Raw genomic sequence first — 560,073 nt, 5'->3', positions numbered from 1 at the left:
TGAAAAATGAACTATATTATGGATAATTGTTAAGAAATTTCATTTTTTCTTCCATTCAATTCTTTACCTCATGTGCTAGATATCACACCTTCAATATGAGATGGAATGCTCCATTCTCTCCTATTCTCAATTTCTTCACAAATCTTATTATAGCAATTTTGCACTCCCTCAAATTTTCTTCAAAACTTTCTTCCTACCTCTATTAATTTCAAATATTTTTACTTATTTTATTTCATTCCATTCCATTCTCCCCAACCAAACACAACATAAGTATTTAAGAAGTTCCTGAATATGTTAATGTTAGCCTGCCCTATACTGGTGCTGGGAAGTGGAGTGTCAATAACGTCTAGAAATATCGAACAAATAAATGAGATGAGGCAATTCACACATCATGTGGTCGTGCCGGAGTGGTTATCGGGCATGACTAGAAATCATGTGGGTTCGCCCGCGCAGGTTCGAATCCTGCCGACCACGTAATTTTTTAGCTTTTCGATACTTCTTTGTCTCTCTTTTATTTACACTTTTTTGCATTGTTCGACACGCATCTTAACGCGCATATAAAATATATTTTCATAAAAAAAAATTTCAAAGTCTTTTTAAAAAAAAAAAAAATTAGATAGTAAATAATATTTAGAAGAAAATAATTGATGAAAACTATATTTATGAGAGAATTAGAATGCGTGCCGATCTCCCTTCTCCTAATGTAAACAATCAATTGAGGAGAACATAGATAGTATTAGAATTAGGATCTTTGCCATACGAGCCGGTATTCATATCTTGGTTTGTTTGCCATGCGAGTCATGTCCCGTCAACTAAATAATATTTAGAAGAAAATAATTGATGAAAACTATATTTATGAGAGAATTAGAATGCGTGCCGATCTCCCTACTCCTAATGAAACAATCAATTAAGGAGAACATAGGGAGTATTAGAATTAGGATCTTTGCCATACGAGCCGGTATTCATATCTTGGTCTGTTTGTCTGTCATGCGAGTCATGTCCTGTCGACTAAATAATATTTAGAAGAAAATAATTTATGAAAACTATATTTATGAGAGAATTAGAATGTGTGCCGATCTCCCTTCTCCTAATGAAACAATCAATTGAGGAAAACATAGGGAGTATTAGAATTAGGATCTTTGTCATACGAGCCGGTATTCATATCTTGGTCTGTTTGTCATGCGAGTCATATCCCGTTGAGTAATAATATTTGTTTGAGTTTTAATTTTATCGATTATTTTTTAGACACACTCCGTCGAGTAATATAATTTGACTTAGTTTTAATTTTGTCGATCTGAATTGTTTATTTTGATTATTTTTTAGTTCAATTTAAGATTTAAGATTAGAACTCAACCATGCCTGTCGAGTAATATTATTTGACTGAGTTTTAATTTTATCAATTTGAATTGTTTATCTTGTTTATTTTTTTGAGTTGAATGACCAACCGACATATGAGTTAAGTAGCCTTTTAGCCCGTTAAGTCGTATTTGATGTAGGAAAATAATTAGAAATTTCATATTTAATAATACTGAATATTTCCATCTTTTCACCGACTATATAAGTACTTACTTACGGGGTGTATTCGATTGGGATTTTAATAGATTGTTTTTAGTCTATGGATTTTAATGAATTGTATGTGATTTTGATTTCGTGCGGATTCTTAATAAAATGTCGCAGAGTTGATAGGATTTAAGCACAATGATTCAAAATCCCATTGATTTTGATGAGATTTCAAAAAATTTAAAATACACCGAAGAATGCCACAAAATCCATCATTTTAAAAAATCCAAAAAAATCCATCAACATTTGAATACCATCAGATTTTAATGGATTTTAAACAATCCCAATTGAATACCATCGGATTTTAAAACATAATTTAAAATCTCAATTGAATACCACCAGATTTTGTAGCATAATTTAAAATTCCAATTGAATACCTTAATATTTTAATGGATTTGAAACAATCATAATCGAATACCCTCGGATTTCATGAATGCCAAAAAAAGTTTTAAAATCCCAATCCAACACACCTTTCTCAGATGATAATTCAAGCGGGGAACATATTTAACGAAAACAGTTATTATTCTATTTAAAATAATGTAAACTAATTAATTACAGATATTTTATTTTAAAATTTTATATTATTCTGCAGTCAGAACATTTTTTTTTTTGGAAGGGCGTCCTTCCTTTTATCTATTTCTGCAGTAAGTATTATCGGGTAATATAGATCCTTAATTTTATGTGTGATTAATGGGCCAAATATACAAACCAGCCATTCTTGAAAAATACAGGTATGGTCCGTAGGCCTATATACTCACTCCCCTGTGGCCCTGCACATATAAAACCCCCTAAAAAAGTTACTCCGATTTTCAAACTTTCCCCACCTCGAAAAATTCAAATTATTTTCCGCCATGGCCGAACTCAAAAGCCCCCCATCACACCCGCCCACCACCGTCACCGTCCGGCGCAATCCGCCACGCCGAGCTCGCCCAACTCCATCCCAAGCTCCCATCCCAATCTCCCTCTTATCAACCCCTTCCACATCTTCCAAAACCGTCCCCTCATTTCCAATCGACGATATTCTCGCAATCGATGTTCCTAAAACGGAACTCGAAAGCGAGAATCTCAAAGTATTTCTCAGGATTCGACCGCAATCGATACCACAAGCTCCGAATAAAAAAGGCGGGGTGAGTAAGAACGTGTGGCCTCAGAGCAAACAGACTGTCAAAAGTAAAATTAAGAAGACAATTGAAGTGTGCTTGAAGGAGAATGATGAGCATTCGGTTACGCTTTGTCCTCCGCAAAGTATGCAGGATCAGAAGAGGACTAAGACGGAGGTTTACGAAGGCTTTTCACACGTCTTTTCGGCTGATTCCTCCCAGGTATATACTGTTTTGATCTAATTGAATTTCTAGGGTTTTGGTTTCAGATATTTTGGTAGTTGATAATTTTTGCCCGTGTTATCGAATGCTTTGTAAGGTTTTAGTCTTGTACTACTTTGTGAGGTTTTATACTTGATTTTTTTGTAGGATGATGTCTTTGATAAAATGGTGAATCCGATAGTTGAGGATTTTATCAAGGGAAAGAGTGGGATGTTAGCTGCTTTAGGTCCTAGTGGTTCTGGAAAGACACATACCATATTTGGAACTGCTAGGCAGCCTGGTATGATTCCGTTAGCTCTTCGGAGGATATTTTCTGCTACTGAAGAACATGGAGCTCAGTCATCTAGGTAATTGTACTAATCTGATATATCTGCATTTCTAATCTATTTTATGTTTTGAAAGTTTAGTCATTTTTTATGTTAGTTGCTGACTGATGGTTGTATGATGTGAGCAGGACATTTTATCTGTCTATGTTTGAGATATGTTCGGAGCGAGGAAGAACTGAGAGGATGATAGATTTGTTTAATGATGGTGTTGACATATGCTTGCAACAGTCAACTATTAAAGGTCTCCATGAGGTTGTTTTAGATCATATTGTTCGTATTTCATGTTTCACTTAATCTTGTAGTAGAATACATGCGTCTATGATCCTAACTACTCTGATTGCTTTCTGCAAGCAGTCCACTATTTGTGATGTTCAACAGGCTGAAGCTTTAATTGCGCAGGGCATGCTAAAACGTGCTACAGCTATGACAAATTCAAACAGTCAGTCTAGGTGTGTACATCATGTTATATGGTATCATTATTTTATCACTGTTTAAAAATAATTAAAAATTAACAGTATGTGATAATGACAATTTGTTGAACCATTAATGTTTTTTTTAGTAGGAAAGGTCATTTGACTCCAACAAGACATAGTCTATGAGTAAAAAAAATGTTCTTATCCTTACTTCCTTACCATGCTTGAGGCAAGGCAAAGGTCAAATTTCTGCCATTGGGAAAGTTTTGTGTTTTGAAGATGAATTTCAAATATACTTATCACTAGTTGCTACTTTTCTTCAATTTCAGTATGTCATTACACATAAATATTGCCCAAAAGCATATATGGGATAAACTTTTGAAAATTCAAGTATATGCATTTAGAGATTGTACGCAAGATGATTTCTTAAAAGATTTTCTTAAATAATTATTTCGCTTCATTTGCATGTTAATTGTTCTGCAGTTTAAGATCTCTAATAAGTTGTTTCTTAATTGACTTGCATAATAAAGATTAAATTTATAATATGCCACTGTTATTATGTTTAAAAGCTGAAAGTAGATATTAGTATCTCACTATCTTGGTATGCACATTCAGTTTAGTACATGACACATTCCTTTATACTTCTGCTTGGTAAAGAACGAGTGCAAAATATAGAAATGCATTATAAGTTTATCACACTGTAAATTAGCAAAAATCGAACTGCTTAAATTGAACTGTTAGGATAGTTGATAGTTTATTTCATTATAATAAAGCTTTGCCTTTACTATATTGGCAAAATGAGTCTGGTAAGTTCTTATTAAGTTATTTTAATAATGCCTCGTGCAGCCTGGTCTTTTACAGTTATATATTGGTATAAGTTTTCAGTGTTCCTCAAGTAATTCCTCGTCAAATCTTGAATATTTTCCATGGCTAGTTATTGAGATAATAGAGCCCGCCTTGGAATTTGGATACGATTTATTTTGTTCTTTTTTCAGGATGAGATAATTTCCAGTTTCTGACAAAATTTGTTTGCTTTTTCACTTCTACAATAAGTATGCAATCTGTTAGCTGATGCATTTATTGATTGCAGCCGGTCACAATGCATCATTAATATCCGATGTGAGACTTGTGGTGATGTTAATGCTTCGTCAAACAGTGCTCTCTTGACTATCGTTGACCTTGCCGGAGCTGAAAGGGAAAAGAAGACAGGGAATCAGGTCCTAATTTTTTTAACACATAAGTTTGTCTACGCATCATTTCAGTTCTCAATAGAACTGGAGTCTGATAAGATGCTGCATCTTTGGGGGCTTGGAATTTACACATGATTCTGCACTTAGTTTTCCTGAGTAAATTTGAATTCAAAGTTGCACTTACAGTTCTTCTGGTGCCATGTCTGTATATTCCAGAAATGCAGCTATTGCATGAATCACTTGTTTTCCAGAAGTCACATTAATTATCTCCAGTAAATTCGGTTAGCCCAATCATTTGGTGGTTTTATTGCTGCGAAAGTAGGACATTACGAGTTAGTGAGTTGTACAATTTCTTGCCACCGGCATAGAATAATCTGTCTTTAGTCTTTCACACTTGAAGTAATATTAGTGATATGTTAAGAAACACTTTGTTGCTATTCAGCTACTGTTTCTTGATGCAGTTACTTATTAATCAGCTCAGCTGCATCAACCGCCTACCAGTAATGTATGCAGTTGGGTGTCCGTTTCTTATATCGTAACATTTATTTTAATTTATACAGGGTCATCGACTTCTGGAAAGCAATTTTATCAACAACACATCAATGGTATTTGGTCTGTGCTTAAGGGTATGCAACATGACTTTTTTTTGCTTATCTTTTGATACAGGGATAGTGTTCTCTATTTTTCTTTGTAATATACTCTGCTTTTGTTCCAGATGCATTTCCCTTTGTTTTGACAATGATTTTGATAAATATATATATATATATATATATATATATATATATATATATATATATATATATTCTTCTTTCAGTCACTTCTGGAGCACCAGAAGAATCGGAAGAAACCAATGCAGAAGCATTTTAAGAACTCATTGGTGATGGCCTTCACATCGATACTTTGTAACATTTTTCTGGAGTGTGGATTGGAATATGGTTTTCTAAGCTATTCATTGTTGCTTTTATCATAGCTTAGCTATATATTGTTGCTTTTATCAATAAAGCTTCGCTATTTATTGTTGCTTTTATCAATTATATTAATATGCTTAAAACAATTTTGTTCTTCTAACGTCATCTGTAGTATTAGTTTTGACAATATTCTGTAATTTTATGTCAGTTAACTAGATACTTGCGAGATTATCTGGAAGGCAAGAAGCGGATGGCTTTGGTATGTGGTTTATTACTAATGATAAACAACTAGGATTTGTTTAATTTAAAACCTTATTTTTCGAATTCAGATATGTTAATTACTCAATATAGCAAAATGCATGAGGTTCATTCAATATTAGATAGTTTGTGCTACTTCATTAGCAGTGCATCAGGTATAGCAAATTAAGCAATCCTAATAGTATTATTAATGCTGTAATTGTAGATTTTAACTGTCAAATCAGGAGAAGAAGACTATCTTGATGCTTCCTTTCTGTTAAGGCAAGCGTCGCCTTTTATGAAAATCAAGTATGTCACCTATCATCTCTACAATGCTTATTTATTATCGGGATACACCCGTTGTCCATTACGTTGCTGGTCTGAAGTTATTCTACATGGTTGCAGATTTACAAACTCTGAAGAATCTACAGAATTGATTGGTAATAAGAGGCAATATCAACCGTTCCTGAAAGCTGATCAACAGAAAAAAATGAAGATGAGCACCATCGACTCATCTGCGGTACTCTATCCCCTAATATTTATATTATCTTTGTTGACTACTATGTTGAACTGTTTAAGTTTATATGTCAAATCAGTTCTCGCGTCTTTTTTTGTCAAGTGAATATGTGAATGATGACACATGTCGGTGCGTGTTGACCTTTTGTACAAAATGTAAGGGTAGTGCATTTTTTAAAATCATTTGTGAATGTTCTATTAACAACATATGTGCATTCTTTAAACTTTATTTGTATGGATTACTAGATAATTATTATCTCCAATTCAGTAGATATTGATATAAGCTCATAGCTGCCCACAAATTATGCTGAAAGTGTTAAAATACTCTTCACTACTTGTGGGTGATTTTCATTGTCAGATGAAAACAGCACATGAAACTAATACTACTTTTGTTTTTACTGTTATGGAATCAAATTCTTTATAGCAGATGCATTCTTATTGTTCTTGGTGAATTGAGTTAAGGATAAACTTGTCTTGACTTTAAATGTCAAAATTATTCAGAAGGGTCGAGCCCATCAATAATGCCATAATGGTTCTTAAAATCTATTTATGAAAAGTGGATAGGTAGATAAATTCAAAAGTATCATGGATAGAAATTTTTTTGGTGATTCTAAAACTTGTTATATTTTAAATTAAGGTTCATAGCTCTAAATATTTTCGATGTTGAATCTATATGTTATCTTCTTTTTTATAGCCTTGGCTTTCTTTGGGATAAATATAAGCATCTAATGTTGGACCCTGATGCATACAGAAAATGTGCTACTAAGATATTTTGGACTTCTCAGCTGACACACTACATTCATTTTGAATTGCATTGACGCGTATTCTTCACCCTGTAGGCTATAAACACGTGATTTCTTTGCTAAACAGCTATCTTCATAACACAAATTTGCTTTAAAACTTGATTTGCTTTATCTATCTACCTTGAAATTGGAAATCCTGATGATACTTTACCACTAACATAGAAATTAGTTATTAAATGAAGTCTTTGCTTTTATTGTCCTACCTTGATATAATAACTAAGTCCTAACACACAAGCCAACATATTTTCAGGCCAATGAGAAAAGCTCTGATGTAGTTAACTCCACTCCCCATGAAAAAGAGCCTCAAAAAGGTAATAGTTTTCCTAATTGTAATGTTATTATTTGCTCTAATTTACGTAGTTTAAACCACTTTAGGATTTGACCTATGATTTCGAAGGAAGGAGTGATTGACCTTTCTTGTGTAAAACAGTGATAACCATGAAAAAGGTTAATGAGGTTGATGATACCACATTCTTGGCCAAATCCCCAGAAACTTTTAAGTCAAAAGTTGGTGAAAGTACATTTGTCAATGACAATATCAATGCAGCAACGAAAAACAGACTGACTCAGACAATGCAAGGTTTTGCTATAGCTGCATGGCAAGTCCTGAAGCAATACAAGGGAAAACTAAAGGTGAGTCATCTTATGAGAACATCAATATGTGTCTGATGAGTATTTTGGTGAATAGTGAGTAAATTGATAGATGTACTTGTGATGTTATGTCATTAAATCTATGCTTAGGATTAGTTCATTCTTTGTATCTGTCTATGACATGCTTAATCTGCATATACAATAATTCAGTCGACAAATTCAATGCATCACTCTCAAACAGGTGGCAGAAAAAGAAATATGTTGCCTCAAACAAAGTCTCACTGAAGAGAAGGCTAGATCTGAAAAATTGGCAATGGAACTGGCTCATATAAAGTCTTCCTTTCTGTGTGAGAAGATAGTATCAACAGACAAGATAGAAACCAAAAAAGAAGTTTGTAGAGAGAATGGTCTGGATGAATCTGCCGAATCGGATTATCAATCTGTGGATACACATGAGGTATGAAAGGAGCAATTCTCTTGGAACTTTATTCTGCTTTGATACAGATTCGGATATGAATTGTTATGTTTCACTGACTGCCTTCTCTTGCATGATTCTATTAAGACATCTATAGAAATATCTTCACTTCGAGCTTCTGAAATGTCATTTGTTAGACTATTTCGAGACATATATTTTTTAACTAGAGAAGAGTCCTGTACATATCCCTTTTGCTATTATATTTTTGATAATGGCACATGTCTTTCCAAATTCTGTAATATTTACTTAGACATTCTCTTCAGGATAGAGGGAGGTCTTAATTCTTTTTAGATATTTTAGCTACTTACAGTAATTACCATGGTTAATCATTTAATGTTGAGTATAAAAATATGCACCCATGCTTACAAACTACTACCAGCTTTTCCTGTGGTGCTGTAATCAATAATTATAAGGTCGTGATTTTAAATTGAATGCTCCTGCTGAGCTTAATAGACACAATACTTTCCTTAATAGAGCAATTCATTGATATTCTATATTGTACAAGTTTTCATTTAGTTGGTGCCTCTTATGTAACTCTGAGTGGACCTGAGTTCAGAGTGAACAATCAAAGCACCAATTCCTCTGGAAGGCTGGCACTGTGTTTTTACTTTAATAATTCAAAAATATATATTTAGATCTCATTACCATTTAAAATATTTACATCTCAATTGTCAGCTTAGAAGCTTTGGTGTGGTTTCTACTTCGTGTGTTGATCGAAAAGGCTTAGAGGAGCAGAACTGTCAGGTACATTTTCAGCTGTATAGTATATGACTGATCGAGTTGCTGCTATTCATGGCTTCTTTTGTTTATGTAACAATAATTGACGGATACAAGTTTTATAATATAATTGCCATGTAGCAGCAAGGTTCCTGTATCCATAATTTGCATGGAGGACATGCTTTCTATTTTGCTCTGCAATTTGAAAAAGTCTTCGCAAGCCTTATGCAAAAATATGAAACTAGAGAAAACCATATATCTCACCACAGCTATGTTAATCTGTATTACGTCAATCTGCATGAAAAAGCCTGGTTGATAATTTCTTATAGGTCAAATTTTGCTGCCAATATTTTTATTATTTTTATTCCCTGCAGCTGTCTTTTATATAATGCTATAACTGAAGTGCAGAAATTCATTACTCATTTTCATTTATTTTTTGCTGTTCAGGTAGCAGGGGTCTCCTCTGTAAATCTGAGTGAATCCGAGGTCATAGTGAACAATCAAAACACAGATTCGACTGTAAGGCTCATACTTAGTTGTATGATTGTAGAATTACTTTCTCGGTCGCAGTAGCATGCTGAAGTTATTTTTGGATTTTATTTTTAGGTGATAAATTCTTGTGTGGTCAGTACGTCTTGCATAGGTGAAGAAATTCAGGTATATGTGCTTTGTATCAGGTATTGTTTGTCATGAAAGGCATTACGGGAGAACTAATATTCAAATTCCTGTCAGAAGCATGTTAAATTCGATGTTGCTTCTGAAGATGTAGAAATTTCGAAAGAAAAAGAAGATTCTAATTGTAAAGGTGATGCTTTACTCATAAACATCAAGAATCGCTATTTCTGTGGTAGTTAAATAAATGTTTACACCCCATTTTTGATTTATCATGAATATCTGACTTGGCATCTTTTTATCTGTATGCCATGAAGATCTCATATTTTGGTATTTAATATGTATGCAATGATTGTGAAAAAATGTAATTTTATAAACTGGTTGTAAGTTGATCAGTATCATGGCATTTAATCTGAAGGCTGAAATCCCATCATATTTTGGTGTCAATGCTTAGTCCAGCAAGAAACTTGAAGTTTTCAAGTGTTTTCTATCTTTTCTGGTGTGTGATTGGTCTTCTGTAGATTTCCTTTCATAAATAGTATCATAGTAAATAGGTCTAAATATTGACTCAACCTTTTTACTATTACTGTCTTGGTGACCATGTCTTCTCCTTGACTCACCATACCTGGTGATGCTGTCTTCTTCATGAATCTCACCACGTTTCCATGCCAATTCATAGATGCAGGGACTAATCACCCAAATCTGAGTAAACTTCTTGACATTGTCCTGAAGGTGCTCTACTGTCCATAGCCCATATAACTACAAATTTACAATTGATATTCCACTGTCATGGAATTCACAAGCCATGTCAGAAAAATAGGGTTATCTGCATCCCAGCTGGTTTTTTAGGAGTATCCCCCACCAAGTACCCAATTCTCACTCGTCAGCTAAGGTATATCCAAATCGAAGACCAGCACAAATATATACTGTAACAATTTAGGTATGTAGTGGTGATCTGGACAGGGTGTGCATCATTAGGAGCGGGTGCAGATGACACATCAAATGTGGTGGACATTTAGTTTGGCTACAGAGATAATAGGCTATGATAATACTGAAGCCCTTATATCTCACAAACTGGGAGGGTTTGTATACTTGTATTTGAATAAAGCTAATTACTCCTAGCTTGCAGATGACAAATAAATCCTGCAGCCAAATTGGCCATGTTTCTACATACACATTACTTAATATAACAGCGAATGCAGTACAGCATGTTAAGCTAGCATATGCATATTACTGTTGGAATCTCATTTTAATTTTTCTTTTTAATTACAGGTATTATGCTTTTGGATGACTCTGCAAGCTGTCTTCCGCTTTCAATAAGCGACAACTTCTCTTCCTCGATCGAAAGGCCTCAGTCGAAAAATGACACAGAAAAGGTTATTTGATGGGTTTTTTTCCCCATGTATTTCGCCTACTAATATTCAAAATGTTTACATGAGAATCTGTGGATAACAGAGGAAGTATCACTGTATATCTTACCTAGCATGTTGGCTACTTTCGAATAGCATAGTTAATAATTTGATGTAGCAATGTAAAAGTTATGCCTATGTTTTCTTAACTGCAGCCTGTTTTACTATAAAGATATAAAAGCGCAAAAATTCATAATTTATTTTCATTTTTTTGTTTGCATTTAGGAAGCGGGTGCCTCTTCAGTAAGGATTAGCGAATCCGAGTTTACAGAGAACCATCAAATCACTGATTCCAGTGTAGGGCTTGCACCTGGTTACTTGTATGCTTAAAGGTTTACTTCCCAAATCTCAATAGCAACCATCTTTGTTTTTAATCAATTTCATGTACAGGGAAAAGGTTTTTCTGTGCATACTAGTACTGTGAGTAAAGAAATCTTTGGAGGGCAGTGTCGTGAGGTATGCATGCTTGAGTTGTGTCAGATGATGTTTTTGATTAGTGGCTTTAAAGGGTAACTAACATTCTTGACCTTGTCTTAAGCGTGCTGAATCCTCTGGAGTTGCTGAAAATCTAGAAATTTTGGAAAGCAAAAATGATTCTGATCAAAATGGTGATGCCTTTACCCAATAACTTTAAGATTTTATAATTGTGGCAACAATTATATAAAAGATTGCTCAATGTTAGGATATATCATAGATATCTGTCTTGCATTAATTAATTTATCTGTCTCATGATAGTGTCATCGGTATTGAAATGACACCTTTGTTCAACTAAGACACTAAGTTTATCTATTCCAGGGATTTCCATGTTGTATATATGTTTTACTTTATCTTTGCTGTTAACATTAGAATTTTTTTTTTTCAAGTCACAGATAACCTGCTTTTAGAAGACTCTGCAAACTCTGTTCAACCAATTGTTTCGATAAGTGATGACAGCTCTCCCTTGGTTAATGAGCACCATTTGCAAACAGGCAGACAGAAGGTTACATAATGCTTTATTTGCTGACCATTTTATTACTAATTTTCACATTTTACTTGCAACTCTTTGAAGTGTCTCATTGTTTCCACCAAATATTAGATATACAGGGCCACTTTAATATGCAGTATCCAAGATAAACCGCATGCCTAAAATCTCTGTATATAAACAACTTCCAAGAATCTCTAAAAAAAATAAAAAAATTCTAAGAATATCTTACTCTGTGTGTTATTGGCTTGTTATATATACTAGTCTTAAGCCCGTGCGAACAAGCATATCATTTGAAATTTATTACTTATAATCTAAATTTTTAACATCATTTTATTAGTGATTTAGTATAATTCATGAGAAATTAATGATAATAGATTAAAGTTTGATTAATTATTGTTAGCCGATTATATTTCCTATTAGAAATTTAGCTTTTACAATATATTTCATATATTGTAAATGGGTAGTAGAAACAGTAAACATTTTTATCATCTATCTATCTGTAATTGTTTTACTAATATTAATATGTGTTAATGTGTTTTTTGATTAATTTTAAATCATATTTGTCATATTTCTTATTTCTTCATTTGTAAGGAAAAAAATATTGTTTATCTGGGCTTGTTTGTATTGGAGTAAAATGTTAGAGTTAAAAAGAGTTATATGGTTCGTGTTTATCTTGGAATAGAACACGTTAAATTAAAAAGATTCTCATTGTTTATATAATTTTATTTGTTTGGTTTCTAAAAAGGCAAGAGAAGAGTAATTTAGGGATGAACAAAAATATCTAACCAAACTACTACTAATTATCCTTACATATATATCAAGATAAGGCATCAACACAAGTTGTATAAAAATCTTCAATGCGACAGCCAGCGAGTTCATTGGCTTTCAGCTGTGTGCATGAGTGACATGTTTGAGATTTTTGTCACACTCTAGTATCGATGGCAAGAGGCAAAGTTCTACCGAAATGATTGATACATTAGTTGATCTCTATATTTGTATTAAATTATCGGTTCCTCTTTTCCTATCCAGTTGATTATTTAATATAAATTGGTTCTTCCTAGAAACTTTCTGTGAGCTATATTGAGATTAAACTTTCTGGTTATAGTATAATGAAGACTAAGCATATTGTTGATAAGCTTTCAGTAACCTCTTAATTCTCTTTTATGCTTCAGTACAGTGTAGGTAGTGGACAATGGGTATTTTAATAATATCACAATAATGATTATAATGTATATTGTTTGGTTGAAAGATATGTGTAATCTGAATGTTTGTTATATATTAGTGGATATGTTCAGGGTTACTTTGAGTAGTTATGCATTTAAAGCTGATCCTGGTTTCAAGTTTCTAAAGAATATTTTTACTTTGGTTTTTTGCATTCAGAAAATGTTGGATGAAACAACAATTTCCACTAATGTTCCAGAAATTGCTGTGAAAGTTCTTCCTTCTCCCAAGCCTCCAACTGCAGATAAGCCTAAAAGGTCAGTTGAAATGTCTTATTTCTTCATTTGGTTGGGAATTTTTTACTAAAACGCTCTGTTCCGGGCTATCAGGAGACTTCAACCAGCTTCGTCTATGTTGCTAAAGAACCTCACAGGTTTAGACATCGGGGACGAGGATGAAAAGCCAAAGGTGCATATTATTTATCTATCAAGTTTATTTTATTCAGTCAGCAATGTGCACTTGAAGCGTTTATAGCATATTCCCACCAATGTTTGTTGTCGACTGATTGCAAAAAGTTTATGTTCCTCTTATTGTATACGTAGAACCCATATCTGTTAACAGATGAAATCTAAACTGACCTTCTCAGGGAGCTAGAGGATCTAAAAGGAATACAGGATTAGACCTCACCAGAAAAACACAAGGCAGCTTGTCTTTACTTCGCTTGCTCAAGAACAATGTTTGATGCATACAAGTCTCTTTAGTCGTACATCCGTGTTTGTGTGCATTTGCTTTTTGTAATGCCCTCGCTTACACAATTTATTTTTAGTAGGAATGCTCCTATAATATCCATTCCGCACTTAGATAAAATTTTACTGTAGGGCTTATATTGACAGAGATATGCATATGTAGATTGTAGAAATGCATTCCCCAAGGACCTTGGTGACTGCCATGGACTTTTTGTTTGTAAAAACTCGGTTTTGAGATCAATATGTTAAGAACGCATTTCTTTATTATAAGACAAGACATTTCTTTGAGAAATATAAACAAATTGTTTGATATGATTATCAAACACTTGTTTTGGAGAACGAAAACACAATGCTCTATGCAAATATTAAAAATCATTGGCATGATTCTTCAAATACCGAATTTGAACTGTATTTCCTCTTTTTATTCATAATAACATATATCTCATCTTCGCAAAAATAATAAATTTTAACTGTAAGGTAAACAAGAAAATAAAATTAAACAAACCATATTTAACAGAAATTCGGTAAAGATTTACAAAATGTCCTGACAATAAAATTCTGAGACTAAATTAATCTTTTTTATATTATATCGTTTTTATTCTATGTCAAAACCGGGGGAATGGACTGTTATTCCACATGATTTTATTATGCATGTACTAGATAACGATTTAATCTGAGTTATGCAAGTTCGTTTCATTCAAAAAAGAAAAAAAAAGAAGGAACTGGGTATGAATTTTATTTATTTATATTTTAATTCAGCAAACTTGACAATACAATGACCGACAATTCCAATCAACACAATAAAAAACATAAAACCCCAAATATGTCAGCAAAATTTAAATGAAGCGGTAAAGGGCAAATAAGACATTCAAAGCCTGGGCACAGGGGCAAATGAGTCAATTACAGTGAAGAAGAAGATAACAAGCCCAGAAGGCCTTGTAGAGTTATTTATCTATCCAATGCTCACAAACTCCTTCTCTCACTGACAAAAATGGCTTCCTCGGTCACTTGCTCTTTTCAAACCAGGTACTATTCCCTCACTTTCTCCTCATCTCTATATACAATCTTCACACACACTGTATCTATACACCATCTAACTCTGTTACAAGTATGTTTCGCCTATGTAATTTGTCTATTACAGTATGGTTTGTACTATGTATACAACTAAATGTGGGTGGGTATTTTGTTACTACGGGTGTGGATTTTTCTGCTGGGGGTGGTTGGTTGATTATTATGCTTGAATTGGGGACCACATGTTCTAAACTTTAAATTGGGTTCCTGATTTTGTTTTAGGGTAAGCTTCTTGAAATTGAGATGGTACTAGGATATAATGTACAATTTGGAAATGGATATTGGTAGGATTCTTGATAATCTGGTATCCATAAGTTGGTATTCTGCTATTCGCCTCTGTTACCCCGGATTCTTCAATTTTGCTTTTTTACCTGTGTGGCTGGGCATGACATAGCTTTCATATGAAACCGGCCCCTTCCAACTTAGGCAATCTGGTCGGAATTAATTTACAAGGCCTTACAACTTATTTCGAAAGAGTGATGTTCATAAATGACTATTTCCATGTTATCCTTTTAAGTTATACTATAAATATGACAGATATAATTATGTGTATGTTTTATCGGTGCAAAACACTAATTTCAAATATGTGATAATATAAGTAAATTTTGGGCATAATTGTATATATGCTAAGATTATATGCCAGATTTTTGAATTTGTGTCCAAATTAGAATCCATATCCACAATCACTATTCACGAACCCTAATTAATATTTTAACTAAGATTCCTGCACTTTGATCAGCATCCGTGTCCAACATATGTAACTGAGTCTGAGTAACATAGGTATTCAGTGTGTATTTATAGGGTATTATTGTGTATTTAGAGGTACACAGACATCTTCAGTGTAGTTCGTTGGTGCAAGAAGAATTGTAAGACATTGTGTTAGCATGTTCCAACAACATGAGAGTTTTCTTTCATTGTTTATCTTTAACTTTGGTTGATTGTTGACGATGGGGTTATCATATTCGGAAACTGAGAGTAAAATTTACTTTAATTTTTGTATTGCAAAGATAAGAGTGTTTGTATTTCTATTAAGAAAATAAAAAAATTATGTATTTCTGTTGAAAATGAAAAATTGAATCTTTCTACCCGGTTCTTAATATGTACATTTGTGATTTGTTACCCTCCTCTCTCATCAGAATCTTAAATGATATGTGAAAATTATTTTTTGAACTAGTGAAGAATATTTTGTATTGTTGTGCAAAAGGGTTATCTTATTACTGCTGATAGATTTTAGCAGCTGTTGAAAATCAATACTATATATTTCTTTAACCTCAGCAACTTGAGATCTGCATTATGGGGGAAAAGAAATGGAATTCGTATTTCTAGTTTTCCTGTCACTCGTGTTGGCGTCGTGAGGAAGACAGTGGAATGTAAAGAATCAAGAATTGGAAAGCAACCAATTGAAGTGCCAGCAAATGTTACACTTACATTAACTGGCCAAGAACTTAATGTCAAGGGTCCACTGGGGGAGCTTGCTATGACTTATCCAAGGGAAGTAAAACTTGATAAACAAGAATCAGGGTTGTACAAAGTCAACAAAGCAATGGAGACAAGAAGAGCTAACCAAATGCACGGCCTCTTTCGGTACTGTTTTTTTCTCTTTTCTGCTCTCTTTATCATTTTTACATCAAGATAGGACTTGCATGACTTGATGCTATTAACTATGGCCAAGAGCTATATCTTGCAGAGTTGACACTTTCTAAACTAGGCTTAAGTACTGGTTGGGTTCTTCTTAAATAAGGGATTACAATATTATAATATACATCAGATCTATGAATTGATTTAGTGGAGTTGCTAGATGTATATGTGACTGAAATATTGAAGAATACAGTTCAAGGTTTTTCGAAAGTGTAAAATTATGTATAGATACTTTGCAAAGGACAAAAGTTCCTGTTTCGCTCGTACTTTATATCATGGTATATCTGCTTCCTCCTGGAGACTAATACCTCTGTTTTATTTCAGGACTCTTACCAGCAACATGGTGGTAGGCGTATCTCAGGGATTCGATAAAAAACTTCAACTGATTGGTGTGGGGTATCGTGCAGTATTAGAAGGGAACATATTAGTGTTAAGTCTGGGGTTTTCTCATCCAGTCAGAATGACAGTCCCTCAAGGCCTGAAGGTGAAAGTGGAAGAGAACACTAGAATTACGGTAAGTGGTTATGATAAATCAGAAGTTGGTCAGTTTGCTGCTTCAATTAGGAAGTGGAGACCACCAGAGCCATACAAAGGTAAAGGAGTTAAATATGCTGATGAAATTATCAGAAGAAAAGAAGGTAAAGCAGGAAAGAAGAAGTAATAAAGTTTATATATTGTACTTTTTAAAATGTTTTTCATTGGTGTCATGCTTGTCTAATCATCTGTATAATTGTACTGAGACTTCTATGCATTTCAATGCAAGTTCATTTCGTAACGAGTTAAACAGCGGAGAGTAGTTGGTGTTTTGCCTCTTCGGATTTTAGACAAAAATCTGTATCCTTTCGTCTCATTTATTCGACGTTACTTTCTATTTATTTTCACACATAAAAAAGTTTGTGCTGATAGTAAAGAAACATGACTATCAAAAATTCATACCGAATTGTTGACCCAAATAGGTAACCTGTAAAACGATACCAAGATTTTGGAATTCTTATCGGGCTGGCCTCTATTCAAAGTTTTCAACCCATCTGACGACCCTTGTAAAGTTAACAAAGATGTATCCGATACTCAATTTCGAATGGTATTTTCATTCTTGAAATTCATGTATGTTTAATTCAAATTTTAAAAATTTATATCAGATATTTTAAAAATTTTAAACATCTTGAATTGACTTGGACAAAAAAAATGAAGTGGTTCTAACCATGAAATAAATTATACTTAAAAATTCAGAAGTGATAAAAAAATTTGGACTTAGTATAAAGTAATTTATGAAATTATTCATCATATCTTATGTTACTAGAAATCTATCTATAATACACCACACGTTGTATAACAACTCCTACAAATTCAAGTGAGATAGAAAAGCGATATATAATCGGGTGGAGAAATTCAAACCTGAATCTCATGCTGAACCGACATTAATAACATATTAAGTATATAGAGACTATCGTCAGAAGAAGGTGAAGGCCGCAAAAATCTTATACTCTTTAATCTTTAAGACTACTCTAATGAACCAAATAATGTTTTCTCACGGGAATAAGTAATCTCAAATTCATGACAAAATAAATAAATAAATTTTAAGTTTCAAATAAAATAAATTATCTGAGAACATAAGTTATAAATACCACTTAAAATCACAAACTGTTTTCTTATAATTTTAAAAACTGATTTATATTCAAGGAAATATTATATATATCTTTTGTTGATGCTTTCTTTCATATATATTTTATCTATATAGCATGCATAAATTTATATTTAAATTTCATCCATTTGAGCTATATTATAGATAATCATTAGTTATACCGTAAATTTTTTGATTAGATGAGCATACGTACTCCAATAGGATTATCTATAATTATAATAAAGTAAAATTATAAACAAAAAGATACCCAGATGTAACTTATAAAATATGATCATCTATAATATAGCTGACAATTACTAATTTTGGAATGGAAGCCGAAAGTAATTTCTAGTTACTGACTACTTGGCATGCAAGCCGGATATGTTTCACCTTTTAAAGCCCACTTCCTTAATGTAGACTGTAGAGCAGTGTGAATACAATCAACATCCCCTATAGAGATAAGATGGTCTGAAACTTATACTACCAACTCTGATCATTAAGTTCTAGATTCAACTCTATTAAAAATGACAGTTCAAAAATAAAATACACGAGTTTTTGCAACTATACAATTATAGATTTAATTAGCTGAGCATAAAATAATGCGAAAACAGCAGAAATATCAAGTTCATTGTAAAAGTGCAATGACTATGCTGCTTCGAAAATGTATCTCCATCGCATCAATAATGGGTACACAATATAGATGAAGAAGACAGCCCTACGAAATCCCCCAACCCAAAGCCTGGCAGGCATGTAGAATTATTTCAAAAATAATGTGCTTTTGATTCATATCCAATCAAGCTTTGTTTTGATTTAAAACGTCACCGTGAAACTTCCCTTTAATCCAGGGACATCTATAGTTGAGAATTTATTGTTTTCTCGCAGTTTACAACTGTAAGGCTCAAACAACAAAATAAAGCCGCAAGCTAACTGGATCTACTGTGTAATTAGTTGCCTAATGACATACGGAAGAATGCCTCCATGGTTGAAATATTCCAGTTCCACCTGCAAAAGCATACAAATCATCAGTACCTCACAATTCATATCACAAGCTCAACAAAAATGTAAACAGCTGAAACTTAGATTGAACAAAGAAAAATGATGAGATAAGTAGAAAGAAAAAGCTGAGCAAAATTTATTAGGTCAAAGATAGATTCACAATCCTCTTGCTATGATCTTTCGAATTTACTTGGAAGACTATGCCCTGAGCAACCATTATTAGCCTCACGGTAAATTTTTTATTTTGTACAAGGTAATTTACATAACTCAACACGTAATAGCACCCTTTCAACCGAGTCTTTTCTAAATAAAGAAAGATACACCATCAAAGGTTGTAAAGCACTGTACATGACAACATGATGGGTATAAATATTTGACTATAAATAACTTGTTTACTGATTTTACTCTCCTTACTCTTCACTTAAAGAAACCTCTGAAAATTTTAAGAACATACAAGGCATCAAGTTATATTGCTCAACTATTTTTGCAGATCTCAAGTCTCACTTGAAACTTAAAACAACTATTTTTTAAACTACATTAACTATTTAACAGAGTATAAGGTTCACATACCTCCGTGTCAAAACGGACAGTGCAAGTAAAAGATTTCCCTGTATCCGTACGAACAGTAACATCTTGTCCGGGGCGAATATCACTTAGTTTACTTGGCAAATCAATGGTATAACGCTCATGGCCAGTGAGTCCTAGTGAATCTGCATCTTCTCCAGCTTTGAAACAAAGTGGCACAATTCCCATACCTACTAAATTACTGCGGTGTATTCTCTCAAAACTTTTTGCAATCACTGCTTTGACTCCCTGTTAGATTAAATGTAAAGTTCAGGCAACTAGAAACATATGGTGTACAGTTATACATAGAAAGGCACAGCAGCTTAGTCAAGCACTGAGTTACAAATCTCACCAGCAACATTGGGCCCTTAGCAGCCCAGTCCCGGGAGCTTCCGCTTCCATATTCTGCACCAGCCAAGACAACAGTAGCTTGACCAGCAGCCTTGTACTTCTGCAAATTTTGATTGAAAATGGTTTAGAAGCTTATCACCTTAAAAATTCAATTATATAATAAGCAAATCGAGGAACCTGGAATGGTATAATAATTAGTAATTACCACATTGCATACTAGGAGGGTTATACAGAAATTATAAAGATAAAAGGATTTGAGGACTCCAAAAAAGCAATGAACTTACAGCAGCAGCATCAAACACAGAAAGTTTCTCTCCAGTAGGGATATGTAGCGTCTTCGGCCCAACTTCCCCCTTTAGTAGCTTGTTAACGATCCGTATATTGGCAAAAGTTCCCCTCTCCATTATTTCATCATTACCACGGCGACTACCATAAGAATTAAAGTCTTTTCTCTCAACTCCACGCTCAAGTAGGAACTTTGCTGCAGGACTGTCCTTGTGAATGCTTCCTGCTGGCGAGATGTGATCTGTTGTTATGCTGTCACCAAAGTTCAATAGGCAATAGGCATCCTTCACTCCATGGGGTCCAGGAGGGTCCATTGTCATATTCTTGAAATAAGGTGGCTCGTGAATATATGTAGAATTGGGATCCCAAGAGTACAACTTGGTCTCAGGAACCGAGAGATCATTCCATATAGGATTACCCTTTGTGATAGCTTCATAAGTACTTTTAAACATTTCAGGTAGTACACTGGATTGAACAGCCTAAAATATATACAACTTCAATTTTTAATTTACTTTACAAAGCAACATAAACATCACATAATCTGCAAGAATAAGATTCAGTACCTCTGACACTTCCTCGTTAGATGGCCAGATATCCCTGAAGTAGACGTTCTTACCATCCTTGCCTACTCCAATTGGATCTTTTTCAAAATCAATGTCAACCTGCAAATAGAATATAAATATATCTTACCCCTGTTCGATATGTCTCTAAAAAAAATTCACTTTTTACTTGTAAGTGAATATATAATCTTTGATAATTTGTAAATCTATAAACTGATAAACATTATAAATCATCAAACAAACAAATATTGGCAACAAAAACCAATCAAAATAATACTGTTTAAAGAACTCAGAAATGAGTCAAGAATAAGTAGAGTACCTGCTTCCAACTTTTCCAAATTAAGTTAAAGTTTTGGTTACAAATCTATAGTTATTTTTGATATAAATTGTTTAAAAGAGATATCATGTCATTACCGTGCCAGCAAGAGCATACGCAACAACCAAAGGTGGTGAAGCAAGGTAATTTGCTCTAGTCAAAGCGTGGACTCGGCCCTCAAAGTTACGGTTACCAGAGAGAACGGCTGCTGCAACAATGTCTGCAGGAAAAAACCAAGATCATGTATATAAGTAAGCAGCAAAGGAAAAAAACAAAACAACATGTCACTAATGCTGAATATGGCTCAAAATTGCAACAATACCATTCTCAGATATAGCAGAAGCAACAGATTCGTCCAAATCCCCAGAATTCCCAATACAAGTGGTGCATCCATATCCAACAATGTGGAAACCTTGTTGATTCATATATTTTTGCAGCCCACTGCAAAAGGGGAAAGTACAAATCAGGTGTGGAAATTAAGAAAAATTGTCTGATTACCGGTCTTATAGTTATGCAAGTTTGTGTCTAGTTAATAGCACTACCTTTGGAGCAAATACTTAGTAACAACTCCAGAACCAGGAGCAAGGCTAGTTTTTACCCATGGTTTGACCTGTCAAATTATAGTCCAGATTCAGCAACTATATGAAGATATAAAGCTCCTACACATTAGACTGGCACTCCGCACTAAGTACATGTCCAAGTGTGTAAATAAGTCCACCTACAACAACTGACCTGTAGACCCAATTCACAAGCCTTTTTTGCCACAAGGGCTGCTCCAAGCATTACACTGGGATTTGATGTATTTGTGCAACTTGTGATTGCGGCGATCACAATGCTACCATGCGTAAGTTCAGCTGGCTGTCCGTGGAACGTGAACTTGACAACTTTTTCTTGTGCCTCTTTTGGTACAGCAAAACCCTGAATTGTAAAGAAAAGAAAAAATGGTCACTAAAGATATCTCTTATAAATGCTAGCCAAAAGACAACCAGAGAAACTGATGCAACAAGGTGATATGAGAGGTATCGTCATAGCCGTACGCCTTAAGAGTAAAAATATTACAGCTAATACCGATTGCTTAAAAACTCACCTTGAATCCAACTTTGTTATCGAGGCAAGAATGCCAATCAGCCTTCATATCCTTTAAAGGAACCCGATCGTGAGGCCTGTCAAGGTTTACAATCAGCGCCTTGCATACTCAGAAAATATAGATGCTAATAAATGAAAACAGCAACTAGTGAAGGACGTACCTCTTTGGACCAGAAATACAGGGTACAACTTCTTCGAGATCCAGACTCAAGTAAGATGAGTATACTCTATCAATTTGAGGCTACATAGGGGACAGGGACTATATTATATAACATTGCACTAACTGAAAGTAAATTTGTTTAGTACAATATATATGTGTGTGTGTGTGTCTATATATAAACTTACCTCATTATAGTCAACAAACATTTTATTAGCTCGCAGGTATGCTTCTATCATCGCCACCTGATTTAGTTAAAAACTCACTATTAGAATATCTCTAACATGTAAATGACAAAACAATATCATTTTAAGTTCTAATATCACATTTGCATTGTTTTCAAAGAAACAATGACAGAATACTCACAGTTTCATCACTTCTTCCAGTTAATTTTAGATACTGCAAGGTGACATGATCTACAGGGAAGAACCCCATTGTTGCCCCATATTCAGGAGACATGTTTGCAATGGTTGCCCTGTCAGCTAATGATAGCTTGCTCATTCCCTCCCCTGAAAGAAAGTGCAAGTTAGATTTTTGGTTCAATCAAGGTCACAAGAATACAGAAGTTGACTACTGCTTTTGCGTCTAGTTACCATAGAACTCAACAAACTTCCCAACAACACCATGCTTCCTCAGCATTTGTGTCACTGTTAGAACCAAGTCAGTAGCTGTGACACCATTACGAAGACTTCCAGAAAGCTTGAACCCAACAACGGCAGGAAGAACCATGCTCATTGGCTGCATAAAAAGATAAGCCTCAAGACATATTCGCCGGAAGTCATCATTACAACAGGTTCAAAAAGCAGGGGCAACAAAATTAAACGGAAATTTGTTTGACAACATCACCCCCACCCCCTCCTTAATAAACATTGCATGTTCAGGAATCACTACAGATTATTTAAATGCATTATTCTTCATATAGCCTCCTCAAACTAATCAGTGGTCCTAATTGCTAAATACAGTTACCTAAATCCAAGTAAATCTCAATCAAGCTTGGCCTTAACTAAAGTTTTCGAAATTGACGAAATGCAGGAAAATGGTATATAATCATGCAGCATTGCGTACCTGTCCAAGCATTGCTGCCTCTGCTTCAATACCTCCAACTCCCCACCCTGCAACTCCTAAACCATCAATCATAGTGGTATGAGAATCAGTTCCAACAACACTATCAGGGTATAGTACACCGTCAGTGTTGAAAACAACCCTTCCCAGATATTCGAGATTGACCTGAAAAAATTTCATACAATATATATTTGAGACTGTTTATAATACAAGTATAAACTAGAATTATAAGCATTATTATTTTTAACAAGTATATCTATGTAATTAGCAAAAAAAGAACAAGTATATTTACGTAAATCACTCTATAACAAAAAATAAGCATCCTCATACAAAAATAAATAGGAAGCCACATGTTTTATGCAACTGTGGGTGTGAGTGTACAAGGAATTTAGCAAAACCGTCTCATTATACCTGATGCACAATACCGGAACCAGGAGGAACAACAAGCATGTTGCGGAATGCAGTTGACCCCCACTTTAGAAATGCAAACCTTTCTCTGTTCCTCTGAAATTCAAGCTCCATGTTTGCTTGAACAGCATTTTCTGACCTTGTAACATCAACTTGAACCGAATGATCAATGACGAGATCTACAGGGACCTGTCCATATAAATGAAAACATAATAGTGAAACACAAAACACATACTCTAAAGCTTAAATCATTTGTTTAGAAACACAAAAACTAACTGGTCATGTGAAAGAAATAAAAAGAACATGTCAGAGGCTCACTCACGGAGCACAGATCAAATATTAACTTTATGTAAAGCCAATTAGTTATGATATAACTCCTAAAACAGTAACTCAATTGACGCTCTACCAAAACTTGGCATGTATAAATAAAGCAGAAAAGAGATGCAGACACCTACCAAAGGGTTGATCTTGTTAGAGTCACTGCCAAGTCTATTCATGGCATCACGCATGCATGCCAGGTCAACCACAGCTGGTACGCCAGTGAAATCCTGCATGCATAGTAAGTTTCAAGATGAGACATGCTTGATGATTGTTAGTTGTTACTGCTCAAGTAAAGTATTTACTGCAATTACTTGCCTGCAACAGAACACGGGCAGGCTTAAATGGAATCTCAACTAGCTTGGGAGATGTCTTTTCCCAATCAATGATTTTCTCAACATCTGCCTTGGTCACTTGGAAATTGTCACAGTTCCGAATTGCAGATTCAAGAAGGATTCTAATCGAATATGGCAGCTTTTCTGTTAATACAAACATGACAACCCATATAAGCATATACTGCTCAGTCTACACAAACTAAAGTACAATTGTACAAGTGTCAATAACTGTAGCATAAGTTCCAGAATATTACCTATCCTTGGATCATTCAAAGCAGGGAGGCTATAAAATTTTCCAAACTCACCACCTCCAGGCTTAGGAAGACTAGTCGCAATTCCATTGAAAGGATGATCAGCAGCTGAATGCATACAAGACAGAACAAAAATCATAACAGTATTACTGCTATGAACATTAAAATTCAACAAGTAAAAAAAATAAACTAAAGTAGTTACTGTAATAAAATATGTAGCATATGTCATCAAACAAATAGCAACAGTTGTAATTATACAACAGTCCAATTGAAAAGCATTAAAAATCTCAAATATAAGAAAATTTTAAACTGAAATATATATTATTTAAATGCTATTTGTATTTTAGTGCATCTTGTATTCGTTAACTGTAAACTATATTTTCATGTTTGAATATATTGAGCGTTTCCTATATATACACATAAATTTTGGTAAGCTAAAATGACTTGTACAAATCACTAAACATACGATTAAGCATTCGGAATTCCAAATCTCACAGGCATGCTTACATATAATATAATACAAATCGCAACCATCATTCTACACAATTTAAGAAAAGCAAAGAATCACGCATAACAAAACAAAATCAAGAATTATTCATTTAATCTACAGAATTTACGCGAGCCGAGAGTGAAAAACAAAAACTCAACGAGAATCAGAAAGTACCCATGGTAGCGAAAGTGCGCTGAAGGCGTTCGAGAAGAGGCGAAGCAGTCCTAATCTGAGACGTCAAACTCGCCGGCGACTTCCAATCCACGCCGTGACTCCACCTCGGCACCGATCTGAAAAAGCTGTAAGATCTGTACTGATTAACCCCACACGCAGGCGACGACGACGCAACGGGAGACGAACCAGCCTTACGAGCAGCACCAGACGCAGACGAAGAAGAAGCAGCTCTTCGAATTAGCGAACAAGTAGCCGAGGAATACGTCCTTTTATACATGATGATGATGAGCAATAACAATCAAAGCTCACGCATCAACGAGATAAGATAAGATGAATGATTGTTGAATTGTGTGTGTAGATCAAGTGTTTGATTAAATGACGAGGGGCGTGTGGAGAGCAAATGGAGAGTGCCTAGGGTTGTGTGCCGAGAAATGTGTGTGTATATTTTTTATAGTGTGTAAGTATAGGTCAGGCTCTGGGTTATTTGGGAGCCGGAAGAAGTAAGGAAAGGCGGCCACTTGGAGTTTGGCCTTTTCTTTTTTTCTCCTTTTTTCTCGGCGAATTTACCGTTGCTTTTCTTATTTTTTTTCCTTTTTGTATACTTTTCTTTTATTGTTTTATACTTTTCTATATTCATTCATTTTGCCTTTTTTTTATTTTTTGGATGCAATACTGCAATGTAGAACTTCTTTATTTCTTTTCTTTGAAAGTACAAATTTGGAGCTTTTAAAAGTTAAAATAGAATATTTTTCTATTAATATAACATATAATCGTATTTAATGATTTTTTTTATGATCCTACCACATAAATATGATAATTATATCAAAATATTAATTATATGAATATAAGTTTTTGAGTATTGACTATATAATGATATTATTTTTCTTATATAATGTTAAAGATAAAGATTAATCGATTAATTTTACTAAAAAATAAATGATCCAAAAATCGTTAAATTATTTGAAAATTCGTATGTTATTTATTTTTCACAGAAAATTATATCTATACAAATAATTTTTTATTTATTAATATTATGAATTTGAGTTGCTTTAGTAAAAAACTCCATTCACGATTATTTTTTCTATCTCATAGGCTTTTTTTATTTCTTATTGCCACCTTTAAATTTCCCTGTTATTTATTATAATTTAAATTAATATATAAATATCAAACTAAAAATTATATAAATATTCGAGTAATATATAACTTTCGATTATTTTCTTCCTTTTCCTCTCCCTCGTACAAATTTCACCTCATTTGATTTTGTTTTGCTTTTCTCTTCCATTCTTCTAGATCAAAAGGATTTTTTAATAGAAATACAAGGTCTTGTGGTCCACCATCTAATGGAAAAATGGAAAACAAAAACTACCTACTAAATGAATTTTTTTTAATTCCCAGAGTGATCAGTTGCCACACTACGTGCTTTGTGGTATCTTTCAAACCACTATCAATTATTCTATATGTCCATCCCATCATTCCAAGTTCCAACACAGCAAATTCGCCGGGGAAAGTCAATTTCGCTTTGTCTGAATAGTTTTGTTTGCCATGTGGTCATAACCAAGCTTTTGATTCTAATTTCGATTTCTTTTATTTTTTTCACATGGAGATTAAATTTCCAGTTTAATTACTTTTTGTTTTTGTTTATCAATGGTATAGGAATATTCCTCATGACAACTGCTAATATCATGCCAAAAATAACTAAAAATTGAACATAAATAATTACACGTATAATGACTCTGATTGAAGAAATACTGTATTCCACAACTTGACTTTTAGCTTTACTGATTAATTTGTGATATATTCAATCATCTTGCTCTTTCGCGGAGACAAGAGGACGCAAGTCTGAGCTTTCAAATTCTCATAAGGTTACCTTATTACTTTACTAGCCATGAACACAACATATAAGTAGTTGCACTAATAAATAATCACTAATAATATGATGTAATTCTCCCTCATATTCTTCCCAGAGATGGACCAAAATTGTTTTTCGATTAAAGAAACATTTTTTAAACTTGTATATTAAAAAATACATGCAATTATACGTCAATATACATGCATGCTTGGACCAGCATAGCAATTAGCAAGTCAGCACTCAGCAACTCCAACCACGCCGGCCGGCCGTTCCTCCCCATTTTGATTTTTGAAAACCCCTTGCAGTTACGTGACTTCTGTTTTTTTATTTCCAATCTCAACTTATCATCCTACCCCGACCCACACCATGATCCGCCCGACAGGAAGCCTAGCCAACGAGGCCTCCCATCTCATATATCTCAAACCAGGCACAATCGCCAAACTCAGAGAGACTGAAGATCTAAATCTCACACACACCCTCCCTGTCTTAACACATTCTCCTTCATCTCCAGTTCGTCCTATTATCACACCTGACTACATTCCTTGCTATTCGGCAAGAATTTTTGGCATTACATGTCCTCAGGGCCCGGGGGAATGAGCTTATGGCTGCAAACCTTTATTATGTCACATCAAGCACTGTATGTTCTTGAATCTCTAGTGTGTCAATATCTGTAGGTCCAGTTCAAAGGGGGGGAAAAGCTGCAAATTCTGAGACTTGTGAATTCATCATATTCTTTAAAAAATTACAGAATCTTTTAAGAATAGTGAGCCTAGAAATTTTAACTAAGCTTCCAAGACTAATCAAAATTTCAGGATAGATCCCTATATATTCTGTCAACTGTTTTTACAAAATAACTCAATTAGTTGATTTTTTCATAAACAAAACTAACACAATTGGCAAGGGAAATGAAGTCAAAACTGCAAGAAATGGAATACAAGACAGTAATAGCATTCAAAAAACCTTATATTATGGTAGAACCTTGACAGTCGATATATTAAATATTCCACGGTAACAATCTCGATATATTAATATCATTTCTGGGTCCCCAACAAAATAGAGAAAATGTATATATGACCTCGATACCCAAGGCTATTCATTTCCAGAGGTTTATATTTTAATGGTATGTAGCTTACATCTTTGAAAAATAAAATTATGTAGCTCAAAACAAGGTATAACTAGCAGACATACAATGATACACAAAAATGTTCCCAGTTTTAAGAAACAAGTCGGGAGCAAAATTTGCAAATAAAAAGCATCAGTGTACATAAAAGCTACTTACAGCATCAGTGTTTCTTTAAATGTGTTCATGAGATGTTACTGGTGCAGAACCTTTCTTTGCAGGATTATACACGCTGAATTCGCCAAAGTCTCTCCTACCACTGGGAAAGACACACACGGTTATCAACTACTTTGCAAAGGAGCCAAGATATAGTTATTAAGAGTAATGTTGGAATTTGAATTCTAAAAATTAAATCTATGTGAACTATTCTATGTACAACTTATAAAAAACTAAAACAAAATGTTTAATCAAGAATCATTATACCTGTGTGTCACATCCCAACCCGCAGGCAAGAAACGAGGCTTAATGGCATCAACAAAGACTTGTCTCCATCTCTGGCAAAATTCCTGAACCCCATCATCCCCGTATTCCTTCAAAAGATGGTTGACAACCTGGTTCCCGTGAGGCCCGTGTCCCAACAGTGACATCTTCGAAGCACTTTTAGAAGAGAGAGTTCCCGTCAATGTACCATTAAATTCTGAGGCAGTTCCATTTAATGTACCATAACATTCTGAATCAACACCAGCATCTACTTTAGTAGCTTCACTTTCTAAACATGTTCTGGATGTACCATTAGATTCTGAGGTAGTTCCATTTAATGTACCATTACATTCCGAACGACCATCAGCATCTACTATAGTAGCTTCACTTTCTAAACAAGTCCTGGAAATCACTTTATCTGAGTTTGTAGACATGCCATCAGTGATGGAGCCTTCCGCATAAACCATAGGTGTAAAATAAGTAGGAGAATTTCCACCACTGTTGCTATCTGCCCCTCTATTAACTGCATGTGTACTATCCACAAGATTGGGGTCTAAGAAATCCCCAGGGGTAGAGGATCCCTTATCACCATCATCCTCTTCTTTATTGGCGTCAAAGTTATTCTCAGGGGCAGAGGATGTCCCATTACCAGTAATATCTGGTTCACTGCCCGTTACAGCATGCTTAAATGACAATCCTCTCTTTTTTGCAGCTCGCCTTCTCTCATGAGGGCTCATTCCAACTTCCAAAGCTCTTTCCAGGTCTTCTTGTGATATTGTTCTTCCTCCATAATATTTCATGACAATCTGTCAAGAAATACATGCAATAAAACAAAAGCTTAATAGTTGGTGATATTTATGCATCAGAACCACGATATGACACACGTTACTTCTGACAAGAGGTTATGGTTCCATTAAAAATCAATACAAGAATATTAACTGCTTGTAAAAGTAAGAGAGTCAATCTAAACGGATATCTGATATTTCAGCTGACAGAAGTACTGAGTACAGCATAATGTAATGCGGATGTAAGATAATTACATTAAGTGAAGGGGTGGCTTTACAAAGTACAGCCACAAAAGTACAGAACTGAGCAACTGCTTCATGACATTTACATAATTCTGATGCGATAGAAGTTTTAGAATTTTATATGAGGTAGTAAAAGGAATGTCATGGGAGCAGAAATTGCCCTACGTAATGTTTTTATAGATGACAATGTCTGATAGACACCAGCACACACAGACATGAACCTTACTTGAAAATTGTAAAGTTAGCACAATAATCATCCTAGTTAGAGAGGGGAAGGGGAGGTGTACTTTAGAAGGTTTAATTATAGGTCAGTACATTGAGTCTAATAATTAAAATTTCTTGCTAGTCATAATCTTCAGCATCAATACCTGTGTAAGTTCTTCATGGCGTTTCGATGGCATTCTGTGTCCATGCCGCAAGAGTGCCATAGCTGCTGTTCGCAACTCTAAAGGAGATACACCTGCATCTTCAAGATGGGCACTAGAGGCAGACAACCCAAGTTTCTCTTGTGCTTGACTAGGATCAACTACTTTTTGAAGAAAAAGCGGTATCCCAAATTCTGCAGCTACAATTCTTTTATACTTCTCAGCTGCACTATGTGCAATTTCATGACAGTCCACACAGACTAGGACAATATCATGAGAGCGGTGGCTTTTTAAATGTTCCGGAAAGTGCACTCTGTAGCACGAGGGTATAACCCTGTAGCGTAAATAGTGGTTCTCTTCTCCACAGCCAACACAAATGTTTTTCTTACTCTGAACATAGAAATCATTATCGTCATCTTCAGGTCCACCTTTAGGCTCAAAAAGAAGCATTATTGCCAGTGGATCATCATCAACAAGTTTTGCTAGATCTCGACGTAGATACCTGCAGTAGGTAGCACCCAGTAAGACTGTAGATAGGACATTCAGAACCCACTAGAATCATACACTTAACAATACTCAAGAGGAAGAAAAATAAAAACAGAGAGAAAAATAGAGATAATGAGGTAACCACTGACCACTCAAGTTTTCTCCGGTCACAATAACATAGTAACCTCCCATCATTTGCATATATCCTACAGTTGTGATAGGCTGGAGATTTGCAGGAAAATTTTTGAACAAAAAGCTCCCTAGAAGCCATACGAGAAACTTTCTTTGAATGGTTATATGTATTTCCTTTAGAAACTAATTGATTTGTTAACTTTAAGCTTCTCTTGGACAATAAAGTATAATTATATACAGAGAGGGGACAGCTTCCATTAGGACCAAGGTGCTTTTGAAGAATCAAATTAAAGATATCCTCATTCTTCCCTGCATCATTGTTGAAGATATAAGCAAGGTCTTCAATATGACTGCAAACAACAGCAGAAGGAGAATCGACGGTTGAAAGAACATTCAGAGAATCGAAACTCATATCTGCTTGCAGGATGCAGTCATAAATATCTCTCTCGCTTGTTGGAGCATCAGCTGCAAGAGCAACAATTGCTTGATCTGATAATACATATTTCAAGCTTTCATCATGCATACGAGCCTAGAAGCACATGCAAATGAATTAAGCTGGATAAAAACAACTGAAAAGATGCAATTAACATTAATTAAGGGGAAAAAATGAAACAAGGCATCAGAAAGTAAGAAGTAAGGCATTTGTTTTTAGAAAAATATTTGAAGTAAAATGGAAAGAAAAGTTTTTAGAAAAATATTACCCTTTTTTAGCAACAGATTGTGCTTTATTTAAATGCTTGAAGACTTGAAGTTGAAGTAGAAAGAAAAGTTCAGTACTGTATGATTCAGCAGCAATAATATAAAATATTAATTGATGCTCATATACTTTGTCCAAGAAATGTGAACTATTTTCTTATTGTTGTGATACGCTACCCATCACTTTATAAATGAAGAATTCAGAAGTTCATTTAATTATACAATATTAATTAATACAAATTAAATTTTGAATGTTAAGAATTACTGAAATTAAATTTTGAATGTTAACAATTACTGAGGAAAAATTACAGAGCAGGTCTAGGATACAAGATTGGCAAAATGTACAATTGTTTGTTAGGCACAACCTAGCTAGCAACAGCTTATTTTTTATCTAGTAGGAAATTCAGTATACACAAACAAAAGAAAACTGCAAAATGATTGGATAAAAAAAACAATTAATGAACTATATAATAGCTTAAGACTAACCATCAGATCCCTCCAAGTGCATAATTGTCTCACAAAATCCTGAAACTACATTGGTTAAAAAATACAGGTTATTCCTGCAACTTAAAAGGTTTTATTTGATACCAAAGAAATAATAACGCGGGGGGGGGGGGGGGGGGGGGGGGGGGGGGGGGGGGGCGCACCTTGGCATGACAGGTAATGGAAGAAGCACTTCCTCTATCATTGAAATGACGATTGATTATTGAAGATGCCGCAGACTCTCCAGGACATGATTCAATGTCTTTCACAAAAAGTTGAAGACATGTAGCATTAGAACGTCGATTCGCCTCGACCACAAAATGGAATTTGTCATTGAGACAAGCTGAATTTTCAAATTATCCATTAGAAATAAAATACTAGAAGAATACCATGACAAACTAAGAAGAAAGTAACTTGCATCTTGTCTACTCTAACTCTACGCCCAAGTTGACTCTATATAATGCATTTGGTCCATTTAAAAGTTGGCTCAGCTTAAATGTTGATACCACCATAATTGTATCTGAGTTTGTTTGACTTGACTTGATCATTCATATAATCCTGCTAACTGTACATATCATTTTTCTATTCTGGTTGTACTTCATATGTGCTGAAGTAATCTATGTGGTACTGAATTATAATATATAGAGCCAAAGAGAAAGAGAGGTCACAATTGGTATCCCCGACACAATAAAACCAACGACAACCTTGTACAAGGAAAAAAGACTTTATCCTCTGGCATGTGCAGGTGTGACCAGAATGTTGCTTCAACAGTAAACCAATTTACCTCAGTGAATGCAATATATGTTGGATGACTGACTAAGGTTACTAATATGACCCCAACTTACATCTCTCTTGCCGGCCCTCATGTGTGTGTGGAGAAGTTCAGCAACTAATTATGAGTAATTCAAATTACAAGTTTACAAACGAGAGAAAGGAAGAGACTAGAGAGTGGTAGAGTGGGAGAGAATACATTTGTCCTGCTCTATAAGCTCAGAAGCAAGACACTTTGCAATATATAGCAAATAATGTGAATCTGTTCGAGCATAATGCACCATCTCCGTAGGTAGTGGACGCTGTCTCCAGTCCTCCCTCTGCAACTCAGACAAAGAATATTATGTAGAAACTTTATGGACATTCAGTTTTTTGAGATCCTATACAAATATAACCATGATATTAAAAGGATTTACACGCCTTTAAATATTTTATATGATTTCCATCTTTGACGTGTTGCCAGTTAAACAAGAAGATGCAGTCGTTTGCTGAGAGGGGAAGGGGGGGCAAGGGAGATGGCATCATTTTTTAAAGGAGTAGATCATCAGCAAAAGAAATGATGCTGCACGATTCTATTGTGCTGATTTGCATCCTAACATGTGTAAGTACCAAATGAAACACAATAAGAGTTGCACATCACGCACTACCTATATTCTGAAGTAGGCAGCAAACAGGGCTACAGTAAGCCCGTAAGTAGATTATAATATCAGTGTATAATGGTGTTCGTATATCATCATCTAAACCATAAAATGCATGAATAAATCAGATATAGAGTGATCCGATATACGATAGAGATGATTCTCTTTAAAGAGAATATAATGCAATTTAAAATGATTTGTACAGTATTTCATACAAGTGAAGGAACAATCTTTCACACCTGTAACGATTTGTCCGTAGCAACACCACAATATGTTTCCAGTAAGTACGCTAATGACTTTTGTGGTTTCGACAACACTTCACATCCCTGAAAGGTTAAACCTTGATATAATTAGAAATCACACTATCATAATGCATAGACACGGTTAAAAGTAAGATATTACCATCATGCACCATCTTCTGTTCAGTGCAAGGATATTAATGACAATAAAACCTATTTCTTACTAAAAATATATATTTAAATTTCACATCCTCACCTCTAATCCTAAAAGGGCAAAAAAAAAAAAAAGGAAATTTAAGTGATGGTCAATCCCACCTTTGCAGTGTCAAAAAGATTGACTACATATATGTGAAAATCTTTTTGCAGCCAGAGGACATCATTATCAGCTCCATGGAAGACCTACAGAAAGAAAGAGGTGTTAACTGCTGGCAAATAAAATCCAAGGCGTATCATACTCACATCAATCATATCCTTGCAACTCTTTCGATGTACCACTTGAAAGTGGAGACAAAAGTACATAACAAAAGTAGTGATGGTACAGACTTTATATCAGGACCCCACTAGCCGAGACAAACAGTAAAGGGGTGCCAATTAAAATATGGAACATATGCATTTGGGATCCAAATTCCTCTAGCATTATTCAAATGAAATATACTGATTTTTTACCTTGCAGATGGAAGAATTGGCAAAAACCGGGCGAAGAATTGGCAGTACATCGTGCAAAGCTATGGTATCCACCAAATAATCTTCGCTTTGAGTAGATATCTATCACATATCAGATTAAGATTTTCACTAAACGGAAAGTACATAACTTCGAATCACGAATAATGCAAGTAATAACAAAATTCCCAACCTGTATGAGAGCCGTGAAACCTAAAAACGAATGTAAACTATGCTGTTCCGTGTCGACAGCAAACACACACTCTTTACTCAACACATCAGCAAGCTCTTTCAACTTAAACTCAGTATCAACCCAAACATAAGAATCTTTCATTTCCGGTATCATTTTTCCCTCAACATTAGACATGAGCTGAATCTTTGAATTCTTCATCAGTTGCGTAATTTCAGATTTATACGGATGCAAATTGAAATTATTATCTGTCGAGATTTAGCTAGGGTTTAAAAACAAGGAAAAATTAAACAAAGCAAAACATAACATAACGTAAACAAAAGACTTGTATACATATAAATTGTACCCGTAGTTTGAGAACTGGAGTTGAGATTGAGATGTCTGAATGGAGAGTAGGAGTTGTCAGCCAAGACACGTTTGAATGAGTGCTGAGGTTTGTGTTTGGTTTTGAGGTAACAAGAAAATGAGTCAGAGTCAGTCAAATGTTGTTTGTTTTTACGAGGTTTTCGATACAGTGTAGCTACAATGACGGTGATTGTCGCCGCCAAACATGCCGCGGCGACGGCGATTTTCATCTTCTCTTTGTTTTCCATTTTGAGCGTAAATTTTGTGCCTTTTCTTTCCGTCAAAAATGTTTAATAACAATAGATTTCGCCGGATAGTAGGACCCGTCTTTAAAAAAATAAAAAAATTATAATCATCAATATACTTATATAAAGGAGAAGCGAGGGGCGTGTAGGTGGCGCCTCTCACATCGCTCCGTTCTATTTTTCTAATTTTCTGGAATTTTTGGATGAAAAATATCAAAAATTAGATTTGCCTTTTTTTAGTTTCATGTATATTAGAAGCAGTTTCAGAATCTGATTTTGTTTCAGATTATTTATGGAATATAGTAACTTGAAAGTTTTAATCTGATTTTGTTTCAGATTATTTAATTATGGGAAAGACAGATTATTTATGGAATATAGTAGCTTGAAAATTTTAATCTGATTTTGTTAGCGAGGGGCGTGTAGGTGGCGCCTCTCACATCGCTCCGTTCTATTTTTCTAATTTTCTGGAATTTTTGGATGAAAAATATCAAAAATTAGAACTGCCTTTTTTTAGTTTCGGGTATATTAGAAGCAGTTTCAGAATCTGATTTTGTTTCAGATTATTTATGGAATATAGTAACTTGAAAGTTTTAATATGATTTTGTTTCAGATTATTCAAATTATGGGAAAGACATATTATTTATGGAATATAGAAGCTTGAAAGTTTTAATCTGATTTTGTTTGATATTAATTATGGGAAAGAGTAGCACACAAGTCTCTCTACACCTATAAATACCCCTATAGGTTGCAAGGTTTTGGATTATCTAAACACAACCTTCTATCTCAATACCACAACCCTACATCTCTCTGGTGATAGTTCTCTTGCTCGATTTCTAACTGGGTGGTGCCGTTCTTCTGCAACGATAAGTGAAGGCTGTTTATACGGTATTAAAAGAAAATAAAGGTTGTTGCAAGTAAAGATAGTTATAGACCGCTGTGTGAGAGTCGACAAATCCAAACACGGGAGAAGAATATACTCTTGACATGATATTGATGAATGATATCAATAAATTAACTATTAGTTATGTTTGTTTGTTGATTATTCTTTTATAATATTTGTTTTGTTCATCGGACATGTTTGTTGTTAAATTTTATATGATTTACTTTGTACACAGGAAAAAATTATTCATGCATTATTTGTTTGCTCCGTTCAAGCAACTTTTAAGTGAAGACTATTCATACAGTATTAAAAAATGAAGTTTGTTACAAGTAAGGGTAGTTATACACCGTTATCTCACGGATTTAAGTTAAATGTTTTTGTGCACAATCAATCCAAAAAAATTGGAGGAAGATGACAATGTAAGAACATGATTACTTTTCAATAAAAAAACACAAATAAAATTAAGATTCGTCGTGTTTTAAATAGTTGATTGCAGGTAGAAATTTATTTTCATTTTTTCAACATGAATTATAGTCCAATTTTGCAATTTTATATATTAGTATTGGCATTACATCAAGCTTTTTATAATATATAATTTATTTTATCCTACAAATATTAATTTTTAATCGCTAATATACTTTTTATAGACAGCCACTAAATTATTACATTCTACAAATATTAATATTGAATCATTAATATAATTTTTATAGGCCGTCGCAACGCGCGGCTTCTCAACTAGTTTAAAATATATAAAAATCACTTAACAGTTATCTTATTTTTATAAAAGTATTTTTTCTAACACAACAATTTTCATCAGCTTTCTCAAACAGACTCAAAGAAACTTGGTAGTTAAAGATGGAGAATAAAAAAGCATGAGAATAAAATGATTAATAAATTTTTAGATTCTTTTTAAAAATTTTAATAATATTATAAATAATATCTGTTTTAAAAATTTATTTTGTGATAATGTATATAAAAATATATTATTTATATATACACACACAATCGGGTTCAGGAATCAGAACACGGAGACATTAATCATCCATCCCCGAATTTTTTTTATAAAACTTTCCCCCGCCCTGTAAAGTTTACGAATCCTCGATCCAAACCATGATAGGATCGAATGAGAGAATCGAATTGATATCGAGCGGAACGGGATGAAACATGAATGTTTATCCCAGTGGTTATAACAGGCTAACAGCGATGTTGTGGTGTCATAAAATGGTTCTAATATGATTTGTAAAAGATTTTTTTATTAATTTCATGTATGATCAAAGTTTTTTTTTGGTAATTGATTACTTTTAATTACTGTGTTTTAATGTGACAATTGATTTTCTAAAGTTTAATTATTTTATGTATAATAATTGATTTTTTAAACAAATCATCATGTAGTTGTCTGCTGCTGACACCAAGTAGACACTTTAAGCTATCAGCATGCAAGTCATCTCTTGTAAAGAGCCCCTGACAATTTGTGGAATGACACTCAGTACCAACTCCAATCTAAATTTCAAACTAGCCTTGCAAATTCGAACCAGCCTTGCAAATTAAGTATTTTAGTGTTAACAGATTTGTATATGAACGGAAATTCTCGATTGAAACTTTAAAAAAAATTGACATCATACAAATTATTCCATTACTTTTGATTGCCAAAAATGTCCTTAACTCTTCTCCCTCTTGTTACCTTTTTTGGATTTTTTTTTGATTGGATCATAAAGAATCAGAATCTCTTTGGTTACTATTGTACCACGAAACAATTGAATTCATTTAGCAACTGCTAAAGAAATTTTTCCATCAGATATCCATGTTGTAAAAACTTTTAATTAATCTAAGGATGTCCAAGTTAATAGCTTTAATGACTATTTTAATAAACCCATTTTTTTCAATGACATCCTCGACATTTTTAATTTTTAACAAGTAGAGAATCAAGCAAATATATGATTGACTACTTAAAATATGACTTCTGACTGCAAGAAAGCAGTACCCCAACATCATTCAAATAAAAACCATTGTTGATTATCACATATGACATATTGGTTGATCTCATTCAAATAAGAACCATACTTCATTATCACGTATGATTTTATTGGTTGATTCTCATTAAAAACTTCTCCAAAATCTTTTTCATCGTACTCTCAAGAATAATCTTTTTCATTCCATTTTCTAGGCAAATTGTTTTTAATAAAACATTTATCGGCCGAGAATACAAAAGATCATTCTTCTTCAGTGAATGAGCGAAATTATTATATATGATATTCTAAGAAATACAAGAAACAAAAATTTTAATGCTCGGAATATGTAATTTTTTACCGTTGCACAACATAAATAAGTCATGTCCACCTTAATTAGAACTAGCTTCTTAACCCGTGCAAAGCACGGGTTGCTTTAAATCACTTTCTTCAATATATGTTATATCTCGTTATTTATCTTTTTTATATTTATTTGTATTTTAAATCATAGTATGTTGATGTCTGTATATACACATATCCTCACTTTTATTATATTTATTAAAAATATAAATACAAAAAATATATTAAAATTCGGTTAATTCGATGACTAATTGGTCGAAAATTGGATTAATAGGGTCGAAAATCAGGTAGAATATTAAAATTTACAAAAATTTTGAGGAAAATTTAAAATTTTAAAAATGATTATATATATATATATATATATATATATATATATATTATTTTTACATATATAATATTAAATTAATTCTGAATAATGATCCTTTTTCTGATTAATCGCTGATTTTCTGATTCCAGCTTTTTACAACACTGAATATTTATTTATTATTAAATCATAATTATATATAATATATCCAAAAAATTATAAAATATACATTTTTATAAAAACAAATAAACATTAAAGCTTAACTTTCGTAGCCAAACATAGACCCATAAGATGCTTAATTCCTACATTATACATCAAGCTAGTCCATTGACTGCAATATCAAAATACATATTTTTATATATAGAGAGGTCATTATTGACTTTTAACACTAACGTATTTATTAGACATTAATGTCCAATCATTAATATACATTAATTATAACATGTTTGGAATTAATTTAATATTATACATATAAATAATATATATCTAATCATTTTTAAATTTTTTTATTTTCCCCATCTTTTCTTTTTTTATAGACATACGTTCAAATTTTGTGAATGAAAAATATCTTCTTTTTTTTTTGAAACAAAAGTGTTAATCTAATAATAGAAAGCCATACGGCATCTACACCAATGATCGAGTCGAATGTATTTTGAGTAAAGGATAGTTTAGTCATTTTGAATTAAATTGATCAAGATTCGATTTTACTCAGATACTTAGATATATAGAATAAAAAAAAAATAGTTACTGGCTAATCATTGTTTCAGGCTTCTGGTCATTAGCCCTTGTATCGGGATGCTTGGCCAAACTGCTTCTTTTATCATCAACTACAATATATACTACATGATGTTTAAACACAATTGGAAATATAACATCTCATCATGTCAGCAGCCAAACTGCTTCTTTTATCATCAACTACGGTATATATTACATGATGTTTAAACACAATTGGAAATATAATATCTCGTTATGTGAGCAGCCGCGCAGCAGTCGTCAACTTAGAGTTTTGACTATGACAAAAGAGTATACCTTCATCTATGATCGAACATTAAACTGCTCAGAAAGAATACCATCATTTTGACTCTGTTTTACATGATTTAAGGGTCTATTTTATGTAATTTTTCGCAAGGATTTCAAATATACAATTTGTTTTAAGTTTGTAATCAATAGAGAGTAAATAAAAAATACACGAGTGTACCATAGAGAGTAAATTAAAAGTACGAGCGTACCACCGGTAGAAGTCAAAAATGCGATGGTACCATTGAAAAAAACCACTTCTACGAGGGTACCATCAAGAATTTCCCTAGATATAATTTAAATTTATATTTACTTGTATTTTAAGTCTTATTATCTTGATGTCTAATGTACATATATCCTTACTATGATGATATTTATTAAAATATAAATATAAAAAATATACACTATTTAAAATTTTATTATATAATTAAATTATCATTCACCTAAAATTATTGAAAATTTGATAAAAACAAATAAGATTCTTGTCGAATCAGAGTCTTTGTCGTATAGTTAAAAAATCATATATATGATTTTATTAAATCATATATATGATTTTATTAAATCATATATATAATTTTATTAAATCACAATAACTAAATATTCTAAAAATCGGTCGATTAACCGAATAATCGATAACAGACGAATTTTTAATACGATTTGGTAAAATTCGATTAAATCGATGATTAATTGGTCAAAATTGGATTAATCAGTCAAAAATCACGTAGAATATTAAAATTTACAAAATTTATGGGGAAAATTTAAAATTTTAAAAATAATTAGATATATATTATTTATATGTATAATATTAAAATAATATCAAATAATGATCATGTTATAATTAATGTATATAAATGCTTAGACATTAATGTATAATAATTACATTGCTTAGACATTAATGTATAATAAATGCGTTAGTATTAAAAGTCAATAATAACCTTTATATATATTAAATATGTGTATTAAGCGAAGGGTATATTAGTCATATCGAATTAATTTACAATGATTAGACAATAATGTCTAATAAATACGTTAGTGTTAAAAGTCAATAATAACTTTTATATATATAAATATTGTATAATGAGCAAAGGGTAAATTGGTCGTTTTGAATTAAATTACTCATGGTTGCTGTATTATATATATAATAGATTTTCAATACTAAAATGATAAACGGAGAACAAGACGATAATGTAATTTGCACAACATTATTGCAATACTAGCAATACTAGTAGTTTGATTTTTTTTCCGAAAATCTAATACTCTTTTTTACGTACAAAACTAATACAAAACTTGTTATTATATACTCTTTTTTCACTTAAATCAGCATAACAATAATTATTGTTGTTATGTCTCGTTGAGACAACCGTGAAACCTATACAACATAAATAATATATCTACTTTACAAATAAATAAAGTATAAAATATGAATCAAAAAACATATTACTACATATTAATATTACAAAAATCTTTATAGATTGATGAAAAAATATTATTTATACTACTTATATATATAATATATATATATATATATATTTATATTGTAAAAATTAAATTTTTAATAAAAAATATAATCAAAGATCATCTGATTAGATCAAATTTTAATATTTCATCAAAGAATTGCGCATGCAAAAAATAAAATGACATATGAAAATACTAAACAAATAATAAAACAATGTTAAAATTTAAATTAATAAATAATAAATTTCGATCCATGTTGTTGTTTAGCACATGTTCAAGATTAGTATTACTAATTATTCAATTAGTTATTATGTGCATATATAGCAATTAATTACAATTTATAACTTAAAATGTACTCCCTCCGTCCCACCAGGTTCTTTACGTTACTTTTTGACACGCATTTTAAGGCTCCGATAAAGTATACTTACATTATATATTTATTTTTTAAAAAAATCCTGAAAAAAAGTTTGACGTTTAAACTTTTATTCAACAAAAGAAAAATTAAAAAAATTATTTTTGAACTATACTTTATAAGAGCCTCAAAATGCGTGCAAACAGTGAACGTAAACATCCTGGTGGGACGGAGGGAGTATAAGTCTTCACTTGTTAGATGCTGTATCTTGTATTTATGTTTATATTTAATGCGTTATGACTTTAAAATTAAATCTTATTTAAAATATTGACAAATATATTTTAAAACAAGTAAGATATATTTTTAATTAAATAATTTCAATGTATTACATTTCTTTGATTAATAAGAGAAAACATTTTACATATTTTATATTTATATATTATTAAAAATGATTGGATATGTTATACACGTGACAGTCAAATTTGTAAATTCAAAATGGTTAGAATCATTGCCCATGCAAATTATGATATGTTAAATTTTTTAAATAGTTTCCCAAACAATAATTTTATATTCAAAATCAAATGTATATTTGACGAAATTATGATATTTTAAAGTGTTCCTGGAAATATTTAAAAGAAAACTTTAATTTTTTACAATATAAAATATTTTATTGGTTAGTTAATAACATTGCGAGTTTGCCATTACTGTTTTATCAGAGTGTCTCGTATTCGTATAACTATTATATTTTTTATTCTTCACGGTTTGGAAATGACCGCACTATATAAATTCAGAATTGTTCATTTTATAAACCGAACCACGTTAATGCTATATAGCTCTATTTTGATTTACAGTTCCATAGACAACACCTTTTGTGTTTGATGTTAGAATTTTAGATACAAATCCATACTTCCTCCGTCCCAATCAATTCTATACAGTTTTTTTTGATGTCCCATCATTCCTATACATTCCCAAAATAACAATTTTTTATAATATAAAACAATACTACACCCACTACATTCTCCCACTATCTCCATTATATAATAATAAAAATATTATTACACCCAGTACTTTACTACATTATCTCAAATCTATAATTAAAAAATATGTGTGTCTGATCACTTTACCCACTTTCCATCTAACTTTACTCATTTCTTATCTTTTTTCTTGGTCTCCGTGTCCAATCCCAATATATATAATTCATCGGACGGAGTACCGTATATACAGAGTGTTCTCGTAGCGTTCAGTGCTCTACGATCAGAGTTATATTCTACAACCCATCTTGCCTATTAATCAAATCAAATCAAACAACTCCAGGCATCCAGTGAGGGGCAAGAAAGGCTGAAACTAGAGTCCCCCCTACATTCATGCAGAAATATACTCATAACTCAAATTTTAATAATAAAATATTTATATTTTTTTATTATCCATTTAAAACTTAATCTCATACAATATTAACAATCTGGGGAAAATAAAACCATCAAAATACGAAAACATGACAAATATATAATACATTCACTTTAGAATGAAAAATCTTCATTTTATCAAGATATTAGTTATTTTATATAATACGACAGAAAAATGTGATGAATAATATGAATTTCATTCGAGTAATTGTGATTTTGTTATAATATAACTGTCTTATTACTCTTTATGGCTCATATATTTATTTTTTAAAACATATCAAATTCTACAGTTTAATATTTAATCAACGCTAGCATATAATAATTATACGATATCTGAAAATAATATGTATAAATAAAAAATATGAAACAATTTGAAGAGGTAAATTTTTTTAAGTAAAAATGCTGATTTTACTAAAAGAATACAGTATGTTATTTTTGTCAGATTTTGTAGGTTAGAAGGCGGTACCGTTTGTTTACCCCGTGCCCATAGCCACCGATATACAAACAGGCAAACAGCATTTCAACTGCCGCGATCTGCAATCTTGGCGAGACAAACACAATTAAAAACCGATTAATTAAATTATTATTCTGCGCAATCGTAATCGTTGTCTAGAAGAACCGATCATCAGGCTCTGTTTTCAACCAGGTAAGCTTTTGGCCACAGCTTATGTACTCTCCTTGCCTTGTTGCATATCATGTAGCAATTTAACTTGATATTGGAAATGTTGTTTCTCTATTAATTGGATTAATTTAAATTATTTTAGTGTTTATTTAGGAAGTTGTAATTAATAAAAAATATAAGCAAATTAGGCAAAATTTGAAATGCTTCTTTATTTGGGAATTGGGGTAGTTGTGTATTGCTCTGTTGTTTGAATGTAGTATGGCATTAATGGTTTTATTGAGCCGCAGCACGAAACGTGGTTAAATTCCGCCTTGTTTATGTTGTTAATGAACTGTGTTTACGAGCAACTTTTTAGTTTATTTCGGCAACTTGTATACATGGCTAGAAGCTCACTAGATGATGATAGATAATAGAGGACAAGTTACTTAAATGAAAATGATGAAATTGTATGTTATTATATAATTGAGCTTGCTTGCGAGGTTTCAAACTGAGTTTTGGTCTCAAAATTGTGCTCCAACTCACCTTGTTTCTATATTAGGAGTAAGGTATTAGTACTCAGGTTTTCTTTAGGGGAGAATGGATTTACAATTTGTGCTTGACATGGCTGATATATAACCAATAATGTAATTTAAGTGGTGATATAGAAATAATGTATGGTCTTATTACACGGTTACGTAGAAATTGGAATAAAGAATTCAAGTTGATTTAATTCAGTTTTGTTTATAGAATGGTTCCAAAAAGAAAAGCTACTGACATTGGGTGGGAGCACGGTACAGCTCTTGAAGGAGATAAAAGAAAAGTGAAATGCAATTATTGTGCTAAGATTGTAAGTGGCGGAATTACAAGGTTAAAACAGCATGTTGCGGGTATATCTGGAAATGTTGAACCATGTCCATCTGCACCCAAAGAAGTGTCAGATATGATTCGGCAGACTTTTAAGGAATTTCCTCTACATAGGTCTGTCACAGTGAAGAAGAAAAATATGCGTTTACAAAGTTCATGTGACGACGGTGAATCTAGCCATGGACATAAAGTTGGTGTAAATGTCGAAAGTGAGGATGGCGTTGGAGTCCAGAGTGAGGATGACATGACTTCCAATGAGAAGATTCCGCAACTGCTAGTAGTCAAATGCAGCACTGAAACAGTAAGTGATGAAGAACAGCAGCATCAACAACATTCCATTTCAGATACAGTAACAGACTCCTCTGGAAGATCAAATCTTGGCGGAACGAAAATACAAATAACCAGCTGTAGTGGACAGGAAGGTGGTCAAAGTCCATCAAAAATAGATTCTTCTGTAGTCCAAAGCAACAGTTCAGGACATATGGAGGTGAAAGGTACGTTTGATTATGCAGTGAAGACAGTTGGTAAAGTTTTTTTTTATACTATGTAATCTCTTCAGTGTAGATTGCAAGTTATCTTTCTTAGCAAAAAATTAACGTTAAACTGACAAGACTCACCGAGTGGGTGAAGGAATTGTTGGCCCTCAGACTATCAACATTGTAATATTTTTTCAAGAACAGTAATCTTCTTTTAGTTTTTATTGTTGTATGAAGAGAGTTGTGTTATGCATCGTTCTTTTGTTGACAGCGGTTCTTGTACAATAGATACTTTGTTATAGTTCTCTTCTGTAAGTCACTGTGTAACATATATTTTTATTAAATGTATTTCATATCCTGGACTTCATATTATCTGACATTTCACATGTTTATTTTTGTAAATCACCGCTGATTACAGGTCCATTATCTGTATGTCATGTACCTGCTACTCTGAATAACAGTACGAAGGTTAAGATATCATATAAGGTATTATGAACTTGTGCAGTGTAATCATATTGCTAGACTTTGTTATGAAGCATGAAACATGCAAATTTTTTTTAAGCCGCACAAGAATGGTTTGTTTGTTCCAGGGGATACCAGGTTCATACAGTGAGGATGCGGTTCTCCTAGCATATCCGCGGTGCGAAACCGTTCCCAGTGACAAATTTGAAGACGCATTTAAGGTTAAGTTCTATTTGGTCTAATGAACAACTGGAACATATTTTCAGTTGTTTTACGGATCTTTAAGTCGAATTCCATTCTTTAGAAGCAGTCTTCTTCTTCTTCTTCTTCTTCTTATTATTATTATTATTATTATTATTATATTATAGGCTTCTTCTTCTTATTATTATATTATAGGCTAAATTATTTTATAATTTGGTGCTGTGCCAGTGTTGTCCTTTGCCCTCATCCTTATTGAATTTTGTAGGCCGTTGAATTGTGGATGGCGGATAAAGCATTTATCCCAATAGAGAATTCTACAAGTGGAAGCATCCATGGAAACTATGATTTACTATTTCGTCACAAGCTACACATTGTCGGCGAGGTTCAGGTGCCAATAAATCTCTGCCTTCTAGCACTACCGGGTGTCAGAACAGAGCAATTAAAACGTGTTCTTAGCCAACATCAGGTCAGTTTGTTTTTAGTTTTCTGTAGGAATGAATGTTTATATGGAGGAGTTACTAAAACAGTGCTGGTAGATACATAGCTAAGCCACAACAGTATCCTAATTATTCTCCAATTCTGGGGCTGGGTCTTTGAACATTGATCGAGTTTCAGTCTAGATTAACTTTAAAAAAAACATATTTTATCGGTAATTTGAGTTTATATGATGTATACCTTGTCAAACTTTGCACGGAATATCTTTGTGGGGTGAAGGTATTAATCAGAGTAAAACCGTTTAATATACTTTTTAAGAGAAATCTAAAGTTACCTGATTACTTAAACATGAATGTTTTTTTCTTTCTAAATTGTATGGACCAGGCATGCAGCTGTATGTCAGCTTGTTTGCAAGTATCTATATCTTATGGTATCTTTCAGTCTAATGTAATTGTGTCCGAGAAAGGAGGTCCAACTTCAGAAAACTTGGCTCAGTTCCATACACTTATCCTTTGCAGGCGCTCACCCAAAGCGATACTTTCCTTAGTAAATTAGGTGTTGTGAAAGAAATTGTGGATGATGAAGCTGTTTCTGCTCAGGTATATTGGCGGTCTCTTTATCATCTTATGGCATTCTTTATATATGACTATTTGTGACTAGTGTCTGTGCTCTTATCAACACTACTCTTCCAGCTTGTTGGCTCAAATAAATTGGAAGATGTGGGCATTATTGCGAGTTCTCGAGTGGCAAAAATGTATGGCCTTGATTTACTCACTGAAAATATACAGGTACGATCTTCGATTCTATGCAATTCATCAAGTCCTGTTTGGTTCAGTTAGCTTGAAATTAAAAGGAACCATATGTTGGCAATCTAGATATGCTTTTGCAAGAAGAAACTGTGTTAATAGTGTTGCAGAACATAATTTTACATTTGGGGCAGAGGAAGGTTGTTAGACATGTTGCATAAGTGGCATTAGACTTCTCGCCTTTTTATTTTTCTGCAGGTAAATAAGAATTACGCTAGATAGAAGAGAGTTGTCTGTGAAAAAATATGGACCATCTATTCATGTAAAAAGGATAATCCTTTTTGTCTCCAACCTTTTTTTACCATACATTGTTTTCTTACATGTAGACTTTTATTGTAGATTAGCTCTTGATTACACAAAATCTGTAACTTCAAGCTGCATTCTTATCTTTCATATAGACATCCGTTTCTGGAACTCTTCAGTGTGATGCTTAATATAAGATTATGATCTTTAAAACTCTACAATGTTTCTGCATTTATGTCTATTAATATTATTTAAATATTAGACTTCGTATAATAACTGTATTACATTAAAAAGTTTAGCCGCATCCAAACCACTGTCTACCAGATCCGGTTGTTGCCACCTTATGCCTTTACCAGCAAAACTCCATTGACGTTCTTTAGTACCGTCTTAAAAGAATTATCACTATTATAGAATGTACGCATGAGGTGTCAGTTCAGTTGTAAGACAAACTCTCTCGATGCCTACTTGGGTAATTTTACTTAACACAGAGTTTTTGGTTTTTCACAAAAGCAAGGAGAGTTTATTGGAACTGCTGGGATACTAAGATGCTGTATAGTAAATTGCCTGTATACAATGATCATCAGTCTGATATGCGTGTCACAAAAAAATGTTTGTTCTGCAGGATGCAGTTGACAATATTACTCGTTTCTGGGTACTTTCAAGGGATCCATTAGTTCCGAGAACTGAAAAACACTTTAAGGTAGAAATTTTATCTTCTCATTTAAATGCCTAAAACCTTCTTACGAAAATATTTCTTCAATTTCAGACAAGCATTGTATTCACTTTAGAAGAAGGCCCTGGAGAATTATATAAAGCCCTGACGGTTTTTGCAATGAGACAAATTGAATTGACTAAGGTATCCTTGCCTAGCATATGGTTTATAAATGTCTCACTTTTTAAAGCTAATTAATGGTTACAAATATTTTTTTTTAATCGTGATTGTAGATTGATTGTCGGCCCCAAAGGAAGAAACCAATGAAGGTGGTCAATAACATCGATTCAGGGACTGCCAAGTGAGTATACTCTTTCAGGAAAAAGAAGAAGAAAAAATGTCTGCTTATCCAAAAAGAAAATCATGTTTCTTAAAGATTATATGTGCATGGATATGGAACCTTTCAAATTTTAGTTAGTTGACGTCACAAAGACTTTTTTGATACTCATTTTACTAAAATCTTCTTTACAAGTTGCAAGTTTTTTTTTTGATTCACTATAATTAATGTAATAATAGTTGTAAGAATGGTGGAAAATATGGAAAAAATAACTTATGGTTGCAGCTTATCCAACAACATATCTTGTGGATAATCTAGTTCTGGAAGATAAAGATAAAACACCACTAGGAAACCGTTTGTGTTGAGTAAATGCGATAAAAGATGGATATATAGAGAGGTGTTAAAGGGTAGATCAGTACAGCAATTTTATTTCGAAATCTCGCTTTGATAATCAATATACTGCATGTGATATTAAATAATATAGGAGAAATTCGGAATTTGTTTTGTTATTACAAGGTTCTATTTAAGAGAAACTAAATGTAAAATAGAGAATTACTAACTTTAAATATTTTCTGTTATTTATGGACAATCATGACATGTGTCGTCTATCAGGCTATCAGCGGATATCCACATTTTTTTACTAACTGCTGCAACCATGAAGTACCCTGCACTCCAACCTAGCACTATGAAATTTTAAGAGCTTTTAAATAGTTTGAATACACAAGACTAGCCAGCACGAAACTGAGGGTATTCAGCTTTAGCTTTTCCAGTTTATGAGAGTTACTTTACTGTTTGTTGGACCTATGGCGCGCTCATATATAAATCATTTATGTGAAGCCGGTGGTTTTACTCACAACTTGAAGTTTTGGAGTCCTGTTTAGGACACTTGTTCTGCAATATTTGGTACCTGTATATTGTGATATCTGATGCATGTGAATTACTGCGTGTAAGGGAGGAATGTGTAGTTCGTACTTGTACAGATGTAGGTTCAAGTGTTCCTTCATATGTCTAGATTAATCTGCAAAGTAATAGTTGTATTTACTTATGCAGGTACTTCAATTATCTTTATTACATTGATTTTGAGGCTTCTATGGCAGAATCACGTGCACAATGTGCTTTGGGTCATTTGAAGGTTTGTTTGGGTGATTTTGTTACATTAATAAGATATAGTGCTCTACATTAACTCACATACAGGAAGTTTACTCTTAAAAATAGAAAGCATGTAAGTTGAAAGTATTCTTTAGATTCAACACAATGACTTCAAATAAAGCTGAATCATATTGTGGTCAAGTTCCTTACAGTGCTGTTTTGGAGTTTTCAGTAATTTAGTGTGATGACTTCTTTTCTTTCAGGAATTTGCTTCATCTCTCCGGGTGCTTGGTTCCTATCCATGGGCAGATGTAAGCAAGGGCCAACAGTTGCCTAGCTGGTGTTTCGAAAATTCCAAACAGTAATGGTGATCCTCTCTCAAAGTATATGATCACTTAGGGTAATTCACATCTAAATTAGACTCCAGTTTGGACTTCGGAAACAGTAGATTACTATATAGTATGTAGTGTATTGTGTATATCTTACATTGCCATCATAAATGTAGTTTGTACATTATAAAACTATACTCTAATGTTAAACTGGGTGAGATCCAAACGAAGAAGCTGCGCATATCTCGGAACAATAATATCGACACAGTCTTCCTGATTTTTTCAGTTATTATATAATCAGATATACTGATATACTCTATAGCAGTATAACATTCCAAGTATAGCCTTGGTTGAAGCCTGCGCACTGTGGCACTGGCACACATGTTTCATGTTTTTCAACACACAGGTATAAACATTAATCTAAATTAGCGGGAAGGGAACCTCAATCTTATATATTTTTTGTAATATTCCTTTTTTTTTTTTCCTCGAGTTGAATTTATTATATTTGTTTCGGAGTGCACGAGTTTCTCATTATTATCGTGAAATGTAAGATTGTTAGTAGCGGCATTTATGCCATGGGGGTCAATACATACAACGGATCTAATCTAAATAGAACATGGTGAAAGCAATTGACACGCAAGTTCTTAATACAACACCATGGATGTCACTGTTCATTGATTTTATCGAAAACTTTAAAAGCCGTTGGAACTTGCCGACAAATCTGACCTGTGCTTTCGTTTAAAGTAAATGCACCAAATTTCGAGTTTATCTAAACCATTTCTAATTTTATTAAAATTCGAATTTGAAGCAATTAGAAAATTCATAAATAGTTCATACTGTATAATACAACATACAAATTAACTTTTACAGTAAATAAATTAATTTATTTAATAGGAAATTTATTCAATCGAATTTTAGAAACAGTACCAGACAGCGAGTTTCTCTCTCAGAAGAAGCTGAACTGCATATATTTCAAATTTTATATGACTTAAATTACTTCTGAATATTGGAAATATTTTATTTACTACTTAAACTTATAAATATATAATTGGGCACAACAGTTTATTAATCTTAGGAAAAGGTTAGAAACTCCAAATTAGTTTCCAAATCTTTTTCAAAATATTGTTTGTCTTGATCTAATTGACCATACAAATAACAAAATGAATATTTGTATTTACATCAACCAAATCAATGAAATTCAATGTTTTTCTAAACGTATTAAATTCAATGTTATTACAGTTATTCAAAATCTTTTTTCAAAAATGGATTTGGATTAGGTACTCAAATCAAAACTAAAGAAAAGTGTTAGGGGCCGTTTGGGCAAGCTTAAAAAAAGTGATTCTGTGCTTAAAGTAAAGAAGTGGATGAGAAGTGAGAAGTAAATAAGTTAATAAAGTGTTTGGAAAAGAAGCAGAAGCTGTGAGATAGAAGCTAGCATTCTCAGTTTCTTAAAAGTGCTTCTACTTATTTAGACAAACGGGTCAAAAGAAGCAGAAGCCAGAAGCAGCTTCTGATTCTTTAAAACAAACAGGCCCTTAATGATGTTCATTTACTCAGATATGAAAATTGAAAACCAAACAAAACAAAAGTGAGGATAATAAAGCAGAGCAAAGTGGGCCAAAACTAATGACAAATGCAAACAGGAATTAATGAGAGCTATCAGCGGCTATAATAATCACCGAACTCAAACCAGCACTTTACGCGTAACCAGTATCATTAATACGCGCCACCCTTCACTCTGAAGAAAAACTAAAGGCCAGACAGTTCAACAACAGCTCATGATCAAACTCAAACACATCTCTTTTCAAACACACTTTTCTATACTTAACCACTTAGCTAGCTAGCTGCATACTTGTGTGCATATAAGTTTCTTTTTGCTCACACTTACTCAACAAGTAAAGAGAAAAAGCAAAAGAAGACATATATAATCTTTATTTTTTTTATTTATATTAAGTTATTAACAAAGTTCTTGCTTTGTGTACTTCGTTTCTTGGGTTTTAGAAGAGGAGGTTGAAAATGAAGAGTAGAGCTTGGAGCTTGATGTTGGTGGCCTTGCTTCTTGTGGAGTGTGCAAGTGGAGAAGACCCTTATAGATTTTACACATGGAATGTTACTTATGGTGACATTTATCCTCTTGGTGTTAAGCAACAGGTTTTTTTTTTTTTTAATATTTATAAAATGCAACCCTAATCTTTAACTAATTTGACTGCTTATTAAACCTTAAATATGTGTATTCTGTTTGGAATTTCTACAGGGGATATTGATAAATGGGCAGTTTCCCGGGCCACAGATTGATTCGGTGACTAATGACAACTTGATCATCAATGTTTACAACAGTTTGGATGAGCCCTTTCTCTTTTCTTGGTTAGTTCTTCTTCCCTCTTCAATTTTCTTCGTGTTTTGTTAATTTTCCTGTAATGTTGACAAAATTCAAGGATGTTGCAAATCTGTGATGTGTGTATTAGTCTTGTAAACTAGTCATTTTGGGTTATATTCGGCTTTTCGAGTTCTGTATACATAAAATGAGTCGGAATTGGTTCTTGACTTCTTGGTCGTAAATTGTCACCCTTATACCCCCTAGTGTTAAGTAATTTGGGTGTAGGTAGTGCTTTATATTCCTAAATCTGTGGAAATTAGGAATGCTGATGCTACTATACATTGACTGGAAGCTGTACTAATTACATAATGTTCTTTAAGCTTTAACTTTGATTTTCTTTAAGTGATCACCTTGGATGATTGCAAGTAAATGTGTATAAATGGAAATGGTTTAGTTTGTAAGTGGAGAGATACAGAATTGTATGCATTGATTATAAACATTGTGATTAATGAGCAGGAATGGAGTGCAGCAGAGAAGGAATTCATGGCAAGATGGGGTGTATGGGACCAATTGCCCCATTCCACCAGGGCAAAACTTCACATATGTCCTTCAAGTCAAGGATCAGATTGGAAGCTACTTCTATTTTCCCTCCCTTGCATTCCACAAAGCTGCAGGAGGTTATGGTGGCATTAAAATTGCTAGCCGATCTGTCATCCCAGTTCCTTTTTCTCCACCTGCCGGGGATTTCACAGTGCTAGTCGGTGACTGGTTCAAGCAAAATCACACAGTGAGTTGCCTTTCTTGTTAAGCTCTGTATATGTGGTTTGGACTTTGTGATATATGCTTAACTTTATTTTTCTTTTAGGAATGCTTATATTCTTGACTTTGTAGGATTTGAAATCAATTTTGGACAGTGGGAATAATCTTCCCTTTCCAGATGGACTTGTTATTAATGGACTGTCAGCAAACTCGTTCACTTTTACCGTTGATCAAGGTGATTTCAACTTGGTATATCCAAGACAAAAGTGGTCAAAATTTTTTAATGTTAAACTTTAGATAAGTAAGCATATTTCTAATGTGATTCACTGATTGTGATTCTCGAAACTCATTGGCAGGTAAGACTTATAGGTTCCGGATATCAAATGTGGGCCTTACTACCTCAGTCAATTTCAGAATCCAGGGGCACAAGATGATTCTGGTTGAGGTCGAAGGAACTCATACGCTACAAAATACATATGATTCTCTCGACATACACTTGGGGCAATCCTACTCTGTGTTAGTCACAGCAGATCAACCTCCACAGGATTACTTCATTACGGCTTCCACACGATTCACTTCCCCAGTGCTGACATCTACATCTGTACTTCATTACAGTAATTCAGCAGGCAGTGTTTCTGGTCCTCCCCCTGGTGGGCCAACAACTGAGGTCGACTGGTCTCTCAGCCAAGCACGTTCAATCAGGTGAGCTGCATATTGCATTGCAAAAAGCTTGCTATACTTTTATTCATCTAGTGATCAAAGTGCAAAACGACTAATAGTGTGTGTTTGTGCGTATGTGCACGCCCACGCGGCTGCGCGCTGGATACGCCTTGTTTAATTTTAATATAAAAATTGCGGACTTGGCTCTTTGTTTAGTCTCAAACAAGCAAACAGTTTTCTGATACCTCTTTTTCTAACCTTTTAAGTTGTCTCAGCCTTCTTACCATGAATAGTGTAACAGGCATATAATCTAGATACTACATTACTATGTTCATAGAATCTCATTTGATATAAATAAGTAGCAAATTCAGAACTAAAGAAGCAAGGGAAGTTTATTTCAAGTCAAAATGATGTGCAAGAGAGATTACCAAATCCTATATGTGTGTTTCTTAAGTAGCAGAATTGTAATCGTCAACTCTGCACTCATGTTTTCCTTAAAATATATTGGCTTTTGTATTTTTTTTTTTAATAAATGTACTTAAGTGTCCACTCTTGTAATGCATTATTATATAACAGGAAGAACCTGACAGCAAGTGGACCAAGACCCAATCCTCAGGGATCTTATCATTACGGATTAATAAACACAACCCGGACCATAAGACTTGCAAACTCTGCCCCGGTCATCAATGGAAAGCAAAGATATGCTGTCAATGGTGTATCCTTCATTCCTGCAGACACACCACTTAAACTTGCAGACTACTTCAACATACCAGGTGTCTTCACCCTTGGGAGTATCCCAGATAACCCTTCCGGTAGCGGTGGCTACCTCCAGACTTCTGTGATGGCTGCTGATTTTAGAGGATTTGTCGAGGTTGTATTCGAGAACTCAGAAGACAGTGTGCAGTCATGGCATGTTGATGGACACCACTTCTTTGTTGTGGGGTAAGTTTGTTAAGATAATTCAACCTATACTTCTCAGTTTTTTGCTCCCCAAGTTGACTGGTCTAGATAAACATTATGCAAATGTTTGCTATTCTTCCTTGCTTTTGGACTTGAACTTGATTACTCGACACTGAACATATATTTCCTTGAACATCATCGTGTGATCAGGTTGAATGGGGGCGAGTGGTCACCTGCAAGCAGAGAAACTTACAATCTGCGAGATACTGTTGCTCGTTCCACTGTTCAGGTAAACTGAACATCCTACCAATCCCAATTCCTGAATCATATTTCCATTAGTTCAAACCGAGTACCAGAGCCATCTTCATGCATTGCTCTAAAAACTGTAGTATGTAATTCAATCACCAAATATGGTAATCTTTTTCTGCTGTTTTCAGGTGTATCCAAGTTCATGGACTGCAGTATACATGCCACTAGACAATGTTGGAATGTGGAACATCAGGTCTGAGAACTGGGCACGGCAATACTTGGGACAGCAGTTCTATTTACGAGTGTATTCTCCTGCGAATTCATGGAGGGATGAATATCCCATTCCTTCAAATGCACTTAGATGTGGCCAGGCAGTTGGCCACTAGATGAGTCTGCATCCCTCTTTGGATTGTCCAAAGGGTGACAAGTTTTCAAAAGATGAGATTATGGTAGAGATTTACTAAAAATGATAATTATACTAAACTAGTTTATGCTAAGTGTTTCTTCAAGAATTTTGGGTTTCATGTTTGTTCATTTTTTGTTGGATCATAGTTTTAATGTTGATGTATACCTGTTTAATTTATCTGATTAGTTTCTAGTATATGTAATTTTTTTTAATATTTACAAGTATATTGTTGTACGCCTAAAATATTATTAACTGTGTTTTTCTCAACTTAATACATTATATTATATGAAAGGGTCAAACATGTACACCGTGCGGCAATAATTTTGGAGATCACAAGTTAAATCTGAAATTGAGATATTCTGTAATATGCTAAAATTTTCAGATACACAGGTGCTGCTCATCCAAAAATCTAAATAATTAACACGGTAAGAATTAAGAGAGGTATTGATATTGCATGTAGTAACAATAACTCTTTTAATAACTCTTTTTGCTGAAAAATAGATTACATATTCTGCCTTTTTAATTAATATAAGAAGATATCATATTTTAATTAAAAATACATAAATATTAAAAAAAGTTATTTTTTGCAATAACATTTTTTCAAAAATTACAGATTTCAACCGCACTCCGGAACCAGAGGAGAGGTTATCTAATAGTCTTCATTTTAATTTTTAAAAAAATACTTGGTGCACAATTAATTATGCAATTAAAACCCACCACATCACCTGTCACATCATTATATACAAATTTTCTGTATTATGTAGCGCTACTCTAATTTTTAAGTAACAACACCACCAGTCCAGTAAAACCAAGTAAGGCCGGCTAATAATCAATACCCTTTATTAATAAGCGAAACCACGTTTCGGTGGAACATCGGTACTAAAGTACCAAAATTTGGTCCTCCTATATATTTAATTATATATTTATTATTTCTTTTAAAAGTATTATACTCCTATTGGAACACATATATATTAATCTTTAATATATAATATAGTTTCCACAACCAAATATTCGTAAACGCTATCATAATTTGCAAAAATAAATATTCTGCATCTATCAAGACATTGTCATATATTATATACATTATCTTTGTTTAGATATGATACTTATTATGTATTGATTTTTACCCCTATTTTAATTTTAAATTTTTCTAAAAACGTTATTTTCAAATAGTTTATTTATAAAGCATGTTTAAGTTATTTAACTTTAATTTTTAAAACTAATTTTACAACTATACTTTATTTTTAAAACATATTTAAGTTATTTAGCTTAAAATTTTAGTTTGTCATACAAGCAAACACAAACAAGTAAACAACTACCACTCCTAAATCTACGAGAACTCCGACCTATATTACACAAATCTATTATAACTCTAAAACAATTACAAAAGAACTCCACCCAACATTACACATCATTATTATAGCTCTAAAATAATTATAAATTTAGTCATCACTTTTCTCATCGGTGATAGCTTTCTGATTCAGTCATTGTCAAGTGTTTCAGCAGGACGGTTTTCGAAAGTTGTTGCAGTGAAGTATTGGACCACAACTGATTAATCATTCCCCGAACCAGACCTTACCACATCTTTACAGGTCTTTCTCTCTTGATCACCATATTTAGATTTATGTGAACATAACCTGCAAAAAAAAAATATCATGTACAAATTTTACACAGTGCAAATTAACAAAACCTCTTAATAGTCTTAATACACAATATTGTAAAGAGCTGAGCAATGCTGGATAGGTCCAAGCCAGTCTGTTGTTTCGGGTTATTTTACTTATCCATAAAGCAGTTTGTTATTTTGGGTTATTTTACTTATTCATAATTCGGCCTGTTGTGTATTCGAGGTAAATCTTAAATATTTTATTTAATGATTATTTATATTTTCCAGCTATGCTTACATCAGAAATTCAGAATACAATGACAAAAGAAAGGCAACGCAAAACAAGAGATTCTGAAAATAATGATAAGCAAGATGAACGTAACAAGAAGCGCAGGAAAAAATATATGGAACAGGTACGAGAAACAATCCCAAAAGGCCCAAAAGACTACTTTTGAGTTTATAAACATATTTGACTTATTCATATAAAAAACACACAAGTTTATCAAGTTCAATATTCATATACTGACCAATCAAGAGTATTATTTCCACAGAAGGCTGAAAAAATGCAAGCTACACAGACGGAAGATCATTTGGCTCTTAATACAAGTTAGAAATTAATTTTGTATTTCAATGTTTATATGTTTTTTAGACAATTTGATTATATCAAGCATGCAAAATTTTACGTCAATTGTTTATTTAGCAGAAAATCTTCAAGAAATGACTCAAGTGGATATAGTCAGAGACAAACGTAACAAAAAAAGACGTGAAAAGTACAAAGAAAGAAAGTCGAATTATGGTTTGTATTTATTCCTTATTTTCAAAGATACCCGTGCACAAATTTAAACATGTATTTATGATATATATATATATATATATATATATATATATATATATATATATGCTAATCATATTGTTGAATTTTATATGATCAACAACAGCTATTGACTTTAATCCACCACAAATTGCTGCACCATTGGTTAACGATGAACATACAGGTTTGTATATTCATATTGGTGTCACAGGCTATTATGAATATGAAAAACATAATATATTGATTCTAATTATATAGTAATGACAATTCTTGAAATATAGTCAAGGAAAACATAATATAATATATACTATCATGTACTGGCTTCATTCATTTAATTTGTAATGCAGAAAATCTCCTACAACGGACTCCAGTTGAGAAAACCAATGATAGACGTAATAAACAAAGGCGTGAAAAGTACAAAGAGAAAAAGTTACAGGCATTACAAGCTGGTTTGTATCTTATAATTACATTAACAATCACTCTTTTGTGTGTTTTACATCTTATTAACATTACGCAACTCGCTTTGAAAAATGTGAAGATACTTCTGCAACTGCTAAAAGATGTACAACCAGGAAATTTAAATCTGACATGGAAAGAGATGAATATAATAAACAACGTCGTGAAAGACGCAAGGAAAAAGCATCAGAATCTGGTGAGATACTGTATACTTATGCTTATTTATTTGTGTACTATTACATATAGTTAAGCATATTATTATTAACATTTCAAAATTTTAAAACTTTGCAGGAAACACACAGTTCCTTGCTAATTTATGTTGTTTCTCTTCCTATTAATTTTATGATATTCCATTAATATAGATGTACTTTATTATTACTACATTATATATGCAATAATATGTACATCTTATAACAGTTTCAGACAACAATCACCTGGAATCGAGAGCTATTAATCCTTACTTCATAGTCCAGAATTCTGTTCCACGGACAGGTTTGTTTTTAATCCCAGAATCCTCATTTATGACTTATTTCTGGAATCCTATTCCAGTATTAATATATGCATGTAATTACCTATTCGTTTTTTCAGATTTTACACATTTATTACTTATTTATGAGTTTAATATCTGATGTTAGTATTAATTTAATTACCTACCTCTTTGTGAAGATTATACACCGCTTAGCAACAGGATGAAGAATAAAGTAAACAAAAGAAAAAGAAAATTCGGTATGCTATCTTAAATTCATATAATTTTGTATATTATAATTACAAATACAATTAGTTACCTCTTTTTCTAATGAGTGAATATTTTTATTCTTGCAAATATCGTTGCAGCAATGAATGAAACCATTCTTGATATAGGAAGTGCAGATAAAATATGTTACTATTGCAAAGCACATATGTGGGAATTGGAACAATCTCAAGGAGGAAAGAAAGCCAGTAATCAAGGCTTCTCACTTTGTTGTGGTAAAGGAAAAGTTGATCTGCCTCTATTGAAAGAAACACCAGCTGAATTGCTTTTGCTATTTGATTGTGATGATCAAATGTTTGTGAAAAATATCCGAGTATACAATAATGCCTTTGCATTTACATCCATGGGGGGGAAAATCGATAACAGATATAATAATGGCGGAGGACCATACGTATTTATTTTACATGGTCAGACATATCATCAAATTGGATCATTGCACCCAGTGGTCGGTAAGAAACCAGTTTTTGCACAATTATATATGTTTGATAATGAAAGGGAACTTGAAGAACGTTTGAATTTTCCTTCAAACGGTGACAAGCTGGACAAAGATATTACTGTTGCCTTAACAACTATGTTACACCGAGATAATGAATTAGCAAAGACTTTCCAAAGTGTTCGGGACAGATTTAAGGATACTGATTTAGTTCAGGGAAAACTACGTTTGGTGGCAAATCGCGAAACTGATGGTCGTAACAGTAACAATCCAACAGCTCCATATGAGTTTGCAGCATTAATTGCAGATGATGATTTGTCCAACTCTAGAGATATTGTGATTAAATATCAGAGTGGTACTCTACGTAGAATATCAACACTAAATCCAGCTTTCATGCCTTTACAATATCCATTATTATTCCCACATGCAGAACAGGGATACAGGACTGGAATTTTACATCGTGGGGTAACACATGCTTCAGAAAATAAAAGAGATGTGGTGACTATGCGGCAATTTTATAGTTTCAGATTACAACATCGCGATGATGAAGGGCATACATTACTTAGAGGGGGACGATTATTCATGCAATTTGTGGTGGATGCATGGGCATGTATTGAGAATGCTAGACTAACATGGGTATTAAAAAACCAAAGTGTTTTAAGATCAGATGTGTACAATAATATTGTTGATTCTGTGAACCGTGGTGATGTCGATGCATCAGCTGTAGGAAAGAAACTTATATTACCATCATCATTTACTGGGAGTGCGCGCTACATGCAACAAAATTATCAAGATTGCATGGCTGTTTGTAGAAGATTTGGAAGCCCTGATCTGTTTATTACTTTTACATGCAATCCAAAGTGGCCTGAGATTACAAGATACTGTAATAAGATTAAAAATGCCTCTCCTTATCATAGACCAGATATAATGGCAAGGGTGTTTAAGATCAAACTTGATTTGCTTCTGGAAGATTTGTGCCACAATAATGTTCTTGGAAAAGTTATCGGAGGTACTGGTCATATGTTTTGTATTTTCCTAATGTACTTATTATTGATTTTTAATTTGTTCGTTATCTTACTCTTATTTATTATTTGCAGTTGCTTATACTATTGAGTTTCAAAAAAGAGGTTTGCCACACGCTCACATAGTTGTGTGGCTTGATGAGTCTAATAAATGTAAAAATACCGAGGATATTGATTTTTTAATCTCAGCTGAAATCCCAGACAAAGATATTGATCCAGCTGGATATAATGCAGTTTCAAAGTTTATGGTCCACGGTCCATGCGGTGAACTCAATAAAAAATGCCCTTGCATGAAAGATAATAAGTGTACTGTCCATTTCCCAAAAGACTACAGGAATGAAACTACAATTGATTCCAATGGTTATCCTGTTTACAAAAGACGTAACAATGGACGTGTAATAATGCGCAAGGATGTTGCTATCGACAACAGGTATTACTTTCATTCATTTGTATTACAACACACTCTAGATTTAATATAATTGCAATTATTTGTTATGTTGTGAGTGGAAATAATGTTATTTGTTTATTTTGTGATACAGGAAAATAGTTTTATACATAACAATACTGTTTATTATCAAGTTTATTTATAACGTTAAGAGTTTATACTATAAATAAAACTGCTGATTGTAAATTTTTAGTAGCGTCGATAAATTGTTATAACTATCTATTATTATCTTAGTTATCTATGCACTAAATTTCCTTTATTGCTAAATACATTAAAAAGTAGCCATATTATTACTATTGTAATTATTGTTTTCTTATATTATTAATATGTTTAGTTTGCTTTTGTTTTTAATTTCTCCTATATAATTTTAAATAATTATGCTGAGTTGTATCCATGTATTCAAATTTCGGGATCCAATTTTAACATCATATTATTTTACTTGCAGATTTATTGTTCCATACAATAGAGGTCTTATCGTTAAATATCAAGCTCACATAAATGTTGAATGGTGTAATCAAGGTCGTTTGATTAAGTATATGTTCAAATATGTGACTAAAGGCCCGGACAGAGCAACAATGGTTATTGAGAAAACAGAAAAACCACAAACTGATGAAGAGAATGGAAAAATAGATAAGAATGAAGTTGATGACTATATAGCATGCCGGTACATCTCTTCAATTGAATCATGTTGGCGAATATTCGAATTCCCAATTCATTATAGAAAACCTGTGGTTGTGAAATTAACATTTCATTTGGAGAATGAGCAACAAATTTGTTTCAGAGAGAACGAGTCACTGCCTACAGTTTTGCAAAGACTACATCCGGATGCAACAATGTTCATACAGTGGTTTGAAACAAATAAGCGATACCAATGTGGAAGAGAACTTACTTATGTGCAGTTTCCAGAAAAATTTTTGTGGGACAATAAGGGAAAACTTTGGACTAAACGAAAGAATAAAATTCAAGTCGTAGGCAGGTTGGTGTACGTTCATCCAATGGCTGGAGAGCTTTTTTATTTAAGAATGTTGTTGAATGTTGTACGTGGAGCAACATGTTTTGAGGATATACGCACAGTTAACGGTGTCGTTTACAGCACGTATAAAGAAGCTTGCCTGAAGTATGGGCTCCTTGAAAGTGATGATGATTGGCACTTGGCACTCTCAGATGCTTCTATCCACCAGACAGGGTCACAGCTTCGACTATTATTTGTTACTTTGTTGTTGTTTTCAGATGTTTCAGATGTTAGAACACTATGGGATAAGAATTGGAAGCTATTTTCAGATGATATTGAATATAAAGAGAGGAAAAATTCTGGATTACGAAATTTTGTCATCAGTGAACAACGTCTCCAGTCCCTTACTTTGTTAGATGTTGATTATCAGCTACGTAAAAGAGGGAAATCACTATCAGATTTTCCTGCTCTTCCACCACTGGATACTGATCTTATACAACAAAGTCAGAACACACTACTATATGAAGAATATATGTACGACAAGCATGCACTAGCAGTTGAGGCCAAAAAGTGTTTAGATATGTTAAACGAAAAACAATTGAATGTATACATGACTATTACCACGAATGTTAAACAAAAGACAGGAGGTTTATATTTCGTATACGGTCATGGAGGCACCGGGAAAACATTTTTATGGAAGACTATCATCAGCTCTCTTAGATCAGAAGGAAAAGTAGTCCTAGCAGTTGCTTCATCTGGTATTGCATCGTTACTAATTGAAGGTGGACGTACAGCACATTCAAGATTTAAGGTCCCGATCAACATTGATGAAAATAGTACATGTGATATAAAACAAAAAACATTTTTGGCAGAACTGATAGCTCAAACTGATTTGGTTGTTTGGGATGAAGCACCTATGAATCATAAGCACGTTTTTGAGGCAGTTGATCGCTCTTTTCGTGATATTATGCGGCTGAAAGATCAGAGTAATTTGGATAAACCATTCGGAGGCAAAACAGTCCTATTAGGAGGCGATTTTAGACAAATTTTACCAGTTTTGCCTAACAAAGGACGAGCAGATGTTGTTATGGCATCAATAAATAATTCGTATTTATGGGATGATTGTGTTGTTTTTAAATTAGATCAAAATATGAGGATTGAGACAGATGCTCCGCTCATTACAGTTTCAGGCCAACAAATCTCATACGCAGATTGGGTTATTAGTGTGGGCGAAGGAAAGGTGCATACAGTTTCATCAACTAATGAAGGGGAGCAATGTTGGACAGAAATACCATCTGAAATATTACTTGATCCTAAAGATAATGGTAAGAAAGTAATAAGTGAAACAATCTATTACGACTTATGTGACAATGGTAAAGAACCCAGCTACTTTAGGGATCGTGCCATCTTGACCCCTTTGAATGAAGATGTTGATGCGATAAATAAAGACGTACTAAGTCACTGGCCAGGTTTGTATCAAAATGCAATTATAATAGTTCATCACTACTCCGTTTCTAACTAATTTCTAATAAATATTATATAATCTTATTTTACAGGTGAATCCAAGGTATATTTAAGCTCGGACTCAATATGCAAGGGATCGGTAAACTGCGAATCACAAGAATGTATGTACCCATCAGAACTCTTAAATTCAATGAAATTTGCAGGAATACCTAACCATGAACTAGAGCTTAAAATTGGAGCTCCGATTGTTTTAATGAGGAATATAGCACCAGCTAAAGGACTGTGCAATGGTACAAGACTGATTATAACTCAACTATGTGCCAGAGTTATAGAAGGGATTATAATAACAGGTAATCACATAGGCGAGAAAGCTTTTATACCCAGAATTTGCATGAGACCTACAGATTCTACATTGCCGTACACGTTTAAAAGAATACAATTCCCGGTTGCTTTATGCTATGCAATGACTATCAACAAAAGTCAAGGCCAGACCTTAAAATTTGTCGGGTTATATTTGCCTAAGCCAGTATTTAGTCATGGACAACTCTACGTAGCTATATCAAGGGTGACCTCGCCATTGGGATTACATATCGTTTGTGAGAGTGATAGCCATCCAATATATGGGATGACTAAAAATGTTGTATATCACGAAATATTCTATGGTTTGTAGTTTTCCCTACTTCATCATATGTTTAAAGAAGTGATTTATTAGAAATTTTATCATCTATTATATTTAATGTCTGTTTTACGATACAAGTATTTTAACAGGATTTACACAACTTAACATGCACATTCACAGTTATCGTATATCATTGACACATGCTATAATCTTATAAACAAAAAAGAAGTTGCGTACCTGATTCAGTTTAAATCTGATAATCATTACATATTCCCCCACAAGATTGACTCCTAATTCTGCAATCTGTATACACTCTGCATTTTACACAAATACATCTCCCCTGATCTGCACACAATTATATTAAAATTTCAGTAAGTATGTTCCTCCACACTATCATTGACACATGCTATAATCTTATAAACAAAAAATAAGTTGCGTACCTGATTCAGTTTAAATCTGATAATCATTACATATTCCCCCACAAGATTGACTCCTAATTCTGCAATCTGTATACACTCTGCATTTTACACAAATAAATGATTGGGCAATGGAATATTCATGTCATACCAATAAATTAGAATTTAGAAACACATGCTACAATCTTATAATCCTACCTGTTAAAATATAAAACTAAGAATAACGATCCTTCCTCCTCATCATTTTGCTGACTCACTCCTATCTGAGTACAACTGAAACAACTTCACGATTATGGTGACACTGGATCCATTAAAAGAACTGTATAAATGATCCTCATCTCCCCTGATATGCACACAATTATATTAAAATTTCAGTAAGTATGTTCCTCCACACTAAAGAAAATTATAACTTTCAACTGTCCTGTATATGTTTTATAAATCGTTAAATATATATACATGAACAGAAAACAATTTCATGATATTTAATAACAAAATAATCACAAGATTAATTCCAACTATCATCATTAAGCACCTTCACTACAGATGGACAAAATTAGCCTTCTAGAATATTCAACATGTAAAATAATGGAAATTTTAACATTTTTTTAGAAAATAATTTTTTTAAAAAAAAACAATGATTCACAACCTAATTATATAAATATTTATTTATTTATATTATAAACATATAAGACATTCAATATTTTCCCACAATTAATTATTTTGTGATATAAAAGTTATAGAAGTTTTGATATTTATATATATGTAAAAAATAAATCATTTACTAAAATCCACAAATATTAATATATTAAATTATAAGGGTTTCGACAACATTATTTTTCCACTCAACACTGTGCCTAAATTTTTTAGCAAAATCCGACATTTTAAAAAATTCCCCATTAAAATATCTTTATAACTAAATATATTATTAATTTAAATACAAAAATAGAATTTTACTAATATGTAATCAGATGTCTACTAGAATTCGTTTCAATATAAAAACCTACTTATAACGAGGATACAAATCCTTATATATTATAAGTCCATACATAGCAAAGCTTATTACTTTTATTATCGTTATGGCATCTTCCTTACACGAGCTGCCACTTCACCTAATTATCATCATCATGCAAAAGATATCTTCTCAAAATTTCTTAAATTTCTTCAATTTCTTTCTCGCATGGTCAGCTACAAAAAGACAACCAACTATCCAGATGTTATTGGACAACTACCCAATAGATGAATTGTACTTCTGGGGACATGACATTCACAGGCCTCATGAAACTATGTTTTTACGTTTTATGAAAATCTCAAGATATTTGAAGAACAAAGATGCAACGTTTTACCTGGTGTTCAAGAGTATTATGATCAGGAGATACGAAGAATTTAAGGATTTTGGTGGAGCATATGAAGAACTAGAATCATTGTCAATGAATAACCACACAAAATCTATGTTGTTAAAGAGTTTGCTGGATGTATATTATTTCCCAGACAAAAGACATGTTGCAGTTGCTACTATAATCAACCTAGCAACAAATTGCATGACAAGAATACAAATTCCAAGAATGATCACAACATTCAAAACCATAACACGGGCTATCTATCCAGATACAATGTTCGACCAAATATTGTCCCCTCCTATTTGCAACAAATATAATACTTTAGAAGAAAAACACTACAAGCCAGATGGGATGCCAATTTATTCTCAGGAAATAAACAATTTTTCTTGCAACTATTGTAAAGTGGCTATCATATTTGCATGTTTGACATAATATGTTTTAATGGAATAAATTTCTTTTCCCCAATGTAGTAAAGTTTTCATTTTTTCTTACAAATATTGTGAAGCAGCTATCATATTTGACATAATATGTTTTAATGAAATATACCTCTTTTCGGCACTGTATTTAAGTTTTCATGTGTATAGTTACTGCTCATCTTTAATATTTGCATCCTATTATCCTAAATATTAAATTTAACAGATATACCATACATTCATATGTACTATCTATAAACAAATTATAAGAAAAAATTTAAACAATTAATAAAATAATTACAAATTTAATTCGAACTACAATAGAAAATATATAATATTCATTACAAACTATTTCAAAATATTTTTAATATAATTGTACTCTAAATTATAACTATATATTATGTCAATTAAATATTATGTTATATTAGAAAATTTAATATATTATAAATTCTATCGAGAAAAGAATTCTACTTCGACAAATAATCTCAGAAACATCATAATCATATACAATAACTGTATTAAGGACTTCTAATTCTATAAGGTTTACAAATGTTAAACAACTAATGTAATATTAGAAAATTTAATATATTATAAATTCTATTGAGAAAAGAATTCTACTTCAAGAAATAATCACAGTTACATCAGAATCATATACAATAACTATATTAGAATCATATACAAAAACTACATTAAGGAATTCTAAACTTATAAGGTTTACAACTGTTAAACATCTATATATATACCCTTAATATTGCCTCTTGGACTAACGAATTCCAGGCCATTGCCGTCAAATACAAAAAGGTGTGTGTTTTACCTCTCTGTCGATGTTTTGTTCATGATTTAGATCTGATTGACTTAAATAAGGTTGATCTGTAGATGCATTATATATCATCTTATGTAATCCCATATATATTCTTTATGACATGCAACTATTCTGAACATGGAATATGTATATTGTGTTTCATCATTAAACAATAAAAACCTTCAGTAACTGCCTAACACATAATGATTTTCTTATTATTGGCCTTTCAGATATTCACTATGGAAAGAACATATCAATATTTAGAGGAACTAACACCTAACAAGGAGGATAGCAAAATCAAAGTTCGGGTAACAAGAGAATGGGAATCAAGAAATCCAAACACTAACCATCTTATCAACAAGAACTACATTCTGATGGATGAACAAGTAAGATCCTCCCTGCACAACCAAATTTATTTCCCTACTTTATAATGTCGATACAATTACATATATGTAATATTCTATATATACACAGGACACCCTCTATCATGTTTGGTTAATGTGGATAAAATTACATCTATCTAACATTATATGTGTGTGTGTGTGTGTGTGTGCAGGGCATGCTTTTCCATGTTTTGTTGATGCTCAATCAAATAGATGAATACACAAGAAGAATACAAGTTGGGAACCTTTATTTGATTTCTACTTTTGCAATTGCATGTGCAAATGATACTTACAGACCAGTCAAAGGAGATAAAGTAATTAACTTTACCAGGAAAACAAACATCAAAAAACTAGGTGATGACTCATCTATCCCAAGGCATGGATTTGAACTGGCGACATTTGACGAAGCAAGATCCAGGGTTGGAGCAACTACAACACTTATTGGTACCTAACAAAATATCATGACTAACTGTTTACATTATACGTACCAGATTATTACATAATTTGTTATTACTTCATTATTCCAGATGTTGTGGGAAAGCTAAAGTCCTTCACTAGAATACAAACTTTGCCCCGTAACAAAGAAAAACTAGACATCACCCTCCAAGATGATACGTAAGTTATTCACAATCTCAATTTTTAAGGTCAACATCACCAAAATATGTAATTACACATTATATTTTATGGCCTGACTTATGAATCTAAACGATGACTTGTGATTTACAATGCAGAGGCGATGAAATGACTGTCACACTATGGGGACAACAGGCACATCAGTTTGAAGATTTAAAGAATGAATACCAAAGACCAAATATTGTGTTAATTGTCACAGGCACCAAAGCGGTTATGTACAATGGTAATATACACTTTAACAATTTTTGCATCAACTATGAGTAAATACTAAATATAACCTTGAAATGCAATATTTGTGTGGTAATTTTGATGTATATTAAGTGTATGTTTATGTTATGATAATATTGCACTGAATCTAGGATATGTTTCACTTTAATATTGCCTACAGCAAAGCCTACATTATCAGCAACAAGCGCAACACAGTACTTTATAAACATAGATTACCCCGCGGTGAACATATTACGCAAAAAAGGAGGACAAGAGAAACTGGTGCCCGTTATTATTCAACCTATTACAAATCCTAGACAACTTCTGCTTGACAACATCGACCACATATCTATTGAAACACTACTCGATATTATGTTACCAGATGGTAAAAAGGTAGATATTTCAGAGCCTTTAATTTCTATTGACATATATTACAAACAAAATGGAATTGTAACTTTGCAAAAATATTTCAACAAAAACAAGTCTAATTTATACTTTCTTCTTATTCAAATGCAAGGAATTCTATTGCTCAATTGAGGCAAAAGTGATTGGGATAGTACCAAACTATGGATGGTATTACATTGGATGCAATAAATGTTTCACAAAAATGAAAGTCCCTCCCCATTGCAACAGTTGTACAAACAAAGATACAAGTCCAGTGAAGAAATACAGCGTGCTTTTAAAAGTACAAGACCAGACTTCAACTACAACAGTGTTACTTTTTGATAGATATGTTTTGGATTTGGTAAAGGTTCCAGTTCAGCACGTGCTAGACAATGACGAGGTATGTTTAATTTTGCATAAATCAATTAATTTAGCAATATTTATTTACTTACACTAACTTTGTTCAATCTTATGTTCTTCACCAGAGTGCAGACCCATCAAATATACCATCAATTCTTAATAACATTATTGGGGGTACATTCAAGTTCTATTTGAAAATTACAGCATACAACACAACCGGAGTAAGAAAGGAAGGCTATACAGTTGTGAAAGTCGAGGAAATGGAATGCGAGGAAAATCAAGGAGACAAGCCAGTTAAAGAGAAAAGACCACCTTCAACAAGTACGAAGCAAATGTATGATGATTCAAATATAGATTCTGAAGTTGGAATTTATAATTGCAAGTATGTACCAGAAACAGAGCTAAATAAAGGGAAAAGAACTCACGAAAAGAAGGGGCTCCATACACTCAACCACCAGGAAAACCAAAAGAAGCATAAAGTGAACTCTCCCGTGGACAATAAACTTTCAGAAAACAAAGGCGATGAGGGAATAACCAGACCAGACAAAAAATCTGATCAACGACAGAAGACGGTGCCCACAGCTTATAAGAATAAGAAACCTCCACCTGCAACTACTAAACAGAATACCAATAAACCACAGATACCGGTGAATGAACCAACAAACAAAGAGCAGGTACCATCAAAAAATGATGAAGCAATTAAGAGAAACAGTACTTCCAACAAAACAATCCAAAAAGATTTGAATGGTGGAAAGGAGAAGAAAACCAACCCAAAGTAAGTATTTTGTATTTTATAATTTGCTGATGAGATAATTTCATATTTAATGTTATCCTATTTACAACCAATTTCCCCCCAAAATATTATCATTTAGTATCTGCAAGCATACTGGGATATCGACATTCAATGTTATCTAAATTTCCTTTCAGGGTTCCTTTACTCAGCTCAGAACCACACACCCCTGATAACAAGAGAAAACATCGGACATCAACTGCTACAAAGAATGCCAAAAAACCAAAATTCACTGACAGTTGCATAAACAAGGCTACAGAAGACAAGATTGGCAACAAACCTCACAAATTATATGCACGTGATGACACGCTGAAGACAAAGAAGATAACTTCTGACAAGAAGACCACTGCAAAGCTATTACAAGGAACCAACAAAAAAAATGATAATCAGTGAGAATTTGTCTTTCCACCTACTAAAAACGGTATACTTCATATTTACTATTATCACAGACACAACATAGGCATATGTCCTGCAATTTTCTCTTATTCAATATTAAGATTTTGATATTTGGTTTAAACATAAATATTAGATACATGCTCATTCCTCCTTATTCAAATTCCAATGTTTAATATATTTCATATTCTGTTCCATTTACTCACCGTATTATGTTCCTTATGCTCGATATAAAATTCAATCCACAGTCTTAATTCATATCTAAAACAATCAAAATACACAGATGCATGTAAGGTTTACGACAACCCTAACTTTGAGGTCACATATATAATAAATCTTAATACTTTCCAAGACCCATTCCGAATGATCTGACAGAGAAACTCAAACAAAAGCCACACACGAAAATACAAACCAAAACCACATAAAGATAAAACTCCTAATACATGCAACACTACTTGAAATCCATCACAACAATATTATCAACTCTAACCTCTGAAACAATTAATCAAACATACCAACACCACAATTTAAGTTTAACCAGCCAAAACCCCAAACTAATCAATTCAATTCAATGATAATAATTAATAACAGGAACAAAATAATAGCAGATAATAATTCAAATAATAAAATCAACAGAACAAGTGCTAACCTCCTCATTTCTCATCCACCAAAAGACAATCGCACCGCCACGCAGATCCAACAAACACAATACACCTCATCAACCGTGATCAAAAACCAACAACTAAACCTCCGGCCTCACTTTAATTCGAATATAAAATTAGTATCTTCACAGTATGCCTCTTCCAATTGATGCTTCATCAACTAAAGCAAAAATATACAGACATTATTGACAAATGTGACTAGCGGTGTCGGAATAAGAGAACCCAACCAATTTTCTACCTAAAAATCACGGTCAATTTCATCCTTTAATGTATTTTTTTAAAATATGATTCTCCCTTAATGTTACAAACGACAAAAATTTTATATTACTGCATAAATTGGTTCTTTCTTTTCAAAGAAATAATCCAAAAATATACCCAAAAATTTAATATTTTTGATCTCAATTCTATTTAATTGAAATTTTTATTTAAAATTCATATGCAATTTGATTTAAGAACCGATGACTTTTAAAAAAAATAAATAATTACTCCCTCTGTCCCATTTAATTCTATACGTTTCTTTTTAACTGTTCGACACGCATTTCAATGCTCTTATAAAATATAGTTCCATACTGGCAAAAACAAAAAAAATAAAATAAAATAAAATATAGTTCCATAACTTATTTTTGAGATTTTCTTTTTTTGTATAAAAATATAACATCTAAACTTTAATTCAGAAAAGAAAAATTTTAAAAATAGATTGCACAACTACACTTTGCAAGATCATTAAAGTCCGTGCCGCGTCCCCGTCCCCCGACGTATACTACTCAGGGGGACGGAGGGAGTATATTTTTACAATATTTTATAATATATTATATATGATTTGTTCTTTGATTCAAATTAGTTTTTGTAAGTATAAAATATATTACAAAGAAATTATATGTTGCATTTGTATTGCAAACATTTTTTATAATTTGTTCATATCCTCTAAAAATAGAGAATAAATTGTTAAGATTTCTAAATAATTAAAAATTAATATAATCGCTATAAATCAGATCTCGGAATAGATACTTATTTTATAGATATTCGAACAAAAGATAATATCTACACCTAAAACAAATGTATTTTAAATATTATTTCTTATTTAATGATGAAAAGTAGTTAAGATCATCTTATATTAGACAAACTATCTTACTAAATTGTATATAACTTAACACATATTATGAAGTAATTATCTCATCACACGGAATTTCACCTTTCATATTTACAATTTTTATCTTGACAAAAAAAACAACATTAGAAAGATAATTGAAAATTTAAATTTTATCAACAATACAGTGCACAATGATTTTATTATAATATTACAATAAAATCGCTCATAACATGTCTGAACAAGCATTATTATAGTTATAATCAACAAATATTGATAAATGAAAATTTTGTATACAAAAATATCTTACACAAATATGTTTAAAAAAATTTTCTAATACAATCAGATTAATTATATAAACTTACAAAAATTACATCTATTTGAGATATTATAAAACTATTCATGAATACCCGTGCTTGGCACGGGCTATCAACTAGTAACGTATAGATTGGACTTACGATATTTGGGGCCTATAACGCTATCCATACAAATTCACATTCTATGGTAGCAATTAGCAAAATCAAATACATGTAAACTGGGCTTATAATATCTGATGCCTTGTAAGAAAAGGCCGTTGGGCTTGTTAAGATATCAACATAAAATCTTATCTCAATAATCAATATTAACTTACTGAAATTTAAGGTCTTTTAGTTTAAAAAAAAATAAAATAAAGAAATTTAAGGTCTTTTCAAAATATTTAAATCATAATTTTTCTAAAAATACGCTTCAACCGTATATGGAAATTTAATTACAACTCGTGCAATATGCAAATCGAATATAATATTTTGATATTATAGTTTTGACTGGATATTTTGAAAATACGAATATATTTGCAAATTTTCTTAAAATCTATGGATACCGCTCAGTTTTCATCCTATCTAGTGCATATATATATACTTGATTTTCTAAATATCTGAAATAGAATCCTCAAAAATCTATAAAATACACACCTAAACGGATAAGCACAAGAATAAATTCCAAACTAAATTAATATACCCAAAATGAAAAGAAAATACTATCTGCACTTTGCCTATTCAAGAGCGCGTGTTTGACACCGCCCAAACACGGGCTTGAGTTAAGTACAAAGCACCTCAATTTCTTCCCGCTTTCTCACGCGCTTCTCAGCTATAAAGCCACGGCCCCCTGCAACACATTTCATTGTCTTATTCTCTCCCACCGAAAACCCCTAGAAATCTCTCTCATCTCTCTCTCGCCTAGAAATCTCTCTCATCTCTCTCTCTCGCTCTCACTCTCTCAGCTCCGATGGATCCCAACAACAATCCCCTACCTCAGACCGAAGGTAAATCAACTCATCAACTCTTTATCTTTTTGCTTCGATTTAATTCTATCGAATCAACTCAAATTATTTGTTTATGATCATTTCCAGCTCTTTCTTATCGTGTAAATCTCGATTTAAGCGGTGTATCACATGATTGCTATGTATATGTCTCTGGTTGCATGCTTAGTAAGTTGATGTGATTATTCAACAAGTTTACTCACTAGTTGCATGCTTATCTGTTGAAATAAATTGAGTTTATGTTTATAATTGCTAAGTTTTTGATTTCGATTTGTTGATTGCCGTGTTTTTAGTCGTCATTTGTATTGATTTTACTTTCGTCGAAAATTTGCGGAAGAGTTGTGTGTAGTTCTTGCTGTTTGCATGTGTATATGATTTAGAAGATTTTTCGAATTCATAGATGTGATGAGTCTTTTTTGCCACCGTGCTTGTTATTGATTTGATTAATTTACGCATAAAATGTCGACCAGGAAATGAAGGTCAGATCATTGGAAGCTCTGAGGGAGATGATCACCACCCTATGGACATAGACAATCCTGATCATGATAGTATTAGAGAAGGTATATATGGTATTATGAATGTCCTAATTGTTTTTTCAATTCATCATTTTTCTTCTATTCTCGGATTGACTGTTTTTAGAGTTTTATTTTATTTATTGTTATCTTTAAAATGTTAGCTATGTGTTTCATCGCTGCATCGTGTTAGTAATGAAGTGACTTCTGATGTATAAAAAAGGAATTATTAATTAGCTTGCCCTGATATGTTTCTTTACGTAGCATTTAATCTATACTGGATTTCTCCAAATGCAGTTGAAGATTATGCTTCCATTCATAGAGCCATTATAAGCAAGAGAAAGCGCAACAAGAGCAAGCCCATTCTGATTTGGGAAGTATTGGAAGAAGAAAATAAAAGATGGTTGGCATCTCATGAGGATGCTGACATAGATTTGGAGAATCTGAATGATGTTATAGCTGAAACAGCTGAACCGCCACCTGATCTAATTATGCCTCTGCTAAGATATCAGAAGGAATGGTTGGCTTGGGCGCTGCAGCAAGAGGAGTCTGCAGCAAGAGGAGGCATCCTAGCGGATGAAATGGGATTGGGGAAGACGGTACAAGCTATTGCACTTGTACTGGCAAAGCGGGCATATCATCCAGCAGTGGATGGAGTTCTATTCCCTCCTAGTTCATCTTCTGGGTTGCCAGAACTTAAAGCTACACTTGTAGTATGTCCTTCTGTTGCTGTAATTCAATGGGTGAATGAGATTGACCGCTCTACCCTTAAAGGCAGCAACAAGGTTCTGGTGTATCATGGAGCCAAAAGGGGCAGGACCCTTCATGAATTCTCTAATTATGATTTTGTTATAACAACATATTCTATTGTCCAAGCTGAATTCAGGAAACATGTCATGCCTTCGAAGAAAGAATGCTTTTGGTGTGGGCAGTTGTTTAATGCACGCAAGTTATTTTTGCACCAAGAATGTTGTCGTCTTCTAAATGGTGGAAGAACTTATAAGCCGATGAAGGGTGGAAATAAGGAAACTCCAAACAAAGGGAAGTGCCACAACAAAAATAAGGCCTTTGGAGCTGGCACTTCTACCAATGATTTAGATGGAGGAGCTGAAGAAGGCCTGGGTGAAAGAAATTCTAATTTGCACTCCATAAAGTGGAATCGTATCATATTGGATGAGGTGCATTTTTTTATGACTAGTACTGTTTGTTAGAATATGTTTCAGACCTGGCTTATTTAGCTTATACCTATACGCTTACTGCTGTTTTATAGTAGATAATAAATTAAGTTAAGAGTCAAAACAAATTCTACAGCTCTTTTAGGCGCCTTTTAGTGTTTGACTTAAACATTAATACCTAAATTTACTGGATGGATTCTATTTTTTGTTACAGGCTCATTATATCAAAGATCGACATGGTTACACCACAAAAGCCGTTCTTTCCCTGGAATCTCCCTATAAATGGGCTTTAAGTGGCACTCCTATTCAAAATCGCGTTGGAGAACTTTACACTCTGGTAAGATATATGTAAATGAGTTATCTTATATGGTATAAAATTTATACTGTCGTTGTTGATATGTAATTTATTTTCTGGTTTCTTTGGCACAGATCCGTTTCCTCCAGATTGGTCCTTATTCTAACTACTTTTGTAGGGACTGTGATTGCACAGAACTTGATCCTAGGTATTGTTCATGATTAAATTATCTTTCCCGAAATATAAGTTAATGTACTTGAACACCAGTACACCACCGTCCATATTTTTTTTGTTAATTAATGAACTTGCCTCTGAATTCACAGCTCAACAAAGTCAATATGATTGACAGTCTCTTGACAGATCTGTTAATTTCGGAAATTGCAAGATATGTTCTTTAGTATGCTAGAATCTTTAGTCCGTCATGTCTTAATGTCCAGTTCAGCTGCCAATGTTGCATCTGGTTTGTCCAAAATATGTTGCTTTCTCTAATCATGATTGCACTCATAGTTATTAAATGTGAAACACGCACCAAGTGCAAAGGTATCCATGAGCATAAGCGCAATGCGTTTTCCCAATGCATTTGCGCAATGCGCTTCAAATTATACATAAAAAGTTGATATATACCTACTTATATGCCACAACATGGCAAGATTGATGAACATAGTATTACTAAATTAATAAAAAACAGTCATAAGAGTCAAGATAGAATGTGTATTTTTGATAATAGAAGAGATAAACTAGCGACTAAAGTGTGTTCCTTTTTTGTGTTAAATTAATCATCTTCTTCACCAAAGTTTCCAAATTTTTTATCAAGATTATTGTCATGCTCCTCAACACCTTCAAATTCTGTCTCATGGATCTCCACCCCAAGTAAGCGCCTTCTAGATGATAATCTAGAAAGGGCATGGTTTTCTTTGTTGGTGTTACATATGAGGATGTATCCAACTCTTTCCCAGTCACAATGACTTCTCACATACTTTAAGGCTGAAAAAAAAAAGTAGCACAGAAATATCTTTCAAAATTTTATTGTTTGGAATAAACTAATAAACATTTTTACAGAAACAGATTTTTGATATTAATACTATGTGCAACTATCTTCTTTGCTTTTCTTTAAATGTTTGCAGAAGTCAAAGTGACAAAAAATGGGGAGGAAGTATGTTTTTTCTTTAGATGTGGTTAAAGTTTTATTGAGGCCGCCTAAATATATTTGGGGGTCTTAAGATTGCTAAATATGGTTTTGATGACTACCCCTATAACTCTTTTAGATTTCTTTTTCAAAATCTACTAAGGTTTAAAAAAATGTGGGCTGTTGTGTTGCTTCACCTGAATGTGCGATGAAGGCTTGCTTTGCAATGTTCCACACTTATTTGCTTTCTTTGCAAGCTTTTAATAACTAGGCTAATGGACTTGAAAATAATGACATGTTTGTTCACCGTTTCACGGGGTGTGGAAAATATTTGTGCGCATTGTCTAGGCGAAGCAAGCAGCAAAAAAAATCGGTAGGTGTTTAGCCCGCCTTGATTTTTATAGGGTAGGCAAAATCTCAGTGGAACTAAATTGTTGTGTATATTGCATGTGTTTTTCTATTTATATTTTGACTGCTCTAATGTTCTAATGATGGCACGAAAAATAAGTAAGAAATCCTCTGTCAATCATCAGGTGTATGACCATGATGTTCTTGATCAAAAAACAAATAAATCATCTTGCTCTAGTGTGCTTTACACACAATAAACTGTTTGTTATCTAATATCTTGTATGTCATTAATTATCTTGCAGTTTTGAAAGTGAATATTGTTTGCACTGCACTCATGCAAATACAAGACACTTTTGCTGGTGGAATAAAGTAAGTCACAAAAGCTTAGGTTTCTCATATGCTTTTTAATTTGAGTACGTACTGAAAAGTTTTCATGCAAATTTCATGTGATATTGGCTGTGAAGTATATTGCCACACCAATAAAATCACAAGGACATACTGGGTCTCGCAGAGGTGCCATGATATTGCTCAAACACAAAATTTTGAAAGGAATACTCCTTAGGCGTACTAAGAAGGGTAGATGTGATGATCTAGCACTTCCTCCTAAAACGGTAGCTTCAATACTTTCTTATGCTGCAGTGCACTAAGATTTGCATATCTGCTTCAGTATGTTATACAATATATTCTTTTGTCAGATCTTTTTAAGACGGGAATCATTGGATATCAAGGAAGAAGATTATTACACCTCATTGTACAATGAAAGTCAGGCACAATTTAACACGTGAGTCAACTAATTCATTCTCATTTGGTTTAAGGTGTTTGCTTAGAGATCATTAATTGCTGGACCTTTTTTAAAAAAATAAATTTATATATTCATTATATATACGTCTATTGGGCTCTTTACGTCTTTCAATTCTACCTGGGTGTTAGTTCTAGTTTGATTGGTTATTGTCATACTACCATAGTCCATAGATGTCATTTGGACAATGCATTGTGTCACTTTTATAGATGTAATTACACATGGACTGGTACTTTGGAATTGATAAATTTGCTCAAACTGTGATATATTATATTACTGAAGATGGTAACTGAGCTAAGTATGCTTTGGGAAAATACTTTAAAGCAGAATAAACTGAAGCCAAATAGGGACCCTTAATTACATTTGAACTTCCAAATTCTAGGGCTCATTTTCAAGAAAAAACAGGCACTTTGGTCTAGATGATTTGTTAAAATTGGGTTTGCCAGATTAAAGCATTTAATCATCTTGTTCAGTTAAAGTGGATATTATTATGGTGGCATTTTGAGTAAGTTTGCCTAGCTATAGTATATATCAGATACGATTTATTCTATACCTTTTTAAATGTTCTGCTACTTATTTTCTATGACATAACTCAAAAGGAGTAGGAAATTATTGCCTCAATAACAATATATAAACATAGAAATAGGACGACCTTTATGTTCTGTGTGGTATAATTCACCTAACATATTGATAAGCTGTGTCTTGAAGTTCTTCGTTTTAAATAATTTTGCATGGTATCTAGTGCTTAAATCCATGCTTAAAATGATTGCTGAGAATGACCAGAGTCACATAGATCTTTGCATCATGCTAACTTCTTTGTCCATATTGTTACGTAATTAGCTTTTCTCATGTGCAGATATGTCACAGAAGGAACTGTTATGAATAACTATGGCAATATCTTTGGTCTCCTCACACGTTTGCGACAGGTGACCAGGATTTACTTACAATCTACAAGCATCTTTAAATTATACAAGTTTCTCTGTAGATTGCAATAACCAATTACTTTGAGTTTTAGGTACTTATTATAGCATTTTTGTTATATATATAAAAGGAAACTACTTAATTAAAGACAACTATATGGAAAAAACTGAACGTATATAAAATAAATATTTGCTTAAATGATGCAATTGTTTAAAATCGTAGCAGTATTTTAATAGACAGTGGCTATTCACCGATGTCTAAGCCAATTTTTCTAGTAGTGGGATCATGATCGTGGAATATATAGTAAAGTATGACCACATAGTTCACCGTTAGGTTCTTGTGCTTTTCGGTCACTTGAGATACTCACCTGATGATCCACACCGAATTATGAGTATGTATAAGCACCTGTTTTTGGTTTCTATTTAATTATTCATTTGAGGGTGGGTGATAATATGGACTAAAATTATTTCGAACCCCCCTCCATGTCATCTAGTGTATTGATGATAAATTCATAATGTTTAATTGTTTGTTACTTTATGTATAGTCACTCATAGCTGTGCTCTTATGTGAAGTACCTTGGAGATGCGCATCTGCTCAATTGATTATGAGATATTTTTAGCCTTCTTTCAAATCTAACCATACTATTATTGTATATTAGTCACTTTTAACTGTGACCTTTTGTGAATTTCCTTGGTGATACACATCTGCTCAATTGATTAAGAGATCTTTTTAGCCTTCTTTTAACTCTAACTATTCTTTCTGATTATATAAAAAAGGCTTTGGATCATCCCTACCTCGTGATATACTCTAAAAGCCGAAACAACAATGAAGTCTTATGTGGACTGTGTCACGAATTAGCAGAAGATCCTCTGGTGAGTGCATATTACATTGTTTTCTGAATTTCATTTTCTTGTATAATGTGTTTATTCTCCTTGGCCATAATATAAAGAGAATCTTGAAAGTCTTCTAGCTCTTCAATTTAAAGATACTTCAGATGTGAAACTTACCAGAGAATCAAGATATGATGAAGAAATAATACTTAGTTGTATTTCTGTCAAATTATATATGATTCTACTCATCCACATTATTAAAGCTTATGTAATAATTATTCCAGGTTAGCGCATGCAAACACAGCTTCTGCTCATATTGTTGGGATCTTTTCTCTACTAGTGCGGGACAAGTCTTGTGCCCTACATGCAAGAAACCGCTTACTATAGACTTAGGTACAGAAGAAGAGCAAGAAGACAAGGATACTAAAACGACTATTAAAGGTTTTAAGCCCTCAAGTATTATCAACAGAATTCGGCTTGATGACTTCCAGACTAGTACAAAAATCGATGCTTTGGTAAATTGTTAATTATCCTTTTAGAACTTTTGCGCTTTATTAATGTCTACAATGTGTTTCTACTGTTAGGTGGCCATCTTTTGTGGGCTATTTGATGAAATGATTAGGGAACTGCTAAACTATTCAAATTTACTTAGGGTGCAGTATAATCTTGCTTATCTGAACTTAATTTATATAATTAATTGCTACTTCCTAAAGCAATGTAAAACACACCCTTGAAGTCTATTTGAGCTTCAGATTACCCTAGCGCCTGTTTCTTAAATTATTAGTAGTGCTTTGACTAACATTGATCTTCATTTTATTACATAGAGGGAAGAAATTAGATTTATGTTTGAGAGGGATGGATCAGCAAAAGGAATTGTTTTCAGCCAATTTACATCATTCCTGGACTTGATTCGCTATACCCTGCAGAAGGTCCGTGATGATTTTACAAGAAGTAGTTTTTGATATCTGCTTCTACACTAAAACGAATATTGTTTGGCGTTGAAATGTTTTGCAGTCCGGAATTCAGTGTGTTCAGTTGGATGGATCTATGTCTATGAAGGCAAAAGATACCGCTATCAAAAAATTTAACGAGGATCCAAATTGCAGACTATTTCTCATGAGCTTAAAAGCAGGAGGGGTTGCGCTTAATCTCACAGTGGCATCACATGTAAGAGAATATTATATTGCTAAAAACCTGAAATGCAGCCATACAGAAGCTTCTTTCTTTTTTTTTTTTTTGATTTCGGCTTTGATCCTACTGAAAGACTTGGTGTGTGTTCTTCTTCGACTCATGCAGGTATTCATGATGGACCCATGGTCGAATCCAGCTATTGAACAACAGGCGCAAGACAGAGTTCATAGAATAGGGCAGTATAAACCTATAAGGCGAGTGCCGCTTTACAGTTGCATACATCACACTTCTAGTAATCTAATTTGTAACTCGTCTCCTAAATCTCTTGTGAAAATTTGCAGGGTTGTGAAGTTTGTAATAGAAGATACAATCGAAGAAAGAATTTTGAAGTTGCAAGAGAGAAACGAATCAGTATATAAAGGGTATCTACTAGCCACACACCTAATGTTAATAACCCTCAATCTAAATTATCTGATCATTGTCCTGCCTTTTTACAGGACTAGTGTTGGTGGCGCAGGCGAGGACGTGGGAAGGTTAACAGAGGCTGACATTAGATTCCTGTTAGTAATATAAAATGTTGAAGTTACATATGAATTCTAGTGTTGTGATAATACAAGTGTTACCTACTCCCTCCGTCCCAAAGGTATACAATTGAACGAGAAGTCGGGAGTATCTCTTTCTGGTAGATACCAGGAGAAATGTAGCTACTTAAAATATGAGCTTGTATATCCTCAAAATTTTCTCTTATCCTGTATGTAACACCTAAGATTTTAAAGATTAGCCTCAATGGGGTGTTGTGCTTTTACTGTATAAATATGATCTTCGAGCATAATCCTGGTATATCTTGCCTTGTTGCCTCGTATGTTTCGTCTTGGAGGAGAAAAGAGTGAATATCACTTCTTCTTTTTTTTTTTTTTTGATAAAGTGAATATCACTTTTATTTCCAAATTTGATATCTTTTCTCTGAGCTCTACTGTATCTTTTTATGCACGGTGTCCTGTACCAATTTCACGGAGCATGGAGATACCATATATTCAAATTAAAGATATAATATAAGTTTTTTTTCTGGTGATTTTCTGAAAAGGTATTTTTTAAATTATTTTCGGAGTATAAATTTCTAAATTTTCTAATTAAATTAATTTCAGACAATAAAAATCCACGAATTTTGGCAACCAAAATATAGGTCTGATTATTTATTAAATTTATTGCATATTAATTCATAATATCATCAAATATGTTAATGCCTTTCGTTGGATATATCAACGAATATCTATACTTTTTTATGAAATATGTAATTCGTCACTGTATTATATCGTAATACATCAATTACAAAAAATGTTCAGATTTTTAAAAGAAATTGGTAATAATACCTGCTTATCATCATTTATATAATTTACTCTAATAAATTTGGTGGAGAAGGGAGATTAGAGAATGATCTTCGACGAGTTTTAATTAACCCAAGAAGAGGAAGATTCATAGTTACAATTTAGATTGCAATAGATTTTATAAAGTGTAATAATATTTCACAAGATCCTTCTTCAAAACAAAGTAGAAAAAAACTCTTGAAATCCTAAAAGATCTGCAAAGAAAAAAAAGAGAGAAGGAAAGATGATTCAGTTGCTGTTCATTTTAATGTTGTCTGAAATGGCTGCGATTTTGTTACTTCTATTCAAAACACCACTCAGAAAGCTTCTTATCATGGCTTTCGATCGGGCTAAGCGTGGTCGGGCCCCACTTGTTGTCAAATCTGTTGCTGCCACCGTGTTCGTGATCATGATGTACAATGTTTATGCTGTCCGGGACATTCAGAGCCGTCCGATTGAATCACATAATACTACTGATCAGATACTCTTGGCTGACTACATGCTCCAGGCTTCTCTCATGGGTAACACAATCTTGTATATTTAAATTTTTTGAATGATTAGACTTATAGGCCTTACAAAATGAGCATATGTTCTGACAAATTTTGGGGCGATCGAGAATTGAACTCAGAATGTGGGACGACAAGAGATAAGCCCTTACGGGTTGGAATATCTCATTGCGCTCTCTTTTATGTGTAATTAGTTTGGTATGTGTTTATGTTTTCGTTGCTGATTATCGAATTTGACATGGAGAGTAATTACTTGATATGTTCATAATTGTGTGATTTGTTAGGATTAAGTATTCTGTAGGGCCAACTTTGTGCTCATTAGATAATGGTTGGAATAAATTACTTAAAGTATTACCGGGATAGCAGTAATCGTTTGATGCTAGCCTATGATTTTGTTGAAACTACTATTTGAATAGGGATGGTATGTATTACGTAGTATCGGATGCTTATAAGTATAAAGGTTTCTTTAGAATCTTTGTTTCAAATTTTAAGGATATATGAACGTAAAAGAGAAAGTAGACTCATGTTCAGGCTTTATTGTTGAATACTTGAGAAAAGTGCCGAACATGTTATCATGCTAAAATTAGTCTCCTCGAGTGTGACTTGTAGAAAGTAGTAATGAGAGATAAACACAAAACTATAAAGGGGAAAAAGTGATTGAGCGTTACCTTTATGGATTTTTTGTGAATGTGTTGGTACCTGTTGCACTAGTAGTTTGATGATCGAAGGTGACTACAATGTGATGAACTAAAATTCTCACTTTGATATGGGAAGAAACTGTGTGTGTCTAAGAGGCAAGGAGAATTGCAAGGATACATTGATCCGACAAACAAAATTATGTGGGGATTCAGGTTGTCGGTTGATACAGAAATATATATTTGATCTTATGAAGATAAAATTGACTAACGAAGCTAATAACTATATGCCAATTGAATCAAATGCATGATGTAAGCATTTAAAACACAAGAACTGAAGTCAGTTTAATTATTCTTATACCTTCCTCCTTTCTTAAATATCTGAGTATGTGAGTATCTGAAGGCAAATATTCAAAAATGGAGGGAGTAGTACAGATTGTGCGGAAAAATTAGTTGAGATTTGTGAGTATCTGAGTATCCTAGAGAATACTAGTATCCGAGATGGGGGTGCATGGGGATACGGGAATTAGTTGGGTGACCCAAGAGTTCTTGCTTCCCAGGTGTGTGTAGTAGAATAGTAGTACAACAACAGACACCTGGATTGGCGTCTCAGGCGCTATGCCTTTCTTCGCTGTCAAGGCCCTTTATCCTTTGTTCATAAAGCCGAGGACTCCTAATCTGCAAGAGCATTGATTAAAAGTTTACTTTAGTAGTATACTTGCAATATTTAAATACTAAACATTGTTCAATCTGTTTGTAACCTCTGTGATGGAGAGTTGTTGTCCATGTCTAAATTTTAAATTTAAAATGCTTTCATGTATTGTTCTCTGAAAAGAAAAGCTTTTGATGGGCATAAAAAAAACCTGAGCATAGTACTACAGCTAATTTCTCTTATTACTAAAGGAGCTGGATCCTTTGCAATGTTAAGCACCTATGCTAGGTGAGCATATTACTACAGCTAATTTTTCTGGGTGACTTGAAAAAATATATTCTCACACCACGTTATCTGCAAATGACCTAGTACTGACTTTAAACTTCTTATCAGGATAACATGTAGATATATTTTGCTTACAGCCATTATGTCAACTGTGACTGGATACTGTCTGAACCGCTAAATATGGATTTTCGAGATGGGAATTCTGGACTGATGATGATGTAGCATTAATTAGGATATTCTTGTAGCTTAAACATGAAAACTCAGGGGTTTTAAACTGCTAATAAAATATTCCTTAACTTGTGTGTTATTTTTCCTGTTCAAATATTGCCGGGTAACCTCTGTGCACTGATAATCAGTCAATGTCCTGTTAACAATAATTTTACAATTAGCATGATGTTGGAATGAATTTCTAATTTACAATATAGTATTAATTGTTCATTTGTCAAATTCCAAAACTTGAGGACAAGTGTACAACATACCATTTCAAGAGAAATATCTGCAATTTTTACCAGGAAAAGACGTAGGAGGCTTTCCCTTATTAATCTAGAATTTTCCATTTATGCAGGATTCTCGCTGTTTTTATCTTTCATGATAGATAAACTGCACCATTATATCAGGGAACTTCGCCTGCTTAGAAAGGCCATGGAAACGGCAAAGAAACAGAGTCATAGTTTCGAGGATAGCAAAAATGGTGGCGCGGAGGAACTAAAAGACTTGGGTGACGAGGTCTCTAATTTGAGGACAAAGATCAAGGAGCTAGAATCTGAATGTGAGTCAAAAGACAATGAGGTAAAATCTGCTCAAAGCAATTTCGTGGCCCTTAAAAGTCAGTCCGAAGGATACACCCAAGAACTTTCACGCTTGCAGGAAGAAAATAAAAACTTTCGAGACCAGCTGCAGTCTATAGATAAAAGTTTATCGCATTCCGAAGACAAGAAGAACATGTAAGGGTAAGTAATACCTGGTCACAAAAAGTCAAGTTCCCTTTTTAAAATTTTAAAATCTGTGGTCTGCGGTGCATGTTACTCAGATTAAAGATACATTACTAGTTTTACAGTAAGGATCTGTCTTCTAGTAAAAAGAATGTAGTACAGGAAGCATCAATTTTCTCTTAGTTTGTCAATTTTCAAGTGATATATACCAGTTTATGGACTTGAGTATTATTACATGATCAGCATTATATTGTCAATCTTTAGAAATTTTTTGGTGTGCTTATTCTGTTTTTTTCGATACGAGTCATTTGTTGTTTGCAAGGTTCATTTAACTTCTGACCTTATTCAGTTTGTCGATATGAGTCGTTTGTTGATTGCAAGGTTCACATAACTTCTGACCATCTTTTATTGAACAAAAATTCAATTATATTACACTTTGCTGTGCAGGATTTTTTTTTAGTAAAGTCAGAAACTAATAGACAAACAAGATATGGATTGGTGCTCTAGAAACACGTTTTTTCATATATAAATAGCAGCCATAGCAATAGATAACCATATACCAAGTTACCAACTCTCTTCATTCACACCTCTTGTTTATAATATACACACGATTCAAAGTTGGCAGCTCAACATAATCCGTGACAATCCAGACAATAATTCTGGATCTTGCAGGAGCATATTCTTCACCTTCCTTCTATTAGTGTTTTAGTATGGAGTTTTACTAGCTAGCTAGTGTTTGTTTTAATGACAGTCTCCTGCAAATTTCCAACTCATGCTTTAATTGCAGTATATTTTTTTGGTACATAGAGTTTAAAGTATTTGAGAAATAGTGAGAATTCGACCTGTGATCCTGTGAGTTTCTGGACGAGAGTTTTTGCAAATAGTTCATCATGATTCACCTGTTTTCTATACTCCACTTCTGTTATGCGAGTATTTCTTTATTAATTTTATCATTTTCCCTCACTGTTGTGAAATCGGTTCCAGGTCTGTGATTTAAGGCGTAAAGCAAGAATTTAGCATACAAAACTTCATTTACTCAATTTTCATTCTTATCTCTTGACTCATATGCTCTACTTCTATACCCTACCTGTATTAGTTTATTTGATAAATGGCCCATCATTTTGACAATTCGACTCTCTAGTTTTATAAATAGCTCTCATGTTATATCTCAGTATCACACAACTCAATCCTTCACATCTGTTTCTCCTCTCCTGTTCCCTTCATCTCATCTTGGTTACTAAATACTACCGAACCATCAATGACGAAAGCAGTACTGATCTGCAGCACCAGACTATCCTTATTGTTATCTCTGTTAGCCATTTTCATGACATTATCACATGCCAAACTAGGTACCCTCAGAGAAACCTCATTTACAGTTTTTTTCCAGAATCGACCGTCAGGTCCCAAGGCCACTTCAGTAGCCATCGCTGGAATCCCCGGACAAGACTGGACATACGGGAAATATGGAACTGCCTTTGCTACTGATGCAGCAATGACAGAAGGATTCGATAGGAAGACAGCTGAAATTGGCAGGGGTCAAGGTATGTTTCTGACATCGGCTCAAGATGGAACTAGTCTAACACTATTGCTATCGATTGTTTTCACCGGGAAGGAGTACAAGGGAAGTACGTTGCAGATACAAGGAGCTGATCATCAGTATGAGAACCCCAGAGAGGTGGCCGTGGTCGGTGGGACCGGACAATTTCGGTCTGCTAGGGGATACGCCACCTTCGAGTCGTTTCGTGTTAGCAAGTCCCATGTTGTCTCTCGCTGTAATGTTACTATTCAACATTACTAGGAGTAAAATGTCATGTACCCCTTGATATTCAAGACGGGCGGCCGATTATAAATATGATATACTCCCTCTATCCTATTTTAAGTGTCCACTTTGCAATTTTCACACATATTAAGAAACAATTAATATAAAGTTTTTATCATCATCTTTCCACAACCAATCAGCTTAGTTTTCATACATATTAATTACGCATCTCATTAATTATTGTGTATTGGACATTGTCTCACTTCAAATTACACTATACATTTATAATTTCTAAATATATTTATGAGGAGTTGTTGATTGTATGTAATATACTATATTGGAAATAGTATAAATTTTACTCCCTCCGTCCCCATTTACATGTCTCTTTTAAAAAAAACACATATCAAGGAAAAAGTTAGTTGGATAACAATTTCAACAAAATACCTCATTTAATGCATTGGAAAGAGAGAATAGATACTCCCTCCATTCCATTTTAAGTGTCATTTTTTGACTCGGCACAACTATTAAGATGTGCAATTATTTGGTTATATTGTCATTAATGTAAGTTTTATTTTCTAATTTTGTCCATCAAACTACCATGAATAAATTTTAATGAGAGTTTCAAAGGTAAGGGTATTGAGGTAAAAGGAATATACATTTGTATTGAGAACATAAATAATTGTCTTGAAAATATAAATGTGACACTTAATTTGGAATTTAAACCCAGTCAAAAAATGACACTTAAAAAGGAATGGAGAAAGTACTAATTTTAGAAAGTCAAATCTTGGAAATAACAATTATAAACAAAATTTTGAAAAATTGTCATTAAATTTTGCATTGAAAGAAGAAAAGGACAAGTAATTTGGGACAAATTTTTTTTCCACAAAGGACATGTATATTGGGACGGAGGGAGTATATGGGTTAAAGAGTATGACATATATTTTGAGAATCTTTTTTTGGGTAAAATGGAGATTTAAAATGGGATGGAGGGAGTACTATTTAAAATCTCAAATATGATATGTATCCCTAAAAATTTATTTTTTTCAGATACTCTCGTTCATTAGTATAACTGTATAAACGATTTGACTCTATAGACAGGTGATAGTCATTTTTTTTTTTTTTTGAACACGGTGATAGACATTTTATTTGTTTAATTCATATCAAGAGAGTTAATTGATCTGTAGATGAATACTTTTACTTTTATAAATTTAAGTGAAATCGATCGAATAAGGTGCTGATATATTTGTATTGTTATTTTTCCTGAATACATGTACGAAACTCCTATGATTTCCTTCATTACTCATACTATATATAAGTTGAAATTCATTATTTATAATTTAATTTCTAATAATATTTAATTAATAATATAGTATTATTAGATGTCTACCTTCTTTTTATCTGAGAAATAGTATAATTATATATTCGAATTTTATTAAATATTTTAAAATAAACAAATATAAGATAAACAAATACTTATAACCAAACTCTGTAAAAGAAAATTCGAAGATGATTGACAGTCTATATAAAAAATGAGGAAACTATAGACTGTCAGGAGGATTTATCGGACTTTTTGAGGTGGTAAATCTTTTCGGGAAACAGTCAAATCTCTCATCCTTTGACTATATACGTACAAGCATTTAAGTCCATATATCCCTGGGCTCCACTAGACTTTCTGTATTATATTAAAAATCTCTCATCAAGATTTTTTATTATTATATTAAGAATTTTTTATTTAATAAATTATATAAAAACTTTATTTAATCATAGAAACCAAAATTTATTTTTTACTAAATAACTTTGTATGAATAATAAATACATATTTTAAATTAAGCAAAATGATCTCATTACTTTAACTTCTGAAATGATCTATAAATAAGCATCAAAGCACATGAGCAAAAATCTGATAGCCCCGAAAGGAGTGTATTTTTTATCCACATTTTGTAAAAAAAAACTATTTCTATATCGTTATCTGCTCAGTCCTACAAATACAAATATGAAACATTCTAGTGAGTTTTTATGTATATATAATATAATTCATAAGACATTAATTAATATATGTCTCATTTTTGAGAAAGGAAAAGTTATGTTGGGTTTTCAAAGTCAATGGCAGAAGAGATTGACAAGGAAGGCAGTCGTCTGAGTTAATAATGCAAAGACCATGTAGTGTAAAATAGACCACTACAAGTAGAAATTAAAGGAAGACTCTGAGGATCATCAGACCAAAGCAAAGCAAGTTTGTTGATAAATAAAGATGCCAAATCCCAGTTATTTCTGTTGAAACAAATCTAAAACACTCACCTCGTATTTGGTCTTCTCTTCTCCTTAGTCTCCACTTCCTTTGCCGAGTCCATTGCACTACCGTTTCAAGTCTCCCTTTGTTTCTCATTCTCACTTTTTATACTTTCTATGGCCAAGCCCTGTGGACTCACCTTTCTTCATCATAACAACAACTTATCACCTCAGTCTTACATTATCAACTCCTTTCCCACGCAACAAGAGAGCCATTGGAAGGCTGAAGCAAGGCCTATGGACTTGTCACCGCCGCGAGGGAGTTTCCAGTTCCAGCTCAGCACCGCGCATGATCATGATCAAGATAGGCCTGATGAGATGGATTTTTTTGCACGTAAAAGAGATGATCATGATCGTGATCAGTCAAAGGTGACGGATAATTTGGCTAGTGAGGCTGATGATCATAGAGACTTATCAGATTTCAATGTTAATGTAATATACCTAATTTAATTACATCGTTTTTTTGCTAATCATTTTGTTATTTCAACTTGACAAGAGTGCTATTGTTCTAGCTTGATGGATCATTCTTTGTGCAGACTGGTCTGCATCTTGTCACCGCAAACACCTGTAGTGATCATTCGATAGTGGATGATGGATTATCTCCCGATTCTGATGATAAAAAAGCGAAAAATGAGGTGATTTTTAAGTACATAATATCAGAGAGTCACTTAATTTACATATACGTTTTTTTTTGTTTTTTTTTTGTTTTTTTTTATAAATGCATGATTTGTGAATATAAGGTTTTGATGTTGTAGCTAGGGGCACTTCAAGCAGATCTGGAGCGTACCAACATAGAAAATCATCGACTGAAGGACTTGCTGAGTCAAGTGACCAATAATTACAACACTCTTCAAATGCATCTAGTCACAGTTATGCAACAGCAGAGTCACAAATCAGCTGATTATGAACCGGAAGAATTCATCAATCTGGGACTTGGAGGTCAAAGGAGTGCTGAGGCAGATGCTGAACCTTCCTTATCTTTGCCTGAGGGAGGCGAACACATAAGGTCTCCTGCGAATAACATGGATCATTCATCTAAGGAAGATGATGTAGATCCAGGATCACAGAACGCGTGGATGGGTAGTCACAAGGTCTCTAGGCTAAATCCTTCGAATAGTGTTGATCAGGCCACTGAGGCCACTATAAGAAAAGCTAGAGTGTCTGTTAGAGCACGATCAGAAGCACCCATGGTACTTTTAGCTTATAACAAATTCAGTTAATATATTAGACTATTGAAGTGGAATTATAGTGACATTTATAGTATATTCAAGATCAAATTCTTTTGATTCATAATCAGATAACAGATGGATGTCAATGGAGAAAATACGGACAAAAGATAGCTAAAGGAAATCCATGTCCACGAGCATATTATAGATGCACCATGGCCACTGGCTGCCCAGTTAGAAAGCAGGTACATAGCAATAACGTATCTACGCACATATTTTTTGATAATCTCTTTAAAATTCTAGATGATTATGTCCTAATTAGGTACAAAGATGTGCCGATGACAGAAGCATTCTGATAACAACATATGAAGGCAATCACAACCACCCTTTGCCTCCTGCTGCAATGGCAATGGCATCCTCAACGTCATCAGCAGCTCGGATGCTGCTTTCCGGATCAATGCCAAGTGCAGATGGTACCATAAATTCAAATGTACTAGCCAGAAGTTTCCTCCCCTGCTCTAACAACATGGCCACCATTTCCGCCTCTGCTCCATTTCCAACAGTCACCCTAGATTTAACACAAAATCCAAACCCCTTGGACTGTCAAAGGCCACAAAACCAATTTCAGCTCCCATTCCACAATCCTCAACAGAACGTCGCCTCATCCGCTGCTCTGCTACCTCAGATTTTCTCCCATGCATTACATAATCAATCGAGATTCTCAGGCCTTCAAATGTCTCAGGATCTAGTACCACCCCACCAGGCTGGATCATTGGCTGACACTGTCAATGCACTCACTGCAGATCCAAATTTCACTGCAGCCCTGGCCGCGGCCATCTCCTCTGTTATCGGAGGAGGATCTAATCCTACTGGAAGCCCTACTAATAATGTGAATGTTACACAGACACCAACTAACAATGGGAGTTTAACAACTAGCAACAATAATAGCAATGGCAACATCAGAGTAACCAACTCTGGGAACTGAGAGAGAGTTATGCTTGATTGGTTTTGAATAAATCTACATAATCAATACTTTAATAAATGCAGTTAATATTCTTCTGATTATTTGTCAATCCATGGTTTCTTAATTACCTAATTAAGAAATTGACAAGTATGTTTAGACTTTAAGTTGCTTGTTGAAATGTCATTTTAATCGATTTGTCTATATAAGTGTGTTCCTACACGGGGATTCGGATTCAATGTCACATTCTGCGCTAAAAAAGCACTGGACGACCGGTAGATTCAGTGGAGTACCAAGCTGTAAAATTTTATTTTGTAGTGAAAATTTCATGTATTTTCTAGTAAATTTTATCTTAAAACCCTATTCTGCCACGGTTGATTCCCGGCTATGAACCGACCTGACTCGCACAGCCCGCTCGTTTGGCCAGCTCTACTTATTTACGGCAAACCTGACTTGGGTAATCACCGGTGAGTGGTAACTAGTTGAAAAACGTAAAATGTAGGAAGCGAGTGATATTCAATTTGCAGGTTTTCGAAAGCAACCGAGATCATAAAACTTGTTGACTCTTGTGGGATCTTGGATGTTTATTGTAATTGTAATAAACGATATCTTTTACTTAATTTATCTAATTAGCGACTTCCGGGAAACTGCTAGGCTGCTAACATATATTTTATTGAGCTACACAATCTTGTGTAAATCGTAGCATATGAATTTAATTCTAAGATCTTGATCGGTAATCAGAATCATATAAAAATTGTAAAGTTCAACTATCAAGAAGTTGAAAGTTAGGTCAAATAAAAAAAGCCATGATCAATTATTGAGATTATAAGTGTGACGATATTACTCATGAAAGTATTATTATCGATTTAGAATCGATGCAAATTATAGCCAGCAGAACAGTGCTACACTGTAGTTGGGCTTTTGTGTAAAAGCCTGTACAGTCACCTGTATTGTTGGACTACTTATACTCTGACCAACCAAACATTAGGTGTCAAATGCAGAACGAGTATTCATCGAAAGAAAAAAAGAGTAAACATATTGATAAGAAAGAGTCTTATTAACAATAAACACATGGCATTATGGCAATCCAAAGTAGTTAAGTAGGTTGTTTTAGCTTTAATTAGTCCCCACTACCAAACACTACTCAACTTTCTATAACGGAACGCCAAAGCAAAAGCCCTGCGAAATTGCCCCAACTCTCACTCTAAGTTACCCTTCAATACTTTACAATATCAATTTCCGTTATCTTCATGATTTGTTTCCGTAAGGACCGTAACCTAATAAATATTCATTTCCGAGATTGGATTCTTTTAACAAAACGAATTCAATTGACTCGTTTAAACGAGTCGAGCTCGAGTTTTGTTCACGAATAACTCCGTTCTCTTTTGCTAACGGTAAAGTCATGGATTACTTTTGCCGAGGCACGGCTACAATGTATCTGGAAAGAGGTAGATTACGTGTGAAGCAGAGGATGGTGTGTTGTTATAAGCAAGTGTCAGTCCTAAAAATGTCGACGATGGAATATTACAAACAGCAATGAAGAATCAAATGATTGAAGAAAGTTGATTACGTAAAATAGAGATGCCTAGGCCAAAATGGCGACACGTGAGTTAATCCCTTAGTGATGCTTAGCTACCTTACAAGCCACGCATCAGAACAAGGCAGCCTCTCTCAAACTCAAAGCATTGCTATGTCTCAACTTAATCTTTTCATTAACAACCAATAAACTCTGCCCTACTTGTAATATCATGAATAATTATTTGATTTAGTGTGGGATTAGAGTTGTTAATGTGCGTGTGCAAGTAAACAATTGAATATGTATCAAGTGACTAAAATAGCTTCGATTGAGATTAGTGGTTACAACTTCCAACTTCTTTGGTACACCTCACACTCACTTTGCTTCTCTAACAAACCTAGCTTCTATCCCTACCATTAACATGCTTTCCTAATTATTCCACTTGGCAGTTTTTTGTTCAAACCATGAAATCATATATTTTATTATATGTGAAAATCAATTATAATTTTTAGTTATTATTTTATCTCGCTTAGTTAAACAAACCCTTGTTTAAATGTAAGTTTGAGCTCCTATAATTATTACTCATTACATCCCTAAACTCTTTTTAAAATACAAGTTTTAAGAGATATTATGCATGTATATTCAGATTAGTTTCTTTCAATTTAGTATTGTTATTTTGTTATTTACCGCCCAAATAGAAACATCATACATTTGGTTGACTTATTGGCCTTCAGATGATTGTTTCGAAACCATAATGAAACGCAAAGAAAGCTACTCCAATTAGACCAACCAAAAATTATAACGCAAGGAAGAAAGAAATAGTTTAACCGCAGATTTGGACCATTTCTTCACAATCTTACACTTTCTTTCCCCTTCCTCTAATTATTATGTTGGGCCTCGTTTAATCACCATGCGTGCGTTTCAGTTTCGATAACCACCTTTATCTTATCCTTTCGGAATATACCTTCATTTGTTCCCAAGCCACTAGCCTAGTCGAATTCAACCGTTAATTTTGCGTTTATTAAAAGACGGGAGAAGTATCCGCTAGACTAAATTTCGTAACGATCCTGAAAAAATTCAGATAACACACTGCTAGCAGTAGCGAGTGAGTTCGGGAATATCAACCAAATGGAAGAACATTTCACCTACTTCAATCCTTCACAATGATACAAAACTAAGGATCCAAGTTAAAGAGTCCACGATTATGTACAATATCCATTTAATTAAAGTTGTCTAATCTAATCCAATCAACAAAATCTATCTCCTTACACCTAACTAAATCTACAAATCATTTAAGTTTATGTGACCACTTGTCCACTTCTCATTATGCCATATGGTTTCCCCCTCAATTTCCAACTCTCCACCAATCACGTAGCGCCACGTTTTCGGGCTCCCGTTAAAGGAATCATCAAGAAATTTTGTTATATATAAGATACCAACTAACCAGATACTCCAATAAAACAACACATTGAAGAAAAAAGAAGAGCAGCAGAAGTTCTTTTTACTACACTTAAACAGAAAAATGGAGTGGAGGAGAGGTCAGACTATTGGCCGTGGATCCTCTGCCACCGTCTCGATGGCTAGTTGTTGCGGTTCTGGGGAGGTTTTTGCAGTTAAATCGGTGGAGTTATCACATTCGGAGTGGTTGCAGAGGGAGGAGAAGTTTTTGTGCAGTATGTCAAGTCCTTACATTGTTAGCTACAGAGGGTCTGATATTACTAGTGAGAATAACAGGCTTATGTACAATCTGAAGCTGGAATATGTTGCGGCTGGCACGCTTAGCGATGTGATTCGGAGGAAGGGCAGAGGATTAGATGAGGCCATGATCAGATGTTACACGCAACAAATTTTAAGAGGCCTGGAGTACCTTCATTTAAGCGGCGTAGCACATTGTGACATCAAGGGGACCAACATTTTGATAGGTGAAGCTGGTGCTAAAATTGCTGATTTGGGTTGCGCGATGAGGGTTGATCAGAAAAGTGACTTGACAGCGACATTTGGTGGCACGCCAATGTTTATGGCACCGGAGGTGGCCCGAGGGGAAGAGCAGGGGTTTGCAGCTGATATCTGGGCACTTGGCTGTACGATTATTGAAATGGCTACGGGGAACTCCCCGTGGCCTAATCATAGTGACCCGATGTCCATTCTTTATCAAATCGCTTATTCTGGGAAAACACCAGATGTCCCTGAATATTTGTCATGCCAAGCAAAAGACTTTGTTAGCAAGTGTCTAAAGAGAGATCCGGCAGAGAGGTGGACGGTTAAGCAACTTCTCAGGCACCCGTTTCTTGAACATTTAAGTTACGTCAAGAACCAGAATCAATTTTCAGATACTAATTCTCCGACAAGCATCCTTGATCAAGGGGTATGGAACTCGGTTGAAGAGGAACCCGAGACTTCGGCTGATGTTTTTGATCTCCAGACAAGGTATCTGAGTTCCGGTCCAGATCAGAGAATCACACAGTTATCAACTTCAAGAGTGCCGAACTGGACATGTGAAGAAACGTGGATTACAATCAGAGGATAGTAATACGGGTAGTACTTAGTAATTGCACAGTGTACAGAACATTGATTGATCAATCTCTAATTTTTTAGAAATCTCTAATCCGCCTACAACAAAGCAAAGTATATTTAATTTATTATTAATACACTAAAACATCGTAATGAATCTTGAACTAGAAAATGTATCACGGCGATATAAGAATCGGAGGAAGGAGCAATTCTACATTTTGATTCTATTGTGTTGGCTTCTGGGATTTGATAAGTCTAAAGAGTTAATTTCATTATTAGTCAACAAAATTACAATTTCTACAACATTGGTGCTGATATAATGTCCAACTAGAGCCATGGAACGCCAATTACAAATTGTCTCGATGACAGTCTCTATAAACTCAGAAATGATAATTGCACTACTAAGCATTACGCAAGTTAGCAAGGTACATACAAGACAGCAGTAGATGCAATATTATATGCAACACTTATCTGTTAAAAAGTTGCAACGCACAAGATTGACAGAGATTACGTGGTGGTAACTGGCAAGTCACCTCAACTTCGGGCTGCGAAGTTAACTTTCAGAGTTTTATAATCACATGTTACCAATTAACAACATCCGATTCACCTCCCAAAATCCAGATGCAATATACCAGATTATTGTAACATAATACCATAACGCACACGATTACAGGAGACTTTACTGTGCATACAGATATAGGGAAATCAAGTATCCACTCATACAAGACATTATTGTTTAGGAAGATAAGTAACGAGACATCCATGATTGGAAGCGAGACCATGCCAGCTCAGCAGCCGCCTCATTATCATCATTCATTCCCATATCCTTCCTCCTCTTCACACCATCAGGAGACCTATTCATGAACGCATGTGCAACACCTGGATACAAGTGTATCTCATGTGGCACTCCTGCTGCCTTCAGCTTTTCCTCCAAAGCTTTGCCAGTCTGGAAAAAAATAATTAAGAAAACACACACATAAATCCTACATTTTCAGGCTCAAAGATGTATAAATAACCAACTAAATGCCTGTAGGATACAAATGCATCACTTATTCAACAATATCAAGTAGAGTATGGTATGACTTGATATGCCAGCTTTGTACTTCCATGGTAATAATCTACTTGTCTCCACCTTTTTCAGAGTTCTAAATGATGATGTCCTCTGCATGATATAATTTTTACAGTTTTGCTTTGAATATAATCAACTTGTATCTTTTTTCTATTCAAATTTCACATTATATGCCAATTTTTAGAAAGTACAAAATGTGCAGACGATGTCAACAGGGATAGGTAAATGATGGAGGCGTATTATTCTACAAGGAAACATCTCGGCTGCATCAGGGTATTATTCAGCAATCAGCATGTCACATATTATAATCAAATCTATGATTAATACATGGTTGCATAAAACTACTAATGGACATAGGCAAATAATACAAGGAGTTTAAGAGTTGCATTATATAAAAATCTTAAACTGTATTAATATTACCTTGACATCTGAAAAACCCACAAAACCATCAAGCTCCCCGAAATGAGCCTGCACAGGAGCCTTGGCTTGGGCAGGGTCTGCAAGTTCTGGTGGAGGAACTCCATAGAAGGCAACAGCAGCATCAACCCCAGGTGACAAAACAGAACTTGCAATAGTGAGAGCACCACCCATACAGAATCCTGTTACGCCAACCTGTGTCAAAAAAGAACTCAAATGAAAAATTGGTTTCCACAGCAGCAAAAAAAGGGTATGATTAGTAAATGGACTATAAAGCTTCTTGCAAGTGAAACATATTCTTTAATAATAATGAAGGTTGCTTCCTAGAATCATTAATAACATGTGTTCTTATTAATAACAATGTGCATGCTTGACTTGAAAAAACCATTTAGGAATCATAAACTGTGTAGACCATTTGTAAATATCTCAACTTGTTCCATACCATATATTTGAAGATCCAAAACATGAATTTAAGGAGAAACAAGATCTTCTTCTTCAACTTGTACATATTAATCATTTGCAAGAGTGTTCTCAGTAATAATATACAGAGTTGGGGTTTTGGAAATTTGTCAACTTGATACCTAACTCTTCATACAGTTTTGTCTGATGCATCAAAAAAAAAAATTCCATCATCATCTTATCACCCATCATACAATTGTTTACGTTTTATGTTCAATTCTTCATAACTGCATGGTACAAAATCACGTGGATATAATTTTTAAGGATACCGTCCAAAGCACAAAGTAATGCATCAAGGTGTGAAGCTTAACCTTTGGTGCTACAGAGTCGACACAAGAAGATATATTTTAAAATTTTGAGATTAAGCAATGATGATCTTGCTGCTACAAATGCCTTTTAATCTCGGCTTAATTTCGTAACAAACTTTTACAAAGAAACTGGGTTCCGTTGAACTTTTACAAAACAGTCAGGCTGAAAAGCCCAGTAGGAAGAAAATTGGTAGATCAAAGGTGTCACGAATTTTTGTTGACTTGATGGAGCACAAGGTCCAAAAAAAAGAGAAGGATTTCAAAGTAAGGATAAGAACCTGTCACACCATGGGATCAGTATAACACAAGGAAATCCTTAGACTTATCCAATTAGCAATTTATAATATTCAAAATCCGTTGAAAAAGGGTTTTAGCATGTCACGGTGACCTAACCTACCCAAGGAATTGTGGCCGTTCCACAATTGATTCTCTTGTCACGTAGGCATTGCCTTGTCTATGGTTATGCTAATTCTGCATCAGCTCCCCAATAACCACCTCCTCCAACACTTTCCACACCAATAGCGCAGCCACCAACACCTCATCCTCCACAAGCACCTAAATCACCAATGCTACCTAAGCCAACATCCCCATAAGCACATCAACCACCAAAACACCTCAGACATGGCACACCAGTGCCCCTTACGCAGCCAATATCACCTACTCTTATATTAGCTACAATGTCTGTGACCTATTCTTATACTATCTACACAAGGTTCAACAGATATAAAGGAAAGCACATGCATAAATAACAGATAAGACACCTTCTGCGAACCATTTGCCTTGAGCCACTGAACCGACGCCTGAATATCCTTCACAGCACCTTGCCAATCAAGACCATCCATCAAATGCTGCGCTTCAGCAACATCCAACCCAACCTTCCCTCGATACAAACTGCCAAACCCAAATCAATATCAAATCACAAATAAGCACCAAATTCAATTCACACAACACTAAAGCACAACCACATACTCGGGAACAAGCGCTCGATAACCGGAACCAAACTGAGAAATAGCAAGAGCATGATTCTTAATCTCAAAGTCAACCCCCCACCATTCTTGAAGCACAACTATACCAGGAGCATTCTCTTTGCCAACAACATATGCATCAAATGTCTGTTACACATATTGATTTATCAATTAATTAATAAACTCATAATGTTTCATTCAGTCATATAACTATAAGAAAAAACAAACGAATAATTATGTAGAATTTTAAGTAATTAAATTGCAAGAATAAATGTAAATAGATTGTGAAATGAAACTGACAGTGTCGTCGCGGTGAATCTGAACTTTCTGGAACGGAGAAGAGGCCATGGATCGAGTCGTCGCGAAAGCAAAAGGCGCTGAAATATTGGGGAATAGGGTTTTAGGTTTAGGAGTTGCAAAGAAGAGTCTGGAAACCAAAGCTACCATTTCTATATTTTTCTACTCACTTCTACTCTTCACTGATGCAAATAGAATTTTAATCAGTTACAAAATAACCTCAAAAATTATTAGTTTAATATTTTGGCAAATTTCTGAAAATTGGTGACTAGTTTCGTTTTCAATGTTAATAAGGTTAAAAATTGTTTTACCCATATCATATTTGATTATTTAAACGATAAATAATTTTGACATGTATTTTAAAAATTTTATAAAAATATTATTTTATGTTATTATATTTTAGAAGAAAATTTTGTAAAAGTAATTTATTAAATATTATGTACAACTTAAAAATTGTATTAATAAAACAACGGTTCTGATCCGCAGTGATCACCGATCTTTTACATCAGGGTTTTTTTTTTTTTTTTTGATAAAAAGGAATCAATTCATTAATTAAAAGCCATACGGCATCTACAAACACAATCGAAATTGGACAGACGCTGAAAAATATCGCTGTTGAATCCTTCCTTCTTGGAGAGGCAACTGAGCGATTTGAAGATGATTTGAATATACACACTTGTTTTCATCTGATTGGTTTTCACCTGAGTGTTCTGAACAATCGACCATAGATGTGATCCCATGATAACCTTCAAATCTGAATCAAACCCATGAAAATCATGCCGATCTATAACCTCGGTCATGAAAAACATCAAAACACACCAAACACAAAACAAACCAACTCTCACAAGAAGGAGAGACTAACAAAACCCAAATAAATTGGGAACTTATTGAATGAGAAATAAGATTTCAAAATAAGAAAACAGGGAAAAAAAGGGAATCGGGGCTTTCCACCAGTGAAAACTGATAGAAGCCCCTTCAAAAATCTTTGACGGAGGCTAGGGTTTTGAGAGAGAGAAGAGGAGGATAAAATTATTTTGATCTTATTATTACATCAGGGTTTTTTGACCGTTAGAAATGACTCTCCAACGTTAAAACATGTTCAACATATTAAAAAAAAAAATTTAAGCCTGGATATTTATGATAAATTGATTTGAATTGAAGTGTTGAGCCGGGGTTTGAGTCCGATGAACAATTTAACACATTTCCGTCCACAATCAAATAGGCCTGCAATAATAATACAAATTGGCTTCTAGAAGTTGTTGTTAGAGAGGACGACCACAATTTGTTTTGTGCAAACTAATTCTGACAAGTTGTGTGTTATTGCATGCTGCATGTTCGCTAGATTGTCCAACCCACTTGAATTTTGTTACAGTTTATCAGAAACACTCTAAACTAGAGTATCATTACAAATCTGTTTTCATCTGGTTATCAAGGACTGTACTGTCGTGTACATAACAATAGTACATGGAGTTCTGTCCTTTTCTTAGTTAGTACTTATTAATATTTGTCCTAATTAGATACTTGCACGTAAATTGCGCATGTTTTAATTAGTTCTATGCTCACCCATATTTGCGTATTCATACTTCTCAGTATCGCTTATTTTGCCTACCCTACTTTCGGATTCTATTGGCCTATTCTCTGTGCGTCGGTGTTGGTAACTGTCCCTATTGATTCATTTCCTTGATGGAAACCCGGGAATTTTGGCATTTAAAAACTTTAGCAAAACAATGTAGCTGCACTTTCTGAACTGTATTTCAGGATGATTTTGTATCGAATTAGTGCATATTTTGTGAAAATTATATGCATTTTGTATTGAATTGTTGCATTATTATGATGTCTTTGTTTATGATCACTGCATTTAACTGTAGTACTGAATGCTTCCGCCAATTGTCTGTTATAATGATGTGGGATGTCCTTATTCAGAAAACCAGACATCATTGCTTACATCATTTTAATTCAAGATGTATGCATATCCTTGATGCTGAGCCTTTTGTCTTGGCCATACATATTTTCAAATTTCTCTCCTCACCAGGTCCATTGTCATTATTGGGGCTATATTTAGCTTTCACTTATTAAGTCCCTAGATGGCGCCAAAGTTCCATTATACATAAAGACACTTCTTGTACAGATTCATTATCTATATAAGTCGATCACCTCCATGCTCCATCTCTAGAGTGCTCTAACTTCAGTTATCCTTGTAAGTTTGAGTGCGCCAGGTATAAACAACAAAAAAATAGAGTAGAACAATGGCCATCAAGAGCACTCTACCACTCTATGAAAGGGTTCATCTCAAAAACAGTATACCACGAGCAGTGGAGCTCCTGATCCTCTCTCTTCTCATCTCTCTCCTTGCGTATCATCTCATTTCTCTAAAACAACATGGAATCCCTACCCTGCTTGCTTTCCTATGCGAGTCCTGCTTTGCATTTTGTTGGATTCTTGTTATCAACTGCAAATGGAATCAAGTCAAATACATACCATACACAGATCGACTCTCAAAAGTGTTAGTGACTACCTCTCCTGTTGCATGCTACACAGTATCTTTCTACAGGACTATTTTTTTTGTATAGCTGCTGGTCATGGTCATAGGCACACACAGTACTGCACCCAATATATATGCATGTTTTTGAATTTATATTCCATTTTATGACCTTGTCAAGACTTTATTCATTATATAAATTTAATTCTGTGTAATTAATGGTTGTAGGGTATCTGAGCTTCCAGCGGTAGACATATTTGTGACCACTGCTGATGCTGAACTAGAACCGCCTATACTGACAATGAACACTGTGTTATCATTGTTGGCAGTTGATTATCCACCTCAGAAATTGTCTTGTTACTTGTCTGACGATGGTGCATCTCCTCTCACATATTACTCTCTGGTTGAAACCTCCAAATTTGCTAGAATTTGGGTTCCTTTCTGTAAGAAATATGAGATTAGTATCAGAGCTCCTTTTCGATATTTTAGTAGCTGCTCAAAACCATCTGAAGACAATCCCTTCGAATTTCGACAAGAATGGAAAACAGTGAAGGTAACTGCTCACCAGTAAACTCGCCTTATAATGTGCTTGTGCTGTATTTAGCTTTCATTTTACATAATTTTCACTATTAGGACTTGAAGAGACTTCTGAGGTGCATGTTACGTCTATTTTCTGACCTCGTGCAGATCAATCTAATTATTCGTATGTATTATTTTGTAGGATAAGTACGACATGCTATGTCAAAAGATTGAAGCTGCGTCACAAACTAATGTCCCTTCCGAAGTTTTCTCAAAGGTGGACAAAAAGAATCACCCCTCCATATTAAAGGTAATTACTGACTCTATCTGTTCGTGTTTTATAGAGCACTTTGTACTAATTAATGCCTACATAATATATTACAACCACATAAAAGAAAAAATTATATCTATAAACCACCTGAGGCTACATAATAATGTAAATTAAACAACTATTTTTGGCAGTATGTAGCACAGTGCTATCGATCTTTCTGTTATGGGCTTCAATGTATTTGTGACAACTTAATTTTCTATGCTATATATGGACTATATAGAACGCCTACTTGTGGATAAATCTTATAGATTGAGGAGACTGGAGTCATGTAATAATTACAGCCGCCTTGCTGCTCTAGATAGTAAGCAGCTTTATTCATTTTACATTTTGCAGGTAATGATTGAAGAAGAGGAAGGTCTGCCCAACCTAGTCTACATCTCAAGAGAGAAGCGTCCAAAGCATCCACATCATTTCAAAGCTGGTGCTATGAATGTTCTGGTATATAAACACAATTTTGAGTGAGAAAATACATAAAAAAAATTATATATAAACTTTATTATTACCAGAATTGGCTGCATTTGATAAATGTTAGTTACTTAGTTAAAAATATCTGGAAAATATAATATTTATGAAATATATTTAGCTTGTTTTATAAAGCAACATAATATCAATTTCGGAGTTGTTGTATTACTCATTATGATATAGTGACAAATGATTACTATTTTTATACTGAGCAGACAAGAGTATCAGGATTGATGACAAATGCACCTTTCATTCTGAACGTGGACTGTGATATGCATGTGAATGATCCACAAGTTATTCTCCGTGCAATGTGCATATTTTTTGGTGTAGAAAATGAAAAGGATTGTGCCTTTGTTCAGTTCCCACAGCAGTTTTACGACGGCTTAAATGATGATCCTTTTGGAAACCAAATGGTCGTCCTGTTTAAGGTTAGTACCATTCTATTTTATCCCAACTCGTCTAATTTAATCTGTAATTGGGTTCCATATGCAATTAATAAACTTATAATTATCCTGTATCAGTTATTGAATAGATGGACAGTAACTGATTGTTATGTAACTTATATATAGTATATGGCGCAAGGACTAGCGGGAATTCAAGGACCTTTCTATGGAGGAACAAATTGTTTTCACAGAAGAAAAGTTATTTATGGACTATTGCCCTTTCACAAAGCTACCGCCGGTATGAAAATTACTTTGTAGGATTCCTTGGTTCACTGCATATTCCCGTCCTGCACTTCCAAGCTCTATCTGATTGATAAAACTGCAATTTCTCAGTTGTATATATGTTTCCATATGTTTATCTTCGATTGCTAGGAAAACTTACTGATGAGGACTTGGAAAAAAGGTTTGGGAAATCAAATAAATTGAAGGAATCGGCTGAGCAAATTTTATCAGCATCCCCACATAGTCAGAGGCAGGGCGGACTTTCCAGCTCTGTGGAAGCTGCAAAACTAGTTGCTGGTTGTGCCTATGAACACGATACCTGCTGGGGAACAGAGGTAATTTTCCCTCTTTAAAACAAGCATCTTGTAATAATTTGACACATAAGTAAATTTAGTAGTATGCTTCCCTAAAAAAAACACATGGTATAATGTGTTATATCAGGTTGGATGGAAATATGGATCTGCAACTGAAGATATCCTCACTGGACTTGGAATCCAAGAAAAAGGATGGAGATCTATATATTGTACACCTGACTCGCCAGCTTTTTTGGGATGTGCTCCATCATGTGGACCTTCCACAATGATCCAAACTAAGAGATGGGCCACTGGGCTTCTCGAAATTCTATTTAGCTCTAGAAGTCCAATTATCTCGACCATCAACGGGAATCTCCAGTTCAGGCAATGCCTAGCCTACATGTGGGTCTTAATTTGGGGTTTACGCTCCATTCCTGAGTTGGTCTATTCTCTTCTGCCTGCCTATTGCATCATTACCCACTCGCACTTCTTGCCCAAGGTAAAAATAAATCACATCTACTTTGATTTGATATCATGTTGTATTCCTTCAGTGTAACTCAAGTAGCACATATTTGTATTTATCCAGGTGAACGAGCCAGCTATTCTTATCCCTGTCACAATTTGTGTGACTTATAATCTATACACGCTATCAGAGTACCTCAGAATTGGGTTATCTACTCGTGCATGGTGGAACAACCAACGAATGGCAAGAACAAATTGCACTTCATCATGGCTATTTGCCTGTTTCAGCATTTTTCTAAAGCTCATAGGTTTGTCTCAAACAGCTTTTGAAGTAACGCAAAAGAACCAATCCCAAGACGATGATGGGGATGACCAGAAGAATAAAAATTATGGAAAATTCACATTTAATGAGTCTCCCATATTCATACCGGGTACCACTATTTTGCTAGTTAACTTGACAGCTTTGGCGGTCGGAGTGGTAGATTTTCGACATACCAGTTATGATGAGAGTGACGTGGGGGTAGGAGAAATAATATGTTGTTTATGGGTAGTTTTATATTTTTCTATATTTTTAAAAGGGCTGTTCGGGAAAGGGAAATATGGGCTTCCATCTACAACTATCTTCAAGTCCGGAGTAATGGCATTATGTTTCATGCACTTCTGCAAATGGTCTGTAAAGACTTGAGGTCTAAAGAAAAATCTGCTGTTTATCAAATTAGTCTGATTATTTGTTTGGGAAAATAAATTGAAGGAACGAGAGTATGATCGTCCCTGCAAACCTGCAATGGCCTTGGACAGTTGATATAGTTTTGCAGTTTAACGCAACTGCAATTGAAATTATGCAGTGTGCTTTGTTTAGTAAACAGAAGCCTAGAGTTTCAACCTTATCTGTAATATGCATTTCTGTTTTTTTAAAATCAAGATTTGTGAACGAAGGCAGGTGTTTACAAAGTTCAGTACTTCAGTCACACAAAGTGCCTGGATTTATATCAGAAAAACTGTTTGAGTTCATATATTATTAAACTATATAAATAAGCATGAATATTTTGTGTCATATATTAACTGTGAAAGCTTGTGCATATATTCATGGGAAAGTTCAATTGAAATATCGGAGAACCACAAGGACTTACATATGTTCCGCAAAAAAAATCAACAGTGTGTCCTGCAAAATTTGTTACTAAAATCTCGCTGAAACAATTATTATAAATATTTTACCTAAAAAATTGGTTTCCAGTGATATAGAGAATACGAGTTCATGTAAAGCTAAATATGAAGCGTCATTATATTTTAGGTGGACGAGCCGGCTATTCTCATCCCTGTAACACTATTAGTAGTTTATATATATCATGGTCTTTGGACTTGGGTTGTCTCGGACTGTATTTGAGGTCACTAACAAAGAACAAGGTCAAGTTTATGAATATGAGGCTAGCACAAAATATGGAAGTTTTGTGTTTGACAAATTGCCCATATTTGTGCCTGGCACGACAATTTTGGTAATGATGACAGCTCTATATGTCAGAGTGGTTGGTTTTCAGCCACCAGTTGATAGTGTTGATGGAGTGGGAAGAGCGGAGAAAAGGTATGAGCTTCACTCATATTATACTTCTGGTCATTTCTACAAGGATCATCTTGGATAGGATAAACATAATAATGAAAGTTGCTGGTTAGTTACTTGCAATAAGCCATTGGCCTGGGCAAAGTATATGCACAACTATTAATAACAAGCATTCCTTCAGGTAAACTGATATCCATGAAACCTTTTCATTTCTTAAAAGCATCCACAATTTGTGAGGAAATCATCCGAAACAAAAAAGGAAGGGATCACAATCAATCAGCAGTAGCAATTCACACTCCATTCCCTTGGTGTGAGTACAAGTTACAAAATAAACTATATATCAATAGAAATTATTTCCAAGCCGAAAGAAGGAATACACTAGGTCATTTCTGTTTAATATGATAGTTGGTGCGCAAGAGATTAACATATCATAAAAAGCATCCAACTAATGTTCGGCAAAGTCCGTCAAGATCAAAAGATGAGTGCGACTTGTAATTATTTAACAGATCATTGCTGCGGAAGCTGTATGGTTAGATCATCCATACTTTCCTGACCCTGGATACTCAGTCCATGCTCATTTGCTAAGTGCAGCAAACATATGAAGCATAAGTGTGGTGAGATGTCTTTAAGGGATTCAGCCGCCCTGCAGTCATCAGGAAATGCTGCCAAAGCATCCTTGAAAGATATTGTTCCCCCCTGCTCATATACAATGACAAAACAGGATGATGGCAACATGGATATATCAGAAGCAACAGACTGACATCTAATATACCTAAATACAGCAAGTGCACAGAAGGAAATATAAAGAAGGCCATTGCAGTAGCATGTTATATAAAGTTCAGTATAGGAGACCCATGTGATTCCATGTGGACATCCTACATGCAGGCAATCAGCAAAATACCTCTACTTTGATAAACTGTGTTCACAAAGCAGCATAATAGCACAAGAAATGTCAGCAAAATTGCTGCAATACTTTTTTTCTATTCTTGTAATATCTTAATCAAGCATTTAATCTTTGACATGTTCCACTTCAATTCAAAATTACATAGCATACTGTTTGGATAGAAGTATTTAATTCAAGGGAGCATATATTAAAATGAGAAATTTTGATGTCACATATAGACAATTTTGAGAATGAGAGAAATTAACTTACTTGAACAGACTGCAATTGTGATTCTTGCAGAGACCCCCAAAGTGTTTCTTTTAGTGCCTGAACATCAACTTGTTTTGATTTTCGGTCATACTGGACTTCAATCTTATTTACCTGCGTCACTCAGGTAATAATATCTTTTTATTAGAAAGAACTCATGTCATTTCCATTATACTGTTAGACACATGGACATTCTAAACAGTGAAGAGAGATAATACAAAGGTATGATGAGTAAATTGTTGTCGATTAAAGATACAATGGGTTTCTTTCAAACAAGGAAAAGATGTAAAACTCACCAATGAATTTTCAGATTTATAGGAAAACATATACAGTAATACTCTATTGACAGATGTTTGGCGAACAACCAAACTTATGTTAATAGATTAAGATAGCTGAAGCAGCGGTAGACTGTAATATTATGTAAACAAACCTGACGCGGCTGGGAGACAAGTGTATTTGATTCGTCAACATCGCCACAATCATTTCCATCATCAAAATGATCAGCAAACCCAGTATCATCATCCCATGATGGCATATTATCGTAATTATCCGTCTCATGATTAATTTCAGCTGGAAAAAACAGAATTGAGAACTGGATATTAACGTTTCTTTGATATTATAGTACAGGCTTTTTACTTGAACAGCAGGGAAAATCTGTTAAAAAAATTATAAATTTTAAGTTCATCTGTAAATTCAAAATGAAGATATATGTTCTGCAAATGAGTTGAAAAGCCACAATGTAATAATTTGGACGTCATTCTTGCAGATTTTGTTACTCATATCAGTAGAGTGTATTCATTCTGTCATATTTAAAAGCCACCATATCTTAAAATGAAGCAAACTTCATAACTGAAGCATCTATCTTCAATACTATAAAGTTAACAGCAGACAAATATGAGCGGGACACACAAGTTGTGAATAGTTGAATACTAACAAATTTTACAAAATACATGTAAAACAAAGGGGTATAAAAAACGAACCAACCATAACAGTAATTTTACCTGCAGATTTTCTTCTACTCTTTCCAAGGCACTATAACCAGAACAAAAGCAACATTATATACAATCTGTGAAAACTACAAAAGAAAAAAATTGAAAAGGCAAGTATCTTATAGAAGGAACAAATATTACCAACACATTCGGTAGAAGAAATAGCTTGACGAGACTCTCAGGTTGATAGTGACAATCTTCTGGAAGAAGTGTATTACAAGGTTCCCTACTTGTAGGCAAAAGTAGAGTTTTTGGATTTTTAGGAGGGGCAAAAACATCTGAAACATCTTTGTCCAAGCACTTCAAAAAATCAATATCAACAGTAGTTTGTTTCTTATTCTTTGTTTTCTTAGTTTTTATTGGTGATTCCTTATCCTCCGAAACAGTCTCCTGACCTGCAAATTGTGAATCTGGTTAATATTTCAACTACTTGCTAAAGCAACAAAATTAAAGTCTATAGCAAACAGGGATGGAATTGAAAAAAATGGGAACTAACCCACAAATGATTACCTTTAACTTTCCGGAACTTCCAGTGATCGGGCCCTGCCCAGGCATTTAGCTTTGAAGTGAAGCCCAGATTTAAAAACAGATAGTCATCAATTTCAGCAAACCTATCATCTGTGTCATGGTCATTAAAATGAGTTGGTTCATTAACCTGTAAAAAATCATTTCTCAAATATTAGAAAGCTTCATTGTTCCATATGAAATAACATCAAAAAATGTGCACAAGGTCAGAACTAAATGAAAGAAAGCCTAGCACCTCATGTTGACTTGAGATAACTGGGTCGCCACCAAAAGTTCCGTCGTCAGCCACATTAGTTTGGTCCTCAAGATCATCGTCCCATGTTCCCCCATTACCAAATGTGTCAGCATTGAACTCAGCACCATTGTCGTAGGGTTCATCAATTTCTTCTGCTTGTTTTGTCTCAAAAGAAAATGTATTTGGAGGTCTTTTATTATCATCATCAAAGTGGTTGACTATTTCCCTCAAACTAGGTGAGATCTCAAATTTATTTAACATGTTTGCAACCATCTCTTCCTTGCATTCTATCAAGTAAAGACCGGAATACCAATAAGTTCTACTAAAAGCAAACATGGAAAAGGAAAAATCACAGTTGTTAGATATGACAAACCTTTGGCAAAGTAGATATCAATTGTCTCTGTTTTATCATGCTGATTAGAGCATGATGAACACTTTGCTGGAACTTCTAGTGAATCAAAAAGTACCCGGCAGCCACCGTATACTCCCAGATTATTTAGCAAGAGACCCTTGGCCCCGCCTTCATCAAACTGTGCAGATGTTTGATGATAGAGAGGATCTACCGCAAATGCAGCTAAAAGAAGGGGAATCAAAGCACCTCATTAATTGTTGCCTTGCAGTAAAAGTATCACTATTACGATAAGATATAGATAGAATGCTACCATCGAATTTCTTCACATTAAGCGCATCAAATGAAGATTCAAGTGTTGATAAAGGTGACAACTGCAGTTACGCATTGATAAAAGTTATGATAAAGTTGTTGAAAATTACAAATATAATGTATGAATCACTTAGTAACAGACCTTTCGATTCTTTTCTATTTTTGAATTATCTTCCTCTTGCCCATTGCCAAGATTTGAATCTTCCACTGTACCATCTAGCATAACAGAACACAAAAGAAATATCATTTAACAATATAGTCATATATTGAACTCGAAATCTGCTAATAAATAAAGTGAAACTGAAAGATTGGCACATATTGAACCATGATTTGACTTTGATAATTATTATTTTTATAATTTAATTATTGTATTTAAAAAGAGATAATAATAACACTTTAAAGTCTTATGGAATCAGAATTTTAAAATTAAAAATTGTTGTTTCAAAATTTTGAACATTTTCATTTATTAACACAAGAGTTACCCAGAAGTCTAATATATTCAATTCTATCTCTATAAAGGGAAGCGCAAAGATCAACGAACCATTTTCAAAGTTTTGATGTAGTTGGATCTTTAGTTTTTGTCATAAAAGAGTCATGCTAGCTGGATGTAAGATAATCCATTTTTTAAGCTATTCAAATTAAGGGTTTTCTTTTTCATAAATGCCCAAACCACGAGAGTTTTTTTGTAAATATACTGTAATTTTTTTAAAAAAATTGCAAAAGTACAATCTTCCAAATAAAAATTGCAAAAATACAGAGGTTGCATTTGCAACTATATCTGCAACTGCTAGCAACCATTTATGCAACTACAAATACAACTTCGGAAAAATCTATTAAAAATTATATTTTATTGCATAATAAGTGGCAAGTAGTTGCAAAAGTCGAAAACTGAGTGCCCCCTGTAGGGCCAATATTAATATCACAAAATCAACCAGAAAATCAACTAAAAGCAAATCAAAAAATCAACTAAAAGCAACCAGCACAACTTTTTTAGACAAACGGTATGAAGAGAGAATATATTTTGCGAATGATAAAAATTCAACAAAATCAATAGTGCACAGGGCACAAAGGTCAGAAAAGATGGAAATGAGAATGAGTTTAGTTACGGAGGCTCTGGTGAGACGGGTCTTGATTAAATTAGGGTCAGAGATTAGGGCTTTCCATGATTTCAAAACACACTTACACTTAAGGATGGCAACGGGTCAAATCGTTCGGATATCTAAGATATCCAAATCCAAATCCATATTATTTTTAAAATCCAAATCCAACCGGGTATCACATATCAAATCCAAATCCACGGATTTCAGATCGCGTTCGGGTTTATCCAAAACCCGAATTCCAAATAGTAAGTAGTGCTATAGTAATTTTACCTTTTATTTTCTCGCACTTGAATTTCATTTATTTTATATTTAAACTACATTAATAATAAAGTATTACACATTAATAAAATCTTAAACTGTATTTAATAATTTCTAAATAAAAATCTTCATTATATGGAGTCTGAAATTTTAAAGTATTCATTAATTAAACAAAAAAAAGACACCATCCCCTACGAATATACACATTCACACTTATCTATATATATTATAAGCAAAATTTAGTATATCTAAAATTGAAAAAAGTATATTAGTATGTGAAATACTTACATATATATATTGGATTTTTTTCGGGTTTCAGGTTCGAATCTGGTTTGGATTGGATATTGGATTTTGGGTCAGGTTTCGGTTCGAAATTCCTAATATCCAAATTCTTTCAGGTTTAAAAAATGGATCCAAATCCAAAATATCAGATTCGATAAAATCCATTCAGGTCGAAATGGATCGAATATCCATCCGGTTGGTTTTTTTTGTCATCCCTACTTACATTGCCTGAGTGATTTAGTAGGAAGGCCAGTGAAAACATCAAATAACAACTGTTTGGGAAGAAGGTTTATCTTCAACAGACCATATCCAAACCATATAAGTTTATCCGGATAACAGAACAATTATAACAGTTTCTTCCGATTGCGGTTTAAATTGATTTGAATTGTCTCCGTCTGGTTCAAAATCACGGTTTGACTGTTTAGATGAACATTCCCAGAAAAGTCACAAAACTGTGTGACTTTATGAAGGAAAAAGAAAAACAAACCGAAATTTAGACTATCAGCAATTTAGCATTGCTATATTAACTAACCTTCTTCATTTTCTTGACCCACTCGATTAATCCCTCCGAGCACCTTATATGCCTCTGAATGCACAGAATCAACCCTCATAGAGTATATTTTGACCCCAGCTTCAAGAGTGCAACTTGCCTGCACAAGTGCAAATTAGATAAATAATGGTTTTGACTGAGAATGAACTTGTCAAAGTACTAGACATAATAGAATGCCAAGGTCAAATCAACATTCTTATAGATTGAGAATGAACTTTGCATTTTTGTGTTCCAAGTTCAAAATGAGAATGAACTTTGCCTCAGAGGTACAAATAATTTTGTTGAAAGAACCATTGCATCATGTAAAGTATTCAGCATGATTAGTTACTGGGAGCACACATATATGAATTGCACCATTTTACTAGAAAAAATCCCAAGAATAGCTCATATCTTTCGACAAGCAGCATCAGGGTTATAAGAATTGGCCTTTTTGTTAATTAACTATATTGAGTCACATATGATTAAACAACTCATTCCTGCACTAAAATAATCTCTAGGTGAGTCAAATAATTATCTGACTCCATCCTGACAATAAATTTTTACTAGTACATAAACAAATGAGCTAAAGTTTTCCAAACTCCAAACAGATATATTAAAGATTTACCTTCTTAATAAAAAAACTCAATTTAGTACTTATTTACAGTGTCTCAAAAACTACTAAGAAAATGTAGATGAAACTCAATTCTACATCAGAAAAGTTATAGCAAGAATTCATTTATCCATCACTGTCAGTCTGTCACCCATATCAAATACATCAAAAAAAGTGATAGCAAGAAATCATTTATCCATTACAGTAACCCATGTCAAATTAGACAACCAAACAAGACATGTACAAGTAACCAAACTATAATCCACACAATTTCAATCGACTAAAAAAGTACCTTTTGAAAATTAGTCTCCACATCATCTTCCTCATCAACCTTAATTATATCGCACAAATGATCAATCAAACTCAGCTCCCACGTATTCTTCTGATTTATTTTCTGAAACCACAATTATTTTCAAATCAATATCAAAAAGTAACCAATACCAAAATATCAATATCCAAAAATAACCAATACCAAAGTATAACACAACCTCCATAAAAAAAAAAAAAAAAAAAAAAATTCTCCGTCCTAAGTCCTAACATATTAATTTAATTATCTTTACAAATGTATAAAATTCTCCGGTGCCGAGACCATTAATTAGTCTATAAAGAAAAGGAATAAGGATAACCGACATTTTCGCTGGCGAGTTTGATGCAATTGTGGAACAAATCAAGGATATGTTCCTTATCGAGACACGGGGTAGATTCAGGAGCGGCGGCAGCAGCAGCGGCGACTGCTTTGCGACGAGTAGCGGCGGCACGTGCGGCGGCGCGTGCTTGAGCGCGTTCTAGTTTGTCATCGTTAGAGCCTAAGAAGTGAGGACTTGAAGGAGAGAAAAGCTGAGCTCTCTGCTTTGGATTAGGGCTCAATTGTTCACCCATCACGCGTGTGTGTGAGAGAGAGATTGAGATTTTGATTTCGGGTAAGATTGAAGGAGATGCAATTGATGAATTTCACAGAACTATTTTTTATTTTTTGCTTTTTCCCTCCTTTATATTTTGAATTCCAGCGAAATTTCCAGATGCGGGCTGCGGCACAGGCTGACCTAAAATCCAGATTCATTTGTTTTTTATGGATCTTTTTAAAAATACCCATCTGTAAAATTAGTTTTTTAAAAATACTACCATCTTTTTCATTGTTTTTAAAAATATCTTTTCATAAAAAAAAATTTTCAAAAATGCGATTTGCAACTTTTGCAACCTCATTTGCAACCTTGGGCGGCGCAGCCGTAAAAGTTGCAAATGAGGTTGCAAAGGTTGCAAAAATTGCAAATAAAAATGGAAAGTTGCAACTGTTGCAACTGCAATTGCAACTAGTTCAACTGAAAACTGTAAGTTGCAAAAGTTGCAAATGAGGTTGCAAATGAAGTTGCAACTGCAGTTGCAACTTTTGCAACTGCAGTTGCAACTAAATGCAACTGAAAACTATATATAGTTGCAAATGAGGTTGCAAAAGTTGCAAATGAGGTTGCAAAAGTTGCAAATGAGGTTGCAACTGCAGTTGCAACTTTTGCAACCTCAGTTGCAACTAAATGCAACTGAAAACTGTAAGTAACAACAGATGTTTGGTGTGCCCCTGGCGGGACCATTAGATTACAATAGAATCAACTGAATGCAACCATATGCAACTGAATACAACCATATGCAACCATATATGCAATTACAAATCCTGATTTCGAGTTACAGTTTTCAAATGTCATTTTCGACCTCATTTTCGGAATCGATATATATATATATATATATATATATCGATTCCGAAAATGAGGTCGAAAATGACATTTGAAAACTGGAACTGGAAATCAGGTTGCAACACGGCTGGCGCCGCCTGTAGTTGCAAATGAGGTTGCAAAAGTTGCAAACAGTATTTTTGAAAAAAAAATTTTATGAAAAGGTATTTTTAAAAATAATTCTGGAAGGTAGTATTTTTTAAAACAATAAAAGAAAAGGTAGGTAGTTTTGTAGATTTCCCTGTTTTTTAACGTTCAATTAATTTTTATAATAATTATAAGAAATCCTTTCGTAAGGCGGATTTTTATTTCTTAACAATACGTCACGATAATTTTGGCTAAATCCCGTAAAAAACATATGTAATATAGTAAATTAAATTAATATATTAAATATTATTATAATATTGTAAAATATTTGAATTTTTCTTTTTATACTTATGCCGGCAATTTATTATAATTATATTTTTTCGTGAGAGTTAAATAATTAATCCTACAAAAAAATTTAATGTAATATATAAAAACGACTTATATTTAGAATCCGTAATGTACAAAATGTGTACAAGTCATGCTTAAAAATTGGGCTGAGCATGGGTCTTGAAGACGCCGTACGTACCTACCAAATAACGGAACTGAAAGTTCCGAAAAATTGAAATCCCGTTGATTTTTGACTATATCTGTATTGAACTGTACCGAATTTTAAAATATGGGATGGTTCTGGTTTATACATAAGAACTGTACCGAACTATGTTGAACTATACCGAACTGTACCAAACTGAATAATTGAAATTTTGATTGATATATAAAAAATATATGAGATATATATAATATAATATTAATAATATATATCATATATTATGACATAGTTTGATATACATATTGTTTTCTTTTTAGTTTTGTGTTTAATAACTAATATCAAATTTCACAAATATGATGTAATAGCACAATATTTGTGATTTTAGTCATTTTTGTGATATAATATATCATGCAATTGAAATTTTGCTTCTTTATTTACCAAGTATGACTTGAAATTTTATTGTTTAGATTTATTTACTTTTCTGATATTTACTTTTTTTAATGTCATTTTATCAAGAGGACCGAATACCTGAAATCCCGTCCCATCTTGTCCCGAAAATTTGGAACAATACAATACGGATATTTATAATAATGACACAATTTTGATTCTCTAACATCTTGAATATCTGAAAATTGGGATTGTCCTGGATAACTCGGGAACCACGACTTTACCCGTACCGTACTCACCCCTGCTTAAAAACTCCCCTATGCAGCTATGCTTCTCCTCAGTCTGTCACTCATGGTGACTGGTGAGAAATCAAGCAGGAACTGTATTTTATAAAAGCCAGTACTGCTGTTACAACATTCTCTTTGTCGCATTTTCCATGGCTGACACAAGATCAACCAAACTGACTACATAATTTGTCAGAACACGAAATTTCATAATGCTATTTATCTAAGCAGTCTACCTCCTGTCATCTACTATTGTACAGCTGCATTGTTATCGCTGCTAATATTCTATCATCTCGCGGTCTACTAAGTAACCTAGTACCATATTTAAGCAGATTTTATGGATTTGGAATTCCCTGAACATCAGATAATAAGGGTCCAGTAGAGCCTGAGCTCTTTATGCTAGGGACCGGAGTATTTTTCCGTGAAGTCCGTTTTGTGGGAACAAGAGTAGTCTTCAATTCCCATTCTTGAGCTTGTGCATCACTATCATTATCATCTCCAGCCTTGAAGACTGGGTGGACGTAAGCCCTTTGAAGGTATTCCTTCAAGTCCAGGTTTGGCTCTCGTGTACGTTCCAATATATCTTTCATCTTCGCTTCCTGAACAGTTGCATAGAAAATTATATTCATCTTTGCAAAATTAGGACTACGTGTTATATTTTGCGTGAGACTCTAGCATAAGACAATGAAGTGAAGCTCAAAGGCAAAAAACAGATATAAAAATGGAGTAAAAATTCAAACCTGTAGTGGATATCGGAGAAAAGCTGGTTCATAACGACCTTTGCAGAATATGTGGAAACAAATTGTCAGTACTGGGAGTGCAATGAGCAATGGGGTTGACTGAGCTGCTTCTTTTGTACTCAACAATCCCAAAAGAAGCAATTGTGAGACGATCAACGCCACTATAATACGCCTATGGACATCAGGCCAGAATGCTGCAGCACTTTCATATTCCTGATTGTAGACATTTATAATCTACATGTTTAAAGAAAAAGAACACAAGTTACACAAGAAACTCATAAATCTTCTGACTATAGGCATCCGTGTGCGACTCTATCCTTTAACATAATACAGAACCAGTCATAACAAGTCTTACTCGTTCAGCATATATAATTGTACTTCTACTGAAAGATACCAAAGAGGTACCTGATGGCGATATACAAGGAACGCCAGGGCAAAGAACACTACTATGAAGGGAAGTAAAATTGGGCTCACAACAGCATAGACAAGACCGAGTAAGAAATAAAGTTGTATTTGAGGTTCCCCTGTATAAAATTCAATGCTTCCTGGGTCCATGGCTTCTTTCCTGTCCTTATCAGTTTTCACCAAGAAGAAATTTTTCAAGTGATACATTATCAGTGGCTTCAATCTCAGAATTTCCCCAGCAACTCCAGCCCATCCATCTACCATTATGTAAGTTATAAAAAAAGTTGCTTTCATGGGGATGGAGACTCCTATAGTTTTTGGGATTCTGCACAACATTTCATCAAGTAAGATATAAAATGGATATGATAAACCTGCAGTAGACCAATAACACAGTCATTCACTCAAGACTTCGTTTTGGGCCAAAAACATGCACATCAAATTCAAAATATTGGTGAGTCCGCCATTTGGACAAGTATCCGTGTGGACAATTCCAGCTGATTCTATAACACAGGTCATAGCAAGATTAAATAAATAGGAGTCATCTGTAATCATCTTACTCATTTGCTGATTGGTGGATGAAATTATTTAGCTGTTGAAATGCAGTTCCTGCGATTATGCTCCCAAGAAAAACATTTACAAATTGAAAAACGTAGAATCTACTAGCGGATCTCCTTTCTAGTTTTGATATGGAGCTAAAGCCTTCAAATTTGGACATCAGCATCAATATTGATGGTAGAAATATAAGAAAAAATTTCAAAGCAATTCCCGGAAGGAAACCTTGAATGAATGCTTTCACAGCTTTCCTGAACGCAGAACAAAGGTTCTAATTAGCAGGAAAAAAGGTAAAAAAAATATATGGGAACTCGTTACATCCAAAGAATTAAGCAATTATTTGAAAATAATGTAGATCTCTTCTAGCCAGTACATAGATATATGTTATTCGATTTCTACTGATGCAATATATATGTTGAAAATAATATCAGTGGTCTTCATTACTGAATTTTTCGAACTTGGCCCAACCAACTGTACTTATACAGAAACCAGAAATTGGGTAGGGGTTACCAAGACAAAAAACAGAGAAAAGACACTTACACTTCAATCACAGGCTTTAAGAACGGTGCTGCTTTCTCTATTCCGTCAAGGTTTGCAAGAGACTGTACAAGTGCGATAGGTATCATGAAGAAGAAAGTAAGAAAAAAGAAAGCAACGGCAACAACAAGCCTTCTTATTGTGAGGGAGACAAATGGAATTGCCAGGTTATCCCAATACACATCACGGGGTTCAGGTGCCCACTCAGTTAACCAGACAGTTGGATTTCTAGATTGTTGAGTTTGTGCACAAACAGCAGCAGCCCATCGCGTTTTGAATGAAACAAATGCGGCTGGCATGATGAATTTCGGATCCTTGGCCATTTTCAATCTTTCTGAAAAAATCTATAAATCATATGTTTGTAAAAAAGCAGTGTAAGCCAAAGCCATCACATATCAAGATAATACGAGTATATATACTTCTACTAAATAAAAACATTCAGCGGGCTGCAACAAGAAAACAATTTTTGTTCAATATTATCTGGAGAAAAAGAAATCTAGAAGCTTAATTCTAAAGCTGGAACTCTCACTAATTAATCTGCATCACTGTTATGGATGATCAATTCTTACTAAGTCTAAATAATATTAAAAAAAGTACTACTAACAACCATATTAGCAGATATTTTGCCATCAATCATCGCAAAATGACAGGTTTGTCTTACTTCTTCAGAGAGTTTTTCAATTTTCGATGTATAATATTGAATTGCATCCACTTTCTTTCCCCAAAGGCCAAGCAGTCCAGTCTGCATTATAAGAGAGCCATTTTACAACATGCTTAGCAATGAGAGTCATGAAAGAATAAAAATAAAATAACGTTCAGCCTTACAGATGTGTCATAAATCTATCATTGTATTATATTATTAAAGCAGGTTATTTACCTTCATAGTTGGTCTTTTTGACAGTTTTCTGGTATACTTCAGTTGATAATAGTCTAGCCAATTTTGCCTCTTCTTCTTCTCGTCAACAAGTCCCGACAGTATGTTAGCATTATACACAACCTGCGCAGAAATTACCAGGTCAGGAAAAATAGAGACCAAGATATCAAAGAAAGGAAACTAGTGTATTAACTCTACTGTGTCATTATTGACATCATTCACTCCTTGCATGCATTTGCAGACATCTTATGATGGCTTTCTATAACCTATTACACATATAGTGATGAATTAGTTGACTTAAAAAAGAGAATACGTACCGATAGTTGGAAATGATCTCAATAGACAGAATTTAATATAAATCAAATTGTATATAAAATAATATCATCGGCCACATATTACCATATTTGCACAATACAGACAGGCATCATTCTTGTTAGCTCAAAATGAGTAATAATTAAGGCTGTTACCAGAAACAACGATTTTACATTCAAAATTAATTGCAATATATAAATTTATTTCTAGTGCAATCAACTAAATAAATAAATAAACACTAAAAACCTGATTGCTGAGATAGTGTTCTGGATGGTTGACCAAGAAGAAGTGCTCCACAAGTTGACCTACCGATTCATCAGGATCTGGTGGCACATTTCTTACAAGTACCTATCAGAATCATATAAATCCTCACATCAGTTATTTTTGTAGAAAATAAATTGATATGAGTAGATGTGCGCTGAAGGAATCTAGGTGCCCATAGTTACTATCATCTGTCCTTGCAGTTTCATTAAAATAGAGTAACAATTATGTAACTCTCTAGATATCTAGTGAGTAGTAAGTAATATGCCAAATAGTTCCTATGAAAACCCAGACACGCCATTTTAGGTCTCAAGTTTAACAATTTATGGCAAATGGTAGTCATCAACTAGGTCCCTTACTCTTTATGACTAAAAAGGATAGGAAATTACTGATATAAAAAATATTAGTGGATGATCCCTAAACAGTAAACACAAGAATGATATCTAATATCCTGTTGCAAAACACTGCAAATCCAGTAGAGTTCTATACTAGTGTACAATCAACACATGGCATTTGCAACTATTCATCAATGCATCAGAATTTCATCTTACAGTGAATTGATCTGGCCGACGATGTTCTGATGCAAGAAAATGCAACCTCATTGATGCAACAATTTCATACTCCTGCTTCAGCACATAGCATGTCCAGAGGGTAAAAGCATACGACATGACCAAATGTGTCCAGAATCTGCAAATAATAATTATTAAATTTAACCGATTGACACTGTTACAGCATGTATTCAAGGAGAAATATCTGTGCTTAACAATAAATGCAGTTAAGTGGACTGGCAAGAGGTTCCTATGAATAAATGTCAGCACATGGTATATGGTAAAAAAGAAGGTTTTCTTCTAGCCAATTAAAAGGTAAGGGTTTATTTAATCAATCGCTAAATAGTGATTTGTTGCTGGCATGGTACTTCATAAGATTACAATTTTCCCATCGGCCATCACGATATCACGCGCTCGGTATAAGAAAGTTTTGTCTATCGCTATAATTTAACAGGGAACTGGTACTGGGGGGAAGAAGAGAATAAACAAAACAAAAGCAACTTGAAAAGGTAAAAGCTTACCATACCTAATTGATCCAATTGGAATATTTGAAATAGATAGTTTATCTATGGTGCTGTAAGTTAGATTGGAGTGCTCAAGAGTGCGATTTGTCCAATTCACTGGAACAATGATTGAAAAGGCAGCCACTGCAATTGGAATAAATATTTTAAGCCTGCAAGGAAAATAATGTTACTTGAGAAACAAATGAAAAAAAGAAGATTGTCATTATAGCATTCAGTTACTTATTAGGGAACACTCTTGACTCATTGATAATAAAACCACGGTATGTCTGGGATGGGGGAAGCGGAAGAGGGGGAGGGGTAGAGATCAAGTTGGAGACAAATATACACAAACTTGCAATGCAATACTGTGTGTCACATTCATAAGTAGAAAATCTGTTTTTATAATGTTTACAATCCAATTTGCTCAAGAAAATCCCTTATAACCCTATATTTAATGAACACCAGCCCTTATCCTAATATAATGCTAGTAGTTTGGACAATTTTGCCAAATGCCAATACATGTACAAATAAAATAAGTCAAATCTTGTTTACAAGGAGTTCTTAAGTAGCGAAGTATGTGTAACTCAATATAGTACATGCTGAGTTGACCTATACATTCTGTGCGTTTATAGTAAGGATAGAGTAGCTATGATGATATTACTTGTGATAAATATTTTATGCAGAATACTAAAGCATCTTCATCAAATATTTTTTCCTTATATATATGAAAGAATTACCCTGTCCTGTAAATCCTCAAGTAAACCGCAGAATCCAATCCTGCATGATCAATAAGTTCAGGCTCTGGCATTTTCAGTGCGGCAGGCATCCAATTCAGGAAACTCAAATACGACTTCCAGTCCAAATTTAGAATTTTCTGTACAAGTGCACTTGTCTGCAGTGGATCGTTTCTTAAACCCTTTAAGTACCATTTTGGAAAATAGACCCTGTCATTAAATGGTTGAATCCGGAGAACTGAAAACGCTATAAAGAATGCTAATGCACTCAAGATATTAATAGATGCTGCAACCCCTATATCAGACAGTGTAGCCATATATCTGGCCCAGAAAGATATTTACACCTGTCAGAAATTTAAAAAAAAAAAAAATCACATGCAATTTTTTTGATGACTTTCATAAGTCACATAAATTATAGAACATCTAAGTGAGAACTTAAAACAAGTGTATGGATCATGTGGTGTTAATTAGAGCACATTCACATATAATCACCAAATGGAATAAAATTCTTACCTTATTCATATTTATCATAGCTGCCACTTTATGTACCGATAATGGTTACAAAGTTGGTTATGCATCTTGTTCTAAAATAGGTGCATGCCTGAAGCACTGGTACACGATTAACATTGCTTATGAATCTCAGATTAATAAAAAATTATAGTATAGATTACAAGTCATGAAATAGTAGGTAGAAATAAATTTAAAATATATGAAACCAAGAAACGCGTCATCAATAGCAAAATGCATTATTTTACTCTCTACTATAGTCCAAAACAGCATCAAGTAAGTTGAAAGTGTATACTTCTAGTCATCTGAACTGCGGATATGAAGCCAATACAGGACTTATACTTCTAACTATATACAGCAGTTCCCATGCTATAGACTATAGAGGACATCTCCACACAAAACAAGCATGAATTGGGGAAATTATCAACTCAAGTATCAAGTTTTCTCTACTGTTCCAGCCAGATTCTGCAGAAATAAGTAATTTGATTGCAATATGTGTGTCTATATATGCAAATATGCAATCAATAAATCACAAACAGAATTCCTAATACATAAGGTGCAACCAGCAAGAACCTAATCCTAGCTAATTAATCTAAACTCCGAAAACAGGCTCTGTCCATCGAATCAGAACATACCATATCAAATATCTAAAAACTTGCATTATCATGAATCTACACACATCCACAAGCACATAAAGTAACAATATCTATGAGATTTACGAGGCAAACAGTAGTGAAGTGCATGAGAGAACCTACCTTTGAGTCTTTGATCTTGAAATCACTTCAAAGTTCAAATCTTGATCAGTCTTGCAAGCCTTGTAGAAAATTCAAGAATCTTGAATATGTGTATAAAAAATGAGCAACAGTTTCAGAATATGAAAAGAGCATGTGAACTGTGAAAAGATACATGTCTACAACCACGTTTGAGTCACTCTCTTCCCATATACAACAAAAAACTAAAATGCCAACATTAATCTTATTATTCTAATGACTTCTTTTAGCCTTTTTTTCTGGAATGCTTACTCATGCAACTCCACTTTATTAGTATATACAAAGCTGAGATAGAATACAGATGGTGATTAGTCACAGGAGGGAACCGAGCTTGCAGCAAATTTAAAAATGTTAAAATGAGATTAGCAGCAAAATTTAAGGAACATTGTATTAGAATAAACCATAGTAGTTGGATACGTGGTACAATTCAAGGAAGAAGCAGTTAGAAGTCGTATCAAATTAGATGAATTTTAATGTAGGGATAAAATAATCTTCTTTTACATTTCTATATTCGATTACGGCCTGTTTTTTATGCAACATGTTAATCAATCAGTTTACAACAAATGGATCCAAATTACTGGTAAGGGCATTGTTTAATACTAATGATTTTTTAATCCAATGCAACCGACCAGATAGTAGAACTGTCTCATCGTTCATTTGGAAAATAATTAATTAATATCTAGTTTGTAAGTAGCGCGATTGGATAATGTTGGTAACAAGGGCTTATCTTCTGTTGTCCCATGTCTGATGTCCGGAACCGAATTCATTGCATAATTTGCAAAGAGAGATTCCAGAAAACCCAAAAGTTCATATTGCTGAAGTTGAGAGCTTGTAGTTCATTCCCATTAACACATTTCGACTATATTATCTTTACTGGGCGGATTAGCTCCACTGTGATGCTGTGAAAGCCCTCTTACTCTATCTCGTTCATCTGCAGCACAAGTTCCAGCTGCTTGACCCATGTCCCTGCAGAAGTTGCAAGTAACTAGGGCGCAGTAGGCAGTATGAGAGGAGTGGTGCCCTTTGAGACAATAAAAGAGGGGATACTTAAAACTAGCTAGGCGGATGAGAGATTAGAATCTCTTCACCCCCAAATCCCAATCCTTCTTCATAACCCCATCCTCAAAGACTATCAACCCTTGATTTCATTTTATCGAGTGCAATTGAGAATTTTTCACCTAATCCTTTTTTATATCTAAGGCTTATAAATCCTACCGGCATTTGGAACGATGATAGTTTCAGTGCATAAATAATTGGATACAACTTAAAAAAATAATAATAATAATTTATGTTTCACTTAAAATTTTTCAAAAGACTCGTAGTATTATTTCTACTATTAATTAGAGTTATGACGTAAAAAATATCGTATTTATATATTATATTTTAAAATTATTTTTAAACACATAAAATATTGCAAAAAACAAATAAATTTATTTGAACACAATTAGCGATGTAAAAAACATGTATTTAGATTTGGATCATGAAAATTTATTTAAAATTTAGAGAGAAGTTCTATTTTCTAATATTCCATTTTAAAGATTGATTCTCTTGTGAAATTTATAAGTGGAAAGAAATTTTTAATTTATGTGTTTCAATAATTTTTTTGTAATTTATAACTTATTACATATAAAAATTATTAATATAATAATTAAATATTATAAATTATATTTTAAGTGATTTAATACATTTTGTAAAATTATATTTTAAAAAATAATATTAAATCACTAATAAGCTACGATTTTTATTCTATCTTCACATGATCACATCCATACTCGTATATTAAAATTCGATTTCTTTTATACAAACGGGCCGAAAAGTGATTGCCAAACAGGCCTATACTCTTCGTTAATAAACAAAAATGAAACAAATACCACTACACAATACAAAGTACAAAACAAAATACAAAGGACCAACAATTTGTTTATTACAATTTATTTTAATAAACATGGTACATCTTCTGCTCCCTTAATAATTTGAAACCTATACAAGCACTACTGGAACTTCTACAATCGAATAGGTTGTGATTATAAAATCATAGTCAGAAAACTCATAATTCATGAAGCGTGTTTTCTCGATTGGCTCCATGATATACTAGGTGAATCGATTGATCTCGTTCACCCACTGGCTCATAGCAACCAGAGCGCATACCACAAGGGTTGCCTTAACCTCTCGCAACCTAGCTAGTACCAGTGCAATTGCTTGCACCATTTTACCCATCCCCATCCAGCTTTCTGCTCCTCTTCCCACATTAATATGGGAATTTTTGTCGGGATTTTCCATGCTCGAATCTGCACGGAGAAATCCAGTTTAGATTAAACAAATAGAACACATAGCTAAAATCTCAAAAACAATCATTGATTAAACAAAACTCTAAAATTAGTCAAATTCACTTTAAGATTTATAGATTTAATAACAAAACTGTGAAATTTAAGACTTGGTGTGTATACCCTTAAATGGAGACGACAGGAATTTGAGGTTCGGGGGTTTGAGGAGATTGTCACTTAACATGGTATCGAGGTTCGGGGTTTTAAGCCTTAAGGCAGGCTTATGGGAGAAAATAATCATGAACTGAACACCTATCAGGAGTAAAACGAGAGAGAATTCTAGGGGATTTTGCAAGAGAGAGTTACAAAATGAAATGTGTTGTGTGGTGGGGGAAGGGGGTTTTTATAGTTGAGGAGCGAGTGAGAACACGGGAAGAAATTAGGGTGCTTTGTACTTGGCCCAAGCCCATGTTTGGGCGGTTAAATCACGCGCTTTTGCAATGACCAAATCCCAACTGTAATTTCTTGTCTTTTTGTGCATTTGATTGATTAGTTGGGAGAGATTTTATAAAATTATTACTGTAAGATTCAGAAAGCCAGCTGTATGCAGTGAATATGATTGAATTTAGTGAGATTTACTGGGATTTTGCATTTTGATTTGGTTGGCAGTTTTTATTCTCAACCTTATCTGATAAAGATTTCGATATATTATTTTCAGTTTTAAGAAATTCAAGTGTGTATGGATGTGTTGGATTTTGGTAGAGATTCTAAAAAATTGTTAAGTTTTTCAAATAGTCAGCTCTATCTGCTGAATATGATTGAATTTAGTGCCATGTAGGAGATTTTGCATTTTGATTTGGTTGGAAATTTTTATTCTTAACCTTATCTTCTAGTATATATAACGATTTCGATATATTTTAGATTTTTAGAAATTCAAAGGTGATACGACGGAAAATGACAGGTATATCAAAATATTATCTCATTTTTTTCTGTGTCGAAGTCTGATTAATTGCATTCAGTCCAACAATAATGAGACCTTGTATATACATTAATCACCCGATCATAATTTTCCTCTTGCGTGTTACATCATTAATTTAGTAAAAAAATATGGATTTTTTTTTTGAAATACGTACATTATTCGTACATGAATGTGGTTGGATTTTAGTGATATGTGAGAGATTTCAAAAATTTTACAATCATATCTGAAAATATATTTGAAAAATTAGTATCTGGTTAGGATCTTATATATCTTTTGTAAGTCCTAAAATATTAAAAAGCAGAGACGGTAAAATCTCTAACTAATCGTTTATTATAATTGTTCATAATAATTAGGATGTGTATTCAATTCAAATTTTTCATAATATTTTTATTCATGAAATTTGATTCAATTCGCAATACAAAAATATAAGACTATGGGATATCCAATTAATTTATTAAATTAGATCTAAAATTTGAAAGGTACTTAATCATGATCCACAATTACGAGTATAATATGATTGTATTCAATAATTATTTAAAATTCATTAAAATCTGGTTGTATGATTTTACAATAAAATCTTAACAATTCTAATGAAATCTTAACATGAACTGACAACGAAAACAACATTGCATATAACATAATCATGCAAACGACATTGCATATAACATAATCATGAAGTAGATATGCATATCTTGGCTGGTGCCTTAAAATATAGGAAAGTATTGAAGTTACCATTTTAGGAGGGAGGGCAAGATCACCAGATCTACACGCTTTAGAGCAACTCCAAGAGTTGCTCGACAAACTCCTAACTATATGATTATTATACAGACTCTTTAGTCATTATCACCACCAAACTCCAACAATCCTCCTCAACTTGTCTCTACTTCTTTTCAAAATTATGATTATAGACAATATATGTTAATGAAGGTTGACTACATGAGAAGGAAGTAGTATATACTAATATAAAATTGGTTTCGGAGGCATTTCATGCTCCTCAATAAAGAGGAAGGTTTTTAGGCTCCTAAATTTGTAGGGAGACATAAGGAGAGTGTTGGAGCAATTTTTTGTGTTAGTTTTGTTGAAATATGACTTAAAAGGAAAAATAGAGTTGCTCTTAGTACGTGTAAGAAGTAAACTTCTCGAATCATGTGTTGCAGCAATATCATGGCACCTCCAGGCCGAGCATGTCCTTGCCATTTTTATTGGACATGCTCAGCCTGGCAGAGGTGCCATGATATTGCTGTAACACATGATTTGAGAAGTCACATGAAATTTGCATGAAATTTTTGAGTACATCCTCAAATCAAAATACATGATATGATTAGCAAAAGTGCCTAAAAAAATGTGCCCCACATAGAATGCACAAAAATATTTACCACGCCCCGTGAAACGGTCAATAGACATGTCATTAATTTTAAGTCCACTGACCTGGTTCTTAAAAGTGTGCAAAACAAGCAATAAGTGTGAAACCTTGCAAAGCAAGCCTTCGTCGCATTGTGCAGGTGAAGCAACATGATAGTTTATAAGTATGGTGGGAGGGGTGACACATTAGCACACTTTTTTAAAAATTAGCAATATGAAGGGAAAAAATTTTAAAAAATTATAGCTATAATCATCAAAACCAGATTTAGCAATCTTAAGACCCAAAAAATATTTAGGTAACTTAAATAGAACTCTAACCACATATAAAGAAAAAACATAGTTGCTTCATCTCACGATTTGTACTTTGACTTCTACACACATTTAAAGACATACAAAGAAGATAGCAGCACTGTATTGTTTATGTGTACATTTTTTTTCTAAAATATAAAATTTTAAAAAGACTACTATGTTCTACTATCTTTTCTTCGGCTTTTAAATATGTGAAGAAGTCATTATAACTGGGAAAGACCTGGGACCTGCTCAGATAGCCAGATGTCGCCAATAAAGAAAACTATGTGCCATCCAAATTATATCAATCTTACCATATTCTAGCATCTATATATGTATATATCAACTTTTTATGTACTAATTATATGAAGTGCATTTATTAAAGGCGCAAAAATATTGTGTTTATGCTCAGAAATAACTTTGCACTGTGGTGCATGTATCATAAACATGTTCTTGGCAAACCAGATTCAACATTGGGAGCTGAATTGAACACTAAGAAATGGCTTGCAATTTCCGAAACTAGCAGCTTTGTCATGAGATTATCAATTATATTGACGTTGTTAAGCTGTGAATTTGGAGGCAAATTGATTTAGGGGCGAGCAGAAAAAACCGAAACCGCAAAAAAACCTAAAAAAAACCGAAAAACCACACCGAAAAAAACCAAACCGCAAATAAAACCGAAAATAACCGAGATAAAAAACCGAAATTAGTGGTGCGGTTTTATTTTCGGTTTTATGTTAAAACCGCACCGAAATTAACCGAACCGAAATATATATATATAAATATATTTATATATATATTAATAATAGTAATAAAGCACCTTAGTCATTTTTAAACTTCACATCTAATTTTATATAGAGGTTCTTCTTCCACAGACCCGTACTTGCATACTTGCTAAGTCACTTAAATAACCAGGCACTCAAATATTTAAACTTCACATCTAATTTCTTATCAAAATATGTATGTTTTAGTTTTTATTGTGTATTAAGATTTTTTAGATGAAAGTATGTAATGTTTCTTATATCCTCATATAGAAACAATAGTAAATAGTAACCGAACATATTGTACATGTTCATGAAAATTTTATATTTTTTTTAAAAAAATCATTATGCACAAGAGTAATAAATAATAGTGGAAAAACCGAAAAAAAACCGCAACCGACTAATGGTTAACCGCAACCGAAAAACCGTTTTAATTGGTGCGGTTACGGTTAATGATGATTAACCGAACCGAACCGCATTCATCGGTTTGGTAACGGTTAATGTCCGGAACCGCACCAAACCGCACCATGCACACCCCTAAATTGATTGATTGACAAGAGGATTATGAAGTGGTGGAGTATTACAAGTACATTAACATATCTTTCTGGAAATCAAGCGTCTGGCAATCACAATCCTTAAACAAGTAGTAAGAATAAGGATTAATCTAGAGGATAAAGGATCCGGGCCAGAGGAACCACAAAATAAGTTAGATATAAATACCCATAAATTGAGTTGTGTACCATATAAGATAACTCATCTACCATAAATCTTACCAGAGAGTAAAGTTCTCCAACACAATTTTGTAGAGTGCCACTTAAAGCCCAATTGTACGAAGATTACTAGGAAAGAACAACCTCTATCGTGTTATTTTGCCTGTAACAAAAAATAGAAACCATCCACTAAATTGTGTCAAAGGCTTTGTGACCTCATCCATGTTGGTTGCGTAACACCTTAACTCAGAGTTAGCATGATATCATCCGTTCTAATATCAAATACATGATATCAGAATTGATACCTTAATCCCATACTTCCGTAATTCGATTCCTAATTCTAATCCCATACCGCTAGTTTTCTGAGAGTTAAAACAACTTTATTCTTGTAATACGTGACTTTTAAGGATGAATTCAGAATGAAATTTGTGCATATAATATGTGAGTCATATGTTAACAGTTGTTAACGATCTCTGACGAACGGGTCAGGAAAAAGCTCTTGGGCTATCTAGGAGAGGTTTAAGTATGAGACAAGTGGGCCTTTCGATATGGGTCTAAATAGTCAAACGGATTTCGAATATGAGAGGTTGTATTCAACATTTGTCGAACCGGTGCTATCCTGGATATGCTTAAGTATAAGACAAGTGGGCCTTTCGGTATGGACCTGGAAGATAGTCAAATGGATTTTGAGTATGAGGAACACTATTCGTCATGTGTCAAGTCCGTGTGAGAAGAAAAATTGTTAGGAGTTATCAACAACAGTCAGAACACCTCTAATAATACAACTCTGTTAGTACGAGGCTTTTGGGAGAAATTCAAAAATAAACTCAAGCGAGTTTAGTCATGATCAATAACGGACAATATCATATACTAGTGTAGAATTAATGGGTGTTGCACGAACAACGGTATAGATTTCCATTTTATCTTTATTCTGGCGCTCCCCTTTCTTTGGGATCTTTTATTTTCGTCATCTGCTTATAAATCCTATCGATAATTTAAAACACACTGATAATTTTGGTGCTTAAATAACTGATTATAAAATAAAATTAATTTATAGCAGAAAGAAATTTTAATTTATGTATTTGAATAATTTTTTTTGAACTTTACAACTTATTAGTATAAAATTTATTTATATTGTAATAAATAATTACTTATTATTTTTAAAAGTGGTCTTATATATTTCTATATAGTCAATTTTTTTTTACAAAAATTAATCCACTGAAATGAGTATGATTTTTAACTTCTCTTCAGATTTAAACTTATAAGCCATATTTGCCTTTATAATATTTTTTTACACAAAGAACAAATACACAGAATATTCTGAATAATAAAATAGAGAAAAGCTGTCCTCAATAACAAACGAAATGCATTTTCAACAAAACAAGTATATAGAATACAAAAGTACAAAATACAAAGAACCAACATTTAATTATTACAATATATTTTTATATTAATAAACATGTTACATCTTCTGCTAGTTTAATAATTTCAAACCTATACAAGCACTACTGGAACTTGTGTATCACATTTTTTCGATATTCATCTTCTACGATTGAATAGGTGGTGATTACAAAATCATATTCGGAGACTCCTCGTGCTTCTCAAGCACAATCAGATCGATCAGGTGGCTCTACAGCTTTTTCCGCTCCTCTTCTCAGATCGATCAGGTGGCTCTACAGCTTTTTCCGCTCCTCTTCCCACACATACTTCCCACATTAATATGGGAATTCTGTTCTTTCTTTCTGCTGACAAGCTCATTATCATCAGCCATGCTCGAATCTGCACGGAGAAAACCAGTTTAGAATAAATAAATAAAATACATGGCTAACATTTCATAAACAATCATACATAAAACAAAACTGTAAAATTAGTCAAATCCACTGTAAGATTTATAGATACAAAAACAAAACTCAGAAATTTAAGAGTCGATGTATATACCCTCAAATAGAGGATGCGGGGAGTTGTTATTTTTACTTAACATGGTATCGGAGTTCAAGACAATCTTAAAGAAAATAATGATGGACTAGACACATAGCAGGAGTAAAACGAGAGAGAATTCTAGGGGATTTTGTAAAAGAAAGTTACAAAGTGAGATGTGTTTTGTATGGTGGGGGGAGGGGGGTTTTATAGTTGAGGAGCGAGTGAGAACACGGGAAGAAATTAGGGTGTTTTGTACTTAACCCAGGCCCATTTTGGGCAGTGTGAGTCACGCGCTTTTTCATTTACCAAGTCCCAACTGTATTTTCTTGTCTTTTTGTGCTTTTGAGTTAAGATTTTCAAAAAGACAGCTGTATCTAATGCACGTGGCCGGAATTTAGCGACATGTACGAGATTTTGCATTTTAATTCGGTTGGACGTTTTTATTCTCAACCTGATCTACGAGTATTTAATAGAGAATTTATATATTTCCGTGCTTCTTGAATGTCTGCTTTTTATTTTTATTTTATTTGTATGTTAAAGTATTTTAATTACATAGTTAAAAATATTATTTTTAAAATTTGTAGTAAGATTACACATAATTTATTATCATATTAAATTGATATATTTTATTATAATAATCTAACAATATATCGTTTTTAAATTATAACCAATCAATATATCAATACAATCAATGTACAACAGATTTTACGTAATATTTTACAGCTCCAATTAAGGCAACGATTATAGTCAGCCCTATCGTATATTTATGGACATACGATAACAATCAATTTTTGGTTATGTGGAAGATTTTTATTAATTCTAATATTTTTTTAATAATAATGATTGTTGCATGCACAAAAATTTAGTACAATCAATTAGTAGTGGTTAATGTATGCACACGAGCACATGGTAGAAAGATTATTTATTATTTTAGATTTCATAAATTCATATGTGTGTGATGAATGTGGTTGGATTTTAGTGACATGTGCGGGATTTTAAAAAATTTGCAATCCAATTTTTTTAAAACATCGTTAAAAAATTAGTATCTAGGTAGGATCTTATAGATCTTTTCAAATCATGAAATATTAAAAAGTAGTAGCGGTAAAATCTTTAACAAATTATTTGCTCCTTTCACCCCATATTTTCTATACTAGATTTTTTTTTGATTAAATATATCAAATTTTGACCAAATATTACATATAAAATATTAGGGTTTTCCCTTTTGAGAGCCCGGGCGCTCAAGTTCAGGAATGAGGAGCATAAAGCCCAACTTCAGATATGATTCAGATTAAACTCCCCAACTCTTCAGGTTCAGGCCCATTAAAAGTAAAGTCCAGCGCGTGTAGTCCATGAACTGCGAATGCATTAAGATTGCATTTGAGAACACTAATTTCATTTCAAATGAGAATTTCAATTATTCGAGTTGTCATTTCAAATTCTCAAAATTCAGTTAGTATTTGAATGTTTTGGATTTGAAATAAAATCCAAATCCAAATTCTTTAAACTATCCAAACATGTTTTTTGATTCAAAATTTTAAGTCAAATCTTAATTCCCAAACGGAGTAATTATGAGATTTAAAACAACATTCAGGTTAGAACCATCATGCATCATTTAACCTAAAGATATTTTTCGCTGTTCAATAATTGTAATACCTAAATAATGCTTGCCGGAGCTGTCAGTAAGAACACAGACATGGTTTTTTAATAGAAAAACCATAAATTCATGTTACATAGTTGACATTGATGGAAATATTTTAAGGGGGGTGGTTGATAGGGATACAGAGGCCATTTTAATTAAACCTCTCCAATATACAAAAATCTATAAACAGTTCTGTCCTCATGCATTTTCCTATAAGTCTTAACACAGGTTCCATGGCCTCTTGCCAATCTCTGGCAAAAACTGTAACTGTTTCAACATTTGCTAATTTCAACGGCACTAGTGGAGTAAGTACAGCAGCATTTGACTTTCACAATTTCAATGCCTGGAATTAGCCACAATCTAGATTTTGTCGCTCTTCCGCTATATTACTAACTCCGTCCCAGTAGGATGTTTACGTTCACTGTTTGCACGCATTTTAAAACTCTTATAAAGTATAGTTCAATAATGTTTTTCTTTTTTGAATAAAAGTTTAAACGTCAAAATTTTTTTCCAGATTTTTTTTTTAAAAATAAATATATAATATAAGTATATTTTATAGGATTCTTAAAGTGCATGTCAAAAATAACGTAAAGAATCTGTTGGACAGAAGGACTGAGGGAGTACTTATATTATGGGTTCTAGATTTTACCAAGATTGCGTTAAAAGCGTAAAAGGGTAGGTTTTGAGTTTGCTCCCCCTTTAATCTCCACACACAAAAGGACTTGGCCTTTACGCTAAGCTCACCGCCCCAACTAAAGCTAATCTTCCTTCTCCTCTCAGTTTCGACTACTTTCATTCATCCTCGATATTTATCAGAACATACATTTATCATTCTCGATATTTAAAAATATTTTCTCAAAATAACTGATAAACATTTTTCTTCGATTTCCAAATAATAATCATCCGAAATATCAACTATCTTTCTTCGGTTCCTAAATAATAATCATCCGAAATATCAACTATCCTTCTTCGGTTCCCAAATAATAATCGTTCGAAATATCAACCGTAATCTTTCCCTTATAAATACGTGTTAATGGTCATTATCTTAGAAAGATCTGACGGCCATGCAAGCAGCAACAATCGGTTTCCACTTTATTACTTGGCCAACCATGCATATACAAAACGTATGAATATGATGCCCCACGTACACACCTCCACAGTAAAGTCCAATCTACCTATTTGCACACAACCTTGTTTTTCCTCCACAATAAATTCACACACATATATATCAGTGTCAAACAAGAAAACAAACAAGCATGGGTGGCTTTAAGTTGTTGCTTCTCTTCCTATTTTGTCTGATTTGCGTGAGGAGTGGAGGGCAGCTCTTTAGCAGCGCAGCGGAAAGCGTTGATCATCAACAAGAAGAACAAGTGTTTGGTCCTCATCGTCCTGTAAATGATACGACTAAAGATTTTGATGTTGATAAGCGGAAGGTCCCGACTGGATCGAATCCACTGCACAACAAGCGACGATAGCGTTCAAAATTCGGGGAGACTTGCACGTACACACCATTAGTTTCCTGCATTTCATTTGTATATATACCGATATATAATGATACGGTGAGATACTACGAGAAAAGAGGACAAAACCGACCGTCCAAAATGATCGGTTAAGGTAGGAATCAGTCGGTTGTGGTCTCATAACCGACCGATGACAATGGTCGGTTACGGGAGATTGGTCGGGTTTGACAGCCTTTACCAACCATGCTTGAGATTACTCCAATTTAGTGAATCATTGATTTTTATAGTTATTGTTGTCTGTTCACTTTCAGACTTTGAATTACCATTTTGCTAGAGAGACTGTGCATATGTAGATACTAGATAGTCAGATAAGTTTATATATGCACCTGAAGTTGACTATGTAATCAAAACCTTAAAAATATTCTGATTGAGTTCTAGTTTTTGGGGTACTGTATATTTTGTTTGTGTGACTTGGAATTAAGGTTCTAACAGCTAGGTAATCTAGAACACATGCAGGTACTGCAGGTGAAACTGCAAGGCCCGACTTTTTGTTGTGGTTCATGTCCGACAGATGATTGTTACAATATATTTTCTGGGCACCTAATTACGGAACTAACTCAACTAGAGAGTTAAGTGGTTCTATTGAAACTTCTCCATTGTGAGTATGCTTAGTTTGACATACTTAATAATGATCATGTGTTAGTTGACATAAAGAGAGTGTATTTCCCTCTGTAACAAGCACCGCAGAAACGATCATCCATCGAGTGTCATGTAGACTAGGGGATTTCGATGGAGTGAGCGTCAATGCTGTGCACAGTAATCCCACTTGCTTTATATGCGTGCTGCTTTCTAATTATTCTTCCCCTTTTCCTGTCCCTTCTCTTTTTGACTTCGTTTTAGCAGTAGTGCCTCGATATCAATAGTGGCGGATTTAGTAAGAGACTAACCCAGCCCCGGGCCTTTTCTATTCGTGGTGGCGGCCACTGACCACACATGAGATCTCAAAATCCGTATAGCAGTCTCTACTAAGTCATCTTTCGATATTTTAGTTTCAAGTATCAGTACTGTTTTGACATAGCAGAAACATTGTTATATCAAGAAACTTGTATATAGATGATCAATCAATGTACAAACTACAAAGACAAACCTCTATATCTCAACTCATTTACTATGATATATATATAAAAAATCATCCTTCAACCTGCAGGAATCAAGTATTTACTTTGTATGAGAGCTATACTACAGGAAATTCTATTTCTCTCCTCCTTCGATTTGCAAGACAAAGCTAGCTAGTAGCGAGATCTTTTCCATCTTTATTGTTTCATCAGTGGTTTCGTTCCTCAGAGGCACTCATTGTGTAGTCTAAACCAGCTCCATATTTCCAAGCCTCAAGTTGGCGCTTCCATTTAAACCTTGTTTTGTCTGGAAGTGTACCTATCGACGGACTGTCAAAACATGATACTCATTAGACATCTACTAAGCACTAGGATTCGCTAATTTTTTCTTTTGGTGGGGAAATTAAGGTATATGAAGTTCAATCCTCTGTTCCACACAACTTAAGAAGGAATGTCAGTGCCTGCAGTCTGCAGATAATTACCTAATAATTGGGTCAATAAAAACTGACAAAAATGTGTAGTATCCCAGCATTGTGAAATGACCAAACCAGTCGAGAAGCACTGGGATGCCAACCTGAAACATATAGCAAAATGTTTATAAGCATTATATTCTGGAGATTTAAAATATCATAGACGCAGACAGGACTTTTCTTGACAGGATCAAGATATCGTAATATAGACAACGCAATACAATGGACTTTTCTTGATAGGATTTAAAGCATCGACCTAAATAGCCTGGATGAATTATGTTCAACAGAGGATTCACATAAATCCTGTAAAATTTATTACAATAGTAAACCTATGGTTCGACTCCATACCAAAAAGACACATTATATCCATTTAAAAATCATTTATCTGGGGTAATCAAACAAGCAAAATAGAAAAGATAAGGTTTACAAAATTATTACCTGTCTAAATATTGATGGAAGAAGTTGAGGCTTGGTCAGCATGACCAGCCCTAATGTCTTCACAAGAGGGCCAAACTGTATAACATCCTGTTCAGTATCACACATTCACAAATCACAATGTAGTCGATGATTAGCAGAAGATGTCAATAGAGGAGAGAACTGGATATATTTATACATGAGACAGCTAAAAGCAGAAGTTCTTACAACAAGAAGAGCAAAGACAAAAGTTCATGAAAAGATTAGTGACCTGAAGGAATGGTTTAAGCACTGGATCCCCTAGCCTCTGGTGAAGTGCATATATTTTAAAAGCACAGGTAAAAGAGTGATATTAGTTTAAGTATAAACACTTTTCAGCTTTTAACGTAAAAATGATGTTGTGTCACATGTTACCTGCATACTCTGAAAGTTAACACAAAGAAGCTGATTGATGAAATCAGGTGAAACTGAGGACTCTTTTCTTGCTGACATTGCTCTTTGAAACAACCAAGATGCACTCAAGTTGGGCTGCAGATTAAATTTTAGTTGAAGGCATAACTAGAGGGATCTAAATTATTTGATAATATAAAAATATAGGACAGACAGACCATATATGGGTTTAAGAGGGAAAGGTTGTCTGAGTCCAGAAGGTTGCCAGAGATTGCTTCATATATCCCTACATTTTCATAGAATAAATAAACAAACTGCCATCATGCTATGCCAAGGTTCAGGCAAGATTAGTAAAATACTAAAATGAATATCCTGAAACATTTGATCCAAAACTAGCATGGTTGACACGTCTGCGAATCCTTAATCCATGCAGAGACTTCAATACCAGTAGGCTGAGTGAAGGATCTAGCCGTGAAGTATAGTTACTGATTTATACTTCAAATACATGGGAGATGTTGGGAAAACATTATGAATCTATGCAATATCGTTGCAGAATTATATACCATTTGTTAGTCTACCAAGATGCCTGGTCAAGCTTCCAAAACCACCAAAGGAAACTGGGGACTGTATGCCACTTGCATCACCAAACTGCACAAAGTAATGTATAAGGTTTGTGCAAGCCATATAGCAAGTGAGTCAATAGAAGCAGAGGCTTTGGAGTGTGTAGTATATTAAACCTGTAAAATACGATCAAAAGCTGATGGCAATGGGCTGCAAGTCAATGTCCCCAAATGTAAAAATGGGAATATGTCAGATTCAGGCGACAGCTAGAATCTAAAGTTCATCTATATTTTATAGACTACATTACTATTGTAAGAAATTTAACACTCGGAACTATTGCAAATGTACTTGAGCACATATGATTCAAATAATTTTAACTTTTTAAGGAGAGGATGATAACTGACATTATAGCATAGCTTGTCCATAGACATATTTAGAAAAGATAGGTTTTATAAAATGTAAAAAAAATGCATTCACCTGTCACGGTATGTAGGGAAAATCCCATATATGACTCTTAAAATCTCCAGATCATCAAGAGACACCCCCTGTAGATAACACCCGCATTGTTAAACCATCTCAATTAAGCATCACAAGACTCTGAAGTCCAAATTACAAGGTTTCCTGGTACTCTATTTCTTTTATTTCGTCAATCAAAAGGAAAAAGAACAATCTTAATTCAGAAGGAAATTTTCATGTGTATTAAGCGAGAATAATGTGTTTATCAAATGTAAATTATAGGATAACAGAAAACAACATTTTTGTATGTTGAAGATAGTTAACTAACATAAGCATAGAAGGCAGATACCTTCCCATCAATTTGAATCTACTTTTTTTTTTGAACGCATCAATTTGAATCTACTTATTCATACTCTAAAACTATACTGGCTACTAGGATAAAGTTTTTTAGAAGGCCAGGCTTAGGTTTTTTTCATCCAATGAGTTCTGCCTGAATATTTACATTCCACATTAGTAAATAAATATAATATAATGAAAAAATTAGATAAAACCAATTATTTAGAAGAGTGATGTAAGATATGACCTGATAATCTGGCATTAGATTCCAGTAGTCTTCTAATAATTCTTCCAGCTTTGGGGATCCAGGTTGAGGGTCAACGTAGGTAAACATGTAAGTAGTTCGGTCCATGAGACCTGAACCAGCAGGGAAGGCCTGATATTGTTTTTGTGAGTGAAAAAATAAATTAACATAAAAGATTAGAAGTTCTTTTATTGTAAATAATTACACTTTTAAGGGGAAATCAGTTGAGAACCCCTGTGAATAGATCAAAAAACCATATATTATAGTAGAATATTACCTCCCAGAAATACTGCACTTGTGACTCCCCAACCTGCATTACTTCAGCGCTGCTATATATAACATCACTTGTCTTGTTATCCTTGAAACCGCGACAACAGGAACCAACAACAAGGCAGAAACCATCCGGCTTTCTCCCCCCTCTAATCTTTAGAGATCATATGTTATCCAAAAAGTTTTAACAGATGTAAACGTGCAAAAAAAAACCTAACAGTCAACCTCAACATATAGACGTGCATGGTTGGTGCACACAACACAATGATCAAAACAACTGCAGTCTACACTCCAACTAAAATAGGTACTCCTAAATACTAACTTAAAAGAACTAAAAAGAAACATCAACTAGATACATGTGCAAGCTTCCTGTACATGGAAAAAATGACAAGCCTCTAGTCTACACTCATTATCAATGACAAAATGACAGTCTTAAGCGAAAAGAAGAAAATTCTAAGCAAGCAAGAATTAACAATACTAACCTGCTTTACAACTGGGGAAAAGTTCCCCATCGCATCAATAACGAGACGTGATGACAACCTCTTCCCACTGTCTAATTGCAAAATCTGTGATAAAAAGTTATCAATTACATTATGAAACTACAGTTATTATTAACAAATATCTCACATCATTATCCTAAAGATCTAAATCACAAGTACTTAAAATAAAGGAACAAAGAAGGGCAGTACTTTAACTTATTATTTTAATTAATGGGTAACATTAAACATTTGTATAATAGGAAATTTATTGTAGTACCAATTTTGACTTCCCAAGTTTTGATGAATTTTATGTAAATAACTGTAATTTCTCCTTAAATATTCAGACTATACTAATACAGATACATCATTATTTCATGCTGTAATCTGAAAACTTTGGATTCATGTAACTTATTAAGAACTGGAACAAGGCTTTCGGCTATATTTGCATGGCTTTATAACTCTCCATCGTTAAGGTCTATGTTCTGTAGGTGGAAGTAACTTACAGCTGCATCATCATAAACACATATGCTGGAAACGCCAAGACCTTCTAAGATTACTCCATCAAATGAGTTAAAACGTGTCTTCATTTTCTCAATAAGCTTGGAAGGCCTGTAATGACATGGAGAGAGAAGTTAAGTACTGTAGTTGAGGTAATATTTCCTGAAACATGGGAATATGTGAAGTTGCAAAACACTGATCACATAATTATTTACAAAGGGAGCAGTCAAGATTCCTCTAAGAAAAAAAATAAAAGATTCTCCTGCGCCCAACGTGAACATTGGGCTATATATCATGTTTCAAGCTTATGTAGCAAAACTCATGCTGGATCATATTCTGAACTTTATATCGTATGAGGGAACTTTAAAGATGAATTGACGAAAAAACAATGGATGAAAGAGAGCCTTGGTAGAAATAATTGGCACAAACGTTGGCACTATAGCAAATAAAGCACAAAAAGGCATGACATATGGTTGACTTACGAAACACCAAGGTTGAGAATGTTCTCGACCCAAATCTCCCCCTTCCCCTCAAATCCGCATCTGTTCTGAGAAATTAACCAGAAAAACAACTATAATATATAAACTAATACCATATATTTCAGACAAAAAAAATAGAGGAGTATAATGCTGAATATGCAATTGGCTAAGCTCAGACACCGTAAAGAACATACAGGATTAAAAGTTGCAGATGTAGCATGTTCAATATCTTCCTCTTCAAGAATGCCAACTTCTACAAGTTCCAGCATCTCTTTCCTCGATATATTCCAGTCTTGTTCTCTCTGATCAGTAAGTACGAAAAAATCAACCATCTTACATAACATCCAGTTCTTGTTAATTTGTCACATATTCTCACTACATTATACCCCTTTAAGTACATTCTTCTCCACAATGCCTACTCGAAGGCCTTTGGAGCTCAATGCCGTGGCAATGAAAATTCCCAAAGTCCCACCACAAACTACCACATCAAATGTATCAACTTCCTTGTCAGCTAGATCAGACTGGCTAAACAAACCCGGAATTCGTGAAACTACTTGCTTAGGCTCATCAACAACTGAAACACATATATAATTCACATAAACCAACCATCATCTAGCATTATATAATATCAAAGATAGATTACTAGTACTAAGTTTTTTACCTTCCTGAGCAGAGCAAATACCAGACCATAGCTTATCCAATCTCTTCAAGGCATTATACGAATAAGCCCCGCCAGCGCCTCCAACTTCTCCATTGACAGGTATACTCTCCATTATCCTCTATACACCATTAGAAATAACTAATCACTAGTCAAGCATTGTCAGAAATATAACGATCGCGATAAAAAGTCTCTCCGACCCAAAAATGGGCTTTTGAGCGACCGGGAATGTCAAAATATAATAAACATGACTTAACAAGTATAAACTAAACTAGAAACAAGTGGTTCAAGTTCCGGGCCTCGGGTGCGTGAGTATTTAAATTTCCGCTTATGCAAAACAAAAACAAAGATATCACCATGCAATCAAAGAAATTTAAATAAAGAATCAGAAGAAATGATTACTTGGGTTCTTGAAGGAATGGCTTTGGCTTGCACAGCAAAGATGGTTGGTCTCTTGTGACATTGAGGTGAAGTGGCAAGTGATTTGTACTGAAAACCACCATTTGTGATGAACGAGCATCGCTGAAGCTGATGATTTAGCAACATGATGAATGATAATTCAAATTAAATTTGTTAATTACAATGAATATTGATGGTCTTTTTCTGGGGAAACAGGGTATTATCATAAGAGGATGTCACTGTGTCGAAACATGCGTACGAATATTGGACACGTTAAGCACTACTATCCATTCCAACACTAAATTTATGAATTCAAATTTAATATCCATCTGGATAATTATGACTTATTATAACGAAAATATGTTGACAACTAAATTTTTAAAACTTACAAGTAGCATAATAATAATTTTTCGATAATAATCGAGAGTGGAACTCAAAGGATAAAAAGAGGAACATCGTGTATTTCTTGAATTATATATTAACAAAAATTCAAGACTTCTGGTTTTGTAAAATAAAATCTCTATGTTATGTCATAAAAATCGAGAATTAGTTTAATCAGAGAAGATGCTGATTAGAGATTAATCGGGAGAACGTGGTTAATAAAAATTTAAATAATATATAATATTATAATAATATTGGATATATTAATTTATAATATATTATTTAAAAAGTATTATAATAATTAATCAAATCAATTAAAACTTAATATATCTTCAAACAAAATCAATTAAAAATTAATAGTACCGTCACGGTCCGCCTGTCACCGCCCGTGACTCTATCATCCAACATATACACACAGTTGGGACTTTGGATAAACCTCTGTGTTCTAGGGTTTATATCGTGAAATTAAAATCCAGGAAAGCAATCAGCTCCATTGCATAGAGGTAAAGTTTCAAATTTTACTCGTTCTTTATGTTTTCAATTTCATACCAAATGTTCATATTTATGTTCCAAGACTTTCTTGAATCGAAATCTTTAAGAACTTTACAGAAATGTGATTCTATCTCAATTACACTATATGGGTATGCTAAAAATCAAACCAAACTTACCTTGTATGTCCCATTTGTAAGTCGTTACGGTCGTGAGATGTACGCAGACTTTACCCCTGCTCCGAAAAGAAGAGATGTTCTTTCTTTAAAGACCTTCTCTTTTAAGTAATTAATACGGTAAATGGGTTGATATGTTTAGTCTTTAGTGTTACTTTGATGCTAATGCAACAATTACGAGTACGATTTGTGCTGTCAATTAGTGAACTGAATTGTGGTGGAGATAATTGATATGATGGATTAATGTCACGATTGAGATTGGAGTTTGTTTATATATAATTTTGCTGATGCGTTAGCAGACTGTGGCAGGCTGGCAGCCCTGGCTTATTTTAAGTCGGTGCTTAAGCTGCAAGAAGGTAGTTCTCATTGTGTTTGAGGGCAACTCTTGGCTTGCTGATAGAGTAGGTAGAGGTTTAAGTGTAGTCCTTTATGGAGTGAAGGATACTCGTCTCTACGGATTTGTGGGTAGACATACGCAAACTATATGTAGTTTATTGTGTTATACTCTTTAGTGAATGGAGTGCAAAACATAAGGTTTCTGCTTGTGTGTGAGAAATATCTGATTTGCTATATTTAGATGTTAGACATCATGTGTGAATAGGAAATATACCCTGTACTTGTGGACGCGTGTAGTTGCAATTTTGTTATACTCTGTGTGGTCGTCTGCATAATCTTATCAGTCTATTATGACACATATACTTAGAATAAAGCGGAAGTTGAAATGGGGGCGCCATGTTTCACTTGTCTGATGGGCTGATGGCCATTTAGCTGAATTACTTGCTGCAGATTTTTTTCCAAATAAAATTCTAAATTACTAAGCATCCTATAGACAAGTGTTATGTCAAAACGTTTTCTCACAAGTCGCAAGGGGATGCAGTTATAAATGTTTTGCAAGTCCTTATAAGAGGTAAAATAGTGTACCACATCATATAACGACTTTTGGGAGTAAATCTTTGACCTTGTATTATATATTTGTGCAACAGAGGATAGTGTTGAGAAACTAAGCATTTGTCTTCAGCAGACGCAAAAACTTTTTCTTGAATGAATATGAGGTTTGGATATTTAATTCAGTATGTACTATTAATTTTATCTAACAGATATTAATTTATGTCATTTAATCATGTTTTATCTGTCAGCGGGTAACTTTGACATCCTGTAACATGCGAGATATCATATTTTTGAACGGCGAAATCATTAGTTTACACTATACCCACATCATGAGTTACTACAGATATTTGTTCTAAACATTTGGCACATATTACGAGTCACTAGTCTTTAGATATATATTCTAAACATTACCGAGGTTAAGTGTGTTTTGTAGATTGGCTTGGCTTGTCGGATTGAGGAAAGATTATTGCAGCTAGCTATGGCAAGTGTGTTCATGCAACCACTACTAAGCTCCTTTACCACAAAAGGAGGTAGTGGAGAGAGAAGATTATATACTGCTTCTACAACTGCACGCTGTAACCGATTAAAAGCAATGCAATTAGAGAGACCACTAGAGGAACTTTACCATGTACGAGTAGAAAAGAATGTTTCGTCAAAACGACTAGCTGAACTTGGGGTATCACGCTGGTCAACGTGGAAGACCGGAAAGTGTAAGTTACCTTGGGACTGGCATGTAGACCAGCTAGTTTACATAGAGGAAGGTGAAGTGAGGGTGGTTCCCGAAGGAAGTAAGCGTTACATGAGTTTCGTGGCTGGTGATCTGGTTCGTTACCCTAAATGGTTTGAGGCTGATCTCTTCTTTAATGATTTTTACCAAGAGAGATACAGGTTTTTGGCATATGGTGAAGGCTGAGGAATAGTAGTTGTACTTTCTAGTTTGCATGTTTGCTTTTGGAAATTTTTCTCAAAGACTTGAATGCTTCTCTGTAAATTGCAGAAGCTAATGCTTATGAAAGATTCTGGAAAGTAATTTTTAACTATTCTCAGTTCTTCAGAATATTTCTTTTACTTCTCTCGACCATATATTTTAATGGTTCTTCAAGAGACAAACTTATTGGGTGCCTGACAGTTTTGTAATCTGTTGTGATGCCAATTTGGGTCAATCTCTGTGTCTAGCATCTCAAGAGCTGTAATTTTTTAGATTCCATATGCAAATCACTCTGAATTTCCATTTTGGACAAGATAGAGCATGAAGAATTATAGGGGACAACCTGATGCTATAAACTTCCCAGTAAGGAATAGACTTGAAGCTAGAACAAGCAGCAAGTAAAATAGGATAAAACCTCTCTGCTGCCATTACACAAAACAACATTAAAGGGCAGAACATACAAAAAGATGCTTCCTCTACGAACCAGTTTTCTTATAATACACAACTCCATTGCTAACATGACAAAAAGAAATGGGCAAACAGCCCAAGTAAAAAACAAAGTACAGATGTAGCTCATATATCCACAGAATCCAACTTTCATCATTAAGCTTGCCTAGCTGAGAGATTTAGATTTTACAACTAAGGTGGGGACCTTTAGACTCGGAACTCCATGTAACACACCTTGTAATCTTGTATGGTCATCAATGCTGAAGATGTTGGTTCCTCATATTTTCACGAGACACTGTCTTCAACTACTGGCGGCCTTCGGCGAATTTGTGCTTGTGGCAATGGCCACGGAAGAAAATTTCGAAACGAGCACTGCCTCATTGGTTACAGCCTTGGATGCTGCCATATCTTCCAAGCGCTTCCAAGTTAATTCGCGCTTCTCAAGTTTTTCTTTACCTTTCATTTCCTCTTCTTGGAACTTAGCTAAGCACTCATCAAAAAGTGCTTGATCTGCGTCTATAAATATTTTTCTCACATTCAGCGTCAAACTATGAACAGCTTGGTTCCAGTGACTCCGAGTATTGTTCTCCAAGGCTGGGAAAATAATTGGCAGTATGATCTTGCGATTCTGTGTAATCAGAGTCCTTATATGATCGTTATTCCACAAAAACAACGTTCGTTCAGCTACCTACAATATGAAATCCAATGCATAAAATCAAAAAATTATTACGGACTTGCAAAGGCTTACACAAGAAATTTTGAATATAAAATACAAGAGTGCTAATAATTATCTTGATTATACTAAATAAGCTTAATGAATATGTGGTGCATATAAATCTAGGAGTTATTTAGGTGTAGATGGGTGGGTCAAACCGGGGCCGACCTAGCCAAGAATTAAAAAACAACGCTAAGTTGGGTCGGAAAAAAATCAACCCGAATGGGTTGGATTGTTTGTCAAGTAGGGGTTGATCTATACTTTCTTTTTAACTGAATGGGTTTAATACTTTTTAGCCAAATTAATTGGGTTGTGTTATTAAATTGATTCCAGCCCGGGCAACTGGCAACACGAATGAGAAGACACAATCCCATCTCAGATATGAAAAAGGCAAGTACAATATAATTATACATAAATCAAAAATATTAATAAACGAAGGTAACATCATTAAACTATCTATAGTACCACAGATATTCAATTCATAATCTATTGACAACACAATTATACCCTACTCATCAGAACTCTTACCATTTTATATCAAACTCTTTCATCTGATCATCATTTTTCACACCAAAACTACACGATAAGGAATGTTATTTTGACCATTGAAAGGTAGTTGGTCAGGTGAAGGCTGACCTCAGCTGGTTATTAGGAGTGATAACAAATCTTTGTCAACATCTTTTTATGGATTATGTATAAGTTTCTGTTCCTCATGCAAGATATCCATGGATGGGTGGTAGAACGATGAAGTTTGACATGAACAACAAAAAATGTATATGACTGAAAGTAATACGACACTCCCCCACAAATTTCTTAGTAAATCACATGAAAAGTAATCTGTATTACATAACTAAACATTAATTCTTCAAGAAAAATTAATTAAATAGGCTGCTTAAATTACACTATTAACTCACAGATGTCTAAGAGTACACACACTCAGAGAAAAAGAGAGACAGAGTCCAAACTTTATAAACACGTGATAAAGAGAACTTGAACTCGGCCGATCTCATCCACTTAAAAATTCGTAAAAAAGTGGCTAATTCTACTTTTTAATAGAGTCGTTAGTTCTGCAGCCCTCAATGACTCAAGTTACAAAGTATTATAGTATTATCGCATTATAACCCATCTGAAAATACACCCAAATATTAAAATTATGGTGTCAATTACAAATAAAATTGATTTAAAATAATTAATGAAACAAAGAACATCAGTTGAACTTTTGTACCGAGTGTTATAAGGAAAAGAGTGAAAAGGCGTAAAAAGTTAAGAGAGTAAGAGAGAAAAGTTAAATTCACTCTCATGTGTTCACAATTTATATGCGACAGAAGAGAAAGTTGGGATATGAAAGGAGTGACACGTTACTTAAAAGAACGGAAAAGGGATGTCTGGAATGGTAAGTTTGTATTCTGTGTCTCTCCAAATTTTCCAATTGGGGCATTTAATATGGGAAGCTTATTAAAAGAAATTTCTTTCTCCTTTTAAAAAAACATGGGAACTCACAACGCACTTAATGAAATTTTTTAGTACTCTAAAATATCTTTTCCCTTCTCTTTTCTTATCAAAGTTATCCGGAGGAAGTTGGTAGTCTGTTGCAATTTCAAAAAGAGACACTTAACACAGAAAAATGAAAATCATACTTAATTACGTGATATATAACTCCATATTAAACACAAGCTTACACTGTCAATGCATTTTAAAAATTGAAAAGAAAGTACAGATTGGAAAGATAGTGAGAGGGTGTCTGATACACCGTCCATCAAATTTCTTAATATTAATCAATTGCATCAGCTAAAGCAATCTTTAACCGAATCATCAAAGAAATGTAACTCACTGAGAGTGGAGTCAGCAGTTGATAACAAGAAAAGACAGTATAGCAAGGATTATATACAGGATTCAGTATAAATATACCTAATGGTATCACCTAGGAAGCACGAATGCAGGTGCGGGAGTGCAGTACGGAAAAAAGGGAATCCCACGAATAAAAAAATATAGGGGTTCCGGTGGGGTGGGGTGGGGTGGGTGGGGGGGGGGGGGGGGGGGGGGGGCGGTAATTCTTAGATGTTATATTATTTATGATAATTAAAATAAAGAGCTCCATTTAAAAAATCTTAAATGTGGTTTAGCCAAAAAAAGAGTTCCATTTAAATAAAACCAAGTACTAAAAACCCAAGTTAATCATCCTTAATATATATGCAAAAGTTCAATGAAGGACCCTTACAGAGAGTACTAATGAGCCATATGTCCTTCAACATGTCCAACATATAAAATATTATAAAAATATTTCATAAAGAGTATTATTTGATTAAATATATGTTTTGCATATACAATATTGTCAAACATAAGCAGAACATGTGGGTCTTCCATTAGAACTCTCTATAACATCCTCTATAGAGTATTATTTGATTAAATATATGTTTTGCATATACAATATTGTCAAACATAAGCAGAACATGTGGGTCTTCCATTAGAACTCTCTATAACATCCTCTCTAGAATACAACTCTAATATACTCCGTTCGTCCCGTTATTCTTGTTCCCCTATCTAAATCCACTTTTTATTCAATTATAATAAATAGACTAAAAGTTACGAAGAATGTGATTAACTTATATAACACATAATTTACCACACTAATCAGATATGGAAATTTTTGGGGATGAAAAGATAAGGAAATGATGAATATATAAACGGGATGGAAGGAGTACTAATGAGAGATCCATATGTCCAACATATAAAATATTATAAAAATATTTTATGTAGATTATTATTTGAATAAATATATGTTATACAATATGTTTTGCATATAAGATATTGTCAAACATAAGCAGAACATGTGGGTCTTCCATTAGAACTCTCTATAACATCCTCTCTATAATACAACTCTAATATACTCCGTTCGTCCCGTTATTCTTGTTCCCCTATCCAAATACACTTTTATTCAATTATAATAAATAGACTAAAAGTTACGAAGAATGTGATTAACTTATATAACACATAATTTACCATATTAATCAAATATGGAAATTTTTTGGGACAAAAAGATAGAGAAATGAAGAATATATAAACGGGACGGAAGGAGTCAACAAATATTACAGGATAGGGCAACTTAGCCTTAATCCTCTTTTCCTCGGTACATTTACTTGGTATCAGAGCCCTAACATGTATCCTTGACAGCAGGAGTTTCAGTGGTGGTTCCAGTGGCTGTTTTGGGTGGCTAGCAGTGTTATTCGTGTTTCCATAATTACATTTTATTTCAAAAAAAAACCTATTACATATACATATACTCATTACCTTTTTTTTGCCTTTACTGAATCAAAGTTGTAGTTTAACAATTCTGAGGAAAGATGTTGGATTGTGTACTTGTGTACATGAAAATTGAATGTGTTAATAGTTGTTGAGCATGGATACAATTGTGAAAGATATTTGGAAGTCGTCTTTGACCTCGGGATTTTTGTTAAGTTTAATTAAGTGGTGATTAAGACGAACACAACAATCACTACGGCCTCAGTTTCCGTTGATAAAAAAACAAGATTAGAATTCAGAAGAATCAGAAATGACATTTAAGTTTGCCGCCGAAGATGCCGGCAAATTAGTAGGTGAAGTCCCCCCAAATTGCAGATTCTTGAACAAATCCGGCTTATTTTAAAAATAGGGCTTACAAGGTAAGTTTTTATTTACATTCAGTGTCACTCCTCACCTCCTGCCCTGCACCACCCAGCACCCCCACCCACTATTATACAGGGATGCGTCATGTGGCCCCTGTAGGTACCATACAGACGAATACCTGCTTCCTTGGTCGTCATCGTCTCGAATAATTCCAAACTCACCCACCATTAAGAGAAAGGCAATTAACATAAAATATAAAATAATTAATAAGAGATCTCTAAATGACGTGATGTCTAAAAACCTAAAACGTAGAGTTAAAGATTCTAAATTTAACCCTAACAGATGAATAGAATCTAGTAGATTGCAGAATACCTGGAAATGTGAGCTATTAAGGCAGCGACCAATCTGACAGAACAGACGGACCATGCACCTCTGAAACTCTGCAGCCTGGGTAGCTTCCAAAACTTCCTCTAGCTCACCAAGGAACATGACTTCTTTTGAACTATTAGTTATAGGCCAGTACTTCAACAAACCTCGAATTACTGTGTCAGCTAGCTTAATATCCTTCTCCACGAATTGGGTAATACAATAAGAAAGTTGCTGGTGGTACATTGATACACTTTTAGGTTTGTGAAGGGGAATCAAGGCACGAACAAGGAAAAGCTTGTGTTCTTCCTTTAAAGGTAAAGCAAACCCATTAATTATACTACCCAAGATTTCAAGCAATTCGGCAATTCCATTGTGTCGCACAGTCTCAGATATAAAATTGTAAAAAATATTGTTGATGGATTTCCTAATAAATGGCCGGTGCACCATGAACTTCCCATATATGCGATGAAGAATTGTCTTCAAGTACTCCCTCTCTCGTTGATCGTCCGAGTCAAAAAGATCAAGTAATCTCAACACAAAGGAATGGTCAATATATCTTTTTGCAAGTTTTGCATCTGTTTCAGTAGAAGCCACAAATCTCAAAAGAAACTCATACACAACTTGAAGATGAGGCCATGACGGTTCCATGGCTGGTTCATCATCCTCTGGATCATACACATCTGGTAGTTTGTTATCATGACTAGACGGAAAGGCTCGAAAAAGATTCGCAGCTACCATTTTCGTGATCTCCTGCATGGTGACTTCATTAAACTTGGAAGTTGCTGACGATATGTATTCAACAAGTTCAAGCAAAGTTTGTCGCTTTATCTCTTTCTCTTTCAGATTCTTAGAAGCATCACTAAAATCAAACAACACGCAACACATATCCAACTTCCTTAAAAACAAATTCTGCTTTTCAGAGCTGGGAACATCCCGAAAGCTAGGCAAAGCTTCATATACACCATAATTCATCCCCTGGCCAGCTTGAGAACCCCCAGGACCTGACTTCTTCCCTTGATTCGATACAATAGCAGCACTCGACGATTGTGGGGCATAATTCCCATTACTTGATTTCAAAGCTGCAGAAGCAGAATTTGCACCTTTCCCTGATACAGAAGTAGTCTTAGTAGAATTACCAACACCCCCACCGGCTGAACTCGAAGTATTTATGGATGAATACCCAACATCATTACTTGAATCACTCTGCGAAGATGATTTTGAAGATGCCTTCCGTTTACCAAATATCTGCTTAATCATATCCACTAAACCCTAATTACAATTTCCCACAAAGTCAAACAATCAAAACTTTATCCCCTCCAAAGTCCAAACTAAATCAAGAAGCACACATTCTTCACCAAAAATCAAAACAGCCCAGATCAAGATTTCAAATCTTGAACCCTTAAATCACAAAATAAGAACAAAAGAACTCAAAAGATCAAAACTTTAAAGTACCCCAACTCATATACAAGTGCATAATTCATAAGTACTCTATGCCATTGAAATTCGATAACTGGAGAGACTGAAAGTAAGAGAGAAGGACTTACAATGAGGATCTGAAGAAACCCTAATTCAAATTTCCAACTTTAATCGAGGGAGAGAGAGAGAGAGAGAGAGAGAGAGAGAGATTGTATAAGAAAAAGAGAGTTGTGCTGTGCCGGGTTGCCAAAGTCTTCCCTTTCTCTGAATATATCTAATACAGTGTGTATGTAGGTGTTAAATTAATAAAAGTGTGATGTGAGCAATATAGTATTTATGTTGTGGATTTATTAAGCAGGAAACAATAATGTTTAATCGAACATAAGTACTGTTAGTTTGAAGTTTAAACCCTGCTTCTTTAACAGCAATTAAACATAGTTAGCTGTATTTCCAACTTGAAACTTTATATATTGTCAGGACCTAAAACAATACTAATATTTACTATTTTTTTTATAAATAAATAGTACGCCGGTATAAATAGAGCCGGTTCAAATATGAACATAGAAAATAGTATTTTCACCAATTAATATGAATAGGTTAATTATTTAAAAAAACTCATTTTTATGGTCGAGATTGAAATGTATTATATTTGAGCCAGCAAAAAATATTTATCGAAAACTTTTATAATAGAAGAAAAATAAATATCCTATTATCATTTATTAATCGAAATCCATGAGTAGTAAAGGTCGCATGGTATAATATAACTTATTGCAATTACTAAATAATAAGATTATTATTATTATATTTCCTGAATTCCTTTCAGTAATTACAAAGTAGTACATTAGTTTAGTGACCTAAATAATATTAATATTTTAATATATTGTGGAGCAGCTTGAAATACTTACATTATAGTGGAAAACATGTTCTCTTAGAAAAGAATTGACCAGACAAATGTCTTGAATGACAAAAATGTTGAACACATAATCGGATTTAACAAACAAAACCTACATGCTTAGAATCACGATTCCGAATATTGTATTATATCTTTCTAGTATTTTATACGTATTCGAAACGAGGAATTGGCAGACTGTTGAACTAGCTTCGTTGTCTTCCACTTTCATCCTGACGTGGATTTGCTCCGGTCAAATCGATCAAGCTATGGAGACTTCTTCGTTGTGTCATATGTTAGCCGCCTATTTTATTAATCATAGTAAAATTGGTAGTGAGAATGAGATTGTAGATTTACTTTCCATCATGTTAAGTGCTGGATTTAAACATAAATTTTAAGACGTAGAAAATTGTAAATTGAAACTAATCGTTGAGTTATTGACTCATGATTTATAAAAGATTTATCATAATTTATTTTAATTATTCAGAAATGTTTGATCAAATATGATATAAACAGTAAATCAGTAAAATATAAATTATTTGAGAATTAATCATGAATTATATAATAAATCAGAAAATTTTAAAATACTAGAGTTTAAAGCAATTTCTAAATAATAAATCATATATTATTTAAAAACTGAATTTGATCTGATTATTGGACATTACTTTTAAATTTGAGGGAATATAAGATTGTAGATGCAAAACATTTTATTTATTACATATAAACGAAAGTATAATAAATGGGCGGAGAAATCTCCTACAAAAGAACACCTAACAATCAACAAATTTCTACTTTCAATTTTATCCACTAAATAATAAATAAATAAATCAACTGCAGCATCTTTCATCCTCTCGTAGTTGGAAACTCGCAGTTGCCCACCTCTGCAGGAAAAAAAAAGGGATTCCATTAATATAAAAATAAAGAGAAAAATAATTATCAAAATAAAAAAAATTGTAATTAAAGACACGTACTAGGAAGTTGAGTCACCACATAGGCAGCTCCGCCAAAATCACACGTGCCGCTAGCACGTGACATCTTCTGATAATAACTATTGAACGCGTAAGAAGCATGGGCCTCAAGAGTATCCGGGTCAAAACATGTTGCACCGGGCTGAATCGGCCCACAATCAGCCCTGCCTTGTCCACAAGCATAATCCAGCCCACTTTGTAGTTTCTCCTGCCCTGCCTGCACATTTGCTACACACCAAGTACGTCCCCTTGTGCTTGGACTCAAATCTCCTCCGTTTACCGGAGCTGATGCTGCTGGCGCCTCTGCTTTGCTTCCGTTTGTCGGATTCGACGTCGTATCGTTCATCGCGGATAATGTCAATGGAATGTCGTAAACTTTGTGAGTGTTCGGATAAAATAGGCCATAATTTCTTTCGGAGACAGGTCCACTTTTTTGATCTTCGTTAAACAATGCAAACAAAAATACGTTGAGATTTTCATTAGGCCTCAAGGGAGTACCACCTCCTGTCAGTACCCTGCGCACTAGATTCCCGTTGTACGAAGCTGCATTGTCGGGTCCAGCACCGAATTCCTTATCACCACCAGCAGAAGGCCAGCCAGTCTCGGACACAACAACTTTAACATCATCAAACTTCAAGGCATCAAGAGCTGCAAAAACCGCGTCGAGCTGTGCTTCAAACAGGCTCTTGTAAACCTTCCCATTGCCAGAGTCTTTCACGCCTTGATTCGGACGAAGCAGAGCATAGTCTAACGAGATAGTATCCGTATTGGCCTCATAAGCAAAAAACGGGTAACAATTCACCATAAAATACGACCCTGTCTGTCGCATAAAGCTAAGCATAGGCTTGATCACAGGCTCAATCAAATCAGACTTGAACAATCCAGCTGATGGCGGATACGAACTTTGAAGTGCACTAAGAGCCACAGGGGACGACACCTTGATAACAGAGCTCAAATTAAATTTACTTAAAGAAGCATAAATATTTTTCATCGCAGGCACGAGGTGCGGAGTGTTCTGAGGATCCACAAACACTTCATTCCCAACCGCAATGGCTTCGATTATCGTCTTCGGAAGAAAGGGCACAATGTTGGCCTTAAGCCATGCATCAGTGAATGATTGATCGTTAGCAGCTGAGGAGAGGAGGCCATTAGGCATTGATAGGGTGAGGCTAATCCCCGAGTTAGCAAGAGCGGAGAGAACAGAATGATCGGAATCGAAGATTTTGACACGGGTAATGCCGTTGGATTTGAGAAGCTCCACCACTTTGGAAGGGTCTGGGAGATTATCAGCTATTCTGCCATAGTTTACTCCGATGGAACCAGAATTATTAATGCAATACACGGCTTGAAAGAAGAAGAAACAGAGGAGAGAAAGCTTAAGCATCGACATTGAATGAGTTGTGTAATGAACGAAGTTTGTGCGAATCAGTTTATGAATATATAGAGAGAGAGAAAGAGAGGGAGAGAGATATGGGGAGGGAGACGTGAGAAGTGGAGGGAGTGGGATAGGGTGGTTATCAGTATATATAGACCGTGGAGAGATCTTTAATGGAAAGTGCCACTATTTATTTTGATTTGGATTTAATACCAAAATTTAATTTTATTTGTATTTTTAAAATTCTATAAATCCAAATTTAATTCAAATCTAAAATTTAATTGACTCATATTATTAATAATATTTAAAATAAATGTGAATATATAATTTATTCTTGGATTCGAATTCAAGTCGAATTTAAATAAAAGGCAAGTAAATTTTAATTCACATCAAATTTAAAATAGCCCAACTTAAAATTTATTATCACATATAATAATATGTATCATCATAAATTTATTAAAATTTAATACTCATATTATTCAAGTTTGTCACGCACATCATGTGATCATCACTTACAATTTTCCTTTTACTGATATCAGTTATAGATTTGATTTGTCGTGTATATATATACTAGTTGATAGCCCGTGCCAAGCACGGGTATTCATGAATAGTTTTATAATATCTCAAATAGATGTAATTTTTGTAAGTTTATATAATTAATCTGATTGTATTAGAAAATTTTTTTAAACATATTTGTGTAAGATATTTTTGTATACAAAATTTTCATTTATCAATATTTGTTGATTATAACTATAATAATGCTTGTTCAGACATGTTATGAGCGATTTTATTGTAATATTATAATAAAATCATTGTGCACTGTATTGTTGATAAAATTTAAATTTTCAATTATCTTTCTAATGTTGTTTTTTTTGTCAAGATAAAAATTGTAAATATGAAAGGTGAAATTCCGTGTGATGAGATAATTACTTCATAATATGTGTTAAGTTATATACAATTTAGTAAGATAGTTTGTCTAATATAAGATGATCTTAACTACTTTTCATCATTAAATAAGAAATAATATTTAAAATACATTTGTTTTAGGTGTAGATATTATCTTTTGTTCGAATATCTATAAAATAAGTATCTATTCCGAGATCTGATTTATAGCGATTATATTAATTTTTAATTATTTAGAAATCTTAACAATTTATTCTCTATTTTTAGAGGATATGAACAAATTATAAAAAATGTTTGCAATACAAATGCAACATATAATTTCTTTGTAATATATTTTATACTTACAAAAACTAATTTGAATCAAAGAACAAATCATATATAATATATTATAAAATATTGTAAAAATATACTCCCTCCGTCCCCCTGAGTAGTATACGTCGGGGGACGGGGACGCGGCACGGACTTTAATGATCTTGCAAAGTGTAGTTGTGCAATCTATTTTTAAAATTTTTCTTTTCTGAATTAAAGTTTAGATGTTATATTTTTATACAAAAAAAGAAAATCTCAAAAATAAGTTATGGAACTATATTTTATTTTATTTTATTTTTTTTGTTTTTGCCAGTATGGAACTATATTTTATAAGAGCATTGAAATGCGTGTCGAACAGTTAAAAAGAAACGTATAGAATTAAATGGGACAGAGGGAGTAATTATTTATTTTTTTAAAAGTCATCGGTTCTTAAATCAAATTGCATATGAATTTTAAATAAAAATTTCAATTAAATAGAATTGAGATCAAAAATATTAAATTTTTGGGTATATTTTTGGATTATTTCTTTGAAAAGAAAGAACCAATTTATGCAGTAATATAAAATTTTTGTCGTTTGTAACATTAAGGGAGAATCATATTTTAAAAAAATACATTAAAGGATGAAATTGACCGTGATTTTTAGGTAGAAAATTGGTTGGGTTCTCTTATTCCGACACCGCTAGTCACATTTGTCAATAATGTCTGTATATTTTTGCTTTAGTTGATGAAGCATCAATTGGAAGAGGCATACTGTGAAGATACTAATTTTATATTCGAATTAAAGTGAGGCCGGAGGTTTAGTTGTTGGTTTTTGATCACGGTTGATGAGGTGTATTGTGTTTGTTGGATCTGCGTGGCGGTGCGATTGTCTTTTGGTGGATGAGAAATGAGGAGGTTAGCACTTGTTCTGTTGATTTTATTATTTGAATTATTATCTGCTATTATTTTGTTCCTGTTATTAATTATTATCATTGAATTGAATTGATTAGTTTGGGGTTTTGGCTGGTTAAACTTAAATTGTGGTGTTGGTATGTTTGATTAATTGTTTCAGAGGTTAGAGTTGATAATATTGTTGTGATGGATTTCAAGTAGTGTTGCATGTATTAGGAGTTTTATCTTTATGTGGTTTTGGTTTGTATTTTCGTGTGTGGCTTTTGTTTGAGTTTCTCTGTCAGATCATTCGGAATGGGTCTTGGAAAGTATTAAGATTTATTATATATGTGACCTCAAAGTTAGGGTTGTCGTAAACCTTACATGCATCTGTGTATTTTGATTGTTTTAGATATGAATTAAGACTGTGGATTGAATTTTATATCGAGCATAAGGAACATAATACGGTGAGTAAATGGAACAGAATATGAAATATATTAAACATTGGAATTTGAATAAGGAGGAATGAGCATGTATCTAATATTTATGTTTAAACCAAATATCAAAATCTTAATATTGAATAAGAGAAAATTGCAGGACATATGCCTATGTTGTGTCTGTGATAATAGTAAATATGAAGTATACCGTTTTTAGTAGGTGGAAAGACAAATTCTCACTGATTATCATTTTTTTTGTTGGTTCCTTGTAATAGCTTTGCAGTGGTCTTCTTGTCAGAAGTTATCTTCTTTGTCTTCAGCGTGTCATCACGTGCATATAATTTGTGAGGTTTGTTGCCAATCTTGTCTTCTGTAGCCTTGTTTATGCAACTGTCAGTGAATTTTGGTTTTTTGGCATTCTTTGTAGCAGTTGATGTCCGATGTTTTCTCTTGTTATCAGGGGTGTGTGGTTCTGAGCTGAGTAAAGGAACCCTGAAAGGAAATTTAGATAACATTGAATGTCGATATCCCAGTATGCTTGCAGATACTAAATGATAATATTTTGGGGGGAAATTGGTTGTAAATAGGATAACATTAAATATGAAATTATCTCATCAGCAAATTATAAAATACAAAATACTTACTTTGGGTTGGTTTTCTTCTCCTTTCCACCATTCAAATCTTTTTGGATTGTTTTGTTGGAAGTACTGTTTCTCTTAATTGCTTCATCATTTTTTGATGGTACCTGCTCTTTGTTTGTTGGTTCATTCACCGGTATCTGTGGTTTATTGGTATTCTGTTTAGTAGTTGCAGGTGGAGGTTTCTTATTCTTATAAGCTGTGGGCACCGTCTTCTGTCGTTGATCAGATTTTTTGTCTGGTCTGGTTATTCCCTCATCGCCTTTGTTTTCTGAAAGTTTATTGTCCACGGGAGAGTTCACTTTATGCTTCTTTTGGTTTTCCTGGTGGTTGAGTGTATGGAGCCCCTTCTTTTCGTGAGTTCTTTTCCCTTTATTTAGCTCTGTTTCTGGTACATACTTGCAATTATAAATTCCAACTTCAGAATCTATATTTGAATCATCATACATTTGCTTCGTACTTGTTGAAGGTGGTCTTTTCTCTTTAACTGGCTTGTCTCCTTGATTTTCCTCGCATTCCATTTCCTCGACTTTCACAACTGTATAGCCTTCCTTTCTTACTCCGGTTGTGTTGTATGCTGTAATTTTCAAATAGAACTTGAATGTACCCCCAATAATGTTATTAAGAATTGATGGTATATTTGATGGGTCTGCACTCTGGTGAAGAACATAAGATTGAACAAAGTTAGTGTAAGTAAATAAATATTGCTAAATTAATTGATTTATGCAAAATTAAACATACCTCGTCATTGTCTAGCACGTGCTGAACTGGAACCTTTACCAAATCCAAAACATATCTATCAAAAAGTAACACTGTTGTAGTTGAAGTCTGGTCTTGTACTTTTAAAAGCACGCTGTATTTCTTCACTGGACTTGTATCTTTGTTTGTACAACTGTTGCAATGGGGAGGGACTTTCATTTTTGTGAAACATTTATTGCATCCAATGTAATACCATCCATAGTTTGGTACTATCCCAATCACTTTTGCCTCAATTGAGCAATAGAATTCCTTGCATTTGAATAAGAAGAAAGTATAAATTAGACTTGTTTTTGTTGAAATATTTTTGCAAAGTTACAATTCCATTTTGTTTGTAATATATGTCAATAGAAATTAAAGGCTCTGAAATATCTACCTTTTTACCATCTGGTAACATAATATCGAGTAGTGTTTCAATAGATATGTGGTCGATGTTGTCAAGCAGAAGTTGTCTAGGATTTGTAATAGGTTGAATAATAACGGGCACCAGTTTCTCTTGTCCTCCTTTTTTGCGTAATATGTTCACCGCGGGGTAATCTATGTTTATAAAGTACTGTGTTGCGCTTGTTGCTGATAATGTAGGCTTTGCTGTAGGCAATATTAAAGTGAAACATATCCTAGATTCAGTGCAATATTATCATAACATAAACATACACTTAATATACATCAAAATTACCACACAAATATTGCATTTCAAGGTTATATTTAGTATTTACTCATAGTTGATGCAAAAATTGTTAAAGTGTATATTACCATTGTACATAACCGCTTTGGTGCCTGTGACAATTAACACAATATTTGGTCTTTGGTATTCATTCTTTAAATCTTCAAACTGATGTGCCTGTTGTCCCCATAGTGTGACAGTCATTTCATCGCCTCTGCATTGTAAATCACAAGTCATCGTTTAGATTCATAAGTCAGGCCATAAAATATAATGTGTAATTACATATTTTGGTGATGTTGACCTTAAAAATTGAGATTGTGAATAACTTACGTATCATCTTGGAGGGTGATGTCTAGTTTTTCTTTGTTACGGGGCAAAGTTTGTATTCTAGTGAAGGACTTTAGCTTTCCCACAACATCTGGAATAATGAAGTAATAACAAATTATGTAATAATCTGGTACGTATAATGTAAACAGTTAGTCATGATATTTTGTTAGGTACCAATAAGTGTTGTAGTTGCTCCAACCCTGGATCTTGCTTCGTCAAATGTCGCCAGTTCAAATCCATGCCTTGGGATAGATGAGTCATCACCTAGTTTTTTGATGTTTGTTTTCCTGGTAAAGTTAATTACTTTATCTCCTTTGACTGGTCTGTAAGTATCATTTGCACATGCAATTGCAAAAGTAGAAATCAAATAAAGGTTCCCAACTTGTATTCTTCTTGTGTATTCATCTATTTGATTGAGCATCAACAAAACATGGAAAAGCATGCCCTGCACACACACACACACACACACATATAATGTTAGATAGATGTAATTTTATCCACATTAACCAAACATGATAGAGGGTGTCCTGTGTATATATAGAATATTACATATATGTAATTGTATCGACATTATAAAGTAGGGAAATAAATTTGGTTGTGCAGGGAGGATCTTACTTGTTCATCCATCAGAATGTAGTTCTTGTTGATAAGATGGTTAGTGTTTGGATTTCTTGATTCCCATTCTCTTGTTACCCGAACTTTGATTTTGCTATCCTCCTTGTTAGGTGTTAGTTCCTCTAAATATTGATATGTTCTTTCCATAGTGAATATCTGAAAGGCCAATAATAAGAAAATCATTATGTGTTAGGCAGTTACTGAAGGTTTTTATTGTTTAATGATGAAACACAATATACATATTCCATGTTCAGAATAGTTGCATGTCATAAAGAATATATATGGGATTACATAAGATGATATATAATGCATCTACAGATCAACCTTATTTAAGTCAATCAGATCTAAATCATGAACAAAACATCGACAGAGAGGTAAAACACACACCTTTTTGTATTTGACGGCAATGGCCTGGAATTCGTTAGTCCAAGAGGCAATATTAAGGGTATATATATAGATGTTTAACAGTTGTAAACCTTATAAGTTTAGAATTCCTTAATGTAGTTTTTGTATATGATTCTAATATAGTTATTGTATATGATTCTGATGTAACTGTGATTATTTCTTGAAGTAGAATTCTTTTCTCAATAGAATTTATAATATATTAAATTTTCTAATATTACATTAGTTGTTTAACATTTGTAAACCTTATAGAATTAGAAGTCCTTAATACAGTTATTGTATATGATTATGATGTTTCTGAGATTATTTGTCGAAGTAGAATTCTTTTCTCGATAGAATTTATAATATATTAAATTTTCTAATATAACATAATATTTAATTGACATAATATATAGTTATAATTTAGAGTACAATTATATTAAAAATATTTTGAAATAGTTTGTAATGAATATTATATATTTTCTATTGTAGTTCGAATTAAATTTGTAATTATTTTATTAATTGTTTAAATTTTTTCTTATAATTTGTTTATAGATAGTACATATGAATGTATGGTATATCTGTTAAATTTAATATTTAGGATAATAGGATGCAAATATTAAAGATGAGCAGTAACTATACACATGAAAACTTAAATACAGTGCCGAAAAGAGGTATATTTCATTAAAACATATTATGTCAAATATGATAGCTGCTTCACAATATTTGTAAGAAAAAATGAAAACTTTACTACATTGGGGAAAAGAAATTTATTCCATTAAAACATATTATGTCAAACATGCAAATATGATAGCCACTTTACAATAGTTGCAAGAAAAATTGTTTATTTCCTGAGAATAAATTGGCATCCCATCTGGCTTGTAGTGTTTTTCTTCTAAAGTATTATATTTGTTGCAAATAGGAGGGGACAATATTTGGTCGAACATTGTATCTGGATAGATAGCCCGTGTTATGGTTTTGAATGTTGTGATCATTCTTGGAATTTGTATTCTTGTCATGCAATTTGTTGCTAGGTTGATTATAGTAGCAACTGCAACATGTCTTTTGTCTGGGAAATAATATACATCCAGCAAACTCTTTAACAACATAGATTTTGTGTGGTTATTCATTGACAATGATTCTAGTTCTTCATATGCTCCACCAAAATCCTTAAATTCTTCGTATCTCCTGATCATAATACTCTTGAACACCAGGTAAAACGTTGCATCTTTGTTCTTCAAATATCTTGAGATTTTCATAAAACGTAAAAACATAGTTTCATGAGGCCTGTGAATGTCATGTCCCCAGAAGTACAATTCATCTATTGGGTAGTTGTCCAATAACATCTGGATAGTTGGTTGTCTTTTTGTAGCTGACCATGCGAGAAAGAAATTGAAGAAATTTAAGAAATTTTGAGAAGATATCTTTTGCATGATGATGATAATTAGGTGAAGTGGCAGCTCGTGTAAGGAAGATGCCATAACGATAATAAAAGTAATAAGCTTTGCTATGTATGGACTTATAATATATAAGGATTTGTATCCTCGTTATAAGTAGGTTTTTATATTGAAACGAATTCTAGTAGACATCTGATTACATATTAGTAAAATTCTATTTTTGTATTTAAATTAATAATATATTTAGTTATAAAGATATTTTAATGGGGAATTTTTTAAAATGTCGGATTTTGCTAAAAAATTTAGGCACAGTGTTGAGTGGAAAAATAATGTTGTCGAAACCCTTATAATTTAATATATTAATATTTGTGGATTTTAGTAAATGATTTATTTTTACATATATATAAATATCAAAACTTCTATAACTTTTATATCACAAATAATTAATTGTGGGAAAATATTGAATGTCTTATATGTTTATAATATAAATAAATAAATATTTATATAATTAGGTTGTGAATCATTGTTTTTTTTTAAAAAAATTATTTTCTAAAAAAATGTTAAAATTTCCATTATTTTACATGTTGAATATTCTAGAAGGCTAATTTTGTCCATCTGTAGTGAAGGTGCTTAATGATGATAGTTGGAATTAATCTTGTGATTATTTTGTTATTAAATATCATGAAATTGTTTTCTGTTCATGTATATATATTTAACGATTTATAAAACATATACAGGACAGTTGAAAGTTATAATTTTCTTTAGTGTGGAGGAACATACTTACTGAAATTTTAATATAATTGTGTGCATATCAGGGGAGATGAGGATCATTTATACAGTTCTTTTAATGGATCCAGTGTCACCATAATCGTGAAGTTGTTTCAGTTGTACTCAGATAGGAGTGAGTCAGCAAAATGATGAGGAGGAAGGATCGTTATTCTTAGTTTTATATTTTAACAGGTAGGATTATAAGATTGTAGCATGTGTTTCTAAATTCTAATTTATTGGTATGACATGAATATTCCATTGCCCAATCATTTATTTGTGTAAAATGCAGAGTGTATACAGATTGCAGAATTAGGAGTCAATCTTGTGGGGGAATATGTAATGATTATCAGATTTAAACTGAATCAGGTACGCAACTTATTTTTTGTTTATAAGATTATAGCATGTGTCAATGATAGTGTGGAGGAACATACTTACTGAAATTTTAATATAATTGTGTGCAGATCAGGGGAGATGTATTTGTGTAAAATGCAGAGTGTATACAGATTGCAGAATTAGGAGTCAATCTTGTGGGGGAATATGTAATGATTATCAGATTTAAACTGAATCAGGTACGCAACTTCTTTTTTGTTTATAAGATTATAGCATGTGTCAATGATATACGATAACTGTGAATGTGCATGTTAAGTTGTGTAAATCCTGTTAAAATACTTGTATCGTAAAACAGACATTAAATATAATAGATGATAAAATTTCTAATAAATCACTTCTTTAAACATATGATGAAGTAGGGAAAACTACAAACCATAGAATATTTCGTGATATACAACATTTTTAGTCATCCCATATATTGGATGGCTATCACTCTCACAAACGATATGTAATCCCAATGGCGAGGTCACCCTTGATATAGCTACGTAGAGTTGTCCATGACTAAATACTGGCTTAGGCAAATATAACCCGACAAATTTTAAGGTCTGGCCTTGACTTTTGTTGATAGTCATTGCATAGCATAAAGCAACCGGGAATTGTATTCTTTTAAACGTGTACGGCAATGTAGAATCTGTAGGTCTCATGCAAATTCTGGGTATAAAAGCTTTCTCGCCTATGTGATTACCTGTTATTATAATCCCTTCTATAACTCTGGCACATAGTTGAGTTATAATCAGTCTTGTACCATTGCACAGTCCTTTAGCTGGTGCTATATTCCTCATTAAAACAATCGGAGCTCCAATTTTAAGCTCTAGTTCATGGTTAGGTATTCCTGCAAATTTCATTGAATTTAAGAGTTCTGATGGGTACATACATTCTTGTGATTCGCAGTTTACCGATCCCTTGCATATTGAGTCCGAGCTTAAATATACCTTGGATTCACCTGTAAAATAAGATTATATAATATTTATTAGAAATTAGTTAGAAACGGAGTAGTGATGAACTATTATAATTGCATTTTGATACAAACCTGGCCAGTGACTTAGTACGTCTTTATTTATCGCATCAACATCTTCATTCAAAGGGGTCAAGATGGCACGATCCCTAAAGTAGCTGGGTTCTTTACCATTGTCACATAAGTCGTAATAGATTGTTTCACTTATTACTTTCTTACCATTATCTTTAGGATCAAGTAATATTTCAGATGGTATTTCTGTCCAACATTGCTCCCCTTCATTAGTTGATGAAACTGTATGCACCTTTCCTTCGCCCACACTAATAACCCAATCTGCGTATGAGATTTGTTGGCCTGAAACTGTAATGAGCGGAGCATCTGTCTCAATCCTCATATTTTGATCTAATTTAAAAACAACACAATCATCCCATAAATACGAATTATTTATTGATGCCATAACAACATCTGCTCGTCCTTTGTTAGGCAAAACTGGTAAAATTTGTCTAAAATCGCCTCCTAATAGGACTGTTTTGCCTCCGAATGGTTTATCCAAATTACTCTGATCTTTCAGCCGCATAATATCACGAAAAGAGCGATCAACTGCCTCAAAAACGTGCTTATGATTCATAGGTGCTTCATCCCAAACAACCAAATCAGTTTGAGCTATCAGTTCTGCCAAAAATGTTTTTTGTTTTATATCACATGTACTATTTTCATCAATGTTGATCGGGACCTTAAATCTTGAATGTGCTGTACGTCCACCTTCAATTAGTAACGATGCAATACCAGATGAAGCAACTGCTAGGACTACTTTTCCTTCTGATCTAAGAGAGCTGATGATAGTCTTCCATAAAAATGTTTTCCCGGTGCCTCCATGACCGTATACGAAATATAAACCTCCTGTCTTTTGTTTAACATTCGTGGTAATAGTCATGTATACATTCAATTGTTTTTCGTTTAACATATCTAAACACTTTTTGGCCTCAACTGCTAGTGCATGCTTGTCGTACATATATTCTTCATATAGTAGTGTGTTCTGACTTTGTTGTATAAGATCAGTATCCAGTGGTGGAAGAGCAGGAAAATCTGATAGTGATTTCCCTCTTTTACGTAGCTGATAATCAACATCTAACAAAGTAAGGGACTGGAGACGTTGTTCACTGATGACAAAATTTCGTAATCCAGAATTTTTCCTCTCTTTATATTCAATATCATCTGAAAATAGCTTCCAATTCTTATCCCATAGTGTTCTAACATCTGAAACATCTGAAAACAACAACAAAGTAACAAATAATAGTCGAAGCTGTGACCCTGTCTGGTGGATAGAAGCATCTGAGAGTGCCAAGTGCCAATCATCATCACTTTCAAGGAGCCCATACTTCAGGCAAGCTTCTTTATACGTGCTGTAAACGACACCGTTAACTGTGCGTATATCCTCAAAACATGTTGCTCCACGTACAACATTCAACAACATTCTTAAATAAAAAAGCTCTCCAGCCATTGGATGAACGTACACCAACCTGCCTACGACTTGAATTTTATTCTTTCGTTTAGTCCAAAGTTTTCCCTTATTGTCCCACAAAAATTTTTCTGGAAACTGCACATAAGTAAGTTCTCTTCCACATTGGTATCGCTTATTTGTTTCAAACCACTGTATGAACATTGTTGCATCCGGATGTAGTCTTTGCAAAACTGTAGGCAGTGACTCGTTCTCTCTGAAACAAATTTGTTGCTCATTCTCCAAATGAAATGTTAATTTCACAACCACAGGTTTTCTATAATGAATTGGGAATTCGAATATTCGCCAACATGATTCAATTGAAGAGATGTACCGGCATGCTATATAGTCATCAACTTCATTCTTATCTATTTTTCCATTCTCTTCATCAGTTTGTGGTTTTTCTGTTTTCTCAATAACCATTGTTGCTCTGTCCGGGCCTTTAGTCACATATTTGAACATATACTTAATCAAACGACCTTGATTACACCATTCAACATTTATGTGAGCTTGATATTTAACGATAAGACCTCTATTGTATGGAACAATAAATCTGCAAGTAAAATAATATGATGTTAAAATTGGATCCCGAAATTTGAATACATGGATACAACTCAGCATAATTATTTAAAATTATATAGGAGAAATTAAAAACAAAAGCAAACTAAACATATTAATAATATAAGAAAACAATAATTACAATAGTAATAATATGGCTACTTTTTAATGTATTTAGCAATAAAGGAAATTTAGTGCATAGATAACTAAGATAATAATAGATAGTTATAACAATTTATCGACGCTACTAAAAATTTACAATCAGCAGTTTTATTTATAGTATAAACTCTTAACGTTATAAATAAACTTGATAATAAACAGTATTGTTATGTATAAAACTATTTTCCTGTATCACAAAATAAACAAATAACATTATTTCCACTCACAACATAACAAATAATTGCAATTATATTAAATCTAGAGTGTGTTGTAATACAAATGAATGAAAGTAATACCTGTTGTCGATAGCAACATCCTTGCGCATTATTACACGTCCATTGTTACGTCTTTTGTAAACAGGATAACCATTGGAATCAATTGTAGTTTCATTCCTGTAGTCTTTTGGGAAATGGACAGTACACTTATTATCTTTCATGCAAGGGCATTTTTTATTGAGTTCACCGCATGGACCGTGGACCATAAACTTTGAAACTGCATTATATCCAGCTGGATCAATATCTTTGTCTGGGATTTCAGCTGAGATTAAAAAATCAATATCCTCGGTATTTTTACATTTATTAGACTCATCAAGCCACACAACTATGTGAGCGTGTGGCAAACCTCTTTTTTGAAACTCAATAGTATAAGCAACTGCAAATAATAAATAAGAGTAAGATAACGAACAAATTAAAAATCAATAATAAGTACATTAGGAAAATACAAAACATATGACCAGTACCTCCGATAACTTTTCCAAGAACATTATTGTGGCACAAATCTTCCAGAAGCAAATCAAGTTTGATCTTAAACACCCTTGCCATTATATCTGGTCTATGATAAGGAGAGGCATTTTTAATCTTATTACAGTATCTTGTAATCTCAGGCCACTTTGGATTGCATGTAAAAGTAATAAACAGATCAGGGCTTCCAAATCTTCTACAAACAGCCATGCAATCTTGATAATTTTGTTGCATGTAGCGCGCACTCCCAGTAAATGATGATGGTAATATAAGTTTCTTTCCTACAGCTGATGCATCGACATCACCACGGTTCACAGAATCAACAATATTATTGTACACATCTGATCTTAAAACACTTTGGTTTTTTAATACCCATGTTAGTCTAGCATTCTCAATACATGCCCATGCATCCACCACAAATTGCATGAATAATCGTCCCCCTCTAAGTAATGTATGCCCTTCATCATCGCGATGTTGTAATCTGAAACTATAAAATTGCCGCATAGTCACCACATCTCTTTTATTTTCTGAAGCATGTGTTACCCCACGATGTAAAATTCCAGTCCTGTATCCCTGTTCTGCATGTGGGAATAATAATGGATATTGTAAAGGCATGAAAGCTGGATTTAGTGTTGATATTCTACGTAGAGTACCACTCTGATATTTAATCACAATATCTCTAGAGTTGGACAAATCATCATCTGCAATTAATGCTGCAAACTCATATGGAGCTGTTGGATTGTTACTGTTACGACCATCAGTTTCGCGATTTGCCACCAAACGTAGTTTTCCCTGAACTAAATCAGTATCCTTAAATCTGTCCCGAACACTTTGGAAAGTCTTTGCTAATTCATTATCTCGGTGTAACATAGTTGTTAAGGCAACAGTAATATCTTTGTCCAGCTTGTCACCGTTTGAAGGAAAATTCAAACGTTCTTCAAGTTCCCTTTCATTATCAAACATATATAATTGTGCAAAAACTGGTTTCTTACCGACCACTGGGTGCAATGATCCAATTTGATGATATGTCTGACCATGTAAAATAAATACGTATGGTCCTCCGCCATTATTATATCTGTTATCGATTTTCCCCCCCATGGATGTAAATGCAAAGGCATTATTGTATACTCGGATATTTTTCACAAACATTTGATCATCACAATCAAATAGCAAAAGCAATTCAGCTGGTGTTTCTTTCAATAGAGGCAGATCAACTTTTCCTTTACCACAACAAAGTGAGAAGCCTTGATTACTGGCTTTCTTTCCTCCTTGAGATTGTTCCAATTCCCACATATGTGCTTTGCAATAGTAACATATTTTATCTGCACTTCCTATATCAAGAATGGTTTCATTCATTGCTGCAACGATATTTGCAAGAATAAAAATATTCACTCATTAGAAAAAGAGGTAACTAATTGTATTTGTAATTATAATATACAAAATTATATGAATTTAAGATAGCATACCGAATTTTCTTTTTCTTTTGTTTACTTTATTCTTCATCCTGTTGCTAAGCGGTGTATAATCTTCACAAAGAGGTAGGTAATTAAATTAATACTAACATCAGATATTAAACTCATAAATAAGTAATAAATGTGTAAAATCTGAAAAAACGAATAGGTAATTACATGCATATATTAATACTGGAATAGGATTCCAGAAATAAGTCATAAATGAGGATTCTGGGATTAAAAACAAACCTGTCCGTGGAACAGAATTCTGGACTATGAAGTAAGGATTAATAGCTCTCGATTCCAGGTGATTGTTGTCTGAAACTGTTATAAGATGTACATATTATTGCATATATAATGTAGTAATAATAAAGTACATCTATATTAATGGAATATCATAAAATTAATAGGAAGAGAAACAACATAAATTAGCAAGGAACTGTGTGTTTCCTGCAAAGTTTTAAAATTTTGAAATGTTAATAATAATATGCTTAACTATATGTAATAGTACACAAATAAATAAGCATAAGTATACAGTATCTCACCAGATTCTGATGCTTTTTCCTTGCGTCTTTCACGACGTTGTTTATTATATTCATCTCTTTCCATGTCAGATTTAAATTTCCTGGTTGTACATCTTTTAGCAGTTGCAGAAGTATCTTCACATTTTTCAAAGCGAGTTGCGTAATGTTAATAAGATGTAAAACACACAAAAGAGTGATTGTTAATGTAATTATAAGATACAAACCAGCTTGTAATGCCTGTAACTTTTTCTCTTTGTACTTTTCACGCCTTTGTTTATTACGTCTATCATTGGTTTTCTCAACTGGAGTCCGTTGTAGGAGATTTTCTGCATTACAAATTAAATGAATGAAGCCAGTACATGATAGTATATATTATATTATGTTTTCCTTGACTATATTTCAAGAATTGTCATTACTATATAATTAGAATCAATATATTATGTTTTTCATATTCATAATAGCCTGTGACACCAATATGAATATACAAACCTGTATGTTCATCGTTAACCAATGGTGCAGCAATTTGTGGTGGATTAAAGTCAATAGCTGTTGTTGATCATATAAAATTCAACAATATGATTAGCATATATATATATATATATATATATATATATATATATATATATATCATAAATACATGTTTAAATTTGTGCACGGGTATCTTTGAAAATAAGGAATAAATACAAACCATAATTCGACTTTCTTTCTTTGTACTTTTCACGTCTTTTTTTGTTACGTTTGTCTCTGACTATATCCACTTGAGTCATTTCTTGAAGATTTTCTGCTAAATAAACAATTGACGTAAAATTTTGCATGCTTGATATAATCAAATTGTCTAAAAAACATATAAACATTGAAATACAAAATTAATTTCTAACTTGTATTAAGAGCCAAATGATCTTCCGTCTGTGTAGCTTGCATTTTTTCAGCCTTCTGTGGAAATAATACTCTTGATTGGTCAGTATATGAATATTGAACTTGATAAACTTGTGTGTTTTTTATATGAATAAGTCAAATATGTTTATAAACTCAAAAGTAGTCTTTTGGGCCTTTTGGGATTGTTTCTCGTACCTGTTCCATATATTTTTTCCTGCGCTTCTTGTTACGTTCATCTTGCTTATCATTATTTTCAGAATCTCTTGTTTTGCGTTGCCTTTCTTTTGTCATTGTATTCTGAATTTCTGATGTAAGCATAGCTGGAAAATATAAATAATCATTAAATAAAATATTTAAGATTTACCTCGAATACACAACAGGCCGAATTATGAATAAGTAAAATAACCCAAAATAACAAACTGCTTTATGGATAAGTAAAATAACCCGAAACAACAGACTGGCTTGGACCTATCCAGCATTGCTCAGCTCTTTACAATATTGTGTATTAAGACTATTAAGAGGTTTTGTTAATTTGCACTGTGTAAAATTTGTACATGATATTTTTTTTTTGCAGGTTATGTTCACATAAATCTAAATATGGTGATCAAGAGAGAAAGACCTGTAAAGATGTGGTAAGGTCTGGTTCGGGGAATGATTAATCAGTTGTGGTCCAATACTTCACTGCAACAACTTTCGAAAACCGTCCTGCTGAAACACTTGACAATGACTGAATCAGAAAGCTATCACCGATGAGAAAAGTGATGACTAAATTTATAATTATTTTAGAGCTATAATAATGATGTGTAATGTTGGGTGGAGTTCTTTTGTAATTGTTTTAGAGTTATAATAGATTTGTGTAATATAGGTCGGAGTTCTCGTAGATTTAGGAGTGGTAGTTGTTTACTTGTTTGTGTTTGCTTGTATGACAAACTAAAATTTTAAGCTAAATAACTTAAATATGTTTTAAAAATAAAGTATAGTTGTAAAATTAGTTTTAAAAATTAAAGTTAAATAACTTAAACATGCTTTATAAATAAACTATTTGAAAATAACGTTTTTAGAAAAATTTAAAATTAAAATAGGGGTAAAAATCAATACATAATAAGTATCATATCTAAACAAAGATAATGTATATAATATATGACAATGTCTTGATAGATGCAGAATATTTATTTTTGCAAATTATGATAGCGTTTACGAATATTTGGTTGTGGAAACTATATTATATATTAAAGATTAATATATATGTGTTCCAATAGGAGTATAATACTTTTAAAAGAAATAATAAATATATAATTAAATATATAGGAGGACCAAATTTTGGTACTTTAGTACCGATGTTCCACCGAAACGTGGTTTCGCTTATTAATAAAGGGTATTGATTGATGAGCTTTTTCATCTTTACTGGTGACTCTTGTTCAAGAGTTACTCCCTCCGTCCCTTTTTACATGTCCCTTTTGAAAAAAAAAAATTGTCCCAAATTACTTGTCCACTTCTCTTTTCAAAGCAACTTTTTGTATGTTTTTTCAAAATGTAACAACTTCCAATGTTTGACTAGCATATATATATACACAACTCTATCTAATTACATTTATTAACCTAACATTTTCTTAAGATGCGTTATTTTTTCAAAAGGGACAAGTAAAAGGGGACGGAGGGAGTATTATGCAACACATTTATGATTTTACAATTTTGTTTCATTGTTAAAAAAAGAGCTCCAGAATCAAACTCAAAAAGGTAATATTCTGAACAACAGGGAGTTTGAGTTTATGCTTTCACTACACTTAATTTACAGGTAATGCAGCTAAGATTTCATGCACATGAATGACTGAGCTGTTTGGATGGTAGTCGGGAATAGGAGGTTCCGATTTTCGTTAACCGACTCATTAATCATGAACCAAACCCTACTCGGAAATCACATATACTATTTGCAATAAATGGAGTTTTCAAAGACATTCATCACTAAATACAACACAAACAAATCTGTGGAAAGATGTGTACTAAGCACTAGGCTACTTCCTTTGCCTCAACCACTGCCTTCTTCTCAATATCGACGATTTCCTCGCCCTGCCAATGCGTGAGTTCCTTTTCCTGATCATCAGCAAGAACTTGAGATTTTTGGACCTTGTATTGATGGTTTCTTGCAAATGCAAGAAAGACTAAGAAATTTATGACTCCCAACACTGCAAGCAACCAGTAGAAGTTGTCCAACTTGCCTTTGTTGAGATTGTTTCTAATCCAACTTTTCCCAGTTGCAGCAACTACTAGAGTAACTAACAAGCTACTAACAAAGAACCCCATTGCCAGAGTGCTTAGAAAGAGTCCGGTGCTCATCGATTTCATCCTCTCTGGTGCTTCTCTGATGAAAAATTCGAGCTGGCCTACATAGGCAAAGGCTTCCCCTGCACCAACTATGCAGAACTGAGGGACTAACCAGAAAGCAGATATTTGAGTGTTTTCTTCAACTGCCATCTGTCTTCTTCTCTTTTCGACGATTGCAGAGGCTATCATACCAGCCACTGAGAAAACTAGCCCAATCCCTACACGCTGAAGGCTTGTGAGCCCTTGAGGTTTGTGTGTGATTCTTCGAGCCATAGGGACAAAGAGCTTTTCATTCAAGGAAGTAAAGAGAAGAATTGCTAGGAAAAGGAAGACGGAGAAAGAGCCTGCAGGGACTTCAAAGGAGCCAATGTTTCTGTTCATGAAAGTGGCTTGCTCAATTGTGAAAGTGTTCATTTGAGAGTATATAGTCCAGAACAGGATGCACGTGGACCATATCGGGATGAGTTGCAGAACCATTTTCACTTCCTCAACTTCCATCACAGTAGAAACTAGCCAAGGATTGTTTGCTTTTCCACTTGAAACTACTTGATCATCGAGGATGGCAGCCCTGTCCAGACACCGGAGCCTCTGTGTATGTGCAACTTCTGAAGTGTTGTACTCGTTCAAAAAGCTGTCGTGAGAAGGAAAAGATTGGCTCCTCTTCTTCCAAGCCAAGAACACTACTCTCCATATAGTAGTTAGTGGACTGCCTTGAGGTTTCCTAAACCGATACAATTTTGTTCCAGCTAGAAAAACCGCCACTGCAATTATCATCGTCCCTGCTGATATTCCATAGCCCCATCCTCTTCCAACATTATCTTGAATATACACCAAAATTGTCACGGAGAACAGTGACCCGAGGCTGATGCAGAAATAAAACCTATTGAAGAAATATACCATGGCCTTTTGCTCTTTGGGATTCGATGCATCAAACTGATCCGACCCAAAACCAGAGACATTTGATTTTATTCCACCACCTCCCAGTGCAATTATGTAGAGTGAGAGGTAAAGCATGGCTAGCTGGCCTCCATTTGCCTGAACACAGGTATTCTTTCTTGAATCATCGCATGGAGGGGGTCTTAACCCGGAAATACTTGTGGAAATCGTCAACAATGTTACTCCCTGATTGACAAGGCAAATGGAAACAGTCTGAATACTTTCCTTTTTATGATTTTACATATACTAACTTGCCTTGCTGGTATTCAGAGAGTGAATTAATATGTAAAGGTGATGAAAAGTTTATTAAATCGGCTAACTAGATCAAGCTTGATACACCTTAACTAGAATTACATGCACTATTAAGAGCCAACATGTTTACTTATCTGGAAAAAAAATCACATACTACATATCAATCCGATTGTAAATATACTACGAAAAAAGAAAGTATATACTGCCTTAATTAGGAAGCTTTACCAGAGCAGTGATAGATGCAAACGTTGCAACAGTTAAATAACGGCCAAGTTTAGCATCTGCCAGAAAGCCGCCAAGGAGTCCAAGGATGTTTAGAGTGCCCATGAAGTTTGTCACTATATTAGCAGACTTGGACGAAGATAGATGCATATCTCCAACTAAATAGGTAACCATGTTCATAGATATTCCCATCACGCATATCCTCTCAGAAAGCTCGGTTCCTGCATTAGCCCAAAGTTCAAAAACAATGAGTTCAATTTTGTTCCTCGCACTCTCAAAAATGCAAACTTTTCTGAAGCAGGATCCTTACCTAGGATAAGGCCTGCAGCAAGCCATCCACCAGTCCGCGAGTTGTCAGCCGGATTTCCTTGATAGTCCACCAGCACAGAGCCATCTTTGTCTCCACTACTCTCAACCAAAACCTGTTAACAGAATCATATCAAAAATTAAATCAGGTGCACGCATAATATACAGCAGTCATACTTTAGTCGAAAAGACTGACCATATTTTAGAGGCGGGGGAGACGCAAGAGAATTGCAGTAAGTTACAGGGCAGCTGCAGCCTGCAGATAAGAGGCTATGAAAATTTTATATATGGAATATTTTTGTCGATAGGATTGCGCGGGAATTATAACAGTTGCAGTATCTCCACATGAATTGGGAGGCAGAGGAGAAAGTGATCAATATGGTCACTCATTGCATCTTTTGTACTATGCAAATCAAGTTGAATGCAAGGAATTTCATTGTGTGGCTAATTTGCTTCCAGCCACAACTGGTATCAAACATATGTTGGAGAAGGACTTAATGTAATTCTGATATTCGATTTATCATATTCATGGGACCATTAGATTATCTTCGTTTATACGGAACTTTTACAATTTACGACAAGCTAATGATTTTGGACTTGTTCCTACATTCATGTATATCTTGTAAGCTGTTGTCAGCTAGTGGTTGCGCTAAGTTAATCTGCATTAGGCACTTTAATAATACCTGAATTTCCCTTAATATGTGTGTTATTAATATTTTTATGCGGAAAAAGGATGAATGAAGTTAAAATTATCGAACATTTTCATGTATTTCAGCTCGTTGTAATCGTGAGATTGTGAGAAAAGAAAGAGAATGGGCATTTTGCCTCTGGGACAGCTCTCTGATATGCTCAGCCACACAATTATTTCCAAAAAGTTAAAGACAGGGGATTCAATGGTCGAATTCCTGATCCAGACTCTGCTTGATGACAGTACCACACAATATTCTGCTTTTCTGAGGACGACTATTCAGACTCGGCTGGAATTGTCTAACTTGTCCAAGTGTCGGCTCGGCAACATATTTTGAAAATTTATATTTTGTTGGCTTAATATAAGTGTTCAATCGTCTCTGTTCATGTCCAAGGATCAAGTGTCTGACATAATACTCGAGGCAAAATGAAGAGTTTGAGTAACAGAGACATACGTATCAGGTTTTATTTGCTCCTCTAAACATTTCTTCCTCTATGAAGTGATAATCCTGGCTTGGAATCTATCGTACTTCTGCAAATTCAGATCAACCTATAAGCTCTTACACCTTAATATATCTGGTGTGATTAGATGGCTAATTATTCTATTGGGTGAATGTTACTTTCAGGTATCCACTGTTCATCGATTTATCAAATTGAATGATTTCTTGAGCAATGAAGCATCCACATGCCGTGGTCCCTGAATTTTTTGGTTTTTTCACAAACAATGACCACACATCATCACAAGCATCTTGATTCAGAGCATTTATCTTACAACTTCTTAAGGTCGGTGTCATGGTCAAATGTGTGCTTGCTAACTGTTATTTGATACGTCACTAGTCCGGACCTTCAAATTACATACTTTAATTATTATATTTTGTAATAGGGTTTCGTTTTCTTACTCTCGGGCTGTTATTTACTTAGCATCTGCATGAATAAATGGCTTCCTATTTTATATTCAAAGTCTAAAAGATTTAATTTGTAAACAAGCATTCTTGAAGGACTTGAAAGCTACATACACAAGTGCAGACCAGAATTCACTTTCCTTTCTGTATAAACAAAAGTGTGATACTATATCATATGATGTGTTAGGGCTGTTGTTCAAATTACAGCTCTAACAAATGTTCACAAGCACATACAATCAAATTCAAAACTCACTGCATAGTAATGTATCTATGTACCACTGATATGTATTATATCTACCTAGTAGGAAGCAATTAATCGTAAATCAGAGAACTGATTTAGCTTCGCAAATATACCAACAAGCGGTGCTGTATTGTATGTGCAGGCTTCAGTCTGCATATAATTTCCTCTATCATCTCTAAAATTATCTTCTCTATCAGGTCCTCCAACCAATGCTCCAGTCACAACATTCGGGTTTGGCTCAGAATGGCTGTACCAGTCATCGTACCCCTGAGTGCACCCGATGAACCCTTTGTTTACTCTATATGAAACAATAGATGCGCCTCTGTGATGTACCTTTGTCGGGTATCTAGAACCATATCCAACTAAGTAGCTCATATTCTTTGGGTTTGATCCCAAAATATAGTCAACTTGTGATTTGGCTAATGCAAAAAGTTCCTCAGGAGTCACTGTTATTCCGTGACAGCTGAGGTTTTGGTTTGTGTTTGACAGAAAATCCGAGTATACTGTCAGCAGAAAGGCTGCAGACGAAACATATTGCATATTGTTCCATTGGCGTATGAACAAGAGGCCTCCAGGAGTACGTTCAATGTTGGTTCCGTTGTTTTTGCTCATGCATGAACAAATATAGAATTCAGCCTTTGATCTGTACTGTTCAATTATTTCCTTCTGTTTTTTGTGCTTTACTTCAGGGAGCAGCTGCAGACGAAGATTATTCATATCAGTATCATACAAGATACAAATTATGGACAGTTCAAACTAAAAAGACCAAGCGAAACTCAAACTATATATAAATCCCACTACTAGAACTTGGTCTAGGGAACGGGTTGGTAAGAATGCGCAAACTTTATCTTTACACTCAAGTGCTACCCTACTAAATTTGGAAACTACATGTATACAGAGAAGATTCATAATACATTATGTCTTGAACCTTCAATAGGCATTCATCTGTGGAGGTCCAAGTGTAATAAGTTCAAGAATACCAACATATAGGTAGGAAATTAAAGGTAATCCACCCTCTTTTCATGGTGTACCTGTTGATCAGAATCTTGTCTAGCCTCTCCTTTATTAATATCCAGGTAAGTGGGCTTATGTGGGACAGACAGAGTTCAAATACCACTAACTAACTTCACCAATCTAATTTAGCCTTGTGTTATTAGTGTATGATTGACCATGAGATTCTTGCTGGGAACATCATATCTTCAATTTTAGATACAGTTGAGTTGCCTTGAGCCCACAAAATTTAAACCTTAAGAAAATTCTCTGATTACATGTTACTATTCTTTTACACACACAAAAATATTGCAGCAATTAAGGAATAATATACCTTAATTCCAACTTACATCTTCCCTCCACTAACTTGATAAAGTAAAAGGTATAACATAAAGCAAGTGCAAACATTTATCATAAATCAAGGATATGCCAAAATTTTCAAAAAGTGCTCATTTTAAATTTGAAATTGTGATGGTGAAATTTGCATAACAGGTTAAAAGTATCAGATCCCTTAGCTCAGCCTATCATCACCTAGCTATCAAAACGCAGAGATAACTAAGTTCAGCCGAGAGGCAGAGCTTGTGTGAGTATTTAAATTTGTGCAGTCGACAGCTTGTGAAAGAAAAGGTTATACGTGATAATATTCAACATCCAAACTGAATTCAGAAAGAAATATAGAATAAAAAACATATTGGATAGGGGAAATTTTATTAGAAATTACCATTGCAGCTATAATTTGGATTCCAGCATATTTAACATCCCAGCTGAATTCAGAAATAGACCAACCAATTCCACCAAAATTACCGGCATTATTGATGACATAATCCAAGTAAACCTCATTGTCGGTGGCCTTGTATAGCCACAGAGCTGCCCACAACAACTCATCCTTGTAGCCACTCACTGAGGCATAGTAACTCTTCACTACCCCCACACTGCTATCATATTGTCCTCTAAATTTATCCCCAAACTCGAACAGCTACACAAATTCAACCACATTAATCTTCCCATAATCCAAATTAACCGTGAAATTAACTAAAACTCTAAAAGTACTTAATCTACCTGTTGGGCATGGTGCAGCAGTAAATGAGAATAATGTGGATTAGTTTCCTTAAACACGATAGAGGCTGCTGCCATAGCGGCAGCAGTCTCTCCAGCAAGATCGGAACCTGGATTCTTCTCATCAATTTTATGAGCCTGTCGCGATGTGGTCATGTCCTCTGGACGTTGCCAGCAGTAGTGATCTGTGTCCCCATCACCTACCTGTTAATCATTAATTAAAACAGTTACAGTTTCTACTAATCACTAAATATTATATAATTTAAGCCCATAATATATTAGTTAAGGTACCTACCTCTGCCCATAACACATTAGGACTGGTATGTGCCTTAATGAAGTAATCAGTCCCCCATTTGATTGCCTCCAGAGCATGCTCATACTCTCTTGCCCTCGCAATTTCTTCACCGTATTCAATAACTCCCCACGACAACATTGTCACCGTAAAAGCCATTGGAAGTCCAAATTTCACGTGATCACCAGCATCATGGTATCCTCCTACCAAATCAACCTAAAAACAAGCAAAAATATTAACAACCAAACACACTCAATATATCCCGCTCTGGTATTAACAACCAAATATACTAATCATTCAAATTCAATCATATAAATGAAAATCAATCTCACCCCTTGCTCTAATCCATCAGTGAGGCCGGAATGATCACGCCAAGTGACCCGTTGATTGTAAGGTAAGCGACCAGAACGTTGAGCCTCGAAGTACAAGAGTGATTTTGTGAGAGCATCTGCATAATCTGGGGCTTGAGCTTTAGTCCAGATTATAACAAGTAACAGAGAGATTGTAAAAACTAAGCAATGTGGGAGCTGCTTTTTCATCTCCATTGCTCTTATAATCTGCTAAGGGAATAAGGAACAAGAGAGTGAGCTAAAGGGCTCTTATTGTGCTTTGCCAAATCTTCAGCTAATCAATAACTCAAAGAGTCTGCAACATATATAGGTGCATGTGTCTCACTTGATAAAATTTTGGAAATTTATTTCGCCCATGTGATGTGTAATTACAAGGGCATTACAGCTTAATATAATCCCGCGTAGTTAGATGCATATTTTTCAATATTCTCGTAATTTATTAGTTTTATGTTTTATACTTGAATTATAAAATACATTAATTTAAACAATATTCTATTATTTTAAGACATTTTTCTTTAGTCTCGACTATCTGAAAATTCAATAATATCATAACTATTTAGTTTTCATGTTCGAAGTAATGTTCGGGGCATGAAATTGTCGCAGAAATGACAAAAGAGGTGGTCAAATGTGTGTGATGTGTCACATCTGATGGTCGAAATTAATATTTGCTTAATTGGCGGAAACAAGTTCTTTTAAGTGCATGAAAATCGGTTGGATTATTTTAGTGAAAATTGACATACACGAATAATTATCTCTTTTCAGAAACTGTTATAAATACAAGGAACTTAAATGGTTGTATTAATTCGCATGGATTTATACTACTCCCTCCTTCCCATTTTAATTGTCCACTTTGCACAAATCACACAAATTAAGAAGTATTAAATGTGATATGTTGTTATCATTGCCATGCATTGGTTATACAAATATACTACTCCCTCCGTTTCAATTTACATGTCCACTTCAAAAAAAAAAATTTGTTTCAAATTACTTGTCCACTTCAACTTTCAATGCAAAATCATATTTCCAAAGTCAATTCTACTCCACATATCTCTTATTTGTATTTCCTAGATCAATCTCACTCCACATATTTTGATCATTTAATGCAATTAACTTGTGAACAACCACTTTTCTTAAACTATGTGATTTTTTTAAAGTGGACATCTAATTTGAAACGGAGGGAGTACTAAGTTTTCATTCATTTTGGTTAAAAGTCAACATAGTTTGCATCGTAAATAATGAAAATTGTGTGAACTAGTAAATGTTAACATTGAAACTTGTTATAATTTGTATTGGACAAAGAAAATGGACAAATAATATGGAAAATTTTTTCTTGACAAAATGGACTATTAATATGGGAAGGAGGGAGTATATACGACGACAAGTGTCCTCGGGAATATATAACATATTCTGGAGTGCAATACACAGTTCGATAAGCCTAAACCGCATACAAGAAACAAAGGGTACAGGGAGTAAGGAAATTAGACAGCTAAATTTTTATTTAAAAAATTAAGAAATATTATTAAATTATATTTTATAAAAGTTTCGAACTATGCACGAACAGGAGGGGCCAGGAGTAAGGCAATTCCTTCCGGCAAAAAGTGTGAAGTTCCCAGCTTGACAAAAGAGGCAGGGGTGTGATGTTTTACATTATTCTCCTGCTCCTGCATGTGCAGGTAAAGATTAATGAATCACATCAAAATGTCTCATCATTCCGTCATTACGACTAATTAATCAAGTCTATAAGGCAATTAATACTAGAACTCATGAATCTAGTCTCTAGATTTCCGTATGTACCAACCTCTGAACTATCAATTCAACTCATAAGTATAGAATTAGCCTCCTTTTAGACCTTAATTGGACATTAATGACCCTCTTAGTACCTGGTAGCGTTTTGTTGTATGTGGATAATATGGTCAACCGGAAAAGTATTTCTTAATATCATTTATTTAACAGATATTTATTTTTTTTCAAAAGTAAATAACATATTTTTGAAAATAAAAATAAGCTAAACTTATATAACACCATATCTTTTGGTTAAATGACAGAATATTGCACGCCTGTAATAAAAGTGATCGGACACGGAGCTAAATCACTCCAGTATAGGTTGAAATTTTCACCAAAGATTATTTTTTAATAAATCATGTACGACCCTTCAAAATAAAATAAAATAAATAAATCATGTACGAGTTTTACTCTCAAAGTAACATAAAACACACGAAAGTACGTTTACACGTTGCTAGAAATAATTTGTATTTCCTCCTCCATGCTCCATTGCTCTCAAGCCTCAGCGGTGATCAAAATTTTGTAAGAATACAATTTAATATTTTTGTAGAAAATAGTAATAATGACCCTAGTATTAATGATATGAAAATCGCAATATCTCCCAAATATATGAAATATTAAAGGGAATCGGGTGGTGTGGGTCTGGGGAAAGAGGTGGATCGGATGCACCGACGATACGGTGGACCGCCTTGTGTTCCTTTACCGTCTTACCGACACAACGTGTGCCTTATTTTCTTAATTGTTTTCCTTAATTAGCGCTTAACAACTAAACAAGCCTTTGTATGAAAATAGTAATTAGAAGTGTAAACCGAATTCACTTTTTTTTTTGTCAGGAATCCGAATTCACTTTTAAATATACAACTTATCAATTATTTATTATAAATAATATGTTTATCACAATAATTTTTTCAACCGTTAAAAATCGGTGTTCTATCATTTGTTTATTTTGATTTAGACTCCGTTCATGAATATAGTTAAAACGTAGTTGGGAAAGCAAGCATTGTTGTAGAGATTATATAATTCATTAATTTAGATGTTTACATATATATATATATTAAAAGGAATAAATATGTTTATAATATTTATAAAATAATATTTTCTTTTCTCCGATAACTATTTGAGACCTGCTTTATAAAGTGATCAAGAGTAATTTCCAACAAATCTGTTTTTAGCGCAATAAAATCAACCGGGCCTTGAATAAGGAAGTTTGTATATATTTTTTTGAGTTATATGGATTGGGCTAGAATAGAATATGGACCGATATAAAATTTTGCTAGCATATATGTTGATATGTTCTACAATTGCCTTTTTGATCGGGCCTTGTCCATGAATGCAACAGGACAAACACAGAGCTGTGTCGTATATGAAATGGAATATATATCTGGAGTTGAAATTTTTTATTAAATGTCAGGATGGCCGAGTGGTCTAAGGCGCCAGACTCAAGTTCTGGTCCTCTAACGAGGGCGTGGGTTCAAATCCCACTTCTGACAGTTTTTTGTGATAATTTTTCTGTTCATACTTGATAATGATATATCCCATACTACCCCCTATAAACAGAAACTAGAAGTGGGCCGAATGATTACGATGAAGACTGATTACTTGGAAACAGAAACAAGAAGTGGGCCGAATGAACTGACTGATTACAATTGTCATACCCCTTTTTAGTTTTTACAGAACTGCATTCTGTACCCCTTTTTATCGTACAATTTTTTTAAAATGTAATAAAGTATATTAAAAAGGGCAGAATTAAAAAAAACTAATTACTTGAACTTCGTCGTAAATTCCTTGCCAAAAAAATTAAAAAAACTAATCGTAAATTAGCTTCGATATGTTCTTCTAATACAGTGGTTGTTGGTTACAATTTTTTCTCATTTTCTATGAGTGAAATATAAAAATCTTAAAAACTCGGATGTAATAATATGATAGTTACTTACATCCATGCAAAAATTAAAATATATGCATTTACCATATAAATAGCATTATTTTTTTATTTTTTTGCTATTTATAAACAACAATATTACAACAATAATTCGTGAAAGAAGACTGTTAAATGGAGCACGAGCTCTCATTAGGCCTGTAAATGGATCGGATATCCGATCCGACCCGATTCGATCCGTGGTTAAATAAATGGATATGGATCTTTATTAAAAAAATCCGATCTGCTAATAATCCGATCCAATAATAATCCGGTCCGATAAAGAATGGATATAGATATAGTCAAATCCGATTTGTTAACGATCCGATCCGATTCATGCTTAACTATATAATATATATTATATTATATTATATTATATTATATTATATTATTATTAATATATTACATAAAAAATAATAATTTCTAAAAATACAAGACAAAATTGTAAATCATATTTTCTTATAACCGATCAGCCGCTCCTAATTCTTGACATGGCTCTCACTCTTGTCATCTGATTAATCTAATAATCACTCTTTTTTTTTAGAGTGAGTATAAACACAGGAGCTAACTCTTCCACTTAAAACCTCCTCAATCACCTGGTTCTGTATTTAAGACATATTTATCGACTTTAATTCTTATTAATATAGGAGAGCACATCATAATTTGCTTCCTCCAAAAGTATTAAGCAACTTGTTTATTATTTTTCTATTTATTTGATAAATTATGTGTTGAAGTTTTTATCAGAACAACCAACAAAGTTTTTATTAAATACATCTTTATTAGTTTTTTTTACCTATTACGTTAAAATTCATGAATTAATATAGCTAGAAAACATCACTTTTTTCTGTATGGAAGTTAAAACATTATTCCGGTGAAAAAATATATTTCATAATTTTTAGCGGATCGGGGCTCCGATCCGATTATCCATGATCCGAATGGACCGGATATGGATTGACTTGTAAAATATCCGATCCCTGATCCGATCCGATCCGAATCCGATAAATTTAAATGGATTAGGATATGGATTTAGCTAGATCCGATCCAAATCTGATCCGTTTACAGGCCTAGCTCTCATGTTACTAAAAAGGTCACTGGTTGGACAAAACAGAATATGAGAAATTTACAGACGACATAGGCTCGTTGTCGCATTCTTACTTTAACGGTCGACTACTCCAATGGACTGCCAACTAAACCTCAGGACCCCAGTCATTTACTTTATGATGATTTAATTCTGATTACTTCCTGAAAATCATCTCCTGTCAGATTCTGATTGCTAATATAGCAACGGATAGTCCTGCCTCATCTTTAATTTTATATTTTTATTTAATCAAACACATTTCTCCGTTTCAAGAAATCAACCACCTAAAACACAATTGGATTTAATAATTTATTTGATCACGTCATTTTCATGTATGCTCATCCATTAAAATTAATTACTACAAATTTTTAACTAATAAGTTAAAGAAAGTAACTTAAATCTAAGTACTGTCAGTCTATCAGTAGTTGAGTAAAGAGAGCTTTACATGTGGTTAGATGTGCATGACAGCCGTTCCAATTATTCACACGTTATAACCGTTGAAGATTTGTACCCGCTTAATAGTATCTCCTATAAATCTCGCCCACTCAACTCATTTTCTCCCATCTATCTCTCCCCACTCATATCTCATCTCTCTGTAAATTCATCACTCTCCACTCTTCACACACTATGAACCCACTCATCCCACTCCTCTTCTTCATTTTCACTCTTGCAGCAGGTACATTTATATTCTTCGTTATTTTCGATTCTGGTTCCGTCACTGCAGGTATCGTATTTTAAAATTGTAGTGTTTGTTGTTTTTTTACAGATGGACAAGGCTCAGTGGGAGTGAACTACGGGAGAATAGCCAACAACTTACCATCCGCATTCAAAGTAGTCAAGCTTCTCAAATCACAAGGCATCACACGTGTCAAAGTCTACGACACCGATCCCGCCGTTCTCAAATCTTTGTCGCGTTCCGACATCAAAGTCACCGTTGATCTCCCCAATGAACTCCTCTTCGCCACCGCCAGACACTCCTCATTCGCCAACTCGTGGGTCCAACGAAACATCGTCGCGTATTACCCGACAACTCAAATCGAAGCCATTGCGGTCGGAAACGAAGTCTTTGTGGACCCCAAAAACACCACCAAATATTTGTTACCCGCTATGAAAAATATTCACTCCGCTCTCGTCAAATATAATCTCGATAAATTAATAAAAATCTCGTCTCCAATCGCATTATCCGCTCTCCAAAATTCGTACCCGTCTTCAGCCGGGTCTTTCAAACCCGAACTCCTACCCGTTATCCAACCCATGCTAGACTTCCTCCGTGAAATTAAATCCCCGCTCATGCTCAACGCATACCCCTTCTTCGCTTACGAATCGAATGCTGACGTCATCTCGTTAGATTACGCATTGTTTCGGCAAAATAACGGAGTCATTGACGCGGGCAATAATCTCCGTTATTTTAGCCTATTCGACGCCCAAATTGACGCCGTGTTCGCGGCAATGTCGGCGTTGAAATACGACGATGTTAGCATCGTCGTAACGGAAACGGGCTGGCCGTCGAAAGGTGACAAGAATGAAATAGGCGCGAGCGTCGAAAATGCCGCAGCTTATAACGGTAACCTTATTAAGCGAGTCTTAGCTGGCGGTGGGACCCCTTTAAGACCGAACACAAACTTAACAGTTTACCTCTTCGCTCTTTTCAACGAGAACAAGAAGTTCGGGCCCACATCCGAGAGGAATTATGGACTGTTTTACCCCGACGAGAAAAAAGTGTACGATATTTCGTTTAACGTCGACGGGTTAAAGACTGACCGGGTCGACCGGTTACCGGTTGCTGACATGTCAGTCAGTGCAGCCGGGGAAACGTGGTGTGTGGTGAATGTAGAAGCGGGGAAAGATAAGGTGCAGCGCGGGCTAGATTATGCTTGTGGTGAGGGTGCGGCTGATTGCCATCCGATTCAGCCGGGGTCCACGTGTTACGATCCTAACACACTTGAGGCGCATGCTTCGTTTGCTTTTAACAGCTTTTATCAGAAGAAAGGAAGGGTAGCTGGCTCCTGTGATTTCGAGGGAGCTGCTTACGTTGTTACTCAGCCACCTAGTATGTTTTCGACTCGTTTAAAAATTTTACTAATTTATTTATCGACAATGCGCATGTTAGTGATTTGATATGTTAAAATGCTAAAGTAGAGGGAATCTAAAGTGGTACAATAGGAAAGGTCGATCAAGCCTGGAAAGTTGAACCCCACCTGACATGTCTCACAAGAGAACATGCCATGGGAGGACTAGTCGTGATAATAATTGAGTGTGCAATGGGCTAGTGGGTTAATCATTGAGCATCGAGTGTACCAATGTTGAGAGTGTACCGGTAATGTTGAGAGTGTACCAGTGTAGTCTATATTTTACGAACTGAGCTCGAATTTTATCCGGATTACAAATTTCTTATTATGTATCGGTGTAGGAACTGTTTGTACTATACAGATTATATTATTGTTGGAGTTCCTAAATTTCGTTTGTTTGTTAATTTTGCAGAGTTTGGAAAGTGCGAGTTTCCTACCAGATACTGAAGGAGATGAAAGAAAAGAGAAGAATGAAAGCAGTTGGTCCTTTTCTGGTTGTCAAATATTATTTATTAAATTATCTATGTATCTACAATTGTAGCGTCGTTTATTTGAATCGATGATTTTGTAAATGTTAGGCTAGCTATTATATTAAACATTTTTTTTATGTTGTTCAGATCTGTTATTTTCTGAATTTAGCATTTGGAATTTTACATTCTCATCGCATGTCAAGTTGATTAACGATTAACATATAATGTTCACTATATCAAAGGTATCTGAAAATCAATGTAATACTCCCTCCGTTCCCTAAATTGTGTATATTGGAGATGTCGCACATTAATATTCTTATAAAGTATATAGTTCTGTATTTTTTTTTAAAAAAAGACATTAATATTCTTATAAAGTATATAGTTCTGTATTTTTTTTTTTTAAAAGACATTCTGAATAAAATTTAATATTTAAATTTATTATAATTTTTATTCAGAAAATGAAAATATTAAAATTAAGTTGCGTAATGAGAAAAAAAATGTATAAAAATGAATGAGACTACTCGGCAGCATGAATCGATTCGAACTCAGTAAATTAAAATAAAATAATGTGTTAACTTGTGAATTTGAGGACAAGAGAGACTCAAGGGGAAACACCCAGTGAATTATCTTCCCCCATAATCAATTTGCACAAAATCAAGCTCTTCATCAGCTCGGCCAACAAAGTATTCGAAGACCATCGACGTATATGACAATAACAAGATTATAAACCAGCAATGCCGTCCAAGCTAAGGAAGGCAATTGAAGCAGTTAAAGATCAAACCAGCATCAGCATTGCCAAGGTCTCCAACAATCATTACACCAGCCTAGAGGTTGCAGTCCTGAAAGCCACAACCCACGACGACGTTCCTGTCAACGAACGATACGTAAAAGAGGTCCTGCACCTCATTTCTGCAGACCAGATATACGCAGCAGCATGCGCTAGAGCCATTGGCAAAAGAATCAGCCGGACGCGTAACTGGATTGTGGCATTAAAATCGTTGATGCTGGTTTTCAGAATATTTCAAGATGGTGATCCATACTTTCCTAGAGAAGTCCTCCATTCCATGAAAAAAGGCGCCAGAATCCTCAATCTCTCGGCTTTCCATGATGATTCCAATTCCAGCCCCTGGGAATACACAGCATTTGTCAGAACGTTTGCTTCGTATCTCGAAGAGCGGTTAGATTGTTTTCTCACAGGGAAGCTTCAACGCAGATATACCAGTATTGATAGAAGTAGAGAAGAAGAAGATGGCGAGAAAAGTACCAATGATTCGATAGGTAACATGAAACCATCTGTGCTGCTTGATAGAATTGAGTTTTGGCAGCGTTTGCTCCAACGAACCATCGCCACAAGGCCAACGGGGGCAGCCACAACGAATCGACTGGTTCAAATATCTTTATACGCAGTGGTGCAGGAGAGTTTTCATCTATACAAGGACATTTTAGAAGGTCTCACTTATCTTGTTCAGTGCTTTTTCCATCTGCGATATGAAGACTGTGTTCAGGCCTTCAAAACTTGTTTGAAGGTCACAGGCCAATTTGCAGAGCTTCGTCAATTTTATACTCTATGTAAACGTATCAGTGTAGGGAGAGATTCTGAATATCCCAGTGTAGAAACACTATCTGAGGAGAAAATAGAAACATTGAGGGAATTTTTGAAAGATCAGTCTTCATTTCCAACTGTTTCAAGATCTCCAAATAGCCTGCCAAATTCTAATCAAACACCGCAAGAAAGTTATGAGAGGGATCTTGAATCTACAAAACCTCCTAGACGTAAAAGTTCCCACAGAGCTTCTAAGTTGGGTCCAAAACAGACGTCATTGGAGAATCTACTTGATGCCACAAAAGACGGAACAAGTCAAGGTATATCTATAGACTTGGAAGCTTATCCTGATAATTTTAAACAGCAGAGTGATAGAAATGACACTTTCCAAATGAGTGAATCAGACTCAACTCATTCGTTACCGATTACTAATACAATGTCTGATCTAATAAGCTTAGAAGATTGGTCTGGACAAGAACAAGAAACAGTAACAAAGAAAAATATAGAAGAGCAGCGACAGCAGACTAACGCACCTACTTCCTGGGAGCTTGTGCTTGCAGAAGCCATACAACTACCAGCAACACAATCTGAGCCCGACATCAGGGCGACATTCAATGCTTTCCCGGAACAAGAACATGAAGAGCAACATACTAAGGCGGGTGAAGGCTGGGAACTTGTATTAGCAGAGACTGCAACTCAACCTATGCAACCCTCATTAGATCCAAACCTTTTGTACGACAAACATGTTCATAGTGTATCAAACACCCTTCATGCCTTTCCAGGGCAAGAACAAAATGGAAAAGAGGCAAGTTCAAGACAAAGCTGGGAAGTAGTGCTATTTGAGACTGCAAAACAGCCACCACAACCAACACCATTTTCACTAGAAAACTCCTGCTTTCAGACAACAGTGTTGCCACCATTTTCACTAGATAATTTCAACAGTCAACCAGCACAGCTGCCACAACACTACAACCCATTTTTAGAAGATCCAAATGAATCGCGCGGAGTGCCAATAGTCACGGGCAGCACCACTGCTGGCTTTGAGACGTCATTTTCAGCAAAAAACTTCTCATCAGCACCCACCTTTCAAGGAACTCCAACCTATTCTACTCACAATTTAGATATGGGGGTGGGGGCTTTATCAGCACCTGCCTTTCAAGCAACTCAAAAAATAACAGGAAATGGGATGGAGGCTGTATCAGTACCTGCATTTCAAGCAACTCCAACCTTTTCTGCTCACCATCGAGATGATGGGACGGTGGCTTCATCAGCTACATTTCAAGCAACTCCAACCTTTTCTGCTCACAATCCAGGTGATACTTTATCATTACCGACCATTCAAGCAACACCAACCTTTTCTGCTCACAATCTAGACAACGGAGCGGGGGATTTATCCGCTCGTACATTTCAAGCAACTCCAACATTTTCTGCTCACTGTCCAGATGACGTGACAACGGCTTATGGGAATGACCTGTTTGCAGAATTTACCAATCCAGGCAATAGATCAGGAGTTGTCAGTAATAACTCGACTATGTCATTGGCTAGTGCACAGATGTTTGAAGGTTCTAGGAACCAACAAAACTTGATGCATGAACAACAAATATGGTTGCATGAGCCAAAAAAATTCATAGCAAAAAACATAGCATAGTCTATAAATTCATTCTAGCCATGTAACTTTTACACTGGTGTAGATTGTTTTCAGTTAGCAATCACAAAGATCATGTATATAGATTATTTTCCAACTCTTTGTGATAATTAAGATACACTGACCCATATTAGTTAGCCAGGTTTCCTATACACAACCCTATCGAATGTCATGTGAATCATGTCCAGAAGAATGTTTGCTGTGTTTGTGGCGCTTATGTGAGCGGTATTCTCTCTCGACAGAGCTTCTTGCATCAGATGACCGATCATGACTCCTAGAACTTCTTCTCTCAGGTTGACCAGAATATTTCCTGTGTCGGTCAGATTTATGAGATCTATCTTCCCTCTCAACTGAATTTCTTTCATCAGATAACTGTTCTCGACTAGCAGACCTCGCATGTCGATGAGAATGCTTCCTTTGCCTTTCACTTTTGTGATACCTATCTTTTTCAACAGAAGACCTCTCACTTTTGTAATGCCTGTCTTCTCTATCCCCAGAAGACCTCTTCCTACGAGGCGGTGATGGAATCTGTAAAGATAGAGCAAACAGAAAAAGGCTATGTCTGAAGTTGGCCAGTAAAAATCAGAAAGCTGAAATTGACATATAACTAGTAGTTTAGTACCAGAGTCAATTCCATTAATAATGACCGGTCAATATTGATATATACTTGCGAACAAACACTAAGCTAGAAACAATTTAGTTGCACGAGAAATATAAATATAATTATTATTTTAGTACAAGAGTCCACTCTATGACCAATCAATACTGATAAATACTTGTGAACAAACAGTGGGCTAGAAACAATTTAGTTGCATGAGCCCATGGACTTGCTCAAAAAATTGTCAAATCAATTTTTTTTCAGTGGATGAATACCTGAAAGCGTGACATGTATCTTCCTTCTGGAGGAGGTGGAATACCAAGCTTTTTTAGATCATCAAAAGGAATAGGTCGTCTGTTCCAATAAAGAAAAACATATGAAGTTCACTATAAGCGGAAAGTATAAGTAATATACTACTTCCATTTCAGTTCAGATACACCCTCTACGCGGTGTTGCCTGCATTTAAGACAGGCAGAAACACATTCGCCTACTTTACGACAGGTCCATTAATTAGTTCAGATACGGAATGCACAGAAAACATGTATATATAACTACTATTACAAAATACAGAATAGATCATGAATATGAACATCTTAAATATGAGTCAGCTTCAGCACACAATCCACACAAAACGCTGACAAAGTGGAAGCAACAAAATAGGAGTTGGGAAGAAATGAGTTACACAATTGAATAATTGACAGAAAACCTATCTCCGTGGAGAACTGGTGGAGTCACAGGTCAGATTAATGTCAGGACTGCAGCACAATAGTATATAATAGTCACAAGTAGTAGTAGTAAATGGTATTAGTACTTAGTAAGGGCATTCTGATCATTTCACTTACATGCCAATAAATACAGGAATTGTGTGTGCGTTTCAATTTATATATGAAAATGATAGTATTTTTACCAATGCTCTCTTTCTTCTCTCTATAACTGATTCTTCTCCTTTCTCACCCTAGGGTTTTTTACTTCTAATCTCTCTATTTCTGCCGCTCTCTGCTCAAACTCTCTTTTCTGTCTTTTTTACTCTCATTACTACCCGAATTCAAACCTAAATAGCCCATTCCTCCTTCCCCCTTCCCCCAATATCAATAAACCCTAATTTCTCTTACTCTGTACTACTTTCATGTCAATCTAAACTTATAACAATTCATATTACACTTATTCCATTACTAAGCTCCTCATTGAAAAACAAAACATATCTACACCAACACACACATATACATAGAAAGCACTGAAAATTAATATACAATGATTAACAACATAAAATTTCTATTCTTTCCTATTTCAGACGGAAAGAATTAATAATCTTCAGCCGAAGAAACTCGAATAGATATTTGCCAAAAATCTTCAGTTTTTATAACTTTTATTTGGAAACAAGTTAATTCACGTCGTAGATAGATCTGCACATTTTTGTCTTCATATGGGCAAAATAGATCAGATAATGTGCAGATGTGGGCAGTTCATGTGAGAGATGGAATACTATACATACAAACACACATATGTAGTGAGTGATTTACTGAACAGATATTGATTTTTATATGAACAGATGTTTTTTTTTACCCCTTAGCCTAACTAACTCTAGCTAACGGAGTTCGGTGAAGTTGACGACAATACACATACTGGATCAAAAAACAAATAACAGTAGTGCGAGTGGTGGCTTTTAAATTATGGTATTTTAAAGTGCACTTTCCTCTTAAAAAATGTTATTGTAAATCAACAAAGTAAAAACTCAGAAGCTTCTCCATCCACTTTCTCTTTTTATATGTACGTATACACACACATGGAATAAGCTTATAAGGTTGCTTAAAGCCTTATTTTGGCTGTTGTAGTTTCTGCCATAAACTGAGAACATATTATCATAATTTTCCCTTAAGAACTTCCTTTCATTGCGCTATTTAATTTTTGTACGCAAACAAGTGAAAACCATGATGTAACATGGGCCACTTGCAATCTATAGCTTTAGCGATATACCATTAGAATTTACAAGACTTGTCCATCAGACTTATTTAACAAAATAACGCATATGATCATTAATTAAAATGTCAAAAATGTGAAATCATTTAGCTCGAGGACATAAATGAAGTAATGAACATAGATGAGAAGCACCTTCAGCTATTAGTTTAAACGAAAGCAATCCATACAACAAGTACTAATATAGTAAAAAGTAATTCATACAGCGGAGCTCGAAATGGTCTTTCACGCCCTCCAAAGCGGAGCTGCCCAGATTCCTTCTTACCACCAAGTCCCCCTCCTACCACAATAAAGTTCACAGATTTAATCTTCCTAAACAACAGAATCATAAAGGAAGGAAAAAATGTTAACAACCTAATCTTCTTGGTATCCACCCTGGCATCAACTGCTGCCTATTGTAGTCAATGATTATTTCAGAATCATCAATGAGTGAATGGTGAGCATCCTGCACTCAGGATAATATAAAAGCATCAGGGGTCAATTTTACCCTTTACAGGGAATAATGGCCTGACAAAATATGCTTCAGGGCCCATTTACAGATCATGTTCAACATAAGTTTAATTGTAATTTTTGCTACAAAATTATATTTGCCATACACTTGATTATTAATAAACACTATTTTAGAATTTTCAGATATATCAAGTCTGACAATCGGATATATAGACACTACATAAAATTATACGTCACCTATCTATCTTCTTTGGATTTTTTACAAATTAATTGTTTAGTCAGGTAAGTTGCATTTACAATATACAAATGAAGCGAAGATTTAGTCAATTTACCATTATTAGCTTATACCCCGTGCAAAGCATGGGTACCTTTTAACAAATTATTTTTTAATAATATTTTAAATAAAATTCAATACCATTTGTAAATTCATCACAATATATTTTATTTTACCAAATATATACTTGTAATTTTTATTTTCAATACAAACATATTACAAAAATTTAGGATATAAGTTTTGTATATTTCACTTGCTGCTATTTTTATTTAAAATACATTCATATTATAAAACATTATTTTAATAGAATGCTACGACTAAATGATTTCTATTTATCTATATTTTTATTACATATAAGCAACTTACATAATTTATTTAATTCTAATATTTATGCTTACACAATTATAATACAAAATAGCTCTCTTTTCTTCACAATAATAATGAGTTACTTTTTTGTAGTTGTGAGGGCTCGAACCTTAATAATTTCTTCTGGTAACACTCTTACCTATGACAGTTTTATCCCTGACAATGAACCACGTCACTTACTTAGTCTAATTACATATAGGATATAATTTTAGTGGCTGTAATGCTTTCACAAGTGGTACTCACATTACATGTAAAATGTTTTTAACTGTTATTAGAGTAAGAATAAAGTACATGTCTTCATATGTTTATCGGAAGGAAAACGAAGCAACCCCAAGAAAAAATAGTTTGCAGAGGGTGTCTGTTTATTGTTGTGGGTTACGAGAGAGGTATTAAAGAGGAAGAAATGTCTAATTCAAAGTTTTAACAAGTAAACACAAAACATTAGTAATAATGATAATGATCATAGTAAAAAAATTTATTTGTTTATCCTCTCTTTACTTCATTTTACAGCCTGAACTTGTGGGTAATTTTACATGGCACAAAAATAAGTAGAGCAAAACTTTTCTAAATAGAAGTAGATCCGGTTAAGTTGCTACTTTTTCAGATGAACACTGTATTCTACTATTTTCCCTGGCTGGTGAGGCAATATAACAAAACCACAATCAGATTTATTACTCAAGATGTGCGATTAAAAAACACTTGGAGGGCATGAAGTGATTTTAAAGACAGTAACCATCACAAATTAAAGGACACAATAAAATAACCTCATATGCTCGTCGCATTTCCCTCTCAGTTTCAAACTCCACAAAGGCATAACCACGCGATGCTCCGGTTACTGCAAATCAGACATCAATATAGCGAGTATGCGCCTAATTACATATGTGTTAACTGCTAACTGAAGAGAGTGGCTTGCAAAAACAAAACTATATTAGACCAAAACCAAGTTTTTCTTATAGAATGCCTACGGATGTACTTTGCAGCTTCGGCGAAGTCATTGAGGTAGGCCTATTATCTATTTCTCTCTTTTAAATACTACGAACTAGAATTTTAAAAAATTGTTTTATAGGAAAGCTAACAGAAAATATATATCTGTTCAATTCAGAAGACCATTATATTTACCAGAAAATACAAAAACAGTCACAAAACAGTTCAGGAATTCACCACTTCCTGACAAGGTTGGGCAGAGATCACTACACATTATGGGTACTTGTAAAGGCACAGCAGATCAGCTAACAAGATTTGTGTCTCTTGAGTATTAGAGTTTTAACTCCTAGGCGAAACAAGGTAAAACAGCACTTAATCTTTAAGTTTAAGCAAAAACTTCTAATGAATAAGTATGTATAAGCAAAGAAGCAGTTACCAATATGTCTAACCAATCTCAGATTCTTCACATTGCCAAATTTGCTCATAGCCTGAAAACACAAACCATCCGTATCATCCATTTTATCAAAACCCATAAAAAGCACTCATTTATTCTTTTATCGTATAGAAAATGTTCACATAAGTATGCTTAAGGAAAAAACATTCTAGCCTGCAAACTCAACAAATAACCAGATTCAATAGTAAAAATCATCAGTCTGTACTTGATAGACTAGATAATTTTGTATAGAAACTAAAAATTCATATACAAACAATTATATATAACAAAACGGAGAGAGAGAGACAATTATATCTAACAAAATTGGGAGAGGGAGAGAGAGACCTTGTGAAGAGTTTCTTCAGTAGTGAGGTGAGAGAGATGACCAACAAAAATTGTGCAATAAGGGTCTCCACTAACCTTAGGATCTCCGAACGGGTCATCTACAAAACCAGCCAAAATCACATAAACATATAAACATATACACATAACAAATACAAGAAACAAATCACACTTAGCAAAATTAAAGCATACATAAGGAAGCTAGAGAACAAAGGTGGGCTCGATAAACAGCATTATCATGAGGAAGAACATCAGTTCCATCGATGCTCCCCGATTGAATTGGATGATACGTATCTGCATAAAATACAGAACTAATCTTCTCCCTGTTGACAGCCCTACACAATACACACACTAATCAGCTTGTGGGTTATTTAATTCAGCCTTTGTTAAAACTACACCTAATCATTAACAGCTAAAACACTTCTTGTGATAATCAAAACACCGTGTATGTAGAACTCACATGTTAAGTGAGATAAATAAATTAATTCTGAGGAATATACAAATAAAAATATATTGAGATGCGAATTGTTTAAGCGTTACTAGTATAGGTGGTAAGATGACTTACATTGAATCAGGAAGGAGGTGTAGGCGGTGCCTCGGTGGTCCGGTGAAACACGGTGCTCAGAACAAGTGCCCTCGGCCAAGGTTTTTAGCGGCCCCTTAGCTTAAAATTAACTTTTTTTTTAGAAAAGTTTAAAATTAAGTCATTAGACATTTATAATTTTTTAGTTATGAAAATCACTGATGTTATGATAAAAAAAAATCATTTTATTTTTTTTTGAAAAAAATAATAATTCAATAAATAATAACCATAAAGCAGTCCAACAAACATAGAAAAAATTAACATGCATGTCTTCATACCCAAGATGACACAAATAAGCGATGTTGAAATTGACAAACATAGAAAAAATTAGCATGCATGTCTTCATACCCAAGATGAGACAAATAAGCGATGTTGAAATTGACGATGGTTACAGATGAGACAAATAAACGAGCTTGCTCTGTGTTCATCATCTTTTTCAAAAACTCCCTTTGAGCTATTAACCACAAATACAATTCCCTAATGTTTTCATCGATGAATCCAAAACAACTCTCACAACTCACCATGAAGAGAAATCAAACTATAATCAAAACAAACTATAGAAAAACCAACTACAAACTAAAACAATTACTTTCTTTTTTAAAATGATTGTATATAATTGTATTAAATTATATTTGAAAAATAAAATAAATTAGAGAAAGAGGCCTCTTCATTGCAATTTATTAATTACGAATTTAGAAGTTAATTTGTTAGTTTATTATATAAATAACATAAAATTGATTATAATTTATAAATTAAAAATATGAAAAAATAAATTGATTTTAAATAATATGAAAAATTAAATAATCATATTGGTGATATGATATTTTTGATTAAATTTTATTATTGACTTACATATTTCTGTTTTCACACTTCAAATTTAGAATTAAAATCTTTTGTTGGATTGTGTAATGGAAAATTAAATAACTATGTTGGTGATGCGGAAATCATCAATTTAATATAGTTATGACAAAAAAGAGATACTTTTTTGGAAGATATCTTTTGATTTAATTTTTTTCTTTGCTGGGATGATTACATCATATTACAATCGGGTCTATATATCGTATATTTGGATAATATTTTATTAGATGATATTACTCAATATATATATTATTTCTGCTTTTTTGTTTAAGTTATTTTGAGAAGAATTTCATTTTACTAGACGTTGAAGACATGCTATCTACACATCTCTGTATAGATAGTAAATTTTCTTAAATAAAATTTTTATTAGATCCAAATACCAAGCCAGTTTGGTGTAATTTCTTTAAATTAATTTAAGCGCTTATACTTCTAAAAAATACGTTTTTTATAATTTTTTTAGATATAAATGCTAAGGAGCTGTTTTATATTTGTTTTGTAGAATATATAAGAATGTAGTAGTTATTTAAAAAAAAGATTATATGTACGTTTTTCAGAAATAAACGTTTATTTCGGGAATATAAGTTTGGTCAAGGACACATTATATACCCGTATAATATAATTTATTTTTGTATATATATGAATTAAATACTCACAATTTGGAATTTAGTTTTTTTTTTTGAAACCCACAATTTAGAATTTAGTTAATACCCCAATTATATAAATCAATATTTAGGTCTCCTGATTTACCGTGGGTTTAACAATCCACGATGCAGATTGCATTTGCAGCAAAGTTATTCACCGAGGTTTAACAATTGAGCAAGTAGGCATCAAGGGTTCTCACTCAACTCATTTGAGCAAGCACCTGGCGTGCGTCCGGTAAGATGGTGAACAAAGCATGGCGAATAATCCCACGACCCCTCCTGGAGACCATCCTCAACAACCACGCCAACCACCACCGTGTCCCGCAGCCGCTCATTCTCCACGGCCCCCGCGGCGTCGGCAAAACCACTCTCGTCCTCGAACGTAATCTCATTCCACAATTCTCTACTTAATGTGTTTTTTGAATTCTTGTTTACCTGTGTTCTGGGGTTTTTGCAGGGCTTATGGAGAACTGGAATAAGGATGGGCATGTGGCTGGGTATGTGGACTTGGCGGAGTCGATTGAGTCGAATCACCCGAAACACGGGCATTCGTATCCCTGGGCTTCGTGGTCTGTTTGTAAGGCTCCGCGGCTTGATTATGTTTCGTCTCAGATTGATGATTGTCTTGAGATGATGGCTTATAAGGGAATTGAACTCGGGACTATTAGTTCTCACCAAATTTATAAGACTATGAGTAAATGGCACAATTTGAATGCGTCTGTTAAGCAGGTTTTGGGAGGGGAGGGTGGGAGGGTTGGTAAGATGTCGGGGTTGAAGTTGTGGGAGCGGGCAGTGTCTAGGTTGAGTGTTCGAGGGGATGTGGAGGGGAGTAAGGGGGTTTTGGGGGTGGGGGAGAAGGGGAGGAGTTTGAGTGTTGGTGAGGGTGCATATTATAGGGAAGCTGTTGCGGCGTTGAGGTTGGCAAAAGAGGTGATTAAAGTGCAGCAGAAGTGGAGAGGGAATGCTGTTAGGGAGTTGAATGAGAAAGGGGGGTTTTCGAGGTCGTTGGCCAATTCGGCTACTGACTGGCCTTGTCTTTTGTTGGAACTTTTGTCTGCTGCTTCAGAACTTGATTACTTTCAGGTATGGGTCTTGACTCTTGTAGATATCCGGTATCTTCTTTGTAGCATATTACTGCATAAGCAGAATAATTCAATTAAAACTGTACAGGTGTAGTGATAAACTTTGAAGTAATGACCAAATTATATGCATGCGCCGCCGTGAAAGTTTATTTATTAGTTTTCGATTTGTAAAGGATGATCTAATTTATAAATTTTATCTAATTTTTCTTCGTGCCGTAATTGATTAGCCAAAACTGGTTATCAACAATATCGATGTCCTAAAGAATGCCGAACTAGTAGATGATACAACAGTCCGTGCATCATTGTATCATGACAGTCTGATATGGAGGATTATAGCGTTGGGCGCCAATGAAAGAATTCTCCCTGTTATTCTTCTGACATCTGACAGGTGATTTCTGTTGCACATTATGATTTTAGCGTTTGCATTTGCATTTATTGTTGTTATCCATCAATATAGGCGCTGGCCAGTATGATGTGCTTATGGCAGTTCTTTAAGTTGCGATGTTCTTTTGGACAGGACATTTATAGTTGAAGTAATATTTGAGCCATCACTACTCATCAGTTTGTTATCACTCAATGCTAGTTCGTATGTTTGGCGATTGCCAATCCCCTTCTGAAAATATATAGTCATATACATATACATACATACATATATATATATATATATATATATATATATATATATATATATTTTACACAACACACACACACATATAAGTTGAATAGAATAATAAATGTTGTATATTGTGTGTAGTTAGAAAGGAGGCTCCTCTCATGTGTACATATACTCATATATATTTACTGAATGAAACCCTAATATAAGGGCATCATAGTAACAAAGATAATGAACACTACTAGATACGTTTCTATCACAAGTTCGTAACCCTGCTACTCATATACCCTCAATGTCACTTTTTCTAGGGACCAACCACAACTTGCTTAGCAAATATGAAGATTGCCGAGATATGTGTATCCGTCTACACATTTGAAATGGGAACAAATAATTTTTTTATTTGAAGCTCTTAGAAGAGTCAAAAGATAATTAATTTTATGTGAGAGTTTCAAGCATACCTTGATCATGGATATATAGTTTGTCCCAATGCATGAAGTACTTTAATGAATTAAGAGCATCTTTAAGGTTAAACCCTTTTTTGGTTTCCTAAAATATAATAAAATAATGATCACAAAAATAGAGCCAAAAAGTTGTTTTACTCCGATTGTCAGACATGGTCGCTAACCCTATCAACCAAATTGGTCCATGTGCAGTGTACATACTTACAGCAATTAGCTGTTACAAGTATCTTGTTTTTTTATATTCAAATTGTTGTATCATCATGTTCTTTTATTCATTTTGTGTGCAATTATAGAAGTTGATATGTAGTAGTGTTGTGCAGCTATTACTCATACCGTGCTTACATGGATTTTGGGTTTCCAGATATATTCATTTCTCGAGAGGTAACCAGTTTACAAGTTGGCTATGAATCATCGTCTTTTGTGTTTATCTACTATCCAGGGGTCGTGCAATCTTTATGTTCTCTCACAGTTGTGATTATGAAGTTCGAAAGGGCCACATTAGTCTGGTCCTTTTCAAAGCCAAAGCGCCTCCTTTTTTAAAACATTGCTTTTCCACATAGTTGGTTTATTTTTTCAGCAGTTTACATGCTTCATTAACATCAAGTATTCTCATGTTCCATGTAGATTTGTAGTAAGTATGATATGTTTAATAACATTTAAATATCCCCATGTATCTTAAATTTTCTTAACGTGCAGACCTTTGGATGGACTCCTCAAGAGGGTAAACTCCATATGGTTGATGATTATTTCAGTCCTGCTGAGGTGGGCTCAACTATGTAGAACAGGACAATTCGTAGACTTTCTAATATATTTTTTACAATTACTGGAGCTAATTTGAATTTTGACAATATATTTTTGAAATGTAGTGGAATGTGATTGTTGAGGTTCTAGGGCCAAACCCACGACATCTGTTTGAGCTATATGCACTTAAACAAAGCAACTATTACCAGAAGTAAGTTATACTGTGATTTTTATTTTATTTTTTAAAATATCATTTTGATGATTTAATCACACCCACACCACCTACTTTACTTTCGACAAGGCTTAAACCCTCGACCTCCATAAAGGAGGTAACGGCAGTACCACTAGAGCAGGAGCTCTTTGGTGAAGTTCATTTTCATTGATGATTTTGATCTGGGAAAGTATATAATTAATTTAATTCTAAACTGTATATAGCAATTGCTCAGGGATCTAAGTATCAAATTATATTTCTAAATGCCAACACCTGGAGCATTTAAGTAATTTGTCGTCGTCATCTGGCTTATGCAAGATCCAAAACTTCTTCTCCTTTTTTTTCTCGTTAAAGATCAATTACAAAAATTTAAAATCACATGCAAACTGCCCTCATTGAGGTTTGGACCTTTTATCACCAAAAGGAGTGGGGTATCCACTCGGCTAAGCCTTGTGATATTAATTTGGACTTTTGTGGCTTAGTTGGGCAGTTAAGCTGTTGTTTTGTTGACTGTTCTTTACTTTAGGAGTCATTTACATTTCAATTATGATGCAGGATCATGGATGATAGGAGCAGTTCATTTGAGGATATTGTTGATGCGTATTTGGCGTATTTGCAAGTATGGACCGTGACCTGCAGTTCTCTATTATATTTGGCAGTTAATATAATGATAAAGTTTCAATTTTTAAGTCCAATAAATTGTTTTTTCATATTTTCATTGAAGCGTATTTGACCAAAATCTTGTTTTCAGCTGTTGCCTCGTGAAACTTTTGTGTTGTATCTTCATCCTTTACGATCGGGCAAAACAATCCTGAGCTTCTATCTTTTTAACTTGGCCTATATTTATTGGTCTTTTGTATTTGTTGTGGATTTTGTTAGATAACAGTGGTAAATCCTGCCATGGATAAAGCATTGTCACTCGTGGAAAAGTTTGCTATAGATGCACGGAGTGGGAAGATTCCAAAAGATAGACTACGGTTTGGAGCTCCTTGGAGACACCCTCCACCTGCAAGCAGCACTGAGTTGCTCTCACGGTGGGCCAAACTTCAACTACTAGATTTTGTCCAGTCTCTAGTTAGTACGGAATTTGGGGTAATTTTTCTTTTCGATTTCAATGATATAAATACCTAGGATTTTCTTTTCTCCCTCAAAAATGTATCATAGTATCATACTATTAAGCTCTTCATGCACAGTTGGTTTTTAACAAATTTCTATTACATGTTTAAACTTGTTACAGATCAACTATCTGGCTGATTGTAGCCTTGAGATCTTGGACGATCCTTCAGCTCTTGCATTAGTAGAGGTATATACCTTTCATTTTCTCCCCATGCCTTTTCCATCCATACATTAAGATTAATGGGTGTCTTGCTGCTATCAATATTTCTTAGGTTGGCTTGCTTTATGCCCAGCGGGACCCATCCTTTATTCGCCCTGTATCTCGTGGTATCCAGAGATGTCTTGTGAGATGGTAAAACTGCTGTATTCATATACCTGGAAACCATCTGTGAAGTAGCAAGAAATATTAGCTTAATGTCTTTATGTAATATAATTACAGGCTTGTCCAGGAACGACTGCAGATGAGCATTCAGGGTTCACTCCGCTATCTGTGGCAGCGAACTATAAGAGGCCGGAGCTACCGTCATTTGATGTTACAAGTAGGCTATAAGTAGAGCTGTAGGTAAGTGCATTATCATTTAAAGTTAGTAATTTCAGTTTTTATGATTTCAGTCGTTCATATAATGGGTTTTCTTGTGATCCTCACTTCCACCAACTTTGTTTGTGATGATCAATTTCCTCCAGTTTACTCGAGAAATATGACCGGTGTCATTCAAGATATAGGTACTGGATAACTCCAGTCAGTGACATGTAAACTAGTATATGTTCTCTTTTAAAGTGATATGTTTAAAATTTGGTAAGAATGCAATACCTGCTGATCCGAAGTTTTGGAAAGTAAAATTTCGTAATTAATCAATTTTGAAATTCATACAAATAATATCATCTTCTAACGTGAAAATATGGACATTTTGTAATGAAAATGTCGTAAATGGGGATGCATCATCCCTTTTACTAGAAAATTGTTGATCCACTACTCGATTTTTCATCAAAATTTCTCACTCTAATTTGTTTTATGTATACTGACAATCTGACATGCACTCATTTTATTATGTTTCAGATTTTGGCAGAGCCTCTTTATACCCTGTGCATCAATTACTCGGAACAGCATTAAAATAATACTAAAGGGACGGCATTTGTAATTATGAGTGGAGTATATTGTACCTGTCATTCTTGTGAAGCAAGCTTTTGGATTCCGAAGGCCGAGAGGACACCCTATTGGATAGTGATATGACCTAATGTTGCATCACGCATTCCAAGATTTTGCATACTGAAAGGACTCCCCACAGTTATAAATTTTGGGAGATTTCTTGTTAAATTCCTAATCATTCCGCTAGCAACAGCTCTAAACAACAGTAGGACATGGGACGAAAGAGACAGGTACCAGCTCTTGATCTTCACAGGAACATACTTGTAAAAATTATCTTTTGCAACTTATATTTGCTTTATACAGAAAACGAGTTTATTATTTAACCACAAACAGGGAGTTAGAAGCTGTGCAGCCCGGAGAAGCAAACTGCCTGGTATTTATTCTACATTATTATACAATGTTCAACTTATCACTCATACATGCTTAATTTGTTTAAGCAAAGACTATAAATGAGTTAAAAAGATCTCGTAACTCATACTACTTCACTCCGCTGATATGTGATCAATTGTACGCTGTGTGTTCATTTCATTGCTCTATATAACTCGTTAATTCCTGTGTGACAAACCGGTATGTTGGTTGAGAAGAGTCTCTTTGAAGTGTCAAATTCTTTTGTTCTCGTCTTTAACAAAAAACAATTCTTGTAGAATTTTCAAAAAAATAAAAATCGAGCCCGCCGAATTTGACCACTGACCGTGGAGTGATGACTGATAAGTGTACAAATGCTTTCATGATTACTTCGATGTGCCAATTTTCTCCATATAAATTAAAATGATAGACTGACATGCAGTAGGCAGTACTTGTTAGTCAAATTAAGAGAGTGTAAGTTTGAAAGCGAGATAATCTGGAAGCCTCCAAAAACGTTCGTCATTTCATAATCAAAATTGATGCAGCAAAAGTCGATTGCTTGATTTAATTTTGTTATCATCAATACATAATGTTTATTTAGGGGTTAATAGGCAAAAAGATAACTAAACTCATGAACAACTTGCAATTGAGTCACTGAACTCAAAAAGTTTGCAAATAGATCACAGAACAAGATTTAACTTGCAGTCAACTCACTGAACTAGTAAAAGCTTGCATTTAGGTCACTACGTCGTTAAGTATAAGTTGACTTTAACGGAATCCGTTAAAAAATTAAAAAAACTTTAAAAAAATAGAAAAATTCAACTTTTTTAGAAAATTCTGAAAACTTAACAAAATCTGAAATTTTTTAAAAAAGCTTTAAAAAATATGTAATTTTTAAAAAAATATGAAAGGATTTAAGAACTTCGGAAAAATCTAAAAATTTTGAAAAATCAAAATTTCGAAAAAAATCTGAAAATTTGGAAAATATTATGATTTTTTTAATTTCAAAAATTTAGGTATATTTTTTGAATTTCTTGGATTTTTTTTCAAAATTTTTAGATTTTTTTCGAGAATTTTACCTTTTTTCATATTTTTTAAAGTTTTATAAAAAAAATCAGAGTTTTTTAAATTTTCAGAATTTTTTGAAAATCGAATTTTTATATATTTTTTTAACGGATTCCGTTAAAGTCAACTGATATTTAACGGCGCAGTGACTTAAATGCAACCTTTTATTAGTCCAGTGATTTGACTGCAAGTTAAATCTAGTTCTGTGATTCATTTGCAAACTTTTTGAGTTCAATGACCCAACTGCAACTTCATCATGAGTTCAATGATGTTTTTGCCTATTTACCCGTTTATTTAGTGGCTTATTCGTGAACCATTGACTCTTGAACTATCCACTAAACTTGACTACGACAAATCAAATTGCTTACATTGTTTGATCACTTGTTTATGCATCTCTGGCCATCTATCTGAACCCTTTAACTAATTTATCCAATACACATTAAAAAAAAAGGGTTACTCTCCCCTCGGAAATTACTCTTTCTATTCGCATAGTCTGTTTTCAGAAATATAAATGTAAACAATAAATCCTATATTCATAACACAATGCTATATTTTCTTAGAGACGGAAAGTAAAGTAGGAGATGATAAAATAATTAAAACATTATTTTATCTGCCTCTGAATTTTAATTAAAACATTATAGTCAAAGTATTAGAGTATATTTGTAACATTAGTTTTTTTTAAAAAATAAATTCCTCGCCTTGTTTTATGTTCATCCCACTTTTCGAACGAAGTTCATAAAAATGCCATTTTTTTCTTTAAATAAAAGGGCGTATATGTATGCCACTTTGTGCAACATCATCTTACCTCCACATTACAGAATTGAGTGGCAAACATGATGAATAAAAGCTGTCTCCATAGCTTAGCATATAATCATGGCTTCTCAATTGTGTTTCTCAGATCCGAATTATAAATTATTTAAGTGTAATCAGTAAAAAAAGATACTTTTTGAAACAATATTCGTCTTAATTCTTAACTTATATGAAAAAATTATTGTGTTCCTCAAATCAGAATTAAATTAAATTTTTGTCAGAAGAATTAAAATATTTTACTTTTTAGAAGTCGCAAGAAATGTCATCTGTCTACATTAGCACTGCCTATGAATAAGATTCTATGCACGCACGTGTATACAGCTCAACTGTTTTCACTTTCTATTTTAAACAAATTATGACAAAGTTTATAATTTTATCACTCAAATACATTAGAAGTTCCGGGGGTGTTTAAATCGTTAATGAAAATAGAATACAAATAGCCTATCTTGAATGAAGCGAATTAGAATTTAGAACAAACAAAAACACGAAAATAAATTGGATATTAGGGTGTTGTGCTGAAAAAAAACACTAGAAAAAAAAGCTGTCATATACCATCATATACATAAATATATTGTGACAATCATATGTGATAACGTTATATCGTATATGTAAATATGTGTAACAATGATAGCATATTATATACATCAAACTTACAAAAAGGTAAAGCAGCAAAGCCTTTCTAAACTCTTCTTAAACAAAACACCTGCAACAGTTGTGTGATCATTAAAAAATGGTCTCTAAATTCTGAGCCACGTTAGAAAGCTTTGAAAACAATCATGTAGCTAACTTTTCTTACCGCCCAACTGTTGTGTGAGCCATGGGCATGTGGGCGGGATGAGTGGATCAACATAATCGATAGAGATAATGACAGTTATCTAATACACATTCGGCCTGGCTGGTCCCCCGGCGGCCTTCTTGTCCTCAGTCTCGTGACGTTATTGTCTGCATAATTGTTACTAAATTTGGTTAGAACCTAACTAACCATTTAACTAACCATTCAACGGTGACAAAATCGGAAATATTAGTAACATATTACTTATGCGCGATCTTACTGACATCAGCTAGACTGATGAAAGATCGAGAAATTACGGATAGTTGTTCAAACACTGACGAAAGGACTGGGAGGGAAGAACAAGTTGGTTTTAATTTCTTTATAATGACAGGAACTTTGTCCAGCAGTTGGTCCAACTACCAGCGGGAAATTAGGGACATAACGAGAAATAACTGAACTGCCCGATCTTCGCGGTAATTCTCACCGACTCAATTACATACCACTTTTCTTATAACAGAAGCTTCCTACTTCGAAAACTACACATGAGCTCGTCAACTTTAAATTAAGCGTTGACGCTAAGGTGCAATAGCACTTTTTAGTTTCTACAGCTTGCTTCCTCACTGAGCAAGCTTATGAGGCTATTCAATTTGCTTGCTTAAAGAATGGAGATACATAACAAGGTACTATCCTGCTACATAGTGATAGTCACAAGTAGCAAAGAAGCTAGCTATAACTCACAAAAATCAGTTAACTGCTATTAGCTCAGGACATAAAAACACAAAGACTGTACCACCAAATTTAAGCGAAGATATTGAGAATCCGAGGGAGCAACTATCTTATTCAGCTCACTTGTATGTATATGGGTAGCATGTGATTCGAAATTCAGACAGACAACTTACCATACTGCATTATTCCTGTCTTTCCTATAAAGAACCATACAACTTTATTAACTCAATTAAATGGCTGCTTTTGCCGACCCTGTAGAATATAAAAGGCAAAAAGGTAAGTAATTAGATATCCAGAGGCAATACTTTAACATAAACATCGATAATTGGGTTTAAAAGTAAAAAAAAAACTGCCATTAGAAGATGTCAGTATTTAATGTGTATATATCAAAATCTATCTGTTACGAGTTACAATGATTAATGTGTATAACATGAATGGAAACTGTTTATGTGGGAGTCAATTTAGGGACCTCTCGAAGTCTGTAGCTTTCAGCTACTTTCGAGACCTCAAAGAGGCCACTCAGTTGAGATCTGCAGAATTCATAGTCTTACTGCAATGATAAATAATATTTATCTCATCAGGACTATGATTCAGAACTCTGTTTCACACATGAAAATTACTTCAGTTCTTGGATTTTACGTTGTAGTGATGGTAAAGAGGTTTCCCGACTTTCTAAGGATCATAAAAGCTCAACGAAAAATAAAACTGTAACATAATAATAATACAAATTAACTGAAAATAGTGATATCAATTGGAAACTGACTCGGCATCCTTTCCATTTCCACTTTCCCTTCTAGCAATTTCGTGCTACAGAATCATCATATCCCCCACCTTCTGCCTTCAAATGTCCTTTACTATATGGGAGTATGGGACCAAAATTGCCATCTTGTTGCCCAAAGAAGTGAAAGGTTCTCCGAATACAAGTTAATCACAAAAGGTACATCAAAGGAATTTTATTTAACTTTTTTATCTTTTTTTGCAAAAATTATTACAAAAAGGTATTAATTACATTAGGATTAGATGGTATAATCACTATAATCCTAAGCTTCTATAGTTGGATACAAAAATTGAAGAGTCAACTACTCACTGCTAGTAAAATGACACAAGGTTGGTCTCAGTTGCACGAAGAAAATACCAACAGCTCCAAGGGTCATAAAATCAAATCGATGTCATTTTCTATAGGAAACCTGACAAAAAAAGATTATCAAAGCATGTTAAACGATGAGCAACAAAGAAGCTTCCTAGTTTATTTTCCTAGAGTCTCCAGCCATTCAAAATAGAGGTAGGAGCAGCCACCATGTTATGGTCAAGAATGTTTTTTTGCCAAAGTGGGGTCCTATTATTGGAGGCCATAATTTTCAACAGTGAAGCATGAAACAAATATGCAACGTGTACCGGACCCCCCAAGGATTAAATTTAAATTATTTTAATATGCATCTACTGATACTTCACTTCCCTATATATAGGACCCTAAACACTGCATATCCTTCACAAAACTTCATAAGCTTCAACTTATACACACTTGGTAAATTTAGAAAGAGATTAAGAAGGGAAAGAACACACACAGAGATGGAGAACTTCCCAGTCATCAACTTTGAGAAGCTAAATGGTGAAGAGAGAACCTCTACAATGGAGATGATAAAAGATGCTTGCGAGAATTGGGGTTTCTTTGAGGTACTTACATAACTACTTCTGTCCACCCCCAATATTTATTTGACCTTGCTAGTGTACCAGTTTAGTTGCTGTTTAGATAAAATTAATAATTATAACTTATATTATTGCAGATTGTGAACCATGGAATTTCACATGATCTTCTGGACACGGTGGAAAAATTGACAAAGGAGCATTACAAGAAGTGCATGGAGCAGAGGTTTAAGGAAATGGTGGCAAGTAAAGCTCTGGAGGGAGTCCAAGCAGAAGTTACTGATATGGACTGGGAGAGCACCTTCTTTTTACGACATCTCCCTAACTCAAACATTTCAGAGATCCCTGACCTCAAGGATGAGTACAGGTAAAAATATCTAAGAGAACATTAGTTACGCGATAATATTTGTTGCGCTTGATATTATAACAGATATAATTATATGCAGGGTCATTTTTTTCCTAATTGCCCCAAATTTATCTCATCTCTACTATATATTCATGTGCTTGTGTGTATTTTGGTGTATCAGGAAGGTGATGAAGGAATTTGCAGAAAAGCTCGAGAAGCTAGCAGAGGAGCTTCTGGACTTGCTGTGTGAGAATCTTGGACTCGAGAAAGGTTACCTAAAGAAAGCATTTTATGGCACCAAGGGTCCCAACTTTGGCACAAAGGTCAGCAACTATCCCCCATGTCCCAATCCAGAGTTGATTAAAGGGCTGAGGGCTCACACAGATGCTGGTGGCATTATCTTACTATTCCAAGATGACAAGGTCAGTGGTCTACAGCTCCTCAAGGAAGGCAAGTGGGTTGATGTTCCACCAATGCGTCATTCCATTGTAATCAACCTCGGTGATCAACTAGAGGTACAAACTTTTAATATAATATCAACAGAAAAATTGATTTACGAACGAGACTCTTATTATGACTCTAAACCATAGGTTATCACCAACGGGAAATACAAGAGTGTGCTTCACAGAGTGGTAGCTCAATCAGATGGAAACCGCATGTCTCTTGCTTCATTTTACAACCCTGGCAATGACGCTGTTATTTATCCAGCACCAGCATTGGTGGCAAAAGAAACAGATGAGAAGCAAGTATACCCAAAATTCTTGTTTGACGATTACATGAAGCTATATACGACTGTCAAATTTCAGGCCAAGGAACCACGATTTGAAGCCATGAAAGCCATAGAAGTGGATGTGAATTTGGGACAAATCGCAGCATAGATATCTGGAGACTGGAGTAGTCTGAATGTTCATAAATATGATATTAAATTACTGAAGCTGCGATTTTATATTGCTATCGTATAGGGGGTGTGCTTTCTGAGTGTAACAAAGAGACCGAAAACATATTCTCTTACAATATTATTAAAATAAGTCATTTTGCTTAAATTGTCCCCCTACCTTGAACACAGTTGAAGCATGGTATTGGAAGAAAGATGAAATTATTGTCTTTACAAAAGCTAAAAGGCCAAAAGGGAAACAGTACTAAAGAGAAGTCATTATGCTAAATTGGTGGAGAACTGCATTACGCCAACTTATTATGACACTGTTAGTAACAGAAAACTATACATCACCGGCCAAGCACGTGTAAAGCATCATAACAAAGGAACCAAATTACCAAATTAGAGACAACTAATTGTGGGATATGACAATTTTCTCACCAGATGATAATTTTAAAGAGAGAAACTAAGAAAGAAAATTTTAAGAGCTTAACCCCGAGGATGAAAAAACAAGTCAGAGCCAAATAAAAATAGAAGATTGGACTGAGAAGTGAGAGCCAAATTGCAGAAGGAAAAGTAAGGTAGGTCGAATTGTACTAACTCGGCTAAACAGAAGATCTTAGGAAATGAAGGTACCCAGGTTTAATGACATGCATACTAATATAATATTAATTATATTTAGATATCTTCAGATTGCTCATCACAAGTAACCGCAGTCATAACTTCATGAAATAACATAGAACATATTGCCTAGCCATGTCTGCATAATCTGGTCCTCATTTATGTATTTCCTTGGCCTACAATGGTACAAGTACAGTATCTAGCTTTTGTTAAAGAAGGGAAGGAGGTGAGATTAAATTTCAGTTACTATATTTGTGACCATTGCAACTGCAAAAACGGTGACATTGGAGACAAAAGGCTAGTGTTTAAGTTGTTCTAAGACTGAATATTTATGGCATAATTTTAGTGGTGATCTAAAAGAGGAGGGAATAGATGTTCGAATTGGAGGACAACTATAATGTCCAACGGATAATTTCAAATGGTGATCCAAACGAGGAGGGAATAGATGTTCGAATTGGAGGACAACTATAGATAATTTCAAGTATTTGGGTTACTCAAAGGATGGGAAGACATATGATGACATCACTTCATATCAAATTAGGATAGTTAAAGTGGAGGGCTGCCATAGGAGTATTGTGTGGTAAAAAAAAATCCCTTTCAAACTAAAAGGAAAATGTTATAGAGTAGCGATCAAACCAGTTATATGGGGCTGGGCAATAATGAGGCTCCAGAACAAAGATTGGGATGGGTTGACAATGTTTTTTCCAGAGACAATTACAAGCTCTGTTTATTTTAAATAAAGATTGCGTTTGTTTGGTGATGTTTGGAGGAGACAAATGTGCTCCCCAATGTAAAGAGTGGAGGATTTATTAATATCAGGTCCAAAGAAGAGGAAGACAGGAGGATTTGGGATGAATTACTTATGTTAGATCTACGAGCCTTAAACTTTGGACTTGATTTTTGATAGGAGTTCTTGGAGGCGTCGAATCAGAATAGTTGATTGGTTATTTAGGCTGATACAAGAAAATTCGTAGTTTAGAGTTAGTATAAGAAAGTATTGTAAAACTATAATTATAGTTTCATATTTTCAGTGTATTATCTTTCTTTCTCTTTCATTGTCGGCAACATATTGTGTTACTCCTTTACTGCGCAATAGTCACTATTGATATTGCATCTTATTTTTGTTTATCATACTTTTCCCCGTATCTTACTAGTATGCACAAACAAACCGCCTTTCTAAAAAACAACCTCTTCATTCATTGAAGACAAGACTGAGTATATCATACACTCCCCAGGCCCTAGTCCATGCACAAGCGGAATATAATTACCATGTTTGTTCATTTTCTTATAACAAAGAATGAAATATCATCAATCACAAATTAAACCTAAACTACGGTGGAAAATATGCATTTAATAGTCTACATGTAGTCAGCTAGCCAGAACTAAAAGAAAGTTTGACGAGTCACTTCATGGTTTTCTTAAATATGTTCTTATAAACACATCACCAACCTATATCACTCCGACTCTTCGGTTTAAGTAGTCGTACCCGTGTCCGACACTTAAACATTCGGACACACCACTTTTTTCATGTCGGATCCTTTAACCAGAATGTGGTCACTTTGACTAGCTAAAAAGACAACATATAAATTGTATATATAATGCAAAAAAAGCAAAAACAAAAGGAAAGAAGGAAAAATAATAAACAAGTAGAGAAGATCCTAATTTGTGAAATTCCTTGCAAAAGTGTGTTTGATTAGAACTTGATAGTTATTTTTTGTTAAGGTATCTACTTAACATGCTTATTTATTAATGCATTATGTCATGTCCCTGTACCTATATCCAAAAAATTGGATAGTGTCCCGTGTCCACAGTTTTAAAATTTTTCGACTCCGACACTTGGAAGTGTTGTGTCTAACACTTCGTTCCCGAGTCAGAGTAACATAGTCACCATCAAAGTCGTACCTTACATATCTCATGATGTCTTTAATTGGATAAACACATGCGAATTTAATATGTAAAATATAGTATCCAACAAAGTCAAACCTTTTTCTGTAGTTACAAATAAGCATGGGCTCCGCACAAAAAGTTCATCACTGCAAGATATCCAAGAAATTAATTTGTATTAGCCTGACTAAAATAGGGACTCTGATATTTTTGGCAGTTTTTAGTTATATTTCCAGAGAAGTTGATGACAAAGATCTACTAAGGATATCTTTGAGACAAAAAAGAAAAGAGAAGTAACCGCGTAAAAAAAGTAGATGAAGTGCATTCTTGCGGAATCGGAACATAAAAATGAATAGCTCAAGTTCATTATCACAAGTTTTCAATGCACCGACTGTATCATTGACTAAGTTATATGATCAGTCCTTTCAACATTTAAGAAACATGGACATCGAAGTTCAAATTTCAATGGGGTTTTATATCAAACAGGCCACCCGTTACGTCAAAATGTCTCACTTGACCCACCCATCTCATCGGAGACTCATTTAACCCACTATACACCAAATATGTATCATTTTACCCACATCACTATTTATACCTCTTTACTTAATCATTTATCATAAATCAACCGTTTGTCGTTTTACTGTAAAACCACTTCGAGTACCTTCAAAATTGTCTCTAGTATTTATCAAAATAATTTGAGAATTTTTAAAGCAACATAACTAGAGTGATCAAATAAATATATATATATTTATAGCTATATATTTTTTTAAATACATAACTATGTTGTTTTAGAAATTTCTAAATTATTTTGATAAATACTAGAGACAATTATGAAAGTATTCAAAGTGGTTTTGTAGTAAAAAAAATAAACGGTTGATTTTTGATAAATGATTAAGTAAAGGGATATAAATAGTGATGTGGGTAAAATGATATATATTTGATTTATAGTGGCTTAAATGAGTCGCCGATGAGATTGGTGGGTCAAGTGAGATATTTTGACGTAACGGGTGGCCAGTTTGATATAAAACCCAATTTCAATGTGGGAAATTATAACATATACTCCCTCCGTTCCTATATATTAGTCGCTTTGACTTTTTGCACGTATTTTGAGGTGCAAAAAAAACATATCTTTACATATTATTTTTCAAATTTTCTTTTTCTAAATAAAAATATAAATGTTAAACTTTTATTTAGAAAAAGAAAATATGAAAAATAATACGTAGAAGTATGTTTTTTGGGCGCCTTAAATTACGTGCAAAAAGTCAAAGCGATTAATAAAAAGGAGCGGAGGGAGTATTGATTAATTAGTTGCAAACACTAAAAATGGAATAATATAATCATAAATAATTTAATGCAAACATCAAAATATTGGAACAAAAATAAAAGAGACTGGTGTCAAAATATGGTCCATTTAGTAAACATTATTGTCTTATGCTATTATTCCAAGCACTTCAAGCTGACGTCCCATAATCACCATGATAGGCATATTTCCTGCCAAAATAACTACACCATTTTCTTTTGAATCAAAGATAATCAATAGGTAATATACTATACTTAGATTTAATAGCCAAGATATAGAGTTAAATTACCAAACTCTAGTTTCTTATTGAGTACTAGTTTCTCGTAAAACCTTAATTGGATCATATTATATCTTCAACACTCTCCTCATTCAAAAACCCATTTCAGTGTAAAAGAAGAGTGGATCATGTTCATCCACTTCCGAGCCTGACATAAACATTTTTCATTTACGAGATCTCGTCCAATTTTTAGGCCTACCATTAGTACAATTCAATTACTGAATCGAGATCTCATCCTACTTTCTATAACACTAGATTTCAGTCACAACACTTCAAATAATGAGAATACTGGAGCCGAGCCTTAATACCATCTTAAGTAAACAATTCTCCTAAAATATTATAGTGTTAGAGAAGGGCTTATATAAATAATATTATATCTTCAACATCCTTCTCTAACATTGCTTACCACCTAAGCCACAGGAAACTATTTTAAGGAACAAAATTATTAATTTAAATTCAAATTTCCCATATTGTTGTTTGTCCTAATCGTAATAAGAAAACCTAAATTTCCACTCAATAACTAGGAAAATCAACCATCAAAACAAGCCTCGTCTCCCTAAACAACCATGAGTTATTTTAGGGATTTTAACTTCTTCTACTTATATTTTGTTGGAGTCCATACTATTAATTTAGGGACCATTTGAGAGTTCTATTTAAGACTGATGTTCTACTAGAAAAGGTGCTGTCAAAAAATGTGCCGTGCAAAAATCAGATAACTGTTTGGAAGCAGATTTGTTTTAACAATTCATATTACTAACACAACAATTAAAAATAATACATACGCTACTGAAAAAATACCATATTTGGAAAAACATACACCATAAATTTGAAAATCACGTTCAAAGATTTTTTGACAAGTGTGTACATGTCAACAGAACAACATACAAAATTGCTAAACATCTCGATATGAAGTTTGTGAGGCTTATTAATGAAGGATGAGTTTAGTGGTTCAAATAATTGTCTTTTATAGTATTTTTGTAGTTGGATTTAGACACATTTAAGATTTGATTTGATACGTTGAGTAATTGGAATCAACCAAGATCAAGAAACTAATAAAAAGTTGGTAATTAGTAAACTACAACGTTCTTCCCCACTTTGAACATAACGACATGGCTTTTTAAAGAAAGCAAAGCTCTGTGCATACAAACAAAAATGACCTATAAGTGGTTATAAGGTTAACTTTATTCACAATAATTTGGTCTCACGAGTACATAACAAAGCTACATAGTGCTCACGCTTTTAAGCGGGAACTAAGCGGTGAAAAAAAAACATAAACAAAGCAACATAGTACTTTTGTTGTAGCTCATAATTCAAACAAAACTATTATGGCATGCATATCATGTATAAAATGGACATGAACAAAGTGAGAAAAACATTATATATTACAAAACTCTACATATATTATACATTTGTAAATTGGCATAAAAAGTAGAAGGTGAAATCTTACCAAAAGACAAGACTTAAATTAGTGCTTCTCAATTTCCTTTTGAGCCTCCGAAGGAAACCCAAGCAAGTTCAAGAACCCTGATTTTGATCAATGTTGTGTATATGATGTTTGACGTTGAATGAAATTACATTTTTAGTTTTGCTAATAATACGTTAATATGTTGTTATATATACATAGCCTAGTGATTAAATACAAACCAATTCTTAAATACAAACTAAAAACCAATTCCACAATCACTGTTTACAACTACAGAAATAACCCGTTTATACTTCATTAATAATTGTTTTATACAGTAAACTCAGCAATTTCTATTTTTCACAATTGAGAAAATCTACTTATGTTAACTATTGGTGGTCAATTATTGATGATCAATTGTAGTTGTAGGAGGTCCGTGATGGTCGTAAAAGATAAAGAGGTGTATGATGGTGGTAAGTAGTTGTTAGTTGTGGTAAGTCATAAAAGGTGGTGGGTGATGGTGGCAAGTGATAAAAGGTGTAGGTACTGGTGACATGAAGTCCTTTATTGCAATACGGGTGAAGATGATGATCATATACGTTGATATATAAAACAGTGTGTTTGTGATGTACAAATGGGTGAATTCTGTAGTGAAAATAGTGATTAAAAATTGGTTGGGGACTAGTTTTTAATTTGTAAGCTAATTTGGATAGTATTGGAGTAACACTTTATACATATACACACACACACAAGCACACATATATGTTTTTGATCCAAGGTTTTGTATGACTTTGTTTTAGAATAAAAATCGTGTAATTTATAAAGTTGTTTCTTTAAGGGCTTGATCCTGCCAAAAAAAGTAGCGTTCATGAAAAACATAATTTTAACCAAAAGCGTTGTTGAGAAAAACTGCTTCCAGATTAACCAAATAGTTTAAACCAACTTTTTACGAATGCCAAACATGCCCTTAATTACATTCATGAATGTAGTCTAATTAACTTCATGAACTGCATTTATGAATGTTATGGTTATGTTTGAAAATTTATTGTAGTTGTATATTAATCGATATATTAATGTAATCTAATGATAAATTAATAAATTATGAATTGATTGATTAACCAATATCTCGATTAATTGATATATTATCTTAGGTGTTGGATTTCATTAGGTGTTGTACTATTTTCTAGAAAATAAACATGCTCTCGAAAGTAATAAGTTTAACTCCCCTCATCAAGATGCCTGTAAATATCAACATAAACTCTTACAAGCGAAGTGACATCTAAAGAGGCTTGATCTTCTATTGTTGACGTAGGAAAACAGATGTTGAAAAATATTTGCTACAGCTTTTTATTAAAACCATCAGGTGAAAGGTAGTATTCAAGACTAAACATACTAGCTACAGCCTGAAAGACCTCCTAGTGAAGCATAGTCAGCCTATAATGCTGAAACAATAGAAAACAAAATCCTATAATATTTGCTAATATTCTTGTAATTATAGCGAGATTTCGAGATGATTTTGGGTACTTCAAACAAGAGAAGCTGCTACTTATTGCCCACGAAACGAAAAGAAAGCTTCATTGTCCTTGGGAGGGTAAGATATTATTGTCCCTTCAAAGCTGAAATTCATCCTAAAATCAAGTTTACCATTTAATCCATCCTATGGAAAGGACCGCAAGGTTTCTAGAAATTAAAAGAAACGATGTAAATATGAATAGTTGTCTACCTCTTTAGACATGAAAACTCCTTAGGTATATGCTTGAAAGTCGAGATATCAAAGAGCTCCATAAACCTCTGATCAGAAACCCTAGCTTTGGCAGCTGCAAAGCGCTGATACTCATCAAAGATTGAGGTCAGGCACCATTTTTGCAATTTTCTCAGGCACCCTACCACACAGCCTGTTCGGTGCTGAACAAGAGAGTCATATCGAACACCAGTTACAATTACAAACTATTTACAAATATTGATAGTAAAGAAAGACTACCCATACCTTGCCTCGTTTGCAATGAATTAAAAGGGGGTGATTTCTAATATCTGAAATGACAACATGATGAGGTACAAGTAATTAATCATAACACAGACTATACTTGAACTCATCTCAGATTGAATAAATTCTAAAATATGGAGAGTACAATACCAATGACAACTTTTAGTGCTTCACGGATTGTATCCTCTGGGATATTGACAAAAGGTTCCTACAACGGCCAATGCAAAAAAAAAGAAGAAGATCAATTCTCAGTTCATCTAGAAGTTTTTAACCTTCCAAACTACATAACAATGTAATACATGCAGTTATTAAAATTTCCTATAGTTATGCCAGTATTATTCTATTCCCACAAACATCAGGTAAAGCTGCACACTACACAACTGGTCATATCTATATCAATTTTTCAAATTAAAATATCTTATGGTTCTATTGGTTACAATTGGGACACTAGCAAGTTCATATGAAGTCTTATGGTTTAGTTTAGACCTATTTGTGCAATTTTAAAGAGAAGATGTTGGTTAATTACCTTTTACCGTAGACTCCAACTATCATATGTTTCTCTACTACTTGGGAATTGAATGAAATATTAAAAGTAAATAAATAATAGAGAAGAATGAAAATCATATGTTATCTCTAGTCTCTACCACGAAACTAAGGTGATCAAGTGCTTGATATAACCACTAACCCATCCCTCTTACATTCTTAATCCCAATTCAAGGAACACCTATATGTTGTCAGAATCGAAATTCAAATACTTGGGTAATTCTAATAGGATAACGAAATCAACATAATTGCCTGTCAGACATGTATACTATAGTACAAAATTTGTGTGATTTGAAATATTGTCACAAAACTCTGTTAACTTCTTCCTCACATTTTGGCAATAATAAAGTATGAGTGTATTACCATATAAGCTCAATAACAGTGACTAAAAGAGCACCAAAAGCTAAACTGTGAAAGGCAAAGGCACATTGGCCATTCAGGTGCATAAACTATTGACAAACCTTCATCACGATGACATATACCTATATGGATCACAATCATGGGTTAATATATTCACACTTCATACAACACATTAAGACAGTGAATAAGAGAGATATGATCCTTATGAGCCTTCAATGTATGACAGTGAGCCACATATGCTCAATTACTTTTTTCATTGTATATATGTAACCTATTCCTCTATAATGCATCTCAGTAGAAATATTATATCTCCCCCTATTTTAGTAATCCTATCCGCCTAAATCTAATGTTATCTAATAGATCACAAATCACTTCGTCCACTCATATAACAGACTATTGCTTTTTCCCTATATATAATAGCTACTTGACGTCCCCTTTTTTTTCATCTCTCCAGCGTGTCTATCTTACTTAATAAGCACTTCATGTATACTTTAGTGTGTGATAGATTTGATTAAAGAAGTATAGATCAGCCTCCTAAGCCATTTTTCTTGTTTAGCACCCTTAATATATCACCAATATCCGAAAGTAGACTTCAGGTGATTTATCAAGGGTCCAATGAAACACAATCTTACTTTATCGAGCACCAGGAAAAACTAGTAATAGTAGTTAAGAAGCATTTCACTTACTTTTAACTCTGAATATTCTCTCCATAACTAATCAACCAAATCTACACAGATATATAGTTATTAACTCATGAATAAATCACTACAGATTAATACTAAGCAGTTGTAATCACTGCTAAGTACTAACTTGTATAAAATTGAAATGAGCAAGTCATTTCCATACTAGTAATTAATGCACAGAGATATTGCATATACACAAGTCACCAATCAATCGCAGATTAATATTAGCTCTAATAAAAAAAACTTGCTACATATAATTCGTTTTTTAAAAATGCAGAATCAAACAAACCGAGCACGGAAACATGAATTAAATGCATAAATAATATAGCACTACCTTACTACCATCAACACCAAACTGAAACAAACGAATGCCATTGGACCTCAAAAACTCAGCGTTCACCTCTGGGTATGGCTCCGGACACAAATATCTGTTCACATTATCAAAACCCTAACAATGTAAATAAATTGTACCATATCCAAAGTGACACAAAATAGGGACAACATACATAATTGTGTCAAGTCAAATTACGTGTTACGTGCTAAATGATGTTCGGCTTTAATAGTATAGTATAAGGTTCGGCTTTAACAGTATAGTATAGTATGCGAGGAATTTTTGAACTTACACGATGGAGCGAAGGGAGAGGGTTTGCAAGAAGGAGAAGTTAGTGGAGTCTGGAAAGCCAGACCTGTATATTCCATTCTCGACCATTGCGAAGTTGAAAGGCGGCGTGTACTGTTCGTCATATTCGTAGGCCTCGCCGGTCGGTGATGATCCCGATACTAACGCCACGCCGATCGTTCTACACGTGTCGCCGTTGCCGTCGCCGTCTGTCACGCTGACTGCTTTCATATTAACTCTCGTCTCGCTGCTTGTGTATTGAGAGAGAGAGAGAGAGAGAGAGAGAGAGAGAGAGAGTGGTGTGTGTTGAGTTGTGTTAAGAAGAGAGATTAGTTGAAGATTCAGAATTGGGATACTGATTTAGTTGTGTTTATATAGGGGAGGAGAAGTCACGCTGGTGGTTATAATATGCGTGTTGCATTTGTTCACTCGAATCCAAATTTTTTTGGCCAAATAAAAATTTAAAAATAATTAATTAGTTTTTATAAAAAAAAATATATTATTTATAATTTTTCAGAAACTATTTGTAGTTATAATACATTTGAAATAAATATATTTTTCTGAAAATAAAAATAACTTACTTTAAATATATTTTATATCTGTAGTATTTTTTTCTCCGAACTTTAGTTCAGCAGGTTTGTATTATAATAAAACATATCTTTCTAATTAATATTAATTCATATGAATGATCTTTTAAATAAATAAATAAAAAGTAAATTTATTTATTATATTTGAATGAATATATTTTTATTATCCTTGTTCTGATAGAATTTAATTCGAATATTATAGACTATTAAAATATGTTTTGGATTAAGACACTCTCTAACTCGATTAATCAAACATTTGAACATTTTCATTTAAACAATACAGTATAGATTTCATTGCTTTCATGGTGACATATATTCATTATTGCGCGGTTTCTTTTATTCTACAATTTACTCTCTTTTCTAATCACACACATGCATGATATCATGATATGATAAATTTTGTTGACAAATGTTATCAGACAAGTGATCGTTGATCATGATTTTTCAATTCGCTGAAAGATAAAATCATATACTCCAACGTTTTCATCTATAATAAACTGCCTTTCTGTAAATTATATCGATGCTAATATAAATAGTCAAAACTTGTCTGAAAGCAAATACTTCTGCAGCAGGATCTGTGAGACTTTGCAGCAGGAAGCAATAGGAAGCAACATTGTTGCTGTTCACAAGACGTGAGAGCAGGATTAACTTATTAAGTGTGTATGTTGCTTTTCATGTGACAGGAGTTTCCGTGTCGTTCTCTTTTACATTTTGATTTCAGTCTAGTTATTTCAATTTTTCTGTAAACTAATAAATAAATTATACTAATTATCTTTGCAAACATAATATACAAAATTACCCGAAGTCGAAGTTGATGTTGAAGTCGGATGAATGATTTTAATATTTTATTTTTATTTTATATTTAAAGATTCTAATTCAAAGTAAACTAAATATGTTTATGTCAAAATGATACATGTGTCTATTAATTTATTAAAATCTAATTTAATTCTTTCAGAGAGAAAACTTTATTTTAATAAATTAATAAACATGTTAATATATTTTTACTAGACATGTTAAATGAGTATCAAATAGTAAAATTTGTTGAAAAATTTATGAACATATATATAGTCCTAAAGATACTCGCAATCCTTACAAAAAAATTATATATACTCTTAATAGTAAAATGCCCTTACGTGTTTAAGGTTTTGTATTTGCGTTAAGGACTCAATTTTGTACATTAGCCACGGCTGATGTTGACCAAACAAAGCGTACGTGGCGCTAAACGATACATGCACATTCAAACACGAAAGAGCATATTCCTTGGAATGTACTCTAAATCCTCCTTTCAAATAATCTAGTATTCGGATTTGGAATCTGGGGACAAAATAAACAAAGCAGTACTTGCCTGCAGAACAAATAAATTGCTTTAAAAGTACTGAGAATCATGTTACCTTGTCCCGTAACGCAACTCTGCTCCGCCGGGACCTCAGGTGGTCCTAGGTTGAGACTTGAACCCTCATCAATTCCGCTATACGCCACTCCCAACTTGGAGCATATTTTTCTGTATTTAAAATTAGAAAATATTTGGTGCTTATTATACAAAATAGAAAAATGAAACAAAAGTAAGAAGTAAATTAAGACGTGATTAAACTGTTTGAAAAATAAGTAGATGTTCTGAAATAAAAGCTGACATTCTAAATTTTTTATAAATACTTTTGATTTTTTACACAAATGCGAAAAGAAGTCAGAAACTTCTTTGCCCATACACAAACAGGCACCTTAAGTTTTGTTAGAATAATAAAACAAGAGCTTAAATATGAATACTTGAACACTTTTGATTATTCAAGAAAATTGTTTTAATTAATCACGTCTTGGTAGTTTAGGTGTAACTTCTAAACTAATTTTAAATCAAAAAATAAACATACTTCTATTTATAACATATTTATAAGCTCACCCAAATCATCATTATACAAAAGGATTATATATTTTAAATTAATAAAATATCCCCTTATGAAATTTATAACAGTACAAAACGTTTATGCACTCATGTCTATCACATGTTAAAGACAATTCACTTAAAAATCACAAATATACTGATAATGGATAGCTCAGTGGTTAAGAGCTTATCCTCTGTCGTCCCAGGTCCTGGGTTCGACCCTGGCTCACCCCGAGAGTTTCGTAGAACAGATACTCATTGTAAGGCTATAAGCCATATTTGTCAAAAAAAAAAAAAAAAAAAACTACTATGAGCCTGTCGCCAAAGGGTGCAACGACTAAAATTCACAACATAATATCGCACCTATTCATTAAAATTAAAATTTAATTAATAAGAAAATGTCTCCTATATGAAAGTTACAAGTCCTGAGAAATTTCAAAATTATTTATCGAAGCTATTAAATATATCTAATCAACGGTATTAAATTGATTGATCCGCCTCCACCACCGTATACACCAAAATTCACTAAATTTTGACAAGTGATCTGTCCTTTTGCCATTGAAGATGAAATGCAGATGAATCAGACTCTCAGGGAAAGTGGAATAAAAATACCAAAACATAGTGGTTGAGTGATGCTGGAGCTGGGAATAAAATATTATTCCACTGGCATGTTAAATGGTGTACATTTCAAGGTCGGTTACGTTACAAACTACACTTTCATTACTCACCCTTCGCTGCCAGTCTGCCGTAGCATAATCATCCGAATTGCCTTTTTTTTATGCATAAAGTTTTGGTTAGTGAAAACTGAAAAGGCAAGTGAAGACTCATTGTCATTAATATTATTTTAACTCGTGTCTGTTTCAAAATCGATTCTCCCCACAAATTTATCTGAACAGAGATTCATCTACAAAATATATAAATCTAACAATTTATAGAAAATAGTTAGCACAATTGATGTAAAATATGTTATTAAGTCGTTCAAAAGCGGATTTAAATTCTTGAATTTGTGTTGTGTTTGCTTGGGTGAATGATTTCGGAAGGAATGTAAAAAAAAAAAAGAATTACCTCCTGAACAATTTTTAAAATATTTCATTCATTCCTCCATTTCATTCTTCAAATCATGTGTAGATATTACACCTTCAATTTGAGATGAAATGCTTCATTCGCTCTCATCCTCAATTTATTCTCAAATCTCATCATAACAATTTTGCATTTCTTCAAAAAATTTCCAAACCTATCTATGTTGGTTTCAAGTATTTTTATTCATTTCGTTCAATTCTCCCCGACCAACACAACATTATAGTAATAGCTGGACACTGCACTATAAAGCAGAAAAATAAATAACTTAAGTTTTATATACCATATATAATATATATATATATATATATATATATATATATATATATCATATGTAATAATTTAAATTAGATTTAGAAACATTAAATTATTAGAAAAATGTACTGGTCATTTAAAAAAAAATAAAACCTAACATACCTTCTACTTATGTATTAAGAAACTTTAATTATAATATATATGATATTAAAAAAATAGTATTATATGATACGAAAAATAAACAAAATGTGTGGGTGGGTTCTGGGTTGTGCCAAATTTGTTGCGCATACCGTAACCAAATCAACAGTCCTTTTATGGGCCAGCCTGGATACACAAGAGTTTTTTAACTTGGGCTTGTTCGCTAACCAGATAATTTGGGTCATACTATATTTTAGACTTTTTGGGCTTTAGTAATACTGAATCATGTTCTCCATTCGGAAATTGATTGCGTATCTTGAGCCATTTGTGTTTATGGGCATGTTTGTTTGCCAGAAGTAGCTTCTGCTTCTGGCTTCTATTTTTTTACTCGTTTGTGTAAAGAAGTAGAAGCACTTTTAAGAAGCTGAGAATCCTAACTTCTCTCTCACAGCTTCCACTTCCTTTTCAAACACTTTATTAACTTGTTTACTTCTCACTTCTGCTCCACTTCTCAAGTTTAAGTATTTTATAAAATAGATTTTTTGATGTGTATTTTTTTGACATATTAACAATATTTTTGAGTTAGGTGACAATTTTTAATTATTCCAAATTTTATTAACAATGATAGACCCGTGTGTACAAGAATCTTCATTAATCAAAATCTTTACTTGAATAAATGTAGTTATTGATATATGGTCATAAGATGTGTTTTCAGAGAATTCAAAAATTAACTTGAGAGCAAGATAAATTATTACTCACTCCCTCTCAATTTATCCGTATTGTTTGATTTTTTATGATCAAATTGACCAAAGTTTGATCGGTAATTAGTGATTATTGTTACATGATTTTGAAAATTAAAGAAAATACATTTTAAAGTAGAATATATACCGATTTTAGTAATATATTTTTCATAAATTTTTTCTAATTATTATATATATAATTTGCAGTCAAAATTTGATAAATTTGAATGTAAAAAATCGAACAAGGCAGACTAATTGAGACGGAGAGTAATAAATTATTACTCCGTATTAACAAGTTTGGAAGATTATGAGCATTATGAAAATTAAAACAGCATCTAGTATGTATTACATAATAATGTTAGATGATCCAAATACAGAATCTAACTCTTTTTCAAACATATGGATAACATGTGGTTTCGAATATTTTAACTAATATCGTTGTTAATACATGAGAATCATTATATTTGACCGCGTGTTCTAGCCTCCCCTTCGAGAATCTAATTCTATTTTAAATCTCGATATTCACTTTCGTCAAAAGTTCGACATATTTTCTATTTTTAGCTAATTGTGTTATAATCAGATGCTTAGTATGCAGGGATACGTGAAGGAAAAAACAGGAAAAGAACAAATTTGTGGTCTCTGGACTCAAGTCACTCAACTTTGCTTGGGGTGAGATTTCCATGTTGTACAGCCGTACTTTGAGGAAATAAATTGAGGTTATTTTTGGAATAAACACGCATACCAAGAAAAAAGTTGGTTATATATGATTTATCTCATATATTATTAACTAATGCATTGAGAAGTGAGAATAGAGTTGAGTTTAAAAAAAAATCACAATAAATAGAGAGATATAGTGCATTGAGAATAAAGAATAGAGTTGAGTTTCCAAAAACTCACAATTAATATAGAGATAAATTTGTATTAAAAAAAAAGTGGGACAAGTATTTTTAGACAAATTTTTTTTCCTGAAAACGGACCTATAAATTGAGACGGAAGGAGTATTATATAATTTATAAATTTTTTTTGAAGAAATATAATTTATGAATTTTAATAAATTATATTTATTTTTGATTTTATGTGGACTGGAACTCACCTACTTGGGAGAGAGACGTCAAAATCTCCTATGGTTAGAGATCTAAGTTTGCCGAGAAGATGTATCATTAAAAACTAAGAAGAAAAACAAAGCAGTTAAGTGATTTGGAGCTTTCCGCTGATGAAAACTGACGAAAGCTCTAAACGGCTACAAAAAGAGAGAAGCCAGAGAGAATTAAGGTTATTTAAAATCTTAATTGAACATTATTAAATTTTATATCATAATTTGAAATTTTAACTAAATAGTACCGAAAAACAGATCCCAATTAAAATAGGCACAAAATGTTGATGGTAAATTTTATAGCCGAATTTAACGCACAAATTTTAACTCCACTTTCTCTAAAAGAAAAAATCCCGTTAGATTAATTAAAACGAATCTAAATAAATACGGGCCCCATGAGCTTAACTTCTACCGAACTTTGTGTGACCCCATTTGAGCCGCCCATCCTTAATAGGACTTTCAACATCGATGGGTCACTACCTCCCACGTGTCTTCATCTCAACTCACCAAGTCATCTCCTTTCCCACGCCTGACCCTTTTTGACGGCGACGATTTTATGCACATCCTCGAATCTTAACACCGCGTTTGTTGGCTTTTGAAAACCAAACATCTCATTCCCTTATTCTTTTCGGCTAAAGCATAGTTCACTTATAATTTAGAACATTAAGACTACATTTTTCTCAGATAAATATAAAATATTCAATTAGATTTTAATATGTTTTTCTCCTTTATCTAACTATATTTTACTATAATTATTCTACAATTTCCCGAATAATCACCATAAAATCGTGTCACTATTAGCAACATTCATTTGCAATGCAAGGTGGAATATATGCTTTCTCCCACTTTAATTTGAGTAATGCCAAACAAGGCACTAATAAATTTTCAACGTCATTGAATAACACCACAATGGGCCCCCAAAATTAAAATGACGAAACCATCCTTGAACAGAAACGTCGAGATCAATAACGTCTCGAGTCAAGCGTCCGTACACCGGACCAGGTGCAAGGACAATATAGTTGGTAGTACTATAATAAAGGAAAATTAAAATCATTAACAAATTTAACCTAAACAAATTTAAGAGAAACATGAAGACATTAATAAAATTAAAGAAGGAGAGCAAGAAAGGAAAAAGGTTAATTCACTTACTTACCTAACAAAAAGGCGAGTCAAATTAATCTATGTATCACTACCAAACTAATATGTGAAGATGGATATATTAAATTTTATTTACAATATATATATATATACATATATATATTTTAGTCGAAACATATTCATAAAATTTATAAATAATTTTTAATTTTCAAATAAAAATTGATCAATTTGACACAGAAACAACCTAATAATCTAAAATACATGTAGTATAATTTCGATAAAAATTTATTTCGTATTTTAAAATACTGTGAATATTATATAACTGGGACTTGTTGCATAAATAATTAATTAATATCAGGAGAAATATTGTTCAATCAAAAATCGATTCGTTTTCGGAATCAACTAGTACAATTGCGATCTTCTCTCGGATTTTACACACACAGTATCCAAACCAAACCAAACCAAACATACTCAGTATATCCCGCTTAGAGCAGGGTCTGAGGAGGGTAAGATGTACGCAGCTTTGCCCCTGCCCTTAAAGCAGAGAGGCTGTTTCCGTGAAGACCCCGGCTTAGCGCACAATAAATAATATAGACACACACAGTATCCAGTTTACCCTTATTCGAGACTTTGTACGAGAGAGGCGAGAGAAGAGAGAGACAATATTAACAGACAATCGTCTCCCCAACCCTACAAACGAGGACTTTTGTATTGTTGGTATTAGAAAATTCAATAAACATAATAGTATATAATAAATCTCTTTCACAGTTTCACACAGAGACACACACCAGTAGCAGCAACAGCAGAAAAGAAGCCAAGAAGAATATTTGGTGGGATTGTTTTTATCGGACATCGATGCCTGAGACTCGCCACTTAAACAGGAATGCTCATGGTACTCCTTTTTTTCCTTTTTTTTTTTCCCATTCATAACTGCTTTTATTATTTTTATTATTATTAGTTTTTATTGTTTATGTTAAAATCCGTTCATGATCAGTACTATGATAAATTGTTGTGCTGTGATTATGCTTATGATCAGGATTATGATTATTATCTTGTCTATTTGTTAGTTTGTTAGTTGTGTGGTAGTTACACACAAAGACAGGAACACAAATTGTATGTACTTCATGTTTGTTGAAAATAAAAAGTACTTGTGTTGATTGTAGAGGCTGGAAGGAGATTGAAAAATCAGACAAGTGAGAACCATGATGGTGATGGTGATGGTGTTGTTGTTTCGTATCCTGATCGGCCTGGGGAGCCTGATTGTGCCTTCTTCATCAGGACCGGAACCTGCGGGTATGGAGTCAATTGTAGGTTTAATCATCCTTCTGACTTAGTCGAGGCGAAAGAGAAGGTAAGTCAATATCGAGGCGTGTTTCGATATCTTAGTGATGAGATGAAGTGATCTTTTTTGTTTTTGTTGTCGATAACAGATTGTGTCATGAAACTGACTTTTTAGTTGAATCTCGTAACTCATGATCAATGTGCGTGCTTTAGTGATTCGTGGCATGTTTGTGCTTTGTAATATCACCTTCATCCCTCATAACTTCCAGTATTTTCTTATCAGTTTTTTGCAAGTTAAACGCTGTCAATTGAATTTTCCAAACTGATAGGAACCTAAAGTAACAAGCAATATACAGATTGTTTATGTTAATGGTGGTCCAGGGTTAATATGGTATTCCTTTTTTTACTGTATTATATTTACTGTCAGTGTCAATTGATTTACAGATTGCTCGTTTCAGAGGAGACTTGCCACTGAGAATTGGAGAGCCGGACTGTGAGGTAATCCAGTCCTTTGACATTGTTCCGCTTTATATATGCAAAAATATTGTATCTGATTTTCGTGTTAAACAACAGCTTGGAATCAATTGACAGTTCAAAGATGCATTTTTTTAGCAGAATGTTGGCTTTTTTCTAGGTTCATGTGCAATCTTTACTTTATAACAAATTAACTGGAATGAACTTGGTATGTTGTAATCACATTTGGAAATCCTTCATTGACCAGTCCTTAGGTTTCATAACAAGAATCTCAAGAGAGTAGCATGGATTCTTCTCCAGATTGAGGCTTTGATTTGCTCTGTAGTTCCAAAACACATATAGAATCACACATAATATTAGATATTAAAAGATCTCTATATCTGAGTTGACTAGATCTTCATAATCTATCAATATATATCTTTATATGTACCATGCATTCTTAATATTGCAAGTTAATTACAATTTCCTTTAATATCTAAATTGTCTTCAAACAGAACACAGGAAAATATTTCCAGCAAGTGAACAATTCCCATTCTAAAAGGTTCCTTTTGCTATGTATTATGTCATTATAATATGAGATAAACGAACAAAGAAGAGATTTTATGGCTATTCAGTTACTGTTATGGCTGTTGATGTTATCTTCGATATTGGTTAAATCTTTTTTCTTGTCTCTAAGGGTTATGCTTGTTGAAATTGTTTGGATTGGAAAAATTAAAAATATAATCAACTATATGATGATTGCCATCATCTCTTTTTGTAAAACTTTGTATAGTTGGAATTTAAGAATTGTCTTGCAGAAGTAACACATAAATACACAATTAAGCCATTCACTTGCGTAATTTTTTTTATTTCTCTCATCATTTATAGGTTAATCGTGATGCAGAAATTTTATGAACATGTGGCATGTTATATATAGTAACAATGCTTAGTTGTTTACATTGGAAGAGCATTTTTGTTGAAGAAATTATGTGACAGATAATTCTGCATTGCAGTATTTTCTGAAGACAGGCGCATGCAAATATGGACCATCATGCAAATATCATCATCCACCTGACAGATATGGCGCCGGACCAGTTGTATTGAACAGTTTTGGTCTTCCCGTGCGGCAGGTATGCATTCCTACCCCAAAGATTGCATCACTTTAATGTAATTATAAATGTCAACAGAGAGCACGTTACTGTCAATGAATTTAATATAATTCATTACAAGTTCTAGTAATAAGTGCTTTAATAATAGTGTACCTTGTTAATGAAAATTGTATATTAGTGATCGCCTTATAATCAACAAAAATATAACAAGGTCCCTAAAATAGAGCTAGGGCTTCTTTATACTAAGAGAATCAAACTACGATGTTCATATGAGGTCATAGATTCCTCTGTTAAGTGATTAGTTAGTTGTGTATGTCATATTTCCAACCACATACAATACATATCGTCTTTGGTAATATAAAATAATCACAAACCTGTGCAACATATGTGCATCTCGTATTGTCACTGGTACAGTATAGTACATTTCATTTTTTCATCAATTGAACCAGGAAGAGAAGTCTTGTTCCTATTACATGCGCACTGGAACTTGTAAATTTGGGGTTGCATGCAAGTTCAATCATCCAGAACTTTCATCTGCTGGAAATGTTTTACCTGTGCTGGGCACTGCTGTGGGTGGATCAGGTGGTTTGATCATTGTACCTCCATCAGGGTTATATGCTGGCGGAATCCCTTCGTGGGCGTTACTCAATGAAGCATATATAATTAGTCCTCTATCTCAAGGCCTAGGCTGGAATACATACATGGTTAGTTAATGTTCCCCGAGCTCTTTATTATGCACAAATCTGTTTTGGATCTTCTTTATGCGCATTCGTGCTGGCATTAATTAGAGTTTTGTGTTGCCCCTAGTAAAACATTGGCTATTACTAGGGCCTGATTTTCCATCTCATTTCCTCCATCTTTCCTGCCAACATTGGCTATTAAGTTTCATTGTTTTATCTGGATTGCTGAAGTACCTGCCTTTCTAATAGTTTACTGAAGTTACTTAAATTGCCTGAAATTTATTTTCTTCTGTAGTATCACGTATTCACTTGCAGTTTCTGCATTTATGGTTGTAAACTTGTATATGGATATTTGTTTTGAATCGCCAAAGAATATTTGTTCATGTGATTTTGTTGCATACTGATGTTTGTTAGTTAGAACACAACTATTTTGACGTTTGCCAATGATACTTTACATGTGTGCATATACAAATACATGTGAACAATTTTTAATTTACATGAGAATTATGCTGATACTTTCAGAAGTTCTGAACGGGCTTGAGACAAGGCTCTTTAAGCTTATAATTCTGCTTCTCTAATTTGTATTACTTTAATGTCTATTAGGGTGGCATGAATGGTCAGATCACTCCTGCATTGACGACAGCTAATGTTTTACCTGAGAGACAAGATCAACCAGTGTGCCGCCACTTCATGAATACTGGAGTCTGCAAATATGGATCTGATTGCAAGTACAATCACCCAAGAGAAAAGATTTCACAGTTAGCAGCTAGTTCCTTGGGCCCCCTTGGCCTCCCTTTGAGACCTGTAAGTTGTTAAAGAAAATGAGTTTGTGTTTATATAAACTAGTTTAAAGCTTTTATTTACTTGAATCCCCGAATACAACTCATTAGACATTTACAATTGTAGGGCCAAGCGGTATGTTCATATTACACAACATACGGAATCTGCAAGTATGGTCCCACTTGTAAATATGATCACCCTTTGGTGGGATACTCGTATGAGGGATATTCGTATAATTATGGTACAGACTTTCCTGCAGCATCCGTATCAAATTCATCAAGCTTCCATTATCAGGAAAGTTTTCCTATAATCCATTCATACGAGACATCTCCATCCAAGTCGTCGAAGTTTCCTGAATGGGCAGGGAAAGTTGATGCTCCAAGCAAAAAGGATACAGATGTAGAGGCTGCTGAAGAATCACCTGAACCTGCTGGATCTCTATCACCTTCCTCATCACCACGAGCGGGTCTTTGACATAGTCCTTCTCGTTTAATCAATTTTCCATTTTGTGATTCACGTGCCATAGTTTGCTACCGAGGATGTTGTTTAACGCGGGGTGGGGTAATTAATCTGTTACTTAGTTGATGCAAATTAAAACTTTAGGACTTATGGTTTCCTCAGACCATTTTTTCCTGCTGCCTTGGGGCTTTTATTAATTTATATTGACATTTCTGCCAACACATACAGCCAGAGACCAAGAACATTTTTTTTTACCCTTCCAATAAAATGCACTGGGGAATTTGTCTGAGAACCCAAATTGCTTATGTTATCAAATTTTGTATTTCATAACTTGCAACTGTAATGCTGCGATGTGGTTCCAAAATATAGTTCTGGTGTGTTGCTCTGTTTCTTTTAAACAAAAGAAGTATTAGTTGTAAAAATAGTATAGATTCCATGATGCGATGAATGAAGATTAAAATCACAAGGAAAAATCAGTTACTGTCGTTGATATTAAGAACAAAATGATTGAAGATTAAAATCTTAAGGAAAAATCAATAATTGTCGTTGATATAAGAACGAAATTGTATACACCAGGGCTTAATATACAACCACGTAGAGGAAATCCTGACTCATGCATGGTTAATATTGTTTTGATTCATGTTCTGGCTGGTTCTGCGACTCGTGTAGTGTCTGGTTCTGTTTTCGAGCCTGTTTGGTTAAGGTTATAATTATGACTTATGACTTAACGTAACTTGATAAATGTTTGGCTCTTCATCTTATTACCGAAAAAGCTAGATTGTCAAACTGAAGGTCTGTTTGAGATCCAAGAATTGAGGATCATCATAAATAACCATTTTGTCGTAATGTTGTTGAACAGATACAACGCAAAAACAATTTTCTGCAGACAGGATCATCTCTGATATCTACGCCGCATGCATCCGGAATATGGAACCTTTGTCTTCCTCAATACTCTGCGAAGAAGACAGAAGCTAGCGGCTGAAATACATGTTTATAATTAAATTATGAATCTGCATTTTTCAAATGTGGAAGTGTTGAATCGATTAAAACTAACTAGCAGTATCCGTTGAAGTCACTTCACGTAGATGTGCAATCGTTTTACGTAGAAGGCTTTGGAAGTAGTTTGTGTTCATATACTCCTTTCTGTTTGTATTATATGTGTCATTAGTATAAAGAATGCGAGGGACATGGATGTTGATGAAGCAGGAGTATGTCGCTGAATATGGCCCGTGTTTTAGCCTTTGCAATTTTATTGGTTCTGTTCTGTTTATGCGGATCAGCTGTTGGAAGTAGAGTAAAGTTGTTTGAAGCCAAGAAGGGTTCATCTGCAGCTTCTGATGATGGCGTTTGTAGCTCGGTGGTTGCTCCTCAAGGATACGTCTGTGAAGAACACACTGTAATTCACTAGTACTCCTCGTCTTTATGAAATATAAGGTTTTATAACAGTTATGATCACTTTAATCCTACTAAATGAAATTGCATTTCAGGTGACTACTCAAGATGGCTATATTCTCAGTATGCAGCATATTCCAAATGGACGGTCGGGTGTGAGTACAGGAAGCAAGCCACCAGTCCTGCTGCAACACGGGCTCCTGATGGTGAGAAGGGCGTTTGTTTTTTTTCCTTGGCATCGCGTTTGATGAATTGAACGATGTTTGATAGAATATATATTATGGACTTTGTGGCAGGATGCTATAACATGGTTGTTGAGTCCTCCAGACCAGTCGTTGGCATTGCTCTTGGCTGATAACGGTTTTGATGTGTGGCTTACCAGTACCCGCGGAACTAAATATAGCCAGGGACACACTTCTCTCAGTACCAATGACGCTGTTAGCTCTCTTCCTGCAGTTCACCTTATAACTAGTTTGGTTATTTGCTGCGTGAATTGTTTTCAATTGGCTAAAATTTTTGTTTAACGTTTGCAGGCTTATTGGAATTGGTCCTGGGATGAATTGGTAGCTTATGACCTTCCAGCTACGTTTCAGTATGTCAATGATCAAACAGGGCAGAAACTGCACTACGTTGGGCATTCACTGGTACTCCCATTGCTTTGTTTTCAAGGTTCTGCTCAAAATGCAACGCGATTTATAATGGTTATGCAACTGTTTAATTTTTCAGGGAACATTGACTGCCTTGAGTGCATTCTCGAAAGGACAACTTGTTAGCATGCTTCAATCAGCTGCACTTCTTAGCCCGATTGCTTATGTTGGCCAAGTAACTTCCCCGCTAGCCACAAATGCTGCTGATGACTTTCTTGCAGAGGTATGAACTCTTTTTCTTCTTCACCTCCAATTCTATTTCAGTGAACGCGTAATCAGTCATAATCATGATTCGTATTTTAATAGGATTTGAAGTGGCTGGGCATTAATGAATTCAATCCAAGGGGGTAAGAGCCATTCACCTTTGTTTACTTTCTCATCTCATTACTTTCTTAACCTCCGTGTCCAACTTAGATTTAAACATTTGGGTGAGACAGAGGAGCATCTGACAAGATTTTCTCAAAATTTTCAGGGATGCTGTACTCAAGCTTCTCAAGGAAATCTGCGCAAAACCAGGTGTTGACTGCACAAACTTGCTCACATCTTTCACAGGTAGTGTTCACTTCAATGAGTTCCTCGAGTCATGATTCAGCTCCTTCACTATATCTTTTTTACCGAGTAATGCTACAGGTCAGAATTGCTGCCTAAATTCTTCCGTGGTCGATTTCTTTCTGACACACGAGCCTCAGCCAACATCAACAAAGAACATGGTTCACGTCGCTCAGAGTAAGTTGAATAATATATAATCATTTCAGGGCCTTTCTTCTGACACAATAAAATTTTATATGGACTGATTACTTAACAATTACATCGATTAAAATCAGTGATCAGAGACGGAACGATACACATGTACGATTATGGCAATGCCGACGACAACAATCAGCACTACGGGCAGTCCACTCCACCAATTTACGACATGTCAAGCATTCCAAATGACCTTCCTCTGTTCTTTGCCAACGGAGGGGCTGATGCGCTTTCGGATGTGAACGATGTGCAGCTCTTGCACGACGACCTTAAAGATCACGATGCTGATAAGATGGTGTTCCAGTACCAAGATGATTATGCTCATGCAGATTATGTGATGGCTGTGAATGCTAAGCAAGTTGTGTATAATCCTCTCATGGCTTTCTTTAGGCTTCATCAGTGATACTAACATTACTGAACTGCATTCTGTGTAATTAATTACCTTTGGCATACAATTTACAGATTTTTAATGTGCTTTTAGTGTTCGACTGTCGGCATTTTGATTTTATTGCAAACAGTTGTGCCTCATTCATAAATCGGATAGACTTGTCTCGTGAACTCTTTTCTCTTGAAAAAACAGCAAGTAATTTTATCCCTTATTTAATTTACATAATGTCTTGCAGAAAAAGTTATTTTATATAAATTTATAAAATAATAAGAACTTCGAGATGTGTTTAGTAAAAAACATATTTCAAAATAATTAGTCCACTAAAAATGTGTTATATAAAAAATAGATGGTTAAATGGAGCTAATTCAGTATATATTTTTAGAATATATGATAAATTATCTAATGCCGTCAAGTGCTAAAGCCCTATCAATTATAAATATTTATTAATTAAAATTTAAAATTTAACAATATGGCATAATTTTTATAAATTTCATGATTCTTTTTTTTTTATAATAAATTTCATGATTCTTTAATTGTATTTTCTAAATCGAAATCCATAGTCCTCTTGGATTTTCTTTATAAATTTGAACATATTTATAGATTAATTATATTAAAAATTAAAACGCTACTAAAGCGACAATAAAAGACAATGCCCCGTGTTTTAAAAAAAAAAGACAATGCCTCGGTCGTCAAATGTAATGTGATTTGATATCAGGAATACACGTGTAAAACCTCCATTGGCCAACACACGTGTTTAAGTAAACAACAACGTACGAGGGTTTTTCTGTTACTCCACCACACCGAATCAGAAAAACATCATTAATCAGTTCACCGAGTCGAATCGCCGGCAACAAAGAATGCATAGCTCTTCTTCAATTACATTAATAACCTTCATATTATTATTTTTGCATAGCACGAGTATCGATGCATTGTATGGATCATCTTCACCCGTTCTTCAACTCACTCCCGACAATTTTAAGTCTAAGGTACTTACTATAGTACTCAACATGCATTATGTGAACATGCTGATTTGTATTGTTGTGAATACGTTAATAGTATGATATTGTCCGTTTTGAACTGTTACGTGTAAAATAATTGCGGGAACTAAGGGAGTTAATTGACCGGCTCTTAAGTTGCGGGGTAACTTCCAATATGTAAATTAGGTTTGCCGGTTGAACTTGACATTGGGAACAGAGTGTCATTGCTTCACAGTTCAGACACTTATGTATAATGTATGTGTGCATATGTATTAGGCTATTAGCATAAATTTAACATGAATATTGATTGAACTTACGAATTCTTGTTAGAGCAAGTCCAATAGGTTACCTAAATGCTATTTGTTAAATAGAAGGATTTAGTTGGGAATGGAAATGGATGTGAATTACGTTGTTATCATTATTTTTATAAACCATTTGTTCTTCTGTTTCGTACGTGGCAATTTGAATTTGAGCTCTATTGTGGTGTTTAAATAAGGAGAATAGAAGGGGATGGGATGAAATAGATAAAGTTACCATAAAATAATGGAGATTGGTGCAAAGTTTTGGGGAATAAAAAGAGTAAGTGCAAATTTTTTTTGATAAGATCAGGTAAGAAAATGTGTGTGATGAAGAATTGAGCATTCATTCTCAAAATCGGAGGTTTGAGCTTTAATTTAGGTTGTAAGGGATGAAATGAAGGAAAAAATAAATTTGAACACTTCACCAAAATATAGTTTAAATTTCATTTAATTCTTTCCATCCAAACACAATATATGACTTGTTTTCCATCAATTCGGAAAGGAATGCTAAATTTTTCTGTACAAACCTATCATAAAAGAATCCTCTCTTCCATTTTCCCCCAATATTGTCTCTTACGTTATATAAATTAGATTATTAATTCTTTTGTACGCATCAGTTGACATGTTTCTCAGTAACATCTCTTTGTTTGCAAATGGTTGCAGGTTTTAAATTCAAATCGCGTAGTATTAGTAGAGTTTTTTGCACCTTGGTGTGGTCATTGTAAAGCTCTAACACCCATTTGGGAAAAGGCTGCTACCATCTTGAAAGGTGTTGCAACTGTTGCAGCTCTTGATGCTGATGCTCACAAGTCACTTGCTCAGGTTTGATATGGCTGGATGGATATTCTTGTAACTGAATTATCTGAATATTTTACCTTTTATGGTTTAACGGATTCATAACCCAAATTGCCTCTGAAAACTTGACGACCTTTTCATGAGTAATTTGTAGTGAAATATAAGCATGACCCCTATACCAATATCAATGTGTTTGCATACCGTGGCTTGAACAGTCAGTTTCTTAGTTCATGGTCAACGAGGGTTTTTTTTACTTTCCGTTTTTCTCCTCCTGTAAAATAATATTTACGTTGTACTATATGTACAATAGCTGCCATATAATGATAGAAGAGATAATTTTTTTTAAAATAATATATGATATTTTTCAGTAGCATTCTGCTAAATGACCAACTCTCCCAATATGATATTTTTTTTAGTAGCATTCTGCTAAATGACCAACTCTGTCAATCTGTATGGTGTTAGGAGTAGCCATATTTGGATCATAATCTTTAACACATCTCCTAATTTATTTAGTTTTTACAAGCTTCATTTTCTTCTTTCTTGAGTTAAGGGTTCTGTAATTGTTCTAGATTACTTTTTTTTGTTATTGCTGATTTAATGTTCTCTCTTTATCTGCTTTAGGAGTATGGGACCCGAGGATATCCAACAATCAAGGTGTTTCTACCTGGAAAACCTCCAGTGGATTACCAAGGTGCTAGGGATGCTAGAGCGATTGTTAACTTTGCAGCTAAACAGGTCGTCACTCGTGATCTATCATATGCTAATTTTACACTATTATTCTTAGTCGTGCATATTGATCTTCCAAAAATGAATGGAGACTGGTGGTTATAAGCCCTGTATCTTTCGTATGCTAAGAGAGAGGCTAAGAGCTCCACTGCCTCTACAGCCTTGGTTTCATTTCTACTAAAACTGGAATCAATATTGCTGTACATTGTACGAAATTTGAACAATAGAAAAAAAAGTGTTTGGTGATCGACACTGATGGATTCTGTTTATACACAGGTCAAGGTACTTCTGAAGGAGCGGTTAGATGGAAAAGAAACTGGGAAGTCAAGCAAGAAATCAAGTGAAAAATCAGCTCCTACTGCATCAGTGGAGTTGAATTCCCTCAATTTTGATGACTTGGTGCTTAAAAGTAAAGAGCTTTGGGTTGTGGAGTTCTTTGCGCCTTGGTAAGTACCAAATTTTTTAATATTATGGTACCGCCACCATAAAATTATTGCAGTCATTTTTGTAGCTGCCTAGAGGATGTAATCACTTCAACTGGTCCAGCTGAAGTGATATCTATAATATAATAAGGTCAAATATTACGGTAATTCATGAGAGACACTAGACTTCTGTATTTATGAAGCAAAAGCTAAGCGAGGTGGGATGAAATTGAAATAAAAACCAAGTAAACTAAGCACCTAAAACAAAACTGAAAAGCCAACATGGATTCATGTGGTTTGATGAATTACCTACACTGCAGTTGCAACAGGTATATTATTAAAATTTCTCAAACATTCACATTTAGATGTGATAGCTTGTATAAAAAAATTAGGTCAAACTCTCACAAAATAAATGCCATTAAACAAAATTAAGTGGTGAAGAGGACCTTTAGCACTTAAAGTTTGTATTTTGGAATTATCTATTTTGTGGCACTTATTATATAGAAGCTACTCAAATTTCTCAAGTCTCAACTATGTATCACATTACTTGAGGAAAAATGCAAGTCCATAATGCTTTAGCTTATTACATTATTGCATTGTTGCTTCGATAATTTATTAATCATTTACTGTTTAGAATATTTATTGAATTTAGTTTATTAATTGACCTGTTTTATTAAATTGTAATTTTTAGCTGTATTTTTTTGTCCAATGGCCTCTCCAGTCCTCAGTCCTCTGTCAATTTTTATAAAGAACTTTTTCCCGCTTAACATGAAATTAAGGTGTTTTAGTGTTGATACCTCTTATCCGGCCAGTGATCACAATTTGCTAGTTTGGAGCATTGTTTACATGTGAAGTTGTTCCTTGAACGATTTAACTCCAATTGGCCATGGTCATTTTAAATGAACATAATAAGCCAGCATCACTTTTTTTCTTTTTCGGGTCTCATTTCTAGCTGTGCAAACATAGCATGACTGATATCAGTCAATCCAGATTGGTCTAAATGCCTAGTCAGTATGCAAGCAAATTAAAGGTCACTATGATCCATATTTCCTCTGTGAATTTCTCCATGGTGATATATTTTTTCTGTTTGAAGGTGTGGACACTGTAAGAAGCTTGCTCCAGAGTGGAAGAAGGCATCAATTAATCTGAAGGGCAAGGTGAAGCTGGGCCATGTTGATTGTGAAGCTGATAAGGTATTAGATGGTTACCATGTTTTGTTGTTTCAGTCTGTTCTATTGTCTTAATTTCTCAACTATTTGCTCAATTGATATGGAGCATGTAGTGATTTGTATTCGGGTTTCTTTTGCCACTAATTGCTGCTGTGTGTGAATTATATGCTTTTAAACCTCTTATTACATCTTTTTCTGCTATGTTAACTTGTGCTATTATTTTATGAAGCACCAATTTGCTTTAGAGAGTCTGTTTGCTTTTATATGTAAACGGCATGCTTCTAATGGGTTGGAGTTCTAGTCTCTCATGAGCAGGTTCAACGTAGAAAGTTTCCCCACTATCTTGGTATTTGGTGCAGACAAAGAGAGACCTTCTATATATGATGGAGCAAGATCTGCCTCTGCACTTGAGTCATATGCTCTTGAGCAGCTGGAAATTAATATGCTACCTCCTGAAGTGACTGAGTTAACGAGCCAAGTAAGCTTTTCAAAAGCTTGTATTGCAACTGATAAGTACTGATATCTTTATATATACATGTACTTGTTAAAACCTTAAAGTGCCAACTATGAGCTTTCCAGTTATTACACTATTTCTTTATGATCTCCGTATAGGACGTAATGGAAGAGAAGTGTGGTTCAGCTGCCATTTGTTTTGTTGCCTTCCTCCCTGACATATTGGACTCCAAGGCTGAGGGAAGGAATAAATACCTAGAGCTGTTGTTATCAGTCGCTGAGAAATTCAAAATGAATCCTTACAGGCAAGAACACTTTTTTATCTGGAAACTAGAGTTGTATATTTTTTCTCATCTTTCATAAATGTCTCGATTCTAGTGTTGTAAATGAGCACAGAGCTGAGCCTAAAGAAAATTGATCTCGAACTTGACTTATTATGAAATTATTATAGAAATCGGGCTCTAGTATGATCCACACTTAAAGAAAGTTTTTGGTTTCAGCTTGTTTATAAAACCTTTAATCCGAGCTCTGTTTGATATAAGGCTCTACAGTTGGTGTTGAGTATATATCGAGCTGAGCTTGAGATCTATTTTGCATCAGCTGTTTATTATTTTCTGGAACTTGAATGTTAAAAAATGATGACTCAGATCCTCTATCCTACATATTTCTCATTTTCTGATTATTGGATTATCAGATCAGATTAGCATCATAAACCTCTGCTGACTGATAGAAACATGAGAGTGTTGAATAAGTCATCAGTGTTCTCAATTGCTTGGGTTAATTGTAATTAAGAATTGTATCTACTGCAGCTATGTCTGGGCAGCAGCAGGGAATCAACCAGAGCTTGAGAAGCAGGTAGGCGTGGGCGGTTATGGATATCCAGCTTTGGTGGCTCTGAATGTGAAAAAAGGAGCTTATAAATCACTACGAAGTGCTTTTGAGCGCGATCAGATTATGTAAGGATGACTCGCTGTTAATTCACTTCACTATATTGTTAACTTGAATGGATTGTAAAGATATATTTGGTTTATCTGCAATTCAGAGAATTTATCAGAAATGCCGGACTAGGAGGAAAGGGTAATCTGCAAATTTCAGCAACACCTGAAATTGTAAAGACTGAACCGTGGGATGGAAAGGATGGACAAATCCTCGAGGAAGACGAGTTCTCTCTGGAAGAACTAATGGTTGAAGAGGCCAAGGATGAGTTGTAAACTCTGAAAACCACACCAAACATTAGGGTAAGATCAATCTGAACCTTTTCATATAATGATTCTGACCTTAACATGTACTCATAACTTATAATTTACGTGATATAATTTTAAATTATATTCGAATAACTCTACATTCATCAAACTTTCGCAGCTGCATTGCTTTCCATATATGTCAATCTCTTCATATTTTCTAATTTGTCGAGCATCTAAAATATCGTTCAGACAGCTGTGCTGTTCATTCTGCAAATTCGCAGTTGGCTCAACGTTTTCCAAACCTTTGTGCTATATATGTAAGTCAGCCATTGGTTCCAACTTCTAACAACTATTTCCAAACGGTGCCCTTGAGTCGTTTCATCTGTTGAACACTTCTGGTTTGTTAAAAGTCAGACCAGTCTATAATAGTATCCTGATAAGTGATAAGATGGTCAATGTTGTTGGGCCCAAGTGACAAAATCTAGCTAGGTTCCTTTGTCGTGTTTTATTCTCTGGTTGTTGAACCAAAAGGTTCAATCTCAGCTGAAATCTTGACCATCTTGTTCTTGATTAGCACTGCCCCCTTTTACACTGGTAATCTTGGACTTTTTCCACGTTTCAGGGAGTGATAATTCTTTCATGTCGAGAATTATATTTAGAACATATACTAATTTATTGGTTTACAAACCAACTTGTTTAAAGAAGTATTACATCGTTCTCCTTAGATTAATATTTTGGATAAAGAATTAGGCACGTATTTTACTACTGTTATATAATATAGGTTTATGAATACTATTTCTTTCTTAATATAAGCATATCAAGTCAAGTGCCCCTAAAACACCGGCGTTTAACAGTAAACAGCAATGGACACACACTTCATGACAGTAACACTCATACATTAAAATGCATCACTGGTTCAAATCACACCATTAATATACTATCAGACCAGCCATGATCACAAATAATTCTATATATGGACAGTTTGATCACGTCGGAATATATTGCAGAACAGACGAGTTTCTGGCGACTGATAATTTGTACTGCGGCGGCAGATAATTCATAACCAAATTGTTGTGCAAAATATGTACACCAGAAACATGAAATAAGTTAAATAAGTTGCAGGGAACAACTCATGAAAAGTTTGATTCCACAACAAAATCAACTATAAGCCATTTTCTTATTTTTTTAACATAAAACAGGATCATTTGAATTTCATTTCATATTCCCCAAACACCCCAAATCCTACCCCCAAGAAAACTTACAATCTTCTTGACAGATGATTCCTTCTCCAAACCCCCCACTTCTTCACCTTGAAAAGACAATTCTGCCTGCTTTGCTTCCTTCAACTTGCCCTTCTCCTCGCTCTCGCCAGGGCTAGAACTGTAATTCCCCCTCCTCTTCCCTTTCTTGCTCTTCAAACCATTACTACCACCCCTGTTACCACCACCACCTTTCTTCTTCATAAGACCATCTTCATAAGCATCGATGATGTCATGAATAATCTCGCGGTTGGGAGAATTATTCCAACGTACCCAATAGCTCATATAGCACCGAAAGCAGCTGCACTCAAACTGCGGTGCATGATCAATAACCTTAGCCTTAGTTTTATTCTGTTGGCTAGAAAAACTGTTGGAATTAGCTGAGCATGAGATTAAGTAGGCCAGGACTTGTCGATCTTCTGGCGAAAGCGCCACCGTGAGAGTGAGTATGGTGGCGGGAAGCAGAGATAAGTGATCGGAGATGGGTGGCGTAGAGGGGTGGATTTTCTTCTTCATGGTGGTTTGAAATATTCTTGAAGCTCAAGTTGGTTGGCTTTGAAGAAGTCTTGGCCTAAAGGTTAGTTTATTTGGAGGATTCTTTGTTTTAATATATGCCTTTGGTATATTTTATAGGGAGTGGCTGCAGATGAGAATCTATTGTGCTGGGCAGAGATGCTGTGTGTCACGCGCATTGGGGACTCAGTTTTCCACACTCTTGTCTTTTAGACTCGGTTTTAGTTACTTAATGTTGACTTGGTTAATTACCGGAGTCACTTAACAGTTAACAGTGTTAGCATTATGGCAGACTCCCGTGAATTTCTGGCTCACTCTATAAAATATTCAAATTCATCTAAAAGAATCTCGAGTATAAATAATTAATTTACCAAATTAGAGTTGTCAATGTAGGAGTATATAAACATATCAAATATTTTTATGTATATAATGAATATTAAGAATTCTTCATTTTAAATTGAATGTATTATATTATAAGTTGATCACTTTAACTATTTTAGTCGAATTCAAGAATATGACTAAAATACTCAAAGTGATTATATTCGACCTCAGCCTGGTTATTTCAAGAATATATAATATAATCACTTTGAGTATTTTAGTCGGATTCAAGAATCTATTTGTATATACTTAAGAATATGACTTGTGACTTATATTGATTTAATGAAATAATGCTTAGATTGTATTATTTACTTGGATAATTTTATATATAAGTGACTTATGAGTTAATAAAATAATAATTAAATAAATAAAAAATTTATTATATTATTTTTTTAATGCTGAAATTGAGTTTTATTGTAACATTATATAAATGACTTGAATTCTAGGCGAACCGTTCCTGCTGAGAAGTTGAGCTCAACTAAAAACAGAAACATGATTCAACTCATCCCAATATCCGATTCGCTTCCAAAACACTATAAGTTGGTGAAAGTAATTAACTACACGTCCCACAAAAACCGCCCAAGCGCGTACCATTGTTAATCCAAGCAGAATCGGATTCACAGTTCCATGTACATAGTGGAGCAGGTGTTTCTCCGAGATAAATAGAGCTCCCTTCTGACTTTACTATTCTCATTTTTTAGTACACAACTGAATTCGATCCTACAAAAGACGTCGCTGGCGGCAGCGATGAAAACAATCTTCCAACACATAAGGACATCCTGTTTCTATCTAGCTCATCTCGTAGTTCTTGCAAGTGTTTTAGTTATGACCGACTAATTAATTACTAAACGGATAAATTAGCATTAAAGACAAACAATTAGTTCCAACTCCAAGAACAATGCTCGTACTGCTAGATTACCTACTTCTTTACAAATGTCAGTTCGCGTAATGATGGACCTGTTTCTTGCGATGTTCGATAGCGTACTTGGCTAAGGCCAAATAATGGACGAGGACAACCATTCCTATCCTCAAAATCGAGTGAGGGAACCAGGATTTCGTAATAGTGATGCTGAACTAATAGAATGTTAATTTTATAGATTAGTCGGGATCTGAACCAAGTTTATTCATAAATTAATTTATTTATTACATCAAAAGCCAGACGAGATTTTACTATAATGGATCCCCTGTTCCTTCCCGGTCTCAAAACCAAAATGCAAATAACTAGGACATCCGTTGGTAATAAGAGAATGATCTGAACGAGTAAATTTAGTCAATTCGATTCAATTTAAGCGAATCATACTGAATTTTATCATTGATTAGCAATTTCCCGTTTTGGCCAGTGTATTGAAAAGTAATTTGTAATTGCATCACATAAACACATGAAGATAACGCTTCAATATATAATCTGCAATGATCTGGTTGGTTTTCTCGGAAGGATGAAAAGAGTCCCAGAACACATACTTATTTGCATCTGCGCATGTACAGGGATTGAACTGATTGCACAGATAACCCATTTCATATAACCCCGTCGAACAGCATGCCACGTTTGAATACTCAAATCCTGTTCACAACATACCCAATGATCAGTCCTGGCCGGAAAATTATTGTTCCGCACATTAGTTCTGTATTTTATCAAGAATGCAGAATAATATTCCCTTCATATCATCATATACTAATATGTCTTATTTTGACTATTAAAGCGTCAATTGACTAAACTTTGATCGCAAATTACACATATTATCCAACTTAAAAAATTATAAAACTTATTTTATTAGAAAATATATCTAATCCCCTTCAAAATCCATTTTTCAGATTTTTAAAATAATTTATAAATTTCCTTTAACTAATGATCAAAGTTTTGTCAAATTGACTACCTAACAGTCAAAAGAGGACACCTGATATGAGATGAAGGGAGTAATTATTATCTTTAAACAACTCAGCGGAATCATTGAATGAATTTATTGTGATTCGCCGTACGTGTGCCAGGCTGTCAGCTCAAGTCCTATCACCTGTCACCTGACAATTTCGTTTTTACGGTGCTAGTAGATGCAGAGAAATTGGTGAAAAGAAAACGTACCATAGAGAGAAGGTCTTTTGATGATATGGTAAAAAATAGAATATGAATTAGCTGAAACTATTTTCGCTCCAGGAAGCTCCTGATTCAGCATTTTTACCAGATCACCCAACTTGGCATTAAAGCTTCTGGAAACATTGTTGTAGCTTTCAATACATGTATCTCCAAGCCCTTTCAGCAAATTCGTAGTTCTCTCCAATGGTAAACACCCCATTGGAGGAAGTCCTGTTACAGACATTTTTCGACCTCCAAGTCCGTACACTTGTCTCAAGAAATTCTCTGCAATTCCCACCAGAAAATCTTCGTACTTGTCCACATTATACTCTAATCTTCTCTTCGGAAGTGTGTAATAATTTTCGAGGAAATCGTTTGTTCCCAGGCTGATCAGATACAGAGCTTCGTTCACAATCTTTTTGCTTTTATTACCACCCAAATAGCCTTTAAGCCTGTCCTGGTATTGTTTGAAATATTCCAACTCTCTCCACATAGGGATCACGGACTGCAAAATATTAAAAAAGAGGATATAATTACCTAAAAGGCTAAATCAGCGGCGGAATCAGGCTTTCGACACAGATGCTTTGAAAAACAAATATATAATTTGGTTTTAATGTAAATTGGTGCCTACTAATGTATTAAAATTTGCGTTGGGTCGTGGAATGAATTTTTTTTACCGGGATCATTATATTCTAACACAACGAGTATCAGATTCTCTTTAAACATGCATGTAATGTAGGTTACCAGAACATCAGAAGTAGCCGTGTCATAGCCAGTGCCAGCAGAAGCAAAGCAAACACCAATAGCGAAATCTGAAATATTATAATTCGGGTCCAAATAAGCCGGCACGAAGGGCTTCAGTCCAAAAGCCTCCGATATAAAATCAGGCGGAATCCGACCATTCGAAAATCTTCCCGTTGCCTCCCCTCCCACAAAATCACGCCCGTAAGGCGGAAAATTACTCTTCAGAAGAGTTAAAATCTGATTATTGTTTCCTGCATCCACAGACGAATCTCCGAACACGATCACTGCCGGGACTTTACTAGCTCCGGCAGTGACAAGAAAAATGAGAGCAGATAGTGCGAGGCATTGCAGCTGCATGCTTCCCATATTTACGTACATTATGGTACTTTTTTTTCTTCTCTGCAGCTCTGTATAGAAATCATGAACAGAAGGAGAAAATAAAATAATTTGGAGAAAGACTTCCAGTGTATACTTGTAAAAATTAGGGGCCGTTTGGGTGAATTTAAAATAAGTGCTTCTTGCCTAAAATAAATAAGTGGAGTAGAAGTTAGAAGCAAGATAAGACTTATAAGTGATTAAAGTGTTTGGGAAATAAGTAGAAACCCTGAAACAAAAGCTAGCATTCCTAGCTTTTTATAAGTGCTTATTGACTTATTACACAAACGGTACGAATAAATGTTCCTAACTTATAATCGCTGGACTTATAAGTCCAACACAAACACCCACTTAATAAAAAGAACTGTATAGAGTGCACGAAGTTGTTGAATCTATTAATGGCCAATCAAATCGGACCCGAAATATATTAATGGACTATACATTATTGATAAGAACTACTCCTACTCAAGAAGCAGTACTAGCAGTAGGTTATTAATTATGAGTTCGGTGCTAAATCAATAAACTAAATTACTTTTATCAGTTTCGAATTCAGTGTTTCGATTAATTGAGAAATTCTCAATTAATTTTTAAAAAAGGTTTTACCAATTATATTCTGATTTAACTAAAAATTTCAAATTTATCAGAAAAATCTCCAATAAATCTTGAATCGACATGTCTAACTGATTAGCTCCGATTCACGATTTCTACAACCATGATAACGATCAATAACCAATAATCTCCCCAACTTCGTTCGGAATGGTCTCAGCAAATTCGTTGCATGTTCGGAGGCTACTTTCATCAATTTTGAGACTTGGCTATCGTTTATCAGAGAACCATTATAGGAAATTTTGATTTTCAAGAACAAGAAGTTCACAATGTTTATTTTGAAAGTGATAATGAGGTAGTTGTAGGATATTGCCTTGATTATCAGCAGGCATATACAGTTGGGTTTAATAAATTTGCAGTGTAGAAGTAGGAGTATTAAAAGTTTAGTGTACCTGTATTAGCGTACAACTGATTAGTAAGTGAATTTAAAAAGTGTCTTTTTTCACGTTCTGCCTACCGGAGTATCGGTCCCCATGGTTATAAGAAATGATGAGTACAGGGTATTAGAGAGGGATGTGTGGAGTGATACTATACTGGTATTGGTCACGGAGGAGTGGTGAGATCAGAACTTATAATAATTTATATTAAAATATTAAGAAGCTGTATTTAATTGAAATTTTAAATTTTATGAAATTCGAGGGTGTTCATCCAAATTTTTAGAAATATATCAAAATCTTGGGATAATTAGTTAGAATTTTAATTTAGTATATAAAATCCGATGGCATTCAATCAGAATTTTAAATTATATTTAAAAATATGATGATATTCAATTGAGATTGTTTAAAATTTTACTAAAATATGAGAAACGTTAATAGTTTTTTTTATACTTCATAATATGATGAATTTTGTAGAACTGTTTAGTGTGTTTTAATTTTATTTTTTTTTTAAATCTTAGAGTTTTCTAAAATCATGTTAAAATTCATGAGATTTTAAATCATTATGTTTAAATCCAAAAATGCAACATATCAAAATCAGATACAATCCACGAAAAATTTATATGTTATATATAATTTATTAAAACCTCATATAAATACACTACTCTCAATTGTTACATTAAGAAAGTTATTCAGAATTTTTATTATTTTTTAATAGCAATTTAGACCAGCTCCCTCCAAGAAGTAGCAATTATCTTTTTTATTACATTACATTATCTTTTTTTATAGTAAACAAGTATCCCGCAAAGAGGGCTAAAGAGATGGAGTACTTTGCAAGACAATAAATTAAAATTACTAAACTTAAATTCACATCAAATATGATTTCACTCGGAAAAAAGTAATTTGTTGTAGGGCACAAAAAAAAATTAAATAAAAGGAGTCGGGTAATGAATTTTCCTGACATGTTTGGTACACTGACATTTATACTCAGAAAGAGGAGATATTTAATTTTTGTGCCCCAGCTGCCCAGCTAGATTTCGATAGTAGTACTAGTTCATACATTTCATGGTATGTCAACTACAACACTCAACATATCCCCTAAAAAAAACAAGAAACTACAAGAAAATAATTGCTGGTGATATTATCTGGCTTGGTCACATTTCTTAAAACTTTGTCTTCGTTTTTGTGAGCTATGTTTGATATTGCTGCTAATGATATATTTCATCAGAACAGAAAGAGTCTGCAAACCAGATAACCAGACTAATAAATAGACGAGGAACTAAAACTAAACATTTCTCACCTTCTGATATTCAAGTTTTAGCTGTACAAAGTTTCTAAGTTTGTAAACAACTGCTACTGTCCAACATTTCTCAAAACGACGTAATGTGTTAAACGAAAACATTTTCAATAACAGTCAATAGACACACTACCATTTCATTTCGTGGTTGATTTAACCTCAAGGGAAGGCCCCGTTGTTCTGGATTTGGGCTGCTCCAAAGGTAAACTCTTGGGGGATTTCTGAAGTTGGACGGCTGAATATAGAGGTCGTTCCAGTATTATTAAAAGCTGGTAAGGCTGCCCCATCATTAGGTTTTCCAAAGCCAAAACTGAAAGTTGGGATAACTGAAGAAGAAGAGAAGATTGGCAACGTTGGATCTTTATTTTCAATATCCCCAAAGATCTTCCGCTCAAAATCGTGTAGTTGCTGATACACGGCTACAATTTGTAAAAGAAAAGATGGATTCAGATATAAGATGACTTGTAATTGGCAGACCTATAAGAATCAAAGAGTAAAACTGCAATTTTGCTTTTTAAATATAAGCATATATGAAAAGTAAGACCCAACTTTGACCCAAAATGTAATCCCTAAATCAACAGTAGTGATCCATAGTCCCTATGATAAGGTGATGCATCTCAATAATAAGATCTTTAGCCTATATAATGACACCCTTTTTCCCAACATGCTACTCACATATAATTATCTGTCCTAAAAAAAGAATAAATTTCAAGTGAATATTAATATCTTCAACGCTCTAATACCAATTTATCATATACAATCAATTATTTCACAGGCTTGTGCACAAATTCAGAAAATGAGGAGCTCTTGTGTAGGAAAAATCATAGCATTTTTGTAATTACCAATTTACCATTAAGTTCCTCTGGTTGAAATAAGAGCATCAATCAAATTCCATTATACTAGGCGGCAAGGTTTAATTTGTATAAACTAGAAAGCTACCAAAATATTTACCCATTTCTACAGAATCTTCCGCTGCATACAATAGTTCATTTGACTGGAAAATACTCCATCCCAAAATACATGCCTCACTTGAAAATTTTCAAATTTTATACATATTAAGAAACTTTAAATGCTATGTGTTCATATCGAATTGATTCAAGATATACTAAGAGCCAACAATTGATATGACAAATAAAAAGGGGTAGTTTTAAAAATTTGTTGATGAATATGCATCGAATGAAGAGATGGACAAACTAATTTGGGATTACAAGAATCTTCAGAAGAGACTTGTATTTTGGGATGGAGTATAAAGCCTACTCAAATCTTCCCGAATGTTATATCTAAATTCTAAGCAACCAACAAATGACCAGTTCATAGTAATACAGAGTCAAAAGATATGACAATTACGGACCTTGACTTATTTCAACTAAAGGTCTGCGCTCCTTAACCCACTGATAGCTCTGACCAAGCCTCCACCCTTTGCTCTTCATTAAGTATGCTACCACAACAGCTGGGGATCTGTTAAATAACCACATCAATAACTTTTAGTCAACATATTTTATCTGATACACATTTGCTGCAAAGTATATGCCAGATCATTTGGTTCATGCATATTATAATGAAATGTAAATTTCCTCCTGTTAAACCATTAACCCTTTATATATAGCTGGTTCAGTAGCAAACTTTTCTGCACTCACCACATACCATATAAAAACCAAACTTACATTAGCCTTTAGCATTTATGACCTATCAGTGAATTAGACCTTACAATTTGGTACACGACACGAAAAGTTAGTGTTTGGGTTTCAATTTTTGGTACAAGAAATACGAAAGTACACGAACAAAAAAGTACATGGTAAATTTATTGTCGAATATGGGTTTTCACTTTATATACACGAATGTACATGATATAGATATACTTTAAGAAAATAAGTATCTTTGATTGTTTATATTTAATATTTTATTTAATTTTGAAGACAAATATATGTTGAAATAATAAGTATCTTTTAGTTAATATAGTATTTTAATAATTAATAAACGTGTTTGGGTTAATATTTCCATTAGATATGTTAAATATATAACATGTTAAAATAAGTTTTTATTAATAGTTAAGTCCGCAAAAGGCTAATCAAAAATTTACCCAAATTTATATGTTTTAATGGGAAGCCCGAAGAGATATGTTTTTATGAGAATATTTAAATGAGTTTTAATTATAATCAAAAAGACCCAATAAAATATGTTATGAACCGACCAAACTTCTAATGTTTCGTCTTTAATAGTATATATGTATATACACCTAAATCTGTACATACTTGTATGCAAATATAAAAATTTAATATATATTTCATAAAATAATACATAAAATTGTATTTTTAAAATATAAATTTAACTAAACTTTATTATTATATTTATATTGACTGTATACAAAAACGACATGAAAAGTACACACCACGTTTCGAAACAGATATAGGTTTGAGATTAGGTACAGGAATCCTAAATGGGTCGGATAAGAGTTTCACCTTCAAGTACATGACACGATACAATTGACAGGTCTACAGGAATAGTATCAACAATGCCCACAGAAATATTTTCCGGAAAAGTAAGTACAGAGAGTAAGGTGATTCCCATAAGATGTTATCGGAAGTATACAATTCAATTTAACTTCCAAGACGAATAGTACCTATTTTTGCCTGACATGCAGTGGACAAGAACACGCGCCCTGTCCCTTTCGCATTGCTCTGCACAATGAAACAGTCAGTGCTAAGTCTTTCATGCAAACAGAATGTAAGATATCTTTTTCTACTTAGCTACAGAGAGGTCTGAACATATTGCGCTTTATGCCATGTTTTATATTTTAAATCACGTCTGGATTGATTGTTTTTAAAATATGTGATTAATAGTTCAGAAAAATATAAACAGTGTCAATTCTCATTTTTTTGATACAAATGTGACTGCAACAAAAGCAGGGTAGTTGCCATATGTGTCTATTGGGTGGTAAGTCTATTAAAGTCATGTAATTAAAATCATTTGTAGTTAATTCTGGATAGTGTATTATTTTCTTGGAAAACGCGATCATGTGCTAAAAATATAATCATTGGTGGACAGACAACAACTTTGAGACCAACCGAGTAATTGAGCCCTATAGGAAAAAAACTCCAACATAAGATAGATATTACCCACTATACAGCGAATTAAATTTTAAAAATCATAGAGCAATGTCCTCCCAAATCAAAATGGCTATTAAGTAGTTCAGAAGATAGGCACGCAACTACACACCTAGAAAATTCATTGCATCATCAAATGGTATGTTTTGTTCATCTTCCAGGCAGTGGTAAGTAAAAGTGTTCTTGTACAGATTCTGGCAAGCAGGTACCGTCTGCAAGAGAACAAAAGATGGTAGAATTAGAGCATACAGCCACTATCTTCCCTGCTTATTAAATTACAAGGTAAAATCATAGTGTCTCGAAAGATGGAAGACAAGTTTCTAATGTCAATAGCGAGAATACAAAGTTAAGAACCATGACACTACTGTAAAGTCATGACTACCTCCTGGTGACATTATAGTGTTGGTGCATTATGAATACGAAATCATTTACGCTTGGGCCTCATATTTAATGAATACTCATTTTTAATGTTGAAGGAAATTCATACTCTGCATAGATGTCCTATTGCCTAGATGTTGTGCATTGTAGCTTTATACTGGGACAGAACTAGATGCACAGTATCTATCATTTATTCGTGAAAACGACTTAGGACTGACTTCAAAAGTAGCCATCTGCGACACAGCCATCAAGCAATCCAAGCAAAATTCACTAACTAATCCGGAAAAATGCTTTGCGTTTGTTTGTTGTTTGATTCCTAGAAAGTAAGAAGTTTTCTTGAGGAATCTTCTTTGAAAAATGACATGATTTTCTGGAAAATCACTTCCCCTTCCCAAAAAAAATAAAATAAAATCCCAAATTGATAATTTTTACCGGTTTCATAATTCTTTCACGATAATCAAACTCTTTCACGATAATCAAACGTCGCCATATAATTCAACAACTCATTGCAGTATTGTAATACACTATAATGACCCTACTAACAGCCGAAGAACAGTGAATTAATATTCCATATATATTACAGGCCAGCAAGTACAGGGTCTTCCCCGAAACCGCCTCTCCATTCCTAATAATAACAACCATGGGTGTGCTTGGTTTATATCATTCAGTTTGTACGCATAATAAATTAACCCCACATCATCAAAATCTACACAGAGACCACACATACAAAGCATGCAAGTAATCAAGAACATACTGAATCTTGAGGGAGAGGGAGGGAGGGGGAGAGAGAGGGGGGGGTGGGTGGGTGGGGGGGAGATAGAGAGAGAGAGAGAGAGAGCTGACATTCAAGACGCGAGAAATCCCTTGAGTCTTGAGAAGTTCAGAGCGAGAAGCGTTATCATAACTACCCAAATAGAGAAACTCCGGCAAGATCTCGGAGGGAAAAGCACTGAGTTGCGCAGCAGTTTGCTGCGCGGCAGCGTCAGGGACACGATGGCCACAAATAGCACAAGTTTGATGAAGTTGGTGGTAGTGGCCACATACCGCACAAGGGTTTTCTCGTTCTCGCTTCCTCATTGATTACTATTCGATGTTTATAGAAGATTCGCGTGATCTATGTTCCCCTGTGTATTTGTGTGTATAGCATGGAATCCATGGATTCAATTTTTAATTGGATTTTGTAACTATTGGGTTTTATGAGGTGGGTTTGGGTTTGGGCCTGCTTCTATGTCGGCTACAATGTTTGGTCCTGAATAGTGAATACTTCCCTTCCCTTAATTTTTCTTATTAATGTAAAATTTCAAATATAACAACGTTATGGTTAGAATTATTATTTTAAAATTTATATTTTTTGAAACGATTTTTAAAATTTATATTATTAATAATTAATAATAAATATATGAGTCAAATACCAATTATTTGGAATGAGGAAAATTTTGGGAATCAATTAGACTGAGGCTGTATAGTGTATATTGCCGTTGCCGTTGCCGTTACACAGTAGACACGGCGGAAAGCATGAGAATGAAGAGGTGCTGTAACTTATTCCAACTCATCCCCTCTCGTCTTCACCCTCTTCGCTCCCTCTCCACTTTTGACCCCCCGCCCTCCTTTTCTCCCCGGAGAGTTGTTGTCACTGGTACTCTCTCTCTCTCTCTCTCCCTCCCTCTCCTCTCTCTCGCTCTCCCTCGCTCTCCCTCTCTCTCTCTCCCATCTCTCTCCCTATCCCTCTCTCCGTCTCTCCCCCTCCCTCCCTCTTTCTCTGTCGCCCTCTCCCTCTCTCTACTCTCTCTCCCTCTCTCCATAAACTGTTACTCTTATGTACATATGTGTTTGCAGGTGTAGGAATGGTGACTCCACTTGGGTGTGGCGTGGAAACTACATGGAAGAGATTAATTAAGGGGGAATGTGGGATTAGGGCTGTAGCTCCTGATGATTTGAAGATGAGTAGTTTTGATGAGAGTACCAAGCTGCATACATTTGATCAGTTGTCTTCTAAAGTCGCTGCTTTTGTTCCGTGTGGTACAAATCCCGGGGAATTCAATGACCAAGTCTGGCTCAATTCTAAGGTTGTCTTTTTTCTTTTAATTGTTTTTTTGTTAATAATTGATGTTTATGTATACATGTTTTTATGTTAATTATAGGCCAAGAACGTGTTACAAGCAGCCACTATTTATAATTTAATTGTTTAGTGGTTTGTACTATTAAGACGAGTGAATGGTGGTGCTGTAGTTGGCTGCTGATAAGTACTCATTTCATGTTTATATCCGACTTTGTCTTGCTAAGAAGCATTGCATAATGTCTGTAATTGATTTAGCAAATTAAAGGGTGTTCTTCATTGTACTTTTAACTTGTAACTGATAATGCTTTGTTACTATATAAATGTTATTATGTTGATATTGATATGCTTTTACAGGGAGTATTATACTGCTTTCATGTGTATTTATTGCTAACGAGGCATTTTTCAACAGGATCACAGGTCGATGTCTAGATTTATTGCTTATGCATTATGCGCAGCTGATGAAGCTCTTAAAGATGCAAATTGGTTGCCATCTGGGCCGGAGGACAAAGAGAAAACGGTATATCTGTAATAAGTTTTCAGTTTTTCGTATTGGAGAGTTGATATATTCTTACAGTTTATTTTGATGTGTTTTAACTTATTCAGCTAACTTGAACTCAATCAGGGAGTTTCTATTGGCGGGGGGATTGGAAGCATAAGTGATATACTGGATGCATCTCAAATGATTTGTGAAAAGGTTGGACTTTTTCCCGTCCTTTTATGTATATGTTGGGTTTTCTGCACCTTGTGTTTAGTGAAAAGTTATATGTATTTATATTTATTTGTAATGGAACAAGCGAAATCATTTTACAAAAGTAAGAAGTTATGCTCTTTAATGTAGCGCCTTCGCCGGCTAAGCCCATTTTTCATCCCACGAATACTGATCAACATGGCAGCTGGCCATGTGAGCATGCAATATGGATTCCAGGTGTGTTTAGTACATCATTTACTAAAATCCCTTGCATTTTTTTTATAACACGTCTGAGGCCTGAGGCATTATTTGATCATGTATTCACTCGGTACATTGTTTATTAAATTAGGACTGTTCAATTTACTTGTGTATTTAGGGTGTTTTTGGATCTTGATCTTGATTATAGGGACCAAACCATGCTGCAGTAACAGCCTGTGCTACCGGGGCAAATTCTATAGGCGATGCTGCGAGGATGATTCAATTTGGAGATGCTGACGTTATGGTGGCAGGAGGAACAGAAGCCAGTATGGATGCTTTATCTATTGCAGGTTTCTGCAGGTAAGCCTCAGTGTTTAATCTGTGTGTTCCTGAGCTGTATGGTGCTTTATATAGACCAAGTGCAACCTAAAATTGGAAACAATAAGACCTTCAGTTAGGAACTAGTTGCCAATAGAAGCTATAAATACTATTTTTTGTGTTTTTTGTACTGTATAGTGTTTGCGCATGATGTAGTACATTGGTGAACATGTGAAATATGTTTATTATCATGTTAGATCATTGGAGTCTTTTGCAGTCATTATTTTGTAAAATTTAGTCCCGCTTATACTAATTAAGTGCAAAATCAGTCCTAGACAAACTTGCACACCAGTGGCCTACCAGAATATATATATATATATATATATATATATATATATATATATATATATATATATATATATATATATATATATATGTGTATATATGTGAAAATGATTTTCCTGGGATTACCTCTGGATATTTATCTGAGGCATGTAGCAACAGACTTAATATATTCGTATATACTGTGATATGTTTTCATCTTTATATGTCACAAGACTCACAATATACATGCATGATAATACACAGTCGTTTTATTTGATTACCTCAGATAAGCATCCTGAGGTAATCTTGGGAACATTATTTTCTCTCTCTCTCTCTATATATATATAATATTCTGATTATTTAGTTGACCTCTATCCCGACTATGCTGATTCCCTGACGATATCCTGCAATAATGATATATGACTATGACTTAATTATACAATACCGTTCATGTGTGAGTGTGACAGAAGTAAAATGGATGCATGCAGCTGAGAATAATGTCCTCAAAGCAATACTCTTATGTTTTGATGATATTAAATCGAATGCAGGTTAAGAGCTTTGTCGACGAAGTACAATTCTTCCCCTCAAGAATCATCGCGACCTTTTGATTGTGACAGAGATGGATTTGTGTAAGTTAAGATTTGTAATATCGATAAAGATTGTATCAGATCTTGATGCTAAAACATTATAGTGATCTTCAATTAAAATATTTATTTTATTGCAGAATAGGTGAAGGTTCTGGTGTCCTAGTATTGGAGGTAACTGGAGTCATTATAGACTTTAGTCTACCAGAACACAGTTCTTGATACAGTCTCCTTAAAAAAAAAACTTTTTTTGCTGAAACAGCATCCTTAGGCAGTAGTCACTTTAATTATGTATAGTTCTGTATCATCTTATTTAATAATTGTTGTGATGCATGAATACCCCCTGAGCCTTTATACCTTTTGCTAAGAGTATTCTGTATATTAATCAAATATTCTGATTCTTTCAATTTATGAAGGAAATGGAGCATGCAAAGAATCGAGGAGCCAAAATATATGCAGAATTTCGTGGTTATGGAATGTCAGGTACGCCTTTACCACGGCTACTAACTTCTGGATATACATGCCCCATCAACTGAATGAAATCCCTGTTCTTAGGTGATGCGTATCACATTACTCAACCACAAGCTGACGGAAGAGGTGCTATATTGGCAATGATGCGTGCTTTACAACAGGTAATAGCTTTACTTAATTGTTTAGTGGCTAATAGTCATGAGTTGTTCCAGCACTTACATCATAAAATCAGCTAATATTTAACAGGAATGACCACATGACTTAATAGTCATGAGAGCAGTCCTGGATTATACTCCCTGACAGCTTAGCTCAAATCATAGTTTCTGTAGCTGTAATCCTCAACCTTAGTGATTTGTAAAAAGTAATGACTAGTCCATATCCAAAGGCTGCTAATTGGCCATTCATTGATTACATGAGGCATAAAAATAATACTGCATGGCTTAAACACCCCCCCCCCCCCCCCCCCAAAAGACGCATATGCAGTGGTGGTTAACTTCAACCGCCTGAAATTTCCTATTTTAAGTGCTAATATGTTCATTAAATATTGGTTAGGAACACACTTTTTGTTAAGTTTAGTTGTCATGTTAGAGTTCTTAAAAATTCTGATATTTATGAAGGATGTTATATTAAGGAAATGCTGCAGTCTCATTTTGAATCTGGTAGATGACCACTAGGAGTTGCCCAAACATTTCATTTTATTTTATATACTCTTGCCTCCCTTACAGTTCAGGGAACTACATGTCTGCACTTAAACATAACTTATCTGCATGTGACTGGCAGTCTGGCTTCGGTCCTGATCAGGTGGATTATATCAACGCCCATGCTACATCTACACCCCTGGGTAATACATGTAGCCCTTAATACGTTACTGCATTGTAGTAATTCCTTATTTAAATTAATTTTTATGTTTTGTACTATATTCAAGTTTAAGTTGCTCTTTTTGCCAACTCGTCTGATTAGGTGATATGGTAGAAGCCAAAGCAATTAAATCTGTGTTTTCAAATCGCGCGGCTTCTGGTGATCTAGCCTTGTCCTCAACCAAGGTATTTCCACTGTAGTAGTGTTTCAATCAACTTATAGGTGTAACTTAAATATTCTTGGTCAGCCTAAAGTTATTATCGTGTTATTGTCATGCACTATTATACATTTATACTTCATCACATCTTACTTTCCATACCTTCAAAATTTTACTGTTCAAATGATGAGTCAAATTAGTAGTGCTGCTTCACTGTGGAGAGTACATACATGATCACAGTAACATTTTGAAAAGAATTTTATGTGTAGCTCTCCACATTCTGTTTTTTTATCTTTTATTGTTTTCTGTTATTAAGTCTAATATACCACTGCTCAGGGCGCTATCGGTCATCTCCTTGGAGCAGCTGGAGCTGTGGAAGCAATTTTTGCAATTCTGGCCATCCACCACGTAAGTTCATATTTCAATTTTATATAAATCCATCCATATCAAGAGTAATTTCTCAGCTAGCTCCATAGGTAAATGTCAGTAATTCTTTGTTATTTGATGAGTCAGTTTTAGCTACTATAGGATATCAAGCACTTTGAAGTAACCTTCTACCTAGTAATATTGCACTGGGATCTTCTACTGTATGTTATGAAAATGTGACATTAGAGTTGTGAATTAGGCTTTAGAGTTCAAAGTTTAGAGCTTAGACCATGTGATAATTGGCTGACTAAGATCAACTTAATTGACGCACCCCGATATCACCTTATATGATCCACACAAGTGCCTGTAATAGAAAATATGACAGAAAAAACAAAAAACTTTTAGCTGAATATAATGAGTTTGCTCTTAAAAAACCGATATCTACTTATTTATAATGTCATTTAGTCCCTTTTTTTTTACCTATCTTGTTACAGGGAAAAGCTCCTCTAAACCTCAATCTCCGCAAACCAGATCCCATATTTAGTGATGGTTTCATGCCATTGACTGTTTCAACTGAATTGCCGATCAAAGCAGCTATATCAAACTCTTTTGGCTTTGGAGGAACAAATGCATCCCTTCTGTTTGCATCCACTTCTTAAACAGATGAACAGGTGAGCAGCACTCTACTGATAGGGGTAATAATACTCATCGGACCAACCTCGGTACTGAAATTTCTAGAGAGAGGAACAAGTATCTTCCGGCATCAGCATTCAGCAGAATCAAATTTCTCAGTTTTGACAGTATTGTAACTTAGAAATTCCCTCCTAGCCGGCATCAGCTTCAGCAGAACTAAATTCCTCAGTTTTGACAGTGTTGTAACTCAGAAATTCCCTCCTAGCGGGGGTTGATTGTAGATTTGTAGTTGTAAAACTTCAAGTTAGTTGTGGCTTGTAGTGATGTAGAGTATGCTAAGACTGGTATATACATTTATTTATTTTTCTTATAAAATGACCAAAGTGTCAATTTTTGCCCAACGATTTTCAGTTATGATTCTTTAGAACTCAATTGCTTACAAGTGTATTCAAAGAAGCCATATATGCCTGTTTGACAAGATAAAAGAGCTTCACCTGAGAGCTTGAAATTTCATTACGGCTCGAGTGGGTAATAAAAGATAAAAGTAATCTGCAAATTTCGTATTAGCAAGAGATGTGACTATCAGAGCAGATTTAGACGGCTGAACCCTAAATTCGCTTATCTGCCTGCTGAGGCAAGGCAAGCAGTTCATTTCTGTCCTGTTTCTTTTGCAAAAAGGAAGAGAACAATGCATCTTGAATATAAGTTTTGTTCATCAACACACAACACCCCTTCATGATTACATTGTTACCATTCTGCTGCTGCTACAAAAAAAATGATATCATGTTGATAATATCTTTGAAACATGTTCAATTCCTAACTATGCTAAAAAAAGGCCCTAAACAACATATCACTATATCACTATATCAGTAAACATATATAAGGTCCCAGAATAAACAACAAGAATCCCCTAGACAGAAATTGATACTCTAAGAAAAGAAGGTGATGGGACCCTGGAGTCGAAGAATTTATGCGTGCATTGATTTAAATCCTTCTGTCAGAGGGATAACTTTAGCTGAAACCTTAGGTTGCAATTTTGATACAGCTTGCCGGATGTCCTGCAGATAAAGAGAGATTCTCGAAGTGTTTAGTTTAAGTGAGTACCAAAAATCCTATCAGAAGACTTGGTTAAAATATGGCCAAAAGGAAACTGCTTTTTCCAATTTCCTCTGTGAGCATATGCCAAGCTCTTTTCAGTTAACAAAATATTTGGCACTTCTTTTCATTATATCTATTCTAAAATTAGGTTTGCAACTGTTGCTAGATTGTATGGCTAATTACCTCAATATGGTAGCGGGGAGAGAAATGAGTTAGCAACAAGGTTTTGTTTCGTATCCATTTTGCATGGGCCATTATCTGCATTTCAGAAGGTACTTCAGAAATTGACAGTGTAATTAGAAACCATGACCTTAACATCTATAACAGTACTGAAATTTGTTTGCTTTGAAAGATATCCTACAGATATCCCTGCGAAAAAGTAAAAGATGGAATGGAAGAATATATTATTTTATCTTTTATATCCTTAAAAGATTTTTGAATTTTGCGTAAAATTTATAGTCCTGCCTGAAGGCCCCACGTTTGAAAATGAGAAATACCTCAAATATATGAGTATGACCACGCTCTCTGGCATGCTCAACACTGAAATCTTCATTTAAGAAAGTTGCCTATCAAAATTCAATTGGAGCTGTAAGAATAACAGCTTCCGAACAAATATTTGATAACATATTCATTTTTAATCATATCAAATTAGCAGCAATATATAGCATATAGTATGGAAGGAAGTTGGAATACAGGAACAATATTCAAGTCATCATTTTGGTCCTCCTAAAGAATTTCATCAGTTAAGTGTTTGAGTTTTATAATGTCCAAAATCATTAACCCAAAAAGGGTAGAACGTCGAGACAATTAAGAATTTTGGCTGTGAAAAAGCATAATTTCAGTCTTCTTTGCAAGACATTACATTGTACCTCAGTTATAAGAACATTTGCCCTCAATGCATCAGCACTGCGAGGATCAAGGAAGAAGTCAGACGTTGTATCTCCCGTAAAAGCCACATCCGGAGACAATATGGTATCTGTGATCTACCCCGCAGAAGAGAATTTATCATCAAATATTTATCCATGATTTAAAATGAAAAGAGACCTTCAGTTCTTAATTAATCACAAACCTCAACACCGGATTTCTTAAGTTTCTCAATTTGTTTTCCGTTCAAATGCATGTATTGCTTTTTCAGCTTCTTCCTAACTGAGTAGATGACATAACCCTGTAAGCAACTTTTGTTCACCTATTAGTTAGGACATATAAACTTGTACATTTACTAAAAACAACATAGATCCAACATGAACTCCAAGCATTAATTATCAAATCCACCAATGCAGATATAAGTATAACACTCTCTGACTAAGCGTCCATGCAAATTGGCCACTTTAAACGAAAATTACATACCATTCTTGGCATGATGAATAGATTAGGACCTAGCTCTAAAATTCCACAATGAATATGTCAGACACACTTCATGCACCTCTTGGCCATAAAATGGATGAATCTAAATAAGTTTACATGCATGAATATAGGTGGTCCTACTACAGATGTAAACCACAAATGGTTCCATGGTGTAGTGGTTAGCACTCTGGACTTTGAATCCAGCGACCTGGGTTCGACTCCCGGTGGGACCTTTCTCAACTTTTTGTCAATCTTTCTGAAAGAGCTAGATTACAAAACCCAATCTTTCACAGGTCATATAACTTGAATCACCTAGAATACCACCTTTTTCAACATTTTGGCGATCCTTTTTCTAAAAAAGCTAGATTGCAAAACCCAATCTTTCACAAGTTAAATAACTCAAATCTACTTTCACAAGTCAAACAAGTTAACAACTTTTAAACTTACCTGACTGGGGATCACATGGTGAGTTTTAAATGGTCGTACAACAAGGTCATTCCGCATTTCATATGTTTCACCTGTATAGATAATTTAAGAACATAGATTACGCAATTGAACTCTTAGATTTATACTCCTTTAATATAAATTACTCTAAATAAGTCATTATCTCGATTCAAATTCTAATGCAGGTAGCCAGAGAGAAAACACATACCTATATCCAACGCAACCAACTCAAGGTTCAGTTCTACCTGACCCAGGACCCTATGTATATCAATCAACTTCTCTACGTCGTCTTTTATGCAGGGAGGAACAAACACCGTCGGAGGTTTTAAGTTGTACAAGCCACGAGTTGCTAAATACATTGGTAATCCACCCTAAATTAACAAATGGTACACATTTGATACTTTATTCAAAGTACTTATCTACAGATGCATGGGTAAAAATAAACACACACATACAAATAAATGACATTGTGAAATGCTACACTAAGATTCAGAAAATACTTATTAGATACAAAAGATAACTAACATTGTAGGCACAGGGATCTTATATCTATGGCCAACACCAGCTAGAACGACATTCGTTAATTGATGAACATTACAGCCTCCATACAAAGGTCATCGAAGGATGCCCAAGCCTTCTACTTCTAGTCTGATAACTACTCAAGTTTAGTCTAACTATATATTATAACAAAGAAGCTACTTGATTCTTACCGCAATTAATTAAACCTCTCCAAATTTATTAACATTTATGCATATGTAAATAAACTCCTAGGCATCTCAATATCAACCCAAGAAACAGAACTCCCAAAATAGGAACAAAATAATAAGTATTTAGAAAATTGTACATGTTCTGTGCTTGCACCAAAAATCTCATGATGGTAAAATAAATATTTAAATAATCTTTATGTTGCACAATACCGGAGTCCGGAGTGGGAGGAAAACTGTGTACATCAATCATAATCAAAATTAACCTTAGTCCTTAATTTTCAAGGGGTTTTCAACACTTTTGCCAAGTTTTTCCCCTTAAAATCCCAGTCTTCACGCAAACAACCTAGTAGGGCAACTTCTGCATACACCTAAACCATTGAGTCTTGACACTACTTTCAAACGGGACATACTTAGAATACATGTTCAGTTTCGTGAAAACTTTAATGGCAATACAATTACGTGCATCAACTAGACATAACTATCTACACAAAAAACACGCATGGGAAAAAAAAATAAAGGAAGCTTACTATATGGTCAAGATGAGCATGAGTAATAAACAAGAAATTCTGATGAACAGCTTTAGGAGGACACCTTCCGATATCGAAAGCCGACTTCAACTCAGGCACTATCACACAAGTCTCATGCCCTCCAACAGACAGTCCTTCCACTGAATACCCCCCCAAGTCAGCACCTTTCCTATTCACCTCGGCTCTAGCCTTCCTATACTCCTCTTCCTCTTCAATTGCATTCCCAATTGCTGACAAAAAGCCTGACCCTTTCAAAGCTTCAATCTTTACAACCCTCCCATTGTTTTGAACATGGGTCTTGATGTTCTTGCTTGGTTTTTCTTCAATTGCAGGTAAAAAGCCTGACCCTATTAAAGCTTGAATCTTTACAACCCCTTCATTGTTTTGAGTGATTAAAACAGGGGTCTTGATGATTTTACTTGGTTTTGAGGGGAAAAGTGAATTGGGTTGGTGGAATTGGAGGCATGAGGATGAAAAGGTGAGAGCTTTGCATAGTTGTGGTAGAGAACAAGAAGGGTTTGAAGCGTACATGTGTGTGCTTGTGTTTATATATGTGTAGTTGTGTGTGTAGAATCTTGGATTTTGGAGAGTGGGTTTTAGGGAGGTTTTGGAAGGTGTGTGTAATCCAATTTGAGGATGTTGTCTTGTTGGATATCTGGTAGTAACTCGGAGCATAAACTCGTGTGCTCAGCGAGTTGAGATTTTTGTGATTCTGTTTGTGACGTTTATTACAGTCTTCTCTCTTCTCGGCTATACGAGAGACCCTTGCTGTGATTCAATGAATCAATGGCCCTGATTTGTTTCCCGTGAATAATTATCACTTGAAACGGTCCTTTTTTATAATTACAGATGTTTATCAGGTGTTTTTTTGGCATCATTTACTTATAAAAATAAGTTTTTATTTTTCTAAAACTTATATATTTAATTCTTCTTTTAAATATATTTTCAAAAAAAAATTCTTCTTTTAAATATTAATATAAAATATTAAACGGTTGTCTCATATTCGTTAATGAAAAATAAGAATTTATTTCATAAAAGAATCGATTTTTTTATATCTTTTTAAAAATAAATCTTTTTTTGTGAAAATTGATCTAACCACATGCCCGTTGTCTCTCAGGATTTAAAAACTCGACTCCTCTCAAATAATAAAATATCATTCAAAATAAATATTGCTTGTTTACAATTTTGTCCGTCATCAAATATAAAAGTTTTCATGTTTGTTTCGTATTTGTGGTGAATTTGAAATTTGCATAATTCATACATGAGTGTCGGTAGAAGATACGTAACATAATATCGAGTATATATATAAATAATATCTAAGATATAAATATGAAACATTTGTCAATATATACTGTTCAGACACCATTTAAAATTTATTGGCTTATCAATTCGTTATATATAAAAATATTGTGGGACGATTCATAATCCGACATTAATTAATTAATGTTTAATACATAGATATTAAGAAGTTTGGTGATACATTGTGATATGTAAACGGATTTGTGAATCAATAATTATTAGTTCCTAGCATTATAATAATTATTTGTCATTAAATGTCTAATATATCAAATTTTAACACTATATCCTCGTTTACAATATTAAAAAAGATGTTTTTCCCTGTAAAATTTTACATATATTTAATATATTCAATTTGGAGAAAAGTTATATGGAGTATACATAATGATTGGAGTATTGGAGAACAAAGCATCCACCGTCCATTCATTTCTCATCGAAGGGCTAGTATTTGTTTGGCAGTTTTTTAATTTTAATATTAAATTAAAATATCAAGTTTGAGTCTATTTATATGTGTATTGTCATCTTTAAATGGCAGTCGTAACCGCTCCAAGATTATAGCATATCTATTACTGTTCAATAAATATATACAGAGAACTTTGTTTTATCAATGTTCTTATTATGTCCTGCACTCCATTATCAAAAAATATAAACGCTTCAAAACAAAAAATTCTTTATTTATTAATTAAATTTTCACTATTTATCCTGCACTCGATTCATTCTTCATTTATCCTGCACTCCATTATCATCTTCAAGGCATCTTTTCGACTGCGGTACAACTGTTCTACAACCATTTTGTTCACAATACACCAACTCCATATTCCTAAAACTCAAATTAACAAATATCATCAAAATTTTAGAGACTAATGTAAGGGGAAAAAAATGTGAAGAACATGATATATACACACACTACGAACTTTTGAATTAAAAAACCTAATTTGTCTTCCCTCTTCTTCTTTGATGATGGGACTGAGGATATATTTAATTTGTAACTGTTTACTTAGTTGAAAGAAGTGCGGGATAATGTAACTCCGTATTTGTCTTCCCCTCCATACCAATGTTTTAGAACCGTATATCAAGTATATCTCACATTTTCAGTTTTTAATTATTAAATATTCCGCATGTTTTAATCTCAGCAGTCCATTGTTTTCTATATCCAACGGTCCAGATTGTGGACTCCAAAGACTCCAATATTTTGGGATTCCAAAGAACCCAACTCAATTTATTTGATCATTCTCTATTTATCATGGTGATCGATCGAGAATCCGATGACTTATGACTTGTAATTATAATTATGTAAATCATCAATATATAACAATAATACACATATAATTTGTTTTCAAACATAATTTATTATTTCTGTTTTTAAAAGTTATGTTTTAACAGAATTATTGTGATAAAAAATATTTATAATTATTATTACGTACTTGGCTGAAATATACTCGTATCTATTTAGTTAGGTCACGTAAAACAGAAACCCAGGCAAAAACCGAACATAAGAGCAAGTCGAAACACGCTGTAATAACAAGAAATCAAGAATAATAAAGTGACGACCTGTTAAAAGTGAAGCCCCAAACAAACGATACTTGTCTCCACCATGGCGATGATGCAAAGTGGTATCGCCACCTCTAAAGTCCTCATCCTCGTCGGCGCCGGTCCGTTTTTCTCCCACTCATCTTCCCTTTTATTATCTCCCCGTGTTACTTCGCGTATTGTTCCCATCTCTATTCGATTATTATAATTCTTTTAGTTACCCGTTCTCGTAAAATCTCAAGATATTTGGAGGAAGGTCTACCGTAATCATATCGTATAATTTAACTAGCATATTCGATAGAACTTGTGTTATGCTGAATAGATCAATTGCTGATAGACAATTTATTAGTCATACTAAATTATTGATGCTGATTATTTATTTTGTTTAGTGAGATTAGTTTATGCGGTGTGGTGTAGTGGGCAGTTAGTTTGTAAGTAGAATTATGTAGCACGATAGGTAGGTTGTAGGTTAAGTAAGTGGTTAAAAAGCGTGTTGCTGATTCTATTGTTGTGCAGGTCTTACTGGCACGGTGGTTTTGAGGAGCGGAAAATTGTCTGATATCATTTGCCAGCTACAAGAGTTGACTAAGGGTGTTAGTGAGTCTGAGAGCTCGCCTGGACTCGATGGGGCTTATTATGCTGCTCAGGTATATGTTCGGAATTGATTTTATTCTTTGTTGATAACTCTTTTATCATGCAATCTCCTTTCTGTTCTGAGTTTTAACTAAAAAACTATGATAATTTTGCTGAACATAAAAAATTTCTACTTTTTTAATAAAAGTAAATTAAGAATGTGACCTAAAATTGAGTCTTCTTGTAATATAATTATGTGTTTTTAGACTCGGTACTGGGAAAAGTAATACTATATGCATTTTAAAAGTCAGCACAATATATGCCAAGGTTTTAGATTCTGGGACTAAACTTTGTTATTGGAACAAACTATTTAATCATTTTAAATCTGAAAATTTGGTCTGGTCCCTTAAGAAAAGGTTTGGAAGAGGGAGAACGATCTCTGGTCATTAGTATTGTAGTAGAAGTATTGCTTACTTGCCATGTCAAGTGCAGACGTGTACTAAGTTGTACTCCCTCCGTGCCACCCAAATGTAAAAGCCACCCAAATATTTACATTTGGGTTGGGCACGGAGTGACGGAGGTTAAGAAAATATGTAAATTAAGAGTGAAGAATTAAGAAAAGTGAGGATAGTGGTGGGACCGATCGATATTTAATTTATAAAGTAAGTATAGTGGAGAAAAACAGTGGGGTAATTGATTTTTATATAATGAAATTTTATTATATTTGGTAAGTTTTGAAATGTAAAGATTGGATGGGACATCCCAAAAGGGAAAGTGTACAGAAATGTTTGGGACAGAGGGAGTAGTAGATAACCCAGGGAACCCTACGTGTATGATCTTAGATGAAGGATAATAATATTCTACAACATTACTGAACCAGTGGATCTGTTTTATCTGTCTTGTTGACAAGCATCTATATAGTAGCACTGGACAATATATAGAAGAGTGAAAAAGAGAACCTGTCTACTAGAGATAGAAACTCACACGGCTGTAATTTGCTATTCATATCTTGCAAAAAAAGAGTCTATTACATAGATAACAATACAATCAATTTTAAAAGCTCCGTTTTCTTGCTCCCCATATTCAGGCTCTTATTTTTTATATGACAATGAATAGGCTTTTTATGAGTTATTTAACATTGAAAAATTATATCATACATTGTGGAAATTGAAAATGTTTTTTCTAAACATGTTCTTGTATCAATTATTTTATATTTCAGGAATTGAAAGATAAGCTCCACACTTTACTATTTAAGCTCTAATTGTATTTATTTAATTTTCTTTTGTCAGGCCAATTGTATTTCTTTTGACTCAACTACTCATAGCTTATTTATCAAATCCCATTATCAGCAATACTGCAAGTAATTTTCTGTAGGATTAAAGATTGTAGTCTCCCTTGAATTTCTAGCATATTGTTAAGGAACTTCCGTAATCCGTACAACTTGTTTAACACTTTCTCATAATACCTGGTGTTAATATTTTTTTTTATAATTTATTTCGTTCTCTATAATTGTGTTGCCTACAGATCCGGCAATTGGCACAAGAGATCAGGGAATTAACAACCTCAAATCCTATTACTATCTACACTGGAAGTTCGAGCTCTAGTGGTATGAATAATGAATCATCTGTAGCACTTTTAATCCATGAATATTGACAGACAACTAGTGGTGTATCATGCTTTAAAGGATGTTCTGATTGAGTTCTTTATGACTTTGTTAGTAACTAACAGGTAATGCAATTTATTTTAAGAAACTTAAGTTTAAATTTGGGAAGGTAGACAGGTAGCTGATTAGACTGGCTTAGTCAGTCTGTTTCTACTTTTGTACCTTGGATTTGTGAATTTTATCATCTCTCATGCACAAAATAGTTGTGTAGGAGGCCTCCTCTAGTTGAGGGCTATTCTTCCTGATGATTTTGAGGTTGAAAGATTTTCAGCTACAGTATGAGCTCTCGCCACATTTTATGAATTGATTTAACAAATTGACAAGGATATTAATATAAATAAATGATATATTTGCATGTTTATGTGCTTTTAGCATTTTCCACTTGCATTTGAACTTTTTATTTTTTCTTACAGGAAGCTACTCTTCATATTTAATGCCAGCAGCAGCCCTCGGAGCAATGGGATACTGTTACATGTGGTGGAAGGTAAGTCTTTTACTAATCAACCAACAGCTGGTATGCTGCTGAACATTATGATGATATATACTGATATATGATTCTATCTGATACTGCGTTCATTGGCTTGTGCTGCTCATCTCTTTAGTGTATAAACCATGATCATATTATTATCACACCTTCTCTCTGTATATGTTAGTACGTTTTTGCAAGAGAGGGTCTAAGTTTCTATTCTTTTAGCAAGCTGTCCTCTGCTTGTTGGATAAATATTTGATGCCAATTGAAAATTGTTTCTTATCTTGAACTGAGGTGATTAAATGTGCGTCGATGAAACCAATAGAACTCATACACGATAAAATGTTTAAGTTTTTCTTTTTAGATACTGAAATGAACGGTCTTTTCTTATTTTATCGTATTTGCTGGTACTTGCTGATACTGATCATTGAATATATATCATGTTTTGTTAGGGTTGGTCATTGTCTGATGTTATGTTTGTTACAAAACATAATATGGCGAATGCTGTAGCAACTGTTTCAAAACAATTGGAGCATGTATCTGAAACACTAGCCGTAAGTTGTATACATTTGAGGTAGTATGGAACATTCCTTACAAAGAAAGTTTTGGGTGGTAGCAATATCTTCAGTCTCTGTAATTTTGCAGTCAACAAAAAAGCATCTCTCAAAGAGGCTGGAAAACTTGGACTGGAAATTGGATGAGCAGAAGGAAATATCTAATATCATTTCAAGTGATGTGAGTAACTTTCTCTATTAATGTAATCTTGTTACAACTGATTCATGAACAAAAAGAGGGTTCCCCGTGCAATATCACATTTCCATCACAACAGGAACAGCCCAATCCTGTTAAGTTCACAAGGAGGTCCTCTCTTCTTTGTATAAACACATCAATTTTCAGGAGATAGAAATACAACTTGTAGATTCATAAAAGTGAATGGTGCGGAAAGTAGCAGAACAATAAAGACATCCATATTCTTCTAATTTAAATATGCGCAAGCTCCCAATATCAATTAGCATGGGATGTGGGACATATAATAGTAGCTAACAAAATAGTCTAAGATGTTAAAAAAGTGAAAAAAGTCGGCTTCTCTGATCCTCATGTTCCGAAGACATAATCTTTATCATTATCAAGTTTGTCACAATTTTTGTTCAGTCTTTCTGTTGCATAGTAACAAAAACTATGATCTTGTGTTTAAGTAATATGATCATCATTTCGAAAGTTAATTTATAAATAAGTATGGGAAGGAAGTGCATGTATTATGGTTGCTAGCATTTGATTATGGATTAGAGATAGATTGTACATGCATTTAATGAAGGTAAGGAAACAATAACGCGATGACTCATTCCTCACTAGCAGCATTAGTATTATTTGCTTCATCAGTTTGGAACATGCATTCACTATCTTCTGTGAATAGGATAATCACACAACAATATTCATTTCACATGATATTAGCTAATCATGTGCATATGCAGGTAGGTGAGGTGAAGTCCAATCTTAATCAGATAAGCTTTGACATTGAAACAATCCATCAAATGGTATCTGGGTTGGTAAGTTGCCACTACTTTTTATCTAGCATGTTAACTTGGATTGCGGGGAATCAAACTGTCTCCTTAACTAAATTTCTTTATGGATTTTGTTGTACACGCCAGGAAGGACAACTTGAGCTCCTTGAAAGCAAGCAGGTTTTCTTTAATTGTACTCGTCTTAAATGATAAATAACTCTTTCTACTATGTGTATCAATTAAAATGTTGTCTCACATTTGTCCTTGTTATGCTACTTGAAGGATGCAACCAATACAGGTCTTTGGTATCTTTGCCAAGCAGCTAGTGGCATTAATGATGGGACAAATTCTAAACCTTCTCAGGTATATGGATGTTTGTGTTTAGAAAGTAAATCCTTTTAATACATGTGATGTAGGAGAGTTTGCACAATGAAATTCACTCTAAAGACACCTCTAGCTTATATAATATGTCTAGATCTGTAGTGAGTCTCCCAAACTTGAGCAAGAATTAGTGCATCAGTCTGCTAGCCTAGTTTCCCTCTGCAAAAGTGTTTTGTAGATGATGCCCATTGTTACACAATTCTCTACTATCAGTCCGCCTACATTAGCGTGAGCGCTAGTACTCGACCCTACAATCTAGAAATGGGTTCACCTTTTGACTTGGCTGAAAGAGAATGTTTATTAATATTGCACCTGTATATATTCTCTCTTTTATCTTTTTGTTGCGTGTACCTTGGTATGAAAATTCCAAATTGTCTTGTATTGTTCTCTCTCATCTGAATCTGAATAATTGAATAATTATAAGTATCTTCTGGGTGGATAGGATGTTGGTGCTAAAATGATAGAGCATCCATCAATTGCATACAAGGACAAATCACCAAAGGTATGCTGAGACCTGAGTCACTTGAACTTGATTTTTAACTGCCATGTCCCGTTTCTTTCAGTAATATTATTAGAATTGATTTTCAGGGGCTTTCACTATTTGCTGAAAATGATGATGCAATATCTACACATAAAGCAATCGTAGCTACAAGGAAAATTATTCATCCTGACAACCCAGGCAAAGATTTTTCCGCTGCGAGAACAAGGATACACAGGTCTTATCCGGTTAGCTTATCGGCAACCCTGGACATATTGGGATAGTGCGCACCATTTATCTCCTTTCTGTTATACCTTTCCATGTAGGATGGTAGATATATAATTGAAATACTCAGATTTATATTGATTTTGCATGAGTGGGCAAATCGATTTAGGTTTCTTCATTGACAGTTTGAGTGGAAAGTTTATATAGTTTTCAATATGTATAGGAAATAACATAAATCATTGGTGTTTTGTTGTAAAATGTTATAAAAGGGTGTTTTACCTCTATTTTGTCTCTACGGTTTCTTTTGGGTTTCAGGAGATGCCTTGTATATCAAGCTATATTAGGATACTGTACAGTATTGCAAATTATGTCTTAAGCGTCTTATATGAATATCCTAAATATTGATCTATTTTCAGAGTATGAAAGGATTAGAAGGATATACTTATGTCTGTGCAGGAGTATCTACTTTGATAGATTAGAATTTAGAAACCGACCAAATCTTTTTTAGCTATTTGTTAAAAAATAGCTATTAGGGGTTTATCTTTGGATCACCATCTTCTGTAACAATTCCCTGACACTGTAAAATCTTAATAGGACAAATCCCGAAGTTTGAACCCTATTAAGATTTTACAGTGGTTTTGAAATGAGAAGCTTGTTTGAAATCCTTGTTCAACACATCTGCATTCTGTATCCAGTGCCAAAATGAAACATCCAGAGCAGAATTCTGACTTCTGCTCCCTTAAAAACTGCTGCACTTATAAGCATACAACAAGATACTACATATGCTAGAAAGAGACAACCCTATTACACCAAGTCGACCCCAATTTACATATACTAAGAAGCCACAACGCTACTGCACAAATCCAATCTTACACGCATATTTTGCTAGTGAGACTAAAATCCCTACTTGGAATAGTTCTTTGAAACTTTAAAGTTCTGGTGATGCTTTAGATGTAGCATCTTTACATTCTGCTTCTTTCTTGAGTCCCGAAGGCTGTTTTGGCTTGTTATGTTTTTTGTCTATTTCATCCTCCCCTGCAGATTGTTTCTTGATCACCTGTATCAGATGACATAATTATGTTAATGCTGCTGATATAGTACTGTCCAATTTCATTATGTCTGAGAAACTTCGAGCAGAAAATTACATGTTCATCAGCTTTCTTCTAGTTAATTTAATTAACTATATAATTAATTAATTATATACCCATGTTCGAGCATCTACCTTAACATTGTCCTTTGGGTTACTTGTCTGAGCATCTAGCTTTACAGTCTCCTTGGAATAGTGGTCTCTTGGCAAAGTCTTGCATCTTGAAACACTTGTTGGCTTTAGCCTGTCCTGCAGGGGCTTTGTGTAATCTTCCTTTTCTTTTGAAAATGCTGGGACAGAAAAATTATCAAGTTGTATAGCAACTTCGTTTGATCCGCAACTTTCCTCTTCTCCCCCTATATCAAATAACAGCCTCTTCCTCGTAGCTGTTTTTTGGTTTCTATTTAGTGGCTCATATTGCTTAGTTATTTCTGTTAAGCAATTATCTTGCTGGCGGGTTGCCATCCAACGTTCGAGCCAATTCCAGCCCATGTTAGATTCCACAACTTCTGATTCGGATCTTGTGTGTTTCTTCTTTGAACAGACTCTTAGCTAAAAGATCAAACACAGTGTTATAAACTTGATTTGATCCTTTTTGTCATGAATCATTCATATTTTGGTAATTTTTACCTGTTGCGAGAAGGCATAAGCTAACGCTCTTTCGCGCCTTGTTGTTGCTTCTAATCTGTTTTGCATTCTCAGCTTTGATATATTGCTGCTTACGGTGCTATCATCCCAGTCCTCCTGCAAGATGCATGACAATATTTAGTAATCCGAGATATTATAAAATGGTCGAACTACTCAAATTGGTAACAAGGTTTGGTTTATGAGTAATTCAGGTGACTTCTGCCATTCTAATTTCAATGACTGTCAATTGCTAATTAATATTCGATGCTATATACAGCCTTGAACTTTAGTCGAACTATTTGTTTTGCATTACCAATTCAGCATTCTATATGTATCTTTCATAATCGAGTGAACTACACTATTTGCTAGTTTACCTTTAGCTTCAGTACTTGAGGTCTCCCTTTGTGTTGCACTCGTTGAAGCTGACTCTCGCTTTCCTCTTGAAAGGATTGAACTGTTAAATTTCCAGTTTGAACTTCTATAGATGTTCCAACAGAGTTACTCCTTTTACTTTCTGCTCCTACAACGAGCTTTTCCTTACAATCCATCAAGCTGAGTCCTTCCTTGTGCCTCCGAGCCTGAAAAGATGTTAAACATGAAATTTAGAAACTGGAAACTGGAAGAAGTACATTGCATGGTTTAGAATGCATATTTAACATATAATTTAGCAATGTGCCCTTCTCAATGACATGGCAACATTGTTGTGATAACATGAGTTACAAAATAGCTAAGCATAGAATGTGTAAGTCTGACTCTGTAGATTTACCAGAAATCTTCTTAATGCCGACTGGATTACAATTGCCGCATCATCTTTGCGAAACAAATTAGAGGTTGAATTATGTTTTTCTTCTTGTATATCTACATCATTTTGCTTGCTCTCAGCATCTGTTTTCTCGACTAAGTTCTCTGGAACAGGTTGGGTGACTGTAGCCTCAGAGCTCCAAACGGAAGAAGCAGGATCATCTACATTGGTCGAACTAAATTCAGGTTCAGTTGATACAGTGACTTTGGAGCTCCTCAGAGAAGCTGAATCCTCCTCCGCGAGAACAGAGTTAAATTCATCCCCACACAGGTAGGATCTCACTGAACTTTTCCATCTTTTCCGTTCTTGATTACTTCTGACCTGCTTCATCAAAAAAAGGATTGTGTCGATTGAGCAAAGGGATCATGATTTCACCATGTATACAATAGTCTCACGAGTTATATGGTAATACATAATCTAAGAGAGTTGTTAGCAAGCAAGAAAAATTAGTGAAATTGACTCACATTGGCTTCATGACCTCTGATGGACTTGCTCTTGGAGAAGACACTCCTAACAAGCTCCCCGGTGATTCCCATGATCAGATTCGCAATCCCAATGTAGAAGCCCCAGTTGAGATGTCGCTTATTATATCAACAAGCTAGGATGATTCCCCCTAAAAAAGAATATCATGTTAGTCGAAAAGTGAAAGAACTTATACTTTACTCAGAAGAAGAACTTAAGCTTCACTTGCCAATTTTTTTACTGTGATCATCACTTATAAACTAAGACACCCACATGTTACTTATATAATTATATTAGGAGTGAAGAATTTACAGAACTTTAGAGCTGGACTATGCACACCTTCGAATAACAAAGTGGCCAAGGAACTGTAAAGTTGATGAGTAGATGGAAAGAGATGGATTTGAGAAATGAAAAGATATATACTGGCTTTTTGCACATGTATTTCAGTATATTGGCCCCAGGGAAAAGCTTGCTTGCCATTTGGTCTATGTCTATTCCTTATCTTTTTTACTCCTGTTGTTCCCATTTTTTACGTGTAATTGCTGATAGATATTTGTGAGTTCGGAACCAGGATTCCTTGATAGTCAGGGCTAAAGCAGTAGATGTCTAAATTTTGGAGGTTGACGGAGTTGAAAATCAAATATTTACTAATTTTTAACTAAAAATCATAACATGTTAAAATAATATTGATTTTTGAGGATCAGTCTGGACTTTAGCTTAGACCGACCCTATCCTTGCCTTGTAACATGTCAAAAACATTATAGGAGTGTTTGGAGGACACACTAGATAAAACATGGTGATGTCATATCGAATCCCTAAAGCTCTGAGCCAAGCTGGCATGCGTAAAACATTGGCTTAACCTTGACCCTCTAGAAGACTAGAATGGTGGGATAGAACTGTTAAGGCCGCGAAAATTGTGATATTCCTTGGATGCCGAAACAGTCTGTTGTTTACCATCTTGATATCATATAAGGGTTGGTAAATTTGATAATGTGCCTGGTGATAATATTTCTTGATTTTCATTGTGTTGTCAAACAGTTTGTCTGTGGTTGCTTAATGCAGATGGTGACTGCATATGCCGTGCCCTGTTGGTCCCAATACAGACGATGAACTGTAAACCGACAATATTTTACGCACCGTTCTATCGCTGTTAAAAATTCAATATATAATGTTCGTCTTATTTACATAAACAGGTCCCTGCACATTTACTCTGGTATTTATCGGAACTCGTACAAGGTTAAAGAACGAGATGTAGACTATTGCAATTCATTCGAAAGAATTCTGATATGCAATTGGTTAATGGCATGAAGGAAGCTAGTAGTACGATAGATCTAGGACCCTTAAAACTGTCCAGCAGCTATGGCCTTGTACATATGATCATGATGACTTGCATGTGCTAGACGCTCCGAGTGTTTAAAAATAGAACGGACTCATAACTCATAAGAAGAAACTTGTTTATTCTTTTAAGAAAACATCTTTGCTGATAAAAATGTCTATTAATTTTTTTGACTCGAAAACTTCGGTCTGAATTATTCTCCCCATTCCATTCCGGAACAGAGTTGGTGTTGTGGGAGGATTGTAGTTGACTAGTTGCTTTAAAAGGGAGATGGGGAAGAAATGATAACATGGAATGATGCATGAACAAATAGGTGGTCCATTCGATTAGTGGGCTTCGATTGGCCTAGCTCAGTGTAGAGGATAATCGAACATTATGGACTCGACCCGTACTGGGCTAGGTGGTTGTTGCTAGAGTGACCAACTGACAACTACTAGACACCTTTTCTTTCCTCTCTTTGTTCGGTTGAGTACTAGGGATTTTTAACTTCTTTAACAGGAGTGAAAATCAGCCGCAGAAACTTGTTCCGCATGCTGATTAAATTATTTAGCACTTGCAAGGTGACAAAATTAATACGAATATAAGCCGTTTTAAATATACTCCTCCCGTTTTCGTTTGCCACTTGCGCCTACTCTTGATCATAGGAAAAGTATTAGATACTGTACGTTTTTAGATATTTTTCCTAAATGTATTATTAGTTCACATCATACTAATAATAATAATATTTTCTTATACACATCAACCTATCACGTTATTTGAAAAAAAAAAACTAAAAAACTTTGAGATATGTAACACTACGCAAAATTAAAATGCAACCTTTTAATATTTGGAGAGTGATGAAAGGATTTCAATGGATATATGATACCCCAGCTAGAGTTCTGAATCTACTATCTCATAGAGTACCAAGAAATTCATTTGTCTTTGAATATTATAAGATATTAAATAAAGTTATGTGAATATAGTCAAAATTTAAAGTATAATTTAAAATGTTAAATGAATAATCACATCTTAAAAGTTAATTATAAATTTTTATCGAAGATGACACTATATCATTGTTAATTTAGGTCGAATATAAATGACTGTATATCGTTTGAGTTTAAAAAATCTTTAATTTTTTTATTGAATATATCAAGATGTGACGTATAAATTTTGATTTGTATTAAATATAACAAATTTTATTAATAAAAGATTTTCAAAGTTTAGAATGAAAATATATTTACAAAATTTAGCCCGAATCCACTTTGCGTTGTAAATTAATAAAAGATATTTTGATAATTATTATTAATGTATTATAATATTGTTAAAATCTGGATCGATACACATTCCATAATCTCTTGAGCCTATTAATATTGTTTAATTTTATTGATGAATCTAAAACTAAAAGAAAAATACTATTATTAACAAATATTTATTTTATTAAATATATTATTTCTAGGGTCATGTTCAAGAGAGCCATTAGAGATAAAAGGTTCTACAGCAGACTTCGCATGCAAAAAATGTCAACATCTATATATTAATAATATTATATTTTAACATTATTTTTGTTCACACGCAACAATAAAAAAACATTAAAAAAATATATTTAGATTTAGATGTTAAAAATTTATTTATAATCAAGAGTTGTGGATCAATTTTAAGAACCGATTCTGTATCGTTATTTACAAGTATGTATAAAATAAAAGTCAGTTGAACATATAAAAAACGGGGAAAGCTCTACATAATACACAAAATACACACACATTGCGTGTATTATTTTCTTGAACGAAGTGGACGACGAACCGGGGAGTTTTAAGTTTGAACTTTTGCAATTGCACCCTTTAATCTTGTAATAAATCTTGCTCCACCTATACACACTCTTTCGATCTACATTGTTATATCTTTGTTGGCATTCATCTTCTGGGCTACAATTACCCTTCTTGATCAAGATTTGTCAATTACTAGCTGCTGACTACAAATTACTTGCATAATTGCAGCCAAGGTAACAAAATCTCTTGATTTTGAGAAACCACTTTTGCGTTTTAGATGAATTTTGTTTTTTTAATGTCTCCAAAGTGTTTGATGGAATGCCTCAATGAGTTTTTTTTAGCATATGGTGGTGAAATTTGTTGGAATGAGTTTTGTGGTTAAGTGGGTCGGAGCTAATTGGTTTAGTTATGTGGAAGATAGATTTATTGAGGGCTGAATTGTAGTGCTTACGGTTTTGTTGCGTTTCAGGAGTGGAGGCTTTAGGTCTGGACGAATAGAATATGAGTATAGTGCCAAAGGAGACGGTCGAGGTCATAGCTCAAAGCATGGGTATTAATAATTTGACCCCGGATGCAGCTCTTGCACTTGCTCCTGATGTGGAATATCGTATGCGGGAGATTATGCAGGTATTCAAGAAATGGCATCTTTATTGGTCTTCTATGCATAGTATGAATTAATCATTAAAATACTTGTGAGTCGTATTGGTAGTTTGAATACCTGATCGATGTTCTTTAGAAGAAATTAGGGTCAGGGGTTTTAAGATGCAGCACGTAATTGGAATACTTGTCTTTTACCTGTCCATGAAAGATTTTAATTTTGGAACGCTTATGCATATAACCTCTGTAATAAAACTGTTTGGAGTTAAAATCTCACTTTAAGTTTTACTTGAATAATGTCAGAAATTCAACTTAGCAGTGTATTTTAGGTCAGTGATGCCTGGCTTGATATATTTTCTAGAAATTTGGGCATTTAAATTTTCACACTGGTGGTCAAGTTTGACACAATATTAATATAGCTTATTTATTTTTTCTCCGATAAAATATTTCTTATATGTTATCAGAACATGTTTACACGTTGTGGGAATAGTATTTGAGCAAGTAAATAGATTAAAGCTCACTTTCCTCTTATTTTTAAACTGTAGGAGGCGATCAAATGTATGAACCACTCAAGAAGAACAACATTGACGACAGATGACATTGATAGTGCGCTTAAATTGAGAAATGTTGAGGTCAAATTTCAAAAATATGTGCTCATAATAAAGACTTTCTTGGTTTTGATTGAATGGTTTGTATCTGACTTGTGGTGATATATAACTCAGCCAATATATGGATTCGCGTCCGGTGATCCTTTACGGTTCAGACGTGCTCTTGGACACAAGGATTTGTTCTACATTGACGACAAAGATGTGGATTTTAAAGATGTAAGAATTGTTTAGTTATGCCAATTGGCAATTATAACTAGTCGGATAAATTTTCTGTTCTTTTTTATGTCCCATCATGTATTCATGTTTCCCAATTAATGTGACACTTAGGTAATTGAAGCTCCTCTGCCTAAAGCACCACTGGATACTTCAATAGTCTGTCATTGGTTGGCGATTGAAGGTGTACAGCCGGCTATTCCAGAAAATGCTCCTGTAGAAGGTCTGTCTTTAATGCAGAGATAGAATTTCCTAGCTATTTTTTTTTTAATTTTCATGCAGTAGAGTGTGTAATACATGTGAAAGTAGAATATTAAATTTGGGTGATCCATAGATACTAATTAGTGATACTCATACGGGGTCCAGATTTATGTACCTTACGGCATTACTATTGTCATGGATCTTGTTCAATTTCCATTTAGTTTAATCTGTAATGTCAAATTGACTGTTAATTTTGTTGCTTATTTGCAGCTATCACTGCTCCTCCAGAGACAAATAAAGCTGAGCAAAAGGAGAGTGAACTACCTGTTGACATTAAATTACCTGTAAAACATGTTCTGTCCAGAGAGCTTCAGGTCTCACGCATTATTTCGTCTGAGTAGGTTTTGCGATATTTCTCTATACGAATGCTAATTTAGCTTTACCTTTTCTGTTGCAGTTATACTTCAACAAAATTACTGAACTCACATTAAGTAGGTCTGATTTGGTCCTCTTCAAGGAGGCCCTCGTGAGCTTGGCCACAGACTCAGGTCTCCATCCTTTAGTTCCCTACTTCACTTGTTTCATTGCAGATGAGGTATTCTTGAAGCTACAATATTAATAACACTGGATAAATCTATATTAGTATACCTTCTACTCCTATAGTCCTATTAACAAAGAAGATGAATATATAATTGTTTGGCACTAAAACCAAGTCTTGTATTTTTTTTAATTGCCATTAGGTTGCACGTGGTTTAACAGAGTTTAATGTTCTGTTTGCTTTGATGCGTGTTGTTTGGAGTCTTCTCCAGAATCCTCACATACGAGTAGAACCTTATGTAAGTCTATTGCTGATTCATGTGGTTTTGTGATATTGTGCACAAGTACTGAATCACTTTTTATATCTGTTTTAATGTAAGGGTCTATTAGGCATTGGTGAAAACATCTGCCTAAGTCTTGTTGTTTCTGGTGTTCAGATAAGCATTAGGTTGTGGTTCTTAACCCTTTTAGCTATATTCTTAAGTTAACATAAGATTCTGGGTTGCTGAAGAAGTTGAGACTGTGAGAGGACCTTGTAGTGCCCAGTGTTGTCAAAAGAAACTCTCTATAGCCTAGGTGCGAGGCATGCTTTCTTAGTGCAAGGCGGACATGTTACAGAAAATTTTAAAATTTATAACTTAGGCATATATATGGCTAGAAATGCTAATTCATCACTGTGCTATACTGAAAGTTTCAGTTGGATCACCAGCCTAAAAAAGCTTACAACCGTATCATAGAATTGCAGTGAACTTTCAATCACATTAGTGAACTCCAAATTACTTGCACAACCGTCAATGCGTTGACTATTAATGGAGATCCTTTAAATGATGCACAACATGGCCCCATGTCATCGTTTAGGTCTGAAATTATAATCTTTAGCCTAATTCATCACTAAACAATCTGCCAACTTTCAATTAGGTCACCAAGTGGGAAAAAAGTTAAAAAAAATAAAAAATGTTTTAATTTTTAAATTTAATTAAATTGTAACAATGCAAAAATAAAAAAATATTTAAAATCTCTTACATGATTTATAAGCATGTAGATTAAGACTAGATGTGTTATATTACTCCCTTTGTTTGTATTTATTGGATGTTTTAGAGAAGTGTATTTGTTTGTAATTATTAGTCGTTCTTTGTGTCCAATGCAATTTTAACCATCTCATTCCTTAGTTGCCTTTATTTATTATCTATATATTTATAATCAGATGGTATGAAAGGTATGTAAAATACGGGGGCATAAATGTAAATTGGTGCCTTATTAATGACAGTTTAACTATTCCAATAAATTTTCTTAATACTTGTGCAACAACCTTAAACGTCTAATAAATCAAAACAGTGGGAGTATTTGAATATGTTTAAGAAAACAATTATACTTTTGATACAATTAATCGATATCAATAAAAGTTGAATAAAAATGTAATTAGCTATAAGCATTCATGTGTTTGTGTGTGTGTGTGTGTATAGGGGTGGGTTCTGGTACAAACTTACAAACTTTATGCGTTCAACACATATATAATTTGAGTTCAACATTTTTTACACATCGATTAAAATTGTGTTGGAGAAGTACATAAACTATTTTTTCAATGTAAGAACTAAGTTAAACGTATTATAAAACTAATATTTATGTTTCTAGACCCTGCCCAAACCCCAGAGGTATAGTTTAAGCATCTTTATAGATATATTCAACACAATGATAATTAGTGTTCTACACCCGATGTTACAAATGTGTTGAATGCACGATTTATTTATGCGTTATTTTTAAAAAATGTGATGTTTTTTCAAGAATGTTCAACATGGATACTTACTATAACAAAGGATTAACACGACGGGAGAATAAAAAAAAACTAAAAAAAAAAAACTTTGTAAGTTTGTAACTTAAAAAAGTTTTTATTTGATCCTATCCCTATATATATATATATATATATATATATATATATATATATATATATATAGGGTAGCACTCCATAGCATACCCTCTTATATGGAGTTACGTAGCACACCATTATAAATATATTAATAATATATATTCTATTATATTTTTTATGAAATATAATTGCAAATTTTGATTATTAAACCGAAAATGAAGTTATACAATTTTTTTATTCCTAAGATCATCTAAAATTATGCAATATCTCAACATGATTCTATAACAGAATAATAATCATCCAAAATTATTCTGTTGTAGAATCAGTTTCAAAAATATACTTTTTTTAATCAAATTTTAAGTGTTAAATTACTTAAAATAGATTTATTTTATAGTATTCTATATTAGAATCACGTTTTATATATATTCTATAACAGAATTTATAATAAAATTGATGATTTATAGTGGCGCACTATGTAACTCCATATAAGGAGTCCCTCTCTGGAATGTTGGCCTATATATATATATATATATATATATATATATATATATATATAGTATAAAATAATTATATTTTAATTTAAAATTTAATTTAATTTATAGTTTTTGAAAAAAAATAAGTTGATGACCTTATTGAAAATAATACAAAGTTCAGTGGTGAATCGCTGTTAATTGAAAATAATACAATTTGCATTTACTAATCCTAGCCTATCTTTCCATTATTTTCCTTCGTTATATATTCTAGATCCATCTTGTTATTAATATCAAGTGCCCCATCAGTAATTTGATTTCGGATTGAGTATTTAAGTTAATATCCTTACATCACTTCATTGTAATATAAGCTATATTTTCATTTGTTGTTTATGCATTGAACAAAACTTATATAAATAATGATTGTCATTATACTAAATGTTAGTTGACCAGAATTTTTTCATTATTAGTGAAGCTTCTTTAAGTTTAAAAATTAGATAAATTATGAAACGTATTTGCAGGAATTTCCTACTATTTTCTTAAACTTTAATATTTTAATATATTTAATTAGTAACTTGTATTAATATGTTATTTATAATTAAAAATAAAAATTATTTTAAAAATATTTTTTTGTTAGCTTTGAATCACATTGTAATGGGAAAAATATATCCTAGTGTAAGTAGTCTAATATTGTCATATTATATTCAGTTCGAAGTGAAATCGAACCAAACAAAGTCATATATGAAGTTCTGGGTTTAAGACAGAGAACAAAATTGTTCCTTTTGTTTTCTTGCTGGAAGTAGATACAGGGAAATACATTTGAAATGAATTCTGACTTTTAGGCAAGTGGACATCACCAAACGAGGCATAAGTTCATGAATGTAACACTTTCATTTTTAACAGCTACATCAGTTGATGCCTTCAGTTGTAACCTGTCTTGTGGCAAAAAGGTTAGGCAATCGGTTGGCAGACAACCACTGGGAGTTGAGAGACTTTACAGCAAACCTTGTAGCATTTATATGCAGAAAGTGAGTTTTTTCTTTCCTGTTCCTTTTTTTTTTTTGCCTACACTTTCAGTTTGTATTGCATATTTCTGGAACATTATAAACTACATCTGTGACTCTTAATGCTCCCAGACTGAGAGCATTCTTTCAGCTAGCTGCCGTATGCATAAACTATACGTCCATCTGTGATTGTGACTCTGCCATGGTCTAACAATCCACACTTCCCAGTGTCATTCATTGCTGATAAAATCATCTTTCAAATTGTACAACTTCGGATATACCTTTTCTCACTGTCATTTATCTATCCACTTACCTTTTGTAATTTATACCGAGAAATAGTTTCTTTATGAATACAAACAGATTTCTTTCTTAAACATGCTTATTATCAAATGTTGACTGTTGCTTTTAAACGAAATGGGTCTCCTTGTATTCTTTCTTGTTTCTCCTCTATACTTATTTTTGTACATACAAACACATATACTGATAATAGCATTTACATATGTAAGATTCTTGTATATATATACTTATGTTTATATAAAATACATATCTTTCTTCTGATTTATATTAGTATGGTTTAAATTATGTGTTTACTGATTTATTTCCTGTTTTTATCTGATTGTAATAAATTTATTATTTATACTTTCAATACATATTATTGATTATACATTTACATGTATTAAATTACTTGGATGCCGATTTTTTTCCTGTTATAATCTGATCGTATATACTTATAATACATATCAAATGGTTATAGTGGCTGATACTGATTAGACACCTACTACATTTTCTATAGTATACGGATTGCTAACTTTTAAGTGCATAAACTTAAGTATACTGATTTGTGATACATTGTTGAGGATTGGAAGAATATGTTTTTGTAAATCTTGACAAACAAGAAGAAGAATAATGGACTAAATTTGCATTTTTTTGTTAACTTTAAATTATGCTGGAGTTGAATCTATATGATGAAGAGTTTGGTTGCTTTATCATATGTGACAATTTAGTTTTGCTTATAAATATTATCTTATTAATAAGTTTATAATCTTTTGCGTTTTATACCATGCATATAGTATATTTATTTGCCTTCTCGCATTTCGTTTAAGCCCCAGGAGGCATTTGCGCTTCAATGTGTATCTCACGTTCAATAACACTAGTCTCGATCTCTAGTTGTTGTAAATGAAATTAATTTGTATTATTACTATATATTTATATATTTGCACATCTATATCAATATCCTAATCTTATAGCATAAACATTAATAATTTTAAAAAAAATATTAGACTTCAAACTAATTCAAACCTATAAAATATATATTTTAATTTGGGTCCGTCACTGGGAGGTTCCCTTATAATTAGCAAGGCTAGGCCATGCAATTTCGTAAACAACATGAAAATTTAATAATTGGGTTCTTATTATCTTGCACCATGTACGAAAGTACATGATTTAGTGTCACATTTTATATTTCAGCTCTCGTACACGAAATAAACGAATGACAATTTTGAGTGGCCTTTGTTGTGTTAGTTGGCTTTGCACTAAGCTAGTCTCGGCCCCACAATCCCGTAAATAACACAAACACTTAGTGTTTTAGGATTATAAATCTTGCACCAAACAAGAAAGTCCATGATTTAGTGCGGTGTTTTGGTTTTTATTTATGGTGCATGAAAATATTTTTATTAAATATTTACTATATTTACAACATCATAATCTATAACATTAGAAGGAATAGATGTTAACATGGTTAAGAGTAAGATTAGATTTCAAAGCTAATTAAAAGCTATAAAGTTTTTATTACAATATCAAAACTAATACTTTAATATATTTATTTTTAAAATTGTAATAATATGACATGAAAAGTACCCATATAAAATTAATGTCGTCTTAGGGTTTGGGGTTGCTTGGATGCATTCATTTCGTGTCACATATAGCTAAGGCATTTTCGACATAAAAAAAGAAAGCACGCGATATGACACAGGTTACTTCTATTTATTATACAAACATGTAGATTCAATGGCTTGTAGTTTTTTTTATTTGGCATTTTAATGCGTTTATTTCAATTTCAGCACTATAATAATTTTTGAAAAATTTTGTTTGAGCCTGTTTGGTGTGGTGTTAGAGCATCTCCAGCAGTGTCTAAAGGAGGTTCATTCCCCAAATATATGATAAACAATTCAATTTCGAAACAATAGGGACTCTATATTGATTGATAACTCCAACAATGATCCCTTTTGTCTTCCTTATTATTATAATAATAATAAATTCAAATTCTTTTAACAAAAAGATAACAAAAAAATATGGGAAAGAGTGTGCAAAAGGTGAGAGTTGAATATTTAAAAAATCAAATGAGGAATGAATTAGGGATTGCCTATTTATGAGGAATGGAAGTTGGATCCTAACGTTTAGGGAATGAGTAGGGACTCTGCTGGAGTGAGTTTTTGTGCATATTCCTCAAAATTATAGTTTAGGACCTCATATAGCTAATCTGCTGGAGATGCTGCTGGAGATGCTATTAAGCCGCGAGCTTAAAGTGATTTTTGACTTGAAGTCATACAATGCAATGCATTTTTGTGTAGTAAGTTGATAAGGGACTTAAAGTTGAGAAAACAACTTAAAGCAATATGAGGTATCTTTTTGAACAACTTACTTTATTTGATAAATTTTAATATTATCATTCACAAATACAACTTATAAATTTTGATTTTAATTTTCTATTTTTTACAATTCATAAGTCACATACTTAAAGTTGAAAAAACAACTTAAACCCAATGATGTACCTTTTTGAAAACTTATTTTATTTGATAAATGTTAATATTATCATTCATGTATACAACTTATTTTTTTGTTTTTTATGTTAATATTTTTATCAACTCATTATTTACATGAAACAAGGAAATTACCCAACATACTAAGTTAAAATTTTCAGCTTTCACTTCTCACTACAGGTAAAGGGTTTCTAGGGGATGGGTGGTGAGATGCCTGGATATATATAGAGAAATAGATTGTATATATTAACTATAAACATAATAGATTTTATATGGTTTAAAGACATTTCTCCCTTAAACTAATGGTATCCGTTGATCTGATGGTATCTGACGAAAGCCCCCTATCTGCTTAGAAATTAATAGTACAGCACAGGTCATTAAAAAGCTAAAACTAGAATAAAGCCCTAAAACTGTAAAAATTTTATAATATAAGCCATAAAATTGCAATTTACTCAAAATTATATTCACTCATGTTTAATAGGTGGCACAACTTTTATTAACTTGTTCTGAAAAGTTTTACCTGAAAGAGAGTTTGTGTTATGCCTGAGTCCCGTCAATATGTGGTACAATGTTCTGCAATGACACATTTCAGTGTTGAGGTATTCTTTGCTTTGCATTATAATTACCAATAAGTTGTTTATATTTTTTTTTGTAGATTTGGACATGTCTATAACAGTCTCCAATCACGGCTTACTAAAACCTTGCTCAATGCTTTTTTGGATCCAAAACGAGCAATGACTCAGCACTATGGGGCGATCCAAGGGTTAGCAGCACTAGGGCCTAATGTGGTAATCTCTTATCTCAACTCACTTGTGAGAAAGAATCCTCAATCGCACGTCATTTGCATGAAGGTTATTTTAAATGTACCAACAAAATGGACATCGAATGTGTAGAAGTATTATAGTTTTCTTACATAAAGTAACCATTCTAAACCATGAAAAGCTGACAATGTCTTTTTTCTTCTTCACTCTGCATGGTTAGACTTTAGAGTAAAGGTAATGTGGGATAAGATAAATATATTCCTGAGCTTATTGTTCCTTAAACCATGCTCTAGTACTGATCATAAATCCCAAGTTTAGGTATATTTAACTTCAGTAGTCTATGTACTTAATGGTAATAGTTTATAACCACCAACAGATTTGTTCAAGAAAATAATCTTTGAATCTATGTACGTCTCTCTAAAACTTTGTAAGATTTTTTTAGTGTTGCATTCTTTGACATTGCAAATGGGCAGGTTCGACTTCTTATATTGCCAAATCTTGAGGCCTATCTGAAGCTACTTGAACCAGAAATGCTTTTCGAAAATCAAAAGAATGAATTGAAAAGATACGAAGCTTGGCGTGTCTATGGTGCCTTGCTGGTTAGTATGTTAGAGAATAAAAACTTGTTCTCTAGAATCTGCTGTCCAAAAGATGTGTTTGTACTGTTGTAACAAAGCCTTTCATATTTCAGCGTGCTGCAGGTCAAAGCATATATGATAAACTTAAATTGTTTCCGCCTTTAGCATCCCCTCCTGCCCATGTTGTCTTGAGGCCTAATGCAAGGGTTATTACCTCAAATTTGACAAGTATGTGGACTTTATTGTTTTGAATTTGCTGATTGTGCCATGTGTTATATATTTTTGTTCATTCTCTTTCCCTGCATGTTCAAACATATGATGTTTTCCACAATTTAGATCAATCTTTGACCATTTGGTTGTCTGACCATTGATTACATTTGAATGTTCATCATAGATAAACACACAGCAAGCACAGCAAACACCGATGATATGGATATGGAACATCAGTCTCCTCTAAAGAAGGTCGCACTTGAGGGTGCTATAGTTCCAGTGTCAAATAACTCTTCGCCACATGATATGGAAGTAGAAGCAAGACTCCCAGACTCTTCTGGTGCGTCTGAAGCAAGTCCGCCATCATCATTACAGACCCCCAACGAAAACAATAAAAGCAGCGAAGGACGAAAAGATAGGGGTGAGAATGAATCTTTAAGGATGAGAGCTTTGCTCAATCAGACATGGAAGGAGGATTTAAAATCTGGGCAGCTTTTGGCTAAACTATATGAACAGTTTGGTGAAAGGATTTTCTCTTTTATTCCAACTCCGGAGTTGGAGTTATTTCTGTAACCACCGGAAAGTATGTGATATTATATTTGCAAGATTTAATTAAATTTGTATATTTTCCTTATTACAAAAAAATATAGCTTTTCAAAAACTCCCTGGAGCTTTTGCGTTTCGTTAGTGTAATGCTTAGTTTGAGTTTTATGGCGACGGTGGATGATCCGGTGAGGTTATACAAGAATTATAGATCTCATTGACCCGGACCCATCACTTTATTGCTTATTTGCTAAAATGTTAGAAGTTTTTATTTACGTGGATTTTTTTTAATATTTATATTTTATTAGGTATAAATTTATTAATACAATAATAGATTATTGTTTAAAATGATTTTTACATATTTGTAAGATTAAATTTAAGAGAAAAATCATTGAAGAATAAAAGTTTTTTAACTTCTCATATGATAATTGAGTTTTTGTAGAGACTGAGACATTTCAAAGAGCTAATATCTTTCTTAAGAAACAGAAAGTAAATCATTTTGGAATATATAAATTATATGGACGAAAAAGCATACAGGTGCAACTTGCAAACATATTTTGACAAGATATGTATCTGTTTATCTGTCTCCCATCATTTTCAGTTTCCTGTAATTCAGTTATAGTAAAGCAGAAAGTGATTTGAAATAAAAAAATAATCTAAAGTCCGAATCATTTTCAGTTTCCTGTAATTCAGTTATAGTAAAGCAGAAAGTGATTTGAAATAAAAAAATAATCTAAAGTCCGAAATTGATAGAGTATGTTTTTGAATAATTTATTTCGTTTTTATAGTTTATATTATCAAATATAAAAAATCATATTTATAATTTATATTATCATTCAAATAAATAATCTTTTAACTATATTTTTAATAATTTATAAATTAATTATCATATAAATTAGTTAAAAAAAGAGTATAACTTGGTCATTTTAAGTCGTGAGTATTTTAATTTAAACCGAGAACACCAGCAGCCACCACTTGCAAAGTGAAATCACCCTGAGACACACACATGATTTTTATGAAGTGAGTAATATATACTCACATAAAGAGGCCTTTTCTTCTCACCCCTTGTATTGCATTTCAAAGAATACAAAGTTCAATAAAAATGGGTTCCAAAATTTCCCTTCTGCTTGGCCTGTCAATTGCTTTTGCTCTTCTCATGAATTCAGATGTTACAGCAAGAGAGCTAGTCGAAACTGCTACAAAGAGTAAGTCTTATGAGTGGTTATTTATCTCCCTTTTCTCCATATTTTTACTTTACTATATACAATACAAGTATTGCAAGTACTTATAAGGCAGTGGCTGTTAATTATTTAGACACAGGGCGTCGCCTACTAGACAACAGTATCTTTCCAAGACCGAGCGTTAGCTACCCTGGAGGGGGAGGAAACCCTTACTACAACCGAAACCCCTACTACGGTGGATGCTATTACTCCTGCTATGGAAGGTGTTGTTCTGAAGCTGAAGCAAAAGCACTCAAGGCCACTACTACTCAAGTTAAGCCTCACAATTAGGTCGAGATTAAAGAACTGCATGCATGTGTGTTACTGTATTATACATAATACTCCTCGTCTTTTACCCCAGATTTACGTCCCTAGTCATAACCAGGCTCCTATTCCTTATGAATACTGTCGTTTGTAATAATAAATACTCAGATGCGCGTATGCGTCGTCTTAGGTTGTAAATATGGTTTGTGGTTTGATAGGTCATGGTTAAATGAGAAGATTCTCAATATTTTTACTTTTTATTCACAATAATGAAATGGCTGTACAAATGTTTTGGGTGTTGCTGAATGCAGATTGCTATTTGGCCGAAGATATTGAAGAATATGTGTGTTTTTCAAGAAAAATATTTATAATAATTAAATTGATCAAATTTTAATTGAAATGTACATATATTAAATAATTAAAAAATTTGAGAAACGTATTATTAAAATTTATATTTATTCTATTTAAAAATGTAATTTTTTTGATTTTTAAAATTATAAAGAGTAATTATTACTAATCACTGATCTATGACCAATGTGATAACATAAAATCAAATAATATAAAACCAATGTGATAAAATATGCTTTCTCCGTTATTTATGTTTTTCTTTCAGAGATCTCAATTACCTCAATTTTTAAACTTTCAAAGAGTAAATTTTATAATATAAAACTAATTTTACCCACCTTTTTCAGTATATAAATTAATAAATATTAATGAGTCACGATTCGATTCATTTTTTCTCGTTCATTTATACATTTTTTAGCAATATAGCATTATATATAATAAATCTCTCCGGAGTCTGTGAACATTATTCTACAAAGAATAAAAATTAAATATAAACAAAAGTGTTCAAAATCTGAAAAGTGTACCAAAAAAGTTCTTCTAATAAAGATATCTATATACGTAAAGATCCTGTTGTGTACTGGAGCAGAGAGGGTTCGTCTTGTGTTTTCCTCCCGAAGATAAACCTGATTCTATCTTTGGTTTGTATGGTTGTAAACTTTCTGACATTTCACTAAACTATCGTTCTTAAGAAAATAAAACTAAATCGTTTTGGATTATATAAATTATATGGACGAAAAAGCATTGAGGTGTAGTTTCCATCTGTCGTTTTGCCGTGAGAAATCAACCAAGTGAAACGTGCAAAGACTAACGATTGCTCCAAGACCTGAGTAGACTCAAGAGTCAATGTAATTATGTAAACCAACAAAATTTGACAAGATATATCTGTTTATTTGTCTTCCATCATTTTCAGTTTCATTGGCAGGACGTGAATATTTATTTATATGATAAGTCAGTTATAATAAATCAGAAAGTGATTGAAATTAAAAAACAAATATGGAATCCGAAATTGATAGAATATCTTTTTGAATAATTAATTTCATTTTTATATTTATATAATCATTCAAATAAATAATCTTTTAATTATAATTTATTATTAACTTTTTAATAACTTATAAATTAATTGTCATATAAATCTATTAAATTTCAAATAACTCAAAATTTACACTTCTTGATTAACTTCTAATTTTGTCATGTTAAGTCACAATATTTTAATTTTAGGATTGGCGAGTGTGTGCTAATGATCACATGCTAAATTCTAAATTTGATGGCCTGTGGGCTAATGATCACATGCTAAATTCTAAATTTGATGAATTTAGCTTATTTTTAATTGGTAAACTCCTGCATATGTAGGGTGCACTATTATTAATAAGTTGTAATTATTAATAAATTGTCGCCAATCGAAATGAATTAAATACATAAAATTTGATGTTAAGTGTGTGACACACTATAAAAAAATAGTTTAATTTAAATAAAAACACCAGCTGCACCACTTACAAAGCGAAATCACAAAGTTACAGAAAAATGGGTTTCAGAATCTCCCTTCTACTTGGTCTGTCAATTGCTTTTGCTCTTCTCATCAGTTCAGAAGTGTTGCAGCAAGAGATCTAATCGAAACTGAAACTGCTATAAAGAGTAAGTCTTATCAGTCTCTTCATGTGCTTATTTACTTATCTTCCTTTTCTCCATCTTTTTTCTTTATTATACAATACAAGTATTGCAACTACTTATAACTAATTATAAGCGAGTGCCTGTTATTTAGACACAGGCCGTCGCCTACTAGCACCTCTGATCGATCCAACACCGAGCGTTAGCTACCCTGGAGGAGGAGGCCCCTACTATAGAAGAGCCCCTTATTACGGACGAGCCCCCTACTACGGACGATCCCCCTACTACGGAGGCGGCGGCCGAGGAGGTGGATGCTATAACATCTGCTATGGAAGGTGCTGTTCTGCAGCTGAAGCAAAAGCACTCAAGGCCACTACTACCCAAGTTAAGCCTCACAATTAGGTGGAGGACCGCATGCATGTGTACTCCCTCGTCTCTCTCATTTCTTTATAGTTTCCCGTCCTCTAAAGTAAACAATCTAGGTGCACAGAGGAGTACTTGATAGCTAATTCTTCATCACAAGTAGCGGTTTTACTCCAGATTTACGTCCCTAGACGAATCAGGCTCCTATTCCATACGAATATTAATGTCATTTCAATATCTGGTAATATTGAAGGACTCAGATGCATGTATACATATTGTTAGGTTGTAAATCTGGTTTATGTTTTGATAGGTCATGGTTAATTAAATGAGAGAATTCTGAATGTTTTTACTTTTTATTTACAGTATTAAGATGGCTCTGTTAGCGTTACTTATAAGTTTATTTGAATGTCAGATTTTTCTGTCTACAAGTTACTTATAAATTAAGTCCTAACGTGTCTGGAGTTTATTTTGAAAATTGCTATTAAACTATTCGATGTAGAAGATATTAGGCATGAGCGTTTAATATGTAAGTGGTGATTGGTATTTATCGGTGGTATTAGTGTATGATATCCACTGCGGTGTGGTATGCAACGATAGCAACAAGTAACAAGTTGCCGAGCGCGGTCAAGAGAGTAGGGAAGAGCACAGCGGTACTATTCAGTTCCACAACACCAAAGAACTGATGTTGTATAATTTACCAGAGCATAACCAATTGTACTAGTTAAAACGTATAAGTAAAACATAATAAAATGATATAATTGACTTTTAGATAATGAAAATTAAAGGTGTGCTGGACTCACTTCTGCTCTAAATATTACAAAAAGGAAAGTATGAAGAAGATGTCAAAAAATGTGATGGATGCATAACCTGCTGGAAACGTGATGGGTTTCTGCAAAAATATAACTAAATTTCAAGTATAACAAAAACACACTTTATATATTAAAATGGCAAAGCAAGTTACAATATAAGCTACAGCTTTTTCTTTCTAACACACAACTAGAGCTTCAGCTCTTTTTTACAACACACCGAGCGAGTGAAATAGAAAACACAGAAAGGAAAAAGAAAAGAGCCGAAACTCTAGTTGTGTGTTAGGAAAAAAAACTGTAACTTATATTGTAACTTGCTTTGCCATTTTAATATATAAAATGTGTGTTTGTTATACTTAAAATTTAGCTATATTTTTGTAGAAACCCATCACGTTTCCAACATAACCCATCTGGTTTATCATATTTTCAGTGATAAACTAGCTAGTTATTTAATTATTTGTGTAAAGATACATTAAAATGTATTTTTCTTTAAAGCACACATTTATTTCACAAACATAAAGTGTGCTGTACAGCTCTCAAATATTTATTTCGATAAAAAAATTAATATTAAATAAATATATTTTTTTTCCCGAAATAAGTCAGGAAAAATAAGTGCATCCAAATCACCAAGTGATACATGCTTGTTTTGAGTTCAAGCATTTTATTTGTAAGTACTGAGTGCTGCAACTTATTTGTAAGTATTAGTAATATTACAAGTACGTATATGCTTCTAGTGGCCTCTAGCTAGTTGTGAGGTGCTTTTGCTTCAGCTTCTTAACAACACATGCCATAACATGTTTTAACGCATGTTGGTGTTTTATAGGGCGTTGGTTTGTACTCTTCGAGTGCTCTGTCTCTTCCACCGACTACTCCGCGGTTGTAGTGGCCTCCACCATCTGAATCACCTCCCTCAGCTGCAATTCAGAGTAGTTATTTAAAGGTTAGGCATTAGCTAGCTTCAAACTATACTGCAAGTCTTATGTATATGCATGGTTCTTTTTCTTTTGACATAGCAATAATTATGTAGTTCGAGCTGAGGAAGAAAATAAAGACAAAAAAAAGATATAGATGTACTTATAATCATTAAGACTTACTCGTAGTCCTAGTTTCAGCTAATTGTCTAGCTGCAACTTCTGAACTAAGGAGAAGAGCAAAAGCAATGCACAGAGCAAGTAGTAGGAAACTTTTAGAACCCATATTTCTTTTTTCAACTTTGTAGTTGTATGAAATGAAAGTAGGTGCAAGAGCTGAATGGTGAGAAAGAATGGCATGTTTCACTTTCTATTTATAGACTTGGTTGGGTGTTAGAGTCAGCGTGTTTACGCGTATTCATCTGAATTCTCAATAAAAATATTAATTAGTACACAAAATTGGATAAGAAACATTCTTAAAATGAGTATGTGTTAAATCTTGATGGAAATTAATCCTCAATATATACATTATTAACATCAATTAAAACATTTCATCTCAATTATTATCTTATTTCATGCAAAATTTTATTTATTCTATTAACACAACTTCTGTTGACAAGTCTTAATGATAGTTTTTCAAATATATCTCCATAATTTCAATTTTCAAGGCTTGATTTATTTAAAACTTGGTTGAATTCATGTTTTCAAGACATAAAGTAGGGGTATTCCACCATTTTCAAGATATTAATTAGAGGTATTTAATGAAAAAGTTCATATAATCAATTATTCCTTGGTATGTGTTTTTTTTTTTCCAAAATGGACAGATAAAAAGGGACGGAGGGAGTACTTTCTAATTGTCTCATGCAGAATTCAGAAGATAAGAGACACAAGCGAGATAAACTATGTGTTGATTGACATCTAATCTGTTGTTGGTCAAACTTTCAGAATGATTATAACATTGTATCCTTGTCATATGAATTTCAGTCAAGTTCTCAATTAACTTCAATCAGGGAATGCCCTTGTAAAGTCATGACTTCCCGGCTGCCTTCCAGAAATAAATACGTTATGGCCATGGATATAATTGTTACTCCCTCCTAACTAAATTAGATGAACTCGTTGACTTCAGACACACACTTTAAAATCCATTTACCGTAGCTACATTTCTTATTTTTAAAATTTTATTTTTGCAAATAAAAATTTAAATATGAAATTTTCATTTACAAAAGAAAAATTAACAAAATAAATTTGGGAACTAGTCGGTCAATGCACCTTAAGTTACGTGCCTAAAGTCAACTAGGTCATCTAATTTGGGATGGAGGGATGGAGGGAGTAGTTAGGAAGAATTATAATTCAGTACTCCCTCCGTCCCTCTTTACACGTCCATTCTCAAAATAATTTTTGTCCCTATTTACATGTCCATTTATACTTTCAAAACTAATTTAATGATAGTTTTTCAAATATATCCCCATAATTTCAATTTTCAAGGTTTGACTTATTTAAAACTTGGTTGAATTCATATTTTCAAGACATAAAGTAGAAGTATTCCACCATATTCAATATATTAATTAGAGGTATTTAATGAAAAAGTTTAGACAATTAATTATACTATCTTGGTATGTGCTTTTTTTTCCAAAATGAACATGTAAAAAAGGACGGAGTATGTCTATTTTAATCTAAGAAATTAGAGTTCATTGAAATTGTATTTCAATGATTTTTTCGATTCATTTTCATGATCAGATCATTATACCTTCTTTCATAATCTTTAATAGTTGTAACGAATAATCTTAAGTTTAGATATATAATGGTGACTATATTGCAGTTGTGTAACTCATAAATTTGGTCAAATGATAGTTCGTACCAATATTTTAAGTAGTTGCAGACTTAAAAAAAAAATGAGTTTATAACTTTTCTGTTAAAAATTTATGTTAATATTAAATATGAGGTGTTAGCTCAGGGACATTTTCATACTTGAATAATATAATTTTTGATTTTTTTACCAAAAATACATATATAATAGTTCGATTTTATATTTAAAAAATATAAAACCAAATATATACATATATAAAATACAAAAAACAGCGCAACCAGACCGGAGAATGATAGTAATTCTTTTTCTTTGACAATAAAGGGGGAGCAACTTCCTGGCACAAGATTTTACATAGATTTTTCAATCCCTCAGCATGTAGTGTACAATTTTGACTTATTTTAGTCAAGAAGATTTTTTGTTCTTTGAAATGTGAGAAAGCTGATACAGCCACGGAAACAACTTTTTGTTCTTTAAACTGTCAGAAATGTAGATTGAGTCAATTTTTCTTGTTGTGCAGCTAACTCTGTTTTGGTATTACCTTATTTATGGGGCCGTTTCTGCGAATTTAAAAAAAAATTTGTTTAAAATAAAAAAATAGATTAAAAATGAGAATTAAATAAGTTAATAAAATATTTGAAAAAAAATAAAAGTTCCGGTAAAAAACTAGCATTCTAAGATTATTAAAAAATATTTATTCTTATTTATACAAACAAATCAAGAAAAAACAAAAGTTACATGTTAAATAAATAGGCCCGTATGCTCTCCACTACTTCAATAAAATTCAAGCTGTTTGTGTATGAATTAGAGCTTAGTATCTGCATAGTTCAAACAAGCACAGTATATACTTACAAAAAGAATGAACTTATAACTCTTACTATTTTTGAAACACTATTTTTCATTATTACACTCATTATCTCTCTATATTATATTCTTTTTTTATTAAATAAACACTATTACACCCACTACTTTCCTCCACTATCCCAAATCTATTAGTATTAAATATTGATAGGTCCCACATCTTCATCCACTTTTCAACTAAATTTACTACTTTTTTCTTGAAAATCAAACAAGGTCATGTAAAATGGGACGGAGGGAGTATAATATATATTACTGTGAGATCTAGTTACATACAGGTTTAAGATTTGGTATCAGAGGTTTAGACCGCGTGTCCAGCTGTTTAATTCATGTCAAAATCGATGATCATGGAATAATTTTACTGTCATAAACTTTTTTATTCATCTCGTTAGAAATTATAAAAAACATGATAGTTTTTCAAAAATAAAATTCATAATTGTGAATTAAATTCATATCATAACATGTATTTGATAATAATTAGTTTAGAAAATTAAATTTAAACATAGAATCAAATACCAACACATAAAAAATTTATATATCTGTAGTGTATATAAGCATATTAAAAATATGATAGTATAATTAAAAAATATATATTATAATAATAATTAAAAATTATTTAAACTCAAGTTTGACACCGACCATAATTCATAATCCAATATAATTTGTTCTCGTCCATATACAATTTTTATAAACCAACTCTTTTACGTATTCTTCCTTGCCTTGATGAAGATTTTTTGATGTTTGAAAAGTCCAAAAGCTTGCAACCACACAAACTTAAAGTCTTAAATGTCTGCAAGGGCAAAGAATAAAATTTCGGACTTAATTTCACACTTGTTCTTAGCAAAAAGTTTTCAGAATTATGTTTGGCAGTTACAAATAAAAATTATATTTGCTGTATGAAAGTCCACTGCCAGTAGTACCCAGTTGTTCCCCTCGCCATTCTCTCTTTTCTTACTGTGAAACCATGATCTTCCGATTTCTCATTCTCTTTTTTGTGGTCTCAGCAACATCAAAAACAACTTTGCTTGCATTTTCAAACAATGACACTGATCTACTGGCGCTGCGTGCTTTCAATGCTTCGATAGAGCATGATCCATTGGGTGCGCTAGCCTCATGGAACAATTCCATCCACTTCTGTCACTGGAATGGTGTTAAATGCAGCTCGCAGAGAGTAACCGAACTCGACCTCAGCTCGAAACAGCTGGTGGGCACATTGTCTTCTCATATCGGAAATCTCTCGTTTCTCAGGGTGCTTAGCCTATATGAAAACAACTTTCATGGCCTAATCCCGAATGAAATTGGTCGACTTTCGCGCCTACAAATTTTTTCCCTGGCGTCCAATTCTTTTGAAGGCAAATTGCCTACCAATTTGAGTCGCTGTGTAGATATCACATTAATTGCTTTGAGCAATAACCATCTACAAGGAGAAGTATTTCCCGAGTTCGCTTCTTGGCCTAAGCTTAATTTCTTTACTCTTGCCGGGAATAGCTTTACCGGATCAATTCCACCTTCAATAGGAAATATATCATCTCTTCGCGTTCTTGATCTATCCGAGAACAATCTACACGGGCATATACCTTTGGAAGTGGCTCATCACAAAAAATTGGAACGTCTTGTTTTCGCAAATAACAGCTTGTCAGGAATGATTCCCCTGCAAATATACAACATTTCATCCCTCTCTGATGTTGATCTAAGCAGGAATAATCTGCTGGAAGGAACGATTCCAGCAGATTTCGGCTTCACCCTTCCTCAGCTGACAAGTTTCATTGCCGGAGGCAACAGAATTTCAGGCCCGCTTCCTCCATCACTAGCTAATGCGTCCAATCTCGTGACTTTTGACATCATAGAAAACAGGATTACTGGGCCTATACCCAACAATTTGGGCAGCCTTTCGCAACTTGAGTGCCTAAATATCGGTGATAATCCACTTGGAGATGGTACGTGGCGCGATGATGACTTGAGTTTTCTTGATTCATTGGTTAATTGTACCAAACTTAGCAGATTAAACTTTGCAAGCAGTGGACTGAAGGGGAAGCTTCCTGATTCCATTGTGAATCTCTCCGCTGTGGAACAAATGTATCTGTCCGAAAATCACATCCACGGAAGCATACCACGTGAAATTGGAAAACTTGTGAATGTCTCAACACTTTCATTTCATCACAACCTATTAACAGGGTCCATTCCAGAATCAATTGGAAAGCTATCAAAACTAGGCGAACTAGATTTGGCAGAGAACAATCTTTCGGGAACAATTCCAACTTCCATTTCGAACATCACTCAGTTAGTTAGACTCCGGTTGAAAGGTAATATGCTCAACGGAAGCATACCTGCTGAATTGTTTAACATCTCAACTCTGGAGAGATTGTCCCTTGCTGACAACAGGCTTGGAGGGGAAATACCTGATAAAATTGTGTTTTTGTCCCATTGTAATTCTCTTAATTTGTCTCAAAATCTACTCAGTGGCGCACTTCCATCCAACATTGGAAGCTTGAAACAATTGGTTGAATTAGATGTTTCGAACAACAAACTAAGTGGAGATATACCAGCTTCTCTTGGTCGTTGTGTAATGTTGGTGACATTATACATGGAAGGAAACTCTTTTCAAGGTAAAATTCCATCTGCTTTCAAAGAATTGAAAAGTCTTGAGTTTCTGGATATTTCAAACAATAATATATCTGGGGATATTAATCCAAGTTTCTTTGATGAACTTCGTCTAATTAATTTCCTGAACCTGTCTCACAACAAGCTTGAAGGAGAAGTGCCTAAAACAGGTCTATTTTCAAATGTTAGTGCTTTTTCAGTCGTTGGAAATTCGAGGCTCTGTGGAGGCATTGCAAAATTGCATTTGCATGATTGCCCTCATAAGAACAAAACAATTTCAATGAGATTAGTACTAGTCCTAGTTTTTGTGCCCCTGAGTATCTTGTTAGCATCTCTTGCCTTGATCTGTTATCGGCGTCGAAACTCCAGAAACTTAGATGACCCTGTCCCAAACCCAATACTGGAGGACAACTCATATCTTAGAATTTCGTACAAAGACCTTTTTCTAGCTACAAAAGAGTTTTCTCCAAAGAATTTGCTCGGTGAAGGAAGATACGGTTCTGTTTACAAAGGAGTTCTTAAATCAATGGAACACGTAGTCACGGAAAACTTAGTTGCTGTGAAGGTATTGAAAGTTGAAGTAACTGGAGCCAGCAAGAGCTTTCTGGCAGAATGTGAGGCTTTGAGGAATATTCGTCATCGAAATCTTATCAAAATCATTACAACCTGCTCTAGCACTGATTTTGAGGGTAATGACTTTAAGGCACTGGTTTTTGAGTTCATGAGTAAGGGGAGTGTGGAGAACTGGTTGCATCCAAGTCCTTCCCATCAAGGAAACAAAGAAAACTTGTCTCTACTCCAGAGACTAAATATTTCCATTGATGTTGCCATGGGACTGGATTACCTACATCATCACAGTAGTCCAACTATCGTTCATTCTGACATAAAGCCAAGTAACATTCTTCTTGATGAGGATTTTGTTGCTCATATCGGTGATTTTGGTTTGGCGAGGTTTTCTTTCTCTACAAGTGATGTCAATCAAGCACAAATGAGTTCGACTAGTATACATGGAACAATTGGATATGTTCCTCCAGGTGACATTTGATACTAAATTTTTTCATCAATGTTTAGTATTCCTCTACTATTGAGTTAGAGGACACCTACATTTTACTTAAATTTCTGAATTAACGTTATTTAAAACTTATGCAGAGTATGGAATGGGCGGGGAGATATCTACAGAAGGTGATGTGTATAGCTATGGAATTTTTCTACTAGAATTTTTCTCAGGAAAACGGCCTACAGAATGCAGTGATGGTAGTAATCTTCATGAGTATGTGAGGAACGCACTCCCATATAAAGTAATTGACATTACCGACCCAAGGATTTTACTAGACCAGGAAGAACATGGCTTGGCCGCGAACAACAGAGCTTCCATGGAGGTATGCCTGGGTTCAATATATGAAGTGGGGATATTGTGTTCACAAGAGATGCCACAAAATCGCATTGACATTGGCGTCGCTATTAAACAGTTACATGTGGCAAGAGAAAAACTTCTGCAGCTCATACAGTAACCAAGCAGAGAGTGGCAATCTTTTCAACAATACACAAATATAGGCAATTAACTCGATTTATACACTCCTGATATGACGAGGAATGATTTGTACCTATGTATTTCAGTTTTCTATCCTTTTACACGTGTAATTGTTTATCAGTATGTTACTCAATTTTAAACCTTGATTAATTAATATGTTACCGTTATGTTTCCTTGTTACACAGTGTGCTAACACATGTTTGTTCATCCGAATTCCCATTTTTGTGAAATTGATTATGCAAACGTGACAGCAGATTAGATGTATGCACGGGTGATTTGCTCAAAAAAGGCCAAGGAAAAACACGAACCCTAAGCATGCAGAGACTTACTTCGAATGATCGCTTTTTCCAATGATTTATATGCGCTGTTACTCTCTTTTTGATTGTGGCTGGGATGGTTAAGGGAGAAATACTGTGTTGTACAAAAGAGATAGATGCACTCAGGATTCAGAACAAAATCTGAACTGGAAGTCTCCTTGATTCATGTTGTTACATGCTCTAGATTGACTAATTGTTCAGCATTTTCTATGGTGGATAGTCTCTGCACCACCACAATTTTTGTCCCGTTATGCATCAGTGCTAAAATATAGTTCTATAGCTAATTTTTAATTTTTTTTATTTCTAAATAAAAATTTGAACATCAAACTTTTATTCAAAGGAGAGAAAATTTTAAAATAATTTATGAAACTATATTTCAAACGAATTCTTTTTTTTTTTTTGAAACTCAAAAGAATTCTAAAATACGTGTCAATCATTCTGTCACAAACGTATACAATTCAATTGGGACAGAGTAGTATATGATTTTGCACCAGACGTTACTTCTGTAATTTGTGGGAACCAATGCTATCTTGGATCTCTCTTTCTCTTATTCTCTATGCCCTCTTTCCGTGAAAGTAATGGAATTTTTGATTTCTGGTTATCAGTTGGTGATAATCAAGATTGTACTACACGGATTTGAATAGTTTTACGCAACTTATATAACGATATGTTCAGTATCATAATGTCTTTGCTATATTTCAGACTAAAATGAAATCACTGTGCAGTTGTTTTAAGCTAGATCAAATCTAAGGAGTGCAACAATCTGGATGAGACTGTATAGTTTACTGGAGTATATTAACTATTAAGTTTTAAACAGAAGGCAAAATTCACATTAATTTGATGTCATTGAAAAGCAATAATAATGATAATGTGTAATCTCTGTGCTTAAATAGATTCGAGCCGTATGTCGCAGTTTTATTTATTCCGACTCCGGAGCTGGAGCTAGTATGCCGGAAAGATGTTGTGTTTTTCTTCTCGTTACCGAGGATAAGTCCAATACTTTGCAAGAGTTTTGTTTGTTTTTGTGGAATTGTAATCTTTCTGACTTTTCAAAGAACAAAAAAAATCTTAGTTAAGACAAGGAAGAATAGATTATATGGACGAAGAAGAAGCATACGTGCATATAGTTTCTTATCATCGTTTCGCCGTGAGAAATTAGATCACTGAAACGCTATCGACTCATTGGACCACACAAGGAAGAAAGGTTGATTAAGAGACCTTGTGGAATGTGAATTTAACATTTTCTGCCTGAAGTTGTAGTTGCATGAATATCGAGCAAACCCGTCATAATCTCATGCAGCAGCATTTGGATATTTGTAATTTGCCAAGCGGGTCATCGATCTAGATCAAAATGCTGCTGTATGAGATTACCTATTTATGAGGAATGAAAAATGAATTTTAAGGTTTAGAGAATGAGTAGGGACTCCGCTGTAGTAAATTTTTGTCCATATTTCTCAAAATTTTAGCTTAGGACATGATATAGTTTATCTGCTGGAGATGCTCTAAGCCAGCCATTGACGTAAACCGAGCATGACTCAGAGAGTTTGAAGAAGCAGAGGACTCAACAGTCTTTTCCAACACCAAACCACGTCTATAAATAGAAAAACATGCCAATATTCATTTCAGCATGCACCTAGCTCTTGCATTTCATTTCATAGAAAAAAAAAGGTTGAAACCAAATATGGGTTCCAAAATGTTGGTATTACTGGCTCTGTCCATTGCTTTTGCTCTTCTCATTAGTTCAGAAGTCACAGCTAGGGATTTATCTGAAACTACTCCAAATTGTAAGTCTCAATTACTATTGTTACGTCTCTGTCTTTAATTATCTGTTCTCTCCATATTTAACCTCACCATAAATATATATTAACCCTTTATATTGCAGCTGAGGGAGCCATCAGCGGCATCTCCGGCAAAAAACCCCTATAACGTTAAAACCCTCGAATTGTATCGATTGCGCCGATGGTAGGTGCCTGCCGGTCTGCCCTCATCAAGAAGCCGCTCAAGTAAAGCCTCAGAACTAGGCCACTTGCCTGTGTAATATATATACTAAAAGCTCCTCCCTCTATGCTAGCTGGATGCTCTTTGGTTCGGCTTAAGAACCCAGCTTTTATAAGTCAGAAATAATTTGTTTGTACCGTTTATATAAAGAACTAATATATTATTAATGGACGGGTTTAATCATCGAATATAAGAAAGAAAAAATGGATTATGTACTCAAAATAATGTTAGGTATTTTTAATTCTGTACTCAAATTTTTATTTTTAAGTGACGTGTCAGACATAAATTGGGTGCAACTTGCATGGATATTGAGCAACCCCTGTCAATATTTCATGATCTCAATTCTCATGCACCATGGTCCATGCAGATCTTTATAATTAGCCAAGCCGGTCTATTTTAGAAATCGAAACATGCATTTCTTTCGCAGAACTATGTGTTTCATTGTACCCACATCTATTAGGACAGTAAAGATAATGACAATGTGTAATCTCTGTGCTTAAAGTGATTCGAGCTGCATTTGAGCTGTAAGCATCTTATTAAAAAATGATTTAGCCGTCTGTTCAAATTTTTAAGAAAGACAATTGTTAAGCTGGTTGTCGAAGAATCCTATTGTGCTAGCTCCTGCAGTTGTTTGCGCAGAAAACATGTCCTGCAATGGATTACAAATTCAATGACAATCTCTTCTTTATCCCCTGCAAATCCGAATTCCTCCAGAACCGTATATGCTCAGAGAGATTACACATACTAGGATTACTGCCCGCTTCGCACGGTTCTATTTTTTAAATATTTATTAATAAAAAATAATAAATATTTTAAGATTTCGTTGAATTGAATAAATGCAGTGGAATTAAATGCACGATACTTTTTTACAAAATAAACGGGCTTTTATTGGGCCCATAAAAGGCTGGATTTTACGGTCCATTAAGTTACTACATTTTGAGGAAGTTGTTTTGATAAAAAATAATGATTATTAATATAAAATATACTCCCTCCGTCTCATCCAATTGTTTACATTGGATTTGGGCACGAAGCTTAAGAAATATGTATAAAATAGTGAAAAAGATGAAGAAAAGTGGGTGAAGTGGTGTGACCCATCGATTTTTAATATATAAAAGAGAGATAGTGGAGTAAAAGTAGTGTGAAAAAGAAGAAAAAGTGATAAAGTGGTGGGACTCATTAACTATTTTGGGAAAGTTTTGTAATGTAAAGAACTAGTTGAGAAGCCGCGCGTTGCGGCGACCTATAAAAATTATATTAATGATTTAATATTAATATTTGTAGAATAAAATAATTTAATTTGTGGCTGTCTATAAAAAAATATATTAATGTTTCAAAATTAATATTTATAGGATAAAATAAATTTATATTATAAAAATCTTGATGTAATACCAAATATAAAATTGCAAAACTGGACTATAATTCATGATGAAAAAATGAAAATAAATTTATACACGTAATTAAGAATTTAAAGCATGACGAATCTTCATTTTATTTGTTTTTTTTAAAAGTAATTATGTTCTTACATTGTCACTTTTCCAATTTTTTTAGATTGATTGTGCACAAAAACATCTAACTTAAATCTGTGAGATGGCGGTTTATAACTACCCTCTTAAAAGTTGGTTGAACGGAGCAAACAGATATTGCATGAATAATTTTTTCCTTCTATACAAAGTAAATCATATAAAAATTAAAAACAAACATGTCCGATGAACAAAACAAATATTATAAAAGAATAACCAACAAACATACATCACTAATAGTTAATTTGTTGGTATCAACCATCACTATCATGTCAAGGCTATATTCTTTTCCCGTGTTTGGATTTGTCGACTCCAATATAACGGTCTATAACTACCTTTGCTTGTAATAACCTTCATTTTTTTGATACTGTAAAAACAGCCTTCACTTATCGTTGCAGAAGAACGGCACCTCTGAGTTAGAAATCGAGTAAAAGAACTATCACCAGAGAGAGGTAGATTTGTGGTATTGAGAGAGATGAGGTTGTGTTTAGATGATCCAAAATCCTACGATCTATAGGAGTATTTATAGGTGCAGAGAGACTTGTGTCATACTCTTTCCCATAATTAAATAATCAGAAACAAAATCAGATTATAACTTTCAAGCTATTATATTCCATAAATAATCTGTCTTTCCCATAATTAAATAATCTGAAACAAAATCGGATTAAAACTTTCAAGCTATTATATTCCATAAACAATCTGTCTTTCCCATAATTAAATAATCTGAAACAAAAACAGATTAAAACTTTCAAGCTATTATATCCCATAAATAATTTGAAACAAAATCAGATTCTGAAACTTGCTTCTAATATATCAGAAACTAAAAAAGGTAATTCTAATTTTTGATATTTTTCATCCAAAAATTCCAGAAAATTAGAAAAATAGAACGGAGCGATGTGAGAGGCGCCACCTACACGCTCCTCGCTTCTCCTTTATATAAGTATATTGATTGGGTGGGATGTTCAAAAAAGGAAACGGTAAAGAATCTGGTGGGACGGAGGGAGTATTTTTTTACAGAATATAAAATATTTTTTTAGTTTAATATAAATGAAGTTACGATAAATTTCTCAACTACTCCTTTTGAAATATACTCCCTCCGTCCCACCAGGTAGTTTACGTTCACTGTTTGCACGCATTTTGAGGCTTTTATAAAGGATAGTTGAATAATATTTTTTTAAATTATTTTTTTTCTGAATAAAAGTTTAGACATCAAACTTTTTTTCAAGATTTTTTTAAAAATTATATATAAAATGTAAGTATACTTTATAGGAGTCTTAAAATGCGTGCCAAAAAGTAACGTAAAGAACCTGGTGGGACGGAGGGAGTAATAAGTTATCTAAATATTAATATTATGTGTTAAAATTATTAACAAATTATTAATTTTTTTATTAAACGAATTTGACTATTCATGCATAATTATTACACAAAGACTCATCGGCATGGCCTAGCAGCCATACCTCGGCTTTCAAATATGTATATTTTCAATATAATTATAATTTAATTTTGAAATTCAGAATTACGTAACGTCTTTCTATAATAAAATAATATATTTTTTAAAATTCACAATTACGTAATGTCTTTCGATAGCAAGATTATAAAATACATATATAAATTTAGGATGTGCACGTAGCACCATCCTAATTTTAATACTTATTCAAAATAAATAATTTTATCGAAAATTATTTATCAGTCATGATAAAATAATAATTATTAATATAAAATAATTTCTTAGTTTAATATAAATTAAGTTATGATATATTTCTCAACTACCTCTTTTGAAATATATAAGTTATCTAAATATTAATATTATGTGTTAAAATTATATTTTAGATTGTGTATTTTTAATATAATTATGATTTAATTTTCATAAACATAATAATTGATTTAAATATAATTTATTTGCCATGACATTAAGTGCTTAGATATTTATATCTAAATTTATTTATGCATCAAAATTATATTTTAGACTTTATCCTTTCCGGACTTTAATTTTATTTATGCTTTTTGCCCATAGGCACATGCATCATAGTAAAATCGTTGAAATAAATCGTTTGTCGCATTTAGGATAATGTCATTTTGAGAGAAAAAGGTATAAAACTATTTCTTTTAAGCTCCGTCTTTATCGCACCATACTTCTTGGTTGTGAATGAGAAAGTTCCAATTTTCATTAGAAAGTTCCATTAAATTATTATAGTATTGGCTGGTGTTGTTTCAATGGATTTTAATGTTATATGTTTTTTTTGGTTTCATTAAATTTTTTTAAATATAAATATAATTATAATTTAGATGTAAAAATTAAATTTGTTGAGTTATATACATTAAATGAAGAAGAAAATCAAATTTTACATGGATACGGAACGAAATTAGTATACTTTGATAAACAGTGTGTATTAATATACATAATTTTAAATAGATATAAAAGGTAATATTAAAGTTTTAAATGAAATAAAAACCGTCTCCATTGGAAAAAATGACATAATAATTATAACGTATATGAATTTATTAATTGGAAGTGACCAAAAAAATTTCTGCAGCTTCACTCAATCTCTCAAAATATATATATTTGAGGGTATATATATTTGAGGAGCGATGACACTAATATACAGATCTCACTCCTATCGTTGTCTCAGTTTTTTCATTTGAATCATCTAAAGCCTACCCTGTTAGATTGAATTTCAGGCCAAGTATAATGTACCACAGCAGTGCACTGAAATTAGATGAATATCAACATACCCTCACAGGGCAAAGAACTTTACATAAACTTCCTAAAAGCAAAGTGCTCTCAGCCGCAATGCTCATCCAGGTGCTCATTGGAGTCAGAATAAAGTGTTTCCTTATGCATATATCTACCAATTTCATATTTGTTTCCTTAGCAGGATGACCCATTTCATATTTATTTTGAGGGCACAATTTTCTTACATCATAACCTCTTCTTAGTCCAAAATGATCTCTATTGTGACAATAATCAGACTATTCAATGCTTGTCATAGGCAAATGGTTCCCTTTAATCCATGAAGAGGCTGAAAACAGGCCAATATTATCTGGCTATATAATAACAAACAAAAAACCAATCGCAAAACAATTAAAGATCAGTAATTAGATGAAATGACATTAGAAGAAAAGCATTGCCTAGTAAAAATCTAACAGTCCGCGAACTGTGTACCTATATATTTTATACAAAAGTAATTGAGAAAGTTGCTCATAAAGATTCAGCATTTACACCACATGAGACTGGACAATCACCTATCTATGTACAACAAAACTTTAGAGTGTCCTGCTTAGTCGGCCAGATCTTAAGAATGGTTTGTACAGGTCATACGTTGCACGTCTAACTTCAAGGCCTGTTGTCAGTTTTTTAAACTGCTTCCACAAGTTTAAATTACAGTAGTTATTGGTTGCCAATTATTGACAACTTTTAAAGGTATTGTGCCATAAATCAAGAGATATATCATCATAATTGTCTATAATATTATAAATTTAAACTTCTACTTAGTGGGGGATATTTATAGAAACTCATAGAACTTGTAGACTGCAATACAGATTCTAAGAGACTCATTTATTAGTTGAAGTAATCCATGTCTTTCAGCCTAGGATGAATTGACTCTTCTCATTAATTCTTATACAATTTCTATACTTATAAATCTCTAAATTAAAGACATGACTTAGTGTTATTAACATATCATGTCTAAAATAAAAATAAGGCATAACAATCTGACAACAAATTTGCACCTTGGTCTGGCTGCTGCATGCTTCCCTTTCATTGTACAGGCTCTGCAGCTTAAGTCAAACCTATAGCCAAATCATTAGTCTCTAGGTCAGATTCATCATCTGAATCTTGTAACGTTCTTTATCAAGCAACGACTTTGCAATCTCAAAAGAAAATTGCCTGAGAACAATAAAATAATTGTCAAAAAAGAAATCAAAGTTACCTACTCATCATGGCACTCGTAAAACAGATATATAGCAACTATGGCATCTGTAAGACAGTTACGATGTAAAAAGTAGAATTTAAACAAAATTAAGTGATTAACTAAGTAAGATATTTTGTTGCATGGAAACAGATTTCACTGCAAAAGTATATTAAATCCCAAGACAGATAAAAAAATGAAATACTTTGCTAATTATTGCTAATTACTACAGCATGGTGGAACTGGTTTATTTCAAGTTTCAACTTGCCATGGAGGGGCCTCCGCACTAGCGAGAATTGTTCATCAATCCTGATGTTATCAATCAAGAAGTCGAAATCCTCCTCTTGTAGTCCTCGAGTTGGATTCGTGCTACCTGAATCTATTAGAATGTAATTACGTTCACAACTAATAAACAATCAGAAATAACATAGTCTGTAACAAACAGTCCAGATTGCTTCAAAAAGCTACATTTGTCCGAAAACAGGACAGAGCAGATATATGTATAGAAGTACAACGAATTGTACAGAATAGACTCAAAAATAATAGAACACAACTAATAAACAATCAGAAATGTTGTTAGTTTTCAGAATTGGCAATATAACATATACAGATTCAATTAGTATTGGTCAATCCTACATAATTCGCACAAAAATTATAAAACACAACAAACCACTAATAAAAAATCGGTAATCCTTGAAATATTCAAACACATGGCATGCAATTCTGGAATGCACTGTGTATTTGAACCATTGGTTTCATTTTCATATATTTCAGAATGTGTCTTTTTGGTGGAAGGTGTATGAAATCAGATTCTAGAGTACAGTCAATGACACCTACTTGTAACAAACAGTCCAGATTGCTTCGAAAAGCTACATTTGTCCGAAAACAGAACAGAGCAACGATATGTATAGAAGTACAACAAATTACAAAGAATAGGCACACAAATAATAGAACATAACTAATAAACAATCAAAAATGTTGTTAGTTTTCAGAATTGGCAAATATAACATATATAGATTCAATTAGTATTGGTCAATCCTACAGAATTCGCACAAAAATTATAAAACACAACTAACAACTAATAAAAAATCGGTAATCCTTGAAAAATACAGATATGGCATAAAACTTATCAGGAATATATCAAACACATGGCACACGATTCTCAAATCTTGAATATCAACCAAAATTCACATATATTTTCATGTCATGATGTCAACAACTTGAATCATATCATCATCAGTTTGTGCAACTCAGTTTTCGAATAATACAATAAAACTGAAGAGAACTTCAATCAAACACCTTAAATTCATTCACGCCTTTTCTGAGTAGATTCTCTTATGCTTGATTTCCAGCCACAAATCTGAAAAATTTAACATTGAGAAATCGTTAGTTTCATTTTATTTTTCAAATAAAATTGAAGGGCAGAGAATAAACAAAAAGTTGAAACTGAAATCAAGATGATTAGATATACATGTTCCGTAATAAATCGACCTGCAAACGTCCAACATAATTATAAATTATATGACTAATTTAAAGACTAAACACTTACAAAACCCAAAAACTCTATCAGGACTATATCAAACACGTGGCATGCTCAAATCTTGGATCAAACACTTGGTATAGAAAAATAACATATATGATCTAATTGGTTTAAACACTTAAATAATCAATAAATCGATCTCTCACTCCTTCTCGGAACTACAATCGAACACTTGGTATGCAAGGTAATTCATCTTGTATAAAAATTCTCAAATAATACAACTGAATTCAAAAAAATGAGGAGAACTTTAACCAAACAGTTGATATGCATTTATTTACAGTCATTGGTGTTTCTACTTACCTCAGATGTTATGGGATTTGTCACATCTGCTGCAATCAAAAACTGATACATATGTTTTTCAACTACAAATCTGCATACACAACATTTGAAATTAATTAGTGTAAATCTCTAAAATCATATAATATATATTAAAAATATATCGGCAAAAATGAAAAACAAAGCAGGACAAAAGATGAAACATGTAAAACTAAATAGTTATAGTATTATGAGAGAATGAATGTGATCAAAGATTTAAGAGAGAGAGAAGTGAAAATATGAGAAGTTTGAATTTCAAATTTCAAAAATAATGATACACGATACATACATCATGTGGAGAAACTGGGACAGCTGTAAAGGAGAAAAGCCGGAGCTTATGGTTTGGTGCTTTGTTGTGTCCTGCACACGTGTTGGTTCATCAGGAAGTCATAGTATTTCTCAGCCTAGTATTATACAGCTTGCTTATAAAAAGATGTAGAATACCGTATATTTAGGAGGGCAAAGGTGACATTTCCATAGGGAATGGCCTTCAGGCTTTATAATTTAAAGTGATATACCTACAACTTGAACAGATAGCCCAAGTGGTGGGTTTATCCTCAGTTGTCCACCCATACCTGTGTTCGACTCTGCCGCTCTGGCATTCTTTAAGAATACATCAATCACCTACCAATATTGAAATAATGCTCAAAAGTTCGGTGCTCTGATTTGCTGAAATAAGTATAAGCTGATAAGAAACCTGGGTTATAAAGTTTTCTGCTAGGAATCAGTGATCATGACAACAGTTTAGCCATCTAGATAAGACGAGAACCACAAACCCAATATTTTGAAGGCCTAATACAAGGTGCATTTGTATTTTGATCCAATTAAAGAGTCCAGTTTGCTGGAGTTCTGGGTGCAATGGGGAAAGATGCAGTTAATTTGTGCTGTTCCCATAGGTGATGCAAGGACCACCAATCTAACAAGTGCTTGGATCTCACAATTTAAATTTTCAAGTTTCTGCCGAAAAGCAAGTTCCAGTGCCCCTCCCCAAGTTCCCTGCCATTTTTTTTTTCATGCCACCTAGTCTAAAGAGGTCCTCGATAATAAAATGGGTAATGTAAAGATTAAAAGAATTGATAAGAGAACAGAAAATTTACAAACAATACAGAGAGATGGCTAGCCCACCAACTTGAGTATGACCGATATAAACTCCGACGGTATAAAAAAAAAGAGGGTAGCCTTCCTTCAAGGGATGGAACCAGGAATTTGGATTGGGATGGGTTTGACAAGTCAATAACGAACAAAAATATATCCACTGGTATGTTTATGAGGTCGAAAGACCTCATGTGCAGAGATCTAAAAGAAATATGCTCACTGCACTGTACCAGGGACCAAAAAAGTAGAACTCCACCTAGTTATTGAGCATTCTCTACTCTATTCTCTGTATCTGGTTGATTATATTGATGGGCTGGACGGCTTCGATTGATGTAACACATAAATTACATAATTTATATGACTACTATTTTTTTTTCAAAAACTACCCTGCCCAGTAAACCCTTCCCTAGTTACGTCTCTGCTTCCTTATTCTCCTCCAACTCAGCAGTGTCACTTGTCACTGCATTGGACCTGCTCATATGATAACTTTTGGAAGACGGAAAATTGAGCAGAAAATCCAGCTGTTCAGGTTCTGTTGAATCTTTCACCAAGTCTAGATATTTTTTTTGGTTAATTATATGTTGATTATCACTTTAATTCAATCATCTTGCTATGAAAAATAAGAGAAATTTGTGTAAGATTAAATGGTCATCCTCAAATACACTGTTGTACTAAACGAATACTCCCTCCGTCCCCTTGAATTGTATACATTGGGGGACGGGGACGCGACACGGACTTTAATGCTCCTGTAAAGTATAGTTGTGTAATTTATTTTTAAAATTTTCTTTTTCTGAATTAAAGTTTGGATGTTCTATTTTTATTCAGAAAAAGAAAATCTGAAAAATAAGTAATGGAACTATATTTTATAAGAGCATTGAAATGCGTGTCGAACAGTTAAAAAGAAACGTATACAATTAAATGGGACAGAGGGAGTATCATTTCTTGGATAGCACAACAGTGTAAGAGACAAATATTTCCTAATAAAGGGAAAAATATGTATCACTTATTTTAAATAATCATATCCTAATTATCACTTTCCGTCTTCTTGCTTTGAAAAATAAAAGGAATTTATGTAAGATTCAATGGACCGACATATTGAATCAAGGTTGATCACGGAACTGGATTATTTGTGCCTTTAGTTGCATGCAAACTTAAGATATTTGCCTCTCAATCTCTCGTACTCTATTTCAATTTTGTCCTCATCCGCAGTCTCATTGCCAGCAAAACCTGTCATAATCTCACGAAATATTATGAATTTATGATGATATAGTACAAATTTATAGCCCTCATTGTTGACTTATACATGTGGATCATTTTGAGTTTGAAGATTGCTTTCGGATAATGTATGTTTTTTCACATATATACTCCCTCCGTCCTAGCCAACGGGATACGTCGGGGACAGAGGTGCGATACGAATTTTAATACTTTAATAAAATATAATTTTATTACTTAATTTTAAGATTTTTTTCTGTATAAAAGTATAATATTTATATTTTTATACAAAAAATGAAAATTTTAGAAATAAATTGTAGAATTATGTTTTATAAGAGTCTTAAAAAGCATGTCGAGCAATGAAAAAAAAAACATATATAATTGACTGGGACGAAGGGAGTATAAAATTAACTAAACATGCGCATCTATACTATAATATAATAAGCCAACATATGTTTAATTTGTAGTCGCACAAAATTTTGGTTTGGTCATCTCCTTTATAATTAGAAGTTGGTCATATGTAGACTTCTCTTGCTCTTACTCTTACAATATTAAAGAGTTTTATACCGTTCAAATTACAAACACTTGTGATGTAATACAAGATAAAAAGCTCCACAATTATTCTTTTAAATATAATTTATAAAAAGCTCCACCATTATTCTTTTAAATATAATTTATATATTATTTATATACTATATTATAATAAACCGATATTGATATAATTCGTAGTCGTCCAAAAAATGTAATCAGTTGGTAAATATAATCTGGTTAAAATCTAATTCATTAATACTAAAATACTAATAAGATGATGTTAAAATTTAAATTATAATTAATAAATTACGAATTCTATACCCATCCGTGCTTCGCACGGGTTAAAGGCTAGTATGCTTTAATATGGTGGAAAAAAATTATATATAAAAATTATTGACGAATCACCCAAATCTGGATTGATCTTCAACTGGCGAAGTTAATTATTAGCGGTTCTGAAATCGTACAAAATTAAGCTATGTCGAATCTTTACATTCGTGATAAGTTTATACTCAATGGAGTCCCAGCTGAGGAGTGTGCAGAGTTTAAAAATCATCACATGATTGGTGAGACTCGAAGGATCGAGATTTTTTATTTTCGTTTTCCTTATTCGTATAAGAATAGAGAGGTCATATTTAAATAAACATCCAAGATTACGAGAAAATAATGTTTACAAATAATTTTTTATATTTTATATCTTAACAATGCGTGAAACCAACTTGCAAAATTAGAACATTTATCATAAAAGCTTTTCTGGCCCATATGTTTCCTATCACCATTTTTTGTGTTGTATTATACATTATATTATGAGTCGTACAGTACGGCTAGTGCACAAAATTGTGTGCATAAAATTTGTATATATTGATCATTATTGATGTGTCAATTGATATGATAGATTTTAATTGGAGTTATTGATGTAAATACATGGTTCATTCTAATTAAAACCCACACATGTCATGTACAAAAATTTATACACAATTATGTACACCAAACATTTTCTCAATATAAGAAAATCGTGTTACACAATTGACAATTATTTGGAAAAGCCCTAAATCATACCCTACTACAGTCGACAAGTACTGGTCACGGGTTGCCATCCTTGCGATATTATTTCACGTTCTTGTGGTGGTCCTGTTGCTTATTTACAACTTCGCCGTGTTATTTGCTCTTTTTAACTCTGATATGGAGTATATATTTATATCTGCAATCTACCGTGCACAGAAATAATATCTCTCGATCAGCTTCTTACAAGAAATTTAATCGTTTCGAACAGAAAATTAAGTCCCTTTAGTTCTGCCGAATACTATCATATGTCAAGTATATATATTACTTTCGACATCTTCGTTGTTTATTATAAATATAAACACACCGTTATTAACTCAAAAGATGGTGATGTGAATAATGAAATATATTTTCTCGTGATTTTTTAGTTTTATTAATACTATAAGACAGTCTTGTTATAAAAATTTTATTCCTCTGAAATTGAAGAGACGCTGAAGACATTCAATGGACTGACACATATACATTGAAGAGAGCTCGATTACGGAACCCAGTGGACCTGAGTCCTCGTCGTACACAAATTCACTGTACAGTCTCTGCACCTTGCATGCAACTTGACAATATTGTGTAGTTGTGTTCGTAAACTTTGCGGCATTTTAGTTTGTCTCGCCTGCAATACTCCTACAATCTCAACTACTTTGCCTATTACGGTGATCAATCCTTATTTCATTGACCTATTATCCAATATCTATGTTATATAAGTCATTGATAATATCGATCAAGTCCGATTCATGTTTTCTACAATTCTGTTTAATACCAAAAAATTGGATAATTCATACTGATATACGGTATAATTTCCGAAACACGGTATTTATATCCATCTTATTTATATTGACAAAAACATGTATCAATAATAATAAATTGGATGACAATCCGAAATGTTAATAAAAAATATGAGACTAAATATTGTAAAAATTATATAAAATAATTTAAACATTAATAAAAAAACAAGATTTCCATCTTATATATTAAATTGCTAATTCAAATTCAAACATCTAAATTTGAGATTCCGGCTTTACTCGTTAGTATGAACCATACACCCATCATAATTAGATGAATACCGTCGGTAAAATTAATACCAGTCCAAGAATATGATAATTAGTAGATGGCCGAAAGTAAATTCGGCTCAAAATCACAGTCAAATAAAAGATATTCGCAAATTATCTCAAATCGTTAGTGGAATAACTCTTTAGACTTTAACTAACTACTCCTTTTATTTAACCATAAAATAATCAAAGTATGCATACATTTTCTCTGGCGCATGCAATCTGTTCTTGTTCACCTATTTCAGTCATACTCAGAAGTAAACCGGACTACAAGTCTACAACTAATGCCGAATCAGTCTTCCTCCATTGCCTTGTAGTTATGTTCATAGTTCTAAACTATTACTTTCTCTGTCCCATTTAATTTTATACGTTTCTTTTTCATTGCTCGACACGCATTTCAATACTCTTATAAAATATAATTTTGTAATTTATTTTTGAGATTTTCTTTTTCTGTATAAAAGCATAACATCCAAATTTTAATTCAGAAAAAAAAATTAAAAAAAAGATTGCACAACTACACTTTGCAGGAGCATTAAAGTCTGCGCCGCGTCCCCTAATGTATACTACTCAGGGGGACGGAGGGAGTAAAACATTTAAGCTGGTATAACTGCGTAAACGAAACATAGCTCAGAAACTGTATTTATTTAAAGTCCATGTCTTGTACAATGATAATATAGGGACAGCTTATGTATTTATGGACATTGCCTTATCTGAACTAGAGTTAAAAATTTCAAAATAATAGATTAAAATCTTGCGAGACAAGATTTGCGGGCCAACGCTAAGGCAATCATCGAGATAAACTCGACAGATTTTTACGAAGAAAAGTCAGCAGTGTTTTCCAACACCCAACCACGTTCTAGTAGACCACCATGCATGCACATGTGTAATGTAAATAATTTATATATTGATTTTCAGATAAATTTAAAGGTGAATAAAGAAATTTATGAACCTTGTAAAACACCAGATTTTAACCTACAGTTAATTTTCCCGAGTCTATAAATAGGAAGTGAACTGCATTAGTTATTCTCATCTTTCAGCTCTTGCATTTGATTTCATAGAATACGAAGTCGAAAGCAAAAATGGGTTCCAAAATCTTTCTTCTACTTGGTCTGTCAATTGCTTTTGCTCTTCTCATCAGCTCAGAAGTTGCAGCTAGAGATTTATCCGAAACTACTAGTAAGTTTCTAGTTAGAGGACTTATTTTTTCCAGAAAATACGTAATTATATTTTGTCAAATAACGAATATAAAACGTCTGTTTCATATAAATACGTCCTTAATTATTTAAGTTAATGCATGCCTAATAATCCATTATTGAATTGCAGCTGAGGGAGCTAGTCTAGACGGTGGCTACCACGGAGGCGGTGGCGGCGGCCACTACCACGGAGGCGGTGGCCACGGAGGAAGCCATCACGGAGGCGGTGGCCACGGAGGGTGCCACCACTACTGCCATGGTAGTTGTTGCTCTGCAGCTGAGGCAAAAGCACTTGAGGCCGCTCAAGTGAAGCCTCAGAACTAGAGGACTCCATCTGCATGCGTGCATCAGATACTACTAGCTACTTCTTAATCATGTATAAGTATAAGTGGTAGCATTTGATTAGTAGTACTGAGTACTTATAAATAAAATGCATGTCCGGTCGAATTGACAGATGTCATGTAATAATGACATTTCGATATTTGGTTGCGATGCTTCTGCTTCTGTTTTCTTGTGTTTGGATTCTAAACCGTATATGTACGTATTATTATGTTGTAAAACTTGCTATACAATGGACTTGTTCGAAGTTTTCAAAATGTTTCGGTTAGACTGAATAATTTACAATTCAGGCTAATAATGACCGTACGTATTTACGGAAGGAGATTGGAACTATCAACTATGTATACTACTCACATTGTTCCTACACACAAGTCTGAAATGTAATAGAGAGATGGAACTTTACTGGAGATCTGAATAACTGGTAAGCTTTTTGTCGGAAGATAATCGAAAAATAACTTCCAGCTTATGAGTAGTAATTAGAGTAGTCTTGAAAATTCTAAATTATTTATTTATTTACTTAATTTGATTTTAAAATTTAATTTCATAATATATATATATATATATATATATATATATATATATATATATATATATATATATATATATATATATATATATATATATATATATATATATAAAAGTAAAGTTCTTTTGGAGACCACTTTCGTTAGAGACCGTGGAGACCACTTATGTTCTGCAAATGAAATATTGCATAAAAACATTGCAAAAGGTATAGTTTTGCACATCATGTTGTACAAAATCATTATTTCACTTTAAAATCTTAAATATCATATAAGTTTTCGCATGTAGAACATTACAAAATATTATATTGTACGAAATATATTTAGTTTGCAGGACATTGTTCAACTTGCAGAACATACATTATATACTTATGAAACATTGATGATCTTCAACAATTTTAATGAATACATGATATTTGTTGAACATACTTCACAAAATAATGTATTTTATAGTGTTTTGATTGCAGAACATAAATGGTCTCCACGGTCTCCAATAAAATGGTCTCCATAATAAACATATAATTAATTATTTAAGAAATTTTTATATAATAATGTTTCCTACAAACTAACAATAATCATTAAAAAAATTAGCCTCGCACAATATATTACTCCCTCCATCCCCGTGGAAGTAACGTAGGTTTTTATAAAATATAATTTCATATTTTTTTATAAATTTTTCCCATTTAAAATAAAATTTTAATTATCAAAATTTTATTCAAAAAAATTAGAAAATAAACTACACTTTAACTAAGTTTTAAAAAATGTGTCAAAAAATAAATGCATGCAATTCAATGGGAGACGAATTGTCTGAAATTTAAATAGAAGGAGTATTAATTAAATAGAGAGGAGATTGAGATTTGCCAGGAAAAATTGCTTGGTAAATAGAATTGTGTACATAATGACTGACGGATTTTAATTAAAATGAACTCTTATATTCATATTAACAATCTCAAATAAAATAATTACACACCAATTATCATCTGATTATATACAAAATTTTGGTATATAATTCTCCACGTCTAGCCTTGCTCATTTGATCAGCGAAAGATGAAAGTAAAATGAAGCATGTTGGCTGCATGCTATCGTTCATTATTGCCCCAAGGGAGCTTGAGACTCGAGAGATCGAGATCGTCTGAAGCTGTGGTTATCATTGCAGGTAGACCCACAGTCTTATCGTGTTTCTGATTTGTTTTGTCAACATAATCTTGCTTATTTTCAACTCATGTGTAAGACAAACACAAGAATATGCTTTATTCTATACAATTTCTTTTGGTTACTTTAGAAAACTTTACTCCTATGTTGCTTATTTCTTTGTCGTAAAGTACTTATCATTCATATTAAATTAATAGATTATAAAATTTCATTTTAAATTTGTTCTTTTTCTAATAATTTATGAAAATAATTAATAACATTTAATTTATTTATATCAGGGAGACAATAAAAATAAAACGAGAAATATGGTAAATTAACAATTTCAAAATGTTAGGGACAATTTGTCTGGTCTAATTTTTCAGAAAAAAAAGACTAATTTCGGGAGAAAATATATAAAACTCTACCTTTTTCCAAACTAACTCTTTATTTTTTTTGTCAAGCAATATTTACGAAACACTTTTAACATTTATATCGCAAAAAATACGTTAATCGGATAAAACCCTAGTTTTTTTTTTCTCTCTTCTCTCTAGCCGCCTCCTCTTTTCATCTCCGACGGGGCTTCCATCGGTTTCTGGTGGAAAGCCCCAAATCTTTCCGTTTGATTGCTAGTTTTTGATTGTTCTTGCTTTTTCATTGAGTTTCTTAATAAATCTCCATCTTCGGAGAAAGTTTTCTTAGATCTATATCACCGAAACTTTCAATTTTCGTTCTTATTCACTTCCAGAAGCTTTTTTGGATTTGTGAGTGGATCGATTATCTCCTGAGCGTCGTGGTGCAGATCTAATTGTTTTAGTTTGTTTTGATTATAGTTTGATTTCTCTCCCTGGTGAGAGTGTGTGATTTTTCTCTCCTTTTGTGAGAGTGGTTTGGATTCATCGATAAAGCCTTTCGGGAATTGCATTTGTGGTCGATAGCTCAAACGGAGTTTTTGGAAAAGATGGTGAACACAGAGCAAGGATTTATACATGTACCATCGTCAATTTCAACATCGCTTATTTGTCTCATCTTAGGTATGAAGACAGGCATGTTAATTTTTTCTATGTTTGTTCAACTCGATCATTCTTGTAGATGCCGTATGGCCATTATTTATTGAATTATCTCCTTTTCTTAAAAAAAACATTTATATCGGAAAAGATATAAAAATATAATTTTTCTAAAATATAAGGGTTTAATATTTCCTTGACGGGAGGTGCCCAAGGAGGCACATTATACCAGGGGCGGGGTTGTTTGGTTTCCGCTTTTACTTATGCTTTTTTTTTTCTTTACGTAATTCTTAATAATTTGATTGAGGATATTTTTTTACAGTAACAACAAAACTACTTTAGCTAATGATATCTCTGATATCACCTGTCACCACCCACTGTTTTTATAAATGTCGATGTTTCGTGAAAGGTGGGTGTCTTAATTATAAAAACAAAGCTAGCTTCGGAAAAGTATATGGCCAGGATTGTGTAAGATGGGAATTTCTTTGAATCTCTATGAAATTTACTAACATCGACGAAAATAATATTTACGTGTCTAAATTTTCACATGCAACTCAAAAACAGGTTGTTGATGGAATATTCTTGACGATATGTCATATGTGTGTGTATAAGTATTGGGATATTTAATTTCGTTAAAAATTTCATTTTTATTCCGGTGAATAATTTGTGCCCTAAGGTACCCTACTATACAGACAAGTTGTTACATGCTGCCATCCTTGTTGCGACACGCTAATGGATAAGTACGAGTGTACATATGATCCACAATAGTTACTGCACGTTGGAGCGATGTACGATTATGGTCCCGTTGAGAGCAAGTCCAACTTATTAAAGGACCCTGTCAGCCTGTCTACTTCATTTGATTTCTTCTGCATAAAAACAGTTCGGATAATATTTATAATTTCTGGCACCAAAATAATGCGAAAGTAGCAGAAGGAGGATGGCATATCCAATTGAGCTGTTTGCGAGGAAGAAAATGTTTCGCATATAATTTGATAACAGATCTTTAATAAAATAATATGTGTTGAATTTTGAATGATACGAGTGTATTTTCACATAAGTAATATTCCCTTGGTCTCTGTAATTCAGTTTACAGTTTTTTACATTATTTAAACGCATTTTAGTACGCATATAAAACACATTTCATAACTTTGTTTTTAAAATTTTCTTTTTATTATAAATATTCAAGCATTAACTTTTTATTAAGAAGAGAAATTTTTTTTATATATTTTACAGTAGAAACTCTTTAAATTAATACTCGGTAAATTAATAAACTCTCTAAGATAATAAATTTGTCCGGTCCCGACCTGGGCCAATGTTAAAAATTAAAAAACTCAATAAAATAATAAGATAATAATTTTTCGGAAGATTCCTTTATAATTTTAGGTCCCAAGAAAATCATAAATTAATAATTCATAAAAACTTGCTTAAGAATACCGTGCATTGAACACATCCATTCCTCTTGTCTACATTTTCTGTACAGTACTTCAAAAATCATTATTGATTTCCAATACATATGAACACAGTACTTACTAATTTACGTTGAGTCCTAAGGTTCGCAGCAATGTAATTCCAAGAGGCATCGACTGATTTACCCTTTTGTTTGGTATGTAAAGTATAATCGATTCAAAACTCTTTAAATTAATAATTATTGATTTATCGATAAATTAATAACTCTTTAAATTAATAAATTTCTCTGGTCCCGACATTATTAATTTATAGAATTTTTACTGTATTAAACTATATTTTATAAATGTATTAAAATGCATACTAAAACCCCCCAATGTAAACTTTGAAAAAAGGAGTACATAAAAAATAGAACATGACTTTTTCGGAAATTATACTAGGACCACAACCACTTGATCTACCTAACATATTATATACTTATATATAATAAGCTTAAGGGAGATAATTTGGTCGCATGGTCACATGATCCAAAAACTTATCATCCGTTGGATCGTATATTGAACAAATAAATACCGTTAGATTAGAACAAAATTAACTTCTAATTCTATAAGGCAACTGATATGCATGTTTATAATTCCTTTTCTGAATCCAAAACAAATTTTGTCTTTCACATGTTTATGATTTTTTTTAATACAAGATAAATATTTCCTATCAGCTTTAACTGTAGAATCATATAAATTGCACCGTCACAAAATTATTTTTATCTAATACATTTTAAAATTAATAAGTCGGATATTTTAATTCAAAATAAATATTTTCTACCAGTTTTAATTGTAGAATCATATAAATCGCACTGTCACAAAATTATTTTTATCAAATATATTTTAAAATTAGTAAGCCAGATTTAAATCATATTATAATAATTCTTATATAAAATACATTTATAAATAAAATCTAATGGAAGTTGATGTCACATATTCTTCTCAATATATATTAAAATTTTATAGAAAAAATATACTCCCTCCGTCCCTTTTTATCTGTCCATTTTGGAAAAAAAAACACATACCAAGAAATAATTGATTGTATGAACTTTTTCATTAAATACTTCTAATTAATATTTTGAAAATGGTGGAAAACCCCTACTTTATGTCTTGAAAACATGAATTCAACCAAGTTTTAAATAAGTCAAGCCTTGAAAATTGATATTATGGAGATATATTTGAAAAACTATCATTAAATTAGTTTTGAAAGTATAAATGGACAGATAAATAGGGATAAAATTTTACTTCCAAAGTGGACAGATAAATAGAGACGAAGGGAGTAATACTTTGGCATGATACATAACAGAAAAGTAATGGTTTGATTACAATAGTTTACTTGAAGCCATTAATGAGTGTGACGGTATATTTTATACCGCATCGTCGGATGATCCAACATATGTAACCAGTTTTTTTTACAGAAACAAGTAGAACCTATATATTTTTACAATAGTTCTGACTTACAAACAAATCATAATTTCAAAATTTATTTAAATGAAAAATTTTAATTTATTATTTATAAATTAAATTCTTTCACACCACTTACAATATATTTAAAAAGTTTATAAATAATTAAAAAGTTCTCGTGCCTTGCACGGGCTATAAGCTAGTTTGATTATAAATCATACAACGAATATTTATAAAATTTCAGGAATCGGACAATTCCTGGATCGAATATAACCCGCCGCTAGTGAGGAACGGAGAGAATAGTAACTGTAATATCTCATCTAAATAGGTTATTATATTATTTTATTCAAATTCTATATTCAATTTTATACACGTAAAACTACTCTTGGGAGCTAGAGTACATTGGAGAGTGAATACATTTATCACTGTTACAATTGTTACAACAGTCTCAAAAGGTCTTTGAACTCATATTTATTTCACACCCATATAAATAATTTTAAAGAACCGCTGAACTCATAATTAAAACTCAAGCTCAATTAGTTTCAAAAAAAAAAAAAAATTCCAGCTCAATTTATTAAATTCAACTCACTCAACCCAACTTACAGTCCCCCTTAATTACACAATTGAACTTGTAATATTAGATCTCTGAATGAACCTCACGAAAAACTTTTGGTTTTTCGGACAATTAACATTGAATTAGCTGTGACAAAAAAAAAAAAAATTTGAATTAGCGATGATGATAATCGTTTAACATCCTAGCAGACAATACGTAAAATAATATAGTGTCGGCACTCTAATCACAGAAAACAAATATGCGAATATGCCATTGCGAACCGATATGATACACGAAGATTTGCTGCGTCAATGTACTCATTGGGGGAATTTTGAGCTAGTTTTTTAAACTCGGTTTCTGGATTTATAAGTTAGAAATATTTATTCGTATCGCTTGTGCAAGAAATCAACAAGTATTAATAATAAGCTGAGAATGTTAATTTTTGTTTTATTACTTACACTTCTTTTTTAAACACTTTAATCACTTATAAATCTTAACTTGTTTCTAACTTCTATTTCACTTCTTTATTTTAAACAATAAACACTTATTTTAAACTCACCCGAACGATCTCATACTCAAACGGTCTCATAGTTTTTCACTTTATATCAAATATATTATTTTAATACACTGCAAATCAACCTTTAGACTAACATAAACATATCTATTCCGAAATTTTCAGCTTTCAGTCGGTTTTTGAATTTAATGTTGCCCCATGGTTTTATGCTGACTTTAAAATTTAGATCGTTTACAAGTCTAACAATGTTCCCATGTAAGTTTGATTTAAATTATAATTTATAAATTGCAGCACAATAATTTGCTAATAATTTCTTAAAACATTAAATATCTCTAATCATTTTTTATATTTGAGAAACTACAGGAGATCAGTATTTCATAAATATTGCAATAATTATTTCTCACATTTTTAACACTAAGCCTCTTCGACATGAAGTTTATGACAGAGCTCATTTCAGCAGTTAACTTCTTAAATAATTGTAATATGCATCTGTGTCTAATTCCTATCACCTATATATTTTATTTATTTCTAATACTTTATTATATTACTTTAATACGTCAAAATAGAATAAACAGAAGTTCAATAAAAAAGAGTAATCTCCAAAATATAATATTAATTAAATTGTGACAAAAATAGCAATAATTGTTGTCTAATCCTTCTACGTGAAAGAGATTAAAAGGGGACACACAGTAGATTAAAAACGGAAAAAATGATCTATGAACAATTCAACGGGCCGGCGAACTGTACTGACTCATAAGTCAAAATAATAGAAGAAAGCCCGACTACGGAACCGGTGGACCAAATCCAAATCGAAGTAAATTTATTGAGATTTTTGCGTCGGCTGCATGCAACTTGACAATCTCGTGTTAATGAGATTTTGTACTATTTGATAATTCGAACTCGACCTCCATTGCCTGCCAACACACACCGTCTCATAAATGTCACTACCGACTTCTTTGACTTTCAAAAACCGGGATTCCAGTATTATTTGTCCAGAACCGGATCAATAATGTGGGTGTTTGTTTACCTTTAAAAGCTAGCTTCCGAGTTTATAAGTTATAAACACTTATTCGTACTGTTTGTATAAAAAATAAGAAGCACTTGTAGAAAGTTAGGAATGCTACATTTTGTTTCATAACTTCCACTTATTTTTCAAACACTTTAATCATTTATAAGTCTTAACTTGCTTCTAACTTCTATTTTACTTTTTTATTTTAAACAAGAAACATTTATTTTAAACCCACCCAAGCGCCCAATGTCAGAGTCATTTTTAAGCAAGGATATTGGGCCACCTAGGACAGTTGTATAGCGTTCACACAAATTAGTATGACTTTTTCCAAAAAAATTAACTCCCTGTATATCGTGGCGCAAAAAATAATCTCATATAAGATGTCTTTGCATGTTTATATATCTTCTTCGATCGATGTGATGATGTTGCAACAATTCAGGATACAGTTTGACATTGGTGAATTTTGAGAGTTTTGATTTAAAAATTATTATTAGAGAAAGCAAATCTTTCATAATGTTGGGGGCAAAAAAGTGATTTTCAATTTGATGGAAAGTGTCATGGATTTCAACATAAAAAATCAATAAAAATAATAACTTTTTAAATATATTTCATGATATGTTAATATAAAAGATATTAATAAAACATTTATCTGTTTAAAGACAATATAAGAATTTCAAACGTACTCAACAGCAATTATACAAGTAATAATAATTGACATTTAAAAATCTATCAAAAATAAAAAGTAATACATGAGTTGGGAGTATATGTTAAAAAGACAACTATAATAATAATAATAATAATAATATATCAAAATTGTATAAAACAATATGTAATATAAAAGTATTCAAAAAATCATTAAGCCCTCACAAAATGTTGATATTAAATATACTGATTTCTCCATGGAAAAATATTGTAAAATAAACTAAACAAATGTATATGTTTAAAGAATATTGAGAAAAATGTGATGAAATTAATTAGACATGGCAAAGTCCAAAAAGTATGGAGAGAATCTTACTATAGTTAAAGAGTTTCTTCAAAAAATCCTTCTCATCTTATCATTACGATATATTTGTGAAATATAAGTAAAATATAATGGGAGTAATGCTTATATTATTTATTTGTGAATACATTTCTATATATTTTCGCATTCTCTGAGATAAATTTGTCACTATCAACCAGTATCGGTATGCATGCATGAAAACACGATACTAGTATTCGTATCGGTATTGGTATGCATGAACCAATCTAGCAAGTAGCTGCTTAGTAATTTTGGCGAGTTATGCATGCTTGATGCCTGAACTTAAATATATAGTTTTTATATTAAATATAAATAAATTATATTTAATGAGCGGATAATATATAACTCAAAATTGAAGATCACGACACTGTGCACATAACAAAGTCGGTAACGTGATTATCAGTGCATGTTGTATGGACTATGGAGTACTTGTATGCAGTTATTGCAGCAAGCCAGCAGTCGTCCATGTATATTAAAAATATGAAAATAAATTGAATTTCATAATTATTAATTTCAGCTACAGTTATTTCCCGAGCCTATAAATAGAAACCTCACACACCTATTCTTCTCACCATTCAGCTCTTGCATCTCATTTCACAAAGCCCCAACTTGAAAGCAAATATGGGTTCTAAAATCTTTCTACTTCTTGGTCTGTCCATTGCTTTTGCTCTTCTCATTAGCTCAGAAGTTGCAGCTAGAGAGTTAGCTGAAACGGCAGCTAAGAGTAAGTCTTTTACTTAAATTGTTATATTTATTAAGGACGGTATACTCAGTGGCCGAATCAAAGTGGAGCTAGCTAATTACGATTCGGTACAGATTTTTTTAAAAATTATAAATTCTAGTTAAAGTTTAGTAAGAATTGCCCTGAAAACTTAGCTAAATATAAATTTAAACATATTGTTTTATAATCTTGGTTCCGTCACGGGTATTTAACGACTATTATATATAATAACACAAATGTAACTTCGAATTGCAGCTGAGGGCTACAATAACGGAGGCGGCTACCACAACGGAGGAGGCGGTTACAACAACGGAGGCGGCTACCACAACGGAGGAGGCGGTTACAACAACGGAGGAGGCTACCACAACGGAGGTGGCGGCTACAACAACGGAGGAGGCTACCACAACGGAGGAGGAGGTTACAACAACGGAGGAGGCCACCACAACGGAGGAGGAGGTTACAACAACGGAGGAGGCCATCACGGCGGATCATGCTACCACTACTGCCACGGAAGGTGTTGCTCTGCAGCTGAAGCAAAAGCACTTGAGGCCACAACTGCTCAAGTTAAGCCACAGAACTAGAGAGCTGCATGCAGCTTACTTGTATATAATACTACTATTCGCTACTTCTTTGGTATAATTGGTTGTAGCAGTAGTATTATTAAATAAAATGCATGTCCGATCGGATCGATAAATGTCACTTTAACCATGACATTTTGATTTTCGGTTGTCATGCTCAGCGGTGTATGTACGTAATTTCCCATAATATTGGACGTGTTTGATGTTTTCTGTGAACCTGCTTGCTTAAAGTAACGCGTAATTATCTACTTTTAAAATTATTGCAACTGAAGCAGAAGTAAATTAGTGATAATAATTAACTCATAAATTCATCCAGAGGCCAGAGCTATCTGCCTATCTCTGTGAGCTTGTTAAAGGAGAACGGTAGATACCCAGCAAAATATTCTCAAGTGATTTTCACAAATATAATTCATAACATATATGATTCATCAATTCGTTGTAATAATAATGAAATCTGTTTATGCATATCAACTATTCAATTAAAATTAATTAATGTATAAATTTGAAAACAAAATTTCGAATATCTAAAATTACTCGTTTTTCATCAATTATTTCCAAATATAGAAGTATCATACACATCTAGGACCTGAACTATAATTGGCACTCTAGTTTTTTTTTATTTTAAAAAGTATAATTGACACTCTAGTTGATTGGAGGGGACAAACACCTTTTTTAATATAAACCCATACATGCTTTCACATGGTCCATAAATTTTTTATATCCGATGACAATTTTGGGTCGCGGATCGAATTGTATTCAGAAATATATTTCAATTTCATTATAATATATGAATTATAAAATTGTGTTGATTATGTCTCACATTGCGATCCCTAACCTCTATATATTTATCATTTATATTTGCAGTGCACTATTATAAAATTACAAATTAAAATGGCAATAAAATAAACGATTGTAAGGATTTATATTCGAAGTGGAATATTAAATACACAGAGAGTAGATTTTTAACGATGGAGAAAAGAAATTGGAAAGAGATGTTAGTTTAGAGTTGAGACTCGAAGGATCGAGATTGCAAAACAGAAGATTTCAAAGCAAGTGCCAAGTGGACCTTGTGTTGCCGTTTCAGCAGGCAAATCCCCACCTATAGTAAATTATCGTTGTCAAAATCTCTCAATTGACTGCAAGTATTGCCATTTTGATTGATGTAGACGTGACAGTATCTCAATTCTCAACTTCGTTTTGGACTTATCTCAATTGTATGATTCTAAACGATAATCAAGTTAAAAAAAATATGATTCATTAAAAAAGAAATATTGACGCTTTGTTGTATATTAGAATTAGAATTAGTTTCGACTTTATCATTTTTTGGGTCAACGTGCTTGTAGAAATACAGTTTTGAAAAAAATCGAAGAAAATAATCCCTTATAATCACTTTGCCGTTGTCAAAGAAAAATAAATAAATAATAATGATAATAATAATAATAATAAATAATACGCGATTAAGTAAAGAACTTTCATTTTCTTTTGTAATAAGTTGTTTGTACCCCCAGATATGTTGTTGGACTGGACCCAAATTGCAATAAGCTAAGATAGTTTGAGTCTTTTCTTTGGCCTGGGCTTGTCAGGAAACAATGGTAAACGGTTTTCTGAAAAATAGATGTACACAACTTATTCACCTTTTTGCCAGTTCTAATTTTAAAAAAGAAAAACAAAATATTGACTCGAGAAATAAATGTATTATGCTCGTCATCATTAACTTTTGTTTATTACTCCCTCTATCTCGTTATATTGTTAACATCATTTTTCGACACACTTTTTAAGACCACTTTAAAATATAGTTTCATTATTATATTTTAAAAAAAAATTCCGAATAAAAGTTTAATGTTTAAACTTTTATTCAGAAAAAAATAAATTAATAAAAACATTATTTAACTATACTTTATAAGAATCTCAGATATGTGTAAACAGAACGGGGGGAGTAGTACATTTGCCGCCTTCAACAAACTAGCCCATAATATAAAAAATAAATCACATAGTCCAATTATTAACTTCCGCCTAACATATGCAAAGACGATGCTAGTGTAATAAAAATAAAAAAGATTTACTCACATCATTTGAATTGTACTCGGTGATTTTTTGAGCAGAAAATTCATCAATCACTTCCTCTAAATCAATGTTGAAAATGTCTTCAACAGATTAGCTACTTCTCAATGTTGATGAGTATGGAGTCTCTCAAATATTCCTCCTCCATTTTATCAAAAAAAATTATTCTTAACTAATTTCATTAGTTAAAAAAGCTCTTTCTGATACTGTAAAAACGGAGAGGATAACACAAAGACAAATTAATCTATAAATCTCAAAATGTAGTGTTCTGCCTTTTCTATATCAACTGGTCATAGACATAAATCAGAAAGATTAGACAAATTTTAAAATGTAGCATGCTTAACCACATCAATCTTGTAATGATCAAGTTGTAATGAGCAACTATATAAATATCTTTAATATTAAACAACCTGAAATAGTTAATAGCGAATGATGGACTGATGTGATATGGTCTTATGGTTGTTGGGCTGGACTGATGTTAGAGATATGGGTTGTAGAGTTGGATTATTTATATGAACAGGGCTGGTTATTGTTTGCATCCGAATTGTACGTCAATGAAGCTGTTTTTCTAAAAGATTCAAAAAACTCTACACGGCCTGAAGCCAACCTCAGCCCAAACTGCGGTACGTCTCGATAAAATATTACATACAAATATGAATATTGGAAAAAATATATAATAGTTGAATGTAAGTAACTTTCGCAACTTATATTACATTTTATTTTCCCGTTCAATAGAATAAATCTGTAATTTGGTTGAAATTTAAACTAAATATAAAATTTGGTTCAAACTAAAAATTGTCAATTATATGTGGATTGTAAGTTTTAATATGTAATCTTTCTCAACAGTTACACATAAAAATTACATCTAATTAGTTGAGATTCAAATTTAATTGCATGAATGCATTTATACCAGTTATCAGTACATTAAAGTTCTTTTCTGTAATTTGGTATAACCGTTACACTTATAAATAATATCAAAGTAGTTGAGAGCCAAATTTAATTGCATGTATGCCAGCTATATGTACATTGCAAATTTTTATCTGTAACTTACTCCAACCGTTACACTTATAGATCTTATCCTCCTAGTTGTGATCCAAATTCAATTACATACATGCATGTATGCCAGTTGTATATACATTGTGAGTCTTTATCGGTTATTTGTTCCCACTGTTACAGATACAGATACAGATCATATCTCACTATTAAATGCATCCAAGCACATGACATTTTGGATATAGTGATAATAGTTTTAATGACTGGTAAATTTTTCAAGGATCTCACGTAAGATCAATAGCAAGTTAGCGATTTGTAACGGTTTATGTTTAATGCCAATTTACGTGTCAACCTATCAATGGTAATACTCTGCATGTACAGAGACGAAATCAGTTGCTAATAAATTCTCATGCAAAAAATGCCAACGCCCAACTCCTAAGTGGATACAGTTGTAGATCAGTAGGTAGCTACTCATTAAATTACAATAGACAACCATTCATTTATTTTAAGGAGTATTCTTTTGCTATATAAAGGGGGTAGTATGGTTCGATTGAGAGCAAGTTGAACTTGCAATCCTCTTCACTACATTGATCAAATATATAGTGATTTACTCATATCCCATCTAATTGATAAAAATGAAGTTTAGGCCTCTTAACTTCCTAGCCTTTTTGCTTGTAGCGTTTCTTTTCACTGATACGTTTGTTAGTGCTGAAATATACCAGAGTAAGCACATACATATGTGCATCCATCTTATGTTATTTCATTTTATCGCTTATATCATGTTTCTTATGACTTCTGTTTGTTCAACCATGTCATGTTGTTTGTGTAATCAAGTTTACACTAATAATCTTAAAATTAAAACACGTATTTATTAGTTAATGTTATACATATATGACTTACTAATATTAAACTTTTGTTAACTGCAGTCGAAGAACTATCTGAAGCAGATATGCGTCATGTTTTAGGCCGTTATGGAGGATATGGCAATTTTGAAGACAAGTGGGGTAAAGGATATGGCCATCATCATGGAGGCGGAGGTCACAAAGGTGGACACGGTGGTCAACCAGGAGGAGGCGGATATGGCGGCCAACCTAGTGGAGGCGGAGCCCAACCAGGTGGAGATGTAGGCCAGCCTGGTGGTCCTCAACCGGGAGGTAACGTAGGCCAACCAGGTGGATATGGTGGCCAACCTAGTACCGGTGGGGCGCAACCTGGAGGATCACAACCGGGTGGTGATGTAGGCCAGCCTGGTGGCTCTCAACCCGGAGGATCACAACCGGGTGGAGATGTAGGTCAGCCTGGTGGCACTCAACCTGGAAGATCGCAACCTGGTGGAGATGTAGGTCAGCCTAGTGGCACTCAGCCAGGAAGATCACAACCTGGTGGAGATGTAGGTCAGCCTGGTGGCACTCAACCAGGTGGTTATGGTGGTCAACCAGGTACTGGTGGCGCTCAACCGGGTGGTAATATTGGACAACCTGGTGGATCGCAACCTAGTGGTAGTACAGGAAAACCTGGTTGTGATCAGTCAGGAGGATATGGTGGTCAACCCGGTTCTTGTGGCTCTCAATCAGGTGGAGATGTCGGTGGTTCTCAACCAGGTGGTGGAAGTGCTCAACCAGGTGTAGATGTAGGCCAACCTGGTGGATCGCAACCTGGTAGTGGTGTAGGTAAACCTGGTGATGATCAATCTGGAGGATATGGTGGTCAACCCAGTACCGGTGGTGCTCAACCAGGTGGAGATGTTGGTGGTTCACAACACGGAGGAGGTTGTGCGCAACCAAGTGAAAGTTGTGCCCAACCAGGTGGAGATGTAGGCCAACCAGGCAAATCTGGTCCTCAAACGGGTGGAGATGTTGGACAACCAGGTATTGGCGGTCAACCGGGTGCAGATGCGGGTGGTCAACCTGGCGGTTCACAACCTGGAGGATCACAACCGGGTGGAGATGTAGGTCAACCAAGTGGATATGGAGCTCAACCAAGTACTACTGTACCTCAACCAAGTCAATCTAGCGGATACGGTGGTCAACCAACTGGTCCTCAACCAATTCAACAAGGTGGATATGGTGGCCAATCAAGTACAGGTGGTGATGTAGGTCTGGCTAGTGGTGGTTATGGTAGTCCACCAGGTTTAGGTGGTGCTAAACCAGGCGGTGGTTATTAAATTGTTGAGATTTTAATAAATGAGTTCAAAAATTAAGGTTAAAAATGATGACATGATCAATGAAATATAGAGTTGATTTCAAAAAAACTACAATAAATATTGAGATTTAGTGCATTGAGAAATGAGAATAAAGTTGAGTTTCAAAAAAATCACAATAAATATAGAGATAAATTTGTGTTGAAAGAAGAGAGGGACATGTAATATGGGACAATTGTTTTCTTAAAATGGACTTGTAAATGGAGACGGAGGGAGTAATATAAGTCGCTAGCTAGATGAATCTAATCTAATGGCTCCTAAAATTCATCACATAAATAAAATACACTATCTCACACATGATCCTATAAAATTTCTTCCATTTTAATTTGTTTTTCCCCGTCAATCGGTGAACTTTTTTTAAATCTGACTTCACAATTTTTTTTCAATCTCTAAACGATCAAATTGCATATCACGCGTGGTATATTTGGATGTGATTCTTAACTTTTTTTTATTTTAATTTGTAGCTTATATTCTGATAAGGTTTGTACTAGCGTAAGATTTTATATACGTGCGATGGGACGTTTCATGAATAATAATATATTTTATATAGAGTCTAATAGAAAACTCCTATATATACACATAATATACATAAAATACATGAAAGTTGTGGAAATAATATATGAGAAATTTACATTCTAAACCAATTAAGTAACACAGTATAATAAATAATTAAATATCTGACATACATATAAACAAAAGTCAAAAGTCAAGATAAAAAATAGTGAAAGATGACGAAATCCTCATCTAACAATTAAAATAAATTGACTAAACACTAGATACAATAATGAGGTCGTTTGAGTGAGTTTAAAATAATTTTTTTTGCTTAAAATAAAAAAATAAGTAGAAATAGAAGCAAGTTAAGACTTATAAGTGATTAAACTGTTTGGGAAATAAGCAGAAATCCTGAAACAAAAGCTAGTCATCCTAACTTTTTTTAAGTGCTTCCTGACTTTTTACACAAACAGTACAAATAAATGCTTATAACTTATAAACTCAGAAGTCGGCTTATAATTGTCGGCCAAACACCACCAATATTACTCTGAGTTGAAGGTTCCTCTCAGAGTAACTGAAACAATTGATTGTGGATTTTAAAAGCACGATTTATTTAGAGTCCGACCGTTTTGATAAATCTAAGCAAAGTTAATAATTATTTAAAATAAAAAATTGAATTATAAGTGACAAGTCAGAATTTATGAATTATTAAAATGTTTGGATGATGTTATTTATATATTATATAAGTATTTGAATATAATAACTTATTCAAATATATTTTGTAATTTAAAGAAATAGAGTGTTATCAAACAAAGAAATAAAAAATAAGCAAAAGTTTTCAAAAATATATGTATTTTTCACACAATCAGATCAACAAAAATATAAGTAAAAAAAAAGTCTCCTTCTTGACGAAACAGGTACTCAGCGATCTACTTTACGATCCACATATTGATCTACTCTTCGATTGGTAACTGATATTCGAGGAGGAAGTTAATTAATGAGACAATATTACTAATAAAATAGTAGCGCGCATTTTCTTATAACTTCTGAAAACAAATTTCAACTCAACCCTATCTCTAAATCTCTAAATTTATTGATGCTTATTAAATTTTCATATAAAACGATCGAACTGATCACACAAATAACAGAAAAAAGGATAGGAACAATAATTTCATTTTTTTTTTTTTTTTTTTTTTTTGAAAATGAGAATAAATCTCAACAATATGAATCAGCAGTTCACCGTGATAATTCTTTCATTCAAGAAAGCTTATTATCTAACCGTCGGACATGCAAGATGACCGGGGAAATTTAGACAATAAAACTTTAATGTCCGAAAAGAAAAACCCGTCTTCTTCCAAGAATCCTGAGAATAAAAGATAGAAAACAAGAATAATATAAGTCGACATATATAACACATTATATATATTATAAAAATAAAAGATAATATATCCAATAGTTAATTAATATTAAAATCACGTGTATATTGCATGAGCTGATCAAAAAATTCTCACAATTATGATAACTCATAATTGAGACAATTAAGCTCTTAATTAAGGTACAATTAATAAAATATTAACGCCCTTAATTAAGACACAATTAACGTCCTCAATTAAGGCCAATTAACACCTCAAATAAGGCACAATTAACTCCATCAATTATGGAGCACAAATTACGCCCTCAATTAAGAGGCACCATTAACGCCTTCATTAAGGCACAGTGAAGCGCCTTCCTTTTTGAAACCGGATCGCATGCTGATCCCGGAACTACCGTCGCCATCGTCACACTCGGCCACCAAAATGGTATATAGATTTAAATGCATTCATTTACAAGATTCAAAATTCAAATAACCCATAAATGGTACAAATGGACAAACAAACCTACTTAATGCAGTTGACTTCCTCTTAGTCTTGCTTACCTGAGATGATGTGTCATATATACATGTAGTCGGAAAATATATTCAATGTGAATATGTCCGTATATTAATAACCAGATAAATTTTAGCTTACAAATTTAAACAATAAATAAATGTTTTATAAATAAATTATATATACATGAGTCGCAATGTTTTGTATCGATGTCATGCGGTGAACAATCCTAATTTGAAACGGATCACATTTTATTACGGAAAACGTGGTACTTTCGAGTGTGACACCTTTTTGTAATCGGCATACAAGAACGACCGATTTCTTTAAAACTGGAAAATTAAGGCCATAAAAATAAATGAAAATCATTAAAATATTACATAAAAATACTACTTCTCAGAGAGTCAGAATTAGTATATCCTCCCGCAAATATTTAATTAGTACATTTCGAAGTTCAAAAACAAAGATCTATATCCCAAACCTGAACACCTCAAGAAGAAACTCAAGATCTCAAATAACAATTATGTGTGTTCTGATTATCTCGGAGAAACAAGAAATGATTTAGTCGATGACTGATTCGATTTAATTTTTATTTAAAGTTGTATTATCGTTTAATTGTCTGTGTTGTATTTATTATTTCATGTTTTTAATTTTCACGTATTTTGAAATTTTAATTTATAATTAGTCAACGTTTCAATTATATTCTAATCTTAATTAACGTGTCTTTAATAACTTTAACAAAATCATCAAAAAATAAAAATAATAATATTTTAATATTAAAAAAATTTAGATCAGTGAATAGTAGTGATCCAAATTTGAACTAGTATTAATCAATGATTTAAATCTGGATCATATTATAGTCCACGGTGGGAGTGGTCTACGACAAAACTGTCCCAAATTTAAATGTTTTGATCACACCTTGGATATGCTCTGAATATTTTTTCGGATATTTCACCTATAGATACATTTTACAATATTACCAAACCACACCACACGATTGATTTTTCAAAGGAGTGCCAAATTTATACGACTTGCAAAAAAGAGCAGACGACATAAAGCTCAGAAATAGTCGATGCTTGTTTAGAACAGATGTGAGAGTGCCGAACTGCCTGTGACAAATACTGACAAATATTATATATACTGACATGAAAGAGTATCATGGATTCATGGTTGTGAAAATCGAGAATCAAATTAATAGATGAAGACGCTAATTACAGATTAATTAGATGATCAAAAATTTCAATTAATCGAATTAAAAATTAGATATTTTATAATATTATAACAATATTTGATATATTGACGTCGTATACTGTATAACATATAACTTAAAAAAGTGTATATTAGTTAATCGAAATTTTAAATATCGAATCAGGGAACTATCTTAGAGCAACTCCAGCAGATTAGCTATATCATGTCCTAAGCTAAAATTTTGAGGAATATGAACTCATAAATAAGTAATCTCTTACCCATTTCTCATTTGTTTTTTAATGATTAAATATTCAACTCTCACTTTATGGACACTCTTTTCCATATTTTTCTTATTATCTTTTGGTGAAAGAATTTGAATTTAATACTATAATAATAATATGGAACACAAATAAAGATTATTGTTGGAGTTGTCAATCATTATAGGATCTTTATTTTTTATAATTTGAATTGTTTATTATATATTTAGGGAACCTAGTTGGGATACTGTTGGAGATGCTCTAACTTAAAGATTAATAAGGATTATGCGACCGAATGGGAAATTTTTATAATCGCGACACATAATTATTAGTCCGCTAAGCTCTTTAATGCTGAGATAGATTTACTTGTTTCCATTTACCAAGTTACTTCGTCGTGGACTGTTTCTTCTGTCAGTTCTCAGTAGCTTCCCCTCCTATAAATAGGACACAACAAAAAGCCTAATAGCACAAACAAATATCCCTATTACATAAACCAAGTTTTTTTTTCATAATATCTCACCATGAAGCTCAACACTTTTCTTCTTCTTGGGCTCCTCTTGTCCCTTGTTCTTCTCGTCTCTTCCAATGCGCTAGAGACGCCGAAAGATGAGAATAAAGGTAAAATGGTCGTTATTTCAAATTATTTACGTTTCGATTTTTTAAAATTTTATATTTTGATTATGCAGAGGACGAAGCTGTTAGACCAGATCAATTTGGTGGACGCGGTTACGGTGGTTACCGTGGTTATGGTGGCTATGGTGGCTATAGAGGCGGTTATGGCGGCTATGGTGGCTATAGAGGCGGTTATGGTGGCTATAGAGGCGGTTATGGTGGCTTTGGTGGCTATAGAGGCGGTTATGGCGGCTTTGGAGGCGGCAGAGGCGGTTATGGCGGCTTTGGAGGCGGTTACGGCGGCCCCGGTTACGGAGGCGGCGGTTATGGAGGCAGGGGAGTTTCCGGAGGTGGTGAAGCCAACCCTTGATCAACTGTGCCGATATAAATGTACACCATGCATGTAGCTTGAAAATACCTAAATAAATACGTGCATGGAAACTGAGTATGCAATAAGTTATAAGAGTGAGCTGACAATAGTTTGTGTCTCTGTCGATGGAAACTATTATGTTACATGCGTATGCTGCACTTGCGTGCATGTACTTGGTGCAGATACTCATGGTGCATCGACGTATCTGGATGTTTTATATTATGAAATAACTTCGCGTGTTTATATTATCGACTGCTTTTAATTGTTCGGTGCTTGCATGTTTCTTTCACTATTGATCTAGTACGTACTATAATCGGTAGAATAAGATTTCCGGCTGTTTCATGAAGATAAAACCACCTGTACCGGCAACAGTGACGGAGCCTGGAAAAATTTTTAGAGGGGGCCGGAATGTAAATGTCATTTAAATTTAAAAAAAATCATATATTAGCATCAGTGATAAAAGTCCATTTATTTTAGATTTTTGTAAAAAAGCTTAATCATTTTATTAAGAAACTTTAATTATTTAACTATCAAAGCCATCTAGGACAAAGATTTGAAAGAACGAGCTGCAAACAGGGAGACTCATAGACGCGACAAAGAAAGTAAAAAGATATTGTCAGTCTATATTATTAAAATTTATAACAAATGATATAATTTTATTTTATAAATTAAATAAATATAAATAATATAGTATTATATGTAATGTTACATTTGCAAAATTGGATACAAAATGATATGATAATTAAAGTGATTATTTTAGTTGGTGCCATTTATACATATAATCATTCCTTATAATCAAAACTTAACACACATCACAAATTTTTTTTTACCAAATTTTATGAATAAAATATTTTTCTAATACTATATAAGTAAAAAAAATCAAAAATCTAGGAGGGGCCCGGGCACCCTCCAGCCCCCCCTCCCCTCCGTCTCTGACCGGCAACATGCAAGTGAAAACAGTGGGGTGTCTCGAGTGATTGGATAGTAACACTTAAGACTATAATTAAGGTAAAGTATTTTATTTAATAATATTAATATATGAACATGAACTTATTTTTATCAAAACTTGACGCATGATATTGTAATATTTTACACCCAATTTCATAAACAATTTTTTTTCATATTAATGAAAAATTGATCTTGAATTTCGACTAAATTTTAAAATTAAACCATTATTGTCCCAACCACTTACATATTAAATTCAATTGGATAAATACAGCTTTTGCGATTTGATACATACACCCAGAATCAAGAAATCAGAAAAATCAAAATATAAAGAAACACACAATTTATTGGCACTGCACTGCACGTTTATAAACGTGTCGAATTATCCTGCATGTACTTAATATTATTTGTATTTAGCTGGACGTAACGGAGTTATTTTGCCTAATTGAGAAACAAGCACTGCCTTTTCGAATCTAATCACAGAACTGGTTAGTCGGAGACCAATTTGAGGATTCGAGGACGGCTGCGGTTTATTTCTGTCAGATTTCCCGGAAGAATATATTTTGTAATTACAGTTATTATAACTAAATTAAACATCCTCGATTGATACACTCGCATTTCCATTGCAAATAATTTTTAATTAAAATATAATAAGTTATATAATAAATAAAAAATATAAAAATATATAAAATTTTGTTCACTCGAATTTCACATTACCATTGCCTAAAATTAAAATTGAGTGGGTTATATTTGGCCAAACTCTAGAGACCTATAACAATATTTCACATCATCTATTTTAATATTAAAATGATATATTTTATTTATAATAATTTAAAAATAATAACAACATATTATTTTTAAAATATGACCGATCAATATAGTCAGTATTACTGAAATAAAATATCTCACGGATTCGGCAAATTAGTGAAATATTTTACAGATCCAATTTAGCCAACTATTTTTAAATAACAACATTGAAAATGCTTTCAGGATTATTTTTTCTACATTTCTTGCTTTTAAAAGATTTATTTATGTATTTAAAAAAGGGTTTATTTTATGTCTTTTGTTGTCCGCTGGTTGATAGACAATTTGATGAGTCAATAACTAATCGATTTAACAATAAATTGAATCCGATGTTGTGAGTTTTAAATTATATCGATCATGATCTTTATACGAAACGAGCTAGAATTGCTAATTGTGGATATGATTAAAAATCTATTTAAACGATTCTCTAACTAGACATGCATCAGATACAATCCGAACCCTATTTGAGTTCGTTTGGGCTTTATGACTTAACGTTGAGAGTCTAAAATATTTGTTTCTGTAATTTTTTGATGTATTAACGACTTATGTGGCTTTAATTCATTTTCTTTGACTTATTTCTAGTTTTTTTAAACTGACTTGTGATGTATCATACAAATAAATATCTTTTTATCAAAAATAATTTAAAGACCGGGTTTTAAGCCAGGCAAACGGGCCGGGCCTGTGCTTTCTTAAAATTCGAAATCTTGGAAATAATCAGTTTTAAATTAATTAATAAATTATAACTATAAATCTATAATGGAAGAAGTCATGGGCCTCTCTAGACTTATCACACAAATAAATACGAACAGCTTGCGGACTATCTTTCAGTTACAGATATATGGAGCTATTCGTAACAAACCTGTGAAAATTTTAGCTCATGCTAAAGTTGACTTCGTCTTATGTATTCTAGCTGAGGTGCATGGTATTAAATGTGAATTTATCCACAAATTTATTCTCGTGAAGAAAACGATGAAAGTTATCAATAGGCTTGTTTAATTACGACCGATCTGTACGTATCAAGATTTCGTGTTCAAGTCATCTGAACAGAATCACGGATTACCATTTAAACTTAGTTAGTTGTATGTGAAAAGATTGACTGTATCAAATCTGACTAATTAAATGGCAATCTTCTCGATCTATTCGTCCGTTTTGCAAGTAAATTCATTTGGTAGATATTATGCACAATCTTCTTTATCAAAAATTATCGGCGTCTCTTCTTTTCTAATTTTTTTTATCCCATGTTCAGCAGTATAAAAGTGGTTTGGTACCGAGAATGATCATGATGATATATGGGCAAGACTTATGGTTATGGGTCCAAAAATTTAACACTCTAAATTTCAGAATATCATCGTTATAAATTTAAAAAAGATAAATATGCGGCATATATTTGAATTAGGTCTCTTTGAATACGGTGAATATTGGGATTTCCTATAGTGTAGTGTTTCATGCATAAATTGGATATAAAATTTTTGTATAAAATAACATGATAATTTAGATCAAATATTTTAATTGGTGCAATTAATACATATACGGGTCTATTCCAATTGAAATTTAACAGATGTCATTTATGAAACAGTTCGTATCCAATTTTATATATACATGAAATGTTTCTTTTTCAGAACAATCCAAACCAAACATGTGATTTAATCTAAATTCAAAATTTCAAATAAAATTTAAGTTAGTAATAACCGAAGACGCGCCAAGACTAGCAGATTTGCAATAAGTACCTGCAGATTGGCTCCAGTAGTACTTGAGTCCTTCCCTATATCATCTCACCGTAAATTTAGTTAGACAAGCACATAAATGCTGAAATCATATTACTTACGTAGATATTAAGTTTATTTTAAAATGATAGTCTTGGACTGTTTCTTCACTCAATCAGTTCCAGTACTCCTCTTGTGCTGTATAAATAGGACGCAAGAGGAAGCCTGATAGCATGCACAAAAATCTTTCTATTTTTCATAATCCAAGTTTTTCTTCCTCATATCTCAAAATGAAGCTCAACACTTTCCTTCTCCTTGGACTCCTCTTGTCCCTTGTTCTTCTCGTCTCTTCCAATGAGCCAGAGACGCCGAAAGATGAGAACAAAGGTAAATAGGTCGCTTTTACAAATTATTTACGTAGGATTTTTTAATAAATTATATTTTCATTATGCAGAGGACGAAGCTGCTAGACCAGATCAATATGGTGGAGGCGGTTATGGTGGCCCTGGCGGCTATGGAGGCAGGGGTGGCTTTGGTGGAGGGCCTGGAGGCGGTTTCGGTGGCGGCGGTTTCGGTGGAGGCGGTTTCGGTGGAGGAGGTTATGGAGGCAGGGGAGGTTTCGGAGGTGGATTCGGAGGGCGATGCAGATGGGGATGTTGCGGAGGCCGATTCTACGGAGGAGGCTGCAGATTCTGCTGTCGCGGCCCCTTTGAAGCACAAGCTTACGGGGAAGTTGATGAAGCCAGCCCTTGAGCAACTGTACCGATATATAATAAATGTACACCATGCATGTAGCTTGAAAATACCTAAATAAATACGTGCATGGAAACTGAGTATGAAATAAGAGTGAGCTGACAATATGTTTGTGTTTCTGTCGACACAACCATCTAATATGTTACATATGTATGCTGCACTTGCGTGCATGTACTTAGCGCAGATACTTATGGTACCTCGCCGTTTGTACCGGAGAATGTTTTATATTATGAAATAACTACGTGTGTTCTTCATTTTTCCTAGCCGTCGTGGGTGGCTTCCATCGGTTTTCATCGGTGGAAAGCCCCAAATCAGTTATTTTTTTTGTTTTGCTCTTGTTTTTGAATAATACTCCTCCCCGGGTAAGGATTTCTATCTTTCAAGATTGTATCTTTATTTGATAAAATCTTTTTTGGGTGAGTTTTGTTCCCAATTTATTTGGGTTTTGTTTATTCTCTCTTTGTGAGAGCTAGGTGTGTTTTGGTGTGATTGAATGTCCAGGATGTTAGATCTGCCAGATTTTCAAGGGATTGATTCAGTAGTAAAGATTTATATGGGAGTGCAGTTACGATCGATAGCTCAAACGAGTTTTAATGGAGACTATATGTGTATATATCAATTTCAACAAATCGCTTGATAACTAAAAAACCCTATTCTCTCTTTTCTCTCCATTCTTGAAGTAGCCGCCGCCTCTATAATCTGAGGGGCTTCCATCGGCTTTTACCGGTGGAAAGCCCCAATCTTTTCTTGTTTTTAGCGGTCTTTGTTCATCTTTTGCTTTTGTCAATAAGTTCCCAATTTATTTGGGTTTTGTTTGGTCTCTCCTTGTGTGAGAGTTTGATTTTATTTTCTTTAGTGTTCGTCATGTCCGGGATTCTAGATCTGCACGATTTTGATTGTGTTGATTTTCATGGTGTTGATTCGGTACGTAATGAAGGTTATTATGGTGATACATCTATGGTCGATTGCTCAAAACAACAGTTGGAGGATGACAATATGTATATATCTCTTCAAAAAATCGTTTGATTGCCTATCCAAGATGGAAGGATTCAACAACGATATTATTATGCGTTTGTTCAATTTCGATCATGTATGTAGATGCCGTATGGCTTTTTATTATTGAATTATTTTCCTTATTCAAAAAAAAAAAAAAAAAAAAAAAAAAAACAAATCGCTTGATTGTGTCTTTATAAATACTAGATTAATCAGCGATATGATTTGTTTTATGTTTGTTCGACTCGATTGTTCATGTAGATGCCGTATGATTTTCCATTATTGAATTAATTTCTTTTTTTCAAAAAAAGAAAACTACGCGTGTTTATACAGTATTATCGACTGCTTTTGTTTGGTAATTACGATTGGTCGAATAACATTTCTGGCCGTATGAGAAAGATAAGACTACCTGTACTGGCAACATGAAAACAATACAAATCCAGATTACCGCAGCAAAATACAGATCATGGAGCACACTATATTATGCAAACAAAACTTAAATATTATTGGCTGTAATTCGAAAATCAATACTCAATAACTTCTAGTTAATATCAATAAAGAAATTGATTTTGAATTTCGACTAAATTTTAAAACTGAACTATTATTGTCCCATCCACCATTGTTCATAGCGATGGATTCATATTAAAATAAAATAGATACAAACAGTTTTTGCGAGTTGATACATACGAACGAAGATATCAGAAAAATTAAAGGACACAAAAACGCTCAATTTTATTAATTCGCACTGCACTGTAAGTTTATTAACGGTGTCGAATTATTCTACATGTAATATTATTCGTATTTAGCCGGAGTTATTTTGCCTAGTTGACAAACAAGCACTTCTTTTTCGAATTAAAATACAGAACAGCTGATTAATTTCGTTAATCGACCAATTTGAGGATTCGAGCACGGATAACCTTTATTCAGGCCAGTTTCTTTTTGTACTTTGGTTAGAATTTTCACCTGCACTTCTTGCTTTTAGAGTTTTATCGAGAGTTATTTCATATATTACTTAACGTAAAACACATGAAGGATTTGTTTATATCTTTTGTTGTTCACAGCTCGGTATATAGATAATTTGATAGATTAATAACTAATCAATTAGTATATATAGAATATTGGATCAGATTTTATGACGATACTGATCATGGTCCTCACACTAAGCTGAAATTGTTGATTATGGATCAGATGTCGGAAAATTACTAATTATATATCACCCTTCAATTATTTGAATTATTAAAAGTAATATTTTCTTGTATAATATGGAAGATGTGAATGAGTTAAATTACTTATTTTTGGATCTATTAGAAAATTATATATTCATGAACTGTGAAAGTTGTTTCATCAGAAATTGTGTTATTATTTCGACTCATATTACTTGAAAGAATATCAAGAAATAAATTTTTGAAACATAAATGAGATCAAAGTAGCTATGTTAAGCGTTCAAAATTTTAAGATATAATTCTAATAATTGTGTTTGAGTGAATTGAAAAATTGAAATGAGATTGATATGTATTTTGGAAAAATCTATTATGAACGCTTCTCTAGCTAGACATGCATCAGATACGATACTATACGACCCCTACTGATTAGATACAATGTACTTCCTTATAATTCGAAAATTTTGAAAATTATTTGTTTTTCGGTTTATAAATTATTTACAACAATAATGGAAGTCAAATGGGCCTCTCTGGACTGATCATACAAATAAATACGAACAGCTTCCGGACTCTATCTTTTAGTTACAGATATATGAGCTATTCGTAACAAACCGGTGAAACAACCTAGCTCATGCAACAGTTGACTTCGTTTTATGTATTCTAGCTGAGGTCCATGGTATTAAATGTGAATTTATCCACAAATTCATACCCGGATAATATTTCTTAAATCAATATAGCAATATGTATGAAAAATTATTTTCGTGAACCCGAAGAAAACGAGGTAAGTCATCAATAAAATTGTGTTTGTGAACTTGCAGTATATTTAAAATGACATGTAAATATGAGTACTGGAATTTCAAATAAAATACAAATCCAATTATATGATGAACATGTGATTTGATTAAATTCAGAAGTTCAAATAAAATTTGAGTTAATAAGATGCGGTAAGTACCTGCAGCTAGATTGGCTCCAGCCTCCAGTAGTTCAGTCGTCCTTCCCTATATCAGCTTACTGAGAGAGTGTTATATCAGTTTTGGAAAATGCATAAAAGTCCAAGAAATCGTAAATTTAGTTAGACAAGCAATTAAATGCTGAAATCATACGTATAAATAGATATTAAGTTTATTTTAAAATGATTTTGTCCAGGACTGTTTCTTCACTCACTTAGTTCCAGGACTCCTCTTGTGCTGTATAAATAGAACGTAATTTCGAAGACCAATAGCACACTCATCCTTTCTGGAGCCAAAAATTTTAATCTGAATCTTGTAATATTTTCCAAATTAGGTTGAAAATGAAGCTACACACTTTTCTTATGCTTGGACTTCTCCTGTCTCTTGCTCTTCTCTTCTCCTGCAACGCGGTCGAAACACCTAAAGATGAGACCAAAGGTTGGTATTAACCATATAAGTTTGTTTTGTAGGTGTATAGTAACTGTACTATGTGATTATTTAGTTTAGAATTCATATATATGTTGATCATGCAGGGGATCATGAAGCTGCTAAACCAGACCAATACGGATATGATCCAGGATACGGATATGGCCCGGGTTATGGCTATGGACCGGGTTATGGTTATGGCCCAGGTTATGGGTGGGGTGGTGGTTGGAGAAGAGGACGCTGCTGGTGGGGATGCTGCGGCGGGAGGTTCTGGGGAGGAGGATGTAGGTTCTGCTGCCGTGGCCCTCAAGAAGCCAAAGCCTATAACATGATGATGGCGAACGCTGATGAAGCTACCCCTTAATTAAGTGCATGCCAATATATATATATATAACGTGAATACCATGCATGTGTATGGAGATACCTAAATAATTGTGTGCATGGGGCTGTAAGAAATAAGAGTGAGGTGCATCATGGATGCACTTACGCAGGTAAATATCCATGTTGTCTCGGCGTTAAGTTTATATTATGTGTAATAAGAGCGCTCTAATATATAAGTTCGGTTTGTACAATCTTGTTTATCGGATGTTACGTTCAGATATAATATAATTCTCCAAATATCGATTGAAAGAAACAGTAAAGTCTGATGAGACAGTCAAGTTTATGACTTGCAATTCAGCTTCCCGGTGGCTCACAAAATATAAATTTGTTCGAACATAAAGAGAAAAGTAAAAAAGCGTAGTTGACTGTTGAGGATTGTTTGACTAATATTGTTTGCCTAGAAATAAAGATTTATTTTTACAAAAAAGTATATAAAATTATATATTTTGTGAAATGAATTCTTATTTTTATCAAATAACGTATATAAGACATCTTTTTAATATCTATAGTAAGAAAATTATAAAAAAAAAATATATTCTTAAAAAAATTAGAATTTCTTCTTTTAAAGTAGAGTTGGCAAACAGACCCTTGCAGGTCACCTCCGGGTCCGTGACTCCGTGTATATCTTTTTGTGGGCTTCGTTCATACCTGTATATCCCAGCTTCTCAATATCTTCAAGCCCAGCCCATATATGCAATAGCTGCTTCAGTGCTCGAGAGTGGTCACGTTGAAAATCTACACAGTAAATGTGCACAGTTAACATGAAATGCTCCTATAAAAAAATGAAGGTGTTCAACATTGACCGCTTCGGTTGGAGATCTGTTCATACAGTACTTGATTCTTCCCACATTAATCGATATATTGAATGACATTGAACTCAAATTTAGTGCCTGTTAAATGTCTGCTGTGTTTTACTACTCCTTCGGTAATGTTTTTTTTTCATAATTGTATTTAATTGAACATATATAAATAGTTTACACCCCGAACTCTAATATGACACACACAAAAAAAAATCTAATAACAACATCATCATATTTAAACAATGTAGCAAAGTATATTTCTAAGTGCAAATGTTGAGTGATTAGTCACTAATTGAGTAATTGCAGTAGCTTAGCTCGTATACGAAGAGAAGGGTCACGGAAGATGAAAATTCTAATTAATCAACACGAACACGGCTCTTAAAAAACAGAAAAATAAAAATAAAAAAAAAGGAGGGGGAGACAACGACATTAATATTCCCTATAACAACTCTACTCGTCCTGCTCTCCTACGTTGGGATCATAAACATGTTTAGTTTTAATTAATAGAGATGCGTCCTAACCGGCTTTGACCGGCCGCTGCCTGTGGATTCAAGTGTGCAATTACACCTTGTTGAGGAATCATGTCGGACTCCTTAACCACCCCACAACCTTTTTCATTCTTGTCACATTTCGGATCTTAAATATTGACGACTTCGTTTCACCCTGCTCAATGCTCATGCTTTCCTTTCATTTTTGGTATCAGTTGCCAGTTGGGGCATGTTTCATTTCTTGTTTCAAACTTGACCAAGTTTACGATCAAACATTAGCGGTAAACAAAATTGCACTATTTGGAGATCGTGCTAAAATTTAAAACGGATTTTCCAGTATGCAGTGTGTGATGTGTGCACAGACTAACAACTACTCTTTATATTTTAAATTTTAAGTTGTTTGATTTTTTGGTATTTACTCTTAAGTTTTTTGACCGTTTGGTTAAAATCATTATTTTTAGAATTTTTTTAAAACATATGATTAATATTATAATTCAAAGAAAAGAAATTTAAAAATTACTCCCTCTGTCCCTCTCATTTCTTTACAGTTATTATTTTGGGATGTCCCTCTCATTTCTTTACGTTACTATAAATAGCAAGTTTTTCTCATCATTACACCCACTATCTTCCCCCACTATCTCATATTTAACAATAAAAACTACTATTACACCCACTACTTTCCTCCACTATCTCAAATCTATTATTAAATATTGATAGGTCCCACCACTTTACCCACTTTTCATCTAACTTTACTCATTTTCCATACATTGTCTTGGTCTCCGTGTCCCCTTCCAATGTAAACAATTGAGGGGGACGGAGGGAGTATAACTTATGAGATATTTTATTAATTTCCGACCAACCGGTATTTGAGTTTCCCCTCTTTTCCGTCCCTGGACTGTTCACTGTTGTCAGATTTTCGTATAAAATTTTAACCTAACTCCTCGTCTTCGATCGGTGCCACATTTGTCCATATTGATGCCTTACTTTCATGTTTCTGCTTTTGATCAAATATAGGTTTAAAGAAAAACATTTTACTACTACTCTACTTTATATCCTGTCGTCTTGATAATAATGCTTTCTCATTGCAGCAGCAAGTACCCAAACCTTTACCTACTGCAGTACGCACAGGATTACTCCAATCAAAAGATGCTCACGAACAACAGAGATTAACCATTCAAACACGTGTGATGAATTTAATCGCATTTAATTTCCCTTCAAGTCAACAATTACGGATCACTTACCTTTGCATGAGCGCGACCCCGCAATTAATTATACCATAATCATCTGCAAATAGATTACTCCCTCCGTCCCAATCAATTCTATACAGTTTCCTTTTTAGGATGTCCCATCATTTCTATACATTCTCAAAATAGCAACTTTTTATAATATAAAACACTACTACACCCACTACATTCTCCCACTATCTTCATTTATAATAATAAAAACACTATTACACCCACTACTTAGGGCCGGTCCTGAGATTTCGTTGGCCTAATGTGAAAATTTTTTTATGGACCTTTTATACAAGACTACTAAAATGAATATTGAAAAAAATTCCAAGCAACTTGAAATTAGATATATTAAAACAGATGATATCTTCTAAACACAAAATTAGTTACTATAATTTTGGGATAATATATAAACAACTAAATTTAAAAATTGTAATTGCCTTTGTTTCCGTGAGAATTGAAGTCCTAAATTAGAACTTGAAACTTTGAAAGTTAATTATATAATTGAATTGATCGTATGGTGGAGCATGGTGCAGCAGTTAACATGGCCTGTGCTGTGCGTTAAGTTTTATCAGGGGAAAAAAGCTTCTAAATTACAGGTATAGAGTTATAGATGTGTAGTACTCCCTCCGTCACGGTAGATTATATACGTTTGGGTTGGACACGGAGATCAAGAAAAAGTGTAAAAAATAAGTAAATTGAGATGAAAAGTGAGTAAAATGGTGGGACCCATTTATATTTAATGATAGATTTGAGATAGTGAGGTAAAATAGTGGGTGTAATAGTGTTTATATTATTATAGAATGGAGATAGTAGAAGAATGTAGTGGGTGTAGTAGTGTTTTATATTATAAAAAATTACTATATTTGGAATGTATAGAAATGATGGGACGTTCCAAAAAGGAAACTGTATAGAAATGAGTGGGACGGAGGGAGTAACATATACACCAGACTTAAAAAGGTTTGGGCCCCTAATCCAATGCCCAATGGGTCCAGTGCTGGAGCACTGGTTGCACTGGTCAAGGGCCGGCACTGCCACTACCTTACTCCACTATCCCAAATTTATTATTAAAAAATATGTGGGTCCCATCACTTTACCCACTTTCCATCTAACTTTACCCATTTCTTACACTTTTTCTTGATCTCCGTGTCCGATCCCAATGTATATAACTCACTGGGACGGAGGGAGTAATAATCTTTGCTTACAAAACCTGATCAACCACGCATGCACGACTGTGAATGTTTCTCCTGCATAATTTTCACTCTATTTTGTATTCTGTTTACTAATCTAATTAAAATTTATCTTGTAAAAAGATATTTTACATATTTACAGTATCAAATTTAAAAAAATATACTATAAAAATTAAGATTTTCTTTCAATATATTAGTTTCTGATTTACGAGTAACTGATTTAAATTTTTAAGTGAAACTTGATTAAAAAGAAAGCCAGCCAAATAATTTATTCTTTCCTCCTCGTATTCAAAAATCCTAAGATAGTCCATTTTCATTGATTGACACTATAGTTTACCCTGTTCTAATTATATCTGTTTTTTAGTTATGATTAATCAAGGTGATTAGCAAATCAATATTCTAGTGTTTGTATCTAGTTCATAATGCTTCCCACTTATTCGACTAATGTTAAACGGACCGCAACAGATCCGGACCGTTAACTGTTGACAGATGTCTAACGGGAGGACAATCACCGTACATATCCCGGCGGAGAGTGTGTGTTCATATTCCAATGTCCAATTAATAAATCAAGATCCGAACCACGACGATCATCCACCTGATGGGCTTTAACATATGTAAACTGTCTTCACATACTTTGGACTTTAATTGTTCCTTGACAACGCGACGCGGCTATATTTTCTACTCCGTATTTTCACTAGAGATTCACTCTTTCAAAATCTGTAAAAATTTAAATTATACTTGATCGATATAATCAAGATATATTATTGCTTATTTAATTTTTCCCAGCAATTATTAGGTGAACTCGGCCTTTAAGTGCTTGTTTGGTATACATCAATTTATATAGGAATTTATTAGTCAGCCAATTATTTAGCAGCTGATTAGCTAATTTTATTTTGTTATTGTGATTATATTCTGTTGATGAAGCAGAAATAGGACCCCATATATATGATATGAACAATAATGTATGATTAACCAGGTTGTATTACGGAAAATAACTGGAATTATAATTTGATATAAAATTTTATCATGTACGTATTTGCTGAGGAATAATTTTTGACCGGAAAAACTTGTCAGATCATATCACAAACCGATGAATTTGATAGAGATTAAATTTGATATAATCACATTAAACTAGTTTCTACTGAATTTATCCAGTCAATTTTAGCTTCTTTTGTGTGTTAGTTTGATCATGTTAGAAATTGCAAATCAGAACTAATCAATTGACCGACCGATTCAGAATTTGTCGGAATTTTTTTTACGATATATCGAAGATTCTGAGTAAATTCAAAGCATAAGTAATAAATCTATAAAATATTTTTTAAAATTATTATGTATTTTAAATAAATCGAAAATTCCGAAAACACCGGATGCAATATATTATTTCGATAATTTAAAAGCTGCTCTATTTCAAAATAAAACTAGGATAAGAAGCATGCACAAACGTTTCCGGGAAGACAAGGAGAACACCCCCAACGTGTGAAACAAAAGCGCCTGTTTATGGCCCCCTAAATTTTTAATCGGTTTGGCTAGTGTGTGCCCATGGGCACATGCTAAGTGCGGAAATTTTTGTATTTTGGGAGATTTTGATTGGTTTGGTTGGTGTATTTGCATGGGGTCCACCATTATCATTAGATAGGAGCCAATCAAAATGATCCAAGCACAAAATTTTCCGCGCTTAGCATGTGCCCATGGGCACACCATAGAAAAACCGATTTTTAATTACTACACTAATTTAATACGGCCCTTTGAAAACAACATTAACGGGAAACGCTCGTAATCATCTTCTTGGGAACACCCTTTCTACTTCCCCACTTCACCTCCTCTCCTCTCCTCTCTCTCTATATATCTTCTTCTTACTTTTTCTTCATTAGCTTAATAAGAGACTAATTCTCTCTAGCTTGGTTATCTCTCTTTTAATATGTGTGTTGCCAAAAGGAGCATGAAGCATGAGGAACTACATGGGCTTGGAGTGCTAGAAGAAGGGTTTCGAGATCTTATAGCTGGGAATAATAGTAGTTCTTGGATTTTCCACAACGGTCCGGTGAATGACTTTTGAGAAAACTTGTTTCCGGTGAAGAATTCATCGGTTAGGAGGATTTTACTAGGCGTACATGGGAAAGCCAGGCATTGCTTTTATTGTTCTTCATATTCTTCAATAATATACATATTATTTTCATTGTTCTCTAAATTTTGCATAGAGATATAGATATATTCGTTCTTCTTTTTCTTTCCTTAGAATATAAACCATAATCGAATCCGAAATCTAAAAAAGAAGTGAATCGTTAGTATATGGTACAATATAATTAATATACTCCATATTTTAACAGTATTATTTGTTCAATGTTAAATTTGCTCAAGTTAAGGCCTTAACTTAGTTTAAGTGTCAAGAATGGCTTGACGAATATCTTAGAGTTAGCCAACTCATGAGTTATAGGAGGTAGTAGTGTACATGATCATTTGAATTTTTCAGGAAATATTTACTGGAATATGTTCAATAGTTTTACTTTAATTTGAGAATTGTTGATGAAAGATTGAAAAATTAATACCCTCTGTGTTTCAAATGATGTGTTTGAAGATATTTACTTTCATACCATTCACAATATTTAATCAATTTTTATGATTCTAAATATACTTTTTACACATATTTTAAGATCAAAAAATGTGGTTTTGTTATTTATATAAATTTCCTTTTGTAAATAAATATAAATAATAAGTTTTATCCAAAAGAACAAAATTGAAATAATTTCTGGACCTAACCACGTGCAAAAAGATATAAAATATAATATATTCGAGAGTTTTAATGTCGTAAATGTTATAATTTAATAATTATTTTGATCACTATTCAAATTGTTAATGTAAATATTTAAAAAGTAAATAATATATTAATCTCTGTACAATAATCTCAAAATCCAAAAATTACTACTGTTTGAAAATGGAAAAAAGGAGCATACTTTGGCCTAGTGGTATCTTGATGTATATTCATGACATAGCTGTGCTTTTAAAATTGTAGTACTAAACCATGACACCAAGGTCATTTTCCTTTTTCGGAACCCCTAACAACCAACATAATTAAACTTATTTAGGAGGTGATATAATCAATTGTTTGTATGAAATAAATTAAATACTCGTACAGTATAGATGGAGTATCCCTTATGCTGATGTAGTCTGTCACAATAATTATGTTGTTCGATAATGTTTATCTTACGTTTGATCACCTATAATTTAGAATTATATTTATTAATTACATACAGATTAATTAATATTATATAGACATACCGTACCCTTTCATTTTCAAAAATATTTTTCTTTCAAAAATAAACATCGGCACCTGTACTAAAATCCAACGACCTAAGTATAAATATTGAGAGTTGGTAGAATACAACCTGTCTATTGACTTTTAATTAATACACTTGTTGCCCTAACTGCAATAATGAATGAAGTAATGGCTATTGTTCCACGATAAATTCTCATTTTTCATTTTATGGTAGCTTTGATAGTTTAATGTAAAAAAGATTAGTTAGCATTCACTCCGTTTCATTTTATGAAACACGTATATATTTATTTGATTTAATTTTGAACATATAATTTTGGTACATATATATTTTATAATTTTAGTGTAAAGTAGTAAATATTAATTATATACAAATTAATTAATATTGTGGAGAACTATTTTGAGGAAATAGAATTACCATCTTAGCATAAGGTACATTATAAAGTGACAGTCGTTTTGATTTTTTACACGTAATTTGAGATATAAAAAAATATTTTTCATTTAAAACAATAAGTTTTGAAATATATTATATAAAGATATATTTTTCTAACAATTCAAATTAAAAGTGTCAAAAAACAAAACCACATTATCTGCACAAATGATGTTTGTCTGTGTTTCTGTTGAAAGAGTGAAGAATCAGGATTCATTTCTTATCGCAAAAATTCAAAACTCGTTCAAACTTACAAGCCAGGCCCATTACGCCAAAGGTTTTTATTTGCTGACCTTTTCATGTTCTTATAATTAAAGATTCGCATATTTATTATTTTATATCAAATTTATCTATTATTTGTTTAAAACTTTATACCTGTTAAAATTAAAATATTATAAGAATATTAATGGGCTACAACTAAATAAATAAATAGTTGATTTGTTGTGAGGCCCATATTGAAAAAAAATATAGTGATACTAATACTTTCCGGACCATTCAAGTTCTGGCCCATTCTAGTAATACTTTTCTTGGACAAGAATCGTTCAGACTTAGATCAATAAGAGTTCGGCGCCGAGAGTGAGATTGGGTCAGAAAGTGTTCTGTCCTGGTAATCAACTACTCACTCCGTCCCACCAGATTCTTTACAGTTTCCTTATTTGGCTGTCTCATCCATTTTTTTACATTACAAAACTTTCCTAAAATAGTTAATGGGTCCCACCACTTTTCCACTTTTTCTTCCTTTTCAGTTTTCACACTACTTTTACTCCACTATCTCTCTTTTATATATTAAAAATCAGTGGGTCCCGCCACTTCACCCACTTTTCTTTCTCTTTTCTACTACTTTATACATATTTCTTAACCTCCGTGACCAAGAATTGGGTGGGAGGGAGGGAGTATATAATTATATTTTGACTTTTGAATATAAATTGATTAATTAAATATTGTTGGGATCACCTTTTTAAAAATGTCACATCCTCCGTGACCAATCACCATTTAAAACGATGAAGGGGAACCAGTAAAAATTTCTTTCTTAATAATAATAGAATATATAAATTGCTATGAATTAATAAGAATCGAATCCCATCATAAAAATAAAAAAGCTAAATACATATCATCCAAGCTGTTTTATCCTCAATCGAGGAACCATGAATCTTGTTCCATGCGGATTTATCAGGTTGTGTTCATTTGGATGGGAGTGAGAAAATAAAACAAAGTTTGTAGTTGATCTGGAAATTCTCTATAATTTTCATTATTTTAATCATTTGATTATTTTAATTATAGTTCTTTTTTTTTGAAACAAAAAAAAAGAACAAAAATTCACATGTTTTGAAAAGAATGATGATTCCACTCCTACATCATATCCTACATCATATCGCAAGAAATTTGAACTCATTTATATTTAATTAATATTTTCTCACACTTTCTTATATTTTCATAATATTTTTATATAATTTTTTTATTTCATTCTCATTCATTTTCATTTTATGTTCTTTTTATGTAAGTGAATACAGCTTTAGAGTTATTTAGACCGGTTATATTCAAGACGAGTCTTCTTTTACAAGAAACTCAATAGCACTATAGCAGCACCAATAGTCAAGATTATGAAAAGTAAAAAACATTTTCCGATGAGAAAATTCTATAAAAATCTTAGATAAATAAAAAGCTGCCATTTTAAACGTAGATACAAAGCATATGCAGTTTCCGGCCATTTGGTTTAAATGAAAGACTTACTTATCCGTGAGTAGTTATTTATACGTGAAAGATAATTTTGAATTTATATATTTATAAATTTTATATGATTATAATGTAACAAGTATAAAAATTATTAATGTAATAAAAATATTGTAAAATTATCTTTTAAAACGATTCTATATATATTTATAAAATCAAATTTTATAGTCAAAATATAAATTATCCACAAATAGATGCACAATGTTTTTAACAAGAAGGAAAGAGGAGTGGCTCGGGTTTGTCCACCACTACTACTAGTCTTCATTGCTTCTTCCTGACTCCATGACTCCATACTTCATCTCAATATCATGTAAGCTTTGGCTGATTTATCTGCATCACATTTAGGGGCCGTTTCACTCTTATTAAAATAGGTGTTTCTTGTTTAGAGCAAGAAGATAGAACTACAAGTTAGAAGCAACTGTAATTAAAGTGTTTGAATAGTAATTAAAAGTTATGAAATACAAGTTAGTATTCTTAATTTTTTATAAACAATTATTAATTTTTTACACAAACAATAAAAAAAGTAATTCTAATTTATAACTCCTCGCCCGACTTAAAAAACCGGGCTAAACACCCGCTTAATGACACAAGTTCGAATTCTCATATGATTCCAATTATCTAGAATTATAACCGAACTCAATATATTGTTTATATTTAAATTTTAGTTAAAATATCCAATTTAAATAACAAAAAATTATGTAAAAAAGTGACACACTCAAATGAGAAATTATTTATTTGAAATTGTGATAATTTAATATATTACTCATGATCAGTGTTGTAAAAAGCGGGAATCGGACTTAATCGGCGAAATTACGAAACAAGTATTAATCGGGGATTAATTGAATTGATCGGGGATTAATCGGATTGATCGGTGATTAATCAGAGATTTAATCAGTTCGGCGAGATAAGGAACATGAATTAATCGATTATTAATAGGGATTAATCACCGATTTTTAGAACAGAGCTCATGATACATGGACACCCATAATATAATTATTTGCCATCAATTATCATATTAAATTATTAAAACTTATTTATAATAATATAAAAATAATATTAAATTATTAATCTTGAAATATCATTGACTATGTACGGACATATCTTATAAATTATATGTATTTTATGTAATCAGATAAACGATCATTCTAGCTAACATGAATGATTACTATAAAATTATATTCTATACTTGACAAATTCAAATATAGATACAAAGATTTAAGTGCATACTCATGAAATATATTAAATCATGCTGAAATATGTGATGTTTATAGATATTTCTGTTTACTACGGAATATTCTGTTTACTACGGAATATTTCGAGCCAATATATCACGAAATCACTTCAATTATAACATTAATTTATATTTATATATTTATTAAATACATAACAAATCGAATTGGGTGCATATTCAAACTCAACTGACAAGCAAATGAGTAAATTTTCGTATCTTATTGGCTCACAAATTTGAGCGGAAATTACTACTCCCTCCGTCCCCCTCAATTGTTTACATTGAAGGGGGACACGGAGATCAAGACAATGTATGAAAAATGAGTAAAGTTGGATGAAAAGTGGGTAAAGTGGTGGGACCTACCAATATTTAATAATAGATTTGAGATAGTGGAGGAAAGTAGTGGGTGTAATAGTAGTTTTTATTGTTAAATATAAGATAGTAGGGGAAGATAGTGGGTGTAATGATGAGAAAAACTTACTATTTATAGTAATGTAAAAAAATGAGAGGGACATCTCAAAATAGTAACCGTAAAGAAATGAGAGGGACAGAGGGAGTAATAATTTAATCTACCGGCGCAACAACTCCACGACCCAGAGTGTTTGAATACCCGTGCAAATCAAGCAAGATATATGATGAAATCTAAAACCGAGTCACGGACGTTGAAATACAGCAACTTATGTATGGTGTAGCACTACTACAACCAAATGGCCTCAAAACGCGTTTTAAATTGATTGTTTTTTTTAGCCTCGAGATTGTATCGCTGCACATTCCAAAATTACATAGACGGATACTCCTTCCATCCCAAATTAGATGACCACGTTGACTTTGTACACGTAACTTTGGGTGCATTGACCGTCTATTTCTGAAATTTATTTTTTTATTTTTTCTTTTGTAAATGAAAATTTTGTATTTTAATTTTTATTTGCAAAAATAAAATTTTAAAAATAAGACGTGTAGTTATGCGGTCAATGAACTTTAAATTGTGTGCCCAAAATCAACGGGGTCATCTAATTTGAGATGGAGGGAGTATTTTAATTAATTTTTTATTATTATACCCCATCTCAAAGTAGTAATTTTATTTTGATTTGGCTTGGTCAGATTGAACAATTTTTTGACCCACGATTGTATATATTGCATAATTCAAAAAAAAAAAATGACCTATTTTTACATATATTATTCGGTTTATAAAAATTATAAGAGAATAATTTTTATTTACGATCAAAATTTGATTAATTTAGTTATTGAAAAATCAAATACAACCATTATTTTAAAATGTAAGGAATAATTAACTTATGAAAAATAAAAACATCTATTTTGTTAGAACAAATTCATTTAGAACATCATAGAAGATTCACAAGTTAAAAGTTATTATTTATTTTTGTTTACTGTTTTATTTTTATTTTTCTTAAAAGAATTATGTCTCATTTTCACATAGAAATAGGGTTTTGAAACAACTATTCTCCAACGTGCCCAAACCGAACCCACCGCATGACCACAACTCCATTGTTAACGTTATTAACGTTGTCAATTCAAATTTGTACGTGGCCCCATGTGAATAATGCAAAATTAACGATAAAGATTCCAGTAAGTAATAAATTAAAGTGTTAAGTATTTTCTAGCATTCCAATTTAGACAAATCAACCTATATCTTCTCAGCTCCGTTTTATTATCTTTATTTTCTCTTTAAAATTAAATTAAATCTTTTATTTTCTGGATCACAAAGTCACAAAGATACCCTCCTGTTTCTTGCCTTCTTCTTAAGCGTCTTTGCAGAAGCAGCATCAATTATATATATATATATATTTGTTTGCAGCCCTGTGATTATCTGGGTTTGATTTTCTTGTCCTTTCTTGTGGTGTTATCATAGTTTATAATAATATTTTTTTAAAAAAAAAAATCTTTTGAGCCCACTTTTCTTGAGCACCCATTTGGAGAAAGATTCAATTTTTAGCATAATTTTATCAAGAATTTGAGGACCCAAGTGGTCAAAATAAATAAAAAATCAAGATTTTAGTTTTTTAAAAGAGCCCTTGTCTCAGATGTTTTGATTTAGTTCTTATAGTAATTCCGGGTTCTTGATTTCTTGGTTCTTGATTCTTGATACTAGATTATAGTGTGTAGATAAGATGTTGGGTACTCAAAGGAGAGACTTGAATTTTGACTCTAAAGCTCAAGTTTCGATTTTGAGGCCAAGCATTCATGCCAGAAGGGCTAACATAGTTGTGAAGTTTCAAGATCTCTATGGGTTTACAGTTGAAGGCAATGTGGATGATGTTAATGTATTGAATGAAGTTAGGGAGAAAGTGAGAGAGCAAGGGAAAGTTTGGTGGGCACTAGAGGCTAGTAAGGGTTCAAATTGGTATTTGCAGAGTTATGTGTCTTCTACCATTAAGGCTTCCCTGAATTTCTCGAATTTAGTTAATGCGATTTCACTGAAGAAGTTGATCAGGAAGGGAATTCCTCCGGTTTTGAGGCCAAAGGTGTGGTTCTCATTGTCTGGTGCAGCTAAGAAGAAGTCTACTGTGCCTAATAGCTATTATAATGATTTGATTGTTGCGGTGGAGGGGAAGGTTACACCTGCGACTAAGCAGATTGATCATGTGAGTAGTGTCTTGATTGTTTTTGCTCTTCGATATATGATGATCTGTTGTTTTGTTTTTTTTGATGCTTTTGATATTGAGTATGGATGATAATTCGAAGTAGTGAATTGTAATTGCTTGTTTCTGATTTGTTAATGGAAGAAGGAATGTGTTTATATTGACTGCTACTTTTGAAAAGAGTGATTTAGCTGTATATATACACTATATTTGACACTATCAGATCATCATATAGACTCATGTTTTAATTTGGATCGAAATATGGAGCATTTGAAATTCCGTTGGTAGGAACACAGAAGGAACTTATAAACACTATGAGATCAAGATTACAACTGAATGAAAAATTGTTTGCAAATATATACATATATATATATATATATATATATATATATATATATATAGAGAGAGAGAGAGAGAGAGAGAGAGAGAGAGAGAGATGTTTCAGGCTCTTAAAATGCATGGAATTGAGTTGTTATTATGTTATTATCAAAGTACTCGTCTCTGTAAAGTCTGTATCTGTTTATGTTCTAATAGGAATTTTGACATGTTCAAGATCTTCATTTGTATATTGTTGTAATTTAAAGTTACATCGGGCCATCGGGGGCAGCATATACACTTAAGTGTGCCCTATGTGGGTATTGCCTAGGATAAGAGGTGGAAAGAATGTTTCATTCATTTGCACAGGCATTCTTGTCAAAGGATACATGGTACTAATGTACTAAGTATGATCTACACTACCTTGCACCCACTTATGGAGATATTATTAGACATGGCAGATTATTATGCAGAATTTAGTTAAACTCTATTGCTTTTATACCAAACAAATGGTGTAAATAAAATTTTCTAAGCGTAAATGCTATATAATAATCCATGACCTATATAAATTGAAAGTAAGTACACTGTATATTTGTGAACATCATTGTCTCGGCTAGTCGCCTATATGCCTTGGAATGCCAGCGATCTGATACTGGCATGGGCAGCTGATCATTCTGAGATACATGTAGCCAGACTAAACTTCCATAGTTCCATCATGTTGTTCTGTACTTCATTGCAAGTTATTTTACCTTTGTAAGCTTGTATCATTATATTTTTTGAGTAAGCAAGATAACAGTAGAATTTTTTAGTACTAATCATTCTAATACTTGGAAATGTTTTATTGGAGATATGCAGGACCTGCCACGAACATTTCCAGGTCACCCATGGTTAGACACTAAAGAAGGTCATGCAGCTCTCAGACGTGTTCTTGTTGGGTATTCATTTCGTGATTCTGATGTTGGCTACTGTCAGGTGCGTACTTTACATATTTAAGTAACTTATACATCAACTCAGTTCCTACCAAAATTTTCCAATATATGCATGTTTGCAGTCACATCATTCATATTGGAAATTGGTATAAATGCGATGAAACCAACACTAAATAATACTTGTGCAATATCAACTTTTACCAATGAACTAGGACATAATATAAACAATTTTTTTTTTGTTGTATATGGTGTAAGGAGATATACATGCTTTCCCCGACTTTTAGACTTGATAAATGTTAGATCCAGGCTCAGAAATCATACCTCTAATAAGCATAGATGCTACACTATAACTAACTAGCATATCTATAGTGCTACTTCCTGTGAAGTTTCAAGACGGTAGATTTTACTTCTTGCCTATTAATTTTAGCTTTTGCATTGTTTATAGATCCCGGCTGTTGGTTCATAATAACTAAAATGACTAATTTCTGATTCTTTAGGCAAGGCTTTGGTTACTTCAACGTCTCATTAATTATTGAGTGAATCGGCATCATGACCTATCACTAACTGCAATTTAGGCACAAATTAACATTTATGTGTGATTATATGCTGCCTGCTGTATTGTTCTGTGTTTTTTATTATGAACTCTTTGTTGCATCTCTTATTTTCTGCAACATTACCTATCACTGACCGCAATTCAGGCACAGATTAACATTTGCATGTTACAATATGCTGCCCACTGTATTGTTTTGAACTCTTTGTTGCATCACTTCTCATTCATAATTTGGTCAAGCTTTTGATAATTAAACTTGATAAACAATTGTTGGGTAAATGTTGTCAGGATTTTAAGTCTGAAAGCTTGCAACTGCATTTTAATGGTCTGGATGTATATTTTGATGCAGGGTTTAAATTATGTTGGAGCATTATTGTTGCTTGTAATGAAAACTGAAGAAGATGCTTTCTGGATGCTAGCTGTCCTCCTGGAGAATGTATTAGTTAATGATTGTTACACGACAAACTTATCAGGTTGCCATGTTGAACAAAGGGTGTTCAAGGATATACTGGTTAAAAAATGTCCAAGGTAATACCATTCTTTTATGTTCTCTGACTAATCATCTAAAAAGTTGGATTCTGTTGGGTTTTAAAATTTCCAAAACAAATGCAGAATAGCCGCTCATCTGGAAGCTCTGGAATTTGATGTCTCCCTAGTTGCCACCGAGTGGTTCTTGTGCGTCTTTTCAAAGAGCTTGCCCTCAGAGGTTAAACTTCTTTATCACAATATGCATATACCACTGGATAGAGACTAGAGACAAAGTCATACACACACGTCAATTGCTTCCAGTTTCAGGATTGTTATTACTAAATTCTTTTGTGTTTACTTGTTTAGACAACCTTGCGGGTGTGGGATGTCCTTTTTTATGAGGGTGCAAAGGTTCTTTTCCATGTAGCTCTTGCTATTTTCAAGGTAAGAGTTTTTCTCCTAAAAGCTCACGGAAAGCTTTTATTCCCTAGCGTGTCATTTAGATGAATATTGAGTAATGCTAATGAAGTTCCGGTTCAATGATTGCAGATGAAAGAAGAGGAGCTGCTCGTGGCACAACATGTTGGAGATGTAATTAATATATTACAAACGACCACCCATCATCTCTTTGATCCTGATGAACTATTGACGGTGAATCCTCTCATCTCACCTTTTACTTCATGTCTCGTCTAGCACAGATCATTTTCCTGATCATTTTTTTTTGTAGCACCGGTTTTTTTCTGAAAAACAGTACCAAAAACTTGAAGCATGTGGTTATTCTTATTAAATGCAGGTTGCATTCGATAAGATTGGCTCATTAACACTTACCAACATATCAAAGCAACGGAAAAAGCAGGAACCGGCAGTTATGGCAGAGATTGATCAGAGGGTGAGACGGCTGAATTCGATGACTGAATCAGACGGTAAAGAAATCTTGTAGCAGATCAAACTTTGATCATCTGAGGGAGTTGCTGCAACTTTGTCTTTAGAAACTTAGTATGCTAAGATGTAAATTTAATTGTCGAACACTTGGATTCTACTGCAAATCGGAATCAATGCCTCTGAATTGAAACTCAGTCCACTTATATTATGACTTCGGTTGTAACGGAATTTTATATTTTTCTGTAATTTACGATCTTAAAATGATAATATGTTTGGCTAATGATGAGAATGACCTATTTATTAAAAAAATCCAATTGTTAGGACCCTTTCAAATTCAATTGTAGGACCCTTTCAAATTAATACATGATCCTACAGTTTTTGCTTTTCACTGTTGGATGAAAATCCGGATGAATAAGGAAAAGAGGTAATTGCATATCGCACCCCCTAACTATCGTTCAAAAACGATATTGTATTTATACTTTAAGAAACTCAACTCGCACCCCTTATCTTTACATTTCAATAACGATATGCACCCCCTCCGTTAAATTTCGTTAACTTCCGTTAAATTCCGTTAAAATACTCCTTCCGTCTCAATTTACATGTCCTTTTTGCTGTTCGAGGAGTCAAATTGACTAATTTTTGACCAACTATGAGAAAATATTTATTTATTATTTTAGAAAATAGAAGGTTGCATATTAAAATAGACTGGATTTACTTTTTGATGATATTTTTTTTAAATTTTTGTTTAATTAAGCTATCCCCAAGTCAAAATGATTTTACATATCAAATGATTTTAAAATAGATATAGATAAATATTATGTGATATTAAGTACTTAAAATACACACTATTTTATATATATAAATAAATATTATGTGATATATATTATAAATAATACATAAATTTATATATTGAATAAAATATAGAGGTAATTGCATATCGCACCCCCTAAAATATATAAATTTATATAAATTTAAGTATTATTTATAATTAATATCACATAATATTTTTTGTTTATATTTAAAATAGTGTAAGTGTATATTTTAGGTAAATTTAGTCTATTTTAATATATAACTTTCTATTTCCTAAAATAATAAATAAATATTTTCTAATAGTTGGTCAAAAATTAGTCAAATTGACTCCTCGAAAAGCAAAAGGGACATGTAAATTGAGACGGATGAAGTATTTTAATAGAAGTTAGGGGGGGGGGGGGTTGCGTATCGTTCTTGAAATGTAAAAATAGGTGGTGCGATTTGAGTTTCCAAAAGTATGGGCACAATATCGGTTTTGAACGTAAGTTAGGGGGTCCGATTTGCAATTACTTGTATAATGACTTAACGGAGTTAACGGCGTTAACGGCAGAGGGGTGCATCTCGGGCTTGAACTGTAAAGATAAGGGGTGCGAGTTGAGTTTCTCAAAGTATGAGTACAATATCGTTTTTGAACGATAGTTAGGGGGTGCGATATGCAATTACCTCTAAGGAAAATGATCACTTACAACGCTTTTGAGTGCCGGACGTACTCCCGTCCAACAGAACCTATTAAAAAAAAAATTATAATTCTGACTGAACATTCATCTAACGATCTCAAAATTATATGCCACCAAACATGTCCACAGTCATCAATGATTGTGAACCACAACCTATTTGATTATAGAGACATGTAGATACATGTACAAAGAGAGTTGGAATCCCTGTGTCAAGTAACCAGTTACTCTAAAACCTCAAGGTGTTTGATTTGCCATTCGTGCCACTATAAATTGTGAGAATATTGGGGGTGGCAGGGATCGAACCTGAGTCCTCTGCCAACCTCGCTCTGATACCATGTCAAGTAACCAGTTACTCTAAAACCTCAAGGTGTTAGAGAATGGCCCTTTCCAGGATCTTATATTCTAACACCCTGGAGACTAAATATTTTGGAGACTTTGGAGATCACATCCAATACCATTGGATTAAAACATAAATGGATGGTTGAGAAATACAGATGGATAAGTGTTTTCATTTTTAAAAATGTAAAGTAACTACTAGTATGCGATAAACAAGGACCGTATTTTGAATCTTCAACTGCTACATATCAATATCCCACTTTCTACTCCAATATGTAGACAATTGCAAATTAATTGCTCTTCAATTACTCCTCTTAATCATATCAAAGGGATTGCAGGATAATTTCGGTATCAAACAACAAGTGCAGAACGGTGATAATGGGCATTCGAGCATTGTCCCCTAGATCATTGTTGTAGGTCAACAAAAAGATAAACATGATTACGACGACAACCCTGATTGCTTTTCATGTACCACGATTTGCAGAACTTTCACTAACTACATGTCAGAAATATGCAAAACAAAACAAGACGTGCAGAACAATTGAAGATGGACAGTATGAAAAACAGGAGGAACAATTGGCAGATATGGAGGATAATAATTGTGGTGAGATTAGCGGAGAAATGGTCATCCGGAAGATCGAAACTAGATGTGTACTAGAAGGAGAGATTAAGTTGTACGGGAAGAAAGGTTTAGTTATGTAGATATTATTTTAATTATAAATTAAGTTTATAACAACTGTTGGATTATAACTGAAAATGGTCTGGATGCTGGTTTCCAAGTCTCCAAAATTATGTGGTCTCCACAGAACTTAAGCCGTACAAAGATTCAAACATAATCTATTATCATATCAAAATAATATATTTTATTTAGAGATATTCGATATGATACAATGGTAAAATCGATTTTGCTCCATGGTACCATCACATTTTTGACTTCTATCTCCGGTCTTATGATATTTCATGTATAATACGCTTATGTTATATAAAATTTAATAGAACTGATTTCAGAATGAAAAATAACAATGGAAATCATTGTAAAAAATACATGAAATAGACTTTTAAATTACATAAATCAAAGTTAAATTAAGTGAGATATAAATGATTAAAGTTCGATCATAAAGTATAAATATATCTCACTCATTGTAATTCACTTTACATGATTCAAAGGTATATTTTATGTTTTTTTTAATAAAAATTTCAAATGAATAATTTACTTTACACTTTAAAATCAATTCTACTATATTTTATATAAGATGAGTGTATTATATGTGGAAAATTATAAATACACGTTATAAGTCAAAATTGTAATGATATCATCGGAAAAACTCAATTCCATTATTCATAATAACTTAAAATAGTAATAAAATATCATTTTTAAAAAATAACTAATCAGTATAATCCACCATCACTATAAGAGCAAAATATTTTATAAATTCAACAAATTCTAAATAATATGAAATATCTTACCAATATTTTACATGTTCAATTTAATCATAGAAATACTCACGGAATAATTTTTTCAAGATTCGAGAATGTTAGCCTTCTTCAACTAATTAAATGCGTGTAACTAATTAATTATGTGTGTTTTTTATTTGTTCAAAAAAATTATATATATCTTCAATAAATAAATATTTATTTTTTCATAAATATTTATTCATTTAAGAAAACATATAAAAATATTTTTTTTCAAAAGTAAAAAATTATTTGTAAATGAAAAAAATGCTAATCCTTCACGTAAAATATGCACCAAAATCGCACAAAATCAAGATATGCATATTTAAAGCAAAATATGCAAGTCTTTCAAAAAGCAACCCAAAATATGCACCAAAATCGCACAAAAACAAAATATGCACCCATACATAAAGCAATCACACACAATGTGAATTCGTTTGTTGATTGAGAAATATTTGTTATATGAGAAAATATAGTAATTTTTTATAGCAATTCTGCAACGCAGGTAGAAGAAATTATAAAACTTACATTACTCCACTAATTTATAATTTTAATAAACAATAAACAGTCCTTACGTAACAAATTAAACCAGGTATGGGAGATTAAGGTGTTAATTACTTGATTCCACAAGAACGGGCCACATGGTTTAAACTGAAACATTATGCATCCATACACCATACATAGCAAAAACTGAAAATCCACGCACACAAAAGTAAAAACTGAATCCACACACACAAAGTAAAAACTGAATCCACGCGCACAAAGTAAAAACTGAATCCATCACGCACACAGCAGCTACTGTTAGTACACTTTTAGTAGTTCGAGATCATATACAAGCTGATCAGGACATCAACTGGAAAGGTTCCTCCAAAAGCATCAACAGATTCTCATTGGAAGGTTAGAAACCAGGCCATCCTGGATAATAGTAAGGCTCTGTTGGATATTGGCAAGGCGGGGGGAAAGCTCCATGGTGGACACCATCCACAGAATTGTAACCAACAGATGGATGCAGGGGTGGAACTTCATGGATGATACCCTGCATAGCACCCGGAACATCAGAATGCTGGGGGAGGACTTTATGATAGACATCCCACATAGCATCAGAGGAAACAGCACGGTGCTGCATTCCCGTTGGGTAATGACTTGGATACGAGCCCATCAAACTCCAGTCAAATGAGCTTTTTTGGTCTGCGTTGTTGCAAGGCAAATAGACAGGCGAATCCACTTCCATATCCTGATACATCCCATCATGGTTTTCTCCTGTATCCATCTTTCCCATCTGTAATGAATCACGTGTGACTGTGAAGTGGCCATGAGTTTCAGCTATTTGTTTGTGCTTAGCAGTCCAATCTGGACGGCTCCAAAGATACAGTGGTGGTGCCAACCGGTTATGCTGCTCTAGTTGCTTATCATTCACATCAACTGATCCAGGCAGGTAAAATGCCTGGAAGGAGAAATACACAATCAAACAATATTATATTAAACCCAGTTATTGGGTAAATAAAATCAATACTATAAACTTCAGACCTTGCCCGATAGTAAACATTGATCCTCCCAAATAATATCATACGGAAGTTTCCTTTTTCTGTCAAGTCTGTGACAGCAGCAAAAAAAAATATGTGAAGCAAGAAGCTATTAATTGTTTGCTTCTGTAGCATGACAACTTAGCCGAGCAGAACACAGACCTTTCAGTTAGCGAGGGAACTATAAGAATGATTAGCTTTGGTTTGAACGTGAGCGCCTTGTCAATGAACTTGTTTGCTAAGTTTCCATTGACACCGAAAGGAGGATTCAGGCCCATAATCTATACAGAGAAGCCATAGAAAATATATAAGTCCCTTTCATAACAATCATATATTGAAGCATTGATAGTACTATAGAGCAATTTGTAAGGCATCTGACCAGATTAGAACCAGCAGGTAATTCTTCTAAAGTGACAGTCATCCAATCTTTTTGCTCAAAATTGAAGTCATTCTAAGGAAAAAGAAAGGACACATTAGCAGTAAAACTGGCTCGAGTCTTACAAAAATGGTGACAAATTGCAAAAATTGAAAACAAACTCGAGAAAAAAATAAAGATAAAACAATGGAGAAAAAAAAAGCATAGCTAGACCACATGACACTATATTCGAAAGGGTGGCAACCAAGTACGCACCTTAGGTGTAAACAAATCAAAGTTTCTGAAGGAGCAGATCTTTCCCATTTTGTGGAGCCTCTCTCTCATTAAGCAGCTAAAATCATTCGATCCGCAACAAAAATCTACTATCTGACATGTGTTTTTGGTTATAAAAAAAGTCGATGTTCGATACAGCAAAAAACAGTAAGTACATGACAACTATGAAATTAACAGAACATATTGTCTTTAATATTTCAAAACTTACCATTTATATGATACCACTTCAATTAGTTAGTTTTAAACAAAATATATAATCACAGCATTTTTAAACAATCTGCTGAATCAAAAGGGATGCATACGGTCTTACCGTGTCACCATCTTGCACATACCATTTGAGCTTATCCACTATCTGCACAAAAAAGTACAAGTGCAATGAACTCTAACATGGTTGTCACCAAGTTCATGTATACAATCAGATACTTGTGTAACAATCTATGCCAACTCATAGATGCACAATGAATAATAATCTTCGGGTAAAAGTAACAATCAACCAAGAGGCAGTCAGTCATATATACACAAAAGTAATTGTTATCTCTAATGAACAATATCACAGAAAGTGGAAGCAGTATTTTAGGTAATATATACTATTTAAGTAGCATGAGTCTTCAATGAATATTTCACAGCAAGTGGTAGCAGTATTTGACGCAATATATACTATTTAAGTAGCATGTGTCTCTGCCATCAAGCTGCTGGCAGATGTTCTGGATGCAGTCTTCCAGATGACAATATTCATAACTTGGTCTTAACGCAGATAAACTCCAGATACTACCACAACCACTAAAGAAATTAGCCGGGACAAAGCTGTTTCTGCTATGTGTCTCGTAATACACTATTATCATGTTTAAATCATATGAAATCTTTTATGAACAAAATCACAATCATTGTTTCGGAAATTCCCGCTCATACAGATCAATCCTCTGCTTTATCACTAAAAAGTCCTCCAATATCTCCATTTATTGGACACCTCAACAAAACCAATAAAAAAACATACTGATATGTTAAGGAATTTGGGTCAAGGGAGAGTGAAACATATCCACTCTCCTTGGCCACCTAAACTGCTTAAACCATGCAGATGTCCACCAAACTTGACAATATGAATTATTTAAAAAATAAAAGCATTCAATCATCAGGTTTTGCTTCTGACTAAAAACATTCAAGTGGTAGAAGATTATTTATTCAAACAAACAGCACAGAGCCACAGACTAACAACTAAAAAGATAACTTTATATACAAAATTAATGTTGTCTGAATGATACCAGACACTAGGTACAAAGAATATAAATTACTAAAAAAAGTCCTCTAATATCTCCATTTATTTGGACACGTAATCAAACCCTATAACAAAACATACTGATATGTTAAATTACTGGGCATAGTGCACCATGTTCTAATTATTGCATCCGTAGAAAATCAATAAGCAGAACCAAAAATTAACAGTTAAACTGATGACCTTTATTAATTCTTGCTGCCCCAATCACATAAAATGTACTCCACATATAAAACGCTGAAAAAGCTCCCCTTATTACTGACTAAGCTTCAATGTAAACACTAAATACAAGATTTTACGATACATGTGATGCATCTTTTGGAGCTTATTTATGAGTAAAATCTAAAGCTTACAAATATTTCTCTTACAATAATATATAGTTTGAATGCCTTCTTTACTAAAGCTTGTTTTCACTGATCATAAACCAACTACATAAGAAGCTAAAACCTTTCACAACTTCAGTCCAAACAAGCCACCAAATACAGTGTTATTAATCATCGAGGTAAAGTGTCAATTAGATCAAGATCATTAGCATATTCAACAAACCAGGTTAAGACTTAAGTGTTAGTTGATCAAGATCATCAACACATTCAACAAAATTTCATTCCTTTTCTCAGAGTGATGAAATTGCAAATTAATTGGTCTTAAAGCAATATTGTATTAGAATACAAAATTATAATAGAGTTTTGGAATAATAATCAGCACCAATCATATGTTGTGCTTGTGTTAGAATACATACCAACACTCATGTCAACATATCTGCATAGTAATATAAGGACAGTTATGCTCCTTTGAAAGTAATGTACCAACCAAGTTATTACCCCCTGACTATCAGATTTTAGGAGTTCTTGGGAAGAACTTCTTATAGATTGGTATTAGAGTAAAATTTTGTAAAAACCTCCAAAAAAAATTTAATAGGCAACGGAGTTTTAAGAAGTATGTTATAGACTAAAGGTCAACTCATGCAGGTTTAAAATGAGACAGGGTATATTTGTTGGGATTGGAAAAAATGTTTCCTGGAGTCCCAGATAACTACATATTAGGTTTAAAAATGTCCAACTACATATTTTACAGAACGTTTGGTCTCCCTAGTACAATTTGTATGGCTTTTACTGAAAGTTTTAGGCCATCGTTTGATCGACAACATGCCTACCATCTAATCATTTCAATGGAAGTAGGATATCAAAGAACAATTACTTACCAACTCAAGCTTGTCCACTTTAGTGAAGTGCCGACCATAAGATGTATAGCGGTTTCCATGGAGAACAGGGGCAAGATAAACATCCAGTTGCTTCTGCACCACAAGAACAAAGCACTGAGTGCAGACTTAGAACAAAGCACTGAAAGCAGACTTAAAAGTTAAGAATAAAATATTCAGTTCACCTTTAATCAACTTTCTAAAACAATAACTTTTTTAAACTGTCAACAATACTATGCTAATAGGCATAATGTATAACACGTTACGAGATAGGGAGGCAATAGACAAAAAAATATATATATATAGAGAAGGCAATCAACTTAATTTACTTCAGATAATCTATATGGAAAAAACCTTCCATCTGACAAGTTGTTTGAGAACTTGTGGCTCACATACAGCTTTTGCATCCTCCAGCTTACCCCCGTCATTTAATATCTTCAAAGCAGTTTGAACAGCCTGTGAAAGTAATTGGATGACTTGAAGACAAAAATACAGCTTCTTACTTTAGTATAACTTAATATATAAAATCTATATTGCACCTTTACATAGCCTTTCACCTTCCCTTCAGTAAAGGTCTTGTCCTCTGCAATCCTTGCATGCGATGAATACAGTGATGATGTTTTCTTGCCTTTCAAGAATTCTTCCTTGTTAAATGAAGATGTTGAATCCTCTATCAACTTTAACATCCTATATGACAAACTATCAGTATCAGATAGCAACTATATAAGGACATACATAGGCACTCATCCACATCCACACACACACACACACACATATATCAAGGTCATAAAATAACCGTAATTTAAGCTCAATATCAACTGGAGGCTGGCCCCTGCTTTCAACTTTCATAAATTTATCTGCAATCCGATTCTTGTAACCGTCTGATATCTTTCCTTTGTCAGAATTGGGCATGTGCATTGTTTTCTGTGGCACGGATAACTTGCTTTTATCTATGTTGGCATGCCTGAATACCTTTTCCCCAGTAAATGTAGCAGAGGTCGAATGACCACAATATATCCCTGCGTGTTTAAGACTCCGCTTCAAAGGACTTGTCATTGTCAAAGTCCCCATATCCTTGCTTTTTATCATTTTCTCTTTGCTTGAAAGTAATCCAGAAGTTGTTTGCATTTTCCCCTCAACATTAGGGAAAATAATATGGTCTCTTTTAGGTGTCCCAATTTCAGAAAGGATTTCATGGTCCCTGTAAAGTCCCAGGTCAAAACTCAAATATGATTATTGAAAACTGCTGAAGGATCAGTTAAAAAAAGAGTAAAGGCAACCTTTATTAATAAACAGATGTACAAACATCATTTCAGTATGTACTTACATGCAGTAAATTAAAACACGATTCGATAAGAGACCATCCCAAGCCCTTTGATCAATAATCCCATCACTTTGGAAGGTAATCTCGCTGAAAATTTAAGAGTTAAAAATTAAATAATAAAACATAAATGCCTTTATCCTTGAACTGACTAGTAATGGCCTGGGACTTCTGATAGAGTCTTTCTGGTAGACTAACCACCAAGCTTAAGATAGGCAATTATGCATCACTTTGGTGACTAATATGTATAATTAATATAATAGTATTGTGTTGTTTAGTCTTGAGTGATAATTTTAATGCAAACAAAAGGAAATACCTGGGCAAGCATTTCCGGTGGTATGCCTTCGGACAGCGTCTACACATTGCAAATTGCAACTCGTGAACTGTTTTCTCCTCTCCTTTCACACATATATTACATTTATGGGCAGGACATACAAAAGATTCTCCAGAATGGATTTTCTGCTGTAGTTCACTCCTTTTAAACGTATCACAAGGCTGCAGGAGTTCAGCGACACAGTTTGGATGGTAGAAATGACCACAATCTGCATTGGCACACTGGAAGACCTACAATGGCACGGCTTCTAAGAGGCAGCAGGATGACTCGTCCAAAAAAAATAAATTGGAGCTTATGCAAGTAGGAAAACAAATATGGTAAAGTTCTTTTATGTCTAGATGCTACTGTCTGTCCAGCCGCTATTAGTTGCATCCGATTCCCGAAGGACAGCCAGGTAGGGCTCATTCATTCTTGTTGTGGTAACCCTCCCAAGACTATTTATTGTTGAAATATATGTATACTACTAGGGTCATGTTCAAGAGAGAACCGCTAGAGAGAGAACTCATAGAACCCTTGCCTTATTTCTACTATTAGTTAGGGTTCTGCAGCAGAACTTCACATGCAAAAAATGTAAATATCTATGTATTATGTATTAAAATTATTTTTGAACACACACAACGGTAACAAAACATGAAATAAAACATGTATTTAGATTCAGATCCTAAAAATCTATTTAAAATTTAGGGTTCTGCAGCAGAACCAGCAGAACCTTGGTGGTTCTCTAGTTCTATTTTAAGGACCGGTTCTCTCTTGAGCGCGACCCTACTACTTTATTAATGTAAGTACAGTTTTGTGGAAAAGAAGGGGTCTTAAGGTTGAACAGATCTAAAAACTCTCAACACTTAAATTTGTAGATTATACCTCTGGAACAGAAGACTGATCAGAAGAGCCCAATTTGCCACAAACAAAACACTGATGTTGTTGATATCGACAATTATTGCAAAAGAAAGTCTGCATTGCCTGTGTAGAAGAAAAAAAATTATATATATATATATATATATATATATATATATGGGTAACCTTTTGATTGAGTAACCTGGTAACATTAACTGTACACTAACGTCGTTAGGTCCAGTTTTAACCGCATGTTCTATCATTTTCTTTTGTTTTTTATATAAATTATGTGTTTTGTAACAGTAAGTTACTCAATAAAATTTTACGTGGAAATCACATGTTCTGTATGCATGTACTCACTATCTAGTGTTCTGTATTTTTATTAATGCTACATAAATTTTTTGGATTTACAATATTTTTTGTGTTATTTAATTTTCTGTGTACTGTACCTATTTTATCAATATCCTGTATTTATTAATTACATTCTACTTGTATATGTCATATAATTATTTTTATATATTTTTAATTATTTTATGTACTATATATGTAATTATTTTTATATATTTTTAATTATTTTATATACTGTATATTATTTATTAATATTTTGTAATTTTTATGTGTTCTGTAATTATATTTTCTGTTGTACTGTATATAATTTATTAATGTTCTGTAATTTTTATGTGTTCTTCATTTAAATTTTATGTGTACTGTACATATTTTACCAATGTCCTGTATTTATTAATTACATTCTACTTGTATATGTTATATAATTATTTTTATATTTTTTATTTATTTTATGTATTGTATATTATTTATTAATATTTTGTAATTTTATGTGTTCTGCAATTAAATTTTTTGTGTACTATATAGTAGTTATTAATATTTTGTAATTTTAAGGTGTTCTGTTATGTAAATTTTCTGTGTACTGTACATATTTTACCAATGTCCTGTATTTATTAATTACATTCTACTTGTATATGTTATATAATTATTTTCATAAAGTTCTATATAATTTTTGATGTATTTTAATATAGGTAGTATAATTTAAGAACATACCTAAAAATTAAAAATATGGAACATAAAAAGTATGATATCAAAATAAAAAATATTAATAATATGTAATAAAAAAAAATAGAAAAACATATGTCACATGTGTTTTAGAATTAACGCCGTGTGGTCAGATGTCTATGTTTTGCAGTTATATTAGGGTAAGGTGTGCATTGCAGTTACATGGGTAACGTGTACGGCCCAAATACAAAGTTACCCAGTTACTCGGATTGGGGAGTTCCTCGTTGAACTATCCCCTATATATATATATATATATATATATATATAACCCAGAAACAGTATATGGAGTTGAACATAGCATTTTTTTGCAGGAAAATAAACTTAAAAAATAATAAAATGAGAATTTGTTCATACATCAACTTGAGAATCACTATAGCCAAGGGATTCACAGGACGATTCAACTCCAACATTTATATTTGGATGGAAGGATCTTAAGCACTTGTCTTCACAACTGCATCATTAGAAAATATAATAAATTATCTTTTGCTTTGTTTTTTACTGTTTCAGCTACAGCTTGATTTAAGACGTGCCCCACTGCAATCCTACATGATATACATGATTACATACAAGCCAACTTCAGAAAAGAAAAAAGGAAGTGATATGTTTTACTTATGACAAAAACTACCAGATGCAGGTGAGAATGCAGAGCAATGGGGGAACAACCAACTAAGATATACCTAAGAGCATATGACTAACAGTTTAAGCACACAATTACAGATTCAACCCTCCAGTCCACCATAAAACAAAGGTGCAGGTCGGTTGATGCATGCATGGATACACATCATGATGCATCAGAGATCTTAAGCTAATGTGATGTTCTAGAAAAAAGAAGTCAAGGAATAAAAAGTTTATCAACTAATTTGAAACCTTTTCAAATTCAACTAAAAATTGGCATGTCTGAGGAAATATATGATATAACTAAATCAGTAGGTGAAATTTGTGATCTGCAGTATCCTTTATACTTCTGTCTAAATTAAAATTTTATCCCCAAATGTTCATCCTCCTCCCTTGTATATGTTTATGGGAAAAAGAATTGTTAATAGTTTTACTATCATATTAATTTAAATAGAAATTACAGACTTCAAGCATTATTAAAATATCAGAGAGATTGCTCTTATAATTATACTACAAGTTCAACACCATATATGGAGATGATCAGCAGCAGTGGCAGATTTTGTTACACGGAAGACGATATGTGGTTTTCACATTACAAAGAACTGTTTTGTGAGACAAATATGACAATTTAAAAACAGATAAAGAAACAAATAATATAAGTGAGCACCAGAATACTAATATCTCTGTCCAATATGCAACTAATAAGCAATATGGGCGCACCAGAGTAGTACACCGCCGTTGTCACAAAGGACACAAACAGAATCAAATGTTGCATCATCATTGTCACTGTCATCCTCTTCATAATCCACCTGACTGCCTACTTCAAAGTTTAATTTAATCTCCAACAACAGTGTAGGCAGAAGCTGTTAAAGATAGCACAATACATAACAGAATTAATCCTCAGTAAATAATAAATATAAAGTATACTAGACTTGGTTATAGGAGATTTAAAGATGATTGAGCATGCCTTGTCTACTAAAGATCAGCTTCAAAATCTTCCCCCTCCCTCTCATATTACACTATGTCACTGCTCACTACATACCAGATAAACGACTCTCTCCATATATTTTTACCTTGTTCCAACATATTCTTCTTCCTTAATCTTTGTGGAGGTAATATTATCATTTTGAGTCGATTTCTTCCATTTAATTTTTTCTATAATCTCTTCACTTCTGGGAAATTTCTTAATCCCAACGAAGAAATATAGTTTTAGAAATTTAAGGCATATTCTTCATTTAAATAACTGAGGAAGATATCCAAGTGGCTTAATTCTATTATGTAAACTGAAAACAGACCAGTATACCCTATTTTTCACAAGTAAAATTAACCAGTGAACTATTAAGTCTAATGGTTATGTGAAATCATGGAGCAGAATTGATATGTAGAAGGCATATTTCAGTACACAAACCTCAGATTTTCCTAAACCTTTATCTCTCTTTGCAGCTTCATTTATTAGAGGCAGATGACATAAGAGATGGCGCTTCGACGGCGCGACATCATAGGTGCTGCACCAAAAATAAAAAGAGAGAGAGAGAGAGAGAGAGAGAGAGAGAGAGAGCACGTAAGTATCTGCCATGAGATTTAATAAGTGAGACAAAAAGGTCAAATAACTAGAGAAAAAGACTACCTAAAAACTTTGCGCAACTGTGTCCATAGAGCAGATACATCTGCTTTACGATTCCATTTTAAGAAATGGAGGCAATGAACAGTTACCAGAGTGGACATAATACAATCTTCAAAGCTTCTCCTAGGCTTTCGGAGCTGCATCCACACCTTGTTTTCCTTGGAAAGAACGTAAATCATTGGCAATGCATAAGAAATTTCTGGTCTCCATGCTATTACCTTCTCATACATTTTTGGTCCAGTCACTGCAGTTCCACATAATAATATCTGCGTATCCGAGTTGCCTGGGGCTGGGGTCTCATCCTCGCTCCATAGAAGTGGCAATACAGAAAATGGAACTGGCTGATTATTTTCATCAACAGTCTGGTAATTTATCACACAATCAGGGATTATCTCACCCTCTTCTTCGTAATATCTCATTGTGTGGTCACTGGCAATGCACAATTTAAACATAGAAAAACTTCAGTAAATGCAACTAATATCAAATCAAAAACCATAACTACTACTTTAATACTCATCATTACTTAAAACTATACATCATCCACTCCACACCGAGAAGTACTAATTGCAGTTTAATTCATAACGAGTTGAGTAATTTTTTATTCACAAAACGAACAATACTAAGAGCTACTCCTATATTGTACTAACAGAGAACAGATCATGTTATATTAAAAATTACAATGCATGCTCTTAATCTCGAACTTCACAATTGTTTTACAAACTCCAACGAGGTGGTGTAAAGATGATGAATGACGACGACTAAAATCAACAACAAATATGTATAACATCACAACGATCATTAACAGGGAGAATACATACAGCAACAACTCTTACTAACAGAGAGCAAACTGTATTTAATATAGTATAAAAATTAAAAATATATATATAATTCAAAATTTTGAACCTAGGTTTAAAGAAGCAGAACTCACATAGATCAAATCATTTTATACGGAAAATATTTAAACAGTGTTTAAGAGAGAGTAAGAGAGGGAGGGGAGAGAGAAAGAGAGAGGAGGGGGAGAGAGAGAGAAAGAGGGAGGAGGGGGAGAGAGGGGGGAGGGAGGAGGGGGAGAGAGAAAGAAAGAGGGGAGGGGGAGAGAGAAAAAGAGACGGGGAGGGGAGAGAGAGCGAGAGGAGAGAGGGAGAGAGAGAGAGGGGGGAGGGGGAGAGAGAGAAAGAGAGATGGAGAGAGAGAACCTGAAGAGACGGCGATCAGGAGTGTAAACTGCGAACACAGGATCAGAATATCAGATGTACACAAGAAAAAGAAACGAAATCAACAAAAATAAACAACACACTGAGAGAAAGCAGAGAGAGGAAGATTACAGAAACCCTAGGGAGAGAGATATTGGGGGGAGAGAAACAAATAATGGCGGAGTGAAGTGTAACTGCTGAAAATGATAAATAAGTTGGATTGACACAAAGGTGGTGTGCATTGTACGTAGGTGCTAGTTATAGACCTATAGGCTATATAGCCCTTTTCTAATTTCTATGCTCGCCTCATTTACTAGCACAGTTATCGTTGAGTATTACTCTGTCCCATGATAATAGTCGTTTTGACTTTATGATGTTAAATTTTTATTCGAGAAAAAAATTTAAAAACTAATATGTAAAAGTATGTTTTTTATACACCTCAAATCACGTCTCAAAAGTCAAAACGACTATTATTATGAGACAGAAGGAGTATTTTTCGTTGTACTTTCTCGTTTTAGATGATTCTAAATTTTTTTATTACGGTATTCCCTCTGTTTCATAATACATGTCCACTTTTAATCAAATTACACATATCAAGAAAAACTAACTTTTCTAGAAATCTTTCATTTATTATTGTATTTATTGCATTGACTAAGTATAATATGTGGTATATATTTGATCTAGAAAATATGATTTAATAAAGTGTGGTATAAAACTCATCTTAGAATTATAAATATTAACTACACTTCATTGAAAGTTGAAATGAACAAATGATTTGAAACAATTTTTTGTTCTCAATTGTGGACATGTATTTTTTGTTCGATTCAAGAGATTGTGGCATGAGTTGAAACTTTAAAGTATTTTGACATCATTTGTTTGATTTGGATTCGTCCTAAAATTAATATAAATTTATAAAAATTACTTATTAATTCATAGAGACTATCCTTTATAGAAATATCAAGACTATCATTTATTTGAACCGTCCTTTATAGAAATATCAAGACACGCACAAATAGTGAACGCTACAATTCATAGAGACGGAGGGAATAATATTTTGTTATTAAAAAAATTTCATTATCATTAAAGGACAATATTAAAGTAGGTAGAGTAATAGAGTGTATATAATAATTTATTATAAAATATAAGATATAATAAGAAATGACTGAAAAATAAAACTTGTAGAGTTATTCTAATATAACATACTGCTAGTATAATAGGAGATTAGTTTTTTCAACGTAAATTATAATTTAGTCCATAATATAACTTGGAGTTGTTCTTGGTCACTATATACAAAAATTATTCATGAATATATTATAGGGTTAATTATCAACTTGATCACTGAAGTGGGCTTAATGTATCAAGTTGGTCACTGAACTCAAAACGGTATCAAGATGGTCACTGAAGTGGCCATAAATATCAAACAAGTACCTTGAAATATGAGTTCAAGCACTAAAAATATTATTTATAAAGTTTTACACATTATTTTTGAATGTTACCAAAACCAAGTAAAATGTTATGACTTCTAATATTTATGACAAAAAATTTAGATTTTATCAAGTTTATTTATTATTTATTTTTAATTAAAACAAAGAAATAACTATATAATAAAATATAAATAATAAATAAACTTAACATTTATTAAAGAGATCTTAACATTTAATTCTTGTTATAACTAAGATGCGTCCTTTTATATAAAATTAAAGAGATCTTAACATTTAATTCTTGTTATAACTAAGATGCGTCCTTTTATAAAATTTGAATTGTTATTTAAAAATTAATCCCGCAGTCTCATAACCATGCTTTTATTTTTCTCTAAATCTAATAGCACATTTCTAAAGTAATTGAATATAATTTTATTCTAACATTATTCATTAAAGAAATGGATTTTTCAGTGTGAGCTAACAATCATTTTTGTTGAGATATTTTTGTTGAGATAGGGAGCTGCCAAAATCTCATTATAATCATTAGGGGTGCCCATGGGTTATCAAAACCCGCCCAAACCGATCTAACCGACCCAACCTGACTCTAAACCAACCCGAAAATATTTAACCCGAATTTTGATTGGGTTGAAAATTATTAAAACCGATTTAAATGGGTTGGTTTAGGGTTTTGCCTATAACCCGCCCATTCTAACCCGACCCGCATATTTTATTTAATTTTCATATATTTTATTTGTTTTTACTGAAACAATTTTAGGTGCCTTTCTATCTAAACTAAAAATATATTACATATTACTTAAATTTATAATAAACGCGTGAAACAATTTCTAATTTGAACGAATCATGAGTTCCGCTTAATAAGAACTAAGCTATTGGCAAATAAACTCGATAATGAGCTCACCTTATCTCGAAAAAATCGTGAAATTACAAAACTAAGTGACCTTACCTCACACTCATTTTCTAATAACCTATTCTACCCAACCCAAACCGACCCAAACCGAAATAAATTCTAACCGACCCAACCCGATGAAATTTAAACCGATCTTTAGTTGGGTTGGAAATTAAAAAAACCGAACTAAATGGGTTGGGTTAGGGTTTAACCTATAATCCGCCCAACCCGACCCGCGGGCACCCCTAATAATCATGACCGCTCAACAAAAAGTGGTTGTTAGTGTATGCGCACACTGTAGAAAAACTCTTAAAAAAACAAATTAAAATTTTCCGACTAAAAAACAAACAAACCTCGAGCAGAGATTCTCAAAAAAAAAAACAACCTCGAACACAGTAAAATCGATCGAATTTACTCGAACCTGCCCATGAGCCCATCTGTTTGACTCTGTATTATATCGATCTCACACTCATCACTGGTTTACATTTCCACTGGGCTCATCCCCCGCTCCCCCAACACAAACCTTAACAAAAATCCCTAACCTCAAAACAACCTTAAATCCGTGTCTTAATCCTAATTAACCATGTACAACACAACCATGTCCGACCTCGACAACATCGCGCTCGACCCCTCCGACTTCTCCGCCTGCCTCCCCCTCAAAAAGGTCCCCCACGGCGACGTTTTCGAGGCCTCCCGCGCCGGTGACGTCACCCGCCTCAAACACCTCATCGACAGGGGCATAAACGTAAATTCACGCGACCAGTGGGACTCCTGCGCCCTCTACTACGCCTGCTTGGCGGGGCATCTAGAAGCTGCTAGAATGTTACTGGAACACGGAGCTATCTGCGATGAACACACTTTTGATGGCGACAGGTGTCATTATGCGGCGTTGAATTTGAAGGTGAGGAAGCTGTTGAAGGCTTTCGAGGCCAGGCCGCCGCCTCTGGGGCCGTTACAAGGGGCTTTGAGGGATGTTTTCCTCGGCTGTGTCGCGAATTCGGGGAATTTGGATCACTTGAATGCACTATCCAATCCTGCAGGTTTGCGAGATTGCGGAAATAATGAGATGTTATATTTTATCCTATGTCGTGATTTTCGACTTGTTTTGATCAATTTTGATATTATGTTATCCTATGTGGCAATTCTTGACTTATTGTGATCAGTTTAGACTTTAGTTAAATTTTATCATATGTAGCGATTTCAGCTTATTTTGATTAATTTTAGTACCTCATGTGATATAGCATGATATCCTATGTGGCAGTTGATTATGAATTATTTTGATTAATTATGGTAAAATTTTATCCTATGTGGCGATTTTGAGTTGTTGGGATGAATTTTTATAGGGTATGATTTTATCCTATGTGGTGATTTGTTTGGATAAGTTAGTATGAATTGTTGTCCAATGTGTCAATTTTGTCTTATTGGATGAGTTTTATAAAATGTTAGCCTATGTGAAAATTTCGGGGTTATGAATGTTTTATTACAGTTAGTCAGTTAGATTGTCATATTTGGGTGGTGTCATTGCATGGATACTAATCTATGATATGATTATGTAGTTAGTCATTGTAATACAGTTATAATTTGTTAGATGTGAGACTTTATACTAGAAGAGGAGCAATTACGATTGTTGGGAGTTGGCATTATGAATATCTTCCTAAAATCTGAAGGAGGATATGAATATAGAATTTAAGAAGGTACTTTTTTAGTTTGATTTTCAAAGAGAGGAAGTTTAAAGAACAAAATGAAGGTGTTGCAATTATAAAGTTGAAGACAAAAATTTGAGTATCACGTACGTCGTATGCTAATCAACACTTGTCACTTTTGGTTCATATATATGCTCAGTCTTGAAACTCATATTTGTGATTTTTATGAACGACATATATTTTTAGTTCATATCTTTTGCTCGAAAGAGTCACTTTTGGTTCATATATATCACATATTTTTTTGGTTCATATAAATGCTCAGTCTTGAAACTCTTGTCAAATGCCTACACGTCTGAAAATTATTATGCGTATGTGGCGTTAATGGGGTTACTTTTGGTAGGTAACTCTTTCGATGGAGGACCATGTTCTACCTATTTTAAACCAGATGTTGTATTTTATGTGCAAGGTAGATCTATTGAAGCTCATAGAGTCATTTTGAGTGCTCGGTCACCCTTCTTTAAGAAAAAATTTGAGACCGACTGGAAAGACCGGACTGAAATTAGATTATCCAGAGAGAAGTTATCTTACTCCGCTCTGTATTGTCTCATCCATTTCTTTTACTCTGATAGACTTGAAATTGCCGTTGATGAAATGGAGGATCTTGTGAGAATTTGCAAAGTTTGCAGGTGTGAATCATTGAAACGCGTGCTTGAAAAGGAATTGTCACATCAAAAGTATGCAGAGTACAAAGCACTGGGAGATGTAGACAATTCCCAGAAGCGATTTATCATGCAGGGCCTTTCCCTTCCCGAGGAAGACCGACTTCCTGCTGCATTGCAACGAATACTTGAAGTTTCACTTGCCAATTCAACTGAAGAACAAAATGTAAATTCCATTAATGGACTTTCTTCTCAAGTGACCTCAATGCAGATGAGCTTTGAGGAAGATCTTGCAGATATATGTATTAAAGTCGACAAAAAATTGTTCCGTTGCCATCAAGTGGTCTTGGCATCTCGGTCAGAATATTTCAAAGCAAGATTATCACGTATGAAGGATTTTCTTGAAGGAAAAGGCGGTTTACCTGATTTTACACTTCCATTCCTTGAGGAACATGATTTGAGCATAGAAGCTTTTGAGAAGATGATCGAGTATATGTAAGTTTTTGAAGTAGATTATAATCTGGGCAGACTTAATTGTGTGATAAAATGGTAAAACTTTTTTAGTGGTAAAGTTCTTATAGAGAAACTTATATATTTGTTTTGCTCACTATGCTAATACCTGTGTTGCATATAAGTTGCTTGTGTGGACTGCTATGTAATTCTTACTATTAAACTAGTCTGATATATAATTTTGCTTTTTCTCTGGTCCAGGTACACTGACACTTTAAAGGATATAGACCCAGACCAGGTCTGTTGTTCATACTCATAAGTTCAACAAAGTGCTTCATATATTATTATAATTAGCTAAAGATAATTATTGACTGGCATTTATCCTCACTCACTGGAGCAGGCTGAAGAAATGTTTGATGCTGCTTCAAGATATTTATTATTTCCTCTCAAGCGTGCTGTAGCTGATGTATTGCTTCCACACCTGGAAATGGCTCCACCAGCTGAGTTATGTCATTGGCTGATGTTGGCTGACATGTATGATGTGCTTAATCTCCATTACTTTCTTTTTACTGTTTCTATTGGTTGTCCATTGATTTCTGAACTAAGAACAAAACTTGAGTGTGAACATATGCGTCCCATGGTATTTCTCTCTAGCATAAATGTCAGTTTTTTTCTTAGGTATATTAATGTCAGTATTTGGCCTATTATTGAATACCTGAGCTGTCAGAGCATTTAATTTTGAGGATTTTTTTGTGTCTCATGTACTGGCCAGCCATTACACATTTTTTAGTGGCATTTCACTTCTCTTAATGTGAACCTGTAAAGGTACACTAGAGGGAGTCTAATAGCTCAATAAATCACGATGTAATTTAAAGGAATGACCTTAAGGAACATGTAGGTACTGTACATTCTGTCACAATCCTGAGAACTGTATCTGAATAGAGATTTCTTTAGTCAGAGAGTAGGAAACTAGAAAACAAATTATTGACTCTACATATTTGGTCCACTCTTTTTGTCCTTTATGTTGGATGAGGTTTGTTTTTTATATCTTAAGGCAAACTATGATAAACATAGTTTTGATCAATTTGTGGGCAGTAGTTTTTGCGCCAATATCAAGGGACTTGATTGTTTTAACGCTTTGTCCACTAAGGGTTTTCTGGTCTTTCTAATATGTTGATCGGCATGTGAGAAAATTACTGTGTTGGGTATGACATTGTCAAAAATATATGGTTTTCTTTGTAGGTATGGTGTTTTGAAGATCCGGGAGTATTGTTTAGATATAATGGCATATAATTTTGAAACGTTTGCTGATTCCCAAGAATTCCGGGCATTGCTTTTAACTCTCCCACCACCTTCAGGAGATTCCTCACTTCGAACCACTGTTCCGAGTGCTCCAGGAGCTGAAGCAACTATGGACGGAGGGAATATTCTTGATGATTTGAGAGAAAAATGGCTTGAAGCTGAAGCTGCTGAACTTGACAAAAGAGATGAGAGTGCATTAATTTTTGACAAGCGGCTGGAGATGCTGATGATTGTCGCAAAACGAGAAAAGTCCGTTAATCACAATGGTGATAATTAGAAAGCATCTGTATATGTACTTGGATCAATCGTTACACCACAAAATGAACAATTCTTTTCCCCTCCTCAACTAGTACCTTGCTGTTGTATTCTTACAAATTCTTGAGTCTACAAAAGTTATTACAAGGATGCACACGATAAATCCAATTTCTTCTCTGTAACATATAATCCATATAATGTACATTTTTGTTTTTTGTCATATTCCATATAATGTGATATAGTTCTATTCATTCGCTTGTTTTTTGAGCTGACAAATCTGATTATGTGGATGTTTCGAAATCTGAAATTCTGGCATTAGTGGAATGAGTGGTTATAGTTGGCCGTTCGACTTAGATTTTATAAAAGTGTTTATTATTTCAACGGAGAAGTTATTTATATGTCAAAAATAACTTTTAATTTATGTGTTTTTGATAATTTTCTTATATTTAATACTTATCGAGTACTAAAATTATTAAAATAATAATAAAATATGATAAATTATTTTTCAAAGTGGTTTTTTATATGTTTGTAAATATAAAATTTCAAAAATAAAAGTCTTTAAAAGGCTAGTATTTCAACTTCTAAAATTCAAAGATAAAATAAATTGCTAAAAAATTAATATTTTCAACTTTTAAATTCTCTATACCAATAGTATGAATAAGTTGTTATTGAATTATAAGTTCAAAAACTGGACTTTTAAGCCAAGAAGCTGGACTATAAAATATTCTTGTATTGAATCTGGTACATCCTTGAAGACATTCTCATCAAATGAACATACACAGAACAGACCATGACTACAGAGAAAACTTAATACCAACTCTCTACTTCTCTTTCTACATGGCACTAGCCACTTCTACCTTTCATCGTACTCAGGCATTCACAATTTGCACCGACCAGTAACCGGTAAATCGGATCACTAAGGACCGTAAAAAGTGTTTATACAAGTGTATACTTAGCTTAAAATAAATACCACAATGTTAAGAGGTAGTTACACTTTCATTCTTTCTCAGTTCTGCTCTGCTCAACATTTCACGCGATTTCCTCAAGTTCAGCTGGCACCCCTTCTGATGCAACCGAGGCAGTTTCAGCTGCTGCATCTTCTGCCTCGTCTCCGCTTTCTGCCAGAGATGCGTCAGAGTTTCTAGCACTAGTAAGGGTATTTCCACCACCCTTTTGGTTTAGACTCCAATACATTATGCTTGCTGTTAGGGTGAGTATCATCTTTGAGTTCACCTGTCGTATGTATGCGAAAAAATGCTAAAGACAAGTTTCCAGTTACCTTAATCAAAATAATTTCTTAATAAGATTATAAGATTAATAAGAAAACTCTATAGGAAAACCCAAATCAGGTTATTACTGTATAATCCAAGTTTTACCTCCATAATATCCTCGGGCAATAAGAAGATAGAGCATCCCAGCTTTCGCGCTACACTAATTATATATGTTGCATTCGACTTCTTCTCCTCATCTACGTTGCAGTAATAATTATCATTCTTGCTACAACTGGAAATATAAGCAGAGTTTTGAAATTGCATACCATTTTCGCCATTAGTGACAAGATCCCAGTTGACAACCCTTGGGTCCACAGCAGTAAGAAGTTCGAGGAAGAAAATCCCATTTGAAAGAGTTTTATCCTGATAAATGTCTCCCAAGATATGTTAATCAGTTTAATCTGCTTGGTAATAAGAAGTTCTGAATATTAAGTCATTTCCTCACCTTGAAGCTCTCTATCCGAGTTTCCTTCCCTGAACTTTTAACTTTGTCGTTTGCCCAATTTAAAATATCGTTATCTGTTATTTCCTTTCCTTGAGTGCTAGACCTCAGGTTTTTGAGTAGTTTTAGCATGCTAAATCTCATCAGTTGCCATAGAAAAGCTGGGGAACAGAAAAATTAGTTGATAGGGGGGGTAGTACGCAATATACTAGAGACGAAGCAGACTAACCCACTATAAGCTTCTTGTTTCCTTGTACAAAATCGTTTCCATCAACATTCACCAGGGAGAAATTTAATTCCTTTCCGATCTTTATGGCTTGGTTGCAATTCTCAACTTTTCTGAGAGTGATCTTGACAGGAGGTTTGTTTGCTTTCTTCCAGTTGACTGATCCAGGGAATATATTATCAAGAACTTCCAGTATGACCCATCTGGATGAATGGAAATATATACATTAACATTTGCACAGGCGCATAAATTGAAACCAGAAGAGGGAAATTTACCCAGGTCTCATGTCCTCGAATAAATTATTGACATATGTTTCTATTCCAAGACTGTTGATCCACATTCTGAAGCATCTCTCTTCTCTGGAAGTTTCAGCATCATCTGTAATCATTTCTGCATAAGTATTCTGAGTCTCCTCTGGCGGTGCATGTAGGCCATTCCTGCGGAGAATAAAACAGACAGTAAGAACACAACAAAGGGTCAAATGCACATGACCGGATTTGCTTGTAGGCAAAATTTTGCAACCTTCTTTAAGATTGTTAAACCAATATAAAATGATGTATGCTGATAGTATCAAACTCCATGATGAATTATCAAAATATTCTGACCTATGTTGAAAAATTTCTGCAACAAATGCAAGATTTAAGTTTGTGGAGCCTTCAACAATATCTTTTGCAGTGACATAACTTTTGCAGTCCATTTTCTCAGCTTGCTCTACGATCAAATTTGCTCTTTCAGCAGGATCATCTGTCGCCAAGACAGTTTTACTTCCAAGTTCTGGAGCAAGAGCAGTAAGCAAGTGAGCATAGGCTGCTCCGTCCTGCAAATGATTTAACCTCCCACGTTAGTAAGAGCACAAGAAACACTTTAAAACACCGACAAAGCCATTCTAGCAATAACAAAGTTTACTTTAAGAAATCCATCTCTTCAGATAGATAAAAAATGTTATATCTTTACTACAATGAAGATGTGAAAGCCAGAGTATGAGGTAGTCAGTATGAAGTTAATCCATGTTTAAATTGAATAAGTTCCACACTTCCACTGTGACTGGATTTAGACAAATTTATCCCTCACCTTTAAATCCGTGGAAAAGTTGGTAACCTCCTTTTCATATCCGGCTTTCTTCAAATGAAAGTTCATCCATTTTAGGAGAACCTTTTCTGGAGCTAAATTCATGAGCTCCTCGACATCCTGATAATAATAAAAAAATATCATGGCAGGAAAAAGACAAAACTCAAATAAATATGTTATAGAAAGAACAGGAAACTAAATGTGTGTTTCTTGAGACCTTCTCTTCTTCCACCAGTTCCAATAGCTGAGGAGTTTTCTTGAGGTCGAGACTGGATAGAAGTTGTATCTGACAAAATAAATCGAAAATCATGGAGGCCCGTTCCATTTCACTATTTCTCCTTTGAAGTTTAAATAGTTTGAAGGCATACCTTGATTATCTGGGACATCAAACCAAGTAGTAGATGTGGCTGCAGAAAATGAAATTAACTAACATAAGCAAATACAACAGAGACTTGATCCCTATAAAAAGTCAGCACTAAGAAGCGGAGCAAGAACAACATTAAGTCTGTTCTAGGATCATCACCATCATATTTTCAGCTCAGCTGGCGGTTAAAGGACAGTCGAGCTATGTGCTTGTAAAGCTCAACAATGGCAAAGTTAAATAAGGAAAATCACCAGCAATCTATTATCACCAACACCATTTCTTCTTCACTCACTATCTACTTCTCTCATATTTGCAGATAAGAACTTCAGTTGGTTCCAAAATGACGGGTACAGTTGTACATTTGCAGTACCTTTCTTTTTTGGAAGTGCGAAGGCACACAACATAAGGAACTGAAACCTTAGTTTTACTTAAAAATGTTCTGAATTGCAATCAGACGGAAACTGATCAAACAAAAGGTGCACACACATAGATACTAGAAACATGATTTAACAAAGGCTCTGGAATTAACTCTTCTTATACTAAATAAGACAATCCTCAATTCCTCATTCAGTTTACACTTACAAAGCTATACGAAAAGCAAAAGGAGCATGCACATAAATAACTAAAAATCACTAAAAGGGTTTTAAATTGAATGCTAAAACAATGAAAGTTGTTTCTGTTCATGATGTTAGGAACTTACTTTAAATTCTGCCTCTGCCAGGTCCTGTGCGCTAATGTTCACGACGGTGCAGCCAATAGCTTTAGCAGAGTTGAGGCACAATGTATGATTCTCATTCTTCTCCCAAGGATTAAGCACAGCCTTAGTGTTTATTGCCCGCTCGTCTATTGTACCAGGTACAGCCACGTTGATAAGCTTACTGGGGACATTGTTGTCATATCAATTTAGAAACTTAAATCTTGAAAAAAACTGATAAAAACATTGTAAAATGGGTGCATTGAGGTACCAGAGGAGAACACCATTCTTAACAAGATCAAACAAAGCACTGGTATTCGGATCTATAGGAAGATACTTCCTTAGGAATGAATCTTCTCCAAGATATCTATTAATGTGGTTAACATAAGATTCCTTCTCTGATTGGCTAATGGTGTGTCGAAGAGTGGTCGTGGGTGCCTTGAGGAACGAAGGTGCATTTTTCAATTTCGTTTTACCTGCCTTTGTTTGAGCACGAGCATTTATATTTAGGTATGCCTGCCAGCAGAAACTGTAATTAGTAATTAAATTCCATTGTAACTGAATTTAAACTGTAATTAAGATTTGAAACTTGCAACTGTTTTTTTGCCTCTAAATCTCTAACATAATATGTTACTGATGAAACAAAGGAAGAATGACTTCACAATAACACAAAGAGGTTATAGTTGAGGCATGCAATTGTTCATCAAATAATTTAGTTCAACAAGTGAGGCAAACTTCTGAAACTGACCCGCAGGAAGGATTCAAAATCAACTTCGTGATTCATGTTTGAGCCTGACTCGCTCAAAATTGCTTTGATGTCCCTTTCTCTGAAAATCTCAGAAAAATTCTTTAACTGCAACATCACCGGTGGCAAGTCTCTTAACCTGATGCGGCCTGATGAATTCCTCGATGAAAGAAACTGCATAAAGAGCCACACATTACACAGATAATCAAATACATGTTCATCTGATCACATAATATACTGTAAATGCACATCAATCTTTTCTTACAAGGGAAAATATTCTTTTATTAAAAAGATTGTTGAGGCAATAATACGAATAGACAGAGTACAACATACTTTGGATTGGAGGTTGCGAAGCTCGAGATCAGTGAATTGGCTCTCAAGCGATGAATCAGAGAGCGCAATAGCTTTAGGGCCTGACATCTTGTAAAAATTACAGGTGTGTAAATACTACGGCCCGTCGCTACGTGTTGAATCACCAACAGCAAAAGAAAACCTAACAGCACACTGGATCCAAAGCCAAGTATCAGAAACTCCAGAATTAAATAAATCAAAATCAGACCAATGCTGCATTAAAATTGTTTATCATGCATGCATGCTACAGAATGTCCAAAACTGACTGTTTTCCTAAATGTCCCATCATTTTCGAATCACCCTCGAATTATATAACAAGTATAACATGCAACAAATATTTATGTACTAATCAGAACGGAGGTATTCAAGCACCAACCTTTTGAAATCGAAAGTTAAGAACTGCTAATTTATCTGTACATCTTCCCCCCTCTGTACGGTGTTGTTTTCGCCTGAACAATTTACGGTTATATTCAGGTGTAATTTGCAATGTGGAAAATGAGAAAGCTGGAAACAGAATGAGAACGAGGATGAGAGAAAAGCGTTTTACCATAGGGACCCGTGAATTTCTCGCAGAAGATTATGTACACATAACACTTGTAATATATTGTTAAAATTACCATCAAAATATATACTGCATGGTAGCCATCAAAACCGTGACATAACCAATATCGCGTCATTTGAGAAAAAAATTTGGGAAGCAACGGGAAAGAATAATAACATGGCCTGATACCCAAAAAGGTGGCATGCGGTATCTACTAATGCAGTTATGTTTGTTCTCATTTTAAACACAATAAGAATGTCAAATTAAAATGATTACTGTACATAAACTGTTGAGTGTAATTAAAAAATTGTGAAGACCATAAAAAAGACTGAAATTTATAACATAATGAATCTCATACATGGTAAAAATACATCATAGAATTCAAAAAATGGCTTGAAATAAAGAAAAAGAATCGAATGGTTGTAATCCTCTTCATATAATTTAGGGCACTGAACAGATTCTTTCTTACAAGAGTAAGGCCATTCCACTGGAGAAAGCCAAAACCAAGAAACTCCGGGTACTGAAGCTTATAATCCTGTAAGAAGATGACGGAGTTGAACTTGATTCTGATGATGCATGTTTACTATCTGCATCTGGAGCATCTGCAGGAGCGGCTGAGTCTACTTCTGGAGCTGGTGCTGGAGCAGGCATTGGAGGTATATCTGTGCCGAAAATTGCTTCAGGAAGAAGCACCTTATCAACCTGATAAACTGCGACAGGATCAGTTGAATGCACACTGCTACTGACTTTTGTGTTTGTCCATCCGGAACCAACGAGAATACTTCCGGAATTATCAGTAAAATTCAAAGTGTATGCACCACCAGCGAATGTCATAATTGGGCTGGCTTGGCTAAGGTTCTTGAAATCCGCTAGTGAGTAGTAATGTGGCAAGGCATGAAAAAGACAGAGTGACTTGAGCTGGGCTGCAGTTAGGTTGGATAGAGAAGGAGTTTTAAGAGACGAAAACGCCTTGTCCTTGGGTACGAACAAAGTAAGTCCTTCCTCTGTATCGTTAGCTTGGTTTTGAAGGGTTTCTATAACTTTAGTTGACACAAGATAATCGAGGAAAGTATGGAATGGACCAGCAACAGACAGTAACTCAGTAAGGTTTACATGTTCTGGTGCAGGTGCTGGTGCAGGAGTTGGGGTCAAAGATATCGGGGGTGATGGAGGAGATTTACCCTTCTGTGCATATGCTGATGTAGAACATAAAAGCACTAGTGTGCTACAGACAATGAACATCATGGTCTTCTCCATTGATAGAATCTTCAAATTCCTGAAATTTAAAGATCTAATCGTAGTTAGATCTGGGCATATTAACATCACCGATATACCAGATTACAACTTGAACTGTCACATATATCTAAAAAGAAACCAATTTTGTAATCTAGACAAACAGCCTGTTTAGCAAGATCTCAGCCTTGTACACACAGTCACAATATGAGTAGATAACTACGGAATTCTCCAAAAACCAAAAACCGTTATGTACAAGAAGGTGATAAGTATCCAGATTTTAACAAAAAAGAACCAATGTAGTTTTCGATACAAAACCACATCTTTGGAGTAGCCTAGCCTAGACCAAGGTACGATAAGAACAATTTTTACAAATTAATTCAAAAATACATCCGAGTCCAACAACTCAAGAAATAGATTGCAGTTGCTAAGTTAATACTTTAAGCAGCTCAAATTCCCTCAAGATTCTCTTCAAAAAACAGATCAAGATTCCTTTTTCATGAGCTCTAAATTAACCTTTGCCAGAATGTGAATCACCACAAAAACACTAACTTGAGCAATGCAGTAAATGTGGATATAAATATATAAAATCAGAAAAATGAACTTCCCTCAAGATTATCACCAAAAATTCAGATCAAGATTCAATTTCTATGAGCTCTAACCAACTAAACAACCCTGATATGAATGAAAATCAACACAAGAACACTAAATTCAAACAATGTAACTAAAAGCAAGCAAGAACATATCAGATCTGGGCCAAACAATATAAAAACACAGAAGAAACAATTGCAAGAACACACACAACTCAATGTAAGCAACACTACATCCATATAAAGAAACATAAGAAGAGTGATGATGAGAAACCTGACCTGCACAGAGAAACTCAGAGAGAAAAAGTGTGATTGATGTCAAGAATGAGAGAGATTAGAATGTAAGGAGTGTTTATATAGCAGAAAAATAATGGGGTTTTGTTGTTTTTATTACATTAAGACTTAGAAGTAAAACTAGTGAAAGTGCCTAAGTGAAGCTAGTGACAGTAAGTTAAGAACAGAAAAACACAGTTAACAGCAACAAAGTACAAGGATTTAAAACAGAACAGTGAAAGATTAGTAAAGAAAACAGTTTATTGGAAGGTGGGCTTTCTAAATCATTAGCCTAACAATTATGTTGTGTGTATTTATTTATAAAAGTGTGTATCATCACCTGAGTCCAAACTTACACTCTACCCTACCATTCCCAATTTCACCAAAATCCTTTCTTTCTTAACTTTTTGTTTGATATTTCGAAACAATGAAAGTGGGTGGCAAAAAAAATACAATTTATTTTTTATTTTTACTTTTTTTTTTCCAAATGGCACATTTCAATTTTTTTTATTCGTGCTCGATTTACGGATATATTAAGACATTAAGATAGATTTTTGGATTGATCGGTAATGAAAATTTTTAAGCACTCTTGGCAAACACCAACGATGGAAATAGGGATGGCAATCGGGTCGGATCGGGTCGGGTTTCATGAAATCCATATCCAATCCGTTATATTTCGGATCGGATCGGGTTCGGGTTTGGATATTAAAATGTAAAATCCAAATCCAATCCGTCGGGTTTTTTCGGGTTTCGGATCGGATTCGGGTTTCAACCGGATATCTTAAAAAAAATTAAAAATTATAAACCTGTCTGAACTATGATAATTAAGTATTTCTTTTTCAAAATTAAGATTATTGGATTGGATTCTATTGGTTTAAATTAGAATAATATAAACTTAAACCATATTAATTTTCATTATTACCAATATACAATATATTTTATACAATATATTATTAATGAAGTATTTGTCTTAAATAGAAACCCTTATTCCTTTAACATAGTCTATTGATAATGAGAGTATTATATTACATTCATCCAAATAATTAAATATAAATATGTTATATACACACACACACACACATTCATATTAAATTATTTATAATATATATATATATATATATATATATATATATATATATATATATAATATTCGGATCTTTTTCGGGTTTCGGGTTCGGATCGGGTTCGGATAGGATTTCGGGTTTCGGATCGGGTTTCGGATCGGTAGAGGTCATATCCATATCCAAATCCAAAAAATTTCGGGTACAAAAATCAAATCCATATCCAAATCCAAATCCAAAAATTCGGGTTCGGTATATCCAAAAATTCGGGTTTCGGATCGGGTATCCGTCGGATCGGATTATTTTGCCATCCTAGATGGAAACAAACCAATAAGGAAAAAATTTACCATAAAAGGTAAATCATGAATCAAGGTTTGGTGGTGTTAACAGCTGGATATGAATGTGCAAACACCAGATATCCATATTTCTTTCCAGGCTTTCGTGTAATTTGAAGTGACAATTATACCGACTTCATCTGCTTGCAAAAAAAATCTTTAGACCTTTTTATACATCAAGCATTCGGTTTTTTCACGAAATATTTTTCGGTAAGTAAATGTATAGATCGTCCGTTTAGATAATTTTACATTATACATGACATATGAGTTATTAAAATAATAATATAAAAAATAAATTTATAAATTATTCATTTTAGTGTTGAAATTGATTTATAAAATTTATTCATTTTAGTGTTGAAATTTATAAAATTATTCATATGGCTTATTGCTGTCAGCTACAATCCAAGCCCCGTAGACCTGAATGACTTGGCAAACATCCAAATATTTGGTCCCAACACCGACACTTTCTCTAGCCATTGCACAGTTCTTGCTCTTTACTTTCTCTCACTCTCTCAGTAACAATGGAAACAGTTTATTTACAAAATTTATAGTGCTAGATTCAAATTGATCAAGGCTAAATAATTTAATGGTGCTTAAGGGGAATAAAAAGATAAAATTAGGCCTAACTCATATTCAAGCAAGTTTGATTATTATACATCTGCAGTAGGAACTTGACGTGTTTTAATTACTCTCCGTCCCAATTCAGATGATGTTTGCAAAAAAAAAATAATCTCAAATTAGTTGATCTTTTTCTTCTTACAATGCATAATTACCAGCAATCCCCGAAATTTAATCGCTCCTTTCACCATCAAGCGTGGAAAAGATAATCTGTGCTATTATCGAATGAATAACACTTACCAACAAAATGCATTAACGAACTAATTATCGGAATTTTTGATAGTCTAACAGCCTCCAACAGCTGTGATCAATAGTGCTGGTCTAACAGAAGTGGGAAAAAAATGTATAAACAGAATCTGCAAGAAAGAGCAACTCCACCAACTAAATCATGCTTATCCAGCTAAAAAACAAACATGAAATGACAACCAAGCAATTCACTCATAAGCAGGATAATCCGCCCTTGCAGATTTCGGATGTGTGTTAAATTTATCGCAACATTAAATTGTTTGGACAAGAAGCTGCGAAAAAATAATCAAACTAAAGAAGCCTCCTGATGTCAAATGTATACTGCATCTTCAAGTAGCACTTGTTATCGTCATCAATAAACTGAGAAAGGAAAAAATTGAAGGAAGACAAATGTTTCAGTACACCGACAAGTAACGTTAAAATTCTTGAGCTAGAAGAAATATAATCTGGATATAAATTAATTTATGATTTTGAGGTTTAAGATGTGGCAAATCATCTGAATATGATGGCCAAACTGTAGGCTCTGATCAACATTGAGTGGCCCAGAGATTCAGAGAGGAAGAACCACTGTAGTATACCCAGTGATCTCATATTAAAAAATTATATGGGCTTTACAAAATAATATGATTATCAAAAAAATATAAACATATAAGTTCGCGCTCAAATGAGGTGAGGTGAAAACAGTTATGCAAAATTCTTAAGATCCAAAACAACTGTTCTCGCGTGTTCTCACTTAAAAGTGCAAAACAATTGTTCTCACGTGTTCTCACACTAAAACTGTTCTCCACTGAACGTGAACCTTTATATATATATTTCCGAATGTTGTCAGAGAGAACGTGCAACAAGGAGAATAAAGCCAAGAATATTCACCAGGGATGAAGAGTATCTCTACTTGACTGCATTGGTAAAACTGAATCCAACTCAAACTGAATAATGTCTACTGCTAAAAAAAAGAAAATTATATTGTAACTTCATTCCCATGTCTTATTTATCAGTTATCTATGCTGTCGATTAACTACAGCTGTGATTACTTGGCTTGACTCTTATCATGGACGATCGCTATAAACTTCAAAACAGAATCTTTAATTGACTAACATAATCAGCGGAATTTAGACAGAGTCATCAATGATGAGTGGCCACTGGACAACAGTTTAAACAAAATAAAAAGCCATAGCCTACAGAAATATGCCTATATCACATATTTATCACTTTTACGATTCATACTATTTCAGATGTAGTAATGGTTATCTGAGGTATATCTGCATTGAGCCTATTGGCAGTCTGGCATGGTTTGTATGTACCTTTGATATTGCAGAATATTGGCCTCTAGCAAAGTAACCAGAAGGAGTGGTTTCTTCGGGCACATCAATTGTATAGGGCTTAGGCTGAGGACTAAAAGTTCCAAGCATCAATTTTTCACTATCAACTGAAACAAATTGATCGTTAGATGACATAATTTTTTTCACAATAGTTTCTACTTAGACGGAATTATCTTAACTGGCTTACCCTTGAAACCAGTTTTCCAAACATTGTTTGTGTACCTAAAGCCAACAACAATGTTATTGCTGACTTGGAACGTGAATCTCAAGCTATAAGAACTGCCTTCTTTTAATGTAAACCACAGGCCTTTCGGTTTTCCATCTTCCGGGATAGGAAGCACAATGGCAGGTCTACCAGGAGAGAGGATAGAGAGGCTGATGATCTTTACTTCTGGTTCTGCAGATTCTGAGATAAATGAAAGTTATGAATTAAGTAAATACTTTGGCAAGGGGATCATCGATTCTTGTCACCTAACCACAAAATCTACTAACACTGGGAGAAGATGGCTTATGTTAACTATTTTGATCAAAAACACAATTTCGAAAGCATTAAATAGTAGTAGGAAATGAATGAAAACCTCCAACATTGTTAACATCCACAGCACCAAGTAGCTGTTCTTTCCACCTCCTCAAGCTCTCGTCATCCTAGCAAGAAAAAAATGACAACAAAATATCTAACAAAGACATGGATGAAGGATCAGAATTTTCAATTTTGTAAAACATTCATATTTGGTTTCATGCTTCTTCCCAACACATGTGATCTTCTACCGATCAAATGTGACGTTACTACAAATCACGCCTCACACTATAAAGTATAACATATTCCCGTCAGAGCAAGTCATATTTATAGCCATTGTTATATTACAACTCCAAAAAGTGCTTTAACACTTGCACTCCTATACTAGTTCTATTTTACAACTTAATAATTTCAAATTTAACTAACGTTTTGTCCAACTCGTCGATTTTCATTTAAAATGGACCTCTTTGTATTCCACTTTCTAGTCAATTTATAATGTGTCAAGAATAACTATAGCGGTCTAAAAAATATAAGACCAAATACCGTTTATGTATTTAGAGCATCTCCAACCATTGAAAGCATTTGGCTAAAAAGTGAGTTGGCATGCTTAAAATAAAAAAATTTAAGTCAACAGCTCGAAAAACCTAACTCCAACCATGCTCAGCTGTTGTCTATAAATTTAGCCAGCCTCCTATGGATGACTAAATTTGTCGAACCTCTACAGGTTTGTAAGAAATCTGTAGGAAGATTGCACATCATTTATTACTATATTGAACTGATATATTCTATTTTAACAATCTAAAATATTAATAACATACTATTTTTAAATTATAGTCAACCAATATAGCCAATACCATTGAAGTAAAATGTGGTTCAGCAAATTTTACATAATGTCTTACCGGTCCCATTTAGCCAACGATTATAGCCAACGCCGTTGGAGATGCTCTTACAGGACTAATGATAGTTATGTAGTATTGAAGTCAAGTTTTATGATTTTAGTCCTATAATATAATTAGACTAACTATGGTATGCAGAGTGGAGATGACAATCAGGTCGGTCGAAACGGGTTTAGTAAAAATCAAACCCGAATTCGAAAATATCCGAATCACTAAATCCGAACCCATCGGGTTTGTTCGGGTTCGAATTTTCACAGACTCTAATAAGAGATTATTAACATTTGATTCGAGTCAAAAGGCTGATTCGAGTCAAAGGGCTCCTGAATTTAACGTTTTTGAAATTGTTGAGATTGAATTAGACATCAGAGATAACAATGGATCAACCTTCTAAGCATATAATTGTTGATTAATTAAGAACATCAAAAAGAAACACTAGCTCAAAATAACCAGCATGAAGGAATATAATAACAAGAACTACCGGAGAGTTAAATAAGGGTCTGTAGTATCATAATGGCTAGTCGTCTTTGATGATTTGAACTCAAATACATCTTTGTTACTAATCTTGATCAAAATCAATCTCGGCATATAGTATATTTATTTTGAACAAAACTGTTGAACATATGTTTAATAATAATAATTCTGTAATGTTAGATTTTAATGCAACAGTATGTACAAATTGTAGTCTATTTTAATACTAGTATTGGCAATATAATATATTATATATTATAAATATTACTTTAAATTATGAGACATTACATGTATATATAAAAATATTATTAATATATTAAAACGGGTTTCGAGTCGGGTTCGGGTTCGGATCGGAACAAAATGGGTTTCGGTTTTGGAATGGTATGTCATAAACCTAAACCCAACCCGAAAATAATTCGGGTTCAAAAATCAAGCCCAAACCCAAATTCGTAATATTCGGGTTCGGTAAAACCTGTTCAGGTCAATACGGATCGGGTATTACGGAGTACTAAAAATCACCAATAACATTAAAAAATTACAATTATAAAAAATAAGTATTTTGTTTATGTATATACCTTGTCCTTTTCAAGCTGTTCCTTTAGAGTGTACGGAGGGCCCAGATGAAAACGGACATCACCTTCATCATCATCCTGATCATTTGGAGACAAAGAACCTTCATTTATACTCTTTTAACATTTCCTTCTCTTTCATCACCACCACTTTTCTCTGCCTTTTCTTCTTCGAATCCCATGCTTCTATCAAAACAAGATGCAACTGAAACAACTAGAGACATTAGGTTATCAACACTATTTTTAACCAAATAACAGGAATATGAACTTAATAAAAAGAAATAATGTGTCGTGGGATAATTAAAAATATGAATGTAATAAAAGGAAATAATGTGTCGGGATATTTGGGATAATATTTTGAATACCTACCACTTTCCTATTTAATAGTGGAGATCCTATGCATTAATTACATACTAGTATTTTTTGCCGCGCTTCGCGCACGGGCGTTAAATATTTATTGTTTGTTCATTATTATTTCAGAAATAAATTTAATACTTAATAATATTTTAATTTTCAAATGCAAAATAGGCCGAAAATCTTATGTTAGATGTAATTTTGTAATATTTAAGTTTATTATATATATAAAGAACATTAAAGTGAAATTATTCATCAAATTGAACATTATATTAATAGAATTTTAAATTATACGTTAGACTGAATAAATAAGTCTGAATGACTATATTTACGTATAATGATAGATGTAAAGACTCGTACACTTTATTATTATTATGTAGTTACGTGGATAATCAAATATTTAAGACAGTTAATTCACATTCTTCAAAATCTTATAATGAATAAAGAAATCATAGACACTTGCATTTGGATTAATATGAATTTTTGAAACTAAACTGTGGATAAATGTTATATTTCTTGAAGTGTGGTATCAACCAAGTGTAGTACGAAAGTATAAACAAAGTTTTTATTTAAAATAACTAGAAAAAAAATAATTCTTCTTTTCAAAACTTCTTAATAAATAAAGAGAAAATTCATCACCCTTGTTATTTCGCTACATAAGTTAGCTTTACACACACACACACTTATATATATGATAAGTTTATCTGTACAAATTTACCACTTACTAAATGGTGAGATTTAAATTATTTTATCATGCTTTATGTTGTCAAGAAAAAAATTTAATTATGGGCATTGGACCATTATCATAAGCTTTATAATTATAATATCATGAAATATTTTTTTTAAAAATTGACAAAAAATATCAAATAGACCATAATACATTCATTTTATCATTGAAATTGCTAAACTCTATTAACCTTTCAGAATTTGGAGTGACAAATGTCAGACAAAACCTATAAATCATAAAGCCGTCATGCGGTAAGGAGTGATCCTTCTTACCATCCCGCTGAGAAGATATGAGCGTGAGTACGAGAACATAACTATTAAGTTGATTAACAAACTTTCTTCTCATTCCTTATGTACATATAAAATACACATTAGAGCCAGCTAGATGATCCCATTTTTTTGATAGTAGATCCAATAAAATACTTAAAAGTAACAGAATACATATGACAGTGAGAGTAAAAATACATATGACAATGAGAGTAAGAAAAAAAGTGCAACTACTAAGATATATATGGCTAAAACATTATATATATGGCTAAAACATTTGAATGGGTAACAAGAAATGCTGCAAGCCCTTACAATTTTATCTCCCTACTTGGTGAATATATTTCAACACAAGGTAGTTAAGAAGGTCCAAGGGTTATGAATACAAGCTAATATAAGTAATGATATGCAATGCATAGGATGTGAACAGTGCTAAAAGGAACTGCAAGGCTATTATCAAAATTGGATATGAAATATGCAAGCTAATTTTTGATTTTTATGTACATTAAAGTCAATAACGGATCCAGCTCCGAAAGTAAGGGAGCTCATGTATAATATTTTGTAGCGATGATTAATCAAAATGAACATAAAAAAATTATTATTCGTATATGTAGTTTTTTGCCGTTGCACAATATAAATAAGTCATCTCCACCTTGATTAGAATGGTGGATACCGGAATAAGATATTCAGATTATGTAATATTTTACCGTTGCACCACATTATATTATTATGAACAAAATATGCTTAAACAGGAATTGAGAGTCCTTAACTTTAGTGAAAAGATCGAAAAATGGATGGCATGCTATCGATTTTAAGAAACAAGTAGAGTGATATGAGCAATTCTTAGTAAAAGAAGAAAGTAATATTGACAGATTAAATTCCAAAATAATTTTAAAATATGAACAGAGTATACAAACCAAACACCATCTTATTTCCAATCTTAATAACCCAAACTATTCAAAACATATTAAACGAGCATTACTTAAAATCATCACGTCAAATGCATTATTTATAAAACTCACATACAAATATACATCCATCATACATATTCTTATGCGTGTGCATATCTCAAAAATAAAATGGTGTTCATGAGCTTACCAGATCTAGTCTTTGCTCTTTGACCAGGAGATGAAAGGTGAGGAGAAACAAAGAAGAAGTGGTGAAATAGAGTGAAGTGAAGCAGCCTTATCTTTATTGCCTTGCCGAAATGGAATCTCAAATGACAGCAAACTACTAGAGCCATAAATCATGCAATCTCTATGTCAAGCAACATTTCAGCTTTGGATTATTTATACTAAGATATTAGAAAGAATATTTTTTGTAGTGAGTTTGAGTGTTGAAAAAGATACCGGCCTTTTATTTTCAACTCACGGCAAATTAAATCATTATGTGAACTTTTAAACAAAGATAATAGTCTCTCTACCCCATCAACCAACATGATCTTGGATTGACACTACCTTCTATTTTTTTACATGTAAGGATTTTAATGTGGTAATGTTGGGTAAACAATTATGGAGATTGGCTACAAAGCCCAACAACCTTGTTTCAAGAGTTTATAAAACTAAATATTTCGCAGACTCTAATATTTTCCATTCAAATTTAGGACACAATTCTAACTTTGTCTGGCGTAGCCTTCTGGAAACTAAACAATTGTTGTTGGATGATATGCGCTGGAGAGTTGGTGATGGCTCTAATATTCAGATTCTTGATCAATCTTGACTATTAGGAAAAGATATAAATCAATCGATGGATGAAGCAAACAGCCGTTGAAAGTGACTAGAGCTTAATTTTGACATATCACATGGGTTGATTACACTAATTTGGACATGATAACCTATTGGACAATAAAGAAAAAACAGAAACACATCTGTTTTATGCAATGCAACTTGGATTATTTGAAGAAGATCAGTTAAAGATGAAGACAATTCAGAAGACATGCATAAGACAAATGTGGTGCAACAAAGTTTAGTTTAGAGTGCAAATTTGTATTCTAGTTAACTTTGTAAAATTGGGATATATAACCAAGTTAGAAATAACAATAGTTTTTTTTGTTCGAAAACATTAGCAGAGCTTGAGAGTTTTTGAGAGAACTAGTGTTGAATAAGCAGCTGTGAGAATTATAAACAATTCACATATTTCTTCTTGATATAAAATCTCACAGGTGGATCAAACAATCCACCCGTATTTTTAAATACTTGGTGTTCTTATAATTCTGCATTATTGTTTGTGATTTGTTTTTCATCTTTTAAAGTTTTTAAGAGATTGTATCCAACCCCCTTTTTACAATCTTTCTACTAGCTTGTGTAAAATAACAATATATTATAGTATACATTATATATACATATATATGTACATATAGTAAAAGTAAAATTATATAACTATTTCGTGTGGGGTGCGCAAAATCGAGACAAACCATGTGAATTCGGTTTTATTTGGTCCTAGTTTTCTTGAAATTTGGCTTACTGGTCCAGATAGAATAGATTGAAATACAACGATTTGGTTCTTAAAAATATATTTCGTTCCGGATCGTATAGACCGAATAGTCCAAACATAGTATAACGTAAAGTTATATTTATATTATTCATATTATATATATAGAGGTGGGTTCTGGTACAAACTTACAAAATTACAAACTTTTTGCGTTCAACACATATATAATTTGAGTTCAACATTTTTTTAACATATTTTGTTGAACATCGAATAAAATTGTGTTGGAGAAGTACATAAAACTAATTTTTCAATGTAAGAACGAAGTTAAACGTATTATATAACTAATATATATGTTTCTAGACTCTACCCAAACCCTAGAGTTATAGTTTAAATATTTTTATAAATATGTTCAACACAATGATAATTAGTGTTCTACACCCGATGTTGAACCCCAGTTAAAAATGTGTTGAATGCATGATTTATTTATGCGTTATTTTTAGAAATTGTGATGTTTTTTCAAGAATTTTCAACATGAATACTTTCTATAAATAACGATTAACATGATGAGAGAATAAAAAAAATTCAAAAAAAAAGTTTGTAACTTTGTAACTTATAAAAATTTTTTGATCCTATCTCTCTCTATATATATACTGTCTTATAAATTATAATTATAATATTTGATTTATAAATTTAAATATAGTTAGAGTAGCGGTGATTTATTGATACTCCCTCCGTCCCCTTTTACTTGTCCCTTTTGAAAAAATAACGCATCTTAAGAAAATGTTAGTTGGATATCTTGTTTTCATACATATCCTTAATAAATGTAATGAATTAGATAGAGTTGCGTATATATATATATGTTAGTCAAACATTGGAAGTTGTTATTTTTTGAAAAAACATACAAAAAGTTGCTTTGAAAAGAGAAGAGGACAAATAATTTGGGACAAATTTTTTTTCCAAAGTGTACATGTAAAAGGGGACGGAGGGAGTATTATAATAGGTCGAAATCAAAACTTTTAGAAAAGAGAGGATGATGACATTCTCAATAGCGAGGAGTATGAAGCTAGGGAGATGCTCAAAGCGGAAGAAGAAGACCCTATTATCTCCGACGAGAAAGAAGAGGAGAGCGAGTGTGCAGCCGATTAAGAAGGGGGACAAAGTTGATTTATCAACTCTCCTCTTCACTAAACAGAGAGATTATCTTCTCAGAGGAGACAAGCAAAGGGTACATGTTTATGTTTTGTTTATTACACAAACTTATCATGTTATGTTTTTCTTTGGTTTGTTTGTTAGTGCCATGCTTCAATTTGTGTACTATTCCCAACCCTAAAAAAATTTGTGTACTTGTACAATTCACAAATTCCTAACCGAGATAACATCCGGAAACCCATTAATAGTATGAAAAGAATATTTGTTTTTTGTTAAGATCATAATGTCCACTGTATGAAAAATTAATAGTATGAAAATTAATAGTATTTGTTTTCTGTTAAGCTCGTAATGTCCACTGTATATATTTTTCCTGTAGGTCCAGGCTAAGCAGCTGGCTGGTAAGGTTATTGTATTGTGTTTTATGAACCTTGTTCATGAGCATTATTATTGGATGCAAGAAACAACATGCTTGGTGGACATATACAACGAGTTGCAGCCTAAAGGCTGTTTGGAGGTCATCTTTGTTGGAGCACCAGATGCCGCTCTTTGTTCCGCACAAGAAGTATGTTCCACTCCTCAGGAGCAACGTTTTGAGGAAAGATACTCTTTAATGCCTTGGCTAACCATCCCGTTCTCGGATCTCAAAACCAGGAAACATCTTGAAACACGATTTGGTGGTATCGCAGGTTTCAGTGATAGATATCCTGTCTCTTTTGTTATTGATCCCGAAGGGGTTGTTTTGCAAGATAATGGCGGGTTTTATTTTCAAGAGTATGGGGCACCTGGATATCCTTTCAGCGATGAAAAGATAAATATCATTAATTCTGAAGATGATGCAGCCATACAGCATCCCTCAATAACAACACTCTTGGCCTCTCCCGAACGTAACTATGTCATCTCCAACAGCGGTGACCAGGTATACATATTGTAGCATCATAGAATGTTCATAACAACAATTGTAGCGGACTCATGATCTAATATATTGAGTAGATTCTGCAGTGATAAACCACCATATGTATCATTTTGTGCATTTACTAGATAATTTTTGATTACTAACCAATTATACCTACTTTTAAAAGGTTCTTGTTAGTGATCTTGAAGATAAGGTGGTAGCCTTGTATTTTTATGAAGAGCTCCCTATAGGGGAGTCTCCCGATGCCGACGACCTCACACCAAAGATTGAAATGGTCTACAGACAGTTGGCTAAAAATGAGAACTTTGAGATTGTGCTCATTTACGCTCATGACACAGTATATACTTATGATTGTACAACTGAAGCATCATTCCGGAAAACATTCAGCAAAATGCCTTGGCTGGCCCTCCCATTTAAAGACCCAAATTGTAAGAGGTTGCAGCGGATTTTTGATCATCCACTGAGTTTGAAAGATCTGGGACCAGATCCTACACTAGTGATTATTGGACCTCATGGGAATTTCATTGAAGAGTATGGTGTCGACATATTGCTGAACTTTGGTATTGCAGCATATCCATTTACCCGTAAGTCAGCTGCCAAGTTGGAGGCTGAAAAAGCAAAGAGGGTGAAGCTGGAGATGTTCTGGAGGGATCCAAACACGTTTTTCAGACAAAAGGATGGTCCAGATGTGAGTTTTTATTTAGTAATCTGGTGCAAGCTTTAAACTTATTCCAATTCTCTTTTAAAGATTTAGCTACAGTTCTCACCCCCTCCCCCTACTCAAAATAAAGTTTGGAGGAAATAAGAATAATCGAAAAACGATCGAATTTTAACTCGATGCAATAGACAGCTACCGATCGACTTGTATTCTTTCTCAACTACAATACTTTTGATTATTTTGAGAATATTAGCTGCATTGTAATTTTATTATGTGCTTATTGACCTTTGGATTTCACTGCTTATTAAATTGTCTCATTCACTTTTATAGGTTCGATTCTCCCAACTTGCAGGGAAGAGAACCATAATCCTTTTTGGGGATGGTTGGTTCCATAATTATGTTGATTTCTTCAGGGTTCTAAAAGCAAGGTATATGCAAATGAAGAATACGATTGAAGAATTTGAAGTGATTCACATCTCCCGTGAAGTGCAGGGATCTGCATATAAGCAACGTGTTGCAGCCAAACAATGTTTGAAGCACCCTCCATTTTCTCAGGACTCTCCATGGTTGACACATCCTGCATTCGCTTATGAATCAAATGAACGCAAGTTGATGCTAAGCATTCTTCGTTATGGTCGTGGACTTCTTGCATTTGACAAGGATGGAAGGCTTGTGACGGGAACAACAAGTCCTTCAATTGAAAGGGAGGATGCAGACTTTCCTTTTCACTCTGGTAGTTTGGAAAATGATGCTGTTATTGAGTTAGAGAGCAGGTTCCACTGGCATTCCTAAGACGATGGTCCTTCCAACAGATAGCGGGAGTAATGGGTCGTTATGTGTCTTTTATTCAGGTTTTTACTTGGAAGGTTCCAGTGAGGCTTGTAGCCTTCCTATTTATTTTGTATCCCACTTTATATGGGGTTTGCTACAGTGCTAATTTTGTGCATCTACTTCCGAGTGAGACACAATGATATGATATATTAACGATATATTTAGCTGGCTGATCATCGTATATCTTTGTTTATTCTGGTTAAATATTTGCTTTATATTATGTCCACAGACTTTGTTTAAATTTATAATGTCCATAAAAAACGGGTGTAATAGTTATATGGAAATCTGATAAGAAAAGAAGATAGGGGGAGATGGCTTTGTTGTCAAGGATGTGTGTAAAAGCAAAGACGAAGAGAGAAGATGATATATATGTAGCAGGAATAGCAATGAGAGGCAGTAAAGGACCAGCCCAGTTGGCTCTGTCCACTGCTTACTCACTCAATTTCTGGCCTCTGTATCATTTTATGGTCATCATCAAGCAACCTACCTCACCACCGGTTCTCTCTCCCCCCCCCCCCCTCTCTCTCTCTCTCTCTCTCTCTCTCTCTCTTCTCCCTCCCTCATTATCTCTCTCTCCCTCCCCCCCTCTCTCTCCCCTCTCCATCTCTCCCCCTCCTCTCTCTCTATTGACTCTATAGTTCTATGCATTATATATTACGCATATACATATTAATTTGTGCTACTATTTTCCCATCTGAAATTTGCAGCTGCTAGTCTTCGATTTTCAACCTAAAGATCCTGAAAATTTGTATGTTGCACTTGCTGCTCTTTCTGGTAATTATGTTCCAGGTAAATTATTCCTTCACTAACCTTCAAATTAGAGAGATATTAATACATATGCATCCCACCCACCGGGGTTCGAATACTTGACCTTTTATGCATCCTCCCCCAATCGGGGGGTCGAATACTTGACCTATTACAGCCAAGAGATTAGGGATATAAGGAGCCATAAATGCGACAGCAAAAGTGCAAAAACACAGAATTGAAGAAAGCAGTAAGAGAGAACAAAATTGAATGCTACATACAAAGAGACTAATGAAAGTAAAAAGAAATTGAGATTTTTTAGTCCGTCTTCCTAAACTGGTTCTGGATACTGTGACAAGGCCACTGAAAACACTTTCCTCTTTATCTTTTTAGGAGTCGTTAACACAAGGACGTTGTCAAAGCTGCTTAAATCTAAATGCTGGTTCGTAGGATCTTCGGAAATGGATGCTGTTGAAGGCGCATATGAGTTCAACAAAAGTTGGCAAACTGATTTGAGGATTGGTCATCATGATTGTCGAGATTATACAAATGGTAGTTTAAACATTACATTGCCAGTAACAAGTTCATCTGTACTTCTACATACTTGTGCTAAGAGTGCCAAGATTAGGCATTCAATTTTCATTGTTTATACGGGATAGAACCAGTTATATTTATCATCTGCTTTGACCTCTTTCTTGGCTTTCTAACTTGGTTTCTTTTAACATGAAAGGACTGGTGCAGTATCTCACCGGCGAAGAAAATGTGTTGGAACGTCTGGGGAAAAGTGGTTGGAGATAGAATAAGTAGGTGTTGTATATCCTGCCAGTCCCAAGTTGTCCTATCTTAAAGCCTGTGAGCATCTTCGCTAGCCAGAGTATTTATTGGCTCTCAGTTCACAATATAAATGGAAGCTTTGACATCAAACTAGTTATCGGTCTGTTTAATTTTTTTACAATATCATGCTCTTGTATTATGTTATCCTTCTTGCACCCCCCTTAGATCCCTTCACTGTGATGCGCAGACTGGTTATTATAATCAAGCTTGTGTGGAGCCTTGTCAGAGTCAAGACAAAGTGGCATTCTATGTAATAATTTGATTTCTTATGCCACTATGAGGGTGTCCGGGTCTCTGTTTTCCTCGGAAGAGGATATAAGCACCTCAATATGTCTTCTATCCTATATAAGAAGAGGGAACTGAGAGCCAGACGGGCTCTATGTATTTTTACAGACATAAATGATATTGTTCCTTGTGATGAACTTGTATGTCATTTATCCTCCATGTATTTTCTTAAGTCTGCAGGCTCTACAACCAAGGAAAGTGGCCTTTTAACTTCAGAGTATGGAGGCACTAGTTATTCTCTGTTATATAGCTAATGTTGCTAGAATTCAGCTTATATTTCTTAGAAAGGCTTATCTCATTATATTGTCTTCAAACTGGGACAAACTTTCGTGCTTTTAATGGCATAGTTGAACTAGTCCCAGAATCCCATCAGTTTTAAGCTTAGAACCTTACTAACAGAAAATCAGTTTTCAAGCAAGACAGGATTTCTGTAAGAATTAAATTGCTTGCCAAATTGTGCTCCCATGTTGCAACTTGCAAGACCTTAAACTGATATAAAGTTTCTGCTCTTATGACGCAGCCACATCAGGTTTTGCTTGTTTATTGTGTGTGCTTCCTATGTTTATGACTATTTTACTTGGAAATTCACCGATTAAAGTTACGAGATGGTATCTTAATGCCAGGGAAAGCTAATGTATGTCTTCACTTGGTTAATCTGCTCAGCTGGTGGAATATGGTTTAGTTTCCTGCTCCAGTTCCTCTCATTTAGCGCCATGTTCCAGAGTTCCATCCATTACACTAAAATTTTCATCTTCGAAATCTGTGGTACAATTTGTGTCTCTTTGAAGTATGATCTTTTAATTTAATTCTAACAGCTTCTTGTTTATAGTAGTCCATTTGAATGTGATTGCAGCAGCTTGAAAGTAAATAATGCAGTTATGTCTCTTTGAGTTTTTCTTGATTTGATCACTTTTATATGCATGAACCTTGTTTATCCCTTGGTTTCCATCAGAAAAATTAGCTTGAAAAGTGAACAATTGACTCTTTAGTCTTTAGGTCATGCTTTACTTTTTGTGGACAGAACTCAGTAACAGGATTATACCTTTTTATCCTCCTTTAGAAATAACACTTGCCTTAATCAAAGGTGCGCTTAAAGTTAATTTGCTCCAGTCCATCGTGAAACTATAGCCCATAGTAACAGATAGCCTGAAAGTTGGGATATAGAAGTATTGGCTAGGGTGTGCATTTGCAATACTCTGGCGTGGCTGTGTGTGCATGTTCAACACCCGTGATGACTTGATTGCAGATAGCCATTGTGTGATTTTAAAATAGTAGTATGTGGTATAACTGGATTCAGACAGTAGGTCTAGGACGATGTTTACTGGAGTCAGTTGTTCTGGCCACTCGGTACTTACTCAGGGTGAATGCATGCCATGTAGAGCTCAAGGTCTTGTAGTGGCATTACGTTGTTCAGGATTTTTACTTAGGAGGACAACCTTATGAGTTATGATACAACTCTGGACCCTTGTACTGATTTTTCTTAAAAAATGAAAAAAGGAAGAGCTAAAGATGAAAAATTTCTCATTTAATCTGACATTTTGGTGCAGGCCCTCTGGTCATATGATGAAACAACCACCAAGCATTTCTGGATGGGTACTCTTGTTCTGAATCACATGTGCGGAGTATGGCTGTAAAAACAGGATAACGCACTGGAAACAGACAAGAACTTTTCAACCTCTGCCTGCAAGATGGCCATGTATGTACTAGGTATGTACTTCACAGCATTCTCATCTGCTTTTGAACCTGTATCTTTCTTCTAATTTGCTGATCACATCTGCAGGCAAGGTAAGCACAAAAGCTTGCACACACCCACACTCTCCATGATTGATCATTAACTGAACTTAATGTTTTTCGCAAAGAAGCTCTTCAAATTATAACTGTATCTCTTGTCATTGTAGTCAGAATATGAAACCCTCAGTACCATTGCATATTACATATTAAGTAAGTACTCAGTATGCATTGATTTCTACTATTTTATTGCATGCAAGCAGCATAGGATCAGTTTCTTTCTATTGAAATCTGTACTTTACATGAAAACGATGAAAAGTAAAGTTACAGGATACAAAATTAGATATCCAGTGCAAAATGCCGAGAACTCTTTTCCTATCTTACTCGAGCCACCTTACAAATTCACATCAGGATGGCATAGCGCATGCTGTCATTAACCATGAGATGATTCATCTCAGATATCCGTCCAAACTCCCCTGACACCCAAACTCCATCCACACTACTGATATGAGGATGTGAGAGGCAGGAGAAAAGCACGAGAGGAGCACGAACGATGCTGCATATAACGCTGAATCCTTTCCACCCATGTCGCGTTCTGCCATTATTTCCTGCTAAAATAGGCAATCCAGCACCGTTTGCATTGTCACCAAACATACTCTCATCCGCTACTCGCGGACTCTTCCTCACGTTCTGAAGATTTTCCCTCATCGAAACCATCATGCCCCTCATCTTTACAGCCTCAAGTTCAGAATTCGAAGTATCTGTTAGAATTGATGAAAGAGCTTAGGCTTAGTTTGCAGGAGTAATGAAAGTTTGTGGTCTTGGTGCTTGTACTTATCACAAAGGTTTATTGGTGCTTATATGGACATTTCACTAGTTCTGTTTCCTATTTGTGTAGGGTCTCTTAAAGCCAACTTGCCGACAAAGGTTCCTAATCCTACCAAAAAAGCTATATAATCTTGTATCTGAGTACATATAATTCACCAGATGTAGTAAAATACAAAGATAACAAATACTCCCTCCGTCCCTATTTACATGTCATTTTGATTTTTTGCACGTAACTTAAGGTGATTAAAAAACATAATTCCGCTCGTTATTTTTAAAATTTTCTTTTTATGAATAAAATTATAAACTATAAATTTTAATTCAGAAAAAGAAAATTTTAAAAATAATAAGTAGAAGTATGTTTTTTAATCATCTTAAATTACGTGCAAAAAGTCAAAGTGACAAGTAAAAAGGTACGGAGGTAGTACTATACTATTGTCCTCTCGCGCTCAAATTCTTTCAACAGGGAGGGTTTAAATTTCGGATTTCATATTGTTTTGGTAGTTATAAATTATAATTAGGAATATATAATATTTATTATATATATATATATAAATATTTATTTAAGTATGAAAATAGACTATAGAATAAAATGTGAAATAAAAAGATGATTTCAAAGATAAATATATATTCTTTAGAGGAGTCATTCAAGACCATTCAAAATTTCTTGCATCGTGTCATTTCGCAGGCCATTCAAAATTAGGCATATTGTGTCATTTTCATATAGTATACTATCAGTTTTTCGTCTAAAAAAATATTATAAAAATAATATACAAATTCATAAAATTATAGCTGTTTTAAATAAGCCATTTATGGACATTTAAAATGATGCGTGTAATTTGTTGTGTATTCTTTTTTCATCGGACATCTGATTTTTGCACACATCTCTAGGTGCTTTGATTATAATTAAAATTATTATTTCTATTAAATAAATATATGTAACCAAAATCCACAGTAATTTTTTATAGATAATTAATTTTATTATGTAATTATAAAAGACACAGGGGTATTGCGCTTGAATTTGTTGAATTTAAGTTACTGGATAATAATGCCACGGTGTTGGGCTCATGATATGATTTTTGCGGGCGGCTGGCCAGATGCGTAGGCATATATTTGGGGATTTTGTCTTATATATTGTGTGGATAAACTTGAATCCAAAATTCGAATCCTGTGATATATGTTTTATTCAAACAGGTTTGAATGTTGCGGAAATATATATGGCCAACATCGATCAACAAGTCTATATAAGGAGAGTACTATACCAACTTCCGAGAACCCCAAGTAAAGAAAATATTATTGGAAAATCAGTACCTTTTTTTTTTAAACTAAGAAAGCGATTTGGTTTAAGAAATTGAAAAATTGAATATATTTCTCGTTAATTGAACTCACTAATAAAAACCACACAATCGGCGATGTCATTTTTTTTCCTTTTGGCATATTTATTTTATAATTTCTACGGTACTGCAATGCATGCAAATTTATAATAACATTATTTTGGAAGCCCATTTATAATTACTTTATTATCTCTAAAAAGATTGTGATGAGCAGCACTAACAAAGTAGCAACTATGGGCACTCTGGGCAGCACGTTGTTTACATACAAGTCAAAACCTGTACTTTCAAAACAACCATAATTAGTTGATTACTAATTGAGAATCCGCGCGTTGCGGCGATCTATAAAAATTATATAAATAATCCAATATTAATATATGTAGAATAAAATAATTTTATGAATGTGTATAAAAAGTATATTAATGTTTCAAGTTAATATTTGTAGGATAAAATAAATTTATATTATAAAAATCTTGATGTAATACAAATACTAATATATAAAATTGCAAAATTGGACTATAATTCATGGTGAAAAAATAAAAATAAATTTATACACGTAATTAACAATTTAAAGCATGACGAATCTTAATTTTATTTGTTTTTTTTTTTGGAAAAGTAATCATGTTCTTGCATTGTCACCTTCCTCCAATTTTTTTGATTGATTATGCACAAAAACATTTAATTTAAATATAACTACCCTCTTAAAAGTTGCTTGAACGGAGCAAACATATAATGCATGAATAATTTTTTCATCTATACAAAGTAAATAATGTAAAAATTAACAACAACAAACATGTCCGACGAACAAAACAAATATTATAAAAGAATAACCAACAAACATACATCATTAACAGTTAATTTATTGAATTTTCGTGTCAAGACTATATTCTTTTCCCGTGTTTAGATTTGTCGACTCCAATATAACGGTGTATAACTATATTTGCTTGCAACAACCTTTACTGTAACAGCCTTCACTTATCGTTGTAGAAGAACGACACCTCCGACGAGCAAGAGAAAGGTATTTCTAATTTTTGATATTTTTCATTCAAAAATTTCAAAAAATTAAAAAATAGAACGGAGCGATGTGAGAGGCGCCACCTACACACGCCCCTCGCTTCTCCTTTAAAAATCTAGTAAGAGAACCATTTGGTAGGTTTGTGGTATTGAGAGAAGAGGTTGTGTTTAGATGATCCAAAATCCTACGATCTATATGAGTATTTATAGGTGGAGAGAGACTTGTTTGCTACTCTTTCCCATAATTAAATAATCTGAACAAAATCAGATCAAAATTTTCAAGCTACTATATTCCATAAATAATCTGTCTTTCCCATAATTGAATAATCTGAAACAAAATCAGATTAAAACTTTCAAGCTACTATATTCCATAAATAATCTGAAACAAAATCAGATTCTGAAACTTGCTTCTAATATACCCGAAACTAAAAAAAGGTTGTCCTAATTTTTGATATTTTTCATCCAAAAATTCTAAAAAATTAGAAAAATAAAACGGAGCGATGTGAGAGGCGCCACGTACACGCCTCTAAAAAATTAGAAAAATAAAACGGAGCGATGTGAGAGGCGCCACGTACACGCCTCTCGCTTCTCCTTTATATAAGTATATTGATGATTACTACTATTCATGTAGCGTTTGTCATCAAATTTTAGTAATATAATATTCAATTAGATAACTCTTCACCCAAATTGTGTTGTATTGTCAACTGATACCAATTCAATAATGTCTTTTCAAACTAGCTCTGTTCTAAAAGTCGGTGACGACTAATCACCTATTAATTCTTATTCTGTAACTCACCGAACTGATTAAATATCTGATTATTCTAATTAATTTTTGATTAATCACCGATCAATGCAATTATTCTTCGATTAATCCTTATTCCATGACTTCATCGATTAAGTCGGATTTCCGCTTTTTACAACCATGATTTTTAGTTATGTTATCGGCTGAAACACGTACGCAAATATATTTCGATTTTGGTTCTGGTTAATTCAATTTTTTGCTGAGCATTAATAAAGCGTGGATAAATGTCAAAGTGTATGTAATGATATTAAAATTTGACCGTTGCGGGGAATTAGCTATAATTGCACTTTCTGACGGAGAAGATCTGGATAGCTTACAGAAAACGTGTTCTCGAAAGTTAAACAATATAGTGGAGATATTTGCACTTTAATTATGTGTTTAGCTGGATTTCATGATTGCAGCAGCTTCCTTGATTGTCATCATAATTTCGAAAAAGAGAAACGTTAGAAATCTCAAATTAGCTCCCAAATATTTCATTACTAAAATTTGATTGATAAATAATATGTAAATTGATATTCGGGAATAGATTCGGAAATTAATTTTGAATTTTAACTTATCATGAAAGATTTTGCATCAAAAAAAAACTTATCATGAAAGATTTAAAGAACTACAAGGAAAAGGGTTGAAGCCACTGATCAGCATCAATGAAGGAAGCATTAAGAAAAGGAGAAGCTTGAGTCTCGTTGAGCCTCTGCGCATAGGAGGCTCTCATTGTCATGTTAGCTCCTCCTCCTGTGCACATGTACTCTCCGTAGAATATGTTCCTGCATTCACCCCGTTTATGTCATGAGTCCGAGTCACTACTTCTTACCCGTGTTCTAAAAGTCGGTGATTAACTGAGATTAATCGCCGATTAATCGTTGTTCGGTCAGTCACCGTCTCGATTAAGTTTTTTTTACATGTATTTCAAACTCGTAAAAAAAATAATTTCTAGTTGGAAAGATAAAATTTGTAATATCTTTTCGGAAAAATATTGAAATGCGTTAAAAAGTCATACGGGTCTTTGTTGGGATCATTGAAGTCATTCCAGCCCTCAGGAGCTATGATATCAGACATGGTAGAGTAAGCGAAAACAACTCTGGAGAAGGGGCGCCATGCTCGACCAAGCCAGATTCTACCACTCCCTCCTAAGCTGCAGTTGACGAAAGCAAAGCCACTGTTTTCGTCTGCTGAAGCGCGCCCTTGCGCTGTCACGGCTCCATTGATTACCTTTTGTCCCGGGAGCACCGGGTTAGCCATGGACGTTAACTGGCAACTCTGCATTTTTATCCGTTTCAGACCTTCTTTTAACGTCTTAAGGTTTTAGAAAACATGCTATTTTTTTAAAATGGCCTGCAACAAATTTCTATATTAAAATAGGAGAATTTTTTTTTACCTCATAGAATGATTTTGCATTGCCAAAGATGAAGTCTATGGACCCTTGGATATAACAATCCTTGAAGTAATGGCGACCGCGATCATCATGAAGAGTATCTTGGGCTCCGAAGAATCCACAGCCCCAGAAAGCAGCTTGATCTCCTGAAATTCTTATTGCCACTGCTTGTGCTCCCACATCACCTGGCCGTGGAATTGGCGCTACATTCTGTGAATTTATAGTTCTGTTATCAGATTGGATATCACAGTAGGGTGAATTCAATTCTCTAAATTTTTCTTCAGTTGTCTTACCATAAAGCTTATGTTTTTAGCGATGAAATTGGCACCGAATACTTGAACGGAGCCACTATAAAATGTGCCATTTGAGGAATTGGCTGTGTCATTCCATACTATTGCTGTCGAAGTGAATCCTTGTCCTTGAAATGTGATGTTTGGTTTTGTTTTCGGTATTATGATTTTCTCACTAAACGACATAAAATGATCCAGGTAAATAACAACATTAACATAACTCTGTTGGAAAAAAATGCATAGGATCAAGATCAGGGGGCAACTTACAGATAAATACCGGAGTTTATCCACAGAATGTTTCTTTTCTGGCTAAAATTTGCGACAGCATTGACTGCAGCTTGTACTGTGGTGAAATTACAGCAGCCTCTACTATCAACGCAGAAAGTAGAGGTGGTGTTAGTATCTGGAGGCGGAAAATTTGGTGGAAAATTGTCACACACAGATGTTCTTTCTTTAGTATCATCGTGATGCCAGTGGTGGTGTCTGCGGCTGACAGGCCTCAGATACGACAGAACGGATGATGTGAAGGAAGCGAGATCAGAATAATCATAGATTTCATTGAGCGTCAACAAGGGACTAAAAGGTATAAGATGATTAGACGCGAGAGCTGCCAATAGGCCAACTATCAGAGCTGAAGAAATGCTTATAGATTTTATCATTGGAAAGTTTTAGACATTGTAAAGTGGAAATTCCAGTAAATATATACCGAGAAATGTACAAAAATAGAAAAGCACTTGAAGTAGAAGGCAGGTTCAAGGCCTTGGCTTGCAAATCACCCTGTTCTAGCCTGTTTTTTCGTGTTTTATCATCAAGTCATCTGAGAGCAGAACATCAGTAGTACACTAACTATGAAGATCCGATTATTTGATCCGAAACTCATCTTGTAACTGTTAAAGTATAAGATCCATAAAGGGACCTCCTCTAACACCTTGAGGTTTTAAGAGAATTGGTCACTCTACATGGTATCATAACGAGGTTTGGCGGGAGGTCTCGGATTCGAGAGACCCCTTTATGGATCTTATACTTTAACAGTAACGACATTTTAGTTCTACTAACAACTCTGCAAGTATGTATCAGAATAGCTTTATCTGTTAATTAAGTGCATTTTCTGGCTTGCAAGCCACCAACCAGTACCTGACTTGGCTTTCAAGGGAGCTATAAAACTAGTCCGCTGACTCTCAATTCGTACTGCAACTTTTTCCATTCTTTAAAGTGAGATATGATTTTCATTTGTAGTCAATTAGTGATAAAGTCCTCAAAGTATACTCAATCTGCCGGTATGTAATTCTTATTGATTATTAATATTATACCTACAAGAACGAACAGAAAATAATATAATGCAGCATATAGAATAGGAGAAGGAATGCCAGAAAAGATCTAGAAACAACTAGAAACGGTGTATCCATATCTGTAGAAATTCTTCAAAATCGTCGCATAAATTATGAAATGTATCTAGATCTTTAATTTTTTTTTGTCAGGTCTAGATCTTTAAATTAGACTTTAATATAATTTATAAATGTAATTGAATACTAGGGCATTTCCAGTCATAAAATCATGAGCTAAAAATCATTATAATATGAATAAAATTCAAATCCAAACTCTCCAACTCAACATTCTGTTGTATATAAATACAACCATCCTCCAAATATTGATTATATTTGTTGAATCGCTGCATTCTGAAACACATCATTTATTATCATTAGAGATGCTATTATAAGAGTTCGAAATATTATTTAATTTTTTTATTTAAATATCTCAGAATGAGAATTTTTTACAAAATATCTAAATTTTTTAATCCATTATTCAAAATCTAAATTTAAATATCTCCATAATGAGAATTTTTTACAAAATATCTAAATCTTTTAATACATTATTCAGAATCTAAAATGAAGAAATCCAAAATTTTGAAATTAAAATAAAATAAAATCAGGCCTGACTACACTCACAATCAACATGATTAATGTCGATATGGTGCAGAAAATTATTTAATAACGAGTCAAGTTCTATGGAGTCCTCATTTCATGGGAGTCTTGGAGTCCATATATGTTCTGCAAGTAAAATATAGCTTAAAATATTATAAAACATATTATTTTTTCAAATGATATTCTACAAATATCACTATTTTATTGAAAATCTTGCAGATCCCATATAGAACATTGTAAAATATATTATTTTAGAAAACGTGCTTAGTTTGCTGAACATACATGTTTATGTTGCAATACATACAGATTGTACTTATAAATTTATGAGATTTGTAAGATTTTATTGAAATAATGATAATGATATTTGTGAAACATGTTTTGCAAGATAACACGTTTTAAAGATATTTTATTTATAGAATATAAATGGACCTAAAGGACTCCAATAAAATGAGGACTACAATGACACTACATAGAACTTGACTTTAAATTTTGAACTAATAAAAAAATATGGTTTCATAAATTGAACCCAAGGCATACACAAACTTAAAAAACTGTACACACAACATTTAAAACGGAACTTAAGCCATATAAATTAATATCGAAAAATATTTTCACAACATTAATACACACACGTACGCGACTACGCGTGAAGAAAAAGCAAATAGTAAAAAAAATTTAAAATCCACATGTAAAATCCAAGATGAAAAATAAAAAAGATGATTCGCATAAAAAACATAGACCGTTGGTGGGGTTATATATAGCAGAGAGGCTCCTCCCCTTTGTGTTTTTTTCTCTTAAACCCCGAAAATAAAAAAGAGAGAAGAAAACAAGGAAGATCGGAGAGAAAGAGAGGAGAGGAGAGGGCAGGATAGACGAAGAACGAAACGGAGCCGGCGGGTTGTTCGTGTGGTTCTTTGGCGATGAAGGGATTATTTAAATCGTCAAAGGCCCGCTCTCCGGCGGAGCTTGTTTCTCACCTCCGTGATCTCCTCATTGCCACCGATCAATCCACCGCCAGCCCTACTCGTAATAATACCAAAAAGGTTTTTTTTTTTTTTTTTTTTTCCCATTCATGCACTTGCATGCATGTATTTTTTCGTGTCGTTTTCATGTTTCTAAGTTTTTTATGTGGTCTTCAAGGTTTTTTATGTTTCATGTATATGGCGGAACCAGAATTAATCATTTGGAGATGAGATTTAAAATTTAATGGTTATTGTTTGTTAGGGATCTGTTAATTTTTTTTTTCCTCTTCTGTTGATATTTTGATTTTGTGTATGGATGTTTAATCTGCTGACATGTTTTGCTTTCAAAATTATGCATCTGGATATATATTGTTTTAGTTTGTTAATTCTTTTTGATGACCTGTTGACATTTTAGTTTTCAATTGTAAATACATCATAGAATGAATCTCCGAACAAGTTTCTCATATAGGATTCTGCAAGACATGGAGATATAATGTATTTCCCTGCATATCAGATATAATGTAACTGTTGCTTTTATTTGTTTATGATTATAATTAGAACGTCGACAAACAGATAGATAGGTCAATCTGAATTCTCAATTGAGTCATCAAATTCATAAGGAATTTATGGATTGCTAATGCATTATTAGATCTCTGAATCAGAAAACTGCTGTATATTTATGTTTTACTAGCCTCGGTATTTTGAAAACCAAGACCTTATACTCATCTTCATTCTTTATAGATGTCTGAAGTAAAAAAAGTCATTCTGGAGATGAGAACTATACTCTATGGTAGTGATCAGTCAGAGCCAACAACAGAGGCTTGTGCAAAATTGACGGAAGAGTTTTTCAAAGAAGACACAATGCACCTTCTAATTGTGTGTCTTCCTAAACTGGATGCCGGGGTGAGTAATCTTATAACTATTTTGTAGTTCTGAAATTCATATCTGATATGTCGCGCCATCGCGGGTACTTCTCCCTTCCCCGAACCACTTATCTTACAAAAGGTTTTTGAAATGTTCACACTTTTATCTTCAATACATTGCTTGTCTCCTTGACTGTCTTAAGGATATCATATTTTGCAGGATCGTCAAGAAGCGACCTATGTTCTTGCAAATTTGCAGAGACAGAAGGTCAATTCGAAAGTGCTTGCTTCTGATTACTTGGAGAAGAATTTAGATCTTATTGATATTCTGGTATCAGGGTATGTTATTAATTTCAGCATTCGAATTTGCAGTCAATTGCATCCCATTGTTGTGCTAATTTTACATAGATAACGCTTATAAGTGGATTACTTCTTTTTATTAAGGGTTAATTTCAGTGTTATCTAGGTTTTTTTTTGTGTTTCGGGGTACAGAATGGAAAAAAGATTTCCTGACTGGCTACTTGATGTTAATATTGTAACCTTGAATGTCTAATGTTATTCTTTTCCTGAATGGTTAGCTATGAAAACGATGATATTGCATTATTGTATGGCGCAATTCTGAGAGACTCAATTCGCCATCAGGTTGTAGCGAGGTATGTGTATACGGGTCATTGTATTTCTTTACTTTCCAGATATTCGAGAAGTGCAAAACATATTAATGACTTCTCTTCTTATCACAGCTATGTATTGAATTCAGAGCACTTCAATAAATTCTTTGGTTATATAAATAATCCAAATTTTGAAATAGCATCAGATGCAGCAGCAACTTTCAAGGTTTGCATCTGCAGATGACTTTTCTCTGCGTCCTACCCAATACTTCTATGATTCATATAATAATGTATTATCTAATGTTGTGTTTATGTATTTTATAGGAGCTGTTGACAAGGCACAAATCAACTGTTGCTGAATTTCTTTCGAAAAACTATGAATGGGTAAGTCATGTCCCTTTGTTTATTGTTGCTGCATGAATGGCAGGAGTTCTGTACTTTTCATTTCCTGCTTTAGAAGTGGCTCACCTTTAGCAACTCAAGTGTTATGAGCTCTTTCATGATCCGACATACTGATTTGTCTGCATGACATAATTAGTCAATTAACCAATCATTCTTCATCTTATTAAATCTGACATTGTCTGTGATTACAGTTTTTCAAGGAGTACAATGAATTGCTGGAGTCTCCTAACTACATCACTAGAAGAAATGCAGTGAAGGTAATATTATGTTCTGTTTTTTTGCATGGTTACATGTTGTTGTAGCTATTCGGCTTATGTTATACTAAACTGTTATCAGTGTGTTCCCTCTTTTTTATTTCAGTAACCCTTTGTAATTTCTTATGGTTCAAATTTCATTTGACGAATATCTGATAGCTTCCTTCTTTTCAGTTTCTGGGACTGATGTTATTAGATCGTTCAAATACTTCAGTGATGGTACAGTACGTTACTTCAGTAGACAACATGAGGATCCTCATGAACCTTCTCAGGGTATTTACTTTTTGTTTATTTATCTACTCCGATTCATCATCTATCTCTTTTTGTGATCTTAAGCTTTCTCATTTGTGTTTTAAGGATTCAAACAAGACGATCCAGATAGAAGCATTTCATGTGTTCAAGGTGATCTTCTAAGAAACTGAATTGAACTCTTTTTAAGTTGTACATATATGTCTTTAGTCATTTTCTTTCTCTGGTTATAGATTTTCTTAATTTTCTTAATCGTTTATGCTACCAGCTCTTTGCTGCTAATCAAAACAAGCCCCCTGAGATTGTGAATGTGCTTGTGACAAACAAAAGCAAGCTTCTGCGATTCTTTGGTAGCTTTTGTTTTGATAAAGGTATAAATCTTCTTGCTCTATCTAGTTATATCCTAATTTCAGCGTATCCTACGCGAAGTGATCATGCAATTCTAATGTGAGCACATTCTGCTGCAGAGGACGAGGACTTCAAGGCAGACAAAGCTCAGGTTGTCAGCGAAATCGAGTCTCTTGAAGCTATCACTCCATCTGCATCTCCTCAAAGATGTGAGATTCCCTGTTAGTGGAAAATAGTGCAACACTTGTCTGATTAGTATTGTATATATTTTTTCTTCATTCCCTTTTTGGTAATTCTTGTTTTAATTGGAAAGAATTTCCAATTTTTTTATGTTATTCATACTTCTTGTACAAATCGAAGAACCAAATGTCTATTTGTACTACATTGTTGATCTCTGAAGATTACAAACAATTATAGCTGCAGGCCATACATTTTTCGATTTTGTTATCTGTTAACTGTCTGCAACTCTTTTATTGTTGGGGGTTCCGCCCTTCTACTTGTTCTTTCTGTATCTTGTTTCTACATAAATCTTAGCAGAGCATTTGCAACCTCGAAAAAACAGTGTCTCATCACAAGGTCATATCTAATGGTAGTTATAAGCTCAGTATCGTGTTTTACATTTACTATTCTTGCTTCTCTTTTCATCTTTTCATATGCTCAAGTACCATGCTCAAACTACACCTTCGTATCCCATCAGCATTTCAATTCTTGTATCGATCTTCCTCATCTTGATGCTCATCTTCACTGGACTTATTTCCCATCTGTCAACAAAGTTGCAATCGCATACCGGGCAGGACAAGATCCTAGTGGATGGATTGCATGGGCAATTAACCCTACTGACACCGGCATGGTGGGATCACAAGCACTCGTGGCCTTTTACGACAGCAATGGAAGTATTACCACATACACGACACCGATTTCCAGTTATAGTCCTTCGATGCAACCAGGAGACCTTAGCTTTCAGGTCTCGAACATGTCTGCAGAATACACAAATAATGAGATGATCATATTTGCTGTTCTAGGTCCACTTAACAACCAAACCAACTTTAACCATGCATGGCAAGCTGGGGACACAGTTTCTAACAACATTCCTCAAATGCACACTACCACTGGACCGAATGTCCTGTCCTTTGGGGAAATCGACTTTCTTTCAGGCTAGATGTCAGTTCTTTAGGCAGAGCCATAATTTATTTGATGAGTTTTTGAGATTTTGCGTTAACAACAGAATTTTAGCTTAGCATTAATCCAATTCCAAGTGCCGAAGATCTCTGGATCTTCTGCTTGAATTAAATATTTGCTCTTGAGATAGCCCTTCTAAGCTTATATAAGCACATATATACTCTTACATCTCTTACTTATAACTCGAGCTCGACTTTGAGCCTGGTTGAAGTTTTTGTCAAAATCGAGGTAAGGTTTGTACAGTAAATTTGTTTGTTTATTAATGAGCTTGGCTTCGGTCATTTAGAAACTTTGAGCTCCTTAACAAGAGTTAATAGTTTAAAGAAAAGATCAAAGTGTTTTGAACTTGACTTTATATACTAAGATCACAACCTGCTTGCACGAGTTGCAGTCAAATTATTTATCAAAAACAGTCAGTAGACTCTGAACAGATAGAAATTAGAGATCAGCAAGAGTCAGTAGAGTTGAAGTAAAATTCCGTAGAGTTGATGGAGTGCCCTTAGAATTTAAGTACAATATTTTAAAATCTAATGAATTTTGGAGAGATTTCAAAACACAGATAATACGCACGAACAAATTTCTTACAATCCATCATTAAAGCAAAAAATGAAACTATCAGTCTTTGAATACCAAGAAATATCCCTGTATTTTAGATATTCTTAATTGAATACCACAAGATTAATTTTAAGCATAATTTTAAATCTTGAATATCACTAGATCTTTCTTTTTTTCAAATTCTGATTAATACCTAAAGATTCTAATGTATTATTCTTAATCCGAATTAAATATACATGAATTCATAAATATTAAAAAAAAAATCCTTAAAAAAACCGGAAGTGAATACATCCATTTAGTGAATGTCATATCAAAAACAAGAAGTTAGTATGAGAAGTTATTCAATAAGAATTTCTAGAAGGTAAACGGAAGGGAACTGGCAGAAACGGTAAGTGTGGAGAAGCAAATTAGAGTTTCAGAAGTATTTATATACACATTTCTGTTCGAAAATATATATAATCAAGTTCATTATATATATATTTGCAGTGGAAGTTACATTGAGTTACTAGAGAGCACCGACTTTAAAGTTAGCGGAGAATGTCATCTGAAAGATCAAGATAACCCTTGTGTAGGCCATTTTGTGGTCGGGCTGGCAAAGCACCACAACATGGGAAAAGTGAAAACTGAGTTAAGCCCTCCTGATGAAGAGAACGAAGAGGACTTCACTAATCATTTGCCTGGGATAATGACAACTATCGATCTAGGTCTCTGTGACGATGAATATGTCAAATTCTCTCTCACCAGTGCTGAACCCTACTGGAAAATGCAGAAAGGCCTCATCATATATGGTGTTACTTTCACTTATATATAGTGCGTGTGTTAACTGTCAAGCTCATGGCTTATGTTGTTTCAGTTCATTTCATGCATGTAATAATGAAATAATTACATTAACAACGTACTATGAAATAAAGAGATTAAAACCATAACTACCATTAGGTAGGTGGTTTATTCTTCTTTAGTAAATACTCCCATCTCTTCTACCTAACCTCACTGCTGCTTCACATGCTATCAGTTATATATTGCAATACTTCATTAAGAAAGAGCTGCATCTAAAAGTGTACTATTCCATGATTTCGTTACTTGCCAACCATATTGTAATATCCCGTAATTTTTTAAAATTATATTAATTGATTAGTAATATTAATAAAGGATTAAAATTGGATTATGATTAGAATTTAAAATTGAATTAGGATAATGAACTTAAAAAATGGATCAATTCGGGTAATTGGTAGGTCTAGAATTAGGGTTTTGAGACTCTCTATATATTAAGATTATTAAATTTTATTATATTTTAGTTTTGAATTTAGTATTAATATTCCGAAAAATCGGGAGATGTTACACGTATATACACTTGAAATATTTGATCTTGAGATAGCCCTTCTAAGCTTATATAACTCTTGAGCTAGTCTTCCATCTGTTCGACCTTATCTCACTACTTCACATCTAGCTATTGGTTATATATTGCAATACTTCATTAAGAAAGAGCTGCATATATCTAAAAGTATACTATTCCATGATTCCGTTACTTGCCTACCATATACACTTGAAATATTTGCTCTTGAGATAGCCCTTCTAAGCTTATATACTCTTGAGCTGTTGGGAAAGCACATATATACTCTTACATCTCTTACTTGTAACTCGAGTTCGAATTCTGAACCTGACTAAGTTTTTTCTCCAGTAATCAAGTCAAGTTTTAAACAATAAAATTGCTTGTTTGATTGATGAGCTTGGCTTGGGTCATTTTGAAAATTTGAGCTCTTTAACAAGAGTTGAATAGTTTAAAGAAGAAGCTCAAAGTCTTTTGAACTTGACTATCCTCAGATCAGAACCTGCTTGCACAAGATGTAATCAAATTATTTATCAAAAACAGTCAGAAGACTCTGCAGAGTACAGTTAGAAGTTAGAGATTAAGCAAGGACCTTCTGCAGAATTTAGCGGAGTTGAAGTAAAATCTCGTAGAGTTGATGCAGAGTTCTTAAAATGTAATTAAGTACAGTCTTTCAAAATCTAATGAACTGTCGATAGATTTCAAAAAACAGATAAGACAGCTATCAAATTTCTTAGAATCCATCGTTAAGCCAAAAACGAATTCATCAGTCTTTGCGTACCAGGAGATATTCCTCTATTTTAAATAATCCTAATTGAATATCACCAGATTTTTAAGCATAATTTAAAATCTTGATTGAATATTACTAGATTTTAAAAATTCTAATGAATTATTCTTAATCTGAATTAAATATACATGAATTCATAAATAAATAAAATAAACCTAAAAATTAAATCCGGAAGTGAATACACCCAATTAGTGAATGTCATATTTAAAACAAGAAGTTAGTTTGAGAAGTTATTCAATAAGAATTTCTAGAAGGTAAAGCGCAATGCACACTGCACAGATAATGACACATGTCTAGTTACTAGTTACTTGATATGATATGTATCTTACAACACTGAGCTTAGAAGGGCTCCTTTCTTAAAGGGTATATGTGCTGCTGCTTTTTATCCATGGAGACGATGGTCGATGCTGATCATGTCAAGCTTATCGCGTGTGCTATTCCTCCACTGATTAAAGCTGGGAAGGAAGCGTCCAGGAGTAACCATAATGGAGTAATCATCACACCGATTAAAGGATGAGGATCTTATCTAGATAAGGAAAGAATATATCAGCAGTCAGTCTTAGCCTTATACGAATGAACTGATATCGGTTACTATAAATTGACTTGTAAGATGGACAGTTATAAGATCAAGGAAGAGCTAAAAGCAGAGATTCTAAGCAATGGCTCAACTGCAGATGCAAGTTTGTGATGTTAAGCGAAATCTTGTGACTATCCCGCACTGCAAGATCGAACACCATCGATGTTCAACATCTCAAGGCAAGTGCATAATCATGGAATTTTTGATTGAAAATTGCATATAATATATTTGATCACTGATCAGAGTGCACTGATATTAATCAAATATGATACTAAAATATGTTGAGCTTATTTTACAATAATTTATTTTTGAATTAATATGCAGAATGGTACTGGATATGTGAGGGCCTGTGCTCTTCAGTTGGAAGGGAACTGGCAGAAACAGTAAGTGTGGAGAAGCAAATTAGGGTTTCAGAAGTATTTATATACACATTTCTGTTCGAAAATTTATGTAATCAAGTTCATTAAATATATTTGCAGTGGAACTTACATCGAGTTACTAGAGAGCACCGACTTTAAAGTTAGCGGAGAATGTCAGCTGAAAGCTGGAGAAGACCCTTATGTAGGCCATTTTATGGTCGGGCTGGCAAAGGACCATAACATGGGAAAAGTGAAAGCTGCAAAAAGCCCTCCTCATGAAGAGTCCGAAGAGGACTTCACTTGTCATAAACCTGGGACAATGAAACCTATCGCACTAGGTCTTTGTGATGGAAATGTCAAATTCTGTTTAACCAGCTGTGATGAACCCTACTGGAAAAAGCAGAAAGGCCTGATCATATATGGTGTTACTTTCACTCCTATGAAAAAGCCTTAGAATGTGATCACAGTAGCCATGAGTGTGTTAACTGTCAAGCTCGTGGCTTATCATGTTGTTTCAGTTCATTTCATGTAATTATGAAATAAATTACATTAACAACCCTACACCACCAAGGTTGTTAATGTACTATGAAATAAAGAGATTAAAACCATAACTACCATTTGGTAGGTGGTTTATTCTTCTTAATAAATCCTTCTATCTGTTCGACCTAACATGGCTGCTTCTTCTTGTTAAATCCTTCCATGATCTGTTCGACCTAATCTCACTGCTTCACATCTAGCTATTGGTAATATATATTGCAATGCTTCACATCTAGCTATTGGTAATATATATTGCAATACTTCATTAAGAAAGAGCAACATTTAAAAGTATACTATATATTCCATGATTCTGTTACTTGCCTATCATATGTTAGTATCCGGTAATTTTTAGAATAATATTAATTGATTAGTAATATTAATAAAGGATTAAAATTGGATTATGATTAGGATTTAGAATTGAATTAGGAAAATTGACCTAAAATATGAATCAAACTTGTATTCGGGTAATTCGTAACTCTAAAATTAGGGTTTTGAGACTCTCTATATATTTAGTTGTGTTCCCTCATTCTTTTATATACTTTTGACAGTCGCCCAACCTTTTTCTTCACTTTTATTCAAAAATTCGTAGGTATTTTCATACACAAATCAGCTTTTCTGTAGAATTTATAGTACATTCAATTTCGAGATTAACTGTGAATCAGATTGTTACTTGATAAGCTGTGTAGCTCATCCCTTTTATAATTTTCACATATGCCCCGGAAGGCTCTATCTCTGTAGTCTGACGGGTGTCCCAGAGAAGCGTCCTTGCATTTGGGATAAATTTTGGGTGCTCGAGAGTCTACAAGGCCCAAGACTAGACCTCATCGTATTGGGCTCCTTTCAGGAGAAAGATAGCTGAAGGGGAAACCTAATTTAATTAGGTTTCCTAGGAGAAAAGAACTACTTACCGGTTTGATCCCCTGTAAATCTAGGGGTACGTATCCAGCCACCGTCACAGATCTTGATTTAAGAGCAAGTTGATGTGCTTTGGAAGTTGAGGTTATTAGATTTGGAGAAGTTTGACACGTGGATTAAAGTATCGTTAGTTGTGTATTTGTAATTGATATGGTTGTAATAGAATTTTTGGATTATTTTATTTTATTGTATTTTAGTTTTAAATTTTTAATATTAAATATTTCGAAAATTAGGGATTTTGCGCATATACACTTGAAATACACGTGGAAGCACATATATAATCTTACATCTCTTACTTATAACTCGAGCTCGAATTCTGAACCTGACTAAAATTTTTCTCCAGTAATCGAGCTAATTTTTGAACAACAAAATTGTTTGTTTTATTAATGAGCTTGGCCGGATCAATTTGAAAACTTGAGCTTTTTAAGAAGAGTTATATAGTTTAAAGAAGAAGCTCAAAGTCATTTGAACTTGACTATACTCAAATCACAACCTGCTTGCACAAGTTGCAATCAAAGTATTTATCAAAAACAGTTAGAAGACTCTGAGTACAGATAGAAGTTAGATATTAAGCAAGGACCTTCTGCAGAATTTAGTGGAGTTGAAATAAAATCTCGTAGAGTTGATGATGCAGAGTCCTTATTAGGATGTAAGTATAGTTTTCTAAAATCTAATAAAATATGGAGAGAATTCAAAAAAAGATACTACACACTATCAAATTTCTTAGAATCCATCGTTAAGCCAAAAATGAATCCATCAGTCTTTGTATACGTGAGAGATTCGATCCTGTATTTTAAATTTTTCTAATTAAATATCACCGAATTTTTAAGCATAATTTAAAATTATGATCGAATGTCATTAGATGTTTCTTTTCATCTTCTTTTAATTAATATGATTAAATGGCTAAAGATTCTAGAATGTATTATTCTTAATCTGAATTAAATATGCATGAATTCATAAATTAAAAAAATCCTCAAAAATCCGGAAGTGAATACACCCAATTAGTGAATGTCGTATAAACAAGTTAGTATGAGAAGTTTTTCAATAAGAATATTTAGAAGGTAAAGTGCACTACACAGAGAATGACACATGTTTATTTACTAGTTACTTGATATGATATGTATCTTATATAACACTGAGCCTAGAAGGGCTCCTTTTTTAAAGGGTATATGTGCTGCTAGCTACTTTTTATCCATGGAGATGATGATCGATGCTCATGTTAAGCTTATCGCGTGTGCTAGATTCCTCCACTAAGCTGGGAAGGAAGCAGTCCAGGAGAAACCATAATGGAGGAATCATCACACCATTTATAGGATGAGGATCTTATCTAGATAAGGAAAGAATCAGCACTCAGTTTTAGCCTTATACGACTGAACTGATATCGGTTACTATAAATTGACTTGTAAGAGAGACAGTTATAACAGCATAGCAGCAGCAATAAGATCAAGGAAGAACTAAAAGCAAAAATTCTAAGCAATGGCTCAACAGATTCAAGTTTGTGATGTTCAGCCAACTCTTGTGACTCTCCCGCACTGCAAGAACACCATTGATACTCAACACTTCAAGGCAAGTCATAGTCATGATATTTTTCACTGAAAGTTGCATATAATATATTTGATCACAGATCAGAGTGCACCGATATTGATCAATATTGATACTAAATTATGTAGTGCTGATTTTACAATAATTTCTTTTGGAATCAATATGCAGACTGGTACTGTATTTGTGAGGGCGTGTGCTCTTAAGTTGGAAGGGAACTGGCAGAAACAGTAAGCGTGGAGAAGCAAATTAGGATTTCAGAAGTATCTATATATATACACATTTCTGTTTAAAAAATTATATAATCATGTTCATTAAATATATTTGCAGTGGAAGTTACATTGAGTTGCTAGAGAGCGCCACGTTCAAAGTTAGCGGAGAATGTCAGCTGAAAGGTGGAGAAGACCCTTATGTAGGCCATTTTGTGGTCGGGCTGGCAAAGCACCACAACATGGGAAAAGTGAAAACTGAGTTAAGCCCTCCTGATGAAGAGAACGAAGAGGACTTCACTAATCATTTGCCTGGGATAATGACACCTATCGCTCTTGGTCTTTGTGACGATGAATATGTCAAATTCTCTCTCACGAGTGCTGAACCCTACTGGAAAATGCAGAAAGGCCTCATCATATATGGTGTTACTTTCACTCCTATGGAAATGGTTTAGAATGTGATCACAGTAGCCATAAGTGTGTCAACTGCCAAGTTCATGGCTTATGTTGTTTAAGTTTATAATGCATGTAATAATGAAATAAATACATTAACAACCCTGCACCAGCAAGGTTGTTAATGTACTATGAATAAAGAAATTAAAACCATAACTACCATTAGGTAGGTGGTTTATTCTGCTAAGTAAATCCTTCCATCTGTTCAACCTCACCTCACTACTTCACATCTAGCTATATACTGTTATTGCAATACTTCATTATCGGAGAGGGGTTTCCCCAGAAAATAATATTTTTCTTAAATATTAATGAAAAATAAGCTGTTTAATCAAAAAGTAAGAGAAAGCTGCATCTAAAAGTATACTATTTTATGATATAGTAATTACTTGCTTACCATCACTTGAAATATATGCTCTTGAGATGGCTCTTCTAAGCTTTATTATATACTCTTTGAGCTGTTGGGGAAGCACGTATATGCTCTTTATCTCTTACTAAAACCCGACCTAGACTTTTAACCCTAGCTAAATTTTTGGTCAAGATATCAAGCTAAGGTTTAAACAATAAGTTTGTTTGTTTGATAAATGAGCTTGGCTTCTGTCATCCTTCGGAATACTTGAACTCTTTAACAGGAGTCGAATTGTTTAAAGAAGATGGAAGAACTTGATCATATACTCTTTAAACAATAAATTTGTTTGTTTGTTAATTAATGACCTTGGCTTCCCTCGTCCTTCAGAATACTTGAACTCTTTAACATGAGTCGAATTGTTTAAAGAAGAAGCTCAAAGTCGTTTTAACATGAACTTGATATACTCTAATCAATAAATAAAATAAATTCAAAGTTTTCAGAACGCAGCAATACCCCCCACTCGATTGCCAGACAGGAAACTACCCTTCTTCAATTACCCAAGAATATTTTTAACAGATCATCTTACCTGTCGAGGTTAAGATTAATTTCGACATAAAATAATTTTGTCGAAATTATTAATTTTGACATAATAGTTTTGACAAGTTATAATTTTGATAGGATTCAGTCGAAATTAAAATCGGTTAAAATTAGCATTTTTTCACGGCAAAATTTTAGTGGAAACCATTTGAATTGTATACATCAGATATAGATAACAACAATCCATCATCCATCTGTTAAACGGTCCGAGTGTTCTTTTGTCCTTTTTAAAATTTATGTGGGAATTAAACTATTCATCACACTGATAAATTAATATGCACAAATTGAGCTATCTTTTGTTCTGGCTAATGATCCGGACTGTCAGGTGGTTTACCGCTATGATGTCTGCCAAAATGCAGATTACTCTTATTAATCTCTTAATTCGCCTGTTCAACTTTTTGTATTTTGTGTGTTTCGTCTCATGTAGATAGTAGATCCAAATTTTCTCAGAGTTCATTGTGAAAATTTTAAATGCATGATATCCGTCTAAGTTCAACTAATACAATTCTCAGCACTTGCTTAAAGCCTTAAACCAGTGACATTCTCACTCGAATGAAATGTCGGTTTATTCACTAACCCTTATCTGTTCAGAGTCTTCTGGCTTGTCTTGATCAATAATCTGGTTCAGAATTTTGCAGAACACCAATTTCCTGGGGTACTAGTAATTTTTTTGTTCCCTACAAATTTTGTGTATAGCTAGATTGAAAGTAGTGAAATCAGGTCGAAGAAACAGAGGGATTTGCTTAGAAGAACAAACCACCTACCTAATGGTAGTTATGGTTTTAATCTCTTTATTTCATACTACATTAAACAACCTAGCTGGTGCAGGGATGCTAATGTGATTATTTCATATTATTACATGCAGGATGAACTTAAACAACATAAGCCATGAGCTTGACAGTCTCATGGCTACTTTGTTCACATATTATTTCTTTTTCAAAGGAGTAAAAACAACGCCGTATATGTTTAGGCCTTTCTGCATTTTCCAGTAGGGTTCAGCACTGGCAAGGGAGAATTTGACATATTCGTCGTCACAAATACCCATGCTGATGGGTGCCAACATTCCAGGTGCATGATTAGTCCAGTCCTCTTCGTTCTCCTCCTCGAAAGGGCTTTTTTTAGTTTTCACTTTTCCCATGTTGTGATCCCTTGCCAGCCCAACCAGAAAGTGCCCTACATAAGGACCTTCTTCAGCTTTCAGCTCACATTCTCCGCTAACTTTAAATTGAGAGCTCTCATATAACTCAATGTAAGTGCCACTGCGGATAATCACATTATTAATATGTAACTTGATTAATATAAGTTTTTGTAAAGCATTTAGATGCTTCCCTACACTTACTGGTTTTTCCAGTTCCCTTCGAGCTGAAGAGCGCTTGCCTTCAAATATTCAGTACCATTCTGAATATTAACGATAAGAAAAAAGAAATTCAGCATAACAGATTCTAATATCAATCAGTAACCACAGTACTGATCATATATTCTCTCTGCAATTTGAGTAAAATATCATGATCACTTGCCTTGAGGTGTTGAAGAGTACTGTTCTTGGAATGTGTGGGGGACACAACATCTTGCTTAAGATCACTTTGAACTCGTTGAGCCATCATTGCGTAGATTATATCTGCTTTTAAGAGTATGTCCTCAATCGTAGTACTGTTGCTACAAGTCCTTTTATACCAATAACCGATATCAGTTCAAGCTCTCAAAACCTTTGGGAGGAGGGCTTATCAGGATCATGTATTATTCTAATAAATCTTACAAGACAGAGACTGGGCGAGGATGATTCTTGCCTTATCTAGATAGGTTGAGCATCCTTTAGCTTGATGATTCCTCCATTATGGCTACTTACGGATTGTTTCCAGCTGCTTTCCTTTATTCAGTGAAGGAATCTGGCACATGGCAAGGCTTAACATGAGCTCTCTATTAAAAGATGCATGTGTCTCAGTGAGTGAAGGAATCTAGCCATGCCATAAGCTAAATATGAGCTATGTGATTTATTTCCATTTGGAGGAATTTAGCAGAGGCTACAAACTATCAAGTCCTTTAAATGCGCATGTTTGGACATGTGTATTTTATTCACAGAGGAATTTAGAGCAGGTGTATTTATTCACACACAGGTGATGAGTTAAGTTAAACAAGATCCCTTCTGTACTTATAAATCAGATATAATAAGATTCACATGTCATAATGATTAAGTTTAACAATAATTTTAATGTTTAAAGTGATAATTTCTTATTTAATATAACTGTAGAGATCAGTTAATATTATTAATTGATCTTGAATTCTTTTGTCATATTTTGTATAATAAAATTAGTTGAATTAAAAATATTTTATTAATAAAATCGATGTAATATAAGTATATAACCACCGAAAAGTCCATAGAAACTATAGACACTTAACTATAGGTTTAGAATATATCACTTAAAATATGTTAAATATAAGTTCACATAATTTTAATATATAAATATTTAAACATTTTGAATTTATGCAATTATGTTCTTTAATAAGTATAATATTTATTTATTATTAATGAATCATAAATTAAATTTTATGCAAAACTATATTACTAAAATTTTAATAATTATTTGTAATGGAAAAGACAAAAATAGAGACACAAATAATAATTACTAAACGATTTAAAATAAAATAAGTTACATTTAAAAGAAAATAAGTTACAATAACATGCTATCAATAAAAATCAAATTCTATCCTTCTTTATTTTATATTAAAAAGCATACAATAATTTTAATATATTTTATAATTACATTTACATAAATGACTTTATAATTGGATTATAATAAATTAAATGATAATTATTTATACAACTAAAGTGAAAAATTTATAAAAATATTTTTATAAATAGAAATATTAGAATTTTTAAAAACTAATCAGAGATTAAAAATAAATTAAAAATAAATTATGTGTTTGATAGGATGTTATTTAAATTAATTTGTTAATGAGATTTGAACTCTGGATTATCTATAATAATTTGGTTAAAAAAAACGGTTGTCATGTATCTATTTTGAAATCAGATAATTATTATTTATTTGATTAAATAATATATTTTAAAATATAACTTTTTATTTAAAGGATGTTTATTTTAATTGCATAATAATTAGCTAAAAATAATTCGATATAACTCGGATTTTTTGTTTAATAAAATCTAATTGAAGATTTGAAAAAAGAATCTGAGTCATATTTTATCGGACCTCAAATTAAATTTGTCTAAATTCCGTTAACGAAAATTGACATATCTAAACGAAAGTATTTTAAATTGAGTAATACTGAAATTAGACAATAATAGAATAGATCTTACTCTTACGTCTAAATATAAAATAATTAACAAAAAATTTAATCCATTGCAAGGTGAATAAATTACTCGATGTATCAATAGTATACTCCTCTTGCCTTATTCATTTCTTAACAAAATCACTTTAAAACTTTCTATGATAATTGATAATATGAGACAGTATTCTTGGTCTTCGTAAAGTAAGTTCTTAGTTTGTTTGTGCATTTGAGTTTGTTAATAATATGCACAGCATTGTGAAACATTACTCTGCTTCATCTGTCCTTGGTTTAAATGAATGTTTGACTCAATTTCAATCAGATAGTGCAAGTTGATGGTTCACACAAAATAGGAGAGAGTAACCAATAGCTAGATGTAAAGTAGTCAATAAGGTCGAATAGATGGAAGGATTTAATTAGAAGGATAAACCATCTACCTAATGGTAGTTATGGTTTAATCTCTTTATTTCATAGTACATTAACAACCTTGCTGGTGTTAATGTAATTATTTCATTATTACATGCATGAAATGAACTGAAACAACATAAGCTATGAGCTTGACATTTGACACGCTTATGGCTACTTTGATCACATTTATATTAAGCCATTTCCATAGGAGTGAAAGTAACACCATATATGATCAGGCCTTTCTGCAGTTTCCAGTAGGGTTCAGCACTGGTGAGCGAAAATTTGACATATTCATCGTCACAAGGACCTAGTGCAATAGGTAGAGGTGGCAATATGGATGCAAAACCATTAATCCAATCCAAACCAAAACAAAATTGTGAATTTGGATCTATTTGAAATCACATTTAGAAAAATGGATTTGGTTTGGTTTCTAGTCTCATATTTCTCACAAAATATGGTTCTAACCATATTTGGTCTCACTTTTAAGATTTCTTATAACTCTCCACACACACTATTATGTTCCTTTTCTTTTCTTTCTTTCTTTTTGCTCCTTTTCTTTTCTTTCTTTCTTTTTGCTAATTATCACACATGCACATCCCATGATTCGAACTCATGACCTTACTTGGAGAAGCCAAGAGCTTAAACCACTCCATCAACTCACACACTCACACCCACTTTTGTTATATATTTAGTATTCATTATATTGTGATTTGAGTGTATTAACTTTTGTTCATTATATAATATTTATTTTTGCTTACTAAACTAGTTATCCATAATTCAAACTAAAACCATAACCACATTTATTAATATATGGTTTGAAAATGGTTTTGGTTCATCTATCCAAACCAAATACATTTTATAAGAACCAAAACCAAACCAAAACCACATTTTGCCACCTCTAGCAATAGGTGTCATTATCCCAGGCAAATGACAAGTGAAGTCCTCTTCGGACTCTTCATAAGGAGGGCTTTTCTCAGTTTTCACTTTTCCCATGCTATGGTGCTTTGCCAGCCCGACCACAAAATGGCCTACATAAGGGTCTTCTCCAGCTCTCAGCTGACATTCTCCGCTAACTTTGAAGTCGGTGCTCTCTAGTAACTCAATGTAAGTTCCACTGCAAATATATTTAATGAATTTGATCAGATATTCAGAAATATATTTAGAATAGAAATGCATATTTCTGAAACCTAATTGCTTCTGCACACTTACTGTTTTTGCCAGTTCCCTTCCAACTGAAGAGCGCATGCCCTCACATATTCAGTACCATTCTGCATTTTAGTTATGAAAAAAAGATTAGCATTATATATTTCAATATCTATCAGTAACTACACTGATCATATATGTTTTCTGCAATTTCAGTCTAAAATTTCATGATCACTTGCCTTGAGGTGCTGAACATCGATGGTGTTCTTGCAATGCGGGACAGTCACAAGATTTGGCTTGACATCACAGATTTGAACTAGTTGAGCCATTGTTTGATGATCTTCAGAACTCTGTTCTCAAGAGTACCTTTCGATCTCTGGTATTGCTGCTGCTGGATAGAACTCTCTCCTTCAACGCAATTTATAGCAAATGATGAGTTGAATCCCATGAGACTGAAATTGACTGATGATTCTTTCCTTATTTAGATAAGATCCTCTGCTTTGATGATTCCTCCATTATTGCTACTTATGGACTGCTGATAAGTCTATATTCCATCCCTTTAATCAGTGGAGGAATATTCTAGTATACACAAGATAAGATTATATAATCCAACAGCATCATCTCTGTGATCGCGTTCTGTTAGACATATAAAAACACTACATACCATATGTATGAGAAAACACAATTTTAGAATGTTGGAGATATTTTCTATTGATAAACATGGACTCGATTATACTGCATAGCAGCAACACATTGCAGGAAATCATGCTTAATTTTACAATAGATCTGCTAACAGATAGGTGCCTAACAAACTGCCAGAAGAGATGTTCCTGGTCCTTACTTATGGCATAAATATTGAACTCCTGATGATTATCAAGAATTCTGATCTTCGGAACTGCAGTGAATCAGTTGCACTTCTCTGACCAGGACACCTCTGAATGCTTGACTACACAAAGAGCCATGCTGGATCAGTAGCTATATGTCCCACAGAAGTATTGTCTATTGTTGCAGAGCTATGGGACATATATCTTGGTCATATAGTCATATAGCTAGTTTGTTGCTTTTGATTAACATGTTAAAGAGGCCTTTCATAACTATAACTACACACTTATACAAAGTCGAAGTACAGAAAACCCAAATACTTGCAGAATTTTCTTCTACTAATCAAGCAAGTGAAAGTACATTGACATAGTTATTAAAATAACAAAACTATACTTAACATGTTACATTTACTTTTGCCATAGACTTGGGGCTCGGGGTTTTTTCTTCTTCTTTTTGCTTCCTAGCAAATGTAAGCTTCTGAAAACCTTCAGTAAATTGTTGACATACTTCCTTTGAGATATGAAATTCAGAGAGCCTATGCAACCTGTCCCGTGTCCAATCGGATTTCTCTTCTTGCTCAACGTTCTTGCTCCCAAACAATATGGTTTTAAGCTCTGTTGTTTTTCTGAAGTCGGTTGATTTATACTCTTTGAGAAGTTCTGTACTTCAATTTTCTCCTTTAAGGTTATGAGTTCATGTTCAAGATTCTGAATTCTACAAGTTGTGGACTTGTAGTCATCCATCGAGGCCTCAGAGCTTTCCATTGCAAAGTCTCTCTGCAGCAAAAAACTAAGGGTTCTGCTGCATGTTTCTTCTCCTTCTATATATGGACTTGCACCAAGAATTTGGCTTCTTGCCAAGTTTTCTGAGAATTTGCTGGAAACTGTATATCTGAAAGACTCAGAGCAATCTTTGAGCGCTTGGTGTGTGCTTCGTTGCTGAACATAAAGTGCTTGGACAATCAACCGCAGTGGCATCAACTCATTTTGAACTACTTCAACACAAATCTCTTGTGACATTTTCTGGCATTTAAGGTCCCTGCATATCATTTCTCTTTCTTCTTCCGACAAGTCAAGGTGCACCTGAATAAATCCGATAGAAACTATGAAATATGATATTTCCATTTTAGTTTGCAGTAATAATTGTCAGAACTGAACATGAAATCAAGGATGATTCTCAAAAGATGGAGCAGCTTACCTGAAGGAAGGTATTCAGTGCCCTGTAAAGATAATCATGGTTTTGCCTACTAGACATCGGCACAATTTCAATAAGATCCATAAATCGTTTAGAGCTCATTACTGGATCAGTAGCTATATGACCAAGATACATGTCCCATAGTTCTGCAACAATAGTCATACTTGGCAATGGGGTACTGCTCGAGCTTATGTTAACTGATACATATGAATAGAAAATACTCTCCATAGTGACTAATTCAAAGCTGGAAGAGAATGAACCTGTCTCAGTTGTTGGCAGAAGAAAATCCTCAAGAAAAGCGGTATTTAATAGAGACACAATTAAATCTTTTAACTTTGCATTAATAGTATCATTTGTTAGGCCAAGTTCCAGACACTTTGAAAGCAACGAAAAGTAAAACCCAACAGGTATGATCTTACTAGCGTTTTCTCCCATAGGCAGCAAACTAACAACACCTTGTAAAATAGCCAGACTCTGGCTATTTGTATCACCAGAACTCTCCCTGAAGTTGCCTGTCTTTAAAGACAAAACCCACTTATTCGCGTAAAAAAGAATGATGGGAGCAACATACTTATCCCTCATACCTTGTCTTCTTAAAGACTTGATTATTCTTTGAAAAAACCTAAATGGCAAAGCAATAAGATCTTTAATCCAGACATCCACGATCTCCTCCACTATTTGATGGCTCCAAGCTTGACTAGCCAAAGCCTCCAGTGTGACTACTGGCTGGTCCCTCCTCCTTTCAGGATCAAGAATCTCCATGCAAGCCATAAATGCAAGAGACTCTATGCAACGGCTCACAATTCGAAGCTCTTCTGCCCATGGAAGCAATGTTTCACACTTTCGGAGAACAATCAAAGTGTCATTCCAGTTCTGCAATGCAACTTGGTTCAGATAAATATCAAACCTTTCACACAGGTTCCGGGAGTTACTCTCTTCTCTCAACTCAAGAAACTCTGCTGCACATCTAAGTGCAGCAACATTAAACGGATTGACTAAAGTGGAAGCTCCATAGATGAAAAGGGCAATCATCTCAAAAGTTTCTGGTCCTCCTGGAAAATCTCTTGGTAGCTCTACCTCATTTGAATCTCTCAATTTTCTGTTCAAGTACTTGCTTTTCGTAAACAGTGGATACTGAACCATAACAAGTAACAAAATTTTTTAAACACTCGAACAAAAAAAAAAAAACTTGCAGACATCAAATTTTATATAATTTTACAATTGCATTCAGGTAGCTAAGCCCTTGATTCCGAATTAACATTCATCTTACCTTGTGAAGGTTAAATGTTCTACCGGCAACATGAACACGAACAGATATAGGTAAACCGCTCTCCTGGCTCCTGTAAATTAAATCAGTTGAACAGACATTTTTTAGTTTCTGCTCAACAAATGAAATATAGCATAAGATCCATTCAGGACCTTCCTCTAACACCTCGAGATTTTAGATGGACTGGTTCTCAACAAAAACCGCAAGCTGCATTCAAAGCATTTAGTAGACTAGTAATTAAGAATGTTTAACAATTAACAACCAACATACCATGAAAGAATCTTGATTTTTAGAAGTGCAGAAACTTTTGGAGACGAAAAAGGACTTGAATGCAGCGAATAACTGTGTTTCGAACTGCCAGAATCCATTGCAAGAAGTAGCTCATAAAATGTAACAAGAACAAAAAATACAAATCTTGTTCAAATGGTAACAGAGACAGAGCCTATTCTCTCAATTTCAAGAAATGAAGAAAACCAGCTAAGTAAATTTCATCAGACTTTGTTTAAGACTAGGACAAGGGGGGCAATCTTATTATATATGCCCAGACTCCAGTCAAAGTCTTAGGCGCACGAGTGAAGCATAAAATCCTAGTTTTAAGCCTCGAAAAACGCTTCTCGAAACAGTGCACCCCATCAGACCTTAGCGACCTCAACTCTCACAACCCGGTAGCCAGTGTATCGGGACCAACCCACCGCACAACGCACTCCATTTCTTGGGAATCTTGAGTGTCCAAGATTATCCAAAAAAAAAATTAATGATTAATTTTGTAATTAGTTGAATATTTTGTAACTTAATTATTATATAATGTAATAATTATGTTATCAAATAATCATAATATAAACTGTTACGGATATTGAACTTATTAATTTGATTATTTAATTAAAATATAGGTATAACTCTTGAAATACATGCATAATATATTTTTTTAATATAGTAATATTTGTCGAATCCCCACACACCTCAATCTCCATATGTTTTAAATTTGTCGAATTTCCGTATCCCTGTAGCACTCACTTCTCTACCCGCATCCGTACTCATGCTTCCCAGGCATATGGTCATTTGATAAATATGTATATAGTATGTGTTGTGCATGAAAACCATGGATAGCAGAAGAGGTGGAATTTGGTGGTATGGGGATGGAGAAAAGGTGGAAGTGAGGGAGTTGAATATTATGGGGGTGCAAATGGAGATAATGAAAAGGTGAGAGTTGAGATGAAGTGCGGGTGAAGTTTTGTTTGGGTTGTGGAATAAGCATACACCCACAACGGCACGGCTTGTAAGTTGTAAGCAAACTGGGCTGTTTTGTTTGCTTAGACTAGGCAATTCTCAATCCCAAGGATTTTATGCCTAGTTTATATGTTTTTTTAAGTATATATGCTTGCATCACACATTGTTCTGAATTTATTAAATGCTGGAAGAACATGCCTTCGATGCATATTTGTGTGAACATTTCTGTGATAAGAATCGCTTAAGCTACAAACAATAGAGGCAAAAAAGTTTTACGATATAACGAACATCTGTCATGAACCCGAACCCGAACAAAGATAGCAAATTACATGAGAGGAAATACTTTGTTGATGCTTTATATCATTTTAGTATCAGAAATATGTTCAGAAATTATTATGTTATGCCAATAAATGGAATGGAAAGAACAAACATCAGGCATCAGGAATTTATATACATATAAATAGAGACATTAACCTTGCGGAAAAATCTTGAAACATGTGTACATCAGAGAGATTAGAGTCGGGCTTTCATCTACAATTCATTTCCAGGTGAACACTATCAAATAATAGTACTGTCGGTTTCAGTATTCTCTGTTTCTGCGAGGAAAGGATCCTTCAGAAGTTCGGAGGCAGACGGTCTTGCTCGGGGCTGACCAATGCATCTTTCAATAAATGCCTTCAAGTCTGGATCACTTACTTTGTCAATGGCCTTAGGTTTCACTCCACTTGTAACCTTCTTGTATATTTTGGCGATGCTATCACACTCACTGTATGGTATTTCCATCGTAGCCATTTCAAGCAAGCACATACCAAATGAATATATGTCTACCAACTCCGTGTAGTCCTCTTCATACAGCTCTGGCGCCATATACTCGGGTGTCCCTAGCAGTGAATGAGCAACATGGCTCCTCCCTACCACTGTAGCTAATCCAAGATCACCAATCTTGACCTGTGATTATATTACAACATTGTTACAAAATTAATTCAAAGGTGTGGAATGAAAAATACAAGGTAGCCAACTGATATTTACGAGAAATCAGCAGAAAGAACTATAGGAATACAGGGAAAAAAAAAAAAAAGGGTGGAAAGGGGAAGTTATTCAGATCCTCACGACATGGGAACTAGAACATAAACCATATATGTTATTAGAAGGAAAATTATAAGTGAGAAGAAAAGGAGATACCTTTCCAATATTTCCATTAATGAATATGTTGCTGCAATTCAGGTCCCTATGAATTATACATGGGTCATGGTTATGCAAATAGTCCAAACCAGCCAGTATCTGTCTCGACCACTTCTTTAAAGCCTTCACTGACACATGGCGATGCTTCTTCCTGTAATCCCTAAGATTTCCGGATGCACATGCCTCAGTAATGAAGTTCAAAGTATTATGTTCAACGTCTTTCCAGAAACTGTATAGAACAATGATGTTCTCGTTCTTCAGTGTTTGCAGCAACTCAATTTCCGAGAAAAGCCTACTGATGATGGACGGATCGTCGCAAAACTTCCTCAGACGTACCTGATTCCATGCAACATCTCGACCTTCCTCTTGATCAAACCCCCTATATACCTTTTTAACAGCACCAGCACCTAGTAGATCACTGTATCGACCAAAACGTCCAGATGGATCAACCTCAACAAATGGTTCTCTATCCTGATCAGATGAGTCAGGACTAACGGATGGCATCGTCAAGGTCATGTAGGTGTACAGAATCTGGAATCAAAATAGAATCTGCTAGAAATAATAAAATCACAAGTAAATATGTGCCTATACCTCATGATGCAAGATGACATAAAAAATACCACCAGGACAGAAAGCTCAACTCATCCCATGCAGAAGTAATAATGCAGCAATTCCATCTAATACATACACATTTATATGTAGATATACCTTTGTGTGCTCAGAAATTACAGCACTTCCTTGAGATACCTTATGCTAACTATAAGTCAAAAACTAGTCACAAATATGTCTGGTCTATGGACTCTAAAGGTCTTGCCCTCTTCAGGCTTATGTATGCTCTCTCAAGGTCTCAATGTCTCCGCTCAATCTTTTAATTTGACACTTTCAAGTCATAAATTATATATCAAATATTAAAAATAGGTTAAGAATTTTCAGACAAAAATAGGTCTGTGGGCTACTAATCGATTGTATTGAACAATTCGTAACTTATGAGAGATAGTCCAGCTAACCTGTGAGAGCATCTTTATTTACCAAAATTAATTGAAAGCATGTCCATTTACCATTATTAATTAAATTGATATTCATAAACATCCAAGTACTGAACTTCACCGTTGAAAGATAAACTTGATTCAAGCCTAATTATCCATCAAGTTCTACAAAATTCAAATAAACCAACTCAATAAAAAGTTATTCCATTTACAATCCTACTAAAACAATCTATGTGATCGAACAATTAACCCTCCACATCATAACTCAAAGCAATATCGATCTTCACATCAAAAACCTATACCAATTACACCTTCTAAGTAATCCTCACAACATTATTACAACAACAAATACCCTGAAAAACACATCATCTTTTCATACCAAGCCATGATTTTAACCCAATTAACGCCACTACTCCAAACATCAAAAACTCGAAAAAGATAGCATCTTTTAAAATCAAATCACAATTCAAAACCAATAAGACCACCGATTCTAACTACAACATCAAATTTCCACACAAACAGAGCATAAATATCCAAAAAAATCACATAATTAGCACAAACTAGCATCGATTAAACCAACAAAAACCCACATCAGCATGCACAATTAAACACACATACATAATCAGGGCTCAAAATTCAATAAAAAGAGATATAATAAGCAAAAGACTAAAAATTAGTACCTTGAAAAACTTGGAAAGAAACGATCTTTGATATCTGGGTATATTTAAGTAAGCGCGATATGTGTGTATATAGAGAGACGAGAGAGAGAGAGGAGGTATTTGAAGCAGAAATCAAAGGGCTACTACTAGACTTGGAAAGTACGAGAGTTGTGTGTATAGGTTGTATAGTCCGCGCAGAAAAGTGAGTTGTGTTTCGACTTTGGAGGACTTTCTCTATTTATAGACGATCGGATTTCGTCCGTGCCTGTTAAGTCATCATCCAAACAGCTTTGACTTTTTTTATTTCACCCAATTGAAAATCCGAAAGATAAATTCTTATCGAATATATTATTCATAATTATCTACAAAAATTTGGTGGAGGAGTCTTTATTAATCTATAAGTAGATATATTCTTATTTCTTAAAGAATCTGCATTAGTCGATATTCAAATATTTTCTAATTAACTCTTAAAAATGAAATTTATTGATTATACTTCGACCTGATTAAAAATTTCGATTTATTAAAGTCTTCGATAAATTTCTTATAATTTGAATCAGTAGATCAACCGATTAGTACTGATTATCAATTTTTACGATTATGATATTGGTATATTATATATTTATAATATTAATTCGAATTAACAATATGTATTTAACCAATTATCATTTATATGTATTTCATTTACTACTTTAAGTAATTAATTATATCTTTCGAATATCATAACGATATTAACTTTTGTGTATTAGATGGAGCAAGGTTGACAAAAGAATCAAGGAAATGCATATGTAATGTTGTCATTTTTGTTTGTTTTTCTTCATATAGAATAGTAAGAGAATTTGTAAATGATTTCTGATTGAATAAAAAGTACTTTAAGTCAATGGTCCTAAATCTCTATTACAAACGTGGATATTATGAACGCCTAACCTACGATTCTAGTAATTGATAAGAATAAGAGCAATGTCTAAGTTCATCACGTAAAAATTAAAATATAAAAATAATCCGTCATGTGATGTATCAAAAGGTCTTTCGTCCCGGGTTGGGCATGAGGATTTCGGCACGGATTTTACCCGGTGGCGGAACCAGAGAGGGGCTAGGGGATGCTAGAACCCCTCCTAACTTCGAAAAAATAATGTATATTTTTTTTCAGTCCCCGCTGAATTAGTGTGATGTCAGTATAATATTTTTTAGCCCCCGTTGAATTATAAATGTCATGGAGAGGGACTTATTGAAAAAAAAGAAAAGACAAGGCACTTAGTCTAAAGAGAGTCTAATTAACAAATACATTTAATTATTAATGCTTTGTCATAAGCTTTACAACAAAGAACTCGAAATATTATAAATACTATGACAATGGTTCGAAGAATGAAAATTAAATTGCAGCTATCAAGAGAGAAAGACAGTTTTATTTTATTAATCTTATTTCCCAAGAGATGGATTATCATTTTACAGAAGGAAACATAGAGCTACTACTTTATATTTGCTCTTTGGATCCTAGAAATTAATTTTCTGACTTGCACAATTTTATCCAAAGGATATCTCTTTACTAGACCTGGAGTTGTTATCAAATGAGATAGACAAGTTTATTTGTGATGTGAGAGCGGATAAAGATTACTCTGGACTTCAAAGTATAGGAAATCTTTCTGTCATGACGGTTAAGACACACAGACACACTGCTTATCCCTTGGTTTATCTTTTGGTTGAGGTTAGCTCTAGTTTTACCCGTTGTTATTGCTATTGTTGAGAGAGTTTTTTCTGCTATATATAAAACGATCAAGACTTATCAGCGTGATAGGATGGGAGATGCATGACTGAATATGATGGTATGATGATATATATTGAGAAAGCTATTTATGCAAGTATAGATGAAAAAAAATTTCAACCCCCCCTAACTTCTAGTCCTGGTTCCGCCACTGATTTTACCACATTTATAAAATATAACTTTATAAACTATTTTATTTAAATAAAAATTTAATATTTTGATTTTTAAAATAAAAGTTTAAAAACAATTTATAAAATTGTATTCTATAAAAAATTTAAAATATTTATCAATTAATATAAAATAACTATATAAAAATGAGTGGAATCGAAAGAGTAATTCTTTCTTCTAATATAAAAGAGTAATTCTTTCTTCTAATATAAAATTGATTAAATACGTTGTAAGTTAAAATATATTAAACCTACTAGGTAAATTAAAGTATTTATAATAAATTAAAACTCTTATCCCAATAACACGGATGACACTCATCCGGATATAAGTAAATATTTATAAATATTGTGTGGTCAAGCCTTTGCTCACTAAAAATCGATAATTAATCGCAATAAGATCAAGTATAGCAAGTAGATCGAGCCCCATCCCCCATGGTTTATAATGTCACGAACCATCCGTGTATGCTTTGTTAGAGCATTGAATCTACTCGACCTTTTTAGTGCTTAAAAGGCAACATGGCCATTCCAGATCATAACTTTACAAGCTCACAAAAGATTGGAAAATCTCAACAGCATGCACTTCCTAGAAGAGACTACCAGATATCAAATTTAAGCAACTTCACATGCAACACGAATTGTGCAGTTCAAGCCTGTGCCCGGTGTAGATGGCATCTCAGAGATATTTACTTGCAATAATAACGAGCTTCCAACTGCAAACTCAATCTTGAAGCAAAAGTGTGCTGTTTATTCATCAAAAGAAAAACGTTGCTTGTCACTGAACTCGTGATTTTCGAATCTTGACCATCAGCATAAAGGACGGCTCACATGTTATAGTCAATATCAGTTCTTGAATAGTTCACCTCATGTTAGGGGTGTTCACCGGACCGCCCACACCGCACAAACCGCCCACACCGCACCAAACCGCACCACAAAACGTGGTTTTAAATTTTTGTGGTGCGGTCGCGGGTTGAATTTCTTACAAACCGCGCGGTGCGGTGCGGGTTGTGGTTTTATATTTAAGTATCGCGGTTCAAACCGCACCGCACCGCATATAATAATATATATATATATATATATATATATTATATACATATATTATTTTTTATATTAATATATTACATCTTTATTTATTAAAAGATTATACTGACTTCGTGATAGACCGAGTCCATATAGATATGCATTATATTTCATATTTGCCCAATTTAATAGTCTTTACTGTAACCCAATATTAGCTCTAATTTGTATTCGATTCTTGAAATGTTCTACTCCTTTTCAATATAACATTGTTTTTTGAGTTTGTATTTGTAATGTGACCACACTTGAATGTTGATTAGGTCCCTGAATGAAGAGACAAAAATACTTAGTGACTTCTAAATTTTATTATAATTTTTAATTTTTATTTTTTATAATTTTAAAAGCGAAATTGTTAGACCGCACAAACCGCATAAACCGCACCGCACCGCATTTATGTGGTGTGGTTTATGTGGTTTTTTATTAACACGGTGCGGTCGCGGTTTGAATATTTAACCAAACCGCATATACGGGTTGGTCTGCGGTTTTAGAGAAAAACCCCACCGCCCGCACCGCGAACACCCCTACCTCATGTGCTACATTGAGGACCTGATTATAGACGGACGAAATTTACGTATAGGTGTGGGGTTCCCAACACATAAGGTCCCAAAATTTTTTAAATCTATGTAAATATATGAAATATGTAGAGTATATATAAATGAATCATAGTCCTTGACAGGAGGGCTCATCTAACATACAGTTTTTTAACTGTGAAATATGTAGAGTATATATTAACGATTTATTTAAACTAGAGTTGGAAGTGTCAGAAATTTGTTATAATCCTAATAGTAAGATACATTATCTAACAACTATAAAACTGTACCGTGGATAAACATTCTCAGGACATTAGGGTCCTCAAAACTGATTTTGACTAGGGTCACCCAAATCTCTAGCCGCCCCCTGGCCTGTGCTGCGCCGCTGCCCTAATCTACTATCTATAATCTACACTCTACACGAATACCGTCCGTAAGAAAGTATATCCAGGTGCAACATATGCCATATATAGTAGGAGGGAATCAGAAAGCGGCCAACTCAAGCAAGAAGCTGGAACTGGGAAGAAACAGATCACAGATTGCAAGAAACTTCATTAGTAGCATCACTGCTATTAGATCACAGATTGAAGACTCTGCAAAGTCCAATGACAGAGTAGCACAAATACAGTTTCCATGTCATACAGTCGTACTAGTATTAGTTTACATTTCTCTCTTTCAATTGTAAATTCTTCATTAAGTATTTATAATTAATAATTGTATATACTTCATTGTCTCCATTTCTGGCAGGTTTTCAAGACTGGAAGGAATATCTATTGAGTAATCTAAGCAGAGAATTAGCTTTTCTTCTAGCTTTGAGTGATCCGTCAGCAATCTCTCAAGAGAAGGAATGCTTCTTAGATTCAGTAATTACCTCTGTGCAACTTCTTTGGCATCTTTGTGTGGTTCAGCCTGAGCCCGGGACGGCTCGTTTCCACGGCCTGCCGCTTAAGGTTTTTACTCCGGCATTTACTCTGGCATGCCAAACTCAGTTGCGACCCGTCCCGGCTCGCACAGCCCGCCCGATTGGTCGGCTCTACTTACAGAGACTACCAAATACCAAGTTCAAGCAACTTCACATGTAACATGAATTCTGTTCAAACCTGTTCCACTCGGAGATATTTCCAAACTGTAATGGTACTTCCAATAATAACGAGCTCCTGACTACAAACTCATCTTGAAGCAAAAACACTGTTTATTCATCACAAGTCTATCGCAAGAAAAATTAGTGGAAAAAGATAGTGGTAAAATGCATAGACCTCAACTTTTAGACTAACATACATAATTTGGTCTAACAAGTAATGAAGCTATTCACCAAAGCTACCATACATTGCCAAAATAATAAATAAAATTTTTTTTAGAGATTTCCCTGTGTATCAGAGCTTAAAAAGCAACTTGTAGAATAATTCACTACCAAGAAATATAAAAAACCCTCCCTGTAAGCCATTGTTTGTGATGTGACGGCAAGAACACAATAGCAATGTAGTAAACTATAGCTCGGGGTAAAAAAGAAGGAAAAATTGGTGATTGAAGGCTTGGAGTTCTCTTCCTCTGGTCAAATCTTTGAGTATAAATTGACAAACTAAACTAGTTCCCTACTATTTAATAATTAAAAGTCCATGTCCCATATTTTAAGATACCAAAAAAAGTAATAACAACAAAATTTATCCATATTTCTGTAGTATGTCTTGACGCTGAACAAACTGCAACCCATAAAGCTCCTAGACATTCAAAAAATTAGTTCATGCCAAAGATCCCCACCCATCTTATATCAGTAACTACGTACAACTGTTATAACAAAGACAGGCAACTAAGATTAGCAAGAAAAGAAATGAACAGCAACTAAGCACAAAGATTATAACAAAGACAGGCAAATAAAATTCGCAGAAAGAAGAATGAATCAGCAACGAAGTACAAAGATTATATCACCAACTTTTACTGTGCCAGTACATTTTAAGCAGAAAAGATTTTTAGGTTTGGTTACGGATGTTATTCCTTAAACCACATACCATACGTTACAAACCAATCCTATTACTTCCCAAAAACAACTTAAGAAATACACATTACCAAGGAGGGTTAGATCCCTCTTTTATGGAAGGTGACCTGGAAATTGTTCTGTCATTTCTTCCAAGCCTTGACATACTCCTTCCAACTTTAGGGGTAGCAACCCCAGGGCTTGCACCACGATAACTAGCACGAAGAGATTCATCAACAGAGTGGGAGGACTTGGCAATGGCACTTCTGAAAAACTTCTGAGCAGCAGGAGACAGAGTTCGTGCACCTGGACTAGCACTTCCCCCTCTAAGTGGTGAATGTAGTGGTGGCTTCTGATTCATCTTCGACCTCTCCCTAATCTTACGAGCAGCGTCCCTAGACAAAGAATGAGCCTTCAAATCTCTTGTAGGTGGCAAAGGAATCTTAAACTGAGGCCCGTCACCACTACCACCTATATCAAACGGGGTATCCTCAGGGTCCAATCTTAAAGGAGTACCGTCAATTTCTCCCCATGTAATAATCGGCGACTCATCAACTCCAGGAGCAGGCGACGGAGTCTTCACATAACTATAACCATTATCCGCTTTCTTATTCGACTCAACATAAAACGGATTAGGCGTCTTCCTTAGATCATCCAAATCATACTTCTTCAACTTATCACCAGTCCTATCCGACAATGAAAAGGGATGTGGTGTCCCCCCTGCAACCGGGGTATAAAGCACAGCCAAATCATCCTCATCCTTCTTCACCGAATCAATCATCTTCCCATGAAACCTCGTGTTTGCCCTACTAATCTCCTTGGTCAACGCACTAAGCCTCTCATTCTTCTCCTCATCCGTTAATGCCAACTCACCCTTATCTGCCGGATGATACATCAACAAATTCTTCGCTGTATACTTCCACCCTTCCAAACTACTCGGTGGCTGATCTGATGTGCCATAACCATCCGTAATCCTATCCCTCTTCACGTCCTCAACACTCTTAACCCCCTCCTCCTTCTCCCCTTCCAACAAAAACGCATACCGCTCCCTCTTCTTCTTATTCACCTTTTCAATCAACTTCGAAAAACTCTCATTATCCTCGCTCGTATACCGCCTAAAAAACCCATCCAAGCTCAAACTCTGATCAATCCCCCCATCATCAACCCCCACACCACCACTCAATTCATCATTACCAACACCATCAACAATCGGAGTTTTTTCGATATCAACGGAAACACTATTTCGAAAAAAAGTCGAGCCAGGAGTCTTGACCTTACCTTGACCATCCAGAGCACTCACCTTCCCAGCTCTCCGCTCAATAATCTTCAACTGCGCATCTCGGATCTGAACCGGGTCGCCCGTCCGAACCGCCTGGAGCCAATCCAACCGGTCCCGCAGCTTCGGAATATCCGGAAAGAAGTCTCTCTCAATAATCTTCTCGATCGCCGCCACGTACGAGTCTTCATCAAGAACAGCTTGCCGTTTTCTAGGGTTCGATGATGACGACGAAGACGCCGATGAATTGTTGTAATTGGGAGTTGAATTGTTGTGTTCGGAGAGAGATGGGGAGGGAGAGGAGAGATTGCGTGGCGAATGGCCCGGAGAGAGTAGCATGATTAGGTTTAGGGTTTGTGATGAAGATGTGTAATTAGGGTTTGAGAATTGGGGATTTTGAAAAGAGAGAAATGGTTTTGGGGGTGTCGAGGATCGAGGTAATAATATATGACGTGATATCAACGCGTCTAATTCCGAATGGATGTCGGTTCACAAATTGACCAACAAAAAACATGTTTGGAGAAAGAGCAGTGCACCCATGTTCACTAAATTTTATTTTACGTGGGAAAAAAGAGGATTAAAAAATTTAGATTATCTAATTTTTTAATTTTAAAAACTTGTGAAAAAATTAAGTTTCAAAATTTTAAAACACATCCAACCAAAATTTTATTTTATATATATAATTATATAATATAAATATTCTCATTTAGAAGACTAATTAGACATATATCTTCGTGAAACATAGACACGGCGTAATGAAAAATTAAAAATATTTTTTCATGTATAATTTCTAATTTAAAATAATTGTGAAGCTATTCACAGTAAACGTCTTTTGTATTATTATTGTGTTCGATAATATTTTATATTAGTAGCTGTTGTATTTGCATATTATAACTTATAAATACATACATAATGTTTGAAAATTATAATACAAAATAATTTAAAATATCAGGTCATTCAATAATATTTAATTTATAAATTAAGTATCTAAATCAGTAACTTAAAAAGTAAAATGCAAAGTGATGGTCGAATTTTGTCTGTTTTTATATTTCAGGGTCCTAAACTTTAGATTTACAATATGATGATTAAGCATTACTTTAACTATTCGAAATGGTATGCTAAAGTAGGGCTGATTATTCGGTAAAAACCGAACCGAATTACCGAATATCGAAATAACCGAAATACCGAATAAGCTCAAAAACCATAACCGAATAGTGAACCGAATTTAATTCGGTTATTTTACCAAACCGAATTTTTTATTTCGGTTAAAACCGAATACCGAAATAAAAAACCGAAATTTTGTAACAATAAACAAAAATCACAAAAATAAAAGAGAAAATTCACAAAATAATGAAGAACAACATCATTACATCATTTAAAGTTAGTTTAGTACATTAATAACAGCATATATATATATATATATCTATAGAATATAAATCCTGAAGGCAAATACGAGTCACTTTTACTATGGTTACCCCTCGCGGATCTCTTTTTTACAAAACTTGCCATTGATCATTACTTCCCCTGCAGCAGTTGACTTATGCGGCCCTCTCTTTCCTCCTCTTTTAACTTTATCTTTCATTTAGAAAATTCAAATATCAGAAGATTCATTATTTTCTCCAAAGCTGCTTTTTCCTCTTCCCCCCAAAACTGCTCCTCTTCTCTCCAGTGAAGCCGCTTCGTCTCTCATTCTCTTCTTAGTAAACGAATACTGTTTTTAATGGACCGGGTATATCTTCAACGACGCTTAAATTTAGATATATATTGTTTTTTTGTCTGCTGTTGATATATGTTATATGTCTCTTGCACAGGGAAGAGAAACTCATGCTGCTGATGGGTTGTACCATGATTGGAGGACTGATAAAAACGCTTTGGTTTCGCCGGTTCTTTCCGATGAGATCTGTATCTGGATTGTTAGAAATCTGGATTCTTTAAAAAATTCATTTCGTTAATCTGTTCCTGTTATAATTTTCACATCTCTCTAAATCTTTTCGTTACGACATATACCATGTAGGTAATCCTGTTCCAGCAGTTAACTTGATCGGACCGGTCTCGCAGCCGGTTGCGGTCACTTTTCATGCAGTACGCAGCGTAGAACTCCTTTGTCGGATGTTTCTAATCATTCTTTCTTGCGAAGTACGCAGGTAAACCAACTGATTGCAACCGTTATAGTTCAATCTATGACAGCTTTTACATTCTCCTACTTATCTCTTATTTCGTTGTATATTTTCATAGAAATCAACGGCACACTCTCCTCAAGAAATTATGATACATATGCCTGGTCTGTTGTGCGATGAAAATTTCCAGTTGTTATGTCCTCCAAATTTGACGCCGGGTAATATACATGTTACTATGTACTATAGTTAAATTAAACGCAAGTTATAACTTATGACTAACCATTTGATTATGCTTTGAAAAAGAACCTGATGTGCAATCTCAGAGGCGTTGCCTCCCCCTATTTCGAGTACCAATCAATGTGAATCTCCGCACGCTGAATATTTTCCTCTTGATCAGATAAAGTCAAATATAATTTCAAGTATAAAAGGTGATTGACTGTGTTATATTATAGTATTAGTATATATTTTGTTCCATGCGTTGGAATTTTTTTACATGCATGGGAAGAGTAAATTGAAAAGGAAAGAAACTTTTGCTGTTGATGAAGTTAATAAGAAACTAGCTTTTGGCCATCAAATGCCAGATAGGATCGTGGAGTATGTAGTGGGCTATGAGGACGTTGGTGAGAGATTAATTTAGATGTTATTAGTTCACTTTTAATTTTTTTACAGCATACCACTCCCATACCCATTGCAGAGAAGTCCAGAATTGTTGGTCTTGATTATGTTAATGCAATCTGTTTCGTGATGATAGTAGTATGTAAGAATTATTTAACATTATATGTTTGAAGGAATAGTATACCGTTTTGTTTTTCATATATTCAAATTGTTTGCAGATACCAATGATGATGAATATTGGCAGCATTATGAGAATCTTAATGCGCGGTATGATAAGAATTTTGCCAAAGGTGTGTGTGCTGTTGAAAAGATGCCCGGTATATCAGTGTTCACGCATGGCCAGTGCTGTAAGTCGGGTTACCAGTCGACGTGGTCTTAAAAATTTTCGTTGATGATAGCAGTGGACACAGTACAAATATACTGATAATGTTGTGTTTAAGGAAGTGTTCTACAATATACGTGTAACATAGTATATGTAGTGTCCGATAGATTGTCTGTAGTTTTTAAGCATACCAAATTTGGAGTCTTCATGTACTCTGTCTTCTGTTTTTATGCTATGTTTCTTATTGTATTAAGTCAGTTTGAATAAGTTTGAAAAGTAAGGTATTACAGTAACTTTGAAATGGTTTGATCGCAGAGATAGTAACACATCACGATGATGTTGTAGTAAATGCTTGATGTGTGACGTTGTTAAACTTCTCTTTTGTATACAAAGCATTACTGTATTAGTATTACTTCCTCCGTCCCTAAATACTTTTTCTGTTTGTACTTTTCCATTTGCCAACACACACTTTTGATCGTTAATATCTTTCATTTTGTAGTAGCATTAAATATAAAAACTTCACCGTATTAAAGTACTCGTGAATACGAATCTAACAAGATCACTCATGACTATATTTAGTTTTATAGATTAGATGTAAATTAGTAATTTGTCTCATGTTATGAACAGTACCGACATTACAAATAGAAAAAGAAAAAATATACGGAGGGAGTACTTTGTGGGAGTGGAAGACGTTTTTGAGTAATGAGTTGTGAACAGTTCAGCCCACAATTTTATCTGAAGTGGTGTGTAGACTGAATATTACAAAGTCTACCTGTTTTTGAAATGAATAGAAAGCAAGCTTGGAGTCTTCGGCCGTGTTGTTTAGTTATACCAGATATTTCATGTATATCAGTTCAAAAGCAATTTTAGGTTTCGTGTTACTCGATTTTAAATAATCTAACCAGAAAGAAAGTCAGACTCAACAATTATGTTAGTAATATATTTTGACAAATGAGTTGCTTTAATTTCAACTTTGCACTCATTGCAGAAGATAAAAGTTTTCTGCAATGTGTCAGTAGAAGATGTTGTGTAGTGATTGTAGTTGTTCAAACTGATCGAGTGTATCACATAATTTCTTCCGCATTAACTCCAGGCCCTATGTCTAGCTATTGGTGAGTGCTATTATACGTCGGACACATGTATAAAAGAAAAGCTATAATACGGAAAAAATAGAATTGCATTATACGACTCTAAAGTTTTGAAAGTTTTTAATATTTAAAGTCATGTACAATTTTACAATTTGAACGTAAAGCATAACGTAAGTCAATGATTTTCAATCGTGCATCAGACCATTTAAGATAAAGATGTAGTAGTTATATTAACATATTCTGAACTAAACAACTGAATTTATCACTGATTAGAGATTAATATTTGAGTATTAAAAATTAGTAAGGTGGTGGATAGTGGTTATTTTCATATTGGATTGGGTATACAATATATTACATTTGTGCCTCATAGTGAGCATACATTACATGCATAAAAGAAAAAATTTAAATTTATTTGATTGACAATAACGAAATCCTGTAATTTAAAGTATTTCTAATCCAACATAAAGATAGTGTTTATATGATTATTATATCTTAAAACTAAGTTGATAACTTGATACGGTTATATAGCGTAACCTGGCCAAAATTTTTAAGACCTTTCATAATATATTCAGTCTTAAAGGCTTTAACGTAAGTTCGTCTCTGTTTTTTGATTGTGTTTTAATACAACAGATAAAGGATCCGGTATATGTTTATACAGTAACATTCTCTTAATAACTTGCTATATTTTCAAAGGATAAAAGATGTATGTGTCACGAAAAAAAAGTAATATGTTGACCTACATTGGGCTAATATTGTCTTGATAGAGAATACAGTCTTTTACTATTATATTCTCACGATATTATATTACATGCATGAGAAGACATATACAATTTTATGTATATGTCTTAAAGGCATATGAGTCTTTCATAGTATGGGGCCGTTTGGGTGAACTTAAAATAAGTGCTTTTTGCTTAAAATAAAAAAATAGAATAAAAATTAGAAATAAGTTAAAACTTATACTCCCTCTGTCCCATTTTAACTGATGTTTGACTTTTTGACACGTATATTGAGGTGTAAAAAAATAGTATCTACGCTTAATAAAAAGATTTAATTCTTATATCAAATAAAAGTTTAGATTCTAAACTTTTATTTGATATAAATTTTATAAACAATAATTATGTTTAGATGTGATTTTTTTAACACCTTAAAATACGTATAAAAAGTCAAAAGCAGTTAAAATGGGACGGAGGGAGTGAGTGATTACAGTGTTTGGGAAATAAGAAGAAGTCCTGAAACAAAAACTAGCATTCCTAGCTTTTTATAAGTGCTTCTTGACTTTTTACACAAACGGTACAAATAAGTGTTTCTAATTTATAAACCAGAAGCTCGACTTTTAAGGCGGAAACAAACCCCCCACTAAATTCAGTCTTAAAGGCTTTAATGGCTGTTTTGTGTGAGGTTTGAATATGGGAGGAAGTAATGATGAGCCATTAACCAGTCCCACACCTTTGGTTTTGAATTTGAAATTTCAAATATGGCTGCTACTCTATATTTGCCATAGGCATGTTATGATTCATCTGTGTCTCACGTGCCGCCCCTGTTCGCTTTCAAACATAATTTAATTGGTACATATTTAGAGTTTAAAAAAATGAAATACATTTATGGTAAATGCAAGGGTATGATATTTGTATAGTACATGAGACATAATTGTACCAGAAATGCAGTTATCCTTTTGTTTACAAGCCCACCGTATCTATCTTTGTTTTTTTAATATAAACTGGCATTTAACTCGTGCAAAGCCCGAGCGGATATATAATTCATAATTTATTATTATAATTTAAATTTTAACACTATATTATTAGTATTTTAGTATTAATAAATTGGATTTTAATTAAATTATATTAACCAACTGATTATATCTTCTAACGGAAATTTAGCTTTCACAATTTATTATCTATCTATAAATATTTTTCTGATATTAATATGTGACAGTTTGTTATTCAATTAATTTTAAATTAAAATTTTCATATTTCATATATCTTCATATGTTACGTAATGATTCGTGTTTGTAATGAAATTGAACACGTTAGAGTTAAATTTCGAGTAGAATACATTATAATTAAAAAGTAGCGTCTCCAATTATTTAAATGTATCAGAACCTGTCGCGCTTAGGTGCGGTTTACCTTGGTTCACGTAGTTTGCAGGCTATTACGTGAGCTCCTGGGTTTACCCAGTGCGCACCCGAAGGGTAGCGGCTGCGGGTTCCTACGTTAAAAAAAAAAGATATTCAAAATTGTATATTTATTATTAGTTATATATTTATCTATAAGTATTTTTTAATATTAATATATGTTATTAACAGTAGTTTCACTTTTTTAACTAATTATAAATTATATTTAAAAAGATATTAATATACATAAGGAGTGTTTTTAGTATATAAAACTGTTTAATAGATATTTACATGTTGTAGACTTTTAGTTTTAGACGAGAGTACTATACCAAAATTTTGTACGAATACAAATTATACTCATGTTGGCTTTTTATAATATAGTATAGATGAGTAATGCCTTTTGTATTATTTTGCTTTAATTATTACAAAAGGAAAATGAGTCCAGATTTTAATTGCTTTTTCTGTCATTTTGCTTAAAAGATTTGTTTCATATATATGACTCTGGAATCCGTCAAAAAAACATATATATGACTCTGCAAAAAGTTGAAAGAAGTATATAATAGCTTCAAAAAGATTTGGTTAGTGAGAAACTAAGCCAAATGAATCACGGGGGCAATGTTTGATGGGTGACTTGGGAACATTTCTACTTCATAATTATTACACATAGTAATAAACAAGAAATATTGTTTGTTATAAAATTAAAAAATATAAATTATTTAACAAAAATGTGAGTCGTTGCCTAGCTGTATAAATTATTTTGATTATAAAATATAAAATATTCGATTAAAGTGCAAGGCGTCGCCGAGCAGCGACGCCGAGAATCAATTAATAAAAAACGAATTTTTATATACTAAAAAATATTACTAATTCAAAATTTTTAAAGGAAAACAAATTTTATTGATTATTGAATTTTTTTTGAGATAAATATAATATATTGGTTCAAATTGAACCTCTGTAGAATGTATGACATAAACATTATATATGTGATAATAATTAACTACTCCCTCTCTTCCCTGGGTAGTTTACTTTGAGGACGAGAGTTTGACACATATTTTAATGCTCATAGAAAACGTAATTATTTTATTTTTTAATCTTTTATTTTTTGAATAAAAATTTAATATTTGAATTTTTATACACAAAAATAAAATCTCAAAAATAAGTTACGAAACTATATGTCTTATAAGTGTCTTAAAATGCGTGTCGGGGTGGAAGACAACTGTAAAGAAATGAGAGTGACGGAGAGAGTAATGTAATAATAAAATAATATCAAATAATACTTTAATATTGAAATACATCTGAGTTCTAATGTGATTATGGGCTGTATTCAAAAGCATCCATGTAAACCTTTTGTTTAAGCAATTTCCCCCAAGCTCTTTCATATTAGCCCAAAGAATATGCCGGCGTTAGCCCAATTGTTATGCTTCGGTCCAATTAGTTAAATAAGAATGCTCACTATGTTTCGTAATTCGTATATACCTATTTAGTATTAAACAGAAATTCTTAGAGACTTATGATAGCACTTTAGTCCCTTTTAGGGCCTATTGTTTAAAACATTTCCATTCAATTTTTTCAAAGTACTCCTGACTAAGAATATACCGGCGGTAGCCGGGCAAAAGTCCTAGTATATATATATATATATATATATATATATATATATATATATATATATATATATATATGGGTCAAGTTCCAGGGAGACCTTACATCTTGAGAGACCCTAGAGACCCTCTAACAACCGTCGATTACATCAGTACAATATCTATACTCACAAGGGCACGCTGGTCAGAACATGTGGCAAAATACAAGGCTAAAAACATAAATACGAATTTTATACGGAACCTATGAAGGAAAGATTTGAACTGATTATACAACAGCGTCAATCATGGGATATTTTAATATTGGAAGGTTTTATTACAATTAACAACTACATTATTAGAACAAACGAAAAAAAAACTACAGGCGCGGAAGAAAGCTCCATAAAACCCTAGAAACGACGACGACTGAAACAGACATGGATGAAATAAGGTTCGTTATATGAAAAGATATTCTACATACTGTTCCTTTTCCTAACGACTTGTTTATGAAACTCTAACTAGAATCGCGTATGTTATTTTCCATTTTTTCCAACGTACAGGCATGATCGATCGATTGTTAGACTTAGCCCTTGCTTGCTTGTAGAAGCTTTGTCCTCTCTGACTCAGGATCAGAAATCATGGATTTGCTCGACGGGTTTTGGTTCTGTACTAAGTTTTGAATTGAAGGAGTATCCTCCTGAGGTATCAAGGTTCCTATTAATGGCATTTGAACCAAATCCCCCCTTGTTGAGGTTGGATGGAAGCATCAATCATGGATTTTCTTATTTCTGGAAACTCTTGCACAACTGTATATTAAAAAATACAATATCATTATCATATCGAGGCGCAAAACAAATTTTCACAGAACCCTGGTATCAAACTCAGAGTGCATCAGCCATGAATGAAAGAAGGTTTCGCAGAACCCTAATATAAAATATTATCCATATTGTTAGACAATCATCATCGACACTCATCGCTGCAACTTATCTTCAAAAGCCGGGTTCGAGAAGCATTGCAGATTCTTGTCATGAAGAAAAGATGAGATGACAAGGTAGGAGAGTTACATGATTCTATTGTATGTTCTTACCAGACTCATATATGGATATGACATGGGGTTAAGATTTGTTGAGATTATTGAAAAAAGAGAACATGCTTTCAAAACCCGAAAGTTCAAGACTGGGGTCATTGATAGATCTTCTCCAAAACACCTAAATAAAAAGTCAGGTTTTGATTATATATTACCTGAATAATGAAGTTGGGTGTTTTTTGTGATCCTTATATTTTTCGTAGTTATATAACCTTTTAAGAATCTAAACATTGAACATCTTTGAGCAACGTTTTGTTCTAGTTCATGGAGATGGATATGGGGTTGTATGGATGTAGATGATATGGCAAAGCTGAGGCGTCGAGATTCAGTGATATTGGTTTGGTTTGCTTATAACTGTATGCTTTTCAAAAGCTTGTATGTATCTTCCATTATCCTATGCAGAGAGTTTGCAGCTTGAATTGGGTAGTGAACGTCTCATTGATTTGTGGTGGATAGGTAGTCAAAGTAGATTGGTAGCAATAATATTTTTTCTATTTTTGTTATGTTGCTTTCTTGGAGGTTGTTCTAGAGAAAGTTTTGATATTGTCAGGTTTTATGTTTTCTGTTATTTTCTCTTCCAAGAGTTTACAATGTGTTCTATATCGTGTTCTATCTAGTATTCTACTAACTATCTCTAAGAGTTTGTTAAAATACTTATTAGATCAAAAACCTATGGAATATTAGTAAAATATTTAGTGATAACAATAATTTTTTCTCAATTTTTTTTGCTGCTTTCTGGGAGATTGTTATGGGAGTTGTGATGTCGTGGGATAAACTAAAATTTTTTCTATTTTAGATTGGTAGCAATAATATTTTTTCTATTTTTGTTATGTTGCTTTCTTGGAGGTTGTTCCCGAGAAAGTTTTGATATTGTGAGATTTTATTTTTTTTGTTATTTTCTCTTCCAAGAGTTTAAAATGTGTTCTATCTTGTGTTCTATCTAATGTTCTACTAACTATCTCTAAGAGTTTATTAAAATACTTATTAGGAAGGTGACAAGAATAATTACATATTAATATTAAAAAAATTAAAATTACTATAGTATCAACAAAATTCTACTAGTAATATCTTCAAAACCTCTTGTATTTATTCCTATTATGGTTTAAAGAAGAAATTTTTTTTTTCTTTACCGTTCTCAATTTTTTATGCTGCTTTCTCGGAGATTGTTATGGGAGTTGTGATGTCGTAGGATAAACTAAAATTTATAATTTTTAACACTCCATTCACGAACACCTTAATGAATCTACCAATAATATCTTCCCACCTTATTTTATTAAAAATTATACAAGAGATTTAATCGTGAAATTTTTGTCGTGTGTCTAAAGAACACCTTCAAGAATCTTGGGAAATTAAGTTAATAATTTAATATAGAAAAAAAGTCTAAGATAGTAAAATATAGTAATAAATAAAAGATATTTTGCGGAAATTACAAGTAGAATCTCATTGATATCATTGTAATTTTATTTTATTTTGATACTAAAATGTATTTATTTTTATCACTGTTATAAACACGTTATGGAATCTCCATATAAATTAATACATTAAATCATTAATATCAAAATTTTCAATTCTCTACATAAAATTCTTCTTTAAACGTTAACGAAAAAAAAGATTTTCTCCTTTAAACCATAATAGGAATAAATACAAGAGGTTTTGAAGATATTATTAGTAGAATTTTGTTGACACTATAGTAATTTTAATTTTTTTAATATTAATATGTAATTATTCTTGTCACCTTCATGAAGACGTTATGGAATCCCCTGAATAAATTTTTATTTTTTACAAAATGGTGTTAGATTTCTCATTAGAACCTTAGTATTTGAGAACACCTTAATAAATCTCCATATTAATCAAAATAATAAATCTCTATTAGTAAATTTTAAAAGAACACAACCATGTATTTTTATTATATGGCTATATAACACGTTAAAGAATCTCTATCTGAAATTTTAAATTAGCAGGTAAGATTTTAATAAAGGTTCTACTAATAATACATATTACATTAATTCTTTTGATATAAAATTTTTATCACGTGTTTAAGTAATGCCTTAAAAAATCTTGTGAAATTAAGTTAATAATTTAATATAAAAAATATAAATTAATCAATATAATATAGTGATAGCACAGCCTCATTCATATCATTGTATTTTTTTAATATTTAAATGTATTTATTCTTATCACTATCATGAACACGTTATGGAATCTCAATATAAATTAAAACATTAAATCATTAATAGCAACGTTTTCGATTCTCTACATGAAATTTTACATTAAACGGTAACAAAAAAAAAAAAGCAAGATTTTTTTTTCTTTAAACTATAATAGGAATAAATACAAGAGGTTTTGCAGATATTACTAGTAAAACTTTTTTGATATTATTGTAATTTTAATTTCCTTTAAATATTAATATGTAAATATCAACTTCATGACCACGTTATGGAATCTCCGGGTATAAATTTTTACTTTCAAAAAAAATGTTGTTGAATATCTGTATATGGAATCAATAAGAAAAAAATAAATTTGTAAAAATAAATTATTCCGTAAGTTGTGTTATATTGGTGAATAACTCATTGATCAATATAATTCTTACTCAAATAGTTGAAAATATTTATACTTTGTCATCGAACTTTTAATAAAACAAGATATTTGATCTTGAAGTTTTTATCCTCCGTGTAAGGAATACCTTAAAAAATCTTGTGAACTTTAATATTAAAGTAATAATAAATACAGGAGATTTTGCGGACACTACAAATAGAACCTTATTGATATAGTTATAATTTTTATTTTTTGATTTTAATATTAAAATATAATTATTATCACTTTCACGAACACGTTATGAAATCTTCATATAAAATTAAGTGTTTCACTAAGATATTATGTTTCTAATATTTTAACATTAAAAATTTTTATGCTATATTAATTATTATTATATTATTCTCTAACTACATTAAGATTCTACTAAAAAAATTTATTCAATGTTTCGGAAATCGGTCATATATATTATTTAATTTTGTAATGTGTTCTTTTCAATTAAAGTTAAATTTAATTTTAAATAATTTAGTGATGCATTGTTAAAGATTCTACTGAGTGAGACATTAAACTTTCTATGTAATGACAAATTTTTAATAATATTATTAAAATTGTAATACGGGTTCTACTATGAATAAATGTTACATTAATTATTGTGATATAAAATTTAATGTTTTTTCAATAAATATTATGATTTTTAAGTTTTATCCATTTTCACTTATCTTATAAAGACTTATTTTGATGTTCAACTATAAACATTCATTTAGATATTATAGTATAAGATTCAATATATATTATCTTATAAATATAAAGAGTATTATTTATTTAAAATAAAAATTCTATTAACAGTATAAAATATTTAAAATAGTGCAATTGTGGGTATACTTATGAACTCAACAAAAGAACATTAATCTGAACACTAAATAATATCTCTCGTGTGATTTACAGAGTCATATTTTGGATTCAATGATCCGTTTAAGAACACGATCTTAGTTAAGCATTGTATCTTAGTCGAGCATTTTATCTTAGTCATATAGCATCATCAATTTATTAGAAAAAGTAACTGAAACAAATTATAAGGTAAGTAATTAATGACATTAATGAATATAGCTGATATATGGGAAGCCTGATATATGCAAGCCTGATTGCTTGAGCTGGTGAATCTTGAAATCATTACAAATCTTATTAAAAAAGGAAATATACTGATTGGATACATAAATTGTATATAAAACAATACGTATACTTTTGGAACTCGGTGCATCGACAATGAACCTCTTGTGGAACTCAGTCAGGGACCTGCTATACCTCAAGAACTGCATTCCTCCCTTACCTGCAAAAGGATGATTGTGAACCTCTGTAAATTTTTTCACAAAAAATCCTCCAACGTCGTGAATCCCAAGCACAAGTTCTGCATGACATTCGCACTTTGTTGATATAGTTCTTCTTCTTTTTATGTTCACATCAAGATTTTTATCTTCCGGCCGACCTGACCTAGAACATACGTAATACTTTGTTATTGTGTTACCAAATCTATCACTCTTTTCGGTTGACCAACGGACATCTAATCCAGATTGTCTGTCGTATTCCTTATAAAAAATATAGCCCGGATCAAGATCACTGAAACGTTGGCCCAGTTTAGGTTTTAAGCTATTCAAATATTCGGGAATCCAGTCCTTTCCAAGGTTCTTTAGATCAATATCAACACCATTAAAAAGGCTAGAATCCTCGTGTAAATTGTTGCTTGAAGCATCTGCAGAACGATAAAAATAAAACATGTATAGTCCATTTTATGTTTCAAACAAGTCAATAATTTGATTCGTAGAATTAAAAACACATACCAGAAAAAGATTGATAAGATCGATTGATCTCCATTGAGATGATAGAGCATGAACGTACAAAAAAAAATAATACGTACAGGCATCAATCAGGGATATAGATTGTCTTCATTATCTTTATATTAAAAGGAAGGTTTGTTAATCAATCTGTGATTGATACAATGAAACGTAGGTATTATAATTTTGTAGATTAAAACCCTTCCGTCTACTGCCCTTATACGATTTAAATAGTATTTATACTAATCTAACGTATAGTAAATCTGGCCACATGTTTAAAACTGATCCAACGGTTGTATAGCTGGTCTCTCTAGTCTCTCGCCTTGCCTCGGTCTCTTTTGAACCTCCCCCTATATATATATATATATATCCCCGATTTGAGTTTTTTGGAACTTCCCCTTTCTGTCTGAAGGAGCGAACTTAATTACAGCAATTTACACACAGGAGGACACAGTACACACAGCAAGATCAATGTTAGCATGAGTATCATAAAGATGAACAAAATGCAGTGGAGTAATTAAGAGGGATGTGGTTACCTTTTGGATGATAGTATATAGCTGGAGGAGTGTTGTTTGTTTACTAGCTTAACCAATTGAACACTTACCAGAGATGTTCAACAATTTCTTCTTAAAACCTAATTTTACCAGAATATATAAAAAGCATTCTTTGATGCTCTAATATATATGTTGACAAAACCTGATTCCCATAGACTTCCCTCTTTAAAGGAGCAAACTCGAGAAAAGTAAGATATTAAGATATATTAAAAAGTAAACTTTTATGTATATAATAAAAAATATATATTTTATTTTAAATATTTCGGTTATTTGGTTTTTTCGGTTAATTTGGTAAAAAAACCGAAAAAACCGAAATACCGAAATAGCCAGAAAACCATAACCGAATTAGGTACTGAAATATTTCGGTTCGGTTAACCAAACCGAAATATTTCGGTAATTTCGGTTCGGTATTCGGTTAACCGAACCAAATGCTCAGTCCTATGCTAAAGTCACTTTTTAATGAATAATGCATAGTTTTTTTCTTAAAAAAATTGGTTAATAGTCATCTTTTTGAAATATAAAATCAATATTTGACTATAACATTATAAATTTAAAATTTAGTAATCAAAATACAAAATCAAATAAAGTTCAATCACAAATTTGTAATTTACTCTAATTTAAATAAGATCTCACAAAATTTTATCATCAATAATTTTATTAGGATATTTATTCAATTCGATTATATATTTTAATGTTATAAAATAAGAGGTTTGGTGTGACTTAAAATAAGCATACATAAAACGTGAGTTATCCTTATAAACTTTTACACATTTTCAACTTCGAGACACTGAGAGTAAATTTTTTTGGATCAGATTGTCCAAACATTACAGAATTTTGAGTTATTAGAGAAAATTAAAAGGCTCAGACAATAATTTATAGGGTAGGCATTCAGATGATTTACAAAATTAATCATTTCATTATTGACAAAGATTGCACTTTTATTTAAATTATCCTAATTTTAGGAGAACACAGAAAAACTGTTTAGTTGCACGATGTAATTATATAAATTTTGAATTGTAAATTGAAAAAGGTCTTCTGTTTTAGTTTTTAATTTTTTTTTTGGCTTATATTTGACGTATATCGTAAAATTTATATTAGCTAATTTATCTTGTGACTTAACATGATTTATGTGACTTATGTGATAAGCTGTGAGTTTAAAGCGTCTTTTTGGATAATTTTGACTTATTAACATCTTATGAGTTACTCCCTCCGTCCCAGCAGATTCTTTACAGTTTCCTTTTTGGGATGTCCCATCCAATTTTTTACATTCCAAAACTTACCAAAAATAATCAATGGGTCCCACCACTTCCCAACTTTTCCTCCCTTTTCACACTACTTTTACTCCACTATCTCTCTTTTATTCATTAAAAATTGATGGGTCCCACCACTTCACCCACTTTTCTTACTCTTTTCCACTACTTTATACATATTTTTTAACCTCCGTGCCCAAACCAAACGTAAAGAATTGGCTGGGACGGAGGGAGTATTAAAATTTAAAAATATAATAAGAAAAATAAAAGTGATTTATGGATAATAGGATAATTTTTATCAAAAAAAAGTTCAAAAAAATTTAGTAAAAATACCAAACTAAGTTGTGGCTCTTAGAGTCAGTTTGTGACTTTAAGTTAGTTCAGAACTTATTACACAAACAGACATTTGCTAACACGCTCTCAGGAATATCCATTCGATATATATTTAATATTATACTAATACTGTTACATTAATTGTTTTAACATCAAAAAATTTAAATTTGTACTCTCTCCGTCCCAGCCATTTGTATACAAATGGTTGGAACACGGAGATGAAGAAATTGTGTAAGAATTGAGTAAAGTTAGATGAAAAGTGGGTATAGTGGTGGAAACCATTTATATTTGATAAAAAATTTGAGATAGTGAAGAGAAGGAACGGGTGTAATAATATTTATATTATTATAGAATAGAAATAGTGGAAAAGAATAATTGATGTAATGATATTATATATTATAAAAATTTATTATTTTTGAAATTTATATAATCGGTGATACGTCCTAAAAAGGAAATTGTACGTTGGAACCGAGGCGCATTTGCAGTTGCCTCTATGTCGGCACTAAATACAGATGCACAATATTCGATGACCATACAGTCATACACCATCAGACTTCTATATTTACAAACAAAACTGGAAAAGTCAGAAGTTTTGGAAAACCTTCTTTTCCACTATTATTAGCTTGAAAGATTCCACAAGTAGGCTGGTTAGACCATAGACATTTCAGTGTCTTCTTCTGTTGAAGTATGGAAACAAACAAATTCTAGAAATGCAGGTTGACAGCCTCCACAATGAAGATAAATAATTGAGATCCCACCAACTTGCTCGAACAGCTCTTTATTCCTATCCCCCTTCTCATGTATATATCAGGATCCTGACAATCGATTGTTACAGTAATGTTATTTCATAAGATTTAGGTGAACGCGGGCATGTCCCTAATCCAACATTTATATCCAAATTAACTACTTAGTTACATAAACTTATATGTCTTGAATAAGATTCCTTTCAGTTTCAGTGAATCAGTGGTAAGGAGTTCTGGCAGGGAGTGAAGTTGACGTCCGTCAACGCACTAGACAGAGGCCATGGCATGTCGTTGAATTTGCAGCTTCAAATTGCATTATATAGAGCTTGCATTGGCACATACCAGGATATTATAAAAAGATCAAACTTGCTATGGGGAGCTATACCATTAGCAACCACGTGTTTTTGATTTTGATGCATATTCTTTATGCCATTGCTAAGTCTAATGTGTTACCACAGGCCACTGTTACATTGTGTCATGATCATGAGAGGTCTGCTTTGTTGCAATTTAAGCAAAGCCTTTCTCTGAATAAGTCTGCCTCTTATGATCCCTCTGCTTACCCAAAAACCGAATCCTGGAAGGCTAGCGGAGAATTCAGTAGTGATTGTTGCTCATGGTATGGAGTTGAATGCGATGATACTACTGGTTATGTCGTTGGTCTTCACCTTGGCAGTAGCTTACTCTATGGCCCTCTTCGTTCTAATAGCACAATCTTTAGCCTTGTTCACCTTCAAACTTTAAACTTGGCTGACAATAACTTCAGGACTTCTCCAATACCACCTGAAATTGCCCAACTTTCGAGTTTGATCAATCTCAACCTATCTTTATCTGGCTTTTCTGGCCAAATCCCACCTCAACTATCTGGAATGTCAAATTTAACTTCAATTGACCTCTCCACAAACAAATTTTGTGGTGGCTTTCCTGTTGCCATTTTCGACCTACCAGCCCTGCTTGTTCTTAATGTTAGTGGCAATAAGAATCTCACTGGCTTTTTGCCGGAGTTCAACCAAACAAACTCCTTAACTGCATTGGAACTTGCTTCCACAAAATTTTCTGGTAACTTGCCAGCTGCAATCGGAAATCTGCAGTCACTTGCAAAACTGCAACTCGAAGAATGCCTTTTCTCAGGATCAATTCCGGCTTCCATAGGTAACTTAACTGAACTAACTTATTTATCACTTTCCTCCAACATGTTCACTAAACAAGGGAAGCTTATTTGGCTTGATAGGCTAATTAAGCTTACTGTGTTGAGCCTTGAAGATACCAATCTGTATGGTGATATCCCGCCATCTCTTGCAAACCTGACCCGACTTACTACTCTTAGCCTCGGATCTAATAACTTTTCTGGTGTTATCCCTTTGTGGCTGATGAATATGACTCAGTTAACTACGTTATCTTTGCACCAGAATAAACTAGCAGGTCCAATCAAAAGCTCATTTTCTCAACTCAAGAACCTTGAGAGTCTTTATCTACATGATAATAACCTTATTGGCACAGTAGAGGCTGGCATTTTTCTTAGCCTTGAAAAGCTTACATCTCTCACTCTATCTTATAACAAGATCACATTACTTGCCCACCATCCGGTTAACTTCACTCTTCCAAAGCTTAAAATGTTACAGTTGAGTCAGTGTAACTTAAGCGAGATCCCATATTTTCTGAAATTTCAGAATAGTTTGGAGGTGTTACTCTTGAGAGGAAACAATATTCACGGTGAAATTCCACACTGGATATGGAATGCAAGTGATCATCTGGAGACGATTGATCTTTCTGCTAATTTTCTAACAGCCATGAAACATAATCCGATGGCTCTTCAGAGTAAGAGTTTAATAGTCATAGACATAAGCAACAACATGCTGAAAGGAAATCTTCCACTTCCTCCACCAAACACAGTGCAGTATATTGTGTCCAATAACAGACTGACAGGAGATATTCCACCAATGATCTGCGATGGGAAGTCTATCAAAATTCTGGATTTGTCGAATAACAGCATGAGTGGACCACTTCCTCAATGTCTGTCCAGTTCTTTAGAAGCCCTTATTCTCCAAGAAAACAATTTTTCCGGTACAGTTCCACAAATATGTCCAAGTGAATGCAACTTAAGGGTGATGGACTTGAGCCGAAATCAACTATCAGGAGAAGTACCAAAATCATTGTTAAATTGCAATATGCTTCAAATCTTGGATTTATCAAATAACCAGATGGAACAAACTTTCCCCAACTGGTTAGGGAATCTTCCACAGTTACAAGTTTTACTTCTGCGATCCAACAAGTTTCATGGTGCAGTGGGAAGTCCTAGAATTCATACGGAGTTTCCAATGTTGCGTATTATTGATCTCTCTCAGAACTCTTTCACTGGTAATTTGCCTCTGGAATACATCAAGATTTGGAATGCAATGAAAGTTTTCCGTCCAGATATTGAAATGTATATAAACACAGAAGTAAATTTTGAAAACCGGAGGGTGCAGTGGACTGAGTCTTTTCAGAGCTCTATCATACTTACCAACAAAGGTGTGAAGAGAGTATACATCAAGATCTTAAATACTTTCACTGCTGTTGACCTCTCAAGTAACAAATTTACAGGGAAGATTCCAGAACATTTTGGAAGCTTAGAGGCGCTTCGGTTGCTTGACCTTTCAAACAATGAGCTTATGGGACCAATTCCTCCTTCCCTCGGAAACCTGACACAGCTTGAATCCTTGGACCTTTCACATAACAAGCTCTCAGGCTTTATCCCTCAAGAGTTAGCAGCACAGCTTAACTTTCTCGAATTCTTCAATGTGTCTTACAACAACCTTAGTGGCCCCATACCACAAGGCCTGCAATTCAAGACATTCGACAACAATTCCTACATTGGAAACTCTGGATTGTGTGGATTTCCTTTGTCTAAAATTTGTGGATGTGTGCAGTCACTAGCAGCTGATGATGATGAAGAGGAGGATGATAATAACATTTCTGATGATCAATTTCCAGGTGGATTTGATTGGGTATTCATTTTATCAGGACTTGGAAGTGGTCTTGTAACTGGCTTTGTTATGGGAAATATCCTAACAGATAAACACCCCTGGCTGATTGCTGGGATTGCTCAGAAGTTACGCGGGAAACAAAAGAACATGAAGAGGCGGAAGAGGCAGATCATTCCGGATCAGACAATGGTGCAGGTTTGCAATCATAAGTAGCTTAAGATGTGATTTCTTATTTGCAATTTGTAAATGTTGCAGGTTTCCAGTCACTGTGAAGCGCAGAATGTGATTATCTATTTGCAGTTTATTTTTGTTTGGTTCATCTTAGATTTGATCTTGGCATAAACAATCAAGTCTAAGGATCTTCTGATCATTGATACAACATAGAAGCACAACATAGTACAGAACTTAACAGGGGGATGCAATTTTTGTCTATACCATGTGCATGATTTTAGTTCCAGGCTCTTACCTAGAATCTATATTTTGAAATTAACATCAGCCCTAACCGCATTTCCATGCGCAAGAAGCAACCAAATCTCTTTTCATGCATCCAAATTTATAGCACCATTTGTAGACCTGTGCCCAAATTTATAGTAAGGGCAAACCTCATAAAGAATGTGCAAGTGACAGAGAAGCTCAGAGCTTTCTGGTTCTTTGCATCTCAGAAATTTGTAGATCAAACTTCCAGAAGATGCTGAACTGGTTCACCGTAAACTGATACAGTAAGCCATATTTAGGCATTAAGAACTGTGCACTCATCAAATTATTTTCCCAAACTGCTTTAGCACAGACAATAAAGACCTGTGTTATATCCCTTCTTGGAATTTTCTCAAATGTTGGTTTCCACTTGTTAATTTCTAGTGAGGCCAAGTTATAGTTAAAACTGTAGAAAAATCAGAATTAAATAATTAGGCAACCTTGTTTTACATTTTCAAAATTAAATTTTATTTTATCATCATTTTAATTCATCTTAAATCATGTAAATCATCAATATACTTATATAAAGGAGAAGCGAGGGGCGTATAGGTGGCGCATCTCACATCGCTCCGTTTTATTTTTCTAATTTTCTGGAATTTTTGGATGAAAAATATCAAAAATTAGAAATACCTTTTTTAGTTTCGGGTATATTAGAAGCAAGTTTCAGAATCTGATTTTGTTTCAGATTATTTATGGAATATAGTAGCTTGAAAGTTTTAATCTGATTTTGTTTCAGTACCTTTTTTAGTTTCGGGTATATTAGAAGCAAGTTTCAGAATCTGATTTTGTTTCAGATTATTTATGTAATATATTAGCTTAAAAGTTTTAATCTGATTTTGTTTCAGACTATTCAATTATGGAAAAGACAGATTATACTTATATAAAGGAGAAGCGAGGGGCGTGTATGTGGCGCCTCTCACATCGCTCCGTTCTATTTTTCTAATTTTCTAGAATTTTTGGATTAAAAATATCAAAAATTAGAAATACCTTTTTTAGTTTCGGGTATATTAGAAGCAAGTTTCGGAATCTGATTTTGTTTCTAAATTATTTATGGAATATAGTAGCTTGAAAGTTTTAATCTGATTTTGTTTAGATTATTTAACTATGGGAAAAAGTAGCACACAAGTCTCTCTGCACCTATAAATACCCCTATAGATTGTAGGGTTTTGGATCATCTAAACACAACCTCCTCTGTCTCAATACCACAACCCTACCTCTCTCTAGTGATAGCTCTCTTGCTTGATTTCTAACTCGATGGTGCCGTTCTTCTGCAACGATAAGTGAAAGCTGTTTATATAGTATTAAAAAGATAAAGGTTGTTGCAAGCAAAAGTAGTTATAGATCGCTATGTGGGAGTCGACAAATTCAAACACTGGAAAAGAATATAGTCTTGACATGATATTGATGGATGATATCAATAAATTAACTATTAGTGATGTATGTTTGTTGGTTATTCTTTTATAATATTTGTTTTGTTCATCGGACATGTTTGTTGTTGTTAATTTTTATATGATTTACTTTGTATACAGGAAAATATGGTGGAGAAGCGAGGGGCGTGTAGGTGGCGCCTCTATCATCGGTCCCATCTCACATCGCTCCGTTTTATTTTTCTAATTTTCTGGAATTTTTGGATGAAAAATATCAAAAATTAGAAATACCTTTTTTAGTTTCGGGTATATTAGAAGCAAGTTTCAGAATCTGATTTTGTTTCAGATTATTTATGGAATATAGTAGCTTGAAAGTTTTAATCTGATTTTGTTTCAGTACCTTTTTTAGTTTCGGGTATATTAGAAGCAAGTTTCAGAATCTGATTTTGTTTCAGATTATTTATGTAATATATTAGCTTAAAAGTTTTAATCTGATTTTGTTTCAGACTATTCAATTATGGAAAAGACAGATTATTTATGGAATATAATAGCTTGAAAATTTTAATCTGATTTTGTTCATATTATTTAATTATGGGGAAGAGTAGCAAACAAGTCTCTCTCCACCTATAAATACCCGTATAGATCGTAGGATTTTGGATCATCTAAACACAACCTCCTCTCTCAATACCACAAACCTACCTAAAAGTTCTCTTATTCGATTTTTAAAAGAGAAGCGAGGGGCGTGTAGGTGGCGCCTCTCACATCGCTCCGTTCTATTTTTTAATTTTCTGAAATTTTTGGATGAAAATTATCAAAACTTAGAAATACCTTTCTCTCGCTCGATTTCTAACTCGGAGGTGTCGTTCTTCTGCAACGATAAGTGAAGGCTGTTAGCTACAGTAAAAGTTGTTGCAAGCAAATGTAGTTATAGACCGTTATATTGGAGTCGACAAATCCAAACATAGTAAAAGAATATAGTCTTGACATGATATTATGGTTGATGTCAATAAGTTAACTATTAATGATGTATGTTTGTTGGTTATTCTTTTATAATATTTATTTTATTTATCGGACATGTTTGTTGTTGTTATTTTTATATTATTTACTTTGTATACATGAAAAAATTATTCATGCATTATCTGTTTGCTCCGTTCAAGCAACTTTTAAGAGAGTAGTTATATTTAAGTTAAATGTTTTTGTGCACAATCAATCTAAAAAAATTGGAGAAAGGTGACAATGTAAGAACATGATTACTTTTCCAAAAAAAATAAAAAATAAAATTAAGATTCGTCATGCTTTAAATTGATAATTATGTGTATAAATTTATTTTCATTTTTTCAACATGAATTATAGTTCAATTTTACAATTTTATAAATTAGTATTTGTATCACATCAAGATTTTTATAATATAAATTTATTTTATCCTACAAATATTAACTTGAAACATTAATATACTTTTTATAGACAATCACAAAATTATTTTATTTTACAAATATTAATATTGGATCATTAATATAATTTTTATAGGACGCCGCAACGCGCAGATTCTCAACTAGTTTATTCAAAAAATTAATTTTACTTTAGACGATCCAAAAGGGTTGGTAATCACCTTTGTAAAAAAATTATTTTCTAAATATAAAAACCGTTAAAAGAATGACCGAGAAATGTGAACTTTAATTCAAAAATACGCAGTGATATACAAAGCAAACCCCGGATGCGGGGTCCACATGAAACAAGGAAACTATACTCTATACTATATTACTCCTATGTAGCAAGGAGAAAAAGTAGGGGAAAGTGTAAGAAAGAAGACCCTTCTTTTGTTCTTGTAAGCTGCATCTCCCAGTACAAAGTACCCCATCATCCATCTCTCTCTCTCTCTCTCTCTCCCTCTCCCTCTCTCTCTGTCTCTCTCAAATGTACAAACCCTAATTCCCAATTCTACAAACGGTAAATTTAATTCTCTATTCTCAATGAATCATTACTTGGTGTATTATTTTATTCAATTAAATGCTGCTGTTTTGTCTTGTTTTCCATTTTTATCCTTAAAAGCCTAATCTTGTTGCTGGGTTTGCTGTAATTATATGTGTATATTATATATACAGGTGTGTTTGTGGTGATTGATGTTGGAAATGAGCAAAGATCGCCCACCTGAGCCTCTTGATTTCTTCATTTGGACTGTTGAGGTTCCCCTTTGCCCTCTTTTTACTTTTCTTGATCCGAGTTTAATCTTTTTATTAAAGTTTCACCGTTTTTGTAATTTTTAATTTTTTACTGCCCATGTTAATTTTTTATTTGTTGTATACTTGTAGGCAACAATTTTTGGGATTTTTTTTAATTGGGAAAATATTTGTTGGTTTCGATTTATGATCTGTTTGGTATAGAAGATTGTTGATATTCGACGCTTATAGTATGTGTAACTATGTAGCTAAAAGATGGCAAGTTTTTGCAAAACTGTGGTTATATGAAGTGACACAGGACAGGATCACCAGTTCTGGTGGTCTATCTTGTATAAAGTAGCTAGAATTTCTTGCCACTTGCATATTTCGAGAGAGCATGAACGTGGTGTTTAAAATACCAATTGAGGATTTGTGTGAAAAGACTTATGCTAGCCCTTTATGGTGTTAAATAAGCAATACAGATTACGGGATAAGAAGACAAGTGACTGTGGGGTTTAAGAGATGGATTTTATGTTATTTGGATAGTGGGCTGTAGTTATATAGTCGAATGTACCAGTTAATTACAGTTGATCGTAGTTTTGTGTACATGATGCGTGGACCGTGGAGTGCTATTTTTGTTTGCAATAGTGTAAGACGGTAAAGTTAACCATATATGTTCAAATGGAACCAAGTATGGTTCATGTTTTTAATTTAACTAGTTCACAGAGTAGTAAACTTAATCCATTACATCTCAGGGGACCTAATTTATTTGTTAGATGGAGAGTAAATACAAGTGACCTCTTTCTACATGGTTCTGTTTTTGTGCTTTGTTGCTTTATTGGGAAACAGTCATATATATCAGGGCGACTTACCAAGTTACAAGGGTTACCGGATTCATACCCTCAACTTCTCTTATATTTAGCATTTATTACTTGCTAACATTTGAATATAAAAATGTAAATTTTCCAAATACATATATACACATATGTATTACTAATTGTTATGAAATGAGTCGAGGAATTTAACTGCTTGTTTTTGATCCATCAACAAGTACAAATTGACCCATAAGGACAAGTGCAAATTGGTTTTCCTCAATAATTATCCTGGGTCTACCGGTTCACCATTGAAAGGACCAATAGATGGCCAAATTTTGTTATGAAGAGAGTGTGTTTGTGGTGGGTTATACCTGCATGATGAAGTAGCTACAAGTCAGAGCAATAGTGATAAGATAGAAATAATGTGAAAGTACGACTAAACAGAAAAGTTTAGGAGCGAGGTGTTACTAGACTAATGAACAAATTAGTTTTACCTACTCATTCCAATCTTATAGTTTGACATGTTAGGACACACAGCTACTGTAGGGATAAGGTGCCTGATCAAGTTCTAGAAACTTTTCATACAGTTTTGTTTGGTGGAAGTGGGCTTTCATTTCATTTAACAAACATTAGGATAGGATAAGTTTGTACAAGTACATACTGATAAAGGGTTCTGTCAGAAGATTTACACCATTGAAATTTGTATAGTTTGCGACAAACCAGCTGCAGTAAAATTTTCAGTACCCTCTACAGTACTTTATAAATTTATAAACTCTCTATTTTTTATCTCCAGCAGCTAATCTTTTACAAACAAGTGAATGCAAAATAAAGTAAATTTATTGACCTTTTGCAAATAATCTACTTCGCATCATAGTGAAACTTGTTGGTGCAGAGTAGTTCTTAATGAGCACATCATAATCCAAAACTGTAGTTTGATGACTAGCTAAATTTGTGTCTGCTTTTATCTTGCCAGGATGTAGGTTTGTGGTTGGAAGAGATAAATCTTGGCACTTATCGTCCAATTTTCAAGGAGCATGGTGTAAACGGAGAATATTTGGAAGGCATGTCCATGTTTACGACGGAACAAATACTTCGGTTTATAAGACGCTGTCACATGAAATGGGGGGATTTCATAACACTCTGCAAGGAACTCAGGCGAATAAAAGGTCTCTCTCTCTATCCATCTCTTCCTTTTTTACACTTATATAACTGAAAAATTTGCTAGCAGCCCGGAGGGTCTGTTTTCAATTTTGAGTTGGCTTCAGTTGTCACTTATTGCTCAGTTTTACAGCAGGCAAATGGTGACTCCAGGTACCGACAAGTCTTGCAAAACTTCATTTAACCTCTCCTTGCGGAGGAAGTACACATTATACACACGTGGGCATTATTGGAAGATACAGTAAAATAATAGGGATAACAAAAATATTAGTAAAAAACCTGATCCTATATTATTTATTTTACTGGTCGACTGACTAGTGTTTTACTGTCTGTTTTTTCTATCAGTGGCTTGCTTGAAGGGAGAGCAAAAAGTTCGCCGCCCTTGGTGGGCTCCTTCTTGCCTCTCTATAGTATTCATCAAGGCTGCAAAACGCAACAGGCAAGCACGAGTCGTCTCCTTGAAACTGGAAGCGTGATATTGAACCTGCCTATGCGTGCTTACCTTTTGTTATATATATATAAGTATATTAGGGGCAAAACAGACAAGTAGGATATAGCCTCTCTATAATTTTCCCTTTAATTTTCCCCGTATGTAGAGTTTGCCATGTTGGTGCTGTTTTTGTTCTTAAATAGAGAACTTTCTTTTGTGCAAGCCCTTGTATATTTCTTTGTTTGTTGAACATGTAACTCTGTTGTTAGCCCCAAACTATAGTGGAAAAAGAATATATAATAGAATGGTGCACAATTATTTTCTCCCCAAACTTCGCATTCCTTGAACATTACTAAATTAAATGTGGCCTCGCTTCAGTTTAAATTGTGATCACCTCGAAAGCGGTTTAAGAGTATTCCAGCTGCAATATTTTGAAGAACTTAACAGGGAATGTATAGTGATATCCACTCTGTCGTAGTTGTCTGTTAGCACCATCTCACTAGCTTAGCTTTATAGATACCAGTATCAAAGGAACTATTTTGTGACTGTGACGAGATGTTATTTGCATCAAGGGTCTACCTTTACTTTAAAAGAGAGGACATCTTGTTCATAATTGAACCAAACCAGGGATATTTGGCTGCTGGCTTGTCATTATGTGAATGGTCTGCAATCTAAAAGATCATTTTCTTATGCTGTTTAGTTATGTTTAGTTATCTGTCGATTATCTGGTAGGCAGCCGTGGTACCAAATATATTTGCAAGCACGGAAATAAAAACTATAAACTATATTTATATAAAAGTTTATTATAAATTATACAATTTAAAATTTGCGAAAACCAGCATAAAAATTTCGCAAAACAGACTGTTAGAATTTTTGATGGCCGATTGTCCAGCAAAAATTTAGACGTGGTCTAGAAATTTGCAAAACTCAAAAAAATAACATAAACGATGACTGATTCATAATTTAGTTAATTTAGTCTCATTCAAAGGTAAATATATCACATCAAATTTTATTTATTTAGTTTTTGAAACGACATCAAAAATTTTAATACAAATTGAATCTGCCAAATCCTATGTTTTCAAAAAAATTAATATCAATAAATCAAAAAACTCAAAACTTTGAATTAATGTTGTCCTATGAAAAAAATGCTATTACACAAAATAGATAATAAGTTCATAATAATTTTAATATATCTTAGCATTTATGTATATTATAAAAAATATATTTTCTTGAGGTTGGATACCAAAATATTTACATATTTTTTCCACAAATTTTAGAAAAATTTTCTTTTAAAAAGAATGCAATCTGTAAACAAACTTTTATGAGCTGTCCAAATTTTTTCGATTTCGAATTTGATTACAAACTGCAGAGCGAACTCAAAAATTCGAACTCACACTCCCACATCCCTCCGATTCATCAAAACAACCAGCCGGCGACTCTCCCACTCTCCGGCCACCGCATTCCTCCCCACTCGCCGCTTCTTCCACAATCTCCTAATCAACTCATTTCACCACTCTCTCCAACTCAAAACACTAAAACCCCAATTTCAAAACCCTAAAACCCCAAAACAACAAAAACCTAAAACCCTAACCTTCGGAATGTTCTCTCCGGGCACAAAGAGAGCCAAGCCGCGCCCAACTACACAGCCACCCGAAGCTGCCTCGCCGCACACACCACACCACATTGCTAACCGCCCTTCCACCGGCACTCCCGCCCCCTGGGCCTCCCGCCTCTCCGTCCTCGCCAGGTACTACTACTTCCCACATCACACATTTTCGATATTCGAATACTCGATAAACGAATAAACTCGATTAATATGATCCGTGTTTCATATGTTTAAACTCGATTAATGAATAATTCGGACAAATTAGTTATATCTCCGGTCCCCAGGGTGTGCGGTTATCGAGGTTCAGTTGTGCATTATTCTGCTTTGTTTATACACAACTAATTACAGGCTCCTTCTGAGTTTGTCTCTGTAGTGATGTTTGTTTGTACTCACTTAAACAAGTTGTTTTTAGAGCCTAAAACGTGATTTTAAGGACTGTAAGCTGTTTAGAATGCAAATGCTGAGATTATTTTACAAACGCCTTATTTTTTAATTGACTTGCTATTCACTAGGTCAACGTAATTGATTAGAAATGGATAGCGTAGAAAGCCTCCAGAGAACTAGATGGGTTAATCTGACGGTCTTTTTTCATGGAAATAAGGACTTATTTCGAAATATTTTTTTACATATACATAATATACTTTAGTGCTTGTTTGGTTGACATCTAGATACTTGAGAAGTAGAAATTCCTAGGAAGTAGTATCCGATGAAATTGTTTGGTTGACATTAGTTGGGAAAGTGTAAGTTCCTCGGAACTTTAAATACCTACAAATCAAGGGAAGTTATTCACCTAGACCCCCCTTGGTAACTTGCACTTCGTGTAGGAAGTTAAAACCTGTCTATCAACCAAACACAAATTTTAACTTCCCATTTATTATAATTTCCATGGTGATTTCAAATTACATAGGAATTAACTTCCTATTGGTAACCAAACAAGCACTTAGTATATAGGGATGGCAGAAAAAACCGATCTGAATGGATACCCGACCGTTTCGACCCGAATGGATCTTACCGAACCCGATATTTTGGATTTGGATTTGGATTTGGATCTGATTTTTAGACCCGAACGAGTTTGGATTTGGATTTGGATACTAGGTATTCCGTATCGAAACCCGACCCGAAATCCGAATCCGATCCAAACCCGATCCAAACCTGAAACCCGAAAAAAAATCCAAATATATATATATATACATATATATATATATATGTATGTATGTATGTATGTATGTATGTATGCATGTATCTATACTAATATACTTTTTTTTCAACTTTAAATCTACTAAATTTTGTTTATATATATATATAGGTAGAGTGTGAATGTGTATACTCCTGGGTTATAGTGACATTTTTTGTTTAACTAATGAGTTACTTTAAAATTTCATACTCCATATAGTGGAGATTTGTGTTTAGAAATTATTAAATAGAAATTATTAAATACGGTTCAAGATTTTATTAATGTGTAATACTTTATTATTAAAGTAGTTTAGTTTTAAATATAATGAAATTTAAGTGTGAAAAAATCAAAAATAATATTTTTACAATACTATATAAATTTCGGGATTGAGGTTTTGGATAAACCCGAACCCGATCCGAAACCCGTGGATTTGGATTTGGATTTGATATGTGAAACCCGATTGGATTTGGATTTGGATTTGGATTTTAAAAATAATTTGGATTTGGATTTGGATATCTCAAATATCCGAAACGATCCAACCCGTTGCCATCCCTATTAGTATAACATATATAATGAGTTAGGTTCTATGGAGTCTACATTTAAGCTAGTGTCTTGGAGTACCAGTCATAATCTTTAAGTTTAATCATAAATAATGGGCATGTTTGGGTAAATAATTTAAGAGCTTATGAAGGACTTATTTTTTTATTTTTTTTAAAAATACATATATTTGTAATTCTTTTGGATATAAATGTTAAGAAGGTGTTTAATATTCATTATATGGGGAAAAAATTAAGGTTCATTTCAGAAAAAAGTAGAGTTTCATGTATTTTTCTCCAGAAATAAGCCCTTATTTCTGAAAAATAAGTTTAGCCAAACGGGCACAATATCTTTGATCATTCAAATTTATATATGATTAATCATATATAAGTAGTCTTAAACATAATTATCAGTTAATCATTAACATCTTTCAACTTTAACAATCGTTAAAATCATTGTTCTTCTTATGAGTTATATTGTAGAACATAGTGTTCTGCGATTTGTAAAAGTAATTGTTCTACCTTTTGATTACAACGATTATGTTGTAGAAAATAATCTGTAGGTTGTCCGATGTTTACAAATATTGTAGAACAGAAAAAAAATGAAAATTGAAATGACTAGATTATATTTTATTAAATTTTGGACTCTGATACTCCAATGTTTTGTAGACTCTATAGAACTTGGACCCATATATAACAGTGGTTTAACATTCTGTATTTGCAGAAATAAGTTACTTCTATTCAGAAAAAAGTATACTACATTAATGTACTTTTTTCAGAAACTAGTGACTTATTTCTGAAAAATAAGTTAAGCTGAATGGGGCCTACGTTAGTGATAAATATACTTTTCTTTTATTTTTTTGCTCAGATATTATAGTGCAGCACAGAAATCCTTTTTAATGCCTTTTGTGGCTCGTTACACAGGATTTCACCAGGGAAGAAAAGTGACAAGGATGACGAGGATCCAAATAAGCCTGTATATGTTGGAGAGTTTCCTGAAGTAGTTCGCAATGAGCAAGCTAATCTAATGCACAAGCAGTTGCATGGTTTATAGTTTTTGCACTTTTTTCCACCTTTTGTTCAAAGTTGTGAATTGTTTCGTTTGGCTAACCTTTGTCTTCTCTGTCAGGTGATGCATTTAACTCTGGCGGGATTGACAAGGCGACATCCTTGGCATGGATTATTTGTGGAAGCAAAATTTTTATATGGGAGTACTTGGCGTCCGCTAAATCTAGAAAATGTGTCGTGCTTGATATTCCCTCAACTGTATCAGATATTAGAGGTTCAAGCATAAATTCGAGACTTGGGAATAACTGGTCACTTTGTATTATTATTAGGGATAGCATGCATAAGAGTAGAAGTAAATCTCTAAAACAGTACAGCTCTGTTGGTGTTATATTGTGTCATCTGAAAAGTCGAGCCGTAGTGTATTGGGCAAACATCTATTCTGAAGGAACAACCTCTCCTGTCACAAGTATTGACAATACAGAAGCAAATTTTTCGCCTGGTCAACAGAAAACGGGTTCAAACTATTACAACTCTTTTATTGCTTCTGCTGCCACTTATCCATCTAATGTCTGTCTGGCTCTTGCTTGTAGCTCTAGTGGTGATATTTGCCAATTCATCTGTAGCCCTAATGGTATCGAGCGTAAGGTGGCTATTCATAATGTCTTAGGGTTATCCCTCCAAGGAAGTGATATCAACCAAGTCAACAGAAGTAAGGGATATCCGAGGTCATTAACTTGGCACTTTGCTAATCATTCTTTGGAAGAAACCGAAAGACAATTTCTTTTGTTGACAGACCATGAGTTACAATGTTTTACTGTCAACCTTAATAATTTTTATGAAGTTTCAAAGCGCTGGTCGCATGAAATAATTAGCCCTGATGGTGATCTAGGTATTAAGAAGGGTCTGGCTGGTCAGAAGCGAATTTGGCCTTTGGACCTGCAACTCGACAATTCTGGAAAAATAATTACTGTTCTTATTGCCACTTTCTGCAAGGATCGGGTCACCAGTTCAAGTTTCATAGAGTACTCTCTTCTGACCATGCAATATAAATCTGGGCCAAGAATTTCGTCAGAAAGCACTGAGCAAACAGATGAGAATGTTTTGGAGAAAAAAGCTCCTCTTCAAGTAATTATACCAAAAGCAAGAGTGGAGGATGAGGATATCTTATTTTTAATGAGATTAAAGGTTGGTGGTAAACCGTCTGGGTCTGCAATCATACTTTCTGGTGACGGTACTTCTACAGTCTCACATTACTGGAGAGATTCCACACGGCTTTATCAGTTTGATCTACCCTATGATGCTGGGAAAGTTCTTGATGCTTCAGTCTTGCCTTCAGATGATGGTGATGACGGACCATGGGTCGTTCTCACTCAGAAAGCTGGATTATGGGCAATTCCTGAAAAGGCGGTTTTGCTTGGAGGTGTTGAACCGCCAGAGCGAAGTTTGTCACGGAAAGGAAGTTCTAATGAAGGATCTGCACAAGTGGAAAGGAGAAACTTTCCCTTTTCCGGTAATATTGTCCCCAGAAGGGCTACTTCTGAAGCATGGGATGCTGGAGACAAACAAAAAGCAGTGTTTACGGGGATCACACATAGAACTGCTCAAGATGAGGAATCAGAAGCTTTACTGAATGTTCTTTTCAATGATTTTCTTTTATCAGGTCAGGTTACTGGTGCATTCGACAAGCTAAATAGTTCCAGGGCATTTGAAAGGGATGGAGAAACAAGTGTTTTCACTAGGCTCAGCAAATCAATTGTTGACACCTTAGCCAAGCATTGGACAACTACTAGAGGTGCTGAGTTCGTGGCTCTATCTGTTGTTTCCAACCAACTCATTGATAAGCAGCAAAAGCATCAGAAATTTCTACAGTTCCTTGCATTATCAAAATGCCACGAGGAACTGTGTTCTAAACAGAGTATAAGTTTTTTCCTACTTATTATTTATTATGTCAGTATCTTTTTCTATTTCTTATTTCCCTCGATGCTAAGCACTGATTGTTGCTCATACTATCGTATTATCGCTAATGCATAATTATATGAACTTTTTATGCAAATTAGGTGATTTAAGTGTGTTAATCATTTATCGCAACCAAATATAGTTGCACGGAATATGTGGGCAACCCCGTGCGAGTTACAATCAACTTACAGCAGCATCCTGTAGATTAGATTGGCACAAACTTTTCATCATGGAATCGCACTCACTAATTTGGACCTGAATACTAATATGATTGATGATATATATATATTTACTCAGAAATAGTTTTTTGTATTTATTCTGATGGTTTCTGGTTTTTTAGTCCATTGCTGAGGTGCTAAGATGAATGCATTATATTTTAATTACTTTCTCTTAGTTAAGATATTATAAGCCACACTTGTCCTAAATGAAACAATAATAATGCCTATAGGGCTTCAAAGAAGAAACAGTAGGGCCTATAAATGCTTATTAACATCTGCATCAGACTCTGTAGGTGAAAGAAAAAGGTTCTTAACTTCCCTTCTATTTCCGTACATGATTTATGGTTACATAGGCATGGTTTTTTTGAATTTTATAATTTTATACTATTTTTAGGACAATCATTGCAATTTATAATGGAACATGGTGAAAAACTTTCTGCTGTGATTCATCTGAAGGAGTTGCAGAACAACATTAGCCACCGCTCAAGTGGACTTGGCGGTACTTACTCTACAATGGAAAATAAAGTTTCTGGTCCACTTTGGGATCTGATTCAGTTAGTTGGAGAGAAATTGCGAAGGAATACTGTCCTCCTGATGGATAGGGACAATGCCGAAGTCTTTTACAGTAAAGTTTCTGAACTTGAAGAAGTATATAGTTGCTTAGATAGACATCTGGAGTTTATAATTACTGAGGAGATGCAACTACCTGTTCAGTTCGAACGAGCTTGCGAATTGTCAAATGCGTGTGTACTCTTAGTTCGCACGGCATTGAATTACAGAAATGAGTATCACATGTGGTATCCATCTCCTGAGGGTTTGACACCATGGTATTGTCGAACTGTTGTACGAAGTGGGCTTTGGAGCATTGCATCTTTCCTGCTTCAGATCTCAAATGAATCAAATCGCCTTGACAGGCCCAAAAGGTTGGAGTTTTATAGTAACTTAGAAGTTCTGGCTGAAGTGCTACTTGAGGCATATTCTGGTGCGATAACAGCAAAAATCGATCTGAAAGAAGACAACTTAGGTCTACTAAATGAGTATTGGAGTAGAAGAGACACACTTTTTAGCTCACTTTATCGGCAAGCAAAAAGTTTTGTTGAACCCAGTTACCAGGTAAATTTCGACTTTCAGTTTTCTTCTTTGGAAAGTTTTGTTATGAAAGCATTTTTTTACTTGTACAGTGGGCCATGATGTAAAATTTGGTACGCTATAAGCTTTAGAAATTGATGATCGCTACTGCACTTGACTCTTTCCTTTTTAGAATATAAAAAAAAACAGTAGTGATTTTCATTTGCGTCTTAGTAGCTAGAGTCTATGATTTTTATAGTGTTTGGTTGGTTTTTTAGGAAAATAATTTCTGCACTGTAGGCAAGATCATTGACACTCCTGGGACGTGTCACATTCAAGGTTTTTATAATCTCCATTCATCTCACCACTTTCCTTGACACAATAGTTCATGTCATTCACTTGTATGGTGAAGAGATTATGCATCAGATCTAGGCCTAGTGGTGATGTAGTTAGTTTGTGGAAAATTATATTGTTGACTGCTGTCACATATTGTTATATCATCTAGTTAATTTGGGGGACCGATGTATGCATCTCCTGTGTACCAGTGGCCAAGTCTTTTAATATGTACTCTTGAGATGTTTGAATATATGTATTGGTGTGGTTGCTTCTCTTGACAGATTAGTAATTATAATCCTTTAATTTTTCAATGCTATTTTTTGGTTCCTATTGGAAATCTGATGCCAATTGCAATAACACGCAATTCTTGTAGTACTTCATTGTTTATTGTTCACCATATATTGTCTGACATATAATGGAGGCCATTGCTTTTGTGGCACCGGATATGAGGATTTGGCAGATACAGAGACCAGTGTTCTTGAAGTTGGGATATAAAGAAATTGGATTTTATTTTATAAGTGGTGGTAATGTGGGGATTGTGAAAACTGTTTTGGTTACTGTCAACTAACTTGAATCTATGAATAGGATGACGTAACAAATGAGCCGCTAACAGATCCATTTACCTAATTATTTTCTTTTGTCAACGACTCAACGTCCTTCTCCGTTTCCCTCCACCCTGAAGTGGTCTGCTATATTTAGAAAAGATGTTAAAGTCGTCGTGGTATGGTGATAAATTTAGGGCAATATGTAATCTTCTAAACAAGTTCTTCCTTTTTGCAGGATTTGAGTGAAGGAGATGAAGAGCAGGGTGAGGAGATATTCAGACAGCTGTCTTCTCGTTTATTGTCAATTGCTAACCGCCATGAGGGTTATCAAACACTGTGGACTATATGTTGTGATCTCAATGATTCAGACCTTCTTAGAAGTTATATGGTATCATCCCAAAAAGTTCTGCTTCAACTTGCATACTGGTTTTCCTCTAACCTTCTCATTTTTCTCATTAATCTCTTAATTTACAGCATGAGAGCATGGGGCCAAAGGGAGGGTTTAGCTACTATGTTTTTGAGCAACTGTACAATAATAAACAATTTTCCAAGCTAATTAAACTTGGGGAAGAGTTTCCAGAAGAGTTGCTTACTTTCCTAAAGCTTCATAATGACCTCCTCTGGCTTCATCAGTTGTTCGTTCATCAATTTTCCGCTGCCTCTGAAACTCTCCATAAACTGGCTTTTTCTCAAAATGCTGGCTTTAGTCCAGAAAGTGAGGTGCTTGAATCTCATCATCCAGTTATAGAACCTACACTGGCAGACAGGAAACGTTTTCTGAATCTATCAAAGATAGCTGCATTGGCAGGTTTTTGCTTCTGAACTAATGCTTTTCTCTTACTTGATCTCTTTGCTACTTATCTAGGATCTAAGACTGCCCTCCTGGGCTTGTCATATAATGATTCTGCTTGGCATGAAATTTGAGAGGATTAATCGGTTTAGTGGCATTAAAGTTGCATTATATATCTGAAAATAGTGTGCTGATAAAGTATATAAAGTGTAATAAATATTCGTCATTGTAATACTTTAATCTTAATTCTCTGCTCAAAACTGTTGATATATACTCAAAATCCCTCAGGTAAGTCTGCTGATTATGACACAAAGTTAAAGCGGATTGAAGCTGATTTGAAGCTTCTGAAATTGCAGGTATGCTGCATATAAAAAATGGGTCTGCTCTTAAATGCATTTCTAAACTATATACCTGTTTTCAGTTTCCGTAGAAGTTGCACAGATTATGTGTTTCATGGCATCTATATTTGTTATCCAAGGAATTATATTCTTATGGCTAAGGAGGTGCTACACCATGTACTGATTTTTATGGTCATTTTCAGAATAATAGAGCATAAGTAAACACTTTCATGGCTAACAGAACACATCAACATCCCATAAAAAATACTGTATTATTTTGTACATAGCATACCTCCAACTTAAAAAGAATTTAGTGAACAATGCACAAATAAATTACTTTTTTTTTAATTCGTAATTGCTGTAATTACTTGTCATATCTGATATTTTTTTAATGTGCTCTTTGTTCACAGCCAATAATCTTCAGTATGAATGCTGTTAGGTTCTTAAGCTGCTTACAACTTTTCTAGTTGTTTTTAGTTTTCAGTCTTTTGTTGAGTATTTAATTACTTGTACTCCCTTTATGAACGTTGTTAGAAATTGTTTTTGACAACGTGGCACACCTCCCTTTTGCATAAAAAACCTACATATCCTAATAAGTTTGTAGAGTGACATTTTTGACGATCTTTGTTTATGTTCGACTATTTTAGGAAGAAATATTAAAACTCCTTCCTGAGAATGAAGAAACACGGAAGATTGGAGAGCGGCTTCTTCCTTCACTTGAGCTTATTCAATTGTGCCTTGGAAGTCAGCATCGAGAACTTTCTATTTGGGCTTTTGATGTTTTTGCTTGGTCTACATCATTTTTCATTAAATCCAACGCAAGCCTACTGGAGGAGTGCTGGAGGAATGCTGCTAATGAGGATGAATGGGGGGAAATTTATCAAACTTCTATGAGTGAAGGCTGGAGTGAGGAAGAAACCCACGAGTATCTTAAAGAAACTATCCTTTTCCAAGCTTCTCGGAGGTGCTATGGACCCAATGCAGCAACTTTTGAAGGAGGTTTCGAGGAAGTGCTTCCTCTGAGACAAGAGAATACTGATTCTTTTTCTTTAAAAGAAACAGGTTCTGTTGAAGCAATCCTTATGCAGCACAAGGATTTTCCTGAAGCAGGGAAGTTGATGCTGACTGCTATCATGCTGGGAACTTTTCATGCTGATTTGACGGTGGAAGGGAGTCCTTCTCCAATGGAGGGATAGTGAACAGTAATGATTAATATTTTTGTAATTTTGTTTAAATGAATTACGGTAATGCCTATTGTTGTAACTACAGTGACTTGCAATCATGAGTTGAGTTTCGAAGAACAAGATCTCAAAGATTCAGCCTGTATTTATCATACTATTCTGGGGGTAGTCAAAGTTATATCTAAGTTGTGTACATGATGAAAGAATTCATATTCATTTTGTTATATATTTTTAACTATTTTTAAGTTACAATTATGACGTAATTTAAAAGATTTTTCTTTCTATGAAGTGAAAAAGTAGCTTTCTGAAAATTTACTATTATTTTGATAATCAGTAGACTGAGAATTTCGCTTTTGATTGAGTGGAAATTTGTCCAAGAGTAGTATTTCAACTAATCGGGTCAAATATTCGTAAAAATCCTGTATAAATCGATCGAAATTAACCTTTTTAAAATTAAAATTAAAACGTTAACAAAATTCAGAATTTAGGCATATTTGACCCTAAATCCCATATAATATTATCATTAATTTTATTATTTATATTAATCTATCTTTTTTTGAAACGCATATATTAATCTATCTTATTCATCAAATTAATTTGTAAGACTATAAATCATATTTGTCAAAAAAAAATTCTAATTAATCATCTGTCTGACTATTGAAGTTCGATGGTGGGTTTATCTTCTGTTGTCCCGGGACACCCGGGTTCGACTCTGGCTTTCCCGAGAAGTATTAAAACAGATACTCATTTGTAAAACATATAAGCTTAAATTGTCAAAAATAAATAAATTAATCATTCGTTAAACTTTCACGAGTAATTTTTATTCTCAATTTTTAGAATACCGTTAAACTTCATTAAATAATTTTTATTTTTATTCCCGTTATTCGTAACACCCGTGAAAGAGAAACAGAGCACAAGTTTATGTGGTGCACAGTCACAGAGTCCCCTGCCCTACTGCATAACAACAAGCGAAGAACCACCACAAGATACAGACTAGCCACCAGCCACATGGCACCACAGCAACCTCAACTCAAGATGAAGAAAATCATAACGGAAATCCAACTCCACCAACTGACCAATCACACGTCGCCTACGTGGAGATTTCTCGAAATCCTAATCCACATTCCATGTTATAAGACATCCTCTGCAACACCCTCAAAACCATCCCTGCACTAAGCTTCTTCCTCACACTAAGAAAGCCTTTTGTATATCTATAAAATAAAATACAAACATGGCCACCTCTGCGATCCAAAACTCCGCCTTCGCCGGCCAAACAGCTCTCAAGTCACAGAATGAGCTCGTTAGGAAGGTTGGCAGCTTTGGTGGTGGCAAGATCACCATGAGACGTACTGTTAAAAGTGCACCCGAAAGCATTTGGTAAGTTTTTTAGTCCCGTCTTCGGGTTTTTATATAGACAGTTGCTCAAATACAAATTAAATTAGCGGGTGATTGGTTACATAAAATATGTATAATATATGTTTATTTTTCTTTTTAAGCACAATTTTCGATGTATCATAATAAATTGTATACTATAACCGGTTGTTTATTAGAATTTGTAGCGGAATATGATCGTGTTCGTAAATCTAGATAATAGATAGGAGTATAAATTGAAACATTTTGAAGTTACAAAGATAGTTATTAAATCGTTAGCACAGTATAAAAACATTCACTCTTGTAGTAGCTGTTAATTGTTCAATGTACTCTACGGATAGAGGAGTACATAGAGTTGAACATTGTATAAGTAAAGATTTCGTTGAAATTATTTATTTTAAAATTTCTCAAAAAACTAATCACGGTTCTTCTCTCCATCAGAACAAGAGGGCTGTTATGTTCATTACTAAACTTGTTGTATGATTAACAGGTACGGACCTGACCGTCCCAAGTACTTGGGACCGTTCTCAGAGCAAACTCCATCATACCTTACTGGTGAATTCCCTGGTGACTATGGATGGGACACTGCCGGGCTCTCAGCTGACCCCGAGACCTTTGCCAAGAACCGTGAGCTCGAGGTGATCCACTGCAGATGGGCTATGTTGGGAGCACTAGGCTGTGTTTTCCCTGAAATCCTTTCCAAGAACGGAGTCACATTTGGCGAGGCTGTGTGGTTCAAGGCCGGATCCCAAATCTTTTCTGAAGGAGGCCTTGACTATCTTGGCAACCCGAACCTGGTTCATGCTCAGAGCATTCTTGCCATTTGGGCTACTCAGGTTGTGCTCATGGGACTAATTGAAGGATACAGAGTTGGAGGAGGTCCTCTTGGTGAGGGACTCGACGCGCTTTACCCAGGAGGGGCTTTTGACCCTCTTGGTTTGGCTGATGATCCTGAAGCATTCCCAGAGTTGAAGGTAAAGGAGGTCAAGAATGGAAGACTAGCAATGTTTTCAATGTTTGGATTCTTTGTCCAGGCTATTGTTACCGGAAAGGGTCCAATTGAGAACCTTTATGACCATGTAGCCGACCCTGTTGCCAACAATGCCTGGGCTTTCGCCACCAACTTTGTTCCTGGAAAGTGAAAATATGTAACTTTTATTGCTCAGCTGTAAAATTGTACTTGTTTTGTGACATTCAAGTTCTGTACTCAATCTGTTTGATCCTCGCGGATATTGCTAATATAGCTGAGTGGAATATGTATTTCTGGTATACCTGTTGTCACTTAGATTATTAGGTTGCAACAATAATATTCTTTCACCAATGCTAGAGATGGATATCAGCAGAACTCATTCAAACCTGCAAAAATTATAACATATCTCAACGACTACTATGAGCCTAGATTTTACCTCTTTTCAAATTTATAAAATCAGCCAGGATGGATCGACTTCTTGCATTCTGTTAATCAGTTGCTTCTTTGAATGTTGCATCAGTATTGCCATGTTTGGTGCACTGGGCTGTGTTTAACCTGAAATCCTTTCCAAGAATGGTGTCACATTTGATGAGGCTGTGTGGTTCAAGGCCAGTTTCCAAATCTTCTCTGAAGGTAGCCTTGACTATATATTGGGAACCCAAACCTTGTTCATGCTCAGAGCATTCTTGTATATGGTCTAGTCAAGTTGTGCTCATGGGACTAATTGAAGGGTACAGAGTTGGTGGAAGCCCTCTCTGTGAAGGACTTGATGTCATTTACCCTGGAGGGGCATTTGAACCACTTGGATTAGCTGAAGATCCAGAATCATTCTCAGCAATGTTCGGATATTTTGTCCAGGCCATTGTTACAGGCAAGGGCCCTATGGAGAACCTCTATAATTCTATGACCATGTTGCTGATCCTGTAGCCAATAATGCGTGAGCTTTTGCCACCAACTTTGTTCCCGGAAAGTGAAAAGGCATGTAATCTGTGTAACAATGCATGGGTTTTTGCCACCAACTTTGTTCCCTGAAAGTGAAAAATCATGTAATCTGTGGTCTCTTTACACTCTTTGATTACATCGAAGTTCTGTATTTGTACCTTAAAGCTTTCAAGTTTCAGAGCATCCGGATGTTTCCAAGTAAGAGATATCCCCAAATGTTTTTAGTCTTATTGATACAAATCAAAGATATATTGTCTGATTAAATCCCTCTATTAACATCTTAAGGTTTTGCTGGAGTTAGTAACTCAACGTTAACCCTGACCCAAATCCCAATCTTTTTCAGGCATTTCACGGGATAACTTTAAATTCAGACTTGATGTTCATATCCAACAGTTCAACATAACTATATAAATCGCAGAACTCCAGGAGGCCAGAAACTTGTCATTCAATCCATCCGAAAATTAGACTACAACCATACAACTACATTTGAATACAGAAAACTTCAGAATGGCTAAAACCAGTCCAGTTCAATCGAATATTGCTTTTTACTGGCTTACATATAACTGCTCATTAAACAATCAAATATTTTTAAGCAGTAAGGCTCTAAACTTACCTAGCAGCCGTTAAAAAGTATTATGCCATTGTAAAAATCGAGCTAAAATTCATCCTTCATCCCACAAAAAGTATCTAAGAAAGAGTATCTAATCGGTCCATGTCCGAATTGTTCCCTTCATTAACTACTGTCCCAGAAAAAATTCCATTTCATTAATTTGGTCTTTTGTTCTAGTCTTCCAGTGAATTCAGAATCTATCAGTACTACAAAGTTTGGTTTACAAAGAGTGGAGTATGTTAAGTGTTGAGTCAATCAGTGTATCAAAACAAAAGGGTGATGCCACAGAAGCTGTCTGATGGTTCCAGCTACAGAAAACTATCAGTAGAAAAAATAAAAAAATCTCGACTTATTAGGAAACAACTTCCTTGAGCTCTATGTTCAGCTTCTAGGCTTCCTCTAAGATGTTCTGTCCTTCTCTCTGATACATAACCAGATGCTGGAGGCTCGTAAAATTCTGCGACTCGTGTTTTGTTGGTCACAGAACATACTGCAATAAAAAATTAAGGAGAAGATTTAGAAGTCAATTTACAAATTCCAAAGGTATAAAACAAAACAGAAGCAGCTTCTCAAGACACAGACTGCTTTTCATTAATCAACAGTTTTTAAGATTATTGACATAATTAAGGTTAGGTATCATAATGTGCATTATGAGATTAAGATGTTAATTACATGGTTATTTCAAGAACATGCTACATGTTAATCTAAACACAACAAACAAAGCTCATATAGATGGCTATCTTGATAATATAAATAAAACCATTTCATTATAAGTTCTTCCAATCTAGCATCTCATGCTCAACATTTTCCTCGAATCAGCTAGCCAGTTATCCGATTGTGTATGTTTTAAATTAGAAGCCGAAAAACATAAAACGGTGAAGGAGAAAAAACAGCAAGTAAAAACTGAGGCACAGCTTCAGCTTTATTGAGCTTTCCTGTCTTTTTCCACCAGCACAAAGTGAACCGCCAAATATTCATTACAAACGTTTTGTCAATTTATTTGCGCCAATTTTTCTCCTGTCCGAACCAACCTCAAAACGACAAAGAGATCAGATTGAAATAATACAGCAGAACAACAGATATATAATAATGGTAATGGCTTTCAGGAGATTAGCTTAGCCCTCGACTTCTTGTTTGCAGAGACTTGCATCGTACCAGACTACCAGTGCACAAGACACTCGTATCAGCAGGGTCCGGGAAAATCAGTTGCAGCATCTCTGCAGTAAAAAAAAACATAAAACTAATGCAAAAATTAGAAAATTGAAGTCTGGCAAAGGTCATGAAAACCAGATACATGATAGCTACTTTGTAGCGGTTATGTTCAAAGATTAAGCCTAATTAAGCACAAGAAAACAAACAAGTTCCGCGAGGCATCACCTAACCACATATTCAATCAAATATCAACAGCCGACAATCTTCCAAATGCTATTCTCCACTTTTATTTGTTCTTATGTTCTGAACAGTTTCTTTCCTTTAAAAAAATCCCTCCTATTGCTTTCATTTATACCAACTCATGTTAAAAAATCCGACTCTTCTCCTTGGATTTAGTCCCAGAGTAGCCGATTCTTCTCTTAACTGCATCCTACAGAAAGCACCAGAATCACCCGAGAGCAAGAAATTCAGAAGGTAAAACCGATAGAAAAACATCTGTTTCTCCTATATAAGCACTTATTCATAGGCTAGCTGTTCAAACTCGCAAATCTACTCCACACACAACTATTTCTCTAACCACTTTATCCCACAATAGAGTCCATGGCAGGGCAAAAAGGCGATAAAATCTCAGGCACTTCATCAATCGCGCTCCTTCAAGAGAGATTCAGACACTTACAGAGAATGAGGGAGAAAAGAGAGGAAAAGGAACATCACAGACTGATCTATCCAGAGCCTGATAACACATTCACCATGCCAGGATCAGTGCCTTTCGAGCAATCCAACATTAACTTCCATAAAGACCCGAATTTTCCATCAAGATCATCCCAGCAAGAGGCATCACCGCTCCATCTAGGCCTTGAACTGCACAACAAACACGCGAATTCAACGTCCTTCAAGAACACTGCCTCTTTAAACTTATGGTCCAACAATGCTGCACTACCTGCATCAACAACAGCAATGAGCCCATCATATAATTATGATAAATGGGATGTCGATACTTCATTGCATTTGTAAACAATATCGCCTTTCTAAGCTATAATTTTCCAGTCGAGCCTGTTTTGCTTTCCCTTCCATTTACTGTAAGAAAGAGTAGTGGAATAAGGTAATGTAAAAATAATATTGTTTATAAAACATTCTCCTCAACTCCTGGATCAGTTTGTCTTCGAATAATGTACTGTTGATTTAATCTTTGCACACACCTGAAGATTAAAGAACACATGCATATGTTAGATAATATATGATACTCGTAAGCCCTCCTCCTACCTATATTTCGTCAGAATTTACCGCTTAACATGGTGTCAGAGAGCTCAGCCGTTTTCAAGGAAATTAACTTGATAAATTTAGGCTAACTTGCTTTTGAAAGTACCCGGCTGATCCTCACCAGCCTCATTAACCATGTATTGCGAAACTCTCATTTTATCCTGCAACATATCATCGTTAAAATATGTTACGTTTAAGATATTACAATTTTATTGATTTTGGTGCTGTAACAAGTGTCGATTCATGGGTTAAAGGAACTTTTTCGAGATGCTTGCAACTCCTCGTTTGGTTCATGAGTATATGGAGGGTTTGTCCATTCCAAATTCAAAAAAATAAAATTTCAAACTCATACCTTAAATATGGATGGGTTTTTGATACCAAGGTGGGGGAGGTGGATATGAAATGGGGTATGAGATGTTTTCATTTTTTTTTCTATATTTTAGTAATGAAATATTAATATTTGATACAAAATTAAATCAATGATGCAAAAATATATAAAAATAATAATTTTATTCATATTTTTAATTAGTATAAATTAATAATTTATTTTTTAAAAAATTTATGAATATTGATTTCAACCCTCAACCAAACACATTATATCTCAAAATTATACCAATTTAACTTGATTTCTCGTTCCAACCTCGTACCCCTCGTCGAACCAAACCAACCCTGAAGGGTTATAACTGATTCAAAAGACCGTTAGTAAAAATTAAATTCCATTGCTTTGCTGTGGTAAGGTTGGTTCGTTTTGCGGATTAATTAATAAGAAGAATTAAATACGTTAAAATTCATATTATCTATTATCATAAAATCGAAACCAAATATCCTAGTCAATTTTTATCCTGCGCATGTGTTGTTCAAGCCCGAGAACAAATGTTCTCCATCTCAATTCTCATTATGATGTTGTATGGCTGTTCGATTTTTTAATTTGATTCTACGAAATCCGTTTTTAATCCCTTTTATCAGTTCAGTTATGTTCAACCGATTTTATCAATTAAAATTTCTTGTTTTGATTCCTCGGTTTTTTATTTCAGTTCCGATTTTCGATTTTACGTTCTTGCTTGAGAAACTATGACAGCAAGAACTTAGCAACACAAAAGATTCCAAAGCTTAACAATTGAGCATAAGCAGGCCCGCACATTCAAGCCCAACAGCTAAATGTTGTACTTATTTATTCTTTTGTACAATTATACTAGTCGGTTTCGAAGGTATACTTATCTTTTATTACTTTTTGATGTATTGGCTGCGGTCAAGAATAGGAATAGGAATAAGAATAAGAATTAATAGGAAATAAGTTCTTAAATAGAAGAATTAGTAGAGAATTATTCAATAATCGGAGATTTAATCAATTTACCGAGTTATAAAATAATAATTAATCGAAATTAATTATCACATTTTAAAATAATACTGCCAGTATTTATATATTATAAAAAGGATAAACAAAAACAAAAAAAGACCGATAATTACCAATCAATTTTTAAAAATACAAAAAATATTAAAAAGTATAAATCAATTTAAAACTGAACCAATACGAATCAGCACGAACAAAACAATACCATTCGGTAAAAAGTAATTTTAATCTACCGAAAGTGGGAGTTGTTTCGAAAGTTAAAATACATGAACAATATATATTTGGGGTTGTTGCTTGCAAATTTTAGCTTGTCGAGTCGAGGGACCCAAAATACACAAAACGATACATGCATGTTTCGACATTATCTCTCGACTGAGGTTGATGTTTGTTTACTTGTCGTTTAACTAAAGATATAAATGGTTTGGTTTTTATTATTACAAGAATGTTAAAGTACACTATCCGTAAATTTTTAACGTTTATATTTGATTAATTGTTGTGTTCATATTTAAATAAAAAAATATTTTAATATGTGAAACTGCTCTTCTTACGACCACGTCGTCCGAGTCGACCCCCTCAGTATCAGGAAAATTTTCGATAGTAGTCTTGCAAAACTCCGATTATAATTCTAATTTTGAAGAACCTTTCACAAATCACAATTTACGTATCCACCTTTTCCGAACTTTCAATCACAATTTTGAATAGCCTTAGCATTTAACACCATTTGGAGCACCCAATCTCATGATTAACTTCTTAATCATCGTATCTGATATCACTTGTTAGGCCATAAAATCCTGTTGACTTCGTATTAATATGAATTCTGTGTTCTAGATTATAACCGAACCAGACTCCCAAATAAAAATCTTATACTAATAAAATTACTCAATTATTTATATATAGAATAAATTATTTTTTACTTTTATAATATTAAATTTGAATTGACACTCGCTCAACCCCACCCTAAGATACTCTTGTTACTTGCAAACAACAATAAGAATGTAGGTATGCACTTATGTGAAGCCAGTTTGATTTATTGACTTGGAGGCTTATTGTTAATTTTTTATAGTTTCCGTTTCGATGTTAACTTGGAACATCAACCGCATATCGCATCAGTTCTTCGTCACCCCAGCGTCACCTCTTCAATAAAATCTTTCATGATTTTTCATTTAGCTGAATAATTATCGAAGACCAACTAAAAAAATATACTAATGATAAAGTATTTAACAAGTCAAAACGGCACCTAACCAAGGTTACCATTGTTGTACCTTACAATCCTTTCATATTTGTGGGCTACTGACTGACTAATCAAGAATTTGGGTGTAAAACTATGAATTAAACCCGAATCAGGGTCCAGCTTCTAATTTCTAAACCGGATCCATGCACGGTGAGAGCCCTAACACATTCTCATTATTTTAGAACAACTCTCTGCGACAACAATTATAATAATATTAGTGTTTATGGTCGCGCTCAAGAGAGAACCAGTCCTTAAATAAAACCATAGAACCACTAAAGTTCGGAACCCTAAATTTTAAATAGATTTTTAGGATCTAAATCTAAATACATGTTTTTTTTTCATATTTTTTCATCGTTGTGTGTGTTCAAAAATAATTTTAAAATCTAATACATAGATATTGACATTTTTTGCATGTGAAGTTCTGTTGTAGAACCCTAACTCATACTTAAGTTCTGCTGCAGAACCCTGCCTTATAAGGTAAGGTTCTATGGTTCTCTGCCTAATGGTTCCCTCTGGAATATGACCCGTTTATGGTCGCGCTCAAGAGTCATCATAAATTAAACTTAATATGTAATAAGAAAATAATATGAAAATATAAGAAAATGTGGAAATTTGAAAAGTGAATAATGCTTAAAAACAAGATGAAGGATTGTTGGTTATTGCTAAAAATAAGAAATTAAATGGATATTCTATATTTTTTAATAGAATAAACTAAATAAATGCTCCTTAAAATATAATTTTAATATTACACTAATTGAACAAATATACACTTAAAGACAACATATATATTAACCCTGATATTTTATATTAAAAAAATACAATAACGTATGTAACAATGATGTGCTTTAATGTAGATTATTGTAGCTGGTACGTGGAAAATCACTCCACAGCCTATAAACAATATTATCACATATAAAAAAGACATGCAGTAATCGAACCTTTTCTACTTTACACTTGTAGTTATCTTACACGTATTTTTAAATAATTAACAAAATTTGCTTGGAATAATTGAGAGAATATGTAAACGCATGCACACAAGAATGTTGTGATATGGTCCCAAATAAATAAATAATAATCCGCTTTATAATTAGAGATTCCGAAAAAAAGACATTTAAGCCATATTTAAAGTTTCACAAAATAAACATAAATTTTTTTGAAATTACAGCCTAAACTTCAAATTTTATTTTATAAAGGTATGAAGAGTTTTTTTTCTTCAAAAATATGATATTTCCACTTAAAATACTTAATTAATATAATAATAATAATTTTATTTAAAATAATTATATTATCTAATCACTAGTTTTAACTTAAAATAAGCTAATCCAAATTATCATGCAATTATATTTTGTTAACTGCCGGTTCCCTCTGGTCGAATAATAATATCGACTTGTCATGATTACAAGTCATGCTTAATATTTAATTTGTATTTTAACTGTTTATACGTTCCGACAAATATTTCATGACATCTTCTTCGGAATATTTTGCAATTAAAATATTTTGGAATAAATCTTAATACGTGTCTTGGGTGGATTAGATATGCGGTGAGTGTGAACAGTAGAAGTTGACGCAGGAAAAAGCATGAACGATAAAGGATGGTGTGTACTCTTTATCACCATTATTATATATAAGAAACTAGAGATTTTGCAACATGATCCGAATTGTCCGATTTATCTATTAATATATATGCACGATTTGTTACTTGCACGAAGAAAAAAGTTTGAAATGACTAATAGTTCCTTTAGTGCAAAATATAAATACTGCATGTAACTTAAATACTCCATAGTTTTACTGCAACAAACATTCTTTTACCAAACCTTCATCACATTGATTTTACAGTTAGTAGTAATAATAACAGTCATAGTGATGTTCTTTTACTTAATCTCAAGTGCTTAACAACTAATTAAAAGTGAATTAGGAAAAGACATGGTCAAAGTAATCATGACACTAATTTAAGTGATTAGTTTAACCATCTTCTTCTTGAGCCCCATTACTTTGCTCTTATCAAAGTTACAAACAAATGCAAGTTAATTACTTCAAAATTATATACTCCCTCTGTCTTGAAATATACTCCCTCCGTCCCCTTTTACATGTCCATTTTCAAAAAAAATTTGTCCCTATTTACATGTCCATTTATATTTTCAAAACTAATTTAATGATAGTTTTTCAAATATATCTCCATAATTCAATTTCAAGGCTTGACTTCTTTAAAACTTGGTTGAATTCATGTTTTCAAGGCATAAAGTAAGGGTATTCCACTATTTTCAAGATATTAACTAGAGATATTTAATGAAAAAGTTTATACAATTAATTGTTAATGGACATGTAAAAGGGGACGGAGGGAGTAAATCGTTTGACTTTTTTTCACTCATTTCTAAGTCCTTTGACCGCATGCCAAAAATTACTATTACTTTTGATTTTTTTTAAATAAAGATATATGATTGATATTATTATTCAAAAAAAGAAATTTTCAAAAATAATAATTTTAAGTATGCAGTTAAAAGACTTAAAAATATGTGAAAAAAATCAAACGACCTATATTTCAAAACGGAGGGAGTAGTACAAACATTGAAGATGACTCAAAAGTGAAATTTGATCACTATTTTTTAGATTTTTATAATTAAAGCTAAAATTCTAGAACGAGTATTTAAATACATAAACACAAAAAAATTATACAACAATCAGTTTTAAAAAATATTAGATAATTAAAAATTAAACTAATTTAATAAATTATAAAATAATACTCTAATAACCATTTTTTTACATGGTAATGCTTGTACCTTTCAAAAGGGTGAGAGGTAAAGGGTTATTACAGCCGACACATACGTTCGTCATGGCCTCATGGGGCCCACTGCCAGCATCATGAACCAAGTACCATTACCAGTAGTACTGTAACATTTTCAATTTTGTTCTCTTTTGAGAATCCAATAATACAGTAACTAAATAATTAATTTAATATATGTCAAATTAGATAAAATTTGGGATGGGCGAGAATTTTATTTTCCGCTTGATTGAAATTAACTAGACATGAAATTTGAGAATGGCGAAACCCTAGGGCAGGCGCAATTTAGCAAAGAGAATTGTTTTGTCTCGAGTATTCTTAAAAGCATTGCATAGATGCCCCTTGTATTTTTTAATCTTTTTACTGATTCCTCTGAACTCAACACTCTGCTTTCTTCCAACTCTACTTACTTTTTACTCCCATGCCTCTCCCATTCTCTCTCTCTCCCTCTCTCTGTCTCTTTCTCATTCCCTCTCTCCCATTCTCTCTCTCTCTCTCTCTCCCTCCCTCTCTCATTCCCTCTCTTCCATTCTCTCTCTGTCTCTCTCCCAATTTCTCTCTCCTGGGCTACTTACATGTATAGGACTGCATGTCTACACATCTGTAAATATCTGCCAAGAGGCAGAAAACCAAATACCCCAAATCTTTTACACGCTGGATGCTTCTGTCTTTTTCAACCCTTCTCTCAAAAGCAAAAGATAGCTAGTGTGGAGAAAATAACAGTTCTTATCTTTTTATATCTCCATTACACACACATATGTTTTTATAGTCTTGCATTATTACTTGGTTGGTGCCATTTTGTTTCTTGTTACACATTTTTTAACAAAAAATAAAACTTCCCCACTAGATGATGAGATAATGATATACATGTACTCAAGGCCTTAACAACATAAGCTCTGTGAGAGAGAGATAAAGAGGGAAAGAGAAGGACTATCTTTTAAACCCATCATTGTTTCCAGTTGGGTTTTTTAGTGAAACCAACAAGGTATCATTCAATTCTTATCTTAATCATGATTTTCTAGGAAATAAAGTTTTGATCTTGATACTTGTTTGGTCCATATGGAGCTGTTAGGAACCTGGGTTTGTGGGGAAAAGATAAGCCCTTGTATCTTTATCTATATTTTCTCACTTGTGTGTCATAAATGATTCCATTACAGCTTGCTAAAATAGTACCTGGTTTTATCCAGCTTGTTTTCTTGGCATGATTGCTTTTGTTGTATTGTGTGTTCTTCTTATTAGGCAAGTTTTTATGAGTCTTTACTGATTGGAAAAGTAAAGAGGAGGAAATTATAGAGAAAATAGCAAAGGGATCAAACTGAAGGTACCACTATAGATGTGTGTTTTTGTATGTACTTGTAAAGAAGTGTAATTGGACTGAAGATTCTTTCTGGGTTCTTGTAGTTGAGCTTTCTTGTTCATCTTAGCCTTATATCTTATCTTTTTTTTTGAGTTCAGAAGGTTTTCTTAGAGCCAGTCTTGTTTAAGAATTGAGGGTTCTAGCATATTCAGTTTTTTGGTTGAATGAGTACAGTTTGTCTCGAAAGGTTCGGTTTTGATGAGTTCTCTTGATCTGTTTGGAGTTCCCCTTAAGCTTTCCAGGATCTTTTTGAAGATATGTAAGTGGATTTTGTTAAAAATGTCTTTGAATTCTAAGGTCGGTTCAAATAGCAAGTTGCCTGCTAATTTTAAGCTGAAAAAGGCAAATGAACTCCAGAATGGATTAGGTTATGGCTATCTACGGAGGGCTCTACTTTCCTCTGTATTTCTTGTTGTTCTAGTTGGGCTAGTTTGGTTCTTGTTCTGCACGGAAAAGGGGGAATTGCAGACGAAGCTGGAGACACCAGTTTTTTGTGATAGCAATTCTGGGGTCTTGCATGAACATTTTAATGTTAGCAAAGAAGAATTTGATGTCTTGACCTCTTCTTTCTATGAATTGGATCAGGTATGTTGCTCCTGCCTCTCAAGATGTTGCACAGTAAAGATTATCTTCTAAACATACGTTGGATTACGAAGCACATATTCAATGATTTAATAATAATTCAACTTCAATACATGGATCCTAATTTTGTGTGACTAAAGCATGTATATTGTCTGTTCCAGTGGTTATTTGGCTCGTACTTTATGTTTAATTTAATTGGTGATGGAGTGTCATTAATGAAAAACTAAAGCTGCCTTTTATGATAATAGTTGTAGTTTGCTTTACTTGCACCTAGGAATTTTGATCATGACTTCTAACCATTGTATTGCAGATGGCATGCTTAAAATGTACCAAACAGTCCAATACGATTCACCATCCTAGTAGTGGTATCAATTGTGACTTTGTTATGGCAACGTTAGATCACCAAAGATTTAAGAAAGAAGAGTTGGAAATGACGAATGTAGGATTGCAAGAACAATGCCCTGTCCCAGCTGAGAACACTGACTCATTATTGAAGGAGGGCAAGTCTGTATCAGAGATTTTGCATTCCATATTTTCATCTATCAAGTCAAAGTTTTGGAACGATCAAGAGGTTTGCACAACAAAACTAATATTGCTTTCCTTCTGTCATGTATTTCTGTAATTTGTTATAGTATTCTAGACGGTCAGTAAAATTAACAATTTCATGTTATATGAACTTCAAGAACAGTTAGGTATGTGATCATAAATAACTTCATTGTCAACAATGTTGAATCATTTTCAAGGACTTACCTATTGTTGACAAAGGAAATGTTTCCCCTCTTTTTGCTTTTGCCTGTTCCTTTCAGCACCTTAAAGTTAGGATTTTTGTGGGATGTGAATTAAATGCTTTAAATTCAGACCTCTACTTCGATTAGTGGCATTTAATTCAGACCTCTTACTTGGGATTAGTCAATACAGATTTCATCTTCCAACCTTAAATGAATATAGTAGGATTTGAAAGTTAAATGGCCTCAGTTTATAATTTTAAGAGTGCATTATTGTGGAAAGAGAATGATTAGGCATGAAATGAATTAGCTGAAATACAAGTTATAGTATGTATAGCATATCCTTTTTTTTTTCTTTACTTTCTTTTTGTTTTTTAATTTAGAATCTGGGTTCCCAATGGATCACATATATTTGAACTTGACAGATTAAAAAGACCTGACGATGATTTTCTCATGTCAATACAGATTTCATCTTCCAACCTATTCTTTAGTAGTAGAGTTAGTATGTTATATTAACTCATGTCATCGTTTTGACTTCTATCAGTATATGCATTTGAGGGAACCAGAGAATTTAGTGACAGAGCATTGCAAGGGTATTTCTTTTTGTTTGACGAATATACTCCTGTGCGCTCTTGTTGGATCAGCAATCTGCTGTCCGATTTTTGGTTTTATTTTTAAATTCTGGAGGAGACGGAAGGTGATGCCTCTTCATCAACATTCATTGCATCAAAACCAGCAACTCCAAGTGGTCCAGCAAAAGCAACAACAACAATCTCCAATTTCTGGAAAGTGGAGGATGAAGCTACTACTGGCTTTTGTCATTGCAGGGGTCACTGGGTCCATTTGGTTATTCTGGCACCTAAATGAAGATATTGTTTTGAGAAGACAAGAAACATTGTCAAATATGTGTGACGAGCGAGCACGTATGCTACAGGATCAATTTAATGTGAGTATGAACCATGTTCATGCATTGGCTATTCTAATCTCCACATTTCATCATGGAAAACAACCTTCTGCTATTGACCAGGTACTGTTCTCATCATTATAAAGTGATTTAAATCGTAAATATCATAAAAAATTAAATCTTGTACTATAACATTTTACTTTAATTATATTGACCTAAATAATTTATCCAGAAAACATTTGGAGAATATACTGAGAGAACTGCTTTTGAAAGGCCTCTTACTAGTGGTGTTGCTTATGCTTTGAGAGTTCCACACTCTCAAAGAGAGCAATTTGAAACTCAACATGGGTGGAAGATTAAAAAAATGGAAACTGAGGATCAAACATTAGTTCAAGACTGCATTCCAGAGAATTTAGATCCTGCACCAGTTCAAGATGAATATGCACCAGTTATATTTTCTCAAGAAACAGTCTCGCATATTGTTTCTATTGATATGATGTCTGGCAAGGTATGCTTCACATGTCTTATTTTCCCACATCAAACATATATCACCATGTAATGCTACAAATAGTGATCTAATTTTACATTAATGTTCATGATTATAATAATAGAGTTTTAGATTCGTGAGATAATGACCACTTTTATTATGCCACCGTTACCACACGGTTAGATGTCCAGCGTTAGGCAGTGACAGATACAAAGAAGGGACTGTGTGTGTGTTTTGGGGGGGGGGGGGGGGGGACTTGGGCTGTATTGAAATTTTCTGCAATATCATACAGTTTGTATAGAGTAGGTTTGAAAATATAACATGGATACTAAATGAATAGTGCTCTTTTTTGAGTATTACTCCCTCTGTCCCTTTGGATTGTTAACACTTCTTTACATTGCTTGACACACATTTTAAGACTTACATAAAATTGTTCTGTAACTTGTTTTGAAATTTTCTTTTTCTGAATAAAAGTTTGAACATTCAATGTATTCAGAAGAAAAAAGAAATTATATTGATAAATGAAGCTATACTATACAGGAGCCTCAAAATGTGTGCCAAACCCTCACTTAAAAATGTTAACAATCCAAATGGACGGAGGGAGTATAAAATACCTCTTGTCATTGACCCAGTTCAATAAACAAATGACCTATATAAAAAAAAGTGTAACTCATTATGCTAGTGCTCAACTATGTGTACCCTGTGTATTATAATTTAACAACCATCTAAAGAGAACATATCATTCTATTTATAAGAATTAACTTTAAGAACTCAAAGATGATCTTAAAAAGGCAATAGAAGTACACATGTTGGTATAGTGAACAAAAAGCAGAAAGTAAAATTGAAATCCTAAACCAAAAAGAAAATTTAAAAAAATCCTTGTGCAGGTCTATATTCATGTTAAACGGATTCCTTTTTCATTGTTATACAGGAAGATCGGGAGAACATTTTACGGGCTAGGGCATCTGGAAAGGGTGTCTTGACATCTCCTTTTAAGCTATTAAAATCCAATCACCTGGGTGTTGTACTTACTTTTGCTGTCTACAACACTCATCTACCTCCTCATGCTACTGCTGAGCAATTTATTAATGCTACTGTTGGGTAAGGTTATATCTTCGCCTTATATAAGTTTATTGGCGATTTTACTCATCCAGGACATAAACGTGATACTAGTAGATTTTCTTTAGTTTTTTTATTCCGATGCTGGAATTTCCATCTGTAATAGGTATTTAGGTGCATCCTATGATGTCCCGTCACTAGTGGAAAAGCTTCTGCATCAACTTGCTAGCAAACAAACCATTGTTGTGAATGTTTATGACACAACAAATAAAGCAGAGCCAATAAATATGTACGGTACCAATGTTACCGACACAGGACTGCTGCACATTAGCACACTTGACTTCGGGGATCCAACTAGAAAACATGAAATGCATTGCAGGTTAGGTTTTGCCGTTTTACTTGCATATCGCTATACGCTTCGCCATAGGAGAATACTCATCTTCTTTTTTTCTTCACTGGTAAATACAATTTTTTTTGGTTTTACTTTCAGGTTTAAGCAGAGGGCCCCGCCACCTTGGACAGCAATAACAGCATCTGTTGGTGTTCTTGTAATAACTTTGCTTCTGGGTCATATATTCCGTGCAGCCATAACCCGCATTGCTGAAGCTGAGCTAGGCTACCAAAATATGAGAGTACTTATGCATCGTGCTGAAGCTGCAGATAAAGCAAAATCTCAGGTGCATTCATCATCAACTCCTGGTTAAGGAAAATAATAAACTATGCACTGGCACTGTATTTTAGGTGTAACTGTGATAGCTTTACGTCATTATAGATTTTAGGGCACTTGTTAGTTATTTAATGCACCCTTTTCTTTGGTATTAAAATTCACTTTTTACTAGATCTTTAACTAAAATGTGTGCTCTGTGTCTTGTAGTTTCTGGCAACAGTTTCACATGAAATCAGGACTCCAATGAATGGTGTTTTAGGTGAATGAAATTTGATAACATACTTTAATTAACCATATTAGTGAATCTGGAATCTGGATAGTAGTTGACATACTTGATTTTCTGATCTGACATCAGGCATGCTTCAGATGCTTATGGACACAAATCTTGATGCCAACCAACTAGATTATGCACAGACTGCCCATGCTAGTGGAAGAGATCTTATATCACTTATTAATGAGGTTTTAGATCAGGCTAAAATTGAATCTGGCAGACTTGAGCTTGAGGCTGTTCCTTTTGATCTTCGGGCTGTTCTTGATAATGTTTTATCACTTTTCTCGACCAAATCTCATGAGAAAGGAATTGAGGTAAGGATTGTGTTACCTATCCACTTAATGAACCGATTTGTCATACATCCTTTTTTTTAATCTACCATCTTGAAATAATTCAAAGATGGTATATAAGAACTGTTTGCTGTGGAACATCCTAAAGCAGATTCATTCTAAACCATTCATGAGTCGTATCATCAGAAATTTTGGATGAACCAATATCATATTATACAGTTGTAATAATACCATCTATTTTCAAATTATTACATTGTATATGAATGATAGAAATAGTATTATTTGTAATTATATTACTTGGCGTTTGTTAAATGAAATACGAAACTCATATATTTTGATCAGGGTTTTATTTTTTAGTATACTATAAATTTCATCAAATTAACTAAATGAAATTTGAATGTACAGGTGATAATATTTTACTATACTCAATAATTATATATGCAAGTAATAACTTCTGGGGCCACCCTCAACTATAATTGCCTCATCCTCAACTAGTAATATTAATCTAGGTTGTTCTAATAATTGATTAGCGGCTTACACACAGCTTGCTGTCAAATGATTTACAACAAATAGTTCATATATAAATAAACTAGGAACAATATCTGTTATACCAATTCTTACATTCCCTTTTTTTTTTTTGGAAAGTTGGCCGTTTATGTTTCTAATCAAGTTCCTGAAATCGTCATCGGAGACCCTGGACGGTTGCGGCAAATAATCACAAATCTTGTTGGAAACTCAATTAAGGTTTGTTGATTACTTGATCTTATTGATTGTAAGGTTTCAATCTTTTGGCAAATGCATGTGCTAGAAATTTGTTGATATGCAGGTTTGTGGATTAAAACATATATAGCACTGTATAACTTGCAGGTGAAAGACAGTAAAATTCGGGACCTTTTTAATGTTGAACAATCAATTATCGAGTAGTTTTTAAAATTTTTAAATTAGTGTTCTTGTTGAAGCTCAACGGATATTTTTGTGTAATTTATCAGGCATAAGAAATAAGCCCAATATAAGCTATTAAGCAATAGACATGTTAATAGTTTAATATGATTCAACTTAATCTGAATCTTATTCTGAGTGTATTTTGTTATGTTGGATCGGAGAAGCTACATATATCATCTGAAGTAGACTAAGACCAGGTGACTAGTCCAGTAACTAACAGTGCATGGAGCCATGAACCAGGACTAATGATAATATGTTTAGCCAAAGGGCACTTTCTTAATTTCTTTCGTCTTTTTCTGATGTTATCCTAGTTGGTTAGTTGTCATGACGGTCGCTTATATCATACGTCATTTGATGTTATCCTAGTTGGTTAGTTGTCATGACGGTCACTTATATCATACGTCATTTCTCGGAGCGGGTTATGTTGTGAATTACTTTTAGGAGCTGTTCAACCCTTTCAGGGTTTGTCATTGACTCAATACGTGGCATGCAAGCGTAGACGAGATCCATGATCAATAAATCAATATCATAAACATATTTTTCTTATAAATTTTCATGTGTTTGCATTGCAGTTTACACAAGACAGAGGACACATTTTTGTATCAGTGCATCTAGCAGATGAAGTTGGGTACCCACTCGAGGAGCAGGATGAAGTGCTGAGACCAAACATTACTCTGGTTGAAAATTGTATAAACAATTCTCGTAACACATTAAGTGGGTTTCCTGTGGTTAATCGATGGAAAAGTTGGAAGGGTTTTGGAAATTTGAATGTGGGTGAATTGTCAAAGGAAACAGAAATGGTCAAAGTATTGGTTACTGTTGAAGATACAGGGGTTGGTATACCACAAGAAGCACAAGGTCATATATTCATGCCCTTTATGCAGGCTGACAGTTCTACATCACGAACATATGGTGGAACCGGGATAGGATTGAGTATAAGCAAGAGGCTGGTGGACCTGATGGGTGGAGAAATTGGCTTTGATAGTGAGCCTGGAACAGGCAGCACCTTTTCATTCAGTGTAGCTTTCAAAAAAGGAGAACAAAATTCTCCTGATTTGAAGTCTCCACAGTACCGTCCAACTGTTTCAGAATTTCAAGGATTGAGAGCATTGGTGATTGATGGGAAAAGCATTCGAGCTGAAGTCACAAGATATCATCTTCAGAGATTGGGAATTTCAGTAGAAAAAGCTTCGACTCTGGATTCTGCGTATGCTTCTCTCACTTGCAACTCCAAGACAAGGTATATATCTTTTACTTGACAGAATCGGTCGAATAATTAACAATGACTTCAGTGTGCAATATTATTGGCCTATTATGATCTTGTTAGGTGGTTTATCTTATTTGTATAAAAAAGAATAGAGAAAGATAAAAAAAGTTGCTCATGATTGACGTATATCGGAATTTTTTTAATGAATTCCAAACATAATTTGCATAGATATTCTATTGAAGAAAGTTGAACAATATGACAATCTGCTCTATGAAAAAGATCTTGTGAATCTGAACATTCCATCACATCTTGTTCCAGATTCATATCATATGCTGACTACTCTTTTCCACTTAAAAACTTAGGTTGCACTAAAATTTCACCTATCTTTTAAATATGCTTTCCTCCAATATACAAATTCTAGTGTCCATGATTAGAGACTTAGAGTCTTAAATATATTATAAAAAATTGTGCGACTAGAGTCTTTCATATTTAGTAACCTAAATTATTACTGTGCCATTTCTGCAGCATATCGGGACAGTTGGCCATGATTCTTGTTGACCAGGATGTATTAGATGAGATGACTGATACTTCTTACAACAAAATTCTTAAAGAACTGAGACCAAATAGAAGTTCAAGCATCCTAGAAATTGGTCCAAAAATACTTCTGATGGCACCCTCTAGTTCTGAAAAGTGTAACAAACTCAAGTCGGCTGGGTTGGTTGATGCCGTTCTAACAAAGCCACTTCGGCTAAGTGTGTTAATTCTTTCATTCCAAGAAACCCTTAGTTTTGACAAGAAGAGGCCCCCTTCAAGAAGTAAACCATCAACTCTTGGAAATCTACTCAGAGACAAGCGTATCTTGGTGGTAGATGATAACATGGTTAACAGACGAGTTGCTGAAGGTGCCTTGAAGAAGTATGGAGCAGTTGTCACCTGTGTTGATAGTGGGAGATCTTCATTAAAGATGCTTAATCCCCCCCACAACTTTGATGCTTGCTTTATGGATCTCCAAATGCCAGAAATGGATGGGTAATTTGCTTTCATCCCATCTTAATAGCTTCTGATATTAGTTACATTATTATTATTATTATTATTATTATTATTATTATTATTTTGAGATTTTGATTTACAAGAAGCTTTTTATAGCCTATAACATAATCATACTTACATAGCTTATGGATGCTTATGTGCCTAATCATTTTAATCATTTGCGTAAGCTGCAATCTAACTTGAAACTTGTAGTATCCGTTGGCTTTTGAGCACAATAGCTTTTTTATCAACTTATGAACCTTGAGTTCGGTTTGGTTGAAGGGAACGATTTGGGTGGGAGTTGCATGAGAATCACTTTGTTTTGTTTATAGATATTTATATCATGTTTAACATTCGTACAAATTTAAACTAGAGCTCTTACAAATTCTTACTGAATTCTATTTTTTTACTTCAACTCATTTTCTTCACATACCTCGTCTTGGAAAGTGCTCTCTTCTTTTCACTCTTTCACCCTCATGTTTATTCAGAATTTTTCTTTCCACTTCTTTCCCATCCTATTCTCTCCAACAATTCGGAGCATTAGCTCCTTCATATTCTAACATGTAATATACAGAATTATGTCTCTGATCTTTGATGGTGGCCTGTGTTAATGATGCTAGAACGATACTGTTAAAGAACCAAAGGTTTACTAACGTTTTTAAAGAAACATTCAGAACAAGATTATAGCTTTATAGATGAGAAAGATTCTGGAGGGCTTTATGCTTTTGATATCTCATTTGGAGTCTTTCTTGGTACTTCTGATGATGCTTTTTGACATTTTGCTTCTGAAATTGTAGCTTTTTTAACATTTGGTATCTCCTGTACAGGTTTGAAGCTACACGGCAGATCCGCTGTTTGGAGAGCGAAGTAAATAAAAAAATTAATTCTGGTGAAGCATCGATTGAGATGTACGGTAATGTGGCTCACTGGCATACACCAATATTAGCAATGACAGCTGATGTAATTCAAGCAACAAATGAGGAGTGCACAAAATGCGGGATGGATGGTTATGTGTCAAAGCCATTCGAAGAAGAAGAACTATATTCAGCTGCAGCGCGCTTCTTTGATTCAGGTTAATGGAGCTGAACCCAGCACTGACTTGGCTAGACGGCAAGACTGTATTATAAAATGTAGCTTGCTAATGGACTTGACATATTATCAGAATTCATGCCTGGGGCAGTCTGGTTATCTGATTACTGCAACTGACGACAGTCACTGCTACACAATGGATGATTGACAAATCAAACAAGTTCATCTTTCTGACAAGGTATTTTTAAGATCATTTCTTACCTTTGTCTGCACAACTAGTACTTCATTCATACTACTACTGCAGCTCTCTAAGAATTCCAATGACTTCATTTTGCTCTCAGGCCCTTCTTTTGTTTAATGACTATTATATATTACAGTTCATCCTCAAGCACGTCAAAATTATTAGTTAAAAAAAATTCAAGCCACTAACTAATTTGTGCACTGCTGGGTTATTTGCAGTAAACTGGCAATTCGTTTGTGTCATTTACTTCTCGTGTCGTGTGTCGTGTACTTTTGTGTAGTAAATGCTAAAATCCAATTAGGGTTCGTGTACTTTCGTGTCGTGTTATCGTGTGACACTATGTAAAATTGAATATATATGTGTGTGTGTGTGTGTGATATATTTTACAAATATACATTAAATATAAATATTTACATCCTGTCTACATATAATATCATCAAAATATATACAAACAGAAATACATATAACATATTATAAAATTTTATTATTTAAATATAAATTTATTCATGTCATGTACGTGTCTTGTACTTTCGTGCCTTTTACTCAATATGAAAACACACTCTAGATTTTTGTATCGTGTATTTAATTGCCGGGTCTAATTTGCCGGAGTGCCTCTTGTAATTTTCGTGACATTCTAACCACGTGATTTGATTTTGACCCGTAATTTGATTTTTGTTTTCAGGTGTGCTGGGATTACAATTTGTGAATAGTTAGTACTTTGTTGTCACCTCAATTCCCCAGGTACTTGGCTGCAGATCCCATTCAACACCAAGTGACCTTCATCTTTTTCGATGATGATGAACTAGTAGCATAGAAGGCAGCTTGTATAGAAACTCAGCTTTAGTTGGTGTTATACCAAATATCCGTTGTCGTTATATATCTGATCATTCTTACAAAGACACTTTCAGCAATAAGTTTTCATCCTATATGAATACTGCCTATTGAATCTGTTGAGATGATGAATACAGTTTTGCTCCGTTCTTCGGTGCGAGAAGCATGAAGCCCTGCTATAAACAGTTTTGTTGTGTACTCTAGCTGCCCCAGGTTGATTGATCGCATTCTTGGAACAGGGTGATATATATTTAGTATAGATTGAAGCTCCATGTAAATGTATATCATAGCGGCCCTTGGAACTTCCCTTTATTCTTACTAGATTTTTGTAGTTGGTGCTTTGTAGTTAGTTTGTACTCCGTAGTACTAGTGGTGCGTTGTAATTTCTTGCCTACATACTTGTAATAATATATGAATAAGAATTAGAGTTGTTTATTTGAAGTGTATACGCAACGATGTTTGTACCATTAGGTTCGATGCAGGTAATGGTAATTATGTGTTCTGCTGTTAAAAGAATTGTGAAGACGATTAGTATCCCTTTTTCTGGTTCCATGCCAGAGTTTACGGTTGTTGGATCTTGCAATGGCTTACTATGTTTATGTGATTCCTTGTATAAGGATGCTGTCTATATTTATAATCCTTTCACTAATTACTATGCAATATGAAGATCAAACAGTGCTGTGTGGATTCGACTATCATCCGAGACTAAGCAGTACAAGGTTGTTAAGATAGTTGACTAGTGGATTAGAAATGTTACAGCTCATCGCTTTCGTAGGATCAGGACTCCACTTGGATCAAAATTAGAAGATTTAGTATTTGGGACAGGAAGCAACAAATGGAGATATGTTGGCCGAGTACCTTATAATGTTCAAAGGAGGCCACAGGGAGCTCTTTATACTTGTGGAAGGCTGCACTGGCTGACTCGAGGTGTGTACAACACTGTTTGTAGATTTAATAACCATTTCGTTTGATCTTGCAGATGAAAGTTTCATCAGGTTCCGAGACCTGATTTTAGCAGTTGTGCTGATGGCCATAAATATCTGTTAGCGAGTCTGAAAGGATGTCTTTCTGCAGTAGTTTACAAACGTGGACATGGAGACTTGGATACGATATAAAGACATTACTTCAAGGGAATGCCAAGAATTTTTCAGACAGTCGTGCATTTTGGAAGCCTGAACCAGATTAATCTCCCAGGTAATATGTAGAATGAAATGTATTTTTAAATGAATTGCAATTTCTTCTGAACTTCCTTTTTGTTAAAGATGAATATAGAGCTGTCGATCAGAAGTTATGTGGTGCTGAGATAGCTTGCAACTTAGCAGCTGAAGCAGTCAACTAAAATCTATTGAGATTGAATACTTTTATGGCGTGAAGTTATCTCTTTTATAATATAAGCAATTTGATATGCATCCAAACCATTACTTAATTTGATAATTATCAAGACTTCTTCAAATCTCCGTCATTTTGATGTTAACAGCTTTTTTGTTTTTCTTTGAAAACTGAATTTATCAGGTTGAACCAAGCCTCATTCTTTTACATTGTTATGCTTCTACATTGATTAATGGATTCTTTTATGAAAAAGCCAAGCAAGAAAAGAAACGGGATTGATCGCTTGCCTACTGAAATTGCACTTGATATTTTTTCAAGACTTTCTATTACATCTCTAATGCAGTGTAGGTTTGTATGCAGATCTTGGCAAAACTTGTTACATGACAGAAATCTTGTTAGTCTGCATCTTTCTCAGGTCGAGGAACGCGATCCTTTGCTCATCTTTCACAGTGATTTTCCTATTCGAAATCAGCTTTGTTTTGCAGAGTTTTCTGGTGCAGATGATGATGCTCAAGGAATTGTCAAGAAGATTAGTATCCCTTTTTCTGCTTCGATGCCAGAGTTTACGGTTGTTGGATCTTGCAATGGCTTACTATGTTTATGTGATTCCTTGTATAACGATGCTATCTATATTTATAATCCTTTCACTAATTACTACAAGGAACTGCCTAAAAACAGGCAATATGAAGATGAAATAGTGCTGTGTGGATTCGGGTATCATCCTGAGACCAAGCAGTACAAGGTTGTTAAGATAGTTTACTACTGGATTGGAAATATTGAAGATCATCGTATTCGTAGGATCAGGACACCACTCAGATCAAAATCAGAAGTTTTAGTACTTGGTTCAGGGAGCAGCAGATGGAGAAATATTGGAGAAGTACCTTATTATGTTGAAAGGAGGCCACAGGGAGCTCTTTTTACCAATGGAAGGCTTCATTGGCTTACGCGAGGTGTGAAAAACAATGGTCGCGGTTTAATAATCATTTCTTTTGATCTTTTGGATGAAAGGTTTCATGAGGTTCCGAGACCTGATTTTAGTAATGCTGCTGATGGCCGCAACTATCTGTTAGCTACTCTACAAGGATGTCTTTCTGCAGTAGTCTATAAATATGGACATGGAGACTTGGAGATATGGGTCATGAAAGAATATAATGTGAAAGAGACTTGGATCAAGGAGTTCAAGATTGGAGCTAACAAACCAGAGTCACCCTCTACCAGGTTGCAGCAACCAAAATTATGCATTTTAGGGAATTGATTCGAGTTTTATGCATTTTAGGGAATGATGAGATCTTGATAGAGTATAAGGTTGGAAGGTTGGCTTCGTACAATCTGATGAGTGGACGATATAAGGACATAACTCTCAAGGGAATGCCAGGTAAATTTCAGACAGTCTTGCATTTCGGAAGCCTGAACCAGATTGATCTCCCAGTTAATATGTAGAATGTAATTTATAGATAGCTTTTAAATGAATTCCAATTTCTTTTGAACTCCTGATCATATGCTCTCCTTAGCCGATTGACCGGAATCAATACAATTTTGCTCAAAAAGTACTATCAATTCAGAGAGAGTGTTATGAACGGAAGAAGTTCAGAGCGAATCAAAAACTAACTTAAATTTATGAATACATTACATATTACAAATAACCGGGAAATCGATCAGGTTCAGGCTTCCTACATGCACAACAGTCTGAAAAATGCTCGGCATTCCCTTGAATGTTATGTCTTTATATGTTCCACTTAGCACATCACACAAAGCCAACCTTCCAACACTGTACTCCATCAAGATCTCACCATTTTCTAAAATGCATAGAATTCGAACCAGTGCCCTGTGTAAACTGTTTCTCCACATCCGAAATGGTTGTAGCAGCTTCGTAGAGGGTGAGTCTGGTATATTAGCTCCAATTCTGAACTCTTTGATCCAAGACTCTTTCACATTATACTCTCTCATAACCCATATCTCCAGCTCTTTCGATCTGCATATGTATACTATTGCAGAAAGGCATCCTTTTAGGTCAGCTAAGTGATACCTGTGGCCATCAGCAATTCTACTAAAATCAGGTCGTGGAATCTCATGGAACGTTTCATCTGCTAGATCAAATGAAATAATGACAAAGCCGCGAACATTTTTAAACCACCCTTGAGTTTGCCAATGAAGCCTTCCGCAAGTAAAAAGAGCTCCCTGTGGCCTCCTTTGAATAAAGTAAGGTGCTTCACCAATATTTCTCCACGCGTTGCCTCCTAAACTGAGTACAAAAACTTCAGATTTTGAATTACGCGACATCCTGATCCTACTATGAGCACGGGGATATCCAAAATTGACGATCCAGTAGTAGACTATCTTAACAACCTTGTACTGGTTAGTTTCAGGATGATATCCGAATCCACAGACAACAGTTTCTTCATCATATTGCCTTGTTTTTGGCAGCTCCTTGTAATCCCTAGTGAAAGGATTGTAAATATAAACAGCATCCTTGTACAAGGAATCGAATAGGCACAATAATCCATTACAAGAACTGACAACAGTAAACTCTGGCATAGAAGCAGAAAAAGGAGTACTAATCTTCTTCACAATTCCTTGAGCATCATCATCAGTACCAGAAAACTCCGCAAAACAAAGCTGGTTTCGAATAGGAAAATCACTGTGAAAGATGAGCAAAGGATCGCGTTTCACAGCCTGAGACAGATGCAAGCTGGCAAGATTTCGATCAAATGAAAAGTTTTTCCAGTATCTGCAGACAAACCTGGACTGCATTAAAGATGTTACTGAAAGCCTGGAAAATATATCAAGCGTGATTTCATCAGGCAAACTATCAATCCCTCTTCTATGCTCGTCTTCTTCGCAATCTGTTTTCTTAGTTGGTTTCTCCATGCTAAAATCCATTACTCAAGATAGAACTATTTTTCAATGTAAAACAAGACTTGGTATGAACTGATGAATCAATTCTGGCAAGATAAACAGAAGTCTTAGAAAACAACAAAGCTGTTACCGTCAAAATGACGGAGAGTACAAGAACTCTTGATAATCATCTAATCTAAAATAATGGTCTGGATGTATTTTATTAGGCTTATCATGTGAGACAGAAAACAAATATTCTAATAAAATAAATCCAGACCAATATTTTAGATTTTAAATTGGATAATTATCAAGAGTTCTTGTAGTCTCCGCCATTTTGATGTTAACAGCTTTGTTGCTTTTCAAGACTTCTGTTTATCTTGCCAAACTTGATTCATCTGTTCATAACAAGCCTTCTTGTTTTACATCGGACAGATAATTCTATCTTGAATGATGGATTTTAACATGGAAAAGCCAACTAAGAAAAGAGATTGCAAAGAAGATGAGCATAGAAGTGGGATTGATAGTTTGCCTGATGAAATCGCGCTTGATATATTTTCCAGGCTTTCGGTAACATCTTTAATGCAGTCCAGGTTTGTCTGCAGATACTGGAAAAACTTTTCATTTGATCAGAATCTCGTCAGCTTGCATCTGTCTCAGGCTGGGAAACGCGATCCCTTGCTCATCTTTCACAGTGATTTTCCTATTCGAAACCAGCTTTGTTTTGCAGAGCTTTTTGGTACTGATGCTGCTGCTGAAGGAATTGTGAAGAAGATTAGTACCCCGTTTTCTGCTTCTATGCCAGAGTTTACTGTTGTCGGTTCTTGTAACGGATTACTCTGTTTATTCGATTCCTTGTACAAAGATGCTGTTTATATTTACAATCCTTTCACTAGGGATTACAAGGAGCTGCCAAAAACAAGGCAATATGATGAAGAAACTGTTGTCTGTGGATTCGGATATCATCCTGAAACTAACCAGTACAAGGTTATTAAGATAGTCTACTACTGGATCGTGAATTTTGGATATCCCCGTGCTCGTAGTAGGATCAGGACGTCGCATAATTCAAAATCCGAAGTTTTTGTACTCAGTTTAGGAGGCAACGCGTGGAGAAATATTGGTGAAGCACCTTACTTTATCCAAAGGAGGTCACAGGGAGCTCTTTTTACTTGCGGAAGGCTTCATTGGCAGACTCGAGGGGGGTCCAAAAATGTCCGCGGCTTAGTCATTATATCATTTGATCTTGCAGATGAAAAGTTTCATGAGGTTCCTCGACCTGATTTTAGTTGTGTTGCTGATGGCCACACGTATCACCTAGCTAATCTAAAGGGATGCCTTTCTGCAATAGTATACAAATACGGATCGAAAGAGCTGGAGATATGGGTTATGAAAGAGTATAATGTACAAGAGTCTTGGATCAAAGAGTTCAAAATTGGAGCTAATTTGCCAGATTCACCCTCTACGAATTTGCTGCAACCAGTACGGATTTGGAGAAGCAGTGTACACAGGGCACTAGTTCGAATTCTGTGCATTTTAGAAAACGGCAAGATCTTGATGGAGTACAGTGCTGGAAAGTTGGCTTTGTATGATGTGCTAAGTGGAAGATACAAAGACATAACATTCAAGGGAATGCCGAGTGTTTTTCAGACTGTTGTTCATGTAGGAAGCCTGAACCAGATCGACGTCCCGATTATTGGTAATATGTAATGTATTCAAAGATTTAAGTTGGTTTTGATTCGCTCTGAACTTTTTCCGTCGTGTTCTCAGAAATTCTTTCTGAATTGATCTAAGATAACAACAAGAACTAATGAGCCAGCAATTGATTAAAAAAATTTAGCAAGACTTCTTGTGCTCCCCGTCACCTGTGATATTCGGAACTTTGTTGTTTTCCCAGACTTGTTCTTTATCTGCGAAACCAGAGTTCTTATCATTCCAAGCATTGTTGCTTTAGAGTTCTACATTGAGTAATGGAGCTCAACCTGGAGAAACCAATCAAGAAAAGACGATGCAAGCCAGAAGACGATACTCGAAGAAACGGGCTTGATAGATTACCTAATGACATCGCCCTCGACATACTCTTAAGGCTTCCTGTCATATCTCTACTGCAGTCCAGCTTTGTATGCAGATCTTGGCACAACTTACGGCTCGATCAGAATCTTGCCACCTTGCATCTATCTCAGGCCGTGAATCGCGATCCTTTGCTTATCTTTCACAGTGATTACCCTCTTCGAAACGAGCTTTGTTTTGCAGAGTTTCCTGCTAGTGATGATGATGAAAAAACTGTGAGAAAAATCAGCACCCCTTTTTCTGCTTCCATGCCAGAGTTTACTATGGAAGGATCTTGTAACGGATTACTCTGTTTATCCGATACCTTGTACAGGGAGGCCGTGTATATTTACAATCCTTTAACCAGAGACTACAAAGAGCTGCCGAAAACAAGGCAGTATGAGGACCAGACCGTCGTCTGTGGATTCGGGTATCATCCGGGGACTAAAGAGTACAAGGTCGTCAAGATAGTCCACCACAGGATTACGAATTTTGGGTCTCAGTATGTCGAAAGGACGAAGAGGCTAGCTAAACTAAGATCAGAAGTTTTAGTTTTCACTTTAGGAGGCAATGCCTGGAAAAATGCTGGACGAGCACCTTTCTCACATGTCGATTGGAGGTCTCGGCAAGCTCTGTGTACTAATGGAAGGCTTCACTGGCTGTCTTTCGGTGAATACAATGGCGAATACAATAACGTACGCGGATTGATCATCGTTTCTTTTGATCTCGCTGATGAGAACTTCTACGAGGTCCCGAGACCTGATTTCAGCGTGATTGATGGCCGCAACTATCATTTAGCTGTTCTCAGAGGGTGTCTCTCGGCAGCAGTTTTCGAACACGGTTTACGCAGAGACTTGGAGATTTGGGTAATGAAAGAGTACAATGTGAAAGAGTCCTGGACCAAAGAGTTCAAGTTTAAAGGCTATGTCCCAGACTCACCCTGGGATAACTCGTTGCTGCCGGTTCGGATTCGGGGAAGCGAACCTCGGAGGCTAACACTTAAAGTTCTATGCGTTTTGGAGAATGGTGGGATTTTGATTGAGTATCATTTTGGAAGATTAGCTGTGTATGATCCAGAGGCTGGAAGATTTAGAATCATGAAATTTAAGGGGATGCCAAGTTTGTTTCGAACAGTTGTACATACAGAAAGCTTGAATCGTATTGTTCTCCCAATTCAGTTGTAAGATGTTATCTATGAGCTCGTCCATATAGGTTGTTTAACATTTTTACACACGTCTGACATATATGTACTGTAGTATACGTTCAGCGGAAAAATGTTAAACAGAATTCCAGCACTTTATAATGCTTATGCTTATGTGTTTTAGTTCATAAGATTTTGCCATACATCAATATACTAGTATCTGACCTTCAATATCGAAAAATCGAAACACATAAAACAGAGTCGTCACAGAGAATAGCAAATCACAAATTATTTCGAAAGAAAGAATGAAAAAATTATTTCACTACTATTCTATACTAGCTCAATGACAATACAGGAAATCTATCAGTATATATAAAAATTTCAACCCGATTAACGAGAATGAAATTTCTAACCCGATTAACGAGAATCAGAACAGGATCGAGGACTGTTAAACGTTTACGGCCTTGCATAAGAACATTAATGACGAGGACGCCGCGGCCTCGCCACCACCTTTTCCTGCACTGCCACCGACCATCAGCCTCTCGTAATAATCCACGCAAAACAACGACAAAGCTAGTTCGACTTCATGGCGAGTCCAAACGCGTCTCCTCCCGAGTCGACTCAGCACTGGCCTTAAACACACCATGTAGAGCTTCCTGTAGCCACCGAGAGCCAGCACAATGGGCCGTATTGTAAGAGGCGGAGGGTACACGTGGCGGAAGCAGAGGTGTTCCCATAGCGAGTCGTTTCGAGTGACGGAGCACCAGAGACGGCAGACGGAGGCGGCGACGCCGAGTGAGCGGCCGTCGAGGCGTTTGAGTATCTCGATGAGGACGTCAATGTGGTCGTTGATGCAGAACTTGGCTCTCTTCTCTTTGTCTAACTCCCTCATTATCATACTCAACATGTCTCTGTATGGAAAAACTGTATCAATGTGTGTATGTGTGTGTAATGTGGAGAGTGTAGAGCTAGCACGTTATTTATAGAGACAGGGTTTTGTAGGGAGAGAGGTTTTGACTTGGAGGAGAGAGTAAATTATAGTGTGGGAGAGAGAGCTGGGAGAGATTTGAGAGAGAGAGAAAGAGAGAGATTTGAGAGGGAGAGAGATGGGAGAGATTTAAGAGAGAGAGAGATGGGAGAGATTTAAGAGAGAGAGAGAAATATAGGAGAGATTTAAGAGAGAGGGAGAGAGAAATATAGGAGAGATACCAGAGGGAGAGAGATGGGAGAGAGATGAGAGAGAGAGAGATGGGAGAGATATGAGAGGGAGAGAGAGTATCTAGTGGGGGAGGGAAGGAGCCAAGGAAAAGAGTCCAAGAGCAAAAGAACTGGAACCAATGTTTTGCATGGTGAGGGGCAAGTATTTAATTTTTGGGGCGAAGAGAAAACTTGTTTCTTGTAGGTATAGTTGTTGTGTTCACTCTGTGCACCAGTTGAATACTCTCCCAACATATTTTCATGTCCGTTGAGTAAAGTAAATATTTATGCAGTTTGTCAAAGTGGACGTTGAAGCAAAATACTTACAGTCTCTATATTTTATTTACTTGTAGGTCTGGTAGGCCTGCATGGAAGCGTTTAGATTCTGCAACACTAGTTGACGTGTGTTTATGAGTTAACTAAAACGCGATAGGTAATTTATGATTAGAAGTTAAGTTGATTGTGGAACATGAGTTTAGTGTCTTAAACACGGCGGCACCTTTTTGTGTAAAAATAGACAGTGCTTTGTTATATTAGCCAAAGAAATGTAGCACTAAGCTTCATCACTTTAATGGCGTGGGACTTTTTGGTCACTAAAGTTATGGGCATTTTCTTAATTAATTTATTTTAAAAAATTCTCCACTTATTTAGTTAAGTATAATTCGAATTCGATTCTTGAATCCTAATTTACAAAGTTGAACTGAACGTTATATTTGAATCCAAGTGAGAATGTCTGCATTGAAACTGAAAGAACAGCCTAGCTACGACCAGGTCTAGAAAGAGGCACGGGGACACGTATCCCTCTAATTTTTTTTTACATTTTTCATCATTCTAAATTTTGTAAAATTATAGAAGTGTCTCCGCAAAATTTAAAAATATATAGGTATTATCTGAAAATTTGTTTGATACCTCCTAAAATTCGAATTCTAGATCCGCTTCTGGCTACGACAGTGTTGGGTAAAATTAACCTTTTACGTCACGAGATACTAACGTTGATCTTCTTTTTCAAGTTCGTTCCGCACATCACTCATTTTTGTTAACTTCGACAATTATTATAAATATTATATAATAAATTAATAATAATCAATTTCTCAACGAGGTGCTTGGTGCAGGGCCCATACAGGAGTATTATATTTTTATACCGCGTTAAATATTGTCCAAGCATCATTCATATTTCATACTACTCATATATATCTCGTGTGTATGAGACAATTTCAAATCTCCCGTCTTCAATAATTGACAAATCTGTACTTGATCAATATTCGATATGCTGGGTCCGCCATAATTTTAACATATCCATTTTGTTTGCAGGATTTACGGTCAGAAAAATAAAATTCTCGCAAGCTTTTCCAAGACAAATAGAACAGACTCAACCAACACAGCATTGCACGATTTACTGTTTAACGTACGAATGTATTATTATCTGATTCAAGTTATTATTAATGCCAATATTTTAAATTGTCTATATATATATTAAATTATATTTAATTTTGATAAAAATATTAAATTTCAACATCGTCCTAAATATTATGTAACATTTAATCGATAGTAATTCACACTGATTAGTTAAAAATATAGGATTTAATATTTGTTGAACATTCCTCTATTTAGTCATAAAAATTTAGAAGTACAATATTAATTTTTTAATATCATCATATTACTATTAAATATATTGTATTAATAATTAAAATTATGTAAATAGATGACTATGTAACGAGTATTTGAGATTTATATTATTCTAGTAATTTTAATAAAATTTAGTAAATTACATAAAATATTAAATCAAACCTGGTCATGCTGGTATCATATTTCCTCTATTCCAACAATTGTTTTTACACTTTTTCGTGATGCATCATCTACTTTTTCACAATTTAAAATTTATCAAATATAACAAAATTTACAATATAAAATCAACTGACCCACTCTTTTTCTTCATTATTTTTATTTTATACAATAAATATTAATCAATTTTATGACTATTTACATTTTCCTTATTTTTCTTAATATTTGTGGCCAATTCAAATATAAAAATTCAAGTGAGATAATATAAGTAGTGTATACACTTCTTGGTTTGATTTGATGCGATTTCACTGTTATAATAATATTTTATGAAGGCATGCAATAGGTGGGAAATTGACATTAGAAGTTTTTAACATATTAAAATTCCTGGTAAAAAGTAGTAACCCCACCTCTCATTGTGTGTCGATATCTGCATTGTTGGGTACCGAGTTGGACTTGTTCGTTGGACGTATTAGCAGTAGAGAGAGGTTAAACAGGGAAAGCGAGTCAGGCAAAACAGTTCGCTTCCTGCTGCTGCTGGGTGTGGAATTTCATAACCTCCTTGCAAGATACAACCAGATGATATCCGTCAAGTCCGCTGTTCTTTTTTTGACACTTCGCTCTCACACTTTTCTCATGCATTCACTGTTATACGATGGGTCATGAAATAAGAGAACGAATATAAGTATGAAAGAATATGAATATTCATATGAGTATATAATATGATAAAAATAAATAAATATATTCACCCGTTAATAACTATTTTCACTGTCCTTTTCATTTTTTAACATTTCTCGACACACATAGTTCCATAACTTTTTTTTAAAAATTTTCTTTTTATTCAAATAGTTCCATAACCTTTTTTTCAAAATTTTCTTTTTCTGAATAAAAATTTAAACATCAAACTTATGTTCGGAAAAATTAAATTTTAAAAAAAGTTATGGAACTATACTTTAGAGTAGCATTAAAGTCCGTGCCACGCTCTCGTCCCACAATGTTAAGAATTGAGGGGGACGGATAGGGAGTATAATTTTAGGTAAAATTTATTTATTTATATAAAAATATACATATAGTTACACAATTTAAAAATTTGCATGTGAATGTAAAAAATTTCTCTATATTTTATTAAATTATACAGAAAAATATAATATATATTGTATTTAAATTATAATCATATTTTATTATATATACACGAAAATATGACAACACAAAAAATCAAAAAACATTTTTACCAGACATGAGTTTTAAATTTAGATACAAATTTATATGGGATCATGAAACATCAAAATTGACAATTTAAAATTCAATACAACTCGATTTAGGTATAATATAAAAGTCTTTTTTAATCTATGTATTCCAAAAAAATTCTAAGATCTTTCTCGACATAGAAAAACTATAATGTTAGTATTTGAGATAAATTTTGCGAGATTTTTGAATCTTTAACCATTTTCCGTAACATAAATGTCATCAAGCCATGGCTGATATGAAAATGTTGAGTTAATTTTACACAACTCATTACGAAGTTAACAACCATTAGTTGACAATCATTGGAAGCCAAGAGTAGGCTTAAAAAAGGAAATAATGTTTAATTATTAAAATGAGTCCAAGCATATGTCTGATGGAAACTGCGAAACAAGTTAGACATGGTAACAAGCTGAAGAAACAAAAGATAAAAGGTAAACAGAAGGATTTTTTAGGGGAGAAAAGCCATGGGATGAAAGCCAAATTTTATTCAGTATTGAAATGTTATTTAGTGAAGAACAAGTAGCTCAGGTTCAACTATCTTTAAAAAATATATAAATTTACTTAACACTAGATTCTCATTGTTTCTTAGAGCTTGTCCGCGGATAACGAAAGAGGAGTGTTGGAGTGTTGAGTACTCTGTTGTTCTGTGTGTATAGATTTTTCTGTGACTTCCCTCTGTCCATCACCCCCATCCTCAGCTAGTGAATATTCCAAATTTAGTTGAAGAGTGTCTCTGAAACAACACAAATGTGTGCATGGTGGTATCAAGGACCCTCTGTGAAACCATAATCAGTCACAACCTGAACATTTACATGTTGTGTACATAATTAGAACCAATATAAAATACTAATACATTTATAAAGATGATAAATAACCTATAAATTTATTAAATAAGTTTTTATGTACAATTTCATGTGCATAATTTGCTACGTTTTATATTATACAACATCAAGCAAGTTTAAGGCAGAGTAATAAGCAAGAAAAGAGTTAAGCACTTAGATCGATGGAACAAATATGAGATTATATTACACAATGATGACTTAAACACAGTGAAAATATAAAAAATTAGGCTAAGTTTGTGAACTGTATATAGGTGATGCATGAGTTTCATTCTTTTTAAAGAATATAATTTTTAATTTATTTAATGCAATGTAAAATGAAATGAAGAAAAGTTACATTTTTCAACTAGTGTATAGGCGTTGTATGTTTGTTCCTGCATAAGTACTCGACCACTACAAATTTCTCATAAACATGATTTCTAAGATCAACTTCAATGAGAGCTTAAGGTACAGTCAATTTTTTAGGAATGGAGGACTAAAACATCAAATGAAAATTTTCAGTAATTTATCGATATGCATATGCACTTCATCCCACTAAAATATGCTAAAAAACTACTGATATGATATGCTAGAATCTAAAAGAACATTATTATTTCTTTTTTAATAAGGTCAATGGTATGGAATATGAGAAATTTAAATAGTTGCACACACAACTCCACATTTCAATGTTTGATATGTTGGTGTTTCAATTTTTACCCGAGGTATAGTGTTTTTTCTATATTTTTCAAGAATATATAATATACAGAAAATACATCAATTATATAATAATATGAAACATTTACTGACCTTCACAAATGATGTACAGAGCAATCTGAATTCAGGAATGCTGCACAAGTACATAGCAGTAGCATTGACTTTGTACCAAGTGTATTCTGACTCCGTAGACAATTGAGTTGATTCATATTCCTTTATCAAATCGAAACATCCATGAATTTGTTGATAACTAGGGGGAGAGAAAACCCTAACTAAAATCAGTAGCGGATCCAGCTCCGAAAATAAGGAAGGTCGTATATAATATTTTGTAACGATATCGGAACGAACATAAAAAAAAAAATTAAAACACATATTATCTAATTCTTTACCGTTTCACAACATAAATAAGTCATTTCCAACTTGATTAAAATGGTGGATACCAAAATGATAACATAGAAAACAAAAATTTAACATTCATATTATGTGATTTTTTACCGTTGCACGACATTATGTAATTATATAAAACTAAGCATAAAAGTCTTTTTGAAGCCAATGACCATATATGCTCGAAGATAATAAGGTGGGGTGGAGTCTGCTTCCCAACCTCAAAGTTCCCGATGAAAAACTGTCTCATCTCTATTCCCTTCAACACCTCGGAGATACCTTGTGTGATGAATAAGTGATGGCATCCCACTTCAGGAGAAGGAGTCTCAATTTCTGTGTGCTCGTTAGCAATGTAATCTAGGACCTCCATCAATCCAGTTCTACAGAGTCTAATCTCTTGTATTGTCATGCCAGCAAGTTCTTCGAGCTCATGAGAAGATGTACTCATATTGAGTTCATGTACATTCTTATCAAGTTCTTTCAAGTAATCTATCACCTTTTGAACTTGTTATTTTTAACGTGTGCTATAAGAATTTTTAACATAAAATGGCGTCGTATCCCATTTTTGACGCGCCCATTGTATCCATTTTCCAATTAGATAAACATTTTTAAAATAAATAAAATAAGGTTAAAACCGACCACAGCCGGTCGGTTATGCAGTTTTAACATAAAACGGCGTCGTAGTCTGTCTTCGACGCGTATATTTTATCCATTTTTTAATTAAATCAACAATTTTACAAAATATACTAGGGTTAAATCGACCGGTCAGCTGTCGATTTTGTCTTCAGAAATAAAACGACTTCGTTTTTGTCTGACAAATTACTATAAAATTTGGTAAAATATACACAAAGATTTAACCAACCGAGCGGATGGTCGGTTATAATTAGGATACATTAGCACTAAAACCGACCATGTCCTTATCGGTCGATTAAAATATTTAGATGTCTTGCCAGAACGACGTCGTTCTCGATAAAACCGACTGATTCCTTGCCGTCGGTTTTATCCAGACACTTTTTTATTGTCAGACAGTTTTAGACGATTGGTTTTGTCCTGTTTTTAAAAATGTGACTAGATGTTTCAGGTTAGTCACTTAATATATCAAAAATCTTCATATACATAACTAAAATAAAAACAATCTCGTTACATCAAAACCCCCTTGTTGCATCAAACCAATACTATGCCTAACTTAGCCCTTTCATCAGTTTCATGCAATCAAAATCTTATTTTCTAATCACAAGTGCAGCATATAAACATAAACCTTTAACAGTTTTATTCACACATTAATTTCTCAGCATAACATAAGCAAACAACACACATACAGTTAAACCTCCAGATTCAATACCCTCGGGAGGGGCAAATTCTATCCATTTATCCAAGTTAAAACTATACTCATATAAATTTATCGAGCTTATTCATTTAGCAACAAATTTTAATGATTGTTCGAGAGTAGAGTCGGGTTTCAAATGATGAAATATATATATATATGGGAGGGTTCTGGTACAAACTTACAAACTTACAAACTTTTTTTGTTCAACACATATATAACTTGAGTTCAACATTTTTTTAACATATTTTGTTGAACATCGATTAAAATAATGGTGAAGAAGTACATAACCCAATTATTAAATGTAAGAACTAAGGTAAACATGTTATATAACTAATATTTATGTTTCTAGACCCTACCCAAACCCCAGAGGTATAGTTTAAACATCTTTTTAGATATATTCAACACAATGATAATTAGTGTTCAACAACCGATGTTGAACCCCAGTTATCAATGTGTTGAAAACGCGATTTATTTATGCGTTATTTTAAAAATTGTGATGTTTTTTTGAAGAATTTTCAACATGGATACTTTATATAACTAAGGATTAACACGATGGGTGAATAAAAAAAAGTTTGTAAGTTTGTAACTTAAAAAAGTTTTTATTTGATCCTATCCCCCTATATATATATATATATATATATATATATATATATATATATATATATATATATATATATATATATATATATATATATATATATATATATATATTTTAAGAATAAAATATGATCAAAATTTTAAAACTCGGACTGAGCATGGGTTTCAGCCTTGGTTAGCCTTCTCGGGTTCGGCCCATAACATTTTAACATTGGTTGTCTAGGATTCTCATCACACAGAGTGATTTTGTTATCTGCGATGGCAGCAAAACATAGCTTTAAGCCCCAAGTCTTGATATTATTATACTATCAGTGCCACTATGTTGTGCCACGACCATGATCTGCTCTTTTCCATTTTAAGCAAAGCCAGCTTTTTGGCTCATCTGATTTATCTGCTTACATGAAGACTGCATCTTGGAAGGCTACAGTAAATAGCAGCAGTGATTGCTGCTCAGGGACGGGGTTGAGTGCGATGATGCAACCGGTTACGTGTTATTGGTCTGGATCTCAGTAGCAGTCTAATACAGGAGGCTACTCTTCGCTCACCTTCATAAAAACAGGAAGGCCTTTGGAAATACTCTAAAAATAACATTCACTGACAAAAACTTTGAAGTATGGAAATCTCGAAAATTTGTGTGATCTTGTTAATCTTGGTTTCTCAATTTTGTATTTTATGCATAATTTTGTTGTGGGGCAAAACAGAAGTAAGAGCAACTGAATTTTTTAAACTTATTGGGAAATGGATTTTTAGAATAAGAGAAACAAGCTAGCTAAGGACACTCCATTTTTAAGGAGGACTTGATGATAAGCATGAAATGTTTTCTGGATTTGAAAGTTGAAGATAGTATTAGATAACAAGTTAACAACACACATGAAACATATGTAACACAACAATATGTCAATACCACATTTTGATTCCAGTTTCTTAATTCCGAATGTTCTGCTGCCTCTTCCGTCTCCTCCTGTTCTTTTGTGTCCCTCCAAAGCTCTGGGCAATCCCATCAATCAGCCAGTAGTGCCTATCCATGAAAATGTTTCCGATGACAAAGCCAACGACAAGTCCACTTCCGGCTCCTGCTAGTATGAATAGCCAATCAAATCCACTTGGAAACGTATAATTATCAGAATCATCCTCATTGTCCTCGGGTGGTGACTGCACAGTTCCACAATTCTTAGATAAAGGAAATCCACAAAGTTCTGAGTTTTCCATGTAAGAATTGTTGTTGAATGTTCTGAACTGCGGGCCTTGTGGTATGTGACCACTTAGGAGGTTGTGAGACACATTGAAGAAAGCGAGAAAGTTGAGTTGTGCTGCTAACTCTTCAGGAATGTCTCCTGAGAGCTTGTTCTGTGAAAGGTCCAATGATTCAATCTGTGTTAGGTTCCCGAGTGAGGGAGGAATTGGACCTGTAAGATCATTGTTTGAAAGGTCGAGCAACTGCAGAGCCTTTAGACTTCCAAGAGATTCAGGGACGTGTCCTGTGAACTTGTTACTTGAAAGGTCAATTGCACTGAAAATATTAGAAATCTTATTGTACTCCGTCTTGACACCTTTGTTTGTAAGAACCATTGGACTGTAATAATTGAGATTGTACGTGATAGCGTAATCACCAAAAGCAAACGTCGTGTTTACATCTGTCCCAATATATGGCTCCATGCCTGTACGGGAAACTTTCATTCCGTTCCAGGTACGGATATAATTCACAGGCAAAGCACCAGTCAAAGCGTTATGAGAGAGATTAATAATGCACAACAATGGGAACTCCGATGGACTCCTTGGACTCCCAATTCCACCATGAAACTTGTTGAAATGCAGAAGAAGAACCTGTAGTCGTGGAAGAGTCCCCAACCAAGCGGGGAAAGTTTGTTTCATCTGATTATTTGATAAATCCAAAACCTGTAGCATTTTACAATTTGACAACGATTCTGGAACTTCCCCTGCGAACTGGTTTTGACTCAAGTCCATCACCCTCAGGTCGCATTCCTTTGGGTATGATTGAGGAATTGGACCAGAAAACTTGTTGTCTTGGAGAAAAAGGGCTTCCAAAGAATCAGCAAGGCACGGTGGAATTGGTCCACTCATGTTGTTATTCGACAACATGAGTACTTTTAGAGACATGACACCACATATCATGGGTGAGATCTCCCCTGTTATTCTGTTCTTCTCCACCGAGTACAAATATGTATTTGGTGGAGGAATTGGGAGATTCCCTTGTAGCATATTATTACCGATGTCTATGTATCTTAAACTCTTACTTTGAATAGAAATCGGATTCCTTTCAAAGGCTGTTAGGAAGTTATCACGAAGCACAACCACCTCCAAATTATTACTTGTATTGGAAATAGTGTTATTTTCTATTTTCTGTTTTCTATTTCCACGTCAGCTAAAGTTAGTTACAGTAACTCATGGTGTGGTGTTGTCTATAAGTAGCTAGCTCTAGTACTGTTTCTATTCATTCAGTTGTCTTGTAAAGAAAGAAAAACATGTTCTCTCTATTAGTTAGTTACAGTAGTGAATACAAAAGCAAGCTTGTGTTTCAATGGCGTTTTACTTGATTCCGCATAGTTTAACATGGTATCAGAGCTTCCGATCATTCTATTGTTCTTCATCGCGATCTCACAGGTGTTTTCGTTCTTCTTTAGCTTCGTCTTGTCTAGTTTTCTCTAGATATTTCTCGTCTTAAAGTTGCGATTACGATCTTCTTGCTAAGCTTCAATCTGTTATTCGATTTGTGTTTCGATCTGTTCATCGATTTGTGTTTCGATCTGCTACTTGTTGTGTGTTTCGATCTGCTACTTGTTGTGTGTTGCGATTTGTTACTCGCATTTCTAGGTCACATTTATCTTCTCAATGGCGGATAATGTTTGGAACCGAAATTTAACACATAATCAAGATCCAAGTAGTGTTTACTATATTCATCCTTCCGAAACAAACACTTCTCAACTAGCTTCTGTCAAGTTTAATGGCGCTGGTTTTAGTAATTGGAAACGCTCTGTTTTGCGTAGTCTCTCAACTAAAAACAAATTAGGTTTTGTGGATGGAACTCTTCATAAACCTAATCCTACTTCTGCTGATTTCAAGCCTTGGGAGAGATGTAATGATTTAGTCTGTTCCTGGTTGTTGAATAATCTTGATGAGTCTATTTCACAGAGTGTGTCATACTTCGAGACAGCTAGAGAAATTTGGCTTGATCTTGCTGATAGGTTCGGTCATACATCACTAACTCAAGTTTATTCTCTTGAACAACAATTATCTGATTTGAGTCAAGGTTCTAAGACTGTATCTGATTTTTTCACTGAGATTAAGGCTGTGTGGGATGCTATGAATGATGTCAGTCCTCCACCTTACTGTACTTGTAACAAATGCATTTGCAATGTCAATCAAAGGATTCATCAGTCTCAACAGGATCGCAGATTGTTGCAGTTTATGATGAAATTAAGTGACAGGTTTGCAAACATAAGGAGCAATGTTCTCATGCAGCAAACCTTGCCTCCTATGTCCAGTGTTTTCAGAATGTTCACTCAAGAGGAAAATCATCAAGGATTAACTTCTCTTGTAGCCTCTCAGCCTGAGTCCCTAGCTTTTACTTCTCAGAACCTTGCTGCAAATTCTCAGAAGACTGCAGGAGCTAATAATGGTTCAACTAAACCAAAGTTTCCAGTCACTGGTTCTAAGAAGGGTCCCTATTTCTGTACACATTGCAAATTGTCTGGTCATACTGTTGACAGGTGTTTCAAGCTACATGGCTATCCAGCTAACTTCAAGGGTCTCAAGGACAAAAGAATAGCTGCTTCATCTGTGCTTTCATCTTCAGATACTTCTGATGCTTCCACTACTCCTATTTCAGTTGCTCAGTATCAACAGCTCATGGAACTGCTTAATAAACAAAATCAGAGCACTTCAACTGTTCAGGCTACCTCAGAGCATGCTTTACTTGCTGGTAAGCTATGCCTCTTAGCCGATAATCACTCAAAATCTAGCTGGTTAATAGACAGTGGGGCTACAGATCATATTTGCTCGGATTTGAGTACTTTTCTCACGTATAAGCCTGTTACCGGTGGCAATGAATTCATTGTAGTTCCAGATGGACGACAGGTTCCTATTTTGCACACAGGCTCTGTCCAACTCAATAATAACATCACCTTGACAAATGTTTTACACATTCCAAGCTTCCAGTACAACTTGATTTCTGTTCAAAGGTTATGTTCAGACTTAAATTGCTCACTGGTTTTTAGTCATGATCATTGTTTGTTACAGGACCGTTTGCAGAACGAGCGTCAACTTCTTCTTGGTAAGCTTCAAGGTGGATTATATAGTACTGCATCAGTTCCCTCAGCTGTGGAATGCAAGAAAAGTTTGTTGACTATAAAGGAAGACTTAAGTGTCTGGCATCTTCGACTTGGTCATGTTCCGTTTAATAAGTTGAGTACTATTCCTAGTTTGTCAGGGTTGAACAATACTTCTCACAATCTCATCTGTCAGATATGTCCACAGGCGAAACAAACTAGAACTTCTTTTCCACATAGTTCTATTAAAAGTACTTCTCCTTTTCAGTTGATACATATAGATGTATGGGGGCCATACAAAGTCAAATCTTATAATGGTTGTAATCAATTTCTTACTATTGTTGATGACTTTAGCCGATTTACTTGGATTCATTTACTTAAGTCAAGGACAGAATGTGTTCAAGTCATGACTGATTTCTTTTCTCATGTTGAAACTCAATACAAGAAGAAAGTTGAAAAAGTAAGATCCGACAATGCACCTGAATTGGGTCAAGGTCTTATGCGCCAATTATTTTTACAAAAGGGGATTGTGCATCAAACAAGTTGCAGTCACACTCCACAACAAAATGGTGTTGTGGAGCGCAAACATCGACATTTACTCGAAACTGCTCGAGCTTTGTATCTTCAATCCAGAATTCCTGAAAAGAATTGGAGTGATTGTGTTCTGTGTGCTGCATACTTAATTAACAGAACACCTCTGCAAAGTATCTCCAATGTCACACCATTTCTAAAGCTACATGGGACTGCACCTAGTCTGGATAATCTAAAGGTATTCGGTTGCCTTTGTTTTGCTTCTAGCTCTGTTGATAATAGAAGTAAATTTGACCCGAGGTCCATTGCCTGCGTTTTCTTGGGCTATTCAGTGGTCCAGAAGGGCTATAAAGTAATGAGCCTAGCTACTGGTCAGCATTTTGTGTCTAGGGATGTGATTTTTCATGAATCACATTTTCCTTTTCATACTCACAGTAAGCCTACAATGTTTCCTACAGACATATACTTGCCTTGTGTGACACCTTTGGTTGATTGTGACATACCACTGCCTGTTTCTCAGCCTACTGAGTCTACTGCTTTTTCTGAATTTACTCCCACTCAGTCACATGATTCAACCACTACATCCTCTACACTTCATGATTTAAGCACAATTGTTGTTACACCTCCTAGTCCACCTCCTAGTCCACCTCTTCGAAAGTCTGATAGATTACACAAGGCACCCTCATATTTGTCTGATTATCAGTGTAATACTGTTACCAAGCAGTCACATTGGTGTAACTTGGTTAAGACAGCTTCTTCTGTTTTTCACAAATGCAATATTACAGAACCAACCAATTTTCAAGAAGCTATTTCTCAGCCTTTATGGGCAGCTGCTATGCAGAATGAAATTCAGGCTCTTCATAATAACCATACTTGGGACTTAGTTCCTCTTCCTCCTGGAAAAAAGGCTATTGGCAGTAAATGGGTGTTTAGAGTGAAGCTGAAGTCTGATGGCAGTTTGGACAAGTGCAAAGCTCGGTTGGTCGCCAAAGGGTTCAACCAACGAATTGGCATCGATTATGAAGAGACTTTCTCTCCGGTTGTGAAGATGGGTACTGTTCGAATTTTGTTATCTTTAGCAGCCTCCAATCATTGGCCTTTACATCAACTGGATGTAAATAACGCTTTTTTGCATGGAAATCTCAAAGAGGAAGTTTATATGAAAGTACCAGATGGGATTCCTAATCCTAACAATTATGTTTGTTTACTTCGTAAATCTCTTTATGGCTTGAGGCAAGCATCAAGGGAATGGCATGCTAAGCTTGTTGAGGAACTGATTATCTTGGGTTTTAAACAATCCAAGAACGATTATAGTTTGTTCATCAAGAAATCTGATGGAAAGATGTGTGTTGCAGCAGTTTATGTTGATGACGTGATACTTACTGGAGATGATTCTAATGCTATCCAACAACTCAAATTGCATTTGGATACTTTGTTTGGTATCAAAGATTTGGGCACTCTGCATTACTTCCTTGGTATTGAGGTGCTACACACTGCTGATGGGATCGTTTTGTCTCAACAGAAATTCACCAGAGAAATTATTGAAGAATCTGGTCTTGATGTGTCTCATAAGGTCTGCACTCCTCTGCCTGTGCACCTTAAACTCTGTACAACAGATGGTGACTTGATGTCCAACCCAGAGTTATACAGATCTCTGGTAGGTAAACTTAATTACCTCACTAATACACGACCAGATCTCTCCTATACTGTTCAGTCCTTGAGCCAATATATGCATGCACCAAGGACTTCACATTTTGCTGCTTTACATCATACTCTACGCTATTTAGCAGCAACTGTTACTCAAGGGATTTTACTGAAGGCTGCTGATCACCTGAAGCTTCAGGCATTTTCCGATGCTGACTGGGCTTCTTGTAAAGATTCAAGGCGATCAGTTACTGGTTACATTTTGCTGTTTGGCCAGTCACCAGTAACATGGAAATCCAAGAAACAGAGCACGGTCTCGAAGTCTTCTGCCGAGGCTGAATATCGAGCTATGGCTGCTGCAGCTGCTGAGGTCACTTGGGCTGTTCGGTTACTTGAAGAATTAGGAGTTACAGATCTCAAGCCAGTGGAGCTTCTATGTGATAATCAATCTGCACTCCATATTGCTCGAAATCCAGTGTTCCATGAACGGACTAAACACATCGAGCTTGACTGTCATTTCACTCGAGACAAAGTGATGGAAGGTCTTCTGCAACTTACTTATCTTCCCACACGTTCCCAAATTGCTGATGTGTTTACCAAAGTATCTCCATCTCCCCAGTTTAATAAGCTTCTATTCAAGTTGGGTCTGGTTCCTTCTCAGTCTCCATCCTCAACTTGAGGGCGGCTATTGGAAATAGTGTTATTTTCTATTTTCTGTTTTCTATTTCCACGTCAGCTAAAGTTAGTTACAGTAACTCATGGTGTGGTGTTGTCTATAAGTAGCTAGCTCTAGTACTGTTTCTATTCATTCAGTTGTCTTGTAAAGAAAGAAAAACATGTTCTCTCTATTAGTTAGTTACAGTAGTGAATACAAAAGCAAGCTTGTGTTTCAATGGCGTTTTACTTGATTCCGCATAGTTTAACAACTTGCATTCCAGATCCAGTGTGGTATGTTACCGTGAATATTGTTACCATTCAGTTGAAGTAACCTTAAGTTTCTCTGGAACTGCAGAAAGTATGGAAACTCTGTCAAGTTACAGAAAGTCAATTGTAAAACTTCAAGCTGTGGAAGAATGATGTTATTCTGAAGGGGGGAATTTAACGTTATCTTGCACCCGGATAGACTAAGAATTGTAAGGTTTCTAGAACCGAAAAAAATGTCAGCCTCCACTGTACCAGTGAAGTTGTTTTTCGAAAGAGATAGATATTCCAGGTTCTTGAGTTGAGAAAATGAGCGAGGAATCTGACCTGTTAGTTCATTAAGACTCAAATCCAATTTAATCAATTGGGTCATGTTCATCAGCCAAAATGGGATTTTACCATGTAGATTAGTATCCTGAAGGTTTAACACAGTGAGTTTAGTTAGCTTCTGAAGCCAAGAAAGATCAGCTGAGTTACTATTAAACATGTTGGATGCAAGTGATAAGTAATCCAGTTGGGTCAGGTTACCAATAGAGGCCGGAATCGATCCATAAAAATGGCAATCTCTTAGCCGCAACCTAGTCACTGACTGCAGATATCCGATTGAGGCCGGTATGATACCAGAAAATTCTGTCAAACCAACATCTAGTTCCCTCAAGGGGCTTGTTTTGTTGAACTCTGGTAGGTAACCACTGAGATTTTGATTGCGACTCACATTAAGAACAAGCAGGCCTGGGAGATTGAAAATGGGAATCGGAAAGTCTCCAAACAAATAGTTCTTGGACACATCAAGGGAAGTCAATTTCGACATTCCTGACAACTCGAGTGGAATTTGGCCGTAAAATGAAGAGTGTGAGAGGTTTAAAAAGGACAACCTTGAAAGACGGGAGATCTCGGGTGGGATTGAAGAGTTCATGAAATTATTTCCTGCAAGGTTTAGGCTCTGAAGGTGAACAAGGCTAAACAGGGTGCTGTTGGAGTGAATTGCAGCAGTTATTAGACTGCTACTGAGGTCGAGACCAATAACGTAACCATTAGTATCATCACACTCAACCCCGTCCCACGAGCAGCAATCGTTACTGCTATTTCCTCCGGCCTTCCAAAATGCAGTCTTCAAGTAAGCAGACGAATTAGAAGAAGTGAAAAGGCTTCGCTCTAGTTGTAAAAGAGCATCTCTCTCGTGATCGTGGCACGACATAGTAGTAATAGTATAGGACATAGTAATGACATGAAGAGAGTTTATAAGCAGGGGCGGAGCCACAGCCAAGGCTGTGGTGGGCTCCAGCCCATGGCAAAAAAAATAATCCCCAAATTTTTATATTACCCAGCCCAAATATTTTAAGGTCAGTCCAGGATAATTTGGCCCAGCCTATATAATTTTTTCTGTAAAACGCTCCGGTAGGATGAAAACTGAAAATGAAAGGTACAATCGAGCCCTCAACTAGGTTTTCAAGGATAGGAAAAGAAGCAGCAACAAGGTCAATTCAAATTTCTTCTTACAATTTAGGTTTTATAGTTTATAATATATTCAAACTTTTTTCCTCTGTTTTCGTTAGGATATGCTCACTCTGTTTTTCATTATTTTACGTTTTAACTTTTGACACGTACTTTTAAATTTTTTGACTGGGTAGTTATGAATACTATTTTTTAAATTTTTTATGATTATGTTGTGAGATAAGTTTTAATTACTATGATAGTATACTAGCTTACGGAATCGAGTAATTTTTTTTTTTTCGAAAACTAGCCTAGGTGAAAAATAATTTCTGGCTCCGCCCTTGTTTATAAGAAAACAGAGTAGTAAGAGTTTAGAGCAATGCGAAACTGCCATGGCAGATAATCAAGTAGCTTTGTGCTAACTCAATGGTGATTTATAATATACTCTGTACCATTATTTATACACAACGGGAACCTTTCAGTCTCCTTTGAAGCACGAGAAATATCTAAAAGGCATATGTGTGAAAATACGAATATAATGATGGTAAGCCCTCCTTGTGCGGACTAATAATCAAAGTTAAGTTTTAATATATTACAAAATCTTAAAATTTCAGAATCTTCTATATATAAACTCGAAGAACATATGGCCTGTATGAATTAGGCTGTCTGAATATCTACAAGGTCAAAGGGTTGACGATCATTTGCTTCCACTTACTGAGATGTCGCACTGTCTCAGTCTAGCCTTGAAAGTCCAAGAAATGCATGTCATTGGACCTACGTATCTCGGCATGGTCCGGAGAGCGGGAATTGTGGACTTTAAAGCTGAAGTCTCCGGAGTTTTGTGAAGAAACAGACGAGAATTCATACATGAATCTAATCTCGACATGTACTATACAACTTTCCAGTTCTACTTGACTCATCTTCTAGCAAATAATTCAAACTTTATTTAATTATGTAAGATCAAAAAAGCAAAACATAAGAAACAATAATGTTATTTCTGCGATTACCAATCTTAGAACAATTTAAATTATCATTTGTGATGAGCTCCCACTACAAGAAATTTCTTTGTTCCCAACGAAATATTTTGTTGGCAAATCAAGAAAATTTGTTGGTAAAAGAGATTCCTAACGGAATGCCCACCGAACTGGACCGTTAGAGTATACGTTGTTGGGAAGCACCTCGCCAACCGAATTAGGTGTCCGTTGCTAAGTTTAGCAACCGAGTAGTAACAATCTAGTAACAGACCTCTGTTTTGCAAAATAACAAAAGAAACACCACCCCGCCAACAGAATATTTGGTTGGCAATTCTAGCACCAAATGCCCAACGGAAAATCTGATGTTAAATATAGTCGATAAAGAACTTTACCAACAGATTGCCTACAAATTGTGCTCCAGAAAAAAGGTTACATTTTAATTATTTATAATTCAATTCCGTTGGTAAACGGTTGGTAATGTTATAAAATATAGGTATTTATTTTTATTGATACATTTAAATATTTTTGATCCCTATATTATACAATTAATAAAATAAATTGCTTCATTTGAATAAAAGAAGTCATAAATTAAAATCAAAAGCAACATCCATACGTACAAGGTTTATAATTCATAAATCATACATACTTCATACATAACATATAAAAAGCTAGCTTGTCTCGTACACAATATCTAATTTTCATTCCGATTATTAAATACCATAGCAAGTTGGCTCTTCGTCTCTTCCATTTGCTTTCTCATCTCTTCTAATTTCTGATCTCTCATCTCTTCTAATTGCTTCACCTGATTCTTCATGTCTTGTAACTCAACTTGCATTTGTTGGTATTCTTCATTGTTAAAGGCTCTAACCTGAGGATATATATATACATATATATATATATATATATATATATATATATATATATATATATATATATATATATATAACTAAGTCTATTAGAACTGGATTTTATTAGCTTTTGCAAACTCTAAGCAATGTGTATCAGGTTCAGACTATTAAAAAGTGGCAGAGCAAATGATCTTACGTGAATGAAATATCTGGCTGCTTGTTCTTGTCAAGCCATATATCTTTTGACCTGCATACAACCGTCTTAAAACATAAGATTTTATGAATATAGAATGGAAGGCATAAGATTTCATTTCTCTTTAGAAGATGCATCTTCATATAATCCACCAAAACCTTGTAAGGTTTCTTGTGAATTCAAATTATTAAAATACAAAATTGGTCAACTAGTGATGATGAATAAAAAGTGTTTGAATGCACCTAGCTATTATTGTTGACATAAAATGCTACATAACAAGGGGAAGCAAATCTAAATTCTTGCACAGTTTAATCAAAATTCTGAAGCAATTCTTCTCGATTTTTAGATAAAAAGGGGCCATCAAATCCAAAAGAACTTGTTACTTGTTTAGCAAACTCTACATTACAAGTATGCCCACTACAGTTGGTGATAGCATATACAAAGAGTATATAGATTATGAGCAAGAATTGGATACACTGACCCTCCCCCAGTGTATCTCAAGCTCTCTAATCTTTCCAAAACTATGCATTGCATACCTTTCCTGCACCAAATTAACAAATCACAATATACCCATGTCACCTTATTTTACAATAGCATGATGAACATAAATAATATTAAGTTATCGGCTCTCGACTCTATTAAACGTTAAGGTGTTACAAGGAGAGCTTGTCACGATGGTATTATATCTTTAACACTTAAGAGAACGTGATAAATAGCAAAAAAGAAAGAACATGTGCAAGGCAAGAGCAGTTTGCCAGCATCCACAAATAACGAATTTACTTACAATCCACTGATTACTTCGATTCGCATACGCCCGTCATCCTCTTTAAGGTGTGTGTTCGTGTACTCATCTTTAAGACAAGAGTAAATCTACAAAAAACAATCAATCAGAGAATTAGTATTAGTGTGATACAGAGAGATTTAGTATCAAATACTTGAAGCACTAAAATCAGTTGGTAGGAAATTTTGTTGGTAATTCCGGGATTTCTTGTAGTGTCAGTCTTGGTGGAATAAACTAGGGGTGAGCAAGAATTCTCCAAACCGACCTAAACCGGCCGATCCAAACCGTCCAAACCGATTTTTACGGTTTGGTTTGGTTACGGTTTGAAATTTAAAAACCGAATTTTTTCGGTTTGGTTTCGGTTTTTACCTCCAAACCGACCGATATAACCAAACCGAACCGAATATATATATTAAAATAATAATATACATGTGTGAATAATAAATTGATAATAAAATTATTCTACAAAATATGTGAAAAATAAAACATATAAAACTATTATCATATTTTTTAAAGAATATTGATATACTAATTTGTATGTATTATCTTTTTGTTTTTTATAAATAAATATGAGTGATTGACACTTTGCACCCTTATGTTTAAGCGCTTTTTCGATTTGGTCTCAAACAATTTTTTTTGGCAGTATGCACCTTAAAGTTTGAAAAGCGCTTCGCTTTGCACCCCTTTGACCAATCTCCGTTAATTAACCGTTAAAGTTAACAGATTTCAGGTTTTCACTTTGCACCCCACAATTTTAATTTTTTTTCATGAGTATTTTTAAATATTTTTTTTCAAAAAAAGAAAATATTGCTTTTGGCCATAAAAATACTTACGGAACTTGCAAATTTCTGATAAGGAAGATTGCAAAGATCATACATGTTTTCTTGCATTTCAGTCACCATTCTCTAGCTGGGTTAGAAAATCTTTCAGAATATTCTTTCATGCTGCCAGGAAAACCAGTCACGCAGGCAAAAACATCCAATGTGGCCAAGGTTCTTGGTGGGGTTCATAAAATTAAGATGGTCTCTCTGGCAAGGTATTCTCTAAAGGTAAAATTTTAATTTTTTTTTTTATGTTGCCTGCTTCAGCTTAACATTACTCATCAATGTCTAATTATTTGGCCTCTTTGTTTCAAACTTTCCTTCACTACTTTGCTGTAGGAGGTTCTCCGTGTAGACTTTCTAAGCCACTATCTTACCTAGATACTCTAAATATCTTTGATTTATCATAGATTTCTTGTTTGCTTTTTTTTTTTTAATTCGGAGTGCTCCAAACTTGTGCAACATTCCAAAGCTTCATCAAGAGCAAAACTCGGACGCTTGGATTGCCCTGATGTGTACGATGAATTTGATGGTGATCTTTGTTGGGAAGATATGGACATACATGTTTAGCTCATGGTGTTTTGTCCCTAAGGCGTAAGGTGAAGAATTTGAAAACACACATATATTTATAAGTTTTGCTACAAATGTATCATTTGCTTCTGTATTTCTCTTTAGATCCGTACTAAATATACTAGTCCATAGATATTAAATTCTTTGAATGAAATGCCAAGAAAACACCTATGATCTTTGCAATCTTCCTTATCAGAAATTTGCAAGTTTCATAAGTATTTTTATGGCCAAAAGCAATATTTTTTTTTTTTTGAAAAAAAAATATTCAAAATACTCATGAAAAAAAATTAAAATTGCGGGGTGCAAAGTGAAAACCTGAAATCTGTTAACTTTAACGGTCAATTAACGGAGACTGGTCAAAAGGGTGCAAAGCAAAGCGCTTTTCAAACTTTAGGGTGCATACTGCCAAAAAAAAATGTTTAAGACCAAATCGAAAAAGCGCCTAAACATAAGGGGTGCAAAGTGTCAATCACTCAATAAATATATAAGAATTACATTTTTATCATCTTTCTCTCTCTCCTTATATTTTACAAGCTCTTATAATTTAATATCTTTTTAAAAATATAATTAAAATCTAATATACAAAATTCATAATATATTTGAAACTTTCAATTCTTGTTTTGCAATTTCAAGTTTAATTTTGTTGTTAAATTTGTTATGTCGATAAAGAACAGTTTTAACCGAAACCAAACCAAACCAAACCAAACCGTTTTAAACGGATCAGTTTGGTTTTTTTACTTAACGGTTTGGTTTCGGATTGAAGTTTTGGAAAACCGATAATTATGGTGTGGTTCGGTTTGGACCCTCAAAACCGTCCAAACCGACCGATGCTCACCCCTAGTGGAAACAACAAACAATGTAGGCAAAGTAGAGCCAAGAAAAATCTCAAACTAACAAAAAAACAATGGGTTTTCTTATTTAAGTACAAGATGAGTACACTTCAGAATTACATAGAACAAATCTTTATCGATGACTAGAAAATCACGTCCTTAGACTAACAAGCATCATTTTTGAAAAACAACAGGGGCGAGCCTATTTACTAAAATATTAAAATAATATTAACTAATCAATTACCTTTTTAATTAAATTCAATTGGTATTTTTCATATTAGTATTATAATTAGTTTTTTTTGAAAAAAGTATTATAATTATTAATTTAATAGAATTATAACATTTTAAAAATGTAAAAAAATAATGAACTATTCTGTGCCTTGCATGAATTACAAGTTAGTTAGAGTATGTGGCCGTTTGGTTAAACTAAAAAAAAAATTGTTTACTATTAAAGGTAAAGAATTTGATCAAAAGTGAAAAGTGAATCAACTAATTAAACTGTTTAGAAGTTGAAAAAGATAACATTTTTTTTTCAAATGCTTCTAACCTTTTACATAAACAAACTTTTTTATCTTCTAAATAGGCATTGTATCGTAAAACTAACTGCTATGAACGTGATACTTTCTTATCTTCTAAACATGGATTGTATTGTAAAACTAACTACTATGAATATGACAGGTATCAACATCCTAGTCTAAATAATAGAAGCAATAACAGGCAATCTACGGGATTTTAATTCTTGCAACTCTATACACATTAATAAACATTAATTAATTAATTAATTAATACGTATAAATAGGGAGTTAAAAGTGACAGAAATTTATGCATGCTGGCATTGTCTAAAAACAGATAGTTTAACGGACACATTTAGCAGAAAGAATAAAAAAGATTCAAGCGTACACAATAGTTCAGTCTCAGGCATGTAATAATTAAATGTTAAAACACGTATGCACAATTTTTTGAATTTTTCTAAGACGTGCAACATGTTTAAATTTGTGAAAAATATCATAAATAACTCAAATGACAAAATAATATAAACATTAATTTAGAAAAGATAACATGAATGCTAAATTTAATTTTATACCTCGTAAAAATAGCACAGAAAGATTATTACTTTAAAATAATATGATTTTTTATAAGATCTCACTTATGATATGATAAATATTTAAATAGAAGATAAAAATGAGGAAGGGAGGAGATGATTAAAAAAAAGAACATTAATAATAAAACTCTGTTCTCACAAAACCCTAAATTTCTCTCACCTTGAAGTAGCCGTCGTCTCTTTTATCTGAGGGGCTTCCATCGGATTTCACCGGTGGAAAGCCCCAATATTGTCTTCTTTTCTTACTATTAATTAATCTCTTGTTTTCTTCAATAAGTTCCCAATTTATTTGGGTTTTGTTTGGTCTCTCCTTCTGTGAGAGTTTGATTTTTGTTTGGGTTTTGTGTGTTCATCATGTCCGGGATTACAGATCTGCGGGATTTTCATGATGCTGATTCAATGATAAAGGTTTGTATGGTGATGCATTTATGGTCGATTGCTCAAAACAATATTGAGAGGATTACAGCATATATATATATCTCTTCAAAAAATCGCTTGGTTGCCTACCGAAGAAGGAAGGATTCAACGGCGATATGATTCTGCGTTTGTTCAATTTCGATTATGCCGTATGGCTTTTCATTATTGAATTATTTTCCTTTTTCAAAAAAAAAAAATAATAGGGAAGATGGAAAATAAGTAAAATAGGTATATGATGGTACACGTACAATTATGCTTTGTATATTATCCTATGCTTTGTACATCAATAAGGTAGCAAAGATAGAAAATGAGTTAAATGTACGAGTCTATATCCCCATCCAATGCTCTGGCATGACGTGCAAAAGCTGCAAACAATTAATAGTATCCACAGTAAGGTGGTGGTATATAAAGGAATCTAAGTAGAATCAGACTTATAAGAAAACCAAATCAAAGCAGCAATGGCTTCATCTTTCTTAAGCTCTTTCTTGGTCATTCTCTTGTTATATATTTCAAGCCCTGTCAGTTTAACTCAAACTCTAACAGGTGTTAAACTACCACTGATACACAGACTTTCTTTGCCCGAGAATTCCAATGAGACGTTCCAGCAGCTTGTGGAAATAAATTTGAAGCAACTTGAAATGGAGTTTGCTACACTAGATGATCAAGAAGAATTCAGTTTAGAAACTCCAATGATACGATTCAATCGGTGTTTATATTTTGTCAACCTGACGATCGGAAATCCACCTGTTCAACAATATCTGGAGGTGGACACCGGCAGCTCTCTCATATGGGTTCGTGGAGGTACTGATCCTCTAAGACGAGACGATTATGTCCCCTCAGAATCTTATACATTTAGGCAGATGAGCTGTGTGGATCCTATATGCACCTGGAATAATACTTTTAAGTGTCTTGGGCAAAAAATTAATCAGTGTGGGTATACGGTTTGGTATGGCGACGGGACTAACTCAACTGGAAACATAGGCTACGATCAGTTTGGGTTTGTAAACTATGCAGAACCTAAAAGTCATTCTTTTGTAGACAATGTCGTATTTGGTTCTCTCGGCAAAATAGGAAATGGTAATGTGGCAACTAAAGACGCAAATTTCTATGGAATCTTGGGACTAGGAACCCAAAGCATTTCCCTGGTCAATCAGCTACCTGGACCAAAAATGTTCAGTTACTGTGTCTCAAATCTTAGTAGCGCAGATGGATCTGAAGGCTACATTCATTTTGGAGAGGCGGATGATTACACCGGAGATCTTCCAACAACACCAATAAATCAGGGTTATTGGCAGTACATTATAGAAATTCAATCAATTTGTCTGGGTAATGTGTGTCTGGCAATCGATCCATCCGTATTCAAGGCCATTCCAGGTGTTAAGTCTGGAGTGTCCATCGACACGGGAGCGATATATTCTTTTTTGCCAGACATAGCATATGATGCTGTTGAAGATGCGGTGATTAAACTGATGAAATCGAAGAACAAGACTTACGTGCCGGAAATATATAATATCAAGTCCATATTATGCTACGATGGAAAGTTGGATGGTGATGAATCATCTTATCCTACTCTTACTATCAATTTTGTTGGTGGGGGAGCAAATATGGAAATTACTCGAAACGTGTATCTCCACGAGGCTAGTCCAGACTTTCACTGTTTATCATTTCAGAGAAGCTCCCGTTTTGGAGAAAGATACAAGAAATACACCGTACTAGGTTTGCTGAGCCAACAGTATCATGTTTTCGAGTTCAACCTCGACAGTTGGACTTTGGGCATTTTGGGTGACAAGTTCTGTAATGATCCAATCCTATAATATCTATAATATCCTTGAAAGTTTATAATATAAAATATTTGATATAAGAAAAATGAATATGTGCATTGGATTTATTACTTTCTAGCTTTGGGTTAGATTTTATGTATGTCTTTTAAACAATAATTAATTTTGGGATAATAGAGACAGTACATAAAAGACATGCAAAATGAGATAATTAATAGAGAAATTTTAAATAATACGTGTCTTCAAAAAAAAAAAATATGTGTCTACTTTAAATTTTTCGAAAAAGAGTTCCACTCAAAGATTGACATGTCAGTGATCATAGTTTTCATTGAGTTTCAAAATACACTTATTGTTCTTTAATAATATAACGAGTATATAAATTTAAACTAAATTTTAATTACTTCAACGAATTTTGTAAGTTAAAAAAATACAGATTACATGTTTAAAAAATTTACAATATTATTAAAAATAAATATATAATATAACTTAAAATTTATTTAATTATGAGCTCGAAAAGATGTTCTAGCGAATTATCAAATCAAGTTATACAACTCAAATCAAATTATAATCATAGTTATAATTTTTAATTTATTAAGAATGCAACTTTTCGAGCGTGAATTGAATAACATTTAAATTATATATAATTTTTTTTTGACTTTCAATAATTTTGCGTGTAAGAATATGTAGGAAAAGATTTTTTTTTCCTACTTTCAAATGCATTAGTAAAGAGCCGCTAAAACTATTTTATAATTATTAAGAAAATTTTTAATAATATATATTTGTTATATTATTAAAGAACCATCATTTTCCTAAAACTCAATAAATACTATGCTCATTAATATATAAATCTCAAAATAAATTAAAACCTAATCAAAATTTTAATCATATATTTATTAATTTAATAATTTAATAATATAATTAGTATCTTTAAATCAGTATAAATGTTGGCCATCAAAAAGCAATTGAGTCGGTGTATAAAGTTAACTCGAGTAGAACAGGGTTTCGCACATTATAACAACGAGTAAACAGTATTGGGATGTGAAGATGGAGAAAACCTTTATGCTCTTCGTACTCATTGTTACATCGGGTAAGATGTCTCTCTTTAGATATATTAATGTTAGAGGGGTGTATTAGAATGAGATTTTAAAGTATTTTTTTCATTCATGAAATTTGAGGGGTATTCGATATTGTTTGAAATCTATTAAAATTTTGAGGTATAATTCAATTGAGATTTTAAATTATGCTACAAAATCTGGTGGTATTCAATTGTGATTTTAAATTATGCTTTAAAATGCGATAGCATTCAATTAGGATGGTTTAAAATCTATTAAAATCAGGTGATGGATCTTTTTGGATTTCATAAAATGATTGGTTTTGTGGCATTCTTCAATATATTTCAATTTTTTTGAAATCCCATGAGATTTGAACCATTGTGCTTAAATCCTATACTCTACGACATTTTATCAAAAATCCGCACAAAAACGTACAATCCACTAAAATCCATGAACTAAAAACAATCCATTAAACTCTCAATCGAATACACCGTTCATACACGTAGACAATCAATTTTTATATTGTGTACGTGGATAACATACAGGTTGTGTTGTTGAAAGTTATATAAATGAGACGGCTCTATTGTTGTATGCGTATGATGAGATGCCAAGGTCGATGTGTTGTGAGTCAATACGAGATATACCTGTGGGATTGCGGAAGGAATGGCGGAAGGAGTCGAGATCGAGACTTGTGGAATTGCGGAAGAAATTGAGGTCTGAATTGGATTCGATTAATTCCACAAACTATAATTGACATGTATGTATTTTAATAGTCGGCTTCAATGTCTAATAATTTGAAACCCTTAAGGTTGGGTTCGAGTACTAAATGATTTTATTATCGATATCGTTATGTCACATGTGTTAAGTCTCTTGAAGTTAATTCCTAATTTTTTGAATAAATGGGTTTTGGTATGCTAGGGTCCTAAAACAGATTCGTGAATCAAGTGCCCACAAATGTTGTGATAAAAGAAAATAGAGCACAATCTATGAATATATCGAAATATTAGGAAATTATTGAATTGTGCATTTGCATTAGTTAAGCAGTAGTCATTTCTTGGAGAGGAAAAAAACCACATTAGCTTCTTTCTTCTCATGTTCTTCACTAAAGCTTGAATTATTGAATTATTGAATGCTTGAATCTGAAGGCACTCAGTAATCCCGTATTCAACCTCGGCTCAATCAAATGGGTGTAGAGAATGTTGTATAAGTTCAAGGACTTGGCCATGTAGAGCCCCAAAGCTTCTGTATTTGAATCCTCTCTGATTGCAAGTAATCTGCAAAGGTAGAAAGCGTCATGCCAATAATTTGTTGTGATATTCTAAAATTGGTAATTGCTTATTATATAGAATAACAGTTGCAGCATTTGTTCACATTATAGATCTGTTAAGCCAAAGACTGAGAATGGAAAAATGCTAAACAAAATGAACGATCTGGACGAGGTTGATCAGCCTCCGGTAACTGAGCTTACGCAAAGGTGAATCCTCAGGCTTTTCTTGATGACATATTCTGACTTGGTATTTCGTCAAGACTTGTCGTTCAGCTCTCAGTTGCTGTCTTCATTACAGGATTCCCTGACTTATAAGGTACGCAGACCAGTGATATAAATTTTAATTTTTAAAATTTTCGGTGGAAAATCCAATGACTGAACTTTACAAGAGAGACGTATAGAAGGTGTTGCATGAAGCAAATTATGAACAAGATCAGGTAAACCTTGTAAGTCCTGTCCCGTGATGATCTGCACATCTCGCAAGTAACAGAAATGTATCAAGTAATTCAATAGTATTATTTAGTTTTGCATGCCGGATAATTAACCCTATTATTTAGTGTTGCATGCTGTGTCTAAAAACAGAGAGTTTAACGTACACATTTAGCAGAAAGAATAATAAAGATTCAAGCGTACACAATAGTTCAGTCTCAGGCATGGAACAATTAAATGTTAAAACACGTATGCACAATTTTTTGAATTTTTCTAAGACGTGCAACATGTTTAAATTTGTGAAAAATATCATAAATAACTCAAATGACAAAATAATATAAACATTAATTTAGAACAGATAACATGAATGCTAAATTTAATTTTATACCTCGTAAAAATAGCACAGAAAGATTATTATTTTAAAATAATATGATTTTTATAAGATTTCACTTATGATATGATAAATATTTAAATAAAAGATAAAATGAGGAATGGAGGAGACAGATATGACCAGATGACTAAAAAAAGAACATTAATAATAGGGAAGATGGAAAATAAGTAAAATAGGTATGGGGAGCGGTCCACAGCAATACGAGTTAAGTAACACTCAATTTCTGGGCCGTTAGATGCATATCCAGTGGGCAGAATTATATTAAAATTTTAATATGTCCTGCGCTTGGGATGGACATATTAAAATTTTAATATGATACCGAATACTGAATATGTATCCAACGGCCCAAAAACTGTTAGTTTTTGAACCAGTCCCTGCCATACCGCTGCCAGGGACCAGGACCCAATAGGTATATGATGGTACATGTACAATTATGCTTTGTATATTATCCTACGGAATTGTTTAAGGATTACTAATATGCATGCGTACATCAATAAGGTAGCAAAGATAGAAAATTAGTTAAATGTACGAGTCTATATCCCCATCCAATGCTCTGGCATGACGTGCAAAAGCTACAAACAATTAATAGTATCCACAGTAAGGTGGTGGTATATAACGGAATCTAAGTAGCATCAGACTTATAAGAAAACCAAATCAAAGCAGCAATGGCTTCATCTTTCTTAAGCTCTTTCTTGGTCATTCTCTTGTTATATATTTCAAGCCCTATCAGTTTAACTCAAACTCTAACAGGTGTTAAACTGCCACTGATCCACAGACTTTCTTTGCCCGAGAATTCCAATGAGACGTTCCAGCAGCTTGTGGAAATAAATTTGAAGCAACTAGAAATGGAGTTCGCTACATTAGATGATCAAGAAGAATTCAGTTTAGAAACTCCAATGATACGATTCGGTGGGTTAACATATTTTGTCAACGTGACGATAGGAAACCCGCCTGTTCAACAATATTTGCAGGTTGATACCGGCAGCTCTCTCACATGGGTTCGTGAAGGTACTGATCCTCCAAGACCAGACGATTATGTCCCCTCAAAATCTTATACATTTAGGCAAATGAGCTGTGGGGATCCTATATGCACATCAAATAATACTTTTGAGTGTCTTGGACCAAAGATTAATCTGTGTGGGTATAAGATTTTTTACGCCGACGGGACTCAGTCATCTGGAAGGATAGGCTACGACCAATTTGGGTTTGTAAACTATGAAGAACCCAAAAGTCATTCTTTTGTAGACAATGTCGTATTTGGTTATCTCGGCAATATAGTAAATGGTTCTCGGTCGACTAAAGACACACATTTCTATGGAATCTTGGGACTAGGACCGAGAAGCATTTCCCTGGTCAATCAGCTACCTGCACCAAAATTGTTCAGTTACTGTGTCTCAAATCTTAGTAGCGCAGATGTATCTGAAGGCTACATTCATTTTGGAGAGCCGAATGATTATACCGGAGATCTTCCAACAACACCAATAAATCAGGGTTATAAGCAGTACATTATAGAAATTCAATCAATTTGTCTGGATAAAGTGTGTCTGGCAATTGACCCATCCGTATTCAAGCACATTCCAGGTGTGAAGTCTGGAGTGTCCATCGACACGGGAGCGATATATTCTTATTTACCGGACATAGCATATGATGCTGTTGAAGATGCGGTGATTAATCTGATGAAATCGAAGAACAAGACTTATGTGCCGGACTTGTATAAAAACAAGTCCCTGTTATGCTATGATGGAAAGTTGGATGATGATGAATCATCTTATCCTACTCTTATTATTAATTTTGTTGGTGGGGGAGCAGAAATGGAAATTACTCGAAACGTGTATCTCCATGAGACTAGTCCGGCCTTGCACTGTCTATCATTTCGAAGAAGCTCCCGGTTTGGAGAAAAATTAAAGAAATACACCATGTTAGGTTTGTTGAGCCAACAATATCATGTTTTCGAGTTCAACCTCGACAGTTGGACTGTGGGCATTCTATCTGACAACTTCTGTAATGATCCGATCCTATAATATCTATAATATCCTTGAAAATTTATAATACAAAATACTTGATGTAAGAAAAATGTGTGTATTGGATTTGATTACTTTCTAACTTTGGGTTCTGAGATTTTATGCATGTCTTTTAAACAATAATTAATTTTGAGATTATAGAGACAGTACCATAAAGACATGCAAAATGAGCTAATTGATAGAGAAATTTTAAATAAAATGAGATAATTAAACTTCTTGGCTTGAGCTTCCTTGTCAGACCAGCTGCATTGTTTACAAGAAGTTGGCTCGCGTTAATTTGTTCGTGTCGATTTGAATCTGTTAAACACTTGAGCCAGTTTGAACTAAGTTGAGTTGGCCAAGTTACTGTTAACTTTCACTCAGTTTGCAATACATGAATGCTTATGAGTCTCGTATCACTACAGTTCCAGAAAAATGACATGATAACTGAAATTATAACTACTAGTTATTGTTAGTTTATCAAGCACTCATTGTTTCACTGTTTCTTAAAAGTTTACAATCTTTAATCTGTGCTGATTGAGATATTGTGTTGCAGGAAGAAGATATGCTAATCTGCAGTTTTTTAATATTTATTATTTTATTTTTTACTTGTTGTTTGGTTGCACTTTGTTCTTGTCGTCATCAGTTTTTTTTGACGTAATCATAATTTTAAATTTATTAAAAGTGCAACCTTATTAAGTGTAAATTGAATAAAATTTAGATAATATGAGATTTTTTACTTTTAATATTTTTTGCACGTAAGAGTGATTAGAAAAAGAATTTCTTCTTACTTTTATTCCAAATGATGGATTTCAATGACAGTATTTGAGTTATCATTTCAAATTCTGAGATATGTACTAATATTTGAATGAGTATTTAAATGTCTGGATTTCAGATTAAATGCAAATCTAAATTTTCAGATAAATTATTTGATCAAATTTAAAATTTCAAATCAAATTCATGTTTCCAAACAAGTCATTGACATCGAAATTACTTTTATAATTATTAAAAACAATTTTAATCTTATTTATTAATTATTAATTATATTATTAAAGGACCGTCATATTTATAAAACTCGATAAAAACTATGACCATCAAAATATAAATCTCAAAATAAATTCAACCTAACCAAAATTTGACCATATATTTGTGAATTTATGAATTTAAAAAATATTTGGTATAAATGTTGGCCAGGCAATGACTTGATGTATAAAGTTGAGTAGAACAGGGAATGAGTAAACAATATCGGGGTGTGAAAATGGAGAAAAGCTTATTGCTCTTCATACTCATTGTTACATCAGGTAAGATGTCTCTCTCTAGAAACAATCTTAATACATATACACAATCAATCCTTATATTGTTTACGTGGATGACATACAGCTTGTGTTGTTGAAAGTTATGTAAATGAGACGGCGGCGTTGTATGCGTTTGATGAGATGCCAAGTTCGGTGTCTTGTGATTCAATGCGAGATGTTCCTGTGGAATTGCGGAAGGAATTGCGGAAGAAGATGAGATCGAGTCTTGTGGCATTGCGGAAGAAATTGAGGTCTGAATTGGATTCGATTAATTTCACAAACTATAATTGACATGTGTGTATATTAATAGTCGGCTTCAATGTCTAAAAATTTGAAACCCTTGAGGTTGTGTTCGAGTACTAAACGATTTTATTATCGATATATCGGTCATGTCACATGTGTTCAAGTCTCTTGAAATTAATCCCTAATTTTTTGAATAAATGGGTTTTGGTATGCTAGGGTCCTAAAACAGATTCGTGAATCAAGTGCCCACAAATGTTGTGATGAAAGAAAATGGAGCACAATCTATGAATATATCGAAAAATTAAGAAATTATTGAATTGTGCATTTGCATTAGTTAAGCACTAGTCATTTCTTGGAGAGAAAAAAAACCACATTAGCTTCTTTCTTCTCATGTTCTTCACTTATGCTTGAATTATTGAATGCTTGAATCTGAAGGCACTCAGTAATCTCGTATTCAACCTCGGCTCAATCACATGGGTGTAGAGAATGTTGTATAAGTTCAAGGACTTGGCCATGTAGAGCCCCAAAGCTTCTGTATTTGAATCCTCTCTGATTGCAAGTAATCTGCAAAGGTAGAAAGCGTCATGCCAATAATTTGTTGTGATATTCTAAATTTGGTAATTGCTTATTATATAAAATAACAGTTGCAGCATTTGTTCACATTATAGATCTGTTAAGCCAAAGACTGAGAATGGAAAAATGCTAAACAAAATGAACGATCTGGACAAGGTTGATCAGCCTCCGGTAACTGAGCTTACGCAAAGGTGAATCCTCAAGCTTTTCTTGATGACATATTCTGACTTGGTATTTCGTCAAGACTTGTCGTTCAGCTCTCAGTTGCTGTCTTCATTACAGGATTCCCTGACTTTCAAGGTACGCAGACCAGTGATATAAATTTTAATTTTTAAAATTTTCGGTGGAAAATCCAATGACTGAACTTTACAAGAGACACGTATAGAAGGTGTTGCATGAAGCAAATTATGACAAGATCAAGTAAACCTTGTAAGTCCTGTCCCGTGATGATCTGCAAATCTCGCAAGTTGTGCTAGTAGTAATTCATGTTTATTCTATATTATAAACGACATAGAAAGGGTTTAAATTGAGTCAAATCACTTGGCGTAACTCACAATGGAACAACCACAACCAGAAAATATTAGAAAGAACATAAGTACATAAAACCAATAATATATAAAACACCCAGTAAAGGAGACAACAAAATGCAATTTTAAGTACCTGTCAAAGCAAACCTGTTTCTTAAGCCCGAATGATCTGCCTCCCCCGCACCCTCGGTTTCTTCTGTGTCCGGCCGAATTTGCGAACAATCCCACGAATCAGCCAGGGGTGTCTATCCATTGAAATGTCTCCCAAAACAAAGCCAACAACAAGCCCACTTCCAAGTCCAACCAATATGAATAACCAATCAAATCCACTTGGAAACTTATCTTCCTCAGAACCATCCTCGTTGTCATCAGGTGGTGACTGCAGTGGTCCACAATTCTTAGATACTGGGAATCCACATAGTCCCGAGTTTCCGATGTAAGAATTGTTGTCAAATGTACTGAACTGTGTGCCTTGTGGTATGTGACCCGTTAGATGGTTGTGAGACACATTGAAGAAAGAGAGAAAGTTGAGCTGCGCTGCTAACTGTTGAGGAATGACTCCTGAGAGCTTGTTATGTGAAAGGTCCAATGATTCAAGCTGTGTTAGGTTCCCGAGTGAGGGAGGAATTGGACCTGTAAGATCATTGTTTGAAAGGTCGAGCAACTGAAGAGCCTTTAGACCTCCAAGAGATTCAGGGACCTGTCCTGTGAACTTGTTACTTGAAAGGTCAATTGCATTGAAAATATTTGAAATCTTTTTGTACTCCGTCTTTACACCTTTGTTTGTAAGAATCATTGGGCTGTAATACTGGTAGTGGGACGGGTAAATGTTAACGTTGTTGACAGGAGAAAACGACATGTAAAATTCTATCCCAATATATGATTCAATGCCTGTACGAACAACTTTCATTATATTCCAGATCTGGATATAATTCACAGGCAAAGCACCTGTCAGAGTATTATGTGAGAGATTAATAATGCACAGCAACGGAAACTCTGAAGGACTCCTTGGACTACCAATCTCACCATGAAACATGTTGAAATGCAGAAGAAGAACTTGTAATCGTGGAAGAGTCCCCAACCAAGTGGGGAAACTTTGTTTCAACTGATTTTTTGACAGGTCCAAAATCTGTAGCAGTTTACAATTTGACAACGATTTTGGAACTTCCCCCGTTAACTGGTTTTGAGTCATGTCCATCAACTTCAGGCTGCATTCTTTTGGGTATGTTTGAGGAATTGTACCAGAAAAGTTGTTCTTTTGGAGAAAAAGGGCTTCCAAAGAATGGGCGAGGCACTCTGGAATTGGTCCACTCATGTTGTTGTTCGACAAATCTAGTACTTTAAGAGACCTGACACCACATATCATGGGTGAAATCTCCCCTGTTATTCTGTTATTATCCACCGAGTAGAAATATGTATTTGGTGGAGGAATTGGGAGAATCCCTTGTAGCATATTATTGCCAACGTCTATGTAACTTAAACTCTTACTTTGAATAGAAACTGGATTCCTTTCAAATGCTGTTAGGAAGTTACCACTAAGGTCAATCAGCTCCAAATTATCACTTGCATTCCAGATCCAGTGTGGTATATTCCCGTGAATATTATTACCGCCCAATACAAGTGCCCTTAAGTTGCTCGCAAATTGCGGAAAGTTTGGAATTTCTATCAAGTTGCAGAGACTCAAATCTAAAACTCTAAGCCTTGGAAGACTGATGTTAGAGTGATGGGGGAAATTTGACTTTATCTTGCACCCGGATAGATCGAGAAAGGAAAGGTTTCTTGAACTCAAAAAAATTTCAGCCTCTACTGAACCAGTGAAGTTATTATTCGAAAGAGATAGATAATCCAGGTTCTTGAGTTGAGAAAATGAGCGAGGAATCTGACCTGTTAGCTTATTATCACCCAAATCTAATGCAGTTAATTGGGTTTTGTTCATCAGCCACAATGGGATTTCACCAACAAAGTAATTAAATTCAAGAATAAGAATAGTAAGCTGGGTTAGGTTTGCAAGAGATGGGGGGAGGTCACCATATAGATTAGTGTTAGCAAGGTTTAGCAGAGTGAGTTTAGTTAGCTTCTGAAGCCAAGAGAGATCATCTGACTTATTAAACATGTTGTTTGCAAGTGATAAATAAGTAAGTTGGGTTATGTTACCAATTGAGGCCGGAATGGATCCAGAAAAATGGCAATTTTTGATTCGTAAACTAGTCAATGACTTCAGATTTCCGATTGAGGATGGTATGGTACCAGAGAATTCTGTGAAAGCAATATTCAGTTCCCTGAAGGGGCTTGTTTTGTTGAACTCTGGTAGGTAGCCACTGAGATTTTGATTATTACTCACATTAAGAACAATCAGGCCTGGTAGGTTGAAAATGGCAATGGGGAAGTGTCCAAACAAATGGTTGAAAGACAGATCAAGGGAAGCCAATTTGGACATTCCTGACAACTCGTGTGGGATTTGGCCGGAAAGTGAAGAATTTGAGAGGTTTATAAAGGACAAATTTGAAAGGCGGGAGATCTCGGGTGGGATTGAAGAGTTCATGAAGTTATTTTCTGCAAGGTTTAGGTTCTGAAGGTGAACAAGGCTAAACAGGGTGCTGTTGGAGTGAATTGTAGCAGTTATTAGACTGCTACTGAGGTCAAGACCAATAACGTAACCAGTAGCTTCATCACACTCGACCCCGTCCCATGAGCAGCAATCCCTGCTACTATTTCCGCTAGCCTTCCAAGATGCAGTCTTGGAGTAAGCAGATGAACTAGAAAAAGCAGGAAGGGTCTGTTTAAAATGTAAAAGAGCAGATCTCTCGCGGTCGTGGCACAACATAGTAGTAGTGACAGTAATAAGATGAAGAGAGTATAGCAGAAACAAGAAAAATAAGAGTTCAAAGTTATGTGAGGCTGCCATGGCAAATGATCAAGTAGCTCTTTCTGAACTCCTATGTCTTACTGGCTGCAATATGGAGTAGTATTTATACACACACTATGAATCTTTAGTCTCCTTTGGCGCACAGGAAATATCAAATAAGGAAAAGGAAACTTTTGATATACAATATTAGAAAAAGTTTAACATCATGTTTTATTTATATTGAAATTATATATTTAATTTATAAAAATTCCAAATAATAATAACATATTATTATTAAAATATAAAAGATATTCATAGGTGCAGGGCTGTAAACGAACCGAGCCGAGTTTTACCGAGTTTGAGTTCGAGTCGAGCCAAACTCGAGAAGCTTATCGATTTTTTTTTGGGTTCGAACTCGAGTTCGTTTAAAATTGTGTCGGGTTCAAATTTTTAACGAACCGATCCGAGTCGAGCTGAACTGGTCAATAAAATTACTATTTTTTTTCAAATTTCAACAATTGACTTTGTCTATTTAGTACACAATTAAAAAATTAAAAAATTTGATTACAAATTGAAAATGAAAAAGCTAAAACTGAAGTCTAAAATCAAAGTTTAAAATTAAAATCTCTCTTTTTTCTAAAGCATGTTTTTTATCGAGTCGAGTTGAAACTGAGTATTTAACAAGTCGAGTCGAACAACTCGAAAGCTTGGTTCGACTCGTTAAACTTATCGAACATGGATAGTTGTTCGAACTCGAGCTCGTTAACGAGCCGAGTTAAGTTTTTACCGAGAGCCAAGTCCGCTTAACGACCAGCTCGGTTCGTTTAAAGCCCTGCACAGGGCAACAAGTTCCACTTAACCTACCTTAGGGAAGTTGGATTTAGACATTTAGTATAGCTATCCGACTGTGAAAGGCTTAGAGCCGGTCTTGTTGATCATTTGTGCCGGTCTCGCCTGGAAAGTTAAATTTTTCCACGGAAACAGTTGAAGAAATTGAATGTCACCGCCTCACTGGTTCTATCTACCTTGCCATGGTTCTGAGACTGGGAGAATTTGGGAATAACTTTGAAGCTACAGTCGCGGGCCGGAGTCTGGACAATAATAATTTGCATGAACCTGATCTTGACATGATACCAGGTTACCAGGTCTACTTGACTCGATCATGTAGATCATTTGCTTCCGCTAACTGAAATATTGTCGCACTGTCTACGTCGACATAAGCAGGGGCGGATCTAGACCCAAAATCTTAGAGGGGCACCAAGCAAATTTTCAGAAAAAACCTATATATTTTCAAATTTTGGGGGGGCACTTCTATAATTTTGTAAAATTTAGAATGGTGAAAAAGTGTAAAAAAAAAATTTAGGGGGGGCACGTGTCCCCCCGTGCCTCTTCCTAGATCCGCCCCTGAACATAAGAAGTTAGAGAAATGGATGTGACTGGAAGCTCTTTGAAGTTTGAAGCTACAATCCGTAAGTATAGATAACAAATTCTTTTTGAAGATTCTCCTCTTTTTCTTTTTCCTTTAAAAATCAAACTTTTTGTTTCTAAAATACTACAAAAATAAACATAATTACGTTACAAATTAATTTTTTGCATTTCCGATTGAAAAGTGACGTGAACTCTAGCCATTCAGTCAATTTTGTATTTTGTACGATAAACTAATATCATCAAAAATTTGATATTTATATTAATAGACTTAGAAGTAAATTTGATTATTTTAGCACAACAAATAAGTGAAGGGTAGAGCAGGTTCGGTATGAGTTTTGAATAAAACCGGAACCGTATATTCTCGATTGTTAAAAATCAAAATCTCAATTGCAATCTCATCGTAGTTTCGGGTTCAAAAACCTTGATTTCGATTTTCTCAGTTCGATTTCAGTTAAAAAAAATCTCATGAAGGAAAAAATAATAATTATTATTATATGTGAACAATCAAAATTTTCCTTCAAAAAAGAAAAGAAAAAGAACAATCAAAATTTATTTGGAGATTATACATCCGTCTAAAACTTAAACAAACTGAAAACATAAAAGCCTGAATGATTTGCTGCTTCTTCATCCTCGGTTTCTTCTGTGTCCTTCCCAAATTCTGAACCATCCAAAATGCAGTTTCGCAACGATTGCTAAACTTAAACATGTTTTTTGTAAGCAGTCCTGGAACCTTGATTAGTATAGCTGATAGCAGCAGCTCCTTGTTTACTACTGAATAATTTTTTTCCGCTTTGTGCAAATGATTAGTCAAATTTGTAATATATTTCAGTAATAAAGAATATATTTGGCACAACTCAAAATTTTATTATATATATTGATGAAAGAAACTAACAAATCAGACTCAATTTTGAACTTCTGATCAATATTGGAGTGGTATCTCTAATGCATTCATGTTCAATGAACAACCGCATCCTCAGAAAATATTAGAAAGAACACAAGTACATATAACCAAACATATATAGACCGCAAAATGCAATTTTAAGTACCTGTCAGAGCAATCCTGTTTCTTAAGCCCGAATGATCTGTCTCCTGCGCGTCCTCGGTTTCTTCTCTGTTCGTCCAAATTTCCGAACAATCCGACGAATCAGCCAGGGGTGTCTATCCATTGAAATGTCTCCCATAACAAAGCCAACAACAAGCCCGCTCCCAAGTCCAACTAATATGAATAACCAATCAAATCCACTTGGAAACTTATCTTCCTCGGAACCATCCTCGTTGTCATCAGGTGGTGACTGCGGTGCTCCACAATTCTTAGATACTGGGAATCCAAATAGTCCCGAGTTTCCGATGTAAGAATTGTTGTCAAATGTACTGAACTGCGTGCCTTGTGGTATGCGACCCGTTAGATTGTTGTGAGACACATTGAAGAAAGAGAGAAAGTTGAGTTGCGCTGCTAACTGTTGAGGGATGACTCCCGAGAGCTTGTTACGTGAAAGGTCCAACGATTCAAGCTGTGTTAGGTTCCCGAGTGACGGAGGAATTGGACCTGTAAGATCGTTGTTTGAAAGGTCGAGCAACTGAAGAGCCTTTAGACTTCCAAGAGATTCAGGAACCTTTCCTGTGAACTTGTTACTTGAGAGGTCAATTGCAGTGAAAATATTTGGAATCTTGTTGTACTCCCTCTCTGCACCTTTGTTGGTAAGAATCATTGGGCTGTAACAAAGGAAAATGTCCCTATAAGGGTACTTTCCATGAGAAAACGGAATGTAGACATATGTCTCAATATATGGTTCAATGCCTCTACGTACAACTTTCATTACATTCCAAATCTGGATATAATTCACAGGCAAAGCACCGGTCAAAGCATTATGTGAGAGATTGATAATGCACAGCAACGGAAACTCTGAAAGACTTCTTGGACTACCAATCTCACCATGAAACATGTTAAAATGCAGAAGAAGAACCTGTAATTGTGGAAGACTCCCCAACCAAGTAGGGAAAGTTTGTTTCATCTGATTTTTTGACAGATCCAAAATTTGTAGCATTTTACAATTTGACAACGATTTTGGAACTTCCCCTGTAAACCGGTTTTGACTCATGTCCATCACTCTCAGGTCGCATTCTTTCGGGTATGTTTGAGGAATTGTACCAGAAAAGTTGTTCTTTTGGAGAAAAAGTGCTTTCAAAGAATTGGCGAGGCACTGTGGAATTGGCCCACTCATGTTGTTACTTGACAAATCTAGTACTTTTAGAGACTTGACACCACATATCATGGGTGAAATCTCCCCTGTAATTCTGTTGTTGTTCACCACGTACATATATGCATTTGGTGGTGGAATTGGGAGATTCCCATGTAGCATATTATTGTTTATGTCTATGTATATCAAACTTTTACTTTGAATAGCAATCGGATTCCGTTCAAAGCCTGTTAGGAAGTTAGCACCAAGGTCAATCAACTCCAAATTACTTGCATTCCAGATCCAGTGTGGTATATTACCGTGAATATTATTACCGCGCAATACAAGTGCCATTAATTTACTCGCAAACTGCAGAAAGTATGGGAACTCTGTTAAGTTGCAGCGAGCCAATGATAAAATTTCAAGCTTTGGAAGACTGAAGTTAGAGTGATGGGGGGAATTTAACGTTATCTTGCACCCAGATAGACTGAGAATGGCAAGGTTTCTAGAGCTGAAAAAAATGTCAACCTCCACTGTACCAGTGAAGTTATTTTTAGAAAGAGATAGATATTCCAGGTTCTTGAGTTGAGAAAATGAGCGAGGAATCTGACCTGTTAGTTCATTAAAACCCAAATCTAATATTTTTAATTGGGTCATGTTCACCAGCCACAATGGGATTTCACCAACAAATCCATTTTGTGCAAGTGAAAGAGAAGTAAGTTGGGTGAGGTTTGCAAAAGATGGTGGGAGGTAACCATATAGATTAGTATCATCAAGGTTTAACTTAGAGAGTTTAGTTAGCTTCTGAAGCCAAGAGAGATCATCTGACTTATTAAACATGTTGTGTGCAAGTGATAAAAAAGTAAGTTGGTTGAGATTTGCAAGAGATGGTGGGAGGTCACCATATAGATTAGTGTCAGCAAGGTTTAACGCTGTCAGTTTAGTTAGCTTCTGAAGCCAAGAGAGATCATCTGACTTATTAAACATGTTGTATGCAAGTGATAAATAAGTAAGTTGGGTCATGTTACCAATTGAGGTCGGAATAGATCCAGAAAAGTAGCAATTTCTGAGTCGTAGCTTATTCAATGACTTCAGATTTCCGATTGAGGATGGTATGGTACCAGAGAATTTTGTGTGAGCAATATCCAGTTCCCTGAAGGGGCTTGTTGTGTTGAACTCTGGTAGGTAACCACTGAGATTTTGATTGCGACTCACATTAAGAACAAGCAGGCCTGATAGATTGAAAATGGCAATCGGGAAGTCTCCATACAAATAGTTGAAAGACAGATCAAGTGAAGCCAATTTGGACATTCCTGACAACTCGTGTGGGATTTGGCCAGAAAATGAAGAGTTTGAGAGGTTTATAAAGGACAAACTTGAAAGGCGGGAGATCTCCAGTGGGATTGAAGAGTTCATGAAGTTATTTTCTGCGAGGTTTAGGTTCTGAAGGTGAACAAGGCTAAACAGGGTGCTGTTGGAGTGAAGAGTAGCATGTATAAGACTGCTACTGAGGTCAAGACCAATAACGTAACCAGTAGCTTCATCACACTCGACCCCGTCCCACGAGCAGCAATCCCTGCTACTATTTCCGCTAGCCTTCCAAGATGCAGTCTTTGAGTAAGCAGATGAACTTGAAGAAGCAGGAAGGCTCTGTTTAAAATGTAAAAGAGCGGATCTCTCGTGATCGTGGCACAACATAGTAGTAGTGACAGTAATAATATGAAGAGAGTGTAGCAGAAACAAGAAAAATAAGAGTTTAAAGCTATGTGAGGCTGCCATGGCAAATGATCAAGTAGCTCTGTCTGAACTCCAATGTCTTACTGGCAACAATATGTACCAGTATTTATACACACACTGGGAGTCTTTAGTTCCACAAGATATATCAAATCAAGGAAATTTATGATGTACTGAGATAGTTGGGGTTTATGTTTGTTTTGAATTATAATCTATTAGTACAAATTTAGACAAATAATCCGTATATAACATTTTTATTAAATTGTCATTGCTACATCTAGTCTTAACACATATTGATAAAATTATCATTACTAAATCTATTTTCTAAAATCATCTCTAATGACCCTTGACTAAAATAGAAAAATAATTGCATAAATAAAAGTTATAGAAAAAATATAAAAAATCAAAAACTTTAACGGGACAATGTCAATTCTTTAGTCTACTTTGGCGCACAAGAAATCTCAAGGAAACTTCATGCAGAAATTTGGGCTTCATTATTGTTTTGAATAATGATCGACTACAAAGTTTGACTGAAAAGACTTTTCCTTGTTTTAGGTCAAGGGAGTGACAAATTACAAATTTTAGCTTCATGTAATGAAATCGTCTTTTAAAATTGTCATTATATACTCCACCTAGTCTCACATATATTGATAATTGTAATTATTAAATATAGTTTCCAAAATGAGATAAAATCCTTAACTAAAATTAGAAAAATAATTTCATAAACAAAAAATTGTAAAAAAATATATAATAAAATTATCAACTCCAACGAGACATTAATCATCTCTAAATAATTTCATAAATAAAATTTAGAAAGAATATACAAAAAATTATCAACTCCACAATTTATTGGATAAAAATATAACATATCTTGTGATGTTTAAACTCTAAACACTTGCAAAAAGATGTCTAACAGATTTTTTGTTATATTAAAATATATATATCTTATTTAAAATAATAATGGTGTAAATATTTCTAAAATATAACAGATATTCACAGGTGCAACAAATTTTATGTGACTTGTGGAAGTTGGGTTTAGTGTCCGAATATATGGACTGTGAAAGGCTTGGAGCCGGTCTTTCTGATCACACTGTCCAGGAAAGTTTAATTTTTCCACAGAAACAGTTCAGGAAATTGCATGTCACGGGGTCTACGTACCCAGTCAAGATAACAAATCTTTTTTTGAAGATTCTCCTCTCTTTTTTCTATTTCAAAATCAAACTTTGTGTCTGAAATACCAAACAATAAACATAATTATGTCAGAAAATAGTTTTTTTTTATAAACATATATAGAACTAACAGCAATGGGTACCTAAATTATCATAGAACAACCTGCACAGAACTATCATCTGCGATGAGCACCGGTCTTGTTGGTAATGGGTTGTCGATTATGGATTTGCTCCATTGCTTGTGATTGGCTTGCGTGATCAATGAAATAATTAGGCAACAAGCATGCAATGAAGAGGTATAAAATACAATGAAAAGTTTGAAGAAATTCAGTTGTCCAGCTACTTGCTGAGAGAAGACACTGAAAACAAGTTTTGCGAGAGGTTCTACGATTCAAGCTGTCTTTAGGTTGCTCATGGATTAATGGGAAAATGCTAAGCTCGTTATTTACTGATTAAATCGTGACATGAACTCTACTTAGTAGGGTATGTTTTTTTTTTTAAACAAGGAAAATAATTCAATAATAAAAAACCATACGGCATCTACATACATGATCAAAATTGAACAAACGCATAATAATATCGTTGTTGAATCCTTCCATCTTGATAGGCAACCAAACGAATTTTTGAAGAGATATATATATATTGTAATCTTCCAACTGTTGTTTTAAGCAATCGACCATAGATGTATCACTATAATAACCTTCATCACTGAATCAACATCATGAAAATCAACACCATCAAAATCCTGCAAATCCGGAATCCCAGACATGACGAACAGTAAAGAAAATCAAAATCAAACTCTCACACAAGGAGAGACCAAACAAAACCCAAATAAATTGGAAACTTATTGAATAAAAGCAAAAGATGAACAACAAAAGCAAAAGATGAACAAAGACTGTTAAAAAGAAGAAAAGATTGGAGCTTTCCACCGGTATAAGCCGATGGAAGCCCCTCGGATTATAGAGGCGGCTACTTCAAGAACTGAGAGAAAAGAGAGAATAGGGTTTTTTTATAAAACTACTTAGAGCATCTCCAACCGTACAAAACCCTTGGCTAAAAAATGAGTTGGCATTCCAAAATTAAAAAATATAACCAACGTCTTGAAAAAATAGCACTCCAACCACGTGAACCCGTTGTCTATAATTTTAGCCAACCCGCTATGGATGGCTAAATTTGTCGAACCTCTACAGGTATGTAAGAAATCTGTAAGAAAATTGCACATCATTTATTACCATATTAAATTGATATATTCTATTTTAACAATCTAAAATATTAATAACATACTATTTTTAAATTATAGTCAACCAGTATAGCCAATATCATTGAAGCAAAATGTCTTACAGGTTCAGCAAATTTTACATAATATCTTACAAGTCTAATTTAGCCAACGATTATAGCCAACACCGTTGGAGATGCTCTTAGTAAGTATGTTATTAACAGTTTTTTAACATATTTGCAAATGAAGGAGTTTGGTCCCTGAGCAGTGGGCAGCATCTTTATATTTGCAAATAAGGAGAAGGTAGTGTATTAATAACACTAGCTTTTAACCCGTGCGAAACACGGACGAGTATATAATTCTTTATTTTTTATTTATAAGAAAAAGAATATTAGTTAAGAATATTCACGCTTTTTTATATAAATTTTTTATTTGACTTTCAATTTGTCTTTTATAAGTTATACATCTATTTATAAGTATTTATTAGTATTAATATATGTTACTAATAATAGTTTCACTTTTTTTTCAACTAATTATAAATTAAATTTAAAAAGATAATGATAATTCCTCAAAAAAAAAAAAAGATAATGATAAAGTTTTTGTCTTTTAATAAAGGATGAGTATTTTTAGTATTTAAGATTGTTTAACAATCTTGATATATTGTAGACTTGTAGTTCTATAGAAAGAGTACCAAACAAAACAAACATAACCAAACGAAAAATTTGTACGACTACAAATTATACACATGTTGGCTTATTATAGTATAGTATAGATCCACTGATAAATTTTGAATATAAATATTTAAAATTTAGATGGACCAATAAATAAAACATCATAATATGTATAAGTATGACTTTTATATGTGTTGTATTGTGAAATATAATGAAGAGAATAAATTAGATAAATTATAAAATGTATTACCTTTTAGTTTTGTATTTGATATTCACTTTTCTCGAAAGTATTTACGAAAAAACGTTTTGTAACTAAAAGCAATCAATCGAATATTTTACATGATTTACAACCCAAATCTAACTTCTTCTCGAAAAACGGTTTATGCATTTTTAGTTGCATAGAGTTCATCTTGATCGGAAAGTAGTACTTTTGCAAAATCGAAAAAGCATAATTTTGTATTATTTTTCTTTAGTTGGTCAATTTTTAGGATACTGAATATTTGATGATTAATTAATTAATAATATAGAAATTTTGAATTAATCACGATGGAAGAGCTAGCCAAGAGGTAACAAGAATCTGATATATTATTAATTGGGTTTGTCTAGTGTGTGCCCATGGGCACACATTATACACTAAAATTGATGGTTTTGGTGGAGGGCCATCCATACTTATGATTAGGTGACCAATAAAAATGCACCAAACTCATAGGAGTTAGTGTTTATTGTGTGCCCATGGGCACATCATAGAAAAACCGTTATTAATTAACTTATAATAAATTTGATTGTTCAGGGCGACAAATATAACTGAGAATTATTTTATAAGTAAATTCGAATATTTTACAGTGACACATACAACAAAGGATTATTAAAAAGAACACAAAGTAAATATAACCAAACATATAGAGAACTTTCGTGGAAAAAAAACATATATAGAACATTTCTTAGAAAGCCTGTCCCCTAAGCCAGAATGATCTGCTGCATCCTCGGTTTCTTCTCCTTCCGAATTTCTGAACAATCCAAAATGCAGTTTAGCAACGATTGCTAAAAATTAAAACATGCTTTTTAGTAAGCAAATCTGGAACCTGGTTAGTATAGTGCAGCTCCTTGTGTAGAAGAGAATATATAAGGACCGTTTGGGTGAGTTTAAAATAAAAAAGTGGAGTAGAAGTTAGAAACAAATTAAGACTTATAAGTGATTAAAGTGTTTGGGAAATAAGCAGAAGTCCTCAAACAGAAGCTAGCATTCCTAGCTTTTTTTAAGTGCTTCTTGACTTTTTATACAAACGGTACGAAAAAGTGCTTCTGACTTATAAAACCAGAAGTTGGGCTTTTAAGCCGTACACAAACACCCACATAATTTCTCCTGTTTGTGCATTACAAATTTGAATAATAAATAATATACTTGGCCCAACTCAAAATGTTTAATTATATCAATTAAAGAAACCAACAAATCAGACTCAGTTATGAAGTTGTGATCAATAGGAGTGGTACGTAAAACTGAATCTCAGCTGCAAAAGAATCTCGTGTGCATTCATGTCCAAGGACTTTCTTATTGCAACAAGAGAATATTAGAAAGACATTAAGTACTACATAAAACCAAACATGTATGAAAGAGACTGTGAAACGCAATTTTAAGTACCTGTCATAGCAAACCTGTTTCTTAAGCCCGAATGATCTGCCTCCTCCGCATCCTAGGTTTCTTCTGTGTCCGGCCGAATTTCCGAACAATCCGACGAATCAGCCAGGGGTGTCTATCCATTGAAATGTCTCCCACAACAAAGCCAACAACAAGCCCACTTCCAAGTCCTAGTAATATGAATAACCAATCAAATCCACTTGGAAACTTATCTTCCTCAGAACCATCCTCGTTGTCATCAGGTGGTGACTGCAGTGCTCCACAATTCTTAGATACTGGGAATCCACATAGTCCCGAGTTTCCAATGTAAGAATTGTTGTCAAATGTACTGAACTGCGTGCCTTGTGGTATGCGACCTGTTAGATGGTTGTGAGACACATTGAAGAAAGAGAGAAAGTTGAGCTGCGCTGCTAACTGTTGAGGGATGACTCCTGAGAGCTTGTTACGTGAAAGGTCCAACGATTCAAGCTGTGTCAGGTTCCCGAGTGATGGAGGAATCGAACCTGTAAGATCATTGTTTGAAAGGTCGAGCAACTGAAGAGCCTTTAGACTTCCAAGAGATTCGGGAACCTGTCCTGTGAACTTGTTACTTGAAAGGTCAATTGCAGTGAAAATATTTGAAATCTTGTTGTACTCCCTCTCTGCACCTTTGTTGGTAACAGTCATTGAGCTGTAACGATGGTAATCGTACGTGAAATGGAAATGGTCAAGAATAACCGTAAAATACAAGTCTGTGTCCATATATGGTCTGGTGCCTGTACGAACAACTTTCATCACATTCCAAAATTGGATATTCACAGGCAAAGCACCAGTCAAAGCATTATGTGAGAGATTAATAATGCGCAACAATGGGAACTCCAAAGGACTCCTGGGACTACCAATCTCACCATGAAGCATGTTGAAATGCAGAAGAAGAACTTGTAATCGTGGAAGAGTTCCCAACCAAGTGGGGAAACTTTGTTTCAACTGATTTTTTGACAGATCCAAAATCTGTAGCATTTTACAATTTGACAATGATTTTGGAACTTCCCCTGTTAACTGGTTTTGACTCATGTCCATCAACTTCAGGTCGCATTCTTTTGGGTATGTTTGAGGAATTGTACCAGAAAAGTTGTTGTTTTGGAGAAAAAAGGCTTCCAAAGAATCAGCGAGGCAGTGAGGAATTGGCCCACCCATGTTGTTACTTGACAAATCTAGTACTTTTAGAGACTTGACACCACATATCATGGGTGAAATCTCCCCTGTTATTCTGTTGTTACCCACAACGTAGGAATATGTTTTTGGTGGTGGATTTGGGAGATTCCCTTGTAGCATATTATTGCCGATGTCTATGTATCTTAAACTCTTACTTTGAATAGAAACTGAATTCCGTTCAAAGCCTGTTAGGAAGTTATCACCGAGGTGAATAAACTCCAAATTATTACTTGCATATCCAGTGTGGTATATTCCCATGAATATTATTCTTTTCCAAAAAAAGTGCCCTTAAGTTACTCGCAAACTGCAGGAAGTATGGAAACTCTGTTAAGTTGCAAAAACACAAAACCAAAAGTTCAAGCTTTGGAAGACTAAAGTTAGAGTGATGGGGGGAATTTGACGTTATCTGGCACCCGGATAGATCGAGAAAGGCAAGGTTTCTTGAACTCAAAAAAATATCAGCCTCCACTGTACCAGTGAAGTTATTTTGAGAAAGAGATAGAAATTCCAGGTTCTTGAGTTGAGAAAATGAGCGAGGAATCTGACCAGTTAGTTCATTATAACCCAAATCTAAATACATTAATTGGGTCATGTTCCTCAGCCACAATGGGATTTCACCAACAAACGAATTATTTCCAAGTGAAAGAATAGTAAGTTGGGTGAGGTTTGCAAAAGATGGTTGGAGGTCACCATATAGATTAGTTTTAGCAAGGTCTAACACAGTCAGTTTAGTTAGCTTCTGAACCCAAGAGAGATCATCTGACTTATTAAACATGTTGTAAGCAAGTGATAAAAAATTAAGTTCGGTCATGTTACCAATTGAGGCCGGAATTGATCCAGAAAAGTGGCATTTTATGAGTTGTAACTTAGTCAATGAGTTCAGATTCCCAATTGAGAACGGTATGGTACCAGAGAATTCTGTGAAAGCAATATTCAGTTCCCTGAAGAGGCTTGTTTTGTTGAACTCTGGAAGATAACCACGGAGATTTTGATTACCACTCACATTAAGAACAAGCAGGCCTGGTAAATTGAAAATGGCAATCGGAAAGTCTCCATACAAATAGTTGTTAGACAAATCAAGGGAAGCCAATTTGGACATTCCTGACAACTCTTGTGGAATTTGGCCGGAAAATAAAGAGTTTGAGAGGTTTATAAAGGACAAACTTGAAAGAAGGGAGATCTCGGGTGGGATTAAAGAGTTCATGAAGTTATTTTCTGCGAGGTTTAGGTTCTGAAGGTGAACAAGGCTAAACAGGGTGCTGTTGGAGTGAAGAGTAGCATTTGTAAGACTGCTACTGAGGTCAAGACCAATAACGTAACCAGTAGCTTCATCACACTCGATCCCGTCCCACGAGCAGCAATCCCTGCTACTATTTCCGCTAGCCTTCCAAGATGCAGTCTTTGAGTAAGCAGATGAACTAGAAGAAGCAGGAAGGCTCTGTTTAAAATGTAAAAGAGCGGATCTCTCGTGATCGTGGCACAACATAGTAGTAGTGACAGTAATGATATGAAGAGAGTGTAGCAGAAACAAGAAAAATAAGAGTTTAAAGCTATGTGAGGCTGCCATGGCAAATGATCAAGTAGCTCTGTGTCAACTCCTATGTCTTACTGGCAACAATATGTACCAGTATTTATACACACAATGTGAGTCTTTAGTTCCACAAGAAATATCAATCAAGGAAATTTCTGATGTGCTGAGATATTTGGGGTTTAGACGTAAGTGATTTTTTTTTTTTCTCAGATAGACCGCAGGGATTAATAGAAAAGACAAATAATATGTATCCAACATTTCTATTAAATTGTCATTGCTACATCTAGTCCCTCACATAATTGATAAAATTGTCATTACTAATCTAGTTTTTAAGATCATCTCTAATGAAATAAAATCCTTAATAAAATTTAGAAAAATAATTTCATAAATAAAAATTATAGTGAAAATATAAAAAAAATATCAACTTCAACGGGACATTTTTATTGGGTAAAAATTTAGCATATATTGTAAGGGTCGCGCTCAAGAGAGAAACAATCTTTGAAATATAACCTAGAAACCACTAAGTTTTTGCTACAAGACCTTAAATTTTATATAAATTTTTAGGATCTAAATTTAAAGGGTCTTTCTAGTGTGTGCGCCCACGGGCACACATTATACACTAAATTTGATAAGTACGGTGGATTTGATGGATGACCAATAAAAATGCATTAAACTCATAGGAGTTAGTGCTTATTGTGTGCTCATGGCCACACCATAGATATAACGAAATTCAAATACATGTTTTTTTGTATCGTTATGTGTTCAAAAATAATTTTAAAATATAATACATAAATACAACACTTTGCATATGCAGTTTTGCTTACCCTAATTAATACTAGAAATTTCCAAGGGTTATAAGGTTATGGGTTTTAAGAGGAACATGAAACATTTGTAAGAAAATTCAACATCATTTATCATATTGAAGTAATATATATTACATTTATAACAATTTAAAATAATAATATCATACTATTTTTAAAATATAACTGATATAAGTGAAGCAAGGTTGGACCAAGGGAAGCTGTCTTAGAGCATCTCCAACCATACAAACCCCTTAGCTAAAAAATGAGTTGGCATTCCACATATAAAAAATTTAGCCAACCTACTGAAAAAATCATACTCCAACCACGTGGACCTGTTGTCTATAATTTTAGCCAACCTCCTATGGATGGCTATATTTGTCGAACCTCTACAGATCTGTAAGAAATCTGTAGGATGATTGCACATCATTTATTACCATATTAAACTGATATATTTTATTTTAACAAACTAAAATATTAATAACATTCTATTTTTACATTATAGCCAACCAATATAGACAATACCATTGAGGTACAATGTCTTACAGATTCAGCAAATTTTACATAATATCTTACAGGTTCAATTTAGCCAACGATTATAGCCAACGCCGTTGGAGATGCTCTTAGTATCCTGAAAACACATTTTAATCAGCAGATTAGTTATATGAGATCTTAAGCTATTATTTTAAGAAATATATATAAAAATTCACTCCAGCAGAGTTCCTACTCATTCTTTAAATGTTAGGATCCAATTTTCATTTCTCATAAGTAGGGAATCCCTAACTCATTCCTTATTTCATTTTTAATAATTAAATATTCCACTTTCACCTTTTGCACACTCTTTTCCATATTTTCTTGTTATCTTTTTGTTAAAAAAATTTGAATTTAATATTATAATAATAACAGGGAAGACAAATAGGGATCATTGTTGTAGTTGTCAATCAATATAGGATCTCTATTATTTAGAATTTGAATTATTTATCATATATTTAGGAAACCTTCTTAGGGTACTGCTGGAGATGCTCAAACAGTAGGGGTGATGACAATCATTTTTTTTTTTTTTTGAAACAATGACAATCATTTTTTTAAAAGGGCAATGCTTGGTGCCCCAAATTTTTTTATCAAATTGTTTTACCGAATGATGTGGCTGACAAGTGGAAGATTGTGATTGAGTGATTGGTATGTATACAAAGGGGCCTCATTACTATTGGAGAAAATGCGGTCAATCAGAATTTGACATGTCATTCGGTGAAAAAAATTAGGACAACTCTTTGGGGGTCTCAAACATTTTCCTTTTAAAAAAAGCAGAATTTAAACTCGAGCCAGCGAGTTGCTATTTTGAAAATTAAGTCAACTACATTTTTTTACGAAACTCCGAGAAATTCTCCGCAATCTTGAAATTTACTCTATATTTATTTTATATAAATCTATTATATATATAATAGACCAACATGCCACATTTTATTCATCATCTAAATTACTCTTTTAACCCTCTGTTTCATTAAAGCACTTGCAACTAATCTCTCTTCCATTAATACATATAATTAATAACTTGCAATTAATACGTATAATTATATCTAAGCCTTTAATAAATTCATTATTAGACATGTAATTGATGTGTTTGCTTTCTTTATTAATGCATTAAATTAATATTTATAATTAATATGTGTGATTATATCTAACATATTAATTTATTCATAATTAAATTTGTAAATAATATGTTAATTATTAATGGATAGGTATTTAAATACATCGTCAAAGCATGTATCACACTAACTAATTTATAGTCAAAAATCTAATTTTGCATAATTTTTAACAAAAATACGTTAATTAAGTTCTTGGATGAGTGCCTATCTAAATTATTTGTGGGCCCTAAATACCTCTAAAATATTTTTACCGTGAAAAGATTATTATGAGGATACGTCACAATCAATTGAATATTATGTGATATTTCATTCGGAGTTTTGCAACATATACACGACACCCACTTAAATATCAATATGATACTCCACTTGAAAAAGAATATCAGTGTGATACCTTGCTCGCATTATTATAAAGACAACTATATCTAATTCATATTAATGGTTAATGCATCACCCTGCAATAACAAGAACCCAAATCTAACACTTGGACAACATCAAGATAACAACATCCACGCGCATGAGAACATTCCCATATGACCGTGTCTCAACAATTTTCAACCGAATTATGAATATTTAGTAGAGAAGTCCTTAATATTCGCAAAATATTTGACTGCAAGAGTATTATCATGTTGATACGGACAGCCAGTCAAATATCAATATGATACTGCACTTGTAAAAGAATATCAGTGTGATGCCTTACTCGCATTATTATAAGGACAACTATATCTAATTCATATTAATGGTTAATGCATTACCTTGCAATAACAAGAACCCAAATCTAACACTTGGACAACGTCAAGATAACAACATATCCACGCGTATGAGAACATTTCCGTGTGACCGTGTCTCAACAATATTTAACTAAATTATGAATATTTAGTAAAGAAGTTCTAAATAAGCGCAAAATGTTTGACTGTAAGAGTATTATCATGGTGATACGTCCAATTAATTGAGTATCAGATGATACTCCAATGGTGGAGGAGTATCAATGTGATATTCCACTCGGAGTGAAACTTATATATTTATAAAAACTTAATTGAATTCTTCAGTAAATGCCCGTCCAAACTACCCAATTTTCAACAATATTTGACCAAAATATGAATATTCAGTAAGTTGGGGCTCTAAATATCCAGCATGCCCGTGACTCAACAATATTTAACCAAAATAAGTGTATTAAGTAAGGAAGGCTCTAAATACTAACAAAAGCTTTGATTGCAAGAGGATTAATATGATGATATATCATAACCAGTTGAGTATCAGGTGATACTCCACGGGTAGAGGAGTATCAGTGTATTCCCCACTATGAGTGGAGCAACATATTTATAGACTTGGTTAAATTTTTGGGCAAATTTCCGGCTGAAATAATCAATTTTGAACTATAGTTAATCAAAATATAAATATTCAATTAGAAAGGGCCTTACTACCCACAACATACTCTAATATCAGAGTATTATCGGGATGATAGTGACCAGTTGAATATAAAGGTGTTATTTTGCTAAGGAGGACCCTAAATATCTACAAAATTTTTACTATAAGAGGATTATCATGATGATACTTCACAACCATTTACCTATCAGGGTGATACTTCATGTGTCGAGGAGTATTAGTGTGATGTTCCACTGACAGTGGAACAATATATTATAAGTTTAATTAAATTTTTAGGTGAATTATTGGTCGAAATAGTCAATTTTTTTAAAAAAAATAATTAGAATATATTGAAGGTGAATGAGGAAGATACACTACAACCAGTTGAATATCAACGTTATGCTTCACTGATACAGGAATATCATTGAGACACTTTGCTTACATTATTTTAAGGACAACTAACAGTTATCACACT

General features: G+C 33.8%; 77 protein-coding genes, 14 long non-coding RNA genes, 4 other non-coding genes and 1 pseudogene across 153 annotated transcripts; 56 read left to right on the top strand and 40 right to left on the bottom strand.

Annotated features, from left to right (window-relative positions):
- Positions 1-393: 393 nt before the first annotated feature.
- On the top strand, positions 394-474 carry TRNAS-AGA (transfer RNA serine (anticodon AGA)). The gene has a single exon. It is a non-coding gene; the product is annotated as a tRNA-Ser (tRNA).
- Positions 475-2,333: 1,859 nt separating this feature from the next.
- Positions 2,334-14,206, top strand: LOC108222721 (kinesin-like protein KIN-6). Of its 3 annotated transcripts, none has more exons than XM_064094175.1 (25): positions 2,334-2,882; positions 3,030-3,229; positions 3,337-3,460; positions 3,563-3,657; positions 4,712-4,838; positions 5,372-5,437; positions 5,626-5,688; positions 5,928-5,978; positions 6,183-6,265; positions 6,362-6,476; positions 7,526-7,586; positions 7,706-7,908; positions 8,108-8,323; positions 9,017-9,085; positions 9,506-9,577; positions 9,665-9,715; positions 9,794-9,863; positions 10,943-11,046; positions 11,305-11,376; positions 11,470-11,535; positions 11,618-11,687; positions 11,943-12,058; positions 13,424-13,521; positions 13,594-13,672; positions 13,851-14,206. In XM_064094175.1, the coding sequence occupies exons 1-25, from the start codon at positions 2,412-2,414 to the stop codon at positions 13,944-13,946; spliced, it is 2,838 nt and encodes a 945-aa protein (XP_063950245.1). In that variant the 5' UTR covers positions 2,334-2,411; the 3' UTR covers positions 13,947-14,206. The 3 variants fall into 3 exon arrangements, with proteins under 3 accessions (XP_063950245.1, XP_063950246.1, XP_063950244.1); XM_064094176.1 differs by having other exon boundaries at positions 2,335-2,882; positions 9,791-9,863; positions 11,949-12,058; XM_064094174.1 differs by having other exon boundaries at positions 2,335-2,882; positions 9,791-9,863.
- A 614-nt stretch (positions 14,207-14,820) lies between these two features.
- Positions 14,821-17,534, top strand: LOC108222722 (large ribosomal subunit protein uL6c). The gene is made up of 3 exons (XM_017396618.2): positions 14,821-14,976; positions 16,297-16,605; positions 16,984-17,534. Exons 1-3 carry the CDS (start codon positions 14,942-14,944, stop codon positions 17,318-17,320), a joined length of 681 nt encoding a protein of 226 aa, XP_017252107.1. The 5' UTR covers positions 14,821-14,941; the 3' UTR covers positions 17,321-17,534.
- Positions 17,535-19,036: 1,502 nt separating this feature from the next.
- Positions 19,037-26,155, bottom strand: LOC108222720 (aconitate hydratase, cytoplasmic). The gene is made up of 20 exons (XM_017396613.2): positions 25,634-26,155; positions 24,973-25,077; positions 24,702-24,862; positions 24,521-24,613; positions 24,069-24,254; positions 23,661-23,822; positions 23,189-23,333; positions 22,962-23,104; positions 22,784-22,840; positions 22,600-22,679; positions 22,440-22,515; positions 22,085-22,270; positions 21,895-21,962; positions 21,675-21,793; positions 21,451-21,572; positions 21,040-21,138; positions 20,476-20,955; positions 20,193-20,291; positions 19,847-20,089; positions 19,037-19,282 (listed from the first exon to the last, which is right to left on the bottom strand). Exons 1-20 carry the CDS (start codon positions 25,908-25,910, stop codon positions 19,214-19,216), a joined length of 2,970 nt encoding a protein of 989 aa, XP_017252102.1. The 5' UTR covers positions 25,911-26,155; the 3' UTR covers positions 19,037-19,213.
- A 1,381-nt stretch (positions 26,156-27,536) lies between these two features.
- Positions 27,537-35,358, bottom strand: LOC108223713 (protein RRP6-like 3). Of its 5 annotated transcripts, none has more exons than XM_017398099.2 (13): positions 35,057-35,358; positions 34,714-34,958; positions 34,527-34,625; positions 34,176-34,259; positions 33,861-33,947; positions 33,183-33,303; positions 32,377-32,555; positions 32,216-32,260; positions 31,051-31,562; positions 30,419-30,917; positions 29,026-29,828; positions 28,762-28,861; positions 27,537-28,189 (listed from the first exon to the last, which is right to left on the bottom strand). In XM_017398099.2, the coding sequence occupies exons 1-12, from the start codon at positions 35,301-35,303 to the stop codon at positions 28,777-28,779; spliced, it is 3,006 nt and encodes a 1,001-aa protein (XP_017253588.1). In that variant the 5' UTR covers positions 35,304-35,358; the 3' UTR covers positions 27,537-28,189; positions 28,762-28,776. The 5 variants fall into 5 exon arrangements, with proteins under 5 accessions (XP_017253588.1, XP_017253587.1, XP_017253589.1 ...); XM_017398098.2 differs by having other exon boundaries at positions 27,537-28,180; XM_017398100.2 differs by having other exon boundaries at positions 27,537-28,150.
- Positions 35,359-43,435: 8,077 nt separating this feature from the next.
- Positions 43,436-49,801, top strand: LOC108223049 (arogenate dehydratase/prephenate dehydratase 1, chloroplastic). The gene is made up of 12 exons (XM_017397102.2): positions 43,436-43,663; positions 44,366-44,976; positions 45,377-45,444; positions 45,549-45,641; positions 45,887-46,087; positions 46,575-46,655; positions 46,749-46,844; positions 47,728-47,805; positions 47,872-47,961; positions 48,051-48,118; positions 49,145-49,226; positions 49,447-49,801. The coding sequence occupies exons 2-12, from the start codon at positions 44,367-44,369 to the stop codon at positions 49,546-49,548; spliced, it is 1,569 nt and encodes a 522-aa protein (XP_017252591.1). The 5' UTR covers positions 43,436-43,663; position 44,366; the 3' UTR covers positions 49,549-49,801.
- A 1,340-nt stretch (positions 49,802-51,141) lies between these two features.
- LOC108223048 (L-ascorbate oxidase homolog) lies at positions 51,142-54,998 on the top strand. Of its 2 annotated transcripts, XM_017397101.2 has the most exons (9): positions 51,214-51,407; positions 51,514-51,663; positions 51,767-51,876; positions 52,346-52,616; positions 52,721-52,823; positions 52,945-53,290; positions 53,825-54,190; positions 54,359-54,437; positions 54,586-54,998. In XM_017397101.2, exons 2-9 carry the CDS (start codon positions 51,529-51,531, stop codon positions 54,781-54,783), a joined length of 1,608 nt encoding a protein of 535 aa, XP_017252590.1. In that variant the 5' UTR covers positions 51,214-51,407; positions 51,514-51,528; the 3' UTR covers positions 54,784-54,998. The 2 variants fall into 2 exon arrangements, with proteins under 2 accessions (XP_017252589.1, XP_017252590.1); XM_017397100.2 differs by having other exon boundaries at positions 51,142-51,663.
- A 1,042-nt stretch (positions 54,999-56,040) lies between these two features.
- LOC108222627 (uncharacterized) lies at positions 56,041-70,425 on the bottom strand. 4 transcript variants are annotated; one of them, XR_010291814.1, is made up of 8 exons: positions 70,127-70,425; positions 69,365-69,438; positions 68,720-68,909; positions 66,675-66,725; positions 63,974-64,118; positions 63,800-63,876; positions 63,597-63,704; positions 56,041-56,440 (listed from the first exon to the last, which is right to left on the bottom strand). It is a non-coding gene; the product is annotated as an uncharacterized LOC108222627 (long non-coding RNA). The 4 variants fall into 4 exon arrangements; XR_010291815.1 differs by lacking the exon at positions 66,675-66,725 and having other exon boundaries at positions 68,720-68,900; positions 70,127-70,424; XR_001807022.2 differs by lacking the exon at positions 66,675-66,725 and having other exon boundaries at positions 70,127-70,423.
- LOC135152562 (uncharacterized) lies at positions 56,463-57,661 on the top strand. Its single transcript, XR_010291816.1, has 3 exons — positions 56,463-56,819; positions 56,958-57,202; positions 57,345-57,661. It is a non-coding gene; the product is annotated as an uncharacterized LOC135152562 (long non-coding RNA).
- A 2,814-nt stretch (positions 70,426-73,239) lies between the features above and the next one.
- LOC108221881 (DNA repair protein RAD16) lies at positions 73,240-80,572 on the top strand. Its single transcript, XM_017395734.2, has 14 exons — positions 73,240-74,213; positions 74,425-74,547; positions 74,640-74,713; positions 76,282-76,348; positions 76,444-76,590; positions 76,675-76,760; positions 77,635-77,704; positions 78,476-78,571; positions 78,814-79,044; positions 79,354-79,458; positions 79,544-79,696; positions 79,826-79,914; positions 80,002-80,082; positions 80,158-80,572. The coding sequence occupies exons 1-14, from the start codon at positions 73,284-73,286 to the stop codon at positions 80,231-80,233; spliced, it is 2,328 nt and encodes a 775-aa protein (XP_017251223.2). The 5' UTR covers positions 73,240-73,283; the 3' UTR covers positions 80,234-80,572.
- A 516-nt stretch (positions 80,573-81,088) lies between these two features.
- LOC108220886 (uncharacterized) lies at positions 81,089-84,317 on the top strand. Its single transcript, XM_017394768.2, has 2 exons — positions 81,089-81,545; positions 83,668-84,317. Exons 1-2 carry the CDS (start codon positions 81,269-81,271, stop codon positions 84,048-84,050), a joined length of 660 nt encoding a protein of 219 aa, XP_017250257.1. The 5' UTR covers positions 81,089-81,268; the 3' UTR covers positions 84,051-84,317.
- Positions 84,318-85,200: 883 nt separating this feature from the next.
- LOC108220887 (dirigent protein 2) lies at positions 85,201-85,974 on the top strand. Its single transcript, XM_017394769.2, has one exon. The coding sequence runs from the start codon at positions 85,293-85,295 to the stop codon at positions 85,830-85,832; it is 540 nt and encodes a 179-aa protein (XP_017250258.1). The 5' UTR covers positions 85,201-85,292; the 3' UTR covers positions 85,833-85,974.
- A 1,996-nt stretch (positions 85,975-87,970) lies between these two features.
- On the top strand, positions 87,971-90,313 carry LOC108222123 (probable WRKY transcription factor 31). Its single transcript, XM_017396027.2, has 5 exons — positions 87,971-88,514; positions 88,619-88,717; positions 88,838-89,272; positions 89,380-89,493; positions 89,571-90,313. The coding sequence occupies exons 1-5, from the start codon at positions 88,200-88,202 to the stop codon at positions 90,231-90,233; spliced, it is 1,626 nt and encodes a 541-aa protein (XP_017251516.1). The 5' UTR covers positions 87,971-88,199; the 3' UTR covers positions 90,234-90,313.
- A 2,797-nt stretch (positions 90,314-93,110) lies between these two features.
- LOC108224058 (mitogen-activated protein kinase kinase kinase 18) lies at positions 93,111-94,388 on the top strand. Its single transcript, XM_064094354.1, has one exon. It carries the CDS (start codon positions 93,248-93,250, stop codon positions 94,250-94,252), a length of 1,005 nt encoding a protein of 334 aa, XP_063950424.1. The 5' UTR covers positions 93,111-93,247; the 3' UTR covers positions 94,253-94,388.
- Positions 94,389-94,838: 450 nt separating this feature from the next.
- On the bottom strand, positions 94,839-97,957 carry LOC108224059 (uncharacterized). Its single transcript, XM_017398608.2, has 5 exons — positions 97,755-97,957; positions 97,459-97,601; positions 97,251-97,380; positions 95,726-95,917; positions 94,839-95,182 (listed from the first exon to the last, which is right to left on the bottom strand). The coding sequence occupies exons 1-5, from the start codon at positions 97,899-97,901 to the stop codon at positions 94,973-94,975; spliced, it is 822 nt and encodes a 273-aa protein (XP_017254097.1). The 5' UTR covers positions 97,902-97,957; the 3' UTR covers positions 94,839-94,972.
- Positions 97,958-99,859: 1,902 nt separating this feature from the next.
- LOC108220691 (cellulose synthase-like protein H1) lies at positions 99,860-103,883 on the top strand. Its single transcript, XM_017394529.2, has 9 exons — positions 99,860-100,254; positions 100,459-100,783; positions 100,952-101,059; positions 101,414-101,518; positions 101,758-101,970; positions 102,112-102,223; positions 102,358-102,542; positions 102,649-102,999; positions 103,087-103,883. Exons 1-9 carry the CDS (start codon positions 99,998-100,000, stop codon positions 103,645-103,647), a joined length of 2,217 nt encoding a protein of 738 aa, XP_017250018.1. The 5' UTR covers positions 99,860-99,997; the 3' UTR covers positions 103,648-103,883.
- Positions 103,884-104,676: 793 nt separating this feature from the next.
- Positions 104,677-111,907, bottom strand: LOC108220623 (condensin complex subunit 2). Its single transcript, XM_017394436.2, has 13 exons — positions 111,487-111,907; positions 111,149-111,250; positions 110,250-110,367; positions 108,220-108,293; positions 108,079-108,139; positions 107,790-107,990; positions 107,417-107,703; positions 107,167-107,311; positions 106,798-107,051; positions 106,669-106,699; positions 106,098-106,237; positions 105,671-105,781; positions 104,677-105,213 (listed from the first exon to the last, which is right to left on the bottom strand). Exons 1-13 carry the CDS (start codon positions 111,733-111,735, stop codon positions 105,025-105,027), a joined length of 1,962 nt encoding a protein of 653 aa, XP_017249925.1. The 5' UTR covers positions 111,736-111,907; the 3' UTR covers positions 104,677-105,024.
- A 1,846-nt stretch (positions 111,908-113,753) lies between these two features.
- On the bottom strand, positions 113,754-121,718 carry LOC108220064 (calcium permeable stress-gated cation channel 1). Of its 3 annotated transcripts, XM_017393708.2 has the most exons (13): positions 120,554-121,718; positions 119,805-119,900; positions 119,295-119,635; positions 118,581-118,727; positions 118,058-118,193; positions 117,492-117,593; positions 116,937-117,056; positions 116,721-116,801; positions 116,063-116,403; positions 115,528-115,773; positions 114,971-115,295; positions 114,566-114,799; positions 113,754-114,424 (listed from the first exon to the last, which is right to left on the bottom strand). In XM_017393708.2, the coding sequence occupies exons 3-13, from the start codon at positions 119,606-119,608 to the stop codon at positions 114,161-114,163; spliced, it is 2,310 nt and encodes a 769-aa protein (XP_017249197.1). In that variant the 5' UTR covers positions 119,609-119,635; positions 119,805-119,900; positions 120,554-121,718; the 3' UTR covers positions 113,754-114,160. The 3 variants fall into 3 exon arrangements, with proteins under 3 accessions (XP_017249197.1, XP_017249198.1, XP_063950525.1); XM_017393709.2 differs by lacking the exon at positions 119,805-119,900; XM_064094455.1 differs by lacking the exons at positions 119,295-119,635; positions 119,805-119,900; positions 120,554-121,718 and having other exon boundaries at positions 118,576-118,716.
- Positions 121,719-122,462: 744 nt separating this feature from the next.
- LOC108222376 (uncharacterized) lies at positions 122,463-123,208 on the bottom strand. Its single transcript, XR_010292286.1, has 2 exons — positions 123,016-123,208; positions 122,463-122,856 (listed from the first exon to the last, which is right to left on the bottom strand). It is a non-coding gene; the product is annotated as an uncharacterized LOC108222376 (long non-coding RNA).
- Positions 123,209-128,341: 5,133 nt separating this feature from the next.
- LOC108222271 (uncharacterized) lies at positions 128,342-129,029 on the bottom strand. The gene is made up of 2 exons (XR_001806936.2): positions 128,871-129,029; positions 128,342-128,711 (listed from the first exon to the last, which is right to left on the bottom strand). It is a non-coding gene; the product is annotated as an uncharacterized LOC108222271 (long non-coding RNA).
- Positions 129,030-133,085: 4,056 nt separating this feature from the next.
- LOC108220020 (uncharacterized) lies at positions 133,086-139,003 on the bottom strand. 3 transcript variants are annotated; one of them, XM_017393653.2, is made up of 18 exons: positions 138,724-139,002; positions 138,325-138,442; positions 138,050-138,237; positions 137,858-137,965; positions 137,667-137,731; positions 137,190-137,295; positions 136,690-136,773; positions 136,215-136,361; positions 135,941-136,069; positions 135,379-135,446; positions 135,078-135,111; positions 134,904-134,988; positions 134,559-134,626; positions 134,365-134,478; positions 134,222-134,257; positions 133,975-134,061; positions 133,549-133,640; positions 133,086-133,396 (listed from the first exon to the last, which is right to left on the bottom strand). In XM_017393653.2, the coding sequence occupies exons 1-18, from the start codon at positions 138,865-138,867 to the stop codon at positions 133,276-133,278; spliced, it is 1,794 nt and encodes a 597-aa protein (XP_017249142.1). In that variant the 5' UTR covers positions 138,868-139,002; the 3' UTR covers positions 133,086-133,275. The 3 variants fall into 3 exon arrangements, 2 of the variants coding, with proteins under 2 accessions (XP_017249142.1, XP_063950685.1); XM_064094615.1 differs by having other exon boundaries at positions 138,325-138,462; positions 138,724-138,859; XR_010292505.1 differs by lacking the exon at positions 133,086-133,396 and having other exon boundaries at positions 133,588-133,640; positions 134,179-134,257; positions 138,724-139,003.
- Positions 139,004-139,470: 467 nt separating this feature from the next.
- LOC108220714 (uncharacterized) lies at positions 139,471-141,711 on the top strand. The gene is made up of 2 exons (XM_017394562.2): positions 139,471-139,604; positions 141,088-141,711. Exon 2 carries the CDS (start codon positions 141,133-141,135, stop codon positions 141,565-141,567), a length of 435 nt encoding a protein of 144 aa, XP_017250051.1. The 5' UTR covers positions 139,471-139,604; positions 141,088-141,132; the 3' UTR covers positions 141,568-141,711.
- Positions 141,712-141,981: 270 nt separating this feature from the next.
- Positions 141,982-148,452, bottom strand: LOC108223238 (serine/threonine protein phosphatase 2A 59 kDa regulatory subunit B' gamma isoform). Of its 2 annotated transcripts, none has more exons than XM_017397391.2 (3): positions 148,261-148,452; positions 146,720-148,114; positions 141,982-142,717 (listed from the first exon to the last, which is right to left on the bottom strand). In XM_017397391.2, exons 2-3 carry the CDS (start codon positions 147,971-147,973, stop codon positions 142,331-142,333), a joined length of 1,641 nt encoding a protein of 546 aa, XP_017252880.1. In that variant the 5' UTR covers positions 147,974-148,114; positions 148,261-148,452; the 3' UTR covers positions 141,982-142,330. The 2 variants fall into 2 exon arrangements, with proteins under 2 accessions (XP_017252880.1, XP_063948977.1); XM_064092907.1 differs by having other exon boundaries at positions 146,720-147,985.
- Positions 148,453-149,712: 1,260 nt separating this feature from the next.
- LOC108223239 (glucan endo-1,3-beta-glucosidase 12) lies at positions 149,713-151,458 on the bottom strand. Its single transcript, XM_017397392.2, has 2 exons — positions 149,993-151,458; positions 149,713-149,902 (listed from the first exon to the last, which is right to left on the bottom strand). The coding sequence occupies exons 1-2, from the start codon at positions 151,377-151,379 to the stop codon at positions 149,865-149,867; spliced, it is 1,425 nt and encodes a 474-aa protein (XP_017252881.1). The 5' UTR covers positions 151,380-151,458; the 3' UTR covers positions 149,713-149,864.
- Positions 151,459-153,177: 1,719 nt separating this feature from the next.
- On the top strand, positions 153,178-167,554 carry LOC108223240 (uncharacterized). 4 transcript variants are annotated; one of them, XR_010291810.1, is made up of 8 exons: positions 153,178-153,470; positions 154,159-154,232; positions 154,688-154,877; positions 156,872-156,922; positions 159,477-159,621; positions 159,719-159,795; positions 159,891-159,998; positions 167,155-167,554. It is a non-coding gene; the product is annotated as an uncharacterized LOC108223240 (long non-coding RNA). The 4 variants fall into 4 exon arrangements; XR_010291811.1 differs by lacking the exon at positions 156,872-156,922 and having other exon boundaries at positions 153,179-153,470; positions 154,697-154,877; XR_001807157.2 differs by lacking the exon at positions 156,872-156,922 and having other exon boundaries at positions 153,180-153,470; positions 154,691-154,877.
- Positions 165,934-167,132, bottom strand: LOC108221883 (uncharacterized). Its single transcript, XR_010291812.1, has 3 exons — positions 166,776-167,132; positions 166,393-166,637; positions 165,934-166,250 (listed from the first exon to the last, which is right to left on the bottom strand). It is a non-coding gene; the product is annotated as an uncharacterized LOC108221883 (long non-coding RNA).
- A 919-nt stretch (positions 167,555-168,473) lies between the features above and the next one.
- Positions 168,474-171,114, bottom strand: LOC108223265 (protein NRT1/ PTR FAMILY 6.4-like). Its single transcript, XM_064093381.1, has 4 exons — positions 170,815-171,114; positions 170,623-170,734; positions 170,316-170,533; positions 168,474-170,024 (listed from the first exon to the last, which is right to left on the bottom strand). Exons 1-4 carry the CDS (start codon positions 170,815-170,817, stop codon positions 168,588-168,590), a joined length of 1,770 nt encoding a protein of 589 aa, XP_063949451.1. The 5' UTR covers positions 170,818-171,114; the 3' UTR covers positions 168,474-168,587.
- Positions 171,115-172,330: 1,216 nt separating this feature from the next.
- On the bottom strand, positions 172,331-175,498 carry LOC108223266 (endoglucanase 11-like). Its single transcript, XM_017397431.2, has 5 exons — positions 175,119-175,498; positions 174,790-175,002; positions 174,498-174,698; positions 174,160-174,414; positions 172,331-173,144 (listed from the first exon to the last, which is right to left on the bottom strand). Exons 1-5 carry the CDS (start codon positions 175,329-175,331, stop codon positions 172,506-172,508), a joined length of 1,521 nt encoding a protein of 506 aa, XP_017252920.1. The 5' UTR covers positions 175,332-175,498; the 3' UTR covers positions 172,331-172,505.
- Positions 175,499-178,324: 2,826 nt separating this feature from the next.
- Positions 178,325-178,408, top strand: TRNAL-CAA (transfer RNA leucine (anticodon CAA)). Its single transcript has one exon. It is a non-coding gene; the product is annotated as a tRNA-Leu (tRNA).
- A 2,018-nt stretch (positions 178,409-180,426) lies between these two features.
- LOC108223046 (glucan endo-1,3-beta-glucosidase 3) lies at positions 180,427-182,596 on the top strand. Its single transcript, XM_017397097.2, has 3 exons — positions 180,427-180,587; positions 180,678-181,961; positions 182,393-182,596. Exons 1-3 carry the CDS (start codon positions 180,539-180,541, stop codon positions 182,425-182,427), a joined length of 1,368 nt encoding a protein of 455 aa, XP_017252586.1. The 5' UTR covers positions 180,427-180,538; the 3' UTR covers positions 182,428-182,596.
- A 378-nt stretch (positions 182,597-182,974) lies between these two features.
- On the bottom strand, positions 182,975-191,715 carry LOC108223047 (U11/U12 small nuclear ribonucleoprotein 35 kDa protein). Of its 6 annotated transcripts, none has more exons than XR_010292257.1 (12): positions 191,565-191,715; positions 191,192-191,334; positions 191,003-191,100; positions 190,661-190,712; positions 190,065-190,135; positions 188,565-188,655; positions 188,415-188,490; positions 186,512-186,590; positions 185,764-186,166; positions 184,527-185,464; positions 183,715-184,279; positions 182,975-183,576 (listed from the first exon to the last, which is right to left on the bottom strand). XR_010292257.1 is itself a non-coding variant. In XM_017397099.2 (10 exons), coding segments are annotated over exons 1-9 (981 nt in total). In that variant the 5' UTR covers positions 191,567-191,715; the 3' UTR covers positions 182,975-185,464; positions 185,764-185,797. The 6 variants fall into 6 exon arrangements, 2 of the variants coding, with proteins under 2 accessions (XP_017252588.1, XP_017252587.1); XR_010292255.1 differs by having other exon boundaries at positions 183,715-185,099; positions 185,199-185,464; XR_010292256.1 differs by having other exon boundaries at positions 183,715-185,094; positions 185,199-185,464.
- Positions 183,185-185,641, top strand: LOC108223045 (clathrin coat assembly protein AP180). Its single transcript, XM_017397094.2, has one exon. It carries the CDS (start codon positions 183,185-183,187, stop codon positions 185,639-185,641), a length of 2,457 nt encoding a protein of 818 aa, XP_017252583.1.
- Positions 191,716-193,178: 1,463 nt separating the features above from the next.
- LOC108219897 (uncharacterized) lies at positions 193,179-199,056 on the top strand. 4 transcript variants are annotated; one of them, XR_010292347.1, is made up of 13 exons: positions 193,179-193,463; positions 193,539-194,164; positions 194,391-194,551; positions 195,558-195,618; positions 195,934-195,999; positions 196,104-196,189; positions 196,745-196,808; positions 197,069-197,281; positions 197,427-197,492; positions 197,578-197,657; positions 197,745-197,867; positions 198,363-198,682; positions 198,786-199,056. XR_010292347.1 is itself a non-coding variant. In XM_017393466.2 (13 exons), the coding sequence occupies exons 1-11, from the start codon at positions 193,322-193,324 to the stop codon at positions 197,857-197,859; spliced, it is 1,680 nt and encodes a 559-aa protein (XP_017248955.1). In that variant the 5' UTR covers positions 193,179-193,321; the 3' UTR covers positions 197,860-197,867; positions 197,990-198,028; positions 198,363-199,056. The 4 variants fall into 4 exon arrangements, 2 of the variants coding, with proteins under 2 accessions (XP_017248955.1, XP_017248956.1); XR_010292346.1 differs by having other exon boundaries at positions 198,756-199,056; XM_017393466.2 differs by adding an exon at positions 197,990-198,028 and having other exon boundaries at positions 198,363-199,056.
- Positions 199,057-201,201: 2,145 nt separating this feature from the next.
- On the bottom strand, positions 201,202-215,059 carry LOC108223431 (tyrosine-protein phosphatase DSP1). Of its 14 annotated transcripts, none has more exons than XM_064094164.1 (11): positions 214,712-215,058; positions 214,423-214,516; positions 212,653-212,710; positions 212,506-212,549; positions 212,242-212,423; positions 210,564-212,146; positions 207,639-207,688; positions 202,934-203,357; positions 202,344-202,422; positions 201,460-201,614; positions 201,202-201,375 (listed from the first exon to the last, which is right to left on the bottom strand). In XM_064094164.1, the coding sequence occupies exons 1-6, from the start codon at positions 214,936-214,938 to the stop codon at positions 212,065-212,067; spliced, it is 687 nt and encodes a 228-aa protein (XP_063950234.1). In that variant the 5' UTR covers positions 214,939-215,058; the 3' UTR covers positions 201,202-201,375; positions 201,460-201,614; positions 202,344-202,422; positions 202,934-203,357; positions 207,639-207,688; positions 210,564-212,064. The 14 variants fall into 14 exon arrangements, with proteins under 14 accessions (XP_063950234.1, XP_063950233.1, XP_063950237.1 ...); XM_064094163.1 differs by having other exon boundaries at positions 201,469-201,614; XM_064094167.1 differs by having other exon boundaries at positions 201,202-201,614; positions 210,564-212,134; positions 214,712-215,059.
- LOC108223430 (1-aminocyclopropane-1-carboxylate oxidase) lies at positions 203,653-205,203 on the top strand. The gene is made up of 4 exons (XM_017397692.2): positions 203,653-203,844; positions 203,955-204,181; positions 204,342-204,675; positions 204,751-205,203. The coding sequence occupies exons 1-4, from the start codon at positions 203,740-203,742 to the stop codon at positions 205,036-205,038; spliced, it is 954 nt and encodes a 317-aa protein (XP_017253181.1). The 5' UTR covers positions 203,653-203,739; the 3' UTR covers positions 205,039-205,203.
- Positions 209,670-258,184, bottom strand: LOC108219922 (tRNase Z TRZ2, chloroplastic). 2 transcript variants are annotated; one of them, XR_010292204.1, is made up of 9 exons: positions 257,402-258,140; positions 256,376-256,538; positions 256,171-256,241; positions 255,449-255,544; positions 255,249-255,362; positions 254,877-254,945; positions 254,563-254,637; positions 254,137-254,339; positions 209,670-209,681 (listed from the first exon to the last, which is right to left on the bottom strand). XR_010292204.1 is itself a non-coding variant. In XM_017393519.2 (8 exons), exons 1-8 carry the CDS (start codon positions 258,074-258,076, stop codon positions 254,250-254,252), a joined length of 1,353 nt encoding a protein of 450 aa, XP_017249008.1. In that variant the 5' UTR covers positions 258,077-258,184; the 3' UTR covers positions 253,959-254,249. The 2 variants fall into 2 exon arrangements, 1 of the variants encoding a protein (XP_017249008.1); XM_017393519.2 differs by lacking the exon at positions 209,670-209,681 and having other exon boundaries at positions 253,959-254,339; positions 257,402-258,184.
- LOC108220532 (zinc finger CCCH domain-containing protein 3-like) lies at positions 222,192-226,625 on the top strand. Its single transcript, XM_017394330.2, has 7 exons — positions 222,192-222,463; positions 222,735-222,922; positions 223,297-223,350; positions 224,319-224,435; positions 224,864-225,118; positions 225,698-225,898; positions 226,001-226,625. The coding sequence occupies exons 1-7, from the start codon at positions 222,427-222,429 to the stop codon at positions 226,346-226,348; spliced, it is 1,200 nt and encodes a 399-aa protein (XP_017249819.1). The 5' UTR covers positions 222,192-222,426; the 3' UTR covers positions 226,349-226,625.
- On the top strand, positions 227,188-229,674 carry LOC108221879 (triacylglycerol lipase 2-like). Its single transcript, XM_017395732.2, has 9 exons — positions 227,188-227,729; positions 227,821-227,931; positions 228,022-228,162; positions 228,259-228,369; positions 228,452-228,595; positions 228,679-228,719; positions 228,845-228,924; positions 229,003-229,098; positions 229,197-229,674. Exons 1-9 carry the CDS (start codon positions 227,544-227,546, stop codon positions 229,517-229,519), a joined length of 1,233 nt encoding a protein of 410 aa, XP_017251221.2. The 5' UTR covers positions 227,188-227,543; the 3' UTR covers positions 229,520-229,674.
- Positions 230,283-237,558, top strand: LOC108220273 (protein disulfide isomerase-like 2-3). Of its 2 annotated transcripts, XM_017394001.2 has the most exons (10): positions 230,283-230,490; positions 231,444-231,602; positions 232,197-232,310; positions 232,578-232,747; positions 233,817-233,916; positions 234,194-234,370; positions 234,505-234,650; positions 235,155-235,301; positions 235,388-235,583; positions 237,422-237,558. In XM_017394001.2, the coding sequence occupies exons 1-9, from the start codon at positions 230,362-230,364 to the stop codon at positions 235,554-235,556; spliced, it is 1,311 nt and encodes a 436-aa protein (XP_017249490.1). In that variant the 5' UTR covers positions 230,283-230,361; the 3' UTR covers positions 235,557-235,583; positions 237,422-237,558. The 2 variants fall into 2 exon arrangements, with proteins under 2 accessions (XP_017249490.1, XP_017249489.1); XM_017394000.2 differs by lacking the exon at positions 237,422-237,558 and having other exon boundaries at positions 235,388-235,698.
- On the bottom strand, positions 236,633-237,403 carry LOC108220275 (uncharacterized). Its single transcript, XM_017394002.2, has one exon. The coding sequence runs from the start codon at positions 237,302-237,304 to the stop codon at positions 236,747-236,749; it is 558 nt and encodes a 185-aa protein (XP_017249491.1). The 5' UTR covers positions 237,305-237,403; the 3' UTR covers positions 236,633-236,746.
- Positions 238,964-240,956, bottom strand: LOC108220146 (GDSL esterase/lipase At2g42990). Its single transcript, XM_017393824.2, has 3 exons — positions 240,492-240,956; positions 239,757-240,252; positions 238,964-239,240 (listed from the first exon to the last, which is right to left on the bottom strand). The coding sequence occupies exons 1-3, from the start codon at positions 240,867-240,869 to the stop codon at positions 239,047-239,049; spliced, it is 1,068 nt and encodes a 355-aa protein (XP_017249313.1). The 5' UTR covers positions 240,870-240,956; the 3' UTR covers positions 238,964-239,046.
- On the bottom strand, positions 243,127-247,791 carry LOC108220147 (protein-tyrosine-phosphatase IBR5). The gene is made up of 5 exons (XM_017393826.2): positions 247,469-247,791; positions 246,360-246,459; positions 245,764-245,821; positions 244,495-244,601; positions 243,127-243,562 (listed from the first exon to the last, which is right to left on the bottom strand). Exons 1-5 carry the CDS (start codon positions 247,700-247,702, stop codon positions 243,303-243,305), a joined length of 759 nt encoding a protein of 252 aa, XP_017249315.1. The 5' UTR covers positions 247,703-247,791; the 3' UTR covers positions 243,127-243,302.
- Positions 248,048-253,682, top strand: LOC108220149 (3-oxoacyl-[acyl-carrier-protein] synthase, mitochondrial). Its single transcript, XM_017393828.2, has 14 exons — positions 248,048-248,261; positions 248,462-248,691; positions 249,094-249,201; positions 249,307-249,378; positions 249,523-249,609; positions 249,779-249,930; positions 250,761-250,841; positions 250,937-250,970; positions 251,213-251,279; positions 251,352-251,428; positions 252,048-252,108; positions 252,228-252,310; positions 252,619-252,690; positions 253,143-253,682. Exons 1-14 carry the CDS (start codon positions 248,141-248,143, stop codon positions 253,305-253,307), a joined length of 1,410 nt encoding a protein of 469 aa, XP_017249317.1. The 5' UTR covers positions 248,048-248,140; the 3' UTR covers positions 253,308-253,682.
- On the top strand, positions 255,885-255,956 carry TRNAQ-UUG (transfer RNA glutamine (anticodon UUG)). The gene has a single exon. It is a non-coding gene; the product is annotated as a tRNA-Gln (tRNA).
- Positions 258,185-260,157: 1,973 nt separating the features above from the next.
- Positions 260,158-265,802, top strand: LOC108220325 (uncharacterized). Its single transcript, XM_017394065.2, has 11 exons — positions 260,158-260,349; positions 260,744-260,874; positions 262,325-262,406; positions 262,877-262,947; positions 263,385-263,486; positions 263,578-263,667; positions 264,405-264,479; positions 264,582-264,614; positions 264,717-264,797; positions 265,258-265,317; positions 265,404-265,802. The coding sequence occupies exons 1-11, from the start codon at positions 260,292-260,294 to the stop codon at positions 265,575-265,577; spliced, it is 957 nt and encodes a 318-aa protein (XP_017249554.1). The 5' UTR covers positions 260,158-260,291; the 3' UTR covers positions 265,578-265,802.
- Positions 265,803-266,221: 419 nt separating this feature from the next.
- Positions 266,222-269,029, bottom strand: LOC108220453 (protein IQ-DOMAIN 33). 7 transcript variants are annotated; one of them, XM_017394229.2, is made up of 7 exons: positions 268,836-269,029; positions 268,499-268,647; positions 267,999-268,358; positions 267,607-267,810; positions 267,236-267,349; positions 266,741-267,157; positions 266,222-266,575 (listed from the first exon to the last, which is right to left on the bottom strand). In XM_017394229.2, exons 2-7 carry the CDS (start codon positions 268,568-268,570, stop codon positions 266,447-266,449), a joined length of 1,296 nt encoding a protein of 431 aa, XP_017249718.1. In that variant the 5' UTR covers positions 268,571-268,647; positions 268,836-269,029; the 3' UTR covers positions 266,222-266,446. The 7 variants fall into 7 exon arrangements, with proteins under 7 accessions (XP_017249718.1, XP_063949702.1, XP_017249719.1 ...); XM_064093632.1 differs by having other exon boundaries at positions 267,999-268,355; positions 268,814-269,025; XM_017394230.2 differs by lacking the exon at positions 268,836-269,029 and adding an exon at positions 268,814-268,829.
- Positions 269,030-271,535: 2,506 nt separating this feature from the next.
- Positions 271,536-282,068, top strand: LOC108220173 (transcription initiation factor TFIID subunit 6). Of its 2 annotated transcripts, XM_017393863.2 has the most exons (13): positions 271,536-271,810; positions 272,047-272,204; positions 272,720-272,806; positions 272,897-272,998; positions 273,110-273,218; positions 273,467-273,570; positions 273,654-273,791; positions 273,937-274,032; positions 276,971-277,095; positions 280,486-280,618; positions 281,065-281,190; positions 281,283-281,397; positions 281,564-282,066. In XM_017393863.2, the coding sequence occupies exons 2-13, from the start codon at positions 272,079-272,081 to the stop codon at positions 281,950-281,952; spliced, it is 1,650 nt and encodes a 549-aa protein (XP_017249352.1). In that variant the 5' UTR covers positions 271,536-271,810; positions 272,047-272,078; the 3' UTR covers positions 281,953-282,066. The 2 variants fall into 2 exon arrangements, with proteins under 2 accessions (XP_017249352.1, XP_063950671.1); XM_064094601.1 differs by lacking the exon at positions 272,720-272,806 and having other exon boundaries at positions 271,670-271,810; positions 281,564-282,068.
- Positions 282,069-282,963: 895 nt separating this feature from the next.
- On the top strand, positions 282,964-283,666 carry LOC108222092 (uncharacterized). The gene is made up of 2 exons (XR_010292270.1): positions 282,964-283,127; positions 283,237-283,666. It is a non-coding gene; the product is annotated as an uncharacterized LOC108222092 (transcript).
- Positions 283,667-287,073: 3,407 nt separating this feature from the next.
- Positions 287,074-287,781, bottom strand: LOC108220633 (uncharacterized). The gene is made up of 2 exons (XR_001806765.2): positions 287,620-287,781; positions 287,074-287,439 (listed from the first exon to the last, which is right to left on the bottom strand). It is a non-coding gene; the product is annotated as an uncharacterized LOC108220633 (long non-coding RNA).
- Positions 287,782-290,926: 3,145 nt separating this feature from the next.
- Positions 290,927-294,410, top strand: LOC108220411 (putative receptor-like protein kinase At3g47110). The gene is made up of 2 exons (XM_017394171.2): positions 290,927-293,733; positions 293,849-294,410. The coding sequence occupies exons 1-2, from the start codon at positions 291,063-291,065 to the stop codon at positions 294,208-294,210; spliced, it is 3,033 nt and encodes a 1,010-aa protein (XP_017249660.1). The 5' UTR covers positions 290,927-291,062; the 3' UTR covers positions 294,211-294,410.
- Positions 294,411-295,861: 1,451 nt separating this feature from the next.
- Positions 295,862-296,812, top strand: LOC108222138 (uncharacterized). The gene is made up of 2 exons (XR_001806911.2): positions 295,862-296,331; positions 296,430-296,812. It is a non-coding gene; the product is annotated as an uncharacterized LOC108222138 (long non-coding RNA).
- Positions 296,813-300,536: 3,724 nt separating this feature from the next.
- On the bottom strand, positions 300,537-305,220 carry LOC108221072 (uncharacterized). Of its 3 annotated transcripts, XR_010292068.1 has the most exons (7): positions 304,605-305,220; positions 304,273-304,497; positions 303,814-304,188; positions 303,273-303,333; positions 302,242-302,346; positions 301,795-301,951; positions 300,537-301,110 (listed from the first exon to the last, which is right to left on the bottom strand). It is a non-coding gene; the product is annotated as an uncharacterized LOC108221072 (long non-coding RNA). The 3 variants fall into 3 exon arrangements; XR_010292069.1 differs by having other exon boundaries at positions 302,242-302,352; positions 304,273-305,215; XR_010292067.1 differs by having other exon boundaries at positions 304,273-305,214.
- Positions 305,221-309,847: 4,627 nt separating this feature from the next.
- Positions 309,848-310,285, top strand: LOC108220321 (glycine-rich protein DC7.1). The gene is made up of 2 exons (XM_017394062.2): positions 309,848-309,944; positions 310,092-310,285. The coding sequence occupies exons 1-2, from the start codon at positions 309,848-309,850 to the stop codon at positions 310,283-310,285; spliced, it is 291 nt and encodes a 96-aa protein (XP_017249551.1).
- A 9,170-nt stretch (positions 310,286-319,455) lies between these two features.
- Positions 319,456-320,414, top strand: LOC108220164 (glycine-rich protein DC9.1). Its single transcript, XM_017393851.2, has 2 exons — positions 319,456-319,623; positions 319,876-320,414. The coding sequence occupies exons 1-2, from the start codon at positions 319,521-319,523 to the stop codon at positions 320,199-320,201; spliced, it is 429 nt and encodes a 142-aa protein (XP_017249340.2). The 5' UTR covers positions 319,456-319,520; the 3' UTR covers positions 320,202-320,414.
- Positions 320,415-323,826: 3,412 nt separating this feature from the next.
- LOC108221878 (glycine-rich cell wall structural protein 1.8) lies at positions 323,827-325,416 on the top strand. Its single transcript, XM_017395731.1, has 2 exons — positions 323,827-323,975; positions 324,179-325,416. Exons 1-2 carry the CDS (start codon positions 323,888-323,890, stop codon positions 325,414-325,416), a joined length of 1,326 nt encoding a protein of 441 aa, XP_017251220.1. The 5' UTR covers positions 323,827-323,887.
- Positions 325,417-329,708: 4,292 nt separating this feature from the next.
- On the top strand, positions 329,709-330,482 carry LOC135152989 (uncharacterized). The gene is made up of 2 exons (XM_064094537.1): positions 329,709-329,869; positions 329,938-330,482. The coding sequence occupies exons 1-2, from the start codon at positions 329,773-329,775 to the stop codon at positions 330,231-330,233; spliced, it is 393 nt and encodes a 130-aa protein (XP_063950607.1). The 5' UTR covers positions 329,709-329,772; the 3' UTR covers positions 330,234-330,482.
- Positions 330,483-333,878: 3,396 nt separating this feature from the next.
- Positions 333,879-334,692, top strand: LOC108221877 (uncharacterized). Its single transcript, XM_017395730.2, has 2 exons — positions 333,879-334,072; positions 334,140-334,692. The coding sequence occupies exons 1-2, from the start codon at positions 333,919-333,921 to the stop codon at positions 334,436-334,438; spliced, it is 453 nt and encodes a 150-aa protein (XP_017251219.2). The 5' UTR covers positions 333,879-333,918; the 3' UTR covers positions 334,439-334,692.
- Positions 334,693-350,321: 15,629 nt separating this feature from the next.
- LOC108220016 (uncharacterized) lies at positions 350,322-354,739 on the top strand. The gene is made up of 7 exons (XM_017393648.2): positions 350,322-351,318; positions 352,486-352,602; positions 353,459-353,637; positions 353,722-353,815; positions 353,944-354,021; positions 354,127-354,228; positions 354,371-354,739. The coding sequence occupies exons 1-7, from the start codon at positions 350,845-350,847 to the stop codon at positions 354,515-354,517; spliced, it is 1,191 nt and encodes a 396-aa protein (XP_017249137.1). The 5' UTR covers positions 350,322-350,844; the 3' UTR covers positions 354,518-354,739.
- A 3,590-nt stretch (positions 354,740-358,329) lies between these two features.
- LOC108223305 (protein ENHANCED DOWNY MILDEW 2) lies at positions 358,330-369,635 on the bottom strand. Of its 2 annotated transcripts, XM_017397483.2 has the most exons (19): positions 369,496-369,635; positions 369,367-369,394; positions 368,174-368,599; positions 367,955-368,051; positions 367,267-367,409; positions 366,286-366,382; positions 364,891-364,989; positions 364,012-364,259; positions 363,702-363,785; positions 363,171-363,575; positions 362,914-363,061; positions 362,729-362,830; positions 362,378-362,470; positions 360,217-360,258; positions 359,889-359,999; positions 359,637-359,708; positions 359,420-359,538; positions 359,262-359,328; positions 358,330-359,178 (listed from the first exon to the last, which is right to left on the bottom strand). In XM_017397483.2, exons 3-19 carry the CDS (start codon positions 368,587-368,589, stop codon positions 358,633-358,635), a joined length of 2,889 nt encoding a protein of 962 aa, XP_017252972.1. In that variant the 5' UTR covers positions 368,590-368,599; positions 369,367-369,394; positions 369,496-369,635; the 3' UTR covers positions 358,330-358,632. The 2 variants fall into 2 exon arrangements, with proteins under 2 accessions (XP_017252972.1, XP_017252973.1); XM_017397484.2 differs by having other exon boundaries at positions 369,367-369,603.
- A 2,509-nt stretch (positions 369,636-372,144) lies between these two features.
- LOC108224140 (BTB/POZ domain-containing protein At2g04740) lies at positions 372,145-376,251 on the top strand. The gene is made up of 5 exons (XM_017398712.2): positions 372,145-372,731; positions 373,735-374,488; positions 374,705-374,741; positions 374,844-374,977; positions 375,686-376,251. Exons 1-5 carry the CDS (start codon positions 372,275-372,277, stop codon positions 376,020-376,022), a joined length of 1,719 nt encoding a protein of 572 aa, XP_017254201.1. The 5' UTR covers positions 372,145-372,274; the 3' UTR covers positions 376,023-376,251.
- A 459-nt stretch (positions 376,252-376,710) lies between these two features.
- Positions 376,711-381,889, bottom strand: LOC108223977 (fimbrin-5). Its single transcript, XM_017398474.2, has 15 exons — positions 381,538-381,889; positions 381,144-381,314; positions 380,814-380,984; positions 380,337-380,581; positions 380,072-380,249; positions 379,376-379,414; positions 379,225-379,293; positions 379,011-379,127; positions 378,545-378,756; positions 378,215-378,376; positions 377,943-378,142; positions 377,717-377,874; positions 377,538-377,634; positions 377,377-377,468; positions 376,711-377,233 (listed from the first exon to the last, which is right to left on the bottom strand). The coding sequence occupies exons 2-15, from the start codon at positions 381,228-381,230 to the stop codon at positions 377,030-377,032; spliced, it is 2,031 nt and encodes a 676-aa protein (XP_017253963.1). The 5' UTR covers positions 381,231-381,314; positions 381,538-381,889; the 3' UTR covers positions 376,711-377,029.
- A 131-nt stretch (positions 381,890-382,020) lies between these two features.
- Positions 382,021-383,989, bottom strand: LOC108223978 (fasciclin-like arabinogalactan protein 7). Its single transcript, XM_017398475.2, has 2 exons — positions 383,805-383,989; positions 382,021-382,978 (listed from the first exon to the last, which is right to left on the bottom strand). The coding sequence occupies exon 2, from the start codon at positions 382,957-382,959 to the stop codon at positions 382,168-382,170; it is 792 nt and encodes a 263-aa protein (XP_017253964.1). The 5' UTR covers positions 382,960-382,978; positions 383,805-383,989; the 3' UTR covers positions 382,021-382,167.
- A 2,125-nt stretch (positions 383,990-386,114) lies between these two features.
- On the bottom strand, positions 386,115-390,009 carry LOC108192568 (rho GDP-dissociation inhibitor 1-like; annotated as a pseudogene).
- A 4,595-nt stretch (positions 390,010-394,604) lies between these two features.
- On the top strand, positions 394,605-397,328 carry LOC108192551 (probable nucleoredoxin 1-2). The gene is made up of 4 exons (XM_017373235.2): positions 394,605-394,826; positions 395,127-395,666; positions 395,830-396,351; positions 396,652-397,328. Exons 1-4 carry the CDS (start codon positions 394,632-394,634, stop codon positions 397,111-397,113), a joined length of 1,719 nt encoding a protein of 572 aa, XP_017228724.1. The 5' UTR covers positions 394,605-394,631; the 3' UTR covers positions 397,114-397,328.
- Positions 397,329-397,457: 129 nt separating this feature from the next.
- LOC108203996 (uncharacterized) lies at positions 397,458-399,260 on the top strand. 2 transcript variants are annotated; one of them, XR_001803591.2, is made up of 5 exons: positions 397,458-397,649; positions 397,860-397,941; positions 398,290-398,448; positions 398,627-398,830; positions 398,918-399,260. XR_001803591.2 is itself a non-coding variant. In XM_017373236.2 (4 exons), the coding sequence occupies exons 1-4, from the start codon at positions 397,464-397,466 to the stop codon at positions 398,692-398,694; spliced, it is 495 nt and encodes a 164-aa protein (XP_017228725.1). In that variant the 5' UTR covers positions 397,458-397,463; the 3' UTR covers positions 398,695-399,260. The 2 variants fall into 2 exon arrangements, 1 of the variants encoding a protein (XP_017228725.1); XM_017373236.2 differs by having other exon boundaries at positions 398,627-399,260.
- Positions 399,261-400,909: 1,649 nt separating this feature from the next.
- LOC108192706 (uncharacterized) lies at positions 400,910-401,604 on the bottom strand. The gene has a single exon (XM_017373234.2). The coding sequence runs from the start codon at positions 401,470-401,472 to the stop codon at positions 401,146-401,148; it is 327 nt and encodes a 108-aa protein (XP_017228723.1). The 5' UTR covers positions 401,473-401,604; the 3' UTR covers positions 400,910-401,145.
- A 3,598-nt stretch (positions 401,605-405,202) lies between these two features.
- On the bottom strand, positions 405,203-407,076 carry LOC108222280 (probable pectinesterase 8). Its single transcript, XM_017396201.2, has 5 exons — positions 406,645-407,076; positions 406,381-406,552; positions 406,091-406,297; positions 405,713-405,972; positions 405,203-405,479 (listed from the first exon to the last, which is right to left on the bottom strand). The coding sequence occupies exons 1-5, from the start codon at positions 407,034-407,036 to the stop codon at positions 405,323-405,325; spliced, it is 1,188 nt and encodes a 395-aa protein (XP_017251690.1). The 5' UTR covers positions 407,037-407,076; the 3' UTR covers positions 405,203-405,322.
- A 1,980-nt stretch (positions 407,077-409,056) lies between these two features.
- Positions 409,057-412,434, top strand: LOC108222312 (putative MO25-like protein At5g47540). The gene is made up of 11 exons (XM_017396230.2): positions 409,057-409,342; positions 410,003-410,164; positions 410,345-410,463; positions 410,703-410,777; positions 410,865-410,958; positions 411,057-411,116; positions 411,326-411,391; positions 411,563-411,661; positions 411,746-411,790; positions 411,906-412,008; positions 412,105-412,434. Exons 1-11 carry the CDS (start codon positions 409,220-409,222, stop codon positions 412,209-412,211), a joined length of 1,053 nt encoding a protein of 350 aa, XP_017251719.1. The 5' UTR covers positions 409,057-409,219; the 3' UTR covers positions 412,212-412,434.
- An 82-nt stretch (positions 412,435-412,516) lies between these two features.
- Positions 412,517-413,277, top strand: LOC135152601 (cytochrome b561 and DOMON domain-containing protein At5g47530-like). Its single transcript, XM_064093003.1, has one exon. It carries the CDS (start codon positions 412,572-412,574, stop codon positions 413,142-413,144), a length of 573 nt encoding a protein of 190 aa, XP_063949073.1. The 5' UTR covers positions 412,517-412,571; the 3' UTR covers positions 413,145-413,277.
- A 3,192-nt stretch (positions 413,278-416,469) lies between these two features.
- LOC135153001 (uncharacterized) lies at positions 416,470-417,452 on the top strand. Its single transcript, XR_010292425.1, has 3 exons — positions 416,470-416,589; positions 416,735-416,793; positions 416,890-417,452. It is a non-coding gene; the product is annotated as an uncharacterized LOC135153001 (long non-coding RNA).
- Positions 417,453-419,626: 2,174 nt separating this feature from the next.
- On the top strand, positions 419,627-420,614 carry LOC108220114 (uncharacterized). The gene is made up of 3 exons (XM_017393790.2): positions 419,627-419,787; positions 419,932-419,990; positions 420,091-420,614. The coding sequence occupies exons 1-3, from the start codon at positions 419,698-419,700 to the stop codon at positions 420,422-420,424; spliced, it is 483 nt and encodes a 160-aa protein (XP_017249279.1). The 5' UTR covers positions 419,627-419,697; the 3' UTR covers positions 420,425-420,614.
- A 1,474-nt stretch (positions 420,615-422,088) lies between these two features.
- On the bottom strand, positions 422,089-423,040 carry LOC108220115 (uncharacterized). Its single transcript, XM_017393791.2, has 3 exons — positions 422,883-423,040; positions 422,705-422,763; positions 422,089-422,624 (listed from the first exon to the last, which is right to left on the bottom strand). Exons 1-3 carry the CDS (start codon positions 422,967-422,969, stop codon positions 422,291-422,293), a joined length of 480 nt encoding a protein of 159 aa, XP_017249280.1. The 5' UTR covers positions 422,970-423,040; the 3' UTR covers positions 422,089-422,290.
- A 2,013-nt stretch (positions 423,041-425,053) lies between these two features.
- LOC108219885 (BTB/POZ domain-containing protein At5g48130) lies at positions 425,054-430,936 on the bottom strand. The gene is made up of 6 exons (XM_017393445.2): positions 429,752-430,936; positions 429,485-429,554; positions 428,218-429,348; positions 426,438-428,102; positions 426,265-426,323; positions 425,054-426,169 (listed from the first exon to the last, which is right to left on the bottom strand). Exons 1-4 carry the CDS (start codon positions 429,847-429,849, stop codon positions 427,428-427,430), a joined length of 1,974 nt encoding a protein of 657 aa, XP_017248934.2. The 5' UTR covers positions 429,850-430,936; the 3' UTR covers positions 425,054-426,169; positions 426,265-426,323; positions 426,438-427,427.
- On the top strand, positions 425,236-426,444 carry LOC135152969 (uncharacterized). Its single transcript, XR_010292345.1, has 3 exons — positions 425,236-425,374; positions 425,964-426,159; positions 426,277-426,444. It is a non-coding gene; the product is annotated as an uncharacterized LOC135152969 (long non-coding RNA).
- A 210-nt stretch (positions 430,937-431,146) lies between the features above and the next one.
- On the bottom strand, positions 431,147-433,757 carry LOC108219887 (probable serine/threonine-protein kinase WNK11). 2 transcript variants are annotated; one of them, XM_017393449.2, is made up of 3 exons: positions 433,557-433,757; positions 431,891-432,442; positions 431,147-431,656 (listed from the first exon to the last, which is right to left on the bottom strand). In XM_017393449.2, the coding sequence occupies exons 2-3, from the start codon at positions 432,404-432,406 to the stop codon at positions 431,267-431,269; spliced, it is 906 nt and encodes a 301-aa protein (XP_017248938.1). In that variant the 5' UTR covers positions 432,407-432,442; positions 433,557-433,757; the 3' UTR covers positions 431,147-431,266. The 2 variants fall into 2 exon arrangements, with proteins under 2 accessions (XP_017248938.1, XP_017248937.1); XM_017393448.2 differs by having other exon boundaries at positions 431,891-432,439.
- Positions 433,758-438,958: 5,201 nt separating this feature from the next.
- Positions 438,959-440,793, bottom strand: LOC108223382 (uncharacterized). The gene has a single exon (XM_017397610.2). The coding sequence runs from the start codon at positions 440,650-440,652 to the stop codon at positions 439,126-439,128; it is 1,527 nt and encodes a 508-aa protein (XP_017253099.1). The 5' UTR covers positions 440,653-440,793; the 3' UTR covers positions 438,959-439,125.
- Positions 440,794-441,884: 1,091 nt separating this feature from the next.
- On the top strand, positions 441,885-443,779 carry LOC108222199 (uncharacterized). The gene is made up of 5 exons (XR_001806917.2): positions 441,885-442,042; positions 442,125-442,457; positions 442,549-442,648; positions 442,734-442,858; positions 443,264-443,779. It is a non-coding gene; the product is annotated as an uncharacterized LOC108222199 (long non-coding RNA).
- A 12,732-nt stretch (positions 443,780-456,511) lies between these two features.
- Positions 456,512-461,679, top strand: LOC108221874 (receptor-like protein 47). Its single transcript, XM_064092837.1, has 2 exons — positions 456,512-459,625; positions 461,434-461,679. Exons 1-2 carry the CDS (start codon positions 456,839-456,841, stop codon positions 461,554-461,556), a joined length of 2,910 nt encoding a protein of 969 aa, XP_063948907.1. The 5' UTR covers positions 456,512-456,838; the 3' UTR covers positions 461,557-461,679.
- A 1,322-nt stretch (positions 461,680-463,001) lies between these two features.
- On the top strand, positions 463,002-466,161 carry LOC108219995 (uncharacterized). The gene is made up of 4 exons (XM_017393622.2): positions 463,002-463,218; positions 463,374-463,454; positions 465,216-465,408; positions 465,746-466,161. The coding sequence occupies exons 2-4, from the start codon at positions 463,392-463,394 to the stop codon at positions 465,874-465,876; spliced, it is 387 nt and encodes a 128-aa protein (XP_017249111.1). The 5' UTR covers positions 463,002-463,218; positions 463,374-463,391; the 3' UTR covers positions 465,877-466,161.
- Positions 466,162-467,188: 1,027 nt separating this feature from the next.
- LOC108223163 (nuclear pore complex protein NUP133) lies at positions 467,189-476,870 on the top strand. The gene is made up of 8 exons (XM_017397281.2): positions 467,189-467,577; positions 470,071-470,192; positions 470,276-472,069; positions 472,723-473,441; positions 474,513-474,665; positions 474,752-475,085; positions 475,356-475,423; positions 476,053-476,870. The coding sequence occupies exons 1-8, from the start codon at positions 467,429-467,431 to the stop codon at positions 476,599-476,601; spliced, it is 3,888 nt and encodes a 1,295-aa protein (XP_017252770.1). The 5' UTR covers positions 467,189-467,428; the 3' UTR covers positions 476,602-476,870.
- An 863-nt stretch (positions 476,871-477,733) lies between these two features.
- Positions 477,734-479,226, top strand: LOC108223513 (chlorophyll a-b binding protein 37, chloroplastic). The gene is made up of 2 exons (XM_017397814.2): positions 477,734-477,963; positions 478,448-479,226. The coding sequence occupies exons 1-2, from the start codon at positions 477,818-477,820 to the stop codon at positions 479,097-479,099; spliced, it is 798 nt and encodes a 265-aa protein (XP_017253303.1). The 5' UTR covers positions 477,734-477,817; the 3' UTR covers positions 479,100-479,226.
- Positions 479,227-481,830: 2,604 nt separating this feature from the next.
- Positions 481,831-482,774, top strand: LOC135152699 (uncharacterized). The gene is made up of 2 exons (XR_010292105.1): positions 481,831-482,105; positions 482,227-482,774. It is a non-coding gene; the product is annotated as an uncharacterized LOC135152699 (long non-coding RNA).
- A 5,941-nt stretch (positions 482,775-488,715) lies between these two features.
- Positions 488,716-500,319, top strand: LOC108222745 (histidine kinase 2). 5 transcript variants are annotated; one of them, XM_064093286.1, is made up of 17 exons: positions 488,716-489,237; positions 489,492-489,573; positions 489,708-490,194; positions 490,502-490,762; positions 491,461-491,943; positions 492,053-492,328; positions 493,239-493,408; positions 493,533-493,745; positions 493,857-494,043; positions 494,241-494,292; positions 494,389-494,618; positions 495,240-495,338; positions 496,109-496,776; positions 497,269-497,772; positions 498,600-498,844; positions 498,935-499,039; positions 499,725-500,319. In XM_064093286.1, exons 3-16 carry the CDS (start codon positions 489,808-489,810, stop codon positions 498,976-498,978), a joined length of 3,819 nt encoding a protein of 1,272 aa, XP_063949356.1. In that variant the 5' UTR covers positions 488,716-489,237; positions 489,492-489,573; positions 489,708-489,807; the 3' UTR covers positions 498,979-499,039; positions 499,725-500,319. The 5 variants fall into 5 exon arrangements, with proteins under 5 accessions (XP_063949356.1, XP_063949357.1, XP_063949355.1 ...); XM_064093287.1 differs by lacking the exon at positions 489,492-489,573; XM_064093285.1 differs by having other exon boundaries at positions 489,492-490,194.
- A 1,091-nt stretch (positions 500,320-501,410) lies between these two features.
- Positions 501,411-504,082, bottom strand: LOC108222749 (F-box protein At3g07870). The gene has a single exon (XM_064093289.1). It carries the CDS (start codon positions 504,080-504,082, stop codon positions 502,829-502,831), a length of 1,254 nt encoding a protein of 417 aa, XP_063949359.1. The 3' UTR covers positions 501,411-502,828.
- On the top strand, positions 501,435-502,457 carry LOC108221872 (F-box protein At3g07870-like). Its single transcript, XM_017395726.1, has one exon. The coding sequence runs from the start codon at positions 501,435-501,437 to the stop codon at positions 502,455-502,457; it is 1,023 nt and encodes a 340-aa protein (XP_017251215.1).
- A 402-nt stretch (positions 504,083-504,484) lies between the features above and the next one.
- LOC108222748 (F-box protein At3g07870) lies at positions 504,485-505,741 on the top strand. Its single transcript, XM_017396643.2, has one exon. It carries the CDS (start codon positions 504,485-504,487, stop codon positions 505,739-505,741), a length of 1,257 nt encoding a protein of 418 aa, XP_017252132.1.
- A 260-nt stretch (positions 505,742-506,001) lies between these two features.
- Positions 506,002-507,412, top strand: LOC108222746 (F-box protein At3g07870). The gene has a single exon (XM_017396642.2). The coding sequence runs from the start codon at positions 506,002-506,004 to the stop codon at positions 507,262-507,264; it is 1,263 nt and encodes a 420-aa protein (XP_017252131.1). The 3' UTR covers positions 507,265-507,412.
- A 73-nt stretch (positions 507,413-507,485) lies between these two features.
- On the bottom strand, positions 507,486-508,684 carry LOC108222750 (F-box protein SNE). Its single transcript, XM_017396645.2, has one exon. The coding sequence runs from the start codon at positions 508,126-508,128 to the stop codon at positions 507,670-507,672; it is 459 nt and encodes a 152-aa protein (XP_017252134.1). The 5' UTR covers positions 508,129-508,684; the 3' UTR covers positions 507,486-507,669.
- A 7,522-nt stretch (positions 508,685-516,206) lies between these two features.
- Positions 516,207-517,502, bottom strand: LOC108221871 (receptor-like protein 36). The gene has a single exon (XM_017395725.2). The coding sequence runs from the start codon at positions 517,500-517,502 to the stop codon at positions 516,207-516,209; it is 1,296 nt and encodes a 431-aa protein (XP_017251214.2).
- Positions 517,503-522,662: 5,160 nt separating this feature from the next.
- LOC135152904 (receptor-like protein 6) lies at positions 522,663-523,862 on the bottom strand. Its single transcript, XM_064094079.1, has one exon. The coding sequence runs from the start codon at positions 523,860-523,862 to the stop codon at positions 522,663-522,665; it is 1,200 nt and encodes a 399-aa protein (XP_063950149.1).
- Positions 523,863-525,660: 1,798 nt separating this feature from the next.
- Positions 525,661-527,063, bottom strand: LOC108222426 (uncharacterized). The gene is made up of 4 exons (XR_001806962.2): positions 526,898-527,063; positions 526,595-526,654; positions 526,117-526,167; positions 525,661-525,940 (listed from the first exon to the last, which is right to left on the bottom strand). It is a non-coding gene; the product is annotated as an uncharacterized LOC108222426 (long non-coding RNA).
- Positions 527,064-531,092: 4,029 nt separating this feature from the next.
- LOC135153033 (aspartic proteinase nepenthesin-2-like) lies at positions 531,093-532,456 on the top strand. Its single transcript, XM_064094664.1, has one exon. It carries the CDS (start codon positions 531,093-531,095, stop codon positions 532,446-532,448), a length of 1,356 nt encoding a protein of 451 aa, XP_063950734.1. The 3' UTR covers positions 532,449-532,456.
- A 3,760-nt stretch (positions 532,457-536,216) lies between these two features.
- Positions 536,217-537,572, top strand: LOC108221870 (aspartic proteinase 39). Its single transcript, XM_017395724.2, has one exon. It carries the CDS (start codon positions 536,217-536,219, stop codon positions 537,570-537,572), a length of 1,356 nt encoding a protein of 451 aa, XP_017251213.2.
- A 1,177-nt stretch (positions 537,573-538,749) lies between these two features.
- LOC135153034 (uncharacterized) lies at positions 538,750-544,227 on the top strand. Of its 2 annotated transcripts, none has more exons than XR_010292527.1 (5): positions 538,750-538,852; positions 538,932-539,097; positions 539,533-539,661; positions 539,758-539,853; positions 539,945-544,227. XR_010292527.1 is itself a non-coding variant. In XM_064094665.1 (5 exons), the coding sequence occupies exons 1-3, from the start codon at positions 538,783-538,785 to the stop codon at positions 539,640-539,642; spliced, it is 354 nt and encodes a 117-aa protein (XP_063950735.1). In that variant the 5' UTR covers positions 538,750-538,782; the 3' UTR covers positions 539,643-539,661; positions 539,758-539,853; positions 539,945-544,227. The 2 variants fall into 2 exon arrangements, 1 of the variants encoding a protein (XP_063950735.1); XM_064094665.1 differs by having other exon boundaries at positions 539,525-539,661.
- Positions 544,228-545,529: 1,302 nt separating this feature from the next.
- LOC108221868 (receptor like protein 22) lies at positions 545,530-548,337 on the bottom strand. The gene has a single exon (XM_017395722.2). The coding sequence runs from the start codon at positions 548,335-548,337 to the stop codon at positions 545,530-545,532; it is 2,808 nt and encodes a 935-aa protein (XP_017251211.2).
- A 3,885-nt stretch (positions 548,338-552,222) lies between these two features.
- LOC108221867 (receptor-like protein 47) lies at positions 552,223-555,745 on the bottom strand. Its single transcript, XM_017395721.2, has 3 exons — positions 554,557-555,745; positions 553,069-554,444; positions 552,223-552,436 (listed from the first exon to the last, which is right to left on the bottom strand). The coding sequence occupies exons 1-2, from the start codon at positions 555,743-555,745 to the stop codon at positions 553,090-553,092; spliced, it is 2,544 nt and encodes an 847-aa protein (XP_017251210.2). The 3' UTR covers positions 552,223-552,436; positions 553,069-553,089.
- Between the last annotated feature and the right edge of the window lie 4,328 nt (positions 555,746-560,073).

Source organism: Daucus carota, chromosome 5 (assembly GCF_001625215.2).
Source record: "Daucus carota subsp. sativus chromosome 5, DH1 v3.0, whole genome shotgun sequence".
In the NCBI taxonomy this organism is placed as follows: domain Eukaryota; kingdom Viridiplantae; phylum Streptophyta; class Magnoliopsida; order Apiales; family Apiaceae; genus Daucus; species Daucus carota.
Note: the sequence above shows the minus strand (reverse complement) of the source record. Positions and strands in the feature narration are given on the sequence as shown.

Excerpts from the sequence above, each read along its gene's own strand:
- LOC108222721 (XM_064094174.1), top strand. The coding sequence starts at position 2,412 with ATGGCCGAACTCAAAAGCCCCCCATCACACCCGCCCACCACCGTCACC. Across the intron at positions 9,578-9,664 it reads ATCAAAACACAGATTCGACT|GTGATAAATTCTTGTGTGGT; the intron begins GTAAGGCTCATA and ends TTTTATTTTTAG. Across the intron at positions 11,047-11,304 it reads CGAAAAATGACACAGAAAAG|GAAGCGGGTGCCTCTTCAGT; the intron begins GTTATTTGATGG and ends GTTTGCATTTAG.
- LOC108222722 (XM_017396618.2), top strand. The coding sequence starts at position 14,942 with ATGGCTTCCTCGGTCACTTGCTCTTTTCAAACCAG. Across the intron at positions 14,977-16,296 it reads ACTTGCTCTTTTCAAACCAG|CAACTTGAGATCTGCATTAT; the intron begins GTACTATTCCCT and ends CTTTAACCTCAG. Across the intron at positions 16,606-16,983 it reads CAAATGCACGGCCTCTTTCG|GACTCTTACCAGCAACATGG; the intron begins GTACTGTTTTTT and ends GTTTTATTTCAG.
- LOC108222720 (XM_017396613.2), bottom strand. The coding sequence starts at position 25,910 with ATGTATAAAAGGACGTATTCCTCGGCTACTTGTTCGCTAATTCGAAGA. Across the intron at positions 24,614-24,701 it reads CTGCCCGTGTTCTGTTGCAG|GATTTCACTGGCGTACCAGC; the intron begins GCAAGTAATTGC and ends CTATGCATGCAG. Across the intron at positions 24,255-24,520 it reads CTAACAAGATCAACCCTTTG|GTCCCTGTAGATCTCGTCAT; the intron begins GTAGGTGTCTGC and ends TTATATGGACAG.
- LOC108223713 (XM_017398099.2), bottom strand. The coding sequence starts at position 35,303 with ATGGAAAACAAAGAGAAGATGAAAATCGCCGTCGCCGCGGCATGTTTG. Across the intron at positions 33,304-33,860 it reads CTACGGACAAATCGTTACAG|AGGGAGGACTGGAGACAGCG; the intron begins GTGTGAAAGATT and ends TCTGAGTTGCAG. Across the intron at positions 30,918-31,050 it reads GACCGGAGAAAACTTGAGTG|GTATCTACGTCGAGATCTAG; the intron begins GTCAGTGGTTAC and ends TACCTACTGCAG.
- LOC108223049 (XM_017397102.2), top strand. The coding sequence starts at position 44,367 with ATGGTTCCAAAAAGAAAAGCTACTGACATTGGGTGGGAGCACGGTACA. Across the intron at positions 45,445-45,548 it reads AGGTTAAGATATCATATAAG|GGGATACCAGGTTCATACAG; the intron begins GTATTATGAACT and ends TGTTTGTTCCAG. Across the intron at positions 49,227-49,446 it reads GTGCTTTGGGTCATTTGAAG|GAATTTGCTTCATCTCTCCG; the intron begins GTTTGTTTGGGT and ends CTTTTCTTTCAG.
- LOC108223048 (XM_017397100.2), top strand. The coding sequence starts at position 51,529 with ATGAAGAGTAGAGCTTGGAGCTTGATGTTGGTGGCCTTGCTTCTTGTG. Across the intron at positions 51,664-51,766 it reads CTCTTGGTGTTAAGCAACAG|GGGATATTGATAAATGGGCA; the intron begins GTTTTTTTTTTT and ends GAATTTCTACAG. Across the intron at positions 54,191-54,358 it reads CACCACTTCTTTGTTGTGGG|GTTGAATGGGGGCGAGTGGT; the intron begins GTAAGTTTGTTA and ends TCGTGTGATCAG.
- LOC108221881 (XM_017395734.2), top strand. The coding sequence starts at position 73,284 with ATGTTTCTTTACGTAGCATTTAATCTATACTGGATTTCTCCAAATGCA. Across the intron at positions 74,214-74,424 it reads ATCGTATCATATTGGATGAG|GCTCATTATATCAAAGATCG; the intron begins GTGCATTTTTTT and ends TTTTTGTTACAG. Across the intron at positions 76,761-77,634 it reads AGTCAGGCACAATTTAACAC|ATATGTCACAGAAGGAACTG; the intron begins GTGAGTCAACTA and ends TCTCATGTGCAG.
- LOC108220886 (XM_017394768.2), top strand. The coding sequence starts at position 81,269 with ATGATTCAGTTGCTGTTCATTTTAATGTTGTCTGAAATGGCTGCGATT. Across the intron at positions 81,546-83,667 it reads GCTCCAGGCTTCTCTCATGG|GATTCTCGCTGTTTTTATCT; the intron begins GTAACACAATCT and ends CCATTTATGCAG.
- LOC108220887 (XM_017394769.2), top strand. The coding sequence starts at position 85,293 with ATGACGAAAGCAGTACTGATCTGCAGCACCAGACTATCCTTATTGTTA.
- LOC108222123 (XM_017396027.2), top strand. The coding sequence starts at position 88,200 with ATGGCCAAGCCCTGTGGACTCACCTTTCTTCATCATAACAACAACTTA. Across the intron at positions 88,718-88,837 it reads ATAAAAAAGCGAAAAATGAG|CTAGGGGCACTTCAAGCAGA; the intron begins GTGATTTTTAAG and ends TTGATGTTGTAG. Across the intron at positions 89,494-89,570 it reads GCTGCCCAGTTAGAAAGCAG|GTACAAAGATGTGCCGATGA; the intron begins GTACATAGCAAT and ends TGTCCTAATTAG.
- LOC108224058 (XM_064094354.1), top strand. The coding sequence starts at position 93,248 with ATGGAGTGGAGGAGAGGTCAGACTATTGGCCGTGGATCCTCTGCCACC.
- LOC108224059 (XM_017398608.2), bottom strand. The coding sequence starts at position 97,901 with ATGGTAGCTTTGGTTTCCAGACTCTTCTTTGCAACTCCTAAACCTAAA. Across the intron at positions 97,602-97,754 it reads AGATTCACCGCGACGACACT|ACATTTGATGCATATGTTGT; the intron begins GTCAGTTTCATT and ends TATGTGTAACAG. Across the intron at positions 95,183-95,725 it reads TGGGTTTTTCAGATGTCAAG|ACTGGCAAAGCTTTGGAGGA; the intron begins GTAATATTAATA and ends ATTTTTTTCCAG.
- LOC108220691 (XM_017394529.2), top strand. The coding sequence starts at position 99,998 with ATGGCCATCAAGAGCACTCTACCACTCTATGAAAGGGTTCATCTCAAA. Across the intron at positions 100,784-100,951 it reads AAGAATGGAAAACAGTGAAG|GATAAGTACGACATGCTATG; the intron begins GTAACTGCTCAC and ends ATTATTTTGTAG. Across the intron at positions 101,519-101,757 it reads CTGGTGCTATGAATGTTCTG|ACAAGAGTATCAGGATTGAT; the intron begins GTATATAAACAC and ends TATACTGAGCAG.
- LOC108220623 (XM_017394436.2), bottom strand. The coding sequence starts at position 111,735 with ATGGGTGAACAATTGAGCCCTAATCCAAAGCAGAGAGCTCAGCTTTTC. Across the intron at positions 110,368-111,148 it reads TGGAGACTAATTTTCAAAAG|GCAAGTTGCACTCTTGAAGC; the intron begins GTACTTTTTTAG and ends GCACTTGTGCAG. Across the intron at positions 107,991-108,078 it reads TAATGTGAAGAAATTCGATG|CTGCATTTGCGGTAGATCCT; the intron begins GTAGCATTCTAT and ends CCCTTCTTTTAG.
- LOC108220064 (XM_017393708.2), bottom strand. The coding sequence starts at position 119,608 with ATGGCTACACTGTCTGATATAGGGGTTGCAGCATCTATTAATATCTTG. Across the intron at positions 118,194-118,580 it reads ATTCCAATTGGATCAATTAG|ATTCTGGACACATTTGGTCA; the intron begins GTATGGTAAGCT and ends TATTATTTGCAG. Across the intron at positions 117,594-118,057 it reads GTCGGCCAGATCAATTCACT|GTACTTGTAAGAAATGTGCC; the intron begins GTAAGATGAAAT and ends TGATTCTGATAG.
- LOC108220020 (XM_017393653.2), bottom strand. The coding sequence starts at position 138,867 with ATGTTGCTAAATCATCAGCTTCAGCGATGCTCGTTCATCACAAATGGT. Across the intron at positions 137,296-137,666 it reads ATTCTCAACCTTGGTGTTTC|GCCTTCCAAGCTTATTGAGA; the intron begins GTAAGTCAACCA and ends ATGTCATTACAG. Across the intron at positions 134,479-134,558 it reads CCCTCTTAAACCCATATATG|CCCAACTTGAGTGCATCTTG; the intron begins GTCTGTCTGTCC and ends TTTAATCTGCAG.
- LOC108220714 (XM_017394562.2), top strand. The coding sequence starts at position 141,133 with ATGGCAAGTGTGTTCATGCAACCACTACTAAGCTCCTTTACCACAAAA.
- LOC108223238 (XM_017397391.2), bottom strand. The coding sequence starts at position 147,973 with ATGATTAAGCAGATATTTGGTAAACGGAAGGCATCTTCAAAATCATCT. Across the intron at positions 142,718-146,719 it reads TTAATAGCTCACATTTCCAG|GTAGCTGAACGAACGTTGTT; the intron begins GTATTCTGCAAT and ends TTCATATTGTAG.
- LOC108223239 (XM_017397392.2), bottom strand. The coding sequence starts at position 151,379 with ATGTCGATGCTTAAGCTTTCTCTCCTCTGTTTCTTCTTCTTTCAAGCC. Across the intron at positions 149,903-149,992 it reads TGTGGTGACTCAACTTCCTA|AGGTGGGCAACTGCGAGTTT; the intron begins GTACGTGTCTTT and ends TTTTTCCTGCAG.
- LOC108223265 (XM_064093381.1), bottom strand. Across the intron at positions 170,534-170,622 it reads TGCTGCAGGCCTTATCCTAG|GAACCGAGCTTTCTGAGAGG; the intron begins GTAAGGATCCTG and ends GGGCTAATGCAG. Across the intron at positions 170,025-170,315 it reads TTGCATCTATCACTGCTCTG|GGAGTAACATTGTTGACGAT; the intron begins GTAAAGCTTCCT and ends CTTGTCAATCAG.
- LOC108223266 (XM_017397431.2), bottom strand. The coding sequence starts at position 175,331 with ATGGAGATGAAAAAGCAGCTCCCACATTGCTTAGTTTTTACAATCTCT. Across the intron at positions 175,003-175,118 it reads CTGATGGATTAGAGCAAGGG|GTTGATTTGGTAGGAGGATA; the intron begins GTGAGATTGATT and ends GCTTGTTTTTAG. Across the intron at positions 173,145-174,159 it reads TCCAAATTATAGCTGCAATG|CTGCTCCCTGAAGTAAAGCA; the intron begins GTAATTTCTAAT and ends CTTCGTCTGCAG.
- LOC108223046 (XM_017397097.2), top strand. The coding sequence starts at position 180,539 with ATGAACCCACTCATCCCACTCCTCTTCTTCATTTTCACTCTTGCAGCA. Across the intron at positions 180,588-180,677 it reads CATTTTCACTCTTGCAGCAG|ATGGACAAGGCTCAGTGGGA; the intron begins GTACATTTATAT and ends GTTTTTTTACAG. Across the intron at positions 181,962-182,392 it reads CGTTGTTACTCAGCCACCTA|AGTTTGGAAAGTGCGAGTTT; the intron begins GTATGTTTTCGA and ends TTAATTTTGCAG.
- LOC108223045 (XM_017397094.2), top strand. The coding sequence starts at position 183,185 with ATGCCGTCCAAGCTAAGGAAGGCAATTGAAGCAGTTAAAGATCAAACC.
- LOC108223047 (XM_017397099.2), bottom strand. Across the intron at positions 191,101-191,191 it reads TTGTTCTCTAGCTTCCTTAT|ATGACCCGTTCGGAGATCCT; the intron begins GTATGCTTTAAT and ends CTGGTTTTGTAG. Across the intron at positions 186,591-188,414 it reads AGACCATTTCGAGCTCCGCT|ACGACCTATTCCTTTTGATG; the intron begins GTATGAATTACT and ends TTATTGGAACAG.
- LOC108219897 (XM_017393467.2), top strand. The coding sequence starts at position 193,322 with ATGGTGAACAAAGCATGGCGAATAATCCCACGACCCCTCCTGGAGACC. Across the intron at positions 193,464-193,538 it reads AACCACTCTCGTCCTCGAAC|GGCTTATGGAGAACTGGAAT; the intron begins GTAATCTCATTC and ends GGGTTTTTGCAG. Across the intron at positions 197,282-197,426 it reads TAGTTAGTACGGAATTTGGG|ATCAACTATCTGGCTGATTG; the intron begins GTAATTTTTCTT and ends AACTTGTTACAG.
- LOC108223430 (XM_017397692.2), top strand. The coding sequence starts at position 203,740 with ATGGAGAACTTCCCAGTCATCAACTTTGAGAAGCTAAATGGTGAAGAG. Across the intron at positions 203,845-203,954 it reads AGAATTGGGGTTTCTTTGAG|ATTGTGAACCATGGAATTTC; the intron begins GTACTTACATAA and ends ATATTATTGCAG. Across the intron at positions 204,182-204,341 it reads GACCTCAAGGATGAGTACAG|GAAGGTGATGAAGGAATTTG; the intron begins GTAAAAATATCT and ends TTGGTGTATCAG.
- LOC108223431 (XM_064094162.1), bottom strand. The coding sequence starts at position 214,938 with ATGAAAGCAGTCAGCGTGACAGACGGCGACGGCAACGGCGACACGTGT. Across the intron at positions 214,517-214,711 it reads CTCTCCCTTCGCTCCATCGT|ATATTTGTGTCCGGAGCCAT; the intron begins GTAAGTTCAAAA and ends TAATGTGAACAG. Across the intron at positions 212,711-214,422 it reads TTGGTGTTGATGGTAGTAAG|GAACCTTTTGTCAATATCCC; the intron begins GTAGTGCTATAT and ends TGGCCGTTGTAG.
- LOC108220532 (XM_017394330.2), top strand. The coding sequence starts at position 222,427 with ATGCCTGAGACTCGCCACTTAAACAGGAATGCTCATG. Across the intron at positions 224,436-224,863 it reads TTGGTCTTCCCGTGCGGCAG|GAAGAGAAGTCTTGTTCCTA; the intron begins GTATGCATTCCT and ends CAATTGAACCAG. Across the intron at positions 225,119-225,697 it reads TAGGCTGGAATACATACATG|GGTGGCATGAATGGTCAGAT; the intron begins GTTAGTTAATGT and ends AATGTCTATTAG.
- LOC108221879 (XM_017395732.2), top strand. The coding sequence starts at position 227,544 with ATGTCGCTGAATATGGCCCGTGTTTTAGCCTTTGCAATTTTATTGGTT. Across the intron at positions 227,730-227,820 it reads ACGTCTGTGAAGAACACACT|GTGACTACTCAAGATGGCTA; the intron begins GTAATTCACTAG and ends ATTGCATTTCAG. Across the intron at positions 228,596-228,678 it reads CTGATGACTTTCTTGCAGAG|GATTTGAAGTGGCTGGGCAT; the intron begins GTATGAACTCTT and ends GTATTTTAATAG.
- LOC108220273 (XM_017394001.2), top strand. The coding sequence starts at position 230,362 with ATGCATAGCTCTTCTTCAATTACATTAATAACCTTCATATTATTATTT. Across the intron at positions 234,371-234,504 it reads TGACTGAGTTAACGAGCCAA|GACGTAATGGAAGAGAAGTG; the intron begins GTAAGCTTTTCA and ends ATCTCCGTATAG. Across the intron at positions 234,651-235,154 it reads TTCAAAATGAATCCTTACAG|CTATGTCTGGGCAGCAGCAG; the intron begins GCAAGAACACTT and ends TATCTACTGCAG.
- LOC108220275 (XM_017394002.2), bottom strand. The coding sequence starts at position 237,304 with ATGAAGAAGAAAATCCACCCCTCTACGCCACCCATCTCCGATCACTTA.
- LOC108220146 (XM_017393824.2), bottom strand. The coding sequence starts at position 240,869 with ATGTACGTAAATATGGGAAGCATGCAGCTGCAATGCCTCGCACTATCT. Across the intron at positions 240,253-240,491 it reads CGGCTACTTCTGATGTTCTG|TCCGTGATCCCTATGTGGAG; the intron begins GTAACCTACATT and ends AATATTTTGCAG. Across the intron at positions 239,241-239,756 it reads CAAAAGACCTTCTCTCTATG|GATTTGAGTATTCAAACGTG; the intron begins GTACGTTTTCTT and ends TGTTGTGAACAG.
- LOC108220147 (XM_017393826.2), bottom strand. The coding sequence starts at position 247,702 with ATGAGGAAGCGAGAACGAGAAAACCCTTGTGCGGTATGTGGCCACTAC. Across the intron at positions 244,602-245,763 it reads TGCATGTCAGGCAAAAATAG|ATCCCCAGCTGTTGTGGTAG; the intron begins GTACTATTCGTC and ends GTTATTTAACAG. Across the intron at positions 243,563-244,494 it reads TTTAGTTGAAATAAGTCAAG|CCGTGTATCAGCAACTACAC; the intron begins GTCCGTAATTGT and ends TACAAATTGTAG.
- LOC108220149 (XM_017393828.2), top strand. The coding sequence starts at position 248,141 with ATGAGAATGAAGAGGTGCTGTAACTTATTCCAACTCATCCCCTCTCGT. Across the intron at positions 249,931-250,760 it reads TCTATTGCAGGTTTCTGCAG|GTTAAGAGCTTTGTCGACGA; the intron begins GTAAGCCTCAGT and ends AATCGAATGCAG. Across the intron at positions 252,109-252,227 it reads TGCTACATCTACACCCCTGG|GTGATATGGTAGAAGCCAAA; the intron begins GTAATACATGTA and ends TCGTCTGATTAG.
- LOC108219922 (XM_017393519.2), bottom strand. The coding sequence starts at position 258,076 with ATGCTCCGAGTTACTACCAGATATCCAACAAGACAACATCCTCAAATT. Across the intron at positions 255,545-256,170 it reads ACCATGTGATCCCCAGTCAG|GGTTATGTCATCTACTCAGT; the intron begins GTAAGTTTAAAA and ends AGTTGCTTACAG. Across the intron at positions 255,363-255,448 it reads TTAAGAAATCCGGTGTTGAG|ATCACAGATACCATATTGTC; the intron begins GTTTGTGATTAA and ends TCTGCGGGGTAG.
- LOC108220325 (XM_017394065.2), top strand. The coding sequence starts at position 260,292 with ATGGCGATGATGCAAAGTGGTATCGCCACCTCTAAAGTCCTCATCCTC. Across the intron at positions 262,407-262,876 it reads TGGAAGTTCGAGCTCTAGTG|GAAGCTACTCTTCATATTTA; the intron begins GTATGAATAATG and ends TTTTTCTTACAG. Across the intron at positions 264,480-264,581 it reads ATCAAATGGTATCTGGGTTG|GAAGGACAACTTGAGCTCCT; the intron begins GTAAGTTGCCAC and ends TGTACACGCCAG.
- LOC108220453 (XM_017394229.2), bottom strand. The coding sequence starts at position 268,570 with ATGGGAATCACCGGGGAGCTTGTTAGGAGTGTCTTCTCCAAGAGCAAG. Across the intron at positions 267,350-267,606 it reads CTCAAGTACTGAAGCTAAAG|GAGGACTGGGATGATAGCAC; the intron begins GTAAACTAGCAA and ends TGCATCTTGCAG. Across the intron at positions 266,576-266,740 it reads ACCCAAAGGACAATGTTAAG|GTGATCAAGAAACAATCTGC; the intron begins GTAGATGCTCGA and ends CATCTGATACAG.
- LOC108220173 (XM_017393863.2), top strand. The coding sequence starts at position 272,079 with ATGAGTATAGTGCCAAAGGAGACGGTCGAGGTCATAGCTCAAAGCATG. Across the intron at positions 272,807-272,896 it reads TTAAATTGAGAAATGTTGAG|CCAATATATGGATTCGCGTC; the intron begins GTCAAATTTCAA and ends TATATAACTCAG. Across the intron at positions 274,033-276,970 it reads ACATACGAGTAGAACCTTAT|CTACATCAGTTGATGCCTTC; the intron begins GTAAGTCTATTG and ends CATTTTTAACAG.
- LOC108220411 (XM_017394171.2), top strand. The coding sequence starts at position 291,063 with ATGATCTTCCGATTTCTCATTCTCTTTTTTGTGGTCTCAGCAACATCA. Across the intron at positions 293,734-293,848 it reads AATTGGATATGTTCCTCCAG|AGTATGGAATGGGCGGGGAG; the intron begins GTGACATTTGAT and ends AAACTTATGCAG.
- LOC108220321 (XM_017394062.2), top strand. The coding sequence starts at position 309,848 with ATGGGTTCCAAAATCTTTCTTCTACTTGGTCTGTCAATTGCTTTTGCT. Across the intron at positions 309,945-310,091 it reads AGATTTATCCGAAACTACTA|CTGAGGGAGCTAGTCTAGAC; the intron begins GTAAGTTTCTAG and ends ATTGAATTGCAG.
- LOC108220164 (XM_017393851.2), top strand. The coding sequence starts at position 319,521 with ATGGGTTCTAAAATCTTTCTACTTCTTGGTCTGTCCATTGCTTTTGCT. Across the intron at positions 319,624-319,875 it reads AGCTGAAACGGCAGCTAAGA|CTGAGGGCTACAATAACGGA; the intron begins GTAAGTCTTTTA and ends TTCGAATTGCAG.
- LOC108221878 (XM_017395731.1), top strand. The coding sequence starts at position 323,888 with ATGAAGTTTAGGCCTCTTAACTTCCTAGCCTTTTTGCTTGTAGCGTTT. Across the intron at positions 323,976-324,178 it reads TAGTGCTGAAATATACCAGA|TCGAAGAACTATCTGAAGCA; the intron begins GTAAGCACATAC and ends TGTTAACTGCAG.
- LOC135152989 (XM_064094537.1), top strand. The coding sequence starts at position 329,773 with ATGAAGCTCAACACTTTTCTTCTTCTTGGGCTCCTCTTGTCCCTTGTT. Across the intron at positions 329,870-329,937 it reads GCCGAAAGATGAGAATAAAG|AGGACGAAGCTGTTAGACCA; the intron begins GTAAAATGGTCG and ends TTGATTATGCAG.
- LOC108221877 (XM_017395730.2), top strand. The coding sequence starts at position 333,919 with ATGCACAAAAATCTTTCTATTTTTCATAATCCAAGTTTTTCTTCCTCA. Across the intron at positions 334,073-334,139 it reads GCCGAAAGATGAGAACAAAG|AGGACGAAGCTGCTAGACCA; the intron begins GTAAATAGGTCG and ends TTCATTATGCAG.
- LOC108220016 (XM_017393648.2), top strand. The coding sequence starts at position 350,845 with ATGTTGGGTACTCAAAGGAGAGACTTGAATTTTGACTCTAAAGCTCAA. Across the intron at positions 351,319-352,485 it reads CGACTAAGCAGATTGATCAT|GACCTGCCACGAACATTTCC; the intron begins GTGAGTAGTGTC and ends GGAGATATGCAG. Across the intron at positions 354,229-354,370 it reads ATCCTGATGAACTATTGACG|GTTGCATTCGATAAGATTGG; the intron begins GTGAATCCTCTC and ends TATTAAATGCAG.
- LOC108223305 (XM_017397483.2), bottom strand. The coding sequence starts at position 368,589 with ATGAGATATTACGAAGAAGAGGGTGAGATAATCCCTGATTGTGTGATA. Across the intron at positions 360,000-360,216 it reads ATGTGCAAGATGGTGACACG|ATAGTAGATTTTTGTTGCGG; the intron begins GTAAGACCGTAT and ends AACACATGTCAG. Across the intron at positions 359,179-359,261 it reads AATGTTTACTATCGGGCAAG|GCATTTTACCTGCCTGGATC; the intron begins GTCTGAAGTTTA and ends TTCTCCTTCCAG.
- LOC108224140 (XM_017398712.2), top strand. The coding sequence starts at position 372,275 with ATGTACAACACAACCATGTCCGACCTCGACAACATCGCGCTCGACCCC. Across the intron at positions 372,732-373,734 it reads TGCACTATCCAATCCTGCAG|GTAACTCTTTCGATGGAGGA; the intron begins GTTTGCGAGATT and ends TACTTTTGGTAG. Across the intron at positions 374,489-374,704 it reads GAGAAGATGATCGAGTATAT|GTACACTGACACTTTAAAGG; the intron begins GTAAGTTTTTGA and ends TCTCTGGTCCAG.
- LOC108223977 (XM_017398474.2), bottom strand. The coding sequence starts at position 381,230 with ATGTCAGGCCCTAAAGCTATTGCGCTCTCTGATTCATCGCTTGAGAGC. Across the intron at positions 379,294-379,375 it reads TGATGTCCCAGATAATCAAG|ATACAACTTCTATCCAGTCT; the intron begins GTATGCCTTCAA and ends TTATTTTGTCAG. Across the intron at positions 378,143-378,214 it reads TTCGAGGACATGAGACCTGG|ATGGGTCATACTGGAAGTTC; the intron begins GTAAATTTCCCT and ends CCATTCATCCAG.
- LOC108223978 (XM_017398475.2), bottom strand. The coding sequence starts at position 382,959 with ATGGAGAAGACCATGATGTTCATTGTCTGTAGCACACTAGTGCTTTTA.
- LOC108192551 (XM_017373235.2), top strand. The coding sequence starts at position 394,632 with ATGATGACATTCTCAATAGCGAGGAGTATGAAGCTAGGGAGATGCTCA. Across the intron at positions 394,827-395,126 it reads TCAGAGGAGACAAGCAAAGG|GTCCAGGCTAAGCAGCTGGC; the intron begins GTACATGTTTAT and ends TTTTTCCTGTAG. Across the intron at positions 396,352-396,651 it reads GACAAAAGGATGGTCCAGAT|GTTCGATTCTCCCAACTTGC; the intron begins GTGAGTTTTTAT and ends TCACTTTTATAG.
- LOC108203996 (XM_017373236.2), top strand. The coding sequence starts at position 397,464 with ATGGCTTTGTTGTCAAGGATGTGTGTAAAAGCAAAGACGAAGAGAGAA. Across the intron at positions 397,650-397,859 it reads AGCAACCTACCTCACCACCG|CTGCTAGTCTTCGATTTTCA; the intron begins GTTCTCTCTCCC and ends TGAAATTTGCAG. Across the intron at positions 397,942-398,289 it reads TTCTGGTAATTATGTTCCAG|GAGTCGTTAACACAAGGACG; the intron begins GTAAATTATTCC and ends TTATCTTTTTAG.
- LOC108192706 (XM_017373234.2), bottom strand. The coding sequence starts at position 401,472 with ATGAGGGGCATGATGGTTTCGATGAGGGAAAATCTTCAGAACGTGAGG.
- LOC108222280 (XM_017396201.2), bottom strand. The coding sequence starts at position 407,036 with ATGATAAAATCTATAAGCATTTCTTCAGCTCTGATAGTTGGCCTATTG. Across the intron at positions 406,298-406,380 it reads CTAAAAACATAAGCTTTATG|AATGTAGCGCCAATTCCACG; the intron begins GTAAGACAACTG and ends ATAAATTCACAG. Across the intron at positions 405,973-406,090 it reads ATGCAAAATCATTCTATGAG|AGTTGCCAGTTAACGTCCAT; the intron begins GTAAAAAAAAAT and ends ATAAAAATGCAG.
- LOC108222312 (XM_017396230.2), top strand. The coding sequence starts at position 409,220 with ATGAAGGGATTATTTAAATCGTCAAAGGCCCGCTCTCCGGCGGAGCTT. Across the intron at positions 411,117-411,325 it reads TTTCGAAAAACTATGAATGG|TTTTTCAAGGAGTACAATGA; the intron begins GTAAGTCATGTC and ends CTGTGATTACAG. Across the intron at positions 411,662-411,745 it reads TCCTCATGAACCTTCTCAGG|GATTCAAACAAGACGATCCA; the intron begins GTATTTACTTTT and ends TTGTGTTTTAAG.
- LOC135152601 (XM_064093003.1), top strand. The coding sequence starts at position 412,572 with ATGGTAGTTATAAGCTCAGTATCGTGTTTTACATTTACTATTCTTGCT.
- LOC108220114 (XM_017393790.2), top strand. The coding sequence starts at position 419,698 with ATGGCTCAACAGATTCAAGTTTGTGATGTTCAGCCAACTCTTGTGACT. Across the intron at positions 419,788-419,931 it reads TTGATACTCAACACTTCAAG|ACTGGTACTGTATTTGTGAG; the intron begins GCAAGTCATAGT and ends ATCAATATGCAG. Across the intron at positions 419,991-420,090 it reads GAAGGGAACTGGCAGAAACA|TGGAAGTTACATTGAGTTGC; the intron begins GTAAGCGTGGAG and ends ATATATTTGCAG.
- LOC108220115 (XM_017393791.2), bottom strand. The coding sequence starts at position 422,969 with ATGATGGCTCAACGAGTTCAAAGTGATCTTAAGCAAGATGTTGTGTCC. Across the intron at positions 422,764-422,882 it reads GTACTCTTCAACACCTCAAG|AATGGTACTGAATATTTGAA; the intron begins GCAAGTGATCAT and ends GTTAATATTCAG. Across the intron at positions 422,625-422,704 it reads GAAGGGAACTGGAAAAACCA|TGGCACTTACATTGAGTTAT; the intron begins GTAAGTGTAGGG and ends GATTATCCGCAG.
- LOC108219885 (XM_017393445.2), bottom strand. The coding sequence starts at position 429,849 with ATGGATTCTGGCAGTTCGAAACACAGTTATTCGCTGCATTCAAGTCCT. Across the intron at positions 429,555-429,751 it reads AAAATCAAGATTCTTTCATG|GAGCCAGGAGAGCGGTTTAC; the intron begins GTATGTTGGTTG and ends TTTAATTTACAG. Across the intron at positions 429,349-429,484 it reads GAACATTTAACCTTCACAAG|TATCCACTGTTTACGAAAAG; the intron begins GTAAGATGAATG and ends GTTATGGTTCAG.
- LOC108219887 (XM_017393449.2), bottom strand. The coding sequence starts at position 432,406 with ATGACCTTGACGATGCCATCCGTTAGTCCTGACTCATCTGATCAGGAT. Across the intron at positions 431,657-431,890 it reads TTAATGGAAATATTGGAAAG|GTCAAGATTGGTGATCTTGG; the intron begins GTATCTCCTTTT and ends ATATAATCACAG.
- LOC108223382 (XM_017397610.2), bottom strand. The coding sequence starts at position 440,652 with ATGCTACTCTCTCCGGGCCATTCGCCACGCAATCTCTCCTCTCCCTCC.
- LOC108221874 (XM_064092837.1), top strand. The coding sequence starts at position 456,839 with ATGGGGAGCTATACCATTAGCAACCACGTGTTTTTGATTTTGATGCAT. Across the intron at positions 459,626-461,433 it reads CGGATCAGACAATGGTGCAG|GAAAATATGGTGGAGAAGCG; the intron begins GTTTGCAATCAT and ends CTTTGTATACAG.
- LOC108219995 (XM_017393622.2), top strand. The coding sequence starts at position 463,392 with ATGTTGGAAATGAGCAAAGATCGCCCACCTGAGCCTCTTGATTTCTTC. Across the intron at positions 463,455-465,215 it reads TCTTCATTTGGACTGTTGAG|GATGTAGGTTTGTGGTTGGA; the intron begins GTTCCCCTTTGC and ends TTATCTTGCCAG. Across the intron at positions 465,409-465,745 it reads GGAACTCAGGCGAATAAAAG|TGGCTTGCTTGAAGGGAGAG; the intron begins GTCTCTCTCTCT and ends TTTTTCTATCAG.
- LOC108223163 (XM_017397281.2), top strand. The coding sequence starts at position 467,429 with ATGTTCTCTCCGGGCACAAAGAGAGCCAAGCCGCGCCCAACTACACAG. Across the intron at positions 470,193-470,275 it reads AATGCACAAGCAGTTGCATG|GTGATGCATTTAACTCTGGC; the intron begins GTTTATAGTTTT and ends CTTCTCTGTCAG. Across the intron at positions 473,442-474,512 it reads TTGTTGAACCCAGTTACCAG|GATTTGAGTGAAGGAGATGA; the intron begins GTAAATTTCGAC and ends TCCTTTTTGCAG.
- LOC108223513 (XM_017397814.2), top strand. The coding sequence starts at position 477,818 with ATGGCCACCTCTGCGATCCAAAACTCCGCCTTCGCCGGCCAAACAGCT. Across the intron at positions 477,964-478,447 it reads AGTGCACCCGAAAGCATTTG|GTACGGACCTGACCGTCCCA; the intron begins GTAAGTTTTTTA and ends TATGATTAACAG.
- LOC108222745 (XM_064093287.1), top strand. The coding sequence starts at position 489,808 with ATGAGTTCTCTTGATCTGTTTGGAGTTCCCCTTAAGCTTTCCAGGATC. Across the intron at positions 491,944-492,052 it reads AACCTTCTGCTATTGACCAG|AAAACATTTGGAGAATATAC; the intron begins GTACTGTTCTCA and ends TAATTTATCCAG. Across the intron at positions 493,409-493,532 it reads TTTATTAATGCTACTGTTGG|GTATTTAGGTGCATCCTATG; the intron begins GTAAGGTTATAT and ends CATCTGTAATAG.
- LOC108221872 (XM_017395726.1), top strand. The coding sequence starts at position 501,435 with ATGGATTCTTTTATGAAAAAGCCAAGCAAGAAAAGAAACGGGATTGAT.
- LOC108222749 (XM_064093289.1), bottom strand. The coding sequence starts at position 504,082 with ATGGATTTTAGCATGGAGAAACCAACTAAGAAAACAGATTGCGAAGAA.
- LOC108222748 (XM_017396643.2), top strand. The coding sequence starts at position 504,485 with ATGATGGATTTTAACATGGAAAAGCCAACTAAGAAAAGAGATTGCAAA.
- LOC108222746 (XM_017396642.2), top strand. The coding sequence starts at position 506,002 with ATGGAGCTCAACCTGGAGAAACCAATCAAGAAAAGACGATGCAAGCCA.
- LOC108222750 (XM_017396645.2), bottom strand. The coding sequence starts at position 508,128 with ATGTTGAGTATGATAATGAGGGAGTTAGACAAAGAGAAGAGAGCCAAG.
- LOC108221871 (XM_017395725.2), bottom strand. The coding sequence starts at position 517,502 with ATGCTACAAGGGAATCTCCCAATTCCTCCACCAAATACATATTTGTAC.
- LOC135152904 (XM_064094079.1), bottom strand. The coding sequence starts at position 523,862 with ATGTCGTGCCACGATCACGAGAGAGATGCTCTTTTACAACTAGAGCGA.
- LOC135153033 (XM_064094664.1), top strand. The coding sequence starts at position 531,093 with ATGGCTTCATCTTTCTTAAGCTCTTTCTTGGTCATTCTCTTGTTATAT.
- LOC108221870 (XM_017395724.2), top strand. The coding sequence starts at position 536,217 with ATGGCTTCATCTTTCTTAAGCTCTTTCTTGGTCATTCTCTTGTTATAT.
- LOC135153034 (XM_064094665.1), top strand. The coding sequence starts at position 538,783 with ATGAGTAAACAATATCGGGGTGTGAAAATGGAGAAAAGCTTATTGCTC. Across the intron at positions 538,853-538,931 it reads CATACTCATTGTTACATCAG|CTTGTGTTGTTGAAAGTTAT; the intron begins GTAAGATGTCTC and ends GATGACATACAG. Across the intron at positions 539,098-539,524 it reads GCATTGCGGAAGAAATTGAG|GCACTCAGTAATCTCGTATT; the intron begins GTCTGAATTGGA and ends TTGAATCTGAAG.
- LOC108221868 (XM_017395722.2), bottom strand. The coding sequence starts at position 548,337 with ATGTTGTGCCACGATCACGAGAGATCCGCTCTTTTACATTTTAAACAG.
- LOC108221867 (XM_017395721.2), bottom strand. The coding sequence starts at position 555,745 with ATGTTGTGCCACGATCACGAGAGATCCGCTCTTTTACATTTTAAACAG. Across the intron at positions 554,445-554,556 it reads ATACTTCCTGCAGTTTGCGA|GCTTTGAACGGAATTCAGTT; the intron begins GTAACTTAAGGG and ends ACTTCCTAACAG.